The sequence below is a fragment of the Borostomias antarcticus genome (genome assembly GCF_949987555.1).
Source record: "Borostomias antarcticus genome assembly, chromosome: 8".
Classification (NCBI taxonomy): Eukaryota; Metazoa; Chordata; class Actinopteri; order Stomiiformes; family Stomiidae; genus Borostomias; species Borostomias antarcticus.
The window spans coordinates 30,603,254-31,070,753 of NC_140241.1; the positions used below are offsets into that span (position 1 = coordinate 30,603,254).

General features: G+C 44.5%; 12 protein-coding genes across 17 annotated transcripts in view; 4 read left to right on the forward strand and 8 right to left on the reverse strand.

Moving 5' to 3' along the window:
• The window catches only part of LOC311312633 (3',5'-cyclic-AMP phosphodiesterase 4D-like), a gene marked incomplete at both ends in the record, with an annotated part of 112,681 nt that extends 25,595 nt beyond the window's left edge, over positions 1-87,086 (reverse strand). Inside the window, 5 exons of the mRNA XM_084442596.1 lie at positions 879-928; positions 1,126-1,202; positions 1,303-1,339; positions 7,291-7,482; positions 86,788-87,086. Coding sequence (XP_084298722.1) covers positions 879-928; positions 1,126-1,202; positions 1,303-1,339; positions 7,291-7,482; positions 86,788-87,086 — 655 coding nt within the window. The remainder of the gene's footprint in view (positions 1-878; positions 929-1,125; positions 1,203-1,302; positions 1,340-7,290; positions 7,483-86,787) is intronic.
• A 66,688-nt stretch (positions 87,087-153,774) lies between these two features.
• Positions 153,775-164,553, reverse strand: LOC311311986 (DEP domain-containing protein 1B-like; the record flags this gene model as incomplete). The annotated part of the gene is made up of 11 exons (XM_084441816.1): positions 153,775-153,945; positions 155,071-155,256; positions 157,391-157,567; positions 157,955-158,121; positions 158,449-158,589; positions 159,999-160,046; positions 160,429-160,559; positions 160,665-160,792; positions 161,430-161,571; positions 162,636-162,901; positions 164,506-164,553. The coding sequence occupies 11 exons, from the start codon at positions 164,551-164,553 to the stop codon at positions 153,775-153,777; spliced, it is 1,605 nt and encodes a 534-aa protein (XP_084297942.1).
• A 1,783-nt stretch (positions 164,554-166,336) lies between these two features.
• LOC311312634 (very long chain fatty acid elongase 7-like) lies at positions 166,337-168,024 on the reverse strand (the record flags this gene model as incomplete). Its single annotated transcript, XM_084442597.1, has 5 exons — positions 166,337-166,825; positions 166,959-167,201; positions 167,323-167,379; positions 167,478-167,558; positions 167,860-168,024. The coding sequence occupies 5 exons, from the start codon at positions 168,022-168,024 to the stop codon at positions 166,337-166,339; spliced, it is 1,035 nt and encodes a 344-aa protein (XP_084298723.1).
• A 5,035-nt stretch (positions 168,025-173,059) lies between these two features.
• Positions 173,060-176,111, forward strand: ubxn8 (UBX domain protein 8). The gene is made up of 8 exons (XM_084441630.1): positions 173,060-173,186; positions 173,610-173,732; positions 173,981-174,054; positions 174,224-174,346; positions 174,655-174,789; positions 175,090-175,131; positions 175,378-175,452; positions 175,662-176,111. The coding sequence occupies exons 1-8, from the start codon at positions 173,102-173,104 to the stop codon at positions 175,830-175,832; spliced, it is 828 nt and encodes a 275-aa protein (XP_084297756.1). The 5' UTR covers positions 173,060-173,101; the 3' UTR covers positions 175,833-176,111.
• Positions 176,112-176,186: 75 nt separating this feature from the next.
• On the reverse strand, positions 176,187-183,487 carry ppp2cb (protein phosphatase 2, catalytic subunit, beta isozyme). 2 transcript variants are annotated; one of them, XM_084442102.1, is made up of 8 exons: positions 183,302-183,487; positions 183,053-183,225; positions 179,804-180,013; positions 179,012-179,185; positions 178,653-178,742; positions 177,895-178,056; positions 177,155-177,273; positions 176,187-176,946 (listed from the first exon to the last, which is right to left on the reverse strand). In XM_084442102.1, exons 2-8 carry the CDS (start codon positions 183,152-183,154, stop codon positions 176,874-176,876), a joined length of 930 nt encoding a protein of 309 aa, XP_084298228.1. In that variant the 5' UTR covers positions 183,155-183,225; positions 183,302-183,487; the 3' UTR covers positions 176,187-176,873. The 2 variants fall into 2 exon arrangements, with proteins under 2 accessions (XP_084298228.1, XP_084298227.1); XM_084442101.1 differs by having other exon boundaries at positions 183,053-183,487.
• Positions 183,488-185,914: 2,427 nt separating this feature from the next.
• Positions 185,915-195,574, reverse strand: tex15 (testis expressed 15, meiosis and synapsis associated). Its single transcript, XM_084442624.1, has 9 exons — positions 195,448-195,574; positions 194,940-195,075; positions 194,476-194,641; positions 193,834-194,071; positions 193,589-193,732; positions 193,341-193,494; positions 187,834-193,049; positions 187,494-187,549; positions 185,915-187,334 (listed from the first exon to the last, which is right to left on the reverse strand). The coding sequence occupies exons 2-9, from the start codon at positions 195,049-195,051 to the stop codon at positions 186,632-186,634; spliced, it is 6,789 nt and encodes a 2,262-aa protein (XP_084298750.1). The 5' UTR covers positions 195,052-195,075; positions 195,448-195,574; the 3' UTR covers positions 185,915-186,631.
• Positions 195,575-204,090: 8,516 nt separating this feature from the next.
• purg (purine-rich element binding protein G) lies at positions 204,091-205,959 on the reverse strand. Its single transcript, XM_084442346.1, has one exon. The coding sequence runs from the start codon at positions 205,597-205,599 to the stop codon at positions 204,577-204,579; it is 1,023 nt and encodes a 340-aa protein (XP_084298472.1). The 5' UTR covers positions 205,600-205,959; the 3' UTR covers positions 204,091-204,576.
• A 1,673-nt stretch (positions 205,960-207,632) lies between these two features.
• On the forward strand, positions 207,633-240,769 carry wrn (WRN RecQ like helicase; the record flags this gene model as incomplete). The annotated part of the gene is made up of 35 exons (XM_084442598.1): positions 207,633-207,707; positions 208,404-208,525; positions 208,761-208,906; positions 213,042-213,190; positions 213,713-213,862; positions 213,970-214,009; positions 214,188-214,293; positions 214,437-214,770; positions 215,545-215,625; positions 215,869-216,001; positions 216,827-216,902; positions 217,142-217,209; positions 217,711-217,819; positions 219,655-219,723; positions 219,906-219,988; positions 220,303-220,409; positions 220,787-220,974; positions 221,271-221,445; positions 221,647-221,828; positions 223,439-223,540; positions 223,681-223,773; positions 223,980-224,133; positions 224,626-224,796; positions 225,119-225,210; positions 228,010-228,076; positions 228,210-228,283; positions 228,456-228,531; positions 228,833-228,945; positions 230,338-230,452; positions 231,069-231,188; positions 232,011-232,173; positions 232,309-232,499; positions 235,406-235,516; positions 236,218-236,376; positions 240,656-240,769. The coding sequence occupies exons 1-35, from the start codon at positions 207,639-207,641 to the stop codon at positions 240,767-240,769; spliced, it is 4,302 nt and encodes a 1,433-aa protein (XP_084298724.1). The 5' UTR covers positions 207,633-207,638.
• Positions 240,770-246,838: 6,069 nt separating this feature from the next.
• Positions 246,839-349,951, forward strand: nrg1 (neuregulin 1; the record flags this gene model as incomplete). Its single annotated transcript, XM_084442653.1, has 11 exons — positions 246,839-247,421; positions 299,610-299,784; positions 300,331-300,452; positions 338,110-338,248; positions 341,900-341,958; positions 344,818-344,841; positions 346,474-346,576; positions 346,788-346,914; positions 347,054-347,184; positions 348,306-348,506; positions 349,249-349,951. The coding sequence occupies 11 exons, from the start codon at positions 246,839-246,841 to the stop codon at positions 349,949-349,951; spliced, it is 2,367 nt and encodes a 788-aa protein (XP_084298779.1).
• Positions 349,952-360,326: 10,375 nt separating this feature from the next.
• pofut3 (protein O-fucosyltransferase 3) lies at positions 360,327-365,373 on the reverse strand. The gene is made up of 4 exons (XM_084441871.1): positions 365,169-365,373; positions 364,245-364,518; positions 362,440-363,275; positions 360,327-361,455 (listed from the first exon to the last, which is right to left on the reverse strand). Exons 1-4 carry the CDS (start codon positions 365,247-365,249, stop codon positions 361,231-361,233), a joined length of 1,416 nt encoding a protein of 471 aa, XP_084297997.1. The 5' UTR covers positions 365,250-365,373; the 3' UTR covers positions 360,327-361,230.
• A 443-nt stretch (positions 365,374-365,816) lies between these two features.
• psd3l (pleckstrin and Sec7 domain containing 3, like) lies at positions 365,817-427,438 on the reverse strand. Of its 2 annotated transcripts, none has more exons than XM_084442729.1 (14): positions 426,525-427,438; positions 425,181-425,657; positions 407,165-407,335; positions 404,372-404,452; positions 404,034-404,146; positions 402,976-403,034; positions 398,922-399,011; positions 383,108-383,151; positions 378,918-379,111; positions 374,539-374,609; positions 372,634-372,791; positions 371,994-372,138; positions 371,688-371,831; positions 365,817-369,115 (listed from the first exon to the last, which is right to left on the reverse strand). In XM_084442729.1, exons 1-14 carry the CDS (start codon positions 427,334-427,336, stop codon positions 368,915-368,917), a joined length of 2,760 nt encoding a protein of 919 aa, XP_084298855.1. In that variant the 5' UTR covers positions 427,337-427,438; the 3' UTR covers positions 365,817-368,914. The 2 variants fall into 2 exon arrangements, with proteins under 2 accessions (XP_084298855.1, XP_084298854.1); XM_084442728.1 differs by having other exon boundaries at positions 407,165-407,338.
• Positions 427,439-464,942: 37,504 nt separating this feature from the next.
• Positions 464,943-467,500, forward strand: part of sh2d4a (SH2 domain containing 4A) — a 9,429-nt gene continuing 6,871 nt past the window's right edge. Inside the window, exons 1-3 of one of the 4 annotated variants that reach the window (XM_084441857.1) lie at positions 464,943-465,399; positions 465,940-466,214; positions 467,193-467,352. In XM_084441857.1, coding sequence (XP_084297983.1) covers positions 466,040-466,214; positions 467,193-467,352 — 335 coding nt within the window. In that variant the 5' untranslated portion in view covers positions 464,943-465,399; positions 465,940-466,039. The remainder of the gene's footprint in view (positions 465,400-465,939; positions 466,215-467,192; positions 467,353-467,500) is intronic. The other 3 variants (XM_084441858.1, XM_084441859.1, XM_084441860.1) reach the window with 3 other exon arrangements.

Below are 467,500 nucleotides of genomic sequence, written 5' to 3' on the forward strand. Positions count from 1 at the left end.
TACGGCTTCAATTCATTCAATCACATTTTATTTTACAATTTGCTGCCAAATGTGAAGTCAAAGGTGAAGGCAAACAGCTCTTCTCAAGAGTGAGATACTGTAATGTCACATTAATATTATCATTTCCCCAGGGAGAAATTTGACGTTGCAGCAGCTGAAAATTACTGAAAGATTGGAAAGAAAAGAAACACTTGATACAGAGTAACAACAAAGACACTAGATAAGAGGGGGGGTGGAGGGGGGTAGCAGCACAAACAGAGGGATATCAGGGGCTACTGTATATACATCAGTAACAGAGAGTAGCAGAATATCATCTGCGCTTTGTCTCCACCCTGTGTGCATATTTGGTACTACAGCCCTACTGGACTGCTGCCTCTGTCATCTCCCAGGCCTGGCTGAGCTGAGCTGACGTAAAGTCCTGTGTCTATTAGCTACTGTACGCTTTCTCTCCTCTCTCCTCCACGTAATCGCAGGTTCATCAACCACTGGATACACAAAAACCCAATTAACCAATCAAACATCCCCCTAATCTATGAATGAAAACATAGAAAGGTGGAGGTGTGACCGAGTTTAAACTCCTCACTATAAATACCGCACACCTGCTACCGAATCGCTAGCGCTTTGGTGGCGTAGCTGGCTGAAGCCACGCTCATGAGTGGGTGTCATGTGTGTTCCTTAGTCAGTCGGGACCAGAGCTCAAACCCAGCACTGATGAACGACACAGTGACACCTGCTACAGAGGGAACATTTCAATGTGAGCTACAAAAAATGACCTTTCTACGTGTGACCTACTGTACACTAACTTGCTACCTGTGTCCATGATGAAGTTGTGAATGGTAAAGTGGTCCATGGTGGTGTGTGTGTGCCGGTGTTCTCACCTGAGAAAGAGGACTTGGTGATGGGGGGTTGGTTACACATGGGGGCCCGCCTGGGAAGGACACACATTCAGAAACGCACCCATAAACACTTATACGTACGGTACAATCAATCAATCAATCAATCAAAGCTTTATTTGTATAGCGCATTTCATACCCAGAGGCAACACAATGCGCTTTACAGAGAACAAGGGAGGAGGGCAGACGACTACTACATGTTTATGAACCTCAGTATTGAGATTGTACTCACTTGTTTGACGCTCTGTCTTGTTGCAAGTTGGTTAGTGCAGCAAAGTTATTCCGTACTGTTCTCAAACTAGCCAGTACCTACATAGGGTGGGGGCGGGGCGGGGGGGGGGTATCATCAGTAACTTCCATATGTGAGGTTCACCAGAATGGCGTCTAATAAAGTGAATGAAAGTCTAACCTGTGCAAATGGTGTGACTATCAGGTCGTCCCCATGGCTGCAAGAGAGGAGAGAAGCTGCATGGTTACATCACGAAAACACACACACACACACACACACACACACACCCACAAACATGCATGCACACACACTTGGTCTTCCTCTCTTGTTCGGAAAAACGTGAAGAAGATGAAATGCATGTTAAAGGTATAACATGCATTTGTCAACACAGATTAACCATATATTTAGAGATAGAAAGTGCTTTCTACTACTGAGTAAACATGCTCAAAATATATGTTGTTTATAGAAACAATATAAGGTATAGCAGGCATATTTTCAATATCATAGGTATATAGGGTTTGTCTGTGTGACAGGACTCAACCAGGCAGGGGGGTAAGGTAAGGCACGCAGGGGTCAAACTTCACATTAAATCGCAAGTCAGTGCTTCAAAATAAGTCATACTTTCGACCCACATCAATATTCATTTTTAAAGTTATAAAACCTTTAATTGAAATGAAAATACTGTGAAAACAAAGAAAAAAAAGTATAAGTAATCTGATATTGTAGTAACCATCTCATTAAGCAGGATGTCTGGTTAATTCAGTCTGTGTCAGCGTGACCTGTATGTCTGTTTCCCATCCGTCTGTCAGAAGCTCTCAGGCTCTGAGTGTTCCACTCTGACAAAGGTCAGGGCTAAATCCATCTACCGACACACACAAGGACACAGACTGCGCTAAGAAAGCTATTCCCTTTCTCTCTCTCTCTCTCTCTCTCTCTGTCATTCTCTCTCTCTCTCGTGCACGCTTTCCCTCTACCCTTTCCACCTCTCCTCTCTCTCTCTCCCTCAGCAGCTCTCTCTCTCTCTCTCTCAACTGAACCAGTAGAGGCATCAGGTCTTCTTAGGTCTGTTCCATGTAGGGAGAACCAATTGATTTTCCCAATTTGTTTTTGGCATTGGAAAGGTCGACCCCATCCTAGAATGAACTTCTCTCTTCAAGGTTGTACCGAGGGACATACAGTAGATAGATAGAATGTAAAAGATATGTTTCTTTATTTTGGTATTTTGGCATACTGGCAAAAAATCATAAAGTCATAGTATTGTTTTCAAAACAAACTTGATCACTGATCTTGAGTCTGTCTGACAATTCTTAAGACCATTCTTTTTTGGAGAGATCTGTTTACAGTAGGATTTTGTCAGAATTTGTCAGATACTTTCTGGTTAAACAAGAACGGACATAGCAGATTACTAGTTTATAGTGGATAATCCTAAACAATCTTCCCTTGCCATGCAAATATCCAGACCACTGAAACCTGATACCACTGAAAAAAAACTACACTTCATAGATTTTTCTTCATAGATCATTTTTCTATTATTCATGAACATTCATGATTATGAAACCAATACCAACTGTGTCCAAACTGCCCTACTAACAAAAACAAAAAACAGACAAAAAAGGAAGGAAGATATAACTTGAAATAATGACTTAATGAATGAATATAACTAATAATGCATAAGTATAAGTGCTCAGATTACCATTTAGCATGCACTTTCTACTACTGAGTCAAAAATACTCAAAAATACTCAACATATATGTTGTTTATAGATACAATATAATGCATAGTGAACATATTTTCAATATCACAGGTATATAGGGTTTGTCTGTGTGACAAGATACAACCAGGCATCCCGGACTGCTACAGTATGTGAATATAAGCAGACACACTTTGGCTGACAGATACTGTAGCAGTTCCATGCATGCATGTTTGTGAAGCTGTGGAGGTCCCAGGCAGAGCTGGTCCCTGGCCAGCCCAGGCAGCAGAGCTTTGGGTGGGTAGAAGAGCAGGGAGAGTCAGCTAAGCAGAGAGACCTGATAGTGGAGGGGGTAGGATAAGTAGGAGGGGCCTTCAGCTCAGTCCAAGAAGGCTACCGGTCATCGGCTCACCACCTCTGGTCTTGGTGAACTTGTGGGTGTAAGGAAGGATTTGAGCTTCAGTCCAGCACTAATTCAACTGATTGAACATCCACTAATCATGAGGAACTTTCCTGGCTGAATCAGGTATGTTCACGCTGGGCTGGACCAAGGTCCTTAATGACCAATGAAACCCAGAGACCAGAGTTGGTGTTAATGAGGTGTTAATGAGGAAGCCAACCTCATGCCCTCTGCGCTCGTCACCGGGCTCGCTGAAGATCCGTCCTATCGTGCGCATGCTACATGCTAGTCGTGATCTCAGAAGTTTGGGAGTTGCGGTGCAGGTAAAATGAGTACATGAGTGAGTAAACTAGGCTCCCAAGCATGCTCCGTGTGACACGCAGAAAGGCCTCAGGTGGAATGGGAAGCAAGTGTCTATCCAGACACGGATAGTGTGCTATGCTCCGAGAGCTAAATATAGTACGTGGCTATTGATCACTCTTATATGGACAATGGCAGGCACAATACAATGGTGTTTTTGAGTTTGTTTGTTTTTTAATTTGAAAAGTAGGTGTACAGTGTCACATCGGCCGAAAGACCTCTCAGCGTTCAACTGCAACGAATAATAGTCCGACTACATCCACTGCAGAATCAAGGAAGAACGGACATGAACACACTCACACCTCGGCTGCGCTTCACGTCCATCTACTGTACCATCAATCTACTGTACCATCCACTCCCTCTGGGCGCAGGAGCCATATCACTTACATGTGATTGGTTCACCTGATATCCCCCCTCCCTCTCTTTCTGCATATGAGGCGAGATTATACGCCGAGCTCATGACAGAGCTCCCAGGGGCCTCTGTATTATGCATGCTGGGGTGTCGGTTTACCGTGAGTGAGCACATAAACCCTGGAACACGTACGTCATCGGGACTCTGAACACCGCGCTGTCGGCCCTCTCACATTCTGCATGCCTGGCACATTATAGACTTCTAGCATTCTGGGAATGTTACTGTATGACGAAAGGCTTTTCTGTTTAATTGCCATGTGTGGGTTATTATGAAATACTGTAAGTTGACACCTTTATTTACAGTAATATAATTTGTTCTTCAGAATCCCTTTCGTTCAACTGGGATGCTCAACAAAAAGGGGTCTTAAAGTGGAATGTACCATTCAGGGTTTCAGGGGAGATTTTTAATGCCCAGGATACTAAATCAAGTTGAAAACGATGAAAAAAAACTGCAAAAAGGTTATTTTTTAAAAATATTTTTTTTGCATTTTAGCATAGCCATTCTGCGCATTAAAGATGATGTCATGTGGATGCGTGTGCATGTGTTGGTGTTTAAGGGAAGTGAGGTGTGAAGCAAAGGCATTGTGGAGACGGGCAGAGCGTTCCTCTGTGACGGGATGAACAGTATGACCAGCACGTGCTGTTAGGGCGAGGAACCAACACTTTAAGAGACGCCTCTATCAGAAGGCCTGCATAACACTGTCATACATGACATACAAACGTCATGAATGTATGTAAGCTTCTTATATGGATTACTATTCTTAAGATTGGTCCAAGACTAGACAAGAAGAAACTGTAGTGTCAGAATCAGAATCAAAGCTGTAGGTTTTCACATACGAGGAATTTGCTTACAATGCTTTGGTAAAACAAACAGCTTCTGTAAATAACTTTTTACTTGGCGAACGTTAGCTATCCAGCTAACTACAAAGCATACTAGTTGGAAATACTTAAGAACTGTGTCACTCTAAAACTAGTTCAAAGTCAATGTCTAAAGTCAATTTCTTCTCATCTGGTCTCAATGGATGGAACTACTCTTTTTCTATGCTTTGACCACAATCCCATCATTTCATTAGCAAGATGGCTAGCTTGATGACAAGCTTAGCTAAATTAGCGGGTCAGTTATAGCCCTGGCCAGCATTACAATTAAGGCCCAGCATAATGGTACAGTATTACATTCATAGCTAATATCTTGTCATAGCCATGACAGCATTACAAGGCCCTTGTGAAGGAGGTGTTCAGTAAAGTGTCACTGGGTAACTGGGCTACATTAACAACGCCATCACTTACTTTCCACTAATGACCGGCTCAGACCGTCGAGAGACCAGGCCTGGCCTCTGCAGTTGGTTATTCCTATCAATAAGGACACAAAATGGAGGACACTGAGCCGGGTTCCATCGTTTTGCAGTGCCCCCGTCGTCATGGGATACAAAATTCTTGTCACTCGAGTTGAAATTCATTTTCCAGTGACCCCATGACCTTTTTCCACGACAAAAAATGGCAGACAATGAATTTGGCTTCATGGTATTGCAGTGCCACCAATGTGTGAATACAATTTTGGGGTTATTTTTAGTAGCCCAAAATTCATTCATTTCTTGAGGGTTATGCATTTGGGGGGCCTATTTTTAACCTCAATGCAAGCTCTCTGTTTCTCAAAGAAGATACAATGACGCAGATGAAGCCTACTGTAAGAATATGCATCCTCAAATGGGACGTACTGTACTGGGTGACAACACTGAAAGCAGCACTATGTAAGTTCAGGACTAAAGGACACATACAGTATAGATACAGTATAGATATCTTTCAAAACGCAATCAAGGATGATTTTATTCCATTTCGTCATTTTGAGCATAGGAGGACAGGATGATAGCGCTCTCATCTCATAATATAATAGGACCAAACATAATATGGTAAAGACTCCATCAGGGGGTGTAGTTGAGGGTTTGACGAGATAAAGGCTTGCATGGATGAGGAGAGAGCAGGAGCAGACCTAAACCCTAGGACCCTCTACTCAGACCTAAACCCTAGGACCTCTACTCAGACCTAAACCCTAGGACCTCTACTCAGACCTAAACCCTAGGACCTCTACTCAGAACTTAACCCTAGGACCTAAACCCTAGGACCCTCTACTCAGAACTTAACCCTAGGACCTCTACTCAGACCTAAACCCTAGGACCCTCTCCTCAGACCTAAACCCTAGGACCCTCTCCTCACACCTAAACCCTAGGACCTAAACCCTAGGACCCTCTCCTCAGACCTAAACCCTAGGACCTCTCCTCACACCTAAACCCTAGGACCTTCTACTCAGACCTAAAGCTCCACACATTCTCTTTGACTGGTCCCCATAGAGAGTCAGAGAAAAACTAAACAGATCAAGTTCAAAAGTATTAAAACTCTAAGGACATTATTTACTGTACTGTATTATTACAATAAGTGTGAGATCAATACTGTCAAACTAAAACCATGTACAGTAAGAGACGACGACTTAGTTTGTTAAGTATATCTAAAGGCCTCGAGCAGCGGGAAAAACACAAGAACACAAAACAGGATTTATTACTTCAGATCAAAGCGAGTCTGTTGGATCTCAGACAAGAGACACATTCCGGCTCATTATTTGTCACGGTATCAATAGTCGTAGTTGACTTTTGCCAGAATTTCATCTGAAAATGTTTTATTAAATCTTAGCCACAAGAGGTCATGCCAGCTTGCAGCTGAGGCAACTGCACTGGCCCTCAAGATTATTCTAGTCCATTTTTAAATCTTTATTTACAGTATCAATAGTATCTTTTTACCCACCACCATCCCTCCTTCAACATTGCCTTCACATGTGGCCCTTTCTGCCCCCCAAAAAGAGAGGATCACTGAGAAAAAGGAGGAGGAGAAATTCTGTGGAGAAATTCTGGCAAAACTAATGTTTGTGTCAACTATGACATAGACAGTGATATCTGAGGTCAGTTCATAGAGGGACGCTCGTGTATTTCCATTAGTGGACCTACTGTAACATGAGTGAAAAGTAGTAGTTTTCCTAGATGAATGAACGGGGTAAACTAGAGATGAACTGTACTAGAAAGACAATAAAACACATGATAGGAAACGACGACACCACCGAGAGAGAAGACGCACATCCTAACAAGACAATAAAACACATGATAGGAAACGACGACACCACCGAGAGAGAAGACGCACATCCTAACAAGACAATAAAACACATGATAGAAAACGACAACACCACCGAGAGAGAAGACGCACATCCTAACAAGCGAGGAAAAGCGCTCAAAGAGAAAGACGCGTGTCCTGGGTTGGTGCTTACATGTCGCTGGCGATGGAGGAGTTGCGGGACATGGACTTGGGCGACAGGTCGTAGTCGCTGTCCGAGCGGTACAGGAAGGACTCCCGCCGCTGGCTGTGGACGAAGTTGGCCTGCAGGATGAGGCCCGACCCCGGACTGGCCATGGGGTCCAGGGGGCTGCGGCCCGACGACGTCCCGTTGTCCACATCGAAGCTACGGAGAGAGAGAGAGAGAGAGAGAGAGAGAGAGAGAGGGAGAGAAAGAGAGAGAGAGAGGGAGAGAGAGAGAGAGAGAGAGAGAGAGAGAGAGAGGGAGAGAAAGAGAGAGAGAGAGAGAGAGAGGGAGAGAGAGAGAGAGAGGGAGAGAGAGAGAGAGAGAGAGAGAGAGAGAAAAGAGAGGTTAGAGAGTGGTATTCTGAGGTCACAGCTAAAAGGCGAGGGAACAGCTTTGATGCCCATGTATTGCTTTTAGGTGGAAATCATCAGTATGGAGGACACTTTGCTCCATCTCTATAAACACAATTCCAGACTAAACCTGGCAACCGGGGTCAGGCTAGGCCGGGGGCGTGGCTGTGACACACAGACGCAGCGCGCAGGGCGGTTGCTGGAGCAACGGTGACGTGTGGGGGGGGTCGGCCCTCTCACCGAGATGAGGCGGATTTCACCCCTGATAGCTGAGTCAGCACCGCAGGGGGCCCGCGGGAACGACCGGCAGGACGGACAAGTCCAAACACAAACTCTTCAAGTGTACGCCCGTATCCACACACACACACACACACACACACACACACACACACACACACACACACACACACACAACGCAGGGATTCCTACTGTGACGCGATCAAGTCCCCTGCGTTGTCATCGGCCTCATTCGTTTAAAGCCATCCCCTAATGACAGCCAAGATCCCAAGGCGTGCTGGACTATAAGCAGGTTAATGTAATAATCCCAACTAGCGTAGCTCCCGTACGTCACATACTTATGCAAAGGGGACCAGCTTCTATTAATATGAGTGATCTAGTTCTTCCATCACATAGAAAGTGGAAATGGGACTGGGTCAGTGTGTGTGTCAGTCCTGGGGTCAGGGTCTGTGTCAGTCCTGGGGTCAGTGTCTGTGTCAGTCCTGGGGTCAGTGTGTGTGTCAGTCTTGGGTCAGTGTCTGTGTCAGTCCTGGGGTCAGGGTCTGTGTCAGTCCTGGGGTCAGGGTCTGTGTCAGTCCTGGGGTCAGTCCTGGGGTCAGGGTCAGTCCTGGGGTCAGTGTGTGTGTCAGTCCTGGGGTCAGGGTCTGTGTCAGTCCTGGGGTCAGTCCTGGGGTCAGGGTCAGTCCTGGGGTCAGGGTCTGTGTCAGTCCTGGGTCAGGGTCTGTGTCAGTCCTGGGGTCAGTCCTGGGGTCAGGGTCAGTCCTGGGGTCAGGGTCTGTGTCAGTCCTGGGGTCAGGGTGTGTGTCAGTCCTGGGGTCAGGGTCTGTGTCAGTCCTGGGGTCAGTGTGTGTGTCAGTCCTGGGGTCAGGGTCTGGGTCAGTCCTGGGTCAGTGTGTGTGTCAGTCCTGGGGTCAGGGTCTGTGTCAGTCCTGGGTCAGTGTGTGTGTCAGTCCTGGGGTCAGGGTCTGTGATAGTCCTGGGGTCAGGGTCTGTGTCAGTCCTGGGGTCAGGGTCTGTGTCAGTCCTGGGCAGATTGTGGGCAGAGTTCATAGGGCAGAGTTCATAGGGCAGAGTTCATAGGGCAGAATCAGTGCAGTAGCCTACCTTACACGGTCATGTATACTAGAGCATGCATAACTTCAATATCTTCAGCCAGCCATGGCCTACAGGACGGTATATCCTTCCTAATCTTAGCTTGTGATCACAGTTGCAGTCCAGCAAGCAGCCGTAATATTAAGAGTTCCGGAGTCTTCCACAGTAGAAACCGAGAGATGAGTCCAAACTCTCAATCTCTCAATGGGGCCTTGGCAGAACGAGGAGAGCTGGAAAGAACCATGGCTTATGTCAGCGGTTCTCTGCATTACAATTCTGGAACAGTTATCAGGTTCCTCTCCTAAAAAGGCCAAGTCAGCTGGGAGACAAAAAACACGTAGACAAGAAAACAGAAACCCCTGGATCTACCCAGCTTACATTTCTCTCTTTCTTTTTTTACCTCATAAAACTTTCGGAAGCACACTGGAAAAATGTGTCCTATCTCACTTTCTTTTTGTTATTTAACGATGATTCTAAAGAGGCTGAAGTTTCCTCCCATCTTGTTCACGTCTACTGTACGTTTTACTGTACTTTTACTTGCAAATGGACATGCAGTAGAAACAAACGGTAGAATCTTATTTCATATCACACTTGACACCCACACACCCCTTCTCATCTCTCTCATCTCCAGCCTCAACATGCCCCTGAAGCTGAAGATGAGTCAACGAGACAAAGGTGAACATTGTCCAACTTTACTAACTAACGTGAGCCCATCCTCCCCCAACCGCTCTGAAATACACCATAACATGTACACACAGGTCTGAATTATTAGAATAATTCATCTATATACTGTACTGTACGCTGTACAATATCAATGATCATATAGAATAGTCTAAAATGGTTCAAAGTGTATGAGAAATTCATGGACTTAGTTTAAGCTTCTAGTAAGTAACGTAGCTCAACGGCTCTGTATTTTTCTCATAGATATTGATGTCGTAAACCACTAAACCCGAGTTAAACAGAGGTTACATGAAGGTTGAACTAACACCCACTTTCAAACATCAATACTAGCAATACAAATGTCCTAATAAACTCATTATCTTTTCTCTCCACGGTGCAAGGTTACAGCGTTGAGGGTCTCGCTTAGAGGGATGAGAGAGAGAGAGAGAGAGAGAGAGAGAGAGAGAGAGAGAGACATGTTGGGGGGGATGTAAGGACACCTGATACAGAGCCGATATTGTTTAGCATAGTGTATTGTGATACGTCCCTGGAGAGGTTAACCAAAAAACAGTTCACCATCTCAGGGTGAGATGTACATTAGCCTACTCAAGTGCCTGTTTTCGGCATAATTTTGTCTCAAGGTGAACCGGAAAACACATAAAGTGCTCCGGAAAACACGGCATGGTACAAACAGGCCGCACGGCACATGGCCAAAACCCACATTCCGCCTGCAGCACTCATGGGAGGGTCAAGGGGAACGTGGGAGTGTCACGCAAAACCATGGGAGGGGATGCGCAAGGAGAGAAATGAGATCCCGTTGAGTGTGTGGAAGAATGCGGGGGAAGGCGCACATCCGTTTTACGGTGACATTTATCTGCCGGTGTTAATTGTCTTTGTTGTGGAGGTCCTGTACATTTTTCTTTGTTCGACTTTTGATGTCTCGCCAACTTTTTTTTTTTTCACCTCCACTTCCCTAAGAGGAGCTGCTACAGCATCACTGACGATACCTGGCAGACAAGTATCTATTTCATGATCATCACCAAACTTTCGTTGTATTTTTTGTCGAGTTGGCGGTTCCATGATGGATAAATGGGCCGGTCGCTGCCCTGGAGTAAACCCACATTCCGCTGTTACGACAGCGGGTCAGCTGTCGGGGCGCGTGCGTCATGTGGTCCCCTAGCAGCAGAGATGTGTAGAGATATGAACGGTCTCCTCCCCCTGTGGACCGGCTGGGACGCGTGGCTCGATGAGGTGCTACAGCGGATCATCGGACGGACCCTCGCCTTCAGGGCGGCTCGGACAGCGTGATGCCAATGTGACAAAGAGAGGGTTATTTTTATACCGAATGGACCGAGACGCTTGGACAGAGCCAGGAGGGAGAGTGAGAGAGAGGGAGGGAGGGGTGGATGAGACACTGGGAAAAAAAGAAGGGAATGATGGCTAGAGAGAAGGAGAGAGGGAATAGAAAACACAGGGAGTGAAAGGGAGGGGAGGGTGTCTAGGGGAGGAGGGGAGGTGGGAGAGGAAGAAGGAGGAGAATGGAAGGGGCAAAGGAGGGAGGGAGGGAGGGAGAGGGGGAGGAAAGTAGGTAGACGGGGAGATGGGGAGGGAAGAGGAGAACAGGGGTGAGAGAGTTGTGGTTCTACAGGGAGAACGAAGGAAGACAGGAGGCAAAAGAGAGAGAGAGAGAGAGAGGGAGGGGTGCCACCCTTGGCCCAATTATCTAGGTCATCCCTAGATAGTAAATCGCCATGGGAGAGGTGACTGATGGGTGGACGTCACACACGAACGCACACGCGCACACACACACACACACACACACACACACACACACACACACACACACACACACACACACACACACACACACACAATAATCTCTGAAGAGATGCCCGCCTGGGGTGGAAGGAGAGAGAACCGTCTTGGCGATCCTATTTCTGTGGTCACGTATCATGTGTTTCATGTGGTTCACACCTGCAGGTGATGTGTGAGAACAGACCGCATGCCGCTTTGTGACGAAGGAGGGGGTAGCAGCTGCTAGGCAGGGCTTTAGAGATAAACACACACACACATGCACACACACACACACACACACACACACACACACACACACACACACTGCTGGGCAGTTTACACTGACAATGCTGGTGAGAGAGAGGTTGTTTACACTGACAAACACACTTACAAAAACACAAAACACACACACACACATCCTTGCCCCACACCTACACACACGCACACACACAGACGTTGATGTTGCAATACTCAATGCTCATTACCACCCATTGCAGAACAGCGTGATGCAATAGCAGTGACTCCATTACACACTTGACCATCATATGACAGGCTGACATACAATAGGTTACACAAAACCAATGTCTCATTTAGGCACTCCAGGATAACACACACACACATGCACACACGCGCGCACACGCACGCACACACACACACACGCACGCACACACGCACGCACACACACACACACACACACACACACACTAGAGGGGCTGCTGTCGCGGTGCTGCTGTATAAGGAACTTCACGAGACACGTGCTCGCTCACACATGGCCGTTCTCATACTTACAGTATGAAACCTGAGTCAGGAGTGGTGCAGCTGATAAAACACACACACACACACACACACATGCGCACACGCACACAGTCATGCTCAGACGCACACACACACACACACACACACACACACACACACACACAGTCATGCTCAGACGCACACAGACGCACTCACACACACACGGTCATGCTCAGATGCAAATGGATGGACAAATGCACTTACACACACATTTTGGTTGATCGCTAATGTAAGTTAGATGTAGTGACATTCATACAAGTGTAATATTCCTGCTCCTCCACCACAACCTGTCCATGGTCCAACCCCCCCGCCCCCCCCCCGTCCATGGTCCAACCCCCCCGCCCCCCCCCCCCCCCGTCCATGGTCCAACCCCCCCGCCCCCCCCCCGTCCATGGTCCAACCCCCCCGCCCCCCCCCCGTCCATGGTCCAACCCCCCCGCCCCCACCCCGTCCATGGTCCAACCCCCCCGCCCCCCCCAACACATCTGCTGATTAATCACTTTATTGTACTTATTGTTTTATTCTGGTACCTAGTTTTTTGGTACCTAGTTTTTGACTCATGTTGTGTTGTTTGTAATTTTAGCACTTTCACATTTTTAATCTGTAGTTTTAATCTGTATTATTATTATTATTAATATTATTATTATTATTATTATTATTGAAGAAAGAGAAGAACTCTACCAGATTCCTTCCGAATTCCTCAGGGAGCTGGTTGAGCGAGAGCGCGGCTTCATGATGATACTCATGGTGGCAAGACGCGTCAGGCCGCTGTGCCGGGTGCTCCCTCGTTGTCCCGGGTGCTCCCTCGGTGTCCCGGGTGCTCCCTCGCTGTCCCGGGGTCGGGGGGGGGGGGGGTCGGTGCGGCCCGGGAACCGGACGCCTGGGAGTCCGGCTCGGACCCCTCGCACTAGCCTCGATCAGGGAGAAACTCTTGGCTGTCGTACGTGCGCTCTCTCTCTCTCTCTCTCACACGCTCTCTCTATCTCTCCTCCCATTCTTTAGAGCCTCTCACTCTTAAATCTCAAACTGTTGGTCTGTCCCTCTCTCTCCCGTAGTATGAGGCCTCTCTATGCTCACTCTTCCCATACTCTCTGTACGACACTTCCCTCTCTCGCTCTTCCCTCTCTCGCTCTTCCCTCTCTCTTTCACTCCGTCTCTCCTCCAGGCTGAGTAAGCACGCACAGTGTCTCTCATGTTTCCATTCCACCTCTCCTCTCCCCCGTTCTCCACTCCTCCCCTTTCTTCTCTCTCCTCCCTCCAGTCTCTCCCTCCTCTCCTCTCTCCCTCTCTCTCCTCTCCTAAGTGTGTGTTTGGCTCTGGGGAGAGACACGGAACCCCGCGGGGCCCTGTCTGTCTGTCCGTCCGTCCGTCCCTCCATGTGTGTCATGTCGCAGAGTGAAAGAGACAGCGGCCCGGGGTAGAGAGCGGAGTGTGTGTGGTGACAATGTCTCAGTCACACACGCGCACGCACAAACACAAGGGTGGCGCGTCCTCGGGGACAAGGGAGCGGAAGAATAACAAGTCGACGCGTAGAGAATGAGGGAGAGAGAGAGAGAGAGAGAGAGAGAGAGGGACTCCGGCGTGGCGGGGGGAGAGGGAAAGGCCACTGAAAGAGGAGAGGGGGGGGGCACACAACGGAGGGAGATACGGTGTCACAGGGAGGGGAAGGGAGGAGGGAGAGTCAGGAGGAGAGGGAGAGCGAGAGGGGAGGGAGAGAGAGAGGAGAGGGAGGTGAGGGAGAGAGAGAGGAGAGGGAGGGGAGCGTCAGATGACCGGAGGAGAGAGAGAGGGAGAGAGAGAGGGAGGGTAAAAGAGGCCAATGGGAGAGCAGGGCAGTCATGGACCGTACAGAAATAGTGGGAGAAGAGAGAGAGAGACTGAAGGAGGGAGGAGGAGAGAAGGAGAGGTGGTGGGCGGAGGGCAGGGATAGCCAGAGGCTCAAAGAGCTTAAGAGCTTCAACTTTCCTCCAGCAGCTGAGAGCTCCACATGTCAGGTCACACTCTAGAACACATGGACTGTATTACAATAACAAACACGACCTGCTACTTTACGCCTCACACACCCGCTCATCAGTGCATGGGAGCTAGACCTTGCTCTAAGGCTTAATGCTGAAAGAAATTACCTCCTTTTCTCATGTCACGTGTCTGTATTCTCGACCACTGTTGATGACGCCTGCCATTTAATATGACGTACAATGGGTTAGCCAATCACATCCTGGAACCGCCATACCTGTGTTTTGCTTGAATATAAGGCCGCGCAGGGACAGGAGGCGGCACTTCTTTGGGATACCACTCACGTGCTTTGTCCTGAAGTCCTTGCGCTCGTATGTTTTCTAATAAACCAGACTTAACCTGTTTGAGCGAATCTTGGTAAATCCTTTTTGACTAGATCAGTTAAAATCCATTACAGTTCATACAGCATGACTTATGCCTCAGGATATACAAGGTTCACACTCTGGAAGGAATGATACATTCTATGACTTTTCCATGACTACAAATTTGAATTCCCATGACCATTGAAAGAGGAATGTGCATTTAAAAATCCTTTGATATTTCAGAAATTCCATGACCTGTGGGAACCTTGGATATAGAATATATTATGCACCAAACAGTACATGGATGTCAGAGGCAAACCACTGTGCTACTGTACACAATGCACAGGTGTTTTAAAAAAAAAAGATCTAGTCATTTACGCATAACCTCAAATTCCTACAAGTCTATCGTCCCAGTAGTCAAAACATTTAGCTAGAATGAATGTCACTGAGGCTCTCTAGTGGTCAAAGACTGAAATACATCAACCACATTAGATATCAGTTAGCAACAACCCTAATTTCAATCTTAATTGACCCAATACCTGGGGCACATTGATGTCAGCTTCATCCTTAACGTAAGCCTACCCGGCATCTAATGGGGCAAAAGTCCTGCAGACAAACTGTACTGCAATAGTCCTTCTGTACATGGGTGGTTTCCAACACGTCTTGAGGGCTAGCGTCTTCTGTGGGTTTTCATCATTTCCCTTAAAAGACAGAATAGCTGAAATAGATCCGCCGGCTCTGATGAACCCTCATTGGTTAAATACTGTCAATAGGCTCTGTGCACCAGCTTCACTACTTCCTGAAAGTCACTTGGCTTCTTTATTTCCTGTCCAATATGATTGGATTAAGTGATTAATCAGGTGTGCGCTGGGTCTGCCTCACACCTGATTAATCACTTAATCCAATCATATAGGACAGGAAATAAAGATGCCAAGTGACTTTCAGGAAGTAGTGGAGCTGGTGCACAGAGCCTATTGCTACATAAGCCTCCTCTCTCATGGGTGATGGGGTGTCACTAAACGCGCAGACAGGCGTGGGGTTTACTGGACTGACGTACGACAGTCAGCCTACTTATTTCTTTTACCTCCGTATGATGAGGGACGGTTTCTGAAATCCAACACACACACTTCTCCTTTTCTCACACTGCGAAGATCACATGAGATGGTTTCAATGACAGTTTCAATATCTTTTTGTTTTTGCATCGATAGAAGCTAGGCTAAGACTATTGCAACAGTGTGAGGTCGGCCGAGGCTACCTGTTTTGAATAATTTTCCTTCTGTAACAATCAATCAATGTTTTGATGTTTTGCGCATCAGCTTACATAATGTCCTCTCAAAGGACTTTCCTCTTGCATACAGTATATGTAGATGCTAAATGTCACCTTAACATGCACCATAACAACATACAGTAGACTACAATAAATGTAATATCTATTATGTTATGCACTGGGAAGCAGATGTCATGGGTAGCAGGAGAACACAGTGTTACCAGGAGATCTACCTGGCTAAGCTGTGCTGTTCAGAGGCTTACGGAGTGCTGTGTCAGAGAGAGGTCTTTGGCAGAACCTGTGTGTATTGTGTTACACTACGTTCGGGCGAAGTGCAGGACAGGACAGCCCAGTTTCTTCAAGCAGTACAGGCCTTACGCCAAAGCTGGCCCCTGTCCATGACAACAACAGCAAAGGACTTGGCCAGATGGAAGATAAGATAGGAATCTACAGTGCTACTGGTGTTGGTGTTTCGTGAAAACATTGCTGTGAGAGAAAATCAATGGTATATGATTGAATGAGTGTGAAACGGTCCGCCTTGCTAGAAATCCTTCAGCAGATCAGCTGACCACAGCCTTCTCGCCTTCTTCTCTCACTTTAACTTTAGCAATAAGAGAAGTTGTGACATGAATGTATATTGCAAGAATGACTCCAAAACAGATGCACAAACAATATGTCACTGTCTCTCAGGTATGTGGATATGTGGATTTCATATGCATTTCATGTCAGTGATCACTGCGACTAAAGCGATATCATCTATACAATGCACATCATACACCCAGTGAGAACCAAATGCAAGCCCTGAATGCAACAGCATTATAGTAGAACTATACCTGAACTTTCACTACAGTAAAGAAAAGGCAACCTGCAGCTTCACACCCAAACAGAGACCGGTAATCCAAGCAACAGGGGGTCCTACCTGTAGGATTTGAGCAGGCGTTTTCTCTTGGTACCACGGCCAGAAGACAGGCTGGACACACCGGGGGACAAAACAGTCCAGCAGGCCAGTGGTGCGTCCAGTGAATCCATGGACAGATTTGGGGACTACTAGGACACTACTACACCGCTGTGAGACAGCTCACTGTCAGCAAGTTGCTCATCGTAGCTAATTCTGCTGCGGTCAGATTGCTTCCTCAAGATGTGCGTGAGTCTTCTCTCGCTCGTTCTCTCGCAACCCCCCCCCCCCCTTCCACCCTCCCACGCCCTTCTGTAAAGTACCTCCCTCTCTCTCCCTCTCTCTCCCTCTCTCTCTCTCTCGCTCAGTTGTAATGTATTCTCTCTCTCTCTCTCTCTCCCTCCCTCCCTCTACTGCGACTCCTCCTCTTTTTGGAGCTGGTGCACAGTGCCAACTTCCCTCCTCCTTTTATAAGGTGATGAGTGAATGTCTTGGCTGCAGGGACTGCCTCTCCCTCAGTCTCTCTGGCGTGCCACCATGGTGCCCATCAGGGCTCTAGCCTGCAGGGTTTGTTTACCGTTGCTTTAGCTTGATAAACTCATTTTGTAAATGATACATGAGTACTGAATATATGACACATGAGTACTGAATAAATACAGTAGTAAATATGTGCCAGCCTAAAACCAGCGGTTCCTTTGTTTTCTTTCCAAGATGACTGGAAACTAGGCTTCTAAGACTTGATTTGCGAACAAGCTTTGTGTGGCCTATCCGACTGTAGTTTTGGCAAGGGTTCAAACGGAATCTTTGTAGGTACACAGAGAAACAGGCAGAGTGAGAGAGAGAGAGAGAGAGAGAGAAAGAGAGTGAGAGAGAGAGAGAGAAAGAGAGTGAGAGAGAGAGAGAGAGAGAGAGAGAGAGAGAGAGAGAGAGAGAAAGAGAGAGAAAGGTTGAACAGGGAGAACTGAGCTTAGTAACTGAGTTACTTTCATAAATTGAGGTTGAAAACCCCTGCAACATTAGTCAAAGCTGTGGTAAAGCCGCAGGCTTAAATCTGACTCTAGAGTTAAACAGACTTGTGAATGGTCTTAACAGACAGCGCACATCCATTTGTACTCTCACGCCAAGTGGTATCACCTCAGGACAATCAGACATGACCTACATTGGTCCATTGAGGTGGAAAGGCTTGTGAATGGGCTTAACTGACTACAGTATACAGGCTGTAAAGGACAGACTGAGTAACACTCATGACATGACAATTTCCTAACTAAGATGAACAGCTGAATGTTTTAATGTTAATAAGAGATTATAAATGTGCAAGAGCACACACACTATAACTTTTTGATTTGATATACAACTTCCCAGTTTGTGACAAAGTTGTGTTGGTTCGTTCGTTTGGTCACATAGCAGGATTACACAAAAACAACCAGAGCGTCCCAATATTTAAAGAAGGGGACCAGAGGATGTTATAGCCAATTACAGAGGCATCACATTACTTCTGTAACAATCAATCAATGTTTTGATGTTTTGCGCACCAGCTTACATACTGTCCTCTCAAAGGACTTTCCTCTTGCATACAGTATATGTAGGTGCTAAATGTCACCTTAACATGCACCATAACAACATACAGTAGACTACAATAAATGTAATATCTATTATGTTATGCACTGGGAAGCAGATGTCATGGGTAGCAGGAGAACACAGTGTTACCAGGAGATCTACCTGGCTAAGCTGTGCTGTTCAGAGGCTTACGGAGTGCTGTGTCAGAGAGAGGTCTTTGGCAGAACCTGTGTGTATTGTGTTACACTACGTTCGAGCGAAGTGCAGGACAGGACAGCCCAGTTTCTTCAAGCAGTACAGGCCTTACGCCAAAGCTGGCCCCTGTCCATGACAACAACAGCAAAGGACTTGGCCAGATGGAAGATAAGATAGGAATCTACAGTGCTACTGGTGTTTCGTGAAAACATTGCTTTGAGAGAAAATCACAGCATCACATTACTCAGCCTCCCAGGGAAAGTGTACTCCAAGGTGCTGGAAAGGAGGGTCCGGATGATAGTCGAACCTCAGATCAATGAGGATTTCGTCCTGGTCGTGGAACCACCGACCAGCTCTTCACTCTCGCAAGGATCTTGGAGGGGGCTTGGGAATTTGCCCAACCTGTCTACATGTGTTTTGTGGACTTGGAGAAGGCTTATGACCGGGTCCCTCAAGAGGTCTTCAATCAATCAATCAAAGCTTTATTTGTATAGCGCATTTCATACCCAGAGGCAACACAATGCGCTTTACAGAGAACAAGGGAGGTGGGCATACGACCCACTCTCTACATATTCCAGAGGGAAGCAAAAAAACTGTAAAAAAAGGTCTTGTGGAGGGTTATGGGCTTGTGTTATGTTATTAGCTTGGCAGGAGAATCGGAGCAGCTGGTGCGGTTCTGCAGTCGCTTTACCGCACTGTTGTGACGAAAAGAGAGCTGAGCCAAAAGGCAAAGCTCTCGATCTACCGGTCTATCTTCGTCCCCACCCTCACCTATGGTCATGAAGGATGGGTGATGACCGAAAGAACGAGATCACGGATACAAGCGGCCGAAATGCGGATTTGCGAAATGCGAAATTTCGCATATTTTTCGCATATTTAAATTAACTTTACTTTCTCATAGTGTACAACCACCAGTTTGAAGACTGAGATACGGCTATCGAACCAGCCACCATAGAGAATGAATAGGGAAATTTAACTGAATCGTGGTCAGTGGGCGGTCATTCCCTGTGCTTACAATGACAGTAATCGACTCCAAAGTGCTCAAAACATGGCTAGCTAGATTGTGTAGGCCAAAAGGAATCCAATGATGTCCACATCTTGACATTTGGTCTATTTTATTTACCGCTTGATCAACGAGAAGACGACCAATTTCATTCAACAACTGTAGCCTACATGATGACGACATGCATTATGGGTGGGAGACGACAGGTTCACTATGCACTTGTTAACAGGAAGGTTGATGCCTTGGTTTGAAAGAGTTCTTCTTGCTTGAAAAATGTCAGTAATTCAACTTGCCAGACAGAAACTGATAGAAGGATCATGGGCCTGAGGGACACTACAGTACAAAGCATCGTATGGTAAAGATAATCCTTTTCACTATTTGACATAGTAAATAAACCAATAGGAGATAAGGATATTTAATTAAATGGTAGTATATGCTGCTTCAATGTAGGGAGTTGGTCTCTCAGCAGATAAACTAAGGCTCCCCAAACAAACTTTGCTAAATCTATCAGAGTCAATGGGATTATTCAAATAGAGATACAGTATAGAGATAAACACAATTATCTTCCACAGTCACTTCCTACTTCCCACAATCCCACAGTGATCTTGTTACTGTACCAAGTGGTACGTCGATAGGGGCTTCATTCAGATATACTGAGGACTATTTTAATGGTGTGCAAAAATCCAATGTTGAAATGTTCTAGGTGGCTCGCAATTTTCCAGACAAAGAGTAAACCTTAAATTCTAAAAATAACTTTCAGTGGAGAATATTTGAACTTACTGTACTGCAACAAGTCTGCGATACCTAGGCTGGAAAACCAATGGATAATGCCTGGATGACGTACACAACCCTTTACTCTTCCATCTGTATAACATTGAATTGTTCGGCCTACCATCTCCTTTTGGGTTTGATGTCGATGGGCTTGTTGGTGGCAAAGGGGGAGCCTTTGGATGGCGAGCCGTTGGCGTGCGTGTGCTGCCGATGTCTGGCCGTCATCCTCTCCAAGAGTTCACCGCTGGCCGTCATCCTCTCCAAGAGTTCACCGCTGGCCGTCATCCTCTCCAAGAGTTCACCGCTGGCCGTCATCCTCTCCAAGAGTTCACCGCTGGCCGGCAGACTCATCCTCAGCCTTGTGCTCTCCTACCACAGCTCAGAGTCTTCTAGACCGTTTACAACATGCTAATCAGGCCGAGCACTGAATGTCAACCACAAGCTTAGAAGAACCTCAAGGTTTAGCTCTACGAACGTGCAGGCGGGCAGACTGCTAGGAAGGTTGCTATCTTCAGCTCACATGTTCCAACTGTACGTCCGCAAGGCTGGAGAGAAGGTTCCAGAAACCTCATCAGCTCCTCTCAATATATACCTGCCAGCGCGGAGGCAGAGGCGTGAGCTAGCTGCTCAGTTAGCTGCTCAGGTAAGATGACACTCCCCCACCCCCCACCCAAGCTCCCTCTCACATCCATACACAACACTGGACATGGTGTCATCCACGCAGCTCATCTTTTAGCCATGGATAGAAGAGGTCTGTCCAACCTGGCAACCCTGATGGGTCTCACACCAGGTGTGTACAGTAGATGGGTCCCGCATGCAGGCTGATGGCAAAACTGTCCGTCCATGTGTGCTGTGTTTGTGGACGACACGCCGAGCTGGTAATGACGGAAGGAAAGCCCCAAGGACACACTAGCTGGATGCTAGGAAACGTAACCGGTCAATACAAATGCTTTAATAACTGCCTCAGGTCTTTCTTATCAGGGCTTTTCAACTGTACAGGCACAGCGGTTCTACCGTTGACAGCGTTGTGACCAGGAGCCCGGCCGCAGGGCCTCCTCTGTGTGGAATACTACACTGTACATAAACAAGCACAACGTGGTCATGTGATCATAACTTTGTTGTGACAAATAGAGCAGGACTTTGTGACCGAGAAAACATACAATACAATATCTGTCAAGGTTGAACATATGTAATTCCATGTAATTTAAGACGGAAGCTAGACAATTTAGAAAAAAAGAACATGCTTAGTGGTCAATTAGATCTAGTTAACATAAAGAAAATTCAAAAAAGACTGAGCAACTATTAATTAAGAATTGTTTGTTGTTATGAATAACCTATTATTAATTGCTTATTGTTTCATAGTGCATTTGTACCAAGTAAATCATTTCTGATATACTGTACGTATGTAGAACATGTTGAATGTGAGTGGCCGGCGCCAGTGAAACGACTCATGCAGAATAACAGTTTGCCTTGTGACAGATGCACCTAGGTGTCACAGAGGTCCTTGGTTTTGACTAGGCATCTCCCATGTAACAGAGACGGATGACTTATTCACCCCAGTGAATGGAAAAGCCCACACTGTTCCATTGACCCCATGTAAGGTCACAATGCTGCTACAGCTAGCTGCCCTCCAACCACAGACAACTTGGCATAGTGGCCATGCTCAAGATAATGGGGCGCTAGGTTTTGCTTATCTACTCTATTTTAAAGCTATGTAGGCCTGCAGAAAATGTAGGCTTGAAACGTAGCCGTGTAGGCTTGCACAGAACACCCAAAGAGCATTTAAAAAACTGTGATTTTGTAGGCAATGTTTTGGCTGATGCATTGATGACTAAACGGTATATCTGTGAGTGCAGACTTATGGTATGTTGTTATGTTTTCATTATCATGTATTCAGGCCCAAATGTGTTATTTGTTTGAGTGGAGCGTGTCATTTGGTTTAACGGTCATACAGTAAATAATACCGTGACAATGTTACCTGCAACGTCATCTTTTTGAAAATGTCCACGAGGAGCAAATTCAGGGCAGTTAACAGCCGAATTAGACAGCCTTGAAAACCACCTCAATTACAGAGAAATTTAACAACCTCAAGTTCAGTACTTGAACGAGTGTACACGTCTTGCGTACACACACTGTAGGCCTACAGTACAATACATGCTGCCAGCCTGCCTCATCTCTATCATTCCACATGACTTCATATTGTTGCTGTCCGCCCTCGGAGCAGACCGTGACGTGATAGGCCCACCCTGACTGTGTGGCAGCCAATGGTGAGGGAGCCTGAGTCACATGTGATCTACGTTGTCTCTCTCACGCTCAGAGAAACTGGAACTGTTCTTTCACCAACGTCAAACACAAGGCAAAGATTGTTGCCAAGGTTACAGTTATTAGATTCCGAGGGGCCTTTGTTTTGGTTGTCATTTTTGCCGTTACGGACCCCGCCAGTATTCATAGAATTGTAAGACCTCATGGAAAAACAGCCAGACCAGCATAAACAGAGAGAGAGAGAGAGAGAGAGAGAGAGAGACTCTCTAGCCATTTAAAGCTTTGACACAGCAAGTCCCACACCAATTCAGCATGATCCAATTTTCAGAAGTCAGTAACTGTCTGTGGATGACTGTGAGGTGGCGTGAAGCCTATTAAATAGGTTTCCCCTTCCTCGGGTAGGGGGCCCAGCAGACGGCAGAGTAAGTAACATGCAGAGAAGAAGGGCCGCAGTAACAATCCCAATCAAACCCACAATCCTAATCTAAAACCATTCCCATGCTCCTAGGCCTTCTCATCCAAGTGAATGTGAAGCTCCACATGGTGGTGGAGGTGCAGTTAACAGGCGCTGTCCTGGTCTCCTCACAAGAGGGCAGCACTTCCATATCACTTTACACTGATCGGTTCCACTCAGCTGAATATAGCCAACCATCTGAGTCACTGTGGTGCCTGTAGCTTGTACATATGACATATAAACATCCCTGAATCCTTGAATCCTACTGACCATACACATGCCACCATTTTACACAAATTAATATGGTAATATGGTAATGGATATATCTATCTCACTTTTATTCTCTGAATAAAATTTCTTTGGACCGTCTGCAAACTGTCCAAAATGCAGCGGCACGGCTTTTAACCAGAACGAAGAGACACTATTTTATCCTCACTGCAACTTTCAGAGCCCTGCAAGGTGAAACACCTGACTACAGTGAAGTGTGAGAGTGCACAACTCCTGGTTTTTATGAACAGACACGCTGCCCGGTAAGGTGATACAGTGAATACAGAAGACAACCGACACTCACAAGCTTATTCGTTTGCCCATTAAAACTTTAAAGACTAGACTGTCTATCTTGTGAGTGCCGGTTCTCCTCTTTAAACACCTGACTACACTGCTGACCCTCTTCTCTTTCACACATCAAGCTGTGCTCTTAGGTCTTCCCAACAATCACTCCTGCTCGTCCCTCAAACCATTTAAAAGCTGACCGAAATGTGTGGAACGCCCTCCCTTTAGCACGGAGATGCGTAGACTCTACTGTTTATTCAGACATAACAGGCTTTTAGTTAGGTACGCCATTTATTTGCCCTTATTGGTTTTAGTCTATCTTCTGTGTTTGGTATCTTCTGCTGCAGCTGTCATTTTAATATCTTAAGCACTGTATTGCCTATTTTTATTGCCTTTTTTTTTTTTTTTCTATACTGTGTACATTGTGATTCATATCTTTAAAATGTGCTAAATAAATATATTGTACTTACATACTCAGGGACATTGATTATTACAGTAAATCAAAATGAGTAGTAGTCTACAAGTTACGGTTGTCAATGAATGAGATCCTCATTAAAACCATGACCACAGACAACTTCAACACATTAGAATGCACTTGTCTGGGATGCAAGCATACGTTATGATAAAGTCATCACATAATCTTATGTATAATTTCTGCTAATGAAATAGGGCTGGTGGCTCCCTGGAGGTGACCCTGAGGGTGATCAGTCTGATGGCTGAGGGGAACAAACTGTTTTTGTGGGGCGTGGACCCTGATGGACCGCAGTGTCTTGTCAGAGGGGAGTGGTTCAAAGAGACTGACCGGGGTGGGAGGGGTCAGACGCAATCTTTCTGGCCCGTTTCAGGGTCCTGGAGGCGTGCAGGTTCTGAAGGGATGACAGTTTACAACCGTTCACCCTCTCAGCAGAGCGGATGATGCGCTGCAGTCTGGACCAGCTGATGGTACTGGAACTAGAGACATGCTTGCCCAGTTCAATGTGTTGCTTCCTGTCAGACAGGAAGTCTATGATCCACCTGCAGGGGTGGTCGGGCACGTGCAGCTGGGAGTGGGCAGGAGGATGGTGTAGAAAGCAGAGCTGAAGTCAACAAACAGGATTCTGGCATACTGAACATTACACAACATATGTGTCTGCAGACTCCAGGTGCTGGAGAGTGTAATGAAGGGCCATGTTTACTGCGTTGTCCACTGACCTGTTGGTTCTTTAGGCAAACTGCAGGAGGTCCAGGAGAGGGTCTGTGATGGACTTGAGATGCCGCAGGTGCTCAAAAGCCTTCATTGCTACAGAGGTCAGGGCGACAGGTCTGGGAGGAGGGGTAAGCTCTGGAGAGGTCCGACTCCTCATTTTCTGAGACGGACGAGAGCTCCCGCTCTATTCCCTCGCTGAGTGGACCATAGACAACGTGCCCTTGACCAAAATGTCCAGTAATTCCACAGTAGGGATGAGGAAATCGGGTATTAAATCCACAGGGATGGATTCCCTTATATTCACAAGTTCCTCTCTGGTGAAGGAACTGTCGGTTTTATTGTAAAACACACATTTACATTCACTTTCAAAGATAAGTTTTGATTAGGAGTTCATGAGTGGTAAGATAAAAATGATAAGCTAAAAATCCCCTTTTTGCATGCCTTCATTTTTACCATGTTATCATGAGGCATTCAATATCAAAATAGCTTTTTCAAACACCACTCATCTCAACATTCAAAAGAGCTTTTGAGATGTTTTGCAGCAGCCTAGGCCTCGGTCTGTACAAGTCTAATAGCCATCACTGAACCCTAAATTGCAACAATATCATATTGCGCTAATGGTCCCTCCACCGACACTAATGCCTCAAGACTGAGCTGAGAGAAGTTGTGCTGCCGTGGAGGCGGATGTAGATGGAGAGAGAAACACAGGACATGATAAGAGTCTGCTTTTATGGACTGATTGATGAGGATTAGAGTCTGGTTTTGATTTAAATCTGGTTTTATAGACTGAATGAGGATTATAGGCTGGTTTTATAGACTGATTGATGAGGATTAGTCTGGTTTTATAGACTGATTGATGAGGATTAGAGGCTGGTTTTATAGACTGATGAGGATTAGAATCTGGTTTTATAGACTGATTGATGAGGATTAGAGGCTGGTTTTATAGACTGATTGATGAGGATTAGAGTCTGGTTTTATAGACTGATTGATGAGGATTAGAATCTGGTTTTATAGACTGATTGATGAGGATTAGAGTCTGGTTTTATAAGGTGCGTTTCCATTACACTTTTCAAAGTTTCGACAAAGTACAATTGCGACTTGCAGGTGTTTCCATTGAAAGGTGTTTTGCGCAAGAGCCGTCATTCTCGTAAAGTCCCAATGATTGTCACACACCCAACCTGAGGATGGTGAAATTAGTTCTCCACATTTGACCCATCCCCTGGGGGAGCGGTGAGCAGCAGCGGTGCCGCGCTCGGGATGATGCTGAGTGCCACGCAGGGAGGCAATGGGTACCATTTTTTTTAATAGTCTTTGGTATGACTCGGCCAGGGATTGAACTCACAACCTCCCAGTCTCAGGGAAGACACTCAAACCACAAGGCCACTGAGCTAGTAGTAGTCTAGTCTTGTGACGCCACACAATTCACACAAAGCGCACCCAGGAAGTAAACAAACCATTGGAATATTTGAACTTTATTTTAGCTTTCCCCCCGACTCCACTCATAAACAGAGCGCGTTTCTCAGCCAAGTATCGTTGCTTTAGGGTCTTCCACTTGCTCCGGAGGGTTGGCCATGGTTTTTCATACCCCTTCTCCCTCATTTCCTGCTCCAGTTCCTTGTACGTATCCGCATTGCGCTGTTGTTTGCTGTCTAATATTGTGGTGATGTTTTTTTTCTTGAATTAAATTGAAAAACACCTCTGTCTCCTCCTCCGTCCAGACATATCGCGCCAATTTTTGAAGCTAGCAAATCACGTGACCCATACCTCTTCCTCTTCTTCTCCTGCCTAAATTCGAAATAATTGGTTCCATTACACTTTTGCAATATACTTATATATCGACACGTCTGAAAAACCACCCCTTGAGAGCGTAAAAACCTTTTATCGACACTTGAGAGGTTTTTCGAAATGTAGGTGTTTTTTTATTGCGATATTGGGGTTATTGCGATATTCGGGTTTTGCGCATTTCTAGTGGTAATGGAAATGCACCTACTGTATATACTGATTGATGGGGATTAGAGTCTGGCTTTATAGACTTATTGTTGAGGATTAGAGTCTGGTTTTACAGACTTATTGTTGAGGATTAGAGTCTGGTTTTATACACTGATTGATGAGCCCTGCTATTCATTTGCAGCTTCATCACCACGGTAGCTGTCCGCAAACTGCAGCCCCCCAGCAATGAATGTCCATGGAGAGGTAGAATGGTGGAGCTGCGATGATGGTGATTGGATCAGATGTGGATCTGTGGTAAGCTTTTAGAGGGACGGGGGGAGGATCTCGGCTTCACTATAACACATAGGAGGTTGAGACGGTATCCCGCTGTCGTCCTGACAAACCTGGACTACGCCGACAACATCAGCCAGATATCTAACCATGTGAGGCAAGCACAAGAGCTCCTTACCAGAGGGGAAGAGGAATGTGCCAATGTGGGTCTTGGTCTGAACGCCAAGAAAACTGAGGTAATCTCTGAAAGAGGTTAGGACTTCAAATACCTGCGGTCTTGGGTCAACTCAACAGAGCAGGACCTCAAACTGAGGAAGAAGAGCTCTAAATGCCATGAGCAACGTGTGGAAATCCAACCTTCCCCGTGAAACCAGGCTCCACTTCTTCGACGCCACCGTGGAGGTCGTTCTCCTGTATGTCTGTGAGTGCTGGACCCTGAGCCACTCCCTGCAGAGGTCGCTGGACCCTGAGCCACTCCCTGCAGAGGTCGCTGGACCCTGAGCCACTCCCTGCAGAGGTCGCTGGACCCTGAGCCACTCCCTGTAGAGGTCGCTGGACGGATGCTACACCAGAATGCTGTGTGCAGCACTGAACATAAGTCATAAAGCACATGTCAGTATTGATCTGAACGGAGAGAGGTCAAGGGTGAGTAGGAAGATAGCAGCAAGGAGAATGAGGCTGGCTGGGCACTGCTACACACACCGTGAGCTTCCGGCCAGAAAGCTGGTGTTATGGGAGCCATCTCCATGGCGTGGACACACGTCGTGAGGACATCCTACCAAAACATTTGTGGAGATAAGTAAGATGAATACGGGAGCGGAGACCAGCGATGAGATGGCCAGGTGGAGAACAGGGATAACTAGAGACAAAGATGGGAGGCCCGTCTGCGGACGACCCGATGATCTAGAGGTTGAGTTTCTCTGAGTTGTTATATTTCTTTAGTAGTGTATTTTAAAGGATGTGGAGATCTGCTTGGTTGTTCTGCAACTTCTAAAAGCAACGAATGCCATGTTTACAAAAACAGGACAGAGTAGAACTAAAAAATCAACGGAAATCACCTAATATGGTTATAGAGAACTGGACTGCAAATACCTCAAATGGTTTTTTTTTTTTATTAAGTTTTGTCACTGAATACTTTTACCTGTACAGTACTTCATTGGAAATACATCATTGTGCCGTATTTATAAGAAAATGAAACATCTCATGTGATTTCAAATTTCTTCTCGATTAGATTAAGGGATTGAATCAAACATGAATTGGAGAAGAATGATGTCTTACGCAAAAGGAGGAGAGACACAAACTCACAGAGTGAGGATGTACGATCTCACACATGACGTTATCTACACAAACCAGATGGGATATGCAGCACAGTACAGTATTTACACACACTCATGAGCACACTATATGCTGCATACATCAGTGGTTTTCAGTCTTGTGATCTGAGTTTATCTTTTTACATTTTATTTAACCTTTATTTTACCAGGTTAGTCCCATTGAGATCAATGATCTCATTTACAAGGAGACCAACATACTGTAACAGCTTAAAAATGTACAGACAGAAACAACAATAAAAACAACAATAAAACAAGGAATTATGAAATGTGTTCAAGGTAACAGAATGTACAAATTAAAATGCCTATGGACACATGCCAAGAGATTAATTTATCATTGATCTTATCAAAGAGCTTTATAAGCAGGCAGAGAGACCAATTCCCTTAGTTTCAAGTCTTTTTGAAGGCTGTTCCAAGTATGTGGAACAGAGCACAACAGCTTTCTCTCCCAGCTCAGTCCTGGGAACAGACAACAGGATCACGTCTTGTAATCTCAGACTTTAACTACTGACAGATCTCTGATCACTGCGCTGTTGGCTACAAATTAAAGCCTTTTGAGTCTTTGTGTCTCATCCATAGTCTACACACCAGCCATAACAACTAGCTTACCAGGGCCAAAACATTCCGTGTTGTCGGTGGCCCATTGCCTTTTATGTTCATCAGCTTTCTCTACGACGAGGTGACATCTGGAGCCATGGAAACTATCACTATGGTTAGCTGTGGTGATCCCGGTGTTTTGAGGCTGGTAGAACAGGCTGCTCACAGTGAGGTGATCTACAGCGTAGCGATCTAGTGAGGGATGTGCTGACTCCTAGCCATCAGCGATCAGACAAATGCTCGCTTTCAGGAAGGTTTCACTCAACTCAACCCTCGGCCACAAGGTAACAACCAGGAACTGACCGTGACCAATCAGTGAGTTCCAAGTGGACCCGGCCTACTATGAGGGAAATACTTTTGTGCTAAAGTTTAAAAAGGGAGGCCAAGCGCATAGAATCCGCCAGCAGAAACAGTCGTGCTCCTCTGTTGCTCAGAGACGTGGCGCTGACATGAAGGATTATTATGGTCTGTGCAGATACAGCTGTGGGACCCTGACTCTGGATATCTAATAAACTAATAGATGGGAATTCAATCAAGATGTCAGTGAGCAGACATCCATCTGGACTCCTAACACAAGCTTCCCAGACACATCAGCCAGACCCCACACTAACACACCTGCATACACAGCAACACACACATGTGCGAGCGCACACACACACAACAATCTATCTCAACGCAGCTTTCATTCTGAGAAAGGCGCCATTGTAATAAAATTTCATGTGATAAGTTTGTTAAATGATATTTCCACAAAGATGATCAAACAGCGAATGGAGATACACAGAATGAACAGAATATATGAGACCAAGGAAATGCATTAAAGGACAATGCTCGTTTTTGACAATCTGGACCTTATTTACGGCATATTATAAGACGTTTGACTCACCGAGATCACTTTGGTGTAGTTCGGAGGCCTGTAGAAGAAATGTAAAATCCAGCGCGAGCCAGTATATCCATGTAATGGCGGTGGACGGGGCACCGAGAATGCAGTTTCTAAAAATCTATTTTCGTCCGCTAAACAGTTGTTTTCATCAATCTGATTTTATGAATCACAGTTGTGATTCCCCAAAGCGAGGCCTTGTTGTGGTTTTCAAATACGTGGTCTTTAGCCTCTGTAATATGATCTTTAAACGCCTTTCCCCACTTGCTCCAGCACGCACGTACAGTAACCTGCTTAAATTCAGTTTGATACTCTTTTAAACACTTTCAAAATGTATTCTTGTAAAAAAATATTTAAATGTGGGAGGATTGATAACATTTTACACAACTGAATGCTTCCATTCACATGATGGTTATGGAATGGAAAAAGTGCAAAAAAGAAATTCAAAGTATCGATTGAAGTATTCAATTGGTATCGGTATCACTTTAAGGATACTGGTACTGGTATCGTCATTTTTGAAATGATACCCAGCCCTAATGACAAGCCATTCTGAAGACACCAGTGGGGTCATAATAAATCAAAACACTTGATTTTAGGGGGTGACACAAAGAAAATATCTCTTCAGAGAACATTTTTCTGAGGTATCTGGCATGCCATTTTCATTGATAACAAGAGGAATGCCAGTTAATTGTCACAGTATCTTGAGGATTCAATTGCGAACGCATGAATTCCCTGACCATGATCCGTATCAAGATTACTGTAACTGTTGTGGAACCAGTTTGTTCGGCTTATGTCGGAACAATACTGTAAGTGCTGTCCAAAAACTCCCAGTTGTGTTTCAACATCTCTTAATGGCCCGTGAGTCAGAGGATAAACTATCGCCCTCAGGATATCCTTGAAATACCAACTTTGAAAACAGTTCATGAAAGAACTGTGGCTTTTTGAGAGCGGAAAATAGACAAAGAAATTAAAAATTAAAAAGATAAAGACGTAGGACAAAAAAACAAAATCAGTCCTGCGGAGATTACTGATTTCAAACCTCTGTCTTTAGTATTTGTTTAATTTTCGCCAGGCGGAAGTTTACTTTTACCATGTCAGGCTGTCATGTGCTCTCCTGTAAGCACCCATAAAAATAGCATAAGGCTCCAGAAGTTCCTTCACCCTGGACCTGGGAGCTGTAACAGACTGTACTTGCCGATGACAGGCGAAGACTTCCTTTAGCACTGATCAACTCTCCCCAGACAGGTAGGGCAGGTCTAAACCGAGAGTCGTTATCAGTCTGAAATGATTAATGTCACCTGGCCATGGGCAGGAACATACAAATATAATTGGTACAACTAACTCACCTGAAGCTAATGTTCGGAAAAACAGGTATGCCTGTGTACTGTATAATAGCATGCATGGGAATACTCAGGTTGATGTGGTATTTGCATGAAGCTGATGGCACATGCACTGGACTGGCAATACATGTATTGTACTTATGTTATAAATATTAGACATGCCTTAGACATCTGTCACAAAATTATTATATACATAATTAAACAAATACAATTCTCTATACCTCCCATACCTACCATATGGAAATGAAATTATATGGAAACAAGAACACATAAGAAATTATATGGAAACATACAAAAGTATCACAATGTGTCCACGTATCCTCGACGGGGGAGTGAATGAGAGCAGGTCCAGAGTCAGGGCGTGGCCTTGCCAGGGACCGACCAATGAGGTTTGGCGACACCCCTGCTGCCACTAGGCTGCTTTCTCAGACCTTTTCTGGATCTGGGAACAGATTCTCTAACAACAACATTCCCAGATGGAAAATGCTGCGTGCCTCCCTCAGGGCCCGACAACTACGTAGGTCCCCTTTGTGTGTGTGTGAGCGCGCGCGTGTGTGTGTGTGAGAGCGCGCGTGTGTGTGTGTGTGAGCGCGCGTGTGTGTGTGTGTGTGTTAGCATGGCTGTGACCTCTGACTGAATGTAACCCCTCTTATGACAAGACCCCTCATACAGCAGAAACAAAAATGTCACAGTTGTGTTCACTTAACACAACTACTGAGGCCTCTTATCAATAGTCTTTTTCTCACTGTGACATGACCTGGTAAAAACACAGCATTGTGGTAATGACAGGGAAATAAACAGAGACAAGAGTTAAACAATCCTATTGGGACGACAGTTCACTTTCAGTATGTTTTGTTGTCAGTTACAGAACGATCTTACCTAGATAATTCAGGGTCTACATTGTAATAGTCAAACAGGTTTCCTGATACGTCTGTTCATTGCTGAGTACCTGTTGACAGTGGACTGATTAATACCAAATACGTTGTGCGCATAACAACTGATGGGCATTCATGTGAGGTCCTCCTGCTAAACCCCTCTAAGCGAGAGCATTCTACGCTGGAGAGAAAGCCTGCAGGCATCAAAGATGAGCGTAACAAAAACCTGGAAACTTAAGCCGCTTTCACCAAAGCTTGTCTCTCTCCCATTCTCTCTGTCCTCACCTGTCTCTCTGAGCCGGTGTCCAATAGAAGCGGATAGATGCCTGATCGTCCACCTGTTGCAAACCTCCCTGACCCACTTGTAAGGGAGTGAGAAAAAACATAATGGTCAAGCCCTCACGGGATGACAAATCCCTGCTTGGCATGCTGATACGGCTGTCCAGTTGCCCAACGATCTTTTTTTTCCTCGCCGGTGACCTTTCCCTGTGCCATTCTAACATTTCATTAAGACCTGTTCGGCGTTCTGTACAGTCTTTGTCGAAAATGTACATAACGTGCCAAATGGCTAGCAGTCAGAGAGAGAGAGAGAGAGAGAGAGAGAGAGAGAGAGAGTGGAGCGATGATATACCTCTCCGGACCAAGGTTATTATAGTTAACGAAAACTAACTAAAAAACGAAAACTAGGTGTGAAAAAACATTTTAGTTAACTGAAATAAAAATAAAAACTAGACTTTACAAAAAAACGATAACTAACTAAAACTGTATTGTGTGTTTACAAAACTAACTAAAATAAACTAAAATTATTGAGATAATGTCCTTAGTTTTAGTCTTTTTCATTTCATACATAAGCCTAGTATTTTGGGTGGATATGAAATCTATCCTTTTTTCTTTGCTGTGCCCCCGAGCCGAAGTAACGCGACGTGCGCCAGATGGTTTGTTTCACACGGAGTGAAACAACGTGAGAAAGGATGGTCTCACAAGTCTAGCGCAGAAGAAAAAATAAATAAAACTAATACTGAAACTAATAAAAACTAAACTAAAACTAAGCATTTTCCAAAAATAAAAACTAAACTAAACTAGCAAACCTGCTTTAAAACTAATCAAAACTAAACTGAAATTGAAAACCAAAAGTTAAAACGATATAAAAATAAAAACTAATGAAAAAAGCAAAACTATTATAACCTTGCTCCAGACACACACTAAAGAGCTATGATACGCGGACAGACACACACATTAGTTGAACACACAACACACACACACACACACACACACACACACACACACACACACACGCACACACACGCACACACACACAGACCACTTTGTTTTCTCCAGGGCTGGAAACTGTCCTAATAGCTTGGTTTCAAATGGAGGTTTTTGGTGTCCAACACCTCCTGAGCTGACATCTGAAATTGCCATCTGTCCCCTGCACCCAAATACCAAGTCCAACAAAATAAAAATAATGACAATGTGCCTTTTCAGTAAGACTGTACATCTCAGAACGGTCCAATGAATTGCATGTGATTGACAAATGATACAAATGAACCATTTCTAAAGTTAACACTCAGAATGAGGCCAGTGTAGGAATGGAACCTGCAAACATACAGTTGTAAGCACTGTGCTCCAACCAAATTAGCTGATTGGCCAAGAGAGCTATGAAAAAAAGCTGTTGGGGGAAAAAAAAAGCATGTTCAATTGGTTAAAAGCCTTTTGTCACTGAACCCTGGATCGACAGAGTTACAGTACCTTTGCCGCTCCACACACAAAGATGACCCTAACCCTCACCCACACACAAAGATGACCCTAACCCTCACCCTCACACAAAGATGACCCTAACCCTCACCCTCTGACCATCTATCCACAACTGTGTGACTAACTAATCGTAAAATGGTAAATGGACTGCACTCATATAGCACTTTTATCCAAAGCGCTTTACAATGAAGGCCTCTCATTCACCCATTCACACACACTAACACACAGCTGCAGCTGCCAGGCAAGCCTGCTCATCGGGAGCAATTTGGGAATCAGTGTCTTGCCCGAAGACACGTCGTCAGGAGGAGCCGGGATTCGAACTGCCGACCCTACGGTCATTGGACGAGCCGCTCTACCTCCTGAGCTACAGCCACCCAAGCTACCCCAACTAGGGAAGTGGAGTGATGGGAGCAGGGCTCCGTGTCAAACCAAGAGTCCCCAAGCGGGAGAGGGAGGAAGACGTGCGTCATTCCCTCCAATGATGAATGACCCAGTCAGACCCCCGAGGCCTCTGCTGATGGTATATTCCCTACGGAGGAATCCCCTCTGCCTCTTCCATGATTGGGGAGGTAGTGGTGGTGGTGTTGGGGGGTGTAGCACAGGTGGCCTCCCAGATAGTGAAGGACCTGTCTAAGTCAGGCTCGCGAATCTAACCCTGGAGCTCCAGGGACGGGGGGCAGGAATGCGGGGCACGGGTGACAGAAATACTGCATGGGACGCATGCGGACGGGGATACTTCCTGGACGCCTCTATGGATCTCCGCTCCTGCACTCCTCCTCCTTTTTCTTCCCTTTCGGTGCTTCTATTTTAACTGTCCCTCTGTCTGTCCTGTCCTGTCCCACTGTCTGTCCTGTCCTGTTACACAAACAGTAGACAAAAGAATCATACAGCACCCACTAATCCCCTTCCCCCGGCCTCATCCCAGCCTCGTCCTCATCCCAGCCTCGACACAAGCTCACGGCTTTGAGGCGACAGCTTCAGTCGCGGGGGCCATGGGTTGGACTGTAAACCTAAGTGATGTCATCTCTAATCCCGTCTACCCCTGCTGCCGATGTCAGTGATCTCGCTGCGCGTGGGCGATATGGACTAGCAAGCTTTTAAGCGCTTGGACACATTTATTTTATTTATTTGTTATGATGACAGGTACACCGATGTTCTTTTGTCTGTAACTGTAATGGTGCAGCCAGGTTACAGAGCCTATCCCGCTGTAAGTGTGAATGGAATCTATGGAGGCACGCCACATTTATCAGATATTTTCCCTGGACGTAAATAGAAAGAGAAGGAAGGAAAAATGACATTTAAAAAATGCCGGTAATCATCTCCTAGCACTTGCAGACAGTACAAAGACATGGTTGTCCAACAGCTTTATCGGTCTCCTCCAGCGACACTCCTACACTCCTCATTTTAATCTCATGCTTTTAAAAGAGTCTCCTCTGGTGAGAGCTCTTTCCAGTTCTTCACATGGTACTCAAAGTGTCAAGCTGCCTGTTCTCCAAGCGCCAGTTGTTCAAAAAGACTTGTAATGAAGAAGCGACCAGCCTAGCTTATCATCCTTGAGATTCCTCAACGATGAATCCTCTGAATGTGTCTTGCACATGGGGATCAAGGCGTTCTAGTGCCAATTCGCTTCCTTGGAGGCATTGATTTGATTTGCCTGCTGCGAGAGTGATACAGCCCATACTGAAGCTCTCTGTGAGACGTCTTCATTGGAGCTGTGAGAAAACAGCTCACAGATGATCCACATGGAAGTGATTATCGATGAAACATCGTGACGCAAAGACAGTCCGGTCCGGTCAAGACAGACACACAGATAGGTGGGACAGCCAGGCACACAAACAGACAAACACACACACACCCACACACCCCATAACACATACAAATACACAAAATGTGTATAAAAAACAGTACATAGCAGACATCGCTTCACTGGTGCCTATCAGAATCATACTGCACTATACTGGTAAACATGTGAGCAAACCCAGTGGCTTGCTATGACCTGGAGACCCCAAGGGTTCTCACTGCAGCCGCCCATGTTGGGATGATGCATTACATTACATTACATTATTTACAAGTTTTATTTACATGGTTTAAAGTTTAAAATTTGCAATAGTTAATAACTCAGCGTAAATGTTCTCCCGCTAATCAGATACCTCAACGCGAGTCTCTCAACACCATTTAAGATGTAATGCATCATCCCCAACATGGGCGGCAGCAGTGAGTAGGCTAAACATTTCACATAACACGACAAAACACTATGACATTTCCTATTGGGTAACGTCCATGGTTACTTTCTTGCCTGAAAAAATATTAAAACTTAATAAATTGACAAATCACAGGCGTAGAGCCAAAATTACAACAGTTGAGTCTTGGTTGCTTACGAGCCCCTGACCAAAGCAGCGCACTTCCAGACCAGCTTGCTGCTGCTGCAGTTGAACCTGTTTTCCTGTCCAAGAGCCGGTGCTTTGGCTGTCTAAACGCGAATAACTGGTTTGAGATCAGCCTTCACACACAAGGAGAACACAGTTCTCTTATACTGCTAATGGCAGGTGAGATGCTGCTGCTGACCACAACTTCAATAGAGAAACACAAAGGAAATAGCAATAAGCTCAGGTCCACCTGTGCTGTCCTGTATATCTCTTTCAGAACAACTCAATCAAATGAACCAGGCTCTTTAGGAGCCAGTGGAGGTGCTGCCTAAACATTACATTATTTTTTTATCTTTTTAATATAGGTGTTGGCATGTTCAACTAAAAAACACTTCGTTCTGTTATCTGACAGCAGGGAGTTGGGGATGACGTCATGTGGAAATTTGGGACGCCTTAGTTCTCTGAAAGCACAAAAGCGCGCTTCATGGAAACATCTCGTTAAGGAGGCTTTAACGAAGTGCAGCTGACCTGCACAGCCTCGCAAACAGCTGGTCCAAGGAGTGACGCAGACCAACTCAATAGATGGAATTGTTTTTGGCAGGGAAAGAGAGGACAGTGCTTATCATAGACTGGTATGGGAGGGGAAGAATGAAAGATAAAAGGTAGGGAGGGAAAGACGTACAGTAGATGATAAAAAGAGACAGGGGGGGGGGGGGTTAGGGGAGAATGCGTAAGAAAATTAAATGTATGCTTATCTAACACGGATGACCTCACAAGGTGTCTTATCAGCTCCTCACAAACCCCTATCACAGGTCTGCATCAAATCAACACAACTCAACATTCCCATGATGCCATGTGGTCAAACGCTGATCCCAGCCCTACTCGCTTTCATTCTCTGCATAGTTCAGGCTAGGTTTCAGGGGAAGGTAAGCTGATCCCAGGACTGCCTCCAGCAGTATACTGCCTTCTGCTGTATAATCAGACCCAAGAGATATGATCTGCTGATTCATGTCATGTCGGCACTTCTGAGAGGAATGAGATGAGGCCAAGAGAGCAGCTTGAGATCTCGTGCCAAGAGGGCTAAGTGAGTGACTGACTGTGGCTGTGCTGGAAAAAAGGGCCAGTGGCTGATAGCTACTGTACTGAGCCTCAGTTATCTCCTCTGATTGAGGGGAAAGCAGGTATATATTCAAGCCTAACCCACCCTGTGTACTTTCCAAACTCAACTTAACCATTTCAGTTCCTTGCCCTGTCCACCTGAATACAGTCAAACAAGCCAAGTACTTTGTGAACTTTTGTTAAATTACTGACAGCACTTGGCCGAAAAAACTAAATAATATCAGTCCTTGAGCACAGCAAGATTATACAGTATATTTGAACTCATACTCAGATGTGTGGTGATTATGGAAAACAACAAAATATGTTACCATATCTACGCAGACGACACACACATTTATATCACCATATCATCAGGGGACTATAATCCCATACAAGCGCTGAGTAAGTGCATTGAACAAATCAATGATTAGTTGTGCCAGAACTTTCTTCAACTAAACAAAAATAAAACTGAAGTAATTGTCTTTGGAGCCAAAGAATAACGATTAAAAGTCAGTGCTCAGCTCCAATCAGTAATGCTAAAACCACAAACGAAACCAGAAATCTTGGTGTAGTCATGGACTATGACCTGAATTTCAACAGTCACATTAAGACAATTACAAAGTCACCTGAAGAATGTATCAAGGATTTATGTCTCAGGATCTGGAAAAACTTGTCCATGCATTTATCTTCAGTAGACTTGATACTGTAATGGTGTGTTTACAGGTCTCTCTAAAAAGAATGCTGCTGCTCGAGTCCTCACTAACACTAAGAAAGTGGATCACATCACTCCAGTTCTGAGGTTCTTACACTGGCTTCTGTCTGTCAAAGAATTTACTTTAAAATACTGCTGTTGGTTTATAAAGCACTGAATGGTTTAGGGCCAAAATATATATTTCTGATCTGCTGCTACGTTATGAACCATCCAGACCTCTCAGGTCGTCTGGCACAGGCCTGCTTTCTGTCCCCAGAGTTAAAACAGAACATGGAGAAGCAGCGTTCAGTTTTCATGCTCCACATATCTGGAACAAACTTCCAGAAAACTGCAGGTCTGCTGTAACTCTCATGACACTAGTATGTCGCAGGGACCTAACCCCAATCCAAGCCTTGATGCTGAGTGCCAAGCAGGGAGGAATTGGGTAAAATTTTTTATAGTCTTTGGTATGACTCAGACAGGGAATCGAACCCCCAACCTCCTAATCTTAGGGTGGACACTCTAACCACAAGGCCACTGAATGGATATTGGTTTCGATTGAATTAAGATCTCTATCTATCTTTTTTTAGAGAGCGGGGGGGGGGGGGGGGGGGTCTAAATGTATCAATCTGGTGCACTTTGAGTGTATCAATCTAGTATCAAATCAAGAAGCTAGAATAACAATTTCACGTTTTTAATGATGAACTATGAACTACGTTTTCATGAACTATGAATGAAAAACAAAATCATGTCTCATGTGCATATAAAAGAAGCAAATACTGGAGTAACTTCAAGTGCTTCCTTCTAAAAGTAACAAAACAAAATAAATGATTTTATTTTGACTATTTAAGCCATACATGTCTGTTTAACAAACCTGGGCCCCATACTACGAAGCTCGTTCAAGATATCCAGGATAACTTTTCGTTAGCTTGCTCAAGTAAACCGGACAACCGCAATCACGGATAAACGGTACTACGACGGTGGCTATCAACTCGTTAAGTTGACCCAGCTGGTCCAATCTAGCTATGAGCGCGTTCACTGTAAAAGGGGAGGTATTTGCTCGAAATGACCAATCGCATACCTTAGTATGGGTATTCGGACACGGCCATGGACAAGGCAAACAATACGCATAACCAAGTTCCATCCACCGCATTTCATACAAGAGGAGCAATATTATAGAAATATGAACTATTGGCGCAACACAGTCGCTACTGCCAAAGGCAGGAAGGAAAGCTGGAAAAATACTGCCTACTTTTTATCATTATCCTCCACATGAACATGAGTGGGCTAGATCATTGGGCTATGCCTATTCTAAGCAATTGTAGCCTATATCAATATATCTGATTCTTTCAGCTGCCACCCCGACTGGCAGTGGACGCTTAAAGGAGAATGCTCTTTTTCGACAACCTGGACCTTATTTACGGTATATTATAAGACGTTTGACTCACTGAGATAACTCTGGTGTAATTCGGAGGCCTGTAGAAGAAATGTAAAATCCAGCACAAGTATATCCATGTAATGGCGGCGGACGGGGCACCGAGAATGCAGCTTCTAAAAAATGCATTTTCTGCCGCGAAACGGTTGTTTTCATCAATCTATTTTTATGAATCCCCAAATAAAAACCCAAATAATAACTGAACCAAATAAAATGTTAGGAATCATCTAAGTTTTCATTTCAGTTCATGTTTCAGGCAAGAGAAGGACAGCCAGAGGCATTATTATGTTCTAAGTGAGACCAATAACATGAGAAGCTTAATCGACAGACAACACAGGCACATGATTCTCCCATGACCTACAGTAGTATGCACCAAGGGTCGCACACTGATAAATACATAGATAAAGTTACTTTATTTATCCCCGAGGGGAAATTGTTGAAATGCAACTGTAACGGTAAACATAAGAGAATTGAATCTCCAAGAGGGGCGTGAAGTCGCTGGGCGCTAGTGTCCTGGTTGTCTGGGACTGAGAGACAGGTTTGCGCGTCTCATGATGAACCCATGAAACGTCTTTGAAGCCTGAACACTGTCTTCTTCTCATGACAGGTATAGCACAAATGACAGTGTCCCACCGGTTTACCACACAAGCACCAACATGGATCCACGTGCAACGCCTTTGAAGAAAAAATGCTAGGCGCCGTCTAAGAGTCACTCAGTGCAAATGATAGAGGCAGGACTGGATATTTTCAATAATGGTCTGTGTGGGTGTGTGTTTGTGTACATTAAGACACACATACTGACGTCAAAGGGCTCAGTGATTACTGGCAGATGAGGACGGGCGCTGCATGTCTCTACCTGCCAAATCCTTCTTCTCTTCATACAGTCAGTGTTCACTTTAAAGGTTACAGTAGCTATTTTTTCAGTGGTGAGGAGAGCAGGGGTGCCTGGAGCTGAGAAAGGGCAAACGTTTCCTCTCGTTGCGTTTGGGACAGGAGTTGTGTTGTTGTGTATTTGTGTGGAGGTGGTAGGAGTTGTGTGATTTTGATATGTCTTTATTATATTGTTATGGATTTTTCTATTGTTGTTGTACGTTGTACAGTATATCGTATGTTGTATTTCTTGTCAAGATGTTCTATGTTTATTTATAGACCACAATGGACAACAACGCCTCTGGCTTTTTTGTGATATCCTTTTGGCCTTTTAAACGACAATGCTCGTTTTTGACAATCTGGACCTTATTTACGACATATTATAAGACGTTTGACTCACCGAGATCACTTTGGTGAAGTTCGGAGGCATGTAGAAGAAATTTAAAATCTAGCGCGAGCCAAGTATATCCATGTAATGGCGGTGGACGGGGCACCGAGAATGCAGTTTTTAAAAAATCTATTTTTCGGCCGCTAAACAGTTGTTTTCATCAATCTGATTTTATGAATCGACAGTTGTGATTCCCCAAAGCGAGGCCTTGTTGTGGTTTTCAAATATGTGGTCTTTAGCCTCTGTAATATGATCTTTAAACGCCTTTCCCCACTTGCTCCAGCACGCATTTAGGTAAGAAATAAACGAAATCTATTTATTTTTACCACTAGCTGCTGCCCCATAGCAGTTGAATGCTACCAGCAGAATAAAAGCAGGCCACACAACAGTCAACGCAAACTACTGTAGCAGCAGGCATGCAGGGTCCTGTCATGAAACTCAACACGGGTTCTCAATACATTCTTCATAAGAATTAAAACTGACGATGCTGAGAGAAATGTTGTCTTTCAGGATGTCTGAAGAAGCGGTTGGTCGACCCCCATGGAAGATGAGGCTCGGGGTATGTTTCTGACGTCATGACAACGACCACCTCAGGGAACATGCTGTACTAATCTCCTCTCTCCACACAGCAATAACAAAACACTCTCACTCAGACACACACACATACACACACACACACAGACACACACATGCACGCACACACACACACACACACACACACACACACAAATGCACCCAGTCAAACACACACCTGTAGTCAAACGCACACACACATACACACACACACACACAGTCAAACACACACATACAGTACACACGCTTCATACAGACTACAAATGGTGCCAATACACTACAGAAACCTCGTTATCTCATTACCTCAGAGCATAACAGTTCTCAATAGTGTTGCGCTCACTGATGTAGCCAGCACACAGATAATTGGGACATGGCTACAGTATTCATGTGTGGTTCGTCTGCACGCGTTTCCACGTTTGATCTGAGTGGCAATCGTGGTTCAGATAACGTGACAGGTACAAGCTGTGACGCATTACTGCCACTTTTGAAAACATCACATAACTAATGATTTTGCTGCTTTTCTTATTCTCAGGAACAAGCTGTGTATATGGATATAATCATGATTATGAAACCACTCAATGATGAAATCGCAGTGCAAATTTGATCAAGAGAGAACTGTCTAGTTCTTGCCCTGTCTAGTTCTTGCCCTGTCTAGTTCTTGCCCTGTCTAGCTCCAGAGTGAATACTCTTCTAGTGCACTTGAGAAACCCCAAGGTCAGGCGGCGAGCCGATGTTGTGCTTCGCCTGTAATAGTGTGGCTCGCATCTGAAAGAAAACACACAAATCTTTTCTGAGAGGAACAGAACATCCTCCGCTGTGGTAGAGGGAGGCGGCGAGGATGTTCTCTGAGAACACCAGCAGCCCCGTTCCGTCTGGCGGGTGGATGAGGCCGTGCGGCGTGGATGAGGCCGAGCGGCGTGGATGAAGTGCTCTTTTCGACGCATGTCTTCCATATGTGACTGACTCAGCGAGCACGTGGACACAAGCAGGAGGAGGTCAAACACTTCTACTACTGCCTCTTTCTTTCACTCTCTCTATCTTCCTCTCCTCTCTTTCTCTCTTTCTTTTATGACTTCCCTGTTCGCTAAGCTGCTTCAGGTACTGAGTGGCATTCTTTCTGTCCCTTCAAACAGCACAAAGACATCGGTCTATCTGACGTCACTGTCATATTTCATCTTCGGTTGCTGACTGGCATAATTGTGGAATGCTTGTTCGGTAGGTTGTCAGCATGTCGATCTCCTCTATTCGTTAACTTGAACATGACTTATCGTTGTTGCGCTTTAATTGTTTCGCTGTCTTAGAAACACCTGTGTGTGTGTGTGTGTGTGTGTGTGTGTGTGTTGCAGTAGCCTACTGTATGTTGTCTGTTCCTTCCCTGTGTTCATTAGCAGTACAGTATGTCTTCTTTTCTCTGTCATTGAGTGTGAGATCTTATGAAACTCCTTTGCCCCACCTCTGCAACCGGCTAAACTACTTACTGTATCAGGACGAGGGACACACACACACACACACACACACACACACACACACAACCTGTTCATCTGAACAATGATCCGTTTCCAGCAAAGTATCATCAGCTTTAACACAAGAGCTGTGCTACCACACACATCGGCCAACAACAAGAATAGGGACACTGTCCGATAGCAGCTTCCATTGGTCAAGCAGTACACCACCCTCATCCAAATGCCTTGTAGTTGTGTCCTCATATGACATCCCGCTCCTGTGAATGTTCCATGGTCGCCTAGATCCACCATAAACACATGGCAGACTCCCTCATATCTTTGTTAATGGCACTGTCAGGGCGTGGGCCTATATGAGCTGTGTTTACACTACAAATACTGTACTAGCACCTCCCAGGACCCACTTGGTCTGGGGCAGTAAGCTCCTCATTCAACACATCCACAAACAGGCTCACTCTGACAAAGTGCACTTGTCAAGGAATTAAGAGGCAAAACCCACACAAGCAGATTCAAACACACATGTGTACGCGGAGCACACACACACACACGTTTGGCACATACACACAAATGCTTCGCAAACTCACTCAAAAAGGCACACAATCCCGAAACCCGCATGCACGCACGCACACACACACACACACACACCCCAAACACACAAACACGCTGACCAAATGCCAGCCTTTCTGCTTTTCCCTTTTCCATGTCGTAATCTCCCACAGGCGTTCCAGCCTGAACAGAGGCCTACTCACCAGATCCAGGAATGCCTTCGGAACGGGAAGTTGTTCACGTGCATCATCTTCTTCTCCCGACCCACTGGGGAGCGACCGGCCTTCATTTAAACACAGGGTGGTGGCATGGGGGGCTCGGCTTTCTATGTCACTTACAGCTTTTAAACACGACACAGCTGTAACAAAAGCCCCACAAACGTGGCCTCGGCCACTCAGTCCTCCCTTCTCTTCCTCATTATTGTGAGGTACCCAATCCACAAATCCTCAAAGTTGTTGAGAGTTTCCGTGCAGCAGAGGAGGACATTATTCCAGTAGCATCTTTCAAGTCAAGGTACAATCCTGGAGAAACAGTGAACGTCCAAGGTATATCCACTATAGCACCATGCCAAATATTGGTCCGGGGTGCTGTGTTAAGGCAGAAATCGGCGTGTGTGCTAATACTAAGATACTTAAGGCTCTCTCAACGCCCTTGGTGACATAAAAAACATGAGTCATAAACAAGTCTGGAAGATCCTATTTCTCTGTATGTTAGAGAGATTTCCTGTAATAGTACAGCAGAAAGAGAAAATCCAAATTGACACAAGAGTCTCTTTCCTGCCATATCCTGCAAAGTCTTCCGGCTAGGACGTCAAACACATTCCGGCGCATTGTCATAGTGAAGGAGACTCATCACTGGGTTCTCTGGGTTCTCTCAAATGTCTTTCACTCGCTCTTTATCTTTCTCCTCCACTCCCGGAAGGCTTCAAATATGAGGATCAGCAATGTTATTTCTCCTCCAGCTTGAGCTGACAAGCAAGAATTCCCCTTTCACCCTAAACCAATAGGTTTGTTTGGGGTCTGATGCCATGTCAACAAAAGAGCAGGGCAACCTTGTCCTCCTGGTTAACCACCTCCTCCAGTGATGTCACAGGTCAGTACAGCCCCCGAGGGTGTTGGTCAACCTCCACTCATATTCAACTATTATTGCTTTTATTGATTCTCCCGCACCATCAATAACGGGGCTTGTTCGGTTCAGAAAGGAAAGTCCAGTCTCTCGGACAGACAGACAGAACTGCTGGCGAGAGGCTCTTCAAATGGATACCAAACCACATTTGTCTGGCGTGATCTTTGTCAAGCTATAGCCGCGTCCCGGATTCTAATCCACATTCCTCAAAAGCCGAGTGTCCAAGCACAAGTGAAGATTGTTCGCGTTCACGTTCCACCCCTCACTTTACTACTTCACTGCAACAGATAACTGAGTTTTGAAGAAGGGAGGGTGGAACGGGACTTTGTTGTGGTAGTTTCCAGGGCAGTGGTGGAGATATGCCAGGTGTCATCTGTAAGCCAAGTCCCTGGTCTGTGGTGTCCTGGTGCTTTGGTCCGGCTCCCCTACCCTGGTCATACCCCCAGACGGACACCCGTCCAGGAGGAGCGGCATGGGGGGGGGGGGGGCACCCAGGAGGAAAGTCCTTCGACGAAGCACCAAGTAGGAGTGGAGAAACCCCTCTCAGTCCAGTAACATGTGCAAGACACAAACACACTGACGGCACACACCCAACGACAAGAGTGCACACTGCCCCTTATCAGAGTCACACACACCGTCACTTACATGATAGGTTAACACACACCGATTGCATCACACACACACACACACACACACACACACACAATGTACACACACAACAAACACACACCTTGATCATGCACTGTCTGTCTCCAAGTCTCTATTGGTCTGTTTCTCAATCCCCAGTGGACCAGCAAGCCTCTACGATCCAGAGGTGTCCCATAATCCGTAGGCTCCCCTGTGTTAGTGTACAGCCAGGCTGGCTCCTCGCACACTGTACTTGTGTCCACCAGTGTCCACTCCCAGAGAAGCCCTGGCCCGTTCAGCTGCACTGGGGTTCCGAAGCCGGCTGCAGTCTGCAGCAGAGTGAACGCGAGTGCGAGACAGGAGTGTGTGTGTGTGTGTGTGTGTGTGTGTGAAGCGTCTGTGCGTTCGAATGTCTGTGGAATCGTCAGACAAAGGGGCCTCCCTAGGGGGTTTTCTACAGGCAGCATTTCTGCAGTGTTTGAAACGACAGGGTGTGTGAACGCACTAACACTATTTAAAAAAAAATCATCTGGGGCATTCGAAAGGACAAAGACATGTACAGTTATTTGGAACTGTCAAAATCTTTGAAATGTGAACATTCTTAAAGACTAAATCCTGATGAAAGCTTTGCCGACACAATTTGCTGTCGAAACTCCCATTTATTATCCATCTTCTCGAACTACAAATCAAACTCCAGTTCCTCTTTTAATTCAGCAAACTGTAGGCAAACATTAGCAAATTCCTGACGGACTGTCCCTCCAGCCCCTCTACAATAACAACGGCTAGTCTGAACTGATTCCCTTTTGCAGCGACACGGCAGCAAGACCCCGAGTGGGCCCCACCATGCCTTGTTCATGCCATTTTAGGACAGGCAGGAAATTGTAAACAGTCAACTTAGCAGTGATGCCTGTCTAAAGGAATTACCCATGATGCTGGAGCGGCACCTCGGCAATGCTGCTCGTTTGTTTGTGTTTTGTTTGTGCGTTTCTTTGGCTGTTGTGGAAAAGGCACTCGCATGCCTTCCACAGTAGTTAGTTGAACTTAATATGGACTAACCTATTAACAGACACACATCAGATTGGTCATAGCAGATGTATACATCGATGTGTGATATAATGGTCCAGGTGAGAAAAGATAACACAAGCGTTCTCTATTTCTGGGCTGAAGAATTTGTTGACACACAAACCCTGTTGACACACAAACCCTTCACACAAACCCTTCTGTGTGGACAACAGTTGGGCTTTGGCACAAACTGTGCTACCAGAATTGTGTTGGGGGGTAAAGCAAAGAGATACAAATAGCAACCGACGCAACAGCTGCGCCTCATTGGTGCTTTTCAACATTGCTTGGGGCTGGTCGCTTTATATGGAGTAATTTTGTTGTCCCACAAATGCCTCTAACTATATAGTCCACTTCAGACCAGCGGTGGAAGTAGAGTCTGGACTGTTGGAAGCACACGGGGTTCTTTATGAAACATGCAATACTCATTTTACCCGTCTCAAGGATTCTGTGCTGACACACAGCAATGTTAAGTTTCTAAGATATTGTTATTGGCTATGCTTGTGATATTGATTACAAAAGGTCTTTGTGTGGAATAAAAGGTGTTTGTACTGTAGGCATCTGAAAGATGCATGCAAATATTTAATTGTTGGTAGACTGAATGAAATGAAATGTCTTTTCTGTGGTGGATCGGACGGTGTTCAGGATGGGTGTGGTCCCCTGGGCCTCTGTTTAACAGACTGGATTCATGTATGTTTAGGTGTTTGCTTTAGCAAGTGCTTGGTTTAGAATAATGGGAATGCCAAAGTTTGTGTGTGTACCTGCATGCATGCGTGTGTGTGTCTATGTGAGATTGTGAGATCAGCATTAAGGTGAGGATGAGAGCGTCATGGCTCCTCTCTGGGGAGGATGAGGGCGTCATGGCTCCTCTCTGGGGAGGATGAGAGCGTCATGGCTCCTCTCTGGGGAGGATGAGGGCGTCATGGCTCCTCTCTGGGGAGGATGAGGGCGTCATGGCTCCTCTCTGGGGAGGATGAGGGCGTCATGGCTCCTCTCTGGGGAGGATGAGGGCGTCATGGCTCCTCTCTGGTGAGGATGATAGCGTCATGGCTCCTCTCTGGTGAGGATGAGGGCGTCATGGCTCCTCTCTGGGGAGGATGAGGGCGTCATGGCTCCTCTCTGGTGAGGATGAGGGCGTCATGGCTCCTCTCTGGTGAGGATGAGGGCGTCATGGCTCCTCTCTGGTGAGGATGAGAGCGTCATGGCTCCTCTCTGGTGAGGATGAGGGCGTCATGGCTCCTCTCTGGTGAGGATGATAGTGTCATGGCTCCTCTCTGGTGAGGATGATAGCGTCATGGCTCCTCTCTGGTGAGGATGAGAGTGTCATGGCTCCTCTCTGGTGAGGATGAGGGCGTCATGGCTCCTCTCTGTTGAGGATGAGGGCGTCATGGCTCCTCTCTGGTGAGGATGAGGGCGTCATGGCTCCTCTCTGGGGAGGATGAGGGCGTCATGGCTCCTCTCTGGTGAGGATGAGGGCGTCATGGCTCCTCTCTGGGGAGGATGAGGGCGTCATGGCTCCTCTCTGGGGAGGATGAGGGCGTCATGGCTCCTCTCTGGTGAGGATGATAGCGTCATGGCTCCTCTCTGGTGAGGATGAGGGCGTCATGGCTCCTCTCTGGGGAGGATGAGGGCGTCATGGCTCCTCTCTGGTGAGGATGAGGGCGTCATGGCTCCTCTCTGGTGAGGATGAGGGCGTCATGGCTCCTCTCTGGTGAGGATGAGGGCGTCATGGCTCCTCTCTGGTGAGGATGAGGGCGTCATGGCTCCTCTCTGGTGAGGATGAGGGCGTCATGGCTCCTCTCTGGTGAGGATGAGGGCGTCATGGCTCCTCTCTGGTGAGGATGAGGGCGTCATGGCTCCTCTCTGGTGAGGATGAGGGCGTCATGGCTCCTCTCTGGTGAGGATGAGGGCGTCATGGCTCCTCTCTGGTGAGGATGAGGGCGTCATGGCTCCTCTCTGGTGAGGATGAGGGCGTCATGGCTCCTCTCTGGTGAGGATGAGGTGCTCTCACAAACCGCTTTCAACCACACCAGCATCACCAGTCCCCAGGCAGTACCAGACACGCAATGAAACTTGACAAACACAAACACAGGCAAACAAACAAACACACACACACACGCTAGCACGCACGCACGCACACACACACACACACACACACACACACACACACACACACACACACACACACACACACACACACACCTCTGTCCAGTCCCCACCCACTCATGTGGGGCTGCATGCACAGTGTCCTAGAAGCTTGTTTGACTGCAGCATGTTTGATCCTATAAAGCTTCCCTGTTCCTTCTACTGTAAACACAGTCTTAATTAGCACCGGTGTCCGCCGGCGAGCTCTTCAGACTACGATTGGGCACTATTCCGTTAGGAGATAATGGACCCTCTCCAAATGCCCGGGCAGGATTCTGGGGCCCACATCAGCGGACGGCTCGGAGAGAGAAAAGGTCACCGTCTCCGGAGATGCGCCTGGCAGCGAGGGCTCCGCGGGGACATGTGGCCTTTGCCAGAACAGTAGCAGCAGTGGCATCCAGCAGCCAGACACACAGGAGGCTGACATCGCTGGCAGGGAAGGGAAGGGAGATACGTAGGGAGAGCAGAGGGAATGGACTGGGTGCACCCTGACAGACACAAACATGCATATAGCACAGGCCTAAAGATACACACACATTGCACACACGCTCAGTACTGTATTTGATCAAAGCACGCACTCAAGTGGAAATTTGTTTATTTTATTCTAGGCTACTGTAGGCCTATTATAGGCTAGGCTATAGTGTAGTTGGCTATTTGATTGCAATTTTCACAAGTAATTAAGGGTATTTATCGGTCTATTATGAGTCTATATGGAACAAGTATACCACTTATTGAATTTGTTGCATTTTAACATAAGTTTCAGTCATCCGGACATTTCAGAGATACGAACGACCTTCGGTCCCGTTGGGTTCGGATAAGTGGGGTCCTACTGTATATATATAAGGATTCTACAGGGTATATACCTGAAGATTGTAAAGGGTATACCGTACATACCTGAGGTTTCTAAAGGGTGTATACCGGAGAATTCTAACCATGTAAAGCCCACAGTTGCAAAATTACATAAATGACATACTGTACTATTGGCTTTACAGGCTTAAATACAATTACTGTGGAACATATTGTTATGTACTGTACTATGAAATTGACTGATATTCATAGTAACCAAGGAATACTCTGAACTTATACCATGAGTTATTATGAAACAGTTAAATGATATGAATACTGTATGACTTCTCTCTGCGTGTCCTCGGCCAGTTAAACAGCCCGGGGGAGAGGGAAAGGGGAAGAGATAATAAGGGGTTGCACATTTCCTTCAGGACACACGGGAATATCTGCTTCTCACACCCTCCTTCACAGACATCCTGATAAGGCTATGTGTGAAAGCGTACAGTACACACACACACACACGCAAGCGCGCGCACACACATACACACACACACACACACACACACACACACACAAACACACACACACACAGACACACACACACACGCAAGCGTGCGCACACACACACACACACACACACACACACACACACAGACACACACAAGGGCATGCACACACACACACACACACACACACACAAGGGCATGCACACACACACACACACACACACACACACACTAAGGGACGCAACATACAACTGTCCACCTGCAGTATCATAGTGATTCTCACAGCTCTCTGCATCCCCTCACCTCTTTGACGGCTGATTTAGGGGAAATCCAACCTTTCTCAGAAACGTGGTTTTAATGTATGACTTGCTGCGAGTGCTGTGCTTCTCACTTTAAGACCTGTTTGTCATTAAAAATGCATTGAACAAACCTCCATCCACACCCCACGGGTTTTAGAGAGGGAGGGAAAAAAACGTTTGGTTTACGAGAGCGTTACCACAGATGTTGGGTTTGTGCATGCCCATAAAAAGCAAAACTACAATTCAACACCCCCAATTCAATCTCTATTAACTATTTAGCCCATCACACCCAATCCATGTCTCATGAAATGTGAGTGTTGTGCGTGTGTGTGTGTGTGTGTGTGTGTGTGTGTGTGTGTGTGTGTGTGTGTGTGTGTGTGTGTGTGTGTGTTGGGGTGGGGTAATGCATGTGCACGAGCTTGGCTAATACCCGACAATTATTCCCCGTCAGTCTCATCTAGCACAGATAATGATACTGAACTTTCTCAAGCATTTCCTCCCTCTATCTAGCCTGCTCTTACGGTAGGTCTCCCTGTATCTAGCCTGCTCTTACGGTAGGTCTCCCTGTATCTAGCCTGCTCTTACTGTAGGTCTCCCTGTATCTAGCCTGCTCTTACTGTAGGTCTCCCTGTATCTAGCCTGCTCTTAGGTCAGGACTGGAGAAGCTGTATAAATAGCCCTGCTCTGCGTGGTCCAGCCAAGAGGCCGGTGGCGTCTGCGGAGGCATCGTGTCACATGGAATGCTGGGACTTGGCGGTGAAACGAGGGGAAACATGTCACACACGGGGGACTACATCAGCATGAGGGGAAACATGTCACACACGGGGGACTACATCAGACGGACTTCTCCGCATGACTGACCGCAGTTCCAACCTCACTGGGAAAATGAAAATGCGAGCGGAACCTTCCACATCCTTTTAGTGTCAGTTTGGGTCTGTTAGCTTGATTCTGGGCTGAATGAAACCTGCTTCTGTCATCACACTGGAATGTGGGACAGGCATGACATTTAACTTGCTTTCCATTATAGTAAAATTTCATTTGTACGACTATTTTTAACAGTGTTGCAATTTGAAAAAGTGTTCCATTATTTTATGAAGTCATTAGACCCATTAGTTATGTGTCTAGACAGATGGTGTTCAGAACAAAGAAATGTGTGTGGATTGGGGGACACTTCTGACACCATCTGTGGCTGTTGACACGCTAACTTACAGCACCGTATTTATAAGATTGATGTGCTTAAATATGAACTTAGCTCAAGAGGCATGGTTGTATCCTACATGACACGGGTGTCTAAGATTCACTTAGGCTAAGTACAATACAGTGTATGTTTCCTTTCTCCACATGTAACCTGAGTGTTGTCATGTACAGTATCTGGGGTCAATGTCTTCACATGACAGCCATCTTGAGTTCCCCTGCTGCATGTCTACCAGCTGATACCGTAAGTAAGTACACTAGGCCTACTCACGTTCACGACATGCGTAATTACTGTAAAACTGACAACTACTGATTTCCCAGCGCAAACATGAATGCACAACAACGAGCCGTCCTGGTTCTCCTCATCTACATGTGGCTATCGGTGCCGGTGCCGTGTCTGATACTGTATCCAGATATCCTGCACGCTGGTCACGGTGTCACGGTGTCTGTCCTACGGCCTCCGTGTAACACAATACTCTGGCTAACGTCACGCAGTGAGGAAACCATACGCTGTGTTGCGTCAAGTAGGCTAGAAAGGCAGTGGGTGATTGGTTAACCAGACACCAGCAAACCTACAGTATGAGGGATCACGAGAGAAGTAGAACGAGGAAAAGGAGAGGTCCAAAAATAAACGGGGCATCAGACAGCAAATTGTCTTGAGAGAAAAATCTAACTAGAAGAAACTTTCAGTTTTCATTAAGCTGATACACAGTAAGCTACTGCATTACAAGACTTAAAGTGTTGATGTGTCAAAAACTGGTGTAGTACTACACGGTGAAAAATGAAATGTAACAAAAAAAAGCCCTGTTACCCAAGCACTGCACTTCAATCTGATTCCCCTGAGGTTAAGGGACTGTGACACGTCTGGAACCCCACTAAGACTCCAGGGTCCGGCCTCCAGATGATGTCACCTGAGCCCTCAACTTGAGTGCAAACCCTGCAGGATGAGTCACCATTACAGTATAACAGGAGCAGAGGCCCACAGAGACGGCTCTGGTACAGGAACCGACAGTACTTAGAAACCGCTCTCTCTGGGCCATGGTGCTCCATGCGGACATGGCAAGTGATTACCACAGCCCAGTGGTAGGAAATATGAATATGAATGAGTTCTGATACTGGCCTCTAATGCAGAGGGCTGTATCTGAATCCACAGGGTCAATCGTTACCGGGAGCGATTTTTGTAATCACCAAACATTACCACATCAATTTTAAAAAAGGTCACATGACTTTAGGTCTCAACAGTCTCTTCCATGTTATTGTGTTCCAATTTGGAATTGAGTACTCACAGTTCTTGATTAAGGCCTTTTTCACACAGGATGCGTTTTACACAGGAGGTCCTGTAAAGTCATTTTTACTCAGTTTGTTGGTTATTGCCTTGGAGCATGGGATAAGAATCCCTATTTTAAGCCAAAATTTCGGACCATGTCCCGGTTGGGAATGCAAAGCTCAGGAACTTTACTTCTGCTAACATCTTCTGCTGTGTTCAGACCGGGGGCGACGGGCCGCCCAGTTCGTCCGAAGCTGTTGCCACACGGTGAATTCGCCAAAAGTATTTTTTTTAAAAAGAAGAACTTTTTGCGAATTCGCAGTGCAGCGGTTTGAGCCACCTGGTTCGCCTGATTGGACTTTCTATGTAAACTCGCCATGCAAACGGGAAAAATCGCGCCCGGTCTGAACACAGCATTAGTTAGTGAAACATTACTTCATTAACTTACAGAGTAAAAAACAACAACAAACTTAAAAACCCTCCACAGCCCTACTCTACAGCCTCCATTGTACTAGATGGAGAGGCTGTAATTGTTCTTATTTGAATCTTAAACTACTGTCTTTTGGCATCAGATTAGTATTATCAGAGGAGTGTGGAGTTAGCTAACTGACTTTTCCTGCTGGAAAAGTACTCTCCTGCTATAGAAGAAAAAAAAGGTATATTTAGACGGGGCTAAACTGATGGATGTAATGATTTACATTTATTTGTGCTCATAATTACATAACCCAATTTCCCCATGGTGCGAATACAGTTTATTTCTTCCTGCATGCCAATACTTTACTTGATACATTACATAAGTTTGGCCCAAGGTCCTACAGTCACAAGGCTCAATCAGTTGGTGTCAAGAACTAACTTTTTAGTGACAGATCAGATCACGACCCTTCCAGAGGCCTGAGCATCTGATTTCCCCACATACAGAATCTATTTATTATGTGTCCCAGCCTGGACCAGACCAGCAGTTCAGTCCCACTCCCAGAGCGCTGGGGACAACAGAATTGAGCCAAGGATCCAATCACAGGGCTTGTCTGGGGTCTAGTAATAGTGCATTATGACCCTATGTTCATCTCAGCTTCCTCCAGATATCTTCCACACCTCCATACCAGTTCATTGAAAATGTACTGCATGTTCATACACTGTATGTAAATACAATACACAACAATCTACAGTATTTGCCAATTGAGGATTACATTCTCTACTATCTACTAAAGGGTACTGATAATAACCATTAGTCAAGAAACAACTATGAAGAAGTCGTATGAAAGCTGCAGAGCTATTAAATCAAACTGACTTGACCAAGCAAAAAGCAATAATCTCTCATTTCATAATTGCGCCCGCATGAGTAAGCAATTTGCCCTCAGGCCAGAATGATCTCAAACGACAGCACTCTTCCAATGAACGGGGTTGATGGATTGCAAATCAATACGTTCCAGAGATGCATTTCACAGTAGAATGATGCTATTGTTTCTCTAATTAAGTGCAAGTGAACTGGATAGCCTGAAGAATCCTTATTCCCACTGCCGTACAGATTTTAAACAAAATAACTCTGAAACACGCACTATGCCACTTTGCACATAGTCATATTATGTTGTTGTTTTATGATTCGCTGTGCTGGTTTTAGGAATGTACTGTATGTTGTTGTGTTGTGTTAACGTGTGTTGATTGTTGAGCCAGTCTAAGACAATCTTCTGTCATGACAGACAATAACGTCTTTTGAATCTGAATTATTAGCATTATCATGTGTATGCCTTATCCCTGTAAGGCTCACAAGAGACCATCTGGAAAAGGTTTGCCCAGGGTTTGTGTAAACATAACACCCCTCTGCAAATGTAACACACGCCTTAACCCTGACGCCCTTAGAGAAACACATGCACACCCACACACAAAGAAAATAACTTATTCACATACACAAAGTCAGCTGCACTAAAATAATATTCTCTTAACACCATTCCACTTCAATCAAACAGATATTTTTTTCAGTTCTGAATCTTTCAGGGAGCTGAGGTCAGATTGTGATGTGATGTACAGCGTTAGTGAGGTCATGATGTGGTTTGATAGCATATTTGCGTGTATGAACAGACTCCATCTACAGGCTCATCTACTATCCCTGTGCGGCCGTTAAGCATTGCATAATTTATAACCCGTGAAGGTAATTAATCTTACATCACACACACACACACACACACACACACACACACACACGCACGTGCGCACACACACACACACACACACACACACACACACACACACACACACACACACACACACACACACAGGAAGTCGTCCTAGCTCAGTGCCCATGAATCATTCAGCTCTCCCTGAAACGCCTCACTGTCACACTCACAGCAGAGTAAGCACAAAAAGCACTGGACCGCTGGCGAGGACGCAATTCTAATTCTATCCAAATTAATTTCATTTCACTCAAGCACATTTCACTAGATGGATGTAGAGTATTCCTGAGAGGGACTCAGTAGCTACAGTACTACAGTAGCTAGGAACAAAATAAATTACAATCGATTGGATCACATAGACCAATGATCATCAACTGCCGTGGGCCAAATCCGGCCCCCCAAAGCTTCCTATCCGGCCCTCACAAGCATTTTGAATATATAAGAAAATATTCTTGCAATGTTGAAGCAACACCAAAAACAGTTGAGATCAAAATAATTGTTATTAGGAACGATTTACCGACCCCAAATACGTGCTTTTGACAGTAGGTTCTAAATAATCTGTCATCTCATTATTAGCCAGTAGCCTAGCCTAGCTAACCAGTAGGCTAGCATACACAACCCGATGCAGGAAATTAAAGGACAGGTTCTTTATTTAGCATTATAAATGTAAATAAAAGGTTATTTACGATCATATACAATGGCCAATATCAACGTTTCATCAAACGGTGCACTCTTGAGATATGGCCTGTCACTGCTAACACACTCAATGGATCCATAGGTGCTCAGACAACATCCCTCACAAACACCACAAACTCTCTTTTTCAAAGACAGGAAACTCATCGAGTGCTCACTGATGTCCGTTGATGTTCTGACAAAAAAATCGCCACAAAGTATGCTTCCATACAGGTCTGACCAATCAGTTCACACCAGTGTTGGGCAAGTTACTGAACATTTGTAATTAGTTACAGTTACTTTCACAAGAAAGTTAAAATATTAAACAAAAATATATAATATCTTTTAAAATATTATTTGAAAGTCTGGCCCCCACAGTGTGCTTAAAAACAGTCTGGCCCTTGGACTAATGTAGTTGATGACCCCTGACGTAGACACTATACTGTAGCTTGAGCTAATATAATGTTTTATATTGAGAAAGCCAATTAGATTCAAGGGGGGAGTTTTACAACATAATGTTATGAAAATAAATAAACTGCATTTGAAGATTTCATTTGGACCCTGAGTGAGTTGCAATTTAAGGTTGGAGGTGGGAAGGCCCTGGGATGAGGATGTCTTGAGAACGTCTTCCAGCATCTATGCCCCTGGGCAGCCATATTGGATTGTGTTCAGAAACAGCCGAGCCTTTTGCTATAAGAGGGCTGGGGAGAAGATTACAGCGACTGGGAGCATGCTGCGAGTTTCATGAGCCCAACAGCTTCCCATGTTATTGTTGAATCCTCCCCCTCCTTTTTCCAGACGGCCTTTGATATTCCTGCTAGGTCGGCGGTTTTGCTGATGTTGTTTTTCTGTCCTCCGCTGGGCCATAGTGCCGTTGTGTTAATTTATGAACGGGCACGCCAAGCTGGAGAGCTGCAGGCCACGGGAGGGTGGAGCAAACCACTGCCCATCTGAGGTTTGTGCTGCTTCATGGGAGCACAGATTAAAGGAGTAGTAAAGGGAAAAATCACGTTTAGCCCTGTTTTAAGGTTACTTATGATCATATACAATGGTTCAGATCAAAACGTTGACAAAACTAGCACTTTTGAGAAAGTCTGATAATTGCTTTATCACCGTTTAGGTCAGACAATGGATGTCTTTAAAATCATTCAAAAACATGTTAAACTCTCGATTTCAAAGACAAGAAGCTCACCGAGGAAGGAATAGCTGTGTATGTATATAGTCACACATTGTGATACAATGCTTTATAACTGTACTGCTTAATGTTATCACTGACATTATTACTTTCCCATTTGTAATTTGCTCGTTTCCATAAGTACCGTATGCAAGATCTGTTTAATTAAGCATGCATGTGTGTGTGTGTGTGTGTGTGTGTGTGTGTGTGTGTGTTTATGTATGTACAGTATGTGTGTGTATGTTCTAATTATGTTGTCATTGTATTATTGTTGTTGAGGACCCCCTTGAAAACGAGATGGGTTCATCTCAAGGGGTTATTCCTAATAAAACATTTAAAATAAATATACATACACATAGAGTAACTTTTACATTGGCCCATTTACACCAGGGTCCTACTGTACATTTTAAAAGAAAGATTAAATGGAAATGTCTTCCATAAACCATACATTTAGTAAAAGCATTGCCCTTTCCACATCCTCAGGGCATTTCTTTTGTTATTTTTTACAAATCAATATGTCTCTGTGATGCATCAGTTACCCTGACGTGCTCAAAATGTCTTTGTGAGTGTTTCATTTGACAAGCTTCAAAATTCACCCCTTCAAACTCAACAGTTCCATTGATTAGAAGGAAGGGGAGGAGAAGCCGCTGGCTCTTGATTTAATCTAAAAGATTTCAGAACACAAATTGTTCAGGGATTAACCAGGGAAAAGATGGAAGACTTGAACAAAATTATTCTGAGCCCGATAGCTCCGAATTAAATAGCTCCATTTTAGCTCAAAATCTCTATAGGCTCCTGGATGGAGATTAGGCCTGGACACTGGCTATTTGACCTTAAAGAGCCACGAGATGGCTAATGTGGCTCTCCAATGAGCAGAACCGCCGGCTGTATGCCCAACAGCCAGTGCAGAAACAACGCCCCCGGAGCAGCCATGATAAGACAACGCCCCCGGAGAAGCCATGATAAGACAACGCCCCCGGAGCAGCCATGATAAGACAACGCCCCTGGAGCAGCCATGATAAGACACTGCAGCTCTTCTGCACCGGCGCTGGAATAAGTGCATTAGGTAACATGGCTGACGGCTAACATCCTGACGGTTCCTTCGTCTATGCTAGTGACGAGAGAGAGAGAGAAAGAGAGAGATAGAGAGAGAGAGAGAGAGAGAGAGAGAGAGAGAGATAGAGAGGGAGAGGGAGAGAGAGAGAGAGAGAGAGAGAGAGAGGCCCAAAGGGACCATGGTCCCACAGCCATTTAGCAAGAGCCCGGAGATGTGCTAGCTAAAAATAGAACACATGGATGGATGGCTGGTAGTAGGGTGTGGAGTAGGAAGGGTGGTTGGTAGTAGGGTGTGGAGTAGGAAGGGTGGTTGGTAGTAGGGTGTGGAGTAGGTAGGATGGTTGGTAGTAGGGTGTGGAGTAGGAAGGGTGGTTGGTAGTAGGGTGTGGAGTAGGAAGGGTGGTTGGTAGTAGGGTGTGGAGTAGGAAGGGTGGTTGGTAGTAGGGTGTGGAGTAGGAAGGGTGGTTGGTAGTAGGGTGTGGAGTAGGAAGGGTGGTTGGTAGTAGGGTGTGGAGTAGGAAGGGTGGTTGGTAGTAGGGTGTGGAGTAGGAAGGGTGGTTGGTAGTAGGGTGTGGAGTAGGAAGGGTGGTTGGTAGTAGGGTGTGGAGTAGGTAGGGTGGTTGGTAGTAGGGTGTGGAGTAGGAAGGGTGGCTGGTAGTAGGGTGTGGAGTAGGAAGGGTGGTTGGTAGTAGGGTGTGGAGTAGGAAGGGTGGTTGGTAGTAGGGTGTGGAGTAGGAAGGGTGGTTGGTAGTAGGGTGTGGAGTAGGAAGGGTGGTTGGTAGTAGGGTGGTTGGTAGTAGGGTGGTTGGTAGTAGGGTGTGGAGTAGGAAGGGTGGTTGGTAGTAGGGTGTGGAGTAGGAAGGGTGGTTGGTAGTAGGGTGTGGAGTAGGAAGGGTGGTTGGTAGTAGGGTGTGGAGTAGGAAGGGTGGTTGGTAGTAGGGTGTAGAGTTGGAAGGATGGTTGGTAGTAGGGTGTGGAGTAGGAAGGGTGGTTGGTAGTAGGGTGTGGAGTAGGTAGGGTGGTTGGTAGTAGGGTGTGGAGTAGGAAGGGTGGTTGGTAGTAGGGTGTGGAGTAGGAAGGGTGGTTGGTAGTAGGGTGTGGAGTAGGAAGGGTGGTTGGTAGTAGGGTGGTTGGTAGTAGGGTGTGGAGTAGGAAGGGTGGTTGGTAGTAGGGTGTGGAGTAGGAAGGGTGGTTGGTAGTAGGGTGGTTGGTAGTAGGGTGTGGAGTAGGAAGGGTGGTTGGTAGTAGGGTGTGGAGTAGGAAGGGTGGTTGGTAGTAGGGTGTGGAGTAGGAAGGGTGGTTGGTAGTAGGGTGTGGAGTAGGAAGGGTGGTTGGTAGTAGGGTGTAGAGTTGGAAGGATGGTTGGTAGTAGGGTGTGGAGTAGGAAGGGTGGTTGGTAGTAGGGTGTGGAGTAGGTAGGGTGGTTGGTAGTAGGGTGTGGAGTAGGAAGGGTGGTTGGTAGTAGGGTGTGGAGTAGGAAGGGTGGTTGGTAGTAGGGTGTGGAGTAGGAAGGGTGGTTGGTAGTAGGGTGTGGAGTAGGAAGGGTGGTTGGTAGTAGGGTGTGGAGTAGGAAGGGTGGTTGGTAGTAGGGTGTGGAGTAGGAAGGGTGGTTGGTAGTAGGGTGTGGAGTAGGAAGGGTGGTTGGTATTAGGGTGTGGAGTAGGAAGGGTGGTTGGTAGTAGGGTGTGGAGTAGGAAGGGTGGTTGGTAGTAGGGTGTGGAGTAGGAAGGGTGGTTGGTAGTAGGGTGTGGAGTAGGAAGGGTGGTTGGTAGTAGGGTGTGGAGTAGGAAGGGTGGTTGGTAGTAGGGTGTGGAGTAGGAAGGGTGGTTGGTAGTAGGGTGGTTGGTAGGAGGGTGTGGAGTAGGAAGGGTGGTTGGTAGTAGGGTGTGGAGTAGGAAGGGTGGTTGGTAGTAGGGTGTGGAGTAGGAAGGGTGGTTGGTAGTAGGGTGTGGAGTAGGAAGGGTGGTTGGTAGTAGGGTGTGGAGTAGGAAGGGTGGTTGGTAGTAGGGTGTGGAGTAGGAAGGGTGGTTGGTAGTAGGGTGTGGAGTAGGAAGGGTGGTTGGTAGTAGGGTGTGGAGTAGGAAGGGTGGTTGGTAGTAGGGTGTGGAGTAGGAAGGGTGGTTGGTAGTAGGGTGTGGAGTAGGAAGGGTGGTTGGTAGTAGGGTGTGGAGTAGGAAGGGTGGTTGGTAGTAGGGTGTGGAGTAGGAAGGGTGGTTGGTAGTAGGGTGTGGAGTAGGAAGGGTGGTTGGTAGTAGGGTGGTTGGTAGTAGGGTGTAGAGTTGGAAGGGTGGTTGGTAGTAGGGTGTGGAGTAGGAAGGGTGGTTGGTAGTAGGGTGTGGAGTAGGAAGGGTGGTTGGTAGTAGGGTGTGGAGTAGGAAGGGTGGTTGGTAGTAGGGTGTGGAGTAGGTAGGGTGGTTGGTAGTAGGGTGTGGAGTAGGAAGGGTGGTTGGTAGTAGGGTGTGGAGTAGGTAGGGTGGTTGGTAGTAGGGTGTGGAGTAGGAAGGGTGGTTGGTAGTAGGGTGGTTGGTAGTAGGGTGTGGAGTAGGAAGGATGGTTGGTAGTAGGGTGTGGAGTAGGAAGGGTGGTTGGTAGTAGGGTGTGGAGTAGGAAGGGTGGTTGGTAGTAGGGTGGTTGGTAGTAGGGTGTGGAGTAGGAAGGGTGGTTGGTAGTAGGGTGTGGAGTAGGAAGGGTGGTTGGTAGTAGGGTGTGGAGTAGGAAGGGTGGTTGGTAGTAGGGTGTGGAGTAGGAAGGGTGGTTGGTAGTAGGGTGTGGAGTAGGAAGGGTGGTTGGTAGTAGGGTGTAGAGTTGGAAGGATGGTTGGTAGTAGGGTGTGGAGTAGGAAGGGTGGTTGGTAGTAGGGTGTGGAGTAGGTAGGGTGGTTGGTAGTAGGGTGTGGAGTAGGAAGGGTGGTTGGTAGTAGGGTGTGGAGTAGGAAGGGTGGTTGGTAGTAGGGTGTGGAGTAGGAAGGGTGGTTGGTAGTAGGGTGGTTGGTAGTAGGGTGTGGAGTAGGAAGGGTGGTTGGTAGTAGGGTGTGGAGTAGGAAGGGTGGTTGGTAGTAGGGTGGTTGGTAGTAGGGTGTGGAGTAGGAAGGGTGGTTGGTAGTAGGGTGTGGAGTAGGAAGGGTGGTTGGTAGTAGGGTGTGGAGTAGGAAGGGTGGTTGGTAATAGGGTGTGGAGTAGGAAGGGTGGTTGGTAGTAGGGTGTAGAGTTGGAAGGATGGTTGGTAGTAGGGTGTGGAGTAGGAAGGGTGGTTGGTAGTAGGGTGTGGAGTAGGTAGGGTGGTTGGTAGTAGGGTGTGGAGTAGGAAGGGTGGTTGGTAGTAGGGTGTGGAGTAGGAAGGGTGGTTGGTAGTAGGGTGTGGAGTAGGAAGGGTGGTTGGTAGTAGGGTGTGGAGTAGGAAGGGTGGTTGGTAGTAGGGTGTGGAGTAGGAAGGGTGGTTGGTAGTAGGGTGTGGAGTAGGAAGGGTGGTTGGTAGTAGGGTGTGGAGTAGGAAGGGTGGTTGGTAGTAGGGTGTGGAGTAGGAAGGGTGGTTGGTAGTAGGGTGTGGAGTAGGAAGGGTGGTTGGTAGTAGGGTGTGGAGTAGGAAGGGTGGTTGGTAGTAGGGTGTGGAGTAGGAAGGGTGGTTGGTAGTAGGGTGTGGAGTAGGAAGGGTGGTTGGTAGTAGGGTGTGGAGTAGGAAGGGTGGTTGGTAGTAGGGTGGTTGGTAGGAGGGTGTGGAGTAGGAAGGGTGGTTGGTAGTAGGGTGTGGAGTAGGAAGGGTGGTTGGTAGTAGGGTGTGGAGTAGGAAGGGTGGTTGGTAGTAGGGTGTGGAGTAGGAAGGGTGGTTGGTAGTAGGGTGTGGAGTAGGAAGGGTGGTTGGTAGTAGGGTGTGGAGTAGGAAGGGTGGTTGGTAGTAGGGTGTGGAGTAGGAAGGGTGGTTGGTAGTAGGGTGTGGAGTAGGAAGGGTGGTTGGTAGTAGGGTGTGGAGTAGGAAGGGTGGTTGGTAGTAGGGTGTGGAGTAGGAAGGGTGGTTGGTAGTAGGGTGTGGAGTAGGAAGGGTGGTTGGTAGTAGGGTGTGGAGTAGGAAGGGTGGTTGGTAGTAGGGTGGTTGGTAGTAGGGTGTAGAGTTGGAAGGGTGGTTGGTAGTAGGGTGTGGAGTAGGAAGGGTGGTTGGTAGTAGGGTGTGGAGTAGGAAGGGTGGTTGGTAGTAGGGTGTGGAGTAGGAAGGGTGGTTGGTAGTAGGGTGTGGAGTAGGTAGGGTGGTTGGTAGTAGGGTGTGGAGTAGGAAGGGTGGTTGGTAGTAGGGTGTGGAGTAGGTAGGGTGGTTGGTAGTAGGGTGTGGAGTAGGAAGGGTGGTTGGTAGTAGGGTGTGGAGTAGGAAGGGTGGTTGGTAGTAGGGTGTGGAGTAGGAAGGGTGGTTGGTAGTAGGGTGTGGAGTAGGAAGGGTGGTTGGTAGTAGGGTGTGGAGTAGGTAGGGTGGTTGGTAGTAGGGTGTGGAGTAGGAAGGGTGGTTGGTAGTAGGGTGTGGAGTAGGAAGGGTGGTTGGTAGTAGGGTGTGGAGTAGGAAGGGTGGTTGGTAGTAGGGTGTGGAGTAGGAAGGGTGGTTGGTAGTAGGGTGTGGAGTAGGAAGGGTGGTTGGTAGTAGGGTGTGGAGTAGGAAGGGTGGTTGGTAGTAGGGTGTGGAGTAGGAAGGGTGGTTGGTAGTAGGGTGTGGAGTAGGAAGGGTGGTTGGTAGTAGGGTGTGGAGTAGGAAGGGTGGTTGGTAGTAGGGTGTGGAGTAGGAAGGGTGGTTGGTAGTAGGGTGTGGAGTAGGAAGGATGGTTGGTGGTAGGGTGTGGAGTAGGAAGGGTGGTTGGTAGTAGGGTGTGGAGTAGGAAGGATGGTTGGTAGTAGGGTGTGGAGTAGGAAGGGTGGTTGGTAGTAGGGTGTGGAGTAGGAAGGGTGGTTGGTAGTAGGGTGTGGAGTAGGAAGGATGGTTGGTAGTAGGGTGTGGAGTAGGAAGGGTGGTTGGTAGTAGGGTGTGGAATAGGAAGGGTGGTTGGTAGTAGGGTGTAGAGTAGGAAGGGTGGTTGGTAGTAGGAAGGGTGGTTGGTAGTAGGAAGGGTGGTTGGTAGTAGGAAGGGTGGTTGGTAGTAGGGTGTGGAGTAGGAAGGATGGTTGGTAGTAGGGTGTGGAGTAGGTAGGGTGGTTTTAGTAGGGTGTGGAGTAGGAAGGGTGGTTGGTAGTAGGGTGTGGAGTAGGAAGGGTGGTTGGTAGTAGGGTGTGGAGTAGGTAGGGTGGTTTTAGTAGGGTGTGGAGTAGGAAGGGTGGTTGGTAGTAGGGTGTGGAGTAGGAAGGGTGGTTGGTAGTAGGGTGTGAAGTAGGAAGGGTGGTTGGTAGTAGGGTGTGGAGTAGGTAGGGTGGTTGGTAGAAGGGTGTGGAGTAGGTAGGGTGGTTGGTAGTAGGGTGTGGAGTAGGAAGGATGGTTGGTAGTAGGGTGTGGAGTAGGTAGGGTGGTTTTAGTAGGGTGGTTGGTAGTAGGGTGGTTGGTAGTAGGGTGTGGAGTAGAAAGGGTGGTTGGTAGTAGGGTGTGGAGTAGGAAGGGTGGTTGGTAGTAGGGTGTGGAGTAGGAAGGGTGGTTGGTAGTAGGGTGTGGAGTAGGAAGGGTGGTTGGTAGAAGGGTGTGGAGTAGGAAGGGTGGTTGGTAGTAGGGTGTGGAGTAGGAAGGGTGGTTGGTAGTAGGGTGTGGAGTAGGTAGGGTGGTTGGTAGTAGGGTGTGGAGTAGGAAGGGTGGTTGGTAGTAGGGTGTGGAGTAGGAAGGGTGGTTGGTAGTAGGGTGTGGAGTAGGAAGGGTGGTTGGTAGTAGGTAGGGTGGTTGGTAGTAGGAAGGGTGGTTGGTAGTAGGAAGGGTGGTTGGTAGTAGGAAGGGTGGTTGGTAGTAGGAAGGGTGGTTGGTAGTAGGGTGTGGAGTAGGAAGGGTGGTTGGTAGTAGGGTGTGGAGTAGGTAGGGTGGTTTTAGTAGGGTGTGGAGTAGGAAGGGTGGTTGGTAGTAGGGTGTGGAGTAGGAAGGGTGGTTGGTAGTAGGGTGTGGAGTAGGTAGGGTGGTTTTAGTAGGGTGTGGAGTAGGAAGGGTGGTTGGTAGTAGGGTGTGGAGTAGGAAGGGTGGTTGGAAGTAGGGTGTGGAGTAGGAAGGGTGGTTGGTAGTAGGGTGTGGAGTAGGTAGGGTGGTTGGTAGAAGGGTGTGGAGTAGGTAGGGTGGTTGGTAGTAGGGTGTGGAGTAGGTAGGGTGGTTTTAGTAGGGTGGTTGGTAGTAGGGTGGTTGGTAGTAGGGTGTGGAGTAGAAAGGGTGGTTGGTAGTAGGGTGTGGAGTAGGAAGGGTGGTTGGTAGTAGGGTGTGGAGTAGGAAGGGTGGTTGGTAGTAGGGTGTGGAGTAGGAAGGGTGGTTGGTAGTAGGGTGTGGAGTAGGAAGGGTGGTTGGTAGTAGGGTGTGGAGTAGGTAGTGTGGTTGGTAGTAGGGTGTGGAGTAGGAAGGGTGGTTGGTAGTAGGGTGTGGAGTAGGAAGGGTGGTTGGTAGTAGGGTGTGGAGTAGGAAGGGTGGTTGGTAGTAGGGTGTGGAGTAGGAAGGGTGGTTGGTAGTAGGGTGTGGAGTAGGAAGGGTGGTTGGTAGTAGGGTGTGGAGTAGGAAGGGTGGTTGGTAGTAGGGTGTGGAGTAGGAAGGGTGGTTGGTAGAAGGGTGTGGAGTAGGAAGGGTGGTTGGTAGTAGGGTGGTTGGTAGTAGGGTGTAGAGTTGGAAGGGTGGTTGGTAGTAGGGTGTGGAGTAGGAAGGGTGGTTGGTAGTAGGGTGTGGAGTAGGAAGGGTGGTTGGTAGTAGGGTGTGGAGTAGGAAGGGTGGTTGGTAGTAGGGTGTGGAGTAGGAAGGGTGGTTGGTAGTAGGGTGTGGAGTAGGAAGGGTGGTTGTTAGTAGGGTGTGGAGTAGGAAGGGTGGTTGGTAGTAGGGTGTGGAGTAGGTAGGGTGGTTGGTAGTAGGGTGTGGAGTAGGTAGGGTGGTTGGTAGTAGGGTGTGGAGTAGGAAGGGTGGTTGGTAGTAGGGTGTGGAGTAGGAAGGGTGGTTGGTAGTAGGGTGTGGAGTAGGAAGGGTGGTTGGTAGTAGGGTGTGGAGTAGGAAGGGTGGTTGGTAGTAGGGTGTGGAGTAGGAAGGGTGGTTGGTAGTAGGGTGTAGAGTAGGAAGGGTGGTTGGTAGTAGGGTGTGGAGTAGGAAGGGTGGTTGGTAGTAGGGTGTGGAGTAGGAAGGGTGGTTGGTAGTAGGGTGTGGAGTAGGAAGGGTGGTTGGTAGTAGGGTGTGGAGTAGGAAGGGTGGTTGGTAGTAGGGTGTAGAGTAGGAAGGGTGGTTGGTAGTAGGGTGTGGAGTAGGAAGGGTGGTTGGTAGTAGGGTGTGGAGTAGGAAGGGTGGTTGGTAGTAGGGTGTGGAGTAGGAAGGGTGGTTGGTAGTAGGGTGTGGAGTAGGAAGGGTGGTTGGTAGTAGGGTGTGGAGTAGGAAGGGTGGTTGGTAGAAGGGTGTGGAGTAGGAAGGGTGGTTGGTAGTAGGGTGGTTGGTAGTAGGGTGTAGAGTTGGAAGGGTGGTTGGTAGTAGGGTGTGGAGTAGGAAGGGTGGTTGGTAGTAGGGTGTGGAGTAGGAAGGGTGGTTGGTAGTAGGGTGTGGAGTAGGAAGGGTGGTTGGTAGTAGGGTGTGGAGTAGGAAGGGTGGTTGGTAGTAGGGTGTGGAGTAGGAAGGGTGGTTGTTAGTAGGGTGTGGAGTAGGAAGGGTGGTTGGTAGTAGGGTGTGGAGTAGGTAGGGTGGTTGGTAGTAGGGTGTGGAGTAGGTAGGGTGGTTGGTAGTAGGGTGTGGAGTAGGAAGGGTGGTTGGTAGTAGGGTGTGGAGTAGGAAGGGTGGTTGGTAGTAGGGTGTGGAGTAGGAAGGGTGGTTGGTAGTAGGGTGTGGAGTAGGAAGGGTGGTTGGTAGTAGGGTGTGGAGTAGGAAGGGTGGTTGGTAGTAGGGTGTAGAGTAGGAAGGGTGGTTGGTAGTAGGGTGTGGAGTAGGAAGGGTGGTTGGTAGTAGGGTGTGGAGTAGGAAGGGTGGTTGGTAGTAGGGTGTGGAGTAGGAAGGGTGGTTGGTAGTAGGGTGTGGAGTAGGAAGGGTGGTTGGTAGTAGGGTGTAGAGTAGGAAGGGTGGTTGGTAGTAGGGTGTGGAGTAGGTAGGGTGGTTTTAGTAGGGTGTGGAGTAGGAAGGGTGGTTGGTAGTAGGGTGTGGAGTAGGAAGGGTGGTTGGTAGTAGGGTGTGGAGTAGGAAGGGTGGTTGGTAGTAGGGTGTGGAGTAGGAAGGGTGGTTGGTAGTAGGGTGTGGAGTAGGAAGGGTGGTTGGTAGTAGGGTGTGGAGTAGGAAGGGTGGTTGGTAGTAGGGTGTGGAGTAGGAAGGGTGGTTGGTAGTAGGGTGTAGAGTAGGAAGGGTGGTTGGTAGTAGGGTGTGGAGTAGGTAGGGTGGTTGGTAGTAGGGTGTTGAGTGCAGAGAGGGGTAGTAGGGTGTGGAGTAGGAAGGGTGGTTGGTAGTAGGGTGTGGAGTAGGAAGGGTGGTTGGTAGTAGGGTGTGGAGTAGGAAGGGTGGTTGGTAGTAGGGTGTGGAGTAGGAAGGGTGGTTGGTAGTAGGGTGGTTGGTAGTAGGGTGTGGAGTAGGAAGGGTGGTTGGTAGTATGGTGTGGAGTAGGAAGGGTGGTTGGTAGTAGGGTGTGGAGTAGGAAGGGTGGTTGGTAGTAGGGTGTGGAGTAGGAAGGGTGGTTGGTAGTAGGGTGTGGAGTAGGTAGGGTGGTTGGTAGTAGGGTGTGGAGTAGGAAGGGTGGTTGGTAGTAGGGTGTGGAGTAGGAAGGGTGGTTGGTAGTAGGGTGTGGAGTAGGAAGGGTGGTTGGTAGTAGGGTGTGGAGTAGGTAGGGTGGTTGGTAGTAGGGTGGTTGGTAGTAGGGTGGTTGGTAGTAGGGTGGTTGGTAGTAGGGTGTGGAGTAGGAATGGTGGTTTTAGTAGGGTGGTTGGTAGTAGGGTGGTTGGTAGTAGGGTGTGGAGTAGGAAGGGTGGTTGGTAGTAGGGTGTGGAGTAGGAAGGGTGGTTGGTAGGAGGGTGTGGAGTAGGAAGGGTGGCTGGTAGTAGGGTGTGGAGTAGGAAGGGTGGTTGGTAGTAGGGTGTGGAGTAGGAAGGGTGGCTGGTAGTAGGGTGTGGAGTAGGAAGGGTGGTTGGTAGTAGGGTGTGGAGTAGGAAGGGTGGTTGGTAGTAGGGTGTGGAGTAGGAAGGGTGGTTGGTAGTAGGGTGTGGAGTAGGAAGGGTGGTTGGTAGTAGGGTGTGGAGTAGGAAGGGTGGTTGGTAGTAGGGTGTGGAGTAGGAAGGGTGGTTGGTAGTAGGGTGTGGAGTAGGAAGGGTGGTTGGTAGTAGGGTGTGGAGTAGGAAGGGTGGTTGGTAGTAGGGTGTGTAGTAGGAAGGGTGGTTGGTAGTAGGGTGTGGAGTAGGAAGGGTGGTTGGTAGTAGGGTGGTTGGTAGTAGGGTGGTTGGTAGTAGGGTGTGGAGTAGGAAGGGTGGTTGGTAGTAGGGTGTGGAGTAGGAAGGGTGGTTGGTAGTAGGGTGTGGAGTAGGAAGGGTGGTTGGTAGTAGGGTGTGGAGTAGGTAGGGTGGTTGGTAGGAGGGTGTGGAGTAGGAAGGGTGGCTGGTAGTAGGGTGTGGAGTAGGAAGGGTGGTTGGTAGTAGGGTGTGGAGTAGGAAGGGTGGTTGGTAGTAGGGTGTGGAGTAGGTAGGGTGGTTGGTAGTAGGGTGTGGAGTAGGAAGGGTGGTTGGTAGGAGGGTGTGGAGTAGGAAGGGTGGCTGGTAGTAGGGTGTGGAGTAGGAAGGGTGGTTGGTAGTAGGGTGTGGAGTAGGAAGGGTGGCTGGTAGTAGGGTGTGGAGTAGGAAGGGTGGTTGGTAGTAGGGTGTGGAGTAGGAAGGATGGTTGGTAGGAGGGTGTGGAGTAGGAAGGATGGTTGGTAGGAGGGTGTGGAGTAGGAAGGGTGGTTGGTAGTAGGGTGTGGAGTAGGAAGGATGGTTGGTAGGAGGGTGTGGAGTAGGAAGGGTGGTTGGTAGTAGGGTGGTTGGTAGTAGGAAGGGTGGTTGGTAGTAGGGTGTGGAGTAGGAAGGGTGGTTGGTAGTAGGGTGTGGAGTAGGAAGGGTGGTTGGTAGTAGGGTGGTTGGTAGTAGGGTGGTTGGTAGTAGGGTGTGGAGTAGGAAGGGTGGTTGGTAGTAGGGTGTGGAGTAGGAAGGGTGGTTGGTAGTAGGGTGTGTAGTAGGAAGGGTGGTTGGTAGTAGGGTGTGGAGTAGGAAGGGTGGTTGGTAGTAGGGTGGTTGGTAGTAGGGTGGTTGGTAGTAGGGTGTGGAGTAGGAAGGGTGGTTGGTAGTAGGGTGTGGAGTAGGAAGGGTGGTTGGTAGTAGGGTGTGTAGTAGGAAGGGTGGTTGGTAGTAGGGTGTGGAGTAGGAAGGGTGGTTGGTAGTAGGGTGTGGAGTAGGAAGGGTGGCTGGTAGTAGGGTGTGGAGTAGGAAGGGTGGTTGGTAGTAGGGTGTGGAGTAGGAAGGGTGGTTGGTAGTAGGGTGTGGAGTAGGAAGGGTGGTTGGTAGTAGGGTGTGGAGTAGGAAGGGTGGTTGGTAGTAGGGTGTGTAGTAGGAAGGGTGGTTGGTAGTAGGGTGTGGAGTAGGAAGGGTGGTTGGTAGTAGGGTGGTTGGTAGTAGGGTGGTTGGTAGTAGGGTGTGGAGTAGGAAGGGTGGTTGGTAGTAGGGTGTGGAGTAGGAAGGGTGGTTGGTAGTAGGGTGTGGAGTAGGAAGGGTGGTTGGTAGTAGGGTGTGGAGTAGGTAGGGTGGTTGGTAGGAGGGTGTGGAGTAGGAAGGGTGGCTGGTAGTAGGGTGTGGAGTAGGAAGGGTGGTTGGTAGTAGGGTGTGGAGTAGGAAGGGTGGTTGGTAGTAGGGTGTGGAGTAGGTAGGGTGGTTGGTAGTAGGGTGTGGAGTAGGAAGGGTGGTTGGTAGGAGGGTGTGGAGTAGGAAGGGTGGCTGGTAGTAGGGTGTGGAGTAGGAAGGGTGGTTGGTAGTAGGGTGTGGAGTAGGAAGGGTGGCTGGTAGTAGGGTGTGGAGTAGGAAGGGTGGTTGGTAGTAGGGTGTGGAGTAGGAAGGGTGGTTGGTAGTAGGGTGTGGAGTAGGTAGGGTGGTTGGTAGTAGGGTGTGGAGTAGGAAGGGTGGTTGGTAGTAGCGTGTGGAGTAGGTAGGGTGGTTGGTAGTAGGGTGGTTGGTAGTAGGGTGGTTGGTAGTAGGGTGTGGAGTAGGAAGGGTGGTTGGTAGTAGGGTGTGGAGTAGGAAGGGTGGTTGGTAGTAGGGTGTGGAGTAGGAAGGGTGGTTGGTAGTAGGGTGTGGAGTAGGAAGGGTGGTTGGTAGTAGGGTGTGGAGTAGGAAGGGTGGTTGGTAGTAGGGTGTGGAGTAGGAAGGGTGGTTGGTAGTAGGGTGTGTAGTAGGAAGGGTGGTTGGTAGTAGGCTGTGGAGTAGGAAGGGTGGTTGGTAGTAGGGTGGTTGGTAGTAGGGTGGTTGGTAGTAGGGTGTGGAGTAGGAAGGGTGGTTGGTAGTAGGGTGTGGAGTAGGAAGGGTGGTTGGTAGTAGGGTGTGGAGTAGGAAGGGTGGTTGGTAGTAGGGTGTGGAGTAGGAAGGGTGGTTGGTAGTAGGGTGTGGAGTAGGAAGGGTGGTTGGTAGTAGGGTGTGGAGTAGGAAGGGTGGTTGGTAGTAGGGTGTGGAGTAGGAAGGGTGGTTGGTAGTAGGGTGTGGAGTAGGAAGGGTGGTTGGTAGTAGGGTGTGGAGTAGGAAGGGTGGTTGGTAGTAGGGTGTGGAGTAGGAAGGGTGGTTGGTAGTAGGGTGTGGAGTAGGAAGGGTGGTTGGTAGTAGGGTGTGGAGTAGGAAGGGTGGTTGGTAGTAGGGTGTGGAGTAGGAAGGGTGGTTGGTAGTAGGGTGTGGAGTAGGAAGGGTGGTTGGTAGTAGGGTGTGGAGTAGGTAGGGTGGTTGGTAGTAGGGTGTGGAGTGCAGAGAGGGGTAGTAGGGTGGTTGGTAGTAGGGTGTGGAGTAGAAAGGGTGGTTGGTAGTAGGGTGGTTGGTAGTAGGGTGGTTGGTAGTAGGGTGTGGAGTAGGTAGGGTGGTTGGTAGTAGGGTGTAGAGTAGGTAGGGGGGTTGGTAGTAGGGTGGTTGGTAGTAGGGTGGTTGGTAGTAGGGTGTGGAGTAGGAAGGGTGGTTGGTAGTAGGGTGTGGAGTGCAGAGAGGGGTAGTAGGGTGGTTGGTAGTAGGGTGTGGAGTAGGAAGGGTGCTTGGTAGTAGGGTGTGGAGTAGGAAGGGTGGTTGGTAGTAGGGTGTAGAGTAGGTAGGGGGGTTGGTAGTAGGGTGTGGAGTAGGTAGGGGGGTTGGTAGTAGGGTGTGGAGTGCAGAGAGGGGTAGTAGGGTGGTTGGTAGTAGGGTGGTTGGTAGTAGGGTGGTTGGTAGTAGGGTGTGGAGTGCAGAGAGGGGTAGTAGGGTGGTTGGTAGTAGGGTGTGGAGTGCAGAAAGGGGTAGTAGGGTGGTTGGTAGTAGGGTGTGGAGTAGGAAGGGTGGTTGGTAGTAGGGTGTGGAGTGCAGAGAGGGGTAGTAGGGTGGTTGGTAGTAGGGTGTGGAGTGCAGAAAGGGGTAGTAGGGTGGTTGGTAGTAGGGTGTGGAGTAGGAAGGGTGGTTGGTAGTAGGGTGTGGAGTGCAGAGAGGGGTAGTAGGGTGGTTGGTAGTAGGGTGTGGAGTAGGTAGGGTGGTTGGTAGTAGGGTGCGGAGTGCAGAGAGGGGTATTCAGGTAAAGGGTAGTAGGGTGTGGAGTGCAGAGAGGGGTAGTAGGGTGGTTGGTAGTAGGGTGGTTGGTAGTAGGGTGGTTGGTAGTAGGGTGGTTGGTAGTAGGGTGTGGTGTAGGTAGGGTGGTTTTAGTAGGGTGTGGAGTGCAGAGAGGGGTAGTAGGGTGGTTGGTAGTAGGGTGTGGAGTGCAGAGAGGGGTATTCAGGTAAAGGTTAGTAGGGTGTGGAGTAGGTAGGGTGGTTGGTAGTAAGGTGTGGAGTAGGAAGGATGGTTGGTAGTAGGGTGTGGAGTGCAGAGAGGGGTATTCAGGTAAAGGTTAGTAGGGTGTGGAGTAGGTAGGGTGGTTGGTAGTAAGGTGTGGAGTAGGAAGGATGGTTGGTAGTAGGGTGTGGAGTGCAGAGAGGGGTAGTAGGGTATTTTTAGTAGGGTTTGGAGTGCAGAGAGGGGTAGAAGGGTGGTTGGTACTAGGGTGTGGAGTGCAGAGAGGGGTATTCAGGTAAAGGTTAGCACAAGCCTTGCTCCCCAGTGAGCGATCAGCTCCTTCTGTCCTCTGAGAGAACACTCCTCCATTCATGGCTTTAACAGTGTTATATTGTGTTGAATCCTCAAAACAAAACTAAATTCCAGCAAGGTACAGCAGGGCAAAATCTACCCTGTGATTCATGCTCCATTTCCCAAGCACACCAAACACTGAAATTCCCCCGCCTTTGTCCTCTTGCACGTCACATGACGCCAGGGCCAATCAGAAGCTCTGCTACCCATCCCAACCAGCATCAGAAAGGAAGAAAAGGAATGTGCCTTCTGATTTTAGTAAAATATAATAAACAGTATATATATACACAATATATAATAGTATACTGTATATATATATATATATATATATATGTTACAGACATATTATGCCTGTCAGTCATACCTTACCTAACATCCATTCAGCAAAGACAGGAGTAACGTTACCTTGCAGAAGCTTACAATCAACAGCTGTGAGATTCCTCCACAATGTTACTTACCTAGGAGAGAGAGAGAGAGAGAGAGAGAGAGAGAGAGAGAGAGAGAGAGAGAAACAGATTTAATGACAGAGACTTAATACTGGAATTCACATTACTATTACATTTCCATATAGCGACATGTACCAATACACTGTACCAAAAACTGCAACTGCATTTACGTTGTTGAGCAATATTGCGGCGACTGAGGTGTCCCATGCTGTCTGAGGTCTGCAGTACAGTAGCTGATCACAAGGAATACACTTTGTGGGTTACTTGTTTGATCATGTACTGTATCACACTGTATAGGCGTTGTACAATATGGCCATTCTCGTGTAGTGTGTTGCTTTTCCTTAATATCTGCCCATAAAATGAACATACAGTATTTGCATATGCATATATGAATGCAGTACTCTCATACAATCTTAAATGTATTGTCAAAATATGTAATTTTCTCTATAGCCTAGAGCCCAGAATTGATTTGTGTGAAATTAATTATCAGTTTAAACAACCTCCCTCCCTCTCTTCCCCTCTCCCTCCCTACTCACCTCCCTCCCTCTCTTCCTCTCTCCCTCCCTACCTCCCTCCCTCTCTCTCTTCCCCTCTCCCTCCCTACCCACCTCTCTCCCTCTCTTCCCCTCTCCCTCCCTCTCTTCCTCTCTCCCTCCCTACCCACCTCCCTCCCTCTCTCCTCTCTCCCTCTCTCTTCCTCTCTCCCTCCCTACCCACCTCCCTCCCTCTCTTCCCCTCTCCCTCCCTACCCACCTCCCTCCCTCCCTCCCCCTCTCCCTCCCTACCCACCTCCCTCTCTTCCCCTCTCCCTCCCTACCCACCTCTCTCCCTCTCTTCCCCTCTCCCTCCCTACCCACCTCCCTCCCTCTCTTCTTATCTTCTCCCTCACTGATAAATGTCAGGACTATTTTTAATGTGTTACTCCCACCAGTCCTCCTCCACACCCAGATCACTATTCCCACCATGTGAACACAGTGGGTGGCTGCAGTTTAAAAGAAACTGAATGAAACAGGGATTCAACTGAATGGAACTGAATGTCTTCGAATCCGTGTATTTTCCCATGCAGAATTTAACAACAATCTTCCTGATTTAGCTTACTCTTTTGTGTATGTACACTTGTCTTATAATTCATGCATATTGTATGGTTTGGTTCAGTGATGGGACACAATTCTATACAAACTGAAACAAATCTACTGTAAGAATCTTAGTGATATTTACTGAACTAGTGCAGTGCCCATCGTGACTCCTGTCTGGTCTGCTCTTGTAAAGGTTAATGCTATGTACTGTATTATGACATTTTTCTTAAATTCTTTGGTCACTAGGGCAAGCACTTGGTCCAAGCAAACTTCCGGTGTTTGGGGGGGTCTGTGATAGTAGTGGAATTAATATTTACAGATTTTGACTATTTTGCCTTCAAGCTCAAGAAATCCTGTAGCTGCTTGTCATTTAGTTAGCTAGCTACCCCTGCTAACGTTACCTGACTGGACAGTGTTAGATGGATTTCTAGATAGATTTTGCCATGAAGGAAGTGAAGACAAGTGTGAGTTCATGTCTGGGGTGATGTCATAGCAACCATGCGCATATGTACATTCCATACAGGCAATGAAAAAGTTTTGAATGTTTTGATTCAGTTGTCTGAATCGGTTGGTTGAAGAGTTCAGCAAATGACTCAGTTGAGAATTTCACTTGCTTACATCATCATTGCAGTATGTATCCAGTTTCCTGTTTTCCAGTTTTCCTCACACATACACACACACACACACACACACAAACGCACACACAAACGCGCACACACACACACACACACATTTGGATCTTCCTTGCCCTTCCCAGGTACTACTTATATTATCAATAATCATGCATGGACAGATAAAATGGCTTTAAAGGAAAGGATGAGTTTTGAAAAGGAGAATAGCGTTTGTGTGTGTGTGTGTGTGTGTACTGTGTGTCAGATATGCAGTGCTATGTTCTGCTTATGAGGGTAGTAATGCTGCAGTCATGTGGGTGAAGCTGTGGGAGAGAACAACCGTCATTTAATAAAGCAATAAATCTGCCATCACCCCTTGACCAAACTGTACTAAAATGGAACACCATTACGCAATTGTCAATTAGAGATATAATCTAAAAAGGTCTATAGTCTTTGAACACCAGAGAGAGAAAAAGAGAGAGACAGAGAGAGAAAGAGAGAGGTGATGATTTAATACATGTATGGCCCAGATTACGCTCTTCAGATTACGTAATGTAATATGACGTAGTTCACCTCCAGCTGATCTCCACTGTAAGCAGTCAAGTGTGATTAGGGCCATGATGGAGAGGCCATGGTGGAGAGGCCATGATGGAGAGGCCATGGTGGAGAGGCCATGGTGGTGACATGATGGAGAGGCCATGATGGTGACATGATGGAGATGCCATGATGGTGACATGATGGAGAGGCCATGGTGGTGACATGATGGAGAGGCCATGGTGGTGAGGTCATGATGGAGAGGCCATGGTGGTGACATGATGGAGAGGCCATGTTGGAGAGGCCATGATGGAGAGGCCATGATGGAGAGGCCATGTTGGAGAGGCCATGGTGGTGACATGATGGAGAGGCCATGATGGTGACATGATGGAGAGGCCATGGTGGTGACATGATGGAGAGGCCATGGTGGTGAGGCCATGATGGAGAGGCCATGATGGAGAGGCCATGATGGAGAGGCCATGGTGGAGAGGCCATGATGGAGAGGCCATGGTGGTGACATGATGGAGAGGCCATGGGGGTGACATGATGGAGGCTCTCTCTGTGAAGACAGTAATATTCCTCTCTCTAGGAAGACAGAGGAAAAGCAAATATTTTGGTTTTGAGATTAACCCTTACCTTGTTCTTGGTCCTTCCCTGTGTGGAGCAGTGTGTGGTGTGTGTGTGTGTGTGTGTGTGTGTGTGTGTGTGTGTGTGTGTGTGTGTGTGTGTGTGTGTGTGTGTGTGTGTGTGTGTATGTTCGTGAATAATTCACCAGCAGCACTCCAAAAGCACAGTTTACCTGCACTTCAACTACTCATGCAAACAAGCAGTGTGTGGATATTCATCTTTATTCAATATTGCCAGTATTCGTATCCTGCACCTGGGGAATGTGTGGATGTGCGTGCGCTTTCCAGCACTACATTCAGGCTAACTAACCATGCCAGTTAGTTACTACATTCAGGCTAACTAACCATGCCAGTTAGTTACTACATTCAGGCTAACTAACCATGCCAGTTAGTTACTACATTCAGGCTAACTAACCATGCCAGTTAAAGCACAGCTTCAGCAATAAACCTATCTACTACAGAATGTGCACTGGTGTCACTGAGCAGGAGTGCATGTGGCGCCTTTTCCTATCTTATCTTGTAATTAGGAGATAAAGATCTCGTAATTAGAAGATCTTCTCGTAATTAGGAGATAAAGATCTCGTAATTAGGAGATCTTATCTCGTAATTAGAAGATAAGGATCTCGTGAATTAGGAGATCTTTTCTAGTAATTAGGAGATCTTTTCTCGTAATTAGGAGATCTTATCTCGTAAATAGGAGATAAGGCATCTATTTTCTTTTTCTTGTGTGAACGCAATGCGCTTCCGTACAATATAGAGTGTTATAGAGTACACTGGTACTATCACCACACTGGGTGAGTGAATACAGAGCAAATAGATACACAGCTATTTCAGAGACACAGCACTTTGATGATGCAAAACTATAACCTGGGATGAGGTGCCGGGTACAGTAGGCCCCGGAGAGGGAGATGCTGGTGTGTGGAAGAAGGCAGATGGTGTGTCTGTATACCTGCTGGTGCTTGTTTGTGTGTGTGTAGGCTTGCCTGTGATCTGGCTGGCTTGTGTGTGTGTGTGTATGTGTGTGTGTGTGTGTGTGTGTGTGTGTGTGTGTGTGTGTGTGTGTGTGTGTGATGACATGTTGGAGAATGCAGATATCCCCCCCCCCCCCCCACACACACACACACAGCATGCAACCCAGATCTGCCGCTCAGAAACAGGGGCTTCTATCATCCATCTTCCAAGCTCGACTCCAGTCTGACATCAAAGCCTGTTGTGTTGTGCTTTGCTCCTTGAGATCCCACATCTAGTTGTTCTGCGCAGTACGTTCTCCCTGTGAGAACCTGAGCCACGGGGATGCAGTACGTTCTCGCTGTGAGCCACGGGGTTGTTCTGCGCAGTACGTTCTCCTGTGAGCCACGGGGATGCAGTACGTTCTCCCTGTGAGAACCTGAGCCACGGGGATGGAGTACGTTCTCCCTGTGAGAACCTGAGCCACGGGGATGTTCTGCGCAGTACGTTCTCCCTGTGAGAACCTGAGCCACGGGGATGGAGACGACACATAACTGGCCCTGAAGCAATACCTGTGATCATCTGCAAAGATATTTGAGTCTTATTTACCTTTAAATGGCTACTTTACACTGAGAAAAACTGATGGACTCATTGCAGCGGTTACTGTAGCTCAAAGGGAAAAACGTTGACGCTTTTGGAATAATACTTATTTTTAAAGAAATAATAAAACCAGAGAAGGGCAAGCTGTCTACTATCCACATGGTGTTCATCTACTTGTTAGTGTCTTCTACTTGTTAGTGTCTAGCTTCTGCATAGCCGTTGCATGTGGCAAGTAGACACACACAGATGCACACACACACCAACCCACGCACGCACACACACACACACACACACACGCACACACACACACACACACGCACACACAGTGGCAGTTCAGCCATGCTGTTGTGACACCGCGGGACTACTGTAAGCCGTTCACTGCCGTCACACTGATTCACTTTGAACAGCCCCGGTTTCATTACAGCGAACGAGCAGGGGATTAAAAACCAGAGTGAAACAGATAGAGTAGAGCATGTTTCCTTCCTGCTGCTGCTGAACGCAGCCCTGTGAACGCGCTGTTGAACGCAGCCCTGTGAACGGACGCCCCGAGGAGCGTTCACACCCCCCAGAGCCCACGTCAGGGGTGAGATGTGCCTGCGTCAGTCTCACCCTGGTATCTACGGAGGATGACGAGGAGAGGACCGCTCCCTTCTTAAAGAAAACCACAGCTGCACCCTGGCTTGTTATTTGAGACTCTGTCACGATACAATCTGAAATGAAGTTTGAACTTAATTAAATTAGATCAAATTTTTGTTTTTACTGCTTTATTGTGTTGATGGATGTTTTTTCTGCATCTTCAGATATAATATACCTGCAAGCTGGGATGAGACGGCCAATCAGCAGTCAGCAAGACTCCATGTGATCATGTTAAAAGCACGGCTGTAAACACTGATAGAAGGTTTTATGTGAATTGAGCAAAGATCTGGTTTAACTGCATTATGACCTCAATCAAAAATCCATCTAATAGCATTTGTGAAGCCTGGTCTGAAGATCATCTGTGCCAATTTTGGTAAAGATAGGGGAAAAAATGGTGGCCTGTGAAATTTCTTTAGACTCTTTCATGCGATAGAGGACAATCTACAGTAATATGGCGGAAAATAACTTTATAGTAAGTAAGTAAGTAAGTAAGTTTTATTTATATAGGGTGCGTTGAACTTGGCTTGAGCCAAGGAATCCAATGGTAGCTCGATTTTGAAAATATGGGTTAAAAGTTGCTTGCACAAACGCACCACCATCACTTTGATACATTGGTGGCACTAGAGTGTTCGAGGTGTCGACATAAGACTTGGTGACAAGGGCCATTGGACTGTCCCGAATGAGTGTGCCACATTTCACAACTTTTGACAATATGGTTCTAGGGGCTGCCATGGACTCCAATGGCAGAAGAAGAATAAGATGAAGATGAATATTTGACAATGCCTACGGTGGCCTACACACCTTCGCTGATTGGCCCCCAATTAGAGAATGTACAGCAATATCCCTTCCATTGTAAATTGGTTAAACCAAAAACACTTTCACATAGATTAAACTGCAATATGACCAAGGCAGGTGTACCTGCATGTGAGAAAGACATGACTTGACATGGTTGATCAAACCAAAACTTACACCAGGTCCAGTATCCTCAAATCCAAACACAACTCTGGATGTGATATGTCTCTATTGAATAACTAGCCACTCTGCGCCTCCGGCCAAAACCAGAATTACATAACAGAGGCAATAGCTCTGCAAGCTAACGGGGTCACACAGAGAACCAGTCACACGGAGAACCAGATAGAATGTGGTCAGAGTGCTGCGTATGAATTATTTGTTGAAACCCATTTAGGCTGAACCCTGATTCCTTGACGCATGTACGGCATCTTTCACCAGGGCCGAGGCAGAGGCCCCAGAGGAGGATAAATTTAGCACCTCCTTCATCATTGTTAGCACTATTCTCCCGCTACGCAGAGGGATGCAAATTGCATTCATGGGGAGAAATTGTTGTCCGGTTGACACATTCCTCAAGTTGCTGTGTATTTTTATGTGTTTTGTGTTGGATATGTATTCCATGTAAAAAGTTTTTAGGGATGTACTATAGGGTCCTACCACTGTAGGTTCAGCAAATGAGGAGAAAAATGATGTCATTATAATTGAGAAAAATACCCAAACTAAAAACTATCCCCAAATGTTCCCTCAATAATTCTGAACATTTTCAGAAGAACTGACCCAGATGTTTTCCCACTCTTTGCAACATATGCTGTACACAATGGTTTAACATTTTAACTGTGTACACCAGCTCAAGCTACAGTACTGTACAAATTCATAATTGAAGTTAGACCTATCGAACCAAAGCCCATAAAATATCATGATCAAAGCCATACAGTACATAACTTGCTCACTATTACATCAGTTGTAAAATGTTACATTAGCTTTGGCCAACACCCATGACTTATATACTTTAAAAGCTTTCCAGATCATTAAATCCACTGTAAATTAACCAAGTCCTAGCAGACCATTTTATGTAATTGAGACTAAATTGTCAATATTCTGTCTAATAGGACCTTGAACATACAGCCTAGGCTGCATGGCTGTTGCATTAGATTGAAATGTAGTGGTGAAAATGCCAAAACAGGTCTCTTACTAGCGTAGCCCTGTTACCCAAGTGGTCTATGTGTCATTTGTATTCTAGTCATCCTCAAATATGTTGTGTTTCTAAGGAACATCACAACAAAACAAAACATAATAAGATGAGACATTCCGATGGGTTAAGCCTACGTGGTTTCAAGTGCGCGTAGTTCTCCAGACAGCTTTCTCACAGTGAAAATAGAACAATTATTTTAAAATAAGGCAAAAGCAGTCCTGTACATGTCGGATCTTAGCTTTGAAACAGTACAGTATATATCCGGACAGTGCATTTAAAGTCTCAAACTTGGACAATCTCTCTGCTTGTCCTCAGTGATGACTTTTACAATCTGGCAACCCTGTCTGTCATAACCATGTCATTTGACGGCCAAAAGATAAACAAACCACAGTCTCCCAGCAACACGCATCACTAAAACACTGACTCAATACCAGTCACTCAATACGAGTCACGTGAGGGCACACACTCAAAAGAATTATAACCCCATGGCAACATAACCAAGTTTTACAAATTTTACTAATACTAATTTAACTGGGCATCTCTGCAAACATGTCAACAACACAACCACATCACTGTTCCCGTCTTTCACAAGGGATTCTGGGAAGTGCTTTAACCATGTGAAAACTGCAGTGACATTGTGTTCAGACAACAGCATATCTGTGCTGACCTTCTCTGAGGGTGAAAGGCGTGTTCAATTCTGTACGGTGGCATGGTACATAGCACTGTCACCTCACAGCTAAAAGGTCCTAGGTTCGATTCCCGCTTGTGACACTATTAGCACTGGGGGACGAGTTCTCCCCAGGGTTGTCAGGTACCCAGGTAGGTGGGGTATCTCCAGGGCTTCTGTATGGAGTTCTCCCCAGGGTTGTCAGGTAGGTGGGGTATCTCCTGGGCTTCTGTATGGAGTTCTCCCCAGGGTTGTCAGGTAGGTGGGGTATCTCCTGGGCTTCTGTATGGAGTTCTCCCCGTGTCCACAAGGGTTTCCGCCATAAAGAAACCAATGAGAAAAACATGCAGAAGAACAGATGGCTAATGCTGTCCGTCCCTGATGAAGACTGAAAGGAGCATTTGGATTGGTCAGTTGGGGCTCATGCACGCGCCGTCTGCGCCCGGCTGCCTTTGGGGGAAGGACGATGGTATGGGTTAAGAGTGTAGAGGCATTTTATCGGCAACCCTGATGCGTGTGTGTGTGTGTGTGTGTGTGTGTGTGTGTTACCATGTGTTGCCCATTGCACAAGTGTGTTGGAGTGTAGTGCTGTATGACAAATAATGACTTCTCTATTTGATTTCCACGCATAAGTCAAGTGAAAAAAGGGTTAACCACTGGAGTGAATTTTGAGGTTAATTGAACTGCAAGCTGTTGGAAAGGCTTATGTTTCTGGGAAAGAGAGACAGCATCACTGAGGGAAGTACTGTGAACTACGGGGATTCTGGGATGTTGAGGCAGGAAATGAGAGAAACTGAACAGAACGACGACACCCAGTGGAGGTAAATAAATGTGAATCTTACAATAGAATCAATTGAGCTCCATGTCAGCAGTGCTCCGTTTCTGGTCGACATTGTAAGACAGGTGATAGAGGCAGTAATAGACAAGTCCTGCCTTTTCTGGAGCACAGTGGCCTACAGTTCTCTAGGGTACAGTATGGTTCACATTCACATCTGTCCACTATGATGTTTGAACTATAAAGTACCGTACATGGTCTCCTTACTTTCTTTAACCAAGAACAGGTAAAGCTGTAAATTATTACCTCTGACTCATGATACTGGGATTGGACAAAAAAAGTGAATTCCACCATCGGCTTGTAAAACCTAACCGATAACAATCATAATGACCATATGTGATATACAGTACCGTATGTTTACATATATTTGATATATAGATGTGTTCTAATCATGTGATCCTCAGTGGCTAAAATGGTCTGCTACCCTGACAGTATTTGTGAGAGGTTATTGGGCCCTCTTGTGGGAGCAAATAATAAAAACAACTGCCCTGTTGTTTAATCTATATCTCTCCCTCATTGATGAGTCAGTGCTGTATTGTTACAGTAACATTAGTGCCGTGATGTTCAAACCATCTCCAAGATCAAGGATTGATGGTGTAATCTAATCATAGATTTGTACTATCGTGTTCAATTTAACACTGCAAAGAACATTTGAGAGAAAAAACAAAGCAAAATCCAAAGGAAGAAGTTTTCCAGTCGTGCTTCCAAGGCAATAGATTCACCAAGTGGAGAGCTGACAACACCGATAGTTTTTCCACACATAAAAGCAATGACTACAGGCAGAGGACTGTTTATTGTGTGTACACACCCTATTGTATTCTGTGCAGCATATTTGGTTAGGTATGAGCTGATGCCAGGTTTTTACCTCCTGCATGTTTATCTTAAATACACACGTAATTAGAGTGTGTTTACACTGTTAGACTAATGGTACAATACCTATATACACAGAGGTATTACCCCTCTGCACAGGACATGCAAAAAATGTGCATCGCTTTCGAAGCGACTGAGCAAAGAGAAAGGATCCACCTACTCATGTTGTCCGCAACAGTGGTGCCCTCCTAATCATTCCATTCTATCAGAAATCCAACAAGACAAGAACATCTCATAAATGTGTGCCAGTTGGTGTAACAACAACCAGGCCAGGAGGGAGCCAGGGAGGGAGCCAGGGAGGGAGCCAGGGAGGGAGCCAGGGAGGGAGCCAGGGAGTAAGCCAGGGAGGGAGCCAGGGAGGGACTGACAACCGGACATTTGCTATCCTAGGTGCGCTGACTGACAGCCATGCACAAAAAAGGTACAAAAAAAACAACAACTTGAAGTCCAACAACAGATCAATCTCTTTAGATCAATTTCTTTAAAGTTACACTCATGCGCACTTTGACTGAATGCTGCGTCCCGGGGGCGCGAGTTTTAAAAGGTAATAAATGTCAATGTATTATCTCTCTGTAGACTGTTTGGACGATTCAGCTTACTTTTAGTAAATCTACAGTAATTGGAAAATTAGCACCAGACATGTTTGTAAAGGTCCAAATATTACGATGTATTGCTTTAATTTAGAAAGTCTCAAAAAATAAATAAATATTGGGTCTGGTACTGTGCATTAAGCACACATAGCTACCGAAAGTCACCAAGTACTGTATGTTTGGCACGTTAAAACTGTGTCGATGCACAACCAGTACATAAACGCTCCTCTCAGTTCTTTGGAAGCAAAAAATCGGCAGTGACATCACTGGCCAAAAGAGGCACGTGTTCTGGAATGGCTCTTCTCCAATGGGCTGCAATGGCTCTCCTCCACTGGGCTGAACGGTTCAATGAGAAGACCAGTAAGAGGGAAAAGCTATTAAGACAGAACCCCCTCAAAGCCAACACCAGCTGGGGCTACCAGGGTTTCCACGAAAGGCCTGTTGCTAGGGAAGTCAAACATTACGGGAGCATCTCGCGTTGCTTAGATCAAATACGATACAAGAGACTGGGGGCAGTTGCTGCTGCTTGTCCTTAATTTCATTTTCCCGGTGCGAGAGACAGGAAGACACTCGAGAAGTGACTGGGCGATGCCAGGTATCAAAGGGAGGTCATCTAGATCTGTGGATCTCACTGAGAGGCAGCCGGATGTCAGGTGCACAGTACGCAGAAGCTCCTGACACTTTTATGCCCATTTGCTCATATTCATTATCATCCACCGAAATCAAATGAATATCTGGTTGGATGATCATGTGTTGCTGAACACTGGAGCCAAAACTCTGCAAGTGATATTACCAAGCAAGTGATATTACCAAGCAAGTGATATTACCAAGCAAGTGATATTACCAAGCAAGTGATATTACCAAGCAAGTGATATTACCAAGCAAGTGATATTACCAAGCAAACGTGAAACACCTATCTGATGATGATGAGCATCTCATGTTATTGTGAGAGCTTCTGCTTCAGAGTGGCACAGTACGTACAAAGCTTACTGAATGAACATCTGAGAAATGGGGTAGAGACGGTCATGTGGTCAGTGCAGCTGGACACTTTCATATTGAAATGAGGAGTTGTTGAGAGAAAAACACACACCAAAGACCTCTCTCGCCCGGTTCATCTGTCAGAACAATAGACGGCGCAAACAGGTCTCAGCACCTGACATGTTGTTCTGACACTGTGGCTCATACCGTGCGTGTGTGTGTGTGTGCATAGGCCTAGTTTTAGGTATGGACGCTATGGACATGTCCATACCAAAGCCACGGAAACACGAATTGTCCCTACCAAAAATAATAGAGTGAAAACTGTAGTTTTTAATTACCATTCACAACTTGCAAAAGCAAAACGGTTGGGTATTAAGGCCTGGTTGACAGCTGCGTTCAGCAAGCGATACAATGGGATCAAATGCATCATGACCGAATGTCTGTAGTTCAGGCTAGCTATTTCACCCATACTCATTACCTAGCAAGCTACTGTAGCCTAATATTAACCATTAAAGCCAAAATGGCAAGCTAGTTATATAACTTACCTAAAAACGTATCTAGCTAGCTAGCTAATGTTAGCTTGTTAGCTAACGCTACTAGCTGGCTAGCGTAAGCTAACGTTAACAAACGTAACTAGGTAGTGCTAGCTAAAACAGCCAGACACCTGTTAAATTGTTTTCTGATGAAAATGCAGGCTATTTTAAATAATTGATTTTATAGCGTTATAACATATAACTTAACCTTAACTTTACCATCAGTTTGGAAGATTGGCAAACTTTGGCAGGAAGATTGGCAGAAAACTCTTTTTTATTAGAAATACTCTATTCCAAGAAGAGCCTCTTGGGGCTCTGTACATTTTTCCCGTTTTGTTTGAATGGCGTAACTAAACGTATGAGCAGGGTCATCTCTAAGGAGGCATGCAGAGAAGGTGGCACCCATTCCCTGTTTGACCCATACTGCACACATCACCTCGCCCTTGATTGGTTTTACTGTGTGTTCATTTGCTCAAAGTGGGGGGAAAAATAAAGGGTAAGGTACAGATTAGGTGCCATTATTTGAGCTTGATTTATGGCAGTACTGTCCAGTAACCTCCCGATAACCTTCCTCTGTGCTCCTATGAAGGTTCCTCTTTCCAACCCTGAAGATAGTGGGACAGAGTCTCTATCATAAACACCCCTCGTATTTCATTCAACATTTAAGACATTTCTGACACACACACACACTGGCACAGGGTGAGGCATCCATCAATACATCATTGATTGTGTTGTTGACTCCGCTGCCTGACCTTCCATTTCAAAAAGAGGTGAAATTGATTTCATTATCTGTAAGTTGCTTTTGATATGGAAAAAAGGGCACAATGGTGTCTAGAGAAGAACCGTCTAGACTGTTTTGGGTGTAATGTTGAATCTAGGATTCTCTCCTTATTCGGCGGGTTTGGTCCCATGTTTTTATAAAGTCAGGTAAAGTCATACAATGTAAAAAAGCACTAACTGGTCTCCCAGTGAGATACACAGTAGTCATGACATGAACAGTAGTCACCTCAATGCAAAGAGATGAGCACATGACAAATGCTGAAATTACTCATTACAACATGTAAGAGCATCAAATCATCCCCCTGAACCGTTCACATGTTCTCCAGCGGCTATACACAAGGCGGACATATGTGAAGACACAATTTATCAGAAATCAAAGTACATGATGACTTGGGAACTCTCCTCTTTTCATGGAGACTTTGTAGATCAGATCTACAGTACAGAATGTGCTCAGCACCAAATGACCATGACCATGACTAACAACTACTGAAGAATCTGTTCAGTTTGATCCTGATGATGAGTCAGAAAAGATAGTAAATATCCACATAAATGCTGTTTCAATACCTACAGTATCTCCTAACTAAGTGGCTCATAAAAATGTAAAATACTTCTAATACAGTTAGTCAATAATAGAGCTTTATATTGAGGAATTGGCATACTTGTATTATGGTATCTAATACTGTGGAAGCTCCGAGATACAAACCGTGTTTGAAACCCTGATTTGGCCGTTTTTTTGCTTCCCTTTGGAAAATGTAGGGGTTTCTCCATTCCTCTCTGCACAGCTCATTGTGTTGCCTCTGTGTATGAAATTCGCAATACAAATAAAGTTTGATTTGATTTGATTCTAAACCATCAAACAACAACAACCTACAGTATAAAATGTGGGTGGAGCATTACTGTATGTAAATGTTGCAGAAAGTATTGATCTCAGTGTTTACATTCAAGTAAAGTAATAAAAATTAATGTTCAATCAAAGCTTTGTCTATTTTTAGTCGCATCTATTTTTGTGACAAATGAGTATTTTATTTATGTATTGCTTCTAATAGGTCAGGTTCCTCCACCCTGAATTTAATATATCCTATCACAACACACCTGAGTAAACAAATAATGCTAAAAATATTGCTTAAAAGCTGAATCAATTGCTATCCTTGCCAACCAGTTAATAGACACTATTCTTAATTCTAAATATACTTTGTGTAATTATCAGCAGCAATTCAACTTGCTGTTAGTTACTTTACAGGCTTCCTCAGTGTGGCTATGCACTGTGTGAAATGGGCTAACTGGCACTAACACCCTTTGCTGAGACCGCATGGACACAATATAGCAGCCATTCAATGTCTCGGTAGACTGGGCTCATGAATAAGAGATACTGAAGGGCTGCATGAAAGTATGTCAGGTCTGCATGACAGTGATAAACAAGACTGTATCCGTTAAGACCAAGGCTGAGCCAAATCTCATGGTATATTGAATGCCCACATTTCTGTAAGTGCAATTTTCATCTTGACATGTTTCTGTCAACTAAAATGAAAAAATAATTTAGTCATGGCTTTTTGTCTCGGTGTCATCACATTTTCGTCTTCCTCATCTTGTTCTTTCGCTTGCTGTTTTTTTCTCCCACTTCCTCTTGAACCCTCACCTTCCTTTCCACCTCTTTTCCTTCTCATTCTGTTTCTCCGCTCCGCAGCCCAGCCCTAATCCCCACAGCGCGGTACATCCAGGGAGTTTAACATCAAAAGGTTTGTTCAGGCAGCACCACGCCGGCCGCTCCCTGTGTCAAAGACCTCAGCTGCGAGGGATGGGAAGGACAGGATTGATTCTCTGCTCCTCCACACAGCACTCCCAAACCAGCACTCCCAAACCAGCACTCCCAAACCAGCACTCCCAAACCAGCACTCCCAAACCAGCACTCCCAAACCAGCACTCCCAAACCAGACCGAACAGATGCAACCGGTCAAGAGCACAAAGTCTCTCCTCATCTCTTTCTCCTATTTCTCTAGCCAGTCTGAAACCACACCCACAGAGGGTTAACCCTCTCATATAGTATATTATCCAAGCCATCTATACTTTTCATCCTTGTTTCTACAATAAACCGATCTGCTCTCAAAAGAGCATTTGACATCCATTCTGATAAATGGATGATATCTGGATGGATAATCAGCAACTAAGATTAATGGTATGTGAATATAATCAGTACCATCCACAAAACAGTACAATACAACTGGAAAAAACTGCAATAGTCGGTCTCTATGCGGATCTAATTCATCACTGCTGTTCTGAGAGCCTGTTGTCAGATTGTAGTGATGAATTGCCGTGTTTGCAGAAAACACCGGGATGGGAATTACAATGCAGGAGAGATCAGAGAGTTCTTTATGAATATGCAGCAGAGTTCCCCCACAGGGAACCGTTCTTTGGGGAACACATAGTGGCGTCCACGGAATGCGGGGATTGCAAGATATTTATCTTTTAGAACCCAGCTGGTTCTAGGAGACACATTTCGGAACAGACTTTGGGTATTCCTGTTAAACCATTTGAACATGTACAGTACTCCTTTACCTACTGTATCTCTACAGTATAGGTGGACAGGTGAAGCTCGTTGGATTGAGTGAAGCTACGGCCAGATGATGATCTTGGGTTAGCTTGATCATATGACTCCCTCATTGTTTAGGTCAGGGGTCTGGGCAGGTACACTTATCCTAGATCTGTGCCTCAGGGAACTTCACCCAAGGTTGCCCTGCAGAACTTGTCATTATTGTCATAATCACTTATCATGGCTTGTCATTACTTTGCTAACTCGACTGGCTGCAGGATCATTTACAGGCTGCAGAGCATCAGTTCCAATCACCATCAAGAGATAAGTCATGTGATCCCTTCCAGTGATTTCAAACTGACCCAATCCTTGAATCTGTGGTTTACCAAAGCTCCACGAAATGCCAAATACTAACATATACAGGTTAAAACACCCATACTGTTTCCAAAAACATATCTTACTCATCAACAGTACAGTATGTCAATTAGAAAGAACAGAAATAGTTGCCTACTAAGAGCTCTGCACTGTGTTACTATGGAGACAATGTGAGTTAAACCTCGGATGGCATCCAAATAATCCTTTTGTTAACAGTTCAATAGCAACGCTCATCGTCAGAGGTTTGGGATTTCAGTGTGAGGATGCTGATCGAGGACAGACGAGCCTAACTGAGATTACAGTCATTGCTGATGTTTAGAGTAGTGTAAAGGAAATTCATAGTAACAGCCTATTCATCCATTAGTCATCACAATGATGGTGATTGAGCAGGTACAGTATGTACAGTAGATGTCATTAAGTGGATGTGAAGTACTTAAAAAAGGTTGATTCACACATACAAACACCCATGCAGCTATGTCCAAACACACCACTCCATCTAAATGCAGCCGCATCTACATCAAAACAAGCCGATTTCCAGATTTCTCAATCCCAGGATTCAACGGTAAATCCCCCTCAGATCTTACCATGTGTGAGCCACAGTGAACCTCCTCTGCTTGTGCAGGTTGTTATTGAGCAGCATGCGTCTCAGGAGCCGGGGGGAGTTGCGGGGGGACAGGGTGGTGGGAGACAGCCGGGGGGACACCGAGGAGGGGGAGCGCCGGCCGCAGCGGGGGCGGGAAGGTCTCTCCTGCTGGAGCAGGTTCTCCCGGAGGATCCGCACCAGGTCCTCGTTGAGCCCGGTTCCTCCCCCGGGTAGGTGAGCCTTGTCTGGGACGGCCAGAGTGTCCTGGGCCCCTCCCGGAGCTGGGGCTGGAGCTGACATGTCTGGGGGTCCTCTGGGAGGCGGGTGCAAGGTGTGGCTCAATCTATTCAGATAAGCTCCTAGATGGATGCCTCGAAAAGTGAAGAGGTACCTTTCATAATTTTCCCTGAAGACTGCTTCAACTTCTTTATTGTTCTTGATTGTTCTTGTTCTTTGTCTCCTCTGCAGAAATAGTGTCCGTTATGTATTTCCCTTGGCAGTGGTTTGTTTCTCCAGCGTTGCTACTGTCCAGACAATCTGTCATTTCTTCACCAGAAAAGAGGCAATGAAACGATGAACTGTCAGATGTTCCTTAGTATTCAATTCCTTTGGTTTTCAAACACGTGGTGGTCAGATACAGTATGTAGTTCAGTAGTTCCAGGAGAGACTCCGATCTTCTACTTACGGTCTCATGCAGTTTCTCCCCTTCTTGCAGAGCTTGTCTCAAGCCGTCATGCTGAGCAGAAACAGGTATTGAGCCGATCTCTCCAATCCTGGTCTCTCTGCTTGTCACACGTGTGGCTGTGTTCCTGAGCGCTTCTTCTGAGGGGTTGGGGGAGCCACCCTAGCCTGTCCTACCCCAGCCTGTCTTACCCCTGTCCTACCCAAGCCTGTCCTACTGCCCTACCCCAGCCTGCCCTACCCCAGCCTGTCCTACTGCCCTACCCCAGCCTGCCCTACCCCAGCCTGTCCTACTGCCCTACCCCAGCCTGTCCTACCCCAGCCTGTCCTACTGCCCTACCCCAGCCTGCCCTACCCTGTCCTACCCCAGCCTGTCCTACTGCCCTACCCCAGCCTGTCCTACCCCAGCCTGTCCTACTGCCCTACCCCAGCCTGTCCTACCCCAGCCTGCCCTACCCTGTCCTACCCCAGCCTGTCCTACCCTGTCCTACCCCAGCCTGCCCTACCCCAGCCTCTCCTACCCCAGTCTGTCCTACCCCAGCCTGCCCTACCCTGTCCTACCCCAGCCTGTCCTACCCCAGCCTCTCCTACCCCAGCCAGTCCTACCCCAGTCCTACCCCAGCCTGCCCTACCCCAGCCTGTCCTACCCCAGCCTGTCGTTGATGCTTGCCTGTATCTCCGCCTGCTTGCCTTCCACTGATGCAGGACTGTGCGCTCTCTCCTCTCTACTAGCGCACACACAGACCTCTCCTCTCCTCTCTACTAGCGCACACACAGACCGCTGCTCTCCTCTCTACTAGCGCACACACAGACCGCTGCTCTCCTCTCTACTAGCGCACACACAGACCGCTCCTCTCCTCTCTACTAGCGTACACACCGACCGCTCCTCTCCTCTCTACTAGCGCACACACAGACCGGCTAACGCTGTGCCACTCCTCTGTCTGCTCACAACTGGGAGGTGTGTGTATGTGTGTGCGCGCGCACGCACACTCACGTGTGTGTGTTTGTGGGCTCGGGTGTGTGTGTGTGTGTGTGTGTACTGTAGGTGGTCACTGGTGGTAATCACCTGTCAGCTGTATCAACAGACAGCAGAGCAGCACATTGACACTGGTTATTGAATCAACTGTTCTGCCGGACGGAACAGTGAAGCTGTGGTCTGTGATGAATACATCAGAGAGCTGGCAGGGTGGAGCGAGACCACCTCTGTCTCACATGACCGTTCTGGCTGTCAGAGGCTCTCAGCCACAACTTATAGGCTCCTTCTGAGTCTGACAAGACAAAGTAAATGGGTAAGCAAGAATCACTGAGGTAGATGAATGTTAATTAATCTGAATTACATATCTTTGGTATATTTCAAGGGTGTGATTTGGAATCAGCCTAAATCTCTATAATAATGCAGCGTTATTATAGAATAATTAAGTGTCCAGTACAGTAAGTATAAAATGCATTTATTCCTGGCACGGTCGCTCTCTATAGCAGGAGGCAAATCCCACAGACCCCAGACACTCCTTACTGTGGTGCTATGACATCACCATAGCATACATTCACACAAGAGACATTCATCACCTTGACAACCAGTTGGTTTTTTCCCCCTCTTTCAACCAGCATCTGCCCATACTGGTGATAAATTCAGCAGATCTGCCCTCTCGGGTTAGTGGAAATGAGTCATTCACATCTACCACATGTGTGCAGCGAAACAGAGATCTTAAAATAGAACTACTACGTGTCTCCACCCCCACACAGGTAGCTGGCTTCGTTCTAAGTTTTTTATTTTCACTTTGTGTAATCCTAGTCCAAAAAATGACTGGAGGTGAATGGGCGGCTGTATTTGGCCGGCTCTGTGGCGCCCACCTCAGGTCACAGCTAGTGGGGGGCAATGCGGTGCACTCTGGACTCTCCCCCCACACACCCCAGTCCAAACCCAGTGTCTCTAGCACCCCCACACAGGGAGCTGGCTTCGTTCTAAATGTTGTTTTCATTCGTGGATCTGCCCCGTGATTCGGATCTGCTCCAAAATGATGGGTTCTAAGGTGGCCCATCATACACAAAATCGGTTTGGTAGTTTTTGCCTGGTTCAATCCCAGGATACGTTGAGTTGAATGGCTAGTCTGGCTGTATTTGGGCGGCCAATGGACCAATGGGCGTGATTCGGATCCACTCCAAAATTTAAAATGTTGGAAGTTGGCCCATGCTTCACCTTAGAGATGCATCTTTTTTTTCAGTTCCGATCCGATTCCGATACTAGTGTTCTTTTTTCTTGAATAATTATTTCTCATTAACTTAATTCATTATTATCACTAACATACACTTTGTACACACCACAGTATTGCTACTGCACTGCATTGAACTGTTTTTATTATTAGGATATCTTGTATCTTGTTGTTAGCGTAAGGCTGAGGTGCCAAAACATAATAACATTTTATGGCTACTTGTACAGAATATTGGATGTAGGCCTAACAATGAACGAATCCTTTAATCCTACTTTATATTCATTTTCGCGTATCAGCATCCACGTTCATCAAATAAAATTAACAGATAATTAAAATATAAGCTTGGGATGAGACCTCCTGTCTGCTCTGCTGTCACTCACTCAGCACGCGCAACAGAGTGGCTCTCAGATCAGCCTCAGTAGAGCAAACATGTCATATTTCACTATGACATGATAAGGGGGAGACGTAGAAATGGCTCTAGTTTACAGATTGCCTTTTCAGGTTCCCTATTATTAAAGGACAATGCTCGTTTTTGACAACCTGGACCTTATTTACAACATATTATAAGACATTTGACTCTTATGACACTTTGGTGTAGTTCGGAGGCCTGTAGAAGAAATTTAAAATCCAGCGCGAGCCAGTATATCCATGTAATGGCGGTGGTCGGGGCACTTAGAATGCAGTTTCTAAAAATCTATTTTCTGCCGCGAAACGGTTGTTTTCATCAATCTGTCTTAATGAATCGCTAGTTGTGCTTACATAGAGCATAGGCCTGTTGTGGTTTTCACATGCCTCTGTAATATGATCTTTAGAAACGTCTTTAGACACGAAATAGCTTTCTCACTTGCTCCAGCACGCATGCGCACAGCGTGCTGGAGCAACGATTGCGCGCTGTGTGTCTACATGCCCTCTTGATCCTCTGCCGACCAAGTTTTTCAAGACTATTTTTAACTTTGTGTCTGAGGACACCTTAGCTATCGTTAACTGCTCCCTCAGTACTGGCTTTTTCCCATCGGCCCTTAAAACTACCCTGGTTAAACCCTCTCCTGAAGAAAAATAACCTAGACTCATCAGTCCTCAGTAATTTTAGACCGATCTCCAAAATCCCCTTCTTAGGTAAAATCTTTTAAAAAATCATACTCAAACAGTTAAATGACTTTCTAGATGCAAATTTCATCCTTGATCCTTTTCAGTCTGGTTTTCGCCCTCATCATAGAACGGAGACAGCACTGGTCAAAGTTGTAAGTGACCTCAGAATTAACGCTGATGCCAAAAAGCTCTCTGTCCTTGTCCTTCTGGAAATGAGCGCAGCTTTTGACACTGTAGATCATGATATCCTTATTGGAAGACTTACTGTGGGAACTGGGTCGGCCTCTCTGGTCCAGTCCTTGACTGGGTCAGGACCTACCTAATTGGCTGAGAGTTTTTTTGTCGCCACTGGCGATCACAGCTCAAAAAACACTTCAATGACATGTGGGGTCCCACAAGGATCCATTCTAGGGCCTTTACTGTATATGCTCACCCTACATGATGTAATTAGGAGGCACAATATAAGCTACCATAGCTATGCAATGACACTCGGCTCTATATTTCTGTGACACCCGATGACTACAGTTCAGTTGACCACCTGATATAATGCATTGCTGATATAAATGCATGGATGTCACAGAACTTCCTTCAGCTAAACCAGGACAAAACTGATGTGGTGATCATTGGTGATAAAGTTGAAAGGGAGAGACTATCTGAGCATTTAAAAACACTGACACTAAACACCAAATGCCAAGTCAGAAACCCAGGTGTCATGTTCGATTCTGATCTTAATTTTGAGGCCCATATTAAGAATGTCACAAGGACATATTTTTATCAACCGAGAAACATTGCTAAGGTGAAACCTTTTGTCTCCCAGGCCGACACTGAAAGACTAATGCAGCTTTTATCAGTAGCAGGTTGGACTACTGTAACACTCTCCTATCTGGTCTACCAAAGAAAGCTATTAGTCAACTTCAGATGATACAAAATGCCGCAGCACGTATTCTCACTAGGATCAGAATGAGGGCACACATCACAACAATCTTACAATCGCTACACTGGTTACCCGTCAGTTTTAGAATAGATTTAAAGATTTTATTAGTTTATAAAGCACTCCATGGTCATGCACCTGAATACATATCAGCCATGCTTTTACGTTATACACCAAGTAGGTTCCTGAGATCCTCTGGCACTGAACTATTAACGGTTCCTGGAGCCGGGACCAAGACACATGGGGAGACAGGACCAGGAGACATGGGGAGACAGGACCAGGAGACATGGGGAGGACCAGGAGACATGGGGAGGCAGGACCAGGAGACATGGGGAGACAGGACCAAGAGACATGGGGAGACAGGACCAGGAGACATGGGGAGCCAGGACCAGGAGACATGGGGAGACAGGACCAGGAGACATGGGGAGACAGGACCAGGAGACATGGGGAGGCAGGACCAGGAGACATGGGGAGACAGGACCAGGAGACATGGGGAGACAGGACCAGGAGACATGGGGAGACAGGACCAGGAGACATGGGGAGACAGGACCAGGAGACAGGACCAGGAGACATGGGGAGACAGGACCAAGAGACATGGGGAGACAGGACCAGGAGACATGGGGAGACAGGACCAGGAGACAGGACCAGGAGACATGGGGAGACAGGACCAGGAGACATGGGGAGGCAGGACCAGGAGACATGGGGAGACAGGACCAGGAGACATGGGGAGGACCAGGAGACATGGGGAGACAGGACCAGGAGACATGAGGAGACAGGACCAGGAGACATGGGGAGACAGGACCAGGAGACATGGGGAGGCAGGACCAGGAGACATGGGGAGACAGGACCAGGAGACATGGGGAGACAGGACCAGGAGACATGGGGAGACAGGACCAGGAGACATGGGGAGACAGGACCAGGAGACATGGGGAGACAGGACCAGGAGACATGGGGAGGCAGGACCAGGAGACATGGGGAGACAGGACCAGGAGACATGGGGAGGCAGGACCAGGAGACAGGACCAGGAGACATGGGGAGACAGGACCAGGAGACATGGGGAGGACCAGGAGACATGGGGAGACAGGACCAGGAGACATGAGGAGACAGGACCAGGAGACATGGGGAGACAGGACCAGGAGACAGGACCAGGAGACATGGGGAGACAGGACCAGGAGACATGAGGAGACAGGACCAGGAGACATGGGGAGACAGGACCAGGAGACATGAGGAGACAGGACCAGGAGACATGGGGAGACAGGACCAGGAGACAGGACCAGGAGACATGGGGAGACAGGACCAGGAGACATGAGGAGACAGGACCAGGAGACATGGGGAGACAGGACCAGGAGACATGGGGAGACAGGACCAGGAGACATGGGGAGAGAGGACCAGGAGACATGGGGAGACAGGACCAGGAGACATAGGGAGGCAGCCTTCAGTTTTTACGCCCCCAGCCTCTGGAATACCCTGCCAGAATAACTAAGGGTGGCTAAAAGTATGGGAACTTTTAAGTGAGATCTTAAGACATACCTTTTTAATCTTGCTTTCATCATGTAGTTTTACCTTCTTTTTTTTTTTTACATTCTCACTTTTAATTTCTTACTTCTTCTACTTTCTACTTCTACTTTCTATTCTCTTACTTTCTATTCTCTTTTTCCATATATTTGTCGTGTTTTATTCTCTTTTTATCTACTATTTTAACTGTTTTTATTTTTTCTGTAAAGCTACATTTGTTTGTATGAGCAAACATACATACTCTGGCTGGTCTTGGTGTTTCCCTGCAGAGGCAGTAGTAGCCTAGTTGCAGTTCAATAATCCCCACGGGAAATTCAAAAATTAGTACCAACTGCTTATCAAGGAAAACCTGATTTGAGCTGATGCTGCGACATCCATCATGGGTGCGCTCTCCGAGCAACGGTTTCTAGTTATTATTGTTAGTTATTATTCTGCTTGTTTGTTTCAGCACTTTGAAATTGTCTCACAATGAAAAGTGCTTTATAAATAAAATGATCATTATTATAATGTATTATTATTATTATTATTATTATTATTATTATTATTATTATTATTATTACTATTAGTGGAAATAATGTGTTGCCTAACACACCCAGACAATAAGGTATGCTTACATAAACAGAGGTGGAGTAGGTACCGTATCGCTGGCCCTGACGACACCATAGGGGACTGTTGCAGCCACACGACTTTTGAACGTCATCACAACCAAAGCCACCCCCTTCCTGTGTCCCTTCCTTTGATCCTCTCTGGCAGGATAGACCTGATCTGGAATCTTTACATCTGTGGCCATTTGATCCATAGCAGTGATGCTCTTCAAATATAAAACAGTGCTAAAGCTTACATCAAGCAGGGTGTTCTGATTCAAGTTGGTAAAAGGGGTTTTGGGCAGGGCGGGGGGAGGGTTATATGCAAGGTTTTCATTAATATTCTTATTTGATATGCAAATCTAACAATTAAACCATGGCTCTGCTCCATGACAGAGATCTGAAGAAGTCAGTGGTGGCTAATTAAAACAGGTATGACATCTATCCTCCCCTTCTCTGCGACCCCCCCCCCCCCCACACACACACACACACACGTCTCTTCCCCTTCCCCCTTGCTTCAAAGTACCACATCATCACAAGAGACTGAGGTATATCAATTACGAAGTGAAGTGAATCAGATGAATCTGTTGTTTTCCACACACCAGCCAGGTATAGTGTAATGCTGACAGTAGGCCTACTGTAGTACTAACTCAAAGCAGCTAGTGCTGAGAGTGGCTTATTTGCAGAGATCTGTCGCCCCCTTCAGTCCTATCCTCACTATTACAGTCATCAGCATGGGTCAAACAATGCAAAGAATATTTGCATTTCCCTAACAAAGATGACGTTCTGATGTGGCTTTCCAAAATATAATTTAACATGAAAAAGAACAAATGACAACAATGCCAACTTTCATCTGCATAGTTAATAGGGAATTGCTTTCATGTATAGGCGAATGAGAGGCTTATTCTGGACAAATATATTCTGTTCATTCAAATGATAGATTCATTAAGCCCCTCTCCATTGCGGGAATAATGAAGCCATGTAGACATCTTCTGCATTTGTGTGGAAGTTGATGTTGCAGTATCGACCATGACCAATAGAGAGCAGAGAGGATCCACAAATGACTTAATTCAAAATGATGTTGGCCTACTTTGGTCCAAACAAGACAAGCCACAGGTTAATTTACATTGGGGGATATTAAATATGAGATGATGGAATATGAGAGGAAGTTGACACATTGGATTATAATCAGTCAGATGTATTATTCATATTCCAAAAATAAACCCCACACATTAACTGACAAAGCCGTTTGAATGTGGAAACATGGAATCAAATAAATTATTAAATACCTTCTTTTTGGGGGAGGGGGGAAGGGTGTTTCCTTTTGATTCACACAAGAGAGCAATTGTTTCGTTGATTGCATCAATCCGAGTGTGCCTTTGCACTCTGCAAGGAGTGTTTTGTTTTCTCCTTTCCAGAGTTTGAGTCGCCAGCCTTGATTGAATAACAAAGATGCTGCACGGCTAAATGCATCTCGTGATTCCCTCTATTCATCTCTATCTCTCTCTCTCCCAAATCTCATTACAAGCTTGCAACTGAACATTGAAAATATGGAATGATTTGCGTGATTATTGATGACTGCACTCCCTACAATATTTCACCTACTATTAAAATACTTTATCATCTACTTCCTCATGCAAGATAAGTCAACAACGGCCCTATAGGAAGAAACACACAGCCTAACGGCCACTGCTGAACCGTTCCTTTTGTGTCTTTCTCCCAAGCTCCATAATGATGGATATGATTCATCTCTGGGAGGTGAAATTGAGGGTGGTTTTGAAAAGCAGCTGGTCTGTCATTTGAAAAGAAGACTGATTAAATCTAAAGACATAATACATTATCATAATCACACAGTGACAAATAAGTATCTACCTCTATGCTTCAGAGGTGTTGTGAAATCAATAAGATATGAAACATGCTCAGGCCACATTCCATCAAAAATGCCTTTCTTCAGGAGCACCACTATTCTTCCCAACTACCGCAATGCCTTTGGCGTCATGAAAGAAAGAATGTAATCCTGATTGGAAAGAAGATAGACTTTTTCCTTCAGTGTCTTTGCCTTTAGATGTGAAAATGAAGGATCCAAATGAAGGTACCACATTTGAATATGGAATAGTAGGTCTCAAGTCCCAGGTGTGCTTCACATGCACTATATGTTCCGTACTGTTAGCGATTGAACAGAATAGTCAGAAGATATCAGAATTGGTTTCCTTGTGGACAAAAGAGATCTGCACACTTATGCCTTGTAATTGGAATATAACTAGTAATAGTAAATGAAAATGTCCATGAAAATGTCCATAATGTGTCAGAGACTGAGGTCTGTTTACCAGGGCTACAAACGATGTCTTGGCTGACAAAGCTTCTCAATGGTGACCTCATGTCATCTCCTCTAGTGTACCTGTACCTCCTCAGGGTCCAGATCTCTGGACACAGACCCGTCATCCATGTCCACAGAGGATGGAATATTAACACAGCACACGCACAACTGCACACGTGCACACACACACACACAATTTCTTCCACTTCAGCAAGCAGTGATGGCCTCTTGAGCCAATATCTGTGGGAATACATTAGTGGAAATACAAGTGTTTGGGAGAGGATACCACACACACACACACACACACACACACACACGCCTATACACACACACACACACACACACACACACAACAAACAAATGCACACACACAATCTCAGAAACACACAGACACACCAACAACAACAGTGTTATCATCACTGGGTGTGGCGGGGGCTGGATGTGCAGCCTCTGGCTGTTAGGGGGCTTGTGTACTCGTTGGGGAGAGGGAATGGCCTGTCCCCTCAAATGAAGCTGCATGGCTGTGCTGCCTGGCTTCTCTGGAGTAAGGCCTGGAAGGTTCTCTCCACTCCGGGGCATTCCCTTCTATGGCTCATCCCTACTGTATGTACAGTATATATTCACATCTTCATGCTCTGTCATGAGGAATGAACAAAGGAACAGTTTGTGCGGTTCAGGTGGAGCGGAGGCACCCACAGGAGGCTAGGACTTTGGTTGCCTAGAGTCAGGTTCCTCGCAAGGTTTTGTGCTTGTACAGTATCTAGGGACTTGCTGGTCACTGGCTCCATGCTTGTAAATAGCTTCTTTTTTTCTTTTTTTTTTACTAAACCCTGTTTGAAACATATATAACATTTGATTTGATCTGTACCTTTAAGTGTACTGCCTACCGATATTGTGGTATAATGGAAAATCTAATTTTCTGTTACAGTTGAAATGACATGGTGCCTCGAGCAGATACAATAGCAGCTACAAAAACAATGTGGTTCCCTCGTGTCAGATTAGAGAGAACACTGAGCCAGAGGCTGAAGTGACTCATCTGGAGAAGTCAACAGCAAATATGTTTGTACTCTTTATTTTACACCCAACACAGGATTCATCATTTACAATGGATGGTCCAGGGAGAGTACAAGTCTGCGTTGGGCCAGTAAACCCAGGCAATCATCAGCACATTTGCATACTGTATAATTAATGAAAATGCTGTTCTGAACATAGTCTTCAGTAGACTAGTAGCATAGAGATAATATGCAGAAAAGTATCACTATCTTTGTTCCAGGATCAGCTGTCCGACCCAAGCCCCTGCAGACGGGAAGATCTTTGAAGCCAAAATAGCGATGACACGTTGTGGGGTGATTCCAGCCAGGAGCTTTTATGCTGACCAGTGACCACGACTCCCCATTCAGTGAATGGAGAACTGACACATGAAACGACATCAACAGTGACGTGTCACCCGACAGTGGCGTGTCACTCTTAGAGTAGGCTATGTCTCCAGGAGTCAGTTTGTTGTCTGATGAACGTAGGCAGCCACTCTGCACACAGACGCACCTGCATCAGCACAGTCAACTAACGATCAGCTTCCTGAAATGGATCAATTTCTATGGTACTGTAGCTCAATAGAGACATGGTACATGCCACAGTAAGGGGATGTAAAGATTTCAATTAGAGCCAGCTCACTTCAGGGGGGTATTCCAGAAAGCGGGTTTAGTGAAAATCCTCACTTTGTTAACCCTCAAATGAGGGAAAGCCTGGGTTTTCCGTTTCAGGAAGAGAGACAACTCAAACCCGTTCCAGAAAGCGAGTTCACTGAAAGCGTGAGTCGGTTACCATGGTAACTCATTCTGTCAACCTAACCTGCTTGCTAGCAGGTACTCTTAAAAACCCAGACTGTCTACCCGTCTCTCCCTACCAGATGAGGAAGCGCATTACTTCGTTAAGTTTTAAATGCATGCATGTTTCACTGGGAGAGGATTTTACGACTGCGATGGGATGTCCTATCATTCCCCGAGGATTATCTAATAATGTTACAGTTTTTCCGCAAACTCCAGTATGTCTCTAAATAACATTCTAATAACATTCATTATTACACTACACAATTCACATGGCCGTGCTCTTACATTAGAGCAAATTATGTGGGCTGCCCTGCGTTTCTGCAAACGTTTTTTTATATAACATTGGCGATGCAGAACACATTGGGAAAGCTACTGTGTGTAGAGCCATAACTAAGGAAAGTGTCCCTTGCTCTGGACACAACCTCCGACCATGAAGGAGGAATTCCACAGAATAGTAGGTGACTATGTTGAAAGCATTCAGTTGAAGTTAATGACGATATTTTACATAATATATGAATAATATGAATATCCTGGTAATGCTGCAACCTCATTGTGCCTACTGTAAATGAGTGAACAGGAAGTCATTCCACAGCATTCATGTGCAGGTCATCGGTGCAGGTAGCCTACACTGACTAGGCTACTGTCTAGGATATTCATTCATATACTGTATACAGTATAGCCTACCTGACCACTGATTATAGGGCTTGCTACTGTACATAGCCTACACACACCTCCACACAAGATTTCACGCACACATTACATTTTGTAGCCTAGCCTAGGATAAAACGTAAATTGGATGATAACAATATTACAATCCATTCCCAAAAACAGGCTGGGCTGTATCATCTTCACTTCAAATGGTGAACCCAAAGCTGGAAGCACCGCTGCAATTTCCCCTTTGTTCACAGTGTGACGCTGCCTAGGACAGGAGCTGACACACCGAGCAGGATGACGCATCTCCCTCTCTCCAGGATTCTGATTGCAAGGAAGGGGGATCATGCACTTCAACAGAGCCCCCTGGCCTCCACAGTGGCCATTAGTCCGGTAGCAGGCAGCGGTTTCCCAGGGTGAAGGACGGGGATGCTAGCCTGTTCATCCCCCCGAAGTCCTGAGACTTCTCAATAGCATTCACCGTGAGCGGAGGAGAAAGGGGCAGGTATAGCGAGGGAGAAGCCTCCATTACAACTGCCGCACTCTTTGCTTCGGCTTTCAGGGATGTGGGCTACACTGAGGCCAGTCTAGATCAGTGCTCCTACCATCTTGGTGGACTTGGCTGACTGTATTTCACTGTGGATTTGAGGGTACCTTCCTCTTGTTATTTCAGTCGAGATCACTTTAGTCAAAATTTACCCATTTATTTTGCATGCAGCAAATACAGCATATGGAATTTTGGCGGTGTGCTCTGTTTGGGAGCCCCTGTCTTCCACTGCGTAGTGGAAGGCGCGATCGTTGGGGGGGGGGGGGGGGGGGGGGTTGGCGATAATTTAGATGTTCCCCCCTCTGAGCCAGCTTGGCCCAGAGTGCTGGAAGAGGGAACGGCATCGATTTAGCCCCCTGCCTCCATGATGATCAGAGTGGGCCATGATCAGGTAGTCGCTCGGAGGTAACTCAGCCCACTAAGACTGTCATAGAGCGCCACAGGAGGACTTCTGTACATTATAGTCCCTGGGCTCCATGGGCCAACGCTTTGTGGAGTTCCGAAGGAGTACAGCCTAAAGCCGGAGGTGGGCAAGCAGGTAGCAAGTGATCGCAGTAGTAATGGCATGAGCGAACAATAACATGTTTTGACAGCTTAAATACATGTACTCTAATGTGCTGGACCAATGCTAAGACAGCTGACAGTCAGCTGGTAGGTTGCGTCATTACGGGGTGTGACTGATTAAGCCGCTGCCGACTAGCCCGGCGTTTGACGTCCATGCCTCGCCTGAAGTTGCGTCGGAAACTTCATTCTTCTTCTCTCCCTCTATCTCGTTCAATGTCTTCTCTCTCCTAACTGGGTCTAATTTGTCTTATGCACAGAATCTTCCATCCTTCCTCTTTCTTTTATCACTATCATCCGTCTCCTTTACTCCCTCATCTCTCAGGGAAGACATTCCATTTCCTGTTGTTTGAACCTCATATCATATCCTTCCTCCATCTCACACTCTCCATCTCTCTGTCCACATGGCTTTCCTCCTCACATGTAAGACTCCATCTTTCCCTTATCTTAAGATGACCAGTAGCTCTATACGATGTTCTGTCGGTTGGTCCACAAAAATGTTCACGAAAGTGCAATGCTGCTGTTGTCCACAAAAGCATCGTGGCACCACATCTCTAAACCAGTAATTAGACAAGAGAGGAGAGGATTCAGACAGACTGAAAATGCTTTAGCTTACTCTATAGCTCGTACGTGGTTGCAGCTATTGCGAATCCGCCATTGTTTTGCTGTTCCTCTGTCTTGAGACAAAGAGCCAAGTCTTTTGTTTTCCTGTCTTCCAGCCTCTCTCCACCTGTTTTCTCCTCCAGTCTGTCTTACCTTCTTTCATCTCACTATGTTTCACTCTTCTTCCTTCTCTTATCTCACTCGCCCCTCTCAGCTTTTCACACATTCTCTCACTCTCTCCTTCCTAAGGGCTGTGTGGTGACGATGGATATGTGATGAGTCCTGAGGGTACAGTGCCTGACCTTCAGTACCGACAGCTGAGGAAGCAGGCAAATAGAGGGAGAGAGAGAGAGAGAGAGAGAGAGGGAGAGCATGCGTGCGTGTGGGTGTGTGTGTCTGTGTGTGTGTGTGTGTGAGAGAGAGAACGAGAGAAAGAGAGAGCGAGAGAGAGAGAGAGAGAGGGATTGATGGAGGGAGAGAGAGAAAAAGCCAGGGTTGGGAGAAGGCAGGCAGCTAAAATTCACAGCAGGGTGAATGCTGCTAGAGAGGGGGCAGTGGAGTGAGTGAGTGAGTGAGTGAGTGAGTGAGTGAGTGAGTGAGTGAGTGAGTGAGTGAGTGAGTGAGTGAGTGAGTGAGTGAGTGAGTGAGTGAGTGAGTGAGTGAGTGAGTGGAGGGAGGGAAGGAGAGAGGGAAGGAGGGAGGGAGGGAGGAATGGAGGAAAGATGAGTTAAATAAAGAGAGAACATGGAGGCAAGGAGGGGAAAAAACTAAGGAGACAGATAGAAAAAGGGAACAGCAGACAGAAGGAAAGAAAGGGTGTGTGATTCCCCCCGCGTCTCCCATCTGCCCGCCCCACACCTCTCCTCAGGTCCTCCTCCCTCTCCTCAGGTCCTCCCCCCTCTCCTCAGGTCCTCCTCCCTCTCCTCAGGTCCTCCTCCCTCTCCTCAGGTCCTCCCTCCTCTCCTCAGGTCCTCCCCCCTCTCCTCAGGTCCTCCTCCCTCTCCTCAGGTCCTCCTCCCTCTCCTCAGGTCCTCCTCCCTCTCCTCAGGTCCTCCTCCCTCTCCTCAGGTCCTCCTCCCTCTCCTCAGGTCCTCCTCCCTCTCCTCAGGTCCTCCTCCCTCTCCTCAGGTCCTCCCCCCTCTCCTCAGGTCCTCCCCCCTCTCCTCAGGTCCTCCTCCCTCTCCTCAGGTCCTCCTCCCTCTCCTCAGGTCCTCCTCCCTCTCCTCAGGTCCTCCTCCCTCTCCTCAGGTCCTCCCCCCTCTCCTCAGGTCCTCCCTCCTCTCCTCAGGTCCTCCTCCCTCTCCTCAGGTCCTCCCCCCTCTCCTCAGGTCCTCCCCCCTCTCCTCAGGTCCTCCCCCCTCTCCTCAGGTCCTCCCCCCTCTCCTCAGGTCCTCCTCCCTCTCCTCAGGTCCTCCCCCCTCTCCTCAGGTCCTCCCTCCTCTCCTCAGGTCCTCCCCCCTCTCCTCAGGTCCTCCTCCCTCTCCTCAGGTCCTCCTCCCTCTCCTCAGGTCCTCCCCCCTCTTGTTGTCCTCTTGCCCCAGGCTGTGAGGCTCAATACCAGTTCTATCCCTGTTCTAACCTCAATACCAGTACTATCCCTGTTCTTACCTCAATACCAGTACTATCCCTGTTCTTACCTCAATACCAGTACTATCCCTGTTCTTACCTCAATACCAGTTCTATCCCTGTTCTAACCTCAATACCAGTACTATCCCTGTTCTTACCTCAATACCAGTACTATCCCTGTTCTTACCTCAATACCAGTACTATCCCTGTTCTAACCTCAATACCAGTACTATCCCTGTTCTTACCTCAATACCAGTACTATCCCTGTTCTAACCTCAATACCAGTACTATCCCTGTTCTTACCTCAATACCAGTACTATCCCTGTTCTTACCTCAATACCAGTACTATCCCTGTTCTTACCTCAATACCAGTACTATCCCTGTTCTTACCTCAATACCAGTACTATCCCTGTTCTAACCTCAATACCAGTACTATCCCTGTTCTAACCTCAATACCAGTACTATCCCTGTTCTAACCTCAATACCAGTACTATCCCTGTTCTAACCTCAATACCAGTACTATCCCTGTTCTAACCTCAATACCAGTACTATCCCTGTTCTAACCTCAATACCAGTACTATCCCTGTTCTAACTTCAATACCAGTACTATCCCTGTTCAGTACTATCCCTGTTCAGTACTATCCCTGTTCTGGTATGAGGAAGCAATCCCACTCGTTTATTCACTATGAATAGAAAAGTAAAACATGGTGTAGTATTCAACTGTTAGCCCTTTTCCACCAAAGTAACTCTGGTTCATGAACCGGTTCGGTTCAGAATTCTTGGAACCTTGGTTCTATCTAGGGAACGGGACCGCGTTTCTACCAGTTTTGAGCGGAACCGTTGTACGTCAGCAGCTTGGAGATATAGGCATGTGTAAAGTTGTTTAGGTGGTGCGTCACAAAAGTGGCTTGCGTAGTCTACTTCATTATAATTGTAGTAGGTCGTCACACTATTGTTTTAGGGATTGTCAATGATATAATGTGTATAAAGTCAGTTGGATGGCTGGTGATTCAGATAGTTGCACTTAGCATAGAGAGAATGAGATCATTCACACTTGGGATCCTTATTCCCAGCGCACATTTACACACAGCTGAACTGAAGCGGTCGCTTACCACTCTAATCATCGCGTAGCCTAACGTGTTTACAGCAAATCTATAGACCACGCCCGCAATATCGTCACGGTTCGCGCTGAAAAACCTACTATTTTTTGGTGCCGGTTCAGAACCAACTTTAGTGGTTCCCTTTAGTCCTTTTTAGTCCCACTTAAACAGTGGGTCAATTTAGTAGGTTTACTGTAGCTAGAACAAATGAGCTGCAAAAGATCCAATATAATTTTTTGAGAAAAAATAAGGAAATGATAACCATAGGTTAAAAAGGTCCAGGCACTCAGGTGGGTTTAAATATAAAAGGCCTTTATTGAGGTGGGCTAGAGTTTAAAAACACCAACGCATATCAGCAGTCGCGCCTTCTTCAGGGTGTAATAATATTTTTTTTAGAGGGTCCGTAATGAAAGTGGAAAAAGCACTCTTGCCAGCCTTAATGTCCCCAACACTGTCATGAAAAATAATTACCCACCAGGGAGTGTCTCGCCTTCTTGCTGAGTAGGGAAAGAAGTTGTCGGTACCAGGAGCTGTATTCCCCAGTGGTCCGATATTTCAGCAAATTACATTGTACAGTAGCGCAGCACGGAGGGCAGTATGGCCTCCTATCAATTGGTCATTGCGAACCAGTGCCAGAACAGAAATGAGCGGGCGGCACTTTCCCGACTAGGGAACTTCAGAAATTTCTGAATAGAACAGTGTGTTCTTAACATTCTGCATCTTAGGTGAGATTTCAAGACAAGCTGTTTACAGCATCTTCTGGGTAAGAGAAACAGACTAGGAAGGCTTGTGAACACAGCCAGTGAGCTCACCAGCGTGGGCCAGGCACAGCTGAAAGAAATATTTGATGGTCAGAGGGGCTAATGCCATTCTCTACTGTTCCAGACACACCCGTAGTGGGCGCATTGATTTGATGTCCTCTGTGCACTGCTGTAGAGCGCCAACACTTAAGCGAGAGACCTGGGGACTCATTTCCCTACAGCAATTAAGCTGCTAATTTTACACATGAAACGAGGTAGCCTCTGACACTGTTACATAACATTGTCTTTCTTGCACTTAATCGTCCTGACTATTTATTTATTTATTTGAAAGGACCCCCATTGGCTAATGCCAACAGCACCAGCTAGTCTTCCTGGGGTCCAAAATCATTCATTTATCATGTATATTACATATCCATCACATACATAATGTATGGGCAAATCAGTGAAAGCAAAGCAAAAGCCGTGTGTAACGACAGTGGAAGAATCTCACAGTATACAGCTACGAGAGTCAAAGTGTAAGAAAATGAGATAAATAGAAAAAAAGAACAGATGAGCAGATATTGAAGGACAGTGTGAAGACAAACATATGGGATAAAAAAGAAGGGTTGGAAGGTCAAGGCATGACAAGTAAGGGATGATCAGCCAGTAGGTGTGTGTTAGGTTAGGGATGATCAGCCAGTAGGTGTGTGTTAGGTTAGGGATGATCAACGAGTAGGTGTGTGTTAGGTTAGGGATGATCAGTGAGTAGGTGTGTGTTAGGTTAGGGATGATCAGCGAGTAGGTGTGTGTTAGGTTAGGGATGATCAGCGAGTAGGTGTGTGTTAGGTTAGGGATGATCAACGAGTAGGTGTGTGTTAGGTTAGGGATGATCAGTGAGTAGGTGTGTGTTAGGTTAGGGATAATCAGCGAGTAGGTGTGTGTTAGGTTAGGGATGATCAGTGAGTAGGTGTGTGTTAGGTTAGGGATAATCAGTGAGTAGGTGTGTGTTAGGTTAGGGATGATCAGTGAGTAGGTGTGTGTTAGGTTAGGGATGATCAGCGAGTAGGTGTGTGTTAGGTTAGGGATGATCAACGAGTAGGTGTGTGTTAGGTTAGGGATGATCAGTGAGTGGGTGTGTGTTAGGTTAGGGATGATCAACGAGTAGGTGTGTGTTAGGTTAGGGATAATCAACGAGTAGGTGTGTGTTAGGTTAGGGATAATCAACGAGTCGGTGTGTGTTAGGTTAGGGATAATCAGCCAGTAGGTGTGTGTTAGGTTAGGGATAATCAACGAGTAGGTGTGTGTTAGGTTAGGGATAATCAGCCAGTCGGTGTGTGTTAGGTTAGGGTTAATCAGTGAGTAGGTGTGTGTTAGGTTAGGGATAATCAGCCAGTAGGTGTGTGTTAGGTTAGGGATGATCAGTGAGTAGGTGTGTGTTAGGTTAGGGATAATCAACGAGTCGGTGTGTGTTAGGTTAGGGATGATCAGTGAGTAGGTGTGTGTTAGGTTAGGGATGATCAGTGAGTAGGTGTGTGTTAGGTTAGGGATGATCAGTGAGTAGGTGTGTGTTAGGTTAGGGATAATCAACGAGTCGGTGTGTGTTAGGTTAGGGATGATCAGTGAGTAGGTGTGTGTTAGGTTAGGGATGATTAGTGAGTAGGTGTGTGTTAGGTTAGGGTTAATCAACGAGTAGGTGTGTGTTAGGTTAGGGTTAATCAACGAGTAGGTGTGTGTTAGGTTAGGGATGATCAGCGAGTAGGTGTGTGTTATACGGTTTTAAGGCACCACGCGGAGGCTTAGAAACACCCGACACGTAGCGGAGCGTGAAGTTCCTTTGAACCATATAACGCACACCTACTTGCTGATTATCCATCTTATACCATGGCCATTAGCCAACAATACTAAGTACAAGCATTTGCAAATACAAAAGAATATGCAAATACAAAAGATTGGTGCCATGTACTCGCATTTTCAAGAAATATATTATTTGTGCTTTGCTCACTGCTGACTTTCATATACTGTAGTCCCTCTGCGCTGCTTGAAACTGCTTGACAACCACCTGTGATGCAAGTTACAAAGACAATGGTGAAATTATACTGTTTATGTGAATCAGTTCGACTCACATTTCCATTCTTCACCCCTGGCTATTGCAGAACAAACATACCCAACACATTTTTATGAGCCTGAACCAATCTTAAACACAGCAATAACTGGAGAGTGACAAATATGCTAATCTGTGTTTTCCTCTCACACTGTACTGGGCGCCTGTACAGGAAGGTGCAGCTGTGGATGAAGCATCAGTAACTGAGAGAGCAGAAGCAGGAATGCACTATTCACCCGATACTGGCTCAAATTAAATACTTTTCACATATATTTTTATTTAACTGACTAATATAAATCATTAGCAGTAATAATAAAAAAAAAACATAAATAAATAATTACCAGCTGTCTCATAATATGTGGAGTTAATGATAGATTTGTCTATTAAGAGTGTCCCTTATTTGTTTCATGATGATGAAATGAAGGCAAGGGTTAATTGTCTTGGCATTTCAAAGGAATTATTACTGTACATGGTCGTTCAATCAACTAATGTAATGTGAGTCCAAAATTGGCTAAGGAGCATCACAGACATTATTTACAACGCATTCAAAGGTCTGTGAGTTTCCTGGGCTGCTGAACCAATGTTGTGCTGATAAAAATAAAAACGCTCCATCAAAATGTAATAATTCTGGATAATCTGTTAAAGGTGCGGGTCCGGACAGGATGGTGTCTGGGTCGGGACAGGATGGTGTCTGGGTCGGGACAGGATGGTGTCTGGGTCGGGACAGGATGGTGTCTGGGTCGGGACAGGATGGTGTCTGGGTCGGGACCCGGGCTGCAGTCCGCCTAAAACTGTTACTGTAAGTCTGGTGAGTGGCTCAACACAATGGATATATTCAGTTACCATCTCTGCCCAGTTTCCTGGACGTACCACTGTACAGTAACAACTTCCTGGACGGACAGTAGCACTAACTCTAACTAAAGCTCTAGCACTCGAAGGGTTGTTTGATATATACTTTTCTACTGTGTAAAAACTAATTTATACAGTAGATGCCCTTAGTTATTTTCTTTAAACACAAGCACACTGACTCTATGCAGTTAAAACATCTGAAAGCATTCTATGGAAAATCCTACCCAAACCCACCAGGACAAATCCGTTCAACAGTTTGTCTTGTGTAATCATCCAATGCAAGACTAGGAGTAGTGTTGGACTGCACAGCATGAAATCCTCCGAGGGATCACATTTATTGCTCACATGCAGAGCTGCCAAAATAATTGAGTCCACAGGGCATAGGAGAGAAAAAGCTGCCCTGGACAAAGGACAAAATGCAGGCAGAGCAAGTTTCCCCCTCTGAGGAAAGCAGAACATGTATCCCAGTCGGCAATGCAGCAAGGAACTATAGTTCTGAGAGCGTAAGCAACCTTCTTCCGAATTGCCTTAGAAAATGCATTACACATAAATCCCTGTTTCCAATGGAGCATCTGTTCTCCTTCCCACCCAAGTAGGTTCTAATCTGACAGATCCAAAGCAGATTTGGCTCCAAGATGTTGAAAAGATGGTGTTCTGTTATTCATTGACGGCATTAGCTAAAATATGACTTGGCCGTGAAACATGACTTAAGCATCTCCTGTGCTGGGTTGTTGAGTGCTTGATGCGCTCACAAATCTTATTGTGTACTTTATCATGTTGACGATTTGAAATATTGCATCTTATAGTGGAGCGATTAAAGCAGCCCAACGTAGGATGTGGTATTCTCGCGGTTTGGCGCCCCCTACAGGTTCACTTTTGCACAACTGTCGTAAAATGGTCAATACTATGCGCGTTCAGTACAGCTGCACGCCTGCATTTGTTTACAAAGTGACACCGGTCCCCAAACACCCACGAGACAGCAGAGAACAGTTGATAGCTGGAATAAAAGGGCCTAGTTAGATAAATATATTCCCAGATATAATGTAGCCTATGTGATAGCCACAACTAATGTCGGTCTACTGACAGCCTCATTGTCCCAACTTGCAACAGTACACACACGCGCATGCATCCATCTCCAAATGCATCAGTACACACACGCGCATGCATCCATCTCCAAATGCAACAGTACACACACGCATGCATCCATCTCCTAATGCAACAGTACACACACGCGCATGCATCCATCTCCAAATGCAACAGTACACACACGCATGCATCCATCTCCTAATGCAATAGCTACAAATCTATGGGGTTAGATCTGTTTCAATACTTGTCAATATACACCACATGTTTCACAAATGTTTTTTTGTGATTCACAAATACATTTGTGTGGTTCACAAATAAATTCTTGTTTCACAAATGTTTTTGGGTGATTCACAAATAAATTCTTGTTTCACAAATGTATTTTTGTGGTTCACAAATATATTTCAAACTCACAAACGTGTGCACCGCTTGTATTTACTTGCACCCGAGACAGAAACCATTCTGGCGAGAGAGACACGAACCATGAAACTGCTGACACAAATCAAAATTGATTTTGAAACAGATCTACCGTCAACCCTATGATAGTTATTTTTCATAATGTTTGCAAATATATTTCTGTGATTCACAAATACATTTGTGTGATTCACAAATAAATTCTTGTTTCACAAATGTATTTTTGTGGTTCACAAATATATTTCTAACTCACAAACATGTGCACCGCTTGTATTTAGCCTACTTGCACCGCTTGTAGGCCTATTTACTTGCACCCGAGACACGAACCAGAAATCTATTATGAAACGTTCTACCCTGCCTCATCTCCAGCCAATCAGATTACAAGGCAGCTCCGACCAAACCGTGTGCGCGGTCTTGTAAACAGTAAAAAGTCTCACTTCGAGGACAGCAAGCGAACGAGAAGATCTGTGAAGAGCTGCGACCAGTGCAAGCTAACAACTTTCAGGTAAGTTCACGAGTACTTTATTGTGCTGGTTCGCCCGACATTGTGTAAGGAAAACTAAAGCCACCTGCATTTGCTACCTAAGATCTCTTTCATGCTAACGTTAGGTAGTTAGCTAGTCACGCTACCATCGTGTGTCCGTCGTATACTTTCATGTTATCCGACTTCATAAATCAGTATTCCCTCAGTGGAATCATGAACACATTTCCAGGAATTGTAGCTAGCTAACGTTAGCAATTAGCATTCTCCAGTCGTAATGAGTTCCCCAAGCTGCTAGCCAGAAAATAATTAAAACGGGCAAGTTCGGTAGCCTGAAATCCAGCCTGCTCGCTCCGTTCACCGTTTTTTCTCTCTACTTCACAAGTGAAGTGGAAAAGTAACCTAAAGTTCTCTGAACTGAGCGAGTCTGGATTCCATGCTACCGAATTTGCTCGTTTTAATTATTTTCTTTTTCTAGGCAGTCTATATTCTTAAGCCTTCTTGCATGTGTGTCTGACCTAATCCAGCTGCTTTGAGAATTGTACTTGCTGGTAACATGCTTTTCTCTCATTCTCTCATTCTCTCAGACTGCTAGAGCCCGCACGTTATTTGTGTTTCTGGATTGCATTTCTGTCCCCCTTTTGGCAATCCACCACATTCGCAGATTTGACGACCGCGTGACCTGGCTGGTGGTGGCCAAAGGCTCCAGGAGGAGGATCTACTTAGAGACAACTTGGGTGGGTCAGAACATCAGCACCAAAGAGGGGGCAGTGACAAGCGGCGCATCATCACTGACATCTGCAAGCGCAAAGGTCAGTACACGCACACACACACTAATGTTCTGTTAGCCTTCAGCCTTCTTACATGTCTGTACATAAATACAGCTACATTATCTCGACTGCCATTTGCGTCAGTATGCCTTGACCTCCTTACCCACCAACCTTGCTCAATGTCTTGTCACCAGGCACCACGGAACCCAGTGCACCCCAGGTGCCAGGGCGAGTGGAGATGAAGCTGGAGGTAGAAGGCAGCAAGTCTCAGAACTGAACAGACACTGGGACATTGAACAGAAAAGATATGAATGAAATAAAATGTGTACCAAGTTCCTGTTCTGTTTCTCAATGGTAAAAGTGCAAAGTGCATAGTCCAGTAATGTTCATATTTGGTTGGGGGCTCTTGGACAAAGGGAACGATTGCAGCGATTGCCTGTTAGCCCTGAAGAAGGTCCTGTGTTGACCGAAACATGTTGGCTTTTTACATTTTTGAACAGCCATGGTTTAATAAAGGCTTTTTAATATATCCTTTTCCCTAATTTTTTACTATTTGGAGTGCCTGGATTTATCCTTGTCTGTGCAGGGAGCATTGACCGGGGGATGGGCGAAAGAGGATCTGATATCTAGCATTGTAGGTTGGTGATACAACACTGTGGCCGGAGTCATTGTCTTTGTTATGAAGTCAGATTTTCTCCTCGGCCCTTCTAGCTGCAGCAATGCCAAGCAAAGAAGCCATGTTTCGAGCCTGTTTAGTAAAAGGCTGTGACCTTAGATGATATTTAACAGATGCCGGGGTGAATTCAAAAGGTCAAGTCTTGGTTAGCGCGAGCCAAGTATATCCATGTAATGGCGGCGGACGGGGCACTGAGAATGCAGCTTCTAAAAAATCTATTTTCTGCCGCGAAACGGTTGTTTTCATCAATCTGTTTTTATGAATCGCTAGTTGTGCTTACATAGAGCGAGGGCTTGTTCTGGTTTTCACAAGCCTCTGTAATACGATCTTTAGAAACTTCTTTAGAAACGAAATATAGCTTCCCCACTTGCTCCAGCCCGCACAGCGCGCAGACTGGCTATTCTGTCTGTAGGCTACACTCACGGCTCATATTCTCTACACTACGATCGGCTTGTTGGTGCCTGGAATATTGTGTGCAATATACCTGAATATTTATCTGATTTTGAGGATACAGAAGATGACTTAGAATATGATGGAAGCCGATCGTATCGTAGAGAATGTGAGCCGCGAGTGTAGCCTACAGACGGAGAATAGCCAGTCTGCGCGCTGTGCATTTCTTCTACATGCCTCCGAACTACACCAAAGTTATCTCGGTGAGTCAAACGTCTTAAATATGCCGTAAATAAGGTCCAGGTTGTCAAAAACGAACATTCTCCTTTAAGAATGTTTTCCATCCAAAGTCATTCCCAGTTGCAGAGCAGTGAGCCTGTGAATGTGAAGCTGGGAGAGTGTTTCAGGGTTTCCAATTACTGCGGCGCTCAGGCGTACACCAGGAATAGCTAGTTATACCTGCTATACTTCCACACATCATTAGACCTGCAAACATCTCCATCCTGTTGAGGGTATCAGATGTTGCCTGCACTGTGAAAGGACCTCTTACCCCTGAGGGATACTCTATACCGTAGCTCCGGAGCGAGTGTCTTCCGATTGCAAACCCCAGCAATTACATTCAGATCGGAAAAACAATATCAATTCTTCACTGCCATTTCAAGATGATAGAATATTGAAGAGAGCCATGGTGCTTCAAATGCATACAATGGAATCTTCTTCCATTTTCAATATTTAAAGCTCCAGTGCCACTTGAAATCATTTGAAAATGAATGCCATCATTTTGTTTCCACACAACATGATGGATTATTGAAATACTGTTATTTGAATCAAATAAGCTGTAAAGTTCTCATCAGGGTTCCATGATTTCACCATAGGCAATAACTCCTCCAGTACTGTCTGTCATCCATCAGCTATGTTTATAGTGGCAGATGTGCAGATCTTTGCTTTTATTAATGTGCTTGATTTTCTGTTTGTCTATGGGTGTTTTTAGGAATCTTACAGCATTGAGAATGAATATATACAACTTGGTCCATTCTTGATGGAACGCCCTATTTTCAACATCTATTTTTCTTATTTTAGAGCACGGCATGTATAGGCTGACGTTACTTCTGTCTTGTAGTATCTCTCTTCCCTCTTCGTTTATCGTTACGTTTCTCTGGTCATGCAGTGTCCAACTCCAACTAATGTTAGCAAGGAATCGCTCTGATTACAGTAACGTTTACGATAGCTAGGCTGTCACGTGTAGACTGGTTAACGTCAGGCAATGCACACGCAGATTCGATTGGCTAGGGTCATGTGAGATAGTAAACAAATGCCGTAATATACTACAAAGGCTGTGCAGGCTCAAACTAGTTGCCTATGTTCCATCAAAAGGGAGACATTTTTATTGATTTATCGGGGTATAGACGCGGTTCGGATTGGATGGTTTCTGGGTCCAGATCCGGACCGCGGCCCGCCTGTTGGTGATGGCTGCGGTATGTTCAAACTAAGACCACCCACTGAAGACATCCACGAACCTGACAAAAGCCCTGGATCTCAAGAGTGAGCACACTTTATTCTACTCCTCACACAGACAGATTAGGAGATTAGCCCTCTGAAATTGGGTTTTATCAGAGGCCAGCATTAATGGACATCCTAACACTTTGATTGATAGATCCACTCTAAACCCCCAAGCAAAACTCTCAATCACAGTGACAATTGCAAACTGAAATGTAACACAAATCATCTTCTACTGTGGCTGAATCTGCCATACATCTTTTATTTCACTATCTTAAAATGGATAAAGAAAAGACCAGACAAATACCATAAGCATATCACAGAGCCAGTACAGTATGCCATAACCATATTACTCTCTTTTCAATGCCATCAGATCTGTAAGGAAAGTCCCAGAGGAGCCGAGTGGTTTGAGGCAGATCAGTTTCCTCTGAACTAACGAATCCAACAGAATGTAATCACCAATTAGTCTATGTGGGGCCCCAGTGCGTACTGTACTAGTGCCTCTAACAGGGTGAGATAATACTCCCACTGTGACAGGAATGAGCGGGCTCAGCATCGGTTAGTTCACAAGATGTTTTTCTAGTCTTGAGTAGAATGTTCAAGGCTGACTTTTATGGTCACCTACTCGGACCCGGATTCATTAATATTCAAGTAGGTGTGACTGTTAAACTGGAATATCCTTGGGTTAAATCTTCAAAAATGTCACGCAGTGTATACTAACCAGCACTCTTTTGCCATGTTTATTACAGAGCTGTTACAAAGCATTGAGTGAAATATATCTTGTACCTGTATATTGGGAATAAATTCATTAAAAATGTATTATTATTAGGAGGATTATATAATAGACACTTTTGTAAGTATGATGTGTGATTCTACTGAAGGAATTATAATTTGAATTAATGGGAAACAAATGAATGTGCCTCATGAAAAGTGCCTTGGATTAGAAAGGCAATAGTCAAATCAAGCCCACTGCAGAGACCAAATATGCATTTTAACATGCTACTTACAGTACGTTGGAAATTTGTATTTAAAAATGTTAATATACATGCTTATTACCTCCGTCCCAGCAACAGCACAGGGCGAGAGTAATGTTTTTGGTGGCGTGTATTTGTTGGTGTATGTATTTGCAAATTTTATAAAACTCGGTGGGGTGGTGTAGCATGGGCCAACTTAGAACCCATGCAATTTTGGAGTGGATCCGAATCAAGGTGTGGATTCACAAATTAAAACAAAACTTTGAGCGCAGCCAGCGTGGGGGTTGCTAGAGACAGGGTTTTGACTGGGGTGTGCAGGGGGAGAGTCCAGAGTGCACATAACCAGCACACGCCATCCGCAACCCGAGGGGGGGTTGACGCTTCTACTCCGAACTTGTTTACATTTTGGAGCGTCAAATGGGGACAAATCAATCTAAATTAAATCAGCTCCCTATCAAAGCTGACGCCTGCAGTGCGCCATAGAGGGTCAAATGAGGCGAGTCAATTGACTCTTCCAGTGCGTCTGGGGCTTAAGAAGACCGGAGTGGCTATCAATACAACAAACAAACATCTTTATTGGGATATATGGCCGCCCATTCATCTCCATTCAATTTTTGTATCTCAGGAGCGAAAAATTCCCCACATTCGTTGTCAATGGGAGGGATTGAAACAGCCATATTCCAATGTGGGAAGATCACAGAGACATGGCGTTTGGATTGGCACAAAGCTTTCGACCTAGCGAATCGAGGAATACCAAACATGTCCTACTCGAATGCATGTGCATGCGCACAGAGACACGAAATGCATTCATAGGTTAGTGCTCTCCAAGCACCATTTCTAGCGTTGCATCTAAATTACCCACGCAATGTCTAACTCAAACTAAAAACTTTGACTCCATTCCTCTCCATCAGTCATCTACTCCTCTTCTTGGTCAAGTGAAAGTAGACAGTCTGTCCCTCTTAAATGTTTGATGAGCAGAAGCCACATGGGCTGTGTGGCAGGCTACTCGTCTGCTTTGACAAGTGTCTAGAACATGTCCCTGGGGTCCAGGGTGGAATCACAAGGCGCTTCCTGGTAGGGACCATGTCAGAATAGGTCACCAGCAAGCCGCTTGGCTGTGTTCATTGTCCTGGCAACTGAGAAACCTGATGTCTGATTTCCTTTGGTGAATCTGAAACAAAGCTAGCTCAATGTTCATCTAATCATCTAATCTCAATGTTGAATCTAATCTAATCAATTGAACTTTGTGTAAACAACGATTTTTGAATGACAGTTGATTCCATGTCCATTGTATGAAGTCTGAAAAATAATCCAGTAGGCTAGCATTTTTCTGCTCTTCCCATCTAATATCAGTGCATTTCTATGGGCAGGACTAACGTTAACAGCCGATGTATAAACATGCTTCCTGGCTGTACAAGAGATTAATCTGTCTTGTTTTGTCCTGTAATTTGGTCAGACGTGTCACTATTATAATAGTAATCATACTGTTACATCCCAGGGACTCCACAGAAAATCATGCAACTAATAAAATTCAGATTGAAGACGTAGCGAGTGGCGTCCCATTTCTCCGTTCTGAAGGGCCACTACCCAGTCGAGGGCACTCCAAATCTAGGGGCTAGGGCTAAGTGGGGGTATTGGGATTGGGTCTTAATGCCTCCCTGCCTCGAATGCTACCTAAATAGGCATTTTAGCGGTTTGGGATACAGCCAAAGCCTAGATGAGCTCCCTGGAGATTTTAAAGCCCCAGACGCACTGGAAGAGTCTGACGCTAGCGTTTTGAAGTACACCAATTGTTTTAAATGGCCGATCACGCACCAAAAGCGTTTTGAGGCGAGTCAAACTGCCTTGACGCTTCTACTCCGAGTAGTAGATATAGTAGAGATAGATAAGTATTTCTCGCATGTGTGTGCTAATTCTAAAACCAATCTGCAATTTCATCTAGTCACCTCGCTCATCCTGTTGGTACAGTATACTATTCTCCTGACCTGGTGAGAGTGCTTGGGAGTGTGTGGAAGTGTGTGCACCCTTGTCAGAGAGAGGGAGCGTGACTGTGAGCCAATACCATGTAGGAGTTGGCTGTGATGATGCGTTGGAGGATGTTTACAGTAAGATGGGGTCGGTCAAGCAAGGGAGAAGGGCAAACAGACAGGCAGGGGTTCACATACAGTAATACTCCCAAAATAAGTTTCACCATAACAATGGCAATCAACCACCCCCCCTGTAGGACCTCTGAATACTACACACTTGTAGTAATTTATCTGAATACTTAAATTGAAACCACAATGTTATTCTGGGTTAACTTGCAAAACATGTTTTAACTTTGCCAGACCATTATACTACCAGGGAAGGAACAGTGTGATCTTTTCAATTGAGGAAGTAGTCAATTTTACCAGAGGTGGGCAGAATCATGAAACTTTTTGCAAACAAAACTTTTGGATTCACATTAATACATTTTGTATCAAACATTAATTTTCATCGTAACAAAACATGTTTTGATTACAGTGTTGATAGTTTTGTTCTCAAATCTATTTTTTGATTGCCTGTGGAAAGTGTTGCTCTCAAACCTATTATTTTTGATTGCATAATACAGACACAAATCTATCTCCATAATAAGCAGAGGTGTTTATTGGCACCATGATTTCAATCTCAGGTGGAGTAAACAGCAAGTCAGCCACACTTGAGTCACATTGTACGAAGTAATAAGCAAACCAGCAGACACCTTGAGATTCAATTTCTTTCACGTGAAGCACAAAACCTTAATGTTTCCATCAGTGAATACGTTTCACAAAATGAAGGGTTTTCCTGAAGATTTTCGCTCTCTGCTTTCTTTGATCTTGTGAGTGACAGCTCTATCAACATCATCAACTCCAGACATCAACAGGTGTACCAGAGCGGATTTAACCTTCGAAAGACATCCAGCAGTTTTGAATTTTGATCGGAAAGCCTACGTATTGAGACACGAGGATTAAGCATCATTTCCTGCACAGCATGCACTCTAATGGTGGTTTTCACTGCCCAAAAAAGTAGCAACTCCACTAAACTCTACTTTCTTTTTTTGATTTTACGCCGCCAAAAGGCAAGATGAGTTGAGGTCAGTGTTTCCCTACCACTGTCTCGGCCAACGTGACCCCGCCCTTCCTGGCCAACGTGACCCCGCCCTTCCTGGCCAACGTGACCCCGCCCTTCCTGGCCAATGTGACTCCCGGCCCCTCCTGGGCGCTGCTACATAAGCGGGGAAACTCTGCCTGCTTATTTTTTTTCGGGGTAAAAATGATAGGTTAGATTACTGTAGATAAAATAAGGATGGATGGGTGGATGGATGGAAGGATGGAGTGAGTAGGTGGATAGGTGGGTAGGTAGGTAGGTAGGTAGGTAGGTAGGTAGGTAGGTAGGTAGGTAGGTAGGTAGGTAGGTAGATAGGTAGGCAGGCAGGTAGGTAGGTAGGTAGGTAGATAGATAGGTAGGTAGGTAGATAGGTAGGTAGATAGGTAGGTGGGTAGGTAGGTAGGTAGGTAGGTAGGTAGGTAGGTAGGTAGGTAGGTAGGTAGGTAGGTAGGTAGGTGGGTAGGTAGGTAGGTAGGTAGGTAGGTAGGTAGGTAGGTAGGTAGGTAGGTAGGTAGGTGGGTAGGTAGGTAGGTAGGTAGGTAGGTAGGTAGGTAGGTAGGTAGGTGGATAGGTGGGTGTGTGGGTAGGTAGGTAGGTAGGTAGGTAGGTAGGTAGGTAGGTAGGTAGGTAGGTAGGTAGGTAGGTAGGTAGGTAGGTAGGAGGTAGGTAGATAGGTAGGTGGGTAGGTAGGTAGGTAGGTAGGTAGGTAGGTAGATAGGTAGGCAGGCAGGTAGGTAGGTAGGTAGGTAGGTAGGTAGATAGATAGGTAGGTAGGTAGATAGGTAGGTAGATAGGTAGGTGGGTAGGTAGGTAGGTAGGTAGGTAGGTAGGTAGGTAGGTAGGTAGGTAGGTAGGTAGATAGATAGGTAGGTAGGTAGATAGGTAGGTAGATAGGTAGGTGGGTAGGTAGGTAGGTAGGTAGGTAGGTAGGTAGGTAGGTAGGTAGGTAGTAGGTAGGTAGGTAGGTAGTAGGTAGGTAGGTAGGTAGGTAGGTAGGTAGGTAGGTAGGTAGGTAGGTAGGTAGGTAGGTAGATAGATAGGTAGGTAGGTAGGTAGATAGGTAGGTAGATAGGTAGGTGGGTAGGTAGGTAGGTAGGTAGGTAGGTAGGTAGGTAGGTAGGTAGGTAGGGAGGTAGGTAGGTAGGTAGGTAGGTAGGTAGGTAGGTAGGTAGGTAGGTAGGTAGATAGGTAGGTGGGTAGGTAGGTAGGTAGGTAGGTAGGTAGGTAGGTAGGTAGGTAGGTAGGTAGATGGGTAGGTAGGTAGGTAGGTAGGTAGGTAGGTAGGTAGGTAGATAGGTAGGTAGGTAGGTAGGTAGATAGATAGATAGGTAGGTAGGTAGGTAGGTAGGTAGGTAGGTAGGTAGGTAGGTAGATAGGTAGGTGGGTAGGTAGGTAGGTAGGTAGGTAGGTAGGTAGGTAGGTAGGTAGGTAGGTAGATAGGTAGGTAGGTAGGTAGGTAGATAGATAGATAGGTAGGTAGGTAGATAGGTAGGTAGGTAGGTAGATAGATAGGTAGGTAGGTAGGTAGGTAGGTAGGTAGGTAGGTAGGTAGGTAGGTAGGTAGGTAGGTAGGTAGGTAGGTAGGTAGGTAGTAGGTAGGTAGGTAGGTAGGTAGGTAGGTAGGTAGTAGGTAGGTAGGTAGGTAGGTAGGTAGGTAGGTAGGTAGGTAGGTAGGTAGGTAGGTGGGTAGGTAGATAGGTAGGTAGGTAGGTAGGTAGGTAGGTAGGTAGGTAGGTAGGTAGGTAGGTAGGTAGGTAGGGGTACATGGCTGTGGAAAACCACCATCATTAGCAACCTTGCCATCCATTCTCCCAACCTCAGAACTCAAGATTGGCAAACAGCAACATTTCACGTACAATAAATTGATTGAGCGGTAAGAGATTTGCAATATGTTGTTATTACGCCCTGCTAATGTATCAGTACCAACTCCTTTCCCTGACCGTACCCCTTTGCCGTTTATTCTGAGATTTATACACTGAAACATTTCACCGACATGCCAGCCATGTACAGGCTTCAGAAGCATCTTGTGCCTTACCATTCTTTTTGCCACTGCTTTCTAAGAGGAGCTATGTTTATCAGTATACTGCACTGTAACTTTTATTCCTGTATTCTATTTGTCCTGCTTTTTGTTTAAATGTCTATAATGACTTGCTTTTTGTTTTAATGCTTTTAATTTGTCCTGCCTTTTGTTTTAAATGTCTTTAATGTCTTGCTTTTTGTTTTAATGCTTTTAATGTCTCATGTAAAGCACCTTGAATTGCCCTGTGGCTGAAATGTGCTATATAAATAAACTTGCCTTGCCTTGCCTTGCCTTACCAGCCTCTTAATCCTTGAATTGTATGATACACTGTTCAAACATATAATTTGCATAATAATTTTGTGAACGCACCCAGGGGTGCTTGAATTCTGACTCTGCTGGCGGCAAAGCTGATATGATTATCATAAGGCCATCAGCCTGGAGCTTAGCCCACTCCCAATCTCCTGACTCCATCTCATCCCATTAATATCAGTTTTACCCTCGTTTCACTCCAGTCTGGGCTGCATATGAGGAAAGAGCATTCCGAGACTCAAATGTCAATGAACTGTCCTATAAAAATAAAGCTCCGTTAATCTCAGTTTGAGCTCACATAGTGTAATTTTCTTTTGCTGGCTTCAAAAGGTGACACTGTAACACCTTTGGAGGTACCTCAAAAAGAATCAAAGCCATGAGGTACAATAGACCTTGGGTATTTACCTTACAATTGCATGGTCTATCACATGGTTTCGATTAAAAACATGGATTAAGCAGACAGGAAATGTTACTAATGGTAAAGGTAACTACGTACAAGTCTAACCAAGATAGACCCATGCGACAGAGATCCACATCTGAAAAATTCAGTTTACCCCTGGAGCCGTTTGGTTATACAACACTCCCAAATAAGGCCGAAGAGGAACTTTGGTGTCGACTCAATGCTGAATTTGAGAAAAATCACAAAAGTGAAACCAAGACACTCTTGTTGTGGAAAAAGTTAAAAGTTATTATATGGCACCTAAGAGATGCGGCAGCACAGGCCTTCATCAGGGGGTCGGACATCAAGACAAACATGTCACACTTATAACATAGAGGGGAAATGACCTCATGTAGACTACTGAGTCAGGTAAGTAGCCTATTGGACAAAGCATACAAGTAGACCACCACAATGAAAACACAAATACAATACAGATTACAAAGTCCTTACACAATAGAACAAAATAAAATAAACTTACAGTAAGTGGTATGACCATACTGTACAACAAAACACCCAAGTCCCTTCAAAAATACAGAAAGGGAAGGTGGATTTTAGAAATGGTTGTAGCAGAGCAAAACAGTGGTCTGCAAAGATGCAATATTCACAGAGGTCCTCATTAACTTATCCCTCTCAATGTATAGTAGCAATATGGAAATAATTACATATGATACCTTTAACCATAGCAGTTTCATTATTTCTGTATTTATAGACCTTAGAGTTCCACGTTGAAATAGCTGCAAACCTCTTATCACTAATGAATAGACACCAGCCTCACCTTTAGCCAGTAATGCCTTTAGCTAATGGCTGTGTGGGCAGATACTGAACAATGATGCTTTCTTGGCAGAAAGAGGTAAATGGCCGGCATAGTCTGCTGAGAACAGGTTAAGATTGATGACACATACAGTAACCACTAGTTCCTACAGGAACTGCTGTACAGTATATGCGAACATATAGATGCTACCCAGATAGCAAACGGATCTGGGCCATATACAGGCCAGATCTGGCCCTTAGTTCCGGCCCATATATGGCCCAGAATCATTACACATCCGCTTGCTATCTGGGTAGCTGCTGTGTGGCCATTTGCCCTTTTTTACAATTTGCGTATTCCCATGAATGTTAATGAACGCACTACTGACCTAAGAATGTGATACATATTCAACTGGGAAATGGGTTGAACAGCATTCCCATGAATTACCCTTAAACTAAACCAACATGGCGTTCAGACAGCCGCACGACTTAGAGAGGTGACGTGTCCGATTTACATTCCGTTTCAAACATGTTTTCTCTCAACCAAGCACTCTTTTCAGGGACATGTGCAATGAGTGGTGTAATTCAATAGTTATCGGGCCCGATCTGGTGAAGCATGAATGGTCATATTGATCTGAGAATCTGGAGGGGTGAAATGCTCTGGATGAGCCAGACTGTGTGGGCCTTCAGGTCTCATTAACCCTCTGCCCACTCACACACATCCAATGTCTGCAGAATCTGAGTGAGAGATGAAAACATACACAACTCCCACCTTTTAATGATGGACCCGCAAGAGGAGCTGTGCACTGAATATGGAATAACAACCGTTATATGGCTGCACACTGGCAAAAAGCCTGTATGTGTTGAGCCTCACAAAAGGAAGGGGTTCTGAATGATATATTAATGTTACCAAAAAATACAAATCCAGTTGGACATATTGTAATGGATCAATATGGATCAATTAATACAATAGTAGGTAAGATTGTTTACTTTGAATATGGAGTGCAATCCAGAAGGTTTGAAACCACGTTCTAGTTCCTCACAGCATCACACCTCCCTAACATACACCTGTCAACTGCAAGAATTAAACAGAAAGCAAATGTGGGGTAATCGTTGGCTACAGATTAATTGGCATCACTTCTTCATTAAGAGGCTATATGTTGTATACAGTATGTATGTATATGTACATGTTTTCAAATAGTATGGTATAGGCTATTCAGAACCTTAGGCCTGTATTTCAATACACTTTTTTGCAAACTGAAGAGCTATCATATCATATCCCCAAACAACATTAGACCTCACATGGGTGATGGGGGAACTATAGGCACCACAAAATGCAGCGTGAAATAAAGTGTAGCTCGTCAAAACCACATTAGTATCCTGGAATCAGATCACTTCTCGTTTCATCTTGCCTGCCTGGTCGACTCGTAGATTGTTATTGAAATATGGAACACGGCTCATTCCTGCATTAGCCTAATTGTATAAAACTTCTCAAATGGCGACTATAAAAAGTAGCCTAACTAAATCCAACATGGTCAACTCCCGAATAGCCTATTATTAAGAAACGATTGTGTTTCTTTGTCATTCTCCCAAACATTTCAAACTCTGAAAGGCGGGATACAAAAGTCACGTCAGTTCTGAACAATTTAATAGCCGCCAAACCACCCATCATTAAATCCTGATTTCATTTTGTATTAATTTCATACCCTGATGTGCCCACACGCATACACCTATTGTTCCAGCTGAGACGGGAAAGTCAACACTCTTACCGTCTCAGCCCCTGAAATGAGGACGGCCAGGACATCCTGGACTTCTTCAAGCCCGGTCGGTGCCCGGTGTCCACCGCGTAGGTCCTGTCCGTGTTCATGTTGGGAGATGAAGGAGTGTGTTCTGGATGTCGGGTATCCTCGGGTATCCTTCTGTTTATCCGTTCTGTTCACCGCGGAGCGCGTCTTCTCTCGGCAGCAGAGAGAGAGTGTGAGCAGCAGAGAGAGAGAGTGAGCAGCAGAGAGAGAGTGTGAGCAGCAGAGAGAGAGTGTGAGCAGCAGAGAGAGAGTGTGAGCAGCAGAGAGAGAGTGTGAGCAGCAGAGAGAGAGTGTGAGCAGCAGAGAGAGAGTGTGAGCAGCAGAGAGAGAGTGTGAGCAGCAGAGAGAGAGTGTGAGCAGCAGAGTCGGGAGCGTCTGGTACAACTAGGACTAGAGCTGCTGCCTCCAATAGTGTCTGAGCACTCTCTCATCCCCACTGACTTGAACTGCCGAGGATGCTCCAGTATCCATCTGAGCTTGCCCAAAGTGTAACTCCTCAACCGAGTAGCGGATAAAAATAAAAATTGTTGACTCTTGATTCTTTTAAACTCAATTTGCAACACACACTTGCGTGTCAGAACAGACGATAAATATCCTGTAGCACTCTAAATCCTGCTATGGTGCCTGTGTGTGTGTGTAAGCCCTCCTCTGACTGGTCCATCATGCCTCCTCTGACTGCTCCATCATGCCTCCTCTGACTGGTCCATCATGCCTCCTCTGACCGGTCCATCATGCCTCCTCTGACCGGTCCATCATGCCTCCTCTGACTGGTCCATCATGCCTCCTCTGACTGGTCCATCATGCCTCCTCTGACTGGTCCATCATGCCTCCTCTGACTGGTCCATCATGCCTCCTCACAGGTTCCACATTCCCTCTACAGCCTGCAAGGCGACTATAGTGATGTTACAGCTTACTTGAAAGCTTGGGCAAGATGAGGAATTGACGGCAGTGCAGGCTTATTTTACACAAACCAAAAGCAAGACACCAAATATGTATTGTTGTGACCAATCTTAGTAGTTGTGTGGTGTGAGGTCCTCATCTCCACTATTATTATTATTCATATTATTAATTATTATTATATATTAGGACAGTGTATAAGATAGGCCTGACAACCACTTAATGTGTCTCTTGCTTTTTAGGAACATGCTTTGAGGAGGTCATGTTTTATGGAGACAATCTGAACCTCAGAAATAGGACATCAGGCAGAGATTTGATTGGCCACTTCTTTGTCCAACGGGCAGAAGTTTCCAGAGGAGAACATATAATTATGCAACACATTTGAATTGTCCTTCTAACTGAACACAAAGAGGTTGACTCATCAAAGGCTGTTGATATGACAGTGAGGCAGGGTGTGATAGGCGTAAACAACACTGATGGTGAAGAGAGTTGAGGCCCACGAAAAACAAGTTTTAAGGTTCAAGGTTTGTCATAATATATGCACATTGTAATAGGCACAATGAGATTAGCCAAATTGCCTCCAACCCGATGAAATGGGAGGGGGGGATGCGGAGGCTTTTAAAACGGCGTTCAGCCATCCGTCCTATGAGATGTACCAGAGCCCACCACTAGGAGTGCTAGGCACAGTTCATTTTTCCCATTGCTACTGTGTGTCTCAGTACAGGTAACAGTCCATTACTCAGCTCCACTGGCAAATCTACCAGGGTGTTTTTTTGGAAAGAGACAGGAGTTGGAGCGATGGAGACAGAGGACTCCTGATACTAGTGCAGCCAGCCAGAGTGAGACTGAGGAGGAGACGCCACCCCTAGTTCAGGCGTAGCTTCAGCTCGTCCTCATGGTCTGGTTTTTATGATCCAATTTCCACTTTCCCAGCAGCCATGTTGAGGTGTCATAGCAGGGTAAACACAGGTGTAATTAGTAACATTAATCAGGGCCGTTTTATTTAGTGTCACAGACATTCCAGAGAGCCAACATGCACAATATCAGGGCCCACCTACATCCTACATGGAACAGGGCCATTTAACAGCAAGTCTTTATCCAGAAACAAAAGTTGAACCCATTGCAGCAAAATAGCTAACATTACAGGAATCATCAGTGTAACTGCTTTAGCCACTGACCGCTACCATTAATGTTATGGAAGCTGCTGCTAGTTGTTGTGAGCTCATGAGCTAACTGGCTATCCCACTCTTATTGTGCTGGATTAGCATTGGAAGCATTGGAACTGATGTGTCCAGGCGACAAGACCTATCTTTATTTATCAGACATTACCGTCCTACCAGTCCCGCACAGAAACAAGCCAGCCAACACACACAAGCCAGGCTTGACCTTGCCTGGTTAAATAGAGCCACATTTTCCACTTGATGAATATGATTAATGGAGACCATTTTCAGATCAGTGTATGCTGACCGGGCAGATCAATATACATTAAATGTAGGATATGATAAACTGGCCACTTAAACTTTGGCCACCCTAAAATATCTGCTCGCCAGCCATTCGCCACCCCAAGTATAAATCTCTAGAAAGGCCACCGCTCAACACAGCCTCTCTACTCCCCCAGATCCGGAGAGTTTAGGACTTTCAGGAGCTTCCTTGCTTGCCACAGTCAATTTTTTCAATTTGAAATTTTTAGAGCTTAGATATTTAGAGCTCCAGGAGTTTCCACTGCTTCCAAAGGGCCGATACATCACTGGCGGGGGACAACATGTTTACGGTGCACGTGTGTGTGTGTGTGTGTGTGTGTGTGTGTGTGTGTGTGTGTGTGTGTGTGTGTGAATGAGAGAGAGACTGTGTATACTGTGCATATTGGCATCAGCCATAGAAAAATGTGTCCAACATATTTTTTTTTGATTGTGGTAGGAAAAAGGCCTACCTGCTGTAGTGCCTGTGTCTTTCACAACAGACAGAACCACGGCCGGTTTGGATGTGAGCTCTAGCCAAGCTCCACCATGCCAGTCTACAGGCAGAGGAAGATGTGTCTTAAGACAACAACAACGCTTCTTTCCCCTGATCCATATGAATAATAGATGAGCCTAACTTAGACCCATCGCTTGAGAAGCACATTTATGTTTAATAACCCCTGTGGGGCAACAACACACAGGTCTGTCTGCCTCAGCTCGTTACTACAGAGCAAAGGGCAGAATGTGAAAGGGCATCTCCATCACAGGGACTGGGTTAAGTCTTAGAAAGGTTCACTGTTATGTATGGCCAGAGATAATTACCTTTTTCAACCAAACCTACCATTGAAGGAATGGAGAAATGAGTGTGGAAGCATAAATAAATAACTGGCTATAGAGCTGGTGTGTTATAGCCTACAGGCCCAGAATGAATCCTCCCCTCACACAAAGATCCGTCCCATTCCAATACACTAAGAGATTTGTGAGCACAGGCTCTCGTTGGGTAAACAAAATATATTGAATTTGATATTGTCACCGCAGGACTGAATGAGCGTTGCTGCTGTGTTGTGGGGAGCAGTGCAGTAAACAGAGTTGGAAGGGACAGTGCGTACTGTATTTGGAGCAATACCTGTATGTCACTCCTGGGAATTTCACTGTCTCTCAGGCTTAGAAGTCATGTTTTCTATTACCATACACCATGTGCTTAAGAATCTCCGTGGGGGGTATACAGTGACCTATTTCATAGAACACAGCAGGCTAGTATTCGTATTTGTCCTGACAGAGGGACGACGACGGCGAGCGCTAGTAAGACGAGTGTCTTTGGCGCTCTCACTGCTAAGGATCGCTTTGTTCTCGTTTCAGCAAGTTGTCTACTACAGTATGACAAAAGCTTTCTTAGCTAACCTGTGGCATGTCAACAACAGTGACCAACTACATGTGAAATGTTCATGGCCGTTAGGCGTGGCTAGCTGCTCCCTTGCTTAAACAGCCAGAGGTTTCCTCTGAAGCAGGGCGCAGAAATACCGCCCAGGAGGAGGGAGAGCAGGACGGCTTTTCATGGAATGACAGCAGGGAGACATTGATTAAGAACTGTGGGGGGTGGATGACTTCACCTACCCTTCCTAGAAGGAACCAACACAATTACAAAGTACACAATGGTGTGTGTGTGTGTGTGTGTGTGTGTGTGTGTGTGTGTGTGTGTGTGTGTGTGTCTGCATATTACATTCCTAAATGTGCAATGTGAGTACTGTATCTGCCGTTTGTGTTTTTCTATCTGTGTCTAAGGCTCCATCTGTTGGCACTGAGATCCTCAGAAACAATCCACAGTATCTGGATGTGGCCTCCTCTCCGAGAGGAAGCTGCCACTGTGGATGAGCAACTGGTAGAACCCATCTGTCCATCTTGCCTCTTTATGAGCCTCCACAGAGCAAGAGCAATTTTCAAACTACTGTCTTTGTGTCCTATGTCTTGTGATCAGCCGGTGTATTATTTTACCGAGGCCCAAGTACAATAGTATTGTTTACTGAGATATCCACAGATCATCCTTACCATTTACTGTATGTTATCCAGAGGCTGTCACACACACACAATCACATTCTTCTTCCATCGCTCGGACTTACTCTTTTTCTCGCACTCAGGCACACAAACACACAACCACACAAACACACAACCACACAAACACACAACCACTGCACAAACATGGGCCCTGCATCAATAGACACAAAAGCACAATCATAAAGGGACTGGCACCCCTTTCATTGTATGGCTCTGTCCAGTGTGCCCACACTTTTAATCCACCTCTCCCCCTCCCTCTCCTTTTCTCTCTCTCTCCCTCTCTCTCTCTCTCTCTCTCTCTCTCTCTCTCTAATACACACACTCACAATCTCATTCCACCTAATCACTCCCTCGCCAGGCCTCAGTAGGAAGCCAAATTGAAGTGACCCTTCTCTCTGACCTGCCGTGAAGTTCCCCTTCTCTCTGACCTGCCGTGAAGTTCCCCTTCTCTCTGACCTGCCGTGAAGTTCCCCTTCTCTCTGACCAGCCGTGAAGTGACCCTTCTCTCTGACCTGCCGTGAAGTGACCCTTCTCTCTGACCTGCCGTGAAGTGACCCTTCTCTCTGACCTGCCGTGAAGTTACCCTTCTCTCTGACCTGCTGTGAAGTGACCCTTCTCTCTGACCTGCCGTGAAGTTCCCCTTCTCTCTGACCTGCCGTGAAGTTCCCCTTCTCTCTGACCTGCTGTCTGCCGAGGTGATGGCGATGAGGGGGGGGCTCCTGAGGGCCAGAGTGGTGGGTCGGGGGATCTGCTCCATCTCCGGCCTCGGCGCCCAGTCGCGCTGCTCTGCCAGCCTGAAGGCGAGGGGTGGCAGCTGAAGGTTCCTCCGTAACCGGAGGGGCTCCATCTCAGCACCCGGGCCCGGGACACACTCTACCTCTGGGGAGGGAGAGGGACATTCGGGGGGGTCATCGGAGATCTGCAGTAGGAAGGAGAAACAGAGCAGAGCTACAGTAGTGAGTGTCATATAATCTTAGGCCCTGATTGTGACCTTCATGGGTTTATAAAGGAAAATACTCAGTACAAACTACAGTATAATAACAAATAATTAATTTTATTTATAAAGCACTTTTCACTGTGGAACAATCTCAAAGTGCTGAAACAATCTCAAAGTCATTAAGAAAACAAACAAACAATAATAACTGAGACACAAATTAATATATAGCTAGACATCACATACAAAAACCTTTCTTATTAAGTAGGTCTTTAGACCAGTCTGAACCCAGAGTCTGTGATGTCCTCAGATTGTCAGGGAGGACATTCCAAAGGAAAGGACAGCTGAGCAAAAGGCCTAGTCTCCTATAGAGTGGAACTTAGTCCTGAAGGTATGAAGAAGCAGGCGGCTTCCAGATCAAGAGGAGTTTAGTGGAGTGAGGAGTTCTTGAAGGGCATTACCACGAGTGCATTTGAAAGTTAGGAGAAGGGTTTTGAAATCAATCCTGGTATATTTCCTCACTCTCACCAGGATCCTGGCAGCACTGTCCTGGATGTACCGGAGCTTTTGGAGGCTCTTGCCAGGGATCCCAATAAACAGTGCATTGCAGTATTCCAGCCTTGAGGAGACAAAGGCATGGACAAGCTTCTCAGCATCAGACAGGTTGGATGGAGTTTGGCAAGGTTTTATATGTAACATGTCATCCGTGCCGTCACTGTGGTGAAATATGATAATATTGCATTGATTAGGGTCAATTAACTAACAGACCAGCTAAAAAAGGATTGTCTTAGTCTGTATAAAACCTCAAAGTCAACTAAAGTTAAGCTTTTTTTTTTTTTCTTCTCAGAACAAGTTGCCCCCAAAACAACAATGAGCATTCAATCATTCTTAGAGAACAAAATGGAAGTCAGAATAGAAAAGAGGAGGCTTCCCAGAGGAGGGGGGGTTAAACGGAGCTGTCCAGTGCTGAAACTGACCCTTTACTGAAGTACTATTCTCCATCTCCAACTCTTAAATGTATTCTCCATCTCCAACACTTAAAAGTAGAAGTAGAAAATAAAGATGAAATTCCACATACACCGCTATCTCCCCTTGCTAATTACAGAAATAATATTTGGCGTGGTGTCAAATTAGTTTGGAGCCTAAAGCTCACTACAAATTTCATGTCTGAGCTATTCATTCACATTCAATCTAAATGGAGATCCTTGGCCTAGATTGGGCATGTACATCATGTTAATGGAGAAGCTAAGCCCTGCCCACTTGTGCTTCCAGTTTTTAAGTATATGAGTGACCTTCATTTAAAATGGTGGGCTATGACTGAAAAGTTGTGTTAAAAATACGGCAAGCCAGCATCACCTCACAGTGTGAACTTTTGCATTATAGACATGACTTTTTTTCTTATTTTTTTAAATTACAAGTGTCTCTTAAAAGTGTCTCCTGAAAAAGGAACTAGTGTTTGTAGCAATCTACTATTTTTAAGGGGACATTTTGTCTTCCTCAAGACTGAGCATGTGGAGACATTTAGAGAATCTGGGAACAGAATGAAGTGAGCACTAACAAGGCAATTCACAGTCCAGGCACAAAGATGCCTCCAGGCACTGATGGCACATCTATGTGACCACATGGAGGAGAGGGAAATTAGAGGTGTGGGGGGAGGGATAGAGAGAGAGAGAGAGAGAGAGAGAGAGAGAAAGAGAGAGAGAAAGAGAGAGAGAAAGAGAGCTAGAGAAGCATTGTTGACTGAGGCCTGAATAAAAGTGCATGCACACAAACAGCATAATGTGCTGCTATTAACGTCAGTGAGGTATTAGTCTGCGCACGTTTTCATTCATTAATTCAAACCTTTATTTAAACTGGAAAGGACACCGAGGTGCACCTCATTTACAGCATCACCGAGTGAACTACACACCAACACACAAAATGGTTCCATTCCATGCATATAATTGGAGGCATCTTTAGGCATATTTTTTAGAAAATAAACTCTTGATGTGATGCTAATTTACCTGCTCGAGTGACTTCATTTGCGTATCTGAAAACAAGTGAAATGAGGTTTCTATACAGGTGACTGGATGACTCAGTGGATGACTCGGTGGATGACTCAGTGGATGACTCAGTGGATGATAGGCCTATAGTCCCTGATGGACCAGTGATCAGATCAGATATGAACCTATCAGCAGCTACACACGACTTCTCTAGAATTATAATCTCCTGTTCTGCATTTCGCGCTCATAAATCAGCAGTCACTGCGCTACAGGCGCACACCCACCTGTACACATCCATGTGTGTGCCACACTCACAACAACATCAATCTCCTTCCAAACATGGGGAGCTACGCAGGATCCGTAGAGACGCCATCACTGCCTCAAACACCTCACACAGGAAGTCCACAAGATTTCAACACAAGTCACATGAACTCAGTCATTCTCTATTCCTTGCCAAGGGAGCACTTCGACTGCCACTTATCGCTCATTCTAAGTGGTCATTATCTAACTGTGGTCTGGCCTATTTCCTTCTACTCAAATGGTCTTGAGGGATTCCATGGATAATGAAGAAACAGGGAGAAACCTTTGAGAGTAAATGGTTTCACTGCAGCAACAACAAAACCACAGCACCAGTCTAATGGCCTGAGAGAGTCTCTCTCCGACAGACTGATTAGAATCCCATGCCTCAAAAACATTCACAGTGTGCGTGCGTGCGTGCGTGTGTGTGTGTGTGTGTGTGTGTGTGTGTGTGTGTGTGTGTGTGTGTGTGTGTGTGTGTGTGTGTGTGTGTGTGTGCGTGCATGTGACAAATGATCTTTAATGGGGACCAAAAGATGATGATCACATCCCATAGCCTGTATTCAAGACCATGTACTTGGCAGTTATTCTGTCATCCTGGGGGACAATTATGTCATTGTGTGCCATTTACAATAAAATAGTAGCTAAGGTTCGATGAGATGATGGCTGATGCTACACCAGTGTTTCCTTGCCTTGACGGTTACTGTTCTTGGAGCAGTTTTTAATTAGACCTTTTTACATTACTCACTTCATACTCAGAGGGAATTACAATACTGTATGTTACATTCTGCACCCGACAACACTGACAAGAATTTCTGACATTTGACTACAGTCACATTTGCAGCGAATTAGTTACGTCTGCGCCTCCCTGGTCTCCTGCTCTCCCTGGTCTCCTCCCCTCCCTGGTCTCCTCCTCTCCACGGTCTCCTCCCCTCCCTGGTCTCCTCCTCTCCACGGTCTCCTCCCCTCCCCGGTCTCCTCCTCTCCACGGTCTCCTCCTCTCCCCGGTCTCCTCCTCTCCCCGGTCTCCTCCCCTCCCCGGTCTCCTCCCCTCCACGGTCTCCTCCTCTCCCCGGTCTCCTCCCCTCCCCGGCCTCCTCCTCTCCCCGGTCTCCTCCCCTCCCCGGTCTCCTCCTCTCCACGGTCTCCTCCCCTCCCCGGTCTCCTCCTCTCCACGGTCTCCTCCCCTCCCCGGTCTCCTCCCCTCCACGGTCTCCTCCTCTCCACGGTCTCCTCCTCTCCCCGGCCTCCTCCTCTCCCCGGTCTCCTCCTCTCCCTGGTCTCCTCCTCTCCCTGGTCTCCTCCCCTCCACGGTCTCCTCCTCTCCCCGACCCGCCTGCCGCGCACGCCCCTGATGACCCGGCACCGCTGCTTGTGCACAACGTGCGCTTCGTCGCTCAGGTGTAATGGGTTGAGCTGACGAGTGAACGAGCTCACGGCCGGGTCGCTGCACACCTGCCACCACTGATCACCCTCCTCTGCTGCTACAAGAACCCCGGGTTTCCTTCCACTCGTCGCCAGATCTTCCCATAGAATCACCTGGCAAGTTAACCGCAGATCGCAGCCTGTATATATATATGATCGGAATGTTTCTCTGTCTCTCTGTCTCTCTGTGCACCAGCCTAATCCTATTTTCTCCGTGTTCCCCCCAGGATCCTACCAGGTGTGTGCGCCCGGCTTGCCTGCTCTTCAGCCCTGCTCCAACCCAGGCACCCCGCCTGCCCCCTCACCGCCATCTCGGGGTGTACTACCTCCCCAGGCGCAACACCACGGAGCGCCGCTTTTTGCCAATAAAACGCCCAGCGAGGCATTAACTCCTCCATTTCCGTGCATTTTGCTTCCTGACAAACCCACCGCCTTACAGAAGATCTGTCCAGAAAGGAAGCAGCCGACTCTGGAACGCCTCAACCAGGAACCCCGCCCACCAAGGCCACTCTGACAGCCCTCCAGCACCAGGGGAGAGTCCTTGCCGACCACGCCCGTCTGCTCCAGGAGTTATCAGCGCCTCCAGACCCAGGAGACCCTCCACCACGACCTGGCTCGCCAGATGCAGAGCCTCACTGCCATGATCCAGGGCCTCTCAACCCAGCCCACCGCGCTCGCAGCACCCTCCAACCCATCGCCGCTGCTGCCGCCCCGTCCCAGCTTGCTGAGCCCAGTCTGGCAAGTCCCCGCCCCTTTGACGGGACTTTCTCTCAGAGTTGATCTTTCTTCACCAACCAAGTCAATATTCCACTCCTGCTGCCCGTGTGGCATTCATGACCAACCTCACCTCCGGTGACGCATTGAACTGGGCCCAAGCCCCCCTCTGTGCCCGCCCAGGCCTGTACAACCACTATGCAGCCTTTTTGTCTGAATTCAAGAGGGTACAAGAGAAACAATCACAGGACTGATTGCTAATGTAATTGAATTGTCTAGGAACCAACATATTGGCAGCCATCTCCTGTTGGCCGCTATTGCCATCTCATCACTGAAAATCTATTTTGGAGCAGCACTTCTGTAGTCCTGAAAATCAATCTCGCTTGTAATGAAAAGTGTTTAGAGGTCGTTACTGGATAAATAGTCATGACCTGTGAGTCTTGGAGTCATGATTAAATCAAGCCAAACAACTATTATGGTCAATGAAAAAGTGGCACAAAGTTACAACACAATTCAAACCTCACAAAGACAAATTATATTTAATATGGTGCTGTAACATATTTCTCCTTAGCTCTAACATACTGTAGTTCTGATACTTGTTGGAGCACTATGTACACCAACTAAATACTGTACATGTGCATCACTCCAGCCCATCCAATCAACTCTGCTAGTCTTGATATCCATTGGAGCAATCAGTAATTGTCCATTTAGTCCATTATATGCCCCTCCCCCTAGGAGGAGAACATAGTGGACATGTTGTGTTTGGAAAGTCCCATCTGAATGGTACTGTACTTGTAGCTTGCATGGTTTGGCTATTGTTTGCAAGCTAACTAGCTACTACTATTGGGTGGACAATAGAACGCACTAATGTTGGGCAAAATTTAACATAGGAAAAGCCCATGTTAAATGCAATGTACTACTACTTGCCAGCACTCACAAGTGCATCTCCTTTCTAAAACATGTGACTAAGAGCTTATCACAGTGTTGATGGCATGAGTCATAACATAGTGAGATAGTGAGATAACTGCCTCTACCTTGCTATCTCATTATTTTGTCTGAGCCCATCCAATTTGAGGCTTCACAGTCAGCCGACCTGGAAAGGTGGTCGGTATAGCAGGTAACTGCTCGAGTCTCAGCCAATCATCACAGGTATAAGCTGTAGTGCCATGGGACAAGACACTACCCCCACTCTCTCCCTCTCTTAGACCCCCCCCCCCACACACACACACACACACACACACACACACACACACACACACCGGCACACGGGAGAGAAAGCTGCACTATATCTATTCTTAAAATATTTACTTACTATTTTAGATACTGTCAATACCAAGTCTCACAGGCCTCCCAGCATCTAACCGTGCCCGTCTTGCATGAAAAGAATAACCTACTGTCCCATGAAAGGAATAACCTACTGTCTGATGAAAGGAATAACCTACTGTCTGATGAAAGGAATAACCTGTCCGATGAAAGGAATAACCTACTGTCTGATGAAAGGAATAACCTACTGTCCGATGAAAGGAATAACCTACTGTCTGATGAAAGGAATAACCTGTCCGATGAAAGGAATAACCTACTGTCTGATGAAAGGAATAACCTGTCCGATGAAAGGAATAACCTACTGTCCGATGAAAGGAATAACCTGTCCGATGAAAGGAATAACCTACTGTCCGATGAAAGGAATAACCTGTCCGATGAAAGGAATAACCTACTGTCCGATGTAGTCAGTTCTCATTCTAGTGCTCCTTAGGAGTGACGTTCATGATTATATTCCCCCCAACCCTCTCCTCACCTGTTTTATCTTTTATTCTGAGCACAAAGCTGGCAAGCCATTAGGAATCCATTGTTCACAAACAAAAGCATGCTCTTAATGGGCACTGTTGTCAATAACGCTTCCAAATGAAAGCATGCTCTTAATGGGCGCTGTTGTCAATAACGCTTCCAAATGAAAGCATGCTCTTAATGGGTGCTGCAGTTGTCAAGAACGCTCTCTACGGCTGTAAAGCAAACCGATAAGGATGTTGCCACCGTTTATATTACAACACAATTGCTCTCCCTGTAAATGTGTGAAGGAGCTCTCTCCTCCTTGCCAGTAGTTTAATTGGTTGTTACATCAATATGAGTAGGTCAATATGAGTAGGCCTCAATATGAGTAGGCCTCAATATGAGTAGGCCTCAATATGAGTAGGCCTCAATATGAGTAGGCCTCAATATGAGTAGGCCTCAATATGAGTAGGCCTCAATATGACTAGGCCTCAATATGAGTAGGCCTCAATATGACTAGGCCTCAATATGACTAGGCCTCAATATGAGTAGGCCTCAATATGAGTAGGCCAATATGAGTAGGCCAATATGAGTAGGCCTCAATATGAGTAGGCCTCAATATGAGTAGGCCAATATGAGTAGGCCTATGTGGTCTGTCAACAGCACGTGGGAACAGTGCAGCAACTGCTGGACCAAGCGATCTATCATAATGAGCAATTTCAGGACTCCCTGACGACAACTAATTTACTGTGCACCTTTCTTTTAAAGGATGACCTATATTAGTCTGCATTTAGCGAGGAGAAAAGGCTGCGTGATTACCTAGGTATGACAGAGTGAAATAAGATGTGAACTTACTGTATCACAGAGTGCTGTAAGCGTATACTGTAGGACGATGCGTTTAACTGAGAGGGTCTCATTCAGGGAATCTGTTCCCCCTCATTCTTACCTGTGCGCGATGGCAGCACATCAGTATGGAGGAGAAGTAGGAAGCAGCATTTAGTTCTAACCCATGGGAGGGCCTTCATTGGAGCGGAGTGGCAGGTATGCAAATGGTAATTAAAGGGTTATTAGCGAGGGGGTGATGGATGACATGGCTTTGGTCCCCGTAGTCAACTCGACTTTGATTCATGATTAGTGGAGCTGTACTGTGTGATGAATACATCTCACCTCTGCACTGCAGGATACCCTCCCATATTCATGATATGATTACTGCAACATCTCTCACAGTCGGCTGGAATTTAAACTGCGTTACACATAACGAAACGATAATTGATTTATTTTCAACAACGTGGTCCATTTTTGTCACATATTTTGTCTTTCTTCCAGTTTGGTCTTGGACAGATTGACCAACTCTTGTTTTCACAGATAAGATAAATACTTTACTGATTCCGTGTGCACATCTTGACGCATTGCCGGATTGACGGAGACCGGAAGTCATTCATTGGAATGGAGATCAGAAGTGTGTGTGTGCATGTACCGTCCATTAATGTGCACGGGACACTGAGAAACAGAGTGATGATGTGGTGAGGTTAGTGTCGATGTGAGGTGCGTGTATAGGAGATGGCGTGCAGATGTGAGGTGCGTGTATAGGAGAGGGCGTGCAGATGTGAGGTGCGTGTATAGGAGAGGGCGTGCAGATTGACAGGCAGATGCTAAACGACAGGCTATCACAGCCTGAGAATGTCAACAAAAACTAGCACCGTCTGAGAGGAGAAAGCAGTCTAAATCTAAATGTGCAGCAATGCCTAGGGGGAAAAAATAAATTAACCAGGAGGGACAACTGCCAGCTGCTAAGAGGCATAGCAGGACTGTACTTAATTCAAGACCAATACCTACTATTCAGATGTTTCCCAGAGCAACACAATAACAATGCTAATGTAATTACGAGTGAATTTCACAAGCCTCATTCAAACATGCCGTCCTACATTTCATCACAAAATCACTCACGTCACATGTGACACATCTAGACTGGCAGGGTGGGGCTTGTAGGGGTCTGTGAGCGTGTGGCAATGCGCCCCCTGTCACACTTTGGTCATAATGACACCCCGGCAGGTGGGGGGGGAGCTTACGAGACTTGACCTATGTGACCTTCAAGCCTCTGAGTCATGACACACCCTTAGTCTCTATCTCTCTCTCTCTCTCTCTCAGTCATGAAACAGAGTGTCTCCACTCAATAAATGAAGGAGAATGGGAAATATGGATAAATAATGTATAGTACGGGATAATACACAACAAGGTGTGCCGTTTCATGGAGACAAAGCAATTGGGGATTCACTAACGTGACTATAAAATAGCGTATCATGGTGGGGCAAACGGCCAAACCCTAGGGGGCGCTGTTCTATGGTAAATAACCATGCAAAGCTTACTCTTTGTACACTTACACTTGTAATGTCAGCTACAGCTAATATTAGATAAATTGTGAGTTAACAGAGATGAGTAAAATGTATGTGATGATGCCCTAGTCAGGCATTGTCAAGAAATAATGCACACTCCTCCAGCCAATCAGAGTCGAGTATTCAACCAGGCCATGTTATAGTGCCCTAATAGCAGTAGCTGCAGATAAAGTGTAATTCCTTAAAAAAGTTGACCATATAATAGGAAGCAAATATGGGCAGCATGATGGTATCTACGGACTCACATCCTTCCCTGCGTCCTCAGTTGAGTTGTCCTCTGTCCTCAGCAGCCTGTGCGTGACTCCCACCCCCACTCCCGCCATCCAGAGACCTGGGAGAGTAGAGAGAGAGAGAGGAAATCGACTTGTGCTTCGCCAGCTGTATGTGTATATTAATGTGTCTCTGAATAAGGCTTGTCATTTCCTTCAACACATTTAGCTGAATCTTTCTTTCAGGCAGGAGTCAGTAATCGGCTTGCCTTCCTGTGGCGTTGCAAGACCGGAGCTAGTGATTAACGTGAACAATGTACTGTAAGTTGGCCTATATTTTACCTTTTCAGTTTGTATGCAGTGTGCCTGCTACCTGTTTCATGCTGTCAATGTGAAACAGCACATCTGCACACACTCAGAAGAAGAAGGCACTCTCGTTTCTCTACTACAGTGGAAGCAGAGTGCTGATGACACGCTGTGGGAGGCTTGATCTCCAACAACCATAAGAGGGCCTAACTGGAGGAGGTGGAGTGGCTGACTAAGTGGTGTCGAGGACATCAACCTCTATCTGAATGTGGAGATGGTCCACTACCATGTGAGGTAGCAGGAGAGGATCTACAACCTCACAGGGACCCCCATGGAGACATTGGACAACTTCAAGTATCAACTTCAGACCCAGTGATGAAGAAGGCACAGCAGAGGCTCTTCCACCTCATATATCTGAAAAGGTTCTGAGTGTTTTCCCACATTCACTATGGAGAGCCTCCTGACTGACTGATTGACTGGTATGGGAGGAGCACCATGCAAGGCCGGCCCTGCAGAGAGTGATACGGTCAGCTGAACATATCACATGGGTGTCTCTCTTGCATCTCAAAGACATCTACACAAGGTGGTGCAGAACCCGGGCCAGGAAACTTCTCAAGGATCCCAGCCACCTGGATAACAGACTACAGCTGCACTCAGCACAACTGCACTTTAGAATATAGATTTAGGTACTAGGTAGAATAGATACATATCACATTTATACTATGAATATCACATTCTATACTATGAATATCACATTCTATACTATTAATATACCCATCAACAGACTCAATAGATACATGTATATACTCATACTTCTGCCATATCTAACACAATGCACAACCTTCCCTACTCCCCGAGTACGGTGGCTATTTTAGGACATCCCAGGAGACAGATGTCAGATATCACCTAGATATTAATCAAATGTCACCTAGATATTTAGCAGATATCACCTAGATATTGTCAGATTTGTTGTCTAGATATTTGCCGGCAAGACATTCGTCAGTTGTTGCCAAGATATAAGACAAGCTAGTGTAGCCACAGTAGACAGGGCTATGGGAAAGGTGGAAAAATTCTGCTATTAGAAATATTGTAATTACTGTAGTTAAAAAGGACTATCGGCGCACTTAAAACACTGTCACTGAATACCAAATACCAGGCCAGAAACCTAGGTGTTGTGCTGGACTCTGCTTTGAGGCCCATATAAAGGATGTGACAAGGACCTCATTTTATCACCTAAGAAACATTGCCAAGGTGAAACCTTTCCTCTCCCAGACGGATACTGAAAGACTCATACATGCTTTTATTACTAGCAGGCTGGACTATTATAACGCTCTCCTGTCTGGACTGCCAAAAAAAGCCATTAGTCATCTCCCACTGATTCAAAATGCTGCAGCACGTGTTCTTACAAAGACCAGAAGGAGGGTTCACATTACACCAGTTTGAAAATCACTACACCTGTTAGTTTTAGAATAGATTTGAAAATTATTTTATTAGTCAATAAATCCATACATAATCATGCACCTAAATATTATCAGACATGCTTTTAAAATATACACCTAGTAGGTCCCTCAGGGACTGTGCTTTTAATGGTTCCTAGATCCAGGACTGAGAGGCCTGGGGAGGTCCTAGAGTCAGGACTAAGAGGCCTGGGGAGGTCCTAGAGCCAGGACTAAGAGGCATGGGGAGGTCCTAGAGTCAGGACTAAGAGGCATGGGGAGGTCCTAGAGTCAGGACTAAGAGGCATGGGGAGGTCCTAGAGTCAGGACTAAGAGGCATGGGGAGGTCCTAGAGCCAGGACTAAGAGGCATGGGGAGGTCCTAGAGTCAGGACTAAGAGGCATGGGGAGGTCCTAGAGTCAGGACTAAGAGGCATGGGGAGGTCCTAGAGCCAGGACTAAGAGGCATGGGGAGGTCCTAGAGCCAGGACTAAGAGGCATGGGGAGGTCCTAGAGCCAGGACTAAGAGGCATGGGGAGGTCCTAGAGTCAGGACTAAGAGGCATGGGGAGGTCCTAGAGCCAGGACTAAGAGGCATGGGGAGGTCCTAGAGCCAGGACTAAGAGGCATGGGGAGGTCCTAGAGTCAGGACTAAGAGGCATGGGGAGGTCCTAGAGTCAGGACTAAGAGGCATGGGGAGGTCCTAGAGTCAGGACTAAGAGGCATGGGGAGGTCCTAGAGCCAGGACTAAGAGGCATGGGGAGGTCCTAGAGCCAGAACTAAGAGCCCTGGGGAGGTCCTAGAGTCAGGACTAAGAGGCCTGGGGAGGTCCTAGAGCCAGGACTAAGAGGCATGGGGAGGTCCTAGAGCCAGGACTAAGAGGCATGGGGAGGTCCTAGAGCCAGGACTAAGAGGCATGGGGAGGTCCTAGAGCCAGGACTAAGAGGCATGGGGAGGAGCCTTCAGTTCTTATGCCCCCAGCCTTTGAAACACCCTGCCAGAGGACCTGAGAATGTCTGAGAACTTTTAAGATCTTAAAACATGCCATTTTAATATTGCTTTTACCATGTAGCTTTACTTGTGTTAATATCTTAGTGTTGTTAATTTGTATTCTCTATTTTTATATTTTTAATTCATATTCATATTTTCATATCCATATTTTCATATTCATATTTTTATTTATATTTATATTATATATATTATTTTATTTATTTATTTATTTATTTATTTATTTTCTTTTAAATCTGTTCTCACTGTGTTTACATGATTTATGTTTTTATCCATTTCTTTTTATGGGAAGCACTATATGCTACATTGATTTGTATGAATGGTGTTGATGAAATGACAATGACCTCTTTGGCTATGTCAGGTTTAGTAGTGATAATGTATACAATGCATCTCCATGGCCTGCCTGTGTCTTCTGCTATCAATGTCTTGGAAGGAGATGTCTTTATGCCATCCATGCAAATGCACTTTTTTGTATTTTGACAAACGTATGTTCAGTGAAAGCTGGTTTTCTATTACAACACTGTGAAAAAGACCCCTTACAATCATGTCAGTGTTCCACAAACTCCCCAGGTTTCTCTTTCTGCATGAGCGATGTGATGTGGAGACATTTTGATTGCCACCTCCGCGTAGCACACATCCAGTCTGGAGCTGAACGCTATCTCCTCCTGCCAAGCATGGTGTGTCCTCAGCTGGACACGACCAGACCACTAAGCCTCTCCCCTGGACAGTACCTGCTAGAGCATACAAAACAGCCTATTATGGGCAGACATAAGGCCATTCATCCCCGGGCTGAGCTTCTGGAGCTTTCCACCTGGAGCTTTCTAATGCTTATTTACTCCTTGGCAGGGAAAGGCTGAGCGAGAATTAAATGGATATGGGTTTGGCCTCTGAAGAACATATTTGGATAAATCCTCACTTCCCAATTAGCTGAAAATAGAGCTACCTGTAAGTTTAATTGAACAATATAGGGGTCGACTGATATGGCTTTTTCAGGGCCGATACCAATTATTAGGTCAAGGTCAAGGTCAACTTTATTTATAGTCTACCTAGAGAGGTAATGTTTTCGTTGGCGTGTGTTTATTCCTTGAGGATCCGGGAGGCGCGCTAGTAGGGTGTTCACTGCTGTGTGTGGGTATATGGCTGGATGGGCAGTGTTTGCATCATAGCTCGAAAACAAATACCCCTATGACATTCATACTTGGTGCATATACAGTGGAAACCGGTTATAGTGGTCATGTCTGTCCAGGTCATATTGATTACTATAAGCGGATGATTATTATAATCACAACACAGCATCAGCCTCCTCCCCGTGCTCAAACACAATAACGTTCTCTCTCTATTTATAAATCACTCAAACCAGCTCATGGAAACGTTTACTCCCAAACTCTCTGCTAAATCTTCTGCCGTTTAAGGATTCAAGGGGGCATTATGTGACCAGGAATTATCAATCCACTGGACAAGCAGCTTGAGATCAACCACAGGTGCAGGTTCAAGAAAGCATCGCTGCTCTGTCTTGTTGGCTTGTTCTTGGCAGTTTGATGAGGAGGCTTTGTTTTTCATTGAGAGAAAATGAAATAATGAATGACATTATTTTTCCCATCATGATTTCAGTGCGTGCAGCACCTACAGTATGGATGGGCAGGAGCCAGGCTACACAGCACTAGCCAGCCGAAAGTTAAGGTACTGCAAGGCAAAGGATTGTAGGTTATCATGGGAAATGTATTACTATATACTCTAGTTTCCGACCACTATTTCTAGTTACAGAAGATATATGTTGATTGAAGCTCATTCCATCTGACCGCCACTTTAGAGGCCAGGAGCCTAGCTGGGAGGTGTGATAATGTGCTAATGTAAGCGTGGACATGCTCCGACATTACAGCCATGGACAACTTCACTTCGCTTTGTCTGTTCCATCGCTGAAATTACAAAATGAACGGACTTGATGACATTGGATTAAATATACCCACTGCAGGTATGGAGTAAAGTGTCTGCAGGAATCTCCATTTTGCTGCAAAGCATTCCTATAAAATCTACTATGGTCTATGTTCCATTTGAAACTAGATTAGCACATGGAGCGGATGGCCTACATCGGTCTTCATTGTGTTAATGTGGCTTTTAAAACACAGCCCGTATACAGCTACAATCCACTAATAACAAGGGGTATAATTACTGCACTTAATGTCACATGACCGTGAATGACGTGCTCAACCTTCCGACACAAAACTAAGGACATCTGAGCCCCAGGGGGTGAAGAGCAGCGCCTCAGATGAGGGCTGATTGACATGTTACACAACCACCATGTGTATCACTGCGGGAGCTGAGAATTGATGGATGCAACCATCAGTGTTTATCCTCTGAGTGGGTGGCGGTTGTGGCCAAAGACAAAATGTTACAATATTGCGTCCGGTTATTTGACATGTTAGGGCTTAGGCCAATCATCCAAAATTGTCTTGAGCCTAGATATACAGTACCCAGAACAGCTGGTTTACCTTTCCATACCTGTTCAATCATTCCTCACTAGTGTTCAACGAACCTCAAAACTCCCTTCTAACAGTCAACCCCCCCCCTCAACACACGCACTCACACACACACACACACACACACACACACACACACACACGCACACACACCCACAGAATCATCAGTAACTGGCTAGCATTCTGCTAGAGGGATTTGTGGGAGCTTTCCAAGACTGTCACTATTGGGTTGATAGATTCTTGAGGGAGAAATGAAGGGAGGAGTGAGGGAGAAGAGGGGGGGTAGAGAAGGAAGGGATGTATAGGAGACAGGTGGGCTAGAGGGAGGTAGAAATGGAGAGAGAGAGACAAACAGGTAGAATGAGGGTACGTTTACTACCTAGAGCTCTGACAGGATGCGTCACACAGAGGTGAGTCTGGCTACTGAGAACCAACCAACACCAGGCACCCAACAGAGAAAGCAACACTCCTCTCTTTCAGGCAAACAAATAACAACCAAACCATGTTACCACTTTAGATGTCAGTGGTGAAATCTGTGACATGTGCGGGGGGAGAAATGCTCGTTATCATTCAGGCCAATGTCTTCTCCAAATAAACAAATAAAAAAAAACACCTGTGCACCTCAATCTTGTACAGCAGTGACCTTTTGATGAGTCAGCTATGAATCATAGGCGTGCAAAAGGAAGATGTGTGTGTTGATGAAATTCACCTGGCGAAGAGGGCAGCTGAGAGATGCCCTCTGTAGACGGCTGGCTGGTGCTGTGCCTGCGTCTGTCTGGTCTAGTGGAGGTGCTGTCGCCACAGGGTCAGGGATTTGAACCCTCGTCCTTTCTCTACACACACCTCACCCTCACTCTCCTGTCCGTGTCTTTACGATATCAGAGGGGTGAAAGGAATTAACTTATGAAAAGAAGCTCAAAATCACATCATTTCATGTACCCTGACGAAGCCATGGAAACTGCAATGGGTTGGCGCGCTCTTTACAATGATTTTGTCACTTTAATAAAGGCTTTTTAAATAGTTATTACACAAATAAGAGAGATTAAATATGTATGCTTATTTTATATAAGCTACTTTACACTTACAACTCAGCAAAGGCAAAATAATAAAAGTCTGAATCAACTTTATGTTTAATATTTGGACTCGTACATTGTGACCACAAAGTCAATGAACACTGAACCACATCCCCGAGTTAGGTCTCCACATGTGGCTGCTGCGCCAGAGTCATGGGTAAAGCTGTTTGGACACGTGTTCTCCAGAGTCATGCGTAAAGCTGTTTGGACACGTGTTCTCCAGAGTCATGCGTAAAGCTGTTTGGACACGTGTTCTCCAAGTACTAATTACCACCACAAAATAACTAATTCGCGCAAGAGTGTTTTTCTTAACCAAGACCAAGGAAAGTGAATCTCTAGGAACAAATGTGCTTCTTTCCATTCCATTCATCATTCTCCTCAGGACTATGGAAGGGATTCGTTGCAGCCACAAAAACATATAACTTTCAGTTTGTGTGTGTGTGTGTGTGTGTGTGTGTTTGTGTAATGATAATGTAGGGGTGGTTGCTTGACACAGCAATAAGCCTGTCTTCACCCATATATCCTGTATTCCCTAGTCCTGGAAAGACAAACACGCCGGCCAAATGACTTCCTAGCTGCATGATCATGATCTCAATCAGCTCCAACACCCAAGGTGCTAAAGTCAACAGCGGTTTGGTGTTGCACCCGGATTCATCCTGAGTAAACAGGAGGACCAGCTAACATAATCAATCTATCTATCACATATGGGAGTTGGCCAACGATTTCCAACTGAGGCTTATGTTTTTGGGAGGGGTCATAAGGGATAGTATGAATCAGCTTGAGTAGAGAACAGTGTTAGTCAATAGAATACCAAGGGCTGTGGCCTGTGCAAAATTGTTAGCGGAAAGTCCCAGAAGAAAGGCAGCCGAGGGAATATCTCAGCTGAGGACATTCAACATCTCTATCACAGAAAAGAAAGACAATTCAAGCAGACCGCTGCTTCATCCACATTCACCGTCTCAAAAGTATTCAAAGCCTGTAGAAAACAAAAGTCAATCTTCGTGCCATTCGTAATGTGTGGTAGCCTTGCATTATGAGGAAAAGAATAAGGCTATTTTTCCCATGTATGTAACAGGTTTTTGACGATGATTGGACATGACGTAGCAGAGCCAGCATGCTGTTCCCTCTCAGCTGCTCTGGCTCTGCCGACACCTGGTGAAAACAGTGGACATGTGTGTACATGTCTGTGTGTATGTGTGTATGTACAGTACATGTGTGTACATGTCTGTGTGTGTGTGTGTATGTACAGTACCTACATGTGTGTAGTGTATAGTATGTTTGTGAATATGTGCATAATGTTGTGTGGGTCAGTACATACTTGTGTGCCCCTTTGTGTGTCCACACACCTGTGCGTGTGTGAGTGTGTTTGTGTGTGAGTGTGTTTGTGTGCGTGTGTGTTTGTGTGTGTGTGTGTGTGTGTGTGTGTAGGTATAAGTGGGAGAACAGAAAGCTAATGGAAACACCCGCTCTAGGTCATTCTCTCCACTCACAGAAACACCATTGGCTGCATCACAATGTTCCAGACAACATCCAACCTTGAGACCACAGGAGAAAGACCGAATAATCAGGAGCACAGGAAGAAGAGAGGGGGAGTAGAGAGAGAGAAGGAGACAGGGGGAGAGAGAGAGGGGGAGTAGAGAGAGAGAAGGAGACAGGGGGAAAGAGAGAGGGGGAGTAGAGAGAGAGAAGGAGACAGGGGGAGAGAGAGAGGGGGATAGAGAGAGAGAAGGAGACAGGGGGAGAGAGAGAGAGGGGGAGTAGAGAGAGAGAAGGAGACAGGGGGAGAGAGAGAGGGGGAGAGAGAGAGAGAAGGAGACAGGGGGAGAGAGAGAGGGAGTAGAGAGAGAGAAGGAGACAGGGGGGAGAGAGAGAGGGGGAGTAGAGAGAGAGAAGGAGACAGGGGGAAAGAGAGAGAGGGGGAGTAGAGAGAGAGAAGGAGACAGGGGGAGAGAGAGAGAGAAGGAGACAGGGGGGAGAGAGAGAGGGGGAGTAGAGAGAGAGAAGGAGACAGGGGGAGAGAGAGAGGGGGAGTAGAGAGAGAGAAGGAGACAGGGGGAAAGAGAGAGAGGGGGAGTAGAGAGAGAGAAGGAGACAGGGGGAGAGAGAGAGAGAAGGAGACAGGGGGGAGAGAGAGAGGGGGAGTAGAGAGAGAGAAGGAGACAGGGGGAGAGAGAGAGGGGGATAGAGGGAACAGAACAGCCTCCCTCTCCTCTCATGACACCCAGGAGTGTATTACTGAGCGGGCCTACTGGGCCCAAGGGCCCAAGAACTCACGGGGCCCCTAAGCCAGAGCCTCTGTGTGAAGACGCTGTTATTAACTTTGCAGGGCTTAGTCATTCATTCATGTCAATAACAGAGCCCCAAAAGTCCTGCAAAACTGGAGCAATAGTCTAAACATTCGCTCTGAAGATATAAAAATAAAGAAACCATCATATCTTTTGTCAGTGTTTATCTCCTCAGTTTATCTATAGGACCTTGCAATATGGGCCCTTCATGCAAGGCTGAGTACTCCATGCAATATGGGCTTTTTGGATCACAGAGTTGAGGTCCCTTTTAGTCAAAACCAAGCTGGGACAAACTGCTTTTAGTTATTGTGCAAAGTTATTGGAATTATTGTGTATTTATGGAATAAGTTTCAAGAGATTTTCGAAATGGATGCTTAGTCTCATTGGGCAAATTCAAAAATGCAATAGATTAATTTGAAGTAGAGGTCTGTGAATGTTTTAAATAATGTCGCCATAATGTTTATTAGTTTGATGTGTAAATATTATGAAGAATGTTTTTGTATTGTTTTATAATTTTGAAATATTATATGAATGCTTTGTAAACAGGGAACCATCACAAATTAGGTTTCAATGGGTTCCCCTTAAATAAATAAAGGTTAAATATATAAAAAGGGGCCCATTGTCTCCTAATCCGCTTATGATAACACGATCCTCCCTCCTCTCATTGAATTCTCCTTGATGCCCAATTTTAATTAGGGACTAAACGCAGTGAATAAGCACAGACAGTGGAGCAAATAGAGGCTTGTTATCAAATGCCACTCTGTCCTTGGCAGCTGACGATATCAGTGCTTGTGACTTGTTTGCAGAAGCCGTGACGCGAGGCTTCGATGACCGTGAAACTGCCAATTCCCTGAGTGACGTTCGTTTACGCCCGCCATCCCTGCGCGGCGGTGACATTGTCCAGAGACAGCAGAACCCGTTCCACCCTGTATTGTGCTGAGGGTGAGGTCCCAGTCAGGGTCCGGCGTGGCCCGTTTAGGAGTATTACAGTATGCTGCAGTCCAGCTGAGCAGAGGACAGCAGACAGTGTAGCAGCAACCTACACACACACACGTGCACACACACACACACCCCTTCTCTGTCACCAGGGCTTTACGCATGTCAGTCTTCTCTGTCCCAAATGTGGTATCCAGTGTGATAAAGGCAACAGTTACAGTGTGTGTGGGGAGGGTTCTTATTGGTGGTAAACGTAGCTCTGATCCTGCATTGCTGTAGGGATGGTACAGTAGGTGTACTTTGTTGTAAAGTATACTTAAACCACACACACTACCAATAAGAATCTAGATTATTGGGATCATGACAGTGGTGGCAGAAGGTGTCATTAGGGCAGAAGGAGATGCAGTTATAGGACCAGCTATTCTGCTTTTACCCACAAGCCACTGCACTGTACTTATGAACTCTGGGCTTATCTTTCATTCAGGAGGTCTTGATAGTGAGAGCCTCGTCAGGAAAGGTCACTTTAAACAAAGCATGACTTCTACAGCACTCTTCCTCAAGGACCCGGAGGTGTGAGACTGACGTTTTGAATCTGAATAAAGTTTTGATACCATGAAGCGAATTTGAATACTGAGAACTGAATATGGTTTCAGAGCAAATGAATTCAATTCCATTGTATTACATTCAGTTTCAAACGAATACATTTAAATGTAAAATTATGCTATTCAGATTCTGTTTTTCAGTGCAGTTCAAGTTAAACAATACAAATTACGTGATTAAAATTGTTTTTTTATGCAAGTAGCAATTCAAATATCAATAATTCAAATTCGTTTTTAGTGACATATTTCTGCCTATACACGGTCCCAGAATTAAATACAAGTTTGATTTCCATTTTTGCCTTTTAGATGTAATTGGAATAAAAGAAAATAAAAATGGCCATGATAAATTTAAGCAATGGACCACGGAGCCGTGGGTTGCAGAGTATTTTACAACGGCTGCTAACCAATCAGAATCAAGTATCCAAACTCTCCATTGTAGAAGCATTATTCCCTAATGCTATGGTTCATTTACTCAGGGGGCATTAGGGGTGTGTTCTGGAATGCATTTCAATGATATGGTCACCATTGGCTTTCGTCAGATGACACAACTAGCGTTATCAGCAAGTCCCTCACTGCCTTGTCTGTTTCAGCATACTTTAAATTCCCTAGTGTTTCTGTTGATTCTTTGCAGGCCAGGCCTGGAGGACAGCAGGCTGCCAACAAGAGCACCAACCATGAATCATTTGCTCTGACAGTGTCTGTCAAAACCACTGATGTACGTACTACATACCACGTCAATCTCACAAGCACACGTGCACACACACACACGTGCACACACACACACACACACACCCCTTCTCTGTCACCAGGGCTTTACGCATGTCAGTCTTCTCATCTCAGAGGCAGCCAAATGGTCATTCTGAGAGTTCCACACCCCGTGCCTGCCTGTCACCTAGAGCATGCATGCACACACAGGCCCGCACGCACGCACGCACGCACACACACACACACACACACACACACACACACACACACACACACACACACACACACACACACAGGACAGGACAGCTTACCTCGAGGCTGAGTGTCCCTAAGTGAAAGTGACACTACTACAGATGTTAAGACAGGTATAATGTGTAAGAGACATATCACACCTGATCTCAGAACAACTGAGGAGTGTTGTCAGGATACAAATGCTGTCAGGATACAATTTCACTTTGCTCAAAAGGCATTGAAAAAAAAAGTTCAGCCTTTCGTTTCGATGAGTAAAATATGTTGTCAGAGTAAGACTGAAAGATAGATAATGGAGAGAGAGAGAGAGAGAGAGAGAGAGAGAGAGACAGAGAGAGAGAAGTAAAGAAACTTACCCTCCAGTTCCCAAAGATGACCTGCGCAGCCACAAACCCCCCAAGAGACATACAGCAACAAATGAAAGTTTGTAAAAACTAACATAAACTCTGTGTATTAAAAATCCAGTAGTCCAGAATAAGAAAAAAACTATATAAACTCTGCATTAACAGTCCAGTAGTCCAGAATAAGAAAACAGTCACAGATTCTGAGTGGGGCTCGTGCCAAAGCACGCTGGCTTCCAGGGTGATGAGGCAGTGCTTCCGAAGGGCTCAGCCAATGGTATGACTCGACACACACACACACACACCTTTCCTCTCACCACATACACACCGTACACACACCCTCCACTCATCACTCTGGAGCAAGCCAAGCTGGCTCTGACTAGTTGGGGCAGAGCCGAGGATGGACACTGTATTACACACACACACACACACACACACACACACACACGCCCACACACGTACACACGCATGCACACACACGTACACACACGTACACACGCATGCACACGCATGCACACACACACGCACACAAACACATAGGGCTTTCTCTCCCTATAATCAGCCTAATCCTCTCACATCTTATCAGCCCATTGTGTATCTAGTTGAACCACCTTATAGGGTGACTGTATGTGTATATTGTATGTATATGAAAATGTTCTGGACCTGCTATTCATTTTCAAACTATTTACCACAATCGTTCAACAAATATGAGAGCTGTAAGTCTACCAGTGAATGTTCCAGTACAGTGTGGTTGCCAGCCTGAAACCGCATAGATGGATGGATGGATGGATCCAAAGGGAAATTCACTTAATTTGCTAGTTTCTATAATATGTGCACATGCAGCTGTGTGCACGGAATGCAGTACAACTTTAATCTCAATCACCCCTGTCGTTTCCAGACAATTGACATGAAAATGTCTATTTCTGTCTTTGTAGCTTTAATTGCTGTCTTTCCATATTCAAAATAATGTAGTCAGAGGAGTTCAAGCAGCATGGCTTAATGGAGAGCTTGATCAACAGAGAAATGGTGAACACACATACTGTCTCCACACATCTGGTTTGAAGCAGCAGTATTTAAGGGTATACTGGCAAAGACATAGAGGCATTACTAAATGTTTAACTGTGTATATGCAAATTAAAGGGACATTATGCTCCCAATGAAAAGTTATATGATGTTTGCAGACCTCAAAATATTGAAATGAGTCCCATGCCTATTGTCAGTATGCTTTGCATGCTGGCCAATATAGACTATATATTATACCAACGGTGCTTGCTGCAAAATGCGGCATGTGTAACCTACCACAAATAATAATTTCGCTCAGTGCTCACCAGCCCTACAATCATGGACATTTATTTATCCTCACACAGCCTCTGTACTCTAATATGATTTGTTTTATAATTGCATTGACCAGAATCTGTTCTATTTGTTCCATCTTCTCCCCTCATAGACCATCTTACACCCAAATGGGGTTAGCCCAATTATCATCAGGAATGTGAACTAGTTGCTAGATAGTTTGTTTGTCGTCAGCTCTCTGGAGGGAGATTTGCTTAATTTGGCGATGGCAGCAATAGGACTAGTTCCTCTGAGATTAGCCTCACTGTTGTTACGCAGAGAGGAGCTGTGAGGGCAGCAGGATGATCTCCCTGCGTGGAACAGTGTTGCACCTCATGATCCCATTAGAGAAACAGGTGCTTTCACCTCCCAGTCTGTCCCACGGTGTCAGAGTGAATAGAATTCAGCAACAAAAAAAATTGAACTTGCTGAACAAGATTACTTTTTATTTGATTAAAGGTATACTATAATGATATGACATCCCTCATAAAATGAGTGGGGTGACACCTGCCAGAAATTATACATGGTGATGTAGCCAGGGGAATATCTATGTCTGTTAAAACATCTCTTTCCGCAGAATTCGGGGGAAGCATAATTTACATTTTGTTGAAAAATATGTAAGTATGGGGGGAAAAAATGCAAAATGTAGAAATTGGAATCCAGAAAAAACAAGTAGACAGTAAACATGTTGTCCCCCACACGTGATGCATGCTCCTGTGGGGCAATGATGGAGCGGAAATGTGGACTTTTTGAATTCATATACAAAGATACATGAATCTATGAGAATCCTAACATGTAAATCAAGGATTAAACCAGCCACGAAGCTTATACATGTCTAAACTGTGGATGTGAAAAGAATAGAATAGAATAGACTACTTTACTGAAACACAAAACATAGTATGAGTTTCCAAAGCAAAATGTTTTGCCAAGAGGAATAACAACTTCTGCCAAGTGCCACGAGTCATGGGCTCTAACCATCTCAAGTGGAAGATGACGAGACAGCAGACAGGCAAGCTACGGCACGCATGCATGCAAGAACACAAGCAGCCAGCCTCTGGGCACAATGGACTGTACCTGGACTGAGACACAAAGTATAGATTTTTGGAAATGGGAAAAATGAACTGTGGGTAGCACTCCTAGTGGTGGGCTCTGGTACTACACATGCCAAGGTCAAAGTGAGGAGAAGTGCTGTCTTCAAAGACAACCACTTGAGTGAGATCTGCTCCAAAGACTCAAATGAAGGTTCACAGGGCACATTGAGCACCAAGGTCAGATCCCAGGTCAGATCCCACTGGGGGGCTGTAGCTCTATGGATACGCCTGAGCCACCTCACCCCCAACAGGAAGTGTTTCTCAAGACAACCTCCCTGGTAGGTCGAGGCAGTCTCCCTGTCACTGCCCCATCAAACACAATCACATCACAATCTGTGAAAAGTGGGACATACGAGGGCAAAGACCACGAATCGTCACGTCTCGTGGCAGAAGTGTCTGACCTTGGGAAGCCCACAATTCCTAGCGGCGGCAACATCTCCGGTGAATTCACACAGGAGGGGTTCGCTGCTGCCCTCCAGCATGGGAAATCTCCAGGGCCTGATTCTATCTGCCCAGAGCTTATACTCCATGCTGCGCTTGCCTTGAAGTCCTGGTTAAGAGCGTTCCTCTCTTCCTGCTTGCGCCAATTCAAGATCCCCAAAATCTGGAGAAGAGCCCTAGTTGTCGTGATCCCTAAGCTGAACAAGCATGAAGTGGACCCCAAGAGTTACCGCCCCATCTCTCTGCTATGTATCCCCTTCAAGATCCTCGAACGTCTCATCTACGCCCGCATCAAACCAATCATCCCACAGGAGCAGGCCGGGTTCTGACACGGGAGATGGACCGTAGATCAAGTCACTTTGATGACTCGAAGCAGGTTTACATGCTTGCCTTCTGGTCAGTGGTCAGTGTGCGGTACTGGACAGTACCGGTCTCAGTGTGAGGCCAGTGCGGCAGAGAGCCAGTCACTGGACCCAAAGTCAACACAGCGACTGCCCTCCCAGCCTCCTGTGGGTGTTGCTCTTAGCCTTTGTGTGGCACACAAAGGAGCAGCGTGAAGCCAAAGCAAATACGAGAGCTACTGCCACATATTTACTCCTGTGTGTTCTGCCAAGGTCCTGCGCTGAGTAAAGTCAATCAACCACAAGGTTGGTTTGAAAGAGGATGTGGAGATATGATATTCTGACGTCACGTCTGATCGATAAGATGACGGAAGCTGTTGATCCTGATCTACCTAGCACACCTTGGGCAGGAGTGTTATGAAGAGATTAGCGGTAATTACACTAGCATATCCCTTCTATCATGGAGGTACTTTGATTACTTTTTCTCGAGCAAGAAAGATATCTTTCCTTGACTGTGGAATACTAACTAAGTCACTGAATGTCATACGGTACAGTGCATGTACATACTATCCATAGCCTAACTGAACCAGGCTGCATAGATCTACTTGATAAAACAGCGACATGGAAGCATGAAAGATTTGAAAGAGGCATTCTTTGTGACATTGACACGTCTGCCAAAATACACTCCTGAAATGGAAAGGTCACAAGATCTTAGCCACACAGGAATGTTGTTGTAATTGCCTTATACAGTCTAGTGGTTCCTCTGTGGACTTACTGTAGGTTTGTGTAGTGTACTAGTGTGTAGTAGGCCTAATGGTGCTTGGGAAGTGATGATGTTTGCTGTACAGGAGTTCTGAACTGTGACAGGGAGCCTGAATGAATGGAAGATTCTGGAAGGGTAGCAGTATGTCAGAGTGGCAGCAATTGTAACGGAAAGCCATTTAAAATGCTTTTCCATCCTCTGAAAAGTTTACGTTTAGTTTTGAAAATTCTAACGATCGATTCAGTTCAATAATTTAATCGCAAATTCAATTCAATTCAATTCAGTTTTATTGTCATTATACTTGGGCAAAGCAGATGTACAACGAAATTAAAGTGCAAACAGGGGCAGTACGGAACAACATAGACTATAAACTATAACATAAACTATAAACTATAACATAAACTATAAGCTATAATCACATCATAGTATCATCAATGTAGTAGGAGATTCCTGTCTGTCATACTGGGGACTAACAGAGCATACTGGGAACATCAGTCCACAATACCTGCCACAGGAAAATAAAACTGTACTACAGATCCACATTTACTACATATGGATGGAAAGACTGCTAATTTGTCACATGGCATTATGGGAAGGCGTCACAAGCAGTATGAACACTGGCAAAAATGATCATCTTCATGAACACGTTTAGCTGCTTTTACAGTGAGAGATGTTGTTTGACTAGGTTGAAACGGGGAGTAAAGAGCATTGAGTCAGACCGTGTGGGTGCCTGCCTGTCTCTCGAGCTGCCTGTCTCTCTAGCTGCCTGTCTCTCTAGCTGCCTGTCTCTCTAGCTGCCTGTGGTAAGCTGCCATGGATCTGGGGCGGGCGGAGCGGACAGAGCACCAGCTTTAGTTTGGAGTATGAGCCAGATCCCATAAACACAGTGATGAACTGCTGCCTGCCTGGTCCTCAGCCAGGTGGAATGAATAAATAAATCAGCATGTTTTTCTGAGACAGCAGAGTATAAAAACAATAAAGACACACATACCCAAAGTCAATGCAAAGCACCTCGCTAAGGAAAAAATGCCAATTTGTCCAACGTTGCAAAAACGTTTTATCAACGATAAATGGTCTTTGTGAGCTATACCGGTAAGCACATTTTTGTTTGACAAAAAGGTATTCCCTGATTTTATTTCGGTGAACTACGCCTTTAAATTGAACAAATGCCAAACCAGAGAACTTGCACATTGATGGGTTCATGTGCATTAGCTAGTCTGATTGGGTTATAGCACTGTGAGGTTAGACCCCTCTGGTCCCCTTGCGTAACACTGCATTTAACTGCCTTTGCACACTGCAGCCCCCAAAACACTGTTGTCTGACGAGGCATGAGTGGGAGTCTGGTTTCATGTTTCACTCTGAGTACACAAAGCCAGACCATTTTAGAATGGAACTCACATGTATATAGGAAGGGGGAGAAGTATGGATTAGTATTCTTACAGAGATAATAATTAAGGCCAGCTTTCTCAAAATGCCAACTCAACATCATCATGATTCTTTAAATTGGTATTAATAAAAAAAAAAGTTGGTGTTTGTTCTTAACAAAGGTGTTGGCATGCTGTTCACCAGCCTCCCTCTAAAGAGCTCCCATCACTCTGGCAAAGAACAAATAGAAGTAAATTAAATTGTCAATACTAAGGCAACACTACCACCTTGTGGAGAAGATGACATTACACTAGCAACAAGACTTCAGTCAACATAATAAAATAGGCAAAACATTTTTGGGATTTCTCATATTATTCTTTATTCCAGCAAAGGGATATGAGCAGCCACTTACATACATATATATATATATTATAGTAAGTGTGTGTAACAGTTACAACTCCAGCAATCAGTCCATTTAGATTAAACTGAACTCCAGCATTTAGCTAATCTATTATTATTAATAGTAATAAAGTAATGAAGTGACAGAATATACAATTCATCCAGTGCTAAATGTATCATTAAAACAAATGTTGATTAAGTCAGAAAAGAGGTGACAGCTCAAGAGAGAAAATGAGAGAAAACAGAATAAAGAGAAAATAGGACAAAACATAAACGTTACCGTAAAAGACACTATGTGACCTTGGGAGGAATCAGTTTCTTATATACATATTATATATGACAAAAATTACACTCAACTGGCACTTGTGTCATTGCTCAAGAATATGTTCCAGTGTGTTCAAATACATATTTTCACTGATGTAGTTATGATTTTACAACATATAAAAATACTTTCTTTGAATGACAATTTTAATTACTGAAATACAGTACCATGATTTCCACCAAATCACCAAATCCTTATGAAATGCCTCATACACCATGAAAACAAATAAAACACAAATTAGAAGTGTACCTCTCTAAAGTAAAATTAATAACTAACAAATGCCTAGACTAGTGTAGTAGATAAGGTTTGCCAACAAACAACAAACAAAATGGATTTCATTCCATTCCAGTACCGTAATGTTATCCAATTGAAATATAACTGAAATGTATCTAAATTGAAAATAACAGTGCTTTGAGAAGGTTGTCATTTCAGGATAAAACACAATGACACAAAATTTCCTTTCTACCCGTAGTGGCCATTTCTGGAAAAATAAATGAACCCATGTTAAACATGACTCACTTTTATCATAATACCCTAAATAGATTATTCCAGTTGACTTATACCACAAGCTGCCTTTCTTGAAATATAAATATTTTTAACAGTAGTTTTCTCTACAGTAAGTGAAATGGTCAAAAGTTTCCAAGCCATTACCATCACCTAACCTCAGTGAATCCTGACCCACAGCGGCAGGAAGTCGGCAGCAGAAAGGAGCCACGTACACGGCCGTCCCAAACTCCTCGTTCCCTCCCAGCTGCCCCACACAGGCCAGCCATGAGCAGCAGGAGAGGGGGTACGTGGAGAGGAAGAAGGGGTTCATGCTCTGAAGCTCCAGCTCCTCTGGAAAGGCTGGAGGGGTTTCTTCAGGGCGAGGAACATGAGTTGAGGTTTCAGTCGCGGGCCTTTCTCTTTCTCAGGCAGGGCGGCGGCCTCGCTCTCTGCCGTGGGGAAGCGCCGGCGATAAATCTCTGGGTAAGACTTCTGGAACTGAGGGAGGGGCAGATGGGTAAGTTATGCCCTATGAGATCAAAGGCAGATTTTGACCTCTGCCGATATAAAGATGGGGTAGAACCATCATGAAAAGGTGTTTACAGATGATAATACCCATCACCTTCACTGTCTGGAATGAAAGTGTAAAGCACTGTGGTACAGGAATATGCAGGACAACAAAGGGTGAGGTGAGTTATGAGTGAGCGAGACTTTCCATAGAGGTCTCCATACAGCAAGATCATAGTGAAGGCGTGGCCTGGCGGTCGTGGATGACGGAACGGTGACGCAGCTACTGGAGGTGTGCTGGATATATAGCTCGAGTGACCCCCTCACTCAGGCTCGGGGTGGTAAAAAGGATGATAGCCCCTCGGCCCCGAGCCTGGGAGGAGAAGACCGAAGCAACTTACCCAAACGACAAAGAAGAAGATAGTGACTACATCTGCTGCTGCTGTGAGATGACCTGTTATGTCCCCATGGAGTCGATTCAACAATCTTCAGTCAGTAGACGGAGATGAGTTAAAACAGCTGATTCGAATCTTCGCATTATTACGTTGTTTTTTGTTATAAGACGTGGTGAAAGATCACTCCTGGAGTCTGACATTAGCTCATCAGCCAAGGAGACAGCGAGAAGCGATATATATATATAAATATATATATATATATATATATATATATTAGATATATACAGCCTGCTGCGATAGACGGTGATAGACAGATGGTTCACCATCACCTGCCAAGTATTTTTGGAAGTGTCTGCCCTTTCCTAAACGATTTCCAACAAAGCTGTCCCAGATGGTTGTGTGGAACAAACCATCTTGCGCGTCAGGTTAGATATTGGCTACCAACAATAAAGTTCAAAGCTCAGTTGGTCAACAAAGCACACGGGAGAAAATGATGCGCCACATCACATACAAAAGTCATGAACACACACTTGCATTATGTGCACACTGGCTGTCCTCATCAGAGTGAATTAACCTTTTCTTTTCAAATTACAACTCATTGTTGCATCTAAACACTGGGACTTCTGCCCATCCGTATGCCATTCTCACTAACTCCAACAATCTGGTCATCTTTCCTTTTTTATGTCCACGCTACCTCTTCTCTCCTCCTCCCATCAGTTACCTGTTTGAGTCTCTTCCTCTTGTCCTTGGCGGAAAGCTCTCGGTCCGCAACCAGGCCCTCCAGCAGCTCCTGCAGGGGACCCTGGGAGCCTGAGGCCCTCTGCTTCTCAAACTCCGCCTTGCTGATCTGCCTACAGTACGCCGGAGACGCCACGGAGGAGTCCGCGTCCGCCCCCGGGTACTTGATCTGGGGGAACGGAAAACCACACGGAAAAAAGAAGAGAAAGTTAAAGAGGGGAAGTGAGGGGACACCGTTGATGGTATGATGGTGAGGCTGTATGTTGATGGTATGATGGTGAGGCTGTATGTTGATGGTATGATGGTGAGGCTGTGTGTTGATGGTGTGATGGTGAGGCTGTGTGTTGATGGTATGATGGTGAGGCTGTATGTTGATGGTATGATGGTGAGGCTGTATGTTGATGGTGTGATGGTGAGGCTGTATGTTGATGGTGTGATGGTGAGGCTGTATGTTGATGGTGTGATGGTGAGGCTGTATGTTGATGGTATGATGGTGAGGCTGTATGTTGATGGTATGATGGTGAGGCTGTATGTTGATGGTGTGATGGTGAGGCTGTATGTTGATGGTATGATGGTGAGGCTGTATGTTGATGGTATGATGGTGAGGCTGTATGTTGATGGTATGATGGTGAGGCTGTATGTTGATGGTATGATGGTGAGGCTGTGTGTTGATGGTGTGATGGTGAGGCTGTATGTTGATGGTGTGATGGTGAGGCTGTATGTTGATGGTATGATGGTGAGGCTGTGTGTTGATGGTGTGATGGTGAGGCTGTATGTTGATGGTATGATGGTGAGGCTGTATGTTGATGGTATGATGGTGAGGCTGTATGTTGATGGTATGATGGTGAGGCTGTATGTTGATGGTATGATGGTGAGGCTGTATGTTGATGGTATGATGGTGAGGCTGTATGTTGATGGTATGATGGTGAGGCTGTATGTTGATGGTATGATGGTGAGGCTGTATGTTGATGGTATGATGGTGAGGCTGTATGTTGATGGTATGATGGTGAGGCTGTATGTTGATGGTATGATGGTGAGGCTGTATGTTGATGGAGAGGCTGTATGTTGATGGTATGATGGTGAGGCTGTATGTTGATGGTATGATGGTGAGGCTGTATGTTGATGGTATGATGGTGAGGCTGTATGTTGATGGTATGATGGTGAGGCTGTATGTTGATGGTATGATGGTGAGGCTGTATGTTGATGGTATGATGGTGAGGCTGTATGTTGATGGTATGATGGTGAGGCTGTATGTTGATGGTATGATGGTGAGGCTGTATGTTGATGGTATGATGGTGAGGCTGTATGTTGATGGTGTGATGGTGAGGCTGTATGTTGATGGTATGATGGTGAGGCTGTATGTTGATGGTGAGGCTGTATGTTGATGGTGAGGCTGTATGTTGATGGTGTGATGGTGAGGCTGTATGTTGATGGTGTGATGGTGAGGCTGTATGTTGATGGTATGATGGTGAGGCTGTATGTTGATGGTGAGGCTGTATGTTGATGGTGTGATGGTGAGGCTGTGTGTTGATGGTGTGATGGTGAGGCTGTATGTTGATGGTATGATGGTGAGGCTGTATGTTGATGGTATGATGGTGAGGCTGTATGTTGATGGTATGATGGTGAGGCTGTATGTTGATGGTATGATGGTGAGGCTGTATGTTGATGGTATGATGGTGAGGCTGTATGTTGATGGTATGATGGTGAGGCTGTGTGTTGATGGTATGATGGTGAGGCTGTGTGTTGATGGTGTGATGGTGAGGCTGTATGTTGATGGTGTGATGGTGAGGCTGTATGTTGATGGTATGATGGTGAGGCTGTATGTTGATGGTATGATGGTGAGGCTGTATGTTGATGGTATGATGGTGAGGCTGTATGTTGATGATGTGATGGTGTGAGGCTGTATGTTGATGGTGTGATGGTGAGGCTGTATGTTGATGGTATGATGGTGAGGCTGTATGTTGATGGTATGATGCTGAGGCTGTATGTAGCCCGACATCAGCTATGCCAAGTCAGGAAACTACCTGTATTTTCGCAAATGAAAATGAATAACGATTGAGTTATAGCAACTGATATCACAAAATGGGCTATATCCACCAGCTAAATTGCCGTTTGACGGAAAAGTCTTCATAGAAAGTATTTCTTCTCTATAAATAATGTACATCTTCCTATACATGCTCAGGGAGATCACACGCCATACAACCTTTGAGTGTCTCGAAAGAAAATAGTCAGTATGATGAGTTTATCATCGTAAGACTGTGTTACTAGTGTCGTCCTTCTAGGATGTGTGGATCCGGTCTGACCTGGACTCTGCGGAGGTGCGAGAGGTGCTCCTCCACATGGCGGTGCAGGTTGTCGGGTACGCGCAGGACGCTGTCCTGGTGCTCCAGCATGAAGGTGACCAGCTTGGTGGCCAGCAGCTCGTCCAGGTCCGCCTCGTCCGCGGATCCCAGGATGGAGCGCGCGAACGTTTGCACCATCTGACCAGGGAGGAGGAACACCGTCCAGTTAGAGGTGGGCGGGGAGGAGGCTTCCATAGGACTTACAAGGCCTTGATAGCTAGTAGAGAAAAATGCTACGTGGACAGTTGATCAGGAGAGAGCATTCAGACGTCAGGGTGTTCTACTTCAGGTTTACCTGAAGGCTGTTTTGGGGAGTTAATGATATGAACTGTAGGGTGAAACGCCCAGCAGTGTGTAGGTCTACAGAAACGTCTGAGCTGGCGCTGTGCACCAACTGATCAGGGGGGGGAATCACAGTGGGAGGGGGAAAAGCTAAAAACGTTTTCAATTTGAGTCAGTTAAACCATGCCGGCTGAGGAGAGTCATGATGAGGGCTGTTTGAGAAGAGGCGAGGGGCGTCTGTACCAGGGTGCGTGTGCCGATGGCGTCGTTGAGCGGCGGCAGGGCGGGGTTGTGGCAGACCCTGGCCATGAGGCGCAGCAGCAGCTGGAGCCGGCGCCGGTTGGCCGGAGGCAAGAGGAGAGAACACACCTGGAGAGCCTCGGACGCCGCGTCCGGCTGCTGGAGCAGGCCTGGCGGGGGGAGGGGACACGCGGGACGGTTGGCGAGAAAGAACGGAAGAACAGGTTCTCTCTCACTCACACGCACTCAAACACTCTCACCCCTTACCCCCCCCCCACACACATACACTCACACACTCTCACCCCTCCCCCCCCTGCTCCCCCCACACACACACTCCTGTTCCTTCAGTGACACCGAGTAAGACAAACGCATTTGTGCATCAATACAAAAATATAAAAAATTGCACCGCACACGCCGACAGTACTTGGCTGTACATGAGCACATACACATGGAAACGCCCATTTACTGCCCAACAGATAAGGTCATGCACCACTCACTGAGAATGTTGACATAGACGTCGTATAGGTGGAAGGTCAAAAGCGGCTCTTTCAGTCTCTGGAAGTACTCGGCCACCGTCCTCAAGACATCCCTCTCGAAGCCCGGGTACACGGGATGCTTGTTCTCACTACCGTTGGGCCCTAGGAGATAGGAGGATGAGAGCCAGGCCCTGTGACTTCACATTTAAAAACATACAGGCAGAAATAATACATTTTCACAAACACCATAGCCATGATGGCTAATGGAGATTCAAGATGGAGTTTATAGTTCGTCGGATCGTGATGAGGAAGCTCTAAGTTTACATACAGTGCACTGAGCTTATTAGCAACACAGAGAGTGAAGATGTTGACTGATTACAGGGGTCCACGTTTGCAAAACTAGCTTTTTCATTGTTTCTGCATGTACATTTGACTCTCTGATGGCCTACTAACACACAAAGTATGAAGTGAAACAACCCAGTCATTTTGTTGTGGTCAGCCGAAATGAAAACATTTGAAAAAAAGTCAGTCCCTGCAAGCCATTCAAATCTCCTGTGTCACTCTACGTCACGTTCGGGGACCCCGCTAGCTAGCATAATGTCTTTGCATGGAAAAAGCTCTGTTCTTGGATGTACTAAGCAGCACAGGTTGTCTCCCAAGCTCAAAGGACAGCAGAGCCAAGTGGATACATTTTATTTTTGATAGCAATGTTCCTGCTGAAATTGGCAAAACACTGACAGTGTGTGCTAGCCATTTTTTGCCCGGTTGCTTATCCAACCTGGGTCAGTACAACGCAGGATTTTCAGATAAACTCTTTCTGAATGATCGAGTAATACCAACTGTCCGTGGAAATTGTGCAGAAACTTTAAGTAATTATGTTGTGTGTTTGTTTGCATATGGTACTAACGCTAGCTAGCTAACTTGAACAAACTCCCCATTTGCCTCAACCCAGATGCTCGTCTCATCATATGTTAGAGTAACGTTAGTGGAATGAAGTTAGTAGACTTCTAGTTCATCGAGTGGTCATTAAACATGATCAAATGTTAAGAAATGGACATCATTGGATTTCCCTCGGCCTACAGAATCTAACTTTTATTGTTTGTAGTGGAATGGTGTCATATAGCCTGGTGGTGTCTAGCTAGCGATCGTAGCTAGAGGTAACAGCATGCAACCATGGAGATAATAACATGGGCACTAACGCTATCATGTTTAGTCAGGGAGAGAGGACAATGACATTTGTCACAGTGGCATTGAGTGTGGATGGTCCAGGCTAGCCAGCTGTATTTGAGGTAGCATAGCGCCGTCAACAGCCCTCGTTCTCTAGCCTGCCCACTTGCTCTTAGCTGAGCTCATTTGCATATGAAAAAGCGTTCAATCCACTCAATATGATTCGGTGGTCAGAGGGGTATAGAGGCATGCTAGAACGCTTATTATGAGTGGTATTTTCAGCAAAAATATTCAGACATGTTTTGGGGATATTAAATTCCTATTATGATACAAATTAGCATAATAGGACACCTTTAACATTTGACATTTTGATGTTGAAGGTCAAGCGGATGACTCATACTCACAGTTGGCCAGGCACTTCATAGCTGATAGAACCCAATAGGGCATGTCCTCTGGTGAAGCAGAAAAAGAGGAGGCAGGGGAGGAAAAAACAGGTTTGAAGTCCAATATGCACAGAAAGTGCATGCAAATGAATGGTGGATCAGTAAACAGCTTTTGCTCCCTGTCCATCCAAGTTTTATTTATTTTATTTTACTTTATGCACCGAAATAACCCACCTTATAACAGTTAATAAGTTACAACAACAACAGTCTTCTGACATATCCACCATCACTGCATATTTACATTTATATTGGAGCCCATTATAATGCCAAAATCTTCACTCCAAGATCCAGACAATCTCTACCATTGCAGTTATGCAGAATGTCAACATTGATGTCACTGTATTCAAAGTTTGCTTAATGAACACAGAGTCTCTAGTACTAAATGGCATACCCGCTTTGTTCTTCAATACAACGATCCCCGTCTTGTTGACGCTGAACACATTGTGAACGATGTGCTTTGCATTCACATGCCTCGGGTCCAGCACTCCATCCATCGTCTTCAAACCCAGCACCCTCTGCAAACTGACAGATCGGGAGGTCGGGAGGTATTACAAGTACAGTGCCATGGTAGGTACGGTTGTGAATACAAGCATTGAGATGACAGGTTGGGTAGGAGGTAGTACGTACTGTGCTATTGTCATTGACTTCCAGATGTGGTCCACCTGCTTGGGTGTGATCTCTCTCCTGCGTATGAGCTTGCACTCCGGCACCTCCCCGATGGCTATGCTATGCCTCTTATTCCAGGACTCACAATTCTGGTGAATAAAACAAACCGACAACTAAATATACTAATCTGTGTAATGTTATGTAAACAACTGATTCCCTCAACAAATCAGTGTAAAAAATCATATTTTCCAAAAATGTGCCATTTCCCATGCTGATATAAGTATACTGTACCACACCAGTTCCAACACGTGGTGTGAAAGAGGAGAAAGGCACACTTTCCTCTCGCCGCACACTCAGGCCTTGATTACACTAATGTGTATTCGCAGAATAAAGTATACATTTTTCTCCGTTTGCGCCTAGAAATTACACGACCCAGGCAAAAACAACCCTTGAGTCTGGAGGCCTTTGAATACAGCCCGAGCTGCGTATTCGGGCTAGAATCCGGAGCTGCGTTGTAGTTGCATCGTTGTTGTCGCCTGTGTAATCGTGGATCGTTTTCGCTGTTCGAATACGTAGCCATGCAAATACGCGTTCGTGTAATCCAGGCCACACTCTCACACTCTCTCAGATGTAGTTTAATATCCAAATTGCTGTGGAATTGGAGCGCCTACATCATCTATATTACCATCTGTTTCTTCAGTTATATAGGAGGTAATTCTGTAATTCTCTATCTGAATGATGGTGTATTGAGGGGCCATCTAGCCCAGGCCCTCCTCTCAGTCTCACCAGCACCAGGGGCTTCATGGGGATGTTCTCCTGCTGAGGCAGCTCCTCGTAGTCATCCCAGCGGATGAGCCTGGGCAGGTCGCCACCCTGCGTCACTGGCGGCCTCTGGGGCACCAGCTTGAGGGGAGACGTGGGAGGAAACCTGGGGTGGCGGAGCAATGAAAGTCTGATCCAGGGTTCCCACAGCTAGGGTATCACCACCACATTCCTCTGCACTCAAATTCATTTTGTTCAAAATCACACCACTTACTGGAAGAAAAGGGATGGGCAGCAATAAGTGACAGTTATGCATGCCCTAGAAACCTGTCCCCTTGAGGACAATCAAGTAAACCATGAATCGCATATAGGCCTGATCAGTGGCATGCACAGACATTTTGGGGGGCAGGTGCTGAAAATGAGGGCACCTTGTGCGGCGAGATGTTGACGGGGGGGGGGGTTTGCTGACAGATAATTTGTTTTTTGATTGTTGCGCGAGTTGTTTACCGGGGGGTGGGGCGTGAGACTTGGTTAAGATTACTACATAATACTAAATATTCAGCTTCAGTATACCGATAGCTTCACATGCTGTACCAACAACACATTCTACTGACATTGGTCGTGTGGTGGTCATCATTACGTTAAATCCATTATTGATTATGACTAGCGTCTAAGCAGGTGGGCAGTCGGCTAATTTATGCTCAGCTGTTTGGCGCTGTATGAGACTTACTTCACAACAGAGAGACATAAATGCAAGTTATAGTTTTGCAACTGAGGCTTAGGAGGCGAACAATACACTTGTTTGGTTTATGTGTTACCTGGCTGGGGAAGAGGCCCCCACTCTGGATGGGGAAAGGGCAGTGGAGGAGTAGTGCCCCTCCGTTTGTGTCCGCTTTTAGCGTTTACCGTTGACGTTAACGGAAGAGAGGGAGGGGAGGGGCCCTGGTGTGCCGCGGGCACGTGTGTGTGCGGGGGGGGGGGGGGGGGGCTGGTAAAATTACAACGCATTTTGGGGCATTATTATTACACGCTTTTAATAGAGAATTGATCGATGTCACCATGGGCCACATACAGTAGGCCTACTCTGTAAAAAATAATAATAAAAAAAGTAACTTTCAAAAGGGCACTTGCCTTGTCCAGAGGGCAAAGGGCAGGTGCTCTAGCACCACCTCGTGTCTATCTGTGCACGTCACTGGGCCTGATGAATATGCACTAACAGGAGGACATCACCTGTACAATTGACCGTTGTCCTCAAAGTCCTCTTTCCCGTGGCGTCCTTTGATGTCTTCAACGACATGGTTCTTCAGAAACTTCCTGAGCAGCTGCAGGGACTGGTATCGAGTCACCTCAGGTCCAAAGTTATGGTTCCGCCTCAGCAGCTCGTGCAGCCAATCGACAGCCTCGGAGCCGGTGAAGCTGTTGTCGTAGCTACGGAAGTGGGCCCAGTGTCTCCTCAATGGCATGCCTCCACGGAAGAGCGTGATGGTCTCATTCCACTGCAGGACAGAGAGGGATATTTCTGACGCATGACACCATGATTTCAAAACATGAAAATAATTAGTAGGTGGAGTTTATTATAGCCTGAATTCAGTAAACGTTGTAATGATTTAGTGCTCATTGAGAGTTAGAACCTCTCTCTCATCAAACAAAACCAATGGGATATGTAAAGGTTCTATTCAAAGATGTCTGCACACCATGACCATGGTGCAGGTAACACAATCCACATGCCAAGGGAGTCTATACAAACAATATAAACATGCAAGACTATAAGTGGTGTTTCTGTTATGAGATTCCCAGGTATTAGCAAACATATGATGCATATTGTCGTGTTTCTCAGACAGTTACGACCAATTTGGGGACCCAGTGTTCATAGATAATCTTTATCTTACTTCCTATTGCCTGAGGCAGTTTGATGCCATGGAATGCAATTTAATTGGTTCCAAGAAAACGGTCTGGCTTATTCTTCTAGTTATGGTGACAATAAACTAGAAGACTGTTTTACTAGTACAATAAGAGCAAACCCTTTGCACACGTCAACAGGTGCTCGGAGAAGACCATGGGAAGGAGAAGACCATGGGAAGGAGAAGACCATGGGAAGGAGAAGACCATGGGAAGGAGAAGACCATGGGAAGAAGTAACCGTAGTAAAACAACTCGATGAAGGTCTCATGTAACGAAACGTTGGTCCCAATAAATTATGTTTGACTGCGAGTGAAGAAGACAAGTGTGTGTGAGTTTTTGGTTTTACTAGGCTACACTACCGTTAAAGACTGTCAAATACAATATAAATAAAAGTAAACATTAACTGCACAGTCTTGCCAATGAGTAGGCCTAATGTACAATAAATGCAATACAGATTAACTGTACAATCATACTTACAGAATAACAAGTGTTTAACAAGGGCACGACCTAATGGATGCTTAGGCTGTGCAGAGATGTGCAAGATTCAAGATGCAATCAGATTCAAGATACAATCAGATTCAAGATACAAGAAGATTCAAGATGCAATCAGATTCCAGTGCCAAGTATTGGCAGTAAGTATTGGAGGTTGGGATGTGGGTATAGGAATGAGGGTATAGGGATGTGGGTATAGGGATGAGGGTATAGGGATGAGGGTATAGGAATGAGGGTATAGGGATGTGGGTATAGGGATGAGGGTATAGGGATGAGGGTATAGGAATGAGGGTATAGGGATGTGGGTATAGGGATGAGGGTATAGGAATGAGGGTATAGGGATGTGGGTATAGGGATGTGGGTATAGGAATGAGTGAAATCTTTGCTACATAACTTTTTTGTATTCCTTCTACAGCATGTATGTAACTTTCCTACTGTGTACTATTTGCCCCACTATTATAAGACTGTATATTTATTTGCCCAGGGACTGCGGGTGGAAATGAGCTGTCTAGCTATAACCTTGTACAGTGCATCTCTCCCTATTCTATAGGGTAAATGTCTACTGTACCTTGTCCCTGTCTTAAAAATAAATAAAATCAATCAATCAGTTAGTTAGCTAAAGGCCGGTTAGGTTAGCACTGTTAGTAACGTCCCTAACTAGCAGTATGAAGTTAGCCACCACAATCACACACAAGAACCAAACTCACCAGCTTCGTTGCCCTGTATGGTCCCGGCCCGATCATCTGGCCCTCCATCTCAGTGGCTGCGATGTAATTTCGCCGTTTAGAAGCTGAATGTTTTAGCTTGTTGTTGTTGACTACTGTCCTTATTGCGACAGAGGAGCTAACCGAGAAGCTAGCCTAGCCTAGCTGCTAACAACAAACTTTGAATTTCGAGCGTCACATTCGAGACATGTGATTGGAGGGACCACTGGTCACGTGACAACCTCCTAAGGCCTGAGACAACTTTTTGTTTTGAAGTTTTGGCTGTAGAGTCCCTCATAGCTGCGTGGTCTGACCCTACAGGCAAGTTTATTTATATAGCACATTTCAGCCATAGGGCAATTCAAGGTGCTTTACATGAGACATTAAAAGCATTAAAACAAAAAGCAAGACATTATAGACATTTAAAACAAAAGGCAGGACAAATTAAGAGCATTAAAACAAAAAGCAAGTCATTATAGACATTTAAACAAAAAGCATTTGCATACTTACACTGTATCTAAAACTATTTCTGCCCGCTACTTGCATGAGAAGCCGGAAAAAATGTTTACACTTTGAACATGTTTTGGGAGGGCTGAAGAGGGCTGTTTTAACAAATGCTGCTGCTAGATTGCTCACCAGGTCAAAGAATAAGTCATGCCATATCACAGTATATAAGTTTATAAGTCATAATAAGTCACCCCCATCCTTGCCTCCCTACATTGGCTCCCAGTGCACGTCAGGATCCAGTTCAAGGTCCTGGTGGTCACCTACAGAGCCCTCCGAGGTCAAGCCCCCGCCTACACCTGTGACCTCATCCACCTACACTCATCCAGCCAGTCCCTGAGGTCGTCCGACCAGGGGCTCTTGGTGGTGCACTACCCCAGGACTTGCCTCAACATCTGAGACTCACCTCATGCCTGTCAGGCAGGCATTTGGCCATCTGTAGCTCAACTAGCCTACTGATGTTTTTTCCCTCTGTTGTGGCTTATATTTTGTAGTTGGAGCTGCCTGTATCTTATATGTGTGATTTGTATTTCTATTCTCCACTGTGAAGCACTGTGCATTCGTGCTGCAAGGTCAATCCTTTATTTCAGCACATTTTTACAAGATTTCTTTTTTTAAATACATAGTATTCGTTATTAACTGCAGCAAGTAAAATTACAGATTTCATTCACATTGTGTTCTCATTCACAATTCATGGCCAGCTCCTTCAAGAACATTAAAAGCTTCTACAGCCTTCACACATTCACAATTCATGGCCAGCTCCTTCAAGAACATTAAAAGCTTCTACAGCCTTCACACAGTGTTCATTCTCCATTAATACAGTAACATTTAAAACAATACAATATTAAATAAACATGAAAACTAGTTGAATCTGAGTGTGTGAGCTCAGGACCAACTGTATTCTAAAAGGACGAAAGCACAAAATCTGAAATGTCAATCACCGCTTCCCAGGGCTTCGGGCAGATGGAAAGAAGGCCATTCATATGCCCTGTTCATGTCAACAGTCAGACACTTCCAAGTATTGTCACTTCCTTTTCAACAACCAAAGTGCGTCATCAGGAATGTCACAACTATTCTCTCATTAGACAGAAAAAACATGTAAACAGTAGTCTTGAAACTACACTTATGAACCATAGTGACTTCCATAATCTCTGGACCATCTCCAACACAAATCACCACCGAGTGAAAACTTGAGGACTCCGATCTAGAGAGGTAGTGATAAGTGAGATGAGCAAAGCCTTTGTGGGAACACATTTAAAAAGGAACATGCTGTGAAATGTGAAACTCAAAAACATCTGTTACTTGGGTTATGGATGTCAGGTGTGAGCCTTCAATCTTCCTTCTTGCTGCTATGGTGCACCCCATTGCCATAGTGAACACCATTGGAGACCCCGTTGGCATGGTGAACACCGTTGGAGACCCTGTTGGCATGGTGAACACCGTTGGAGACGCCATTGGCATGATGAACACCATTGGAGATGCCATTGGCATGGTGAACATTGGAGACGCCATTGGCATGGTGAACATTGGAGACGCCATTGGCATGGCGAACACCGTTGGAGATCCCGTTGGCATGGTGAACACCGTTGGAGATCCCGTTGGCATGGTGAACACCGTTACCATTCTGTTCGCTCTTCTTCTGCATGCCCTTGGGGAGCCTCTGGCCCTTGGTGTAAGCATGGTACCAGAAGTTGAGAAATAGAAGTAGGAACACCAGCCCATAGAGACCGATGATGTAGAGGAAGACTGGGCACTTGTATGGGCAGTCCTTCATAAAGAAGAACTGACCAATGTGAATGGTCACAATCACAAACTGAACCTGCAAAGAAAAAAACAACAAAAAGCTACTTAGTACATCAGCATAATTTGCAACTAAACACAGGCCACAATGAATGCAGCTGCAGACTTACAAGTATTTGAATATAGCTTAATGTTGCCAAATTAACACATACCAGCTGAATGGTGGTCATGTACTTTTTCCACCACAGGTACTTCTGATAGGCGGGTCCCAGCGCAGACAGGGTGTAGTAGGAGTACATGATGACATGGACGCAGCAGTTGAGCAAGGCATGGAACGTTCCCAGTCCACCGGCAGAAAACTTCACTCCAAACCACCAGGTGAAGGCCATGATGGAGTGATGATAGACATGAAGGAAGGTCACCTGGCAGTTCTTTTTACGGAGGATGAAGAAGACCTAAAAAGGAGAAACAGGAGTTTTATTTAGTTTAGATAAATGTGATCCTAAAGCAGTCATCCAAGTTGTATAATATTCAAATGTTTTAGATTTTACTCAAGAACTTTGACAGGCGACTTACTGTGTCCAACATCTCGATGAACTTTGAGATGTAGTACAGCCAGCAGGTCCCTGCCATCTGCAGTGAACAGTACCATCATTTGGTCATTTGAATTAAAAGATCGTCAATTTACATGAGCAAAATGAGGCAAATGTTGAGTTGAAATAGCTGCATACCCTGACAGCCAGAGGAGAGTTGGAGTAGTCAACGAGGTCACAGCGGTAGGAGTAGCCATTGGCCCAGCCAGACATCAGGAACTAAGGGAAATGGTCAAATGTTGCCAGACAAGTCAAAATCTAATCCTAAGGATATTTTAGGAGCAAACAGCTCATTCCTTGAGCCCTTATTTTGTCAGTTAAGGCTGTGATACTGTAAAAAGCAAAAAGTTGAACGAGGCATCCTAGTGCTAAGAATTAATCTGGTTCTCAAAATGAGCCCTACTATGAGCCATAATGTGTAGCAAGTATGGAGTTAGTATGTCCATGGCATAGTTAGTATGTCCATGGCATAGTTAGTATGTCCATGCAGGCATAAAGGCATGTTTAGTATTGCACCCACCTCATAGATCATGTAGAGGGAAAAGCCCACTACACTGATGTTGTACACAAGCATGAGCTCCTTGAGGTGGAAGGGTTTCCGGTTTTCCATCAGCCGAGGCCCCAGCGTGGTGACAAAGTAAATGTAAGCCAAAATGATGAGGGTTTGAGGGAATGGAGACGACATCAAGTACCAGTCTTCAACTCTGGGGTCTGAGGGGGGGGGGGGGGGGGTTAGTCTGCAAGTTTCAACCCCCAGATTCAAACCAGTTGCATCCCACACATTTCACAACCTAGTGTGATTCATATGAACGACTCACACATGAAGAAAACACTGAATGAACTTACCAGCCTTTGTGATGAGCTCATTATAGAGTCGGACTGCTCTTGAGATTATAGAGTCTCTTGAGATTATAGAGTCAAACGCCATTATTCTTGTAAGACCTACAAGAGATATGCAAACAGTTAAAACCATGCTCAAATTGAAAAAGCTTTCAATGCGTTTCCATTTGAAAAGCATTTGAGTCAATCACATTTTCTGATATTCCCTTGAAACAAGTCACATTCTAAACAACCCTGTACAGTTAACATTAAGCTCAGGTTTTTGCCCCAAAATCAATAGCCATGCCAGTTTGCAGTTTTCATTAGCATGCATTTCATTAATTAGGCCACACTTTTGCCAAGGAATTTGTATATTGAATAACTTCTTACATACAACTGACAATATTATAGGCTAATAAAATAATGTGTTCTACCTATACCAATAAAACACTTTTACCAAATATGTAACGGGATGTAGAAAAGCAAAACAAGAGAAAAGGGAAAGTTAAAAATTCTTAGCTACAACAAAAAGCTTAAGGCAAACAGTTGTGTCCTGCCTTAACGTTTACACAAGGTTGGTCCACCCCACCCATTCACCCCACCCATTCACCCCAACCATTCACCCCACCCATTCCTCCCAGCCTGCTTGGAAATCCAAACAATCAACTTGAGCCAGCGACAGGAGGGAAACAAATGTGATCGATGTTGTTCTACGAAAATAACCTCCATGACCCTCATGTCCTACATGGACACCCTTAACGAAAACATGATAGTAGCGTAGCCCATCTTTGAATAAGACTTAAAATATATACATATATATATATAAAATAAGACAAATCGCTTCAAAATAGGCCATTGGGGTTAATCCTCTTTTAAACAAAAAGCGGTTTTATAGAAAAGAAGGGGGAACAAATCCACAAACCTGTGAATGACGCTATGATTTCCCTTCTTTTCCATCTACACTCCTCAACCTGTCGAAATCACTCACCTGGCGCTGATGCACAGAAGCCTTTTAACCACTTTGTACAGGAATCCCCGCCCACGGTCGTGTGAGGTGAGGGTGGGGCCGCAGAAACTTATCCAGCAATCACCGAAACTCCGCTGTTAAGTGAATTTGTTTTGTGTTAAAAGTCAATGCATAGGCTAAGATAAAGATAAGACAAAGATTGTAGCAACTGGTGAATTGATAGGTGTGAAAAAAACGCGCAGTTGGATGTAGCCTAAAGGAGGTTTGATATAAATAACAGATGAATACAAAACTATTTGTATGACCGTATTCAGCATTTTGATCATCTACACCATATAGGTTAATTGGTATATTGATGACAATTTGGATATTGATGACAAAGTAGCCTATGTTTTTATAGTTTACATATTGCACATGATATTTAAAGTATGTGCTCAAATAGTGAGAATTCAGTTTCATCATAGGAGGTAGTGGAGAAATTACAGCAAGGTTGGAAAATGCACTAGAGTAGTCAGCATAAAACAGAGGAAGAACAGGGAATATATACATCCATATGTACAGCAGTATAGCATAGAACATAGAATGTACACAAAATATGTACATACATACATCCAGTCTGTATAAAAATATATGTTTAGTGATACATATATGTACATACTGTATCTCAGGCAGTGTTATACAGTCTGATGGCCATTGGCACAAAGGAACAAATACTTGCACAAATACTTAGATTCCTGTGTAAGTTATTAGAGGGAATGTTGTCAAACTTGAGCAGCAAGTGGCTGAGTTGAGACCCTATTGAGACGAGAAGTGAGAATGGTCAAATTCACTCCCTGTTTCGCTGCCTTGGGTACCACCCTATGGTAGAGAAATTGGTATTATTCCTCCCATCTCCTCCTCCCAGTATCCCACTCTCTAGATACCCCTAGTATCCCCTCTCATTGAACAAAAAAAGTACAAATACATCCCCAATCAATTTACTGTAGTAAAATACCAAGATCTTGGAAAGACTGTACGGGGGGATAATGAATAAATACTATAAACATTATTGGTGTTTTATCACACTTTATTCAAACTCAAAACAGAAACATCAGCATTCATGTGTTGTTGCTCATGACAGCATGGTTGAGAACTTTCTGATGGAAATAAACAAAGCAGTCCTTGTAGTAGAACCGTGGTACAGTGGTTGAGTAACCTGACTTCCTTCTGCATTCCTTACAATGATGTCATTCCAAAGATTGTAGTTCACCCAGAGTGCGACCTCAGTGTCAAAACAAAAATATAACTCAAGGATTGCATAAGACAACCTGTCATTCTTTATGGAATGTTAAAAAGCCATTGCAGAATATTCTACCTTCTGTAAGAATTTACTCTTACACTGTCAATGATGTTGTCAAGGCGATTCAGCTCATTCATATCCAACAGCCATATGGAGCAATGGCAAATAGTAAGAGGTAGGAAGCCCTTTAATATCTAATGAGTCAGATAAGGGTACACTGACAGCCATTACTACAGTACAGTATTAGTAGGCTACACACACGATAGTCAGACCTGTCATGAAACTGAATGACATCTTGAACACAGTCTTATTGTTAGTTCAGTTGATTCTTCTTTGTTGGTACAGTTTGATCTGTGTGGGTGGACATTCAAGGGAAAAGTAATGCCTTGTTGTTGACATGTTGGCCTTAAGTGGGAAGTATTATAAGTATTGTGTGGTCTGTTTCAAATTTTTGATAGCATAGTGAGACCAGTAAGATTACAGTCTGTGCTTCCCATCTGGAAAAGCACATTCATTATACTTTTTCCAATGTTTCAACTGCCCCATTAACTTCCATTTTAGCCGAGTGTATGTTTGCAGAACAAATGTAGCTAGCTCAATACTGCATGGAAATTATAGTCTCTACGTGTCAGGTTCATGTAAGAGAGACCGAGAATAGGCCCTATAGTCCAAAATAGTCAACTATCCTTAAATGAGATTTGACAGAAGAAGGTGAACTTTCATCAATTCCTTTGAGGAGAGTGAATGAATTCAGTAACATCTACACAGTCAGCAGCTATGTGAACCCTGATGAGTTGTTAATGAGGGTTAGATGATCACCCAGGCCAGTACTGTCACCAAGAATGTACTATGGAGGGTTGTGGTTGTTTGCTGCTCAAAGTATTCTCTCTGACTAACAGACAGACAGGTCCTGCCAGTGAACATCTAGAAAGACAGTTCTTAGTTAGTTAGCATGTGATGGTGCACACCCCACCCATCACACACACAAACTCTATACACACTCACATACACACACACACACACACACACACACACACACACACACACACACACACACACACACACACTAATGGCACTGCCTTCCTCTGATTTAATTACAATTTCAATATAAACCCTGGCTTATTATATTCTGCTTGAAGGGATCCACATCCATGCACTTTCACCCAGAGATACAAAGATAAACAGTATGAAATATGCTGTGTTGTTCTCCTTATGTTTAGACATGATTAACAGATCCAGTTCTACCGGCTCAGCTTTCACCGGAACGGAGACAAATATGTTAAGTTGCAACACCACTGTAGAATTCCAGGCTGCGTTTTCAAATCACTCATCATCTAAACACCCTCTGCATTTATGGGAATTAGCCTTGGAGTACAGTTAACTCCAAAAGCATTGTTTAGTGACACGTTTTGTGTTATTTTTTATGTATACTTCTGTTTAGGTTAGAAATTATACACTGACTACAGCGTTAAAGTACATATAATTTGAGGGTACCATTTAGAAATGAAAGCCTTTTTTATACATAGAGTATCAAAAGTATTTGAACAGATTAACTTTATGAATAATAAAGTGGTCATGTTTAGTACATGAGCTCTTATTCTTTGCACACAATAACTGCCTGAAGTCTGTGACCCATAGACATCACCAGATGCTGGGTGTGGACCCTGGTCATGCACTGCTAGGCATGTTCTGCAGCAATTGACCTCCGATGCATTTAAAGACATTTGGTGGTAGAGTGAACGGGTTGCTGTACACTTCAGAATTCATCCTGCTGCTGTCAACACTGGTAACATTTTCAGTGAAGGTTGCAATCGGACGATTTGCAAGCCAGTTCCACTAGCAACCATGTCCAATATATCATAACAATTCTGTCTCTATGTTTCATACATCAGAGGATGTGCTTTGGGCCATTTGGCAACTATACTATTTCTGCTTTCTTTCACTCTTCTACAATTTCACGTTCTTCTCCTCTGTCCATGAGTGGGATGTATGCTTGTGCAAACCTCAACAGGCTCATGGGTGACGGAAATGGGCGTGGCAAAACGGCTCAAGAGCGCCCCCTGGAAAATTTTAAATGGCGAGCCCCACCTTTCAGTTTGATGTAGGCAAACGAAATTCAGTGGGCATATATAGTTCACCGAGACACACCAAAATGTCTCTTGGAGCTATACCCAACATCCAACAGGAAGTCCGCCATTTTGCTCTTAATGTGCCATTTTTTCCTTGTTTTTACCATTTCCATGCCTCGTACTTTAACGAACTCCTCTTACAGATTTCATCCGATCAACTTCATATTCGGTCGGCTTCATCTTAAGACCTTTGTGATAAAAAAAAAAAGAGTTTTTCTAGGCTATAATACTCTATAATATGTAGGCTAATTATAGATCTTGTTGCGAGTCGGTTACTTTTAGGCCTATGTTGCTAGCACAAGCCCAGAAATCAGTCTTGTCGCAGCGTTCTGGCATTAAAGCACCTATACGCTACTGCTAACATTAAATTATGTTGTACTAGCGGGACTACATCCAAAATATATCATTCATATATGATTTAGCCTATATCAAATCATCATTGATCACAGAAGGGCCCTCTGTTCAGGCCAGTAGGGGTCCTCGTTCGCAAAATATAGAATCATGACGTCAGTTACCGGAAGAAGAAGAAAGGTAAACACGAAGCAGGAAGAAGCTCTCTGTCCTGAAAATGTTTCTATCGAAATCAGTTTGGTTTTTGGGAGTCCTGTCAATATCATTTTTTTGTTGTATGTCATGGAAACACTCCATAGTTGGTAAGGTTTCATTATAATATTCTGTTGTGTCGTGCAATGCCGTTTTCCTTGCTTGAATGACGTTTTTTATTTGGTCTATGTCCATTTCATGTAAGCTATAGACTTATAGTAATAATATTCCTCCATACAGTCCTACAAACAGTAGTAGGCTAGTGGCCTACGACTTGCTTTTTGTTTTAATGCTTTTAATTTGTCCTGCCTTTTGTTTTAAATGTCTATAATGTCTTGCTTTTTGTTTTAATGCTTTTAATGTCTCATGTAAAGCACCTTGAATTGCCCTGTGGCTGAAATGTGCTATATAAATAAACTTGCCTTGCCTTGCCTACGTGTCAGATATCCGATACAATTTGTTTCTCCCATGTATCAAACTCTAAGGGTTTAAGGGTTTGATGGTAGCCTATGAGCTGTGTTTCCTTCTATCAGGTGTGAGAGATGCGTTGATGCTGGCGGGACGAGCAGTGCTGCTGTTGGGGCTGTCTGCCTGGATGCTGTCATTGTATCCACGCCTGAGATCTGCATTCTCTTCTAAACCACCACCATCTGAATGTAGGCTATACCATCTATCCATATGGAACAAACGACAATAACAATTGATCTGGTTTCATGGCGCGTACAACACAAAAGGCGACGCCCAGTTTCTCTCTCCTCCCCTCTCTCTTTCTCTCTCTTTCTCTCTCTGATACCATTTGTGTGACTCCTGTTGGACATGCCTTGCCTAACAATAATGAGAAACACTTGCCAGTCATTAGGAGTCATTATCTTCTCACAGTAAAGAGCCGTTATCTCTGCTCCAGATGGTGAAGATGAGGAGGGTGAGCGCAGGAGGAAGCTGGCCAGGGAGGAGCAGCAGGGGAGACTCAGGGAGAAGGTTGTCATGTCTCTGAACCGAAGACTACCCAAATATAACACACTGTTCTTTTTAAAGAGCACTGCATTCAACTTGTCCTCTCTCTCTCTCTCTCTCTCTCTCTCTCTCTCTCTCTCTCTCTCTCTCTCTCTCTCTCTCTCTCATGTGCTATTACCTTTTCCGCTCCCAGGCCCTTACTTATCAAGAGACGGTGCTGAAGCCTCGTCAGGAGGCTTCTCTCAGCAGGAAGGAGGAGCGCTTCTACCGCATGACGGGGGAGATCTGGAAACTGACTGTGGGAGAACAGCTTGGGGTGAGACTACTGTTGTTTCTCAATTGAGACATTTATTTTGTACAATTACAAAAATGGATAAAACCTCATGTTAATTATAAATAGAAAAAATCTCTCTCTATGTCTCCCTTAAATATTGTAAGAAAGATAGTGCACATGCATGTAGTTTATAAGTCTACACGTCCTGAATGTAAGTCTACATTGACTACAGTAATTTCATTCTGCCACTAGGTGGAGCCATTACACACCTCAGTCAGGTCATGGTTATACAATGTCGTTTAAGACATATTTACATATGTATCCACGTTTTATTAAATGTGTAATTTCAGGAAGGAGAATCGCCTGGACCGAGCACCCAGGAGGAAGTGAGTGGAACACCCAATCAGGAAGCAGTAAGAAGGAGGAAGCTTCCAGAGAGTTCCACAAGGGTCCATCCCAAACCAGATCCCCCACCTGAGAAGAAGGTAAAGGCTGTTTAATCATAATAGGCGTGGATTGATGGGTGACAATCGATCCATCTTATTCTCATGATGGCAATATTTTCATAACGTCATCTAATCTCAATGGGACGGTTTTGTCAAGATACTGTATTATTAAGCATAGCAGTTAAAACAGCATATCCCTGTTATGAACTGTTTCCAAGATTTGCTTTTCAGTAAAGTTATGTCCTAATTAGAAAGGATAGGTGATTAAATCTTACTCTAATTTAAGGCTTGATTGATAATTGGCTGTTATTTCTCCTCCATTCTTTCTGGCTTGACTAGATTGTAGTGTTACCAGAGGAACCTGCAGATGATGCTGAAGGGGTGAGTTCTATAAATACCATCCCTCTTTTGTCCTTTGCAGTGTCTTCTGCTCCTATGTGAATGCCTGCCTCTATGAAACGTGAAGTCAAGTGTGCCACCCTAAGTACTGCAATCAACCATGGTCTATCAGTAGCTTTTGCTTGTCAATGTACTGAGTTTTCCATTAATTAAATCAGTGTGGCATGATGTTATTTCTACAATAGCTTTAATTAAAAGTGAAACTTTTCTTAATCCTTTCCTTTGTAGGTTGTTAGGGTAGCTTTGAGGTGTCCAAGTGGAAGAACTGTCCACAGGAGATTCCTGAAATCACACAGTTCCTTGGTGAGAATAAACATGCTCATTTGCTTAAGAATAGATGAAGATGCCAACTTTTTAGCTTGGTGTTCAATTCTGTTATGGAAACATTGTTTCATAACATTTACAACATTGTTTTATAACTAGGTCTTGAATTACAAGCCTACTGCCATTATACAGTAGTAAGGGGATTAATCAAGCATGACATCGTTCAGTTACATTTGTGTGTATTGCAGATACTTTTGGACTGGTTGTGGAAGACTGGATATCACCCAACAATCTACACATTATGCACGACCTATCCAAGACAACCTCTGATCACTGGGAAAGACCTCAGCATGGAGGAAGCAGGCATTCTAACGCACACTGTGCTTAACGTTGAAGAGAAGGACCCATCTTCAACGTGAGGAACAAACTCAGTTCCGTTTTTCATTTTCAACGTGCCAAACTGAGACACACAAACCAACCTGTTTCTAGATTGTTGGTCAATTATTGATCAAAACCTTCAAATGTCTTCCCTCACACGTTATTCAGTTATACAGTATGCCATATTGCATGAATATTAGTGTAATTCCATAGCAAAGTCTACCAACTCAAATACAGTATACTCAACACATTTTGTGTAGACTTGTGGTCTCAAAACATGTATATACTTAAATTGTGCAAATGACAATTTCTGATATTTGTGAAGTTTGTTTTATTAAAGTGAGCAGATTTGTGCTGAAAACATTGCGACGACTCAATAATTTGGTGTAGTTTACGATTAAAAGTACTTTATTAGTTGAAATACATCAAAGAGGCAATCACTTCATGACAAATATACAGAGAGAACAGTGAACACAAAAACAGGAAAAGCAGAAGAGTAAGAACTTAACTTGAAGACATGAGGTCTATAACTTGAAGACATGAGGTCTATACACATGAAAGCACACACTCCCTAAAAGGAAGAGGCTTCTCCCTCGTTCTTCAGGCATCCTTTCCCAGATAGTGTGGTGTGAGGAAGAGGAGTGGGATGTCAGCTTGTGCATTTGTATAAAATAATACCAGAATTCACATGCTCGGCCTCATCAACGCAAGTATGTTATCATTTGTCCAGTGATCTTTTGAGGGGACGGGTAAAGCAACTGGTCACATTTATGCGTAGTGTACAGTCCATGAACATAAAATGAAATAAATGCAACTAGTGTACAGCAGGCAATTGCACTAAATGCTACAACAGGACACTGTGTTGCAGTACTGAGACACAGGGCAATTTGTATTTGTAGGTGTAGTACTATATGCTTATATGGCACATTTTGGTCCATGTTAGTGCTCTCGTGTTGAAACGGGTCATATGCACACTGGTATTGGGGCTTGTGGTTGCTTGCTGCAGAGGTGGTCTCCCTGCCTTCCTCCACCAGGTTGAGGGTGAGTCAGTCCCTGCCGTCCTCCACCAGGCCAGGGGGGGTTTATAGGAAGTAGTCGGGGGTGCGGCGGGTAACGTGGGGCTCTCCGCGCCGTGGTGCAGGGTCAAACTGAAGGCTGTAGGGGGCGCAACATACAACACAAACACATTAAGACCCAGAGGAAGACCTCAATTTAGGTTGACAGAACTGACAAAGTATACAGTATTACTAATTAGTAATCAGTTATGTTCTTCTAAATGTATTCAGTATTACTCATTAGTAACAGTAGTATCTCAAAGGCAAGGCAGGCATAAGCTATATAAAGATGGACAACGCTGACTTACAAAGAGTATTTTAGAGTATCATCCAATTCCATGATGGCAGCTTGGTTGCCACAGCGATAGCAGTAGTTTGGCGCACTGAAGATGGTGACAACATTTCGATCATGACACCAGTTGTACCCCTGAAAAACAAAAGTACATTTCCTTACACAGAAAAAACACTGCCTTTTGAGCAACATCACTTCACAGGTAAGGCAAGTCATGTTGCTTATGCAGTCCTGAGTTTACAACCTACATGTGGAAAGACCTTGGTCTTAAAGTATTTTACACATAAAGGTCACATTTTACAAGTAAATAAGTAAATGTTCAAGTGGTAAATGTGAATTCCAACTCTAGGGGATTTTATGTCTTATAAGTACAGGCACCCAGCTCCTCCCACTACAAAGTAGGATATAGTAATACTTATAAAACAGTATACTACAGTAAATCATTTTAGCTCAAACGTAATAGTAACCACAAACCAAACTGAGCATTGCACCTTTAGCCTGGTAAACCTGAGCCTACCACATATTTTCTTGATTTTTCTTGTGGGTAAGAATCCTCTGATACTATACTCAAGTCCATGATTGACAGCCGCTCCTGGTAGGCTGGTGGGGGCTCTGGTTGGCATCATGTCTTCGTTTGATGTTCTGATGATCAGGTATTTTATCTATGCATATGACCCAAGTCCTTGGAGTAGAATTTAATATAGCCCTGCTCAACTCCAAACAATGGGTTAGTTAAGCTGTGCAGAAGAGGGTTACCTCCATAACAAGTTGGTGGGCACGGGACACGAGGGTGAGACCGTTGGCGTGGTTGAAGGTTTCTGAGATGTCCTGTCCGAAGGTGTAGCCGGCCCCTCGGGGGGAGATGCCCCAGCCCCCGCGGTCATCTGGGTCCGACCACAGCAGGTCACACATGGGACCCTGGAATGAACACAGCGCACGCACAGTGAGACAGCACGCTTTTGTGACAATGATGCACAACATTTGATCCAACCCTCCTGTGGACATGGAAGTGTTGGACAGATAGTAGGCCTAATTTTACCTTATCTGAGAGACTGGGTGTAATTTCCATCAAATGGTTTTTAATATATTCTTCAGATCAAATTATTTCATACCTACACAAGTCTCAAGGGCACAGAGCCAGTTTCTACACCCCCCCCCCCCCCCCACCCAAACTGATCAAATCAAACTTTATTTGTATAGCACATTTCATACACAGAGGCAACACAATATGCTTTACAAAGAACAATGGGGGGTGGGGGGGTGGGCATAGGTCCCACCCCTACATATTCCAGAGGGAAGCAAAAAAAACAGTTCACCCGGAAATGCCCCCTGCACTATGCTAACCTATTTGTCATGTGTGCGCGTGTAATCTACAGGACAGGAACGGAGGACCGTGTGTGTGTGTGTGTGTGTGTGTGTGTGTGTGTGTGCGACAGGACCAGAGGGGCATGACTAGGCTGCCCTACAGTGCTCATATCTCCTGGTCTAATATCTCCCGGGCTGACTGAACTGACCTCGTGCGGAACCTCCTGCAGGCGGTCCAGGGCTCGGATGTGATCCAGCGTGTCTATTGATGGAGACAGGCCACCATGCAGACAGAAGATCTACGGGAAGGGGGAAGAGGATAGATTACTTCTGGGAAGAAAGGATCACTTACAAAAAGGGAGCCACCATTGATTTTTGTAGTCAATACATTGCTACTGTCTACCATTATCACACTAGTACTGGCAGACCACGACTTCTATTGAAACCACAACCGTAAATGATCAGGTAACTGACTTGTGTAGGCAGTAGCTTCTTTGGCATTCACACAGTACGAGGAACTGTAATACCACATAATACAACCGTTAAAGAGCCAAGCAGTGTTCTGAACCTGTTCATCGACCAGCGCCGTCAGTGGGAGATAGTCAAACAGGTCTGTGAAGTATTTCCACACGTTGGCGTTGCCGTATTTCCTCAGGCACTCGTCGTAGAAGCCGTACACCTGTGTGATCTGTCTGCTCTCGTGGTTCCCCCGCAATATCGTGATTCGCTTTTGGTAACGAACCTGTGGGCATCATTGAAACAGGCGTCAAGCCATTCTTAACTACATTGGAAAAACACAAGGTGGTGCTGAGGTTATTTTGAAGTTCACTCACATGTTGGAAATGGAAATGGAAGAGGCTAACAGTGAGGGAAAAACAGTTGGCCCTTGATCATTCGACAGTCCCTTTGGAACTAGCTTCCAGAGCTACACCTCAAAAGTTCCAAAACAATGAATCCGTTTTGACATTGACATTAACAGCAGTACCATAGTGTGTCACATACTGGTTTGAGCATGACTGTGAACTGGCCCACTTACAGCTCGTCAGTGTGAGAGGCCCTGTCAGCAATACTGCGTCAGCTCAGGAATTTATCGAGTCAACAGAAACCAGTGACCACTTCCTTTTACAAGGCCTCCTTAGATAACAGGCTCTCTGACAATATTGTATCCCGCACGGCAAAACGAATGGGCAAAAGCAAAGCCAGACAGGAAGAACTCACAGGGTGGATGTTATTTTTTTTGTGTGAAATTATGCTGACATCTATTAGGATTCAGCCAGCCTCTTAATGAGAAACATCAAAGTAACATTGATTGCCACTGACTTCCGTCAGAGTGCAGAGCTGGGGTTCAAAGGTCACGTACCTTCAATGCTACGAGCAGTGAAACTGTTTCCACCGAGTAGTAGCCTCTGTCCACATAGTCCCCCATGAACAGGTAGTTGGTGTCAGGCGACTTCCCCCCGATCCTAAAGAGCTCCATGAGGTCGTGGAACTGTCCGTGGACATCGCCACACACCGTCACTGGACAGCGCACCTCCTGAACATTAGACTCCTTGGTCAGTATCTCCTTGGCCTACAGGGGGAAGGAACATTAAGTTGAAACCAGTTAATCTCAGAGGTGTAAAGTCTCAACAAAAAAAACATAACACACAAGCGCTGTTAAAAATACATTACATAACTGCGTGAAAGTTTTTTGATTTGTTTCAATACTAGGTCTCTTCATTCAGAAATATAGCCTAGATAACGTAATTCCTTCCAGGCCTTAAGCTTCAGATATACTGTTAATGGCACTTCTGACTGAGCTAGTAAACAGATAGGATTGTATCATTTAACGATGCTGAATGATGCGATACTGTCACCAATACCTGTTTTTTTATTTTTTATTAAATGCCATTGACTAAAATGACTCAACAGACCTCACAAAATTCATTCCATGCTGCCTGTTAAAAAAAAAAGCCTTGGCTTCTAATTCCTTCAAATGACTCCTACATGTTTACACTTGCTTCACAAAGGGGCGATACACCCTTGATGGGGGACAACATGTTTAATGAGCGCTTGTGCAATTAGGCCTAATTAACATTCAGGGTGGGACTGTGAATATGATGCCCATTTCATATTTCAACACAACTGTGCATTGCAATAGGACTGAATCTACTCAGTGAATGACTGGTGGTGGTTAAATAAACGCAAACTCTACGTTCAACGTTATCTAGTAGGACACTAAATTAATTGGCATGATTCAGGTTAGCTAGCTGCGTATGGGGTGGCCCTTATCAAACAAATGTCTAGTATTGGCAATGCTGGCACTATTTTTATTGCTGTTATTGTTACACATAGTCCTGTATGTTTTATTGTAATTCTGTCCTGTTGTTTGTAACTTAGTGTAACGAGTGCTGAATGATTGTGAACAGGTCACACTTGAAAATGAGTCCTCTGAACTCAACGTGTTTTTTTTACCTGTATAAATAAAGGTTAAATAAATAAAGCTAGCGTTAGGGCTAGGCTGATACAGTATAACATGTGTTTAGCTAGTTAGCTAGTTTTCCTGAGCACGGCCTAGTGCGTCATGCTAGCCTCAGCGTTTCATTACAAGTTAGCTAGCCTAACGTAAGCAGGCTAGTTAGACTTAGCTAGTGCTAGCCAGCAGGTTAGTTAGACTTAGCTAGTGCTAGCCAGCAGGTTAGTTAGCTTAGCTAGTACTAGCCAGCAGGTTAGTTAGACTTAGCTAGTGCTAGCCAGCAGGTTAGTTAGACTTAGCTAGTGCTAGCTAGCAGGTTAGTTAGACTTAGCTAGTGCTAGCTAGCAGGTTAGTTAGACTAAGCTAGTGCTAGCCAGCAGGTTAGTTAGACTTAGCTAGTGCTAGCCAGCAGGTTAGTTAGACTTAGCTAGTGCTAGCCAGCAGGTTAGTTAGACTTAGCTAGTGCTAGCTAGCAGGTTAGTTAGACTTAGCTAGTGCTAGCTAGCAGGTTAGTTAGACTAAGCTAGTGCTAGTGCTAGCCAGCAGGTTAGTTAGACTTAGCTAGTGCTAGCCAGCAGGTTAGTTAGACTTAGCTAGTGCTAGCCAGCAGGTGAGTTAGACTTAGCTAATGCTAGCCAGCAGGTTAGATAGACTTAGCTAGTACTAGCCAGCAGGTTAGTTAGACTTAGCTAGTGCTAGGGTTAGTTAGCTTAGCTAGTGCTAGGGTTAGTTAGCTTAGCTAGTGCTAGCTAGCAGGTTAGTTAGCTTAGCTAGTGCTAGCCAGCAGGTTAGTTAGACTTAGCTAGTGCTAGCCAGCAGGTTAGTTAGACTTAGCTAGTGCTAGCCAGCAGGTAAGTTAGACTTAGCTAGTGCTAGGGTTAGTTAGCTTAGCTAGTGCTAGGGTTAGTTAGCTTAGCTAGTGCTAGCTAGCAGGTTAGTTAGACTTAGCTAGTGCTAGCCAGCAGGTTAGTTAGCCTTAGCTAGTACTAGCCAGCAGGTTAGTTAGCTTAGCTAGTGCTAGCCAGCAGGTTAGTTAGCTTAGCTAGTGCTAGCCAGCAGGTTAGTTAGCTTAGCTAGTGCTAGCCAGCAGGTTAGTTAGCTTAGCTAGTGCTAGGGTTAGTTAGCTTAGCTAGTGCTAGGGTTAGTTAGCTTAGCTAGTGCTAGCCAGCAGGTTAGTTAGCTTAGCTAGTGCTAGCTAGCAGGTTAGTTAGCTTAGCTAGTGCTAGCCAGCAGGTTAGTTAGCTTAGCTAGTGCTAGCTAGCAGGTTAGTTAGCCTTAGCTAGTGCTAGCCAGCAGGTTAGTTAGCTTAGCTAGTGCTAGCTAGCAGGTTAGTTAGCCTTAGCTAGTGCTAGCTAGCAGGTTAGTTAGCCTTAGCTAGTGCTAGCTAGCAGGTTAGTTAGCTTAGCTAGTGCTAGCCAGCAGGTTAGTTAGCTTAGCTAGTGCTAGCTAGCAGGTTAGTTAGCCTTAGCTAGTGCTAGCCAGCAGGTTAGTTAGCTTAGCTAGTGCTAGCTAGCAGGTTAGTTAGCCTTAGCTAGTGCTAGCTAGCAGGTTAGTTAGCCTTAGCTAGTGCTAGCCAGCAGGTTAGTTAGCTTAGCTAGTGCTAGCCAGCAGGTTAGTTAGACTTAGCTAGTGCTAGCCAGCAGGTTAGTTAGACTTAGCTAGTGCTAGCTAGCAGGTTAGTTAGCCTTAGCTAGTGCTAGCCAGCAGGTTAGTTAGCTTAGCTAGTGCTAGCCAGCAGGTTAGTTAGACTTAGCTAGTGCTAGCCAGCAGGTTAGTTAGACTTAGCTAGTGCTAGCTAGCAGGTTAGTTAGCTTAGCTAGTGCTAGCCAGCAGGTTAGTTAGCTTAGCTAGTGCTAGCTAGCAGGTTAGTTAGCTTAGCTAGTGCTAGCCAGCAGGTTAGTTAGCCTTAGCTAGTGCTAGCCAGCAGGTTAGTTAGCTTAGCTAGTGCTAGTTAGCTAGTGCTAGTTAGCTAGTGCTAGCCAGCAGGTTAGTTAGCTTAGCTAGTGCTAGTTAGCTAGTGCTAGCCAGCAGGTTAGTTAGCTTAGCTAGTGCTAGCCAGCAGGTTAGTTAGCCTTAGCTAGTGCTAGTTAGCTAGTGCTAGCAGGTTAGTTAGCTTAGCTAGTGCTAGCAGGTTAGCTAGCTGGTTCTTCTCACCTTCTCGCAGAGCGTCCTGACTTGGTTCTCAGAAAGCTGTTTGCATTCGTTCAGCTGTTCGACCCACTGGTCCAGTTCCTTGGTGAACACTTTCTCGTCCATCTTCAAATCGGGTGTGGACGTGATAGCTACGTTATAACTTACGCGATTTAAACTCGTTAGCTCGTTTATTTCTCTCAACTCTCGTCGCAGTCTGATAGAGCTAGCTCGCTAACGGCTAGCTAGGCTAGGCTAGCTACCCAAAGCTACAAGCTAACCCTAGTTCACGTTAGCTAGGCTACCTAACCATGTAACAAGCTGCGTAGCACTATCTATCTAGCTTAATTAGGAGGAGATATCCACCATTTAACAGTTTATACTATAATACAATGTGACCGAAAGGGAGGCCCCTGTTTTCCCTCTTCCCTCTCTCCCCCGGCCTGAGACCTTCCAAGAGGAAACTCTCCGCCGTGTAATGGCCGCTCTGTGTGTTCTTCTTCTCTCAGTTGATTGGCGGATTGCGCACCAACGTTAAAGGTGCATAGCGCCACCTACCGTACCGGAGTGTGCCTATCACGGCAGATAAACAATAGCATCCAGCTGCAGCTGGACAATTCTCCACATAACCAGGCCAGGGGCCTCATTTATCATTGTGCATACACCCTTTTTCATTTACACCTGATTTTTGTACTTGCTTTTCTCCGCAAATAATGTGATGTATCATGACAAAAGTCGATGGGAAATATTGTATTTATATCTCACAATATTTCCCATTGTGTTTTGGCATGATACATCACATTATTTGCAGAGAAAAGCACCCCAGGTCCAGCCCAAGCCCCCAGGATCTGCTTGGCGCATTGAAGCCACCATGGGCTTTCAGGCCAAGCCCGGTATTGCAAGTCACGTGACGGCATGCGGCCCAAGAACCTTATTTCCCATGGTTTGTGGATTATGATAGATAGGGCTAGAAAAGGAAAACAAAATTTTTCTGGGTATCATTCAGCATCAGAGACCAATCTAATCAATATAAACTTTTAATTCAATTGGTTTTTTTTGTTTTTGAAGCCACCAATACCTGTATCGAGCCCATTTGAAACATGTGCTGTGAACGAGCCTCGGGACGCTGGGCGCGCGTTCATGAGTCCTGCGAGCTCGGCGGAAAACACGTCACCATAGGAAGACCCGCCCTACTCTGCCTCTGATTGGATAGGAAGTCATGTAATGACGTCGGCTAACATTTGCTATGCTTTTAGCAATGAAGCTGCTACGATCATGCTAATCATAGATATGAACGTATGTCTATGATGCAAATGATCATGACATGTGGTTACTTGAGGACATCGTTGGAAAAGATCTAGAGGGTAAGTGGGTCAATGTTGAATAACTTAGCTAACATTATCTAATGTTACATTTCTTTATATTAACGTCAACTATATTGATAGGCTAGGTAGCTATGCTAACGGTAGCATTTTTATATAGCTTCTATAACATCCAGGGACAAAAAAGCTGTTTTAAACTCACACATTCAGCATTGGGAGACAAACTCTTCAACCACTAGGCCACAGGAGCTCTTGAAAATCAATGGTGTCAGTCTTTTGTTTTGATGTTCTGGGACCAGTGCCTCTTGTGGTAGCAACATAGAACTGCAGGTCAACAACGCCAGGACACCGGACAATGGGACATTGGCCCTTCTAGCTGCGCTGGCTTACAGCCACGCACAAAAAATATATACATAAATCGGATTGTGATTGAAAATTAACTATGATCACCAGAATTAATAAAGTTTGTCTCCAAGTATATCATATTTAATGCATTCTACGTACTTTTCGCTGTAGACCGAGATATCATTTTTCAGAAAATGTGCTAATGGTAATCCCATTCATTCTCTCGGCATTAGGAACACCACCAGTAGGGGGCGATGAGATTACTTTCCCTCCCTATAGCCTCACCATCCGTAGTTTCCCCCATGAGTGTTGCAGTCACGGTACAGCTGTCACAATCCGCCAAAACAAGAAAAGATTTGGTGTCAACACCACCCGCTCTGTGCGTTTTTTTCGGCACAATGTCATCATTATGGCATTTTGAGTGAGTATGCAGATACCCCCTGTTGTTTCGAGCTCAAGCATGGATGAGTGAGATAAAACAATAGGCGCCGCCTTGAGGACAGAACAGTGAGGTGTAGTATGTAAGGATATAGTATGCAATTCTGCTTGTCACCAGCCCTACTTGACTGAGGGCATAAAATACTTTAGGGCATACTGATATCTCAAACAGTAGTCTGGCACTGGCAATACCAATTGCAGACTGCAGGGTTGGGTCAGCCCACCCAAAATTCATGCTACTCACTCTATGGATTATGTCAGTGTAGCCTACAATTTCATTAGATACACTTCTAAGCAGCTCAAGTCAGTGCTTACAAAATCATATTCAGTTGGGCCTCCATTCATTCATAATGTTCAGGAGGCCTAGTTCTTGTATCAGATGAATGTACTACTAAAGCAACATAATTCAAATACAACAATACAAAATAGACTACTGTAGATCTATGACCCACAAAGGAAGCCCCTTTCCTGTCTTTTTTTGCTGTTTTGTCCCCTCAGCTATCCTTGCTTCCTTTCTGACATGGTGACTTCTGACTTGAAAGGCTTGAGTATCAACTAAACGATTTTTACTGTATATATATAGATACTGTATATCTACCTATAGGCCTAAGGTTCATATGAGAGACTTTGCTTTTAATAACTAAACCCCACCCAGCAACATGTACAATATCAATGTGGAATGAGACAAATATATCCTCGAAATGAAATGAAGCATGAGACAACAGGGAAACGAGATAGATTTTCACATGAAATGTATTGAACAGAAGGCAGGTGTACTGAATAATGCTAAATATGTTGCTTGATGAGCTTCTGCAGATCTCAGAAAGCATGTTCTATTTTCTGCTGAAAATATCTGACTTCTGTTCCTCTTTTGTCACATAATATAGCATATTCATGCCCTACAAACCATAGAACACCATGTCCATAGCCTTGCAGAGAACAATCATTGAGCGTGACATTTGGTTCTTGTAACAGAGTAATGATATTGTACATTCTTGACATTTTGGCCTAATAGCTCTTAAATTACCTTCATTTCTCAAGTTTTCAGTTTCAGTTTCTCAAGTTTTGCTAAAAAATAGTCACTGTAAAATGTTTATTATTACAGATTTATAAAAACAGAAAATAATGATTTCATTTGCAGTTAAATAAAAATGATTGCAAAAATAAATTACTAGAAATGTGATAACAATACTTTATACAGTAACACTTCTAAAAATATTACACTTTTGATTATTTATCCAGTATTTTTGAAACATAATATATACAACAAAATGTATGTATGTATGTATGTATGTATGTGTGTATGCATGTACAACAATCGAATATAAGCAATCAAACTAACCTTAGATGGTTATACACAAATTAAATAAATATTTATTTCTTGACCCAACAGAATATCAACACTGCTCTATTCAAGAAATGTCCTTCTTTGCTACTGTAGATATGCCACTTTTGCACTTTTGTTATTAGATTCAAACAAGATAACATTAGGCAAAATCTATGCATGGTAAGGAGGAAATCTGAACCCATTGTGATGAGTTGCTGATGGCGTGGCAGAATTTACAGTAGCATAGGTTTGTCCATTTAGAAGGAAGAATGGGTAATTTATTGGAGGCAGCTCATGCACTGTGGGGACGTGATCTGTGGAGCTTGTAGGAGGCTGATGCGTTACACTTCCTGCTGGTGGCATGGGTGGAGGAAGCTGGAGAGAGGAGGGCAGACTAGACCAGGGGGATGGATGAGTTTGCTCGTTCAGAGCCGTTGAGAGGACAGGTACCCAGTGATCACCATTTTCCCTACTGCCACCTGACCAGGGTGGGCGCAGGTTCCTGGCATCACATCTGCTGCTGTTGTTGGGTGGCCAGCTTTGGGACCACTGCATGCATGGCTTCATTCCTTCCCCTCCCAATGGGGCAGGTGACTGCATCAGTGAGTTAGGTGCTGTCGTACTTTTAGTCAGAAGGCAGGCCCTGATTTCAGGGTATGGCTGCGCAACCTGGGGAAAGAAGGGTGCTGAAATGTTGCTTTCATTCATTTCATGAATATCATGTGGCCTATCACCCCAGCCAACAGCCTGGCGCTTGTTAACATTTTCCTGTTGTGTTCCAGGAAGGAGAGGGGTTGCAGGGTTGTTTGGAGGTCTAGCCTGGTGGTACACACGTTGCTGAGCCTTTTTTGAGCCATCATCAGCAGGAATTGGGCTGAAAAAGGAGACCATCAAAGTATGAATGTACATGTAGCCCCACATGTAGCCCTAAATTACTTATCTCTTTCTAAAAGTCACATACATGTTTTGCCCTTATGAATGAGGACAAAGAAATACTATTTCCATTCACCAAATACCATTTTAATGTACTTACCTTGTTTCACATGTCAGTTCGATCATTGTTATGGGTCCATCTTTAGGAGGTTTGTTCTAGAACAGAAATCATATAACATACTTTTTGAGGGGTAATATTTGAAGGCACAGATGACATCTGAGGGCCAATTCTTCATAGTCTCAAAGTACACAATCTATGTACAGTATTTGACCCAGGTCTATACTGAAACATGATGTGGCCTTCCTAAGGGCCTGGTCACATTATTTTATTGTTGTTACGTTGTTCACAGAGGAACAGGTAGGCTATGCAGTTCCCTCAAAAATGTTGAGGTGCACTCTGGGCAGCTCCGGCCCAAGTCAAGCACTGAATATCAACTAACCTGAGCACAGCGATTCTTCTCAGCGGGTCTTCTCCGACCTTGATAGACTTTGCTAGTCGCTCTTCTTTGTATCCTTGCAAGTGCCAGACTAGCCATGAGCGGAGTCTTCTTTAGCCACCTTGTATTTGTCAGAGATTCGCCAGACTCTGTCATCCCATAGATAATGTTTGAATTTGACTTGCTGTATTTCATAAGCAATTCATGTGATGTACCTTGTTTTTCATCTCTGCACACCATGATTTTTGAAGCATCATACAAAAGATGTTCCATGCCAATCCATGATATTTTGCTGGGCATGGTGTTGGTACATGCTCTCAAGTAGTTGGTTTTCTCTTGAAGATATCGGTACAACACGGCAAGCTGCTCTGCCTTTCCGATGTCAAATCCCCCCTCCAGCTGGTCAGCTGGAGTCTCTGTGAAGATGGTCACGAGATTCTTGATCCTCTCCAAACTCTCTACACTGTCACCAAAGTTTATCATGCAAGACAGTGGAACAGAGAGGTAGAAACTCTCTATGTCAAGAGGATTTCGTAATGCAGCTTCCACCTCAAGCCTTTCTCTTTTGCATTTTAGATACATGTAGTAAGATGTATTTGGGGCTCTTTGGAGCTGCTGATTCAAGGAGGAGACAGCTACATGGTACTTCTGCAATGCACTTATGCCATTGGCTGTGAGGGTTTGCTGGAAGGATGAATATAGAGACGACTGCTGTTGGAATCCCACCTTCCCTTTGAACAGTTCACCGTACAGAGAGGGATCATACCATAGCAGACTCCTAAATGTAGATTCTCCACTCAAATATCTCATCTTGTTATCAATAAATTGCCAAGCCTCCATCATCATCTGCATTTCCAAAAACGAATTCAATGCTTCATACTTCAGTTCGATTGGTACTGGCGGACGCTCCAGATATTGCTCCAGGACCAAGTCTCTTGTTATGACAATCTGTTTGGCTTCTACATTCTGCTGCTTCTCAAAATTCAAAATGAAGTCCTTGAGCATGACTTTGCAGTGGGACCGCAATGGAACAAGTTCAACCAAGGAAGTTGCTTTGTCTGCCTCTTGGAGTATGTGGGAGATATCCACCACATTAAAGTGACTCTGGAAAGACAAAGTGTTCAGGCTTACATTGTGGTTCCTTTGGTTGTCATTTTCTTTCGTTTTCCCAGCTTCTGAATGGCCTGGTTCAAATTGGGGTCGGAGCTTGAGCGTGTTGTTTTTGTCAAGAGTGCTTTGGCTGTTATATTGCTGATCCGTAGAGATATGTCTCTCTACATTTTCTTTATTTAAAAACCAACCAGTGGCAGGCACACATGTAGAGATTACTGAGTTTGCTTCAATGCAATAATTGTCCACAGGACCTTGAGTAAACATGGAAGTACTGTCAGGGCTGATGCATGGAATGCTATCCACATTTTCGTGGCCCACTCTTGTTTTATCACCTTGTTCTTGGCGTGTGATAATGTCTGTTTTGGTATTTTGACTTGTGATCACAGATTGACCACCTTTTCCAAAATCTTGTTGAATCTCAGTGGTGTTAAGAGTGTGTGACTTGTCAGGGGAGTGAGGCATGGGTTCACATGTAAGTTGTCTAAGATTCGGCAGCTCCACCCTATCAAGGACAACCAACTGAACAGAATCACCAGCAGTACTTTGAGAAGTATCACATATCTGCAGCGCATTCTCATCCTCAGAGTCAGAGAGTGCTGTCTGTGTCTCTGCTGTCTCAACGATGGACTCAAATTTGGTCAAGCAATTTTTCAGTCGAGAGATTAGTTTGATTTCCTTTGAGGGTGTGGTGGACTGGTCTGGACTATCACACGGGACATCTGTCTCATGTCTATCACTCTTTGTATGTGATAGGTCCTGGGCCATTTCATCCTGTGGTTGGGGTGTGCAGATGTTGGTTGCCCTTTCTACCTCACTGCCACAAAACATCTCTATGGCAGCATCTAACGGGTACTCCATGATCTCCGATACTGAAATGATCTCCTCAGCCTGAATCACTGTATTAGGAGGACCACCGGATGCTTCCACCTCATTAGTGGAGAGTTTATCGGCTTGTAATTCTAATGGTTGATCATCCTCCGGTTTGTTCCAATCAGCTGTAGACCCATGCTCATGACTTGAATCTGCCATATCAACACATTCTAATGCAGGCCATGTGTGTTCAAGATAATTTTGTGTTTTCAACTCTCCATTTAATGTGTTCAGGTGTTTGTTCGCGGAATTGTTAGTTTGCAGAAGTTCATCACTCACTGACGGGTTTTCTCTTCCCTTCTGTGAGATTGCAGGATCATTGCACAATTTGCTTTGGTGGTGCATTCTGCTGGTGTTGAACTTGTGACTATATGTCCACCAACTATTGCTTTTCTTAAAATCCTTCATTAGCTTTATGATGATTCTTTTTTTTGGTTTCATAGGAACTTGCTTGGTTGTCATTGAAGAGGATTTAAGAGCTGCAGATGTAGATTGCAAGTTGCTGTTCCGCATATTACTAATTCTGGTGCTCCTTCGTAGCTCAGTGGAAAACAACCTGTCCAGTTTTAAGTTCCTGTTCTTGTTAGCCACATCACACCATCTTTTTTCCCTTAGCATAAAAGGCACATGACTGCTTAGGGCTCTTTGCTTTTTTTGTGCCGTTTCAGAAGTGGCCTTTTCAACAAAAGAACTGGTCTTCACTTGATGGTTCCTCATTTTGTTGAAGGATGCATTTTCCTTTCCATTGTATTTCTCTGCCAATATTTTGATCAATTTTAAGTTGTGAATATTTGTCCTGTGTTCCCCATCCTTGTTAGTGGCAGGAGCTTTCAAAGCACCTCCTATGGGTGTCTTTTCAGTGATACTGTTGTTGCTGGCCAGCCTATCATGTCTCTGTTCCATTAGTGAAGTTAATATAGAGAATTCTGGGTCAGGAAATCCTTTGGTGAGAGAAGCTGATTCAGTGTTAGAAGAGTATTCTCTGTCAGCTTTTATAGTTACGGACAGGTTACAGCTCACACCCCTGATTGGTTGGTTTGGGTTGCAGTCGGGAGGTGGAGCTGTACTGGTGTCCATTGGACTGTTGATGCATTTTGGTTTCAAGTAATGTTTTCTAGAGACAGAAAAAGGCCTGTTTTGAACAGGCGAAAGAAAGAGTTGACTGAGTTCAAACCTTTTATACAAGAAGCTGTATATGGCATCTTTGACACATTCCTGAGTGTTACTTTTCTCATCATTAGTGACTTCTGAACACAATGGTACGGCTTCTGGATCTTGATCATGGCTAATTCCACTTGATTCTCTTGAGCCTCTTTCATGGTCCTCACTTGACAAGCCCAGAGGGCCGGCAGTAGTCACAGCCTCTTCTGATATTCCCATTGCATGGACCTCCTCACAAGCACCAATTATATCAGTGCTGCTGTAAAAAATGGGTTCTAATGATATCTCAGTAGCCATTGTGTCATCTCCTGCATTAAGAGCATCTTCAGGCTTTTCCATCATCGTCATCAGATAAAGATCAGACCTCTCCTCTGTCTCCTGCTTACTTCCTTCCCAGCTTACAGCATCTTGGGTTTGTTCTTCAGTGTCTGCTTTATGTTCAGGTTCCCCAGTGTTCTGCAGAGTTCCCTCAGGGTTAACAGTGAAAGCATCCGGTTCCTCTATTACAGAGGCAGGTAATGGTGTCATCTGTTTGTCTCCACTAGAGTTTTCCGTTTGACTGGCGGCCTCTGGGCCGACTGGAGTTTGTGGGTCAACATTGACAGTTTCACCACTGAAAAACAGAGCAGTTTTAGCCTCTATATCTATGGAAGAAGGCGTTGTGATTACACTTTCAGATTGTGCATAGTATTCCACTGCACCAAGACCGTCAGCTTGGTCATCTTGTTGCCTTTTGATCTGAATAGAGTTATGAGATGTAGACTGTGTGGAAGTCTGGGTCTCTGTGTCTCTATGAATTATGTCCAAACTTTCATCTGTTTTTTCAAGCCTAAATGTATGTTCTGTATCTGTCTCTAGTGAAGGTGTCACATGTACATCACCAGAGGTATGAAATGATGGCTCTGGGACTGAGATTTCTTTGGAGAGTTTTGAACAGCGATGATAAGTGGTGTCATTTGGAAAACTGCCTGACCCAACATGTTGCTGCATGTCTGCATGTTGCTGCATGTCTGCATGTTTGTGCTTTTGACTGTAGGACTTCTCCCTCATGTCTGTGCTGAGGCAAGCATGCTTACTTCCTGTTTTACATGAAGGCTCTGGGTTCACTGTGGTTTCCTTGTCATTACGAATGAGTTGTCCTTTTTTGTACTTCTGGTAAAAGTTCTCATAGAAATCGATTCTTTCCATTAAGAGTTTTCTCTGATCAAGTGACAAATTCTCCAGAGACCAGACTTTTGCATTCCTCTCCTCTTTTGACAGCTTAAGATATGCAGAGTATTTCTGAAATTTTATTTTCAGCATGCTATATGATGGCTGTTTCTCAGTTTGCCTCATTCTCACAGAGGAGGAAGCAACTGAGTTATTTTCCAAAGAAGCAGAAGCACAATTTTCCATAATCTTGTTCTCCTGGTTTGGCAAGTTTGGGATCTTCTTATGCTCTGCATTTTCCATCGATTCATTCACGTACGTATTTGCCTCCGTTTGCTGCCCCCCCTCAGAGTCAACTGAATTGAATGTTTGCAAAGTGATTGTTGATCGTCGTAGCATTCTGGGATCTTTGATCGTACGTGAAGAATAAACTACAGAGGTAACTTTTTCCAACACACCTGGTAGCGGTATATCAGATTGTTGCCATTGGTTATTCTGGTTCATGGGCAGAGTGCTCTGAGCTTGTTGAAAAGACTGTATATGGGGGCTTGACTGTAAACTATTTTGGTCCATTTGAGTCAGTCCAGCATGGGAGGGGAACTGTGAATACTCAAAATGAGCAAATGGCCCACTCTTCTCTGAAAATGGGATGGAACCAATGGCTGGTGGTGTTACATTGATTGAAGCACTAAATTGTAGTTGAGGGTCATTTCTATTCTGATGTGATCGGTCTGGGTCTGTTGATGAAGTGCCATGAGAGATTAGTGGGTCAGCCCTTTCCAATGACGGGTTTGTTCCAAAACCCTGCGATTTGTATCCAGTCACAGGACTTTCAGAAGCTCCAAAATGTTTGAATTTGACAGTTACATTCTGTCCTCTTCCCCATCTCTCTGCCACTGTGCATGTCTTCAGATTTGTTACTAAGTCTGTCAAGGATGAAATAAACATAGAATGAATACATGGTGTCCATATACAACTGATGCTAATGAATCTCCATCTTTTTTTTTTTTTTAACCATTGGTTGGTTCATGTAGACTAACTGCCATGGAGCCATTTGAATACTGTGGTAACTGCCCCCAACACAAACCACAACATTTAAATATCTCACTGGCAGTTAGATTCACAACCATCTACAAACAAGCAAGCAAAGCAACGATTTTGACCAGATATTTAAGATGCAGAGTGTGTTGTAGTTTGTTATAGAGAGTTCCATGTACCCATTGGCCTCGGCTTCAGTGAAGGAACTGCAACGCTAGTTGGCATGGAAGAAGTGGGATTTACAGCAGGAGCCAGTGAAACCATAGCATATGGCAAACATTGCCTTGGTCTGGTGGTCAGTTCCTGTTTGTCGTTGTAATCAAACAGGAACACCTGTAAACACAAAATGTGTCCTTTGCCATCAAAGATCGATGCAAGCCATGACCAGGTGGTGGTTATGTTTCTGCTGAGAAAGAAGTGAACTTACAGATGAGCCAATGATTTGCTGAGAGAGACTGTCTCGTGGGCCAAATGGGTCTCTGGACACATGACAGTCGTAATGTACTACCGGATCATGTGTGCTGCTCCTTCGCAGGTTTGGAACCACTTTTTTCACTTTTCCAAAGAGAACCTTCAACAGAATAGCAAATAATGTTTTCCTTGGTTGTTTGTTATGAAAAAATAAAATGTGCTTTTTAACAATAATGACATTTTTAAGTAACTCCAACCGACCTTGAAAATGATTAAGATTTTTTCAGTAGGTGTGGTGGCACTGGCACTTTTCAGGGCCACATCAGCGTGCCTGTGCAAATACACTCCGTATGAAGAGTTTCCCAGGCAGTGTTGATCTGTGTCTCCGGTCATCAGTCCCTGTTGATAAATCTTTGTAGCGTTTTCGTCAGATGTGACCAAAAAACAGAACCTCTCTCCCATTTCTCTGGCATGTCTGTCCTTTGAACGCATCTCTGCCCTGAAAAACAGAAAACATTAAGTTAATGATTAGTGTGTGCAATCAATCTATTGAATAATTTAACACAGACTATAATTGTGTTTCCCTTTACAGAATTATACAGTGTAGTCTTCAGTTGTGTCTATCATGTACTGAAGCATTTAGAAGTAGGGGATCACAAATAAGTACAAGGACAGATAGAGGAGACCACACAATAGTCTTACTGTATGGCATTTTAGCAAAATGACACATGAGACGTAAGTAAAAAAAACTCCATTCCACGGATCGTTTGAGTGTTACGAGATGTCTTTGTTGCAGTCTTGACCACATTGTTCGGCACATCCTCTAGGTAAACATGTAAAACTTTGTATGTATGAAGTCCTGAGGATGAACAATGGACATCAAATATATCTGTTGGTTGTCACCTTTTTTCAGTGAACTCTTGCCGAAGCTCCTCGCTGTGTATCAACTTGATGTTTTCACATTGCCAAGTGACTGATATCTCCTTGCCAGGGTCTAACCGGGAGTCACTAAGCGTTTTCTCAATCAGACTGTAATCTCTGCTGTCTTTGAAACAGGGTTCAAGAAGATCTGTTTAAAAAAGAATCAAAGAGGAGTACAAATTTGTATTGATATTTTGTGTGTGCTGCATGACTTTTGTTCAGGGGTAGGTATGCCAAAAGCTTCATAGTATTGAAATCATTAAACCAATAAAGTAAAAGTAATCTATTATCATAATTTGTGTCTACTATTATTTACCACAGTTCTACACAACTTTCAGGAAACTCAGATCAATTTCAGATCAAAATCATCTGCAAACTACATACAGCATATCCAAAACGGTTTTCTATGACCAAATAGTCTACTTCAGTGGAAGGTTTCCTCAAACCTTTTCCATCTCCCCTCTTTTTTCTGGGAATGATGAAGTTCTTCAGAGCCGGAGTCCCTGTTGCTTGGGAAGTTGAAAGTGCTCTCCCTTTCTTACAACTGTGTGTCTCCATGGTGTACTAGTTCAGAGCATCATCCTGTTAAAATCCATATATCAGACTGACATCCAAAAACACCAATAAACATTTCCCCAGCAAGGCTGTGCTGTGCCATTTTGTACTTCCTGACTCTGTTCCTGACTCTCAACCATGAGATTGTGTTCAGTCAGGCAGCCGCTCCTGAAGCATGAGTCAGATAGATGACATTCTTAAAGAAGTATTCAAAACCGGTCTTATTAATAATAATAATCATCATGACACAACATTCTTTTGTTGCCTCCTACTCCGACCCTAAATAGCGTGATGAAATGCACATTTTCATAGACACACAAACTATTTACCGTCAACAGTCAACATACTCTGGACAAAGAAGAATATTCTGTGTGACATGGAGCCGACAGAACTAATTACCTCATTCTGTAAATGTCCAACTAAGCCTGATCTTCATGATGAAATTATCACACTTTGCCTCCCTTTTGTAATGGCCACAAGCACTTGCCATTGAATTTGAAGTTCTGATCTCAGATGCACAATGTCTCACCATGTTTAAAAAAAGTAGGGTTATATCTAGTTATATATCATCTATCCAATATCAATTTGTCAATTTGTGTTGTCTCTCTCTAGTCTCTACCTTTGAACTTTTCACACTGGTAAGATACGTCCTTGAGGCTCCATTGGCTAGTTTACCAGTCATGTGATTATATGACCATATATAGAAGTATATTGCGGCTAAAGTCCTTTGGCAACTTCCCCAAAACCTACTGTACATACTATTTAAAGGTGGAGGGGCTTGACAAACAGGTTCAGCGAGATGACACATATTTGACTGTTTAAAGGAGTAGTAAAGGGAAAAATCATGTTTAGACCTGTTTTAAGGTTACTTATGATCATATACAATGGTTCAGATCATAACGTTGACGAAACTAGCACTTTTGAGAAAGTCTGATAATTGCTCTACCACCGTTTTGGTCATACAATGGATGTGGGTGGGCACCGTGAAAAATCATTCATAAAACATGTTAAACTCTCAATTTCAAAGACAAGAAACTCACCGAGTTGTTAGTTGGCGTTCTGACATATAATTCGCCATAAAGTAAGATTCTAGTTCATCTGGAAAGGCTTTTTTAAATATTTAGCATAGAACTATTTAGTCGCAGCACATAAGTGTGTAAACTTCCACAAACTAGGTAGCCTAGCAACATGAACAATAACAATAGCTACCGTAAGTAGTTCTGCTTCCTGAATCCCCTCTGCGGATTGATCTACACATCTACAACGGTCGCTTCAATACAAGTCAGTGGATTTCATAAAATTATCAATAAAACCCTACAGGATTCATACTTTGCGGCGAATTTGATGTCAGAACACCAACGGACACCAATTACCCCCTCGGTGAGCTTCTTGTCTTTGAAATCGAGAGTTTAACATGTTTTCGAAATATTTTTCAAGGTGCCCACTCAAATCATTTGTATGACCAAAACGGTGGTAGAGCAATTATCAGACTTTCTCAAAAGTGCTAGTTTTGTCAACGTTTTGATCTGAACCATTGTATATGATGATGAAGTAACCTTAAAACAGGGCTAAACATGCATTTTCCCTTTACTACTCCTTTAACTAAATGTCTGTTGACAGTTTGTTATTTAGCTTTTTAACCGTTGAAACAGGTTGATAACCAGACATAATACTCATTAGAGACCGTACAATACTTGCTGTGACCATACTACCATACTCCAGAACCTGTCTGATGAGCTCACTTAAACAGAACAGTGATATAGATCTGAGATTTAGTCTCTGATGCAACCATGGAAACTGTTAGCCACCATCTATGGAAGTCACTAGAACTGTTTTGTAGCCTGTGAGGGAGTACCACTCTAAGGTCAGCTACAAGACAAAACCAATATCAACAAAAACTCCAAAGCATTTCTTATTTCACTGCATCATCTATATTTACAAATCAAGATGCGAGTGAGTGAGTGAGTGAGTGAGTGAGTGAGTGAGTGAGTGAGTGAGTGAGACAGTGCATAAGTATGACTTGGTGTGTAATAGTGTACACTTTGACTGGGTAGGTAATAAACCGCTCATTAGTACATAGTTTATCATAAGTGGAAGCCAGTAAACTGCGCATTGTGTTGCCTCTGGGTATGAAATGCGCTATACAAATAAAGCTTTGATTGATTGATTGATTGATTGATTGATTGATTGAAACATGTTATTGTTTGATGTTTGAATCTGCCCTGCTGATTTGACACTCATTATTCTACCTGTATGTTGGTCGGCTGAACTTGGTACTGCAGATCTGTTAATCTGACAGTTTAGTCCTTGAGACTAGGGAACATACATCGGAACTAAAACCCTTCAGCATTACAGTAGACTACTCTGACAGTGTACATATATCAGCCAAGCTTTTCTGAATGCCAGTGCCATCACATTATCAACAGACCAAAGATCCGATTTGACGTGTTGATGATAACTTTCTGGTAATCTATTGAAAGATGCAAAAAAGCAATAGGGAAATTAGCAGGAAACCAGAGAGAAAACATGAGTTCTTACCATGCTAAAGACTGCCGTGAGCAAAAACAAACTGCTGTCAATCGTAGGCCTATGTGCTGACATATAACATGTACTTGCCGTTTGAGGGACACTTGCAAAAAGTGTTGCCAAGGAGGAAATGGCTTGACCTCAAACGCATTCGGTTGCAGACATTCAGGAAGTCCCCACCACTGCAAAAGTTCACACCTCAAAACTGCACATTTCAGTTGACATACGTCAAACTTGACTTCAGATGAATACCCTGGCCCTTTTAAGGCTTTGCTAAAAGAAATAAACAGAATGGTTATTCATCTAACAAAATCATTTTCAGCTCTCACATTATCTTTATGTCTACTAGATTTTGTTATAGAGGTTGAATCAGTTGGTAATCTAACAGGATGAGGAAGATGAATACCACAATGACAAGTCCTGCTTCACAGCCAGACTCAGGAAGTTAAGGCTGGAGAAAAAGGAAGTACGTAGGAGTGGGGATAAGGATCGGTTCAAAGAGGCCTAGTACGGGTTTAGCAAGGCAGTGAAGGAGGCTAAACATCGCTACTCTGAGATCTCCCCAGGCCACTGACACCTCATGCCTAGCCAACGACCTAAATGAGTTCTATTACAGGTCTGAAAAACAAGTCCCCACTTCCCCCTACACTCATCAGCCCCAACAACCAAAGTCCACTGTCTCCTGAGCCGTGCGTTCAAGTCCTTTGCCAACCAGCCCTAACATCATCAGTGTAACTGCTTTAGCCACTGACCGCTACCATTAATGTTATGGAAGCTGCTGCTAGTTGTTGTGAGCTCATGAGCTAACTGGCTATCCCACTCTTATTGTGCTGGATTAGCATTCGAAGCATTGGAACTGATGTGTCCAGGCGACAAGACCTATCTTAATTTATCAGACATTATTTTATGTCATTTCAATTCACAGCTATTTCAGTGGCATGACTAGCTTCCGTCCTACCAGTCCTGAACAGAAACAAGCCAGCCATGCACAGGCTGGACCTGGCCTGGTTTAACAGTATATCATTTTTTGTATGCTGCACTATATTTTGTTTGCACTGTATTTTGTATTTGCACTGTTTTTTTGTATTGCATTTGCACTGCCATGTCTTTGCACTGCCCTGTCCTGTACCCTGTCCTGTCTCCAGCAACAGCGTAAGCCATTACCCAAGGCAAATTCCTAGTATGTGTGTGCAATATACATGGCCAATAAAACGGATCTTGAATCCTGAAGATAAACGTTCAGTAAGTTTAGCTGTCATTCATTTGAGAGAACCTGTTGTCACTTCACATCCCTTCTCACATCTGTTCAGTTTGACATCTCTCATGTCCTGTAAGGGTTTGCAGTGTTCAAACTTGTTCATAATACATTTTTGTGATAAGAAGTTGTTCATAGTAGCCCACGCACATTCTTTAGACTAGAGGGCACTTATTCCAGCATGTATTTGGAAAATTGCAAAAGAACATAAAACTTGCAGAGGCATGCCTTGATATTTGTGATGTGAACACAGTTATTGATTGTTACAGTTCTTTAATGTTTTGTTGTATCACAGGACAGAAACATCTTATTCAGATTTATCTGGTCAAACTTTTATTGAACAACAAAATCAAAAGGAATCATGGTTAATACAAGTGTTAAACATCCATATTTTCATTTTCTCCCTTCAAAGCAATACAACTGTTCCAATAACAATCAATCATTCAATCAAGTTTTCCAAGACCGCATAACATCAACTTTTCCAAGACACACCATCACATTTCCATCTCCGAACCCTGCTACATGTATGTAAAAGCTATTCAAGGACAAACATTTGAATTATTAGCATTAAAAAAATCATTAGATTGTCTACCGATCTTTTGGAGCATACTCACAGAGGCAGCATAACTGTAAATAAGTATCACTGATCACTATTTCCTTTGGCTCAAGTACCTGCCACCGAGGGACTGATGGCTTCCAAAGCTGTTGGAAGGGATATTGTCTGTCTGCAAGGGTGGGTTTAAGTTCTCGTTTGGACAAGCAATTTGAAAACATATGAAAGACTCTCCCTGGTGCCAGTGCAAACTAACTCTGGGGGCGTAGTGTTGGTACGCCATGTCTTCATCAGTTAGGAGATGACAGTATTTACAGTTACACTATTCCATTTGTGAATAGGGATGACACCTTGGCAGTCATTCAATGACGTGATGACAAGACATCCAAATTCAAGTTTGTTTTTTAATTCTACTCTTGAAATTTCCTCTAAGCATGCATGCAGCTGGGGTCCATTTAAGCACCTTTATATATCATGATATAGCACCATTTTTTAATATTGTTTTTCTATATGTTCGGACCCAACTGTTGACATGCATAACCTTTAGAAATGTGGGTTTTCTCTGATAGATTTTCTAAATGTTGCAACCTTTTACAAATATTACAAGGCAATTAATGAACATTCATACAGTACCATACATGTAGAACATTAACTAATACAGTACACACATTAAAGAAAGTGCTAGAATACAGAACAATTGCTTCCTTGTTTTGAGTCTTATAATATTATATAGGACACGCTAATGAGCTAATGATGTACATTACATTTATCCAAGTATACACTTAACATTTTTGCTTCATCATTTCATTTTTATACCATTACCAAACATTTATACTTCTAAAATCCCACTGTAAAATGCCATGATAAACACAAAGCAAAAGGAAAACAAACCAACAAAGCTTCTTCATACCCATACTTTCACAGTACGCTACCTACACAACTATAAATTACTAACATGGAAAGATGCCATCACTTTTTCAAAGTGAACCTTTTTATTTTTTACTTAAGTTAGATGGTAGTCGTGTTTTTTTTTGTTTGTTGTTTTTTTTTTTCTTAGCATAAGTGCTAACTCAACTGTATTTATAATTATTATTTCCTAAACATGCTTGTACACCACTAGTGTTTTGTGCAAATCATTAGGAACAAACTTCTCCCTATTTCTTCCTTGGGATCAATGGGTAACCTTGTCAAGTTGCCTTTCTGTTAAGAATGTACTGTCAATTATAATCCTAAAAAACAATATATCCAAATTGTAAATATGTTTAAGGCTTAAAGGCTGGAAATATTTATAAATAACAGTCCTAATTAGATTAATTCAAGTTGTTCATCATGGGAGACCAGTATAGCCCTCAGTAATGACCTTCCTTTCAGAGGACCTCTGAAACACTTTTTACTCCATAGTATCTCACCAAATGCCTGTGGATTTTAAACATTGTAGTATTACTTATAGTTTTGGTTTCAGGAAACTTGAAGTTGGGAAAAATAAAATTATCTAATAACTGTCTTTTGGATCAACTGTCAACTGTTTTTTGGGAATTAATAGACCACTGATATACAAAGAAAACATTTAAATAGCAATACAGAAAATAAGATACATCTAATAAGTGCAGTCCATAATAAAGTTGTATAATAAATCGCATTATCTCTATTTATTCAATATAATTCTGTCTTACTGTCATGTATATTTTGGAAAAGAAATAAGAGGCATAAAACCCTTGTGCACATCATTAAAGTGCTTGTTTGGTCTTCAGATTTACCCACAGCCAGGCAAGGGTCCAGTAGAGGTCAGGCAGAGAGGTTAGTACTATACTGTGCCTAAGGTCATTCTGCAGGAAAATCTATGTAGAACTTTAATATGTGTTGGCAATGATCAGCTCCAATTTAAAACAATTTGGTGTATTATTTTACCATAGCCAGAGTGAAACATAAATTCACCCAATTGATACTCAGTATGGATACTTCTATTTTACACAAAAGATGAGAATTCTAAGAGGACCTTTTTGAAGATTTTAAGAGACATAAACATGTTATCCCCAGAGAACAAAGTGATTTCTAGCTGCCCTCGATGATATGGCATAACAGCCATAACACTGTTAAGAGACCTAATGGAGTCACATGGCTAAACAACTCTAAATGGACCATTCATTTCAGGACCACTATTAGTCTGTAAAAGGAGCTCCTCCCATCAGAAGAACCAGATGGATGCCTTGCCTTGCTGGAGTTTAAACTTCGGTCACAAATATGTAAGTGATGATTGTCACTTTAAACCAATACATGGACCTTGTAGTCCTTCCATGTCAGTTGAGTAAGAAGCAGCAGAGGAAAGTGCTGTATTATTATTATTATTGTTATTTTTAAAGTGCTTTCATAGAAGGAAAGATGAGCTTCACACTCATTTCATATAATTCTGTGTATATTCCTAGGAGAAAAAGGATATGGTGCCCCTAACAATGATTACCATTAAAGTCTTCCTCTTTACAACAAAATAACTGGCCATAGAAAATATGGATCAGATTCACATAAAAGAGAAAACGTGATTTGAAGTGTGAAATTTGGTATCAAATTAAAGGATGAGATTCAAATACATGTTGGAGTTAAGTTGTGCTTTGAATGATTATCCTATAATGTTTTGTACGTCTTTTACAGTTGCCATAAAATAAATAAATCCAGTTAAGTTTAAATTCCATACCACAAAGTAAATACACAATCTCAACTATTTTGTGCTTTTCATGCACCTCTTTTCTGGAGATCAAACTAAACTGGACTGCTACCTCTAAACAATTGAAATACTGGACAATATCATATCAATCTCTATTTAGAGACAATTGTTTTTAACTTTGTCTTTTTTGCCATTGACCAATGCCTCTTCCCCATTATATACACTTTCCTGAAAATCTGGGATTAAGTCAACGGCATTTACAGGGAAACAACAATAAGCCTCCAGACTATGGAAATCTACTTATTGTAGAATGAGCCTAATGCACGCTGACTGTTCTATTTGGTTCATCTCTCCTCTATGGATCGTCCATCCAGGAGAACAGTTCAGAGGGCTAACTACAGCTAATCATCCAGGAGAACAGTTCAGAGGGCTAACTACAGCTAATCATCCAGGAGAACAGTTCGGAGGGCTAACTACAGCAAATCATCCAGGAGAACAGTTCGGAGGGCTAACTACAGCTAATCATCCAGGAGAACAGTTCGGAGGGCTAACTACAGCTAATCATCCAGGAGAACAGTTCGGAGGGCTAACTACAGCTAATCATCCAGGAGAACAGTTCGGAGGGCTAACTACAGCTAATCATCCAGGAGAACAGTTCGGAGGGCTAACTACAGCTAATCATCCAGGAGAACAGTTCGGAGGGCTAACTACAGCAAATCACATGTGTCATTCAAGCTCTACAAGAGAATCACTGCTTGATGGGCTCTCATGACATGACTGCAAAGGATTCACAGCCAATAAACAATGAAAGACATGTACGCTCCTGAACTTCATACATCCTTGTCACCGGATATTCTGAAAAGTAAAACACAAAACTCAGCACAGAATACGTTGGTATTAACTAGAACAAACAACTATTTTAAGCCCTGTTTTTCAGCGTGACATTAAGCCCTTGCAGTATTTCCATACACACACACACATATATATAGATATATATATCAAACATGTCATAGGAGTAACAATAGACATCAATTAATCTAATCTATGCCTGTGTGAAATGGTTCATAATGTTCTATTTGTGTCACTAAGCACATTAGCTGGATCTGATCTTCCATTGAAGTTCTAAATAAATGCTCATGATGTGGCAAAAGAAAGAAGGAAATTGGCGGCGCAGTATCGCCAGCCATGTTCAAACACATCCCAAGGGCCTCTGGCAAGCAAAAGCAAATCTACTCTGGCTTTGGGGGACCATTTTAAATATTCTTGTGGAGAAACTATATGCTTGTATCCATAATGACCGAAGGACCTACATTAAGAGACATGTTCCTTTTCATAGCACCTCAGATTGTTAGCATGATTTGAGATTATTATTATTTTTACAAAAATATAGTATGGCAAACTATCAAAAACCATTTCAGTAGAGCATATGTCAAACTTCAAGCCATTTTCATCCACACTGTTAAGTGCATTAAAAGAAATGCCCTGTCGGATTAATTGTAGAGCTTGCAAAAGACGTGATATGGAGCATTTTGGGGCCATAGCATCTAAATTACACCTCTAAGTGCAAGAATGTCTCTTGGGCGTTTTGACAGCTGCAGGATCTTCATTTTTCAAGTAAGATTTTCTTGAAGGCATCATTCTGACTGTTCACTTTTGAAATGTTTTCTATTCTGGATCATTAAGAGCAGCTTTAAGGCAATACCAAATCTGATGAACATCATCTCTGCTCAGTAGATCACATGAAAAATACCTTTCCTCCAAGTGTGTGTGTGTAGGTGAGTGTGTGGAATAGCTTTGATATGAGATATGATACGTTTTCTCTTATAACAACAGGCTAACTATGCCTTATAAACAACTAGTTCTGAATCTATATCTCTTTCTGCTAGGCTTTAGATTGGAATTTGAGGATAATGTGTTTTATTAATATAATGTAATTTCTCTTAAGGACTTAATATGATTAGTCGACCAAACGCAAAGCTTATTCTGGACTCAAGATGAAGACAATCATGGTTGAACAACAACTCATTTAGCACCCATCATTACCTGTGTAATAGCCTACTGGAAGTTGTACAATATTCACTCTTCTCTTATCCACCCACACAAACGCACGCATGGCCTACATAGTGTCCACTACTCACAGCCTACAGTGTCCACTACACGGCGCCTCTTAAACGGGCAGTGCAACCACCATGGAATTTCACCAATGCTTCAGAATTGGCATGCAGTCTATGAGTTTTGTATAGCCTACTATTTCATTCAATCTATGAGTTTTGTATAGCCTACCATTTCATTGTGCAAGATACTGCGCAGAAGCGATCTACATAGAATGAATTAGCCTAATGAAATGGGAATAACCATGAGAAAAATGTGAAAGTGCTAGTTGACAAGAGTCATAGGCTACGGTACAGTATAGAGGTACATTTATCGGTACAGAGAAATGTTCTTAATCTGGGATGTTGTTACATTGATCTTTTCCTTCATTGTTTGAACCCATCATATAGCTTCTTTACACCTCTAAAACCCTAGCATGCCATGTCAATCCTCCTGGTCCTCGCTGTCCTCCCGAGGCTCTGTCCTCTTCTCCTTGTGACAGGTGAAGATGCGCCGCATCTCCTCCTCATATCTCACAAAATTCTCCCCAAATCTGGCCCAGGCTTTCAGGGGGACCGTGATAGTGTTTCTGTATGGCTGCCGTACCTCACTAATCTTTAAAAATACACCAAACCGGTTGGAACCCACGTCGAAATAAAACCTTTTATTGTCCACCCGGAAGGATGCAGCCTCTGGAAGCTCGGGGGTCTCGTCGTGGTTCCTGATTCCTCTTCCGCGTTCATCCGTGTCCTCGTCGCCATAGTCTTCAATCAGCTGCGACAGTGCGTCTCTGAACTCGATCAGCCCTTGAGCTGGCAGAACTATGGTCTGTTCAATGCCCTGGCCATAGTAACCCATAGTGCCGTGTCCTCGACTCACCGTCTGTCTGATGCGAAGGAACCTGCCTCTCTGGTTCTCTTTCAGGTCCAGATAGTACTTTCTATTATCCCTCTCGATGAACTCACTCTTCAGGACGCGGTGGGTGTGCTGCTCCTCCGAGGCTGCAGAGCCGGGGGGGGACACCGAGGCTGCCTGGTCCTGCTGCCTTCTGCGGGAGTCGTGCGCTCGGCTCTGGCCATTGCTCTGCTCCTCTGGCCGGGCTACCAGCCCACCTCGCAACCCAATACGAGCGTAATAATCGATGAAGTCCCCCAGGCAATACCGTAGGTCTGGTGCCATCGACATGGACAGCGTCAGTTTGCTCTTCCTAATGTTATCATGACGGCCTCTGCCGATCCAAACCTCGGCGATTTTCAGGAAACGTCCCCGTGCACTTTGTTTTACGTCCAAATAGAATCGTTTCTTTTGAATGTCGACCCGTTTGGAAGCAAGCTCCTGAATATCTATGCCCGGCTGCTGGGTGCCAGGGTGAACATACTGCTGAGGATATGCGCCTCTCGGCAGAGAATCGGATGTAATCCTTCCTCTCCCCCTCTCCATCCCTCTTGGACATGTATCAGCCATCATTATTTAGTTCCGACTGTAGTATTGCGCACGACAAAGAATCCCTCCATTCCTAGGTAACGTGCTGGTAATGAATAAGACAGGATTATTCATTCAGCTTGTGGCAAGTTTGGAAGATACCTCGAATGACCTGAAAAATGGCTCCTCGCAGGAGTCACCGGATGATCGGATTTCTGTGTCCTGATTAAAGGTCAAGCGCAACGTTTGATGCCGTTTCCATCGTGAACTTTGGTGAGCGAGGCTAGTATCCCCTTCCCCTGGATCTGGCACTTCTCCCGGCTGCTGGGAGGCTAGGAGGAAGCAGCTAGGCTGGTGAAATGAAGGAAAGCACCCAATCCAGGGTCTCTTTAGAGGGCGCTGCTTCGGGAAAGAGATGAACTCAATGAACCCACCACCCCACTCCTCCCCACTCCCTTCCCTTCCCTTCCAACAGCACCAGCTCACCGTTAAAGAGACAACCTGGTTTAGGCAACGTGTTTGGAATGAATCGTTATTTTAGTTACACAGCAAGCAGTTTGAAAACATAACCCGAATGAGCAATTTTAGGGCACTCAGGTGAACCAAGGATGATAGGCTGCAATATGGATTTAAAAAATAATAATAATGCGTCATGTCTCTGACCATGGATCTTTTACACGTGAAATGAATCGTAGTAAAGAGCATCTCACCATTCAATAGAACAGTGGCGCCCAAATGTGTTAACTTTTAGGCTGTTTTGTGGTTAACTGTGATAGTAATATCCACTGTTTTGATTTGAAAAATTATAAAGGATATTCAGTATTCAATTGCATTCCCTTTTGTTAAGCAACGTTTGGTAGTCTTGAATGCAGCTCTACTGAACGTCCTCGACTCCAGCCTACTTGCCTAGCCTACTTTGACACGATTGCCATATTTTGTTTTAGCTCTTCTAAACAAAAGTAAGTTTTTGCGATAAAATTGATAAATGTTCATCTGTTTATGTCTGAAATTGTTTTACAATCTAATAGATAAAATCCACATTTCAAATTGTAATGTACCCTCCGCAGCAGTTAGTGGCAGTAGTAGGTTATAATCTTTCATCCAGCTACCCAGATAACTAACCCGCCGGAAGACCTTGGGAACCCTGCAGGAGAGCTGCTTTCAAAAGTGACGGTAGGCAATGTTAGCAAGCTACGACTAACTGACCAACTATCTTGCTATTTCTCAATAGGATACTTGTAATAATGTCACAGTCCAAACGTGACCTTTACAGCAGCTATCCGATGGTATACTGTTGATGAATCAGATGCAAGCCTACAGACCATGCTACCATACTGATTTCAATGATAACAACAACAGTTGTTTGTCATGAGAGAGGTAGGTAACTAAGGTTAAGGTTAGTTAACGTTACCACAATTTGTTGAATTGTCGACGCCACAATTCCCTTTTCCTCAAGGCAGTTGACCTGTTGCAAAAACACGTGAATACATCCCATTATTAAAGATGAACCTCCAGGGTCCTCAACAGCGGTCCTGAGCTAGTAGACTACAGGCTTTTCATCCAGCATCTTGGATACACCCGGTTCAATAGGATCAGGTGTGATCGTGATGTTAAGGGAGAAAGACAGGTGAGCTCTCCCAGCCTGGACCGGAGTTGGGGAGAAAGCCAGGTGAGCTCTCCCCAGGTGAGCTCTCCCAGCCTGGACCCTAGTTGGAGACCTAGCTGGTGATGTTAAGGTTGGGGAGAAAGCCAGGTGAGCTCTCCCCAGGTGAGCTCTCCCAGCCTGGACCCTAGTTGGGGAGAAAGCCAGGTGAGCTCTCCCCAGGTGAGCTCTCCCAGCCTGGACCCTAGTTGGAGACCTAGCTGGTATCGTGGTAAATCTCGGTACAGATATTAGTGACTTTTTAATTTTTCATTGGTGCTCAGACTGAACTCTGATCAAATAAAAAAACATCACATGACTGGTCTAGCTGTCGTTACAAAGTATGGAGCAACACTGGAGTAAAGCAGCCTAGTGGTGCAAGTGTGTAAATAATACAATCTGTCTTTACTACAAAACTCTTTCATTGTCAGATGATGCAAGCATGACTGACCGGAGTTTACCTGGGTGGATGTCAAAAAATACAGTCCCTGCAAAAGATGCTCCCAAACAGGTAAAATTATGCACTTACTCACCTTCCGAAGCTGACACATAAGTGATGGTGTTGGTGTGGTTTCTTTCATCCTAGAGCAGGTTTCACTATCACAGTAATGTGAACATGTCCGTGTCCTTGGGATGCTAGTCAATGACGTGATGTGATGAAGTCTGTGATGTGTTATCTAGGTGGGGCTTATTTTCAATTCACTGAGGCTCACCAATTTGCTTATGTTAATGTTTACCGAAGCTCCTGACCAGTGCATGATCATATTCAAATAACACCAATACACTGCTTTCCAGAAAACAAGCTATTTCAATACTCCTCGTTTCATTTGTCCATGTGGCCTATGCTTAAAGATTGATTGATTAAAGAACTACAAATCGGTCGAAGTGATAATGTTACTAATTTGTTAATTTAATTGATGAAGTAAGCAAACATTCCATATGTATTTTTTTAAGAAGGTAAATGCAATGAGTTTAAACACCTAATTTAGGCTAGGTTTAGGCTGTGACCTCATTATTTGCATAGGCTATGTTTGTACTGGAAATTTACATTTCTGTTCAACGAGCACAGGCACATATGCAATTATTGACAACAGAATGGATATTTGTTTGCATATAATTTCCCTCAACACACAGTGAAATGAGCAATCCTTAGAAAAAAATATTCTAGACCATCACTCTGACTGCAAACATTTATTTGCTTCCACAGGTTGAATCTGGATTCTATAAGGCAAATGTCATCGAGGGTGATCTTCCCTATCTGGAGTTCACTGGTACCGTCGTATACAGCCATGAGAAGAATGACTGCTCGTTTCTGTCAGAGGATTTAAGGTAATCAGGAGAAGCATCACTAATGCAAGGCTGTGGCATGGGTAGTCATGGGTGTAACCCACATGCTGAATTTCTTTCACAGTTGGCATTATGTAGCAAGGGGTCGGAATATCAGTTTACAGCTTTTGAGATATCTTACAATTTAACAGAGGACTGCAGCATTGTATGTAAAATCAACCGTTCAGTCATTTATGATTCACAACATCTGAAAAGCACCCTGTTGTGTGTCCCTCAGGTCTGGTCTGGCACCTGGTTCTGCTGTAGGGTTCGATATAGAATGGCCACCATGCTTCATCAAGGGGCAGCAGAAGAAAGTTGCCTTGGTGCAGCTGTGTGTCTCTGAGGAGCGGTGTTACCTCTTTCACCTCTCTTCCATGACAGGTACGGTCCACTAGGTCCTCTCATATAGGTCCTCTGCTAGGTCCTAAAGGCCCTCTACTCGGTCCTTTGCTAGGTCCTCTACTAGGCCTTCTACAAGGACTACTAGGTCCTCTACTAGGTAAATTACTAGGCCCTCTACTAGGATAACTAGGTTCCATACTAGGTCGTCTACGCGGATTACTATGTCATCTACGAGGATTACTAGGTCCTCTACTAGGATTACTAGGGCTTAGTTCACACGGCAGGTCTTAAAGGGCATATTGCAGGTTGGAGACCCCTGTGAGTCAATGTGTAGGAAAATGATGTAGGAACTAGAATTTCATTTAAAAAAAAATATATATATATACACTACAGTGATCTCTGGAGGTGTTTTGTTACTACCGCATCTAAAAAATCCACAAACCGGAAGTGACGTAGCAGAAGGGAGTCCGCTCAAGTTCGGCAACAGTAGAACAGCAAAACAATGGCTAGTTTTGAGACTGAAGAGGTTGTAAATGTTTATGCAGAAATAAAGTCCAGAGGAGAGAGATTGAGTTGTGGTGTGAGGAGAACCAGAGGAGAACAGGTGTCAGGTGGGTGAGACACAGGGGTGTCTATCGGTCTCAGGGTGGTCTGCTGGTGACAGTGGGGCATCCACTGGACCTGGTTAGAAGATAGGAGGGAGAGAGAGAGGCACTAGGGAGAGGGAAGGCAGAACAGGGTTAGTAGCACACAGAGCCATAAAAGCAACACAGATATTAAAACAGGCAACCTGGAGCAAGCTCCTGGAATATATTTGTCTAACGGCTAAGAACATTTATAGAGCAATAAATTACATTAAATTACATTTTCAGAGCAAGAAAGGCTAAGAGCATCAGGTCCAGGCCTAAGCCGGATGTGGACTGATGTGTGTCTGTGTGTACGTGTGTGTGTGTGTTAACTAAATACTACGACATCCACAGCTGACACGGGGGTATCTATCGGACTCAGGGTGGTCTGCGGGTGACTGTGGGGCATCCACTGGACCTGGTTAGAAGGTAGGAGGGAGAGAGAGAGGCACTAGGGGAGACAGAAAATGGTTAGTAGCACACTGAGTCATTGAAGCAACACAGCTGTCAGAACAGAACAAGCCTGTTTCAGGGTAACCAGCTTCTGTACACTACTTGATATACATACAGTGCATAGCAGGATATACACCAATGTATACAGAGGAATCACAGGTAGGTTTGAGGCTGCCTTTCTGTGTCTCAAGGTCCTGGCTAGTGATTGTAGGCTAGGTCGAAAAGGTACGTCTTGAGATCTCAATTGAAGACCTCCGTTGTTTTGTCTCTTCTTAGGCACTCCGGTAGGGTGTTCCAGAGGTTGGGGGCATAGAAACTAAAAGCTGCCTCTCTGTGTTTCTTGGTCCTGGCTTTTGGAACTGTTAAAAGTTCAGTACCTGAGGATCTGAGTGGTCTGTTGGGCATGTACCTAACAAGCATGTCTGAAATGTGTTCTGGTGAGTGACTGTGGAGAGATGTCCATTCTAAAGAATGGTCTTGGCTACGACCTGTTTAGCAGTTACGACCGTCTTAAATTAAGACCAGTTGGTGCAACCCACTCCTAGAGCAGAGACCATTTGACTGCACACTGCTTACGGTTGGAAAGGTAGTTCATAAATCATCCAACAGCATGGTCTGACAGACCTATAGTGGCCAGTCGCTGGCATAAAATGCTATGGGCAACTGTGTCAAAAGCCTTTGAGAGATCAATAAAAAGGGCAGCACAGTATTTCTTGGCATCCATGGCTTCCACAAGCATGTAATTGAACACCTTATTGGCAGCAGTTGCTGCACTATGCTGCTTCCTAAAGCCAGATTGGTGTGGAGATAAAATATTGTTCAAGCTCAGGAAATCCTTGACCTGGTCATTTACCAGACTTTCTAAAACCTTCACTAAAATAGAGAGCTTAGAAATGGGTCTGTAGTTATTCAATTCTATAGGATCCCCTCCTTTCAAAAGAGGGAGGACATAAGCAGTTTTTCACACATCAGGAATAACATTGCTCTGGATAGAAAGATTTAAAATATGTGACACAGGTTTAGCTATAATGTCTGCAGCTAGGCGAAGGAAATAAGAAGGAAGATTATCAGGGCCTTCTGATTGTCGAGGGTCTAGGTCCTTTACGGCCCTATGAACCTCTTTTACAGAGAAGGAGCTGAAAGAGAAAGTGTGGCTACTTGTGGCTTGTCTGACGGGGGGTGAGCACCCATTAGGCAAGACATTGCTTGCCTAATGGAAGGGGTGAGCCTGCCTGTTATGCATGACATTACTCCAATCTACAGCATTTTCTTCAATTTGTCTCATTATAGTAGGAAACATGGTTTCGGCTTTGGCTTTTGAGACATGCTTGCATAGACTCAGCGACTTTTTGAAAGCCAATACCCACTCACTAATGCCTGAACAAATCATCATCATCCCTTCCTTGTAGTTTCAGGTTTCAGTTTGTTGGCAATCGAAACATGTCAGCAAGATAAATAAAGTATTACAAGCCATTTCTCATCAGTTAATAGGCTATGTGGCAACTCGAGACTGCATTGGGCGGGTTATCACACATTCACAAGGAGAGTTGGACAAAAAGAGCCGTTTAATGCCCGGTGGGCGTTTTAATAAGAACTGAAAGTCTGTCTCCAATGGAGACTCCAAAAAACAGGTGTGGGTAATCGATCCCAGCCGTTGTGCGTCCTCTGCTGTGGGCTTCTTGGTCCGTTCCTCATGAGGGCCATACGTCGGGGTACTGGGTTTGGATAATCCTGTCAGCACAGTGAAAACGAGAGGCGAGGCAAAGTTACAGGGATGTAGCAAACACACACAACTTAGGCTTGGCTGCTGCCTGGAGCATTATCCCTGGAGGTGTGGTCAGGAGCTGTCTTGTACCCCTCTCTCACTTCCAGTTAATTAGCGGCAGCTGTTGGATAAGGTTTCGACTGGCTGATTAGCCAATCAACCAACCAATCCTGAGACCTAGTCCAATGGATGTTTGATCGCCATGTAATAAGGGAAGTTAGGTAATTATTTTTGTAGGATTGATTTGTATACACACAGGAGCCAGTGCTGCGGTCAGGGATGGCCAGCTCACCCACCCCCTGATACAAAATACAATCATGTGTTCTGAAGTTATCAGCAGTGACAAAGCGAAGTGCTGAATGCTAGAGAGTATCAAACTGTTTCAAGGTGGTGGGGGAAGCATGCATTTAGATGACGTCACCATAATCAAGCACTGACAGGAATGTAGACTGCTGCTAAGCTTCCTATTCTCACGCAGGCTCTATTTCCAAGCTTTGCTCTCAGATTTTTTGTTAACTACTTAACATGTGTTTTAAAGGATAACTTTTAATCTATGAAAATACCCAGATATTTAAAGGAGGGCACTATTTCAATGGCAGTACCATCCAAATAGCAGATTGTGTCCTCAGTATCCTGTGGTGCATGGGATCTAGCGAATAGTATATATTTTGTTTTTGCAGCATTCAGGACCAGTTGAAGCTCTAGTAGTGAGCGCTGAGTTGAATGATCTCTGCAGAGCAGACAGTGCTTCATCTCGTCATGGAGCAGATGTGTAAAGAACTGTATCATCTGCGTAGTAATGTACCTTAGAACCCGAGGAGGCAATGTTATTTATGTATAAAGTGATGAGTAAGGGCCCTAAGATACTGTAGAACCCTGTGGCACTCCTTTAGTGACCTCCAGAGGTGTAGATTGAATGGAGTCAGCGACAATACATTGTGTCCTACTCGAGAGAGAGAGAGCTTTCAAACCAGTAGCAGGCATTTTGATCCAGGCCGACTGAGGCCAGACTTTCTAGTTTCTTGTATGAAACTAAGTAATACAACTAATAACTAACCCTAAACAAACCAAACAAAAAGCAGGCGCTCAGAAGGGGAAAGAGAGACCAAGACAATGCTTTATCAGGGCTGAAACCTGCAGATACCCTGATCATGTACACTGAAATGTGGACACTAATCAATCCATTGCATGTCAACAGAGATATATACACCATCTATCATGTTGCATATCAACAGAGATCAACAATAATGTCAAACCACAGGTCATTCAGTACCAGAGGAAGTCTCAAGACTTGCATTGCATCTTGAATACCTTTACATGTCTGTTGCAGGATTTCCAACTGGCCTGAAGTTGTTCTTGGAGGATGAGTCCATCAGAAAAGTTGGCGTGGGCATCATGGGAGACATGTGGAAGTTACTGTCTGACTTTGAAGTCAAACTAAAGAACGTTGTGGAGCTTGGAGATATGGCAAATGAAAGAGTAAGACAAGTTGAGACCTGTCAGTGTCCTCTTTGTTTAAGTCTTGTAAATGACATTTTGGAACCTGTAAGGTGGACATTTGTGAAAACGTGGGAGGATCCAGAGTATATGCTCTTTTAAAACACAATAAAAATGGTCACGCACTGACTGACATATAACCATCCAGTCAGCAGACATTCTAAAATGTCACCAGGATGTGATATTAGCTTGTATAGATTTTTAGGCTGGTATTCAGGCTTTGTTTCAGTACTCTTGCTATGCATCCTCCCTTACTTCCGATGATCTGATGTGACTGGATGGGAGGAGCACAGCTTTCACCTATCCAATCACGTAACCAATCATACTAGACCAGAGATGAAATCCCAGGAAGGAGGATTGGAGTATGTGTATATTGGAGTACTATTGGGCCAGAGTATGTTTTGGAGTATAGATGGGGCCAGTGGTTCATTGCCTTCCTTCACTGATGTGGAGTGTAACCTGTGTAATAGTGTAATAAGTGTAATAAGTCTGTGTAACCTCCAGTTAAGATGTGTGGAGAAGTGGAGTTTGGACGGGCTGACCAAGCACCTGTTCAGGAGGAGGCTCTTCAAACAGAACACGGTTCGCTGCAGCAGATGGGATGACCTTCATCTCTCAGAGGACCAGAAAAAATATGCCGCCACAGATGCTTATGTGAGTGTTTAACTGTATCATCTACATTAAGCTGTGAATGTGTAGAAATGTTACCCTGGGAATCGTTAAAGCGAGAGTCTCAAGTTGTGTTTTTTTTTCATGCTCAGGCTGGCCTTATCATTCATAACAAGCTGCACAGTATGGATCGTGAGTATCTTGTGATGTATCGGTCAGCGTTTTTTACAGTATATGAACTGACTGTTTCTATAACGTACAAAGTTTGTGCGTGCGTGCGTGCGTGCGTGTGTGTGTGTGCGTGTGTGTGTGTGTGTGTGCGTGTGTGTGCGTGTGTGTGTGTGTGTGTGTGTGTGTGTTTCTATTGAAGGAGCAGTGAGTTCTCGGATTGGGCTCAAGGACAAGCTCTCAAAAATGGCCAGTGAAATTGAGGAATTGGCCGGCAGTATTCCTGAAGAAGTCAATGACATCCAAAGGTCTGGTATAGAAACTCCAATGCCAACATTGTTCCTCTTGTTCAGTCATAGGCCTTGTTGTAAAGTAATTGTTAGTAATAGTTAGTAATTGTTAGTAATAGTCTGAAATGTGATGCATTTCCATTCGTCTTCTGTTATTGCAGAGCTGCAAAACTGGCGGAAGACATGGCAGCTAGCCTAGCCTCTCTGAAAGACTTACTGACAAAGAGCAACGTCACAACTAGCACTTCCCTTCATGAGCCCTTGTCTTCAGACACGGCAAACAGCGAAGCAGTCAGTTCTGATACAGACTCTACAGACCTGAACCACTCCAACATAGACCTCTTCAAGGTCCCAGAACCAGTGGACAACAGTAACGCCACAGACGTTCAGAGAGAATGTATCATGTCTCTGGATATCACTGAGTATGAGCTTGAAATGCTAGAGATGCACGCCCAGCAAGAAGGTCTGGAGGAGAAGTCCACACAGGAGTTCCAGGTACACAACAGGCCTATCTGAATTCCATCTATTGGAATCCAAATCCATCCATTGTTTCTGTATTGGTTTTCAGAAACTCACTGCTTCCCTCTGTTCATAGTGCACTTTGCCACCTTTGTGCAAATTGCTAAGGACATTATTAGGCGGTTGCATTCATAGCATTAATTACGTTTTACTGAAAGGTTTGTTTAGGAAAATGCTAGCCTGGTGTCGCCAGCCTGATCACGTGAGATCACACATTCTTTTTCACTCTCTAGATCAGTCTGGTCTTCCAACCATTCAAACGGAGTCCCAGCCGACCCGATATTGATCAGGCTAATCACTATCTTTTATCTAATATGGGGCGGGTTTGGTCGGGCCAATCACAATCGTTTATCTACTATAATATGGGGCAGGTTTGATACAACGACTGTACCCACTTGATTCAACGATACGATGACTGACCCACCTTCCCTTGCTCTAATTGGTTGTAGGTCTATCCAATTGCATCCAGAGGCCATTGATAACGGCCCTTGGAAATCGAAAATAAACACAGGATTTCCACACCCTTCGCATTTTGCAAATTGGTTCTGGAGAAGCCAGGCTATGAAAATGCCAAAGCAGTTATTCACAGCGTCTTAGGTTTTGTTTGCAAATTGGGGAGAGCTGCAGGTACTTTGCAGTGCGAGCGAAGAAGAACGACGTTATGACTATTAGTAATGTGTCCACACCTTCCCCCCTGCTTTGAATATCATTTTGGAGAACAAACTCTTTTTCCTCTCTCTGAATCTGCAGAAGCAAAATGGCCAGAAGAAGCCGTCCGACGTCCCGTACGAGGTGGACAGTGATGAGGAGCTGGACAGTGAGATGCTCCAGGTGAACAACTGTAGCTACGCTGACAACTGCCATGTCAGAATGAAGGATTGTCCCTGTTCCAAGATATCATCTTTCCCAGAGTTGTCATATCTCCTCATAATTCACGTTATGCTCTCCCCACTCTGACACATTCAAATTCGTCAGAGGTCTGACTTCTTTCCTTTGTGAGTGATTGCTAGCGTGCTTGGGGTTTTGCATTTTTGTTTGTGTGAAGCGTGTTTCTACGGATGCATCTGCCCTTAGTGTGTGGAGGAAGCAGAGAAGCTGAGTCATGAACAAAAGAACGGGGAGCAAGACGACCAGAAAGAGTCTGAGGAAACCTCCTCCTTTCCGGAGGAAGAGGAGGTGGACATAGAAGAGGAGGAGGAAGAGTTTGGTACTTAGAATAACTTTTAAGTGAATGCTAGATAAGTATAAGAACATCGTTGTACTGGCACCAGGATAGAATAGGACTAATGACCAGTTAACATTTTCTGTAAGAAAGAACTTCATCCATAATTCCAACTAAATTGATTCACAAAATTATAATACAGAAAAGTACTTTTTTGACAACTTGGACCTTATTTACAGCATATTATAAGACGTTTGACTCACGAGATAACTTTGGTGTAATTTGGAGGCCTGTTGAGGAAATTTAAAATCCAGCGCAAGCCAAGTATATCCATGTAATGGCGGCGGACAGGGCACTGAGAATGCAGCTTCTAAAAAATTTGTTTTCTGCCGGCAGAAAATACATTGTTTAGAAGCTGCATTCTCGGTGCCCCGTCCGCCGCCATTGCAGGCTTGCGCTGGATTTTTAATTTCTTCTACAGGCCTCCGAATTACACCAAAGTTATCTCGGTGAGTCAAACGTCTTATAACATGCCGTAAATAAGGTCCAGGTTGTCGAAAAAGAGCATTCTCCTTTAAATGGTTTGTAGAGATTGAATTCAGTGGAGCTGTTCTTCATGGAACAGATCATCACAGTGGATGAACTGTAGGGCCCAGGTTTGCTATACAAGGCTGTGCTGTATATGAATCCAGTTGTGGCTAAGGCCTTGTCAGCTAGCCAGCAGCAAGGTTTTAAAATGGCAGTTAAGAATTAACCTCCAGTCCCATATTCACTCAGACAGATGTGTGTTTGTGTGTGTGAGTGTAATTTTGGTCACGGCCAGTTGATTCTCTTTTGCTCACTCTCTTTCTCTCCTCCCTCCACATCTAGACCCATCTCTTCCAGAGCCAAAACCTGACCAAATTAAATGTCTGAAGATGTATTTCGGACATAGTCGTTTCAAGCCGTAAGTTACTCTCTCTCGTCATCACCGCCCTGTTTCCTGCAGTGCGCCTCTCTAACAGACACTTTCACTTTAACCTTTTAACATTGAATGCCATTTTCGCACCTAATAATGTGTGAAAAGTCTATATATATATATATATGCATATATTTCTGTTGTAACTGCCTATAAAATCTAAAACTATATTCTCTTAGTTCCCTGTAGTTCATATTATGTGACGAGTGATCCCTCGTGTGTTCCAGGGTACAATGGAAAGTAATACACTCGGTCCTGAAGGAGAGGAGAGATAACCTTGTTGTCATGGCAACGGGTATGCCCCCCCCCCACCACCAGCACCCCTGCCTCTTTTCTAATCTCCTTTTTAAGTTAATTATCATTGACTTCGTCTGCGTTGTAAGAACAGCTGCCATCTGCCAGAGCTTCCATATGGATGTCACTAATAAAACTATCAGCTAAGCGTTCTCCCACGAGACACAACAGTACGGATAGAGGAAGTGGCTGGCCGTTTTCATACATCATACCTACTGTATATACACTACTTTAAATGTCTATCTGGGCTGAGGGATTTTCACTGCCACCTAATGGATGCTTTGTCAATGACAACGGTGTTTTCTTTCTGCTGTCAGATCACACATTCTCTTCTGAATCTAGTCTGTGTCTAGCCTTCTGTTTTGCTTAGTGGATATACTGCATCTTCTCACCACATTCACACCAATCTCATCATTAATGTTTGAAAAGGAAATCAATTTGTTTGGAAAGACCAACATGTACTGTGGGTGGATGGACTTCACTGTGTGATCTCCCTGTGCAGGCTATGGGAAGAGCTTGTGCTTCCAGTTTCCTCCGGTGTACTCTGGGGGTCTCAGCATCGTCATCTCCCCCCTCATCGCTCTCATGGAGGACCAGGTGCTGCAGCTGGAGTGAGTCACACTGTTCAACATGGATACCGATCCATCCGTGCTTGCAGAATGCAGGCATAATGCAATAAACAGTAGGAATGGTATCTAAATGAGTAAAAACCATGAAAATAAATTAATAAAAAGCACTATTAGTCCAAACCATTATCAAAACAGATATAAGAAAACAAAAGTGTTAACGGCAGTGTTAGCGTTAGCAGTAGTGTTAGGGTTAACGGTATAGTGTTAGAATTAGAAATTGATGCCCCTGCGGTCGATCAACACGGTCATGCTCTTTTCTGTCCCGGCCTGCCCACTGACGTCAGGACAGCAGAGTCACTCCGTCTTTTGTTGCTCAAAACTCACCTCTTCAAGAAGTACTACCAGGATCCTCCCTCTTAAGCACCTATTATATTTTTTCACTTTGGCTTCAGCACTAGATTATGCTCTTAGTCACTTGTTTAGAAATTATATGCACTTGAGTTCAAATCACCAGCTCTCACACTTTAAAAAGAACACTCTTAAAGGAGTAGTAAAGGCAAAATGCATGTTTAGCCCTGTTTTAAGGTTACTTATGATCATATACAATGGTTCAGATCAAAACGTTGACAAAACTAGCACTTTTGAGAAAGTCTGAATTTAACCGTTTTGGTCATACAATGGATGTGGGTGGGCATCTTGAAAAATCATTAAAAAACATGTTAAACTCTCAATTTCAAAGACAAGAAACTCACAGAGTTGTTAGTTGGTGTTCTGACATATAATTCGCCTTAAAGTAAGATTCTAGTTAATCTGGAAAGGCTTTTTTAAATATTTAGCATGGAACTATTTAGTCGCAGCACATACATGTGTAAACCTCCACAAACTAGGTAGCCTAGCAACATAAACAATAACAATAGCTACCGTAAGTAGTTCTGCTTCCTGAATTCCCGGATTGATCTACACATCTACAACGGTCGCTTCAATACAAGTCAATGGATTTCATAAAATGATCAATAAAACCCTACAGGATTCATACTTTGCGGAGAATTTGATGTCAGAACACCAACGGACACCAATTACCCCCTCGGTGAGCTTCTTGTCTTTGAAATCGAGAGTTTAACATGTTTTTGAAAGATTTTTCAAGGTGCCCACCCACATCCATTGTATGACCTAAACGGTGGTAGAGCAATTATCAGACTTTCTCAAAAGTGCTAGTTTTGTCAACGTTTTGATCTGAACCATTGTATATGATCATAAGTAACCTTAAAATGGGGCTAAACATGCATTTTCCCTTTACTACTCCTGTAACATTCCACCATTGATTTCAATTGGACAAATAGTATGAATAAATGTGAAATAACTTCTTTTTTTGAGTGGGAGGGAAAAGAAGTTTAAGTATGCAAGAGAACAAGTGTGACTTGGCTCGGGGGCGGCTGTAGCTCAGTTGGTAGAGCGGGTCGTTCAGTGATCGAAGGGTCAGTGGTTCGAATCCCAGCTCTGACTGTCCACATGTCGAAGTGTCCTTGAGCAAGACACCTAACCCCAAATTGCTCCCAATGAGCAGGTTAGCACCTTGCATGGCAGCTACCGTCATTGGTGTGTGAGTGTGTGTGTGAATGGGTGAATGAGAGGCCATTGTAAAGCGCTTTGAGTGCCGCTAAGGTGGAAAAGCGCTATATAAGTGCAGTCCATTTACCAGACTTGCATTCTGCAAGCACAGTAAAAGGTCTTTATGCTCTGTTACCTGCACCTGTTAATTGGACTAAGCTTCGTAGGAAGTGCCTTTTTAGCTCTACAAAAGCTGTGTTTAGGTCAGGCAAAATCAATGGGGATGTTTCCTTCCAGTAAAAATAGTTATTATTTTCTTTTTCTTTCAGGATGTCTAACATTTCAGCCTGCTACCTTGGCTCAGCTCAGACAAAAAATGTTTTGTCCGACTTGAAACAGTAAGTCTTTTTCTCAAGAAAAACACTTGTTTATTCGGCTGACAGAAAAATATTAAATCAGAGTCATGACTTGTTTTCTAATTTGGTACTGTGGCAAATGGGTTTTACAGAGGCCTCAATGTTTACTTAAGACTGCCTGTGAAATAACATTGCTAGAAAATAACTGCCATTTTGGTCCTCAGGGGACATTACAGAGTTGTGTACGTAACCCCAGAATACTGCTCAGGAAATGTCTCTCTACTGGAGGAGCTCAATACAACCATTGGTGAGTGAGTGAGTGAGTGAGTGAGTGAGTGAGTGAGTGAGTGAGTGAGTGAGTGAGTGAGTGAGTGAGTGAGTGAGTGAGTGAGTGAGTGAGTGAGTGAGTGAGTGAGTGAGTGAGTGAGTGAGTGAGTGAGTGAGTGAGTGAGTGAGTGAGTGAGTGAGTGAGTGAGTGAGTGAGTGAGTGAGCGTTTGTCCTCGATTTCTGCCTATTATTTACCAGCATATATTTATCCAACATCAGACAATTAGGTGTGAGAAAATATCTTGTGCCGGTGCTGATGATTCTAGTGATTTCTCTCTCTCTCATGTCTGCAGGCATCTGTCTGATCGCTGTGGACGAAGCCCATTGCATATCAAAGTGGGGCCACGACTTCAGAGGAGCGTACAGGAACCTGGGCGCGCTGAAGAGACTGATGCCTGATGTACGTTTCATTTGTCTCTCAAATTGGAATTGTAGGCACCCATCTTATTTATTTTCTTCATCATGACAATTTTCTTTATTTTCTGTGTTTTTTCTGTGTCAGTTTCAGCCTTTGAGTTGAGTTATGTACATGTATAGTTAATTTACTGGAGTCATTCATTTTGGACATAGAAAGTCTTAAGAGACTGCATTTCTTTCATACTATTCCATCAATGCAATAACCTTGATAACGGTGCCATGACTGTATGTTCGCTGACGCCATGACTGCATGTTTGCTGACGCTGTAACATAATTTCTCTGACACAGTTATGTAGGCTTCACAACAGCAAAGATTCCAGCAAAGTACCTCTAAGAATTAGTGACTTGTTGTCCACACAGGTTCCCATCGTGGCCCTGACGGCCACCGCCAGCCCCTCCATCAGGGAGGACATCGTGCAGAGCCTGAACCTGCAAGAACCCCTCATCACCTGCACCTCGTTTGACAGGCCCAACCTCTTCCTGGAGGTCAACCGCAAGTCTGGCAACATGGAGCAGGACCTGAAGAGACTCCTGAAGAAGAAGACTGGGTAGGCGCGTCGGATGGTGGTGGTTGTGTATTTGAAATGCCCTCTGTCATTGAACAGAGTAAACGCAGCCAACATGTCCAAATGCCTGAAATGTATCTTATTTGTGCAAGCTGTTCAATTGTCGATCAGATTGAAGTCTCAATTTAAACATGTAGGCCTCCATTATATCTATCTGGAATGGCAATGCAGGCCATGTTTAAATGCATTGCCATTGTAATGAGAGTCAACTGGTTGAACACAATTGTGATAGTGATATAGTGACACTTCTCACATGTGCCCATCGTTGACTCTCTCAGGGGTGACTATGAGTTTGAGGGGCCCTCCATCGTGTACTGTCCCTCGAGGAAGGAGGCGGAGAGGGTGACCGCCGGCCTCTACAAGCTGGGTATCAGAGCTGGGCTGTACCACGCTGGGTTGGCCATCAGACAGAGGCAAAGCAATCAGCAGAGCTTCATGAAGGATGAGATCCAGGTGGGCTACTGTCTGTCGCACTGCAGCTGGTCTTACTGTGGAAAGATGAGAACAGGATTTCTGTCATGACTTTCTTCATAGTTCAAATGATAGCTGATGTTTTGAGATTCCAAAAATAGAAGTAAGAAGAAGCATAGCGAAGTCGTCAAAAATAACAACAGACATGGTCGTCCTAACCTAACGTGTTCGTGTTGGTTTCAGTGCATGGTGGCCACAGTAGCCTTTGGAATGGGCATCAACAAGCCGGACATCAGGAAGGTGATCCATTATGGCGCTCCTAAAGAGATGGAGGCCTACTACCAGGAGATTGGCCGGGCGGGGAGAGACGGGCTGCCCAGCGCCTGCCACGTCCTCTGGGCCCCCGGGGACATGACTATCAACAGGTCAGTCTCAACAACATCAGGGGATGTTGGACATAGCGGGGAAAGCAGGAAAATACAATTCTGGGGCTGCAACTCACCCACAACACCAAAAAAGACAAATTCTCAACAAAATTATTATTTTTCTGCTCTTTATGGTGTACATCTATGCCTCACTTGTGTATAGAAAACCTTCCCAGTTCAAAGCTTCAATTTGAGCCCAAGATGACCTTCCTATCTGACCTTTCTATATTACACACGAAAGTCTTCTCTGTACCTCAAAGTTATTATTGATGGCTCTTCTCCTCCTCATTCTGGTGATGCCCCACAAGGCAAGGCAAGTTTATTTGTAGAGCACATTTCAGCAATTGCAGGAAGGAGATAGGACAGTGCAAAGACAGGACAGTGCAAAGGGCAGGTACTGTACGAACAGCTACAGTAGTGCAAATGAAAAAGGATGAGCTAAAGGAAAGAACAATGTACCAAAAGTGGTGCAGTTAGTGTGTATATACAGTGAGTATGCAGTGTGTAATGTGTAGGTGAGTGTGTGTATGTGTATATGTGTGTGTGGCATGATGTGTATCACCATAATGTACCATAATCTCACAATACAGTAAAGACTTAGGAATACACACTCACTCTACTAGCAGAATACAGAATTGAATTGTGTCAAACATAGTTCTCTTCAACACTGATCTCATCTCACTTAGACTCCTGTGGAGAAAATACATTGGTTCTGCATTAAGTTTCCATAGATATACTGGAATGAGATTTCTAGTCTGTAAAAGCAGAGATTTGAGTATCAGCAGTGTGTGTGTGTGTGTGTGTGTGTGTGTGTGTGTGTGTGTGTGTGTGTGTGTGTGTGTGTGTGTGTGTGTGTGAGAAAGAGAGCGAGAGAGAGAAATTATACATATGTTTTCTGAGATTTGAGGTAGGCTACTGTATAGTGAAGACTTTCACTACAGAAAATGTAATCTTTGAGATAGAAAGGTCATCTTGATTTCAAGCTTATGAGCTTGAGAAGTTTTCTATACACACAAGTGAGGCATAGATATTCATCATAAAGGGCTGAAAAATAATCATTTTGATGAGAATTTATCAGGTGGACTGTACTTTTTATTATCTTTTTGGGGATGTTGTGCGTGATATCTTCCTGCTTTCCCCATGTGTCAAGATACTCTCTGCCAAATGTCATACTAGTATGATTATTTATGCTATTGTAGTACCTTAATATCTGCAGTTACATAATTTTGCCAGGAACAGAACAGGTTTTTATGGGCCCCCTCAGACCAAATAGGGCCGAGTTGGGGGTGCTCATTATCAGCTTGTGATGGCCAAGGGTTAGGGTTAGCCAAGGCATAGGCTAACAAGAAATAACAGTGAAAAAAACGTATCAGATAACATCCTGAGGGCTAATTTGACCTTCACCAGGTTGGTCTCAACACCTGGACCTGCAATAGTGACAGCAGTATAGAGACGCTTTTCAGACAGCTTCTTTCTGTATTTCAAATCTAACATTTAGGTATATATATTCTTTTGACACAGATCTTTTTATAGAGGAAAAAGATTGACAGCCTTCACTTGATTAGTTCTCAAAACATATAGGAATCCTAGTTTTTTGTTTTGTTTTACAGGTTTCTCATCAACCAGTCAACAAACATCAACTTCCGCAGCTACAAGTTGAAAATGATGGCCAAGATGGAGCAGTATCTCAACTCACACAAGTGCAGAAGAAAGTAAGCTTGGTCTCTTTACACTTGCCATTCAGAGATTTCTGTTTGTTTGTTTGTTGACAGATTATCAACCTCACGGTTATTGATTCACAAATTGATATTTTGTGATAATTGCTTCACATTTCTCATCTATTTTTCCTCAGACTGATCCTCTCTCATTTTGAAGACAAGCAGCTGAGAAAAGTCACCTCTGGCATCATGGGAACTGACCAGTGTTGTGACAACTGCAGATCTGGGTCTGTGTTCACAAACATTGCGGTGTATCATATGTCTGTATTATGTTTGTTATGTATCATTACTTCACCAACTACGTTGAGCAACTTGAGCATGTTGTTTGATAACTATGCACAACATCTAGCCTATTGACTGTTCTATTTCTATCAACTCTTATCAGCTAACTTCAGAAGTATGCCCATGGTATCTCTGTCCTTGGTGTGTTCAGGTCAGTGAACCGGCCCGGTCTAGATGTCAGTGTAGGGGGGGGAGGAGGGGGCCGCCAGGAGTTTGGCCCCCTGGCCTACCAGCTGCTGGGAGCCGTGGCGGCGCTGGGGGAGAGGTTCGGCACCACCGCCCCCATCCTCTTCCTGCGTGGCTCGGTGAGTACCAGACCCATCCTCACCTGACCCCCTGGGGAAACACACACGGACCCTGGTCTGATGAGATCCCTACAGGAATGGGCAGGGTACATCTCTTTAGTACAGCTCAATATCGTAATGATGATGTCATGACCATTTTAGAGTAGACAAGTCTCACCAGGGACAGGGATTGTAAATTAGCCTTGGCTAGAAATCCTACAGTACATGCAACTCATCTGTCTCAAGTTTCTAACCTGCTCCTGTACAATGTTACATCGTCCCTGACAAATAAACTTTTTAATAAAAAATATAGCACTCTATATAGCACTTTAATCTGACATGAATCCAAATTTATATTAATACATCCATCATAATCCCTTCTTTCACTGTAGTCATTTTCCACTTCATACTGTACATAACTCTAACCCTAAACAATGTTAAGTTGCTCAGTCAAGAAAATGACGTATGTGCACTCTCTCTGACAAGTGTCTTTCCATTTCAACGTCCTCCCAGACCTCTCAGAAGGTTCCCCAGAAGTACCGGGGCCACCGTCTGTTCGGCGTGGGGAAGGGCGTGTCGGAGGCGAGCTGGAAGGCCCTGGCCAGAGAGCTGCTCATGGAGGAGTACCTGCAGGATTACACCGGCCACAACAAGTTCTGCACCCTCTGTAGAATCACCACCAAGGTATCACTGACTCTCACTGGGCTGGGAGACTGTGGATACCTACTGAGGAGCCTACTGTGCTCATACGTGAAAATGGGATATGTTGATTATTTTATAGGATTAATATATATTTATATATTTATACATATTATTATTAAAAAAAAAAATTGCTTCAAAACTATCTTATCAAACTAAGACTGAAACTCCAGATGATGTTTCAATGTTAGATTAATGAAGATCAAAACAGAATACAGAATCAACATGTCTTGAATTTAAGCTCACCAGATGAAAGACAACTTTGCACAGGATAATATTTCACCATTCATGTGTTTCTCCCTCACAGGGTAAGACGTGGTTCAACCAAGCCCTGGACGAGAGGAAGAGAAGCCTCCTGCTGCAGCCCAACAGTGAGCTCAGTTCCTGGCCTGCGCTGAGGTACATGCCTGGGCTCTGACCCCTCATTCTAACGCTTCACTGAGGTACATGCCTGGGCTCTGACCCCTCATTCTAACGCTTCACTGAGGTACATGCCTGGGCTCTGACCCCTCATTCTAACGCTGAGGTACATGCCTGGGCTCTGACCCCTCATTCTAACGCTTCACTGAGGTACATGCCTGGGCTCTGACCCCTCATTCTAACGCTTCACTGAGGTACATGCCTGGGCTCTGACCCCTCATTCTAACGCTTCGCTGAGGTACATGCCTGGGCTCTGACCCCTCATTCTAACGCTTCACTGAGGTACATGCCTGGGCTCTGACCCCTCATTCTAACGCTTCACTGAGGTACATGCCTGGGCTCTGACCCCTCATTCTAACGCTTCACTGAGGTACATGCCTGGGCTCTGACCCCTCATTCTAACGCTTCACTGAGGTACATGCCTGGGCTCTGACCCCTCATTCTAACGCTGAGGTACATGCCTGGGCTCTGACCCCTCATTCTAACGCTTCACTGAGGTACATGCCTGGGCTCTGACCCCTCATTCTAACACTTCACTGAGGTACATGCCTGGGCTCTGACCCCTCATTCTAACGCTGAGGTACATGCCTGGGCTCTGACCCCTCATTCTAACGCTTCACTGAGGTACATGCCTGGGCTCTGACCCCTCATTCTAACGCTTCACCAGCGTGTGTTGGTCGTCCTTGATCTCAAGTATGGGATTTGATAACTGTTAAGAACACCAGCTGTTGCGGCGCATGAGTAACAGCAGATAAACATAAAAGAAATGCAATTTACCATGGCACTGAGGTGCCAAATTAGATTTTATCCTGTGACATTGGCACATAGCATGAGCCTTTCTATGGTCTCTGTAAATTCATGTTGGAAAAGTGTTGGGGAAAAAAATGTAGGCCACTTTGCATATAGGTTTCAGAAAAGGATGTTCACAATACCCGGTGTCATTCAAGATTTCCCAGTTGCTAGGAAAGGGGTATTATTTTAGATTAAAGATGTGTGTGTGGCACAGATGTTATGCCCATGGAATGTCATTTGCTTGTCAGCATCTGTGAGTTGTGTGTGTGTGTGTGTGTGTGCTTGTGTGTGTGTCAGCAGTAGTGCAGCCAAAGCGTTACACTCCCTTGTTCTGAATAAGCCCTTCAGAGTCAGCCTGGCGTCTCATTCCCACAGCTGTTTCTATTAACGAGTGTGACGGGCTAAATCTGCACCATTATATCCCCCAGACCAGGGTTTCCGTTAGCCGGTAATTACCGTTTTTTGTCCGGAAAAATCAGTTGAAGTCCGATATATTAAAATCTCTCCGCTCATAATGTCCGGACAAAAGAATTCCCCCTAATTGTATTAGGCCTACAATAGGCTAAAATTAAATTTCCATATATTATGAATCCTTTTGAATATAAAAAAACGAATAGGCCAATTCATTTTGTTCCGTTAATGTGTAGGCTATTGGCTAGTAGGCCTATGCGATGAAAACAGCAGTAAGATAAACCTGCCTATAGGCTAGCAGGCCACCATAGATAAACCTGCCTATAGGCTAGCGGGCCACCATAGATAAACCTGTCTATAGGCTAGTGGGCCACCATAGATAAACCTGCCTATGGGCTAGCGAGCCACCATAGATAAACCTGCCTATAGGCTAGTGGGCCACCATAGATAAACCTGCCTATAGGCTAGCGAGCCACCATAGATAAACCTGTCTATAGGCTAGTGGGCCACCATAGATAAACCTGTCTATAGGCTAGCAGGCCACCATAGATAAACCTGTCTATAGGCTAGCAGGCCACCATAGATAAACCTGTCTATAGGCTAGCAGGCCACCATAGATAAACCTGTCTATAGGCTAGCAGGCCACCATAGATAAACCTGTCTATAGGCTAGCAGGCCACCATAACAAGGCGAAAATGGAAAGGCCTATTAATATCGAATGGAAATTAGCCTATGCACGTTGTAAGTTCTTACACTTTATTTTCAGAGTTTTGTTCTATTTTAGCCTATCTGATAAAAAGCCGAAATTAGACTATAGGTGTAGCCTATGAATTCCAATCAGCGCAGCCGTAGGCCTTAAATTAAAATGTTACGAGAAGCCTACATGTTGCCTAACCTCTTGCACTTTTAAATACAAATGTTATATATCTAGACATGCATTGTGGCATTTCTGTATTGAGCCCAGCCCGCCTATCAGTTGTTTCTCAACAGTTATGTCCTCCTCATCCTCATAGCCTACTGCGATGTCCGTGGTTATAATGACGCTGTTTTATTGATAAAAAGGATAGGCTAAAACTGGAAAGAGAAATTAGTAAACACATATTACTGTCGCAAATCTCAAACCAATTAGCCTACATCCTCAAATCCACATACATTCATGTTCTAGCCTACAGTCGCAATTCAAAGGTGACTATTTTTGTGGCTGTGCAATTACATATAGGCCTAGCGCATGGAATCATGACAGCCTATCGCACATTTAATCATACGGATGCGAAATAAGACAATAATTGGCATATATAAGTTATACAACGGCCAATCACCGCGACAAACACCTATAATAGGCCTAATATTATATTATAATATAATGACCGGACTTTCTCCAGTTTGTCCGGAAAAGTCTAATCTTCCCGGACACATTGAACGGAAACCCTGCCCCAGACATAACAATGAGTAGGCTGTGATATCTTCCTCCCGGTTACAGAGTCCCCACCCCCCTCATAGTAGTTTATTGTGCAGAAGTCACATTATCTTGTCATAGCAGTGCTACTAATTGCTTTGTTTGTACTTTGGTTTCAGACATAACCACAACCCTGCTCCTCCCTCAACCAGTGCTGCTGGCAGACAGTCTTCACCCGTGAGCCAGGTGAGTGTCCCGTCTAATGATTGGTTTCTAATACCCATGAAAAAAGACATGGCAAAGTTGTGCCAACCCAAACACTTCCAAGATATTTATCTAAAGGGAATTTGTTTTACCTTGAGAATGATTGTCTTTCCAGAGCAATCTGACAGCGGCCTATTCAAGGCAGGTGAGCAGTAAACCTTACCAGAGGTCGGATATCTCAGCTGGAAGGTATGATTGCTCATTTACACAAGTCATTCACCATGTTCACCAAATCAGTGTATCTGCAAGTTCAAAGAAAATGTACTCCAATCCAGTTCTCCATCTTGGAAAACCTCAGAAATAATTAGAATATTCCAAAGGTGATTTTAGATTAAACATTTGCCTTTTGTCTCTGTTTAAGGTCTCCAGCTAAGTTGTTGACCCAGGTGTCCAGACCTCAGCCACCTCCTGTGTCTCCCAGGGAACTGCAACTGCAGGTGGGATCTCAACAGCAGAGATTACAACCCAATTTAAGATCTGAATCTGTGTCTATGTTCAACAAACTATAGCTAGCCTATGTAAGTGCGTGCAGCGCTGGTCATTGTTCTAGTCCTAGTAGTCTTACCCTAAATTAGTTAATTAGTGGTGGAGATAAACTCTATCATCATGCCCATTATTATGCCTGAAGGGCATCTATATCTCTATCAGTGCACCGTCTTCAGGTTTAACAATGGTGAATGAAACATTCACAGTTGATAACTGTCCTTTCTAGTGAATGTGTGATCTTTGCCTCCACAGACAGAGTTGTATGGCAAACTATTGGCTGAACGTCAGAAGATGGCGAGCGAGAAGGATATCCCACCAGCCATCCTGGCCACCAACAAGATTCTCCTGGACATGGCAAAGATCAGGTGTGTTGATGTTGAGCACTGTGTCCCTCTTTAAAGCTACTGTCATGTCCAGTCACAGCACTGCGTGCCACCTGTCTGTGTGAGGACTGGTCTAGTAGAAGTACAGTAGGAGTATTGTCTGTGTATGAGGACTGGTCTAGTAGAAGTACAGTAGGAGTATTGTCTGTGTATGAGGACTGGTCTAGTAGAAGTACAGTAGGAGTATTGTCTGTGTATGAGGACTGGTCTAGTAGAAGTACAGTAGGAGTATTGTCTGTGTATGAGGACTGGTCTAGTAGAAGTACAGTAGGAGTATTGTCTGTGTATGAGGACTGGTCTAGTAGAAGTACAGTAGGAGTATTGTCTGTGTATGAGGACTGGTCTAGTAGAAGTACAGTAGGAGTATTGTCTGTGTATGAGGACTGGTCTAGTAGAAGTACAGTAGGAGTATTGTCTGTGTATGAGGACTGGTCTAGTAGAAGTACAGTAGGAGTATTGTCTGTGTATGAGGACTGGTCTAGTAGAAGTACAGTAGGAGTATTGTCTGTGTATGAGGACTGGTCTAGTAGAAGTACAGTAGGAGTATTGTCTGTGTATGAGGACTGGTCTAGTAGAAGTACAGTAGGAGTATTGTCTGTGTACGAGGACTGGTCTAGTAGAAGTACAGTAGGAGTATTGTCTGTGTACGAGGACTGGTCTAGTAGAAGTACAGTAGGAGTATTGTCTGTGTATGAGGACTGGTCTAGTAGAAGTACAGTAGGAGTATTGTCTGTGTATGAGGACTGGTCGTAGTACAGTAGGAGTATTGTCTGTATGAGGACTGGTCTAGTAGAAGTACAGTAGGAGTATTGTCTGTGTGAGGACTGGTCTAGTAGAAGTACAGTAGGAGTATTGTCTGTGTATGAGGACTGGTCTAGTAGAAGTACAGAAGGAGTATTGTCTGTATGAGGACTGGTCTAGTAGAAGTACAGTAGGAGTATTGTCTGTATGAGGACTAGTCTAGTAGAAGTACAGTAGGAGTATTGTCTGTGTGTGAGGACTGGTCTAGTAGAAGTACAGTAGGAGTATTGTCTGTGTATGAGGACTGGTCTAGTAGAAGTACAGTAGGAGTATTGTCTGTATGAGGACTGGTCTAGTAGAAGTACAGTAGGAGTATTGGAACTTCTAAGTAGGTGAGGGTTACTTTGGGAGTGACTCGAAGTAACTCAGGAACTATTACAGGAACTATTACAGTACATCTGCCACAAGCTCACATTTGGACATTATTGATGGCATTTTCGGTGCTTTTATCCGGCACTTTTAACCTTGTTGATTTCTTCCATAATAGGACAACTCATGCTCAAAAGGCCGGAGTGTTCCTCAGAAATGTGTGCAGTTTGCTGATGGCCTGACATGATCTCTTGCTGTTCTTAGGCCATGCACTGTGTCCAGTCTGAAACTGGTGGACGGAGTGTCCGAGGCGAAGTCCAACATGCTGGCACCGCTCCTCAGAACCATAGCAAGCTTCTCTGAGGAGCACCAGCTGAAGGTGAGGCCATGAAGTGTGATCTGGGACTGAGACAAACTGATCAGAACAGTTGGCTTTGTGTATGGTAATTCTAAATGAAATCATGGTACTGTACATTTAAAATCCCTTTGATGTCCATTGCTGTTTAGTTTGTTAAATTGTCATACAAGATGTCAATGTCATTTTATTTATATAGCACCATTCATTTTTAACGCACTGAATGGAACTAACGAGTTTTGTGTTTGTCTACTGATTTATGTTTTTTCAATTTGCTATGGTACACTTCCTATTCAAATTTGGCTTCCACGCTTTTGGTCCTATATCACTATATTGTACATTACACATTCTTTGTAGGCCATAAACAAATACTAAATAAGACATGTACAAGTACTTACAGTACAATGTACAATACTTAGCTGTGTGAAAAATGTCCCCACTTCCTGCCTTCCTTGAGGTACCAATCTCAGCGGAAAGTTGGCCAAAGCAAATCATCAACTACAGTAAACAGCTTACACCAACATGGTCTCCTCAGATCCGGAAACACTGCCAGTATTGAAGGGAGAAACAGCATTTTTAATTCAGAATAACATCCAACAAAATGGCCATTTCTAAACAGCGTTGTCCACTCTGTGTGCAGGCGGAGGGTTCATCTGCAGCCCCAGGATCAGAGGGTCCACCAGCGAGGGCCCGACCCTCCTCTCTACCGGACAGCGTTGACATGACCTACCGACTCTTCCAGGAGCAGGGCAAGAGCATGGTCAGTGTGCCGGTCAGTCCGGCGTGTGTGTGGACGGGGGGCAGTCTGTTTTAAGTCGCTCTCACTGATGTGTGTTTCATGCGACTGGTTATATTCAAAGTTGACAAGTGAATCTTCTATTCCCTTTGGGGACCTTTCTTTCTGCTTCATTTTGTGTCATAGTTCACAACTTTAGTCCTTCTTAGCCCTGTTCTATAGTATGACATGGACCTAATCAGATAGCCCTGACTGATGCCTTCTCTAGGCATCTAGATGTATTGTAGTAGATGGTAAATGGACTGCACTTATATACTGTAGCACTTTTCCACCTTAGCAGCACTCAGCGCTTTACAATGGCCTCTCATTCACCCATTCACACACACACTCACACACCAATGGCGGTAGCTGTTAGCAAGGTGCTAACCTGCTCATTGGGAGCAATTTGGGGTTAGGTGTCTTACTCAAGGACACTGTGGACAGTCGTAGCTGGGATTCGAACCACTGACCCTTCGATCATTGAACGACCCGCTCTACCAACTGAGCTACAGCCGCCCTTGTGATTATTCTACCCATTATTTCGGTTCGCTCAGCTTCACAGATAACAAATAATAACCTGACAAGATGTGTGTGCGTGTGTGTGTGTGCGTGTGCGTGCGTGTGTGTGTGTGCGTGTGTGTGTGTGTGTGTGTGTGTGTGCGTGTGTGTGTATGTGCGTGCGTGCGTGCGTGCGTGCGTGTGTGTGTGTGTGTGTGCGTGTGTGTGTATGTGCGTGCGTGTGTGCGTGCGTGCGTGCGTGCGTGTGTGTGTGTGCGTGCGCGTGTGTGTGTGTGCGTGCGTCTTCAGAGGCAGGTGTGTGATGCCCGCACCCTGCCCACCGGTACGGTGGAGGCTCACCTCCTGCAGGCGTTCAGGGCTGACCACCCTCTGGACACGGAGCGAGCCGGTCTCACGTCCCCCATACGAGCTGCCATCACGTCCATCATCCAGGCGGCCCCCATCAGCTCCGGTACGCAAACGCAACTGTCTACAAATAGTTAATCATATTTACTTATTGCCCCGAATGAAATGTCTATAATAACATCAGTATTTTACATAGACAGGGTAGCTTCCTATATTTACAAAATGTCCATCTGTCCTCCAGACCTCAGTGACATGAAGGCCATCCAAGCCAGGGTCCCTGAGGACATCAGCCCCTTCCTGCTCCAGCTCACTGTGGCTGTGCTGCAGAGGGAGGGCGTTCCCACAGCTCCCCCTGGTGGCCCCTCCGGCCTGCAGCAGCGCAGACCTGCAGCTCCTCCAGCGCAGCGGCAGATCGCCTGGATAGAGCCGGAGGTAAGAGCGCACGGCAGCACTGTTGCCATGGTGATTATGCTTATGTTATTCGTCTACATGTCTAATGTTTGTTATTGTTTGTCGTGTCTTGTCTTTGTGGACCCCGGAGAGAAATATCGACCGCTAAGGGAGTCAACGAACGTGAATCCAGATATAGATAATAATAAAAACCATGCTCTATATACAGTGTTCTCCATAAGCATAAGAGCTTCAGGGGAGCCGTGAAATGAAAGCAGAAAGTACAAAAATACTAGAGTATAGAAGTTTACAGTCAGGAGCCATGAGTACCGTAGGCTATCTGGCTTTCTTATTTAGATGTTCCTTGCTTCCCTCTCACCAGGACAGAGTCTGGGTCATAATGGCCTGGGGCGCAGTGAACCAGCAAGTAGGCCAGTGAGAAATTTGAATAGGTATACTAGTATATACTAGTATATTTTCTGTATTTCTAGTATTTTCTGACACGGGTAAAAAGGCCAGGCCTCAATATTGTAAAGACAAAGGGTGATGGTTTGGCTCTTCGGCGTCTCAGTAAGGAGGGAGGGAGGGAGGGAGGGAGGGAGGGAGGGAGGGAGGGAGGGAGGGAGGGAGGGAGGGGGAGAGAGAGAGAGAGAGAGAGAGAGAGAGAGGGATCAAGATAATCTGGTGGTGTGGGCATTTTACGATAATGAGACGCGGGGGGTGAGAAGGGCTCATATGATGGTGATCAGAATGTCTCTCTGTTGTGAGTGGTCTCTGTGTGAAAGCTAGCTGCTGCATCGAGGAGCTGAGCTGTAACTTTACTTCTGCTTGATTATGCATTAAGCATCTGTAAGACAAAGGAGCGCTCCAACCCGCGTTAGATCTTCATTCATCAAGAGATCTTCAGTGTGTGTGATTGGTTTAAGCAGAGTTCATTTTATTGTTGGTACAGACAATGCAGAGCCAACGAACAGAGTCAATACAACCAGGCCAGGTCAAGCCTGGCTTATGTGCGTAGCTGGCTTGTTTCTGTTCAGGACTGGTAGGATGGAAGCTAGTCACATCTAAGCAGCTCAGTATTTGGAGTTGCAGCCCCCCTCCCTGGCTGATGCCCCTTTCAGGTACTTGGTCTCCTGCTGCAGTGCCTCCTCAGTGGTTCCCTTGTGACTGGGTTTTTCCACGTAGCCCCTAAGAGGGATAAAGAAGATATTAGCTCAGAAACACATTTCTAGAGACTACTGCCTCTTGTGGTGCCAACAGAGAAATGTAGGTCAACATTGACCGGAGGGAGGGAGGGAGGGAGGGAGTGACAACCCAACAAACGCTATCTGTGGTGCTGGCTTACAGCCATGCACAAAAACACCTGGTTACACTAGCTATACCATATAATGGCCCCCTTTGAAAACCCACACACTTTTTAATTAAGGCAGCTCACCTTAGTACAGGATGTGTTTCACCTAAACACAAATGCATATTAGCGACCGTATTTGCCTATTTGTGTGATTGCTTTTGTCGACTTTGGTATAACACTCGTTTATTCACTGGATAGGATTAGGGAGATGGAAACGATGATTTGCTATAGGCCTGGTTGTATTATGCTTGCATCACCAATAGGGGGCGCCAAGACTCCATACGCTCATAAACTGCTGTGTCTCCACAGTGATGAATCTGTCCTTCATTTCTAGATCCATATACAGTACAGTCAGCATGTGTGTGTCACTCACGTGACGGCTCTCTCTCTCTCTCTCTCTCTCTCTCTCTCTCTCTCTCTCTCTCTCTCTCTCTCTCTCTCTCTCTCTCTCTCTCTCTCTCTCTCTCTGGCCATGTCAGTAGAGAGCCTCTGTGATTGAAATACCCCGCTTTGCTGATTGAATGAATGTCAGGTAGTTTATCAATCCCAACGATGCTGAGCATGCAGAGTACCCCCGAGACGTCATTGACTACAGAGGTATCCATCATCTGGCATGGTTAAAGCCTCCATTATATCACTGATATGACCAGGCGGTCTGTATCTCTGTATTGAGCGCAGGGGGTCCTCTCATTCATGAATGTATCCTTAATAGGATTGCTGTAAGCTTCATTCATCTTAATCACGTTAGCTATGGTCAATGCTAAAAGCATGCGGTCCTTAGTACGTCATTGATGGTCGCTCACTCATTAGGGGGGGGCGTGTCGATCGCTAAACACACAAGTCAGGGGTCGCATCGCTGTACTTGCTTCACTCAGACGCCCGTCTCTCCTCTGCTATCTCTTCTTCTAACACAGATTATGTAGAATCCTCTCACAGTCACGGACGGAAGGATTCCCTCGGGATTCCTTTAATTACAACTCGAGCCGCAAAGTCATGCGTGGCTCGACTTTCTGTCTCTCTCTCCGTCTCTGTGGGGCCCGATCTCCCAGGCTGTTCTGGTCACCTTAGAAAACCTCCATTAAGGGCACAGCAGCAAGCTTGACATCAGCAGGACATCTGGTGCTGCATCGCAGGCTGATTACACAAGATCCAGCCTCAGGCCTAGCCCCAACCCTAGCTCCAGCCCTAACCCCAGCTCTAGCCCCAGCCCCAGCCCTAGCCCCAGCCCTAGCCACAACCCTAGCTCCAGCCCTAACCTCAGCCCTCTGACTGGGCCTAGTAGGCTTGTTTGATCTGTGAGACTGGGGAGTGCAGGGGAGACTGATCATCACAGTGGATGTCCTCCATCTTTGTCCCAGTAAGGATGTTGAGTCAGGTTAGAGGGAAATGTCTCATGGTAAACACTGACTCTCTGCTGACCTCTCTGCTGACCTCTCTGCTGACCTCTCTGCTGACCTCTCTGCTGACCTCTCTGCAGGACTGCTGTACATCTTAGATTTGAAAGCGATCTTCCACTCCAGTCAGGGGTGTTGTTTCATACTTGGTTATATTCAGCCATTACGATGTCCTCAGGCCTTGGTCGGTTGTTTTCGTGCAGGACGGGCCGGTGAGGAGAGTCAAGGCCCGGCCGGCCCCACAGATGAACGCAGATCCAGACGAAATGGAGATGAGTGAGGATGATATGTTCTTGGACATCGCCATGCCAGAGGTAACATTGAAATAATAATAGGGATGCACCGATGCATCGGCCGATGTTGGCCTTGTTGACTGCAATCGGCCCATCGGCAAAAAAAAAGACATTCACCGATGGTAGTGGCCGATGTTATGTCGCAACAATTACGGCTTTTTTTGTTGCAAAACGTGTCCTACCCAGCTGCAGATTCAGAGAAGATCTGTGACATAACGCCGCAAACGCACGTGTAGTTTGCTTTCAAATTAAAGTGAAATAAAAATGTTGGCCGTGTGGGCATATTTCATCATCTCAGACAAAGATATGCGCTATGCAACTTGTAAAAGTTGTTCAAGTGACATTTCAAGAGGAGGTACTACAGCCGAGGGTTTTAACATATCAAATCTAACTGGCCATTTGAAAAGCAGGCATCATTTCTTTGTTTCCCTGGCACAAAAGGGGGAATGAAAATAAAATAAACATCGGCCGGATTGTTATTTTAAGCATCGGCATCGTCCCAGAATTTTGCAATCGGTGCATCCCTAAATAATAATGTATACCCCTTTAATAATTTAACATTTCTCTAAATTGACCTTGTACATTAGAACAATGGCTATTCCCCTCAGAAACGTTTGTGGCGACCTTGTGCATTCATAGAAGACAACACAGAGAGAGAGAGACACAGCATAATGGAAGTAACAAAATGCAAGTGTACCATGACCTTCTCTCTTCCTCTGTAGGACATGGGTCCTTGCTGCAGCAGTGTGTCCTGCGTCCCCACAGACGCCCCGCCTGCTCCCAACGCCGCGCCGCAGACCAGCGCCATGAGGCTGGCATCCTGGAACTCTGAGCTACCAGACGAGGACACACAGGAGCTCTTCAACGACTCCCCTGCCAAGGTACATGTTTTTGGATTTCGACGATTTCAGAGAGAGGTTCAGGCCACACGCTGCTGTTTTTGATTGACTCTGAATGACGTGATGGTCTGGTGCAGCCTGAGGCCTATTTAGTCCTGACAATCTAAACCTCAAGCTACTTCAAAAGTATGTGTTTGTCACAAACACGTCTAGAAACCAAATCCGAATCTAAGCTCTATACCTGATAGATGAGTTTATGATGTGTATGACGAAGACACATTACATTGGAATGGTTATTTTGCCCTACTGAATGCAACCCCTCAATTAAAGAGCAGTCGTGAGTTTGACAATCAGTCAGGCAGGGAGAGATGCCCATGTTTACATATCTCCTGCCTTCAATCAACTTAATAATTGGCTCCCCCCCAAAATCCTGCCAGCCTTATACAAAAAATGACCCATTAAGCCCTTTCAAAAGCCTGGGAACACTTGACCAAGTGCAAGACATGCAATTAGCAACTCTGCCCGGCCCTGAGTGTCCAGAGCTCTCTAGATCACTCTCCTCCTGTGGCGTCTGCTCTAATGTTCTCGTCTCCACCTGTACTTGGATGGCTCTGACCTTATTAACATACACAGCAGTCTGGTCTAGGAGTGATGCGCTGAGTCCATTAAGTGCCATTTCCTTTCCACCCGCCTTAATGGTCTTCTCTGTCTTGGCCTCAATGAAACGTTTCCTCGTTGTGACATGGCACTGACAAACTATTTGCTTGTGGTCATTCTGCTGTCTAGGGCAGGTTTACACTAGAAACACTCTGTGGTGAGATACTGTTCTGTACATTAGCCCCGCTGGCAACGTGTAAAAACTATCAGGTGCAACTCTATTTAACTGTGCATCGACTTCTTTACTGCTAGTTGAGTATCTATAGAACATTTATAGGCCCTCAAAATGAAGTGTTGCTGCCTTTCCACTCTTTATTCGTTATCATACAAAGTCTCCAGTCGTTGAAATTGATACTGCTGATTGTGTGCAACTTAATAAGTCCCTGTGTTACAGGTCATGATCTCCTGGTCCAGAATGCACCGTAAATCCACAACAATAGTAGATCTGAGGATGAGCCAGAGAGAGAGAGAGAGAGAGAGAGAAAGCCCTCGTCAGAGTTAATGCAGGGTTTATCACTATACACTGCAAATCGCTTTGTTTATTTGTGACGTTTCCCCCGAGGGGTGGTGACCCTAGGCTGCGCTAATCCTAGCTGTGTGGATCGATTGGTGTGTGGCGTGTCCCCCGTCTAATGAGATGAGCGTGTGGCGGGCTTAACCCAGAGCTGGCTTACGTTTGACCCCTGGTCTGTCTCAGACCTTGAGGTCAGCGCTCAGCATGAGCATCTGGGCCGTCTGACCGCCCTTTAATGGGCACTGGCCCTCCTGCTGTGGCCCAGACCTCTGGCCAGGTGTGGGAATAGCTAGCTACATGATGGCGGTGGCCATCTTGAATGGTGGCATTGTTTAGAGTCGCCTGGGGTTTCCCTCTGCTGTTGTAATTCTTCATTCACCCATTTCAGCCTGTTGTGTCTCAAATGGGGTTGATCATAAGGGAATGACCATTGAGGTTATTTTACCCCTTTCTCTCTCTCTCTCTCTCTCTCTCTCTCTCTCTCTCTCTCTCTTTCTCTCTCTCTGTTCCTCTACTTCCCCATCCATGCTAACCTGTGGATCAATAGGTGTGCATTAGAGCTGCTTCTAAATAGATAAACACTGAGATCCGTTCTCTCCGTCTCACTGAACTGTGGCAGAGGTCACATTTAGCACCAAAGGGATTGCAAGGCCCTAAAAAAATGCTGCCCTCAAGGAAAATTACATTTGGAGGGTCAGATAAATGACTTAGCAGGAATTGTGATGGATAGTAATCCAATGTCTTCCTACATTGCTGCAGCCGTGTGTGTGGGAGGTTAAGACTCACGTAGAAATGCACCGGGCACTTGAGGCAGGGAAACCTACAGTAGCTCCTGTTCTGTGCTGTACTTACGCAATATCTCACGAGAGGGAGTGCTGTTATATGAATATCTGCACGGCTGTGATTCGGTCGTAGGTACGAGGCCGACGAGTGCTGAAGATAATCACAGCCGATATTCAGTATAACAGCATGAGTGTGATATTGCTTTTTATACAACAGTTCTACAAGCGACATTATTTAGCTAAGAGTAATAAGCGACAACAGATTATGATTTGTTTGTTTATTAAATCATTAATTTGGCACACAAAAAGTTCCACAACGGGACTGCTGCCAAGCAACCTGAACACATTTTCCTGCACTACTCGTGGTGGGAATCTTGTTTTTGCTTTTGTTTTTCGGGGTCACGATTTGATTTTTAAACGATTTTCGATTACTGATGATTATTGATGTGATAGATTATAATTTCCAATTACTTTTCCACCATTTGACTACAGTAATCCATTAAATACACCCCAAGCAGGTGGTGGAAATATATAACATTGATTTTTCGGAATTTGTGAATCAATCAATAAATAGAGCATGGAATCGCGATTCATACATGATTCAATTCTCCCCACCACCTCTACTTGCTACTTTGTTTATGTAGGTTTGTGTACGTCTACACACTTTACCGCAGGCCAGCTGCTTTGTATGATGTACATCTATCGGTATGTTTCCATTTATTGTGCATCTAGTGAAATGAGAGTCTGTTGATCTTTGCGGTGCAGTTACAACCTAAGCATTAAGTCACATACTGGGGTAATGCTTCTGAATTTGTGCTCTACTTGGTCGGTGCCACACTGTCACCAGATTGTGTTTTGATTCAGAGATTTATCCGACCTGAGACATGTACAGTACTAGCTCTAGCAGGAGCTTCTTAGTTTGTACTGTAGTTTACTTTTCGCACATAAGACACTAATACTTTGATGTTATTTGTGTGCAGCCATGTCTCTACTTCATTCTGTCATCGAGGACTCATAGGTTTTTCAGTGAGATAAGTACAGGTGCGTCTCAGAAAATTAGAATATTGTGGAGAGTTCATAATTTTCCGTAATTTAAGTCAAAAAGTGAAACTTTCATATATTATAGATTCATTACACATGTAGTGAAATATTTCAAGGCTGATTGCCTCCATGTTGCTCCACGCTGATGCAGTAATTTGTGCAAAAGGAGCCCCCACAAGGTATTGAGTGTATAAATGAACATACTGAACACACTGTACAATCATACAGATTAAAACAAAAAAGGCTTGAAATATTTCACTTTGTGTAATGGATCTAGAATACATGAAAGTTTCACTGTTTGAATTATATTATGGAAAATAATGGACTGTTTTCACAAAATTCAAATTTTCTGAGATGCACCTGTATATTGTAGCTATTCCATTGTGTCTCGATTACCGTAGTCTGCTGATGGGTCACCTAGGTCAGACTGCTTAATCCTGTGTTTGGTTTAGAGAGCCTCGTCCTCTAATCTGTCCTGCCTGGTTCACTATGAAGCTTCAAAGCTCGAAGAATTTGTCATCATGTCATCATTACATCGTTTTTCTCGGCTGTACTCTTTGTATGATTTGAACATGCTGTTGATTGACATGCTAAGCTGTAGGTTCTAAGATGAACAGACACTTCTTATCTTTATTTTTTTTTTTTTTTACTACCTCAACTATATGGATGGAGGGAAGCCTATATTTTGTCAAAACATGGATGGTGATTTAACTTTTGCAAAAATTCAGGCGATGCATCCAAAACGTTTTAAATTACATTTTACCTTGAAGTTTGTTAACATTGTTAGCAATGCTAGTGGAGGCCAGGGAAACAGCATCCACTCTGGAAATAAAAAAGAATGCTACCTAGACAAACAAGTCAAAATCAATATGTACCTTTAGAAATGTATGAGGTTGCTCTTTTACATTTTATTGGACATTTGTTTAAGGGAAACAACACATTCCTTTTCTTAAATTATACTGAAAAAACGAATGCCTGTATTTCTAACAATCATAACAGAAGCTCACTGTCAGTTGCTAATTATCATCTCCTTGAATATGCTGAACTAACCTTTTAAAGTGTGCTTATGTCTTTATTTTTTTTATTTTTTTTTATTGAAAATATAATTTTTGGCCACTGTGTTGTTGTGCTTAGACAACTTAGAGGTCACATGGATAGTACTGTACCTTTGCCAGACTGCAATGGGCATCAATATAAATTATCCACAAAGATTATTTACATATCTTTTGACATATCAGTATACATTGTGTCTTGTTGTCATTAGAACAATGTATTGAATTTGTACTATGTTGGCACTAAGATCTATTATTCTGGGTTCTCTCACCAGAACATTATCCAGCCTTCCAAGAGGAAGTTACCAGACTGGACGGAAGTTCAGAGAGGCCCAATCGCCTCTGCAGCTACCAGAAAGACCAAGAAGAAGAAAGGACTTTTTTCCTAGTCTACCATTTTCGTGTAATGTAAAAAACACTTTTCTGTAACACTTTGTGTAACTGTATTATAAAACCATGTTTATTTGAAAGTTTTTCACTTAATGGTCATTGTATTAATTGAAAATGTATGTAGTTCAGGTATGAAGTTTGAAATTAATATTCCTGGTGTCCACATTTGCATTTAGTTGATATGCAATTGATTAGTGATCAGGTCAGTGATCAAAACAATTTCACCATAGGATGATGATCTGTGCAAGTGTACACACTTACATTACAGTCATAAAACACAACTCATTAACCAAGTGCCACTTGCTAAATTACTTAATTTAGGTGCCACTACTTTTATCACCAAAATATGTGTCCGTTTGTACTTGAGCTAAGAAATTCAAATGGTGTACATGTAACTCAGTGAAACTAGGTTCTTGTGAGTCCTTGAATAGGTAGCAAGTTGTTGCTTAATCTCACTCCCCCAGTATGAATACCGTCCCCCTGCGCTGATAAAGAGCTGTGTTTTCATTGGCGTAGTTTGTTAAAACGGTGCCTTTCCCACAAGAGACCCGGGTTCGTATCCCTGCCCTGGGTTACAGTGCATACAGGCCTTCACAAAAAGACATTTAAGGTTTAGAGATCAGGAAATAGGTCCGTACTTCCATGTGCACATTTAATCCCTGAGATTAGCGTTTCCCCAGACTCTAATGTCTGCAGAGATTAAGTGGGAGACTTGAGATTGTCATACGGTATATTGTGTTTTATCCTGTTGGGAAGAGTACTAGAGGAGTGTTTGACAAAATAATAACCGATTTATTTTCACCTTTTTGATCTTCACAAACATCTGACACGATAATTACACAATAAGTACATGTACATGCTCACATTCACGGGAATGATGCTTAGTGGTGGGTGTTCATGTGCTGGTAGTTCTGTAGAATAGATGATGTCCATTCTTTTATTCTGAGATTTTTCTTAAAGGAGTGACCTCTTTTGGAAAAATGATTGAGCTCACAATAGATATCATGTCTTGGCGTTTCTGGATTAGTGCTTTTTCACAGATTACTTCCAATCGATCATTGGTCAACTGAATTAAAGAGGGCTATGTCTGAAAAACATTTTGAAAAGGGTGCTTATCACATTCCCAGCTCACTATTCCTGGGCACAATATCCTGGGAAAAAAATAATGACCTTCATTTACAGCAGGGGTGTGCGTCTTGGCCAAAATCTATTCCAGGGTTCTCTCTGAGACTGACAAAAATAGACAGTGTTGAATCAATGATGAAGCCTTAACTTGCGCTCGGCAATGTGGCTATTATAGCGTTGGCCCTCCTTGACTGTAGCTATTCTCTCCTAGAGAGCCGAGTCAGCACCTCCTCCATTAGTCACCTACTCTCCGTCTTGGGCACAGTGGCTTTGATGCTGTCAGGTAACACAGGGAAGGGAGGGGTGTGCTCTCTTCTCCCCCAGACAGTCAATGCATCCATAAAATGAACCAGTCTTTATCTATAAAGCCTTAAGAGGAGAGCCTAGTCAATATAGGTTGTTTTATAGAGACAGGAAAACATTAAATTACTGGTCGAATGCTTTTAACTAGCGTCGGGAAGCTGCAAGGAGCACAAATGAAATTGGCATAAATGCCCTATTTTCACTCCGCCTCGTTGGCTCATTCTTATTGATGATTCTCCGCTGTGTGTCCAGGAGGACTTGTCTGCCGGCTGGATGACTCACAACTGTGGCCGTCCAGCCACATAAACCATATACTGTATATGCAGCGCAACAGTGGCAGTAGCAGGTGACCTGTGAAATGAATTTAAGGGACCTTGCGTTTGAAATAGCTGGAAATGACCAGTGGCGTGGAAGGTACACTAAATCATGTGTTGTCTCATGGAATCAATGCATTTCAGCAGCTTGCCCATACATGGTTTCCTCTGTGCTGTTGGCAGACTGTCTTTCAGGACGGGCCGTGGCACAGGACATCTTTCACTGAACAGTAGTTTATCAGTTTTTTGTATGGTGAGGTGCTACATCAAAGTACCCACTTGTGATATTCCTATTAGGAGCAATGAATACTGACAAGTGGTTCAATTTGTCTTTCTCTGTTGTCAACTTGGCAAGCATCTTTATGGCATTGCAATAAACACACAAGGGCTAATTCATTGAACAGACAACTGCACCACCAAATGCAAACGCACACTCGCAGCAAATGACATGGTGGCAAATAGATGTACACTTGACTTCACCCTAATGACTACATTGTGTTGTGTTGAAACACTTCTATGTCTCTCTTTTCCAAGCTTTAACAAACCTGTGGTGGAAATACAGCGAATGTCAGAAGCTTGAGTCTGGTGACGGAGTGCAGGAATGTCATTGGGATTACTTAGTGACCGATTCATATTATTGCACTATCAGCAGTTCTTATACTGTACATTTTCCATAGTGAGAACCAGTAGTCAAGAGACTGTTGTTTTTCTGATTCAGTGCCCTGTGTGCTCTAGAGGAGTACTTGACCTAATTTGTTATTGATTAAAAGAACATACTGATCTTGGGTTTTTCATCATTAATCCTGGAAATGGACGTAAACAGCAATATTTACAGTATATTTAATAATATACATAATGTATGATTGCATTAGTAAAGTATACAGTATACTGTAGTATGTGCAGTACTGTAACTGCAGTAAAGAGTAGAATAGATTAAGATATATATGTACTTACTACATCCATTCAGTCTGTATAAATATAATTATACAAGTATAGGAGTACACATGTATACATACATCCAGACTGCCTAGATATATCTAGTAATACCCATACATACATGTACACATAATACACAGTACATACGTGCACACATCCATGACACATGGAATGCTCAGGCACTGTTATATCGTGTCGTCCTATTTTAAACCTGCTATATATACAATTTCATAACTAAAATAAATCATATTGTGCAACTACTGTAGAAAGGGTGCTTGGAGAGCAAAGACCTCCACCCATGAATGCATTTTGTCAGTATGTGCTGTTGTTGAATGTGTAATTGGACAAAATGAACACAGTGATTGAGAGATACTGTAAGAAAGCAGCAAGGTCTCTCTCCCTCTCTAGGCTATCAGAGTCCATTTAGTAGGCCTAAGGTACAATAACACTTAACATACATATTGACACTTTTATTAAACTATATACATATATAAAATGTATAAATGATATTCAGAAACACTATCACAATAATATACAAGACAAATTGATGATATGTTGCCCTTCCCTGGCCTCCAACTCTAAACCATGGTGGCTGGTGGGAAGTATTATAACTCCTATGTACTCACAATGAAAAGTATGAAGTTACAAAAATCATTCTTTGATTGATTGATTCTGGGGGGGAAAAGTATTTTCTGTGTAACATCAACAAAGTGAAATGCCGTCCTGCCCATTCAGGAAACCTGTTAGCCCTTTGGGAAATGCTTCGCTCAGTTTTGTTTTGTGAGCATTACATTACATTACAGTCATTTAGCTGACACTTTTATCCAAAGCAACTTACAATAATGGCATTTAAAGTAGGAAAAGTCAATGTACTACTACTGTACTTGCCAGAACTCACAAGTGCATCTCCTTTCTAAAACACGTGACTAAGAGCATAATCTAGTGCTGAAGGCAAAGTGCAAGAATAGCAATCTAGCAGGAGCAGGACATTTTTGGTATTGCTTGGTATTAAAAAATGAATGGTGGTGAATGGGTGGCAGTGGACGGCTCAGGTTGCAGCCAGCCGAGGGCGGTTCGGTGCTCTCCGGACTCTCCCCCGCACACCCCAGTCCAGACCCTGTGTCTCTAGCACCCCCACACCCCCCAGTCCAAACCCTGTGTCTCTAGCACCCCCACACACCCCAGTCCAAACCCTGTCTCTAGCACCCCCACACCCCCCAGTCCAACCCTGTGTCTCTAGCACCCCCACACCCCCCAGTCCAACCCCTGTGTCTCTAGCGCCCCCACACACCCCAGTCCAACCATGTGTCTCTAGCTCCCCCACACACCCCAGTCCAACCCTGTCTCTCTAGCACCCCCACACCCCCCAGTCCAACCCCTGTGTCTCTAGCGCCCCCACACACCCCAGTCCAAACCCTGTGTCTCTAGCACCCCCACACACCCCAGTCCAACCCTGTGTCTCTAGCGCCCCCACACACCCCAGTCCAACCCCTGAGTCTCTCTTACCCCCACACACCCCAGTCCAACCCTGTGTCTCTAGCACCCCCACACACCCCAGTCCAACCCCTGTCACCCCCACACACCCTAGTCCAAACCCTGTCACCCCCACACACCCCAGTCCAAACCCTGTGTCTCTAGCACACAGAGAGCTGTCTTTGTTCAAAGTTGGATCCGCCCAGTGATTCGGACCCACTCTCAAATGTAATGGGTTCTTCCTTGGCCCGTGCTACACCCTCCACAAAGTTTCATGAAAATTGGCTTGGTAGTATTTGTGTAATCCTGTTTACTAACAAACAGAACTACACACGCAACCTAAAATATTACTGTCCACCCAAGTAGTACATCAGAAAGAAACTTTGTAAATAATACTGAGGCTATGAGTAGATACATTTAGGTTAATGTACTGAGTGGCTGTAATCATGACACACCTCATTGACAATCTGTCAGTGAGAAACGAGGTTCGCTCTGTGTGATCTGTGTTGGATGTGCTGCAAATATCAGCCAAAGGATTTCAATGTGAGGGCAAGAGGTCAGTACATGATAATCTTTCTGTTTCAAGCAGGTAGCCTATTATCAAACTACAAATTCATACCTCTTTGAAATATGATCTTAATGTCATAGTACATAGCTACCAGCTGTTTCTCCTCAGCTCTACTAGAATAAGGTAGCCTGTATGTGTGCTGCTGTATGAGAGAAGCTAAGGGAGATAAAGTGAAAGAACAAACTTGAGTGAAAGTGAGAGGAGCAGCTGTAGTGGATGTGTCATGTGTGTCCACAGTGGGCCGTGCCAGATCAATGCAGGCCAGGCCAGGGTGGGTTAAGTAGCTGGGCTGTGGCTCTTAAGCAGGTGGAAGGCAGCCTCCTGGCAGGCTGGCCTCCAGGCATATAGGCGCCCCTCTCATGTGCAGCTGCCCAGGCAGGGGCTGTTGTGGCTGGGTGCAGGATATGTTACGGGCTGGGGCTGTTCATGCCAAGGAATGAGCAGAGATGAGAGGGCTGTGTGGAGAGGCTCTGGGTGCTGAACCATAGACTGTGTGGAGGCAACTGAATAGATATTCTCAATCCAGTAGAGACCCCTGCAGGTGTTCCAGACCAGGATGGAATGTGTCATCAGGCCCCACCACAAAGATGTCCTAAACCACAACAGATAATCTGGCTTGGATTGAGAACATGGTATTCTAGAGACAGTTGATGGAACAGCAGTCATCCAACGGAACCCAGGAGAGCTGCAGATGTGAAATGTAATATGCTTTATTCATTGGATTAAGATTAAGGATTATGTGTTATGGCTATACATACATGATGTAGCATAGTGGTCTGTGTATTACATGAGCTGGAGAACTGTTAGTAAATTGGCTGCTAATGAATTTAAATCATCTTGGCAACTGTGTCCCACGAAATTCTCAGTTTGGATAAAATACCCAGCTTTCACATCAAGTAATCCAAGATCAGACTGTTGGGCTCTGCCCAAATTTGCAAAGAAATGTCGCTGTTTGTAACCGGAGCTGACCTCGTGGTGCTGTTACACGTTACAACAGCACAACAATGTCGATACGTCACTCATTGATTATATGATATGTTTATGGAATGGCTTTTCTTTTCTTTTTTAACTGGACCAATAACACGCTCTAAGGTATATCTTGCCATCTATCATTTCTTATTCTATTTTAACAGGTAGCCTCGGTCATATAAAAATCTATTGGTGTGAAGAGAGGAAATCCTCTCATGTCCCCTGACCAGCTCCACCCCCTCGCGTAGTGGCTCTGGAGCTCAACTGGGCTTCAGACTGAGGATCACACGCTTCATCCATCACAGCTTACTCACACGTTCTCTCTCTCACCTGAGCTCGCTTCATTCGGACTTTTCTATCACCCTTTGTGTTCAGCCAAAATGAGGACACACCTTGCGATGGGACGGAGTTCTTTTACTATTTCAGTTGTTTGTGGAATTTTTGCGTCCTTTTCCATCTCTCCACATGGAGGTCTGTGCGCGCTGACATGCAGCCCCTCTCTCGTGGCCCCGGTGCAGGAGTTGGTGCACCGGTCTCAGATCGTGTTTGAGGGAAAGCTTCAGGATGAGGGGAGAGAGAGAGATATCAATCAAGAAGAGCGGGAAAAACTTAGTAATCAACGAGCTCAAGTTAAAAGGAACGACAGTGAGGATCAGGTAATGATGGAAGAACATTATTCGTCAGAATCCGTGCCAAACAGGACATCTGATTCGGAACCCTACCAGGTTACGATAAAAGTCCACCAGGTCTGGGAAGTCAAAGCGGGGGGCCTCGAGAAGGATTCTATAGTTGATATAGTGTGGAACAGAGGAGATAACTGTTTGACGTTGAGCAAAGACACGAGGTATATGTTCTTCATAGAACCCACAAATGTCACCTTGGTGTTCCGCGCAATGTTCCCACCTGTCGAGACGCGCCGGGCGGTTCGGAAGGATGTCAGCAAAGTGCTCTGCAAGGATTGTGGTAAGTGCAAGACTGAGAAAAACTTTCTTCTGTCCTTCTCTGTCCTTCTCCGACGGTCATAGCTTACACGAACATTTGTGTTCACAGAAGAACTACCCCTGCTCTAATGGTCTAGCTGTGTTCACAGAAGAACCCCTGCTCTAATTGTCTACTCTAGCCTTACATCTCGTCTCCATACCGCACCGCACATGAACGCGCGCTTGAAAAGCCACATTCCATTAAGTGTCATATCCTAAAAGGTTTTGTATGGCAGGCATGCCACACATGTAGGCCCTCATAGTCTAATTGTGTATCATTAGTAGATGAGTGGCCCGGGTATTAGAGGCCAGTATGAGGCCAGTATGAGGCCAGTATGAGGGCAGTGTGAGGCCAGTGTGAGGGCAGTGTGAGGGCAGTGTGAGGCCAGTGTGAGGGCAGTGTGAGGGCAGTGTGAGGCCAGTGTGAGGGCAGTGTGAGGGCAGTATGAGGCCAGTGTGAGCGGACTCACCCGGATGGCTGTGATGGTTGTGATGCTCGCGGGAGCTCTCTTCCGCGGTGGTGCTGAATGTGATTGACAGTCTTGGCTGCAACCAGGCCTACTGTAGCTGTGTCCTTTCAAATAGGGCCCACTGTAGGTGATAGTCAGTTGTGCTAAATTCATATGTCAACGAGATAATCCCTATATATCCCTTAATCACAAACTAATTCACTCTTGCATTACGAATTCACACCTTTTAAACAGATCACCTTCTTGCACTGTAACCTACTCCATTCCATGCCACAAAGGAATGATGCACATTTAAGGGCACAGTTGATGTGTGATCCATTTTGGATGGCAGCAGAATACCCAGGGGAAGTGCTGTACTAATGACATCAGATTCACATGGATTAACCAAATAAATTGGGTATAAAACAGGCCTACTCACTATTCATGAATCCATGGCGGTCGTTTTTCAAAGTTATCCAATAGCCTTGAATGACTGTATATATCCACTGAATATCCACTCTAGCTCTACTATATGAAGGGGGATATTTTTCATGATATAATGGGAGAGCTTCTCATGCACATTTAGTATCAAATGCCTTTTTGAGAGAGGGTATTGGGTGTATTGAAAACACATTTGGTATCAAATGTGTCCTTTCACCAAACATTCTCCCAAATCATCTGGTCATCGTCAAGAGAAAGATTCAGTTAGAGCATAATCAAGAAAGGTTATAGATTAAATGTTTTGTGTAAATACAGTATTGCTGCAATTTTTGATCTCCACAGTTTGTCACTGCATGACTTACACCAGGTTGGATAATATACAATAGGCTAAATGCATGTAACTTTGAGAGTGAGCATTCTTTGGTTGCATTTGGCTTCAGTTTCTGCCACCACATGAAATCCTTAATTTCCAAATAGGATATTGCTTCATGAGTATGGGTTCACAAATTAATCTGTAAGGAGCTTTGGGTGTTCATGAGCTGAATGTTGCCTTTTGTTTTCCACCCTTGAACCTACAATCACTAAAATAGTTAAAATGTGCACTCGGTCTGAGGCATTCCTCTCCATGTACCCGTTCCCCTGGCATTCATGGTTCCCTAGTGTGACTGTGAGTGCAGGACATTGTTATTGTTTCCTTAGATCTTTGTCCCTAATAGTGTCAGTTTCTCCTACAACATTATGACATTAAAAAGCTCTACAAGTATTAATCTGATAAAGTGAGATGTTGAGTAACTGTGCTTGCTTTATTTAGTTCATTACATGTGTGACAGACTACTCTGAGAGGCAGAGGTCCTACCTATCTTGTTCATGGAGGCTACACTAGTAGTGTATTTCACAATGCAAGTGTGAAAACACACAGGGTTGAACTCAGAGGTGAGTCAACCCCGAGTTCGCCCTGGCTTGACTCACCCTGGGTTGAAATCACCAGTGAGAAAGCGCCTTATAAGGCCTAAGCCCATGGGGTCTGGTTAATAGAGCGGAACCTGCCGAGACGCCATGGTTGTACTCTCTCTGTGATTGTGTCAGGGATGACCGAAGGGCAATCTGAGACATTGAGCAGGATGCCATTTAACAGTCTAGTGCTGCTAACGATGAGGCACCATTACCCCCAGCACTGTCAGATGGTCGGAGGTGGTCCCCTCAGGTAGAGGGACAGATGGTGGGAGGTGGTCCCCTCAGGTAGAGGACAGATGTCCCTGGCCAGCCTGGGGCTGGGCGCTACTCTGATGACGTGAGGCCGCGCTGGACCGAAGAGTCAGCAGCCAGCAGGGGCTCAAGCCACTAAGGGATTTGGGTGGAGAAACACAGTATTTATTTAAATGGCCACGTGTTCCACGTCTGGAAAGATAAAAGGAACAGTTGTTTCTAGAAATAAATATGCAAGTGGTCCTCAAGTAGCTGATGGTCTACGTATCTTTCAATCCATGTTTTTGATCTGTTTTTCCTAGTGCAGCATTCAAATCTGAGTCATTTTCCTTAAAATAACTTCAAAACACACATAGCTTTGTATATATATACCCGACTGTCGGGTAGCAGCATAAGCAATTACAAAGCTATGTGTGTTTTGAAGTGATTTTTAAGGAAAATGAAGAGGAAATGTCATTTCAGAAGCATGCAGCTGTCAAGCTAATGCATCCTGATGTGACATGTTTATTGATCCCTTCTATGAAACTGGGAGGGATGGGCGCTTTTTAATAGCTTTAAGCTACAACAGGCCTAGAAGATTACTATGTCCAACAGTTGATTGTGGTTTTAGAAAAAAAAAGAGGAAGTTGAACCAACATAATGGACACTGCCTACAGCCTTATTGCGAGAAAATACTTTTTATGCATCTCCAGGGACGGTAAATGCTTCAGTGCAAAGAAAGAATTGGCAACCTTTTTTGCAGTTACCAGTGACTCCTTTGGGACTATGCCGTTTTGATCATTCTGACAGCTGACAGTTTGACTGATAATAGGATAGATTCTGAAAAAGGAAAAGAATCTTGTCTCCAAAATATACAATAACAGTGTAAGACATTCCATATAGCTCAGGTCTAGTAGTGAGGCTATGAAATTAATATTTGTTTATCAGATTTTATAGCCCAGTCCACAGCTGTGATATTCAATACATTATTCTTTGAATTTGATCAGAAACTCACAAACGTAATCTGAAAGAATCAAAACAAAGGCAAGATCCTTCCCACAGATAATCTTGACACATTTTGAGGTCAGGGAAGAGTAATTTGGACTGGTCTCCCATTCAGAATAACACTGAGAGTGTATAGTATCACTGACACGTCACATAGACAGTTATAATTCCTTGTTCTCAACCAGATTATCCAACAAATCCACATTTACAGAGCACAGCTCAAAAGAGAGAATGTCTCATTTAACAGGCCTCAATCCCAATGAAACAGCACTGTATGGTCATCTCTAACATGAGAGTTATAAATTGATAGTCATTTTTGACCTTTGAATTCATTCAAAAATACTGCTGTCCATACTTTAAACCTATTGTACTGTACCACAGTAGCCAGAGCCATTGTTGCTGTTCATCGCAACAGTGATGAGAATGAAGGAGGGGCCATTTGACTTTCAAAGGGATATGCGTTTGAAGGGACTCAATGATGTGAGGTTTTTAGCGGTGCTGCCACTTTTATACTGTACGTGACATGTGTGTCCATCTCTCTGTGTGTGTGTGTGTGTGTGTGTGTGTCTGTGTGTGTCTGTGTGTGTCTCTGTCTGTAGGTTGCATGAGATTGATGAGAAAGTTAAATCAGGAGTAGCCAATACCGTTGCACACAAGCAAGGATTTCTCATAAATCTGCACCACTTACTTCACCACCAGGGTGTGACTTTTCTATTCAAACATTAGAAAGTCATTTCAGAAATTAATGACTCAAATCCAATTTTGAAGATTATGACCGATAAATCATGAGGGGAGGGTTTCATCTGATTCTGGGAAAATTATGGAGGCCTATTTAGAGAAAGCTTAAAGGAGAATGCTCTTTTTCGACAATCTGGACCTTTGACTCACCGAGATAACTTTGGTGTAATTCGGAGGCCTGTAGAAGAAATTTAAAATCCAGCACGAGCCAAGTATATCCATTTAATGGCGGCGGACGGGGCACCGAGAATGCAGCTTCTAAAAAATGTATTTTCTGCCACGAAACGGTTGTTTTCATCAATCTATTTTTATGAATCGCTAATTGTGCTTCCATAGAGCGAAGGCATGTTGTGGTTTTCACAAGCCTCTGTAATATGATCTTTAGAAACGTCTTTAGAAACGACATAAAGCTTCCCCACTTGCTCCAGCACGCATGCGCACAGCGCGCAGATTGGCTATTCTCCATCTGTACGCTACACTCGCGGCTCACATTCTCTATGCTACTGGAATATTGTGTGCAATATGGCTGAATATTTATCAGATTTTGAGGATATAGAAGATGAATATGATGGAAGCCGATCGTAGCATAGAGAATGTGAGCCGCGAGTGTAGCCTACAAACGGAGAATAGCCAGTCTGCGCGCTGTGTGCATTCGTGCTGGAGCAAGTGGGGAAGCTTTATGTCGTTTCTAAAGAAGTTTCTAAAGATCATATTACAGAGGCATGTGAAAACCACAACAAGCCCTCGCTCTATGGAAGTAAGTTATCTCGGTGAGTCAAACGTCTTATAATATGCGGTAAATAAGGTCCGGGTTGTCGAAAAAGAGCATTCTCCTTTAATGAAACTACTGATAATAAATCTGACTGCTTTTTTGCTAGACTTTTTTATAGACCAACTACCTTAGCCTATCTGACATGACACCAGGGAAAGTGGTCAAGGTTGCAAAATATTGATTCTGATTCACAAAACCGCATACTGCAAACGCCACTCATCAAGGAAAGGTCAACATAGTTGCTCTCTACTTGATAGAATGCTAAATATACTGTGCAAATGCAGGTCTCTCTCAAACCCTCTCACTCAGAGTGCAATGAGTTTTATTTCCCATTGTTGTTGTTTGGAGTTGGACCAGTTAACCAGAACAATGCTGAGAGGCTGTGCCTTCGCCTTTGTTAGTCTAATCCTGAAGCTTTTACTATGCTTTGGATCATGTACAATCCAGGGAAAGGAAGCTTGTTGCTTGTTGCTTAGCAGCATGTTAAATATCAGATAAGAATTATCCTTATATGGGCCAAATCAGTTTACCTTTGAAGGGGCACTGGGAATACTACAGGAAAACATCTGACACTCAAACAAGATTAGTGATATTTCAAAAAATTGGTTGGGAGGAGTTGGAAAGATGTTTCACACATCAAATTTCAGATGGGAATTCTGGGACATGCTTTGTGGTGCTTTCGTATTCCAACAATGTCTCCAAAGTCCGTGGATTATATTTAGAAACATCTGTATCCTTCTACTACACTCCCACTAAGTGCAAAAAACAAGCAACATTTTCAAAATCTTGGACCCTCCTTTAATATCTCACCCAAGGTGACCACTGTGACAGAAGTCTTGTCACTTGTGATCTTTTTTGACTCAGTAGCTAAGCCCTGTTCCCTTGAGCTCCCTTCAACACAAATGTCTATCGTCATTTCCAGGAGAAATACAAGTTTTAATCATGCATTCATGAAGACTCCCCACCTCAGTGCTTGACTGTATGAAAAGTCACGAAAGACAACTCAGGTCTTTACTCTCTACCCTGTATAATGATGAATGGTGATCATCCAATACATCCTTTTAGCTACTAAAGCCATAACAAATATAGGGAGCAGATGTGAGGAAAGTCTTTTCTGCTTGATCATGAGAGGACAGAAGTGACCCACAGGGGAAACGCTATGCTGTAAAGCTGCTGCAGGTGATGAATGAGAGATCATTACACAACCAAGGTCACATTTCTGTTCTACACAAGCCTCCTTCTGTGAACTGGAGATTTCACACCCATTCCTCCCACACAGTGCACCTGTCAGGTTCTCCAATTGGTGGCTGAAGTGCTCTAATAAGGAGCAATTTTAATAAGGAGCACATTTTCTCCCAACTCTCCTTGCTTTGGATTGCTCCAATGGTGTAGACTTGAGGTTAATGTGATTAAGCATCAATAGTGTGATATCCAAGTGATAAGTGATAAGCTACTGAAACTTCCTGCGGCTATGGCATACCTCTTGACTACCTTACATAAAGGTTACAGCAGAGGACTACAGGATGCTTGGCCAAAACAATCCTTGGTATCTTTTTTTTTCTGTCACTTCAGAGTGATTTTTTTTTAGCTGGTCATGTTTTGAAGAAAGTTTATTTGTCTCCATGCCCGGCGACCTATATATTCACTCGCGTGCGTTCATTATTTCATTAATTCGATCATTTGTTCTTCAGCAGGATTACACAAAAACTACTAGAGCGATTTCACAAAACTCGGTGGAGCGGTGGAGCATGGGTCAACTTAGAACCCATTAAAGTTTGGAGTTGATCCAAATCACTGGGCAGATACAAGAATTCAAAGAAAACAAAATGTGGCCATACCTGAACCATTTCCCTTCACTTCATCGTCTTCTGCCAGGTTTACCATACTGCTCCTGGTGGCTGAGTGGTTAAGGCATCTGTAGTCCCGGGTTTGAGTCTTTATGAAGATGTTTTTTAAAGGAGTAGTAAAGGGAAAAATCATGTTAAGCCCTGTTTTAAGGTTGCTTATGATCATATACAATGGTTCAGATCAAGAAGTTGACAAAACTAGCACTTTTGAGAAAGTAGATAATTGCTCTACCACCGTTTAGGTCATACAATGGATGTGGGTGGGCACCTTGAAAAATCATTCAAAAACATGTTAAACTCTCGATTTCAAAGACAAGAAGCTCACCGAGGGGGTAATTGGTGTCTGTTGGTGTTCTGACATCAAATTCGCCACAAAGTATGAATCCTGTAGGGTTTTATTGATCATTTTATGAAATCCATTGACTTGTATTGACACAACTGTTGTAGATGTGTAGATCAATCCGCAGAGGGGATTCAGGAAGCGGAACTTACGGTAGCTATTGCTATTGTTCATGTTGCGAGGCTACCTAGTTACACCAACAAAATGCTTTCATGCGCGGAGCCCTTTGCTCTCTGAGCATCCTTTCTAGTTCCTTTCTAAAGTGACCTTACTCAATACGATTTTGACAACTTGTCAACCTGTCCTGTCTCTGCACTGTCATTTGCACTGTTCTGTCTTTGCACTGTCTTGTCTAGTCCTTGCAACCTATTGTTGTCTGTCCATCAGTGTTATGCACCAACTGACCAGAACAAATTCCTAGTATGTGTAAAAACCAACCTGGCAAAATAAAATCGGATTCTGATTGCTTCATGCCAAAGACCAATAACCATCTTCTCTGGAGATCACCACTGACAGGTCTTTCTTGTGAAAGCATTGCAGATCTGTAGGAAACTGTGTTCTGTACTTGGAGAAGCTGAACAGCAGAAGTGGAGGTTCTTACTAAACAGTATGGATACACCTGTCCATCTTTGGCACACACACTTTGCAGACTGCCCGAAGATTCCTTCAGCTGTGAACAAGAAACTAGTTTGGTCTTCCCTCAGCTTTTAATGCCAAGATGTTTAGCAGCTCAGCAGCCAAGCAGAGAAGCGTGGTCAGAATGACTGATGATTCAAGACAGTCTGCCCCTGGCCATACTCTTGTTGTCTGTAGGTGTGCTGGAGAAAGAAACAACATGTGTGCAAGATAACGGACTACCCCTGCTCACTGGGCTTGCAAAACACCACTAGTTTATTTTCCTAATGATTCGGTCAGGAGACTTTCGTCAGAGCGTGACGGTCCTCAAACCAGAACCCAGACTAAATAAACAAGCAGTGCCTTGGAAATGCAATGTGTGGCACTGGTTTTCCTTGATTGTTAAGCCGTTCTCGTAAACATGCAGTCACTTCAGTGAAGATGCCTTCAGAAAATTACTGTAACATCTGTCAAACACATTGCATTTTTGATGTTCTCTTTTAACGTGAATGGTGGGATAGCGCAGGAGGTGTTGTGTACAGTTGTGTCTGCCTACCACTGCTCTTTTCTTCGAGCGGGAGTACCCACCAGATAATCCGGGAGGTAAACCTCCTGACCTCGGGTGGAATTTGTATTAGCTCCGGCACACCCCTCAGCAGCTGCACCACATGTACGGGAAAGGACGGCTAGGCTTTTGTTTTTCAAAGCACTCAACATAAAACATGAACCAAGCTGGCAGACACACGCACAGCAGCTGGCTAAGGGAGCAAAGCCATGCCAAACATGCTACAGATGTTTTTTTTTGTACATTCTTGCACAAATGGGTGCAGATCAATAGTAACTACTGAAGTTCCTGGCTCATGTGAAAATCAATTGCTGCATAATTAAAATGTAGTCATCTAACAGACGCTTTTATCCAAGTGATAATGTTTTGAGCTAGTGTTGGAGTTAAGTAACTTGCTCAAGGGCATAACAGATGGCAACGGTTGTCAAGTGGCCTGGCCTGGTCTTGAACCAGCAACATTTCAGTCATTGGTCACTGCTCTAACCACGACTGGCTCTACCGCCCGTAATTTCACATAGTCATTTTTATCCCCCCCAAAATATGCATATTATTTCTTCTTATTTCTAATTCGGACAGAAGCCCCAGAGCATATTTTGTAAACCTGTGAGATCATTTTCTGAGAAACTTTAACTAGCAAATTAGCTGGTTAGTTCTGTTAAGTCTTGTCTTCATTGCTAGGCATGTTTTGGTAACATTATCTCAACGATAGTGAAGATTTGTTATTAATCTGAGATGGTACTAGGATGGTGCCTTATTCATTGGCCCACTATGTAAGAAATTGATTATAACAATTAGTCATGTACTCCCCACCTCACCTCAGTATGGATGACTTTAGACCTCCTTTGTCACATTGTAAGCTCTCGGTTCAACACTATAAAATGAGCACATATCTGGCTGAGTGCTCTGAGTGTACGAGTCACCAGGGAGTTTCTCCCTCTGGCTGCTGCTGCTTCACAGCAAAGGGAGCCTGTGTCAGGGGCTCTGGGATCTGCTAGGAGCACCGATTCATTATGGGAGGGGGAAATCCTGCTTCCTTTTTCTGCTCACTCATCATGCATAAGTAATGGAGGCCCAGCTACCGTCTGGTCCTCTGCAGAGCCCACTGCACACCACCACTACCTCTGCCTTTTATTACCTCGTGACAGAACAGGGCGAGAGGTAATGTTTTCGGTGTGTGTTAGCAGGTAGCAAAAACGACCAGACCGTTTTCACAAAACTCGGTGGAAGGGTGAAGCATGGTCCAACTTAGAAATTCTTAAATTTTGGAGCAGATCCAAATCATGGGGTGGGTCCACGAGCCGCCTAAGCAGGGCCGGCCATTCACCGCCATACATTTTTTAGACTAGGATTACGTGAAAACTACTAGACCAATTTTCATGAATCTCAGTGGAAGGGTGTAGCTTGGGCCAACTTACAACCCATTACATTTTGGAGTCGGTCTGAATCACGGGCGGATCCAGGAGCTATTTATTGATTTGTTTGTTAGCAGGATTACGCAAAAACTACCAAACCGATTTTCATGAAACTCGGTGGAAGGGTGTATCATGGGCCAACTTGGACAGCCGTTCACAGCCACAGCCATTCATTTTTTAGATCAGGTTTACGCTAAATCTACCAGACTGATTTTCGTGAAACTGGTGGGGTGTAGCGTGGGTCAATTAACATCCAATTAAATTCTAGAGCAGATCTGAATCACAGGGCGGTCCAAAATCACTGGGCGGTCCAAAATCACAGGGCGGTCCAAAAACCGCCCAAAAATGGCCAGGCCGGCCATTCACCTCCATTCATGTATGTTTTGGACTAGGATTACGCAAAAATTACCAGACCGCTTTTCATGAAACTTGGTGGAGGGGTGTAGCATGGGTCAATTTAGAACCCATTCAATTTTGGAGCAGATCCAAATCACGGGGTGGGTCCACAAGCTGCCCAAACATTGCAGGCCATTCACCTCGATTCATTTTTTGGACTTTGGGAGCAATAATGTCCCCTCCATTCATTGTCAATAGGGTGAATTGAAATGGCCATATCTAAATGGTAAATGGACCACTTATATAGTGCTTTTATCCAAAGTGCTTTACAATGAAGGCCTCTCATTCACCCGTTCACACACACACCAATGGCAGCAACTGTCATGCAAGGTGCTAGTCTGCTCATTGGGAGCAATTTGGGGTTCAGTATCTTGCCCAAAGACACTTCAACATTGTATCAGGCGGAACCTGGATTCGAACCGCAGACCCTACGATCATTGGACGACCCGCTCTACCTCCTGAGCTAGAGGCGCCCCCTGATATCTGGACACTGGAAGGTAACAGAGACACAGGGGTTGGACTGGCATGAAGCTCTCGACCTAACGAATGCAGCAATACCAGACATGTCCAAAGCCACGAAATGCAACAGGCACACAAATACATCTGTCACCTGATGACAGTGTCAGGGATGTAGATTGTTTCTGATGTCAGAATGTCCTGCACATGAAACATCATCCTTTCATCATCATCAGTCATCGTCATCATCCTATCATCAGCTTCCACGTGTGTGCAGTTGAGCCGAGGGAATGGAGAAGCTGTGGCATCCTTACACGGGTTGTGCGGTGTGAGGCTGCCACTATGGCGCGTCCCGGGGTCCTGAACACGTCAGAGCACGGCATGTGTAAAATCCTGTTTCAGCACCATGGACAGCGGCCCACCTGGGAGGTGCTCTTCATTGTTGCCAAGGTGACCCTACCCCCCAGCTGCAACAGATCGCCCAATCAAGGCCGCGTGGCGCATGGAGCAGCTGCCGCCAATTGGCTAATGAGCCATCCCAGCACAAAAGCCCATGCTGGGGAAGCTGTCAGGAGTCTATGGACTCAGTGAGTATGTGAGCCAGTATGTGCTGGGGCCACTTTTTTGGGGGGGGAGGATCATTAATGTTGTATTTCCTCTCATCCTCAGAAGCTGTCACCCTGACCTACTGCTAAGTGGTGTTCCGCCAGGCGACCCTGAGGCCTAACCTAACTTTTCATTTTACCTTTTTGCATTTTCTGTTGAGATTACTGGATTAAATGTGCCATGGTGCGTAAGCATTTGACTGGACTGTGTTTTACTGTGCTCCATCCAACTGTCCCTACATCGGGTTTCACAAAACACAACCAGCTAACACAACCAGCTAGCACAACCAGCTAACACAATCCAATAGAGGTTTGGTGCCTTGGTCATTGATTCTGAGCACCTCCGAACATCTATAGCTACAAAAACAATGATACAGCTAACTTCCAATGGAAAGGGGTGTGGTCATAAAAAAAAAAAAGGGTGTTTATGGGTTGTTTGTCCCAGAGATTTTGGCACACATCCCAAATTGTTCCTTAGGGTCATATTAGTCTATAACAGTTTATCCATTGTTTAGATATTTGGTACCAAAATATATTAAATGTATGCATATTTAACAAGATATTGTCTAATTTGCATATATAAACCTTTTTTAAGACCGTTTAATACAAAAATATTTCTCTTAATGTGAAGTTTAAACTGGTAGAAATTCATGAAGATATACTTAAGGGAAAAATAACCCTATTTACCTGTATGATGTCTCCCCTTAAAAAGGGTGTGGTCATTTTCAGGTTTTTCGTCCCTGATAGAGAATTTTGCACACATTCCATTTTGTTCCTTTGGGTCATATTAGTCTATAACAGTTCTGGCATGACTGGAAGACTTTCTCAGTAAAACCGGACCTCCAGGCTCGATACACAGTGGTGAGAAATTGCTTCCAACTGCTGGACGTGGAGGAAGGTCCTAATGCAATGTACGATCGGTTTGGAGCAGCAGTTTGGCCTTCGCTTGATCTTCTAATAAAACTTCTTAAAGGACAATGCTCGTTTTTGCTCTATGTAAGCACAACTAGCGATTCATCAAGACAGATTTTTGAAAACAACCGTTTCGTGGCAGAAAATAGATTTTTAGAAACTGCATTCTAAGTGCCCCGACCACCGCCATTACATGGATATACTGGCTCGCGCTGGATTTTAAATTTCTTCTACATGCCTCCGAACTACACCAAAGTGATCTCGGTGAGTCAAACGTCTTAAATAATAAATAATAATAATGTCGTAAATAAGGTCCAGGTTGTCAAAAACGAGCATTGTCCTTTAAGTTCTACAAAAGAATGATCTCAAACAAACTTAAATCACACAAGGCATTTGGCAGCCTTCATGTATGTATGTATGTATGGATGTATATACAGTATGCATCTATCATCTTCTATTTGCTTCATGTGTGACAAACTGGCTGGGGTTCCTAACTGCAGAGTAACTGCAGCTGTGCTCAATCAGTGGCCAGATTTGAATTTGGCCGGATGTAGTCCTAGGTGGGGGTTGGGTGGGGTTGCCAACAGCAGCATCTCTGATTAGTGGAGCTCTCGCTGTTGCACTATAGGATTGTGGGTAGTGTATTTTTTCCTTGAGAGCAATAGTTTGAGGGGGACAGGATGAGGACCATTCAAAATACTGTCAAATTGTATTTGAGATACAGTACAGTATACAGGTAATTCTGAAAATGTGTAAATGTGAAATTGAATGTGAGGTTTTGTGGGTAATGGGTTTATGTTGTGTGTTGCACAGTTCAGTAAATATGAATATCCTGCAAAGGACAATAAAGACTCATCTTATCTAAAAATGTCACTACATCTACCATGCCAGTGAATTTTTTTAGCATGAACATTGGAGATTTATTGAGTGAGAATTTGAAGTGAATATGTGGAGAGCATGTGTGCATGAGGTGGAAGAGGAGGAAAAGGAGACAATCGACAAATACATGAGTCTGTCAGCAGAACTGCAGAACTGAATTTTAAACTTTAAAATATCTTTAAAATCGTGTCACACAGCACAATGAGTATGCATTCACATTTTTATGCTACATCACCCTGGGCATGAACTCACAACGTTACACCAAGGGAAATTCATGATCTTTCTTGAGGTCCCTGCCAAGTGAGAAGCCATAGATGGTTTCACACTATCAAGGGTTGCATGTAAATGTCATACTGTAGGTGTATGTTCCATGGAGGTTTTATCAGTTTCCACAAAATGTTAAAGGCAACACGAGGGGTTAAAAAACTAAACCAAAGACTAAACAAATATACCTGCAAGCAGGGATGTGGGGGCGAAGCAGTTTAGCTGCAAGCAGCCAAGGAATCAGCCAGACTGACATGGCGACATGTTTGACAAGGGTCAAGGATGGTCCTGAGAAGAAGTCAGACATATGGTTGAACAGGATTCAATCTCTGTACCTGCTGCTTGCAAAGCCTACACACTATCCACTGTGCTACGCAGGATGTTGCAAAGGTGAATGGCCTTAGTCCATTCTCGGTGCTTCCTCTCGGTAGAGTGAGAGGGGGGGTGTCATCGTTTAAATTGGCACACGGCAAAAAGTATACATAGCATAGCTCAACTATTTACTTCTTCAGAATACAGACAATCACACGAACATTTCCATGTATAATATGTCCTTCGGTCTTCAGAAGTGTAGGAGAGGTGACGAGTTAGAAACCCGACACTGATTCTGTCATTTTCTAGAGCGTGGCTCCATTGTTTTCAATGGAGGGGGGGGGAGTCATCGTTTGAACTGTCACAGAGTGAAAAATATACAGCGGAGAGCTGATCTTTTTTGATTTATGAATCCCAAGAGTCGTCTGAACGTTTTGATATATAATATGTGTATGAGCTGTGAGAATTGGAAGAGGGATGGCCGTTTAGAAAATGTGTGACTTTTTCCAAAATGCACCTTGTTACCACTCTAAAACTGGTGAAATTGTGCAGAAGACCAAAAGTGTTCCTTGCATTCTGCAATCAAATAAATGAGTGTTTTGAACTCAGCATGAGCCAGGGAATCCATTGCTACCATACCTTTGAAGATTGGACATACAGTTCAAAAGTTACTGGCATAAACGCAACTCCAACTTTGACATGCTGGTGGCGCTAGAGTGCACGAAATGTCAACATGAGGCTTGGTGACAGATGTCTTGGGTGTGTCCCAGATGACTGTGCCAAATGTGGTTTTGATAGATCAAAACATTATTGAGCATTGACCCCAGTTCCTGTTTTGCAGCTTTTCTGTCAATTTTGATTGGCTGTCACGAGTGAATGCAATGGATAATCAAAAATCCCTTTACAACTTTTGTGGACATTGGTCTAGAGAATGTGTATACCGAGTTTCGTGCAGATTGGTCGAAATTCCTAGGAGAAGATACATTTTAAGGGTTTTGCACATCATTCAAAATGGCGGAGAATCCAAGATGGCCACAATGACGTCATAGAGTGCGTTGAATCCGGCTTGAGCCAAGGAATTGAAGGACACCTGAAGTTTGAAAATTGGACTTGCTGAAGAAAAGCTGCATGCATAAATGCACCTCCAACTTTGACACATTGGTGGCGCTAGAGAGGGCGAGGTGTGGACATGAGACTTGGTGAGGAGGGTCATGGCACTGTCCCAAATGAGTGTGCCAATTTTCACAACTTTTGACCATACGGTACTATAGGCTGCCATAGACTCCCATGGCAAAAGAAAGAAAGAAAGAAAGAAAGAAAGACAGAAAGAAAGAAAGAAAGAAAGAAAGAAAGAAAGAAAGAAAGAAAGAAAGAAAGAAAGAAAGAAAGAAAGACAGAAAGAAGAAAACATACAAACACAATGGGGGCTGCAGCAGCTGCACTGCTTGGCCCCCAATAAAACCAAGGCACATACTCAACAAGTGGAGAACAAAAGGCAAAGCTTACAAACGTATAAGATGGCACAGGAAACACCAGGGACAATGCACAGCTACAGCAAATAATGAACAGACAAAGAGCTGGACTTTTCATGACCACTGGAGATTTATTGAGCAGTAGCTCCATACAGTACTGTTTACAGTAAAACCTTTTGATTCGCTGTGGGCTCAATATTTTATATTTCAAAAATCTGTGAAGATCATTTATGGAGGAAAGTCTGAAGAGCAGCAGTTGAGGACTGATGAAAGCCAAATTACTCTTAGATCAAAAACCTGTTTACCCCATTAATTGCAAACAATTGGAAAATACCCATTTATTTTAGGGATATATGACACATACTGTAGAAGAGGCCTTTACGAAATATATTTTGCTTATGTGGCTGCACTTAAGAGAATCAGCCTCAAACTTGCGTACACGAGCTGAGACATCACATGAGATTTGGTCACAGTCTGCGCTCACGTAGAAATTGATAAATGCCGAACTTGGTGTGGAAATGACTGTTTGGGTTGTATGGTCGCTTAGTAAATAAGTGCCATTGTGTCCCTACCAAAGCTCAAATCAAAAATATGCCCTTGGAGGACCTCCCACCTTTCATTCCTCTTCCTAATCTCCTCAGACTGGTCATCTATCATCTGAAAATAATGGCAGAGTTGATTTGACATGGTGTCTCTTCATGCTAACATACCTTCCACAATGCTCTTAACATCTCAGTCTGCTTCCTGCTGTCTCTCTCTTCATACTGTCTGGCCCTTCCTCCATATGAGCTGTCAACATCACAGATTTAGAGACATCCTTTTATCACTCAGAGTTGGGCTTTAATCCTCACTGAATCCTGAGTTCATATTATTAATAGCCTATCAGCTCATAGGGCCTAAAATAGAACAAATAGAAGTGGTAATAAGTGGTTTCATCAGATGTTTTGACAGTGCTCTGTGAATCACGCCACTAAATCATACAGGATGCTGTGTGCTACTCAAAATAGATTCTCTATTTCAAAGATGAATGGGTCAACTGCCCTAAAGACTGACATTGTTACAGGTCTTGCCTTCTACATGATGTTTGGTAATCAACAGGGCTGGAAAGAATCAAGCCGTCACGCAACAGTTACCAACAAGGTTAACGACGCAGGAATGGATGGCCTGTTTTTACACAGAACACATGTTTTGACAAATCTGTGCAAATGCACATCCCCAAATAGAAGCATTGCCATTTGCCCGTAATTTGAACCATGCTGAATGTCAATTCCACAGTTCATTTAACATTTAAGTCAGGGTCTTTTCCTCCAAAATGGGGGGTATGCGGACGGAGGCATTTCGAGCCGTGGGCACGTTTCCAGGTCACTGGCTGTCATCTGGAGGCAACTAAGTGTACGTTCCCCCTCGACGAGCCACATGGGTCCTTACAAAGGCTGAAATAAAGCCTCTGGTTCCCATGAGGAGCATTCATAATCATATAATATGAGGTATGTCCAGGAACAGCTTGAAGAAATAGTTGTAATTCATCAGGCGAGACACAACCATTTTATTTTGGGCCACATGGCATGTGTTCAGTTCTTAGTGATACAATGCAATGACACATCATGTTAATATGACACATGAATACATATAAATTCAACAACGTGATGACCCCTGACAGACAGTCTTGCTCGAGTACACTGATCATTGAGGTAACGCATCGTTTTTTCCGATGCGATCCTTTTTAAACCCATGCTGTATGGCTTAAGTAAAGCCCTATTTATTTCGTAGTGCTGGTCTCAAGAGTGATGTAGTCTCCTGTGGTAGAGAGGTGCTCGGTGGCATAATCAATTTCCTGGTCACAAGCGCTTCGCTGCAGCATTATTGTCTGTACCCATCACGGCCGCCGGACTCTAGCGTCATCCCTGGCCCGCTGTCCCCAGGCTGTCTCTAGCGTCATCCCTGGCCCGCTGTCCCCAGGCTGTCTCTAGCGTCATCCCTGGCCCGCTGTCCCCAGGCTGTCTCTAGCGTCATCCCTGGCCCGCTGTCCCCAGGCTGTCTCTAGCGTCATCCCTGGCCCGCTGTCCCCAGGCTGTCTCTAGCGTCATCCCTGGCCCGCTGTCCCCAGGCTGTCCCTAGCGTCATCCCTGGCCCGCGTCCCCAGGCTGTCAGAAAGCTCTTTGTTCTAGACTCTCTATAGGGAGGGGAAGGATATGGTGCCCTGACGACCTTAGGGCTTGACCTTAGGGCTTGACCTTGTTCCCTCCAGCCAGAGTGGTGTACAGTATAACAGCTTTACTGCTCGATGTAGTTCATTTCAATACCACGTATGCTCACTATTCCCCGCATGCAGTTCAATAAATGGCATTACTCTCTGAGCCCAATGACCACAATGTTACTACTGCAGAAAATTGGTCATTTTGTCTCACATTCATGTCTTAAATAATGCATAATGTTTAACATGTTTTGTTGAATGAATGTGAAAAGGCCACCCTCTAGTGGGAGTCCAATAACAGATGTGTAAGGTGCACTTGGAGTTAGATTTGGTTTTAGTGGAGTTAGAAGTGTTTTCTCATATAAGAGGATTTAATTGCCATCTTCCAGTTCACACAAGAAACAGGCTAATTGACATTTAAACAACCTATTATTATTTGGCTCAATGTCTGTCTTCATGTAGAGGCTGTATAGAGCAACAGCAGTGTGGCTGGTCGATGAACTGAGATTATATGACATGAAAATTGTCCTCTTAAATCCCAGGTGACGGTTTCCCCTGCTGTGCCCTGCAGAGTGGCTCTGATTGGGAGAGGACCCAGCTGTCTAAACAAGCTTCACTCACTTTCACATCGTATGAGAATGCTTGTCTGTCATTGGTCAGTCTTGAAAGAGTTTTTGAGAGAGGTTATTCCCTTTTACCTCCGACTAAATTCTTCTAAATGATGGTCATTATATGATCATTGAGAAATCCATGGCGTGTGTCTGCACAGTTGTTGCAGTCGTTTTGGTGAATGCATTTAGTTCACCCACAGAGTGTTCTGGGTCCTATTCCTTATCCTGTTTAAGAATACAGGGTAGTTCTCCTGAGAATAGAGAGCCATCCTGTCTCATTTTTACTATGGACTGGATGGACTGTGGTTTTTTAGTTCTAGCCATTAGTAGTTTGTTTTCTTGAACTGGAGTGTGCCAGAACCTTTGACAGCTTTATATGCCCTCTCCCTTATCAATAAAACAAATTTATGGGTGTTTGAACTGTTAATCACATTGCGTTAAGACAACTAGAACGGGTCAAGTTTATGAGGGGTTTCCTGTTAATGACGCCAGCTGTAAAGGATAAAGGTTGCTTGGATGGGAGGCAATGTCCTAAAGTGGATCTGTGGTCGCCCCGCTGCTCTGCTGACACCTCACAGGGCTCACACACGGATCTGTGATGCTTCAGTCACTGTGCAGCCGTAGCCAGCCTGCAGCCTGCTGCCCAGCAGCAGTAGAGTGGGGGAGGTGGAGGAGGGGTGGAGGGGGGGTGGGGGAGGTGGAGGGGAGGTGGAGGGGGTGTGGGGAGGTGGAGGGGAGGTGGAGGGGGTGTGGGGAGGTGGAGGGGGAGATGGAGGGGGTGGGGAGGAGGAGGGGGGGGGGGGAGGTGGAGGGGGGGTGGGGGAGGTGGAGGGGAGGTGGAGGGGGTGTGGGGAGGTGGAGGGGGAGATGGAGGGGGTGGGGAGGAGGAGGGGGGGGGGGGAGGTGGAGGGGGGGTGGGGGAGGTGGAGGGGAGGTGTAGGGGGGTCGGGGAGGTGGAGGGGGAGATGGAGGGGGGTGGGGAGGTGGAGGGGGGGTGGGGAGGTGGAGGAGGGGTGGAGGGGGGGTGGAGGGGGGTGGGGAGGTGGAGGGGGGGTGGGGGAGGCGGAGAGGGGGTGGGGAGGAGGAGGGGGGGTGGGGAGGTGGAGGGGGGGTGGGGGAGGTGGAGGGGAGGTGGAGGGGGTGTGGGGAGGTGGAGGAGGGGTGGAGGGGGGGTGGGGAGGTGGAGGGGAGGTGGAGGGGGGGTTGGGAGGTGGAGGGGGGGTGGGGAGGTGGAGGAGGGGTGGAGGGGGGGTGGGGAGGTGGAGGGGGGGTTGGGAGGTGGAGGGGGAGATGGAGGGGGGTGGGGAGGGGGGGTGAGGAGTCCCCTTCTGCAGCACAGTCCCTTGGCCGAGTGCCAGCAGCCATTCAGCGAGGCATTGGAACCATCTCAGGACGCCTGAGTGCCCTGGCATGTCGATTGGGGTATACCCATGGGGGTACTACTAGGAAGCCATTCATTGGCCCTCAGAGATTATACACATTTGCATGTTGTTTACAATTGAAGGCTATAATCCTGTTTTACTCAGCAGGACATTTTTCTTCAGAGATTGACCCGCCATTGCAGTCACTGGCTGTAATGTTGCTCTTAGTTTTACTAATCAACCAGCACCGTGCATCAACATTGAGAATGCTTCCATAGATGAGACAGTCTCTAAACGCTTCAATCAGCTAGAGACTGAGGACTCTTATTCAGATTTAGTTGCTTAAAGTGGGTGGAAACAATTTGAGAGTTGAAAAAAATCTCCAGACATCTCCAGACATTTGATCTGGTATTGCGAGACCTTCTGCTTCTGCTAACCCTAACCCTAACCCTAACCCTAACCCTAACCCTAACCCATTTCCATTAGGGACATGCACCCCATACAGGCGAACCTGTAGGCATGATGGAATATCACCATCTGAATTCAGACACAGTGTGGGAGGCCCAAAGATAAGGAATTTATGTATCTAGGAGAAATAAGCTTCCTCACACACAGTCCTTTGACCACAATAAGCCCATCATGATGTCCAAACCCAAATAATACACAATATGGCCATTCAAGAGCTTTTTAAGCTCCCTCAGTGTTTCCTGCCAAATGTCTGTGTTTTTTCGAGCAAGACCACTGCAGGATTTATAGATATTTCAGGAGTTCATGTGGGGACAACGCCTGCACTGGATTCCATTCCGATGCACGCGGACATTTTTGCATTGAAAACAATTTACCATTTTAATTAATGGCTATATACTGTAGATAGGTAGCCATGGAATTTCACTTTGCTCTGAAATACCTCAGAATCTGAATTACCACTATAAAAAATTATAATAATAAACTAGCTAGTAACAAAATTACCTTGCATTGCATTGTGGTTTATTTTCTCATTAAGTCATTTGTATTGATTGGGCACAGAATTGCTCTATTTTGAATAAATTAAACCCAAGTGTAAGGAGTGATATATTTTTTATTAGCTTTTTGTGGAAGGTTTAATGTACTATACTGTATAACTCCACAGTTCTGTCACAAAGCGCTCTAAAGAACATGCATTTCAGCATTTTGCACGGTGCACGTTTAGCACTTTGTACTGATCAGTTCTTCTTTATGTGACTGATATATCACATGCATGAGTTTGCAATGAACCATACAGTACATAGTGAACAGAGATGTTAGAGCCTACTGAGCACTCATTTTGGCTCATTGATTTTATCTAAATGATCACTTCAATAAAAACAAAAAACCTGCAGAGAGTATAAAATAGAGGAAAAAACCCTAAAATGTTTTTTAATTATCCATTGCAAATCTATATGATATGAACTGTCTCGTCCAGATACATACTGTATACTTTTTTCAGAAATACATTTTCTGTAATAACATAGATGGAATGTTATGATTGCTGTTCCTAAAAATACAGGTCAAGTCTTCCACCAATGGCAAATAACTAAGCATCACACACATGTCAAGTGGTCAGTGAAACCCAATACATCTGCATGAAGGACCTAACTGGTCCAATCAATCATACAGTAATGCCACGCATCCTTTTTGGTGAATGGAAGGTGTGTCTGCTATTCTATCACTGGATGAGTGTGGATCAGTGTCAGAGTCTCAGGGGAGTGTGTGTGTGTGTGTGTGTGTGTGTGTGTGTGTGTGTGTGTGTGTGTGTGTGTGTGTGTGTGCGGGCGTGCGCATGTGTGTTTTCAGAGCGTGGTTTGAACTGGAGTCATTGTTGGCTCTTAATCCTCCGCTGCATGCACACACACATGTCGAGGAGCTTCAGAGGCGCGGCACCAGGACAAGCTGTCTTATTTCACTCAGACCCATTTTCTCCCGTCAGGGGGACGTTGACGTTTGCCTCTTCGGAAAGTCCCTTTATCACATTTCCAACACCAGGAGGAGTTTGAACTGTTTAACCAAACAGCTGGCATCTGTTTACCAAAACCTCACAGTGGCCTTGGTCTTCAGAGGAGCCAATCATAACAGAGGCTACTAGAGATCATTAGAGAACCGTTTCCCATGTGGAGAGACCCACTACCAATACCTCTTCCTGAGTCCCCTATTAAGACTGCCGTTGAGGCTAAACTTTTTATTTTATTTTATTTTATCCATGAGATGGGTCAGTTCAGTAGCAAGGTTTTTGTTGTTTTTATTAAACCTTCTCAGTACAAACTAGGTCTGAGAATAATAATATATGTAATGAAATAACAACAACAGAAAGAATCACCACCACCACCATACCGCTACACAATGGCTGTCATTACGCACCCTTGGGGAGATGTGGGGTGACCCGCACCCCGGGGTGCTATGAAGACTGGGGAAGAGAGAGAGAGGGAAGAACAGAGATGGGAGGAGAGAGATAGTAAGACTTGAGCGGAGAGGGGGGGCTGTTGAGTTAAATTGATAGTGGCAGCTGGTGGACCCCTCTCTATTTCCTCCTCACAGAGGCAGCTATTGTCCGTGGGGGCCTTTCTCTGCCAGGGCATTCCCCACTTCAAGTCTACTCAAGTCTGACACACACACACACACACACACACACACACAGATACACACACACACACACGGACACACACAGATACATACACGGACACACACAGATACATACATGGACACACACAGATACATACACGGACACACAGATACATACATGGACACACACAGATACACACACAGATACATACATGGACACACACAGATACATACATGGACACACACAGATACATACACGGACACACACAGATACATACATGGACACACACACACACACACACACAGATACATACATGGACACACACAGATACATACACGGACACACACAGATACATACATGGACACACACAGATACATACATGGACACACACAGATACATACATGGACACACACAGATACATACACGGACACACACAGATACATACACGGACACACACAGACACACACAGAAGGCAGGGCTGTGCTGGTTTCAGCTCCCAATCCTTGCTTGTCTGTTCTGATAAGGTCCTGGAAGTAGGTTGTAGATACTCAGCGCTGAGCTCTTCTGCTCTCACGTCACGGTGGTCCAGGGGAGCTTAAACATACACAGAACCTTAAACACATACCCCCCCCCCCACACACACACACACACACACACAGAAGCATGGTCACACAGTATAAGTGTGCGTGCATACACACACGTCAGTACATACATAACGCACAATAGTATAACTATTATTCAAAGTCCTAGCATGCTGCATCTAGGATAAAGCCTACAGTACACACGCATCAATGTAGTAGTGTATGGAAATCAGTCCCCTTAAATAGACAATACTATGAACAGCTTTTAAGGATAATCCTTCCACTCATTACTCTCCCACACTGCTGTGCACTTCTGCCTCATCAGCTCATGGTGTTCTGACCGGTGATCACGCACTACTTATCCTGATTTGGTCTATGGAGTATATAGTCCTGGCCCCTGTGTGTTTTTAGAGCTGCACACTAGATGGCAGCGTTGCCTGTTTAAAGGAGACGAGTGAAGATAGAAGAGTGAAGATAGAAGACCACGGTCGGATTCCATTAACTGACACAATTGCATTTCAAACACAAACATCTCGCCCGAGTACATCGTCCCCTATCTTCTTTCCAAACGAACCCGGTAAACCTCTACACCTCCTCTCCCCGTTGCACCTCAGATGACAGGCCAGCGTGGCGGGTAAGAAAGGCCCTCTGTCTCCTCCTCAGACAACATTATAAAGCCGATAGCCCATATCAGGGAGAGGGGAGATACACATGGAACAATAATACTGTGTGAGCAGGAGGCCGCGCGATAAAGGCGGTGGGTCTGGCTGCTCTGCAGGGGTGGAAGGGCAGCTGTTTCCCTACTGGCCCAAACCCCCTGGCCGGACGCCCCTGCAGATGTGCCAGGGTTAGGCTATAGTGGAGGAGGAGGAGGGGGAGGGTGAGGAAGAAGCCATCTGCGTGTTGACTCCCTGCAGAGGCTTAGTTAACTGCCACCCATAGGAGTGGAGCTAGAGGTGCCACTGCCAGAGAGGAGGGGGGGTGACAGTAAGGAGTGAAAGTAGAAAGAGCGAGGGAGGAAGAAAGAAGACAATAAAGATTGTTTTTACTGTTAGTTTTTATGGGTTAGATCGGCAATAGCAGTAGTAGCAGCAGTTGTCTTGGCTCAGATAAGTGTGTGTGTGTGTGTGTGTGTGTGTGTGTGTGTGTGTGTGTGTGTGTGTGTGTGTGTGTGTGTGTGTGTGTGTGTGTGAGACATAGATAGTGTGGTGGTATGGGATTATCCGTGATCCATGAACTGATCCCTATTGATAATTCAGTACTTGCATTATTGACACAGAGTACTTTGGTATATTAGATTTCACCTGTAGAAATGAGCCATCTTACCCAAGAAATTCAGATTTGGATTCCGGATTTGCGAAAGAGACTTGGAGGCACAAGAATGCAAGACAAGACCCACATGATTCACCCAATGTCCTCATCGTTTCATGCAACAGCCTACCCATATTTGTCCAGTGACTTCTGTTACTGTATGTAAACTTCCGGTGGGCATGAAACAACATATCGTGTTCAGTTCATGGTCAAAATTCTCAGAAGAGCTCTGGGTTGCTATGGCGTGGCTAGGAAAGTTCGGTCCCTACTTGGAATCGATTGAATCACGATTCCAAGTAGAACCAAAAACTGCCTGAATAATTTGGTTCCAACTTTGAAGTCCGAATTTGGAGCAGGGAATGAAGTCACACCCAGGTTGACCACGTTCCAGTTACAACTACAAATGGAGCACAGACCGCCGCCCATGAATGCATTTCGTTTTACACCCGTCCACTGAGTTTGCGTGGAAATCAGTCAGGTATTTTTTCCAGACGAACACGGAGGTGTCAGACGTGTAACATGTCAACAACAACAACCTGACCCTGAACACGCAAGACAAAGGACATGATTGTGGACTTCAGGAGAGGAAGGAGGAAAAAGCCCCCGCCCCCTGCACCCTTGCCTCATCATCAACAAGGAGGAAGTGGAGAGGCTGAGACATTTCAAATTCCTAGGGATTCAGATCTCGATGACCTGACTTGGACACACAAAACAGAGGCCATCCTAAAGAAGGCACAACAATGCCTCTACTTTCTGAGGTTCCTGTGGAAATGGGGCATGAGCACACAAACACTTGAGAACTTCTACCACAGCATCATGGAGAGCATCCTGACTGGAGGCATCACGGCCTGATACACCCCCGCCCACCACAGGCACGCCATCCAGAGGGTGGTGAAGACATCACAGAAGATCAGGTGTGGAGCTCCCGGCCATTGATGATCTCTACAACCAACGCTGCCGCAAGAAGGCCATCTCCATCACAAAAGACACCAACCATCCAAGCTACCACCTGTTTGCACTATCTCGCCGGAGAGAGGTGAAAAATGGCTGAGCATCAGGACCGCGAAGGAGAGGTTCCACAACAGCTTCTTTCCTGACGCGGTCCGTAAGCTCAACAGCTGCAGTAGACTGACAATGAAGACACCCCCTGGTCAGACACCCCCCCAACGACCCATTATCTCCCCCCACCATCCCTCTCAATCCCACCCCCCTGCCCTCGCTGACACCCCCCCACCCCCGTTGGCCGCTGAGCTGCTGAGTTTATTTTCGATTTCCAAGAGGCGTTATCAACGGTCGCAGACCAAAATGCCTCTGGACACAATTGGCTAGAGCTATAACCAATAAGAGCAATGAAACGTGGGTTACTCATCGTATCAAATTGGTAATGGTTGTATCAAACCCGCCCCATATTAGATAAACGGTTGTGATTGGCCCAGCAAATATCTGCGGAACTCAAGTAGAATGGGAGCCTGGCCAGACTCATCTGTGGAGAAAAACAGAATGTGAGCTCACGTGGTCAGGATGGTGAAGCTAGACTACCCAGGATCAGCTTGGGGCTTAGTGGCCTGGCCAAGCTCAGTAAGTCACATAATGCATCTGGGGTCAAAAATACTTTTTTTCTCATAGACATCAATGTATACAGCAGCCCTGCGCTGGTCTATAAGACAGAAAAACACTACTGCGCATGTGAGTTGGGCTACAGGAAGTAAGAATCTTTTAAAATATATTTCGGCTTCATGCGCTCGGTGAGCAACTTTCACTGGAATGAATGGGCAGCCATCTTTCAATGCTGTATCCAGTTCTCTTAATACATCCATGGTTCACAGAGCACAATGAGGTTCAGGAAGGGAATTTCATCTTCATGTACTCCATTGACGGTTCAGAAAATCCAGATACGTCTTTTAAGCCTGGAACCAAGCCAACCAGCTCCGTATCATAGAAGCCACAAGGTATGATATCACCCTTGTTTTAAGAAAAACATGTTTATTCGCGATGTCATGGAGAAGTACTACACTACCCCCAATCATAAAGTGTAACAGCAACGTCTCTGTAGAGCTCACTGTTATGGAAATGTTTACCGCACCCACAAACCTAACGTCAATGTTGGCCATTTTGTGGCCTAGTCAGTTGAACTCTACAATTGTCCTCCACAGCAATAATGATTTCCCTCTCTGATTATTTTCATAAAATGAATGAGAACTGTGTAGTATTTGAAAATATATGTTTATTGACATACCCCCCCAAAGAATTGCTCAGAATCAAATGTTTTATGATTACATTTAATTTCTTAGCTGATTGGCTTGGTGAAGGGAAGGTGTGATTTTATTGGTCCCTCGGACAAGTGAGTGAGATGCATGTCATTAGGCACAGCTGCTAGAATACCGATGCAGATCCTGATTTATGCACAGAGACCTTATGGGATCTGTGAACAACACTCCCAGAGTAGTCTGAATAAGCTTGCTGTAGTTTGTGTGTTGGATGGTGATGGTTGTGTCCCAAGAGCACCTTTGGTTGACAGGGCTCTGCCTGTTCCCTGTATTACCAAACTGCTCAGCGTCTCAGCTCGCATAGGCTACTCCTGCAAGGACAGTGCGAGTTGAGGCGCTGATCAGTTTTGCAATACAGGGAACAGGCAGAGCCAAGTCAACAAGGTGTTGAATGTGCTCTTGTGACATACCAGCTTGGGGGCGTCCTCAGTGGTGTAGTTGAGGGCATACTGAGGTAGACAGAGTATTCCCACTTCTTTATTCATGGACCCACAGTACCCACTTCTTTAAAGTCGCACTGAAACGGACGTTTGAGATCATCTAACTTCCGTAGTTTGACGTATTTCCGACGCAAACAAGCTATGAGGGTGGGACATGTGTTTAGAGGACTTTGATTGGAACATTGACAAGTGGACGGGTTTTAAGAACTTTAGACAGATTCGATAGAAGGATAGCATTGATTGACGGGTGGATGTCGTGAGATTATTGGCCTAAAATCTAAGGTACCTGTTGTCATCATTGCATGTGATTTACCGTTTTCCAGGAAGTAAGAAATTATATACTTTTTGTACTTGTACTAATTTTGTACTTTTTTTGGCATACATCGTTGAATAGGTGAACACTATGACAATTATGTGAACCAAAATGAGACAGAATGCTTTTTTCATTTCAGTGCGAGTTTAAACACCACATGTGAAACTAACTTGTGTGCTACGATATACCCACTTCTTTAGTTACCACTCCCCCCGCGGGCATCCTACAATATACCCACTTCTTTAGTTACCACTACCCCCGCGGGCATCCTACAATATACCCACTTCTTTAGTTACCACTACCCCCGCGGGCATCCTCTATCACCATCCAACACACAACCCCCAGAGAGAGACCATCCAACACACAACCCACACAGAGAGACCATCCAACACACAACCCACACAGAGAGACCATCCAACACACAACCCTCAGAGAGACCATCCAACACACAACCCATAGAGAGAGAGAGACCATCCTACACACAACCCCCAGAGAGAGACCATCCAACACACAACCCACAGAGAGAGACCATCCAACACACAACCCTCAGAGAGAGACCATCCAACACACAACCCACACAGAGAGACCATCCAACACACAACCCAGAGAGAGAGACCATCCAACACACAACCCAGAGAGAGAGAGACCATCCAACACACAACCCAGAGAGAGAGACCATCCAACACACAACCCTCAGAGAGAGACCATCCAACACACAACCCTCAGAGAGAGACCATCCAACACACAACCCTCAGAGAGAGACCATCCAACACACAACCCTCAGAGAGAGACCATCCAACACACAACCCTCAGAGAGAGACCATCCAACACACAACCCAGAGAGAGACCATCCAACACACAACCCTCAGAGAGAGACCATCCAACACACAACCCTCAGAGAGAGACGCAGCACGTCTTGGTTCCAGATGGAAGCTGTCCACCAGCTTGCTCTGGTTAGTTAGCCACATCTTAAGGCATCTCTAACTGACGGGGCAAGGAGCTGATTACAATCTCATCTTAAATTATCACTGGTTTTGTGTGTTCATTTGTTCATGTTGTGTGTGAGCAATGCAGTTGTATTGTTCACAATAAATTTGATTTAGAAAAGTACACTAAGTTTGTGAAGTTGTCTTTTTCAGTAGTATCCCAACTGGAATATTTGTACTGTGCAGATTAAAAATGCAATTGTCACTGTGGTAGAATGTTGTACTCAGTTAAGAAAAGATGTCCTCTTCAGGAACCTTCACTGGTCTATACGTGCAGTAAACATACAGTACAGGTATGAGAAATAGAGAGGCATCCCTGATCCTCTACGCTTAGAATGGCTGGCTCTACTGTACAGTATGTTAAGAGATTGTCAAAGTGAGTGGTTCACTGGTCACTTCATTGACAATACAGATACCGTACTGTATTTTCGTCTGCCTGGAGTCATACTGTAAGGGCATTTTACAGTACTTTAATCTCATACAAAGGCACAGTAGCTTACAGTTGAGTTCAAATAACTACTTACGGTGCCATTGGATGTAATTGGAAATGCCTCTGCACACGATTATGTCATTTGATTTGTTTGAGAAACGTCATTCGAACTCATTTGTGATTTATTCATGTTTATTTCGGTCTGTTCTACTTTTAGGGTCTTTGGAGTTATTTTTAGCCAGAGGGTGGCTCTACACCACCACTAATAGAGTCTCCATGGAATAGGTTAGACAATTGTCACAATCGCCCAGTTGATATCTATAGGAAAAGTCCGACAAGCCAGCTCTGCCCAGAGTAAACAGTGATGTCATAAGATCCATATTGGGCCTGTTTCCAGCAGGAGTGTTCACGTAGATAAGCCACTTCCCCATGGCACTCACCATTTCAAGTTACCCCTTTCAAGTGTAGGCCTATGCCAGCGCAAATGTTTGATTGTCAAAACTATGACACAAAAGTAAAAGACACTTTTATTTGAATATCAGATAACATACATTTAGGGAGGTGTCATATTTTGTATTTAGACAAGAGAGTAAGTGGAAAACTGGTGAAATTTTAGTTGAAATAACCGTGTTTTATGTGCACATTTCTGTGGAGATATGAAGAAAGGGGACATCATTTTTCTACTGAGGAGATACCACAGTACTACTAATGTTGTACTGTACTGTATGTATCAGGTGCACCATCTTTGCCCAGAGATAGGCCTCTGATCACATCCCTGACTCCCAGACATGGCCTCATCTATTCAACATGGAACGGGCTTCAGAACATTATCACCAACTCCCGCTAACCACGTCACTGTTTGTTCCCTTGTTTAGAATAGAAGTTACATCATTGTGTATATTCATTGTATATGCTGCCTTGTGTCCAAAGAGTGGCTGTTTTAGAAAGTCAAACATTATGATTTAGACTTAGCAAAATGCTACAATGTTAGCATCTTGGAACTCTGTACTGTGTAATACAAACTTATAGAGAAAAAATGAGTACTACAGTAGTATTTGCAGAGAGAGGGTCTATATTTACTGCAGTTGAGTGAGTTGTATAAACCCCGTTCTCTCCTGGAGACCTTCAGCTGTTCCCTCCAGTTTCTGGACAAGTAACATAATTTTCCTGGCTTGGCCCCTCAATGTGTGTGGCACATGTGACGCCGAGGCTGCGGGCGGTGGGTGCAGCCCCACTACCATGCACGATAAGCAAAAGATAAACGTCTAATGGACAAGAGGTCCTCTGAGGGGTCTAAAAAGGGGTTAAATTGGCATGTCTACCCCTCGAGTGGGAAAAAAAGAAGCTTTTATCAACAACGTTTTCCTCTCTTGTGTGCTGCAGCTGTCGGGAGGTTGCGCTGTGTACGAGCGGGCAGCGCTGCGCCGGGCCAGGCGGCCCTGGGGTTCTGTACACACAGTGCTCATTAAATCAAGGCTCCAGCAGCTGTTTGTATACGTTGCTGACTGGCTGCGTGTCCATTTACTCCATGGAAAGCACTGTGACTCAGGCATGTGAAACGTATCTTACTGATGGACTTTCCTTCCCCCTCACCTTACCAAAAGTGATCAGGTGTCTGTCTATGAATGTCGTTTATAGGACCCTTCATTGTCAATGTGCCAAAGTCCCACACCGCATTTTCTCTATGTGGAATAGTCCAGCTGTTTCTGTGCATGGATATGAAACCTTCCCCCAGTGTTGTGGATGCAGCATTCAGACATTGATGATCATTATTTTCGGTGTAATACATCAGACTTTTGAGCTGTTCTTATTGGTCCAAGGACAATAAATACCCTCCAGTTATACTGTAGTACTCATAACTATACCACTCTCTAGTGACATCATCCTCTCTCAACTCTTTTCATCAAAACACTTTGTGACGTACCTGCTGCTTTTACGTATTTAAGCTTGATTTCAATTACTTAAACCTTATCTTGACAATACATTACAGAAATGACACTGTTCTACTGATAACTAAGTCACTGTACACTAGGAGTGTTCTACAGTACAGTAGAGGGTGCTGTGTGCTGAGGACCAGATCTGTTCTGGTCTGTGTGGAGGAGCCAGATGGAGAAGAGACTAGATCAGATCTCACTCCGCCAGCGTTTCTTACCGTGGTTGAGGATCACTGGTTTAAGTGAGCCAAAGTGATGGCTGCATTTGTTTAGTCAATAATTCATGACAATGAACTATTTTGGCAAATGTGGATTAGACTGTGGATGAGTGACTCATCCTCTCTCCCTTCTTCTGATCCCTCTGCCCTCCTCATATTTCACCCATCTGGTGGTCACTAAGCATCTTGACCTCAAAATACAGGTAAAAAAAGTTGACCTTACCATCTACAGTGTGTAGACTGTGACTGATGGTTGGAAGGTATTAAAATATTGTAATATATTGTCTGTGGATATTACATCTTCATATGCCCTTATTTTTAGACTGAGATTTAGACGTACACATATTTCAAACGGGGATCACTGACAGATTCTCAGATACAAAACGATTATATTTAATCTACAGAGAAAATGTCTATTACGTACATTAATCAAATGACATCCAAGGCACAAAGCAGTTTCCGTTTCAGTGTGAGAATCAAGGTGAACAGAAGACCACATTTTCAGCTGAAATGTGTTTAGTTTTATATTAAAATGTTGATACAGAATGGTTACCTCCGGGTAATGCTTTTGGTGGCGTGTGTAAGTTGGTTGGGTGGTTTGTTAGCAGAATTACACAAAAACAGAGCCGCCCATTCACCTCCATTCATTAATTTGGACTTCTTTCATGGCATGATGGTGATCAACTGAACTTTGAATTGGCTAGTTGTGCTCATAGCTAGCTAGTTATCTACAGTAGCTATTTACTTTTGTCATAGGAAGTATTTACTAGGAGTGTCAGAATTTCCATTCGAAATCGAAAATTTATCAAAATGGTTGTTCGATTTCCATAATCGAAATCAAAAGCAGGATCTTGATTCGATTCTGCCTGTTTCTGCTTCCCACGCGCTAGACAAATCAAGTGATGCAGGTAAAAAGTAAGTGAATAACGTTAGTCTACTTGCCCATCTTCCATAAGGCAGCTATGTTTTTGTTTGAGCCAAGCTAGTAGGGAAAGGTAGCTAGCCTATAGGTTTTCGTTTGAATGATAGCCACGCTAGTTGTATTCAATCAAACACAAGGTGCTTATACTGTACATTGGAAATATTCTACATGTGATCTTTTTGGAAAGTACTGGTGCATGCATGAAGGAAATGCTGCTGGAGGGAGAGTTCATCCGACGAGGACCGAGAGAGAACGTTATCCTACGTTAGGTAGTGTGTACAAGTAGCCTCGTTGCTGAGACTGAAATGAGGAACAAAGCAAAACACAGCCAGCTAATAGTAGCTAGTTATAGGTCTCCAGCCAAACAGACGTTCCTAGAAGCGTTAGCTGTGTTTTAGATAATGTTGTAGCTGCATGATACATTAATGGTATAATTCAAAAGGTTTAGTACTAGCTAAACATTAGCTAGCCTAGCCAGTGTTAGAGTTGGCTACAGCTAGAGATGCCCTGTGAAGCTGAAGTTAAAGCTAACCTTTCAACCTGAAATTGAATTGAAAAGTGACCTTAAAATCAAATCAAATTGTGGATTTGAGAATTGTGACACCCCTAGTATTATACATAATCTGGCTGGCCTTGGTGTGGGATTTTCCTGCAGAGGCAGTAGTAGCCTAGTTGCACTTCAATAATTCACACAGGAACTTCAAAAATCAGCTGCTTATCAATGAAAACCTGATTTGAGCTGATGCTGCGACATGCATCATGGGCGGAGGTATGTGCTCACCGAGTGACCTTTTCTAGTCTTAGGTCTAAAGTCACTGAAGCTTAAAGGGGCCAGTGTGATGTTAAATGGATGATTACCTATTTAGTGGGCTGTCTATGTTAAACCCAAAGGAAACTTTGCAAGAGATAGGGCCTCCGAATATCTCTAATCATGAGCTTCACCCACTGACTCAGGGCCACATGAAAATAGCCTCTATCTAAGCCATGGGCTTCCTCAAACCTGTCAGTGCAGATAATGGAGTTCTGTTTTCTATGAAATCCACAAATAGTTTATGCACAATACCACACCCCTGCTTAGAAATGTCTTCAAAACCTCAATCTCAAAGCTTAGTCTGTCAAAATTGGTAATTGTGTTTCAGCAAGCACAATCTATGCAAAACAATGAATTGAAATATCAGTGTTACACAAAACCTTGTTGTGGCCATTTACTGTACAAAGTAATGAAAAACCACAAAATAACAAATATCCTTAAACTTCTAAAAACGGTCTTTGCAGACTTCATAAGTACAGTATATTAAATAATCCTGGGACTCTCAGTTTATTGCATCTGCTGATGCAGAACCTGCTGATGTTTTTACTAGACGAGTCTCTAATGTTTAGCAACAAACTGGAAAGGTTCAGTTGATTATATAAAGAAGGGTGGGTGAGCAGCAGGCTCTGGGGTGAGTGGGTTTATTTGGAGGCCGTATCCTGTTGTAAGTCACTAGTCCGCCCCCACTCTGTCCTGTGACACACAGCTCGCCAGCCCACTCTGAGGATGCACAGGTGGCCCAGGGAAACCTGGGGAGCCTCTCTCATATTTACTTTAGGAGATGGACTGTTTCAAAATGGAGTCACACTCCATGGAGGGTCCTCATTCATCAGGTGCTGATGTTTGATACAGGTGTGAAAGGCATCTGGGGTCACTCGTACCGGCTCCATCTTGCCTCACTTGCTCCATTTTAGTGTAACTTTCTGTGATACACTTACAATCATGTTTATGAGCACTTAAGATGGCAGCTCTCCTACCACAGGTCTTAGAAGAAGAAGGCTTTATTTGTCATACGACTTAACACTCCAACACACGCGTGTAATGGGCGACATGAACACATACACACGCACGCACACACACACACACACGCACGCACACACACACACACATGCAGTAGGCTAAATTGCACCATAAAATTAGCTACCCAAGTCATACAATTGATGGAAAGGGATCCCAATTTTGCCATCCCTATGCCAAACGCATGAATAACAATGTTGTCTGCTGGGTGACAAACATGTAACGTACTCTGTGGGGTGTGTTGCTGGGTTCATTGTGGCCAGAGCAGTTCCAGTTCCAGGTCCAATCCAGTATGCAATTGTGTAATTGAGGTCTGATCAACCAGCTGCATGTAACCCTCTGTTTTAGGCGGAATGCTTAGTTAGATGAGAAACATAGCATTTCATACTGTAAGATGCTACACTTGTGAATGTTACTGTATTAAATACTCATTTTTTAATGCTTTGGATAATACATCTACCTGTAAAATATACCATTTGTGAACAGTATTAATTATTTCATTAATAGTTTCATCTTGCAGGTGTGTGATCTTAAAAACTTTATGATCCTTCTATAAGCTAAATTCTCAGGTGCAGTGGCTGTTCACTGACCCGGGAACCTGGAGGACGAAACTGAATAGATGTTTCCTTTTACCTGGGCCTCTGTGAAACTGCTTGAACACCCACCTTCATGCCCTAACCCTATACCACCCACCTTCATGCCCTAACCCTAACCCACCCACCTTCATGCCCTAACCCTAACCCTAACCCACCCACCTTCATGCCCTAACCCTAACCCAAACCCACCCACCTCCAGGCTCTTTCTTGAAGAACTCAATAGATATTGGGCGTAATTCTAATTCAAAGCCTTCACTATTGATTTACTGGCTCTTCTGGCGCATCGAAGCGGTTCGCTCCGATAAACACTCACAGAATCTTCCCCCTCTGCTGTGCATCTAGGACAGGATGCGCCATGAGCTCCATACGAATAGTGGGAACAAGTGGTCTGCGCTGTTCCAGGTTCAGATTCAGCCTCATCAGGATGAACTAATCCGTGAGAGAGCTGCTGTGCCGTAGCGTAGCATGTTGTCCTCCCACTCATGTACTGTATATTGTTGGCTGTTGAGCCCAAAGTCTGTACAGTAGGACGATGGCACTGCCGTGATCCAGCTAAGAGGCTTTGCTGGAATGCCCACAAATATACCCACTCAATGGATGAGAGGAAAAAAAGGAGATCATCTATAGGTCTTCGTTTCAGATGCATTGAGATCTGACAAGCTGCATGTCTCTGAATGGAAGAAAAAAAAAACAAGGATCTTGTCAGTACTAGCTTCAGATATGGTCTGCTTTGTTTAATATAGAGGGTTAAAATGCTAATGAGCAATACTTATTCATGGATGGAATTTAGGTTTAAAGTGAGAAGCAATACTGAATTGTTTCATTACAAACAGGCTTGAAAGAACCAGTGAAGGAAGGTAGCAGCATTCTGTCTCAGGTGACCTTGCATCAAACCTGCTGTAATGTGTTTTGTACCACAAACAACCTCTTCCGTCTGATAGGATGTTAATTTATACCCCTTTGTAGACTTTGCAATCCCTGGTTGCTCTTTGCAAGATATTAGCATATTTCTGAGCCACCTCTACTGTACTCTCCAACTGCAGTGAACAACCATACAGAGCTTCTCACTAGAACATTCACTCAGAGAACATAATCACAAGTCCTTGTCTGCATTGAGGCAACTTCTGCTGCCAGCCTGTGAGACAAGTCACAAGTCCTTATTCAAATGAATATCTCATATATCATATCTCAGAACTTTAATGCGTTTCAGTTTTTTCAACAGGATTCATATTAGTTCCATTATATTCATATTACAATGCACATTATCTAAAATATTAGATTTTCATTCATCCGAGGTAGTTTAGTTTGAGGTAAATCAATGTCCTGGATGTCTTCTCTGACCTTCAGAACAACACTGTCAGAGTTCACACAGGATGCAAGATGTCGAGGAACAGATTCCACAACAACAACAAGAACAACAACAACCAGGGGCCTCATTTATCAAAGAGCGTGTAAATCCTGGTGTAAAAGAGGGCGTACGACGAAAACGCGGAAAATGCACAATGTAGCGTACGACGAGAATATTTACACGCTTTTCGGATCTATCAAAAAGGTCGTATGCCCTTTTCTGCACGGGAAATCCGAGACCGGCGGGGAAGAGAGCGTACGCGCACGCGCCCCGTGTTCCGCCCCCTCCACGCCCTAATCCAACCATATATGGTCAAAAACATGAGTGGCCAAACGTGGTTTCCCGGAAGGAACCGGCTTAAAAAGGTAGCGTGGAGCACCCAGGCGGGACAATGAAACATGGAACGAAGAGCAAAGAAGAGGAACTTTTCGGAGACGGAGGTGCATGTGCTAGTTGGTGAGGTCCACGTGAGGAAGGCAATCCTCTTCGGAAGGTATAAATCGCCTACGTTTGTCTGTTTGCTCCTACAGCTTAGTAGCCTACTTTAGCTACGTGTTGTGCATCTAGGATTGGGCATACACGGACATACTGTAACATGTGGCTGCGAGTGAAGCAAACATTCTGTGGTAGGCTATGATTAAATTAGGACCAAAAACAGGGAACAATAACGCAGATGACCACTTCATAATGTTAGAACACATTAAATATTTTCCCCTCTGGGAAATTAAGACTCATCTAAATCACCCGGTAAATCACAGCATTTATTTGACTGCCAACAGAAAAACATATCAAATGAATATGGCTGCACAATGAAATGTTTAATGCATAATCAAGTTCACAGACAAACTCAAAGAAAATGATTGAAATTGTTTCTCCAGACTCTGACGTGGGGTGGGACTCAGAGGAGGGGGAGTCTGCAGTGGTCCTTGACCTGACGGTCGTGCCCCCGCGAGTTGCAGCCTCCACCTCCAGCGCGCCGACTTCCACCTTCTTATCAGCTTTGAATATATATCTTGGCAAACATAACACGGGATGATGTACAAGGAGGGGACAGATACCTAGTGAAAGTACTATTGGTTGCTAGTAAAAAGACAATAACGAGGGCTTGGTATTAGGTGGAACCCCCAACCAAGGTGCAGTGGCTGGGTGTTGTGGAGGAGATGTATGTTAGGGAGAGGTTCACGCATGCATTGAGGATGCATGAAGGAAAGTTTGAAGGGAGATGGGAAAAATGGATGGATTATAGAAGGAAGTGTGATGATACCACTAATATTAAAATTGTCATATTTGAGTAAGAAAAAAAAGCTGCATGGATGGAAGTACCCATAAGCTGTTATTGTAAGTTTTTATGTTTTATTGTATTGTCGTTGTATGGATGGAAAATGCTAATAAAGATTAAAGTAAATAAGACAAAGAATATGTATCTTGGCTATGCACACACCAATAAGCCAGCCGTCACGCGCAGCGCCTGCCTCCAGTCTAGCCCTACCCTGCTGTGCGCCAGGATGAATGAGTCATGCGTGGAGCCAGGCCACCGTGCCACTACACTTGTGATGAGCCTGTCACATATGATTTGGGTATTTATAGTGTGCACATTTTAGCGATTCACATAGACGTATTCATTCACTGATGGTGCCCTTATGTGGGTGCAGTCGCCATCGCCGTCACCTCTTTGGAGTTCTATCTCGGCTAGTAGGCCGAGTAGCGCCGGATTCATTTAGGCTCGCATTACGCACAGGAGGACTGTCATTTATATGCTTACCAAAGAGCAAACAGGTCCACATGATCACATATTAATGACAATCTAATTGGTCAATTATTGCCGTTTGATGGAGTGCCTGCATTAGGTGTGTGACATATAGCGCGGAAGGGTTAGGGACAGCGCATAGGTTCCGTTTGGGGAACAAATCCATATCGGACCATGAATGAGCCGGTTAGAGGACACGTCTAATCTTGCATTGCGATATATGTTGGTGCTGAATTGGGCTATTAGCCTACATGATTGTGCGTTCATGAACTGTCGCTCTTATTCTCTCCGTCAAACATAGTAATTCACCGACGCACCACCTGCGTCGCCAGTTCCCCCTGTGTTCAAGAAGGGCGTAGAACACCGTGTAAATCGGTACGCCAACTGGAGAGGTGTCCTACAAAAGCGCGGAGAAAGGCGACTAAATTTTCGCCCTTTCGGCTTGATAAATCGCAATGTGGGGGGGGCAAATGGCGTACGCCTGAACTCGCGAAAAAGACCGTGTAAAAGAAGGCGTACCTCAATGATAAATGAGGCCCCAGAGCTGCTGAGAGAAGGTGATGCGCTCTCAGCAGCTATATATGTACATGAAACCATCAGATAAAAAACAACAAGAAAACAGACAGAAATATAGGGGCAACTACTGCAGATAACTAACTTTAACTGTTAGATGATGGTGAGCTACCAGATGAAGTCACAAGGAGGCAGATAGTAGAACTGATTGATGTATAGACTGCGTTGTGTTTGATGGGAGATGAACAGCCAGGACTAGATTGTGTGATTTTGGCGAACACAGGTTTATTTTCCTGCACAGAAAGTGGAACAAAACGTAGTTTGTGAATGCTCTCATACAGTATAATCGGGCTAGAGCCTTCCACTTGGCGGGATAAAACGAGAGGGTGGCAACAGGTTCACTGGGACATGGACTCTACCACTATGTTTCTTAGTGTGTGTGCATAACCTAGATGCTACAGGAAACAATAAAACCACTGCTTATTTTAATACAATGATGCAGCAACATATTGAAAGGAAAACATCACAAAACAAAATAAAACATAATAATAATTCAAAGAAATATCCAAGTCCCCCACAATGTGACACAGTCTATGTCCAAATAAGGTATGAGTGTGTGTAGTGTGTGTAAGGGAGAGACGGAGGGAGATGTGGTGTAATTATATTAAAGGGTCATATTCATTTTGTTACACAGACACTGCAATTAGCTATGATGTCAGCCTATTAAGTTCTTAGTGTGGTACACAGTAGGTTCTGCCTGTTCTTGCCGTTTTTACAGCCTCCATCTTGTGCAGTATTTAGGTGTACTGTGTGAAAGGTTATAATTTCTGTTTTCTGTGTGAGATTGGATACAGTGTATCCTGCTCAGACCCGTGTCACATCCCCTGCACGCTGCCTACTGCCTGCTCCTGGCTTCCCTTGGAGGATGGTATAAGAGCAGAGAACATTTCATCGGCGACAGCCTACTGCATGTGTGTGTGTGTGTGTGTGTGTCATATCGTCCATGTCAGCCCATTGCATGCATGTGTTGTGTGTCGTGTGAGAAATAAAGCCTTCTTCTACAGTATTGGGAGCAGGCCGGCCTGATTGGGTGCAGGTGACATGCCGATCAGCGCTGTGTGAAAGGAGGGGCGCTATTTTTTATTCAAATTTGCCAAAACGTAAATTAAAAATCTGCCCCTGTCCCTGTTTGCCCCGGACCCCTGCGGGTCACCCCCCATGACAAATACCCCATGACAAATACGAATGCTGTCAGGCCGACGGTGTCCAAGGAAAATGCGTACAGATCCAGGTACAGAGAATTGGTCTTTGTGTTACTGTAACTACTTTATAAACAGATGATTCTCTCCTCTTGTGACATTTGCTGACTGTAGGGTGACTGCTGTTTTCCTGTTTACGTATTTCATTATTTGTCAGCTGATGGGAAGTGAACTAAAGCAAACTGGCGTCAGGTAGTACGTACTAGTAGTAGGGCTGTTCCTCATCTATTGCATGATACCCAGTAGGGATCATTGCGCAATTGATGCAGTATCAGAGATTATTCTGTAAAGGCCTCTCACTAAAAGATGCATAGTTAAGATGCTTAAACTATTTCAAACCAGGAATTTAAGTTTAGACCCTAGATACCTATATTAATTATTGATTGATTGGTTTGGGTTATTGTGAGACCATGAGTGTCTTTGAAGATAGCACATTAGGACTGTTTGTCCCAATGATGATGTGCCGTATGGAACATGCATTGTACTGTGTGCATTAAAACTCCAATGCTACATATGAGGCTTTTATGCTATTTCAAGCTATACAGTGTTTACTAAACAAACCATAACAAACTTCACTCTGGACAAGGCATCGTGAAAACACTCCATGACAAGAAGTACACACATCATCGCAGACATCTGGATCATACCGGAGAAAAGCAGTAGGAGGCTTTGATGATTCAGCTGCTCGCTCTTTTCATTTAACTAAATGTTATAACACACCAAAGCATTAGTGCCGTGTTTAATGTTAGCCTCGTTCGACTCATAATATTTACAATGAGATACTTTAATAGTAGTCTTTGTGCTTTTGCGTTTTGGGTTAGCGATAGCCTTTTATGGGGGTAAAAACATACACCTGCGACTTGTCTATTGATTTGAACTCTCATACACGGATCCTGAACTTGGATAACCACAGAACGTTTACACATTTCAAATCACCCAACATATTGTATTATTGGAACAACTTTGTAAAGTACTGAAGACAATCTAGATACAGTAGGTTGAGTTGTTTCTTTATGATTCAGCCAATATAGGAAAACTAATTACAATGATCATTGCTTTATCACAACAATAAAAAAGAGGATTGTACCTCATCCTCCAAACTGTCTCTAGAACACTCCCCCTGGTGTTTATGTGCATACACCTACTGTATTAGCCAAATTGTTGAAAATAAATACTCCACTTATTCATCAAAAACCACTGGACAGCAATTTTCATATGAAAACCATCCAATTTTCACCTTGCGAAACTCTCTAACAAAGTCATTGAATTAAGTATTTAAAATAGATGAAATTCCCTGCTTGAGATACTTGGATCTGAATGATTGATTCTTTAAAGAGCCTGATATGCACCATGGCCTTGGCACAATGGAGTCTCATATCAACCATAAAACAGAAGCCAAAGCCAGGCTTATTTCATGGCATTATTGGTATCCTCCCTACTGTGAAATATGAAGTGTGCAAGAAATTAGCAAAAGTAATATTTGTAAATTCCACTTTTGTGTCGCATCATGGATTAAGTATTCAAATCAAAAAAAGTTTCTGACTTTTCTCCATTTACAGATGCAAAACTGACTTCCATAGGAACCAGCAGAAAACTTCACTAGAGAAATGCCTCTTGATGCCAGCACTCAGTCTGCTCATGTTCAAACAAGCTACTAAGTGATAATGTGAAAAATGAATAGAGAAGGGCCACTCCTAGCAACTAAAGGAAAGGAGCAGCCAGAAACATGCTGTACTGTGTGATTAACCCTTCCAGGAGCAAGAGATTCACTGTTTTTGTATGTACTTAACAAAAGAGAGAATATAAAAAACACCTAATGATAGTACAGTAACTACCTGCTATAGAAAAGTACTCGTTTGGTATTGATTGCCTTCATTTGGTTATTGTACAATATCTGTTGATAGATGTGTATCCCATTTTACAGGCAATTTTGGGGCTGCACCAACCTTTTTTGATATGCTGTGCTATGATTATATGTATTTTTCATCAGTAGTAATGATAATATTTGCTTTAGAATTACCATCCTTTCTTACTTTAGCAAAAAACAGGTTTACGTTATTCCCACCACTTTTAAGAACACAATCACTCACAATTACCTCATGCAACATCAAATTAATCAATCAATAAAACCTGAGAGGCACACTCATCTATAGCCCTTGTTTTTAAAGTCTTTTTGTATGTAGGCGTTATGTTTATTCTGGTGACACACACAGGAAGGCTGTATTTCTCAGAAAAGGCACTTTGGAAATGTGGGTTCTGCTGAAGTGCCTTGACCTCCTCATTGTAAACTGTTTGGAGCGACCGGCATGGCGTAGGTGAGTAAGTCCAGCCATTTACGCAGGCTGTTTATTCACCCTGTTTTCCAGCGATGACAGGAAAGAACAGCTCACTTTCCCCTCTATCACTATACTTTCATGTCTATTTAAATGAGAATTGTGATTTTTTACCCTTTTAGTCTAACTGTGGAAGCAAATAAATCAAATCAAATCAAACTTTATTTGTATAGCACATTTCATACATAGAGGCAACACAATGCGCTTTACAGAGAGCAATGGGGGGGCATAGGTCCCACCAATACATATTCCAGGGGGAAGGAAAAAAACAGTTTCATCCGGAGGCCAGGAAAGTGAGCTATAAAAAACTGTCAAGTCATTGTAGCTTGCCACAATGTTGTTACTCTTTATTGCAATGCACTGCCTTTTACACTGATTTACATTGTTTACTTCATACTGTATGTCCGTTTCAGTACAGCCCTAGTCTGAGTCAATGGGTGGAGGTTTTGGGGATATGCCTTGTCATTCGTTTATTACTGTCCAATCAGTGGCGTCGGAATCTGTTCCCCGCCAAATCAGATTCAACCCAGACTATGTGAAACAACAACAACCTAGCAACTGCTCCTCTGGAGATTAATGTGATTGGTTTAAAGAAAAAAAAAAAATCCTCCAGCGCTGGCACAGCATAAACTAGAAATGGTGCTCAGAGAGCACAGACCTCTGCCCCTGAATGCTTTTCGTGGCTCTGTGCCAAAATTGAATGGGTTCTAAATTGGCCCATGCTACACCCCTCCACCGAGTTTCAGGAAAAGCAGTCTGGTCGTTTTTTTGTGTAATCCTAATACAAACCAGGCCAGGTCCAGCACTGTCCACGAGCTGGTCATGGACAGTGTACCTCTCTCCAGGCCACCCACCTGCCCCCACCAGTGAAGACCCTGTGTCTCTAGCCCACTCAAGGGCTGAGTTGTGGGGTCCGTGGCGTGGTGGCGAGACTCCGCCCCCTCGCGTCATATTGGGTCGGGGGCAGTGGAGCCCTCTCCGGGCTACCCACCTGCCCCCACCGGTGAAGACCGTGTTTCTCTAGACCTCTAAGGGGCTGATTTGTGGGGGTCCGTGGCATGGACAGTGGCGTGGTGGCAAGACTCTACCCCCTTGCGTCATATTGGGTCTATACTATAATAAACTAAATAGCCTAACTCAAATACTCATTGAATTGCTGAAACTGAACAAGGAACACAGTCTATCTAAGCCTGTTGCTGCCCTCCCGTGGCCGAAAACGGTAAATGCAGTCTACCTGCCTCTTGTGGTAGCAACATAGAACTGCAGGTCAACAACGGGATGGAGGCAGCCAGGGAGGGAGCCAGGGAGGGAGCCAGGGAGGGACTGACAACCGGACATTTGCTATCCTAGGTGCGCTGGCTTACAGCCACGCACAAAAATGAATGGAGGTGAATGGCTGTCCGGGCCGTGTTCAGGGGGCTCGTGATTCACTGGGGCAGAGGTAAAGATGACTGGAGGTGAATGGGTGGCTGTATTTGTCTGGCTCTGTGGCGCCCCCCTCGGGTCACAGCCAGGGGGGGGGGGGGCAGTGCTCTCCGGGCTCTCCTTCCCGCACACCCCAGTCCAGACCCTGTTTCTCACCCTCACACAGGGAGCTGGCTTCAAGTTTTGTTTTCATTCGTGGATCCGCCCCGTGATTCGGATCTGTTGCAAAATTTAATGGGATCTAAGGTGACCCATGATACACCCCTTCACCAAGGTTCATAAAAATCGGTTCGGTATTTTGGGCGTAATTATAGTACAAAAAATGAATGGAAGTGAATGGGCAGTCTGGCTGTGTTTGGGGGCCCATGGACCCGACCCGTGATTCAGATCTACTCCAAAATTGACGAGGTTGTAAGTTGGCCCATGCTACATCCCTCCACCGAATTTCATGACATTCAATCAGCTAGTTTTTGCGTAATCCTGCTAATAAACGCACACACGCAAGCCACCAAAAACATAACCTCTTGCCCTGCACTGTCAATGGGCGGAGGTAACGAAGTGTGGAGATAGGTCTGGCTATGCGAGACTAGTAGAGCCTTAAAGATAACCATCTAATTGTTCACTCCACTTTCCTGTGAGTAATTTATTTTACACAAGCTCTATTAAGATATGGGCGAACATTTCCAATTAATTTCACCAAAATGTTGTGGAACAGATAAAAGACTAGGCTACATATTATTATTTTGTGGCTTAGGTTTATCTTCCCAGTGACAATCCATGAGGAGCTCAGCTATACACTTTGCTAATCGAGTTCAAGGATTGGTTTATCCATCTCCAAACATGAATTAAGCTGTTACAATGTTGTATCTCTGTCGAGGCTGAGAGTACTAAAATATCTGATGAAAATATATTTGTAAGTGTGTGTCTTACATTGTGGTTGAATCTTAGCGTTGTTTTTGAACAGTTAAGACTCTTCTCCCATCGTCTCCTGTCCTCCCTCCTCTGCACTCCACCCTCCCTTTTCTGACACGATTTGTAGCCCAGTGTAGCTGCAGTGCATTGTGGGTGTGCACTGTGTGTGTGTACCACTGACTCCAAACAGCCAAAAGCTCCTTAAGATCAGGTATCCTTTCTTTCCTAATCACAAAATGGAAAATCCACACTCACAAATAAGTTTTACTGCTTATGTTAATGTGTTTGTTGTCTGCTGCTGTACTATACACTAAAATAAGCAGTTAAACTTATTCATGAGTGTGTATTTTCCCTTTTGTGATTATGCATGTTTTATAATCTGCACCCGTTAAGAGCTCAAGACTTGTGGGGTGAGCATGCCATACTGGATCCTTTATCCTGTCTTTCCTGCTTGTCGGTAAACAAACAGTGAGTCACGTTGAAGAGAAAGGAGAGGTGGGATGGAATCTGGGACTCTTCTTCTTGCCCTCCTCCTCTTCTGCTCTCCCACCTCATATTTAAATGCCGTCGTCCTGGAGGGGAATCGGTCGGTCATGCTGCACCCGCTGAACAAAACGGGGAACTCAGGCGGTCTCAACCAATACCTGCATGCTCCTGCTTGTTAGAATGGAGATCAGACCTTCAGAAGATCAGCAGGATGACCAGTCGTTTATCTGATTTTTCATGGATTTAAATATATTTCAGTTGAACTCAGATTGTAGATATAACTCTCCAAGTCACTAACAGATTAACTATAACGATTCTGAATAAAGAACAATTTCATTGATTGGGATTCTGGTAATCTCATAATTGCAACAACTACTAGAGATGATTTCAGAGATGAGGAATGTGAGGAAGGCCATTGTCCCTTCTAACCTGTAAATGTTAAGAGGCTTTTAGCATCCAAGATACTGTAGACTTTTTCAAGTCACTGTCTACCTCTCGTTGTAGCTTTCATCTAATAGTGTGGAGGAGGCTCACATTGATGGGGGCTTTTCCTCCCAAAGCCGTGCCGGTCCTGTCTAGGTTTCTGCTCAGAGACAGGCCTTGTCTTGCAGAGCAGTTGCCAGTCGTCCTGCCAAAGCGCAGGAGAGATTATGACTCAACAACTTGCACAATACAGAACATTTGCAGATTTTTATAAAAGAGGCCAATTCAAGAACTCTGCTTACTCATTTCAAATGCTAATCAAGTTGTATGGAAAGCAGTCCTCTTCAAGAACAGTATTAAAACACTCCTGTTTGTTACTTCTCTTGTTTTGGGCTGGCTAGAATGGCTGTGTGTCCAGAATATGGATCTCTCCAAACTTGGTGAACCAGAACCCCTCTGTCACACAAGAAGGATGTAAAACACTCATCCTAGTTTACATTAGCACATAAACAAGACTCGTCATCAGCTGGGATGTGTATAGTTAACTTACTACATTGGTGTCAAAGCCAACGTCACCTTTTCATCCAATCATCTCTTTCCAGCTAGCAATGCGTCATAAAGATGATGGAAATAGGCAGCTACAGGATGTGTATTGACAACCAGAAGAACTTCACTGTCTTGCTCAATAACCTGAATACAGTTATGAAACAGCATGATACAGCATGAAATAGGTTGGCTTTTTGTTGCAATTACTTTAGAAAAACACATTATATTTACATATTTACTTTACATTGTAGATGTACAGTATTTCTGTACATAACAATGTTGTTTTTATCATAATGCCATGTGGAATGGGTCATAATCCTCTGATGTAGGCCTAATAACCAAAACTGTCAAACTTAATTCATATGCTTAAACATTACTACATTAATGTCTTAAAGGAGTAGTAAAGGGAAAAATCATGTTTAGCCCTGTTTTAAGGTTACTTATGATCATATACAATGGTTTAGATCAAAAAGTTGACAAAACTAGCACTTTTGAGAAAGTCTGATAATTGCTCTACCACCGTTTTGGTCATACAATGATGTGGCTGGGCACCGTGAAAAATCATTCAAAAAACATGTTAAATTCTCAATTTCAAAGACAAGAAGCTCACCGAGTTAGTTAGCATTCTGACATATAATTCGCCATAAAGTAAGATTCTAGTTCATCTGGAAAGGCTTTAAAAAAAATATTTAGCATAGAACTATTTAGTCGCAGCACATACGTGTGTACATTTCCGCCAACTAGGTAGCCTAGCAACATAAACAATAACAATAGCTACCGTAAGTAGTTCCGCTTCCTGAATCCCCTCTGCGGATTGATCTACACATCTACAACGGTCGCTTCAATACAAGTCAATGGATTTCATAAAATGATCAATAAAACCCTACAAGATTCATATGTTGTGGCGAATTTGATGTCAGAACACCAACGGACACCAATTACCCCCTCGGTGAGCTTCTTGTCTTTGAAATCGAGAGTTTAACATGTTTTTGAATGATTTTTCAAGGTGCCCACCCACATCCATTGTATGACCTAAACGGTGGTAGAGCAATTATCAACTTTCTCAAAAGTGCAAGTTTTGTCAACTTTTTGATCTGAACCATTGATTATGATCATAAATAACCTTGTATATGATCATAGGTAACCTTAAAACAGGGCTAAACATGATTTTTCCCTTTACTACTCCTTTAAGATGAGAATGGATGGTTGGTAAGACAGTACCAGCTAGTTACTGCTATTTCACAGGCAGATTGAAATTATGACTATTGATATCAGTAGTTTCCAAATACCACAGTCTGAAATGATTAATCATGCAGTGTAGGCCTACACTCAGATAGATCTCCCTTCCTCCCTACCTTCCTTCTTTCCTTCCTTCCTCGATTCTCCTTCCTAAATTTCAGCCTTATTTTGATTCTATCCCAGGAACCTGATGTTATAGCTTCAATACTAGAGTAATGTCAGGCACAACCCTAATGTTCATTTGTTGCACAAACGTTTCAAGACATGTTAACCCACCAACAATGTCAAGATATTCAACCTTTGTTTAAGATTCTCAGAAGAAATCATTGGGTATAACTTTATGTACAAGACCTGTGGCAGTAGGCTATTCCAGGGTCTTGTGCAGTGACAGGTGCGCTTAGGCTCAATGGCGGGATATTTAGGATGAGTTGTTCTAATTAAATAACTTTGTCGTTATTAAAGGTTTCAGTGTAGCTCAGTCTTTCTCTCGCTCCTCCCATTACTTTTTTCTTTTCTTTTTTTCTTTTTCTTTACTAAGGCATGTTCAACATGCCTCTGAACTCAATCGAACAGTTGACTGACTGAGTTACACACGCCCCAACTCGGGAGGACTTTGATTCGGGCTGATAATCCAGAGGCACTTGAGGAACTGAACCTCAGTTCTTTTCAAGGATTTTAACAGATTTTCCTGAACAAAAAAAAGCAATGTCTGACAAGAAGAAAGGTAAAGACAGACAGACCGGTGGGAATAAAAAGGGCGGTAATAAGAACGATAGAAAGGAGAAATCACCGGATTCATCTCCACCAGGTATGTCGTTATTTATTCAAGGTCTGTTTTACTAAATGTAAGTCACCCGGTGCTTTTATTCGCTTACCAGTTTGATTGCTGTACAGTAGGCGACATAAAGCGGCCGTCAACTAATCAGTCTTCTATGTGGACGACGGGCAGGTGTTTGAATGAAAAGTCTTTAGCCTGGAGCCAACGAGCGCTCAGAGTAGCCTAGTAGTACATGGCAGGCCAGTAGCCTAGTCAGGCCGTGTGTTTCCAGCTCAGAGGAGCCTAGTAGCCTATAGCCTAGTAGTCTAGTCAGGCCGTGTGTTTCCTAACGATAGCTCAGTCATCTTCGCATGGCGTCTGGTGACAACAGGTTGCAGTCAAACACAGGCCAGTCAGCTGATTTAACATTTAGTAAGCCGAGTTTGTTGTGTAGTCTAGTTCAATACGGCATTATAGACCTATACCAGCTTGGCAGAGGGCACGAGTGAAAGTTGGACTGCTCATGGTTAACCTTTTCCTTTGTATGTCTGATATTATTTATGGGAAATATTCTACACGTGGCTATTTTATACCCGCCGTCCATACGCCTACTTTTGATGAATTGGTCCTTAAATGAGCTCGTTTGAACACATCCCATTCGGAGTTGTGCTGACAGGTGCGACTAATTGAGATCCCCCATAGTCCCCATGCTCTTGTTTCAAAGCTCCAAAATGAGAAATGTGATGAGAGCCAAACTTTTTTAAAACCATGTCTTTGGTGGTTTGATGCCCAAAGAAAGGAAATGTAGGACAAGTTGTTGCGCGGCTCTGCTTGTCTGCCAACATGAGGAAACATCTCAGATATGAAACCTGATCTCACCCAGCCTTGATCCCCATGGTTGAGTCCTCTGCCTGTGCCAGCAGCGTCTGTGTCTGTTTGGTGGCAGATGTGGAATAATTTGGGGTCTAAGGGAACTTTCTATTTGACAGGTGTAGCCGGACGACTACAAGATAACAAAGGCGTAGGCTATGGTGTTATACAAGCAATTTTAGTTTACCTTGTAATGTATAAAAGAAAATAACTGAACTAGCCTACCTGTTGAATGGGTTTGAAATCTGGATTTAAACTCAGTTGTTCTCACGTTCTGTTCAGTTGTAGTGAATTAAATGCTCCACACATATTAAGGATTCAAGGATGTTTATTTGTGATGGTCCAGTCAAGATATTCATGGGTTTCTAGACCTGCAGGTGTTTCAATTGATCTAGAATCCTCCAGTAGAACTAATTCATTCATTTGAAACACCTGTGTTGGTCCCCAACATGGCAGGTCTAGGACTACATTTGAAACCCATGAATAGGTACTATAGCGACCATTACATGCTCAAATATGATCACATAACGGGCTAAACCAAGAGTTAAAATCAATGTGTTTATCAGACTAGCCATGATGTGCATCATTGTTCATGCATGGATGTGAACAAAATGTGTGAAATACAGGAATGTTGCCCTCAACCTAGAGGGCCTGTTTCATAATCTACACAAAAGAGATAGTGTTGTCACAGAGATACGGTGTTGTCACAGAGATACGGTGTTGTCACAGAGATACGCTGTTATCATACTCATTCATTCAAGTACATCCTCTCTCTAAAGCCCACCTCTTAATGTACAGGAACAGGCTAAATGTAGGCCTAATGTAGTGTAGTGTATGTCAATTAGAAAAAAAGGCATAGGTCTACATGTATGTTTGTGCACACGAAAAGAGATTTAAAAATGATTGACAATGGCCATGGAGTTGGGCCCATCTCACTGTGTGGTCACTCTTGGCACTAGCCGAAAGCCTTTGAAGTCCACAACATCTGCCATATCTTTTAAAGAGGGCATGGGGAATATAATTAGAACAGAGAAAGGGAAGAAGGAAACTTATGGGAATCCAGGAGGAACGATCAGTTACCAAACTAGTCACAATAGACCCGGACCTCTGGTCAAGAAGTCTGGGGATGTCATGACCTCCTTACTCTCGCTCAGAACCCCAAGCATTAGATCATGGAATTCCTCAGCCATGGTGGGGAATGTGGACTCTGATCCGTGTAAATTTGCGGCTTGAACAACGCGGAGGAGTTCCCCAAAGGGAGCTCCTCTCCATGACATAGCGAAGCAGCTGGAGAGCCACGTCCGAGCTCTGAGAAAACAAAGAGATTGGGCATAAATGAAGTTATCCCAGCCCTTCCCAAACGCTTTTATGGTCACATGGTTTATGTTCAGGAAAGTGTATGGGAAATAGACGTCCAGTTAGCTGTCCATGCATTAAGACTTGGCTCTGGAGTTTTCACTCACAAGGTCTATGGTGAACAACAAGCTGTGGGTTATCAGTGCTGTTCCTCACTTGTGTGTAGTTTCACTGGTTCTATTATGTGTCTGCACCTTTCTCAGGTAGGCCTACATTTAGATATGACCAAACAATGTGCTAATGCTTACTGTATTTCAGTTTGTATGCACAGTATCATAGCATACTATAGTTAGAGCCCACTGTATCTTAGAATGGCACATTCCGCTGTTGGCCACAGGAGACATAACCAAGTGGGTTAAGGAGAGATAAAAGTACAGAAATATGCAATTATAAAGGGGCTAGAATGTAAACTGTTTCGTCTGAGATGATAATTACTTCAGAAATGTGGTGTATGACAGGTATTTCTTCCTCTGCGATGCGTTTCCTTACATGCCTGTCTGTTTTTAGATGTATTGTATCCACCCAGAATGTCAAGTTGAAAGGTATGCTGTGCTGTCATTGTTACAGGGGATACTGAGAACAGAACTTTTGTCTGATCCTCAGCGATTCTGAATGTTGAGGAGTTAAAGTGTGTCAGCACCCTCACACGGCAAGGGGTTCATGTTTCTGATTCAGCAGCTTGAGTTACTTTCCCTCCATTTCTTAATGAGCTCTGTCCTTATCAGATGAAATATTTTCTCTTCAATGAACGGTTCCGGTTTGGGTTGGGCCCCTTCTCCCGGATGATGAATGACAGTGAAAGTAACTGCTCTGACAAAGGAGTTTTTCCACAGTTCAACAAAAGGAGACATGAATGAAAGAAAATGCACACACACACACTCTCTCTCTCTCTCTCTCTCTCTCTCTCTCTCTCTCTCTCTCTCTCTCTCTCTCACACACACACACACAGTCACTGATTCGCTAATGGGAAACCCTTCTGTGATTCGCTCGAGCTTTGCCAGTTCAGGTATGGTGATTGAGCAACAGCTGGATAATGACCGACCCACCTAGAAATAAGAGAGTGAACGGGCGGGCGGGCGAGATCTGGGACTAAGGTCTCCAGAGAGAGCTCACTTACGTACCTGAGAGGTTTCATTTCTATTTTAAGACACACCTGTAGGTTTCATTCATAAGGTTTGTTAGTGCTGTGCTCTATACATTATGCATATACTGTAACATTAGTGTGAAAAGCGTACTGCTAGTCAGAGGTATAGGCATAATTTTGTTTATAGTGTTAATCAGACAGTTGTACATTGTAAATAGAGTTGTGTAAGGGTAATTGGCATCAATTCATTGATAAATGTTGCAGTGTTGGTGAGGTCTATAACTACATGGATCAGTAGCAAGATAGTCATTCCTGTGTCGGATGTTTTGAAAATCTGTAATAATTTATCGGCATAACAAAAAGGAATAATTTCAGGGTTTTTTTACCCTTTAAATACATACTTATGCATACTTACCACACATAGACACACAAAATGCAAAATCTGCCACCATGGTTTTGAGTCTAGCCATTAACTGCCTGTCTGTGAGTGGTGAGATGCATCTCTTCCTGTGTTCATTCCCTTAGTAGCCACTCACACCAGCAGCTGCCTTCTCAAACCATGACTCAGACCCAGATGCCAGTGTACTGTTACTGTTATTTTCTTAGTAGGGCTTGTCTGGATTTTTCTGGAGCTTCTTCATGGGTAGTTTGAATGCTGTTGGCCAACAGTGATAGAACACATTTGTCAGGGTTCGAAGCACAGTTTATTACCGTCACAGAACAGTGAAGAGAACACAGTTGGCAGATGTAGATGGCAGCCAGAAATAAACATCTTCTTCATGGCTCAGATATTTTATTTTTATCACACAGACCAACCATTGCTTATTACTGCAAATACTTGTTTTACAAAGTGACAGAAAATTAAATACAAAGTGACAGAAAGTAAAACCTACTGCATCACTCAAGCAGACAAGTGGGTCACAACAACTGCATCAGGATAAAGTTGTAGCATTTTGTCAGCAGGCTGATGAATTGCTGAATGATGTACAGTATGGCTTATTAGACGCATTTTAGGTCTAGGTACAGTAGAGCAGCCCTTTATTGGTGTTTTACAGTAGTACTATTTCACTTTTGCCCCATAATGCGGAGCAAAAGGAAAAAACTGCAAGCATTATTCAAAAATATGCAAATAATGCTAGCTTGTGTGAGCTAATTAACCCCAATTTCATGTGGAGTATGCTTTATTTGTATTGCATGAGGAGTGTTACTGTATGAGGAGTGTTACTGCATGAGGAGTGTTACTGCATGAGGAGTGTTACTGTATGAGGAGTGTTACTGCATGAGGAGTGTTACTGTATGAGGAGTGTTACTACATGAGGAGTGTTACTGTATGAGGAGTGTTACTGTATGAGGAGTGTTACTGTATGAGGAGTGTTACTGCATGAGGAGTGTTACTGTATGAGGAGTGTTACTGTATGAGGAGTGTTACTGCATGAGGAGTGTTACTGCATGAGGAGTGTTAATGAGGAGTGTTACTGCATGAGGAGTGTTACTGCATGAGGAGTGTTACTGTATGAGGAGTGTTACTGTATGAGGAGTGTTACTGAGCATTTCAGAGGAAGCGAGATGCAAAAAAAGAAAAGAGAAATTCAGTCAGTAATACTCACAAGTATTTACTGTACATGAAAATTGTGTTTTTGTCTTGGCACAGTGCCTGTGAGGTGGGGGGTACTCCTTGCCAAAGTGTAGCATAATTTACGCAACAACAATAAAAGACAGAGAGCCAGCAGGTCAGTCCCCACCAGCAGACAGAGTCATCATACGGGGAACATTGCAGCAGCTGTACAGAACAAAGGCCCAGGGGCAGCAAGGGGTGGCAAATCCAGCAAAGCAAAAGCATAACATCATGTCAGTGTGTGTGTCAATGAATGTGTTTAAGTAGCCGCCATGTTAGGTACCAGCCTATGAGCGAGCACACTTGCACACCTGAGGTTGATTGCGATCCGCTTGCCGTCTGACGCTGTGTTGAGTTTACTGACTGAGCTGAATGCATCAAGCTTGATTTCTAAAAGTGTTGACATTTCTTTGTCTTCACCACTGATTCAGTTTCCCAAGGCCACAAAACTTTCTCTCAGATCTCTGATGCGGAAAGAGAGCTCATTCTGATGGGATTTGTTGAACTGATGGCAGAGAACAGCATAATGAATTTGACAAGAGGGAGCAGCAATGCATGGGGCATCCAGTTCAATTTGTTGGCACTTGGGAACACGTCTTGGGGTGTTGGAATAATCCCATATCTCCACCTCTCTCTCTCTCTCTCTCTCTCTCTCTCTCTCTCTCTCTCTCTCTCTCTCTCTCTCTCTCTCTCTCTCTGCCCTTCTGGTGATCAGTCATGGCTGTGGAGTGAACACTTCAAAGGCCTCTGTCCTGGCTGAGACTTGAAAGAAAAAAGGGCGCTTACCCTCCAGTGACCCAATTCTTATTTAGACCCTGTGATAAATCACATCTTCTATCTACTATCACCATTTGACCCGTGGTCTTTGTAAACTACATCCCTGGTTGGTAGCTGTGAGTAGTAGACCGTGAACTTAAGGTTGACAAATACGTTTTCAACATGTACAGTGCAGTCGTGCCACTATGCCCCTGGTCAGCTTCCTCTCTCTCCTCCATGACTAACTGGACCTGCCGGTGTGTGTTGCAGCGGAGCCCAGGCTGAAGGAGATGAAGAGTGTGGCGGTGGACGAGGGCAGGAAGGTGGTGCTGAAGTGCGAGGTCGGCGCGGGGAACCCAGAGCCCAGGATCAGGTGGTACAAAGACGGGAAGGAGCTAACCAGCGACAACAAACTCAAAGACGCCAGGTTTAAAAAGAGGAAAAAGTAAGTAGAGCCCCCTGCGCCCCATCCTCTTCCTTTTACACCTCAAACATCCATATTCAAATTACGTTTGGTGAAGCGCCCCCACACACAGTGAGTCATGAGTTATTACCTTGCATGACTGTTTTATTTCATGCCGAGATAGCATGAATGCTACACCCACACTAGCCTCATTTTCCCCAAAATGCCTCTGATGGGGTCTGGACACCTGCCTCCCTGCCAACACCCCACTCTGCCATATGCTTCTTTATGTGGGCAGATTGGCAGATGAGAAGCAAATACTATGATGTCCAACAGCATGACAACCAAACAGTACACCTTTACTGATGTCTTAAGATGACGCCAGATGGCGAATACTGGTTTTCTCATTTGAAATCTTTATTGTCAGAATATATGATTCATTAGAGCTGTTTGAGATTGGATTTCTAATTTATGATATCTCCCCTATCTCTGTACTCTTCTAACGCTACCAATGCTATTACAAGATTGTTCACTGCCAGTGAACTGTACGCTCAACACCATGTACCCCTGTTTAATTGTTCCTAACAGAGGGAAAGTGTCCGAGCTCCAGATCAAGAAGGCTACAGACGTCCATGCAGGCTCATACACCTGCGAAGCCAGCAACAACCTGGGGAAAGCCCGCACCGTGGGGAACGTCACGCTCATCCACGGTAAGACGTCCCAGAACACTTTTGGAATGACCTTAAAGGTCACACTGTCGCTTAATTAACAGACGACTACAGAGGTGATACTGTATGCCTGGTTTCATGGCTGTGCAATCGAAGTATTGGTGGGGAAGGTTCATCCTCAGAGCCGCACAGTGAACATTATGTGAGCAGTTGATGCGCTGGGTTGACTCCTAACCCACAGTGTCCATGGTGTTGACTCCTAACCCACAGTCTCCATGGTGTTGAGTCCTAACCCACAGTCTCCATGGTGTTGAGTCCTAACCCACAGTCTCCATGGTGTTGACTCCTAACCCACAGTCTCCATGGTGTTGACTCCTAACCCACAGTGTCCATGGTGTTGACTCCTAACCCACAGTCTCCATGGTGTTGACTCCTAACCCACAGTCTCCATGGTGTTGACTCCTAACCCACAGTCTCCATGGTGTTGACTCCTAACCCACAGTCTCCATGGTGTTGACTCCTAACCCACAGTGTCCATGGTGTTGACTCCTAACCCACAGTCTCCATGGTGTTGACTCCTAACCCACAGTCTCCATGGTGTTGACTCCTAACCCACAGTCTCCATGGTGTTGACTCCTAACCCACAGTCTCCATGGTGTTGACTCCTAACCCACAGTGTCCATGGTGTTGACTCCTAACCCACAGTCTCCATGGTGTTGACTCCTAACCCACAGTCTCCATGGTGTTGACTCCTAACCCACAGTGTCCATGGTGTTGACTCCTAACCCACAGTCTCCATGGTGTTGACTCCTAACCCACAGTCTCCATGGTGTTGACTCCTAACCCACAGTCTCCATGGTGTTGACTCCTAACCCACAGTGTCCATGGTGTTGACTCCTAACCCACAGTGTCCATGGTGTTGACTCCTAACCCACAGTCTCCATGGTGTTGACTCCTAACCCACAGTGTCCATGGTGTTGACTCCTAACCCACAGTGTCCATGGTGTTGACTCCTAACCCACAGTCTCCATGGTGTTGACTCCTAACCCAGTCTCTGTGGCCCTGTCTGAGTCGGGCAGGTTTAGGATCATGCAATATTGTGTAGATGAAAGGCTAGTAGGTTGAATAAGAGACAACTCATTGAAAAATACAGACCTATAATCCTTGTGCAGTTCACATAGACCACCTTCAGGTTTTTCTTTCTTGTGTTATAACATATTTATTTCCTGAGCCTGTTTTTAATATTTCAATTGATTTTATAAAGTTCCAATAGGCCTGAGCCTTTTCAAAAGCTCAAGGGCAACGTAATTGTTCAATAAATTGTTCAAGAGAAAAAAAGAACTGCACAGTCCATTTTCTATTGTGGGTTGCGGTCAGGTAAAGGGCGTTGTTAGATTGACGAGCCTAACTCCCAGCACAAGAGGCTCTGAGGAGAGGTAACAGTGCAACCAAGGGTGTATTTATTTACCAAAAAACAGGACATGACAAAACTAGAAAAATCATAAAGACTTTAAAAATGAGAGACATGACTGTAGCTACGCTCTCCTAGGTCCAACCTACAGCAGCGTCTGAATGGAACTGGCAGCCTTTCATACTACTGCTAGGCAATTAACCTGGACCATACCATGTCCAAGGGGAATGCAAATAACATTCTCTAATTCAATATTACCACTACACCTTCCACATCTCTATAAATTACAATACATCAAATACATAATCATACAATATTCCATTTACTTCAATACATATCAGCTCCTATGAATAATCTAAACATTCCCCTCAAACAAACACTCTACAAAACCAACTCAACAAAAACAACTCTAGCACATGGTTCCCTCCTGGAACTGGTGCTCGGAACTCTGGGGACTCTTTTGCCCGAACACCTGCAGACCAAAGAGAGCATGGTAAGCACTTGACCAACAATTCTAAAATGTGTTCAATTCAACCACTATATTGCACAAATCCCATTTTATGATACTTATGACATCCTCTGTTTGCTCTTCTCAGGTGAAGTTAACAATACTGCTGAGCAAGACAAACATGCACCAACAAACAATCCAACAATCAATAAATACTATCAGTATTGTCTGTCTCATCATTATATTGTGCAAATCTATGCTTGTGCAAATATTGCAGTTATGATAAATATGCACATTGTATAGGTAACAAAGTACCACAAGTACCCCTTTGTTACAGGCGTAATCACATCTAGTCGGACATGTGGATGGGCAGTTAGTACGGGTGAAGAAACGGCTGACCCACCCGTCACTAGTGAACGGGGGAGAGTGTCTTTGATCCACTTGGCTTAGATCACATACTGTATTGGAGGATGATGACTAAGGTGTTACAGCTGCCTTACCTGACTGCTGGGTAGTAAGATCTTGTTTCTGTCCTATTAGCCTTCCACCGATCACTTGCATTGATTCATTATTGTGCCTGCTGATGGATTCATCACCACAGGTACGTTTTGAACATGCAGCATACTGACGGATGCAAACGGCATAACTTGCCAAAAGCGTATGAAGTCACGTTTTGTTTTGCCCTTGAGCACTTCATTAAGCAGTCTGCTGGTTTTGTCCTCTCACTCTCCACAAAAACATGTTGATCAACTTCTGGCTCATAGCATAAAACCCCCAAAGGCCGTTCATATCTCAAACGGGTAAATGCCCCAGCCCTGCCAGTCAGTCCAGTCTTCAGCTTCCAGCGTCACCATTTTGCAGCAGTATGCAGGCCACTTTATACTGGGCCCACTTAATCACTTTTTTCAATTAGCCAGTAGTACTTCTCTGAACGGCAGCCAAGCGAGAGAAAAAGCCGTGTCATCCACCTCCTCTCCCAGACTTGCAAGGACGAGCCACAGTCTTAACTTCAGCTAATCACAGACTCTGTATCGACAAGTGGGGGAATGAATTGAGCCTCCATGTCTACTTAGTCTTTTGTAATCTGTTGCTGGTAATACCTGAGCCCATTCTAGAGCCCATCTTGTCCTGTCAGACTTTTAAGAGCTTGAGCATGTTATTTGGTTGGACAAGAGGAATCATGTTTTTTTCCGCAATACTACTGTATATCGATATCCCGCGGTACAGTATTGATAGTCATTTTGTGTTTATTTATTTACTTTACTTTTTTGCACAAGGAAAATATACAGAAAAAGACGGAATGATAGATAGATAGAAAATTAAGGATAGAATTCAGTCATAAATACATGATTCATGTTTTAAACTCAGTTAAAATGTCCTTATTCACTCCGCCCTCAGGATCTCCTCCAGGGAGCGGGGGATTGTGATACGTAGTGTATTGTGATCCATAATGTATCGTGACCCATGTATTGTGATACGTATCGTATCGAGGTCCTTGCCAATACCTAGCTCTAATAGTATTAATGATTGATGCGAGGCAACGTGTGATCTCAGATGTAGACTACAGATGAATTGTGCAGTACCAACATGCAAAGAGCTGGTAACCCATGAGTACATGATTGAACAGAGAACATACTGTATTTTTATTAATGCTTAATGAGTCCATCCTCTTTTGGCCAATTCTTACTTCCAATACAGATCCCAACCATTAATATCCGCCAGTGTCTGCTTTTGGTGCGCTAACAAAATTGAACTTTTACTTACATCAGGTAAAAAGTGCAGATTGATCCATTTTGTAATTTCTCCATTTGCTGCTTCCTGTTTTATGAGAATGGCACAACGACAGCTTTCTGTCCTTTACAAATCCTGTGATTCATACATAGCGCTTTCAGACCCCTCCTTATGGCTCTCCAGTGGATTGAGATATTTTTCCTGTTCTTCCCATTATACACTTTTACACATGAAAAGGAAATTGGATTTTGTCGGTGGTGTTGGACATTGACAGGCAGTTTTATTTACAGTAGTTACAGATCCGGAGGTAAAGGTCGTAAACTAACCACTAGTGCTCATGGAGCTCAGACCTCCGCCCATCAGTGAATCTCATGGCACTCTGTGCGGGCACGTACTGTACGAGTGAGCAGGACATGTTTGGGATTGCTGCATTCATTAGGTCGAGAGATTTAGACCAGTCCAAAGTCTCTGCCCCAGCATTCGCCCTGGGCAGAGTTGAGTTTTGTTCGATGGTCATCCTTCAGTTGGAATGTCCTTGTTCCCCCCTCAGGGGGTAGTCTGCAGGGTTTTACAGGGGGAGAGGAACCGCGGTCTGAGGGAAAGTGTACACTCCCCCTACATTTTGAGACTCGCAATTAAATATGAATGGGACATGTCTCATTGTGTCACCATTTTTCCTGTAAGAGTTTGGGGTACTTGGGCAGCCGTTCCTAAAATGCATTAAACTGACAAGAGCCCACTCCGCCCTAGGCTGCAGCTAGCTCAAGTTGATTATAATTATGTTTGGGGGCTACGTGTGCAGCCGAGCTTCTTGTCCTCCAGAATGTGCCCTCTCTCTGTTACGTTACACTCGGGGCAGAAGTCTGTCGCTGACCTCCGCCATCATGGAGAGGATTTCTCCTCCAGGTCAGTGGGAGGTTATTTGTTGTTTAATAGCATGTGATTGGTTGTTTAATAGCATGTGATTGGTTGTTTAATAGCATGTGCACAATGCTGTTCTTCTTCAGTGCACAGGTGAGTATCTGAAGTTCAGAAAAACACTTCCTTCTGTCATGAAGTTATTGTCATATTTTGCACTGAATAACATTTCTGTGTTTTGACAATGTGCAAGAGACAGATGACTTCAGTGGATTAGTAGGCTCACTACAGTATGTAAATAAGTAAGCCAAAGGGAACATCCCTTTACTTCTTGTAACATTACAAACACCCCTATGTACAGTAGCTCTTAACGCTCCTCTGAATGAATCCATTAATCTTATGCTACCGGGAGCTCACCTTGACTGTATTGTTTCCAAGCAACCTCCATTTTGGAGACGGTTCTCCTGGGACCTAAGAGGCCTGCTGGTTCTGCTGGTTCTGTAGCCATGTTTGGCACCATGAGTGATGCTGATCTCCAGACTGGGCAGTGTGGTAATGGACTGGGCAGTGTGGTAATGGACTGGGCAGTGTGGTAATGGACTGGGCAGTGTGGTAATGGACTGGGCAGTGTGGTAATGGACTGGGCAGACTGGGCAGTGTGGTAATGGACTGGGCAGACTGGGCAGTGTGGTAATGGACTGGGCAGACTGGGCAGTGTGGTAATGGACTGGGCAGACTGGGCAGTGTGGTAATGGACTGGGCAGTGTGGTAATGGACTGGGCAGTGTGGTAATGGACGGGGCAGTGTGGTAATGGAATTGCCTACTGAGAAGGTGGTCAGTGGCCAGATTCCCAGGGGTAACAATCGTGACTGTGGATAACCTTGACATGCACTACCAGTTGTTGTAGTGTGTGTGTGTGTGTGTGTGTGTGTGTGTGTGTGTGTGTGTTAATCACAGAGAGCTTCCATTATCGAGAGGGAGCATAATAAGCCATAGGAGTCCTATAGATAATGTCCTACACACCAGATAAATGCAGTCAACCCAATACCCTGTACTGTATCTCTTCTCAGTGCAGCCAGCGTCACTCCCGCCACTGAAAAACACACACACACACACACACACACACACACACACATATATATGTTTGTTTGTATGTGTGTGTATATATGTATGTTTATATATATAATTACACCATATCCTTCTCTGATACTGTAGGTCATAATGAATATACAGGCCTTCATTTGACACTTCATTGATTTGTGGTACTCATGTCTGAGCAGTTTCCCCCCCTAGATTCACCATTAAAGTGGCCCATTCTTGCAACTTGAAACCTCACACCATCATCAGCCCATCCCAACCTGGAGTTTGGACGCTCTCTTTGAGTTGAGACGCTTCTGTACTTGTTACTCATGAAGCACTGACCTGAACTGGACAGGCTAGCTAGCTGACCCATGTGGTTCTAACATCAAACATATCTGTCAGCCTGAACTTACCCCCTGGAATTGTTTCCCTTCACATTAAATTACTTTTATTTTCAATCTGAATCTGAATGCTGGTGGATACAATATGCTGATGTAATGATGGCACACGATATGCCTGTCATGTCAGATATGGTCCAGTGGTTGTGTCCATGTCCATATATATTAGGGCTAGGTATCGGCAAGGACCTCACGATACGTACAGTATCAGGGGTCACGATACGATGCGTATCACGATACATTGCAATACCATATGATACGACACATATTGCGATACATATTGCGATGCAGCGGAAAATAGATCTCCATCCCCGCTCCCTGGAGGTGATCCATTAAAACATGAATAATGGATCTATGTCTGAATTCTATCCTTAACTTTCTATATCTATTCTGTCTTTATATATACATATTTATATATCTATATATATATCTTATATATCTATATATAATTATATATATATATATATATATATATATATATATATATATATATAAAAGATGTTTCTGACGAAGTACCACACATTCAAATAATAGGTTTTTAACAAGACTGTTGCTGGGAATCCACATCTGTAGTTAGCGCTCATGGTTGAGATTAGCATCTTTACACGCGAAAGAGAGAACATGTTTGGGGAGCATGTAGCTCCAACAGATGTTCAGCTGTGTAGAGGGATTCTATGTCAAAAAATAAACCTGGGTCTGTCACCCCTGGATAAAGCTCTCTGCAAGGCACATGGATGATGTCATGTCTTTGGCATTTGGACATGAGGCCATTACTGAAATGCCATACACATGTCATGTTGTTTTCACAGGCAGTTATCGGCAAGTCTCTGGTTTCAAATGCAGTGCATTAATAAAGATGTCTAGACATCCCTGAATCTTGGACAGTGAGAGAATGCATCCATCTTTCACCAGTTGTGCTTGAGGGAACTTCCCTGATGATGGGGTTCATTTCCTGAGATTCCGTCACACTTGGATCATCACTAACTTGTGTTTGACGTGAGACGGTAGGTTTTTACATAAAAAGAGCCAGTTGAGATGGCCGTTTTGCTGTGACAAACACATCTAAAGGTCGTTCTTTGGAGAACAAGGCATTAGAAGACTGTGGAAATTGTAGCTTGTAACTAAAAAGTGAATCCTGGCTGCAACAACCCCCATGGTATGTCCTTTTGTCATAAAATTGAAGCCTTTATTGAAGTGACTTACCACCGACACATTTTAACATACGTCCTCATCAGGGTAGGGTTAGGTTAGGGTATATTCAAATGTGAAAAAAATAATGGAGTGAACATGTCTTTAAGCACGTATGCAAAACATTGGATGTCACAAATAGGCTAGTCCTCATTAGCTTGAATCCATTCATCTACACCTAAGGGACAAATAAAAAGGTCTTGGATACTGAAAAATAACATAACATAACTGTACGATGGTACTGCTCAGAGTAAAGGAGTTTGTCACCCTACACCCCACCACATGTACACAGTTACAAGATGAGTAGAGGCTAACTTGGTCAGGGAAAGAACGCTGACTACAAACACCCTACTACATTGTGCTCTATTATGGTATGACGTTGTTTAACTTCCTTAAAGGGGGTTGGTGAACACCCTACAACGCGCTTTGTTATGACTGCCCTTTGGGATGTTTGGTCTGTCTCTGCTGGTTGCTTCCTAGTACTGAGGGCTGGTGGAAGTCACAGACTGTTCCTTTCGTACCCCATACTGTATATATTTGAGTGGAACAAAGCAGTGAGGCTGAGTAGAATGTTTTTGGCTTTCTTGTTTTGATCTATTTTCTCCATCAGTGCCTGAATATTCATCATGGTGGAACGCTTTGAAGCATAGAATCCCACTGGTCCTCATCACATCTCATCCACTCTTCATTAGTTCTGATGAGAGGTGTCCAGCATATTTCTTTTTATTACGGCTTATCTTTCATTTCTGTTTTCTCGTTCAGAATGTGCCATTGTCAATATTTCACATATAGTGTTTGTGTGTGCAGAGCAAGGCGGAAGGAGAAGTTCCCCTTCAGCTGCGTCTTAAACTTCAACAGAATCAGAATTCTGATTCTTATCAACAAAGCAGTCTCAGTTCATTGTGCTGAGATAGATGAACTCAATTGTGATTTTCTATTTTAGAGTCTCTGATGTGATGAGAGGTTTTCTCTGTGACAAGCTGAGCTGTGTTAATGGCAGATTGTGTCCTACATCAAGGATCGGTAGTCTGCATTTTGAGACTTTCTCTGTGTCACCCATTTTGAAGTATAACATCTCATGAGGGGATTTTAGCGCTGGGCTCCTAGTGTTGTGAGGTCGGTCAGGGCACTGTCACAACCTCGGGTCACAAAGTGAACATCAGTGTGGTAAAAGTAACGGTCACGGTGAGGGAGCAGCTACAGTGACTCTGCCACCATTTACTCCTCTCTTGAGCTTCTGCTTCTTGACAGACTAAGATAACAAGGCACCAACCCCCCCTGGTGTGACTTTGTCACATGCTCTGAGAGATTAGCCGTACCAGCACAGTTTGCTTGCCTGTCCCCCTGTGGCTGAAGAGCAAGCGTGCGTAATCTCAGCATCTGCATGGCCAGAGCCCCCTGCCAGCGCCCAGCCAGAGCCCCTGCCAGAGACGCATTCTGCATGGCCAGAGCCCCCTGCCAGAGACGCATTCTGCATGGCCAGAGCCCCCTGCCAGAGACGCATTCTGCATGGCCAGAGCCCCCTGCCAGCGCTCATCCAGAGCCCCCTGCCAGAGACGCATTCTGCATGGCCAGAGCCCCCTGCCAGCGCTCATCCAGAGCTCCTGCCAGAGACGCATTCTGCAGTCACGCTAAGGGCTTCCGACTCTGTGCTTTTTTGGGGATAAGAACCCTGAAGACGAGAAGCGCTTATATGTTGTGTGTGTGTGTGTGTGTGTGTGTTGTGTACAGTGTGTGTTGTGTGTGTGTTGTGTGTGTGTGTACAGTGTGTGTTGTGTGTGTGTGTACAGTATGTGTTGTGTGTGTGTACAGTGTGTGCGTGTGTGTGTGTACAGTGTGTGTTGTGTGTGTGTGCGTGTGTGTACAGTGTGTGTGTGTGTGTGTGTGTACAGTGTGTGTTGTGTGTGTGTGTGTGTGTGTGTTCAGTGTGTGTTGTGTGTGTGTGTTGTGTGTGTGAAGTGTGTGTTGTGTGTAGTGTGTGTTGTGTGTGCTGTGTCGTCCCTTACTCACGTGTGTTAGTGTGTGTAACGTGTGGCCAATAAAGACTTTTGAGGTCCATAATTATTAATATTATTGTTATTAAATACTACTGTATGTCCTAGTGTGGCGCTCCCAAGAAAGATACAGGCAGCCAAACTCCTGTTCTCAATTTTCCAGATGAGTGTGATTCATTATTTTCCCTAAAAGAGAAAAGCAGACGCTGATGAACAGTCAAGAAGAGCAAGATAACATCTGCCTGCCTGCTATGAATAACATGGCTAACTGGGCTAACCAGATATGGATATTTATCATTGCCAAGAATTCTTGCTAAGTATCCTGTATTAAAGCAGAATCAACTATTGTTGGCTAAGTTACATATAGTAGCTAGAGTGTAGAATAATAGCTAGCTTCATTGGCAGCACGCTTCGCTAGGCAAGCCTACATGAGAGAACGATATAAATAATTAGAAAACATGATTTTTTAAATCAATGTTTTTGTTTATCTTGATGGACAGAAGGGACAGACAGAGGTGGGGATGGAGATATGAGGACAGTCATGGGTCAGAGACACATGAGACATGAGACTGAAGAGGCAAGACAGGATCCTACTGAGGAGAGGGAAGTAGAGGAGTGAGGATGACGGGTGAGAGGAGTTAAACTGTCACCAGCCCTCACCACAACATCATCCACAACATCATCCACAGGAAACACTGAAGCCAATTAATCAAAATTGTCTGTATTTTTTGACACTTTTCAGTTTTGAACTCCAACTTCTCCCAGTCTTCCTCTGGAGCTTGTTAAGCTGTCACAGGGGCTCTGTGTGTTTGTGTGGCTCGTCTGACTCATACTGTCCCTCATCCCCACAGTACTGCATCTCTCGGCTGTCTTCAATAGCCTTTGATCAGATGGGAGCTTGGGAATGAGAAATGACACTGATAACCAGAGAAATACAGACTGAGACTCTCCACTACTAACTGATGAAGAACTTAGTCTAGATCCCATAATATGTACAGCATGGAGATGGCAGGGCATGAAGCCACAGCTTCTCCCTCAGTTATGAATGCAGTGCCCTAGTTTGTCTTCACTCTGCATGCAGTGTATTTACTCCTAGTATTATGCATTGAGTGAGGATGGTTATTTGCATTTTTATTTTCCAAGAATGCCAATTTAATTTGAAGCTTCAACTTTCCTTTTCTCATAGATCATTAAATTATCTGTGCAGCCAGAAACCTCAGTGGTTCTGGAGTTGGATTCGCTTTGTTGGCTGTGCTGCTGTTCAGAACACAATAGAGGTTGTTCCAGTTTCAAACTTGCTCTCAATACACTTGCAGGAATGGTAGAATCCAATTGTTTCATTGGACTCTAATTTGATTATGGTTCAATTCAGTCATTCTATCAATTCCTATGGGACAATATTTCACCTCCCTAGTTGCACTCATGTCAACCCCCCACACCATGTCAAGCAGTCAGCCTTAAGAGTCACAAATTATCTTGTAATTTTCCATAGTATAATTAAATATTTGAGTAATTTGGGCCAGGCCCAACAATTTCTTATCCCAGTCTGCCAGTACCATGAGGACAGCTATTGTCTCTCCCTCTGCTTCTCCGGGCATCAACAGATTAGCATTAGCCTGAGGCATCAAACCACCGCGTCACGGTGGAGCTGTCCCTCCGAGCGGTGCTGAACCACTCTGCTCCCCTCCCCTGCATGCCTCTCCTCTCCCCTCCCCTGCATGCCTCTCCTCTCCCACGGCCCTTCAGGACCTCAGTGAACAATGAGATGGCTTACGTGCTGCACTAATTATAATGGAGTTCTCTCTCTCTCTCTCCCTCTCTCACTTCGTGCTCTCTCTCTCCCTCCCTTCCTCCCTCACTCCATTGAATGACCAACTTCCTGCCCCTAGCTCCATTACAGGCACTAGTGGGACGGGGCAGCCGCGCGCACACACACACACACACACACACACACACACACACACAAACTGGTCTTTTCACCAGACAGATGAGCCTTTACCACAGGCACCAGCCTGGCGGACAGGAAGGAGAGAGAGAGAGAGAGAGAGAGAGAGAGAGAGAGAGAGAAGCTGTCAGAGCCACAGATATCCCCCATCATTATCAAGTAGTTGCATAATACACATGAGCATAGAACAGAGAAGGGGGGGAAGAAACTAAAGTGTCTTCTCCACTATCGTACCGCACCCGAATCCGTGCTCACGCTTTTTTGGTGCATTCTCCAGTGTCAACCAACCTGTACCATGCCGCAGTTCCCATGATGGTTTTAGTTCCTGCTCAGGGCTAGGTATGACAGGTAGGCTATTCACAGTGATGACACGCGACACCGCAGACAGTTGATTGGTCAATGAAACCGTCACAAAAATGTCATCATGCACCAACAGGGATTTTAAAAGCAGGCTAAGAGCTGTTAAATTGGCTCTACAGCTGTTAACATAAAAGTGCAAGATAGCTTCAAGTTCCTCCATTATGCTGCGCTGTCTCGTGGGCTAGAGGTCAAGGGTCAGGTTCGGGGACTATATACGTCACTAGCATACAGCATGACGCTCGCTCCTCCTATCTCCCCGGTTCGTCTGGCGTGTCTGTTGTGTATGGACGAGCACTATGGTCCAGTACGGTACGGTGATGCTGATCAATGGAAAAATGGCATAACACATAATGTACCATGGCATGGGGTCCTTATATTATCTAATTACCTAATATTATCTGCTGTAAATGACTCAACTATCGCTTTTATGTCACATCAAAGCTAGGGTGTGAGGTGGGGGTGTGTGGGGGGAGGAGGGGGGGCTAAAGCTATCGGATGGCACTTCACCATTTAAGCCCCTCCATATATTCAAGTCTCTGCCTGGATGACTGGACAGACCTTGGGTACGGAGGAAGCTGGCCTTCTCATCCCTGGACATAATTCTGCCGCGTTCAGGGAGGAGGAAAATGCCCTCTTATTTCTTTAAAAGCCCCTTCATTGTGAGAGCGTCAGCAGAGATGCACATGATTGAATTCAAGCCCCTGCCTCCCCCAGACCCCTGTCCTGTATTTGTTAATAAAAGTTCTGCTTGGCTGTTTCTGGCAAGAATAACATATCTCATCTCCTAATGCACTAGTAACCTTCTGCCTGCCAAACCATATGCCAGCTCTGGATGCCTTTAAAGTCCACACTGGGATTTTTCTAGGTCAGGTCCCTCTGTCTCTCTCCCCTCCAACCATTCATAATGGATTGAACTTCCTGTAAACTGTGAAAGGAAATTATTTATTTTCCTATTTATCATCGGAATAGGCAAGGGTTAAATTTTTCATCTTGGATTACTGAGGCACATTTCTGGTTTTCTGCATTTTATTGGCAGAATGTGAAGCTCTTGGTTTGAACAGGAGTGAACAGGTTGGATGTAATGGATAGAACAGTATTCATTACATAAGAAGATCAATAAAGGATCTACAGGATGTTGCTAGTATGGCTTGGTCTTTTTGATCAGTATCAAAGTCATATTATGTCCATAGTTCTCCTGTCAACAATGGAAGGAACTATCTTGTCTTAAATTCTATTGTAAGACAATGACCATTCACCATGAGCGTTATAACATGACATTCTACTTTAGATTATATCTAGCATACTACTGTTAATTGCAATCCAAGCACAGTGGGCAAATCCTCTAACCTTGACAGGTCTACATTCGTCTACTGTATATACAGTACCACATCTTGATAGTATTTTCTATTTTAGGAAATGAAACATAGGTCCCGCTCAAGTTCATTTCCCCTAGTATGACTGTAGCTGACCAGGTAGGCTACTCTAGAGAACCCCTGAGCAAGTGAGACTACAGTTCATTCCCTGCTCTCCAAGTTACACTTGTTTGATGTCACATTTGAAATTCTCTCTTCTGGCATCTGTCCTCCCACTCCTTCCTGCATGTTCATAGTCACACACATTTGCTGCCTCAGTCGTATTATCCTAATTGTTTTGAAAGCCATCAAGCCCCTAGACAGATAAAGACACATGGGTTTGGGTTTCCTCCCAAAGAACCCAATACGAAAACACATGCAGAAGAATAGATGCTCTTCAGTCCTGTCCCTGACCAAGACCTGGACTGAGCACTTGGACTTGGTCCCTGGCCGCCATGAACGATGGCTGCCCACTGCTTCTGGCTGCCCCTGCAGGAGGAGGATGGCTTTGAAACACCTCCATTAAGGGCAGGCACGCTGATTGGCGAGATCGTTTTCCAGTCGGGCTCAAACTTTTGTCTATCAAGAGTGTCCAGACTGATTCGCGAGTAACAATGTCAGCTTGCCACATCAGGATGGTTTCACAAGGCTTATTTCCACCCCTGACTCCCGAGAAATTGCATGCCGCCACTCACTGTGTGCACTGTGTCACGTGTGGCTGAATAAAGACCCCCCTCCCTTGGGTACTGTAATTAAACTTTTATTTTTTTGAATTAGGTCAGTCAATTTAACATGTTAATTATATTAATTAAATATGCAAACATTAACACATTAATACAAATTAACACAGTTAAACACAGTTGCTGTATCATTGGCAACATCATCATCATTTCACATCATTGAAGCGACAAACTTAATTTGGTAAGCTCCATCGTATGTCATGCAAAAGAATCATTGCCTTCAAACAAACTCGAGGAGGCGGATAACCACTTTGCTTTGCCCTCTAAATGGAAAGTTTACTTAAAAAAAACAAACTCCCAGATGGGACAGTTAATAAGAGTGCGGTCGTGTGCAATATCTGCAAGAAAGAATTAGCATTCCATCGGAGCAGTTCTAGCCTCATTTATCATCTCAATGCTAAACATGTGAACAGCTGTCAGCCCCAGTAGCCTCCTAGCGGGCTTCAACCCACACTCACTGAGCAGGATCCCAATGAACCTCTGAAAAATTGACAAACTCCATCTCAAAATGGATTGCTGTGGACTGCAGGTCAATTTCAATGGTAGAGTACAAGGGCTTAATGGAGGTGTTTCAAATTTCTTCTTCCGATGCAACTTGCCGCCTTCAAGAAGCACCGTAGTTACAAAAATCCACCAGCTGTACGACACGGAAAAGACGACAAGAATGGAAGTACTGGCGCGGGCGGAATACGCTGCTCTGACCGGGATCACTGGACGTTGGTCAGTAATCACAATCACAAAACCACAATAATGTAATGTCTTTGAATTGAAATATCTTCATTTGCTAGCAAAAAATTGATATGTGATCAATTTGCGATTAATCATGATTAATTAATTACACATCATGTAATTAATTTGATTAATGTTTTAATCATTTGACAGCCCTAATAATAATGATAGAGTTGGCATCACCGTCACTGTGGCCCCTGGGATCTGTTATTGGGTCTTGGCCATATTTGCTATCCAGTTAGAAGATTCAGTATCGAATAAAAGGCTACCGATCAAACTTGTCTTTAAATAACCTAAATGTGGTGCATAGCACATCAGACGGCAGACGCACAGATCAAGAGGATGAGAATAGCCGTGTGACAGGAAGCCCAGGCCGGTGGATGCTATTACCGGTATTAATTCCTCCTGAAGATTGAAAAGGGTCATCTGCGTGTCAATGGGAAGCGTGGCATTGACCTGACCTTTCTGACCGCCCCCCCACCCCCTTCCTACACCCCCCCCCCCAGCCTCCCCTCTCAGACAGCAGTCTCTGGATGGTCCACCCAGCCTATTAGCACTGGGGGAGGCTTAGCAGCTCACTAGGGGGATTTCTCCCCGTCTCACCCAGGAGCCGTGAGGAGATTGTGTTTAAAGCAGCCATGCAGAGTGTTGATTTTGTGACCAGTAATCCCAGCTCATCTTGCTTTGTACTGTAGCGGGTGGGAAGGCTCGGGTCGGGGGGACTTTCTGGAAAGGTGTTTACCAAACCGAGGGCTCGCTGGGGCACATTGTGCATTTGGGAGATAATATGCCTCTGAATGATCCCCCTGTTCATGCATTGAACTGGTTCTGTGTATATCAGGATTAGTTTGATGTTGTTTCAGAGATCATTCAGTCCTCAGCCTACCTAGCCTGGCTCCGGCGCCTGAATCTGAATTTTTGAATTTTCAAAATGCGATTCAGGGTCTGGAAAGGCTTTCGTCCAGAGTGATTTCTCGGTTGGAATTTCAACCAGGCTAATCGGCATCCTTTGAATGCGACAGCACAATTAAACTGCGCGACGTGATTGGTTAGGGGATGACCTAATCTCTGAGGACTCCTTCGGCAACGCCCATCTCGGAAAACGTCTGCAGTGGGAGCACTTTCAGAGTGAATAATGAGGTGAAATGAAATGGCATGAAAGAAAGAAGAGGAAGCGCTGCATTTTTTAAGTAGAATTGTTAAAACAGGTGCTCTTTGGTATGGGTGTAAAACAGGTGCTCTTTGGTATGGGTGTAAAACAGGTGCTCTTTGGTATGGGTGTAAAACAGGTGCTCTTTGGTACTGTATGGGTGTATTCATGGAATGCACCAGATCAGCAGATGATCTGATGAAGGCTCTAAGCTGAAACGCGTGGGTCCAGTTTTCTATCTGTGTAGCCGTGCCATAATAAAGGCTTTTTAACTTACAAAATATAACAGAGTTGCCTTGGATTTTTCCAAGTTTCCAAGTTTCCAAGAAGTTCTTCATTCTGCACTCCCCTCCCACTCTCCCCACGACTCACTTGAACCTGTTTAGCTTCCATGAAATTAAATGGCAGGTCAGTCTCTACTCAGTCAAGCTATACTCAGCCTTGAAGTCAAATACTATATCATTGTTTTGTATTGAGATGCTCAGAAATAAAATATATGAGGAGTAACTCAATTAATTGTCTAGCCCGTTAAAAAAGTTTAATCTCATTGATAGCTTTCACCCACCCACAAAGTATCTCCCGCATCTAGAAGGCGAGGTGAAGTGATTAGAGATTAGAGACTGCAGCTTTAGGAGCATTCTGTCCCTTTTCTGTTTGGGCGATATCATCCAAAGGTTAATTATCAATAAAACACATCATAACGGTAACTATCATAACGGTATTGCAGGTTGATAATGAGTATAACGAGATAGTGATGACACCACATCTCCCTACTGGTATAATTGAATGAGAAGTGCCTCTCTAGCCAGCTTTGTCACTTAACGCTCATTAAGTATTCTTTATATATGCTTATAAAGCTTACAGACTTTTAAAATAAAGCCCTCTGGTCTCTTGCTCTTGGCAACATCTAATAAAAGTATTGTTCATTACATGCTCATTTGGATCACAGAGGCTGGGATATGGGATAATACGGTGTGGTTTTTAATAGAATGGTGAGATATCCTCTCACTTTCTATACACCTCAAGCAGTATGTTCCTCATTCAATATTTATGTCTGGTCGATGGTGCTTCCGGACCGCCCCGACGGCCTCCCTCGTCCCCTGAGTCAGCGCCTCATCACGCCATAACAGGAAATGGGATTATTGCAATGGAGAGAGACAGACTTTACACAAACTAACCTGAGCAGTCACTGTAGTCCTGTAGTCATCTATTTAAACTAAAGCTTTTTTAAATGAGGCAATTTCTTATACATTCTCATCTTTTTTCCTGAAGAGGGGACATATGGTTTTTCCTACATGTATATTGTCCTTAAAATCTTCATTCAACTCGGAATGAACTGAGATACTGAGCGGAACCATAAAACAATAGCTCAATACTCTTGGGGCGGATCATATGTCTGCTTTACTGCCCCCCCCCCCCTTGACAAACACACCCTTTAGTATTTGCATAATCAATGGTTCAGTGAGTGAGTGGGTAAATAAGAGAGGGAGGGAGGGAGGGAGAGATGGAAGAAAAAAGAGAAAGAGGGAGGCTATAGCATCATGCTCGCTTGTGATTCGTCGCCATTCCGCCTAATTGGATCAAGTAGGAACTTGCCTGGCTGTGTGCTTTGTGTTCAGACTGGGAGCTGCCTAGGAAGACAGGCATACCAGACAGAGGAAGGCAGAGTGGGAGAGGGAGTGTGTGTCGGAAGTGAATGACAGAGAGAGAGAGAGAAAAAAATCCAAAGGGGAGAGGAGGGGTGTGTGGAAAAAGAAGAAGAAGAAGAAGACGGAAAAAAAGGGGGAGTATCCCGACTTGGCCGCTCTTCCGTGTTGTTGCGAGCGCCCCCCCCCCTCCCCTCCCTCCCTCCCTCCCTCCCTCCCTCTCTCTCTCTTTCTCTCTCCCTCCCTCCCTCTCTCTCTCTCTCTCTCTCTCTCTCTCCTGTAACGATCTGATCTCCGGCGCTGCTGAGGGGACGGGCACCTGCTGCTGCTCCCAGATGATCCAGCCTCTCTCAGCTGCTGGAGCCCGGCACTGCAGACAGACAGACAGCATGTCGCTCCTGCCACCGCGGCACCGCCTGCCTGCTCCGTCCCCCACCTCCGCTCCGAGCGCGGCTGCACCCTGCCCAGCGGCTGTACGCGGCAGCCCGCGCCTTCCTCAGGTGAGTGAGCCTGCTGCCGCCAATAACCTCCCGGGACGCCACTGAACGGGAGCACCGAGCGATCTGAAAGGAGGAAAAACACCGTTCTACTACTCCTACTACTACTACTACTACTACTACTACTTCTGCGCTGAAAATTTTCTGGACTTGGCTTTGTGTAGACGTTTCCCGTGAGAATGCCGTGAGAGACAAACCTAAAAGAAGAGCTCCCCTTTCTCTCTTTATTTCTTTCTTCCTCTCTGACACGGAAGTCTCGTCTGTTTACTTCCACCCCGGCCATTAACAAGGTTACCCCCACGCCGCCCCGAAGAGCATCCTCCTCTCCCTCCCCTCGCCGAGACCCCCCCCCCCCCCCCCACATCACACACGCTGCGATCTGACAATGGAGAACACGTTTTGCGGCACCCATCCGCTGCGTAATGCTTTGAGCTAAGCGTCCAGGCGTCCAGAGATCCTTCGTCCGAGAAGAGAAAGGGTGAGGGATGACAGAGGGAGCGGACGACTCCTCCGCCGGCCTGCCGGTCCCCACCGGGGCAGCATCCCCCGCCGGCGCCAGTCCCAGACACGCCCCCAAGGAGACGCCCGAGGACGCTGCGGCAGCTGGCGAGGGCGGGGAGGAGGGCGGCGCCGAGGGAGACGGCGGCGACGGAGAGCGACGCGGGCCCCTGGGACTGGCGGGGGCCTGCTGCGTGTGCGTGGAGATGGAGACGGTGCGCGGCTGCCTGCGGTCCGAGAAGATCTGCATCCTGCCCATCCTGGCCTGCCTGCTCAGCCTTGCCCTCTGCACCGCCGGACTCAAGTGGGTCTTTGTGGACAAGATTTTCGAGTATGATCCGCCCACGCACCTGGACCCCAAGCGCATGGGACAGGACCCCATCATCTTCGCAAACCCCACGCTGGGACTCCCCGTGTCCCCCCCCCACACGTCCTCGCCCCCGGGCCCGAGTACGACCCCCCCGGCCGCTACGGCACGGCCTGAGGTCATAGTGGAGGGACAGTCCCCACAGGGTACTCAGAACAGCCCTACCTCCGCACTGACGCACCGCACAGACCCCTCTCTGCAGCCTGGGACCCCCACTACCCCAAAGCCCGTAAGGAGGGGGTCACCAACCACTCAACCCGCTCTGGAATCTAATGACATTGTCCCCAAGTTAGGTAAGTACACCACACTCAATATTTCTTGAGAGGCCAATGGTTTTTCTAGTTTGCACATTACTCTATCTTGTGTTGGGTTTAAGGCACTTACATTATATTATATACAGGTATGAAATATTTAAGATCGGAGAAGAATGCAAATTAAGGGACGAGATGATTTGGCTTTTTGGGTTTGGGATGATATTTTGTTGTGGATGAAGAAAACGATCAAATCTTATTAGATCTGGCAGAGAAACAATATGCAAGATAAATGGAAGACCAGTTAGATGTATTCTGTGTCTTTGTAACAGATATGGACCTAAACCAAGCAGAGAGCAAAGTGAATACACCAAAGCAGATCCCTGCACGATTCTATCCTTTGAAATAGTTTGGGTACAATCTCCAGTTGTACACTCTTAATATTTACAATAGAATAGACAACCACAGAAGGCCATTATTGAACATGTTTTTCTAAAGCTTTTAAAAGCTCACTATCCTCCTATGGTGCTAACATGCTGAAAACTGGTGCCTGTTGCTGAACACCCTTGTCTGAAAGCAGACATGCTGTGACTTGCAAAGTGTAGTGCAAGTGGCCATGACTAAGCCTCGGAAGAATTACCAACGTATCTGACGTAACAGGAAACAGCAACTCTCTTTCGAAACCGCCGTAGGCTGTAACTACTGTACCTCACAAAATAAACAACAATCACTACAGAGTAAACATAACCCCCAACCATCACTCCCCGAAACTCCACATCCAAAACAAGCGGGAAATTGTATTTAACCTCAAGCAGTTAAACACATTGTCGTTCTTTATTGTAGTTTTAAGAATATGAATATACTGTAGTCAGTAAGTCTGACAAGTGATGAATGGAGCCAATGGGGTATTGATGCCCGCCACACATTTCCAGTCATATGAAGATATGAAAATCAATAGTTGATGATGCACAACTTCCTAAAACGAAATACTGTGTGTGCACGGACTTCCTCCTCCTGGGCTGAGCTACATTTCAAGGTCAGAGCCTGCTGGAGGCTAATTGATTCCCCCTCCATCTCTGGGCCACAGAGAAAGACAATCCGTTGCTCACGGCTCTCCACCATGACTCTGGGAGCCACAGTCATAGCTGCTGGACAGCTGCCAGAGTTCCTCTCCCTCTCCCGATGAGCTGGACGATTCCGTCTGACCTTACCTTACCTTACCTGCACTGATGAGAGGCTGGGTACAGGTACAGTCTGATGAGAGGCTGGGTACAGGTACAGTGTGATGAGAGGCTGGGTACAGGTACAGTCTGATGAGAGGCTAGGTACAGGTACAGTCTGATGAGAGGCTGGGTACAGGTACAGTCTGATGAGAGGCTGGGTACAGGTACAGTCTGGTGAGAGGCTGGGTACAGGTACAGTCTGATGAGAGGCTGGGTACAGGTACAGTCTGATGAGAGGCTAGGTACAGGTACAGTCTGATGAGAGGCTGGGTACAGGTACAGTCTGATGAGAGGCTGGGTACAGGTACAGTCTGGTGAGAGGCTGGGTACAGGTACAGTGTGATGAGAGGCTGGGTACAGGTACAGGTACAGTCATGGCAGATGGTAGCTGTGACATCATCCGAGGGTCCCTAGTGATTGGGTGGAGGATAGAAGGTTAAGATGAGGATTTGCTGTGATTTTCAATGCAGTTCTTACGCAAATAAGAGCCTTTCAAAGTAATTAATTCACACTTATGTGACAATAGCTCGCTGAGAGATAGAATGAGTAGATTATTATGTATAAGGATCTTTCCAAGGCAGGATATTTATTATAGTACCTGTCATCCATATTTTGAACATTTGTTTTAGCCTAATTTCTGCTTAATTCAGAATGTTTCATTTCAAGTTCATCCCTGTTAGTTGTTCATCTTGTGTGTGGCAGTTGGCTTCAGTGCAGAATACTGTATTTTACATTGTATTTTGTGCCACTGGCAAGCTGTCTTTGAAATGGATGACTATCATTCACTTTACTTAGTATCCAGTCATTACTGAAATCAAGGTCTGTTTGGCCCAAAGCTCACTTCTTCTTAAGCTGTGTGATCAATTGTTTGGTCTTGGAAATGGGAAATGTGATCATCTGCTTTGTTGTAATCTCATAGCTAATCAATACCCAGAGAGCTGGTCAGCTGTCCAACCAGGAAGCAGGATGAAAGTGATAGTGAGTCTGTCACTACCTTCCGCATATTGAACAAATCAGGAAACTGGAGGGAAAGTAGCGAACAGATATGGTTTACAAAAGTGCCATGTCAGCCTGTGTAGGTGTATAAGAAAACATGCCTTTCAATCATGCCTTTTACTGTTTTAATGTCAGTGTGAAAGCATAATATTAAGTGGGTTGTAATAGCATGTGACTGGACTAGAAGACCTTTCTCATAGAACATCTGCTACTTGCTGTTATCAATGGGAGGTTGGTGGCGTTTATTCCTACAAAACAGTGCAACTGGTTCCACTTTATTTATTCTTAAACGCACCTTGCCATGCCCATGGCTCCTTTAGTAATGAACCTTATTCTTTTTCAGTTTTGAATGAAGGAAGAAATTAGTCAACAGTGAGTGGGGACCTTGGTGGCAAAAGGGTTGAGAGCCTTTCATTTTCACATTGCCCCCGCTAGTTAGGTTGAATTAACTCATTAACTACTATATCATTTAAAGTTTGTCTTTCCATTAAATATGACCTTCTCTCAGAAAAAGGGCTTTGGAGTGTGCTCACAGAATATAAGGCCTGGCATTGACAAAATACTGCGTCAATTGGTCTTAAGTTTTTGTGTTTAGATAGACTTTACTGGGGTTAATATTCCCCTGGGCTATCCCTTCAACCCACGCTCATAAGGAAACGCTGCATTAACAGCAACACAGAACACAGTTTATCTCATACCAGGCTAATGAGTTATTCCCCAAAGACCCCAGAGCTCAACAAAGACAGTACAGTAGGAAGCAATTGGTTGGAAGCCATTTTGTCGCACAGCAAAATGTGGACATTGGTGGTAAGCATTTTCTCCTGAGTAAATCTGTTTCCATTTAGACATTAATCTTGAGCCGTTGAAGAAGCTTGACAAGCCAAAGTGTTCCAACCTAGAAATGGTACAAGGCAGAGATTCATTCGCTCTCACTGTACTGTGGTCCTCAGGGATGTACAGTATCCTGTCGTGTTTCTACGCTATATACACAATGGTTACAGCTGTGTTGTTTAATACCGTTAACATTAATAAGAGGCAGGGCTGCTGAAGATAAACTGGAGGAGGAAAAGAAGTAGTGTTTCTAATAAAAGCCATTCAATTCCAGGTGAGCGATGTGCAATGGGATTTCTCCTCAAACCTGGCCTCCTTTAGCAGAATACCTTTGACAGCGCACCAGGGCATTAGCACTTTCCACTGAGCTAGTTTATAAACTGGCTCTTTAACAAGAGAGAGGCTTCAGAACTTTTCCTGACATGCTGAATCACCTCTGTTCATACTTGTGTGTATGTCCTTCACAAAACATCAAAGTAAGTGACCGTTTCTTTTAGAAGGGCAGAGTCACTAAAGTCTGGACTTTTTCTGTCCCTATAATTCTCAAACAGAAAGTTTTGTTGCTGGCATATTGATATCTAGTGACTACGCTGTCCCTGAGATAGTCATTAATGTTTGTGTGAATTGTGCTTATAATTGGGTCGCTGTGTCAACACTCCTACTCCTACTCCTACTCCTACTCCTACTCCTACTCCTACTCCTACTCCTAACTCCTACTCCTACTCCTACTCCTACTCCTAACTCCTACTCCTACTCCTACTCCTACTCCTACTCCTACTCCTAACTCCTACTCCTACTCCTACTCCTACTCCTAACTCCTACTCCTACTCCTACTCCTACTCCTACTCCTAACTCCTAACTCCTATGCAGTTATCTGTGTAATTTGTCCTCAGTTTTCCATCTTTCCTACTGTATCTATTAAAACTGGATATCAACACTGAACTTTATTTTGGACGTCTTTGGCTTTCAAAGCAATTTTTGAAAGAATATGAAGATTTTTGCTACCAACTCTAGAACCAGTACCTTTGAGGTTTTAATACTGTTTTACCAATTGTAATCATGAATAGCCTACTGCACTGGCCATTCCTCTTTATACTTATGTTCTACTCTAACCATTGACATGTCTCTAACCACTTGTTAAATAATGTATACAGTTTCACTTAGCTTCTCACCCATAGTTGTATTGATTTCTACATCCATTCTGACGTCTCATGTTCAACCATTCCTTGAGGAGCTTCTACCCAATATTTGAGTTTGCAAAGATGAATCCTCAATACTTTCGCAGACTTGTCCATGACCGCACATCTAGTTCCGTTTTTCAGACTGAAAAACTGATTGCCGTGAGGTGTTCTGAATTCTCTTTTGAAACAAATGATCTTCGAGAAGATCCATTTAGTCCCGTCATTGTTTCATTAAGTCCCTTTTCAAAGGCTTTCATAGTTTTGCTTTGATAATTAGGTGCACAAGGAGGTCATGTCCATTTTTTGAAAATTAATGTATTTTCATCTCAGCTTGTATTCTCATTATTATTTCAGTGTTTATCATCTACAGTTGAAGGTAGAGTGTGTATTATTCAGTACCACGATTGTTTATTGTCAGCAGCAGGAAACTTGCACCATCATTTCTCACAGTTGTCTTTAGTGACTGTGTCGGCTGTCTTTTTACTTTATTCAGCCAAAAGGTTGTCAGACTCACATCCATGTTGGTTTCCAATTAAGTCAACGGTAACGATAATTTAAAGGGTGGAGGTTAGTCTTCTCTTGGATATCTATGTAGTTTGTTTTGCTAATCAAAAATATTAAATTTATTTGGTTAGATTATTATATTCAGATTATTTTAATGAAAGCAATGTTAAATGCATATGCAGTGCAACATTTCCACTGCCGTCAGCACTAAAGATGAAGTCACTGGGACTTTCCTCCATAATATGAGGGAAGTGTTCAAAATCCTCTCTGATCATTTCTTAATTTATTCTGTACAAAAGGAGACTGAGACATTTGTTAACATGCTAATCAACGCCCCTGCATTGCGGTGACTGATTAAATTACATGCAAAATGGAGCCGATATTTACCAGAGGAAGACTATGGGCTCTTTAGGCATGCGCTGACAAGGTTTGGGTGTAGATCATCTTTTATGGCCTCTTCCAGTGGTCTGACGATAGCTCATCCCCCTCCTCAGGGCCCACAGAGCTTTTATGGCCTATAAAGCCCCCTGTTCTCTATGTGTGGTCTTGCAGCAGCCATTCTCATCAGTGTTTCAGGTGCTGTCCCTCAACAACAGGGTTGTCTCCCGTCTGCAGACCTAATTAGATGACATGGCTGGGATGTAGACGGTCTTGCAGGATGCCAGGGGAATGCATTAGATAGAGAAATCCTCTCTGTCGCCCCCCCCCAACCCCCCCCCCCCCCCCCCCCGGGCTGTTCTTGACATCCCAGTCTGAGGTGTGGTGTATCTGACTGTATCTGGGGTATATCTCCTAAGTGTGGACACATCCTGCTGCCCCTCCCCTGAGCCAGACATGCAATCTGAGGGGCAAACAAAGAGAGAAGCAGTCACCCCTTTATGACTCTGCACTTTGTCATAATAGCCAGCAAGCAGATCAGGACGACTCGACTGGTTGACTTGATCCTGTTTAGCCTCAGAACATTGCAAAGCATCATGGGAAATGTTTGCAATAATAGGCCACCTGAAGTCAGCCTATCATTTATTGTTAGATTATTAATTTTTGTGAAACGAGGATCAGAGGTGGAGATAGAGACCATTTGAATGGGGCCATGGGTTAATGACTTCATTATCATTACGGAGAGAGACCAGCTGAGGCGACAGTCTCTAATTTAATTAGGCTAAAAAGAGGTGGCAGCTGGCAGTTTTGCCATCAATGAAGGTAGCTCCGCCAGTATGGTTTCCATTCAAAATGGATTACTGTAATGGCTCTGTGTTCCTTTGTCCCCCATCGAGTGACTCAGCAAATACAGTCTGTCCTCCAAAACACTTCATCTTGTCCCTGGTTTATGTGTCTTAGGAACCAGCAGTGCTTAGAACTGACATCAGTACAAGGTCCTTTTACAGATTACCTTTTCTGTCTCATTGTCTTGTTTTATTATAGCATTTCTGTAACCACAAAAAAGTGGCTTACAAGATTCAACCATACAGTTGACCATAGACAGTGGTCATTAGTGCACTAATACACTTAATTGCTGCTGAAAGAGCATCCATTTAGCTGTTTATCAAACAAAGTCCATTACCTAATGATGTGCCATGAGATGAGCTCCTCAGCTGAACGTGATCTCACCCCATCAATCCCCCACTGAGGCTGTGCCCCTGTAACAGAGGGAGAAAAGCCTCTCTCCATCTTCATTTAGACGTGTCAAAATCTCTGGTTGAAAGATATGCAGCATCGGCCCTGAATACATTACACAGCTTGACAATGATGAAACTGACTCCAAATGACAAGAAGAGGTATTGTATTTGGGAGATATCTGCTTGAAGGTCGGTAGTCTTCAAACAGGTTATTTTTGGTATTCGCCTGCCTGTCAAAAGAGGTGCACCTTGAAAGGTACAGCAGCTTGTCATGATGTCATTATAATGGGTACTAAGTGAGCACTGCAAGATGTAGCTTAAAGTTGTGACTTGACAACCATTGGGAGTTTTGGAATATACTGTACTGTAGAACTACTACTTTTTTAATACTTTTTTTTATACCACAAACAGTGTTGGCAGTGAGAAACAGATGGCTCAGGCGTTAAATGCCATAGTAAGCAATCTGGTTTGCTGTGCCGGACGCTCCTCTGGGAGTGGCATGGCTCTTCTGTCATGGCTCCTCTAGGTGTGGTCCTGTCACTAAGAGCGATGGCCACACGCTATTTTGCCGTGTTTCATTCTGTAGCCAATTGTTGTGTTGGACTCTGGCCAATAGAACAGACCAATGTATCATGTCAGTTTCATTATGCTTCAAAATGTCCGTTGGCTCCAGAGTCACCTTGCTCCCAGTGTTCATCCATATTCCAGGCTTGACCAGTGTTAGTCCATATGATATTGAGGCAATCAGAAAAGACATTCTACTACACTGTTCCATTATAGTCTCAGCTCGGTGCCTATACCATCTCTACTAGAAAGATACGGATTTATTACAAAATATGTTTGCATCTGCTGTATCGAAACATAAAATGCCAATATATACAGTATGTCCATTGGGAGAAACATTATCGGTGATAATAGTTAGACGGGGAGTCAATTTCAATTACGGAAACTCAATCAGTAAAACATTACACTCTCTGTCTCTCTCACACCCTCTCTCTCTTCTCTCTCTCTCTCTCTCTCTCTCTCTCTCTCTCTCTCTCTCTCTCTCTCTCTCTCTCTCTCTCCACACACACCCTCTATCAGACAGGCTGAGTGGTTGAATCACTCTGTCTGCAGTCTTAAACACCCACAAACTAAACTATTAGGAGACGCACTGTATAATTGTGGTCGACCGGAAAGTATCATTTACTGTAGGTAGGTACCCTTGGTCAAACCTGTCCAGACGGGAGGTTTCTGTGACACACCTCTTAGTGGCATTTTTACTGGCCTTCTTTCTGTGTAATGGCTTGTTTGTCACAGCGGAGTTGTTGCATATATGGAAGAGGACAAACAAGTCAAGGTTAATTATGTGTGTGTGTATGTGTGTGTGTGTGTGTGTGTGTGTGTGTGTGTGTGTGTGTGTGTGTGTATGTGTGTGTGTGTGTACAGTAGGTGTGAGGGCCAGTCTTTCACACTCCCACTGTGCTCGGTTGGGCTTTTTCCCACCATCTTGATGAGCTTTCTGCTGGTCGGCTGTACTAGTCGCACCTGTGGAGAAACATGGATATTAAAAAGTCTCATTTGGTCCCATCAATGACCGGGCACGCAGCACAGCCTCCTCCACAGTACTAGCTTGCTGTTTTATTTGCTTATTGTCTTTGTTTGTCTAAAGTAGAAGTTTGAAGAGGGGAAAAAAAATAGAAAATGTTGAAAATCCTCTGAGAAGCTATGATGTTTTTACCTAAGTTGTAATCTTAAAGTGTCAAATCTCTATGACATTGGAGAAGACAGACTCAACTAGCTTAAGGTCAATTACTTTTCTAATACTTTCTGCCTAGGCAAAAATCTGATCTCTCTCTACATGCTTAATAGATTTCTGTCAATTAATGTTAATATTATACCAGCGGGACTTTGACTATGTTTAGATCGACGAGAACTTCACAGCTGAAGTACTACTTGGGAATCGTGATTGTTTGATAGAGATACTGCACCCACACACATCAGTCATTGAAAAACGACCGGTTATCTTCTTTCAAGGGGCCCAATTATAAGAAATTAACTGTCATTAAGCCAGAGTGTTTATGGGAAAGATATTCTTATTGGTTTGGACATATGAGAAGGTCATTCTCCTGCTACCAACCCACGTCTGTGGCTTATGTGACTGTTCTCCTGAACATGCCCCATTCCAGAGTGCATTTAGCTTTTAACAGCTCAGTACCACCTATGTAGGACTACACAGGTAACCTTAGCTATGAACGCTGTGCTTGGAAGTGCTGCTAGTATGACACTTGCTTTCTATGTGTCATATAACCAGTTGTCATGCCACTCGTGTGCAATGTTGTCTCTTTGCGCACTCAGTCATAACTATGGCTTTATGGAAGGACCAATTAAACACCCCAGTCAAACAATGTGGGTTGTCCTGTTGTTGTTCAGTGCTGGTGCACTGAAAAGAGAATTGTCCAGGAGATGAGAATAAAGTGTCTTTTTAATGATGAAGGCGGAGGCGTTTGAAGTTATGGTCCACCATGACACACGTGACCTCAGATGAGAAAGAGCAACCTTCGGATGTATCATGAGCCATGTTCTGTTATGTATCATGAGCCATGTTCTGTTATGTATCATGAGCCATGTTCTGTTATGCATCATGAGCCATGTTCTGTTATGTATCATGAGCCATGTTCTGTTATGTATCATGAGCCATGTTCTGTTATGTATTATGAGCCATGTTCTGTTATGCATCATGAGCCATGTTCTGTTATGTATCATGAGCCATGTTCTGTTATGTATCATGAGCCATGTTCTGTTATGTAACAAGCAAGTTAGCTTTTGGTGACAGATACATGTACCTTGTATCTAAATGATGGCTTACGTAGGTTATACCACCGTCTTCATTTAAAGGAGTAGTAAACTCATGAAAATGCATGTTTAGCCCTGTTTTAATGTTACTTATGATCATATAGAATGGTTTACTACTACTGAGTGTTAATGTAAGTGGACAGGAGGTCAGAGTAGACTAACGTGTCGCCTAGTAACAGCCCCGTAGTGATCTGGTCTATCTACTATCTACTATCTGCTCATCAGGGATTCCACACGCGCTTCTGTCCTCTGTCCTTTCCGCCTCCACATGTCAGCGTGATGCTGTCCTTGCCTGCTATGCTACATCATGACATTGTTTTAACCTACTCCTCTCACGTGGTAGCCAGGAAGCAGTCCGAGTGGGAAGCCTCTCTCAAACTGTGTGTGCGTGTGTGTGTGTGTGTGTGTGTGTGTGTGTGTGTGTGTGCGTGCGTGCGTGTGTGCGTGTGTGGTGGGATGGATTTGTGGGCTTGGTTGACGACACAGCCCTGGTGTGGAAACAGTAACTGTGTCATTCAGGTTTATTGTCCAGTATACAGCTCTGTCTGGTTGAGCCGCCATTACCATTGCATCAGCATCTGTCCGGTCATGGTCCACTTATTGAATCTCGCTGGCTGCCCACAGTAGCCCAGTGAAATAATGTCATTAGACTGAGGGACTCAGGGACTGGGCTATAAAAAGATCCTGGCTTCCTCATGAGGTTCACACACAAAATGGGCAGCAAAACTCTTTGCTTGTCCCTAGTCATTTTAACTACATGTTTGTGCATAAGTGCCAGAGGACACTTTGCGTGCATTTGTGCTGCAATTATGTCCTTGAAATGATATTGTTTATTTTAGTACATAGCCTGGAGTTACATTAAATATACCGTAATGCTCAGAAGGCCGAAATCAGATTAGTATTATGAGTGAAATACGTATGCATCGGTGGTTCTGTGATAGAGGAATGAGCTAATGTTCTTGATAGGCTCATTCATTTATATTCAGATTATCTTATAACGTGTAGCCTTAAGGAATGGCTATAATAGAATATTTTCAAACAGTATCAGTAATAATTCTGGCGTCTCTTCAAAGTTCCTGAAGGTTGCATACACACTTTGCACATTTGTTTCAGAGACACAATATTATTAATGGTTTTCTCCTTCACGTTACCCCAGTGGATCACTCACTGCACTGAATCTGTCAGAGTCATGCTGCAGTCACAGACCGAGCTGATAGTCTGAATCTGTTTTGACCAAATATGTTCATCTGTTAAGTCCCATACTGTATCACGCTGGCTCAGAAATCCCCTCAGGACGGATCCACTACCACCCGACATTCTTCAAGTTGCTTGGTCGATTTCGATTTTGATCAACTTAGTAGGAGGAGGATTTTTATGTAAAGATGTACATTGATTGTTAAAGGGGCAGTGTGCTATTTGTGGTCTGTCTACCGTGAACCTGAAACATAGAGACCATCATTTCACTGATCGTTCCACTAGCTGCAGTTTTTCTGCAGGCTCTCACTTGGCTATAATGGAAGTCAATGGGGCACCTGTAAATGCATTGGAAAAAATTATGATAAATTAGCTTTTCCTCAGAGGTGTGAAGGAAGTGGACAGCAGGTGCAAGTAGCCAGCACAGGTAAAATGCTCTCAGAAGAACAAATCCTGTTTAATGAGGCTCATAGATCAGGCCGTATTTCAACCTCATAGTAGAAGCAAGATATCTGCACACTGTTTTTATGCTCCCAAGGTCCCAAAGTACAATGTTTTGACCTACTGTATAAGGTCTTCGTCAGGTCAAGATCAACTTGATGTACCTGACGAAGACCTTATAGGTCAAAACGTTGTACTTTATTAAAGCACCTTGGGAGCATAAAAACAGTGTGTAGATATCCTGCTTCTACTATTTCACCATTTTTTTATCCAGCACGTGAAATAACGGGGATGTGCGTCACCATTGGACTACGAATTTCACCCTAATCCTGGGAAGTCCTGGGGCTGCCAAGGTTTGCGTATTGACAGCATGTGCTCTCAAATCCCTGTTGTTGGGAGAGGTGGACGTTGGCATGTCAACGCCTAACCCTATCTTGTAGAGGCTAGAATCCAAATGCGCCGTCCAGTGCAACAAGGAGAGACTGGACACACTGTTTAGCAGCATATGATTCACTGTTATACATTCAGTAGAAAAGCCCAAAGCTAAGCTGAACATCAATTGCAAAGTTCAAATCTTCTATAAGCAATTTGAACACAATTTTTGTTGAATGCAATATTGTTGTATATGGCTTGTTCCTGTGTACCCCCTAAACAATTTGTGCAACAGCAACTGAGATGCATTGCATGGTACAGAAATTAATCTTATTTCATGCAAGCGACCATATGAAATATCCAATGTAGAAAACTCATCCAGGTCAGTCCTTACAACCAACAACCACCTCTTGCAACCAGCTTACATCCACATACAATTTGATTGCATTAAAATAACAGTCAGATTGCATACATTTTAACTGCATGCAATCTAGTTGCTATCACAATTGCATGGAGTCGCTTTGTGTAACACAGCCGTTCTATTCTACTGGGGAAGGACAAGATCCCAGGTATAAGTGGGCAGTGGATAGGCCCCGCCCCCTGTGGTATTTATGACATTTCCTTTCCGGAGCTCAGATATGTTTGCACAGTGACGGTATGGATTACCATTCTGGAGCCATGAAAGATCTTCCTGTAATAGGCAGGGTTTTTTTTACTTTAGAGGTCAGCCCTAATTTATTCCAACTGCAAAATTTGCCACTTTCAGCGGCAGGAATATATAGATTCAGTCGATATGCTTGCCTCAGCTAGACTCTGATTATCAAAAACCTACTGTATCTTCGGAGAGTCTTTCTTTGTGACCAATAGCCATTGCTTTCCAAGTGTCTTTGTCATGGCCAGGATTTAACACAACAGCAAAACCCTGTTAGTATGGCATCCATTTTGGGGTCATTCCTGCGAGATTGATTGGCCACGCAATGTGAAATGGACTGGAAGATGGATTATGGATGGCCAGTTCTATCCTCTTTACAACAATTGCTGAGCCCATATCGCTACAATGCCTCCAAAAAGTCCAAGGGCTTAGTAACCTGTGAAGCCACGCCTCCTCCTGTTCCCCTCCACTCTGCTGTCCTCCGTCCTCTTGGACAGATCTGTGATGTCAGTGAGGCCTCCGCATGTTGGAGCAGGGGCCGGTGCTGCTGGCCCCGGGCAGGGATAAAGAGAGCAATCAGATTGGCTGGTCTTGCTTATGACTCGACAGCTTGCTGGGAGAGAGAGCAGCGCCGGAGGCCTCCACACGCTGGCTGCTGGGAGAGAGAGCAGCGCCGGAGGCCTCCACACGCTGGCTGGGAGAGAGAGCGGCGCCGGAGGCCTCCACACGCTGGCTGGGAGAGAGAGCAGCGCCGGAGGCCTCCACACGCTGGCTGGGAGAGAGAGCGGCGCCGGAGGCTCCACACGCTGGCTGCTGGGAGAGAGAGCGGCGCCGGAGGCCTCCACACGCTGGCTGCTGGGAGAGAGAGCGGCGCCGGAGGCTCCACACGCTGGCTGCTGGAGGACCAGCACAGTGCTGTCATCAGGGCATCAGTCTCTCACTCAACCAGCGCCTCCAGAGACATGGAGCTGAAAGCTGTAGAGAGGTTTGTGCGAGGGGCTAGTGTAGCATTGGGAAACATTTATACTCTGTGAGTCAAGTGTTTAAGGTAAGTCAAGGTCAGTTAAAGATTAGTCAGTGCCAAGGTCAATGTTGATGGATTGGGAGATGTCACACACATCAGCTTTATCGGGTGATAAACTGATTGGTGTGAAAATATTTGCTTTTTTCAAAGCCTTTATTTGAGGCTAATAAAATGCAATTTGCAATTCTCTTCCCAAGTTATGTACTTCACTGTACATGACAACGCAATCAAAGCACCTAAACAAATTCAGTAGTATGTCTCTATACTGTATATCATTAGGTGGTATAAAACTGTCAAATCCTTCAGGTGTGGCAGAGTAATAAACAATAACCAGCTGTGATATTAAGAGACTACTCATCTCTGTGCACACACCATGACCGCAAACAGAAGAGTGTAATTAGCCAATCATATGACAGTGCTGATTGAAACAGATGCTCCCCATGTCTGGCACCCCCCGCCAGTTCTAACCTATAGCCTGGAGTAGACCCGCACAGGAAGTGGGCGGAGACAGTGGGCTTCCTCTCCACTTTCCAGCAGAACTGATAAGCACGTAATCTGGTGCTACCCAGGGGATGATGGATACTCTATCTGCTAGCATCGAAGGGGTTCCTGGGTGTATGTTTTACTGATGCAGTGTTGGCTTGAGATGGAATTGTCATGTTTTCTGTTACCCAATTAAGTTTTGAAAATAGCTGTTCTCCTTGTATATAAGTCAAACCTTTGTCAGACAAATATATAAGTCAAACCTTTTTAAGTCCGGTTAGAAAAAGAGGAGACCGACTCCAGAAAGTCCACACTCAGAAAGACATCCCCACCCTCTATCTTAATAGATTATCCATCAGTTCATCTGCTGGCCCAGAAGCAGGCGCTGAAGCTAAGCCGGGGGACCAGGGGGTGGTTATGATTATAAAGTGCTCCGTTGGTCAGACAAATCCAATCGGGCTCTTTAACGAAACACACCAGGGGGTCTGCGAGTGATTCAACAGCCTTTGAAATAGCAGAACAGCCAGGGTTTCCTTCACCATCAGCTGTTGTGTGGAATGGGGAGAAATGTTTGTAAAAACATTGTTATCCTAATCAGAACAGTGCCCCCGGGCGTTGCACCACCACTATAGGACTCAGAGTGACTGTAATTCACAGCTAAGGGCTGCTTGAACGCTGCAGGCCAACTCAGCGCTTCACCGTGCTTTATTGAACTGGACCATGTTTTGCTTCCAGGCTCCAACTCTTGGCAGGAAGCAACCCCTTATAAGGCCGTGAAACTTCAGTAGCTCCGCTCCTCCCCTTCTCAGTCACGTGGTACACCCCCGCTCCGCCCACAGCGGCTGTGAGGTGGTGTCATACTCCTGACTCCTGAGATTTACCTGTCTAAATAAAGGTTAAATAAAAAAATGGCACGTTACCGACCCTCAGTAGAGCACCTCCTAGCTTCTCCAGAGGTGGTGTGTGTTTGAGCTGGGAGGGCGGCGTCGGTCATCGTTGTGCAGAAGCCCTGTGTGAGCAGACGTCTCTACGGCGCCCCTGTAGACCGGCCTAGACGAGCTGGATATGAATCATCTGACAGATTGGGCTCCATGGTTCCAGTGGGTGGGACTGGAGCAGGCTGAGAAACACCTGGCCTGGACGTCCGCTCTCAACACTCGCTCATCGGGAGGCACACACCACGCCACGCAACACAAACACACACCACGGTACACACACACACACACACACACACTCCTCTGGGAGCACTGGGGGACCAGGCCTCCAGCGGAGAGGGCGGCCTCACTGCAAAAACACACAGGGATGTGTGTGTGTGTATGTCTGTGTGTGTGTGTGTGTGTATGTCTGTGTGTGGGGGGGGGGGGGGTCTCTCACCACAAAGTACTCTCTTAAAACAAACTGTGTTGGATTTGGCAATGACTGACGTGAATATTTGTGAGAGATTATGACTTAGTTGATCTTTGAAGACAGTTTAGACCCATGGCTGGTCAGTGTTGTCAAACATCAGTTAAAAGTTTGAGGGAACTCTTTAAATTTCCTGAAATGGGCAGTCAAACTTTATTATTTTTGTCAGATTGTTTTGTCAGCACCCGTTCTTTTAGTTGATTAATGGCCCTAGGCATTACCCCAAGGCATCATCCATTCTCCACTTGTTGAAATGTCTGTTTGGCATTGGGGGTGGGCGCAAGTCTGGCTCTGTTTGTTCTGACAAATTCATTCAGATCAGATTCACTCATTCAGATCATTATGAGACTTAAGATAAACCCAGCATTTATCAGATTACTTTTACAGATTATCAGAAATATATCAGAAATATAAGCATATTAGTAGGATGGGTGATATGTAAGTGGTTATTATTAATAAGTAGGATGGGCGATATGTAAGTGGTTAGTATTAATATTAGTAGAATGGGTGTTTTATGTAAGTGGTTAGTATTAATATAAGTAGAATGGGTGTTTTATGTAAGTGGTCAGTAGTAATATAAGTAGAATGGGTGTTTTATGTAAGTGGTTAGTAATATAAGTAGAATGGGTGTTTTATGTAAGTGGTTAGTATTAATATTAGTAGAATGGGTGTTTTATGTAAGTGGTTAGTAGTAATATAAGTAGAATGGGTGTTTTATGTAAGTGGTCAGTAGTAATATAAGTAGAATGGGTGTTTTATGTAAGTGGTTAGTAATATAAGTAGAATGGGTGTTTTATGTAAGTGGTTAGTATTAATGTAAGTAGAATGGGTGTTTTATGTAAGTGGTTAGTAATATAAGTAGAATGGGTGTTTTATGTAAGTGGTTAGTATTAATATAAGTAGAATGGGTGTTTTATGTAAGTGGTTAGTATTAATGTAAGTAGAATGGGTGTTTTATGTAAGTGGTTAGTAGTAATATAAGTAGAATGGGTGATATGTAAGTGGTTAGTATTAATATTAGTAGGATGGGTGATATGTAAGTGGTTGGTATTAATATTAGTAGAATGGGGGTTTTATGTAAGTGGTTAGTATTAATATTAGTAGGATGGGTGATATGTAAGTGGTTAGTAGTAATATAAGTAGAATGGGTGTTTTATGTAAGTGGTTAGTATTAACGTTTGCAGCCCTCTGAAATCAGGAAAGCGGTGATGGATCAATACAAGAACAGCACCTCACAGGAGAGGCTGAATAGAATATTGATTTGAGTCATTTTACTAAAGCCATGGATGGGGAAACAAGATGACGTTGGTTTATCACGGTCTCTCCCTCAATCTGAACATACATTCCCATGTGAAAATAAGTATTTTCTTTCATTCTTTCCCCTAGAGATTAGTTTTTCTTTCTGTCCCAAAGCTAGAGTTGTTTTAGCTCAGCTGTCATCGCAGTAGTATGTCCCGTCATGTGATGCTGGAGGTGACCAGGTTCTGACCTCCCTCCCCGTCCCGGTGGTGATGACGGGTGAGGAGCCCGAGGGGCCCTGTGGTTCTGTACATTAAGCTCTCTCCTTGCCCACACTCTCCCAGACGCTGGCCCTGGCGGTGCTGCTGGGTCTGCAGAAAGGCCCCACGCCGCCGGAGGGGGGCGAGACGCCCGCTTGGCCCGGCACCATCATGCAGTCTCTCCTCGCTGCCCGTTTTGGGTTTCGTATTCACCAGCAAAAAAAAAGAAAAAAGAAATGGAACTGAATCGATCTTTAGCTGCCTGCAGACTTCCATCAGGCACCATTCAAAAAAAAAGAAGAAGAAAAAAAAAGTGCTGCTCAGCTCTGCAGCATTGTAACTGAAAACCCATCGGCCTCGTTAAATATAGCAGCCCCCCTTCCTCTCATCATCTACCGCCACTGCAGTGTGCTCAATATCTCAACACATTTTATTACACTAATGTTTAGAACACGTTTCAATCCTGGAACACAAACCCAGCTCTGGTCACAGGCAGGAAACACGGCTGCTACGGTCGCTGGGTTGCACTGGAGGTTTACATTTACAGTCTATTGCTTTTAATAGTGTGTGATGAATTTAAGATAGCAAAGCTGACTTTTGCTGATTGAATCAATTTCAGTTAATGGGGTTTGTATCGATAGGCAGGCGACATTTTAAAGGTCCTTAATAAAATCTGAAAGGTCAGTAATGACAATCTGATTTTGCCTCCTCTCTCACTGAACAATTACACCTATCTGTCAAATCGTGCAGGTTGTGTAGTAGTTGCAGTGCTGAAACGGATTGTGTTGTGGGATAGATAGAGCTCCAACTTTAGCTCCTGAAGGTTTGATAAATCCATCGTATGCATCGTACAAACAAATGTCAATCTGTCTGGGTTTTTTTTTTTATTCCTGATGTTACTGCATTTTGTTTGCTATTGGGAAAGATCTAATCTATACGCCATTTCCTCTCTGCATGCATGGAATGACAATGCAGAGTTTTGATTGATGATCTGGATCCCATTCCTGCATGGCAAATAGTTAATGGTGGCACAGCAAGCCAATAATTACATTTGGGAAACAAAAGCGATCTGTTGCATTGTCAATTATTCAGCCAGTGTCAATTGTTTACTGGGAAACGGTGGTATGGCCCCTAGAGATTAAATTGCATTTAGTTGAAAGGTAATGTCTCTCGGTGCAAGAGGTTACCTGATGGGGTCTCTGACCTATGAAATCATTGCGTCACTTCAATAATAATCTAGGAGCAAACTCAATTGTCTGTCAGGAAGGAGACACAGCCAGGGCGCTGCCCCGGAATTGAGCAGGAGCGCCGACGGCCACAGCCGGCTCCATTGGTATCCAGGTCACGATCCTCCATTGCAAATGGGGATGGAGAGGATGGAAAGACGTCAGAGCGAGGAGGGGCCGGTTCTTAAAAAGGGGGAAAAGACGTGCCGCAGTGCTCAGCTCCTCCTGGGGTAACTGGCCAGGACCAAAAACAAGGTTCAGACCAACAATTAGTATGTGAAAGCACATTCCTCCCGTCCTTGTAAGGCGTGAGCCGACGCTGGCTTCCCAGAAGAGACGTGGTCATTCTCTGGCCTTAATCACTGTCAGACCACGCCAGGAAGTACGCTTGTTTGTCACAAACACACTCTTGAGCTGGCAGATGTCTTGATTGCTCTTTGCGTATGTTCTTGCGATATAACTCATTCCCTGAAGCCTGTGACGTCTTTTGCCCCCAAGCAGCTGCGGCTGCATTTTCCAACGCATAGGACTTCTGATGCCAGGAGTGACGTCCGGATGAGGCAGGATGAGAGGGGGAAAAGTGCTTATTTAGAATTGTTTGAGTGTTCTCTAGACTGCAGACTGGGGAGTATAGATAGTGGGGTAAGGCATCGGAGACACACAGCACCGCAGTGCTTAGAGCGAGAGCTATTGATCCTCTCAGGCAAAGCCACACTGAGCAGCCAGGATGGGCAGAGGCACTGAATTTCATCTCCATGTATCAAGACTTTTTAGAAACCTCACAGGTGAGCCATGTTCTGTTGGCATGTAGATATATCACAGTTATTAAATAATTTATGTAATCATTTTAGAATGTACTACATGTACTTTTATTCAGACAAGATTTGTTGAGTGTGGATAATGAGATTGAAAGTCTGTTACAGAAGTGTTTCTCTTTGGAGAGCATGACACTGGTTTTCTCATTGGTTTCCGACACATCTGTGCTGTCTCATCGCCGTTTTAAACATGAGCATTTCGTAACTTTATTTGCACGTTTATGCAAGTTGAAGGAAATATGCATCATTGCTCAAGCTATTCTCGTGTCATTGGACTCTAAAACAACAGTATGTTTCACTTCAACTATGTTAATGATTGTCTAACAGATATTTAGTATATTTTCGACGCTGTGATCAACGTTGTGAGCGCTATGGAACACGCTGGATGGACACGCAGCACATGTAGAATATCTTTACAGAGATGACCCTGCCAACGATCGCTTTAATCAATGATGCCAGTTTGGATTTCAAACTCTTGCTACATGCACTTTGATTGCTTGGACGTTGTCTCCATTACTCGCCTTGCCAGCTCTGTATCCGCTCTGTACCGGGGAAGCTAATGGACATGTGGGTACTGTAAATATGGAATATGGATACTGTAAATCAAGGGTGGTTGTCTGCAGCCTGAGGGCACAGAGGCTGTACACTGCAGTAGCTTTGTGCTAAGTGCTGAGGGTTCAACTCAACACCCCCCGGGGGGCTTTACTGCACGCCTGTGTTCATTTCCTCTCCACTAATCGCCTGGTTTCTCCCTGCCAGCTGCCACCAGCACCACCCCTGCAGTGAAGACCTCCAGCCACGTGACCCGCTGCAGCCACAGCCAGAAGAACTACTGTGTGAACGGAGGGGAGTGCTTCACCCTGGAGGTCACCCCCGGGAGCACCAAGTTCCTCTGCAGGTACAGTAGTGGCACGGACATGCTGTCAGGTACCGATCACCCCCTCCCCTCGCTCCGCCCCTCCGGTGTCAAATCACTGTTTCCATAGTCCTGTACAGCTTAGAATTCATCTACGCTGATTGTATGATTGCTGTTTGTTTTAGACAGAAGCTCTGTCTGTGTCCTTGTGATGCATCATCATCATAAATATTTGACGATGCCAAGAACAGTCTCCTTGTCAAGCCTGGCTTTGATTCTACTATGCCCCTGGGTTGCCAGGTTTGTTTTTTGGGGGGTTTTCTGGTCCTTTACCCGGGAGTACAGATACCTGGCAACATCAGGTACTTGCCTGTCCATCAGGAAATCGGAGGAAAGCTGGAGATGTGTTTTTAAAGCCGGGGCGTGTGCTGAATGGTTTGGGTAAATCATTAAACGACCAAAAAGTCCTGAGCCAAGATTAAAGGAGTGAGAACAGCAGACATCAGAGCACTAGAAATGTACCATAAGGCCCTCCTGGGCTTTGATTCTGCATGTTGGGCAGCCACAGGGAGGTGGGATGTCTTCAAAAATGCCTCCCCAGACATTGTAACTCGGCCAAGTCTCCACGGAGGATGTGGGGGGGGGGGGTTGGAGAGCTGGCACAGGTGGAGTTCCCTTTCTCCGAGGGGGTCCTTGGCATCCTGCATTATGAATGCCTGCTCCTCACCTCACCTACAGCACAGCCCACGAGTCCACATGCTCTGCTGTCCACATTCACAATCGTCGTTCATCCGCAATTCACAAAATTCACATCTGAGACAGAAGCATGTGCATCCAGAGCAGCGGCACAGTTCACTTGTGAAAGGTGCTGTTGTTAGACATTATGAAGACAGTAAAGTAGGTTTATCCAAGAAAGAGAAGTGGATGACAATCGAGAAGACATGTTCAGAAAGTGATGAGTCACACGTCTGCCCTAGGCCCTGTTAGAATCCCCCAGTTCTCCGACTGCGTCCTGTCCTGCCACGGTGCTAGAGGAGTATGGCGATGCTGTGTAGTGATGCTGTATCGTGTCTCTCAACAGTGGGACACTTATTACACCCCCTAGTTTTATTGCTTCCCTTGCAGCAAATGCGTGACAAGGCACTGATCACTGCAGCCCAGCACAGCCCCTCCCTCTTGAGTGCCTGACACAAGGCTTGACATTGCCAGGGATACACTTTGGCCGGGGGCCATCCAATACATAAGAGAGACTCTTACCGTTCGCCGCGAGATTGAGTTTCGTCTTTAATACTTCAGTGACTAAGCACAAAAATGCTGCTGTCTCTAAGGCTTTTATTTCCTCTTAGTAAGTGGTGCAGCATGCAGTCAGCAAAGGGGAGGAATAAGAAAGAAAAGCTTTCCCTCGACCATCAGGCTGTGTCCACCAACAAGCTGTATCTAACTGAACAGCACCAAGCTTACACCTTTTTACAGAGTTTAGAGCTGGCTAGGCTACCGATGTTTTACACCTACAGTACGTTAGCAACGAGTGTTGAGTTTTTGCAGACTGCAGACTAACTAGCCAAGTGAAGATAACTAGCTAATGTTAGCTAATGCTAACATTAGCTGACTCTGCAGTTTTGCCAAAAACTGACTTGTCGTCATCAGAACAGCCTTTTACAGCCTGCACTCTAGCCCAAAAAGTACTTTATTCAACTGCAAAAAAAGCCTAGAGCTCATGGCGCTATAGCGCTGAAAAACACTTGGAACACAGCGTCTCTATAGCGTCCTAGAGCTCATTACCCGTTAATAACGAGAAAACAGCGGCAGCTCTAAAATACAGCTTGTGGACACTTGGTGGACCATTAGAGATCAAAAATACCTCTAGAAATCATCTATCCGCCAGGGGTGTCCCCCCCTGTAAGATCAAAGATGGATGACGCCCCCTGCCTTGATCATCTATAGCAAATTATACTGCAACAGATGTGCTTACTCATAGGGGCCTTCAACGGCTTTTAACTCAAATAACATCCCTGTGGTGGCCTTTTCAAAGGCCCATCAGATCTCACATATATGCGGCATTATTGGGCGTACGACCACCATGACAGTAATGGTCATGCCGCTCCTTCAAGGGTTTTGATGGCATTTTGGCAAATTCCCATTTTCTAGAATAGATCGGGGAGCCGATTGTGCCTGGAACAGTCATTGACTCCTGGAACGGTCATTAACTTCTGGTTGCGTATAAACATATATTGGCACGAGCTACATCTATCAAATCTGTCTTCCTTTTTTTCCCTCCACCTTTTCCTCTCCTCTCCATCTTTCTTTCCTCTCTCCCTCTATCCTCCCTATCTCCCTCTGCCTCTCCTCGTCTGGGAGAACGGGCTCGGGCCGGCCAGCTGCTGTGCTGGTGTACGAGGCCCAGCCCCGGCCTATCACGCCATCGCCTCTGACTGACCGGGCTTCATTCTGCCTCCTGCTCTGTCATCAGTCACCAGCTGGCCCGCTGAAAAGCTTTTGGCCAGAAATGGGCAGGTCTTGGCCCCCCAAACCCCTCATAGTAATGCCTGCTTCAGTACACAACCCCCCCCGTGTCCTTTTCAGATAAAAGCATAGCTATTTCTTCCTAAAAACTAGCAGCGAACATGTTTCTCTTCTTTAATGAGCCCACCCTCTGGTGATTTAGATTCGAATGAAAGGCCTAATTAATTTAAATGCGCCGCCACATCATAGCCATCAGGCACAGCGCGGTGCCGTCCGTGTTTCACTCGTACAGGACCTTCACTCTGAACCCGTTTACTCTTCAGTAGCTCATTGGTAATCCTCCAAGAGAGCGTCAGTGGAGAGATCATTACCAAAGGTCAATCTGACATGCCGACCGGCAGCGTTGATAGTTTTGCAAAAATGGAGGAGACAAATGAACAGGTAAGTGAATAGGTGTGCTCGTCGAGAGCGGTTGTCACCATCAGCCACTTAGATCCCATGCATCCGTGTGTATTTGTCTGTGGTGTGTGTGTTGTGTTACATCTGTGTCAGCGCTGTGCGTCTCACCCCCTCTCTGCCCCCCCCCCTCCCCCAGGTGCTTGACCGGCTACACTGGGAAACGATGTGAAGAAACTGTGCCTGTGAGAGTCATAAACCCCAAACGTATGTGCACACAACTGAACCCAACCCCACGTGTCATCTCTGGTGTTTCATCCCCATCCCAAAGCTCCAATCACTGTCTCTCCCAGAGCCAGAAGGCCAATCCATCCGTCCCGATGATTCGTTGTGGACAGGTGTGTGTGAGTGTGTGTGTGGCAGAGAGGCCTCCACATTACTAATGGAAACACCACACACTCACTAGGGCCTCTCATCTGACCGGTTGCTGAAGCCTTTTCTAAATTGATCAGAAGAGGTTGATAATCGGACAATTGTTCCTGCATACGCTGTTCTCAGCAACTGTAATCCTCTAGGTTTTCCTGGAATCATACAGTAACGCCTGAGCCAAACGTTGGTTGGGGAAAAAAACGATGGCCTGTTAGGACGCTGATTGGGACTTCTCTGGTATGTGTTCACAAACATTGCGATGAGTGATGTTTGAGGGACATACTGTTCTCCGGGGTGGGGCCCCTCTGAACACCACTGATACGCGTCGTGGGTCTCTGAAAACTCTGGTGTAAACTCACTCTCTTTCTCTCCTCTCTCTCTCTGACTCTTTGTTTCCCCTCTCAGGTGCCCAAATGAATTTACTGGTGATCGCTGCCAAAACTACGTAATGGCCAGCTTTTACAGTACGTCTATTTCCTCTTCCTGTCTGTGCTTGGATTGGAGCATGCTCAATCAGCGCTACTTCCTGTTGCTTCGTTCTCCTGTCAGGTTCTAGGCAGAGGAGGTTTTTTGTGTTTTGTGAATTATGTTCTTATGTATCCCACACCTGCTCCTCGCATGTTAAGAGTTTCTGCCTTGTTTCGTTCAGTTGTATGTTAAAGCAGTTTGAACAACGGTAGAGCAGCGGTACAGGGATGACACGCTCGGTCTGTCAGCGGTGATGTCACAGATCAATGGAACAACAACAGGAGAAAAGCAGTGAGGACAGATTCTAAAACATGTTACTTTTAGGAAACCCAAACATCCAATACTCACCTTACATCACCAGGGGTAATACTTACTGTATGGCTCATCCGTGTGGGCTTTAACTTGAAGTTTATTTTTAACACTGCTTTATAGTTATTTTGGCCCTGGAAGGCAATAACAGTTATGTGAGGTCGGGTCATAGTGGATTATGGCGGCACTATTAAACCTGAGCAGAGCCTGTTAAAGTGACCTCTTTGATGTGAGGGACAAGCCCCGAGGAAGATGAATGGCAGCCGCCCAGGCCGGAGCCCCGGGGCACTTTATCACTCTGACTCACCCACTCACCTCGCAGGCCGGTCACCTCAATTACCATGGGTTACCTGGCACAACAGAGGAAACAGCAAACAACCACACTTTCATCTCTGAGGCAGAGCAGGGAGAACACACACACACCCAGCGAGACGTAATTGTAGCTCGGAGGCGTAAGGCACAGGAACAGGGGGGAAGTCTTCCCCGAGACTGAGAGGCAGTTGGAGGAGCGCTGCCTCTCATCACCACCGCCCCGCGATGCTCTGATCTTTTCAGGGACAAACGCCCCGTCCCTGAACCAGCAGAGCTGCAGCGTGGGCGCCGTGCCAGCAGCGCAACAGGAGGCACTAATGCTGCAAACAGGGGGGAGGGAGGCGGGGGGGACGGACACAGCTCTGTCCTTGATGATCAGGAAATACACTCTCACAACGTCACGCTGGAGGACGCAGCGTTAACCCTTTAATGTCCTGCGCTCCTGTTGCCGGAACTCTGCTGTTGTTGTTGTATTTTCCCCGTTGCCGATGGGAACGGAGGGAGCTGGGAGCTGAGGTCGTAGAGGACGTGCATGAGACGGCCGCGTCAGCAGTTCAGATGAGCTGAGAAGGCCGTTATTTACCTTGTACTGACGGCGTGGGCCTGAGACCAGGGCTGCTGTAGGTCACACATAAAATTCACAAAACATTTTATTTATTACTTATTTGGGTCGATAATGTCTTTATGAGAAGAGTTATGTAGCTTGCTTCTGATTGACCTACTACGTTTCTAGTTGATCATCCTCATGGTGAAGGTGACTTTCCAACCTCACTGAAAGTGGTCATAAGACAAAAGGCAAAACCAGACTTTGTTATTGGTAAACAACTCGATGATTCACAATTTGACCTAGAAAAGAGGTTAGTATCGAATGCTTGCTGACTAGAAAATAATTTGCTGCATTGAACATGCTGTCCACGTTCTGGCTCAGATTAAACCAACCCGTCGAGAATAAAATGTTGGCAGAATTTTGCTTCACAGCAGCATTTCTGAGGCAATCTTATGAATGGTGCACCGAGCGCCTGAGCTGACAGTGTACAAGCGTCCATTTGTCATTTTGTCAAACTGAATCAATAGAGCGAACATGACAGAAAAGCACACTGCTCACTTTCACGTCATGTTTTTTATGTTGTACACATTTATTAGGTGAACAATAACTAAACTAGTACCCAATGTTCAAAGCTAACATTAATTTTTTTGCAATATAAATGTTTTTAACACCTTGTTAAAAAAAATCGACATAATGTTAACTATGATTAGGAAGTGCACAGTAGTAGTTTAAGTTGGACATCAAGGACACGTCTGTACCAACTCATTTTTTGAGTTTCTCCATTTTCAAGATTAGAACTTGATTGTAAAAATTCCCCAACGTATAAGTTAGCCCTTTTAATGACAAGTTAGTGACATTCCTGTCAACAGCACATTAGTTGATACTGTAGCTACTTCTGATATAATACTGTAGTGTTGTATTAATGTTAGTCACCAAAGATATGACATGCTATATCTATTTAAAAACATTTTGTTTCCTTTGTTGTTTATTCCTCTAAACATATTTAACAGGCATGGCTGTTGATCCGAGTTATGACAAATGAGAATTTGGTATGACAGAAATATTGACTTTGAAGATCTGCATTAGTGTGTGTTGAGAATGTAAAGTGCATGCTACCTCACAGCATGCTGAGCTGGGAGGTGTAGACATACTCTAGCGTTTATCTGAATGAACTAGTGCCCTAATCTTGCCTGATTGACCATGCGGTAGCCCAGAGAGGATCTGACATCATCATGGATAATGAAGCACTGTGATGTTTGCATGCGCATGCCTCTGCACCGAGACACTTCCTTGCAGTAGTGTATTGCGGATGGATACATTATAATGCATTCTTGTCTTAACGTCTGTATTTAATGGATTTAGGTGTTTTGATTGCTGTTAGAATTGTGGTCTTAATCATATTAGCAATTATATGACCTTAGAGCCCGGTAGAAATATTCTGTAGTTCTGAAAACATTCTGTTCACAAGTTGTTGTTTTGTAGTCAAATGATGTTTCATCTAGGGTTATGCTACATTATTTATTCAGATAGCCAGTTGTAAATGTATAAGTTCCACTGAATTGTACCTCACTATCTTCCTTAGACACTGAGTAGCCTTTTTTGCTAAGAAATACTTGAGTTCTGAATAACATCTCATCTGAAAAAAACTCTTTTTTTCTTTCTTTTTGTCATCTTTCTGCACTGGCAGAACATCTTGGGATTGAATTTATGGGTATGAATCGCTCCTTCCTCCCAGTATGAAGATGTAGGATTAGAAGCTTGAGCCTGCCCCTCCTCCACAGCCAGTCCTCACGCATATGAAGGGATCGTACAGCCATAACATTACATTACACATGACTACATTACATTACAACATTGCATATTAAAGAATTACACATTAACAATACTGGACTGAAGTTGAATGTCCTTCACAATACTAAAATGCATTGTAATGTTAGTCAAATGTCATTAAAAGTCACAGTCTTTCTATAAAGCCTCAACATTGTAGGTCTGATAGAAAGAGTGATTTATAATTTGCTGTCCTAAGCACAAGGCCTGGCGTTACACTCATCATGATTTAATTTCTCTGATATCTCCAAATCTGCCACCCCAGCGTCAGCGTGTTGATTCATAGGCCTTCACACATCAAAGACTAGGTCCTCACATCAGCACTGCCCCACATTAGACTCAACATTACCATCTGAGAGAACAGCAAACTGTTTCTCATGCAACAACACACACGAGGCGGTGGTAGTGTGGTTATGCTGTATGCTCAGATCCCTTCAGCTCTTGCTTTGCCTTTTACCTTTGCATCTCTCATCCGCTCCTCTGTTTTGGTGTTGAGCATGCCATGCTAGATCCACTGACATCCTCCCTCCCTCCCTCCCTCCCTCCTCTCTGATTTCATCTCCTTCTTTGTCTTCTGTTTCCTCCTGTCCCATCTGTGTGTCTTCAACAGCGTCCTCTGTTCCTGTTGTCTCATGGTTTCCCCTTGTTTGGTCAGAGTGATGGTCGTGTTTGTCATGTATCTTTTAAATGATGAACGCTAACTCTGAACAATTGACAGATGATTGTTTTCATTTAAAAGAATTACTGTTAGTAGCGTTGTTTGTTCACAGGATACCTACTGTAAGTGACGAACAGCCCACCCTTTCATTTTATTCAAGTAAAGCGTAAATAAATCACTGAATGTGACAAAGTGATTTCATACGTTAAATCCCTTAAAATCTCAAAGAAGACCTCCTACACACCATTCATTATTCCAGGTGTTACTGTAGGCCCAGTGAACAAACAATGTTGCACTTTGTGTAATATTTGAGCATTAACATTGTACACGGTAGTTTTTAATTTTAACTGTTTTAACTGATGAATGCCAATTTCAAACAGAAGCATCTGTTTCCTGGGTAACGTGAGCTGGTTAAATGCATCGCAGAGAGAATGTATTTCAGTCGTTGTGCTTCATCATGCTTAACGAGCCCGACCTTGAACTAACACTTGCGCGCAGTCTGCCCAGACTCAGCAGAACTGTCTCCTCAGATCAATGTATTAGATTTCCTCTACCTCAGTAACAGCCAATGTCCCACTAATTCGTTGTTACACTTTTCTGTTGCAGTGAATGTACAGTATGATAACCTGCCTCTAAACCCCTGTGTGTTCTCCGTTGGGTTCTCATGAGTAGAGGGGTGTGTATGTGTGGGTAGGTTCTCATGAGTAGAGTGGTGTGTGTGTGTGGGTAGGTTCTCATGAGTAGAGTGGTGTGTGGTGTGGTGTGTGTGTGTGTGTGTGTGTGTGTGTGTGTGTGGTGTGGTGTGTGGGTAGGCCTGCATGTTGTGGAGATTTAAGAATGCATTGTCCTCTTTTCCAGAAGCTGAGGAGCTGTATCAGAAACGTGTTTTAACAATAACAGGAATCTGCATTGCACTCCTAGTGGTTGGAATCATGTGTGTGGTTGCCTACTGCAAAACAAAGTAATTCATATTTTTATGCTAAAAATGAAATTACTTGTTGAAATAAAATAGTTTTCTAATTCATTAAAAAGACATGAACATTAATTAGACAATCACACCATCAGGTGTCAACCTATAAACATTTATCTTATGGAACATGTAGTTCCCATAGATTTTGGAGTGGTTGTAGGAGCGCTTGTCTGACGGTGCAGTGTGTCTTCTCCACACACAGGAAGCAGAGGAAGAAGCTCCACGATCGTCTGAGGCGGAGTCTGAGGAATGAGAGGAACAACATGGCCGGCGTGGCCAACGGCCCTCATATTCCTAACCCTCCCCTTGAAAACGTTCAGCTTTTCAATGTAAGTCGCTGTTTAAGGCCGGGGCCTAACGATGGCAGCTTTGCCAGCCGTCACACCGACTTCCTCGTAGCTTGTTTTCGCAGAACATCTGCTCACAGAAGTTTGATGTGAGGCGTTGCTTGTTTGCCTCTCGTTGTAGCAATACGTGTCTAAAAACCCGATGCCTGTGCAGCATGTAATCGAAAAGGAAACGGAAACGTCCTTCTCCACGAGCCAGTACACTTCATCAGCGCATCAGTCCACAACGGTGACCCACACCTCCAGCCAAAGGTAACCAGACACTTCACAGTACGGCTTTCTCCTTTCCTCCCCGTTCGTAAAAGTCGAACACTTCCAGAAAAGGATGAGTCATTGCCTTAGACAAGATACCGTGCTGGTCGATATCCCTAAGATGAAGTACCGTTATATGATATGTGCTTTTAATTTCCTTTTATGAATCATAACTATCAGAACACATCAGTATTGGGATCTTAATCAGAGCCTCCCCCTCCCCGCGCACACACACACACACGCACGCGCACACACACACACACACACACACACACACACACACACACACACACACACACACACCTCAGCCTTGCTTTTACCCTCCATTAAAGATGGGATTTGGAAAGCCAGTGGATCCCATGCTGTGACCGGTCTCACTCATTCTACAGGTGCTACTACTGTATATGACAATCACCCAACTTGTTACACGATTAGTGGAATCACCTCCCTCAATGAGGAGTCACACTGGAGAAATTGTCATACTATCACACTGCATGATGGGACATTAGTACCTCAAATTCAGTGATCAATTTCTCTGAATGGGGGGAAATAGCCATCATAAACAGCAGAAAATAACCTCAGCAATTCACTGAAGTCAGGCCCCAACTGCAGACTCCTACATAGAACGGATGTTGTGTAGTGGTTTAATGTCTTTGAAAAGTGGGGTTTAGAGGGCTCATGTCGGGCTTTTGACCATTTTTCCAGATTTGGGATTCTACTATTGAGTATTACTATAGAAATATTTAAAATAAATAAAATGAAAAGATTTGGGTGCAGATCAATTAGCTTATTTCCCATGAATGAAGTGTTTCTTAAAACGCATGCTGCAGGAACACTTAGATTCTCCATCTTCCATCTCATGATCTGAGAAGGTGGGTGTGGAAATGGCTTTTGACTGGTTGAACTGAAAGTGCGTGAGCCAGCCAGGAGGGGAACAAGGAGGGCTCAGTGGGTGTTGTATTCTACCTAGTTTACTGTCTCTCTTTAAAACTTCATCTACTTCTCTCTAAAATGTGGTCTCTGCTTACAGAGAGCACACATTTGGTCTCACATGCAGCCTGCGTCACCGTCTGAACCCAGTAACATCCGAGAACCCATTCCCCCTCGTTCTGTCTCTGCAGCTGGAGTAATGGTCAGAGCGAGAGCATTCTCTCCGGCAGCCGCTCCGTCTTGGTGATGTCATCGGCGGAGACCAGTCGGCAGGCCACGCCCAGTCGCCGGGGGCGTCTGAACGCCGTGGGCGGCGCCAGAGACCTGAGTAGCCACCTAAACAACTCCAGAGACACTCCCAACTCCTACAGGGACTCACCGTACAGCGAGAGGTAGGAGGACAACGCTGCTGTCCTTGTACACAGCCTCCCTCTAGCAGAGAGGTCATTACATGATTAATGAGCTGTCAGACACTATTAATGATGAGTCACAGTACACTTACAGAGGTGTCCACTTAAAGACCATTTTCATTTTCAAGGACTTCATTTACTATTCTCACTGAACGCTACATATGAAACTTCAGGTTCAATATTTATCAGTTACATGCTATTCTGTTTCCTCTCACTCACTCTCCATCCGTCCTACTGTTTATTCGTGTTTCTTAAACTAAAGCAAATGGACGCTGAGGGCCCCTTATGTCCTGGCTGTGGTGAAGTGGGCGTGGTGTGTGAGTCAGCTCAGACAGCCCAGCAGGTAGCACACCTGTGTCTTGAGAAGCGCAGGTCACACAGGTCGCTCAGTCAACCACCACCCATCTGTGCAGATCACTAATGACACGGCTGGGCCAGAAGGAGACAACGCTCCACCACACTTACACATGTCTCAGCTGGACCACATGCACTGCAGAAAGACTAATTACACTGAAGGCAATGTCTGGTGTCTGCAGCTGTTAAAGACTGAATGAGTCAAGTGAAGAGGAAACATGAATCTCTGTACTGGTCACCTGTACTAAGTTTAGACAGTACCTACAGAATCAGGGGGAAAATGCAATGGATTTAAAAAATAACAAAAAAACCTGCACCACAAAGTGGACTTTTGGACGTCTTGTCATGATGTCATCTTTCTCTCTGGCAGGTACGTCTCAGCCGTGACGACCCCAAACCGCATGTCTCCTGTGGGCCTTGCCTCTCCCGTCACCCCGGGCTCACCTCCCTCTGAGGTGTCGGCCCCCCTGTCCAGCCTGGCCACCTCCGTCCCCTCTGTGGCCATCAGCCCCTCGGGCGAGGAGGAGCGCCCCCTGCTGTTCGCTACACCTCCACGACCTCGAGACCTGCGCCAAGAACACAGCGAAAACAAGAGGAACTCGGCCCACTACAACCACGGCCACGAGGCCCACAGCCCCCCGCCCAGCCCGCTGAGGATCGTGGAAGACGACGACTACGAGACCACGCAGGAGTACGAGCCGGCCGCCGCCAACGAGGAGGCCGCCGCCCCCCCGCAGAGCCTCCCTAAGAAACTGGCCAACACCAACAACAACGCCCACAGGGCAAAAAGAACAAAGGCAAATGGCCACGTGGGCCACAAAATCGAGTCCAACAGCGACAGCAGCAGTTCTGCCAGAAGTAGCTCTGAGAGCGAGACGGAGGATGAGCACGTGGGAGAGAGCACGCCCTTCCTGAGCATACTGACCCCCGCGGCGCCGGGTCTGGAGACGGCCTCGGCCCTCAGGCCCGCGGACAGCAGCAGGACTAACCCAGCGCTCCGACTGTCCCCGCAGGACGACCTGCAAGCCAGGCTCGCCAGCACCATCGCAAACCAAGATCCAATTGCTGTGTAGTGAGAAATGAAAAGTGAAAATGAAATATCGCTTAGAAATACTTATGTCTGATGAAAAAGAATACAGAGTCACTACTAAACCTTTATTTTCTATAAGTATTTGAGGGGGAAAGAATTTTGAAAATGAATACAAACTTTTATTTTAGCGACGTAGTGAATAAAGTCTTTTATAAATAAAATAAAATTTAAAAAGTGTACAAATTTGTTCATGTCATGGAAGAAAGTGCCATACACTAGTATGTAGCAATGGTTCACAGTATTTCAATGCAGAAATTATCAATGGTGCCTTTATTTTCCGTTTGGTGTGCTTAAGAGAACTGCATCATGCCTCTGGGCCATATATTCATGACTTTCATCTTCTACTGGCCTCGGAAGAAAATCCACCAGCACTTTGCATTTACTAGAATGACCTGCAGCAGGAACTACTCACTGTACGATCCATACACCAATACGCTATCCACTCTACAGTATGATATTGAATTGTTCAAGTGCATGTTGTTTTACAGCAATGATATGGAATTGATAAATGCAATTAACAAGGTGCACACAAAATATTTACTCTGTTTACCTCACTATATTTGAAAGATGTAGGTGTTGCTGCACAAATCTTAATGTCCTGCTTTATTGTTTGGGAAATGGTGGATAGAAATGATATAGGCCTAGTCTGATTTAATTTAATTCTGTCCATCAATTAATTGCACATAAAAACAGTGTTGACTAGGATGATACAACTTAGACGTGTAAAGTACGGACCTCTTATTAATTAGAGTATAGGTGGAATTATCACAAGGACTTCATACTTTATGTCATCACCATGGTTTGGTGTTTGAATCTTTTAATACTCTAATGCCATTAGTTACCGCTGGATAAGCAATATACAGTAATATCAAAAACGTTGCAATCTATATATTCAAAGCTCATAGACCGCAGATCAAAATGGAGGGGATGTACGCTGAATGATTGAATATATGGCTCACTTGGTCAGTGTTTCATGAACACATCCATGGGTTCCTAGGTGATGCATTGTGGGGATTAAAGATAGAGCAGCATTTGAACATGCAGTGCAGTAGATAGTGAACGCCTTTTTACCTTCTGTTGTTTGTAGTAGTCTGTTAAATTCAACATTTTGTTTTTCCAAAAATTCATGTTACATTATCCAAAGTGTTAGTTTGTTTTTGTGTTGAACATACAGTACATCTTTGTTTATTAACTGTAAGATTTTTGTGTTAGTATGTTATCAGTGTGTAATATCATAAGCATTATCCTATTTTATTATATAATATTATGTTATATCCCAAGGATACGTTAAGGAGTCATGCTAGACATGCATGTCATGACATGGTAAACAACTCAATGCTTGCCGAAGACTGTCACCATTGATTGATAACCACAATAAATATAGACTATACGCATTTTCTTTACAAATATATCACTTTTTGGGCAATATAACTAATCAGTTCAAATTTGATATTTTCTGGGTCGCAATTTATTGATTAGAATCTGACATTTGATTACAACCTGTATGTCGTGCAATGAAGGCTTGCCCCTTAAGTTTTACAGTTGTAAAGATGGCCCATTGGTAATTATGAACAGATTTTTGTATTTATATTATTTATTTATTTATTTATTGTTTTTATTTTATTTATTTTGTGGGCCTTATGTTATCTTTAATTACAGATTATATATTTTAATCAGTGTTTTATACTTTTGGTTGGTATATTTGGAAAGAGTGGAATTTTTATCTTTTGTACGCATTGTGTTTCCCTGTCCTTCATGCCTTTATATATTTGGTCTTCAGTATGGGGTCAAACTATCTTGCCTCTATCCATTGGTAACCAAATCTGTTATTCAACAATAAATCAGAATAATACAGTCTACTTTTAATATAATTACACAATAATGCTTAGTTGTATGGCTAGAAACTAGAATAAATCTAGTAAAGCATTAACTTGGCATACCCCATGATGCATTGCTTTAAAACCTAGGTGTCTTCAATTTCTGTAAATACACCATGAAAACCTTGAGTGCGTTGGGTTTTAATTGAAATATTAAATCAATGTTTTGTGCTTGAGCTTCACCACCTCAAAGCCTTTGTCTCTCTCCTGAATTGCCCAAAACCATAATTAATACGCATAACATTTTACTTTTCAGTGTGTATTATAACATTGTTTCATGAACATGACAACAATTGTGCTGATACTTAAGTAGCAAAACAGTTCACAAATCTAAAATAAAGATGTCTACGGATATTTTGTTATCAAACAATTATTCATCACAAACCACAGCTAATATGGAACACGATATCACAAAGCATAATGCAGAAATGCATTACACTAGACATGCAATGTGTGCATGACCAGAGATGCATGACCAGAGACACAGGTAGTGAGTCAGAAAATTACATCTTTTTCCCATTCCCAGATCAAAGTCATTTACGAAGTTCAACTGTGGCATATGTTTAGTGTTTGGAGTAAAATTCATTTACAAGATTCAACATTTCTGATCTGATTTGTATCATGTTTGTCCTTTAGCCTAAAATGGTCTTTTGCAGTGGTTACACCAGTAGTTAACTTATAAGATTGTGTTGCTGTTCCAAGTTTGCTTTTGAAGAATGTCTTCAAATGCTGGACATGTCTGAAATTAAAAACAACCATGGGTAGATTTTTATGTAAAACCTGAACTGAGCAGTTCAATGTTAACTAAAAGCTACAATGGCCTGCAATTACAAATACTGTATGAATGTACAGTAGCTCACATTTTATCAACTCAGATGAGTTTGAAATCAGATGAGTTTGAAATCAGCATTTCCCAACAAACACACAGTCAGTTTAGTTTAGTCTACCTGTCCAGGCATGTCCACCCTCTTTCCAAGCACTGCGTAGTTTGTCAGACTACATTCCTCACATGCTTTCCTATTGACGTAATCAACAAAAAACTCCCTGAGCCATATTGTTCTCATTCTCTTGGTTGTAGTCTGCAGCTGACACACATGACAGGATTGCAGTGAGGGACCAGGGAGAATCTCACTTGGCAGAATACTGAGGTTAAACCAGTAAAGTCACTCATTACAGAAGCAGTCTATGGGACCTCTGTCCATCTTTCTAGATGTTTATCTTTACAGGCCCTGCGACATACTAGCGCCATGTCCAGAGGGACATACTAGCGCCATGTCCAGAGGGACATACTAGCGCCATGTCCAGGGGGACATACTAGCGCCATGTCCAGAGGGACATACTAGCGCCATGTCCAGAGGGACATACTAGCGCCATGTCCAGAGGGACATACTAGCGCCATGTCCAGAGGGACATACTAGCGCCATGTCCAGAGGGACATACTAGCGCCATGTCCAGAGGGACATACTAGCGCCATGTCCAGGGGGACATACTAGCGCCATGTCCAGGGGGTATACAGTACTTGTACATCAAGCTGCCTCACACCAAAGAATCAGGAGATAGGCTGCTTATGGGCCACTAGGCTGAAGAACCATTGGTTCTCAAGGCTTCTTACTTACCTTTACAGTAGAGCATTGAATAGGACAGTATAATAAAGCTTAATTGATAATAGGTATAATTGTGCATGTTCCTCCATGTTAGCGATAATACTGAACATGTTCACAGGCTACTCTCAAAATGCACCCTATACTGTAGTTTTACCAATTCTTATTTTAATGATCTATCTTTGAGATGAAATGGCCTGCTTGCTGTTCCGTTGGACAGGGCCATTAGAGGGCTTCTGCTCAAAATGAAAGGACACGTCTGATGAATCAACCTCAAGAAAAACGTCAGACTCTTCCGAGACAGAAAGGAGAACTTGCCCACGGTTTCCCTCTGACTGTGACTCTAGGAACACACAGGACTTATGAGTAAATTAACGTGATTCCCAGAAAATAGAAAAAAAGAAAACGTAAGTATTTTCCCATTGTAGAATGACCAGCCCATGTGTCATGCTGCATGTCTCAACAGTGGACCATGACCGTATCTACAGACAATATTATTTTGTTACTTAAGTGAAGACAGTTTTCGAAAGATGAAAGCATTTTCTCCAAGGTGGTTTCTCCAGTTACAGCCCCCCACCTTTTATTTAAAAAACACCTTTTTGCACTTAAATAGCACATATCCACCACTATGCACTAGCCTGGCTTCACAACCCTGATCATGTGATCTCTCTCTAAACAGCATGTGAGATCACTATGGTGACCATGAATTTGCTGCATGCTTTTAACAATAAAGACTAAAAAAAAAAGTACAAATAAATTAAATATTGATGATAGATGTGCCGGAGTTGAGCTCCGGCTGATGATGTGTGTGAACGTGACGGGGCTGAGCAACGGATAGCCCCGCCGGCCCAAGCTCACTCCTGCATGGAAAGGAAAAATAAATAGCTATTTCCATGGAAAGTGACAAGTGTTAAAGGGGGGGTCTGAATCCAAGAATGGAAGGGGGGGGTGTCAGGCACTAATGAACAGTCTGATGGCTGTTGGCACGAAGGAATGCTTGAACTGCGCCGTTTGCACCTGGGAGGGATGAGACTGTGGCTGAAGGTACTCTCCATCTGCCACAGCCTTTAGAGGGGATGAGAGATGGTCCAGGATGGTCTTCATTTGGTCCCTCATTCTCCTCTCCACCACCGCCTCCAGACTGTCCAGATGTTGCCCAACAACAGAACTCACCAGCCTGTTGAGTTGAGACTAAGTGAACCCCACTAGACATATAATCAAGTTTAACCAGTATAGTCATTTGCTGGAGTGCCAGCGGAACCCTCTCTATTGACTAAAATGATTACCTGTTGGGCCCCTGTTAATGAAATAACAATGCAACAGCTGTAATAATCAACGTATTGATCCCAGAGCAGGCACAATGTGATCACAGCTGAATGAGACATCATGAGGGAAGTGAAAGGATGAACAGATCCCTATTGTGAATCTAGCTGTTGTGAAACATGTAGCCCTCTGGCACTTCCTCTCCTTCAAAGACAATGCACACACATCTCTAGAAGGTTACAACACTACAGAGATCGTAAGAGTGGCTTTTAGTGGATAGTTCCATAAGAAAATACTCTAGACACCCATAGGAAATGGAAGACATGGACATTTTGTATTCACCTACAAGGTATTGCCAAAGTAAATGATTAACGAGGGAATGCAGAGAGCCAATGTAGGCTGTAAATATAGCTAGGGATAGTTTGCTCTCACCATCACATGGTGACCACACTACTCATTTGCAGTTTACTTATTTAAAATCAACTAGAAAGTACATTTCCTGGAGAAAATGTGAGGTGGGCTAGCTGCTGCAGCTGTATCTAATAGGGGTGAGTTCGTGTACAAAAATTTCAAAATGTTTAGAGAGGGAATTATTTTGCGTGTAAACGTGTACAGTTTCACCGCTGGGTGGCGCTATTGCATTATACACAACCGCAAGGACTATACTAACGCTGACTTGCACTTGAACTGATGTGTGCTGTGTGGCTGTTGGCCATCGGTCAGACACAGAACTACAGCGCACAGCGTAATGTGGAGGTTAGGCCTACAGTTAACGACAGACAACTTCTCCCTTCTCAACTCCTTTATTGATTGCCAACAATTAACTATTACTGGCATTTTAAATAATATATTGTATGTAAAAAATTAAATAAAAACATTGGCAAGTGTAAGATGAACGCAAAACGGAGAGGCAGGGATTTCTTTCCTTCTGCTTTCTTCTCTCTTCTCAACTTCTTTAGGGCTGCTGGTTGCCAACAAATACTCGGAGTAGAGCCGCTGCTCCTTTGCGTCGAAAGGAGCCAGTTGAGGTGGTTCGGGCATCTAGTGAGGATGCCTCCTGGGCGCCTCCCTAGGGAGGTGTTCCAGGCGTGTCCGGCTGGGAGGAGGCCGCGGGGTAGACCCAGGACCAGGTGGCGGGATTACATCTCCGCACTGGCCTGGGAGCGGCTAAAGATCCCCCAGGCAGAGCTGGTTGATGCTGCTAGGGAAAGGGATGTCTGGGGCCCCCTGCTGGAGCTGCTGCCTCCGCAACCCGACCCCGGATAAGCGGAGGAAGATGGATGGATGGATGGATGGAATTTAGGTAAGGGATAAAAAGGTTTGAGTGAAAGGATGAACGATGAAGGTTTGGGGTATAGTCCCATAAAGTCATCCCCACCGGGCCTTGAACCCCGATCTCCCATGTGGGAGTCCATTGCTCTCACCGCTACTCTACTTGTGCAGTGGAGATCAATGGGTTGATTTTGGTGTGCTTGTTTATTTTAGTGTGCTGGGACTATGGCCTCTTGTGGTGCCAACAGAGAAATGGAGGTCAACATTCAACGGAGGGAGGGAGGGAGTGATAACCAAACAAAATGCATAGAGCACAGAGGTTCGGCTTGTTCAACATTAAGCTTGTTTTTCTAATAATTCCAGACCACCGCTGCCAATGCGTTAAAACTAAGCTCAAGATAAGCTTATGAAAATGCCAAACTAGGCTATCACTTACAGTGTTACGTTTTAAGCGTTAAGTATTGCTTACAGCTAAATCATCACTCACAGATCATCTTCAGTGAATTGTGTGGGTTGTTACTGGGTTAATTGTTCTACAAAACTAGAACTTGTTCATGTTGGAAATGCAATGTAACCTCTTTTCAGTGGGAGAGGGGAACAGGCTTGCTCACTGTGGAGGAATGTAAGCCTCCTCACAATGATCCTAAATCTCTTTAAACCTTCAACATAGAACCCTGAAGTCCATCTCTGGCCGTGGTTCTAGCATGGGCTCCAAGGTTTCCTTAGATGCTCGGCTCCTTCTCCTAATTGGAGAAAGTGAATATCTCCCAGGAGCCCGATCAAAGTGTTTATCACTGTTATTTCTACAGCTGTTGCATAGTTGCTGGGGTGACTCCCTCACAGAAGAGGGCAGAAATGGTCAAATGTTGACATGGTTCACCAGAAGATGTAGGAGACGACAGTACGACAGAGCGTATCTCAACATGTGGCTCATAAATGTGTCACTGTCGTGTAATGTTAATGACTTCAGCATTATGAGGTAATTGAGAGATAACGTGTCAGTGAAGTGTTTGGTTCTTTGGGAACTAGATAAAAAAAATCAAAGGCTAACTAATGCTTATTAATGTACCCTTATTGTAAAGTGTTACCATAAAGGTTTTGAAAAATACTCCAAGGTAAGTAGAAAATGTATAATAACAGATCAACTGACAAGTAGGCCTAACTTAAATGTCTTCAATCCGTTCTAATAGTGATAGTGATAATCAATCACCAAATGGTATCACCTCAATGTCCTGTGGGGTTGAAGGCATCTACAACAAATTATGTTTCTAAAATGTTCTCAGTAAAGCCTGTAACAACATGGGGTCCTGCCCATCTGTGTGGAGTTACCTATTCAAGCAGGTAATTGTGTGTATGGCCTCCCACAGATAAGAAAGTAATGATCTCAGCCAGTAATTAAATAGAGCAGACGCTTCATCCCACAGACAGGAGCATGGGTTTGACCACGGTAGCTCGCGCTTAACAGCCTTATGTGACCTGAAACCCAGTTCATGAATAATGATATGGAGGCTACAGATAATTTGTCGTACAGAAAATGATTCAAGTGTCACTTTATTCTCCTCCCCAGCTAGCAAACATATTCCTCAGAGATTTTAGTCAAAGTAGCTCTCTTTTACTGGTGTTTTCAATTTCATTAGAGATAATTATTCTGTCATTGTTGACCTTTAGAGCCTGACGCATTTTATCTGAGACAAAGCACTTCCTTGACTCCCAGAGAATCAACTCAAAGCAGCACAGCTCTGAACACAGCTGTTGGAAAGTTGAGAAAACTACCATTCATTGGCATTAGCAAAGATGTTTGAGATTGAGCCGATTAAGTGAGAAATATATTTTAGATTTTGTTGTGTATGACCTCTTGTCTCTGTAAATTTTTTAAATGTGTTTATTTGTTTTAATAGGCATCGGCCTTGATAGTTCCTGCCATATTAAATATTGCACCACTATTCATCACAATGAGATGGGTCAAAATGAACAACTGTACAGTTTATTGATACCAAGTTTCCAGACTTAAACTGCACAGACACATATAATAGAAGCTTAATCAAGCTTATCAGTGTTAGATTTATCATTGTCTTGTACTAGTATGCTCTTTGAAATTCTCCCCTTTCCCCCTAGACACACAATCATCTTTATTCTGCTTCAGAGTAAAAAGAAAACATACTAATTAGCCTTAATTAGGCCTACCAAAAATACCTCTGTGACATTGTGGAAGGTGCTGAGGGATTCGCAGGGAGGCAATAAGGGTAGATGTTTCCAACATGTGCTGCACACAGGCAGTGGACACTCCCTGAAGATAAACTCAGTGTGGTTAATGAGGACATCATAAGGTAAGCAACATAATGAGGGTGTGTGTGTGTGTGTGTGTGGGGGGGGGGGGGGGGGGGGACGACACATGTCTAATCTTTAATGTCTACACTGATCATTCTTGCTGTAACATAGTTACTGCCAGTAATAAACTCTGGTGTGAGAATGTCTTGTAGGACATGAAACTTCACATACCTAAGCAAAAGGGTCTATTTTTACAAATGCTGGGTTTTGAAGCCTCAGCGCTACCATTAAATAACTTATTTAGACGCGTTCTGTCCGAGTGAAATTATTTGTTAAAATAGACCCTTTTGCTTAGGTAAGTGAAGTTTCATGTTTATCTGACACTTGTAAATATGAGCGCCTCTCCTAACTAGGCCAACACTGATTTATTTTGGCAAAGTGAATGGACCAGCAAAGGACTGTTGTCTGGCATGAGCGAGCAGAATGAGACTGAGAAGGGCTAAGCCAGACCTAACGTTATCTCCACACTACAGCATCTAACGTAACTTATTACATGTCACTCTGAAATACTTGATTGTGATTTCTGATTAGTGTAACGTTATGTTACTCTCGGAGTGAAGATCTTATCACAGTATGACTGAAACAGTGCATTCTCTGGCATTTTGGCAACCAATACGTTGTGTTGTTGCAGTTCTTATCTTTAGACACTAGATGGGGGAAATAATCCACATATTACATATTATACCTTTAAAGAAAAGTCACCATTCAAACTATTAAGGATAGCTAGCCTCCTAATGTTACACAAGCCACTTCCACACACAATGCAACAATTTGCCAAAAGGTAAATAAGCAATTAAAAATTTTGACCAGCTATAGTAATGTATCATTGTAATAAACAGTGAGCAGTCTTTATAGCTAGCCTATAGGTTTTTTCAGGCCAGCCTCTTACCTTCATGGTTGCTGACTTGCTCCAGAACCAGCCGACCAGTCCAAGACACACACAGGTTTACATCACCTGCAGACTGCAGCACTCACATCAAAGTGAGCCAAAGTCTATTGTTATCTCCACAGAGAAAGGCAACATGTTTGACTTCCTTGGCTTTACTTGAGAACTGAACAAATTAAAGTACAGTGCCAAAGTGCCCTAGTTTGAAGAGGAATCTGTCAAGACTGTTAAACGGATGACTGTTCTGGATACAGACCTCCTCTTAGCAGAGCTGTGGTCATTCAGGCCTGCGCCTCCATTTCCACACCATGTGTTCATTATTTATGACATCAAAGATCCAATGAGCATTAACTGCCCTTCCTTATGTATCAAAGCTACCGCAAAGAATTACCTTGAAGACACGTGTTCAAAAACAATTTCTAGAGAAAATATTTATATATATATATATGCTGTAATGGCACAAATTGCAATTACAAAGGCACTCAAATTTGTCTTCATTTGAAGACGAGGATATTCAGAATACTGCAATTAAGAGTTTAATTGAACAATGTTGTTCTCTCATAGTCTAGTCTCAGCAGCCAGTGTGGAAATTGGGGCAGAGAAGCTTTGATGTCCTCAGGCAAGGTGCCTTCTGTCGTTTGCCCCTGGCAGCTCCACACAGAACTCCCAGAGGGCCTTGCTAGTACAACTAAGCCCTTGAGTAAAGTGTCAGGAGAATGAGAATGTCAGGAGAGAAAAGGCAGAATACTTTTGTTACCTGACGGCACTTCTGTACTTGGGTCAGCATTGACCAATATAATTTACAAATGTATGTAACTCTTCTGGTAAGGAAAGTATGATGTTGATCAAGAATTAACTGTTAAATATTCATTAGGCTACACATTTTCATATTTCTTGTTAACTGATACTTCAGAGAGATAATTCAAATCTAGACTGCAGAACACTGATGAATGTCAAAGCTAAAGATGAAGTAAAACAAAAGGAGAGAACTATGGTCCTCATGCAGAGTTGGACTCATGTTCCTCCTTAAAAGCCTCATAGCTCCCTCTAGTGAACCAAGTGGCTTAGCAGCTAAGCAATAATCTGACATTTTAAGACACCCTAATCTTCATATTCAGACAGAAAAGAAATGTTATCAAATGTGCTTTTTATGCTACTTCGGAGTACAAAACAAACTCAATAAGAGTGCACTGACATGCTGTTGATAAATGAAAACCAAAAGTAATTTTCAACACGATGACACTGAATGAAACTGGATCTCACTCTGGAATCTACAGTTAGTTTCGTTAGAAATACCTGACATTCATCACTCCTCTCACTTCAGAATTGCTTACATACTTTGAGGGAAATGATGTCAGCTGTACCTTGTGTGGCCCTTGACTTCTTATGTAGCACAATCAGATAGAGTTCAAGTCCATTGTAAGATATGAAGGAAACACTATTTGTGACAAACAGTCTCCAGGATACCCCTTCACTTTTTACACATTTTGCTATGTTATACTGTATGTGCAATCTACACACAATACCCCATAATGCAAAGTGAAAAAAAGTTTGTTTTGAAATGTATACAAATCTATTAAAATTAAACACTGAAATATCACATGTACTGAACACAGCTTGTAGCGTCACACCCAAGAAGACATGAGGCTGTAATCGCTGTCAAAGGTGCCTCAAAAAAGTACTGAGTAAAGGGTCTGAATACTTATGCACATGTGATATTTCTGTTTTGGGGGGTTTTGTAATACATTTTGCAAAAATAAAATCAAAAAAAAAAAAAAAAACTTTTCACTTTTTCATTATGAGGTATTGCATGTTGATTGATGAGATTTATGTATTTTTAATCCATTTTGGATTAAGGCTTTATCATAACAAAAAGTGGAACAAGTGAAGCTGTGTGAGTACTTTCCGGAAGCACTGTACAACTTCTGGCATCTAGCAAAGTAAATACTATTGAATCTTGATACACCAGAATAATAAACAGTTTTGAAGCTGTATTTTTCATTCATTGAATTTGAATGAAATGTCACTGTAAATGTTAGTCACTAAACACCTCCTTCCAATATTGCGCCACAGTGAAATTCTTGTTCCTCTCGGCTAATCGCCGTAAAGCTCTTGCCTCTTTTTTTGACTGCTCATAACTGGGCCTCCAAATTTCTCTCAAAGAGGTCCCATTTCCAGAAGCTGTGGTGAAGTCAAATGGCCTGGGAGCGGGGCAGCGCAGGTGGTTTCCTTCTGCTTGCCAAGAGTTTGGAGAGAGGCCCTGTTTAAGACACAGGGAAACATTGTAATGCGTCTGTAGGTCCAACTGATGTGAAAAACAATAGTGTACATTCAATTAAATTGGAATCTGCTTGACAATAATGTCATATTCACAAAAGGATAAGTATAATTAAGCACAACTCAGCATATTCAACTGACAAACTACTCATCAGTGGGAAGGAACGTTGCCTGACTGTTGGCAGTGATGTTATCTGGACAGTGATGTTATCTGGGCAGTGATGTTATCTGGGCAGTGATGTTATCTGGACAGTGATGTTATCTGGACAGTGATGTTATCTGGACAGTGATGTTATCTGGGCAGTGATGTTATCTGGGCAGTGATGTTATCTGGACAGTGATGTTATCTGGGCAGTGATGTTATCTGGGCAGTGATGTTATCTGGACAGTGATGTTATCTGGGCAGTGATGTTATCTGGGCAGTGATGTTATCTGGGCAGTGATGTTATCTGGGCAGTGATGTTATCTGGGCAGTGATGTTATCTGGGCAGTGATGTTACCTGGACAGTGATGTTACCTGGACAGTGATGTTATCTGGGCAGTGATGTTATCTGGGCAGTGATGTTATCTGGGCAGTGATGTTATCTGGGCAGTGATGTTATCTGGGCAGTGATGTTATCTGGACAGTGATGTTATCTGGGCAGTGATGTTATCTGGACAGTGATGTTATCTGGGCAGTGATGTTATCTGGGCAGTGCTCTTTGTCTGGGTTGGGTTCCATGAATACATTTCCAAAAAAGTCAAGGCACTCTTCCATGAAAATTAAAAAGCCTTTAATAAATTGTCATATTCATGTGGATTGTTTTTTTTAAACAGTCCACATGGATATGCCAATTTAATAAAGGCATTTTCATTTTCATGGAAAAGTGCCTTGACTTTTTTAAAAACTTGACAAACTCTTTTTGACAATCTGCTGACATGTCTTATATATTCAATCTCATAATCAAACAAAAGTCAGTATCATTACCTTTTCCCGCCTGTTGATATTCTCCCATACCCTGTTGCACACCATGCACTCAAACACGTCTATGTAGTTCTCCTGAGTGAGATCCTGGACGCCCCAGCGGCGGCCCTCCAGTTCCTTTACTAAGGTCGGGTTGGAGACGTCGCGCTTCATCTTCCATACTAGGTAAGTGGAGTACTCCCCGTCGTCCGCGTCTAACCTCTTCAGGTACTCCGCCAGCTTTGCTGGGGGCTCATCCGCATCCACCACAACCGCACTCCTATTGCTTGGCAGCCATTTTCTCACGTTCGGGGCCCCGTAGTACACAGGGACCACGCCGAGCCTGAGAGGCCTCCACAGCTTCTCTGTGATGTAGTCGTCGCAGACGGCGTTCTCGAAGGCCAGGATGAACTTGTATTGGGCCAGGATGTGGTAGAAGTCCGTCTCCTCCATGGCCGTGGAGTCCCTCAGGTGAGGTGGGAGGTCTTTGTTGTGGAGGCACTGTCCGTAGGAATCCACCTGGATGTGCTTCATCAGCTCTCTGATATACGAGTCCCGGTCCGAGGGGGGGTCACAGTCAGACTGTACATATACCAGCGGAGCCAGAGTCCTCCTCTGCTGGTTCTTCTGGGCCAGGGGGACCAGGTGGGTGTGGGAGGTCAGAACCGCCAGGCTCTCCAGATACTGAGTGGTGAGCGGCAGGTGGGAGTGGTGGCTGAAGGTGGCTGTGTGGTTGAAGAGGGTAATGGCGGGCTCGTGGAAGAGCTTGTAGTTGTTTTTGGGCGACTCCTCATGAAACAAGGCCCACTGGTGGTGCTCTCCTCTGGGCAGCGGGAGACTCTCAACGTTGAAGTCGGTGCCTGGTTTCAAGAGATGTAGGAGAGACAGATGTAGGAGGTGCCTGGTTTAATTAATGGTTTCATTCAAGAGATGTAGGAGAGACAGTGTGAAAATCATCAAGTTTTTTCCAGTTGTAGATGTGTTGCAAGTGGTGAGTCTGAAATGCTACTGACTCTTCATGAAACCCATAACAAAAATTAGAAAATATAGAGAAAGTAGAGATAGAAATTAACTATTCGTTGATTTATATTCTCTTTCTACTTTCCTGGCAGAAATCGTATCTGATTTCTCTTTGAGCCAACTCTAGGCCTAGGGAACATTAAATAACCTTTTTAAGTATTTCTGTCTTGCAGAGATGGAGTAAGGGGATACCAGGAGATATCATCAACCAATTTTAAATTTACTGATCTCGGACAGCCTTTTAAATCATCCATTGGTAGACTGTATGCAATGATAAATATAATTTTGGTATTTTGAGAAAGAGCCTTATGTTTAGGCCAATACACAGATGCATTTCAAACAGAGCCCTGACATAATTCATTAAATTATGGGGGGATACATAAGTGCAGTCACTAAACATTCTATATGCTTTGCAATAGACTACCAAAAAACAACCCCATCTACAACATGAGACAATGTTACATCGTCACATTTCCTGTTGAGGTGCTAAGAACGGAAATTAATACCATTTGAAAAAATCAACTTTGGCTACTCAATACCCAGTACACAGTACACATCACTGGCTATTAAGTATCCTAGGGTGGTCCCACTCAGTACTGTAGTGTTGTATTATTGTCCAAGGACTCCATCTAGTGTTCATTTGAACATGGTTACTCACATGTAAACCATTACATCATTATTATTGCACCAGTAAAGTCCAATCTACTTTAGGGAACATGTGAGGTAAGTTTAAAACAATTCCATTATGATTCTGTGCTCATATAAAGCTTTGATAAAAGTTGCATATTATCAACTTTCTAGCTTCTCACCATAGAACAGGAAGGCATGTGTAGATGGGTTGGAGTAGTAGGTCTTGTTGATGGTGAAGAAGCACTTGTTTGTACCGCAATCTCCTAGTCTCCCAATCTCTCCAGTCAGTGGGGACCACCATACAACATACGGGTACTGGCCCTCTGGCCCTCCCAGGGTCCTCTCACTAGCCCAGGCGCCAGTGCTCTGACTTGGTCTCCGTGCAGTGTCTTGTAGCTCCCGTGGAGGAAGTTTGTACGCTGTCCTCTCCAACTGGCTCAACTCTACCACCACCTGCATGCATTCAACCAATGTATCAAACTCAAATATAGATTACACGATTTTTGGAATGTACGAGGATTTGAGGTGACACAGACATGGTTGTTGTCACTAAAATGTTAAAACAGTGATATGCACCTCTGAAAAATATAACTTATCACAAAGAACACAGTTTTGAGAATTACAACAACGCCATTATAGGCCTAGGAGCAATTATTTCATGCAAGGGATGAAGAAGGAAAGAGGGGTATAATGTGATAGAGGGAAGGAAATACCAGGAGGAAAAGAAGCTCTAGGAGGGCCTAGTTCATCCCAGTAGGTTTATTACTCAGCCAGACCAACAAGGGAGCACAAAGGTTTGAGAAGAGAATCTACTGCAGTTCTACAGATTGTGCCTGCAAAGAAAACGAAGTTAAAATTAACACAAATTGATTAATTTGTACGTGCAAAGCTTAATAAATGTAGTCTATAAGTTGGTTAATAGTTTGCATTTTGTGCATGCAAGTCCTACGCATCCGTTTGCAACGTTTCTTTAGCGTTAATTTAACGTAGGCTACGCAGTATAGCCAGTTGTGCAAACATCAACACCTGTAGCATAAATCCACCAGAAAACCACCATGAATAGAAATGTCAGCTCGTCTAAGCAAGTTGATCACAAGTCCTACCTGCAGAGTGATGATAATAAAAAACACAGCTGATAAGCAAAGTCCGAAAACAAAAACTTTTCTCAAAGAAAGTCTTGCCATCTTTCCACGGTGGTGCACGGCGCTTGAAACGTGTTAAAGCTCATATTTTACTTATATTATATCCAGTACATTTTATAGTAAATTACATGGTTATTAGTCTACTCTAGACAATGGATAGTTTGCTATTTGTTTTGAATATGCGGTCCACGCGGCCATTTTTGAGGACGTCATTGTCTCCACACACGTCAGGGGGCGGTCTCAGCTACGTCACTACATCTCAAGGGAGATGCGTCTGGCTGCAGACAAAATGGCCGACCTCCGCAAGAGGCGCCTCTGCTCACGTGACCTCTGCAGTTGACAGGAAATCAGGCCCCCCAGTGAAGCCCTATTGAACCGCGCCATCTTGGCAAATTTGTAGTCTTTCCGGTGCCTTTATTAACATAACCATAGCCTACATTTATCTCTCTAACTTTGGGCTATCCATCTTACACCAGTCGGCCATTCGATATCAAGCTAGAAGCGGTCAACGCCAACGTTGACCGAAAACACATAACTACTAAATCACCAAAAAACAGTATTCATTTAAATAGTTTTTATTCATTGAAACCAGTTTGAAATTACCACCAACATTTTGTTGCCATTCCTGACCTGTGGGAGTAAGACACGCCCTGGGTCAAAAAAGATCACTTGAACAACCAACAATGCAATCCTGGGCCTTAGAAACACAGGGCAACAGTTATTTAACAACATTTAGAGAGTTGAAGGATTGTTCAGGATCACAGCGTTTTATTTCGATGCATACACATGTAAAGACCAACAGAGCCTGGCGAGAGGCTAAGGTGCATTACTGACTAAGGTAGAACAAACTGAAGCGTGGCCTGATATATGTTCATCTGTTCTTTAACTGCCACAGAAAGAGGAGCAGGATTGTTTCTAGTCCAACATAGGTAACTGGTAAGATTACAGCGGTTATATGTCAGATATGGTTGAGAATGACCTGAGGGAAGTGCGCTTGGAGAAAGACTCCTTCTATAATATGCATAAGTGAAGTCTATAGGAACATAAGATTGTGTATGATAAGATTAAATGCTTACCTTACTGGAAAAAAATCTCATGTTGATACATTTGTACTGTGTTTGACTGAAAAATGTTTGTAGGGCATCTAACATCAAATCGTAAATTAATCAACACTTAGTGCTTTTAGATAAGACATTCAACATAAGCACTAGCCCACAGCACTGGCATGATAATATTAGAAGTATGTGTTTGAAATGAGCTTATAGTTTAATTATATAGATGTAAATTGTTTACCACTTCCACTCAAAAGCATAGCTTCAACAACAAAACCAGTTCCTCCTTGCAATCCTCTGTAATGTGCCTAATGCAATTTATGCATTTGTACCAAATATGAATGTAAGGTTAAACATTTCACAACTCAGCATGCCTGTATGGAATGCACAAGAAATCACTACCATATCATAAAAATACTGGGAAAATGTTTACACTGACTAATAGGTCTTCAAGTGGCCAGTCATCTTCTTACAACAAAATATATGAAGGCTAAAAATAACCAAAACAGCAACTGATTTAAAAGGTGAATTTAAGGGTAGACCTCTTCATATGACCACCCAAATTATAAGTAGGATTCTGTCCTCACATTTGAATGGGATGATCAACCTAGTTCTTGGTGATACGGACTTCCTACTCACTTGAAACCTTTGGAACTGAACCGTGTGTGGGGCATTCTGCACTAAGTGATTCAATGTCAAAACATAGCTGCATCTCCTTGAAAATAACAAGTACAATAGTGCCACTATGGGAAGAAAAGAGGAAAGGAAAGAGTATGCACACTAGCTAGCAATTAAGTCAGTTACTTTTTGTCTAAATAATTTGTTACAAATATGGTTATAGTCTGTCCCGCTCAGACATTCCATTTTGTTTCCTTGTGGAAAAGAGGCAAATAACTAATTTAAAATAACAATAAAGTGTCAATAAAAAACATTTCAAGTAAACAATTTTCTTTTAGACTAAAGACTTGGAACTAGCCCCACTTGTTCCTAACATTTTTTTTCAACCAGCTTTACATCATCATCAATTAATCTTGATAACATTAAAAAGTGAAATTCCTTCCAAATTTTCAATACATTAAAATCACATATTTTGGTATGGACAAACATAAATTGGTATGTATAAGTCCATTATGGAAGTGTAGAGATACAGTACAATCTAATGTCTAACAAAATGCTGTATTTCTAATGAATCCAATGTCTTAACAAAATTTAATATTTCTAAGGAAAATGTGTAAAGGACATTATAAATTCAATACAACCAGCATTGGAAAAGGCAATAATTGCAGCGTACAGCTCAAAAATAGCTTCCGAAACGGAAACTTTGTCATTAACAATCTACCTACTGTAGGACAGGAAAAACTACCTAACCAATTAACATACTACAACATTAGTATTTGAGCCAGCAGATTCTCACTGTGAATTCAACTCAGTACCTTCAATAAAACCAAAAATATTTGAGTTCTGCCTGAAAAACCGGTGATGTCATCAAAGAAACTTGGCTGTCTAACCTTTATAACGCTCTCTATAATATTCAAAAGAACTCATTTATAAAGTGCACTATAAATACTAATTTGATCTTTACTACAACACCATTTTCAACTTAGAATTCAAAATACATAGGAAGATTATAAAAGACACAAAAAGAGCATTGGCATTTACACTACTCCAAAAGCAGATTTTTTTTGCCTTAAAAGATAAAAAAATAAATGGCTCAGCTGCATAAAGTCTGATCCTATGTTGAGTATCAGCCATGCTGCAGTCTGAAAACATACAGGATCTGTTGGCGAGACTGACTCAAATGGTGACTACCCCTAGTTGTTCATATAGACAGGATCGAGATCAGTTGAACTGCTCTCAAACTGCTGCAACACGTTGGTGCCGTCCTTTAAACAATCTGGGACTAGGATGTTATCAGGGTGTTCTTGTTTGAAATATGCTGCAAAAGTGTCAAAATCTTTAACCACATTTAGATTCAACAATGCATCCCTTCCTAGTATTTACATCTTGATGCATCATCTGTATGAAAAATAAACATTCCCAGGAGAAAGGAACCTTGAAGGTCTATGAGGAAAAGCAGGAGAAAGAATGGATGTCAAAAGCACCTGCAGGTTCTCAATGGAAGCCTCTCACTGTGTAAAATACTCTTAATATTTCACTGTTTAGATGTGTTCAACGTTCACTTCAACTACATATCAAAATAAAAACATCTGAGTAGGACTGCTCTATAACTATCTAGTACTTATATACCCAGAAGCTAGCAGGGTAATTCCACTAAACTGGAGACGGAAAAAAAAGCAATCTCTTGACTGAAAGGCAAATAAATGATTTACATGAGACAGAAGGACTGATACGAGATTGAATAAAGTGACAAAGAGTCAAATGCTTCACAACAAAATGTTATGTTGGATATACAATAATGACAACAACAACAACAGCAACAGCATCAAAATAAAAGGACCACAAATATATCAATGTTTCCATACAAACAAAAACAAGCACCAGTCAGTCTAAGAAGGACAATTATTCATCATTTACATTTTACACAACTGTTTTAGTTACGACAAAACAGTGGCCAGATAAATAAATTACATAAAATATATTCATAGGTTTGTTGCGTATTTAATGGCTCTGTCACAGGCAAAAAGGGGAATCTTTCTATGTAACCTTGGGTGTCTCTGGTCGGTAGTCCTTCCTCTCTGAGGTGTTGCGCTTCACTTTGGCCGCGGCCGGCTGGCCTTCCTGGTTGAGGGAAGGGCTCGACTGGGACTTCTTCAAGCCAGCATCTCCATCTTTTCCGGCGAGCAGCTCCTTCACACCCTCCCTCAGGAGCTTCACGTACATCTCGTATCGGTTCTCCTTCAGAAAGAAAAAGAGTGGGTGTAGAGTAGAGGTCAAGAACCTACATACTTATACACACTGGTGAGAATGAAAAGCAAGAAACTTCTTCAAAATTCCTTGATTCATTGACTATCCTCACAGCAAAATAACTAACGTAACCTTCACATTTAGTCCAACTAGAGGACATGACAACGAACTGCCAATTTGAATGAACCAGTGACAAGGCTGCTACATTTTTCCCATTTCTTTAAGGTACTACATGACAATCCCAGAGAGACCAACCAGAATATGATGTGAACAGTCAAAGAGAATTGTGCAATATGAAACATGCCTCTAATGAGTTCTCAAATGTCAAGTGGTTTACAGTAGCGAATGCCATGGGGGAGATGTTTTGTGCAATCGGTTGTATCTATCCAATTAAAGATCATTCTATAATTTTTTTGGAGAAGATGAATTGCCAAAGAATTAATGAGTTGCCATGCATGTTTGATTTCCTGCTCCAACATCTCGTGAAAAAATTGCAATAGACTATTTAAATCTAGCCGAAGCACTGCTACTGTGTGTGCTGTAGTGAAGTGGATCTAGGTCTGGGAGCAATCTAGACTAGAGTCAATCTATCAATACGGCCTGGGCCCAGTATTTCAAAACATTTAATCTGGATCACAATGATCCAGATTTTGTAATCCTTTTTTTTGCTATCCCAGATCAAATTGATCTTGTAGGTTTTGTCCTGATTTTTCAAAGAATTTCCAGATTACAGAATCTAGATTTGCAGTCTTTGGATAGGTCTCCGTTGGTCAAAGTAATATGTATCATTAACACAGACGTGAAAATGTTGGGAAGGGTAATTCAGCATATTATTCATATTAATTTATCTGCATTAGTACACAATACATAAGTAAGTAAGCTTAGTGCTGAACTCCTGCTTTTTCCAGCTCCGCACCATCGCCAAAACCAGGTCCTTTCTCTCCCCTCAGGACCTGTAAAGGGTCATCATCATGCTCATTTTCTCGTTTCTCGTTCTATTTTATTCTAATGGGCCGGCGCCAGTGTCATCTCCGGATAGATAGTCCACGTTGTGAGTTCCTTTCTTGCGTCTTGCATTGCATCTCGCATCTTCTTTTGCCGTTTTGGTCGGTGTTATAGGTGGTAATGCCTATAACATGACATTAGCCTCATGACTACATTCTCTAAATACGTATTCGCTTTAGCAGCTTTGTTGGGGCTGAGAATCGATTTAGTTATCTACAATATTTATCAATTTGAGGTGACGCGAGGCTAATTTGAGACTAGCGAGCTACTCCGCGGATGTCACAGCCCAACATCCGCTTAAAAAAAATCAACATCCAGTTCCGCTCTAGACCGGGGAAACAACTGCCTAGCAAAGCAGGTTAGACATGGGGCCAATTTTCAGCAGATCAATTATTTTGGTTGATTGTATGAATGAATTCATACACTTGAGAAGAATGGAGTTGAAAATGGAAACACTTCCATCTCAGGCATCCATTTTTGATACGGGTGTGCGAAAACACCAAAAGTGGACTACTACCATGAGATCAGCTCTGAAGTACAGCTGAGGTATTGATTTTTAAAGAACCATTTGGTTAGGAGGATGGATGGATAGAGTAAATTAAGATGCAGCTTAATTAGACTATTCTCTAATAATGGACATTAGGTTTGCCTGTTAAGTAAATAGTTTTCATATACATGCCAATGAAACCTGCCCAATTGATAAGTGATTGGGGAAATAATGGAGTAGCGTCCGGTAAATCCAATTTCAAGGGAAGAGTGCAGACTTCAAGGGGAGTCCAGACTTGTGTTTGTGTTTCAGAAATGGAGTGTTAGAGGGCAGTGAGTTCTTTTAACAAATGTGGTCATTTAACTTGACAGAGTAGCCACCTCCTTCTACAAAGGGATAGATTTGTCTGCAGTATCCTCCCTATAAGATCTGGTAAATAAATAACTACCCTTGAGAATTGTTTACTGTACGTCCCTTCCAATGAGTTCTTTTGGCACGGTTTATTTAACTGTCTTTTTATTCATATCATAAATGCTAGTGAAAATATCTCTAGACATCTGAAATTGTACCTCTACTGTGTCTTCAAGTTGCTTTGTTTCATTCTGAAAATGAAATTCTTCTATCCTAGTAGTCCTGTCCGTGTGAGGAATACAGATCAGATTAGATACTGTCCGTGTGAGGAATACCGATCAGGGCTGAGAGAGAGTATGTATGTGTATGGAGGACCGGGATAACTGGACACAAATATGGGAGGCCCGTCTGTGGACGCCCTGATGATGAGAGAAACGCACCCCTGAGCCAGCAGATAGGAACACCTTCCATTTCCATACATGTTGCCATAGCCCATCCCCAGTGGTCTGCATGACATATCTGAAGCTGTGAGACCAAGCCTCTGTGTCAGCATGGATCAGTGTGGGGAGGCTGAATTCAAAAGAAACACGTGTTTTTATAGCAACGTAAAAGAACAGCGTGCGCTCATGCAGTGAACTCTGACTGGCACCAAACGCCGTGCACATCGATAGTGACGTCTACCTCAAATTCAAGGTAGTGCTCTTTGATAGTGACGTTTACCTCAAATTCAAGGTAGTGCTCTTTGAGTCTGTATTCGTCAATCTCCTTGGCTTTGACTTTCTTGTCTGGAGGGTAGGATCTGTGCTCGGCCAACTCCGTGGAGACGTGCTTCAGCTTCGCTTCGTGAGACTTTAACTGTTCTTCCTGTAACGACGAGACAATGCTTTACAGTGGGATTTCACACTTTTCACAACAGATTCCATTGTAAACTTCAGCTAGAAAGACCTCAGTAGACATCCTGAGGGAAAGTAGCAGAGTAAAGCTCTACAAGTTTATCAGAAAACTGTTCTGTTGGCCAAGTTGTACCTGTGACATCCTTGTTGTGGTTGCAGGTAGCAACGGACGGCTGAATTTCTTCTGGGAGCCAATGGCAGCAGGGAATGAAGGGGCAGAAAACATGGCTGCCACAGAGTTGACAACTCTAATCCAAGAGTCCATTTCCTCTGGGCTCCTGATGGAACAAAAACAAATACTTAGCGACAGGGAAATTGCTTTCTTTCAGTGGAGACAGAAACTGAAGAGAGGCCCAACCTCCCACATTGATAAGCATTAATGCTTGCTGAAAAGCTGGGTTAAGAAGAAAAAAACCGACTAGACAGACTAATGAGGTAGATAAATGTGTTTTCACTGGGCTTTAACCCAAGCATGAAATTAGATTTTGGTTCCCTTAGTCTATCCTCTATTGTTGGCTGTACTGGCAATTATGGCAGGTTTATCTGCAGCTGTAAATTGTGCGTTTTCCCTCGTGTCTTGCCCGGCGGTGCGTTTTCCCTAGTGTCCTGCCCGGCGGTGCGTTTTCCCTAGTGTCTTGCCCGGCGGTGGGTTTTCCCTAGTGTCTTGCCCGGCGGTGGGTTTTCCCTAGTGTCTTGCCCGGCGGTGCGTTTTCCCTAGTGTCTTGCCCGGCGGTGGGTTTTCCCTAGCGTCTTGCCCGGCGGTGGGCACTTACTGGGCCTGGAAGAGGAAGACCCTCCAGTCAGCTGTCTTGAGCTTCAGCACATTGGGCTTCTTATCGTAGTCCACGGCTTTGATGGACAGGGCGTGGTGGATGCTGATGGCGTTCTTCAGGTCCTCCTCTGAGAGCGCCTTCTCAGGCTTGTACTCATCCTAGAGAGAGAGCAGAAGAAAACAGGCAATCAATCAGATACCAAATGATGATGTGTGTGGGGACGGTACTAGCTCAGGAGGTAGAAGGGCTGTCTGGGAAGTAGAAGGTTCCCGGTTCAATTCCAGCTCCTCTCGGCAGCAAGTCCTTGACAATGAACCCCAGATTGCTCCCCGGGCGCCACTGGTGAGCCCACTGCTCCTCGCTTGGATGGGTCAAATGCAGAGGACACATTCCACTGGCGACTACACTGCTGTGTTGCCAATAAGACACTTACAAATCTACCATAGAGTTTCAAAAAACATTTTCGCTGTTCCTAATTATCAGGAGAGACATCTCTGTCCCTCCCCCACTCCATTGGAGCCAGCTCACTGCCTGCATCATGCAAGCGAGGAGACCCTGCTCTGTGGAGATAATGAAACACTCAAAAGTTTGGTTTTGCATTAGCATTAAGTACCTGCCATTAAATCACGATTCTGTAAAATATATCGTTTTGAAAAAATATTTCTTTATCCAGGCATCTTAGTTTTAACAGTTGCATTATAGCGGAGCAGGTTATATTTGCTCTTATGTGGTAATTATTCTGTTCACCGCTGTACGATCGCGAACTTGAACAAAATAAATACCACATACGAGAAAATATGACCTGCTCCGCTATAATGCAACTGTTAAAACTAAGATGCCTGGATAAAGAAATATTTTTGCCAGTTGGCAGTTGCATCTGCCAGTTGTGATTGACATTCTAGGACGTTTTCAGGTGTTTCAAAGAGCTCTATTGAGGACCCTACAGCCACCAGTTATGTGACAGGAGTTAATTTATTATTCTCCACTTTGCTAGCGCCTATGAAAGAGGCGCTTATGTTAATCTGTGGTGACTGCAAATCCAACATTAATGTGTCGGCAACCTTTGGTCATTAGCTTGACAATACCATGGCAACCAACCTCTCTGGCAGGTATCAAAATCAGTTTAGAAGTAGAAATGCAATTTGCACATTGCTGTGTCACAAGGTCTCAGAGCCCATCTGCTGCTATGGATTGAAGTTAGTCGCAAGGAGAACATTTTGAAAATGTTAAGTTTTGATGTGTTCAGTAAAGGTTTTACCAACTAGACTTCAATCAAGAAAATGTCACTATGTCAGCCTTTTATGTAACTACAAGGTGTTGGGTACCTTCATGGTAGAGTAACAGACAGAAGTGCCAGTCAAGCAAGTGCTCTGACTCATGTCTGTATTTAAAAATAGTTTAACCTCATGGAACTGATTATGTCCTTTTACATTATGCAAGGTGCTGTGCAGAGTGGAATATAGTTTGAGTGCCCCAAACCCATATTCATATTTTTTGATGATAAAAGACCATGCTTAATTTGCAATGTCACTCTTAACTCGACAGAAAATAGTTTGCGTCACACTTGAAATGAAAGACTGTAATTACTGTAAATTGTATGCCTCTATCATAGGGCGGCGCATGTTGTTTGTTAGAAGCTACATCTGAAAGCCATACACTCCGACATCAGAATGTACAGTGGCAACAGGAACTTTAGTTTTGCCCCCAAAACAGTTCATCTATGTTTGGTAAGAGGGGCCATAACAATAACGACAACAAGATGAATACAGATGAAGGCTGGCTTCAAAGGCCAAAGACATCTAAAATATTACAATTGGCCGTGAATATATTTCGGCAGAGCACTCGTGTGGGAAACGCTGGGATAATGGACTCAAAAGTACATTAATTTCTACAAAATTGTCTCACCTTCTGCAAGTAGAGGATCATTCCTTTGAGAACAGCATAGAAGGTTTTCCAGCCTCTCTTTCCTCTTGGCGCTGAAAAGGAAGTGGGATTGAAAAATAAATGATGTTTCTACTTATTGTACTGTTAGTGTTAGTGCGTACTGTTTAGCCAATTATACCACAGTGCCCCATACTCATGTCAAGTACTAGGGGTGCCCCGGTAGCTCATCGGTTAAGGCGCGTACCACGTGAAGGCTAGTCCTTATCGCAGCGGCCCAGGTTCGAATCCTACAGTCATAATTGTACTTCTTCCTCCCTGCCCCACAGACATACCAATAAGGACTCACGTCTGGTCAGTAGTAGGGCCAGACACGGTTGTTTCTGAGAATTTTGCTCCAGCCGGTCAAACTTTCTGCCAGCCATACTGTAGCCCTTCTCGGACCACAACATGCATTCTTGCATGCTAATCGCAGGGTCAAAGATAAGCCTGACACTTGTAACTAGAGTCGCTTTAAAACACCATTATGGCTCAGGCATGGAGTGCACGAGAACAGTCTGAGGTGTAAGGGTATGAAAAGTATTGGAGGAATGGTCTGTGAACATTTGGAATGTCCCTCGCTCCTATTTGTCTACCTGAGTTGTGCTGTGCTGGTCTGGCCCATAGTTATTTATGTCTACGCTGGAGACTGCTGTCACTTTGTGAGATTTGACTTACAGAAATGGTGGCCAGAATCTAAATAGGGTAGTGAAAATGCATATGAAATCCAAGCACTGACCCTCACGATGGGTAAATGCCAACAAAAATCCATCTATCAAGCCAATTTCATAAGCTCTATGCATCAGCGACCAATGGTTTAATACCCCACAGTACATTACATTACATTTACTATCAGCCAGGAAGCTCATATAATGGCATGACATCTAGAGGGGAATTAACCATTGGTGTATGAGAATGTCCTTAGCCGAAGTTTACTTTAATAAGTGCAAATTTTTGGCAGTCAGAGGAGCAGCACTAACACGTCAGCAGCTTTTTGCTTGGGACTCCTAAAACTCATTAGAGAAGAGAAATAAATGGATGTGAAATACAGTGGCCAATGCCAATTCCATTCTTTCAGGTCTGTTAGCTGGCAGGTCCACATCTAGAGTTTACATTATGCAGCAATTATTTGAATGATCTACTGTATTCATCTCAGAATCAGAATTAATTTATTGCCGTTTGTACTATACATACATATGATTTTTTTGCGACACCGGTGCTTTACAACAATAGACAAGTGCAGGGACAGCACAGGGTTCAGTTTAGTGCAAAAATTGCAGGGGGCAGGGGAGAGATTCAGAGGGAAACCTTGTTGATAAGGCCGATGGCCATGGGATAAAAGCCTTGGAGATGAGTCCTATGAGGGTGGTGTCGTCCGCAAACTTCAAGAGCTTCACGGACTGATGGCTGGAGGTGCAGCTGTACAGTGAGAATAGTAGGGGGGAAATAACACGTGGGGAGCCGGTACTGGTGGACTTGGGGTTAGAGATGTTCTTCTCCAGCTTCATGCGCCGTGTCCTGTTGGACAGGAAGACTGTGAACCACCTGCGGGTGGAGTCAGGCACTCGTAGCAGGGAGAGCCCATTATCCAGTGTGGCCAGGAGGATGGTGTTGAAGGCCAAGCTGAAGTCCACAAACAGAATCCTGGCTTAAGTGCATGCGGTGTCCAGGTGCTGTAGGACATAGTGAAGAGCCATGCTCACAGTTTCGTCCACGGACCTGTTGTCTCTGTATGCAAACTGTAGAGCAGTGGTTCTTAACCTGGGTTCGATCGAACCCCAGGGGTTCGGTGAGTCAGTCTCAGGGGTTCGGCGGAGGTCAAGACACACACCCGACTCATATGATTCGTGATGACACGCCCCGCTTGGCCATCATTGGCTGCAGGTGATCACGCTACATCGCTTGGCCTATCTGTGCTGCAGGGAATTTGGTGTGCTCAGTAGTCGACTTGTGACTGTCGTGATGGTACGTCGTGTGATTGTGAAAGGAACAGACTTTGTTTGCGAAAATGACATGAGAGTGGCACTTGCCATGGTGAAGCTGCGCATTTGTGAACTGGTCTCTGAAAGGCAACAGCAGAAGTCACACTGATTTGCAGTAAATATTCATTATTATGTTTTTGTTTTTGTGTGAAAATCATGTTTTGATGGTTTTGTTCTTTGAACACAGTGATGTTGATGCACGGTTCATTTTGTATATATATATAATATATGTATAATATATACCTATGTTTTGAATTTGAAAAAATCATATTTTATTTTTCCAATTAAGAAGGGTTCGGTGAATGCGCATATGAAACTGGTGGGGTTAAGTACCTCCAACAAGGTTAAGAACCACTGCTGTAGAGGGTTCAGGAGTGGGTCTGTGATGGTCTTGAGATGGGCCATGACGAGATGCTCAAAGACCTTCATGACTACAGAGGTCAGGGCAAAAGATCTGTAGTCGTTTAGGCCTGTGATCTTCGCCTTCTTGGGAACTGGGATGATGGTGGAGGTCTTGAAGCAAGCTGGAACATGGCATGACTCCAGTAAGGCACTGAAGATGTCAATGAACACCGGGGACAACTGGTCAGCGCAGTACTTTAAGATGGAGGGTGAGACAGTCAGGTCCGGCCGCCTTACGGGGGTTCAGTCTCTCAGAGAAGCGTTGTTTGGCTTTTTGGACCGACTTGCTGAATCTGTACTTGACCTCTTTAAATCGGTCCTTGTCCCTCTCTTCCGTACTTCCTCTTTCTCCAGCCTTATTTTCATGATTTTGGATGTGAACCAGGGCTTGTCGTTGTTGTAGCTTATCCTGGAGCGGCCTGGAACGTACTGGCTCTCATAGTAGCTGACGAATGACGTCACTGTGTCTGTGTAAACATCTAGATTGTTGCCAGCCTCTGTGCCCGCCCAGTCAACGTAGCCCCCGTCACAGCCGGCCCGTTCAAGCCACGTGCTGGTTGTCTAATGTCGGAGAACAGTGCCGTTGGATCACAGCAACATGCTTTGTTCACGTAAAAACAAACTCACGCATTTTACCGGACAGGTGAGACTTGCGTGATGTAGTGTAACTGGAACCCCTTGAGATGTAATGCAGTGTCAGGGATAGCATCGGACAGCATATCTACTAGCAGCTGGAGTTCATCTATCTTATAGGATAGCGAGCACACGTTAGCTAGGAAGATTCCTGGTAGAAGTGTTTGTGAATCGCGTCTACGAAGCCGAACAAGAGCCCAAGCTCTCCTCCCTCGCTTCCAGATTCCAGACACATCACCATCTTAAGGCCGGGGTGAATCCTCGGTTGGGCTCGGCCATTAGGGGAATCCTGGAGGAGAGGGTTGTAAACGGTCCCTCTTTGTATGGACAGGCTGTTTGAAAGAGGGATATCAAAAAGGGATGAAATCCTATCCCTCAATCGACTGGTGAAAATGTGTTTCTCTGATTGCTGACTGAAGCTCATGAGGAAACCCCAGCACAACCACAATGAACAAATCCACCCAACCATGTTTTTTCCATTAAGCAGTTTCCTAACAGAGGAAAGAGTTTACTTAAAGTTACATGAGATATCTCAGCACTTTGGCGGCCTCTCTGGTCGTGATAAAATCGGCACTGCGTTTTAAGAACCACACTTCCCACAATTCCCCACCTACTCGCTGTAATGATGGGAACAAATATGATAACAAATGTGCGTGGAGCAGACTGGATTGGAAGATTGTAGCTACTTCAATGGACTTTCTGGAAGGATGGCTTCAACGCAGGTAAATACCGGTCTTCTTTCTTTTATGTGCATGTAGATAAATTCGTGGGGCGAAGTGTTCATCTTTCTGATATTGTGACGCAAAACGCGTCACTTCTGCTTCCACCACAAGATTTCCCACCAGTGTACTAGCCAGTACACCGAAATTCTAAAATAATAAATTCACAGGGCCTCATGCAGTCTCATTTCAAGAAAACGATGTTTGGGGTCTTGCTAAGGCCAATTAATAAACTAACAGCAAGTAAAGGTGAATATTGAACTATAAAAAGTTCTCATTGAGCTTTCATGGAAAGCAGTCTGATAAAGAGTCTCTTGCACACTTGGATACAGTCTCAGTAATAGGTGCGTAGGCGGAGTACGTATAATGAAGTAAACAGAAGCACCCGCGCAGTCTTCCCAATGGAATCCGTTTCACTGGCACGTTTCGGTCAGTGATACCTGAAGAAGGTCACTGACCAAAATATATGTATTAAACGGATTCCCTATAGAAGGAGAGAAGGATATAACGCATGTGTGTTACATTTAAAGTGGTGCAGCACAGTATCTCAAAGGACCGTGGAAGGTGAACTTCAAAGAAACCAAATATATTTAGGCAATATTAGACACAGGCTGGTTTGGTTGCTTACTTTTCTTTCCATCCATGTCAGCATGGATCTTGCGCGCCAGGAAGCCTGTTTTGTAAACGGCAGCGTTGGGGTCGTGAGCGATGTCCAGGAAAGGGTTACTGCCACTGCCGATCCGGCTGCTGCTCTTGGTGTGGGTGTTGTCCATCTTGTTATCAGCCAGCTCAGACAGGGACTTCTTTAGCTCGTCTCCGTCTCTGGAGACAAAAACAAACAATTCTCTGGTGGATGTTGGACAAGAGGCGGCAAGCTATTTTAAGACATTAAGACATATGTCAGATATACAGAATATCCTTGACAGATTAGTTATTTTGTAGTACTGTACTTTTGAGTCTTCCATTGCCTATCAAGTTCCAAATTTACAAAGTTACAAATACACCGATACTGGCTATGAAGTAAATCTCTGTAACATCTCTTGACATTTCCCTCTTATAAAAACAATCTCTTATTGATCATTAGCCTGGCATTTGATGCCCCCATCCTCTGCTTTCACTGGGGAGGCTCCCAGTGGAGTGTTTCTGCAGTCCAGTTGGACAGCTTTCATAACAGCACCCTGTCCAGCTTAATCACAATGGAACATGGACTGAAGAAAAAAATAGCTTTCCGGGCTTTACTTTGTGCAGAAGTCAGGCTTACTTAGTTAGCCAGCTGTGTGGAATACCCCCCTGAAGTAAGTCAGCAATGTTTGCAATGCATTGGTCGCGGCATTCGCATAGCTCACGTTAATTCACGTAAGGAGGAGTAATTATGGCCCGTGTGGATTTACTTACTGGATTTCACATGTGCAAATTTAATTTGCGAACTGAGCAGACAATTGTCGCTACTTGTCCACATGTGGTATTGCGAACGTAGCTAACTACGCAAACACTCGTGAGGAACGTCGCCACTGTCATCATCAGAAGGTAATTTAAGCTGCTAGTTGTCTCGTTAGCTCTGATATGGCTAGCCAGCATAGTCTCTCCCTGTCAGTTGAATCTCCGTGCTCCACATACTACATAAGAGAGATCAGCAGCATGCAGCAACGTAGTTAGCGTAGCTAACGTTGAGTATCAGCGCAAGAACTCTCATGAGTCTGGCGTTGAGGTTGAGACTATCTCAGGTACAGAATCAGAGAGAGAGAGAGAGAGAGAGAGAGGGGGAGAGAGAGAGAGAGAGAGAGAGAGAGAGAGAGAGAGAGAGAGAGAGAGAGAGAGAGAGGGAGAGGGGAAAAAAAACACGACTTGTCGACTCCTCCCCAGGGGAGTCGACTTGTGCTACTGACGTCAACAAGTCGACTTTTTTGTTAATGCCCCAACACACACACACACACACACACACACACACACACACACACACATAATGACTAGGTGGATCAGTGGCAGACACATTGCCACTTAACCAATGAATGTGGCCTTGGAGCCTAAAAGGGAGTTCCTCTAAATACTTCACACAACTATTTTATAAGGCAGAAAGAGAGATTAAAATCTTCATAGAAATGTTTCATGTTTTTCCTATTGTATGGTACCATAAGAGTTAAAGTTTGGCATATGAAGATGGAAAGTCACAAAGGTGTCTGAATCTAATTCTCATGCACTATAAGCAAACTATGACCATATGGGAGGTTTGATCATAAATCAATTTTGTCATCTTAGATTTGCTTTGGGCTTGGATGAAATTGAACAGGGACTATGGATATAAGTTATCTGATCAAACAACGAAGGGAGTTTAGTAAAAAATTACATTACAGTCATTTAGCTGACGCTTTTATCCAAAGCGATTACAATAATTGCATTTAATGTAGGAAATGCCAATTTACTACTACTTGCCAGAACTCACAAGTGTATCTCCTTTCTAAAACAAGTGATTATAAGAATAATCTAGTGCTGAAGGCAAAGTGCAAGAATAGCAAAGAAAAATTAGGTGCTTAGGAGGGAAGATCGTGGTAATAATCCTATAAGAGATCGGCAGCGATTCTGCTGTCATGTTTGACAGCAGACAGACTCTGTTGTTATGTTTGACAGCAGACAGACTCTGTTGTTATGTTTGACAGACTCTGCTGTTGTTTGACAGTTTCATAGTGGACTGAACTAGCACCTTGTTTTCAGTCCACTTGCTCTGAGCAGATAAATGAAGGGTTCCTTTGCACAGGACAGCCCAATTTTTAAGACAGTAAATTACAGCAAAGCCATTTCCTCTCAGACCTTCACTTGTCCATTGGCTAACAGCTCTGTCTGTAGATTGCCAAGTGCATTTTGTTTAATTGCAGTCACAAATCTCTATTTAGCTACACTCTAGTACTGTGGCCAAACGAGAGCGGAGATGGGCAGCCAGGTTGAATGAATGAGTTGAACGATCCTTGGATATCGTAAAGAATAAGTGCATAACTTTGAGCTTCTGTTAGCACTATCCATTTTTTGAAGTAGGATATGTGACAGTTGGTGTATCGAACGTGAATCTCTGATTCAGATGAGGAAAAGTCAGAACCCCAGCTCACTTGCCCCCCTACAGTATGTCTCTGTCTCACTGAGACCTTTGACCAGAATGTCCAATATTTCCATGGTAGGGATGAGAAAATTGGTAATTAAGTCTTCAGGGGTTGATTCCCGTAGCGCAGGGGTTGATCCAGGATTTCTTTAAGTTCTAATAGGAACTATTTTTCCATGAGCACCAACACTAACCTGACTGACCAGAACAAAAAAACGAAATAAATGTATTTACTTTTTGATTGTGTACTGGGGCAGGGGTAACTAAAGCAATACTTGCTGGGTCTGAGGTAATCCGGTGCAGTTTGAATATTTTGAGTTTGAGTACTTCTCTGAGAGTGCTTATGCAGTTGTGAACAGGGGTTGAACAGGATGTGGGTTGCACTATGGTGTCGGGTCACTAACACAACTGCTCTATGGTGTCGGGTCACTAACACAACTGCACTCACAAAGCGAGCACGGAGAGGCTCAGGAAGAGCTTCTTCCCGCAAGCTATCCGGCTCCTGAATGACTATCCAACTCCCCCATCCCCTTTCGCCCCATCCAGCTCCTGAATGACTATCTAACTCCCCCATCCACCTTCGCCCCATCCGGCTCCTGAATGACTATCTAACTCCCCCATCCACTTTCGCTCCATCCGGCTCCTGAATGACTATCTAACTCCCCCATCCACTTTCGCCCCATCCGGCCCCTGAATGATTCTATCTATGCTCCCCACCCGGGGTTATTAATTCATTTATCTATATGTTGCATGTACATAATCCATCCAGACCTTTATCTATCCCATCCCATCTTAATTTTATGCTTGCACCAGTTTAACAGACAACTATCTGCAGGCAGTTGAGACTGGTGCCTCTAGCCTTTCCATGAGGAAATGCTTTTCCTCTTGACCCAAATGTCAGTGATGACAAGAGATGACCAAGGCCTGTTAAATCACTATTGGCTTGTTGTAGCAGGGAGGAGGGTGAAAGGGGTGTGAGCATAGGCAGGCTGTCATTTGGTAGAATACCTACGACACAAAGGGACAGCTCTGTTTTATTACTGTTATCAGAGAGTCGACTCGAATGTTGTTTTTTTCATGCTAATCACAGAACATGTCTCAGCTGTTACCCATCCAATCATTGAGCTCACTATGATACACATGCACGCGTGCACACACAGGCGCAAATATACTTGTGGACACACTCATACTGTATAACTGCACTTTAGGAAGATGGGTCGAAATGAAATGATCAACATATCTTAAGGTGTGCTAAGTTCAAATGTGGATTCATATCACATTTCTAATGTCTATCACTTGGATGTTTCAACAGCGTCTTGTGGACTTCCTCCCTATTTGCCTCTCACTCCATATGGAAAGCACTTAACTCACCACACAACTGATGCTGTATTTCTCTACATCATTTATCTAGTTAATATTTGCGGAGCACATTTACTCAATTAATGTGCCACCAACTAGATAATTAACTCTGGTTCCCATTGGCTCCAATGCATTTTCACTAGTTATGGAACACATGTAATGGATGCCCAACATAATTAAATGAACCCATCTGTAACAAAGGTCATTAATGAGATTTTGGCTATGCCCTTTTGAATGGTAAACTGGTGCTGGGTGTATTTCCTGTGGCTTCATAAACTGACAAACAAATAATACAAAATTGTATTTCTAGACATGAAATTAACACTAAAAACAGTGTCCTCACAATTCAAGTAATGTTGAAGAGTACTTACATGGCCCATTCCAGCTTCTCATTCTTGATAGAGTTGTACAAGGCCTGCAGGGAACACAAATCTAGTTAGTTTGCATTATCAACAACAATGGCTTTGGTTTGTATACCTCTTTCTCATCTGATCAGACAATTAGAGGCTGAAGTTTAGTCTGTTGCTTCACCAGCAACATCTCCTCGCTATGGAAACATGATGGAAATGTATTGAGAGGTTTCAAAATGGATGGTCCTGCCATGTCAACCAGATTGATTGTTGGTAAATAAATGGTTTCATGTACATGTACGATGTAAGGCATTGTTTCATGTACCTGTATGTATAATCTGTTACATCACCTTGTTAAGGTGGCCAGACAAAATCCATTAGTGCTGTAATTATTAACCATGACCATGAAACGTTTCCTCTTTGATCAAAGAATGCTACGGACAATGGAGTGATGGCTTGCTGTCATGCCTAGGACAGGTTTGCCATAACTGTGTAAACATACAGTAGTCTGCAATCACTCTGTCACCCATGACTATAACTAATAATGAATATCAGAAACATGAACACAGAAACATGAGTGCGACTGGGCTGTCAACCCCTTAAATAGCAAGCCTGCATCGGTGCAAGCTCCCGATAGCCAAAGCAGGAAGTGCACATGCCAAAGAGATGCCGCAGGAAACCGCATATAAATAAAGTTCCGTCTTCCTACACTGTCAATTATTTTAGATTACTTTACAGCACTCAAACATTTGTTTTTCTCACACTGATTTCACTGCCTCAAACAAAATCGCAGAATGTGGTGTCAAAAGATTTAAAAAAATGGTTTGGGAATGGGCCAAATACTCATTGAACACAGTCTATCTAAGCCTGTTGCTGCCCTCAAGTGGCCGAAAACGGTAAATGCAGTCTATCTGCCTCTTGTGGTAGCAACATAGAACTGCAGGTCAACAACACGACGGAGGAAGCCAGGGAGGGAGGGAGGGAGTGACAACTTCCAATCATTGGTGCGCTGGCTTACAGCCACACACAAAAACCCATGAAACCTTTCCTCTCCCAGACTGATACTGAAAGACTCATATATATATGCTTTTATTACTAGCAGGTTGGATTATTGTAACACTCTCCAACTCCAACTGATTCAAAATGCTGCAGCACGTGTTCTTACAAAGACCAGAAGGAGGGTTCACATTACAGCAGTTTCACTTCACTACACTGGTAGTGAAATAGCTTCCCCACTTGCTCCAGCACGCATGCGCACAGCGCGCAAGCGTTGCTCCAGCACAATGTGCGCATGTGTGCTGGAGCAAGTGAGGAAGCTATTTCGTTTCTAAAGACCCTGAAGACTACACAAGGATTAATAAGTGAGGGTGAGAGGTGCCATGTGTGGTGTTGCCAAGATGAGAACCAGCCCTCTTACTGAGCAGCAACTGTGTTCATTACAGCCAGTCTGTGGTCTTTATCTGATCCAGTCTGACCCTGCTACACTGACCAGAGGGGAGAGGGAGGGGACAGCCAGATAAGGGGAGGCCATGACAGCTGTAGTGCTGCAGAGAAGGCGGGTGTCAGAGTACTACAGCGGAAAAGCTTATCTGCTCTGTTCACCTTGGTAAAGAAACGTGTGAAGTTCCTTTGTTTATGGGGAAATGAAATGTCAAGGCCACTGTGGGAGGTTTTCTGCATGGTTTCTGTGCTGACTAATGCGACGATTAGAATATGTTTAGAATATGCTTTCTGGATATAAAGTTACTGGTTTGAAAGTGAGACTATTCCTTTAAACCATATTACATATCCTAGCCATATAACCTCAACCCCCATTGTGTGAAAGTCCCAGGGCATGATACCTTGGAGTTAATCTCATATCCCCAATTGAAAAGATCTTTGAGATAAATGGCCCCAAGCTCTTGAAATCTGTCAAATAAGTAGATGGACAGGCTTACCATTATCCTTGTGGGGAAGGGCGGAGATGCTTAAAATGAATGTACTCCCTAGATTGGCTTTTATTTTCTCTGCTATACCGCAAACAGTACCTCAGACATGGTTTGAAGATATTAACAAAATATTTAGATTGTTTCTCTGGAAAGAGAAAAAGCCTAGAATCAGTCTTAGGAATGAGGGCGGGCTGGGAATACCAGACATGTATCTATATTACCTAGCATACAAGGGTTTTTACCCACTATCCTGAGCATATGACATGGGCAAAAAACAGGCATATATAGGTAGCTGGAAATGGCTGGAGCAGATGATGATATCTGAAAAGTGCATGGATGTTTCCTTAGCCTCCCTGTATCACCCTAAATATGACAAGTGCATCAATAATCCTTTGATCCAGTTTTCTTGTGAAATAGCTCAAGCAACACAGTAGTCTTAAAAACCAGTGGTCTGTCTACGCCCCCACCCCGTGTCCCTTATGGAAAAATCCATTATAGCTGGTGGGAACTCTTTGTAATGATCGATGGCAGAATAAAAATATTGCTGAGCTGGGTCAACTATTACACAATGGAGACTTAAGTCACTTTAACAAACTTAAATTGAAATTTGGCTTGAACAACTCCAATTTCCTCCAGTGTTTACAGATTAAGTCCATCTTGCTACACACAAAAAAAACATGTATTTTAGGCAACAATAAGAGTTGACATTAAATAACTAATAAATACATAATTAATCAGATTAATAATAAATAAATAAATAAAGATTAATAATAAAATAAATAACTACACTAAATAAATAATAAATACGATTAAAAGTATTTAGTTGTACTGTAAATATGTTTGTTTTGTTGGTTGTTGTCTGTTGTATATCTGTCCATTGTGATTGTGTGTATACTGTCTGTCAAAAAAAGCCAATAAAAAGACCTTTGATTAAAAAAGATATGAGGTCATATATTATGAGGTCATGGCAAAACATATTCAATAAACTTTATGATTAAGACATTAATATCAAACTTGTCCTGGAGATTGCATATGGCTGGCCTCCAACTCAGCAATATCCCATTCCACACTCACGTTTGCCACCTATTGGCCAACATCGCTGTAGCACTGCTGTAACTGGTGTCTGAGTGTCTAACTAGCTGATTTAATCTACTCACTAGAGGTTCCTCTTTGAAGCTTGACACCATCACTAAGAAGTACAGTAGACTGGAAGAACCTGAAGGTGTATTTTGGCTTTCCAGTTGTGAACACTAATCTAGTTCTAAAATACTGAAAATATTTTACATTACATTTGCTTTTGGTGGATATGGATGTTCTATAGATGCACAGAACAAGAACCTACTGCTTCTCTCGAGCAATAATGCAAATGTCTAATGTCATATGGTCAATGCAGTATGCAGCATGTCAATGCATAATTGATTGTTTCATTCCATGATAATCTTACAGTATGTTACATTTGGGCATACAGCATGACTGATAAATTGCTTTGATTGAAAATTATATAAATTAAAAAAAATGTGAGCTAAAAACATCAAAATTGCAATCACATATTCACCACACTTAATATGTAAAATGCTGAGGCCAAATGTAGGCTTCAACATTGATTTTGTTTTTGGCAAAAGAAAATGACGCATACGCACACACTCACAGAACGACACACTTACATAACATCGATCTTTGACAAGACCAAGGCTGAAGAGTCATTCATGCACATTGGGTGACACCTTTGCCACCAGTCATACAGTGATAGCCTACATGTTTGCATGCAAGGCTGGCTGCCCATCTCAGGTAGGCGGTGATCAATCCCCAGTACATTATAGAGAAGGGATATTGACAGCTGAGGGTAAGGTGACAGCATTATCGATGTAAGGGGTGAACAAATAATATCATGATTTTCTGGGACTAACGACTACCCCTCCCATCCCCAGTTGCTAGCCAAGCAAGCAGGGGAGAGGGAAACATGAAACTACCCAAGCCTCCATCATGGGATACGAAGACTGAGTCCTAATTGTAACAAGTGGTTATTAACTAGAGCTCAGTTTTTCCATTGGGGCTGCATTACCTGAGCATTCAATGCTGCTGACTCAAATACAAAGCTTAAGCTTAAACTGCACAAGAAGCTACAGTAATCACACAGTTCTCAGCTGTAAATGCGTCCTGCTTGCACTCCATGTCCTCGTCTCCCGATTACCTTCTCAATAATATAACAATCTACCTTTTGAACATATTAGGTTTAGTAATGTTTTTTGTTTTTTTTACCTTGTCTTTTACCTTGTCTTTCTTTTGCTTTTCGGATGCAAATTCAGCCGAATTGGACACTTTAAGTGACTTGGAGCGGTGTTGAGGATGCCGGCGCACGGACTCGTCCCTCCCGTATTTGACAGAGCCCCCGGGACGCATCCGGACCTTGCTGGTCCCTTGGACGCTGTTCACCCCAATCATCTTCAAAGAAGCAACTCCACACAACAGGAGAGCGAGAAACCGAGAGAGAGCGAGAGAGAGAGAGAGAACCCGAGAGCTCCTAGACGCACAGCTGTCCGAGAGACCCTGCGCTGTTCCAGCCCCTATAGCGGAGGTGGGGAGGGTGGGGAGGGTGGGCTGGTGGGCAGCTGGGAGGTAGCAGGATTCACTGAAGCCGGGGCGATGTGAGAGAGAGGGGGGAACGATCACAGACGAGTCCTCAGCCAGTCCTGTTCAAAGCACGAGCAGCGCTGCCTACTCCAGAATCACCAGGGTTTGGATTCAGAGCAATAGCTCCAGTGAGAGCCACACGTCAGTGACTGAGTTACACACAGACAGGGAGAAGAAGAGAGAGGAGGGAGGGAGGGAGGGAGGGAGGGAGGGAGGGAGGGAGGGAGGGAGGGAGGGAGGGAGGGAGGGGTGGAGAAAGAGGAGACCACCCCATCCCCTTCTGGGTGAGGTAATGGTGAGAACCTATTCATTTATATTCCAAATAGCAATACCACTGGCGTTGTTTGTGTGTGTGTGTGTGTGTGTGTGTGTGTGTGTGTGTGTGTGTGTGTGTGTGTGTGGAGGCCGACATACAGCAGGCAGACCAGGTCTGAATTAGCCTAGGGCAGGTGTTGATGGGCTCAGCAGGCTGGCGTTCACTCTAATCACAGATCTAAAGGAAGGCAACAACGACCGTAGAAGCAGCAGCATCTGCAGCATCCTGGCGCACCACTGACATTCAGGCTCGGTGAGAGTACTTTAGTGTCAATCCTCTACAGGCCACTGAGCATGGTGCATCAAAACAAGACCCCAGTTGTTAGGGCAGAATTCTCTCCCCTGTATCCGCGGTCATGTGAACACTTGACGCCTTCGCGGTCCGTTTAGCCAACTGAACCTAGCGAACTGAACCAATGGCGAAGAGAACACCCGCGGTGATAGATTTTATGGGGAGATCCGGCGGAAACGATAATCTGGAGTAATTACCAAATCTACAGTGTGATTAAATGCGATTAAATAATTAATTACTTCTTAGGATTACACAGCTGGTTCCAATCATTCCGACATGCAGGGTATAAAGTGACACACTAGATAAGTGAAAGCAATGAACCAGAACTACTATGCCCATCAAGTCTGAAATACCCTCCCACCTACACCACCTCCCTCCCTTCCCCCTACCACCCCCAGCCTCCCTCCTAACCCCCCCATACACACACACACACACACACACACACTCACTCACTCACTCACTCACTCACTCACTCACTCACTCACTCACTCACTCACTCACTCACTCACTCACTCACTCACTCAAAAATGTGCCCAAATAATCAAAACACACGCCAACAAGACATATTACCCTGAAAGACTAGACATCAGGGTTAAGAAACGTGATTTAACTGTAATTTCAGTTAGCAACAAAGGTTAGAAAATTGGTGTCTGACTTTTCTTGAAGTGATATTTCTCCACACCCACAAGGATGCCTGAGACCTACCTCAGTTTTCTGATATACTGGGGAGAGCGGAGCTAAAAAAGCACAGGGAATAATATAGTGTGAGTGAGCACACCATAATGTCTGTGCACTGCTCCACTGGCCATGGCGTGCCTGATGTGAATGATATGGTCTGTGTGACTGGTAATGGGGATAAAATAGAATAGCCCATTTAGGACCAGCTTACAGCTTTTCAATAGGAAATGTATTGCCAGGTTCCGTGGAATTCTATCAGAAATATCAATGGCAGTGGAATTGGCTCATTGGTCTAATGCTCGCCAACTCTAATCTCAATATTTACGAGAGCAATCTGACTCCATTTCTACATAACTTGTATAATTCCGCTATGGAACGGTCATTGTTCCAACATTTCACTTACAGATCTTAAACCATGATGTTTGAAACATGCTACCAAGTAGCCATATAATTAATCACATTGCACTTTGTTTTTAAATGTACACTAAAAAATGTATCATACCCTGTGGACATATGAATTAATTGATTTGAAGAGTTGGCACATTGCAGCAATTTGAGAAAAGTATTGCCTTAAGACAATAATCTCTTTCATCTAGTGGCAACATCTCTTTCCACTGGGCTTCATCTCTTCAAAATGCCATAAACAAATTGGAAATATGATACATAGGAAACATTAAACCATATCTCCCTATACCCACTACAGTTCCCCGTTCTAGTCCTTTCTTATTCTTTGCGTCAGTGGTGTCAGGTTAGTCCAGGCATTGTGGTCACATGCCACTCAACCAGGCTTCATGTGATCACTGACCAGGCTGCATCCTCTGGCCCATCTGTTCTTCGGCAGGAGAGAATGTTTCTGAGCCATTTATCCTGCCGTCCCCTGCAGCAGCCCAGCCTCCCTCCTAACCCCCCCATACACACACACACACACACACACACACACACACTACTCCGCTTCTCAGAGCTCCGCCTCCCTCCCACCACAGCCTGAGGTACTTGGTGTTTTTAAGAAACAGAGATCGACACTAGAGATCCAAACATTCACTTCATTCTCAGAGGTCTTCCAGTGTCTGATGGAGACATCAAGCTAAATCAGAGTCTGTTTATTCCCATGTGTTCCAGACAGCATTAATCACAGTAGGGTGAAGGGAGGAAACTGTAATAGCACAATTCAATCTTAAACTGAGACCATCAACAGGAGTTTAAAAGGTATTTTGATGTATTTATGCTCATACCATTAAATAATACACTTCAGCATAGATGGATGTTGATATTTGGAATGAAGCAATGGATGTTGACATCTGAACGTATAAATGTAAATGAATGTTGGTGGTGGTCGGAGGGGCCGTAGGCGCTGATTGGCAGCCACGCTTCTGTCAGTCTGCCCCAGGGCAGCTGTGGCTACAGATGTAGCTTACCACCACCGGTATGACTGTCTGAATGAATACTGGACTCTGTAACGCGCTCTGGGTATCATGAAGGGCGTTATATAAATCCAATTCATAATGAAGTAGTCATTCGGCCCTATGACTAAATATGGGCAGGCTGCTATGACCCACTGTTGTGCAATCTATACGCACAGACTTCCTTTTACATTACATTAGTCATGTAGCATGTGCTTTTATCCAAAGCGACTTAATAATAATTGCATTTAACGTAGTGTACCGTACTTGCCAGACATGCATAACACAGTGACTACAGTGCAGTCCATCGCCAATCCAGGGGGAAAATAGCAGAAGCAAGACTGACACCAGGGCTACTCCTTTTTTATTTATTTTTATTTAACCTTTATTTAACCAGGCACGCATTTAAAAACAAGTTCTTATTTACAAAGGCGGCGTGGTAAAAAGCCTCTTGAGGGAAAGGGGTTCGGGGCCCAGTCTGGCAGTCCCTTTAGGCTCAGTAACATTGTGACTAGGGATGGGACGGTTACCGGTGTCGCGGTGAAAACTGTACAACCGGTTAAATCATTTCATTTCATTTATCAAGATAACCGTGCATAAATAAAATAAATAAAAAAATAAAAAGAAGATAACCGTGCATGACTACGTCACTGAAAAGTCATACTAAATGCTGTCTGACTTTGAAAAACCTGCTAAATGCTTTCTGACCCTCTTCTCCGTTCAATTCTCTGCGCTACGATCGTTGTTGGTGCCGAGAATATTGTCGTCGTCATTCGTCAGCAACAATCCGATCGTAGCGCAGAGAATGTGAGCCGGAGAATAGCAGGCTGCGCGCTGGCCTGTGCGCATGCGTGCTGGAGCAAGTGGGGGAGAGGCGTGTAAAGATCATATTACAGAGGCTAAAGACCCCGTATTTGAACACCACAACAATGCCTCGAGTTGAGGAATCTCAACTGTCGATTCATCCAATCTAATTGATGAAAACAACCGTTTAGCGGCCGAAAATAGATTTTGAGAAACTGCATTCTCGGTGCCCCGATCACCGTCATTACATGGATATACTGGCTCGCGCTGGATTTTAAATTTCTTCTACAGGCCTCCGAACTACACCAAAGTGATCTCGGTGAGTCAAACTTCTTACAATATGTCGTAAATAAGGTCCAGGTTGTCAAAAACGAGCATTGCCCTTTAACGTTCCCTATGTACATGTGAGCCACTAACTTGACCTCTGGTCAGGAGTTCAACACGCAGCTGATCGGCGTTGACTATAGCTAGACTGAGGACAATCATCAAATTAGCTCAAAAATGTCTACTCTAAAAAAAGAGGAAGATCGACAACGAAAATCGCCAGTTCAATCAGGAATGGACTGAGAAATATCTATTTACTACGATTACTACAAACGACTACCATATCAGTATGCTTGCTGTGTAACGAGTCTATTGCTGTCTCGAAGGAGTAAGATTTGAGAAGACACTTCAACACAATACTCGAACTTCAAAAATTTTCCAGAAGGATCGGATGCTCGCAGACTAGAGGTGCAGATCCTAACCACAAACTATGAGCAGAGACGAGCTATCATGGCCCGGTCGTGTTCCGAGGAAGAGAGGACTACAACAGCCTCCCTCCACGAAGCATGGATTCTCGGCAAAAAGAAAAAGCCGTTCACTGATTCAGATACTGTGAAAGAATGCATGCTAGCTGTTCTAGACGACGTAGTGAGGAAGGAAAATGTCCGATACAACTGCAATTAGAAGACTGAAAGCACTAGCAACGGATGTTTTTGAAAACTCTTTTGGACAAGCTAAAAACGGCTGAGGTAATGTCACTACTAGCTCGTCTTGCTGCCCTCGCGCCACAGATGAAACCACTGCACTGTCTGATACACCAGAGCGTACTCTGCAGGAAGCTAAATGGTGAGTTAAAAGGCACTATGGACAATATAATGTCTTTGATCAATTTCAAGCCTACAGCACTGTTTGTTTTATCAAACTTTTATCTGATACGTCAGCCGAGCACAGTGATTTACTTGTACATAAAACATAACATAAACTATGTTATGTAACGTTATGTTATGCATCAACCGCAGTGTTTGAGTGTCTTTTCAAGTAGGCAATATTTTATGGCAAACCATTGTATCTGGCACTCATAACGTAGCTAGTGCTGCATAGTTACTAGGCTAATATGTATCTGCTGAAAGATGCCATGTTGTCTAGTGAAGACAGGATCATTATTACTGAGAGTGAAGTTAGACGCACTTTCCAGCATCTTAATGCTAGGAAAGCTATGGGCCCCGATTTGATCAGCCCCTCAGTCATTAAAACCTTTGCCACAGAATTGGCCCCCGTCTGGCAACCAATTCTTCAATACAAAGCCGACAATCCTCATCCCACCCCACAACTCTAATTGACAGCCCACATAAAACCACTCCCTAAAGAGAACAATCCCAAAGAGCTAAATGATTACCGGCCAATAGCATTAACTTCTGTCATCATGAAATCACTGGAGAAAATGATGGTCCATCATCTCAACAATGCCATAACTCACAGGACCCTTTTCAATTTGCTTACAAGCAAGGTCGTAGCACACAGGATGCAGTGTCACACTCACACTCAGGTCGTAGCACGTAGGATGCAGTGGTCACACTCACACTCGATATCTCCTCTCCAAACATCTCAACAATCTCAAGTCATATACCAGAGGTCTCTTCCTAGATTTTTCCTCCGCTTTCAATACAATTCAGCCGGCCCACTCATCTCCAAAATGTTGAAGTTACAGGTTAACCCACACATCATCCACTTCTATTCACACCTTTCTTACTGGCAGAACTCAGCGTGTAGATGTGAATGGAACTCTCCTCCCATCAGGACCAGGGTTGGTGCAGCGCAGGGTTCTATCAGCTCAGTACTGTTCACCCTTTACACGTCCCATTATACTACCAGTGAGGCCATTATACTACCAGTGAGGCCAATCAGTTTCCCCTTAAATACTCAGATGACTCTACCTTGATATCCCTGCTGACGGACGACCCAATATGACAATTCATACTTTTCAGGAGCTGCATTACTAAAAGGCGCAATGAAATGTGGAAACAAAACTGATCCTGAAGAGCCGCTCTGGTGTAGCACATTCCATCTAAGCCGATATGACACAAATTAAGATCTGAGAGCCAAGTCACCCTGAAGGCTAGTGTGTCCCAGGAGCCCCGCCAATGAGGCATATAACTGACTATGGCCCCAGTTTGTCATGTTAACTAGAGAATCAATCTCTCTGTGCTTCAGCGGGTGCCACTGGCACTGTAACCATCTAAATGGGGACGAGCTGTACGATAGTAAACAAGCCCTTGTACAGGAACAGCCTTTCTCTTTCTCACAATTTAGAAGGAACTGGACAGATTAGCTATTTGTGGGTGGAAGCGGTCAGCTAAAGATAGACACGAGCTTTGGATTTAAATCTTTTGATAGAGCTGGTCGACCTTTGCATTCGAACATCATGGCTGCGACAGCTGTGCCCTTCTGCCATTAAAACTACATGCGCTTGACATAAGCACTGGCCCGGTGCGGTCTTGAATACCTCCGGGCCAGTAAATAACGCTTTTCAATGGCCCGCTCAGGCCAGTGCAAATATAACTTTGAGATCACATATACAGTATATGCTACAAGCTTACAATTGTCTTCCCATAATAAAACACATTGAGATATGCGCTACTATGAATGGTTTTGGGAGAATAGGCTGCAGTCACATTCCACAAAGGCAGAGAGCACAGAGACGCAATGATCACAGGTGCGCTCAGTCCCGACGCTTTCCAGGTTGAACGACACGTTTTCTCTGTGTGACCCAATCAGCAGTGTTCCAACACACCACCGTTTAACGTTTGCTACATTTTGTCGGGGCTGAAGTTCAACTCGCCCCAGCTGTAAGCTTCGCGGGACAAAAAATCAAACCTCTTGAGCCTTGATTGGCCGTGGTAACACGCCAGCACGAGACCTTGAATGTGAAGATTTCTGAAGAAACCTGGCAACAACTGAGATAAAAAAATAAATAAAAAACTTTCACCAGAAGCACTGCGCGATAATGACAGGACAGGACAGGACAGGACAGGACAGGACAGGACAGGACAGGGCAGGGCAGGGCAGGGCAGGACAGGACAGGACAGGACAGGACAGGACAGGACAGGACAGGACAGGACAGGACAGGATAGGACAGGACAGGACAGGACAGGACAGGACAGGACAGGACAGGACAGGACAGGGCAGGGCAGGGAGAAGGACAGGACAGGACAGGACAGGACAGGACAGGACAGGACAGGACAGGACAGGACAGGACAGGACAGGACAGGACAGGACAGGACAGGACAGGACAGGGCAGGGCAGGGAGAAGGACAGGACAGGACAGGACAGGACAGGACAGGGCAAAGGCAGGACAGTGCAAATGACCATCACTAGACAGTAAACAATTAACAATTGATTTAATCTGTATCAAATTGTGTTCTGTCTGAGTTCAAACTACATTTCATCTTCTGTGAAATGATACATTCACTGTACATCCTGATACTGTAGATGTATAAAACATAACCCTAACCCACATTGATCAAAAAAAACAATACACAAATTAAGGATTCTTTATAACCTGCACCATTACAATAAAGAAAAAAAATATTGGTGCAATAGAAATGTTGAAGCCACTTGTTTGCAAACCTAGTTAGAAGGGCAATAAACCTAGTTAGAAGGGCAATAAGATCCTGGGTCTCCTCAGACAACGTGATCACAGAGGCGCAGATCATAACATTACTATTGCATGGTTGGGACAACCCCAGCTGTGAAAGGTCAATCTATGTCCGTCTTCTCAACAAAACAACTCGCACTATGGCAATGAGCAAGCCTGCTTTCACCTTTAACCATTTAATCATAATCACAATCATTAAATGTGCTGCAAAACAAAAACACACAGTACAGGCATATCATAAAGGTACTGGTACATTAATTGGAGTATGTAACTAGAGTACATCTACAAGTGGGATATGTGATACAGCATCATAAGACCCTGTTTAATATTGCATGACACAGGTGCCCATATTTCCAAATGCACTCTCATGTTTGACCATCACATGGTCGCTGGCTGATTACTAGCTAGACTAGTTGAATTAATTTGATGTGAGACGGTTCTTTAAAAAAAAATAAAAAAAAAGCGACAGCTTTTGACAGCTAATTATTCTGATTCGTATTCAGAAGTGGGCGGGGTTTAAACCGGAAGTCGGTTCAAAACGGTTTAAACTGAGGGGAAATGTCATTTCTTTAGCCTAATATTAATTGGCATTGCAATTGCTGTGCTTTCAACACATCAGAATTGCTGTTTATATATATTATTATTATTATTATCATTAATTATGAAGTATAATTCCTCCTCATCATCATCCTGTATGTTTTTATTTTAACAGGTGTCAGAACCCCACCACCACCCTTAACTGGGGGACATTCTACATTTAGTTAGAAACTGAAAAACATTTTTCTAAATAAAAAAAAGTCCTCACAGCAACTTTGCTAGAACAGCTATAGTAGCCCTATTTCTCCCGTGTCATAATATCTAATATATTATCTGCAACCATGTGACACAGGCAGCGTGGTGTAGCCTACTAGTAATGGTTTTCACAAACCCAGCAATAAACATGTATTACTGTAAATATAATTGAAATTAATTCTAAAATTAAATGTAGCCTATCCGAATGTATAAAAGCAATAACTCACGAGGGTTGTGGTACAGTATATGGCCAATATACCATGGACTGTTCTGGTCGAGGACACTCGGCTGCGCCTCGTGCCTCTGACCGCAGCACAACCCATAGTATATTGGCCATATACCACACCCTTTCATGAGTTATTGCTTCATTATTGTACCCTATTCATACTAAATGCACTCTGGTATCCTAGGGGGAAAGAGGGAGAGAGGACTTGCTGCTTTCTTATATATCAATCACTGTCTCATTATTTTATCCATGTACATATTCAACCACTGCACATGCTTATCTGACAGGTGTCAGTGCATCACTCGTCAGAATCACCTCCTCCTGCAACTACCCACACTGTACCCAGGCACACATGACCCGGTCAGAAACACCACTACCAGTTATGCCACCGAAAAGCTCTCTCTTTGATGGTGCAAGTGGGCGATATTTATCCTAAGGAGTGACTTCATTCATGGACGGAGGTCTGTGTTCTCTGGGCACCCTTTCTAGTGTTTTGAAGGTAATGACTGAGGTCTTTGTTGATAAGGGATTAAGCGTTTGTGAATATGGTTATAAAAGAGATCTACAGTATCTAGCTGAATATTTTCACTTGCCCTTGACACCCTGTGCAACAGGACACAATTAGTCACAGGATCTGAAACAATAACAATATGGTGATATTAGCTTAAAGAAACAGCTTAATGCTCAAGCAATTTCCACACGTCTGTTAGATTAAGTAATTCAAGTATTTTGCTTCAGAGTGGAACTGAGCCTACTTTTAATGTTGATGAGATAAGATAATATCCTTGATGCGAGTGCATTTGTCACCTATTCGCAGGGGTTCTTGAGCCCGCCAACCATGAAGCATGTAAAAGGACAAAGTCATCCATCAGTATACAGTACTTGAAGGGGAGCTCCAATCTCTCCTCACGAAATGCCAGACATTGGCTCAAGGTCCAGGAACTTAACCTTGTGCCATAATGAGCCATCCACCTGGGTACATAATGAGCCATCCACCTGGGTACATAATGAGCCATCCACCTGGGTACATAATGAGCCATCCACCTGGGTACATAATGAGCCATCCACCTGGGTACATAATGAGCCATCCACCTGGGTACATAATGAGCCATCCACCTGGGTACATAATGAGCCATCCACCTGGGTACATAATGAGCCCTCCACCTGGGTACATAATGAGCCATCCACCTGGGTACATAATGAGCCATCCACCTGGGTACATAATGAGCCATCCACCTGGGTACATAATGAGCCATCCACCTGGGTACATAATGAGCCATCCACCTGGGTACATAATGAGCCATCCACCTGGGTAGGGGTTCAGTTTTCCTCCAACAGCAACATACTGAGCACCTTATGCTTTGTTCACACTGCAGCCCTACAGCTCAAATCAGACTTTTGTAATTCTGACTGTTCAAACAGCAGTTAAAGGTGACATTATCTGATCTCTGAACATTCAGACGGCCATGGCTATTCTAGTTGTAGCCCGGAGTCTCGCCCTCACGTGGATGTAATCTACCCTAAGAGAAGCTGAAAAGTTCCGTCTACCTCTCTCACAAAATATCAACATGCAGTTGTTGTAATAGCATTAGCCTACAGGCCCGTCATGGATCACACTTAAATAACCAAAATGCGGTAGAAAGTATCCTAAATCTTCTGAATAAAGAGGTGGTGAAAACTGACAACAGTTTTGCAAATATTGAAGTGCAATATATGTAGTGCAGTCCCTTTCTACTTCTGCCTAACATTAATGTGCTGAGTTCCCAAAATGACTGGATGAAAAAGTGGAGAAGCTTGCCAAGACAACTAGCTCATCCAAACTGGCATAAGGCAATACGGAGGAGGCACAGTGGGGGCTTTGCTATGCTAGAAACAGTCATCATGCCTACCATTTGGTCCAGTCCAATGCCAAGGAGTGTTATTGCCAAATGCTAGTCGATGCAAGAATTTGCTGCAAGCGTGAGGTATGCATTGATTTTATTACAGAGGGGGAGGGCTGGGGAATTGTTTAATTTGTTTATTTCTGCTGAGAAATTACTTGGCAAGAGATAGCCCTAGTCATTTCCTATTTTCCTGGGCCGTGGAGCTAATGTCCAATGGGGCCGAGTTCAGGTTCAGCCACACCTAGTGTGCCAACACCGGATAATGTGTTTGAATGACAATGGGAGGAGATTAGACAGCAGGTGTTGTTGTCTGTTTCACTGAAATTAGAGCAAAGTATGCTGCTGCTGGTTCATTAAGCCACAATATTCCATTATCGATCTCTTCTTGCAGGAAAAAAACACAAAAGTCCAAAATCCCTCTGCAATGAAAATACTGTTTTGATGGACTTATGGAATTTTGTATCCATTTTACATGTAAGAAAAGTGTTCACCTCTTACTGGCTAGTTGTAATACAGTGTAGCTCACCACAGAGCACAGCAGCTGCCATAATATTAGTGTACTGTAATAGATCGCTCCTTGTTTTCCTGGTTTGATGTTTCACTGGAGGGGGGGGCAGACCCAAAGACCTGTACGCTGTCTCCAATGACAGGAGCCAACTAGCACTAATTAATAAAGGGGTAGAAAGTTTTTGTCCTTCAGTTGTAAGTCATACTGAATATCAGGTTAATGCAGCTGAATAGCCAGGCCGAGTGCTCTTGGGCGGCTCGGGGGATCAGATTGTTATTTGAACAGTGTGGACCAAGAGTTGTGTTACCTGGTCCAACGGAGGTCTCCTCTTTCACACAAGCGCTCTATCCGTCTTATCTGACTCATGCCATCGTGACCCGCCTTAAGATTTCACAACAAGATCCTCAATCACTCATACACAGCCATTGACAGTTACGTACGTAGAGAAACAGGACCTACCTTCAGGAGCTCTCGGTGGAAATCTTGTCCTCCATTAAGCCCGTCCAGGTTATTGATGAATTCCTGGCATGTCATCTTCTTGCCGATATTCTGAAAGGTGTTGGAAACCATTATAACTCTGATAATGGGAGCGCACACTGCTATTTATCAGTCACACATACCCTGGTTAACTCTAGCCTAGCAACAATTACATCATTGGAGATATTGACAGGGGCGGACGCACATAAGCATACAGTAGTGAGTGTAGCAGGACATGTTTATGTCCCCCCTTTAGAATAGCCCCTAGATCCAACCCTATGTGGATAGATTTCTCATTCACGGTTAAAGCATAAAAGTATAAAATGCAGCGTCCTGTATAAAAAAACAATGAAAACACTTTTTACATACACACCAAGCCCCCAAATTCTAACATAAAATGGCATCTGGGGATGAAGTGCTAGCATCTTATTGAATTAGAAGAATTAGAAGACAATCAATTGTCTCTCACTTGTTTCCATCTAAAGAGATCACTAAACCAAGGTAGTATTTTTGGTTCTGAGGGAGTATATAGGTTGCTGGTGGTATACCAAGGTACAGTAAGGTGGTAGCACAAAATATTACAAAATGGACAAATCATGATAACAGGTTAATTTGGAACAATAGCCGAATACTGTAAATAACACTTAGCAGCGTATGTTTCAACCATGCTCCTGATATTTTTCCACTCATCTGATGATGAATTTTAAGATTTTACATTTTTGTAATATTTCTTCTTGTAAACTTCAATTACATAACATGAGAGTGGATGCTCCATCCAATATGATCCAAGAGCACTTACTATCATCCCAACTCCAAGCTTCCTCAATACTAGCGCTTAATATTTAAGTCATAAATTCTACAAGGCCTGTGTTGTTTTTTATATACAATTATTTAACAAATATAGTTTTAAGTAGACAAGGAACTAAGATCCCATCTTGCGTGAGTGGTGGCAATTAGCAGCAGAGGTGAGATTATCTCAGAAGTTGCTCCAGTCACCTTTCTGCTAGGACCCCTGTGTTCACCTTCTGGATTGGCTCAAGCCCCTGCCTACACGTGAGCACTTCCTGCACTAGAACACTGTCTAATGCTGAATAACACAGTTCCCTGACAAACATTAAAGCACTGACGTGTTTTAAAGAGACCATTAGACGGACTGCAGGGGAACGTCACGTCATATGATCCAAACGATGAATCAGCAACATTATCGCTGAACAACTGACCCAGTAAACACGATTAAAAACTGGCTCAGTGCTAGTTTCCTGCAAGGAATATTGACTAAATCCTAGCCAAAAACAGATTTATCCAACACATCATGCAATACAGACACGGACACACTCACCCTCAACCATACTTGAATTGTAATTCGTCAAGGGACATTTTTCCAATTCAAATTCAATTCACATTACTGACATTTCATTTTCCACCTGCTCTCAAAATCCTAAAATAATTTTGCCACCATGAATAACCAAGTACCCTCAATGTTACATTGCTATCATTAACAAGATGGAGCTTTTTAAATGGTTATAGGGCGCTTTAATAGGCTGTTTGTAATGTACAGTAAGCTTTTTAAATGGTTATAGGGCACTTTAATAAGCTGTTCATAATGTAGAGTAAGCTTTAATAGGCTGTCCATAATGTACAGTAAGTTTTAATAGTCTGTTCGTAATGTACAGTAAGCTTTATATTATGAAAAAGCACTGCAACCATTACAAGGGACAAAAGATGGGACAAGCGGATAGCTACAGTGAATACTAACATAATGAGCAGACGGTGTTTTGTTCCAATGACTGTACAGTTCCTGCCAACGCCAGACAAGTTTGTACTGTAGGTGGAGAGCACTGACAAATGCTCCGACTGGCACAAGATTTCCAAAGGCGACAGAACTGGGTTTGATCTAGAGAGATGGAAATTCTGATTCATATGAAATAATGCAAAGAAAGGGACAAATAAAATTAAAAATTAAAAAGCTTGTTTGGGGAACAATGCTTTTGTTCTGATTGTCTTCTGAATAATAGAAAGAGATGTCTATTTATCCACATTAACGCAATCTCTGATTCACAACAACTGGCAATATTATAGTGAAGCCTGTTGACTCAATGTAAAAACAGGAAGAGAATGGCTGAGAACTGTAAAAACAGGAAGAGAATGGCTGAGAATTGCTCACACCTCCAATGACAACCCTTGGCTTTGCCTCACAGAGAACATAAATATATTTTCAAGTGGTCTTCAAATCAATTCACAGCCAGTTGTTTTCACCCAAGGCACATGAAAATATCACTTTGGCACAATGCTGCGTCTCTTAATGGGCTTGAAGGTGTTTCAATGATTCCTGTCTGCACAGCCATGCAGCCAAGGCTGGATTATAGAAATGTGTCTCATTGTTCTAAATGGGCCTGGTGTGTCGTGAGCCCAGCACAATCCTGCCTGAACCACAGGAATAAAGAAACAGTACTCTCTAGAAGGGAACAGGTAATAAAGAAACAGTACTCTCTAGAAGGGAACGGGTAATAAAGAAACAGTACTCTCTAGAAGGGAACGGTAATAAAGAAACAGTACTCTCTAGAAGGGGACGGGTAATAAAGAAACAGTTCTCTCTAGAAGGGAACGGGTAATAAAGAAACAGTACTCTCTAGAAGGGAACCGGTAATAAAGAAACAGTACTCTCTAGAAGGGAACGGGTAATAAAGACAGTACTCTCTAGAAGGGAACGGGTATAATTCAAACAGACTTGAATATACAGTAAGCTCTCCAGTAAGGTAAAGTATAGTTCAAAAAGACTAATATACAGTAATCCACTTGCACTGCTTTTGACAGCCAGACTGCCCTGCATAAGAAGCAAGGCAGTAGTGCAGTGCTCTGTGGTATTTCTGAGTGCCGGGGCTGATAAGACACACACACACACACACACACACACACACACACACACACACACACACACACATATATATATATATGCCTACGGTCACCTGTTGAGTAGAGGCACTAGCAGATAGAACACTAAAAACACATTCAATTTCCATTCTAAAAGGTAAAATATTTCTCTATGAGAGTTTTGTGGGGTTCGTGTGAACACATCGCTCCAAACTTGATTGGACCCACATCCCTGTTGAGTTGATTTATTGAGAGGCGGCAAAATGCCTGTCCTCCAACTGTCCCTGCCCCATCTGAGCAGCAGAGGGCTCGTTGGTTCTCCACAGGAAGTGTTTATATGAGTTCATCATTCACCCATTCTAAAGGACGGGGTAAATCCTCTTAAAGTGATAGATTAATTTGAAATATTGCTGTAGGCCTCAACCTTGAATGGGGAGTAGAGGATGCTGAAGTCATTATGAGGAAGACGTCTACTACTACTACTACCACCTCACTGTACTTTTAACATTCCCCATAGTTTTAAATGTAGGCATGTGTGTGTTAAGGCAGTAGTTTCTTCAATCATTAATGTCTTAATAATTAACAAATCGACAACCATTTCACCTATCTCTGTTAATCTTAATCTGTTCAAATGTGTCTGTTAATCTTGCTAATTTATTTAAGATAATCAAATACAGTTGATGTGTGTTGGGGACAGAGATCAGCAGGGGGGACCAGGGACATTTTATTCTTGTCTTTTAACTCTTCTTTGCCATTCTAACCATTTTCCTGTTTTAGACTGCTGGATATTCATTATTTTTATGTTCTAATCCTAACCCTAACCCTAACCCTTTTATGTTCTAACCCTAACCATAACCCTGTTTAAATCTTTTTCATTTTTTGGATACTGGCGCACCTCCTCATAGTTCATCTCCATTCTCACCTCCCCAAAAAACAGAAAGAGCATTTTTCTGGACCCTCATTGAGAGAGTGCAGGTGGTGGGGCCCCCTAGTGTCAGAGGGCTCTATTGCCCCAGGTATGGAGGCAGCGGACATGGCTCTATTGCCCCAGGTATGGAGGCAGCGGACACCTCCCACACCTCGGGATGTGCAGTGTGCTGTACAAGCCAAGAGGTCAAGATGGTGAGTAAGAGGTGGGAAGCCCAGCCAAGCGGAGAGAACTTACATGACCATGAAGATCGGTGTTCAAAAGCATCAACGCACATGTAAGGCAATGGACTCCATCTGCAAAATGAGATTCATAAGCAAAGGTGAATGATAATAGCAACAGCCCTTATGATGACTACAGCCTAATTTGCTCTCTGAAAATGTACAACAACCAGAGCTAATTACGTGGTGACGCACACATTTACAAAACTGGTGGCCACCTGGCTGTGGAACTAGACACGTCATGTTCCCTACTCTAAATTTCCCAGGCAAGTGCATAAAGACCATCTTGAAATGTACAAACGATGATGGTGATGATAATGATGATAATATCCATCTCTACATAGGGCCGAAGTGTAACATCACTTCCATGGCAACAGTCTTGGCAATGAGGAGCCTGTTTGAGCTTTACTCAGGCACTGGACACAGAGGCTTGTTGTTACCAAGACTGTTGCTATGGGGAGACATGACACTCCAGGATTGGAAAACGGTGGGCTGTGTATTTGAAAATTGAGCCAAATATACTTTAATTCATTGCAATGGACATGGCCAGAGAGAATACAACTCAATATGTCTGTTAGGCCAAAGAAGTAGCAAGTAGAATGAGTTTGATCAGTTTATCAGCTTTGGGCCATGAATGCCTCAATGGGAGGTAATGATTTTCAGACAGAGGATCGTAGAACTGTAGAACTACAACAAAAATAAACATTAGTCTTCCACTCGTAGACAGGAACATAAGTGTAAAGATAACAAGCACTTATCTTGTTTGCCAAGCAGTATCAATGAATCTGTCTTGTTAGAGCAGCACCCCTCAAGTATTGTTTTTGCCCACAGTGAGCCCCTAAAGTATATACTCATAAGCTAAGATGTGAATCGTAGCAAAAATTAGTTTTCATCATCTGGAAACCCTTGATGATGGTCCAGTTTAGAGGTAGTTCAAACTGCTCAGTGGAGATTACGTTTGCCAAGACCCTCCTCAGAATTTACACGTTAAACGTTGACTACGGTGGACAGAAGCAAGAACATGATGTGTGCTTCTCAGTTAGAGCAGGCGTCTGGGAGAGAGAGAAAATTTACCTTGTGAAGTGACGGTGCCAGGGTTACAATGAAAGTACCTATTAGAAAAGTGGATCAAAACCCGCTCTCTCTCCTGGGTTTCGCCCATTAGTGCAAAAGCTTTCAAGAAGGATCTGAGGAAACACAGAAGACGCCGGCTGAAACATGCTGCACATCTTCTCACAGTATCAGACCTCATCAAAAGACCTCAGGCTTGTTAAAGCAGACGAAAATCCCTGATCACGTCAAGCAATTTATTTCAAGTACCTGCTACCCACGATAACAGTTCTGGAGTGTTGCCTTTGCTGCCTGCATGCTTCAGTTATATTCTCAATATGATTTCAAGAGATAAATGGTACCTGAGAGATTGGTCCAATGTCATCCCTGTAAATTCAAAAAATGTGAGGTACTCTTCGGCCACCATCTTGCTGAAGTCATTGCTGTGGGTACAATAAAATGTGACCTCGTTTAGATTTGTCTTACAGGAAAACAACAGTCAATTCAAGCAGTCAGTCGTCACAAACAAAACAGATGATCTTAAATATTGTGCTAAGAATGTAAAAATACGTGCACACAAACACCCACATAATCAAACACAGTCCTGGAAGGTCAAGAATCTTTCATTGTTTTATTTGAGTTTGTACGCTGTTGCGTTTCATACATATACAAAATGCAACAGACCTTGATCTGCACAGCTTTTCATTCAGTGTTAGTTTGAAGGTGGGGAGAACAACACAGCCATAAACACACCCACACACACACACACACACACACACACACACACACACACAGCCATAAACACACCCACACAGCTCCACTTTGAAATCAACTGTACATTAATACTTAACTACCCCTGCGTTTCTCCAGAGAGCGTTGGCACCACAGTCGGAATAAAAACAAGCTCCAAACTGATGTACGAGACTGTTTCCTAGGAGACGCACACACCACTGTGTATTTAATTATTGCTTTGACAACCATTTGTGAACATTTTCCATTCGTCTGGCAGCGGGCCAAACGCCTCAACACTGCACAACGACCACTGAGATCTTGTCAGTAAGACTCAATATGGTAATTGGCCAATCTTATTCTGCCTAATAAAGTTGGGGCAATCTAAATTAGGATCATTGCTGGGTGATTATCTAATTTGTCTCAATTTCTATTACTTTGTCTATTACTAATTCGTTTGTTACTTCTTTCTGGGTCTTGCCATCTATCCCTGAAAAAAAGAGTACCAATGTGCAGTCCAGGTGCAGAGGAAGCATTGGGATCGACACGGCCTGTTATCAGACTACAGATACATTCATCTTCCTGGGAGGGGTGATATTACAGAGCGTTCAGCAGCGCATGTCTGACAGGCTGTTTGTGTGTGTGTAGGAGGCTGAAGGGCCAGTATTACAGGAGGACGTACCATTTCCCCAGAGTGTGGGGGTGTATAACAGGACTGTGGGTCCCTGAGGTGGAGCTGTGCCTCAGACCAGTGTTAAACCCTGTGGAAGAGCTGACCAGCAGCGCTAGGAAATTGCCAGCGACGCTTGGGGGCAAAACATTTAGCATAGAACGCGATGAGACCAAGTGCACTAGCTAGTTGAGTAAGCGGAAAGCTAAGAAGCCATGTTGGTTTTCAGCACTGGGCAGGGGTGGTGTAGTGGTGGGTGGTGTCTGACCGATTGTGGTGGGCCAAAAATGGCAGGGGCAATTGTTTGACCCAGTATAGCTATTTTTGTGCAGCAGTGCCATACTGTACAATTCCTGGTTTTTGCATGTGTGAGACTTCTCAGGTTCAGTGTGATCTTGTTTCGAGACCTTCAGTGGGTCATAGTCCAGTAAATACTATACATCCTGTTCACCCACGACATTAGATTACTGTATCTCAAACCTAGAACTATATTGTTTAGAACTTCAGCTAATGAAATGCTGTTCGTTTTCTTGAGTGTGGCGATGCCGGCTTCCTTGCCCACTTTCACGTTTTAAAAGCTGGTTACATTACATCCATAAGAGTCTTTGTAGAAAGTGACCAGGGATGTATGTGCTTCCCTGACCCCAGAGAGGGAGGGAGGGAGGGAGGGAGGGAGGGAGGGAGGGAGGGAGGGAGGGAGGGAGGGAGGGAGGGAGGGAGGGAGTGTGTGTGTGTGTGTGTGTGTGTGTGTGTGTGTGTGTGTGTGTGTGCAGTGGCGTGCACAGACATTTTGGGGGGCAGGTGCTCAGTGAAAAATTAGGGCACCTAGCGCGGCGAGATGGACGCGGGGGGGTTGCTGACAGATAATTTGTATTTTGATTGTCGCGCGAGTTGTTGACGGGGGGGGGGAGGGGGGGTGATGACAGAGTTTTTTTAGTTTGCGAGAGCTTAAGTATACCGATAGCTTCACATGCTCTACCAACAACACATTCGACCGACATTGGTCGTGTGGTGGTCATCATTACGTTAAATCCATTTAAATCCTAGCGTCTAGCTTGGCAGGTGGGCAGTCGGCTAATTTATGCTCAGCTGTTTGGCGCTGTATGACTTACTTCACAACAGAGACACATAAATGCAAGTTATAGTTTGGTAACTGAGGCTTAGGAGGCGAACTCTTTTGGTTTATGTGTTACCTGGCTGGTTAGCTGTCATCACTCGGGCACTCTGGATGGGGAAAGGGCAGTGGAGGAGTAGCGCGCCTCCGTTTGTGTCGCTTTTCGCGTTTACCGTTGACAACGGAAGAGAGGGAGGGGAGGGGCACGGGTGTGCCGCGGGCACGTGTGTGTGAGGGGGGGGGGGGGGGGGAGGCTGGTAAAATTACAACGCATTTTGGGGCATTATTATTACACGCTTTTAATCGAGAATTGATCTATGTCACCATGGGCCACATACAGTAGGCCTAAACTGTTAAAGAATAAAATAAAAAAAAGTTACTTTCAAAAGGGCACTTGCCTTGTCCAGAGGGCAAAGGGCAGGTGCTCTAGCACCACCTCCTGTCTATATGTGCACGTCCCTGTGTGTGTGTGTGTGTGTGTGTTAGTGAAGGGGCAGGTTGTGTGTGTGTGTGTGTTAGTGAAGGGGCAGGTTGTGGGCGTGGGACAGGTTGTGTGTGTGTGTGTGTGTGTGTGTGTGTGTGTGTGTGTGTGTGTGTGTTAGTGAAGGGGCAGGTTGTGGGGCAGGCCCCAGGGTGACTCACTTCTTGCCCAGGTGCTTGGCCACGTCGGAGCGGCGGAAGCCCTCCAGGTGGTAGAGGCGGCGGGCGAGGCGGCGTGCTGCCTCCTGGTCCCCACGGCTGCCGTCCTTCAGCCTCTCTGTGCTGCCCATGTCAGAGTCCCAGTCCGACAGCGCTGCCCTCAGCCCTGCATCGCTGCTGATCGGGACAGGGAGGGAGGAGGGAAGATGGAGAGGAGGGGGAGGGAGAGGAGACAGAGGAAGAGAGAATGATGGGAGACAGAGAGAAGGACAGCAGGGGGATGGAGGGAGGACGAGAAGGGGAAAATGGTCCACACATCAATAACCCAGAAAAGCTAAAGGCAACAGCTCCCAGCCCACAAAACCCACTACAGGCCTATAACTCAGCACACCTCAGAGTCTCAAACACGCACGCACACAGATTACAAATGTGTTAAATATAACATGAGAACTCAAGAGGTTTGGAGCTATGAGAAATTAACTGAAAAGGGTGGAGGTATAGTCCAGACGCTAAGAGAGATCTGAGATCTACAATATTGATGTTTTGTCGTTTAATTATTTGCATCGATTGCGGTGGCAAAATGTTAAATGACTGCCTTTTTATTTTATTTCTATAATCCTTTTTTATTGGTGAAAGTAGAAAAAGTACTGGACAATATAATTAATCAGGGCCATCTTTTTATTGACCGTTGCTCACTAACCGCCAGACCTTGCAGCATCAGGGGTGACAGACACCCAAGGGAGAAAAGGACCTACAGGACATTAACAATGTTGCTGTGACAGGCTTGAGTTCAGCAGAAGGGCCGGCACGAAGACGCCACCTCGTACGGCACGTAGGCGCCACCTCGTACGGCGCGTAGACGCCACCTCGTACGGCGCGTAGACGCCACCTCGTACGGCGCGTAGACGCCACCTCGTACGGCGCGTGGACGCCACCTCGTACGGCGCGTAGACGCCACCTCGTACGGCACGTAGACGCCACCTCGTACGGCACGTAGACGCCACCTCGTACGGCACGTAGACGCCACCTCGTACGGCACGTAGACGCCATCTCGTACGGCGCGTAGACGCCATCTCGTACGGCGCGTAGACGCCACCTCGTACGGCGCGTAGACGCCACCTCGTACGGCGCGTAGACGCCACCTCGTACGGCACGCAGACGCCACCTCGTACGGCACATAGACACCACCTCGTACGGCACGGAGACGCCACCTCGTACGGCACGCAGACGCCATCTCGTACGGCACATAGACGCCCCCTCGTACGGCACGTAGACGCCCCCTCGTACGGCACGTAGACGCCACCTCGTACGGCACGTAGACGCCACCTCGTAGGACACAACGATGCGGCAGTGGCGCTTCCACCTGCCAGACAAGCCATTAAGGGAGCAGTGTTCCAGCTGGCCCGGGCAGGAGGAGATGCAGCGCCAGGGGATGATCGGACCGTCCAGGACGGGTTAAGTGCTGGCCTGTCCATTTCCCTCTTTCAGAGGCTGGCGCTGCCAGCTGACTGTGACGGATGGTGATGATTTGAAGCCTCGCAAGAACAAGCTCTGCTGTTATCACAAGTGTGCCCGCGGGAAAGTCAAGTCCACTGGTGATGGGAATTAACCCTCACTGAGCAGCATCTCTCCGCCACGAGGGGACACATGAGGGGACACATGAGGGGACACATGAGGGGACACATGAGGGGACACATGAAGGGACACATGAGGGGACACATGAGGGGACACATGAGGGGACACATGAGGGGACACATGAGGGGACACATGAAGGGACACGAGGGGACACATGAGGGGACACATGAGGGGACGTGGTCGGTAAAGTCAAACAGATCAACTAACTTCTTTGACACACAAGAGTCCAAAATATGGAAGAATAAGATAATGATTAGGTATCTTTTTGACCAATCAACAAGCATACTAAAACACAAGAGAAGGCTATGAGACTATATAAATAATAAATGACTGAGACCATGACGTGTGGGAGGACATCTTATCTATGATGCTGCTGCGGCAGTCTGCCATAGGACGCTGGACTTGGCAACAGAAGGAAATGCTATTGTTTACGCAGCACTGCCACCTGTTGGCGCTGCATGTAAACAGCACAGCATAATATATTCACATTCATTTTTATAGACGTGACAAAGTATTCTTTTCTTTACCCTACTCAAGTCATACTACTAAATGGTCATTAAAAAAGTCAGTGATTTTCAGAGACAACTTGGATCCAGGACCTAGTATGTAAACGGCTGGGCAGCAGGGGTTCCTATCTGCATCCCATCTTCCCACATCAACAGTTAACAAACACACATTCTCTCTCCTACCATTTTACTATGATGACTGATGCACTAAAAACCTGAAAAAGAACCTTGTTTATAACGTTAAGGCTTTTGTTGAATAAACTAAATCCAATAGAGTCTCTGGTTATATTATTTTTACAGATCAGAGCCATGAAAAACAACGACCATCTCCCAGAGATTCCAGGGGGTAGTTAGGATTCCCACGACTTCTCATCCTTTTCCAGACCGGTCACAATAACAGACTGTTCTGTGGCTCCGTGGGGCTCGGATGTCGCCTGTATGGTTTTAATCCACATGGAGATTTCCTCAGTGAGACGTGCATTAGATATGAGCAGCGCTCCACCCACGGAAGGGCTATACTTGGAGAGCTCCGCCCCGGCGGGTCAGAGAGGGCCTCGGGGCGAGGGCAGTGGCTGGATGTGTGAGGGCCTCGGGGCGAGGGCAGTGGCTGGATGTGTGAACTGCGAGGTGGACCTGACAATTATGAGAAGGGGGGCGAACGCAAAGTCTCAATCTACGTCTCATCCTGAAACATAGATTACATTACACAACAGTCATTTAGCTGACACTTTTATCCAAAGCGACTAACAATAACTGCATTTAAGGTAGGTAAAGCCAATGTACTACTACTCACAACTCACAAGTGCATCTCCTTTCTAAAACAAGTGACAAGAGCATAATCTAGTGCTGAAGGCAAAGTGCAAGAATAACAATCTCAAATACCATAGGTGCTTAAGAGGGAGGATGGTTGTAGTACTTCTTGAAGAGATGAGTTTTGAGCCTGCAACGAAAGATGAGCAGAGACTCTGCTGTCCTGACGTCAATGTGCCCACTGACCCACTGACCCACTGACCCACTCACTGACCCACTGACCCACTGACCCACTGACGTCAGGACAGCAGAGTCTCTGATCACAAATAAAGAAGGGTCCGCACTCAAAACTATGTTTATGCTCTTTATTTTATAACGGTGGACAGACCTGACAGACGCGTTTGGGCTCTGCCTTCTTCAGTGTTTAGCTACTGAACAGGTGCTTGTTCCGGCTTTTATAGCAGTATCGCACCTGTGAATCATTTCAAATCAACCCATTCTCACGTGGGTATTACATATGCAAACAGTATGTCATACTGTAGAAACAACACATTTTACATCATATTTACATCGCATATTTAAAATGTACAGAAAATGGTAATAACTGGGGCTGATAGCATGGAGTCATTAGACCGTTCCTGCGTCAGACCCCCTGCTGATCTATTTATTAACTATAGGCCTACTAGGCTACTATATACAGAGAAGGAGATCAATAGATTGGAAGGTGGAAACTACAAAAATGGAATCAAGTCCAATTCTTGTAGTAGTAGTAAAGGGAAAATGCATGTTTAGCCCTGTTTTAAGGTTACTTATGATCATATACAATGGTTCAGATCAAAACGTTGACAAAACTAACACTTTTGAGAAAGTCTGATAAGTCTGAAAGTCTGATAATTGCTCTACCACCGTTTTTTTTGGTGAAAAATCATTCAAAAAACATGTTAAACTCTCGATTTCAAAGGGCCTCAGAGTGACGGGGTAACCAGTCGCCCCGAGGTAGCAGAGCGTAGCGGTCGTGAGGGGATAGAGGGTTTGACCATGGTCTACACAGGCATACAGATGATTTTGATGCAAGGCAACATAGCATATTGACCAGTGCAATGGTGTGAAGTATCTAGGTAGTAGAAAAAATCTGTTTCAGTTCTTCAGGCAGAACTGAGTCATGCTGTGAAAAAAGGGATCCATTTCAATCCTGCGACGCCACACTAAAATAAATCTCACATTCCTGGCTCTGTGGAGCAGTGAGAATCAAAGAGAAACTTTCACTACCCGTCTAGAAACAACCAAGTTATGACTAAGTGTTTTATGAAAAGTACGTATTTTAGCCAAGTTAAATAGAAGGCCTACTTATTTCCACATCACAAAAACATTTCAATACTTGTCATGTTTGACTGTCAGTCAGAAATAACAATTCTGCACCATGTTGAATGATTGAGATGATAATTCAGTTCCATAGTACAGTAGCTCTCAGTTCAAAGTGAATTCTGAGAAACTACAAGTACGAAGGTATTTCCTGGTCTAGTCCACTCAAAGGTATTTCCTGGTCTAGTCCACTCAAAGGTATTTCCTGGTCTAGTCCACTCAAAGGTATTTCCCTGGTCTAGTCCACTCAAAGGTATTTCCTGGTCTAGTCCACTCAAAGGTATTTCCTGGTCTAGTCCACTCAAAGGTATTTCCTGGTCTAGTCCACTCAAAGGTATTTCCTGGTCTAGTCCACTCAAAGGTATTTCCTGGTCTAGTCCACTCAAAGGTATTTCCTGGTCTAGTCCACTCAAAGGTATTTCCTGGTCTAGTCCACTCAAAGGTATTTCCTGGTCTAGTCCACTCAAAGGTATTTCCTGGTCTAGTCCACTCAAAGGTATGACCCTGGTCTAGTCCACTCAAAGGTATTTCCTGGTCTAGTCCACTCAAAGGTATTTCCTGGTCTAGTCCACTCAAAGGTATTTCCTGGTCTAGTCCAGTCAGTGCCCCTAAAAGCCTTTTCCCCAAAAATGAACAATGACAATGTGATCTGGGTGAAAATATTTTGTTGCTCTCTTTTTTCTTTTTCCCTCCTTTTCTTCCATCATCTTGTGATTATTCTTAATAAATGTGATTATTAGTAGTGTTAATTATTTATGTATTTTCCTTCTTCTGATTGAATAATCAGTCCAGTTATTAGATACCTGTCGTCTGTAACCTGTAAACCTGTGGGTGGGGTAGGAATGGGCATCATGATTTGTTAATGCATGATGCATCTTTTATTCCTAAAGAATATTTACACACTTTGTTGTTGCTTGTGTAAGTCTACCCTGTACCATGTAAATGAGAATTGGTTCTCAATTGATTTTATCTGGTTAAATAAAGGTAAAATAAACAAATACAATACCCTAATCGTTAAGATGCAACCCAAGATGAACTTTTAAAATAAAATGGAAAGTCTAATGCCATGAGCGGTAAAACCAGAGCCTTCTCTATATGCATCAAATAACATAGTAGCTAGAAAACATCCGGACTATAGAATAATAAAAAGTGGCACATTCCTGCTAAGATCTGTTAGAATTAGCCGACATGCTAAAATAGTTCCTTCAATGCAACTGCAATAACCAGCACCCTAAACAAACTACAAAAATCATACCTACAACAGGAGAGGTTGAGTAGAGAGGGAGAGAGAGAAGCAATCGAGGGAGTCAGCTGAAGAGATGCGGTTCTAGATTTCCACCACAGTGTGGCAGATCACCAGCCAGCAAGTGAGGCAGGGTGTACTGTAGATACATGTGAGGCAGGGTGTACTGAGATACATGTGAGGCAGGGTGTACTGAGATACATGTGAGGCAGGGTGTACTGAGATACATGTGAGGCAGGGTGTACTGTAGATACATGTGAGGCAGGGTGTACTGTAGATACATGTGAGGCAGGGTGTACTGTGAGGCAGGGTGTACTGTAGATACATGTGAGGCAGGGTGTACTGAGATACATGTGAGGCAGGGTGTACTGTAGATACAAGTGAGGCAGGGTGTACTGAGATACATGTGAGGCAGGGTGTACTGTAGATACATGTGAGGCAGGGTGTACTGTAGATACATGTGAGGCAGGGTGTACTGTAGATACATGTGAGGCAGGGTGTACTGTGAGGCAGGGTGTACTGTAGATACATGCAGGGTGTACTGTAGATACATGTGAGGCAGGGTGTACTGTGAGGCAGGGTGTACTGTAGATACATGCAGGGTGTACTGTAGATACATGTGAGGCAGGGTGTACTGTGAGGCAGGGTGTACTGTGAGGCAGGGTGTACTGTAGATACATGTGAGGCAGGGTGTACTGTGAGGCAGGGTGTACTGTGAGGCAGGGTGTACTGTAGATACATGCAGGGTGTACTGTAGATACATGCAGGGTGTACTGTAGATACATGTGAGGCAGGGTGTAGGCTACTGTAGATACATTCAGCCTCACATATTGAGCACATTAATCACTGTAGGCTTCAGTATTTCATCATCATTCAGCAACAATTAGGTTTTTTTGCGAGGTTTATAAATAAAGAATTCTACACCCCATTCAAATAAGTATTATTTACACAGTACTTGAGCAAGGACCAGAGCCAGAGACTAGAGCCAGAGACTAGCCTGTCTCCCATCTAGAGCCAGAGACTAGCCTGTCTCCCATCTAGAGCCAGAGACTAGCCTGTCTCCCATCTAGAGCCAGAGACTAGCCTGTCTCCCATCTGAGCCAGAGACTAGCCTGTCTCCCATCTAGAGCCAGAGACTAGCCTGTCTCCCATCTGAGCCAGAGACTAGCCTGTCTCCCATCTGCCTGTCTCCCAGAGACTAGCCCGTCTCCCATCTGCCTGTCTCCCAGAGACTAGCCTGTCTCCCATCTGTCAGAGCCGTACAGCAGGCCGTGCACCTGGCATACATTTCTGATAACAATACGAATATGAACAGAACAATATAGGCGATTAATGCCAAACGATTCATAAAAATAAAATGAAACTATGACATAACTATGACTGTGTAGAAACTGATCGACCAGCCAAACTCTCCGATCCTCAACTTTGTTGACAATGAAACAGCCTAGCAGACGTGAAGCAATGCACGGGAGTTAGTCGAATGCAATTACATTTGTTTCATGCCGAAACAACGGTTGAAGGATGACAGACATGGGCTGAACATGACTAACTTACTTTTCACAGGGTTTCACAGGGGGGACATGATCAACACTCATTTATCCATAGCTGGATGTGGAATCACGTGCTGCCGCACACAGTCTATTGGTTCTGTGGCCTGAAAGAGTGAGAGTAGGCTAACCATCCAATCATTAAAGAGTGAGAGTATCTAACCATCCAATCATTAAAGAGTGAGAGTAGACTAACCATCCAATCATTAAAGAGTGAGTAGGCTAACCATCCAATCATTAAAGAGTGAGAGTATCTAACCATCCAATCATTAAAGAGTGAGAGTAGACTAACCATCCAATCATTAAGAAGATTGTTCATATACAAAACGAGCAAAGTTGTTTGGGATCTGAGGAAATAGCCTTCTTCTGTCTCCATGTGCAGCTGCGACTTGCAAAGATAAATACCAGAGTCAGCATCTCAGACATAACGGTTTCATCACCCCACCCCTCCCAAAAACACTGAAGAATGTGGAAGAATGTGAAGCCTTGAGGCTAACCCTAACCCTAACCCTAGCCTTGGAGACTACTACCACCAGGCACGGACAAAACTCACCTTTTAATCATTCCCGGTTCCCCTTCTGATAACTCCACCACATTGAGCGACTTCTCGGTATAGCCTACTCTTCATATGTAATCTTCTCGGTATAGCCTACTCTTCATATGTAATCTTCTCGGTATAGTCTACTCTTCATATGTAATCTTCTCGTATAGCCTACTCTTCATATGTAATGTCAAACAAATTCGGCCGCTCCGCAAATCCTCCGACGTGTCAACGCATCAAAACTTTTGTTTACCTGCTACGAAGTCCGCGCACATATCCAGAAGCAGTGCACACAGATCCAGAAGCAGTGCACACTCACTAAACACACTCACAACACGTCTCCGTCCAGGTTTTGGGGAGTATCTGCGCATGCATTCCAGTCCCAAACTTATAGAGTTTTTCCTCTCAATCTGTTTTAGTGCCGCGTTCCGGAGAGAAGCCAGTCACAAGGGCTCCGAAGAAAGGATCAGTTCAGTCCGGCTTTGTTCAGCTCATCTCCTCCTACTAGACTGAATGTGGAAGAGGAGAGTCCTGTGCACCGAAAGATCAAGAGAAAGTTGTAACATCCTGCCTCCCGCTGCACTTCCCCTTTAGCGGAATAGGCATGGAAGTGCTGTAGAGTTAATGAAAGACAGATGCTTGAAATTAACACTTGAACTGCTCATCTAAGTTTATAATCTATGTTAATGACTCTGCTAAATGAAATGTGGCCGGCCTCCATCTGCAGGGTTGACATTGCACAATACCAGCATTTCTATTTGTTAATTCCAGAAACAAAACTCTATTATAAAGCAGTAAAGCCTCTTACTGCGCATGTCTGAGTCAGTAAAGAGAATTGTAGTCCCCTTAAAAACAAGATAAAAGAACATCAGGGAAGTAAAACAATCCAATTTCACCAGAGACCATTTTTCGACCATAATAACCCTTGGTTCATAATAACCCTTGGTTCAGCCAGTCGGTTGATCATCATCCAGATGAGCTAAAACAAACAGTTTGCACACAGCTAGCATGTAATCAGCCTTTAGACGGTTTTGTTTTGGTATTTAAATCATGTATCATTTGGGTCAGAGAAATGAGAGGGCAGTGCTTTACAGTAGCTCATCTGTAACCTTGGAGGCTCATCAATCAGCCAGTTTACCATAAAGAAGCCTGGACATTCTCTGGAGGTCTCTCTCAGTATCCATACTTACATGCTCCAAGCACACAATTTACAAATCTGCACTACAGATAAAGCTGACTGCTCTCTGGCAGTGACCACAAGGGGAACCCAGCAGGGGAATGTGGTGCTGTTCTGTACATCTGGTCTGAGGAACACACAGGGTCATCTTAGTGAACTTGAAGACACCCTCTCCACGCTAACTCTAACCCTAACTCTCCACGCTATAGGCAAGAAGTGTAAGGAAAAGGATCCAGGCTGAGGTAGGAAGCTCATGTTGTGAATAGAAATGTTGGGGTTTTTCCATCTGGATCAGAATCGTATCTTCATTGTTATGAATATTCAGCATCTGAAGTCCCTTCTCTTGCCATCCATGGATCTGTGTAGCATGCACATATTAGTGATGTAAAACAATGCGACACAGTCATGTTGCCAGATTAGGCGGTGTTCCAGCAAGCTTTTTGGGCTGTTTTGTGTGCGTTTCTGCAGTTTTCGCCTGGAATGTTCCACAGTATCTGGCAACACTCGTGAGCGAAGTTTACTATCGTGGGTAACTCCCGCCAGAGTGAACATCGCTCATGTTGACGTTCAGCAGCTTCAGATGGGTGCGTTCAGTTCACCGTTCATCAAAAGCATGAGTGCGTTCAGTGAACGTTGCTCTTTTAGCGTGTTCATGCACAACACTGTTCCTGAGTCTCATGAGGGTGTGTCCAAAAACAGATGTCATTTCCCAGCAATGATTCACCGTCTCACCCGTCTGTGGTCTGTTCTCATGAGATGTCCAAGAGGCCTCTTTCATACGGGACAATAGAGGGCACGGGTTCCGTCTGAGAACCAACTGACGTGGTTCAGATGTTTCCACACAGGGCCAAGGGACGAACATTGAGAAAATTGGAAAGTGCAAATGGATCCACAAACGCTTTTAAGCTCTGAGATTCACTCTAAGCGGTTCCTAAGAATATTACGCAATATCCACCTGCAGCTTATTTGTGTAGCAGAGTGAATCCTCAGTCCTCATAAACCCTTGTGGGGTGAGTTCAAGGTAGTGTAGCTGGTAAACTCGCTCCTCAAAGGAGCGCTGACAGTTCCTCCAAGAGGGGCGTCCCTACTGGCACAACTGTCAGTGCGTCCGCCTGACGAGTGTCAGAGCTCAAAGTGTGAGTTTGAATCCCGCCTGGCTAAGCTATCACTTTGACTAACTAAACCTCATTAATATTGCATTTTTTAATTAACTCGCAAGGAGGAACTCTAGTCTCATTGGCTTCAAGGATCACTCTTAACTTTAGTAACCCAGCCGGCATTAATCTTGTCCGTTGTTGTAAGATTAAACCATTCTGAATTACATTAATCTGATACTGGGACCGCCCTTTAACCCCAAGATCATACAATTTTTATTATAAATAAAAATAACATAACATAACATAACAAGGCCATCTAGCTCTTCACCAAGCTATCCCATAATCCCCTCATCTCAAACCTCTTCGACCGTCAGTCGTATCACATCATCATTTTGTAATTTAAGCAGTTAATACTTTGGATAACAACATGGTGTTATTGCAATAGGGCTTAACTCTACTGACATTAGTTGCACCTGATTTGTCATAAAGCGTAGAGCTACACTTGAATTATTAAACCATTGTTGTAGTATGAGGAAGACCTACACTGAACAAAAGGTCTGAAACTCCAGCACACATGAGGAGCATCACTTCATACTCTGAATCATTCAGTTACATTGTGGAAAAGTAAAAGGGGTGGAGGTGCTAAAACACACCCTGGCTGTTCTGCACAGTAATCATGATCATTTACATTCATTTCCTCCTCTAAGACCTTCTGAGATCTAAAGAGGGAACTACCAGAATTGAGGAAGTTGTATCGCTACCATGACAACCCGTAAACTACCAAACCAAACAACACAACTAGCCAACTTTTCACTTCATCAACAGCACAGGACGACCTCAACGTTGTGTAGATGAACAGAGAGAAGGCTGTTTAATTGGGGGAGAAGGGGTGAATCTCTTTTAAATTATTTGCATGTGAAGAATTTCTAGCCACAGAGGGAACAAAATATAACCCTGTGGGATTTGCACCACAAAATGACAAACTAGGCCTCCAGTACCTCTCAAGACTCATAGGACACATTGTGTAAACAGGCACAGGCTAGGCCTTAAGCTCTGCCTCTTGCTTGAAAACATACAGTAGATGAGTGTCTCTAGAGGGCGGTCTGTGTGCTGGTCCTCCCGAGACAACACAGCCAAGCTATTGTGACTCTCGCTCTGTCGAGTCTGAGAGGAGGGCGATTGTCTTCAAAGCGCAGGCAGATGATGAACTTCCACTTTCCATTTGGTGCCAGTGTAAGGCTAGTACTAGTACTAAGTAACCCTGAACATCTGACTGAATGAGTCATCATTACCAGCGCACTGAGGCCAGCCTCAGTACAGGCTAATGGCTGGGATTGATTATTTTCAGGGGCGGCGCAGTTTTCATTTGTACACCTCCATCAACATGCAAAGGTTAACTCACCTATCATCACTCTACATTGTGAGCAGCAGGGGGGGGGGGGGAGCTGGGGCAGGGGGGGAGAGGAGCTGGGGCAGGGGGGGGAGGAGCTGGGGCAGGGGGGGAGAGGAGCTGGGGCAGGGGGGGGAGGAGCTGGGGCAGGGGGGGAGGAGCTGGAGGAGGGGGGGGGAGGAGCTGGGGCAGGGACCACAGCTGTGACTCAGGCCTCCAGAGACAGACAGGAAGAGATCCTGTGTGAGAGACGCGTGAGAGCGACAGGAGGAGAGATAAAGACAAGTCAGAGGATGAGAGAATGAGAGAAACATGAACAAGGGAGGAGACAGAGAGATTGACAGGGAGTGAGAGGCAGATGGATAAGGAGGGAAGGGGGAGGACGAAAGACAGACAGAGACAGCTAAAGAGAGGGGAGGGGGACCCTTCCTCCCGAGAGAGGGGATATGAGAGGGGGGAGAGAGCATGGGACACTCTCTGGTACTGGAGAAGTGGAGCCGTTCACCAGTATCCTCCCCCATATGGGCTCAGGGGATGAACGTGGAACGGCATGCTGATCAGGCCCAGCCCAGACACTGAGACCAGAAGAAGAATAGTGGGAGTGGGCTGCCTGGAGGGATGACTCAGCATCTGTGTGGACATATAAGCACGCACTCACACTCCTAGGAGACGCAACTAAAGAAACATCTTAGCTAGAGGACAAGCCGCGTTGTCTATTGATCTTCTAAAGGCCTGCAACTCTTGAGAAATCACACACAACACTCAATAGTTTCCCTCCATCTTGGTTAGCTCATCTGATTATTAGAGGGTGAAAACACTCAACTACGAGAAAAGGATGTGTTTTGTGACATGGGGCTCAGTGGAGTCCCTTCCCAGAGGTCCCAGGTTTTCCAATTACCTTTTCAAGTCCACATCTGCAGGAAAGACTCTGCCCTCTGGTGCCCTCTGGTGTCCAGCAGGGAGAACTGACCAAAAACACGGCAGGGAATTACACCCAAGTCAAACGTTTACTCGGCTCAATTGGTGTCACCGTACCCCTCAGTGCATTGCAGGCGGCTCATTAAAACTGTTTGTGTGTTGGTAATGTGACACAAAAGCTCTGCCTTGAAAATGTGCTTACGCGCAAACACACTATACAATGCACAATGCACAGCCCATCAGAGAAGCCTGGGCCCTAACCCTAACCCTAACCCTAACCCTAACCCTAACCCTAACCCTAACCCTAACCCTACACACTGCATCTGCAGGCCCTGGGCCTGGACCTAGGACCTAGGACCTGGGCCCTAACCCTAACCCTAACCCTACACACGGCATCTGCAGGCCCTGGACCTAGGACCTAGGACCTAGGACCTGGGCCCTAACCCTAACCCTACACACTGCATCTGCAGGTTGGTCCTCAGTCAGACTGCAGTCTAGACTTAGTTCACTACTTCACCTCACAGTAGATAGGGTAACTCATTAAAGCAGTGAAAACACATGGTGTCTGAGCTTCGCCCCTAGCCAAGTGTGAAGCAGGCACTGGAGAGAGAGAGAGAGAGAGAGAGAGAGAGAGAGAGAGAGAGAGAGAGAGAGAGAGAACAGGGATACAGAAAGGGAGAGAGACGTGTACACAGTGAGAGACCAGACGGAGCAGGAGGGTGGGAAAGGGTGACAGGCACAGAGACGGACAGAGCAGAGCGAGAGACAGAGAGAGACCGGGACAGTGACAGAGGGCGAGAGACACAAACTGAGACTCAAACAGAGCCAGAGGCCTGAGGTTGCAGAGTCACTGGGACAGCCAGAGAGTGAGGGGGGCCCCGGGGCTGCTGGGAGTCTCCGGGGTGGCAGATGATGAGACGGCTCTGTGACACACAATACTCAGAGGGACCCGTCTGTCACTCACTCAGCATGTGACTCAGGTGTGGCTCCACACTGGCCGGGCTGTGACTCACAGCTTCTCTTTTCACTGGACTTTCTCCTCAACAATAATGTTGAAATTCTCCACATGTCCCTCAACTAAATCCTTCAAAAATGTTTTGGGTGTAATCTTGGAATCTGGGTACAGGACTAAATGTTCGAACTGAATGTTCAAACAACTGAGAACTATCAATGACATTAAAATGAACATCAACATCATGTTTAAATTCCTGCACACTCACAGTGAAAGACCCCGCAGCCATGGTGAATAAGTCTTACCCTCAACATCATGTTTATATAATAAGCCTTACCCTCAACATCATGTTTATATAATAAGCCTTACCCTCAACATCATGTTTATATAATAAGCCTTACCCTCAACATCATGTTTATATAATAAGCCTTACCCTCAACATCATGTTTATATAATAAGCCTTACCCTCAACATCATGTTTATATAATAAGCCTTACCCTCAACATCACATCGTATCAAGACCAGCGGCCTAAAATAGGAACAAACTCTTCAACTTTGCCTGTTACAGTGACTTCCCAAATATAGTGTTCAAAATGGCGACCCCTGAAGAGATAAACTACTCATAAACAAAATCCTCAGCGCGACCAAATATAGACGTCCGGTGCATTATCATGCACAACACATCACTCTGTCGCTAACTGAAATTATGTGGAAGGCTATTATTCCATTTTTTATTAGATTAGTGTAGGTTCCATTCAACAGATATAACATATTTGAGTGATGCAAAAACGTCTTGACAGTTGGTTTAAGGGCACACAATTAATCATGAACATTACACAGGTCCAGGCCAGCATGCGAGCAAGGCATGATATCATATAGGCTGGCCTATCTAGAACAGTTTGGCTTAATGTAGGACAGAACTACAGTCCCCTGTTGAGGACATTCATGATGCCCTACAGAGAGATTCAACCACAACCCTTATCCAGTCAGGATGTGTCTGAATAAAAAGCTAACATGGATGGAAACAACGTTAATGGTCTTTCCTGATACTTTTCATCGGCCTATGCCAACGATTTGTCCTTTTGTACATACTGTACAAACACATACTTACATACTGTACAAACACATACTTACATACTGTATACGTGTATTGATGCTTACGTGGTGGGTGTTTTTGTTGTCTTTTTTAGTGTGATTTTACTGCCTGCTCTGGCTCGTACAGCACTTTGGTCAATTTGACTTTACTAAGATTAAGAAACACTTTCACAATTCACAACTTTCATAATATTCAAAATCTTGGGAGGGATTATCTTGGGAGGATCCGCTTTCATTTGGTCATCATTTTTTAGGCCTTGTTGCAAGTGACTCTTAACGACAACAAATGCAAGGATGCTGGCTCTTTGGATATAGCTGAATTGGTATCCTATCAAGTCACAAGAGTAACGACCTTTGCATTTCATGATTAACCAAAGGATTTATCATAGTGGTTCAACAATTTATGAGCCGTCCTCTGAGTTAGTGGGCAGCAATTTACCTTTACAGTTGCTGACCGCATGCAAATGCCTCGCATGACTATAATTCTCTTGACCAGACAGCTAATAGGCTTAGAAGCCCAATATCTGGATTTCCATTCTTCATTACTATTCACCTCAGATTCCTGTTCAAGCCTCCTGTTGGTGTAAGAACCACCCACTTCTTGGGAAAGAGAGAGAGAGAGAGAGAGAGAGAGAGAGAGGGAGGGAGAGAGAGAGAGAGAGAGAGAGAGGGAGGGAGAGAGGGGGGAAGAGGGGGAAAGGGCAACAGTATTAATCTGGCAGAGCAAAGCCTCTTGCTCACAACCATCCCTCCTGAAAGACACCGGGAGAGAGAGAGAGAGAGAGAGAGAGAGAGAGAAAGAGAGAGGGAGGAGGAGGATGGAGAGAGAGGGAGACAGAGAGAAAGAAAGGAAGAGAAAGCACAAGAGAAGAGAAAGAGCCGAGCGCTGTAACCACAAGCCACTGCAGAGCGTGTTCCCAGAGACCACCTGCCTGGTACCAGCGCAGCCTAGCAGGAAAAACACACCCAGCCACCGTCACGACGACGGAGCCGCCTGGCGTCATGCATTACTGAAGGTCGCCACTTACTGGGTGGAGGTGTGTTCTGCTTCGGCCGGGCCCGGCGGGGACACACAGGCGCACACCAAGGAGCCCATAGGAGACGCAGGAGCCCCAGCTCAGCTCGCCCTCAGGGAGGGAGAGAGAGAGGAGGAGGCGGAGGAGGAGAGAAAGTCCCTAAGAATGAAACTCTTGAGCTTCAGCCATGTGACCGGCCCAGGTTCGTTCCTTACAGCTGTTTTTTTCTGAGGGCTCTCTGACCTACATGGAGGACAAGAGCGAGCGCTGTTTCCCTCGCTGGTGCCGCCGGGCACGGACACAGGTAGCTACCCCGATTCTGCTTATTCATTAGATGCTAGTAGCAGCCAGCCAGGGTGGCCGGCGTGTGTGTGCGTGCGTGTGTTGGCGCTGAGAGGGCGAGTCCACCATCATTTCTGCTGTAAATCCAGCTGGAGAGGCTGCCTGCTGACTCCCTCCCTCTCCATCTGCTAGAGGGGCCCGGAGCCCCTCCTCTCCTCTTGTAAGCATGAATGGACGCACGCGTGGGGCTGAGCTGCCTGGGTGGTGTCGAGGAGAGAGAGAGAGAGAGAGAGGGGGAGAGAGAGAGAGAGAGAGAGAGAGAGAGAGTGTGTGTGCGCGTGATGTCAGTGTGGGGGGGTTTATTTATGTCCTTCGACATAAGGGTGAAGAAGCGTATGTGTGTGTGTGTGTGTATGTACAGTGTGTGTGTGTGTGTGTGTGTGTGTGTGTGTGTGTGTCGCAGCTCGGGGGACTTGTGTCTGCTTTTCTGCTGCGGCTATAAATAACAGCAGTGCTTAATATTGTCTAACCTGTCTGAGGAGCAGAATGGAGATGATGTCAGCTCTCTACCAACTGAGAAGCATCCGCCTCGGCATGAGGCTTCGATAACCTTATTGTGATATTGGTACTACTGCATTCATACTGTTTATATTGAAAGCTGAGTACAATTTTTGAAAAACAATATGACATCCAGCCAAGCTGGCTCTTTAAAGCTTGCTGCAGTGTTTGACGCGTGAATTCAATGTTTAGAACGGTATGTTCAAATCTCTTTACAAATAAAGTAGACATCAAGGACGGCCAGATAAAATCCAGGCTGATGAAAATGTGAATAAATTACCGCAGACTAATGTTGAAAAAATGCATTTGCATTAATCACCCTTTTCAAGGGCATATTCACAGCTCCCAACCTCTTAATAGGAGTCATTACTCTTATCTGGGTTGTCCCTGACATCTGAATCACCCACAATAAAAGGAAATACGATGACATCAAACCAAGGGGGACGTTCTCATTTCTGGGGTGTGGTCTGGGTCAGGATGAAACTAACGGAGGGACATCATGGCGGTCACTCCTCCTGTACTCCTGAGGAAATAGTGGGTTTAATGATGTTTTCATTGGGAAATGGACGTCCGCAGCCTTTCTGTCCCCTGGGTAATAATATGCTCAGGAATTCACAATCCAAATCCTCAAAGCTGTTTTCGATGCAAGCTGCTCCGTTCTGTCCCGTTCAACATGCAGGGCTGCTGCTGCACAACCCGGAGGACTAAGAGCAGGTTCACTTGAACGGACTCAAGAAGTCTACCTTTGTAGGCTAGTTGAAACTTGTGTGTCTATTAAATAGGAATATGAAATGACATTGTGAAAAACAATTTGCGGGGAAATTCACCAAATAGCTTCATGTTTTCCTACAAAGCAAAACGTTCTCTGTGCAAGTGATACTGAGACTGAGGTGGATGTTAATTCTGTGATTCTGAGATGGTTTTGGTCCATGATGGTCAAACACCAGTGATACTGGGCTAGTGGACTGACCCTAATGATACTGGGCTAGTGGACTGACCCTAATGATACTGGGCTAGTGGACTGACCCTAATGATACTAGACTAGTGGACTGACCCTAATGATACTGGGCTAGTGGACTGACCCTAATGATACTGGGCTAGTGGACTGACCCTAATGATACTGGGCTAGTGGACTGACCCTAATGATACTGGGCTAGTGGACTGACCCTAATGATACTGGGCTAGTGGACTGACCCTAATGATACTGGGCTAGTGGACTGACCCTAATGATACTGGGCTAGTGGACTGACCCTAATGATACTGGGCTAGTGGACTGACCCTAATGGCTCTTCAACCACAACATGAACCTATGGTGATAATCTGAATTGCTTATCACTTCTTGAAAGGGAGGACATACTGGGCTGTGTCTTGTCTGGGTAACAGTCTAGTAATTGTGTTAGTAGCAGTAGCAGAAACAGTTGGGTATATTTTAGGATTGGGCCAATATGCCTTTAACATTCAAACAATCAGGCTATATGTTGAATGAGTTTGATTCTATGTGGAATAACCACTTCAAATAAAAATAAAAATTATGTGCATTCAAATGTAAGGTTGTTGGTGGTAGTAGACCATCAGCACACTCATTCTTTACTTTCACATGGTGAGATTAGTGCATTACTGAAATAATTCCAGCAGAGGGCAGAATTCCCCAGTATTGAAACCTAATGAAGCCACATAGCGTAGATTGTTTCATGCCTCTCTCAGCAACAGGCAAACCGGTTCGTGACATCATTCACTGCCACACCTGGATGGGACTAGCACAGCCTCTGGCACTCCTCTATATCAGGCTTGTTAAGACTGTAGCCATATATGAACAATATATATTTGAATAATTCATTAGATTAACGTAGATGTTACCTACGTTAACAATGGGCATTATACAAAAATTAGCATAAAAGCATGACAAACGTGCTTATTCTTCTTACTGAATAACAAATCCTCTTTCCTTACCTTAGACAGCCTTGCAGCCAATCGCTGGGGTCCCTCTCCACGCTCTCTCCCACCCCATTGGCCAAGGGGTCGCTGGAATGTTCATCTGATGGGCTGTTCAAATCCGGGTCCCCACCCACCACATCCAGGTAGGACGACGTCACTTCCAGGGCAGCTTTCCCGCTCTTCCCTGTCGCCGTGACACTGAGCACTTCCTGCCGACCCGCCTCGGGCGTCAGATCCAGGAAGTGTCCCGTCTCTTTGAGGCGCTGCTGGATCATGGGCGTGAGGGGCATGTCGAAGGTGAAGCCGGCGTCCGCCTCGTCAGCGGAGGACGACAGGGCGTCCAGAGAGTCCAGGCTGCTGTACAGAATGCTGCGGAGACGCTCCGACTCCAGGATGCTCTCAAAGTGCGAGCTGAAGACGTCGGTGGCCTCCTGGCTCTCCGACGTGTCCTTGTCCTCCTTCTTGTCCTGGCTGCCACTGGTCTGCGTGGTGCTGGAGCAGAGATGGCATGAGAAAAGACTCAGTCAAAGAAGTGAACACTGCAAAACACAACTGTCAACACAGATAAGACAACTAGGCTTTGAATCAAAGATGCTGTGGGAATCAAAGTCCTATGAAATTCAAACCTGCATCTACAGGGAAACCATAACAACCCCAAAATCACAGCGTTCCAGTGCAGTCTTTAATTATTTACTGGGGGAAAAGACACAGCAATGCAGAGCAGCAGCAACATGCAGGTTTCCTGCTGTGAGACTTTAACTTCGACTTTGAAGGCCAGTTTGAAACAATACTATAAAATGGTGGCCAACACCTTTAACTGATAGGCTAATAAGTGGCCATAATTGACATGACCAACACATGACCAACTGCCGCAAATAGGCTACTTCCTAGTTCCCAAAGAGAGCTGAATGTCTACTGTCCCTTTCATGCAAGTCCTATGGTAAACTCCCACAGGAAGTCATCAAGCACATGGTTCCATTATTAAACCAGAGACCTTTCACCTCACTACTTCCTCTTGTTGAAGCTCAAACAAAACAACACATTTCTGTGAACAGCAGTCTCTATATAGTTGAATGGAAACCTCTGGATAACAGGGAACTCAGTATCTGAGTGGGCCAAAGAGTCATTCAAGTCAATTGAATCATCCAACTGAAATATAGGCGACCGCAGTTATTGGTGCTGCTACATTCTAAAAGCCTATTGGTCAACCATACCATTGCATCATCCATCTGTATGGCTGCCATTTTTTAGAGCCCTCCATCTTTTTTGGGGTGTTTTTGCAGCTGAGTCAGACGTGAATCAGCAGCTGACCGGCTAGTTGTCCACGCGGGGCTCAGAGCAGATGAAGAGGTGACGTACCTTCCTGAGCCGGGCTGCGCCGTCCCCTCGGGGCTCTGCGGGGTCGGCAGGGACGCTTCAGGGACCGGCGCCGTGGCCAAGGACACGTGGTCCTCCAGAGGCAGGGGACCCAGCGTCTCCGCCGGGCTGAGACTGTCCAGAGAGCTCTCTGCCGTCACGCCCACGCCCCTCAGCTCTCGGCTCCGCCTCTCCTCCCCGGGCTGACCACAAGCATCCGCGCTCCCCGGCCGGCCCTCCGCGAAGCGCAGTTTCTTAGAGGGCTTCTCTCTCAACTGGCCGCCGTCCAGGAAGGCGGTGAAGATACCGGGCATCTCCGCTATGATTTTACTGGATTCTTCCAAAGAACCGTCGTCGGGTAGTGAACCCCCCGCGTCATCTTCGGCCCCCGGACGGGCCCCGGCTTCAGGGCAATCCATCCGGGCGCCGTCGGGCGCAGCCGTGTGAAGCCCCGCCCCCGAGGTCAGCCCAGACGTGAGCTCAGGGACCGGGACTGGGCTCGGACTGCGGACGGGGCAGCTGGGTTTCTCTTGGCCGGCGGCGGGCGCAATCCTGACATCTCCGTTTACGCCCTCCCCGGAGACTGCGCCTAGCTTCTGGTCCCGGGCCGAACCTGGGGGGGGCGTGTCCTTCAGCAGCGCCTGGGTCCAGGAGTCCAAGAGGAAGGTGGGCGAGAGCAGCGGGTCTCCGGGTGAATCCAGACCGACCAGGTCCAAGACGCCGTTCTCCTCCTCGCCTCCGGCCCCCGCCTGCCTCTCCGAGCCCCGATTGGCCGTATCAGGCAAGGCGCCGTTCTGACCGTTACAGGGGATCATAGCTGCGCTCCCCTCGCTGTGTGTCGGGCGTTGGCTGTCCTCTGAGGCCGAGCTGGCTGTGGCATGCTGGACCCTGGCGCTGAGGCCACTCAGCAGGTTGGCGAGCTCGCGGTCGATCTCCTGGAAGAGGGAGGTCTCGTCCACGTCTTCATCCTGGAGGCCGGTGTCCAGACTGCTGCTGCTGCCCTCCTCCACTAGAACATGGGAGTTTAACCCTGAAAAAGAGCAGGTAGGAGAGAAATGAGCACGGTCAGCACGGAGCGCACATTTTCCAGCAGTAATATTGATCGACAAACGTAAGGCGAGCTCATTTTACTTGTCGACATCACAGCTAGCCTAGTACATATGAAATGAGGACAGGATCTGGAGGTGAAACGTTGGGTGAATCTCTTCAGCGGGAGCCGTCCGCCCACCCTGGACCGGCGCTCAATCTGAAAGGACTCTTGTGTAGTCGGTGAGCACAAGGTCGCTGTGTTCCTTTAATTCTGTGAAAAGGAGCGAGGCCAAGGAAGGGCTGGGATGAGTCCAACCCAAACCAACGCTCTGCTAGTCTTTCTCCCCGTCCCTTCGCACATGCAGAGGCTCTTTCACTGCCTGTCCTGGCCTCAAAGGACCAACCATCTCTGTTCAGTCTATTAACTGAAACTGTGGGATACAAATTAGCCCAAGTTAACCATGTTCCCCTTTTCCCACCGAAATCGTGTAGTATTTCCTCTATTCCATACAACAGCCTTTTACAGCTTTGATCCGTGTAGGGAGATGAAAGTGAATTAGTGAATTGACTAAATATACCTCAAGGCTTTTATCCTCGAGTATTTTTTCACTGTCCTCTTGTTGAACCTTTTTCATAGGCTGTGGTGATGAATGTTATCTATTAGCACAATTAACACATTTTAACACAACATGAAGCTGATTCTCCGTCATGTGTGGCTTGTTCCAGTAATGCAGTAGTAGATGATGTGCCTGTGTGATGACCAAGTGTTGAGTTGGGACATTCAGTGAGTCTGTTGTGTCTGCCTCACACCAGAGGGCAGCATTTTATTGAGCATGTTAGCTTTATAAATTGTAAATGGTAAATGGACGGCACTTATATAGCGCTTTCCACCTTAGCGGCACTCAAAGCGCTTTACAATGGCCTCTCATTCACCCATTCACACACACACTCACACACCAATGGAGGCAGCTGCCATGCAAGGTGCTAACCTGCTCATTGGGAGCAATTTGGGGTTAGGTGTCTTGCTCAAGGACACTTCGACATGTGGACAGTCGGAGCTGGGATTCGAACCACTGACCCTTCAATCACTGAACGACCCACTCTACCAACTGAGCTACAGCCGCCCCACTACTATGCTGTAGCTGTAGATGGGAGAGTGGATTCTAATCTGATGACCATGTTCCTTACTAGACAACCTGGAACCTATTAAGTGCTCAAAAATATATTTCTAATACTGGGTTACAGTTACAAAATAAAAACCTGTTTTTCAGGGTCGGTGGACTTGTCTGACTTTACCTGAGTCAATTACAGTGGAGGTGGAATGAGAGCTGTCCACATTACTGCCTGGTGCACATTGTGTAAAGTCATGGCAGACTGGGTGGATGTCTGTGTGCGTGTATTTGTGTGTGTGTGTGTGTGTGTGTGTGTGTGTGTGTGTGTGTGTATTTGTGTGTGTGTGTGTGTGTGTGTGTGTGTATTTGTGTGTGTGTATGTGTGTGTGTGTGTGTGTGTGTGTGTATGTGTGTGTGTGTGTGTGTGTGTGTGTGTGGAGCCAGGATCATGGTGTGTGTGGTGTGTGCCTCCGGTGGGGATGATAGGATTGTGAAAGTGAAGTGCAAAGTCTCTGCAACATGCAACAGACTGGAGACTGAAGGATGTTTGCAAATCCCCTGGACTACCATGACCTTTTAAGCCCCTGTTAAATAGCGCGGGGTTCACACAGACGACACCAATCTGACTTGCTCTATGCCACCAATCTGCCAAGTCTGCCCTTGTGATGAGTGCCACCTCCACACACACTCAATTCAAGTTCAAGGTCAACTTTATTTATAAAGCACGTCGAAGTTGCACCAAAGTGCTGTACAATATATAAAATAAACTAAAACAAAAAACAGAATAAAGTGCACATAATTCAAATGAAAACGAAGCAGGTAGAATGGAGGCAGTAGAGATTCCGGCCTACATATTCATGATTTACTGCACAGTATCTTGTATCTAGTAGGCTTGAATATCTTCTCAACCCATGGAGGCTCATTGAGAGGTTAAACGCATCTTCCTAAGGAAGGTCAGATATGGGCTCTTGACACTTAGGGGGAAAAAATTAAGGAAAGTCCCAGAGCACATAAATCAATGATTGGTTTACAGTACATTGGGTTCTTATGAACTTCAAAGACCAACATGTTCACATGTGCTCTATTAATAGCCAGCGCTTAGTAACTGAGCATATAGCCTTTGATTTTCTGCATTTTGTTTTTTCAATAATTCAAAAGACAAAAGAAAGAACATGAATAGAACCTAGATGAGCCCTGGTCGTGGCTCAGTGCAGTGTGAACTAACAGAACTCATCTCCAATAGAGGTTAGATTTCAATTGAGGTTTATTTTCACAAACAAAAGAGAATCAGGGCACTCAGCATGTTTGCACCAGCATGTTTGGACCAGCATGTTTGGACCAGCATGTTTGGACCAGCGTGTTTGGACCAGCATGTTTGGACCAGCGTGTTTGGACCAGCATGTTTGGACCAGCATGTTTGGACCAGCGTGTTTGGACCAGCATGTTTGGACCAGCGTGTTTGGACCAGCATGTTTGGACCAGCGTGTTTGGACCAGCATGTTTGGACCAGCATGTTTGGACCAGCATGTTTGGATGTTTGGACCAGCATGTTTGGACCAGCATGTTTGGACCAGCATGTTTGGACCAGCGTGTTTGGACCAGCATGTTTGGACCAGCGTGTTTGGGCCAGCATGTTTGGGCCGTGCAAGGCGATGATGGGATCACCCTGATGAAGGCCTTGCAGGGCCGAACCATAATAGTTATATTATGAACTAGCCGCTTATTAAAGCTTTTTAATCTATAGAAGAGTGCCTTGGATTCTCCTGTTTGTGGACTTGTATACAGATCATTCCCTGTTGACCACATGTATACATTCCCTGTTCCCACTTGGCTGCACCTGCCTTCAGAATGCTGTCGCCCTCCTCTTTTCATTTTTAAGGATTATTTTCATTGGATTTTAAGAAACACCTCTTGAAAAAAGCTGTGGTCAGGTTTTTCGAAAGCTATTGCAACTAAGCTACACACATTTGGTTGTGTTAAAACCCTGATGATGTTCAGGGGAAAGTACACCAAGGCTTTCCTTGATCCAGGTTAGTGTCTTAACATCGTACTGCTGTGAAGTATCAGGTTAGATACATGTGAAAGGAGAAACATACCACTTTCTGTAGAACTGGTCTCCTCTGCTTTTCCGAAGAGAAACTCGTACTTGGCTTTTGCAACACTTTGAGCATGTGATGAGTTGTTAACCCAAACAAACGTTTCCTCCTGCAAGAATAAGACAATGAAATGTTATATAGGATAGGCTAGGTGATTTGAGCAAGTCAATCCGTTCATTGTGATGTGCAAAGTACCACGGATTAGACACAATCAAATTGGATTTCATTATGACTTTGCAAAACAGAATCAAAATTACTCATCAGAGAGACTACAGGCATTCAACATTATCTAATAAATGTCTTGCTGAATATCATTGTGCTTTCTTCATCATCCTGAGGTTGATTGCCCATGATGCAATTGAATGAATCTTTGATTCAGTGGGTGACCTTTCACCAGTGAGGCCCTGACTTACCGCCATATTTGAAAGGGAGCACTCATCTTTAAGAACTCTGTGTGCATATAAAGGTAAGCCTGGTGTGAAATTAAAGCCAGTAAAAAAACGTCTTGTCTTCAGAAAGAGTCCTACAAGAACGGACCAAGTCCCATCTTTATCAAACATTGACAAAATTAGAAGATAGACGATAAAGATAGGCTCTTTATTCGCCTTATTCACCTCAGCTGCCATATTGGTCAGTCTGTCGTAATGAGGGGTGCGGATGCGGAAGGGCCCGTTGCCTTCAATGTTAAAAGTTTGCTGTAAAAACACCACTTCAAGAACCAAAATAGTCAAAATAACAGACTGAATACACTATCGGGATTACAAACTCATCATTACCAGACTCCGATTGTTTTTCACTGCCGTTGTTTTCGCGTTTGGAAATACATCGGAATAAATGCAGCTGACGGCTAACTATGGCTCATTCACCTCCATGTATTTCCAAACGCGAAAGTATTACAAAGCAGTGAATAAGGCGAATACCTTTACTGTTGCTATGCCTGTCAAGCTTTCGCACGTCAATATGCCGTTTTCCACTATATTCCAAACTAAATAACAGCACATTTCTGGAATAATATTTCTGAAATAGGACTACAATATACACATACATTTGATAGCTACATTCATAATATAATTTGTTGGCCGAGTATAGACCTTATTCGCAAACTCCAGAAGTAGCTATGAAGATGGGGAAGTCGCGTCTAGTGCGTGCTAGTTTAGCTGAGCGCAGTATGGCTTCATCACGTTATGAAGAAAAAATACGTTTGATCGGACGTGTGGATCAATACAAAATTGACATAGATCATTCATTATTGCCAATTATATGCAGACATTTATAACTATGAAGTATAAATACGTTAATTTTCCTTCCGGCTAGAGCTAAACGCTTCACAAAGTTCATGTAGTAGTTAGCGAATTTAGGTGACTGTCACCTTAAAGAAACACATTAGTGCAGTTTGTATGCAGTTTAAGGGGCTATACATTCCACAATAATAGGGCACATTTTTATTTATTGTCTCTATTTTCTGGCTGTCCTGTGAGTCCATGTTAAGAATTAGGCCCAAAATAAAACTTGGAAAGATAGAAATAATATTCAAGATTAAGTTCATGTTCATGTTAAGAACTTAACGTTGTTCATGTCTCAAATAAAAATCTAGGTGAATTATGGAATCATGAAACATTGAAAAGAGGGCATTAAGGTTCATGATTATTGAATAAAGTTCAAGCTACTATTACTATTGTGCCCAGCTACAGTAAATATAAGGTAGCAAAATTACTTTATAAATGATGTTCCAACAGCAGAGTAAGAGGCTGAATTCATGCTGAATAGACCAGTGAGCCTGCCTCCCAGAGGGAAAGCTGTTGCCATAGCTGCCAATGGTAGACTTGAGGAATGCTGGCCTCTTTCCCAAATAAAGTGTTTTCCTGAGACCCCCCAATTCAAACTCTGGTTAATATGTTCCTTACTTAATAGACTTATTTGACAGGGAAATATAAAGTAAACGTGAGAGTACAACAGTGATCCCATACCAATAAACGTAAAAGTGTTGCTTCAGAAACTTGAAATGTGCTTCAAACGTCTCATACCCAGGGCTGTAGTGGAGGCTGAACGCAGGTAAACGCATCTTACGCCCCTCCTCTTACACCTCTTACACACCTCCTACATTCATGAAATAGCATCCTCTGACAGGACGCGCTACCCATGAATTAAGCACAATAAAATGGGTCGCAGGACATTCTGATAGACATTTCCTACCTGACAGGAAGCGCTACCCATGAATTAAAGATAATATAATGGGTGGTAGGTCATCCTGAGGAGGTAGGCCAACTTTTCAAAAAAGAATGCCATGTTTTGAGAAAAACAAGACTAGGAAAGTGGTTCAAGTAGAGAATTATCCTATGGTTAGACAAACCACAAAACCTGCCTAGATGAACTGCATACGTTCACTAGGCAACAGCTGAGAATCTCTCTGAGGCATTTGCTGCAACATCATAATTCACTCGCTAGTTTAATTAATCACCTAGTAGGGTTGGATACTACAGTTGTGGGTGGTGAGCAGTTAAACACCTTTCCATAAAGGTCAAGAGGTGATCTCGGTCTTCACATCTCCAGAGGGTGGCCCATAACTACTTTCCCACAAGAATGTTTGATCAAAGTCCTTGGAAAAACCAGGCCAGGTCCAGCCTGGCTTATGTGCGTGGCTGGCTTGTTTCTGTTCAGGACTGGTAGGACGGAAGCTAGTCATGCCACTGAAATAGCTGTGAATTTAAATTACATAAAATAATGTCTGATAAATTAAGATAGGTCTTGTCGCCTGGACACATCAGTTCCAATGCTTCCAATGCTAATCCAGCACAATAAGAGCAGGATAGCCAGTTAGCTCATGAGCTCACAACAACTAGCAGCAGCTTCCATAACATTAATGGTAGCGGTCAGTGGCTAAAGCAGTTACACTGATGATAACATAAAGTCTTGAACCCCGGTCTCCCGAGTGGGAGTACAATGCTCTGACCACTACTCTACTTGTGCAGTGGAGATTGACGGGTTTGGTGTCCTCCTTCCAGTCCCTAGTGTGGGTTGGGGTTAGAATAAGGGTTGGGGTTGGGACAGGATCTGATCTATAAGGCAAGGGGTAAAGGTTGGAGTGAAAGGATGAACATGTGGAGGTTTGGGGTATAGTCCCATAAAGTCATTCCCACCGGGTCTTGAACCTCGGTCTCCCGGGTGGGAGTCCACTGCTCTCACCACTACTCTACTTGTGCAGTGGAGATCAATGGGTTGATTTTGGTGTCCTTCTTAATTCTGGTGTGCTGGGACTACTGCCTCTTGTGGTGCCAACAGGGAAATGCAGGCCAACATTGTCCGGAGGAAGGGAGGGAGTGATAACCGGACAAACGCTATACTAGGTGCGCTGGCTTACAGCCATGCACAAAAAACCCAGATCAGGAGCCTGAGCTCAGATTTCTCACTCCAATGGGTTTCAAAAGCACAGCATGCACCCAGGTCACTGTCAACTACGGTAATCTGGCCATTTTTGATCCTGAAATGCTTTTGACAGAAATCGGAAAATTAATTAGGCTAGCTTAATTGTTTCATCATACTGAAAAATAAATACAAAAATTAGAGGCTAAATAAGATTAAAGATAATGCATTGCAATTGTGTTTTATATGTCTTTCATTAATTAATGAGATGCTATGAATAGCCTAAATAAAACACAACACTTTTCATTCCCATGGTTTCTCGATAATTAAATGTGTAACAAGAAGCGTTGGTTGAGTTTGTGGAATGTGGGCAGCCAGGGTGTTCTGGACTTGTATTCGGCCAGTACGTTTTAGTAGTTGTTCAGATTCACAGTTAGTCCCAAACCACAAAACAGGACATGAGAGAGCATGAATTACAGCACTTTGAGAGCCCAACAACTGAGCCAAACTCACATCCATGTCAAATAGTGGAAATGGCCTGAATAGCAGTAAATCTAGAGCAGGATATGATTACTGTGACTGTGAAAGATGCCCAGCTGTGAAATAGTGCTGCATTTCCACAACCCTGCATGGCTGTGATCTGAGAACAAGCCATTTCCAGACAGACTCACACTGAGAAGTTTGTCTGGGGGGATTTCCAGCTCTACCCAGTCCATAAACAAAAACATCTTTTGTCGCAACTACAGAAAGGTTGCTAGTCATCACCAAGGTTATCATTAAAGAGAAAAATGATACAGTAAGTTACACAATAACCAAATGACAGGGTGACTAAGATGTTGAAGAATGCTGCAGCTGTACTTTACCGAATCCAATTGTGAGCTGACTGCTACATGGTCACTAGTCTAGTCACTAGTCCACTACATGGTCACTAGTCTAGTCACTAGTCCACTACAAGGTCACTAGTCTAGTCACTAGTCCACTACATGGTCACTAGTCTAGTCACTAGTCCACTACATGGTCACTAGTCTAGTCACTAGTCCACTACATGGTCACTAGTCTAGTCACTAGTCCACTACATGGTCGCTAGTCTAGTCACTAGTCCACTACATGGTCACTAGTCCACTACATGGTCCCTAGTCTAGTCACTAGTCCACTACATGGTCGCTAGTCTAGTCACTAGTCCACTACATGGTCACTAGTCCACTACATGGTCACTAGTCTAGTCACTAGTCCACTACATGGTCACTAGTCTAGTCACTAGTCCACTACATGGTCACTAGTCTAGGTCACTAGTCCACTACATGGTCACTAGTCCACTACATGGTCACTAGTCTAGGTCACTAGTCCACTACATGGTCACTAGTCCACTACATGGTCACTAGTCTAGGTCACTAGTCCACTACATGGTCACTAGTCCACTACATGGTCACTAGTCTAGTCACTAGTCCACTACATGGTCGCTAGTCTAGTCACTAGTCCACTACATGGTCACTAGTCCACTACATGGTCACTAGTCTAGTCACTAGTCCACTACATGGTCACTAGTCTAGTCACTAGTCCACTACATGGTCGCTAGTCTAGTCACTAGTCCACTACATGGTCACTAGTCTAGTCACTAGTCCACTACATGGTCACTTGTCTACTCACTAGTCCACTACATGGTCACTAGTCTAGTCACTAGTCCACTACATGGTCACTAGTCTAGTCACTAGTCCACTACATGGACCACTAGTCTAGTCACTAGTCCACTACATGGTCACTAGTCTAGTCACTAGTCCACTACATGGTCACTTGTCTACTCACTAGTCCACTACATGGTCACTAGTCTAGTCACTAGTCCACTACATGGTCACTAGTCCACTACATGGTCACTAGTCTAGACACTAGTCCACTACATGGTCACTAGTCTAGTCACTAGTCCACTACATGGTCACTAGTCCACTACATGGTCACTAGTCCACTACATGGTCACTAGTCTAGTCACTAGTCCACTACATGGTCACTTGTCTACTCACTAGTCCACTACATGGTCACTAGTCTAGTCACTAGTCCACTACATGGTCACTTGTCTACTCACTAGTCCACTACATGGTCACTAGTCTAGTCACTAGTCCACTACATGGACCACTAGTCTAGTCACTAGTCCACTACATGGTCACTAGTCTAGTCACTAGTCCGCTACAAGGTCACATCTAGGTCTACCTGATCCCATGTAGGTTGTCTGCCTAGCAAGCACAGAAGCAAAAACAACACCGAAATAGATTTGGCCTACCTGCATCTCCTCAGCTTAGAGGAAGGAGAAGCTTCCCTCAGCTGGTAAAAGGTTCTAGTGATGCTGTGTAGAGCCAAGCTGAGACAGCAGTATAAGAGCTCCTGTTTGAGGACTCTGTGCTCCGGCGTTATGTTTGGGCAAACAGGCCATTCTACCACGCTGTAAACTACTTCAGTCACAGCAGCACACATAGCTTGCAACAGTAGAATAGATGTGTATCGACGTAGTAAACACAGTCACAAACATACATTTAGGGCTTGCAAATATCAGTCATCCCTGAGGCTCTCTGCGCTCCCGTCCATCTGGTTCTGAAAATGTTTGGGGATTCAAAGAAAGTGAAGAGTGCAGATGGCCCGGAACATGCAGCTGCACCGTTCGGTTCGCCACATTGGAGCTCTTAACCTATGGGTGAGCTTTTCCACTATGACATAAACACAGGGCCGGATTATTTTTTAACTCTCTAAAGGGAGATTTACATACATGGCAATACAGGGCCAGGGAGAACTATGTCCTGGGGTTGTTGTGTTAGCCCTGGGCTTGGAGAAGGGTAACAAGTAAAATAATTGTCCCTACTCAGTCATATGGTATGGTTGAAGAAATAAATACAATTACTCAATGGTGAACATTCCACATGAATGCTGAGCAGTAGTCTCTGATCTGCCGTTGTGTTGGATGCCACAATGCAATTACTTGTAATGGAGGAGAGGCAAAAGTGGCAATTACATTACCAATTGTTGTAGGCTATATGTTTACAAGGTCATGTGAGTGTGTGGGTGTGTTAGAACATCGCTGGATGGGAGAAAAAGCTGTTTTTTATTCCAAGCCAGAAAGTCATGTTGATTCAATATGTTGTAGTTTAGGCTATATTTAGGTCTACATCATGCAATGAAAGACTAGGCTACTTCCAAGAAAACCATGTTACATTCTCGCACCTTTAAAGCCTTGTTGAATCTCTATTATCTGATATGCTATGAGAGAGTAGCCTACACATCTCAGGGAACTTCTGGGCCTAATCCTCTTTGCAGCTCTTTCCCAAATGGCATATCAGATGACTACAACTGGGTTCTTTAATCCCTAATCTGATTTCTGACGACAACAAGAGGCGATCCTACAGAACTGGAGTTTGTTTGAGGAGTTTGTATGAGGTGTTCATCTGCAGATCAGTCAAAGGAAGGGGGAAGATTAACCCTGAAGGGAAACTTCATTTGAGCCGCGATAATAAAATCAGTTAATGAGGTGAAATGAGGTCTTCCATACAGGCCACCCCTCAGAGGAAGCAGACAGGCTAGAGGAGGGCAGCTTGTGAATTAGATATGATCCATTTAGTGCTGACTTCTAAGTGAACCGTACCAATCACATTTATTTTCTGTATCCATTAAAAATATATATTATTTTCAAAAGAAAGACCTAATTGTCTGATCATCATGGCAAAGCATGTAATGATGCTACTCTCTGCCTGCAAAAACTTGAGTTTACAAAATCCTGAAGACACCAAATGTCATGTTGCCCTAATGTACCTCATTTTGGAAAGCTATGCACTCTATAATTTTTTTTCCCGCATCGATGGCAAACCGAGCTCCCTGTGTCACTGGGTTTAGCTTGCCTCCTGGAGGTAAAGTCATCTGAGAAGACACAAAACGCTCACTGTTCCCATCAGCAGAGCCACGATTCCTTGCCTGTATTGGTTGTAGTGAAAACTGCTGGTTAAGAGGCAATTGCAACAGAGCAGGTTAGTTTGGATTGGAAGCCAACCAAATTAGAATAATGAGTTCAGCTAATTACAGATCCCACCATAAGGTAGGCCTTAAATCATTTCTAAAACTAAGCCTATTTAAAATTACAGATAGATGTCCTAGCCACAGTTAAGGCTTTCTTGTGAACAAAGACCAGCCCATTGCTAGTCAAGACCCTGTGGCTCTTTGCATATTGCTTTGTTTATCCCCTGAGGAAACAATGCACAGCTGTCAGGCCAGCCAACAACACCATGCGCTGCCACGCCCATCACAGACTGGGCCAAGCATCAGGTGATTCAAGGAGGGGGTGGTGGCAGACGAACAGATCACACAGTGTCACCTACTGCAGGTGGCAGGAATCTTAAGGCCGTAGCACACCAAGCCCACATCAACGAACTAGCGCAGACGAGAACAACTGCTGTCGCCTCACGTCGCCTCGTGCTTGCTGTGATCACTTTAACACACCAAGTGGACAACAGCCAGGAGCCAACAAGCGCATATGTTTCTGCGCTCGCGTGGGATGAAATAACTCCGCACCCCCAGGTGGCGCTAGTCTGTATCATCAAGGGGAAACAGAAGACCACCGGATGTGTAAACCGTAAACAATGCAGCATTTGTTTTGCTACAAGTACAGCACTCTTGCCCAGCACAGATGGAAATCGCTGAGAATGTCTACTAAATTGTGTAAAGTGATGGTCTGATCATTTGAAATGAGCACCGTCATCGTCAACCCTGGCTCCTTGTGTTGTAGGTACTGGAACAGATGAAGAAGCACAGGCAAAAGATAAAGAGAAACCACATGAAGTGGGTGAAAGCATGCATGGATGCAATGGAGGAATAAGAAAGTGTTTATGAATGATGACTGAACTGAAGTTTAGCTTACTCTCCTGTTTTAATGTTTTTTTCTGAAGGCTAGGCTACCCCCAGGTTTCAGCTATGGGTGTAGGCGCCATTCCAGCAGGGGGGTTAGCCCAGTAGTTTAGAATAGATTTGTGTTATTATTTGGACATGTGTATTCTGGAATCTGGTTTGTAGTTTATCTGCAATGTGTGGCCAACTTCCATCTGTATGGGAGGCATACCTCTTTCTACTTGTCAAATCATCAACTGTAACAAAATAAAAGTAATTGAACTGTCTTTACCCAGTTAACTTAGTTCCCTCAGTCAATAACCATTGACTTCCCCCTGCAGCTGCTTCCAGAAAAATATTAATAAATTTAAACTTTTGATTTTGAATCATGTCTCTGTCTTCCTTCCTTCCGTTCATTGTAACCAGGGGTGTAGTGGAGGGTAAACCCACCTCTTTAAAATGAGGCTGAGAGTCTACTCACCTATTTTCTGATCAATTGTGTTAATCAATGAGGGAAAACAAGGTGGGTAAACTGCCCTCGACAGAGTTGACCCACCTCTGTATTTAGGCTCCCACTGCCCCCTGACTGTAACTGAAGATGTTTGCATTACCCCCTCTATAATGTAAAGGGATTGGATAGTTATTAAAGGCTCTCCTGTGCTTGAAAAGAAACCAAAGCATTAACTACTCACTTTCTTCTAAAGTAGTCACATTTAGATTCTGAATAAAATGCACTGACAGCCTATCAGATGAGCGGGGAAGTGCAGAAAAATTGCTGCTGTGTTTTTTCAGACTTCATACGGGACATGAGATCAACTGTACTGTCACTCAAAAGCTGTAATTTACACCACACTCTATTCTTCAGATTAGATTCAACATTGATTCTACAAGTACTGGGAAAAATGCAGTTGACATTGTGCAGGCTACACCGAAATGCAGTTGACATTGTGAAGTGATTTTTCTGAAATGTGTGTCATTACGATCCAATGTATGTTCTTTTGCATCTACATTAAAATACGTCATTCCACAAATTTTACCATTTTTAAATGATTGCGAAGATATTGGTATTTTTTCCCATATCACCGTAGCGGCAACCCTATTTCATCACTGCCTCAGTTTGTTTTTATTTGTCACTTCTGTGACTTCTGTAAGCCAATCAGAGTGATCTCTCTTTTCCCCACGTGCCCGTTCACTCCGACGCCAATTACACGTGCTCAGATGTCCCGACAATTCTCGGACGTAGCCAACGGTGCGCAGCACACACCAACTAGGGCCACCAACACTCACGACGCACACGGACGCTCACAGATGTTCATGGACGTTCATGATGGACGATTATTGGCCTGGTGTGTCAGGAGCTTTAGCAGGAGTTGAGGCCAGCATTACCTTGAATAAATCATTACCATATTCATGAGCGGTGGAGGAAGAAGTGTTCTTGATGAGAGGCTGCAGAAATTCCTGATGTTGGCTGGATACTGGTTATAGCCTACCTCTGATATACACAGTATCCATAATGATACTAGGATAAAACTAATGAGGCCCAGCCCAAACGAGAAAGAAAATGGCATCAAGTGTCATTATGCTCCTTCTTCATCAACCAAAACAAAAACACCAACAAAGTAAGTTATTTTCAGAGGCAATAGACTTAGGCTTTTGTAGGCAAAGTGTGAGCCTGTTAAAACAAAACAGTAAGACTGTCGTTCAGAACTGTGTCATGGTGTAGTAAAACCAGGCCACCGTGTCATCATTACTAGTTGGTGCACTGCACACACAGGCTACATGAGGGAGATCATCTCTGACAGCCAGTTAAGGGATTCACGGGTCAATTCATAATGCATAGTGGATTATGTCATGCAATGCCTGGGCTACGCACACGTGTAGACTGCACTGTAAAGTGTGTCCTAGAAAAACACAACATATGAAATGTTAATGTAGGCGTAGGCTTGTGCTATCTGTCAGAAGTTACTACCTAGGTAACTTACTGAATGACAGCTTGTTTTGTTTTTTTACGGTTTAGAGGGAAGAAAAAAAGAAAGAAAGTATATGAAGGCATTACTGCTTAATTCTTAGGCTACTGCTCTGCTGGCAAGGTATTTTATGATGCCAGGAGGTTGCTGGTTCTCTCCTTCCTCTTTACCCCAAAATAATCACATCCAAATGGAGCCCAGCAGCAGACAAAGGAATCAGTACCGGTAGACCCATGGGTAGACCCCACTGCCAGTGCCTGCAGGAGTTAAGACTGCTGTAATTGGAGGGAGGATGGAGGGAATATCATCATCATCATCATCATCATCATCATCATGGATACTGAGGTGGAAACATTTGCTGAGTGGAAATCACCATTGCAACCAAATCTGATTTGAATCAGAGCCTAGGACTAATCACATACCATTTCAATTCAATACAACATTTAGTTTTTCACTGTAGAATTCAGACTATCAATCCATTGTTTAATAGCCTAACCTTTGCTAATAAAAGAATAATAGACAAGACAAAACACGAGGAATAATCTGGTAGAACAGCACTGGGGACCAGTCCATAGAAACCAGCCCTGACTAGCTAGATAGTCTAGAGAGGAAATGAATATCCCGGGACTGAGTGATAACGTGAACTAAACTAGTGCTACGCTGGTCGAGGCATGAACAAGCAGTTGGCTGGAAACAAAGCATCAGCTAGAGAAGGTTAGCTAGCCATGCTAGCCTAGCACTAGCTCGTCTACTAGCCAGGCAGTTGAGACTAGAGAGCGTTAGCTAGCCTAGCACTAGCTCGGGTAGACTGGAGGGTTAGCTAGCCTAGCACTAGCTCGGGTAGACTGGAGGGTTAGCTAGCCTAGCACTAGCTCAGGTAAGACTGGAGAGCGTTAGCTAGCCTAGCACTAGCTCAGGTAAGAGGAGGCTTCCCAGCCCAGGGAGCAGTAGCAAGCAGATGGCAAACATGGCAAATAAAAACTGACAGCCGAAGCACATCCACCTGCCTGTTGTTCAGGCTGTTGGTGTTGTTGCTGTTGTTGTTGTTATTGTTGACAATTAGACCGTTAGCGAGTAGCAAATAAACAGCACTATTAAGTCAAAACACAAAATTGCCTTCAAGTACGCTAACGTGAGCTAGCTAACCAGAAAGGGTTATAACCTGCTGACAGCTTTTCATTCATTTAGGCTTTATAATTAACATTACACCTTACCAGCAAGCTAAAGCTCCTTACCCCATCCCTCTTACCCCATCCCTCTTACCCCATCCCTCTCCTCCTTACCCCATCCCTCTTACCCCATCCCTCTTACCCCATCCCTCTCCTCCTTACCCCATCCCTCTTACCCCATCCCTCTTACCCCATCCCTCTCACCCCATCCCTCGTACCCCATCCCTCTCGTCCTTACCCCATCCCTCTCCTCCTTACCCCATCCCTCTCGTCCTTACCCCATCCCTCTCGTCCTTACCCCATCCCTCTTACCCCATCCCTCTTACCCCATCCCTCTCGTCCTTACCCCATCCCTCTCGTCCTTACCCCATCCCTCTTACCCCATCCCTCTCGTCCTTACCCCATCCCTCTTACCCCATCCCTCTCGTCCTTACCCCATCCCTCTTACCCCATCCCTCTTACCCCATCCCTCTCCTCCTTACCCCATCCCTCTTACCCCATCCCTCTCGTCCTTACCCCATCCCTCTTACCCCATCCCTCTCGTCCTTACCCCATCCCTCTTACCCCATCCCTCTTACCCCATCCCTCTTACCCCATCCCTCTTACCCCATCCCTCTGGTCCATATCCTGAGTTTTGGGGTTCAACTGAGTGCTCTCTCAGAGTTGTGTCAGTTCAGACTCCTCCAGTCCGGGACCCAGCATCATCTCCAGTAACGTCAGCTTGCACAACCACTTGCATAATGCAGCTAACGTGTTTCCTTGACCACACAGTGCCTTAAGTTGAGCTAGATACTCATAACGTTCACGTTCCCAAGCCACCTAGTCTAACGTGAGCTAAACTGATCTAGGATCAGACAGCTGGGAATGGATGGAGGCGTAGCCTTGCGACGCGGAGCCAGAGCCAGAGCCAGAGCCAGAGAGAGCAGCTAACGTTACACATTATTTTCCAATCCGCTCCAGAATCGTTTAGAGAATCCAATATGAGTGTAAAGGTGAACCACCTTGAAAGAGAGCAACGCATACTCACCTAGAACATGTTTAATTCAGTCTATGCGTAGAGCATTTCCCTGGCTCGCCACGCTCCTCTCGCTCTCTACACTTTGCCCTCCGTGTTTATCTATTGACTTTTGTTTTGTTTTTAGTCTACCCCGAAACGTCGTGACACTTGGTACGGTCCTGCTGGCCTCCTTATAAAACCTCCTCCTAGTCTCATCCATTCACAGGGACAGGAGGGTAGGCTAGAACGATAATGAAAGAAGCCTACATGGAAATTATATTGAGGAAAAATTGAAATTATTCTTGAAGACGTTTGCCATCATATATAAATTATTATTGGTTGAACTAAATTTGAGAGATAATAGCCTACAAGAGGGCATACTGCAGCACAAACTCATTCGAACCATATTTCTGTAAATTCACCTCATTAATCGACTAGAATTTCTAGGCACTTGCAAAACAAACCTTGATTTCATGACTTTCTTTGAGGTGGCTTACTGCCAATTCAATGTAGGATGTTATCCAAACACTGAATCTAACTGATATATATATATATATATATATATATATATATATATATATATATATATATATATATATATATATATATATAGTGGACATTGATTGACAGCTAAAGTAATCTAATCACAACAAAACTAAATAATTACATGGACCAATTGAAAAAGGGGAAAGAAAAACACAACCCCATTCAAATGATGATTTGTAGAATGATGACATAAAGTGAAGAAACGTTAAAGGAAAGGACCTAGAGCCAACATACCTGCTACACGTTTCATGTTCAGTGCAATGTACTGTACATCTATTTGTACAGCAGTTTTTCACCACTACGCTGGTGGATATTCAGACTAAACATTGTTATAATATTTATCTATGAAAAAATGCTCTATTTTTACACCACCACATGTAATCCTTAAATGGACATTTACTGCAAAGTCTCAGATTTCCCAAACATTCAGATCAAAAAGCCTTTCTCTTCAGACATGCAGTACGAGGGAAGGGCTGCACAGATGTGGATAACTTATACAGTACAACTGTGAAATGGTAATGATATGGTTTTGCTTTCTGTCTTTTGAATTCACCTATGTAAAGTCTGTAAGTAAAATAAGTTTGATGACTATGTAAATATAATACCTCATATATTACTGAGGTCTGCATTGAAAAAGAGTGTACAGGTGAAACTAATTTAGGGAAAAGTGAGGGGTTTGGAACAATGCCAATATAAACTCAAGAACTGTGACCAACACTTTCCCTGCATCCAGAAGGCATATAGTATGCAGCCCCTGCATATGGTGCTGCCATTTTTCAATAAAATACAGTGCAACAGCCATTTCAAATGGACCGTAAATGTGAAGTTCTGGTGATTAACTGCATCCTGCTTATCATAAATGAGAACATTGGTTTCCACAAAAAAGCAATACATCTGTTGAGAACCTATTATAGAATTAGAATATGCATGATTGTTTTATCACCAAAGAACACACTGTATATCAATCTGATAAAATGATTCAATTCTAAATTATGACTGTGTTAATCATAAACACATGGGATTCATTTGTGGAGTGATATTGTTACTTTTAATCCTCTCAAGGAACATTACATTTAGGATGGAAGATGTACTGATGTTCCTGTTTTCCAGTTCAGATTGAGAATGTGAGTGTTCAACACTAGGGGGTGGTCCAGCTCCAGGTTGGGGTATTCATCTCCCACTCACCCCCTCTCACCCCCTCTCACCCCTCTCACCCAGAAGGGCTTTCCCATGTTAACACCATGGTATCCCCATAGGGCTCTAAATATCAATATATATATTGATCTACTCAGACGTTTAGAAGGACTTAGCTGGTGGATTTTGCCCATCTACTGTAAATAGATACTTGAAATGTCATTATAGCATTGAGAAACATGAGACAGTAGCAGTGATGCTGTCTCTTTGGTAATTACAACAGCCTAACAGCACTGCATTAATACAACCCCCAACACAGATATGTTATGTTCCTTTTTTTAGTTATATGGTCATTTCAGACAGATACATGGAAAATAGGCCAAACCAATTATATTTTCCATGGGGGTAAAAAGATGTTCTATCTGTTTTCAAATGTAATTGCCCAGTAGACTTCAGTCATTGTTGGGTTATCTCCAGAGCAGATGCCACAGATTAATTTTTTTCTAGTCCATTTAGTCTGTGGAATGATGGAGACAAGCCCCGGATACCTAGCAGCTATCCTTCTATCTGGGTGGGGAGCTAGCTAACAGATTTCCTCCTGTGTGGTCATGTCTCATGGACTTCATGTATTTACATTATACCACTGAATGAGTCACAAAAACTCTTGCATTTTGGGGGGAAAACGCTCACAAAAATGTAACCACTTACAAATCATGCAACTACTGTCCACTTGGACAGTACAGAGTTAAACATGAAGTTTGTACTAATTATAGTGTATTCAATGATGGTAAGCCACAAGAAACATTTCATCCATCCAGAAACTGTACTGTAAGCAGACCATCAAATGTATATATCTGAAAAAGTAGGCTCACCTTTTGGGCTGTTGAAGACTCGGTTGGGGAACCGACTTTGACCCCAGATGATTGATCAGTCGCAGAGATTGACGGTTGAGATGTTGCAGAGTTCACAACAGACTGTTGAGGAACCGGTGAGGTCATGAAACTAGGTTGAGTGACAGGTATGATCAACGCAGAGGGACACCTTGTCACTGCTTTGTACGGATCTCCTGATAACTTGGAAGATCTCTCCTTGACAGCATACAGGAAGGTCTTTCTCTCTGGGCTCCCGAGGGCCTCTGGTGGTGATGGTGATGGCGTCCTCTGTGGACCACTCGCTTTACTGGCCTCCCTCTGTTTTACACTGGTGACCCAGCTATTGCTGTTGGGGCGATGGAGGTTGGGGGCTACTTTGGGCTGGGCAGGGGCCTGGTGGACCGGCTTGCTGGACTCTTCCCTCTTCATCTCGGAGCTCATGCTTGGGGTAACAGACCCCCCTCCTGGGTAGAGAAAGCTGACCCGTGGTGCCCCAGAGCGGGCTGGAGAGAGGGACATTAGGTTAGTGCTCCCCACTGTAGGTTCTTCATTCTCCTTTTCCATCAGCTGATGATTTTCCTCCCTCAGGACCCAAACAGGGGGATCAGAAATGTTCTGCCAGCAGACTTGTAATCCACTCGACGGGCCTTCGGTGCTCAAACACAAACTCTCCTGGTTCTGAGGATCGTCTGACACCCAAGTTTCATCACCAGCCTGAGGTGACGAAGCGAACACTCCTTCGTGATTGTTTTTGTCCTCTTTGTGGTTTGAGCCGACTTCCACCCTCAAGGCCTTTACACTGTAGTCCTCTGTGTCAGCTGGTATGACGGGTTCTGTAGTTGTAGCTGCAGCTCCTGCAGAGTGTTCTTCCTCTGTGGTGGCCAGGCGGGCAGTGACTGCAGAGTCTTCTTCCTCTGTGGTGGCCAGGCGGGCAGTGACTGCAGCCCATGGCTTCCCAGGGGCTTTTGAGGGCGACTGCAGTTGGATAAAGAGGAAGGAAGTCTTGACTTCACGATGATGATCGCCCATTTCCTCTAAGGGAGAGCCGTCTCAGGGAGTGTTGCGAGGAGGGGGGGTGAACGCGTCAACGCCAGCCCCACTCTTGTCATCATAGAACTGAGGAGAGATGGAGACATATTGAAAAAGGTGAGAATGGGCTTGTCAATAAAAATTTATTTAAATGACATAATCATGTATAGAGAGGTTCTGCTGCACACAAGCCCGTTGCTGAGATGCGTAAAATCACTGTCACTGTCTTTGTTCATGCTCTGATGAAGGTTTGACGACTGAAAGCTCAGCCTCATAAACTGAAATAGGAATCCCAAATGGGAATATCTAGCTTTTTGGCCTGGGAATATATGTTGGATGTTCAGTACAGTGTAGAGGAGTTGTGTTTTTAACATGCATATTCACTCAAATGATTCAATGGACTGACACTGTAAATGCCAGTTAAACGTCAAATCACAGTCTATTCACTTGTTATGGCTCTGCCTCTACCACACCCCCTTCCCGGCCTCTCCTGGGTCACCAGCGTTCCCCTCATATACCTCCTGGGTCCTGGTCCTACTCATATACCTCCTGGGCCTGGTCCTACTCTAAAGGCTCAGTTACAGTATACTCTTTACAGACACGTTCGCGGACAGCTGCGGACACGTAGAGGTTCTGTTTATACTGTACTACTTCTATTGTCCGCTTGGAGGACGCGGCAGTTGATGTTCTCATTGAATAGAGGGTGCACAGTCACAAACCAGGCCAGGTCCAGCCTGGCTTATGTACACGGCTGGCTTGTTTCTGTTCGGGTCTGGTAGGACGGAAGCTAGTAATGCCACTGAAATAGCTGTGAATTGAAGTGACATGAAATAATATCTGATAAATTAAGATGGAATTGAATTATATTAAATATAACTGGATCCACTCAGGAATCTGGGAGTGGGACAGAGAACAGGAGGAGCAGAAAACAAAACACAGAGTTGCACACACAGAGAAACATAACAGTAAGCACAAGTCTAGTATATCAATGGGACTAATTGGTCACTTAATTGGTCACCTAGTTTCTGCAATCAGTTTGACACAGTTAATTCATTTGCAAAGCAGACTGTACATTTCCTTAAAAATAAAATCTTCCCCACCAGGGGCTTGAACCCCCAATCTCCCGCATGGGAGTCAGACACTTTATCCACTACACTACACTACACTACACTACACTACACTACACTACACTACACTACCAAGGAACCTGAACGTGTGCATGTCATAATGTCATAGTGTTTTTATTCCTATGGAATCTCTCCCGTACTTCCAAAAAAAGGGAAAAGGAGAATGAAAGGAGGGAGGGAGAGGGATGGAAAGGCCGAAAGTAAATGTAGAAATAGACCCACAGGCTAGCAGAGGGCGTGGGTTTTGTTTCCCAAAATCCTCCCCACTGGTGCTTGAACCCCTGACCTTCCGCATGGGAGTCAGACGCTTTATCTACTACACTACCGAGGAACTTTAAAATGCACAATGTCATAGTGTATTTATTTTGGTGTGCTGGGACCACTGCCTCTTGTAGTGACAACATAGAAATGCAGGTCACCAACAGGACGGAGAGAAAGAGGGAGGGAGGGAGGGAGGGAGGGAGGGAGGGAGGGAGGGAGGGAGGGAGGGAGGGAGGGAGGGAGGGAGGGAGGGAGGGAGGGAGGGACAACCAGACAAATGCTATCTATGGTGCGCTGGCTTACAGCCACGCACAAAGATGGTATGCACCCAGATGTCCGTGTGGAGCCTACGGGGACACCCTCTGATGACAAAATGTATAAATTTTATTTCACGCGCTGCTGGGCCGGCAGTATTACCCATAGTGCATCCAGCCACACCAGGGACCTGGAGGAGGCCGACGGGACGGTTGTGGAGGCAAGGGCCTCAGAGCCGTAACATCCAGGTCTTAAGGCGCTCAAGGCCCGGTTACATTTTCCGCATCCGCGAGAACGCAAGGGTTCACAAGGGTCCATGAGTAAAATACTATGCACATAAAATGAATAACACACATATTAATATTCATGAAGAAAAGAAATATATATTGTTTATACTCCTACATTACCACAAATAAACATGCATCATGGGTGAGGGACAACATGTTTGCTGTGCACTTGTACTGTTTTCTGCTCAGTCAAGCAAGCTTGTATAAAAGCCAACAGCTCACCATGGAATCATCATATCACATCTGGTCAGATCGGGATCTTTCCCCATCCTCCCTTCCCGCCAAGCATGCGTGCACACACACACACTCACACACTCACACACACACACACACACACACACACACACACACACACACACTCACACACACACACACACACACACACACTCACACACACACACACACACACACACACACACACACACACACACACACACAGCTCATCCCCGACCCCATCACAGCATATTCCAGCAGTGTGACCTAAACCTCAGTGTGACCTAAACCTAATCCTCTAATTCTCTCTCAGTACTCACACATGGACATGGACCGCTGCGCCCACTATTAGTGACGAGTCTGGAAGTGTTCTGAGAGGTCTATGGTGTCCAAGGGGCTAGCTGTTGTCACATGTCTACCAGATGTCACATGTTTAAAGGACCAAGAAAAAGAGAAGTGAAGTTTGCATGTCCATGGCCTTTGCTGTGACTGCTAACATGACCATTTCAATCCAATGTCAGATGAATGACAGGAGATAAACTATGTCATGTGAGAATACTGTATAAAGTTTAGAGCTTGTATTTATATTTTATTAGACTGTTTATACTATAAACAGTCTAATAAAATATAAATACAAGCTCTAATTAAAGTATGTTTAGTGTAAAGTAAAATAAAGTAAAACACTGCAGAAAAACACACTCAAGAGGAAAAGATTTTGTCTAGTTTTGTCAGTAAATATGGAAATATAACATTCCATTTTTGCCACGTAGTTACATTACCTGTATAACCACATGGTCATTTCTGGTTGTTGTATGTAATATGAGGAAGAACTGGAGCATAATCATTATAATAATGTGTTTTTGCAGAGGAAGAGGAAGAAGGAGGGGACAAATGACGAAGCCCATGAGGGTCTCTCTCTGCCCGGATCCTCATTATGTAAAACTTCTTAAATTAAAAAATATCTTTAAAATCAGGTGTCTGAAATCCAACCCTTTAACATGTTTATTCTGCATCACCTGCCCACAATGCCAGTTGATGACTTTTGGCATAGGACTGGACTAGGACTGGACTAGGACTGGACTAGGACTGGACTAGGACTGGACTAGGTGGTTTTTCATAGCACTGGACTAGGACTGGACTAGGTGGTTTTTCATAGGACTGGACTAGGACTGGACTAGGACTGGACTAGGACTGGACTAGGACTGGACTAGGACTGGACTAGGTGGTTTTTCATAGGACTGGACTAGGACTGGACTAGGTGGTTTTTCATAGGACTGGACTAGGACTGGACTAGGACTGGACTAGGACTGGACTAGGACTGGACTAGGTGGTTTTTCATAGGACTGGACTAGGACTGGACTAGGACTGGACTAGGACTGGACTAGGTGGTTTTTCATAGGACTGGACTAGGACTGGACTAGGTGGTTTTTCATAGGACTGGACTAGGACTGGACTAGGACTGGACTAGGACTGGACTAGGACTGGACTAGGACTGGACTAGGTGGTTTTTCATAGGACTGGACTAGGACTGGACTAGGTGGTTTTTCATAGGACTGGACTAGGACTGGACTAGGACTGGACTAGGACTGGACTAGGTGGTTTTTCATAGGACTGGACTAGGACTGGACTAGGTGATTTGTCATAGGACTGGACTAAGACTGGACTAGGACTGGACTAGGACTGGACTAGGTGGTATTTCATGCATGGGAAGTCAGACTTCCTAGGAAGAAGAAGATTCAGAAGAAGAAAAAGAATATTGTCAAAAACAAGAGGGAGCAGCAGTTGAGCGGCCGGCCTCTAACTAGGGAGGGATGCAGCATCGGCCAACTTACAACCCATTCCATTTTGGAGCAGATCCGAATCACAGGGCGGGTCCACGAACCACCCAAACACCACCAGGGTGGCCATTCACCTCCATTCATTTTTTGGACTAGATTTAGGCAAAAACTACCTGACCGCTTTTCATGAAACTCGGTTGAGGGGTGAAGCATAGACCACTTTAAAACCCATTCCATTTTGGAGCAGATCCGAATCACGGGTTGGGTCCACGAGCCCCCCACACATGCCATTCCCTCTATTCATTTTTTGGACATGGGGAGCGAAAAGCCTGTCAATAGGGGGAATTCAAACGGCCATCTGGACATGGGAAGGGATGTCTCACACAGACACGTGGTTTGGACTGGCATAAACCTCTCCACCTCATGAATGCAGCAATACCAAACATCTTCTGCTCACACACGTGTGCACATAACCATGAAATGCATGCGGAGGTCTGTGCTCTCTGAGCACCATTTTTTAAATTAGTTTATTTATTGCATTGCGGGGTGGAGCATGGGCCATGGGGATGGTGAGGGGTGTAGGATGGGCCAACTTAGTAACCGCTCCATTTTGGAGTGGATCCGACCTGAGCAGGGCGCCACAGAGCTGCCCAAACACAGCCACCCACACACCTTCATTGGGCTTAGGTAGAGGAGTGGTGAAAGTCCATTCAATTACTTCATTCAACATACTCAAGCGTCAAAAGAACGATAAGGTTTATTGAGTATGAATAAACCTTATCACTGAGTTTTGCTATTTTTAGGTTCTCTGCTGGGCTGGTTCTACCTCTATAAAACATCCCCCCTCCTTTTTAAGAAACCCACATTCTGTTGAGAAGGCCAGTCCTGTGTGTGTGTATGTGTGTGTGTGTGTGTGTGTGTGTGTGTGTGTGTGTGTGTGTGTGTGTGTGTGTGTGTGTGTGTGTGTGTGTGTGTGTGTGTGTGTGTGTGTGGCAAACTGCCAATTTAATCTCCTGTCCCATTATTACTGGAGTCTTAGAGAATGTGCTTAATGCCAGTCTGAAGTGGGACCCATCTAATTCAGTGGTCAAGCACTAGAGCATTACCCATATACAGTATGGAGAAGCAACAAAATGTTCGTTTCAGCAAATACTTGGGGCAAAACTGTTGACCAGACCGTGGTTGATGCGGTTTACCCATTGTCTTTATGTCTCGCTGGCCTGGGGCGTTTTTAAAAATGTGATGACAAAGTGGATGGAAATTCACTACTTTTGACTTTTCTTGAATGGTTAAATGTATTCAAAGCATCCAGACAGATTTCCACTTTAATTGTGGTGTGGTTCCTTCTACAGAGGCTAACAGTAAACAGTTATCTACTGTTACAGTATAGGACTGCCCAACTGCAGTATAGAGATTCTCTGTTTAGAAAAGCTCACAGTGGTGTACCAAACACTAGCATTTCAAATAAACTGATTCCAAAGCAGACCACATTGTCAAATTACTTGTGCCATGTAGTTTTGAAGTTTAAGTTAGTTCAAATTACACATTTAATTATGTTTTTAAAGGCAGGATTTTTCTTATTTGGGTTTATTTTACTGGTGGAAACAAAGTATTGTGCCCCCACTTCCCGTACCCCATCCCCAACCTGGTTTTGCCAGACCCAATTTGCAAAGGGTCTGGAAATCCAGTGTTTACACTGCACATCAAAAAAGTACTCATACCATTCACTTTTTTTTACATTTTGTTATGTTACAACCTTATTCCAAAATTGATTAAATTCTTCTCTTTTTTTTCCTCAAAAATATAGACACAATACCCTGTAATGACAACATGGAATTTTTGCAAATGTATTAAAATGCCTCAAGTCTTCTTGGGTATGACAATACAAGCTTGGCACACCTGTATTTGGGGTATTTCTCCCATTCTTCTCTGCAGATCCTCTCAAGCTCTGACAGGTTAAATGGGGAGCGTCGCTGCACAGCTAAGATCTTTCCAGAGATGTTCAATCGGGTTCAAGTCTGGGCTCTGGCTGGGTCACTCAAGGACCTTCACAGACTTGTCTGAATGCTCTGACCACTACTCTACTTGTGCAGTGGAGATCGGCAGGTTGATTTTGGTGTCTTTCTTGATTTTGGTGTGCTGGGACTACTGCCTCTAGTGGTGCCAACAGAGAGATGCAGGCCAACATTGTCTGGAGTAACAGAGGGAGGGAGGGAGGGAGGGAGGGAGGGAGGGAGGGAGGGAGGGAGGGAGGGAGGGAGGGAGGGAGGGAGTGATAACCGGACAAACGCTATACTAGGTGCGCTGGCTTCCAGCCACGCACAAAAACATCCCCACAGCATGATGCTGCCACCACCATACTTCACGGTAGGGATGGTATTATCTAGGTGATGAGCGGTGCTGGTTTCCTCCAGATATGACGCTTGGCATTCAGGCCAAAGAGTTCAATCTTGGTTTCAGCAAACCAGAGAATTTTGTTTCTCATGTTCTGAGAGTCCTTTAGGTGCCTTTTGTCAAACTTCAAGCAGGCTGTCATGTGCCTTTTACTGAGGAGAGGCTTCCGTCTGGCCACTCTACCATAAAGGCCTGATTGGTGGAATGCTGCAGAGATGGTTCTTCTTCTGGAAGTTTCTCCCATCTCCACAGAGGAACGCTGGAGCTCTGTCAGAGTGACCATCGGGTTCTTGGTCACCTCCCTGACCAAGGCCCTTCTCCCCTGATTACTCAGTTTGGCCGGGCTGTCCACTGTGCTCGTTGGGACCTTCAATGCTGCAGATTTTTTTTTGTACCCTTCCCCAGATCTGTGCCTCAATACAATCCTGTCTTGGAGGTCTACAGACAATTCCTTTGATTGAATAGCTTGGTTTGTGCTCTGACATGACATGCACTGTCATCTGTGGGACCTTATATACTGTAGACAGGTGTGTGCCTTGCCAAATCATGTCCAATCAATTGAATTTACCACAGGTGGACTCCAATGAAGTTGTTGAAACATCTCAAGGATGATGAGTGGAAACAGGATGCACCTGAGCTCAATTTTGAGTGTCATAGCAACGGGAGTGAATACTTACTGTATGTACATGTGATATTTTAGTTTTTTGTATATTTTGAATATATTTGCAAACATTTCAAAAAAGTTTTTTCACTTTATCACTAACATAACAAAATGTGGAAAAAGTGAAGGGGTATGAGTACTTTCCAGATGCATTGTATTCTCAATTTCCAAGGGGCGTTATCAACAGTCAGACCAAAATGCCTCCAGACGTAGTTGAATAGACCTACAGCCACTCAGAGCAACGACACATGGGCTAGTCATCATATCATTGTATCAAGTGGGTACCGTCATTGTATCAAACCTGCCTCATATAAGTTAAACGGTTGTGATTGGCCCAACTGGGTCAGGTGGAAATCAGTTTGAACTGTTGGATGACCAGACTGATCTACGGAGTGAAATCATATGTGAGCTCACGTGATCAGGATGGCGACGCCTAACCCTAGCCCCCGCAAAGGCCTCAACAACCAGACCACCAGGCCTCAAGATCACAGATGGCGCATGCTATTTGCCTGCTAAGATTTTGAAACCAGACATGAAGGAAATGATGTAATCTGAGGAGCTATAGAGGGTTTGGGGGGTGTTGCCTCTGTATCGTAGTTTCGCTCACCTCTCCCTCATTCATCACAGAGGCACCTATAAAAAGTAGTGCTGATGGTTGGACTTGCAATGGAAGCATTGTCTTAGCAGGCCCCTAATGATGTCTGTGAGGATGACTGTGAGCCAGTGAGAGAGAACAGCTGGGCCAACATGCTCCTTTTGTCATTAATTATGATTTTTCTTAGAAAACAGGAATAGTGTTTACTCCTTTATTTAAAATATAACTATAAGTAGCTGTAAAACATGATACAATCACAGTGCACACACTTATAGGGTCACACTCAAACCTCTGCCATATTGCTGAAAGCTCAAAGGCAAAATCAAATTAAATAGAATCTAACTTGGTCTTTTTATGTTGGATATTCAAATCTGCAAGACCAAAGAGCTCTCAGAGGGCAAAGACACGTCAAGCAGCACTTGTGAGTGAGGACAACGTTGAACAAAAGTCTCTCTCAACCCACGCCCACGGGATGGTGGTGGCATAGAGGTGATGAGACAGAGGGAATGCATGGGCGGGCAACCAAACATTCATGGCCACGATGAAAGGAGAGAGTGGGGAGAGTTTTCATAATCTAGCCCACAGTTTGTGGCTTCCTTGTCTCGAACAGTGAGTAATCTGTCCGAGGAAACAAAACTCTCTTTTATAGGGAGTCGCTGTGAAGGAAGTCAGACAGTTACCACAGTTGATGCTGATGGACACTCTGTTTGTTTGACCTGCTATGGGCGCCCGGACCAACTCCCTCATTCCTTTTTTTCTTGGTTTCCTTAGTTTTAATTCGGCAAAATTATAAGACTGTTACTTATACCGTATGAACACAGCATGTCAAAAGATTAAAAGCAACATTTCACATACAGAAACATTTCACTGTAACTGTACATCGTACATTAGGCTACATGTGACAAATGAAAGGAATCTTGAATCTTAAAAGCCAAGTTACTTCTGAATGTTGACATTCATTTTGGAGTATTTCATGTTACTTTTGTCAGACACATCCGAACATAATGCATTTACATTAACTGTTTACTATTTCATCAAACACACCATTTTAAAACACCCCTTCAGGGTAGCACCTCATGCCCGAGACTGCATGAACCTGAAGCATCATCCTTTACCTTGGGAAATCTCTATGTGACTATCATCATCAGACATTGTGGGTATATAACCAGGACAATTATATCAACATTTATCAAATTAAATCCATATTCTTGTTTCAGATAATCGAATGTATTCCTTCTGTTGAAATTATTATTTGTATGTATTTTTAAACAAGCACTTGTGGATGACAAACTCAAGTGGACATACTTAAAAATCCATACGCGCAATTACCAAAAACCAAACCACCATTCTCATTCAATAATCCATTTATTTTAGTGACCAACCTACCATGACAGTCAATTCTTCAGAGAAGTCCAGAAGTTTGTATTTGTTTCATCATTACTTTGTCGATCATCATTTCATGAGATTCCTCAGAGAGCCCCTTCGTCTTTCACCATAGAATCCAAAAGGCGCTCGCGCCGGCTTCCCAACTCCACGTGTTTTGGAGACATGAATAAAGCGCGTCCGTGGCGCGTAATGTTGCTGCAGGACCGCGGAGCTCCTCTATGTTACTCTTGCCTGGTTCAGTCTCTCGCTCCTAGTTCCTCAAACTGAGCTTTCTGGCTTAGCTTCCTTGCGCCGGGGGACCCTACACAGAGACCCATTTAGCATCGCAAGTTTTAAAAGTGGACTTTGTAAGTGCTTGAGCTCCCGTGAAACCCCCCAACATCTGTGCCAACGGCATCCAACTCAGACCCATCCACTTTTCTGTAAAATAGGTTACTAACTAATGCCATTTCATTGGCACTTATTTTTCAACATAGGCTACATCAAATTATCAAATATATCAAGCACTAATTTTCATGTAAGGGTAGGCTGTATGTTTTCATTCTGAATGGAGAGAATAATATATTGTGACCATTCTCTGACAACTTTGCATTCTAGTCATGCTCACGACCCTCCCCCTCCTTGCTTTCCATTGTTAAATGACAACGTGTTTATTTAACTCTGACTGTGCCAGTGAACCAGATGATTGTGATGGTGGAGATAGGACGTGTTTCCAGCTGACTGCTCGGGCAAATCCTGAGTTCTGTTCGGACACATTACACTCATAACTCAGCCAAGCACACTGTCTGCAGTCTGTCCATCCAGATGCTATAACAATGTAAACGAGCTACACATAAAGTAATTATAATTGTATTCATTTATTAATTCATAATTTATTCATTTTTCCATAATGCCGAGTATAAAAGAGGAACTACTTTATTTTGAATAGAAAGATAGCACATGATGAAAATCTAATGGAAAAAATCTAATGGAAATAAAACGCTGATACTATTGTATCTAATATACAGCACACAGACCTGGATGCAGTCCTTACCATCTCATTGTGTATGACTTTGTGTAGGAGGAAGAGCTGTTTTTAGTTTCCTCTTATTCTGCCCTCTAATCTGAAGAGCATGTCAGTGTGGAGCACAATGAACTGATTGTTTGAGAAGGAAATCATCTTCTGCTCCTTCGCTGGCACCAGAGCAGCCACTTACGTATGTATACTAATTCAGAAAGACTGCATAGAGAACCCCGTTAACAAGTTTGGACGGTAGGTCATGAAGATGTGTGACCTGATGACATGACGTGATGACGTGGTGGAATGCATAGGGGTCCTACAAGTGTTATCTATTATTTGGCAATGTCAGGCTACAGTGTCTGTGTACAGTGTGTGTGTGTGTGTGTGTGTGTGTGTGTGTGTGTGTTTGTGTGTGTTTGTGTGTGTGTGTGTGTGTGTGTGTGTGTGTGTGTGTGTGTGTGTGTGTGTGTGTGTGTGCATGCGGGGCCAGGAAAGCCTTTGAAACATTACCCTTTCTGGACAAAAGGTCAACATTTTGGTCCATTTCAACGCCTTCCCTTCCGCAGTCAGTTTGTTTCCCAAGAGACTATTCATTGATGCTGGCAGCCCTGTTGGAGTCTGGTGAGCACCAACGTTCTGTGTGCGACAGCTTCCTGATAATCAAGAGTGTCTGCACCCCCTGGATACCACACACTCACTGTCTGTTTATGTAAATGAAGAGAATTGAAAGGTCAAATAATGCTTATTATGGGTTTAAAAAGTAGTAATATTGTCACAATACTGAGGAAAGCTTGCGTGCAACAAGCGCAAGTATGCTGTCCTCTCACTTAAGAAACTGGGCTCAGCTTCATGATCATGATCACAGGTTTGTACAGATTACTTTTTTTTTAAGCAATGGTAGTGTCTACCTTTCATGTCAGAGAGTCTAACAAAATTGATAATGCATGGGTTGTGTCTTTTCCTACATGTGACCTTCATTCCTGTCTGTGCTGATCATCGACCACTATGTTCCTGTGATCTGGAATAAAACAAGTGCAGAGGTTGTGTTGTTTTCTCTTTCAATGTCTAGTCAATGGAGTAAACAGTGAAAAAATCACCAAGGGGTGGATCAGGATCTGCTTCAATTAGGTCCTCAGAATTTTAACAATCAGAAGTGGGCCTTACAAAAGGTTGAGAATCCCTGGTGTAATGCAATAGTCTGTTGTAAATAAATCATGTTTAGAATTTAAAGCATGCCCCAAATTAATGGGTACCTCGGAGCATGAAGGTCAGTCCCCTCCTCTCCCAACTTTCCTGTCCTTTTCTACTGTCGCTGTGCCAATACAGCAGAAATGTGTTTCTGAGCTAATATCTTCTTTATCCCTCTTAGGGGCTACAAGGAAAAACCCAGTCACAAGGGAACCACTGAGGAGGCCCTGCAGCAGGAGGCTACCAAGTAGCCGTCAGACAAGGAGGATGGCTGGAGGCAGCGCAAGAGGCTAGACTGCAGTAATTGAACATTTGAAATACTCCTGTTTTGAAATTATACCTACAGTATACCTAGGATATAGACAATAAACTACCGGTGGAATGGTGGTGGAGCAATAGCGGGAGCATTTCGGATTACTAGCGGACTGCTGTCCCTGACGCTAATAATCCGCCAGAGGTCCGCTTGCCATTCGATGTGCAAATGGACAGGAACCCGCCAGCGGATTCGGCCGGAGGTCCCCCATCGGGGACCCGCTGTAGGTCCGCTAGCCTTGTGTTACCTGGGTTTATCCCTTACCTTTGTCCAGAAACAGAAGTTGAACCAATTGCAGCAAAATAATTACCGTTACAGGAATCATCAGTGTAACTGCTTTAGCCACTGACCGCTACCATTAATGTTATGGAAGCTGCTGCTTGTTGTTGTGAGCTCATGAGCTAACTATCCCGCTCTTATTGTGCTGGATTAGCATTGGAACCATTAAAACTGATGTGTCCAGGTGACAAGACCTATCTTAATTTATCAGACATTATTTCATGTCATTTCAATTCACAGCTATTTCAGTGGCGTGACTAGCTTCCGTCCTACCAGTCCTGAACAGAAACAAGCCAGCCACGCACATAAGCCAGGCTGGACCTGGCCTGGTTTAACTGCATCACTAATCACTAATAATCATGAATGCATAGAGTAATTATAAACTGTATATTATACATTTTCACCAGGTTAAAAGGTAAACAAGTTATTTAAAATATTTGGGATCAAGGATACAGTCCATAGGAACCACAAATGGAAATAATCACCTAAAGATGTGTCTCTATCTCTTAGGGTAGGTGATTGGGTAACAGACTGATTTTTTGGGGTAGGTGTTTAGGTATGCATTTAACCATACAGCCTTGATTATGTGACCACGTCAAATTACACCACACTTTTCAGAGTACTCATCAAAAAAAAAAAAATCTGATTAACATGTTTGTATATTATGTCATGTGGGTGCTCAATGAATAAACTAACTAATAAGGTAACTTTAACATTGCTGTATGGAATCATACGGAATGTGAATACATTTTCCTTGCAACAGCAATTACAGGGTGGTTTAATGTAAAGTGTCACATGATCACTAATTACAAGCATCATGATATTCTCTCTTCCTTTGAGCAACCATAATCCAGTCTTACCAAAAATATTAATTGGTAAAGAGGACACACGTTTTCATGTGAGGCCTTCAAAAATGAGGCCATGCCTTTCAAAATTAATTACCTTCTTACTTGAGGTCAGAGCTAATTGGAGACACACTTAAAATAAAGAAATGGGTCAAGAGTGACATAAAATTAGCAACTACTCTAGATAAATCAACCTTGCATAAAGCCTGAGCCAGTTTACTGAAACTCTCATTAATAAAGTTGGTCAATCTGAAAAAGTAATACTATATTTATTCGTGGCTTACCCACATTGACAGCCTACCTTTTTAAAGTGAAATGTTATGGCTGTTTAAATGTCTCAGAAACACATTTGACCTTTTCAAATCATGTAAATGCAAAAAATGAAACCCACCAACTTCGCGCCATTATCTTCATCATCTCCTCTTCCTCATCACCGTCATCACCATACCAGTCACAACCAGCCCTTGACAAGCCCAGCTATGACCAGCTATCCAGCTGATTGTGCAGTTCTGAGGCAGAACACAGGAGGTCTGAGGAGTTATGGAATGTGATAGACAGCAGTCTGAAACAGTCCCTCAGCCAGGCTAGCCGGGCAGGGGAGAGACCCAGATGTTGACCCTGGTCAGGGGTCGGCCTAATTGCAGCACTCCTCCACTGCTTGTGGAGGAATTCCAGTCAAAACAGAGAGAGAGGCTGAAAGGGACATTGTTTCCGCCTGGCTCTGGCTGCATGCAAGAGGTATGACTGCAGATTTGGCTCTCGTGTTTCCCAAGTTCACCCTAGGGAAGTGGTGACCGCTGTTTTCCCAGCTAAAGGATTATTATGATGTGTTTTCACAACAACAGCCAAATGATAAAAACCGACGCTGATACAGTAATACTTGCATGGAGTCTACTGTAGCATGAAGACAATAGTTGAATAGGTGAATTCTGTCCTCATTTTTTCCCCTCAACTATTGCTGTCATATGGGGAAAAAATACACTACCCACAATCCTATAGTGCAATAGCGCAAGCTCCATCAATCAGAGACGTCGCTGTTGGCAACCCCTGCCCACCCCCACCTTGGACTACATCCGGACTAATTGATTGAGCACAGCCACAGTTACTCTGCAATTAGCAAGACAAGACAAAAAATGTTTCAAACGGCATAGATAGATAGATAGATAGATAGATAGGTAGATAGGTAGATAGATAGATAGATAGATAGATAGATAGATAGGTAGATAGGTAGATAGATAGATAGATAGATAGATAGATAGATAGATGTTACGGTTTCACCTCCACACACGCCCCCCTCCTCCGCCTCTCCACAACCCTCCACCTCTGTGCCTACCTCACACGCCCCCTGCAGCTCGGCACAGGCACTGCGACCTGAGCTTCTCAGCTAAACCTCCCTTCCCAGCTCTCTGAATAAACGCCCTGCTGGGCAAAGAGTTTTTCTGCCTTCCGTGTCGTGCGCTTGAGCCCTGAAGCTAGTTAGCCCTAACAGATAGATGGATGGATGGATGGATGGGTGGATAGGCAGGTAGGTAGGAAGTAGGTAGGTAGGTAGGTAGGTAGGTAGGTAGGTAGATAGGCAGGTAGGCAGGTAGGTAGGTAGGTAGGCAGGTAGGTAGGCAGGTAGGTAGGTAGGTAGGTAGGTAGGTAGGTGGGTAGGTGGGTAGGTGGGTAGGTGGGTAGGTAGGTAGGTAGGTAGGTAGGTAGGTAGGTAGGTAGGTAGGTAGGTAGGTAGGTAGATAGATAGGTAGGTAGGTAGGTAGGTAGGTAGGTAGGTAGATAGGTAGGTAGGTAGGTAGGTAGGTAGGTAGGTAGGTAGGTAGGTAGGTAGGTAGGTAGGTAGGTAGGTAGGTAGGTAGGTAGGTAGGCAGGTAGGTAGGTAGGAAGGTAGGTAGGCAGGTAGGCAGGCAGGTAGGCAGGCAGGTATGTAGGGTGGCAGTTGGGATTTGAATTTATCCTGTGCATCACTAGTTTGAAGGCTGCCACATGCCTCATGTGTGATTTAAAGGGGTAGTGTGCTATTTTGCACATTTAGCCCTATTTTTGGTCTGTCTACCATGAACCTGAAACATAAAGACCATAATTTCACTGATCGTTCCAGTGTTGAGCTAGCTGCAGTTTTTATGCAGGCTCTCACTGGGATACAATGAAAGTCAATGGGGCATATGTAAATGTGTTGAAAAACGGGAAGCACAGGGTGTAATGTTACCAGTCTCAGTATGCTCTTCTGTGAAATGTATTGCAATCCGAATATTTTTACATGTATTTGTAATCTGTTTAGATGACATCACAGAGACAGCAATAACATTTCACTGCACATTGTTCAATGTACCATATCAAATTCAAGATCAAATTTCATCAGCTGACCACATTGTGTGTGTGTTGTGTGTGTTTCTGGTCATGGCTTCCTGCACGCGTGTGAATGTGTCAGTTGCAGCATGATAATAAAGAGGATTTTATCTTTCATCATCTTTCAAGATGAATGTGGTGGATTTGAGGTGCTGTGATTTATGATCTGTGATTTGTCTTAATGTGTCTTCAAGACAAATATTTACAGTGTGGCTCATAAATTAGGGAACGGGCGGAGCGTGGAACGGGCGGAGCGTGGACGGCCAGAGGGCTGTGGTTTGACTGGTGCTGTGATGTTGAGAACATTGGTATTACAGCGGAGCGAAACAATTACTCAATCAATAGCGTATGAAAATATCACTGAACTTCACATCACTAGTTCACATGTAACATCCCAACATCAATATGCATACAAAAAAGTCTTCCTTCCTTCCTTTACTACAACTGTGGTAAAGATACTAAAATGCTCACTGTTTCCTTTGCAAACAAGGCCTACGTATAGTGACTAGTGTTGACCGTCTGTTCACAGCATAAGAACAAGCTTGACCTGAAAACATCACAATGTGAAATATCCTCCCCATCCCTAGGAAAACATGTTTATTACTAGTCTCTAATGGAGCTTTAAAAAAAAAATGGAGCTAAAAAAAACTGCTTAATTAGATGCTTTTACCCCTACCCAAACCCAGACAACATAAAGGAATGACTATGTGAGATAACTATGTTCCTTGACTGAAGATAATGTTATCCAAGAACATGGTCTGAGGTCTGTGGAGAACTTGCATAAGCAGATTGAGTACAATCAAATCCCCATCCCTCAGTCCCAACACAGGGGAGTGTTTTAGCGGTCGCACTCCATGGCCAGGCAGAAACAGAGAGGCCATTCACCACATCACTGAGAGGGTGGTGCAGATACGGAAGTGCCAAGTCTTTTATGACCAAGACTTTCCTCAGACCTCATAGCCTAGCCAGAGTCCAGATTCGAGAACCCCTGGCCCCTACTTCTTGAACTTGGCAAAGTTTTGATGATGACAACCAGAGCCTCCCTGGGCAAGGTCCACATGTTTTGGCAATGTCTGATTGGACAATAGTGGCTTGTTTGGGAGGAACTTGGTTTGCATGAGGAATCAAGTGTCATTGAGATGGAAAAAACATAAGAAAACTGAAGTATAACTATCAATCAATCAATCAAAGCTTTAGATAACTTTAGAAAACTAGGCCGTGATTTAAAAAATGGGAGTAACTGAGATTTTGTTGAAGCAGGAGATTTGGAGAAACGCTGCTCCCAATGCCACCTGCATGTACGTGTGTCTCAGCAAACCAGAATTCATGTGACTTCCTTTCAAAGCCAAGATAAATATACTGACTGTGCAATTGCTGGACCACAGTTGTAGGGCTAACTGTTATAAATATTAATTGAAAGTAATGGAATTCTACTTCTGTCAAGTTGAATGAGCAATTACTCAAACCTACACAGTTCAGTACTGTTAGTACAGTAGTTTCTCTTTCCATTATGTATGTGAGCCCAAAATTAGAAATAGAAACAACTGAAATATGAATTGGTGTTTTGACAAACCAATTTGAATTAGACATATTCATAGTGCATAGCTGATTTCTTATTCTGTACATGTCAGATGGAAAGGGAGGCAGGAGGCCGAGTGACCTCGGCACACATGTTGACAGGTCATTGGTTCCAATCCCACTCCATGCCAGACATTGTGGGAATGTGACATACAAGAGCGATGACAGCTGTGCACCAATGACCGACTGCAGCTCCAAAGGCCCTCATCTGTCAACACATACTGTAGAAGACCCAAGGTCAGAGGTCGTGAACTGTAGACACACCCACCTACATATGCTCCTACATATGCTCGCACTTCTTATCAAGCAATGATTGGTCGGACCACACACTCAAGGAAATGGCTTCCATAATGTGAATGAATGGCTGATTTTAGAAGTGGAAAGGAGACGCTTGCAGAGAACCACTAAAGACCCTCAGTGACTAGGCCTCAGTGCTATATGTTCAGAGGCACGTCAACCCTACAGTATCTCTCCACTGTCAGACTCACTTGTGATAAGATGGTCCTCTCCCTCCCTTTCAGCCCTGCGCATCTTCCAAAACTAATAACCTGCCTCTTGGGTTCTCCTCAAGAATGTTCCTTCCATATCTGCACAACTTCCAACTATGTTGACATCAAACACTCACCAGTGCACAAATTGTCTGGGGTAATTTCTAATTCTTCCATGATACCACTTCCAAAACAATCTCACATACCAAAGCGATACAATCAGCTTGTTGTGTAAACACGGACAAATTATAGAGTTCCGTTCAAACGCCAGCCAGGAAATGGTTATTGCCTTTGAGTCCATGCCCGGTGCTATTCTGATCTAAATGTATATGTTTGTAAACAAGTTGGCTCTGGATTTGCTTCCTCAAAGTAGACATTTCAATTTGGGCATTCAAGTCATCCAGAAGGCCAGACATAGAAAGCAATGAAATATTGAGTCTTCTAAGGACACATTACACTTCCTGTTAGAAATCTAGTAGATTGGCAACATTGGAGGGTTCTTTCTACCAGTGAACTTGCAGCTCCAGCTTTATTCTCTGAGGTGTATTGTCATACTTTGAAGTCTTGTCATCATCTATCTGAATGAAATCTAAAGGGGAAAAGAGCTGCTAAAACTGGAAGAACCCACATGCTACAGCCAGGGTTAAAACACACTGGACACAACTCTAACACCGTAAGAACACAAATGTTGCAGCGAGGGTTCAAATAAACTGGATACAATTCTAAAACTGTAAGAACACATATGTTTAAAATACACTGGGCACAGTTCTAAAACTGTAAGAACACATATGGTTAGATCACCATTGCTGCAGGAGCCATGTCTTCATTAAGATAAATTGCTTGTTTTACAGGTTCTGTTATTCCCCAAAGTACGCATGTAAAAAGATTCACTTTTTAATAGACAAACATTGTCTATAGCATATGTATTTATGGTAAATCTAAACATTTATTTTTAGTCAGCGGCAACATTGGCATATCGTTTAAGATGGCTATAACAAGCACGCCCCCTGGTGGAGCCTAAATGCAGCGCACCCTGGCTCCCTGCTTGCAACAGTTCAACTGTGACACTTAAATATCCTTTCTGAACAAGTTCCACTGCGTATCTCTCAGCCCAGGCTACAGGACACTAAACAACGGCAGTAGTTATGATTTTACATATAGGACGGACTCAAATGTGTGATAAACTAGGCTATGCCGCAAGTAGCAAGATAATACTTTAAGCCTAACAATTGTTCTCCGAGAGGAATAGGCTATTATTTGTTTCCTGTTTCCATCATCTGGCAAATGAATAGTCTAATGTAGGCTACTCAGACTAGGCTACAGAAATAGCCTAGTCTATTAGATTTTTAGAAACATAAACATTATTGTATGATAAATATCTACCTGGGAGTGGCTAACCTGTTTGTCAATGGAGTTCAGACAGAGGAATTGGGAGAGGTGAATGTTTCTGTTACCGGGGAGCGTCTCTCTCTCGAAGGTGCGTGTTCAACCTGGTTGAGGAAATGAGCACTGAGAAGGTTAGTCAGCTGTGGACGGGATGAAGTCTAGAGTTGCTTAGTTTAATCACGGGGAATCGATCAAGGTGACAGCATGACTAGACTATGCAGCTCTGTCTCAACACGTCGTTTCTTCCTGTGCTGATCCCATGGACAGAGTAAACAAGCGTGATTTTGACCTGGTTTTCATCGTAGGCCTATAGCTATCGGCATTTTGGAAAAGGTAAGTTAGTTAGTTCCATAGTGAGCTGGGCTACAGGTCCTGAGCACCAGCATCTGGAACCTGGGCCTGGATGTCCTGCATTTTCATATTCTGGGCTGGCTTCACTTTTGGTTAACATGATTACCTTTTGGCTACATTGTTACTTTAGGGACATTTAATATTCTATAACCGTTTATATCCATCAACGTAATAAAACGGAGGGTTCAATTTGATCTTGATTTGCATAGTTACAGTAAGTGTGCTAGCGTTAACCCTTGGTAGAGATGTTTAAATTGAATCAAGTTTAGCCTGCTACCAAAGCAATCAAATATGGATTCAATTTAAACATGTCCCTACCACCATTATGGCATTATAGGCTACATATTGGCTTTGGGGTAACTATCACCCTGTCTTCACTCTTCAGTGAATCTCAACCTACTCCTACTGCCATGTACAGAATGTAATTTGTTGTGTCTTCAGTAGGTCTTTTGAGTGAGTAAAACATGGACCAGCCTACGTTGCAGTTATAAAAAATAAATAAATGTGAATGTGTTGTTTCAGGTTGTTTATACCTTTCAGTCGTAGACTTCAAACCAAAAGTGTCCCTTGCCAGGCCTACATCAGTTTCTCTGTGGATATTGTAAAAACATTTCTCAGCAAGATGCTGCAGCAGATTTTGGTGGATATGTTCATCGAACCAGAGCTCTTGGCTGAGCTGAACGAGGAGCAGAAACAGGTTTTGTTTATCAAGATGAGAGAGGAGCAGGTACGCCGGTGGAGAGAGAGAGAGGCCAGACTGGAGAAGGAGGAAGGCACGATGAAGAAAGGTAACACAGGTGTGCTGGTGTGAGTGTAACTGAGTGAAACGTGGAGTAGCTGGTGAACCTCAAAGGAGCGCTGACAGTCCCTTCAAGTGGGACGTCCCTATTGGCGCAACTGTCAGTGCATCTGCCTCCCAAGCGGGAGACTCGGGTTCTAATCCCGCCCTGGGCATGACTCGGGTTCTAATCCCGCCCTGGGCATGACTCGGGTTCTAATCCCGCCCTGGGCATGACTCGGGTTCTAATCGCGCCCTGGGCATGACTCGGGTTCTAATCCCGCCCTGGGCATGACTCGGGTTCTAATCCCGCCCTGGGCATGACTCGGGTTCTAATCCCGCCCTGGGCATGACTCTGGTTCTAATCCCGCCCTGGGCATGACTCGGGTTATAATCCCGCCCTGGGCATGACTCGGGTTATAATCCCGCCCAGGGCATGACTCGGGTTCTAATCCCGCCCAGGGCATGCCGACACGTATGGTTTACATGAGGAAGATTGATCTTTTTCAGAGGTAATGCAAGATGCATCCTAATTCCATTGTCTGAATGAATCCCTCCATGTTCTTTGATATAAAGTCAGTGATGTAACCTGTTGGGGCTTTCAGGTCACATATTTCTAATTTGCAACGGATCTGCAGATTGTTAGAATCAGTGCCTCTGAGCTGTAGGTGAAGTTTCATGATGTGGTTGTAGGAGTACATCATGTAAACTTCACATTTAACTGTCATACATTCACATCCATGTTTCATGGAGCCTCATTTAACAAAAATATATCTTCCAAGCTTGTTACATTCAGACCCGTGTTTCTGCAGTGTTTTGCCCACTGACTGAAATTAGTGATGTATTATGTGCAGTGAACATTTTTTCTGTTTTTCTATCGTCAATGAGTGTAGTGTTTCTCTTACTGATGTGTTTGTGCTTGCTTGCATGTTTGTGTGTGTGTGTTTGCCTGCGTACGTGTGCATGTGTGTGTGTTTCTGTGCACATTTTTCAACAGCCTCCTCCAAGAGTCTGTCATGGCTGACGGGGGCCGACAGTGACGTGTGGGTGTGGGTGATGGGGGAGCACCCCTCCGACAAGGCTTACGACCAGATCTGTGATGACATCATGGCGGAGAAGGCGGCTCAGCAGGCCCAGAGAGAGGCAGGGGAACTCAGGTGGGAGGAAGTGACCTCACATCCCCTCCTCACCACATCACCATATTTGTATTTGAAAACTACATTTCCTCATTTAGTTACTACGCTTTGGACTTTAGTTTAAACACACAAGTTGAAAGTTCAAGTGTTGCGCTGTTCTTTGACCTCG

Bases quoted from the DNA above. Each gene is read 5' to 3' on its own strand.
- ubxn8 (XM_084441630.1), top strand. From the start codon at position 173,102: ATGTTTCTATCGAAATCAGTTTGGTTTTTGGGAGTCCTGTCAATATCA. The intron at 173,733-173,980 runs GTAGGCTATACC...TCTCTGCTCCAG, and splicing joins TAAACCACCACCATCTGAAT to ATGGTGAAGATGAGGAGGGT. The intron at 174,055-174,223 runs GTTGTCATGTCT...TTCCGCTCCCAG, and splicing joins AGGGGAGACTCAGGGAGAAG to GCCCTTACTTATCAAGAGAC.
- ppp2cb (XM_084442102.1), bottom strand. From the start codon at position 183,154: ATGGACGAGAAAGTGTTCACCAAGGAACTGGACCAGTGGGTCGAACAG. The intron at 179,186-179,803 runs GTACGTGACCTT...TGATGCCCACAG, and splicing joins CACTGCTCGTAGCATTGAAG to GTTCGTTACCAAAAGCGAAT. The intron at 178,743-179,011 runs GTTCAGAACACT...CCCTTCCCGTAG, and splicing joins CGGCGCTGGTCGATGAACAG to ATCTTCTGTCTGCATGGTGG.
- tex15 (XM_084442624.1), bottom strand. From the start codon at position 195,051: ATGGAGACACACAGTTGTAAGAAAGGGAGAGCACTTTCAACTTCCCAA. The intron at 194,642-194,939 runs GTTTGAGGAAAC...TTTTTTAAACAG, and splicing joins AAAGAGGGGAGATGGAAAAG to ATCTTCTTGAACCCTGTTTC. The intron at 193,495-193,588 runs GTAAGTTCACTT...TTGTGTTTACAG, and splicing joins AGCAAATCATTGGCTCATCT to GTGTTCCTGTTTGATTACAA.
- purg (XM_084442346.1), bottom strand. From the start codon at position 205,599: ATGATGGCTGATACATGTCCAAGAGGGATGGAGAGGGGGAGAGGAAGG.
- pofut3 (XM_084441871.1), bottom strand. From the start codon at position 365,249: ATGGCAAGACTTTCTTTGAGAAAAGTTTTTGTTTTCGGACTTTGCTTA. The intron at 364,519-365,168 runs GTAGGACTTGTG...GAATGCATGCAG, and splicing joins TTATTATCATCACTCTGCAG to GTGGTGGTAGAGTTGAGCCA. The intron at 363,276-364,244 runs GTGAGAAGCTAG...TCTTGAAACCAG, and splicing joins ACATGCCTTCCTGTTCTATG to GCACCGACTTCAACGTTGAG.
- psd3l (XM_084442728.1), bottom strand. From the start codon at position 427,336: ATGATCCCCTGTAACGGTCAGAACGGCGCCTTGCCTGATACGGCCAAT. The intron at 399,012-402,975 runs GTAAGTTCTCTC...AACACCTTTCAG, and splicing joins ACACCGATCTTCATGGTCAT to AATATCGGCAAGAAGATGAC. The intron at 372,792-374,538 runs GTGAGACAATTT...CTCTCTCTCTAG, and splicing joins TGATCCTCTACTTGCAGAAG to GATGAGTACAAGCCTGAGAA.